Raw genomic sequence first — 458,807 nt, 5'->3', positions numbered from 1 at the left:
TTCACAGGGTTGTACTTCAATATGATAATGCAACCTCTAATCTCCAGCTTTGTCACCGTCAGAATGGGTTACCAATTGCTGACACATTCACCTGATTTTGTCCCGTGTCACTTCTATTCATTTACAAAGTTCATGATGAGGCCAGATCTTCAACGGTGGTCTTAACTTTATTTGGATATAACGCTCCGTTAGTGCACCGTTAACTAACGAACTTTTAAACCGTATTATGGGCATAGCTGCCATCTTGCATATATATTCCATATGCCAGTTAGGAACTTAACTGCCGAAAATTTTTCAGTTAAAGTTAACCGGAGAGAAGATATTTTAAATTTACTTTCTGTTAACTGGCAGTTAAAGCCTAACGGAGCTACATGAAAATGGCCGTTAATGGGATACATTTCTAAATGTAGGTCTATTTTGTCAAATAGATTTTTCTGCCAACTATACCCTATATTTTTTTCACACAAAAATCTACTTTTTTACTGCTCCGAAAAATTTTTAGATTTCATATGGTAGGGAGTTTGAAGAATTTTGGCGGCAAAACCTGATCTTAGCATGGGCCTTTCAATATAAAATTGTAATAAATTTTCCATAAAACTAAATTGCAAATCAAAATTTCCTATAGAAATTAAATTTTGATGTCCTAGAATAAAATTTTAAGAGTCCTAGATTTGCCTCGATCAAACCGTATTTAGTTTCCTCATGTGAGAAACTAAAGATGTTGTTTATAGCAAATATCGTTCGAAATATAAATGCGTTTGTTATCATATAAAGAACATGGCATATATTGATGTTTTTTCGCTTTGGATTTATGATGAAATTAAAAATCGAAACGTTGTTGATGATAAACGAAATTTTTTTTTATGCAATCTAAGAACAGATAGATGGAATTTTATATAATTTTAATATATTAACAAAACAAAATTTTTCCAAATTTCCAAAAAAAAAAAATAAATAAATAAAAAATCTAGAAATATTATAAAAAATTAAAATTGTGCTAAAATCTTTATAGGTAATTCCTGATTTTTTTCCATTGAAAAAAAAACAAGAATTTCCTATAAAGATTTTACCAACATTTTCATTTTTTTTATAATATTTCTTGAAATTTAATTTTTGGGAAATTTTGTTAAAATTACATTTCTCATGGAAATTAAAAAAAAAAGATATTTAAAAATGTCTATAGAAAAGTTATTTTTGTTAAAACTAAATTTTTGTGGAATATTTTTTGTAATTTAATTTTTTTAGAAATATTATGGATAGTCTAGGCCCATTGAGAAAAAAATCTGGAATTTCTTATAAAGATTTTGGCAACATTTTAATTTTTTGTTAATATTTCTTGAAATTTAATTTTTGGAAAATTCTGTTAAAATTAGATATCTATTGGAAATTAAAAAAAAATATGAATAGTATATGAGAAATATCTATGATCCAAAAAGATATTTTGATAAAAATTTCTATAAAAGAGTTATTTTTGTTAAAACTCAATTTTTTTAGAACATTTTTTGTAATTTAATTTTTTTAAGAATATTATGGATAGTCTAGGCCCATTGAGAAAAAAATCAGGAATTTCCTGTTAAGATTTTGTCAAAATTTTCATTTTTTTATAATATTTCTTGCAATTTTATTTTTGGGAAAAAAATCAGGAATTTCCTGTAAAGATTTTGTCAAAATTTTCATTTTTTTATAATATTTCTTGCAATTTTATTTTTGGGAAATTTTATTAAAATTACATTTTTTATTGGAAATTAAAAAAAAAAATTTTTGAATAGCATATGAGAAAAATCTATGATCCAAAAAGTCAAAACTCAATTTTTATGGAATATTTTTTGTAATTTAAATTTTTTAGAAATATTATGGATAGTCTAGGTCCATTGAAAAAATCAGGAATTTCCTATAAAGATTTTGACAAAATTTGCTTTGTTTTTAATAATATTTCTTGAAATTTAATTTTTGGGAAAATTTGGTAAAAATTACATTTTTTATTGGAAATAAAAAACTGAATAGTATATGAGAAAAATCTATGATTCAAAACGATAATGTGATAACAATTTAATTTAATTTAATTTTTTTTAGGAATATTATGTATAGTCTAGGCCCATTGAAAAAATCAGGAATTTCCTATAAAGATTTTTTTAATATTTCTTTAAATTTAATTTTTGGAAAATTTTGTTAAAATTACATTTCTATTGAAAATTAAAAAAAAAATGTTGAAGAGTATATGAGAAAAATCTATGATCCAAAAGGATAATTTAATAAAAAATTCTATAAAACAGTTATTTTTGTTAAAACTCAATTTTTTAAAACATTTTTTGTAATTTAAAATTTTTGGGAATATTATGGATAGTCTAGGCCCGTTGAAAAAAGATCAGGATTTTTTTTTGGCAAAATGTTCATTTTTTAATAATATTTCTTGAAATTTAATTTTTGGGAAATTTTGTTAAAATTACATTTCCCATGGAAATTAAAAAAATCTATGATCCAAAAAGATATTTTGATAAAAAATTCTATAGAAAAGTTATTTTTGTTAAAACTCAATTTTATGGAATATTTTTTGTAATTTAAATTTTTTAGGAATATTATGGATAGTCTAGGCCCATTGAGAAATCAGGAATTTCCTATAAAGATTTTGGCAAAATTTTAATTTTTTTTAATAATATTTCTTGAAATGTAATTTTTGGGAAATTTTGTTGAAATTACATATCTATTCGGAATTTAAAAAATTTTGAATAGTATATGAGAAAAATCTATGATCAAAAAAGATAATTTGATAAAAATTCTATAGAAAAGTTATTTTTGCTAAAACTCAATTTTTATGGAATATTTTTTGTAATTTAAATTTTTTATGAATATTATGGATAGTCTAGGCCCATCGGAATTTCTTATAAAGATTTTGCCAAAATTTTAATTTTTTTATAATATTTCTTGAAATTTAATTTTTGATTTTTTTAAATTACATTTTTTATTGGAAATTTAAAGAAAAATTTTTTGAATAGTATATGAGAAAAATGTATGATCCAAAAAGATATTTTGATAAAAATTTCTATAGTAAAATTATTTTTGTTAAAACTCAATTTTTTAGAATATTTTTTGTAATTTAATTTTTTTAGGACTATTATTTATAGTCTAGGTCCATTGAAAAAATCAGGAATTTCCTATAAAGATTTTGGCAAAATTTTAGTTATTTTAATAATATTTCTTGAAATTTAGTTTTTGGAAAATTTTGTTGAAATTACATATCTATTCGAAATTTAAAAAAATTTTGAATAGTATATGAGAAAGATCTATGATCCAAAAAGATATTTTGATAAAAATTTCTATAGAATAGTTATTTTGGTTAAAACTCAATTTTTATGGAATATTATTTGTAATATAATGTTTTAGGAAATTTTGTCAAAAATTAGACGTTGAATAGCATATGAGAAAAATCTATGAACTAAAAAAGATATTTTGATAAAAATGTCTATAGAAGTTATTTTTTTCAATTACATTTTTCCATTTTTTAGAATATTCTTTTATAATTTAATATTTTAGAAATTTGGTCTAAATTACATTTCTTTGGAAAATTAAAAAAAAAATATATATTTAATAGTACATGAGAAAAATCTATGATATGGGAATTTAAATTTATGTGTTTTCCGAAATGTTACTTTAAATTAATTTTTTATAGTTTCCAAACTGCAATAAATGTACAAAATATATATATTGCATGCAAAGTGTCCTGGTAAAACAAAAACGAAATAAAACCTTCTTCAAATAGAAGAAATTCTATAAACCCATTTATAAAAAAAAAAATTAACTATTAAAATAAATGCATACTGTTTTCAATTGTTTACTTTCATTAACACCTTTCTATAAGTCTGTTTATGTTATTTTATGTTGTAAGAATTACCAAGCTAGGTTTAAGAAAAATCTAAAAACAAGATTTTTTTAATCGCTTAGCTTTTTTCCTTATATTAAAAATTATATAAATATGTTCACAAATCGTTTAGAGTTAATATTCGTATAGAGTAAGTAAAAATGGTTTATATTAATACTAGACAAGGAATAAAGGGAAAGGGAGATGCGAATGGGAAGAAAGGGGATTAAGATTAGTTGTGTGTATGTTATATTTTTGTTTGTATACTTAACATACATAGAATTATAATTAAGGTTTGTTTGTTTTGCATTGATTTTGTTTGTCTCATTCATATTTGATTTTTTTTTTCTATTTATATAGCTATACTAAATTTTGTTAATAGTTAAGGAGGAGGGTTATAGACTTTTTGTTGTCACCATAATAAAATATTTTAATTTATAATTAGATTTTATCATTTTCATTTTATAGTTTAATACACATTTAATATTTACAAAAAGATGATCTCTCAAAGCAAACTTTCCAGAAAAAAAGTCTGCAATGGAAATAAGGATTAATGTGAAACAAATACACTAATAAAAAGCCTAGATTTTGAAATCCTAAGAAAAACTGTGAGATTTCTTAATCCAAATTGCTAACCTTAGAGTGAGTGTATTCTTTACTTCTTCCAGAAACCTCAAATCATATGGCAATGTTTTTTATTCTATATCCTAGAACAGAAATTATTTCCACATATTTCCTAAGCTGCTTTTTTGTTTTGATCTGATTTCCTATTTTTTTTTCGTGTTATTTCAAAATTTTGTTGTACAATAACTTTCGTTATTTTTTGCTCGTTGAGATAATGGTGATGATGGTTGGGATTTCGTTGTTATTGTATTGATGGCCGTTGCTTTTGTTATTATTGTTGCTGTTGTGGATTTTCGCCGTAATTCTTTTGCTTTAATCGTTGTCGTGGTAATTCTTGGTGTTATGGCAGCTATAATTTTGTTAGTTAAAAATAAAGGTAATTTAATGGTTTTCTGCTAATGTTAACATTCAAATTCATTGGCTGTAATTGCACTCAAATCTTTCATTAGTCCCTCTAAATTGGCCATTTCTTGATTAAGCTCCTCGGTTGAGGTACTAGGCGCCAGTCTTTGTATTTCATCATTGGAATGGGTCACTGATGGACCACTTTGTAAACGATTCGGCGTGGCTGCAGAAAATGATGGTTTCTTATAGGGTGATTGATTTTGTGGACGTATTGTTACGGCAGGAGCTAAAACAAAAAATGAGAAAAAACATGATCGTAATGTGGCCAAGAAAATAGTTTTTAAAATAAAATACAAAAACTAAGTAATGTTCACTTTGACAAAATTTTCTATAGAAATAAAATTTTGAAAAAAAATTCTATAGAAATAAAATTTTGAAAAAAATTTCTATAGAAATAAAATTTTCACAAAATTTTCTATAGAAATAAAATTTTGACAAAATTTCTATAGAAATTAAATTTTGACAAAATTTCTATAGAAATTAAATTTTGACAAAATTTTCTATAAAAATAAAATTTTGACAAAATTTTCTATAGAAATAAAATTTTGATAAAAAAATTTCTATAGAAATAAATATGTTGACAAAATTTTTTATAGAAATAAAATTTTCACAAAATTTTATATAGAAATAAAATTTTCACAAAATTTTCTATAGAAATAAAATTTTGACAAAATTTTCTATAGAAATAATATTTTGACAAAATTTTCTATAGAAATAAAATGTTGACAAAATTTTCTATAGAAATAATATTTTGACAAAATATTCTGTAGCAAGAAATAAAAATTTTCACAACATTTTCTACAGAAATAAAATTTTGACAAAATTTTCTATAGAACTAAAATTTTGACAAAATTTTCTATAGAATTAAAAAGTTGACAACAATTCTAAAGAAATAAAATTTTGACAAAATTTTCTAGAGAAATTTAATTTTGACAAAATTTTCTATAGAAATAAAATTTTGACAAAATTTCCTATAGAAATAAAATTTTGACAAAATTTTCTAAACAAATAAAATATTGACAAAATTTTCTATTGAAATAAAATTTAAAAAAAAAATGTATAGAAATTAAATGTTGATAATTTTGACAAAATTTTCTATAGAAATAAAAATTTAACAAAATTTTCTATAGAAATAACATTTTGACAAAATTTCTATAGAAATAAAATTTTGACAAAATTTTCAAAAGCAATAAAATTTTGACAAAATTTTCTATAGAAATAAAAATTTGACAACATTTTCCATAGAAATAAAATTTTGACAAAATTTCCATAGAAATAAAACTTTGAAAGAACTTGATAGAGAAATAAAATGTTGAAAAAATTTTGACAAAATTTTCTATAGAAATAAAATTTTGACAAAAATGTTTATAGAAATAAAATTTCGACAAAATTTTCCATAGAAATAAAATGTTGACAAAATTTTCTATAGAAAAAAAATTTTAACAAAATTTTCTATAGAAATAAAATTTTGACAAAATTTTCTATAAAAATAAAAGTTTGACAAAATTTTCTATAGAAAAAACATTTTCACAAAAAACAAATGTTGATAAAAAGATGTACAATTTTGAAAAAATTTTTTATAGAAATAAAATTTAGACAAAATTTTCTATAGAAATAAAAATTTGACAACATTTTGTATAGAAATAAAATTTTGACAAACTTTTCTATAGAATAAAAATTTTGACAAAATTTTGTATAGAAATAAAATTTAGACAAAATTTTCTATAGAAATAAAATTTTGACAAAATTTTCTATAGAAATAAAAATTTGACAAAATTTCTATAGAAATAAAAATTTGACAAAATTTCTATAGAAATAAATTGACAAAATTTCTATAGAAATAAAATATTGACAAAATTTTCTATAGAAATAAAATTTTGGCAAAATTTTCTATTGCAATAAAATTTAAAAAAAAATTGTATAGAAATAAAATTTTGACAAAATTTCTATAGAAATAAAATTTTGAGAACATTTTCTATAGAAATAAAATTTTGACAAAATTTTCTATGGAAATAAAATTTTGAAAAAAATTTCTATAGACAAAAATAAAAACCAAAATTTGACCAAAATTTTTATAGAAATAAAATTTTGAAAAAATTTTTTACAGAAATAAAGTTTTTAATAAAAAATTTAAAAGTCCATCTAAATGGCAAATTATGTTAAAACTAAGAAAAAAAATAATGCACTTACTGTGTTTATTAACAGGTGTTGTACCACCCGTGGGCGGTGGTCCGGGTACACTGAAACTTTTGAGAGGATGACCACGTTTGGTACTTTCTATTGTAGAGACACCACCATTACTAGCTGCACCGGAAGGGCCACCGGCAACCGAGCCGGGACCAGTAGCACCGCTCGCATAGCCAGGATTACTGAAAAGAGACACAATAGAAATTAGTAAAGGAAATCTCAAGTGTAATGGGTATTGGCTAGACTAAAAAAGATTTGTGGATTTGTATAAAATACCATGAACCATCGTTAATATATAAATTGCCTGAAACAAAGCGGGCTTTCACTAAGCTAACGAAAACCAGATTCTTATTTCAGACAAATCGTCTTCTAAATGCTCTATACATGAAATCGGAAAATCGATTCAAAATTGGACAAATTTTCCTTACTTTTATTTGGTCATTGTAAATTTTAATAAGATAATATTACGGTTTCGGAATGATTAACAAACATAATTCCGATATTATTTACCATGGAGACTTTACCATATAAATCATATAATATTAGAAGTATAATAAGTAAAGTGTCCGCCACGCAATTCAAACTAGATTATATACCGGGGCCTTCTTAATGAGATAAAACTGTAATCAAATCGGACTCATGGATATGATATGATTGCCAAATTTCTTCAGAAAAAATACATGGGAAACCATTTGATTAGTTTAGTTATTTTTTAGTTTTTTCTTTTAATTTTAATTTTTCTGATATAAATTTGTTTTTAATTTTTATTCCGTTCTTAACTATGATGACCCCCCAATTTTGGCATCAATTTCACTGGGCTTTGCACGGTTTCTCCTTTTTGTTGATAATCGTCTGCGACGTCGACGATGAGTTTGTCTCCATCTCAGAGCCTGTGAGCGATATGGTTCTTTGTCTTCGGGCGTCATTGTTTTCCACAGTTTACTTGCCGTTTTGGTAAGTCTTGAACATGTTCTAAATGTTAGTTTCGAATTTGGCGTTTCTTCCAGAGCTTTAGCTCTAAGTTCTGCCAAAAAATTGAAGAATGGATTACTTGTGGAATTTTTTCTAGTTTGGATTTCAATCTCTCGGTTTAAAGTACTCGGTGTAAATTTGACACGTGTCTTGCGTCTACCCAAATTTGAAAACATCTTGCGAAAAGGAGACCAAAGCGAAAACATTTTGAAATATTGAATAAAAAAAAATAATACAAATAAACTGATTAATTGAGAACTAAATTTTAATTTTTGTTGACAAATTTAAATTTAATTTTATTTTGTAACTACTACGACATGTATTCAAGTCAGGTTACATAAATATTTATGGTGTAAAAATGATATGGGACGAAAAAGAGTAGTAAGAAATCTGGATTTCTTTTGGCGACGTATAGAGAGGATTGGAGATAGTTAATAGACATCATAACTGGACATAATACACATGCAAAACACATGTTAAGCATTGACTTAATGACTGATTACATTTGTAGGTGGTGTCTTGACCCGGATGCTACGGAAGACTCCTGCCATTTTCTGTGTCAGTGTTCGCCATTATGATTTTTTTTTCAGGATATTATCTTTCCTTTTTCTTTCAGGTATTACTAAGGGTATGGTCAAACATATGACCAAAATGAGTTTCAAACTTTTTTTCGAAGACCGTTTTAGAAATATCTGGTTCCTGGAAACTACTCCTATCGTGATGTTATATAGTTTTGCTGTAGCGACAAATTCTTCTTTGATTTCTGTCAAATATTTGCCCAGTGTGACCGTACCATAATGTACGGGACGGTAATCCGAAGTATATATTTGCCTTCATCAAGGTTTATTTATTTAATCAAACTGAGCACCCATGGGCCATATGTTGATAGATATATAATATACACTCATAGAAAAAAGTCTGCTAAAAACAGCAGTCGATGTCTGCTGTTATATTTTTGTACTTTAGGGCCTAATGAACAACAATTTATAAAATTTTTAGGTTATAAATTTTCCCCAAAGCATATTTAAGAATCTAGAGTAGTTGTTGGTATATTTTTGCACTGTAATATACTTACAAGCTCCTAAATATGATCAGCAAACATTTTGTTTGCTGTTATGCCTTAATTCGATAAATATTCAGATTTTTGGTGAAATGCTATAGATATGCATAAAATATTGTGTTAATAATGTTAGGATAGCTCCTAAGTTGACATTTTTATTTGTTTTAGCCAAAATAAAACATGTTTTAGTGTAATCGAGCTTCAAAAATAGCAGGAAATGTTTGCTATTTCAGCAAACAAGGACTGCTGCCCCTTTTTCAGCAGACTTTCTGCTGTTTTAGCAGACTTTTCTGCTGTCCCTACTAACAAATTTCTTTGGGTGTGGACAATATCGTGATTTAAGTTATAGAAAACAGGTCTAGAAAACTCATTTTAAAACGCAATTAAAAACGGATTAATCCTGGCGGAGAAATATAAATGATAAAGAGGGGAGAAACAACTATGAGGCATCTAAGTGGAAACTAATCCTCTATAAACTAACCTAAATTACCTATAGAGCCACGCCATGATATCTCATGTAAAATTCTGTCTTATCAATAAGATCTGATTGATTTAATGTTTATCTCTATTATAAAGCGACCTCGAACATATTCCTAAATTCGAAAAACTTGTCACCTAAACGAGAATCATTTAGAGAAACCGTTTTGGGAACCACTCTGTGGTGCAGCTTCGTCCGAAGACCAAAAAGTTGTTCAGCAGTGGATTTTCCCCTCTCATATATTATGGTGACATTTCTGAGTGTATGGTAGTTCAATTAGTAGCTAGATCAAGGAACTCGGCAACGAGGATGGGGTGTGTCCAGAGTGATCTGGTGGTGAGACGGATAGGCTTAGCTGGGCAAGCGAAAATGTGACGAGTGTCTGGTGGCCCTTGATGACAGATGGGACATACGTCAGCTACGCTGCTATCAATCACTGATAAGTAGGAATTGAGGCGGCTGCTCTTGCCTGATCTTAGTTGTGCCAAAACTACCCTGCCGTGGGAGGTCTCTCTCCTCCGGTGCTATGGCCGGTGGTCGAGCTCCGAGTACAGGATTAACTTTATAGCTTCTCACCGCTTCAGCTACAGCATCCTCATGAATCCAAACTACCCTGTCGTGGGAGGTCTCTCTCCTCCGGTGCTATGGGCGCTGGTAGAGCTCATAGAACAGTATTAACTTTATAGTTTCTCAACGCTTCAGCTACAGTATCCTCATGAACAGGTCATGTTAAGACCTGTCTGGTATGTTGCCTGATCTAGAGGCCCCCTTTTATAACGCTGGATCTCGCGCTCTAGAAGGTGAAGATCAACTATTACATTCCTGGGTGGAGGTTGCCTATCCACAAGATGGTGATTTCGATGACAACTTCGATAGCAACCCAAGAGGTACTGCTTTGACAACATGTAATTTTGCCGAGGCACTGTGATGATCTTGGCCTCCACATAAAGGTGATCCAGGGGTATACTGCAGAGACATCCTGTTACAGTTCTAAGGGCAGCGTTCTGACAGGTCTGTTGTTGTTGTAGCCCTAGGGAGTTGGTATTTTGGAGTTTTTCGGTAAATAAGCATACTCCAAATGGGGGTTTGCAGTCCTTGGACAGGGTTGTAGACCCGGGCCGTAAACCCGACTGCAATGAGGGCAGTACAGGTCTGTATGTTATTCCACTGCGCGTCGCTCGTTTGAGGTGTCCACATTGGCGCTGCATAGTTTACCAATGACCTGCCAATTGCCTTATATGTACTCAACAAAGTTTCTTTGTCCGCACACCGAGTACTGCCGGCAAGCGACTTGGGGACCTTGTTTCTACCGCGAAGCATATCACAAATTGCAGTGGGATGGGTAGACGACTTAAAAAGGCTGTCAAATTTTCTCTAAGTGGTTTCACGCAATCTAAATAAAATATCACTCGGACTTGGCTATAAAAAAGAGGTCCTTGAGGTCCTTGTCATTGAGATGAACATACACACAAAAAATTGTTTTTCTTATCCAATCACGAAATTAATTGTTCCAATTAATTTTTTAATTGAAATGTCTTCAATCACAGAAATAATAGTATCAATTAAAAATTTAATTGAAAATCAATTAAAAAATAAATTGATCCAATTAAAAAATTAATTGATAGTATTAATTTTTGTGATTGATTTTGTTTCAATTAAAACATTTGTTTAATCAATTAAATTTTTAATTGAATATTTTTTAAAACTCAACCCAGCAAAAAATACTTCAGCAGTAAGAGTTTAGTTGCGCTTTTTGGTATACAATAAAGTAGGCAGTGCATCCACACTGCATGAATCGGTGGCCATAACGTAAAGTAGTAATCAAATTATGATCATTCGTTTACGTTATTGCACCCAATTCATGCAGTGTAGATGCATGAAAGGTAGTGCTGTTTTCCTTCACGCCAACAATGCTACACTTGTGAGCAATATTTCTATTAAAATAAGCAATTATATCAGCGCTATGTAGAAGCTGCTCTAAATCGGGACATCGCCAAGAAAAATCAGTGCTGATTCGGTTGTTTTGTAAGCAGTTAGTACTGCCTCTCTCCCTTACAATCCTGCTGAAATAGTGCTCCATTCTTTGCTGGGAATGAAGACTTTAAATGGAAAAATTTTCGTGAATTTTTGTTTTCTGTGTAGAATAGGGCAGCACTCAATGACAATAGATAAGATCATCACAATGGACTGAATTGGAATGGACATTATACTTAATCTAACCTAGAAAAATTCTAAAACAATGTTGACAATGTCATTTGACATGCTAAGATCACAAGACCTGGTCCGGTAAATATCGATTTAACCTTTACAAGACCAACCAAACCAAATATTGAACTTACCAGAAATTCGAGTCATATGTTCCATATGGATGTTCCGGCGTTTGGGCCAAAGAATTATTTTGTGGTTGTGATAGACTTTGTTGTGACAGACCAGTGTCAACATTCATGTGAGATCGATTAGCTGGAATATTGTATTGGGTACGAGGATATTGCGGCCGTTCCATGGTGGAATTTAGAGAAGTGGCTGTAATTAAAACGAAGAAAAGACACAATATTTTAAACTGCTCCCTATGTGACAAAAAACAAAGTTCGACATACTCATATAACCTGGTACATAAGAACGTTTATCCAAAGAATTGGTAATATGATTGGGCACCGGAGTATCCACATCATAATCATGACCCACCGAACGGGGTAAAGTTAAGGCACCACTGCTAGAAGCTGCATCACTACAACCTAAAACGAAACAAACAACATCATTATAGTTTTGAGGCGTTTTTTTTTTGTACAATTTTTTTGATGTCAGCTATTCCACTTACCCGGTGTTGAGCCATGCATTGTCTTATCTATGTTTTTCAATTCCATTTGATCATGATGTATCCATAGATCTGGGGGTTTAGGTACACCGACATTATTCTTCTGATAGCTGTTCGAAGATGGGAGACTAGAAAATTAGAATACCGTTTTGGTTTGTGGATTTTGTCTCTTCGTATGCAAAAAACAAAATTTTTCATCTTACCTCTTTTTGGTATGCTCCGGTGTGGATTGCGGTTTACGGCGACACATAATCACTATGACAGCGACCACAATGAACAGTATCAGGGCAAAGCCAAAGATGATCATGTACAAAATCATTTCGTTATTAATGCCTTTGCTAATAGTGGCCGGTTCATGTTTGACCACAACATGACCCGTAGTATAGGCCACCAGTGCCGAGAAGGGTGCTGTATTGGCCCCTCCACCCGTTCCACTGGCAATTTTATTTGTCCTAGCCTGAACTTTAAAATAGTATGTGGTATATGGTTTAAGATTTGGTAGAATAAATGAAGTTTCCTCTCCACTGAAAGTCTGGATATTCCAATCGCGATCTCGTTTTGTCGTATCGGTGGTGTAGTAGATATTATATCCAGATATAGGATAGACGGTATGCTTCGGTGGCATCCAATGTAGTAGGACATTTAAAGGATTTTGTTCATCGGCTTGTACGGATAGTTCTCTGGGTGGTGTTATGGGTATATTTTGATATGTAACATTCAGCACAGCCATTGACCAAGCTGACTCCCGACGACCCTTAACAACTTTTACGGAAAACTCATATTGCGTATTAGGTCGCAGATCTGTAATCATCGTATTCAAATCGGAAGTGTTGTGATAACGATAACGCACCGAGGGAGAAGAAATACCATAGCGTACTATATAGTGGCGATTATCGGTGACATGTTGATTTTTACTGAGAGTGGTATCTATCCAATAGACCACTATCGAAGAACTGGACATGGTTATAGCTCTTAGGCCAACTGGAACCTCAAGGGGTGTTGGTATATCTATAGGATCTTCATTTATAGTTTTTATATTATCATAAACCGGGGGTCCATCGCCTTGAATGTTTCGAGCCCTTAGTGAGACTACATATTCGGTATTTGGTTCCAAGTCCTTCAGAACATAGTAGCGATCAGTTTCTTTAAGTTCTACAGCATTTTCATCGGGTATACCACGACCCCAACCCAAAACATAGTTGCGTATTTTTATTTCATGTTGTTGAGGAGGTCCCCAGTGTAAAGCAATTGTATCAGCTCCGGCATGTATACCCATCCAAACTGGCCTGCCAGGCACTTGAGTCTCATCCAAATCATTTTCCAAAGTCATGACACGATACCATTCAGTAAAAGGTCCAGAACCATTAACAGTCATGGCAGAAATTTTCACTTGATATTCAGAATTACGATCCAAGCCACCCAGTTCATAAAAGCGTACATTGCCAGGAGTACTTTTCACTTGAGGGGCATCTTTTAATTTGCGATAACGAATTTTATAGCCTGTAATTTGACCATTACGCTCTTCCTCTGAAGGTGGTTCCCAATGAATGGTAATCGACTAGAAATAAGAAATAAACAATGAATAGTGATAACCTAGGGCGAGAAATGAGAAACCTCCACCACTTACAGTTGAACTCGTTACTTCCAGCGTAACATTATTTGGTGGCTCCGAAGGCATCGAAGAGTATGTCTTCACACGTATCTCATTTGATGGATCACCCATACCATTTTTATTGAATGGCACCACCGTTATGGTATAATCTGTATATGGTCTCAGTTCGGTTAGTACAGCATCTAGGGCTGTACTATCATAGAACAATTCTGGACCATTATCACCTTCCGAATAGTAAATGCGATATTTTAAAATTTCTCCATTTGTTATTGTGGGCTCTTGCCATTTGACATAGATTTCTTTATGATTTCGGGCATAACCTTCTACATTAGTAGGTGGTCCAGCTATATTCTCCTCGGGTTGTGTTGATACTTCCAAGGGCTCCGAAGAGTCTCCAGAGCCGAAATTAGTATTGGCCACCACACGAAATTGATAGGTACGACCAGGAATTAACGATTGAATGTTGACTTGTTGATCGTCATGCGATTTGGTGACCAGTTTCAGTTCTCTGTGTGGGGAAAAAGAAAGTTGACAGGTTTTTGTAAATTAAAAAAAATTAAGAAATTTGCTAAAATTGAATTTCTTTGCTTAAAATTTAATTTCGAAAAATTCAAGTTTTAAGGAAAAAAAATTATAGGAAATTTTTGGAAAGTTAATGTCGGCAAAATTCATTTCTTTGGGAAATTTACTAAAATTAGCATTTCTACAGATTTGTTTTTTGCAAAATTTTTCTACTGAAAATTTTCGGAATATTTCACTTCTATAGGAAAATTTCATTTCTATAAGAACTTTTCGGAAAATTACATTTCGGAATATTTCATTTCTATAGGAAACTTTGCAAAAATTTATTTCTATGGTAAATTTTCGCAAAATTTTATTTCTATTTCGGAAAAAATTATTTCTGTGGGAAATTTTCGCCAAATTTCATTTCTATAAGAAATTTTAGAAAAATTCCATTTCTATAGAAATTTTTCGGAATATTTCATTTTTATAGAAAAATTTCAGAAAATTGATTTCTATATCAAATTTTTTAAAAACATTAATTTCTATAGTAAATTTTTGAAAAATTTCATTTCTATAGTAAATTTTCGGAAAATTTAATTTCAGTAGGAAATTTTCGGCAAATTTCATTTCTATAGGCAATTTTCGGAAAATTTCATTTCTATAGGCAATTTTCGGCAAATTTCATTTCTTTAAAACATTTTCGGAATATTTCATTTCTATAGAAAATGTTCGGAAAAATTTATTTCTATGGAAAATTTTCTCAAAATTTCATTTCTATAGGAAATTTTCGGAAAATTTTATTTCTAATGGAAATGTTTGCAAAATTTCACTTATATAGTAAATTTTCGCGAAATTTCATTTCTATGGAAAATTTTCAGAAAATTTCATTTTTATCGGAAATTTTTAGAAAATTTCATTTCTATCGGAAATTTTCAGAAAATTTCATTTCTGTCGGAAATTTGCAGAAAATTTCATGTCTATAGGAAATATTCGGAAAATTTCATTTCTGTAGAAAGTTTTCGGAAAATTTAATTTCTATAGGAAATTTTCGCAAAATTTCATTTCTATAGGAAAATTTCGTAAAATTTCATTTCTAGACGAAATTTTAGCAAAATTTCATTTCTAGAGGAAATTTTCGGAAAATTAAAAAATTACTATAGAAATGAAAATTTTCGAAAATTTAATTTCTATAGAAAAATTTGCAAAAATTTCAATTCTATAGAAAAATTTCCGAAAATTTCAATTCTGTAGGAATTTTTGGGAATATTTCATTTCTATAGAAAATTTTCTCAAAATTTCATTTCTATAGGAAATTTTTGGAAAAATTTATTTCTATGGGAAAGTTTCGCAACATTTTATTTCTATAATAATTTGCGGGAAATTTAATTTTTATGGAAAATTTTCACTTCTATCGGAATTTTCAGAAAATTTCATTTCTATCGGAAATTTTCAGAAAATTTCATGTCTATAGGAAATATTCGGAAAACTTCATTTCTTTAGGAAATTTTCGGAAAATTTCTATAGGAATTTTTCGGAAAACTTCATTTCTATAGGAAATTTTCGGAAATTTTCATTCCTATAGGAAATTTTCGGAAAAAAATATTTTATGGAACATTTCATTAGGAAATTTTTAGAATGTTTCATTTCTATAGTAAATATTTGGAAAATTTCATTTCTATAAGAAATGTTCGCACAATTTCATTTCTACAGGGATTTTTCGGAAAACTTAATTTCTAGAGGAAATTTTCGGAAAATTTCATTTCTATTGAAAATTTTCGGAAATTTTCATTTATATAATAAATTTTCAGAAAATTTCATTTCTATAGGAAATTTTCAATTCTATAGGGAAATTTTGAAAACTTTCATTTCTATAGGAAATTTTCAGAGAATTTCACTTCTACAGGAAATTTTCGGAAAAAATTTCTATAGTAAATTTTTGAAAAATTTCATTTCTATAGTAAATTTTCGGAAAATTACATTTTTCTAGGAAATTTTCTGAAAATTTATATTTCTATAGGAAATTTTCGGCAAATTTCATTTCTATAGGAAATTTTCGGCAAATTTCATGTCTATAAAAATTTTTCGGAATATTTCATTTCTATAGAAAATGTTCGGAAAAATTTATTTCTATGGAAAATTTTTTCAAAATTTCATTTCTATAGGAAATTTTCGGAAAATTTTATTTCTAATGGAAATGTTTGCAAAATTTCACTTCTATAGTAAATTTTCGCGAAATTTCATTTCTATGGAAAATTTTCAGAAAATTTCATTTCTATCGGAAATTTTCAGAAAATTTCATTTCTCTCGGAAATTTGCAGAAAATTTCATGTCTATAGGAAATATTCGGAAAATTTCATTTCTGTAGAAAGTTTTCGGAAAATTTAATTTCTATAGGAAATTTTCGCAAAATTTCATTTCTATAGGAAAATTTCGTAAAATTTCATTTCTAGACGAAATTTTAGCAAAATTTCATTTCTAGAGGAAATTTTCGGAAAATTAAAAAATTACTATAGAAATGAAAATTTGCGAAAATTTCATTTCTATAGAAAAATTTGCGAAAATTTCAATTCTATAGAAAAATTTCCGAAAATTTCAATTCTATAGGAATTTTTGGGAATATTTCATTTCTATAGAAAATTTTCTCAAAATTTCATTTCTATAGGAAATTTTTGGAAAAATTTATTTCTATGGGAAAGTTTCGCAACATTTTATTTCTATAATAATTTGCGGGAAATTTAATTTTTATGGAAAATTTTCATTTCTATCGGAATTTTCAGAAAATTTCATTTCTATCGGAAATTTTCAGAAAATTTCATGTCTATAGGAAATATTCGGAAAATTTTATGTCTGTAGGAAATATTCGGAAAATTTAATTTCTATAGGAATATTTCGGAAAATTTCATTTCTAAAGGAATATTTCGGAAAACTTCATTTCTTTAGGAAATTTTCGGAAAATTTCTATAGGAATTTTTCGGAAAACTTCATTTCTATGGAAATTTTCGGAAAAAAATATTTTATGGAACATTTCATTAGGAAATTTTTAGAATGTTTCATTTCTATAGTAAATATTTGGAAAATTTCATTTCTATAAGAAATGTTCGCACAATTTCATTTCTACAGGGATTTTTCGGAAAACTTAATTTCTATAGGAAATTTTCGGAAAATTTCATTTCTATTGAAAATTTTCGGAAATTTTCATTTATATAATAAATTTTCAGAAAATTTCATTTCTATAGGAAATTTTCAATTCTATAGGGAAATTTTGAAAACTTTCATTTCTATAGGAAATTTTCAGAGAATTTCACTTCTACAGGAAATTTTCGGAAAAAAATTTCTATAGAAAATTTTTGGAAAATTAATTTCTACAATAAATTTTTAGAACATTTCATTTCTTTAGGAAATTTTTAGAACGCTTCATTTCTATAGTAGATATTTGGAAAATTTCATTTCTATAAGAAATTTTTAGAAAATTTCATTTCTACAGGAAATTTTCGAAAAATTAAGTTTTCTTGAAAATTTGCGGAAATTTGTGTTAGCTATAAGGTTCCGAAGAGTCTTCAGAACCGAAATAAGTATTGGCCACCACACGAAATTGATGCTATAGGAAATTTTGAAAAAATTTCAATTCTATGGAAATTTTTTGCAAAATTTAATTTCTATAGGAAATTTTCGGAAAATTTAATTTATTTATTTATTCATTCAGAGCATGTAATTCTAAGCCTATTTGGCCAAAATAAAGTAATTACAATGGACTACTCTCCAGATTTTCATACAATATTCATATACAATAATACATAGTGTGTAAAAAAGATGTTGAATAATTAGGAAATTTTCGAAAAATTAAATTCTCTTGAAAATTTTCGGAAATTTTAATTTGCTATAGAAAATTTTGGAAAATTTTTAATTCTATAATAGGAATTTTTGAAAAACTTAATTTCTATTGAAAATTCACGGTATATTTAATTGCTATAGAAAATTTTCGGAAAATTTAATTTCTTTAAAAAATTTCATTTCTATATGAAAATTTCCGCAAAATCAATTGAAAATTTACGGACATTTTAATTGCTATAAGAAATTTTCTGATTTTTTTTATTTTTGTTCATTTATTAATTTGTATTTAATTGTATTTATAGGATTGTATTTCTAGGTCACTTTCCAAAAATTTTCAAAAAAATTAATTTCTATAAATATTTTTCTAAACAATTGTTAGAATTTAATTTTTCTATTTCACAAAAAAAAATCATTGTATTCATTTCCAAAAGCTATTGATTGAGTTATGCAAAATTTTATTTAAGAAAAATGTTGGCAATTTTCCGCTTTTACATCCGTCGAAATCAAATTAAATCTCAAGCAAAAAAACAAGTATCAAAGAAAATTCTTCGTAAATTGTATTTTTTTCCATTTTGGGGGAACAAATATTTCTATTTCGTTAGGGGGAAGAAATCCTTTGAAGTGTTGGTTTTTTTTTGCCATTTTTGATTCAAATGCATAATATTTCTCTTGTCTTCTTTATACTACTTCATCACCATGAAGAGAGCAAACAAACAAGAATGTCTCCAAAAGGCAATAAATAAATATATTATTTATTCCCCCTTGGGTGCGTAAGAGACAAAAGGACATTTGTTTTGGTTCTCAAAACGAACAGATTTGGTCATATTTGCATTTAAATGTTTAACAAGACGATTGTTAATATACAATCAAGGGGGCAAAAAAAAAAACAAAATCGCAATAAACCAAAGACAAAACCATTTCGTTGAGAAATAAATCTGAACGCGGTAAATCATATTTTTCAGTCTTTCCTTTTTTAAGCAAAGACAGCAAGGATAACTAAAAGAAATTTATAAAAACAAGACAATTGCATAGTGGAGGATGTCCTCCATTACCCACATTCCGGTGCTGAGTAGTTTTGTCTGCTTCCACATGCAAAACAATAGAGGAGGAAAAGCAGAAACCGTATATCTAATATCAAGACCAAATGCAATAAATTGCTTTGAAAGTGTAATCATTGGCTAAAAAAATTGTAAGGGGGTAAGAATGGTCGAAGTAATCTAAAGAATGGAAAAAATGTTATTGGCTTATTGGGGGTTGCAAACAAATTTTAAAATATTTTGGCAGATGTTGTTGACTTTAGGGAAATTATAATTTTTGCTTTGAGATCTTTTAATCGCTTTTCTCTGTCACTTATAATCGATTATTCGATATTTCGATTAAAAATATTTCTCAAAAATTGATCTTTTTGAAATTTTTTCGACAAAATTTTGATTCGATTACAACTTTTACACAGAATAAACTTTCACAATTTTTTTAAATAAATTTTAAAAAATATTCAATTAAAAATTAAATTGATAAGTTTTTAAATGGATCATTTAATTTTTTAATGGACTCTGTGATGCATTCTACATTATTTCGGAACAATTCATTTTTTAATTTAATTGGAATAATCAATTTTTTGTGTAGGGTTTTGTAGTGAATGCAGTCTCGGCTAACGGAAGTCAAATTTTGTACTTCAAAGTAAATTTTTAGATTTTTATTGCACTAACCCCATTTGCATAAAGCTCCTTTAGTGTTCCGTTAACTAACCAACTTTTAAACCGTATTATGGACGAAGCTGTCATCTTGCCTTTATATTCCATAGGCCAGTTAGGAACTTAACTGACGAAAATTTTTCAGTTAAAGTTAACCGGAGAGAAGAAGAATTGCAATTTACTTTCTGTTAACTGGCAGTTAAAGCCTAACGGAGCTGCATAAAAATGGCCGTAAACGTCAATTCGTCCGACATTTACTGTCAACTTACACAAAAAATCGATTCGTCGTTTATAAAGGTAGTTCAATTCTAAGAATGTGGTCGACATTTCTTTTGATAAAGAAATCGATTAGTCCATTTTGAAATATCGAACCTCGATAAATCGATTTTGTACACTCGTTGATTAACCAATGAGAGTAAATTGGGAAAGTATATAATAATCGCTTAAAAAACGAAATTCGATAAAGCAATTTTTGAAATATCGAAAGTCATTTAGTCGATTATGAAAAATAAAAAGTCGATTATTTATTTTTGAAAAACTGGAAAGTCAATAAATGGTCCATAAATCGATTTCAAACATACAATTATTTTATATTAAAAATAGAAATGAAATTTATTTTGAGAGATTTAATAAAATTCGATTAAGCGATTTTGAAATATCGAAAGTCATTTAGTCGATTATGAAAAATAGAAAGACGATTATTTATTTTTGAAAAAATGGAATGTCAATAAATGGTTGATAAATCGATTTCAAAAATTCAATTATTTGGTTTTAAAAATTAAATCTAAAAATTAAATCTAAATTAAATCTAAATGTAAAAAAATCGATTAAGCGATTTTGAAATATCGAAAGACATTTAGTCGATTTTGAAAAAGTCTACTATAGTCTATAAAAAATGGAAAGTCAATTAATGTTTGATAAATCGATTTCAAAAAGTCAATTATTTGATTTAAAAAATCAGAATTAAATTTACTTTGAGAGATTTTAAAAAAATCGATTAAGCGATTTTGAAATATCGAAAGTCATTTAGTCGATTTTAAAAAAATAGAAAGTCCATTATTTATTTTTGAAAAAATGAAAAGTCAATAAATGGTTAATAAATCGATTTCAAAAATTCAATTCATTTAAAAAATTGAAACTAAATATACTTTGAGAGATTTGAAAAAAAAAATTGATTAAGCGATTTTGAAATATCGAAAGTAATTTAGTCGATTTTAAAAAATAGATAGTCGATTATTTATTTTTGAAAAAATGGAATGTCAATAAATGGGTGATAAATCGATAAAAAAAATCGAAATTAAATCTACTTTGAGAGCTTTGAAAAAAAAAAAACGATTACGCGATTTTGACATATCGAACGTCATTTAGTCGATTTAAAACAATAGAAAGTCGATAATTTATTAAAAAAAGGAAAGTCAATAAATGGTTGATAAAACGATTTAAAAAATTCAATTGATTTAAAAACTCGAAATTAAATCTTCTTTGAGAGATTTGAAAAAAAAAACGATTAAGCGATTTTGAAATATCGAAAGTCATTTAGTCGATTTTAAAAAATAGAAAGTCGATTATTTATTTTTGAAAAAATGGAAAGTCATAAATGGTTGATAAATCGATTTCAAAAATTCAATTGATTTAAAAAATCGAAATTAAATCTACTTTGAGAGATTTGAAAAAAAAACGATTAAGCAATTTTGAAATATTGAAAGTCATTTAGTCGATTTTAGAAAATAGAAAGTCTATCATAGTCTATAAAAAATGGATAGTCAATAAATGGTTGACAAATCGATTTCAAAAAGTCAATTATTTGGTTTAAAAAGTCAGAATTAATTAAATCTTCTTTGAGAGATTTGAAAAAAAAGGATTAAGCGACTTTGGAATGTCGAAAGTCATTTAGTCGATTTTAAAAAATAGAAAGTCGATTATTTATTTTTGAAAAAAAAAAAAATGGAACGACAATAAATCGATTTCAAAAATTCAATTCATTTAAAAAATCGAAATTAAATCTACTTTGAGAGATTTAAAAAAAAAAATTGATTAAACGATTTTGAAATATCGAAAGTCATTTAGTCGATTTTAAAAAATAGAAACTCGATTATTTATTTTTGAAAAAACAAGGAAAGTCAATAAATGGTTGATAAATCGATAAAAAAATCGAAATTAAATCTACTTTGAGAGATTTGAAAAAAAAATCGATTAAGAGATTTTGAAATATCGAAAGTCATTTAGTCGATTTTAAAAAAATAGAAAGTCTATTATTTATTTTTGAAAAAATGGAATGTCAATAAATGGTTGATAAATCGATTTTAAAAATTCAATTCATTTAATAAATTGAGAGATTAAAAAAAAATTATAAAGCGATTTCGAAATATCGAAAGTCATTTAGTCGAATTTAAAAAATAGAAACTCGCTTATTTATTTTTGAAAAAATGGAATGTCAATAAATAATAAATAAATTAATAAATCGATTTCAAAAATTCAATTGATTTAAAAAATCGAAATTAACTCTACTTTGAGAGATTTGAAAAAAAAAAATCGATTAAGCGATTTTGAAATATCGAAAGTCTGTTAGTCGATTTTAAAAAATAGAAAGTCGATTATTTATTTTTGAAAAAAAGGAAAGTCCATAAATGGTTGATAAATCGATTTCAAAAATTCAATTGATTTAAAAAATCGAAATTAACTCTATTTTGAGAGATTTGAAAAAAAAAATCGATTAAGCGATTTTGAAATATCGAAAGTCATTTAGTCGATTTTCAAAAATAGAAAGTCGATTATTTATTTTTGAAAAAAAGGAAAGTCCATAAATGGTTGATAAATCGATTTCAAAAATTCAATTGATTTAAAAAATCGAAATTAACTCTACTTTGAGAGATTTGAAAAAAAAATTCGATTAAGCGATTTTGAAATATCGAAAGTCAGTTAGTCGATTTTAAAAAATAGAAAGTCGATTATTTATTTTTCAAAAAAGGAATGTCAATAAATGGTTGATAAATCGATTTCACAAATTCAATTGATATAAAAAATCGAAATTAAATCTTTGAGAGATTAAAAAAAAAAACAATTAAGCGATTTTGAAATATCGAAAGTCATTTAGTCGATTTTAAAAAATAGAAACTCGCTTATTTATTTTTGAAAAAATGGAATGTCGATTAAAAAAAAAACTAAATTAAATCTACTTTGAGAGATTTCATATAGTCGATTTTGAAAAATGGGAATGGAATGAAAAATGGAAATAAATGGTTGATAAATCGATTTTAAAAAATCAATTATTTGATTAAAAAAATTTGATTTTAATAGAATATTTTTTAATTTTTATATTATATTTATAATTTTCCTTACTTACCTTTCACTGTTGATCATTTTGTAGTAGACCGTATAGGAGACCACTTCTACGGGATTCTTGATGGGCTCTATCCAGCTCAAGGTAACAAAGCGGGGTTTCACAATCTGTGCCACCAAATCTCGGGGAGGACCAGGTAAACGACTTATCAAGCCAGTGCCCAAAACTACACCATTTGCTTTTCCATTCGAGTGACCATTTGCCGTGCCACCATTTTCCGGTAAATCTAAAACTATAGAAGACGAACGGGAGGAGGTATGTTCGGGTGAATTTGATACAGTAGAAGAAGGATTAAGTTTTCTTTTATTTGTCCAAGAATTTAAAATTTTATTCGGATCATCGCCATGTTTATAGGCATTTATAAATTCCTCATTAGCCGATGGATCATCATAATCATCATCGTCGTCGTCGTCACCATTATCTTCATGATTATGAGTGGATTTTTGTGATTTATTGGGTTTTTCATAATCATGGATATTTCGTGGTAATTCCTTACCCATATCTCCGTTATCTTGGGAATCTTGGGTAAATTGCATGAGATCCTCAAAATGACGATCATTCATAGGTTGATCGGGAAAATTATTGAATTTTTTATTACCCTTCTGTGAGAGTAGACTATCTAAGGCGCTTTTTGATATAATACGTGTGGTTTCCGAAGAATCACCCGTTTTAGTTCGCATTTCCCCAGAATTATATTTGTTTTTACGTCTATTCTTTAAGGGTGTGGGGGGCTGAGGCCCATAGTCTAGATATAGGGATTTCGTAGTTTGTGATTGAGATTTACGATTGTTTTTCAATTTGCCTTGAGTGGGAGGGGTGATATGGATTGGATGGATGACAAAAGGATCAGGGATGTATGATAATGATAAGGAAATGAAAGAAAGAAAATAAAAAAAGAAATAAAAAGAAAAAAATTATTATTAAAATTAAAAAAAAATATACAAGTGGGAAATTCTAGAAAATATTTAAATAAATAATAATTTATTAAGATACTAGAAGAATATTATTCTACATAGAGTAATAAAATTTATACAAATAATTAAATAAAAAGTGTCATATAGATATAATACACTTAAAGCAGAAATTTTAGCTAGAAATAATTTAGGAGTAATAAGGCCGAGATATAATCAATAAAAAAATATATATACAAAATAAATATAAAATTAAGATTTATTTAAATAGATAAAATCAAATAGATAATATCAATTAAAATTCATACATTTTAAATGTATGACAAAATTGAAAAAAAAGTATCTTGTTGTATAAATTACCCATCCAGTAAAAAAATGTGGAAGTTCTTCTCAAGCACAACTTTAAAAGAATTTCCAAAAATGCTCTCCCAAAGATGTTCTTTATTTTAACTGCACAGGAAGTTCATTTGAGTAAATTTTTTTATAACCCGTTTTTTCATATTTTTAAAGGGAAAAGGGAAAATCTTAAATTTTGAAAAAAAAACAATTCAATAGAATTAAAATTTAGACAAAATTTTCAATAGATCTCAAATTTTGAAAAATTTTTATTTGTTTCAAATAGGTTAAAAACATATTAAGAATTAATAAAATTGTACAAATTATTTAAATTTAGCCGAAAAAAAATGATAAATCCTTTCTTGAAAAAATGGCGAATTGTTGAAAATATTTGATGACAAACGTTCCACACAAGCGTTATAATTCATTAAAAATCATAAAAAAATTTTAAAAATTATTTTGTGAGTGAAATTCAGTGTTTCAGATGCGAATTAAAAAATATTGTGATATTTTGCCAAATAAAAAAAATTTAAAACTTCTTATGATTTTAAATGCATTCTCTTGTCTCTTGTCTGAAACGTTTGACATCAAATATTTTCAACTCACAATTTTTGTAGAATGGATTTAGAAGTTTTTTCGACAAAATTTCAACTAATTGTACCATTTTATAAATTCTTACTCAGTTTTTAAAGAAAAAAAAATTAAAATTACCCATTAAAAATGAAAAAAGCGAGTTATAAAAAAAATTGAATTAAAAGAACTTCCTGTGAAGTTAATATAAAGAGCATTTTTGGGTGGACATTTTAGGAAATGCTTTTAAAGTTGTGCCTTTAGAAGAACTTCCATATTTTTTGCTGGGTATATATATACACACAAAAAATTTTTTTTCGGATTCAATCACGAAATTAATTGATCCAATTAATTTTTTAATTGAAATGTCTTCAATCACAGAAATGATAGTATCAATTAAAAAATTAATTGACAGTCAATTAAAAAATAATTGATCCAATTAAAAAATTAATTGATACCATTAATTTGTGTGATAGATTTTTATTTCAATTAAAAAAATTGTTTAATCTATTATATTTTTATTTGAATATTTTTTAAAACTCAATTAAGTTTTTAATTGAATATTTTTTAAAACTCAATTAAGATTTTAATTGGAAAAATGTTCGTCATTTTTTTTCTGTGTAGACCAAAAAAAAAATTTTTTTTAATAAAAATTCGAAATAAGATTTTTTTTCTAATTTGCTTTTTTATAAAAAAAAATCAAATAAATTTTGTTTGAAATAAAATATTAAAGAAATTAATTTCTAATTTCTAAGCAAATGATGGCTATTGCTTATGATAATTGGAGATTTCGGAAAAATTAATTAATACTATTAATTTGTGTGATTGATTTTTATTTCAATTAAAAAAAATGTTGAATTAATTAAATTTTTAATTGAATAGTTTTTAAAACACAATTAAGATTTTAATTGGAAAAATCTTCGTTAATTTTTTTTTTTGTGTAGACAAAAACAAAAGTTATTAAACAAAAATTCGAAAGAAGGATTTTTTCTAATTTTTCTTTTTTTATAAAATAAATCAAATAATTTTTATTTGAAATAAAATATTAAAGAAATTAATTGAAATTTCTAAGCAAATGATGGATATTGCTTATGATAATTGGTTTTGCGACTTCGGTAAAATTAATTGATACTATTAATTTGTTTGATTGATTTTTGATTTTTATTTCGATTAAAAAAATTGTTGAATCCATTAAATTTTTAATTGAATATTTTTTAAAATTCAATTAAGATTTTAATTGAAAAAATTTTCGTGTAATTTTTTTTCTGTGTAGACAAAAACAAAAATTATTAAACAAAAATTCAAAAGAAGATATTTTTTTCTAATTTTTCTTTTTTTATAAAATAAATCAAATAATTTTTGTTTGAAATAAAATATTAAAGAAATTAATTTGAAATTTCTAAGCAAATGATGGATATTGCTTATGATAATTGGTTTTGCGATTTCGGAAGGGAGATAAGCTTTTTAGGGACATGCTTACACAAGGTCGCTCCAAATCAAACCAACTAAAGTGGGGGAAATGAAAGCCGAATATGGCTTATCAGGTGGAAAGCCAACTTCTGGGTTAAAAAGCTTTTCCTAGTTTACCATTGTTGTTATTAAATATTTTTTTACAATAATTATTTTTCATTTTACATCCTCAATAAATGTGATATGCAAACTAATAATTTCCCAAACCATTAATTTATTTAAAAAATTCCTACATCTATGTTAGCTGGGGGGAAGGAATCATTTTATGCTGTATTTAGGAGGAGCCTATAATCACATATCATTAAAAATAATTCCTGTCTATCACAGAGCGATACAAAGTGTTTTTGTTTTCAACACATTTGAGGACATTTCATTCAATCCCTACTCACCTGGTTGTAGAACACGCAAACGGGCTCCAGCCTGAACATTACCAGCAGGATTAGTTCCCACGCATTGAAACATACCGGCATCGGAGGGCAATAGGCCAAGAATACGTAGATTATGACCGGCAATAATTTGCATATAATCATTGGGCGTAATGAAGTCACCATTCTTTAACCATTTAATAACCGGTTTAGGTTTACCACGTATGGCACATTCCAGCTCCAATTCCTCCTTTTCATATGCTGTCTTATCCTTAGGACTTTGTATGAATTTAGGTGGTACTTGCACCTGCACAGTAGCTTGGGCATCTAAAGAGTCCACAGTGTTACTGGCACGACATTGATAATTTCCCGAATCGATATCTTCGGCCGAAGAGATTTGTAGAGATCCAGTACCAATGATGGAGAATCTTGAATCCAAATCATTTAAATCCAATTCTTCACCATTGCGTAGCCATTTAATTTGAGGTTTAGGAACACCATTGGCCACACAATCTAATGTGACCACATCACCCTCTTTAACCGTTTGTGGTGATGGGCCCACCAGAAATGATGGTGCTATGGGATTGTCGGCATTCTCCAACATTTTCTTCATATTTAAATTGGTCTTACTGCTTAGCCGTGATATGGAGCCCGATGTTACATTACACTGATACACTCCTCTATCCGAAAAGTTCACCTCATCTATTTCCAAAGCACCATTGGGTAATATCACCATACGTAGTTTATCCATTTGCAAAGGCATATCATCTTTAATCCACTGGACTATGTGTTTCATGCCTTGTTGTATTTGACCAATCATACAACGAAAATAGGCCGTTTGTCCCGGCAACAGATAGGTCTCAATAAAATCCTGATTTAGATCAGGCAAACGAGCTATGGATACTATAGCAGACCTGCTGACTACAGTACCAATGCTATCCACAGTCAAGAGGCATTGATATGAGCCCGTCAGACCTCGATTTTCCTCCACCGAGCTAATGTAGAGTGAACCATTTTTCAATTGATTACGAAAAGTGTCACCCACAATACCCAAATCATGGCCATCTGGTCCTCTCCATTTAATTTGGGGTGATGTTTTTTGATTTTTCGCCAATTGTCCATAGCCAGCACATTGTAATAATACGGAATGACCTTCGGGTACAACCACATCTTGAGGTTCTATGGTGAATGTGAGAGCTGTAATGAAAATGAGAAAAAATTGAGAATTTAGCTAAGATTCAATAAAAGCTCAATTTTATTTTCAATTAAGAATTATGACTAGCCTGGACAAAATTTCTGTGTTGTGTCTTGGTTTTATTTATTTTCAATTGATCTATTAAAAGTTTATGGGTCTCCTATAACTTCATAGGCACTTCGCCAATATCCCCCCAGGGTGGGGTAAATCAGTTCGCAATCGTTTGAATGCAATGAATTCGTTTGAGAGAGAATATTCGCCAGTATATGGTATGGGATATCGCCATGATAAAATTGACACTAAAAGGCTTTTGTTTATGGCCCACTTTCCTTTTACGATTAACGAATGTCGTACACCATTGCTGGGATATTTTATTTAGGAAGTTTTTCGCAAAATTGCATCTATATGGAATTTTTTGGAATTTTTTTTTTTTATGAAATTTTTATTTTTATTAATTTTTTTTTTATGATTTACATTTTTTGAAAATTACTTTTCTAGTTTTTATAATGGATGAATTGAAAATTTGAAATTTCTTATCCATAACAAAATTCGCCACAAAAATTAAAAAAAAATCCGAAATTTGCGAATACTTTGCTATACAAATAATTTTTTTTTGATTTTCTTTTAGACAGCGATTTTGTAGATAATAAAAATAAGAAATTGGCATAATTTTTGGGTTCAATCACAAAAATAATTGATCGTATTAATTGTTATTTTTTTTAACTAATAGGCGTTTGTTTATGGCCCACATACATTCCTTTTATATTTAACGAATATCGTACATCATTGCTGGAATATTTTCATTTGGGAATTGCATCTATATGAAATTTTTATTTTTTAGGTAATTCTTATTTTTAATTATTCTATAAACCGATGGCCTATGTTGCTAGTTGCTTTTTTGTTATATATTTATTATGATTTGTAATTATAATGAAGAATATAATAAATAAATAAATAAAATAAATAATTTTATTTTACTTATTTTTTGAAAATTATTCTTTTATATTTTTTATAATATTTTTCTTTTTAATAGAAAATTTCTTATCCATACGAAAATTCCCCACAGAAATTTTAAAAATCCGAATTTTTGCGAACGCTTTGCTGTACAAATAGATTATTAGTGATTTTCTTTTAGACAGAGATTTTGTACACAGAAAAAAATTTCACGAAAAGTGTTCCAATTAAAATCTTAATTGAATTTTGAAAAATATTCAATCAAAAATCTAATTGATTCAACAAATTTTTTAATTGAAATGAAAATCAATCACACAAATTAATAGTATCAATTCATTTTTTTTTAATTGGATCAATTAATTTTTTAATTGACTGTCAATTAATTTTTTTAATTAATACTATAATTTCTATGATTGAAGACATTTCAATTAAAAAATTAATTGGTTCAATTAATTTCGTGATTGAACCGGATTTTTTTTTTGCATGTAGATAATATAAAAAGAGAAATTGGAATATTTTTTGGTTTAAATCACGGAATTAATAGATGCTATTAATTGTTTTTTGTATTGTATTTTTTTTTTTGAATCAAAGAAATGATACTTTCAATCACCGACACCAATTAAATAAATATTTGTTTCAATTAATTTTATGATTAATTATTGGTTTTTCTTTTTAGTAAAAATTAATGAATTCAATTTTAAAGGAAGTCAAAATATTACCAAACTATTTCCCATTAATAAGCTTATTGAAGTTGAACACATAATCAATTAAAAAAAATTAACTGATGAAACTAATTTTTTAATCAAATTAAAAAATAATGTTAATTAATTAAGAAAACTTTTTAAGTTTTAAAACTTAAAATATTTATGATCTCAATTATCCAATAGTAATTAAATAAAAAAGTATTTATAATTAATTTTATTCGGAAATAATTAGTTTCATTGGTTAGACTCAAATCTAAAGAACAATCCAACCATAATTATAACCAGAAAATGCATAAGAAATCATAAATTCTTGTAAAATTAAAAGAAAATTAAAAACAATATAATAAAATAAAACATATAATAAAACATATAATAATAAAACATAAAATAAAACATATCAAGGCTTTCTTGCAATTTTTAAAATATATGGAATAAACTCTAATTCAAATCTCTGCAAAAAGTAAATTCGTTTTTAAAAAGTTCTTATAGAAATCAAAATTTTCAGAAAATTTCCTATAGAAATGTAATTTTGAAAAAAAAATTTTGTAGAAATGAAATTTTGACAAAATTTCCTATAGAAATAAAATGCTGATAAAAATTTCCTATAGAAATGAAATTTTGATAAAATTTCCTTTAGAAATGAAATTTTGACAAAATTTCCTATAGAAATGAAATTTTGACAAAATTTCCTATAGAAATGAATTTTTGACAAAATTTCCTATAGAAATGAATTTTTGACAAAATTTCCTATAGAAATGAAATTTTGACAAAATTTCCTATAGAAATTGAATTGAGACAAAATTTCCTATAGAAATGGAATTTTGACAAAATTTCCTACAGAAATGAAATTTTGACAAAATTTCTTATAGAAATGAATTTTTGACAAAATTTCCTATAGAAATGAAATTTTGACAAAATTTCTTATAGAAATGAAGTTTTGACAAAATTTCCTATAGAAATGAAATTTTCACAAAATATCCTATAGAAATGAATTTTTGAAAAAAAAAAATCATATAGAAATGAAATGTTGATAAAAATTTCCTAAAGAAATGAAATGTTGATAAAAATTTCCTGAAGAAATGCAATTTTGACAAAATTTCCTATAGAAATGAAATTTTGACAAAATTTCCTATAGAAATGAAATGTTGATAAAAATTTCTTATAGAAATGAAATGGTGACAAAATTTCCTATAGAAATGAAATTTTGACAAAATTTCCTATAGAAATGAAATTTTGACAAAATGTCCCATAGAAATGGAATTTTGACAAAATTTTCATATAGAAATGAAATTTTGACAAAATTTCCTACACCGAAAAAAAGTGAACTGTTTTATAGGAAGGATGAACTACCACGCACGAAAACTGAACTAAATTCTACTCCACATTTTGAGATTTCCCCAAAACGGTGTTAAAACCAGGAAAATTTAATGCCCTGTTGTACTTTTTAACTGCAGTTCACGAAATTACATCCTCTCATAGAAGAAAAAATGAACTAAAAATAAAGAAGAAAATCATTGGCGCCAAATCATCACCATTTTAACCATACATTAGTTCATTCTTACTATTTTTGGGAATCGTACGAAAATCTTCGTTTGCTTTAGTTCATATTGAACTTATGTGTACGATCATTGAACTTTATACCCATGTTTAGTTCATAAAATTGAGAGATACTAACATAAGTAAGATTTCATTAAGCTGTAGAAAATTTCGAAAAAAATAATAAAATTTAAATACTAGCAAATAATTTGTTTCCAATAAAAATAAGTTAAATTTAGCGTTAATTTAACTACGGAAAATTTTTTCTGTGTATAGAAACGAAATTTTGACAAAATTTCCTATAGAAATGAAATTTTGACAAAAATTTCTTATAGAAATGAAATTTTGACAAAAATTTCTTATAGAAATGAAATTTTGACAAAATTTCTTATAGATATGAAATTTTGACAAAATTTTTATACAGAAATGAAATTTTGATAAAATTTGCTACAGAAATGAAATTTTGACAAAATTTCCTATAGAAATGAAATTTTGACAAAATATGCTTTAGAAATTTAATTTTGAGAATTTTCCTTTAGAAATGTAATTTTGACAAATTTTCTATAGAAATTAAATTTTGACAAAATTTCCTATAGAAATGGAATTTTGACAAAATTTCATATAGAAATGGCATTTTGACAAAATTTTCATATAAAAATGAAATTTTGACAAAATTTTCATATAGAAATGAAATTTTGGCAAAATTTTCATATAGAAATGAAATTTTGACAAAATTTTCATATAGAAATGAAATGTTGATAAAAATTTCCTAAAGAAATGAAATGTTGACAAAATTTCCTATAAAATGAAATTTTGACAAAATTTCTGTTAGAAATGAAATTTTGACATAATTTCTTTTAGAAATGAAATTTTGACATATTTTCTTTTCGAAATGAAATTTTGACAAAATTTGCTATAGAAATGAAATTTTACAAAATTTCCTATAGAAATGAAATTTTGACAAAATTTCCTATAGATGAAATTTTGACAAAATTTCCTATAGATGAAATTTTGACAAAATTTCCTATAGATGAAATTTTTACAAAATTTCCTACAGAAATGAAAATTAAATTTTGACAAAATTTCCTATAGAAATGACATTGTGACAAAATTTCCTATAGAAGTGACATTTTGACAAAATTTCTTATAGAAATGAAATTTTGATAAAATTTCCTATAGAAATGAAATTTTGACAAATTTTTTTATAGAAATGAAATTTTGACAAAATATGCTTTAGAAATTTAATTTTGAGAATTTTCCTTTAGAAATGTAATTTTGACAAATTTTCTATAGAAATTAAATTTTGACAAAATTTCCTATAGAAATGAAATTTAGACAAAAATTCCTATAGAAATGAAATGTTGACGAAATTTCCTATAGAAATTAAATTTTGACAAAATTTCCTATAGGAATTACATTTTGACAAAATTTCCTATAAAAATGAAATGTTGACAAAATTTCCTATAGAAATGAAATGTTGAAAAAATTTCCTATTAGAAATGAAAAAGTAGCGATGGACAATACTAACAATACAATCAGTTTGTAAAATTTTTTTCCGTAAAACAATACAGTGCAATTCACTTTCGTTTTATTCAAAATTACCTGACCCTGATGAAGATTGATGATGTCAAACCGAAATATTGGCTTTAATAAAATAAGTCTCAAATAAAAACATCTGGAGTGTTGTCCTATATGACTGGACTAGAACCAAATCTATTTTTTCAGAATAAATTCTCAAACACTTGAAACAATCCAGCATTTTTAATTTGCATATAAAAAGATATAAATACAGATTTTCGAACATTTTCATTTTACTTTTTTAATTTATTTAAAATTTTTTACTATTAGAAAAATTCCTAAATATTATTTTCGTATGAAATGGTGTAGGATTCTAATGCATTTCAATTATTCATCACAGATGAAGTCACTTCGGTAAAAGAATATTTCTACTGTACTAGAATAAATATGTCACCACAAATGCAAGACAAATGTGATTGGAAGGGATCATTATGGAATGGCATTCATAAAATTGTATAGCCTATGACTTTATAAAAAGTTTTATAATGGTTGTAATGATTTTATGTCTTCATAAATTAGAGAATATTGAGGTAACAGCAATATCAGGAAGTTGTTGAATGTCTATGACAAGAAACAAAATTAGCTCAATTGGTTGGAATAGACAGATTTAAGTTTTATTATAATAAGAAAACTACTACTACTACTAAAGTATTTCAAGAATTCTAAGGTAAACATGAAGAATAAATTCAAAAATAAATTAAAAGTTAATGATCTATAATAAACGCCAAGGTAGTAAGTCTTTATACCCTATATCCATTTCAAATGTGGATGTTGAGTCTTTTATAGTTTTGTACATATGACATTTAAGAGCCCCCGCAGGACTTTTTGACATATGGAAATATATTTGTCAATTAAGCAAGGATTTAACATGATAGAGCTATAAAAGCAAAGTTGAATAATATTGAGCCACGAAATTTCTAATAAATAAAACACTTTGTACACTAAAAGAAGAAAATATGAAAAAGATTTCCCTAGGGGAAATTTTCCCTATACAAAATATAATTGCTTTATTATACATATGTATGAGTGTATACTGAAAATGCTTTATACATAATTAAATTAACCAAAAATGTAATGTGAAGACTATTTTTCTAACACCCAAATGTCGCAGACAACACGAGACACCGCACCCAAAACCCACCCTTCATTGCTCATTAGGACGTTAATGAATTGGACACACCAGCCAGTGGAGCACTTATTGTATGTTTCTGTACTTGGCATTTGGGGAAACAGTTTGCAAATGTTTTCCTAGTAAAGAACTTTTGTTCATTGCCTTGGAAGGGGAAATAGCATAGAAGGATAGAGATAGATCAAGGCTTTCATGCAAAGTATAAAATACACGGAATAAATAAGAGTGAAATTCCAATCGCTATACAAAATCCATTTCAGATAATTTCCAATAGAAATTAAACTTTCAGAAAATTTCCTATAGACATAAAATTTTTAGAAAATTTCCTATAGAAATGAAATTTTGAGAAAATTTCCTAGAGTAAAGAAATTTTGAATAAAATTTCCCATAGAATTGAAGTTTTGCGAAAATTTCCTATAGTAAAGAAATTTCGAGAAAATTTCCTAAAGTAAGGAAATTTTGAGAAAATTTCCTAGAGTAAAGAAATTTTGAAAAAATTTCCCACAGAAATGAAGTTTTGCGAAAATTTCCTATAGTAAAGAAATTTTGAGAAAAAATAAGGAAATTTTGAGGAAATTTCCTAAAGTAAAGAAATTTTGAAAAAATTTCCCATAGTAACAAAATTTTTGAATATGGTAAAGAAATTTTGAGAAAATTTTCAATAGTAAGACATTTTTAAAAAAATGTCCTATAGTAACGGAATAAACAGAAGTGAAATTCCAATCGCTGCACAAAATCCATTTCAGAAAATTTCCTATAGAAATGAAATTTTGAGAAAATTTCCTATAGAAATGAAATTTTCGGAACATTTCCTATAGAAATGAAATTTTCGGAATATTTCCCATAGAAATGAAATTTTTCGAAGATTTCCTATAGAAATGAAATTTCAGAAAATTTCCTACAGAAATGAAATTTTGAAAAATTTCTTATAGAAATGAAATTTTGAGGAAATTCTCTATAGAAATGATATTTTGAGAAAATTTTGGGAAAATTTCCTATATAAATAATATTTAGAGACAATTTTCTAAAGATATGAACGTTTGAGAAAATTTCCCATATATGTAAACTTTTGCAAAAAATTCCTATAGAAATGAAATGTTACGAAAATTTTCTATAGAAATGAAATTTTTAAAAAATTTCCCATAGAATTGAAATTTTTAAAAAATTAAAATGAAATTTTGATACAATTTCCCACAAAACCTATTTCAGAAAATTTTCCTATAGAAAAGAAATTTTGAGAAAATTTCCTATAGAAATGAAATTTTCGGAACATTTCCTATAGAAATGAAATTTTTCGAAAGATTTCCCATAGAAATGAAATTTTTTGAAAATTTCCTATAGAAATGAAATTTTCGGAAGATTTCCCATAGAAATGAAATTTCAGAAAATTTCCTACAGAAATGAAATTTTGAAAAATTTCTTATAGAAATGAAATTTTGAGGAAATTCTCTATAGAAATGATATTTTGAGAAAATTTTGGGAAAATTTCCTATCTAAATAATATTTAGAGAAAATTTTCTATAGATATGAACGTTTGAGAAAATTTCCCATATATGTAAACTTTTGCAAAAATTTCCTATAGAAATGAAATTTTCGGAATATTTCCTATTGAAATTAAATTTTTAAAAAGTTTCCCATAGAATTGAAATTTTTAAAAAATTAAAATGGAATTTTGATACAATTTTCCATAGAAATGCAATTGTGCAAAAATGTCATATAGAAATGAAATTTTGACAAAATTTCGTATAGAAATGAAATTTTGACAAAATTTCGTATAGAAATGAAATTTTGACAAAATTTCGTATAGAAATGAAATTTTGACAAAATTTCCTATAGAAATGAAATTTTGACAAAATTTCCTATAGGAATGACATTAAAAAAAAGAAAAATCCTATATTAATTTTTTTTTAGAAAATTTCCTAAAGAATTGAAATTTTCAGAAAATTTCCTATAGTAAACAAATTTTCAAAAACTTTCTTTTTGAAATTTGAAAAAATTCCTATAGTAAAAAATTTTCGGAAAATTTCCTATAGAAATGAAATTTTCAGAAAATTTCCTATAGAAATAAAATTTTCGGAAAATTTCCTATAGAAATGAAATGAAATTTTCGGAAAATTTCCTATAGAAATTAAATTTTCAGAAAATTTCCTATAGAAACGAAATTTTCGGAAAATTTCCTAAATAAGTGAAATTTTCGGAAAATTTCCTATAGAAATGAAATTTTCACAAAATTTCCTATAGAAATGAAATTTCCAGAAAATTTCCTATAAAAATGAAATTTTCGGAAAATTTCTTATAGAAATGAAATTTTTAGAAAATTTCCTATAGAAATTAAATTTTTAGAAAATTTCCTATAGATATGAAATTTTAAGGCAATTTCCCATAGAAATGCAATTGTGCAAAAATTTTCTATAGAAATGAAATTTTAAAAAAAATCCTAGAGAAACAACATTTTGACAAATAAAGTTGTACACTTTTTTAAAAATTCAGTCATATTGTTGTATAATTAAATAGTAAATTTATTTTAGATTTCATATAATTAATTAGTTATAGAGGCAATGCGCTATTATTGGCCTTTCTAGCTTATTGTATTGTCGTAAATAAATAAAATAAAGTTCTGATAAAAATTCCTATAACAAAAAAATTTTACAAAATTTTCCATTAAAATGAAATTTTTACAATATTTTCTATAAAATGAAATTTTAACAAAATTTCTTGTAGAAATGATTTTTTGGGAAATATTTTATTTCCCAATATATGTTTTTCAGAAAATTTCCTATAGAATTGAAATTTTCAGAAAATTTCCAATAGAAATTTTCAGAAAATTTCTTATAGTAAAAAAAATTTTCAAAAAATGTTCTTTTTGAAATTTGAAAAAAAATTCCCATAGTAAAAAACTTTCGGAAAATTTCCTATAGAAATTCAATTTTCAGAAAATTTCCGAAAGAAATGAAATTTTCGGAAAATTTCCTATAGAAATGAAATTTTCGGAAAATTTCCTATAGAAATGAAATTTTCAGAAAATTTCCTATAGAAATGAAATTTCCCGAAAATTTCCTATAGAAATGAAATTTCCCGCAAATTTCCTATAGAAATGAAATTTCCGGAAAATTTCCTATAGAAATGAAATTTTTAGAAAATTTCCTATAGATATGAAATTTTAAGAAAATTTCCTATAGATATGAAATTTAAAAAAAAAAATACTAGAGAAATAAAATTTTGACAAATAAAGTTCTGACAAAATTTCCTATAACAAAAAAATTTGACAAAATTTTCCATTAAAATGAAATTTTTACAATATTTTCTATAAAATGAAATTTTTACAATATTTTCTATAAAATGACATTTTTACAATATTTTCTATAAATTGAAATTTTTAAAAAATTTTCCTATAAAATGAAATTTTAACAAAATTTCTTGTAGAAATGATTTTTTGGGAAATATACTACAGAATTGCAAGTAAAAAAATACAATTTCAAATAATGTAGGTGGTTTTCAGATAATTCCTTTTTGTGTATTTCTTGCAACGAGAATTAATGTGAAACATTGACATTTAGTTAAAACAATTTTACACCTCATTAGTAACAGACACAAGTATGTCCGTCCATTCAGGCCTTATTCTAGCAACGGATGTTAAGACTTTCCGGAAAGATGCAAGAATACTAGGAAACCTGAAAAACTACAAACAGCTAAGAATATCACACAAACACACACTCACAACAATTTCAAATTCAGCGGCCGAGCTAAATGTGATTGTTTCAAATAATGAAGTATACTTTTAGGCACTAAGGTCTTTAAAAGTCATTCAACAAAAACACACATTGAAAGCAGATTTAAAACTTTACTTTTTTACTATCCCTTAAGGGCTAAGCAGCTAACACGGAAATTTCGAAGTCCAAAAGACTAAACTACTATAGAGGAAATGGTGTGACAGGAAACACTGCAGAACACCATGTCCGAATGCGTGTGTGTTAGTTGAGAAGGAAATTGTGTGAAAAGCACATGCCTAATGACTTTTATAATTACCACTTTTTTTAATTTTCATTAAAAGTTAATTTAAGAAAATTATACCTACTTTAAAGGAAAAGTAATTGGACTCTTTGAGACAAAATTGTATTTCTTTTTCACCAGCGAAAGGCTAGAAGTAGTACCCGCATAATTTATTTTTTAAAGATGAGAATAAATGATAAATTACTACTTCATCTCAGCCAATCAGTTTATCCACGCTTATTTTTTTTTTCCTACTGAGGGTGGATATTTCATATTTAAGGCACGTTGTAAAATTTGAAACATGAGTAAATAATTTCATAAAGGTCAATGACGGTCTGCCATTTATAGCCAATAACCAAAAGCAGACGTTGTTAGATTTATAGGGGTAACGAAGAAGAAAATGAAGAATATTAAATTTTGAATATGATACTTTTGACATGTCAATCGATGTCTATTTGTTGGTTCAATAAAGTTATTCTATAGAAAAAATTTGGTGGTGAATTGAATATAGAATGGGGGATATTTAATATTTATACACATATTGTGCTCGATAATGGAGACGTAATAAGGTTTCCACAGCTAAAAAATAATGAAAATAATTGAAAAGATTTTATTCGAAAAATTTTTATAGAAATGAAATTTTCCGAAAATTTCCAAATGGAATGAGATTTTCCAAAAATTTTCTATAGATACTAAATTTAATGATTTTTTTTCTGTAAGAACCTGTAAGACTTCCCAAAATTTTCCAGCAGAAATGAAATTTTCCAGACATTTCCTAAGGAAATAAAATTTTCCGAAAATTTCCTATAGAAAAGAAATGTTGCCCAAACATTCACAAAGAAGTGAAATTGTGCAAAAATTTCTTATAAAAATGAATAATTTCAAAAACTTTATATAGAAATGAAATTTTGGGAAAATTTATTGTTGAAATGAAATTTTGACAAAATTTCGTATAGAAAGAAATTTTGACGAAATTTCTTATACATATGAAGTTTTGAAAAAAATTCCTATAGAAAAGAAATTTTTCGAAAATTTTCAGCAGAAACCGTGCGAAAATTCCTATAGAAAAAAAATGTTGCTAAAAATTTCCTAAAAAAGTGAAATTGTGCAAAAATTTCTTGTAGAAATGAAAGACGTCACAAATTTCCTGTAGAACTAAAATTTTGACAAAATTTTCTATAGAAAAAAATGAAATTTTGAGAAAATTTCCTATAGAAAAGAAATTTTGACAAAATCTTTCATAGAAATTAATATTTGAGAAAATTTCCTAGAAAAACGAAATTTTGACAAAATTTCCTATAGAAATGAAATTTTGACAAAATTTCTTGTAGAAATGAAATTTGGACAAAATTTTTTATAGAAATGAAATTTTGACAAAATTTCTTATAGAAATGAAATTTTGACAAAATTTCCTATAGAAATAAATTTTTTACAAAATTTCCTATAGAAATTAAATTTTGATAAAAATTTCTTGAAGAAATGAAATTTTGACAAAATTTCTTATAGTAATGAAATTTTGACAAAATTTCTTATAGAAATGATATTTTGATAAAAATTTCCTATAGAAATGAAATTTTGATAAAAAATTTCCTATAGAAATGAAATTTTGATAAAAATTTCCTATAGAAATGAAATTTTGACAAAATTTCCTATAGAAATGAAATTTTGACAAGATTTCCTATAGAAATGAAATTTTGGCAAAAATTCTTATAGAAATGAAATTTTTACAAAATTTCCTATAGAAATTAAATTTTGGCAAAATTTGCTATAGAAATGAAATTGTGACAAAATTTCCTATAGAAATTAAATTTTGGCAAAATTTCCTATAGATATGAAATTTTGACAAAATTTCCTATAGAAATTAAATTTTGACAAAATGTCCTAAAGAAATTAAATTTTGACAAAATTTCCTATAGATATGAAATTTTGATAACAAATTCCTATAGAAATGAAATTTTGATATCAAATTCCTATAGAAATGAAATTTTGACAAAATTTCTTCTTATAGAAATGAAATTTTGACAAAATTTCCTATAGAAATGATATTTTGACAAAATTTCCTATTGATATGAAATTTTGACAAAAATTTCCTATTGATATGAAATTTTGACAAAATTTCCTATAGAAATGATATTTTGACAAAATTTCCTATTGATATGAAATTTTGACAAAAATTTCCTATTGATATGAAATTTTGACAAAATTTCCTATTGAAATGAAATTTTGACAAAATTTCCTATAGAAATGAAATTTTGACTAAATTTCCTATAGAAATGAAATTTTGACAAGATTTCCTATAGAAATGAAATTTTGGCAAAAATTCTTATAGAAATGAAATTTTTACAAAATTTCCTATAGAAATGAAATTTTCAGAAAATTTCCTAAAGAAATGAAATTTTCACAAAATTTCCTAAGGAAATAAAATTTTCCGAAAATTTCATATAGAAAAGAAATGTTGCCAAAACTTTTACAAAGAAGTGAAATTGTGCAAAAATTTCTTATAAAAATGAATAATTTCAAAAACTTTATATAGAAATGAAATTTTGGGAAAATTTATTGTTGAAATGAAATTTTGACAAAATTTCGTATAGAAAGAAATTTTGACGAAATTTCTTATACATATGAAGTTTTGAAAAAAATTCCTATAGAAAAGAAATTTTTCGAAAATTTTCAGTAGAAACCGTGCGAAAATTCCTATAAAAAAAAAATGTTGCTAAAAATTTCCTAAAAAAGTGAAATTGTGCAAAAATTTCTTGTAGAAATGAAAGACGTCACAAATTTCCTGTAGAACTAAAATTTTGACAAAATTTTCTATAGAAAAATATGAAATTGTGAGAAAATTTCCTATAGAAAAGAAATTTTGACAAAATCTTTCATAGAAATTAATATTTGAGAAAATTTCCTAGAGAAACGAAATTTTGACAAAATTTCCTATAGAAATGAAATTTTGACAAAATTTCCTGTAGAAATGAAATTTTGACAAAATTTCCTATAGCAATGAAATTTTAACAAAAATTCTTATAGAAATGGAATTTTGACAAAATTTCCTACAGAAATAAATTTTTGACAAAATTTCCTATAGAAATGAAATTTTGATAAAAATTTCTTGAAGAAATGAAATTTTGATAAAAATTTCTTGAAGAAATGAAATTTTGACAAAATTTCTTATAGTAATGAAATTTTGACAAAATTTCTTATAGAAATGATATTTTGTGAAAATTTCCTATAGAAATGAAATTTTGATAAAAATTTCCTATAGAAATCAAATTTTGATAAAACTTTCCTATAGAAATGAAATTTTGACAAAATTTCCTATAGAAATGAAATTTTGACAAGATTTCCTATAGAAATGAAATTTTGGCAAAAATTCTTATAGAAATGAAATTTTTACAAAATTTCCTATAGAAATAAAATTTTCAGAAAATTTCCTAAAGAAATGAAATTTTCACAAAATTTCCTATAGAAATGAAATGTTGACAAAATTTCCTATAGAAATGAAATTGTGACAAAATTTCCTATAGAAATTAAATTTTGGCAAAATTTCCTATAGATATGAAATTTTGACAAAATTTCCTATAGAAATTAAATTTTGACAAAATGTCCTATAGAAATTAAATTTTGACAAAATTTCCTATAGATATGAAATTTTGATAACAAATTCCTATAGAAATGAAATTTTGACAAAATGTCCTATAGAAATTAAATTTTGTAAAAAATTTCCTATAGTAATGAAATTTTGATATCAAATTCCTATAGAAATGAAATTTTGATATCAAATTCCTATAGAAATGAAATTTTGACAGAATTTCCTATAGTAATGAAATTTTGACAAAATTTCTTCTTATAGAAATGAAATTTTGACAAAATTTCCTATAGAAATGATATTTTGACAAAATTTCCTATTGATATGAAATTTTGACAAAAATTTCCTATTGATATGAAATTTTGACAAAATTTCCTATTGAAATGAAATTTTGACAAAATTTCCTATAGAAATGAAATTTTGACTAAATTTCGTATAGAAATGAAATTTCTACAAAATTTCCTATAGAAATGAAAATTTCAGAAAGTTGCCTAGAGACGTGAATTTTTTATATATAAAACAGATTTAATAAAATAATTTGAAAATTTTGAATATCCAATTTTCAAGCCATTTTTTTTCTAATGCAAAAGGACATTTTATATTTTATTATTTTATGAGTGAATAATCGATTATAAGCATGAAAATCCATTACAATGCAACAAAGACATGATTTCAATTTACGGCAATAAATAATAATTTCCAATTGAATGCATGATTGAATCTGTCAAATGTGTTTTCAAATATAAAAAAGATTTTATTGTTTCAAAACCATATAACGTGTTATGAATTAACATCTAAACCAATTTCAATTAGAAGGATTACATTCAACTCAATTTTAAACTCAACGAAAAACTAATTTTTTCCTCCATCTACATGGTTAGCAGTTAAAAACACCTGTGTGTAATCATTAATGTTCTTGTTAGAGGTCTATATTGAATGTGGGGAAATTGGTCGAGAGAAAAAACAAAACGGAATAAAAGCAAACCAGAAAATAAAAGAAAAAAGTACCAGAGCATGTTTGTATGTTACTCATGTCCACTTGACACGAAAATTGAAAATTTGCCACAATCTGTCAGAATGTGTAAACATGACAAAAAAAGTTGAATGTTATAAATAGCAGAAGAATTACTTCAAGCATTAAAGTAAATACTATATGGGGCATTACACGAGAAAATCACCGAAAATCACGATGCACACATTAAACTCCTTATTATATAACAATAGCTTGGTATATAAAGAACTAGAGGAGATATTTTATACAATTTAATCAATTAGTTTGTCTTAATAATAAACTAATTAGTGATTGTGGAAATAATTAAAATCACTAATACAACCCATTGGACCATACGAGAACATATAAAAGTACTCATATATAAAGCCAAAGAGTAGAGCAAATTAATAAAGTCTGTAACTCTAACAATGGGAGCCACCGTGGTGCAATGGTTAGCATGACCGCCTTGCATACACAAGGTCGTGGGTTCGATTCTTATTTCGACCGGACACCAAAAAGTTTTGTCAGCGGTGGATTATCCCACCTCAGTAATGCTGGTGACATTTCTGTGGGTTTCAAAGCTTCTCTAAGTGGTTTCACTGCAATGTGGAACGCCATTCAGACTTGGCTATAAAAAGGAGGTCCCTTGTCATTGAGCTTAACATGGAATCGAGCAGCACTCAGTGATAAGAGAGAAGTTCACCAATGTGGTATCACAATGGACTGAATAGTCTAAGTGAGCCTGATACATCGGGCTGCCACCTAACCTAACCTAACTCTAACAATGATATCCGTCACCATAAATATGTAGGCCGAATCTTTAAAATTAATTGAGCACTCAGAGAAGCATGTGCCTAAAAAAGAACCAGGGTATTGAAAAGCAAACTTCTAGGACAATTTCACTGGGATGCACACCTTAGTATGTAACCAAGATTAATAAAGTTAGACGGGATAAGATGTTCTTTTAATTCGATTATTTTAAAGTCATAAAATTTAAATTGGTTACTAATATTCAGTGGAGCAATCTTCCTCGTAGAAGTTTCAGAAAATTCCAACTTTTTCAATTATTTATAATATGTCAATAGGACTCACAATGCACACATGAAAAATGTTAGTAACTATCTATAGCCAAAGATAATATAAAATAGAATATATACTCAGCATCGCTAAGTCAATTAGTTTGACGATATAAAACAGTTATTGGTCATGGTACAAATAAATAAAATCACTAATACAAACCGGTGGACCAATCTGTAACATACTTCAATATACAAAATTTTCTTGCATACATGCTAAAAACAATCAAAGGCATTATCATAAATATAGAATATCCCCTATATCTACATTGGAGTCTTCTTTGTTTTCTCTCCAAACACTTAAATGCCTAATGACAGCCCCAGGATATTGAAAGCAAAGAGAATTGACGGAAGTGATTGTGCAAACCAAAGTTCTAACGGACGAACACAGATTTTTTTTCTAATTTTAGATGCAAATTATTAGCACACATTACATGACATAGAACAAAAAAAAAAAAAGAGGGCACGATTCATCAAAATCCATACTTAGGGAGCAAACATTCCAGTTATGCCTGTGCAACAGAGCATATATCCAGGCTACAAAGGATATTTACTGCTACATCATCTGCTACATCATCTGCTACTGCTACATCTATAGAAAGCAAGCAGCTTTGGATTGAGTCGAATACAGCCTGCAGCGCCATACAGTTTGCTTAACATGCTGTTATCCTTTATTTGAATTTGACTTTAAATGTTAAACATCATGAATGGAATTAAACACTGCAGAGGGTGGATATACATAAATATTTACAATGTACCAAGATCTATCCATGGGAATGAGGAAAATGATGTGACGAGAATAATGATGACTTTGTTGTTGATGTGACTTTAGATGGGGCTGACACAGGACCACGATGAGGTCATCATTTAAACAGCTGCATAACACATCTCATTTAATAGGTAGTTTGGGGGTCGTCTGCTATTGTTTAGTCTTTCTTCTGTTCCTATATCCTTTAGATGAACAACCTTGTTCTTAATTCCCTTCAGTTATTTGAGTTAATTTGAAGCATATTTCGAAAATACCCCTCAATGATGAAGTCTTTAGATTTCTTTTGTATGCTTTGGCAGGGCGTTTATTGTTACAGAAAAAACAAATGGAAATGTGAAATGCCAACAAATCTTGTTGCTAATGTCAAAGTAAACTAATGGCACTAAGGTGACCAAAGGCTTTTAGGAAATTTTTTAATTTTCATGTCTAAACTCTATAGGACATTTTTGAAAAAATTTCTTATCTATAGGAAATTTTGGAAATTCTTAAAGAATTGGGAAATTTGTGGAAATTTTTCGAAAAATTTCTTATCTATAGGAAATTTTTGTCAAATTTCATCTCTATAGGAAATTTTTGAAAATTTTCATTTCTATAGGAAATTTTAAAAATAATTAGGAAACTTTTTGAAAAATTTCTTATCTATAGGAAATTTTTGTCAAACTTCAAATTTAAAAAATTAGGAAATTTTTGAAAAATTTCTTATTTAGAAGAACTTTTTTTTTTTAATTTCGTATCTTTGGGAGATTTCTGAAAAATGTCTTATCTATAGGAAATTTAAAAAAATGTCATGCCATTGGGGAATTTTTTAAAAATATCTTGTCTATAGGAAATTTTTGTAAAATTTCTTATCTATAGGAAATTTTTGAAAATTGGCATTTCTATAGGAAATTCTTAAAAAATTGGGAAATTTGTGGAAATTTTTCGAAAAATTTCTTATCTATAGGAAATTGTTGCCAAATTTCATCTCTATAAGAAATTTTTGAAAGTTTGCATTTCCAAAGGAAATTTTTAAAAAATTAGGAAATTTGTGGAAATTTTTTGAAAAATTTCATTTGTATAGGAAATTTTTGTCAAATTTCATCTCTATAAGAAATTTTGGAAAATTTGCATTTCTAAAGGAAATTTTTTAAAAATGTATCTATCAAATTTTTAAAAATTTTCTTTTCTGGAGGATAATTTTGAAAAATTTCTTATTTAGAAGAATTTTTTTTTAAAAATTTCGTATCTTTAGGATTTGTGAAAAATTCCTATCTATAGGAAATTTAAAAAAAATGTCGTTGGGGAATTTTTGAAAAAATATCTTGTGTATAGGAAATTGTTGTCAAATTTCATCTCTATAAGAAATTTTTGAAAATTTGCATTTCTAAAGGAAATTTTTAAAAAATTAGGGAATTTGTGGAAATTTTTTGAAAAATTTCATTTCTATAGGAAATTTTTGTCAAATTTCATCTCTATAGGAAATTTGTGGACATTTTTCGAAAAATTTCTTATCTATAGGAAATTGTTGTCAAATTTCATCTCTATAGGAAATTTTGGAAAATTTGCATTTCTAAAGGATTATGGAAATCTATCTATCAAATTTTTAAAAATTTTCTTTTCTAGAGGATATTTTTGAAAAATTTATTATTTAGAAGCAAATTTTTTAAAAATTTCGTATCTTTAGGATTTGTGAAAAATTCCTATCTATAGGAAATTTAAAAAAAAATGTTGTTGGGGAATTTTTGAAAAATATCTTGTCTATAGGAAATTTTTTGTCAAATTTTTTATCTATAGGAATTTCTTATCTATAGGAAATTTTTGCCAAATTTCATCTCTATAGGAAATTTTGGAAAATTTGCATTTCTAAAGGAAATTTTTAAAAAATTAGGAAATTTTTTAAAATGTATCTATCAAATTTTTAAAAATTTTCTTTTCTAGAGGATATTTTTGAAGAATTTCTTATTTAGAAGAAAATTTTTTAAAAATTTCGTATCTTTAGGATTTGTGAAAAATTTCTTATCTATAGGAAATTTTAAAAAAATGTCGTTGGGGAATTTTTGAAAAATATCTTGTCTATAGGAAATTTTTGTCAAATTTCTTATCTATAGGAAATTTTTGAAAATTGGCATTTCTATAGGAAATTCTTAAAAAATTGGGAAATTTGTGAAAATTTTTCGAAAAGTTTCTTATCTATAGGAAATTGTTGTCAAATTTCATCTCTATAAGAAATTTTTGAAAATTTGCATTTCTAAATGAAATTTTTAAAAAATTAGGAAATTTGTGGACATTTTTTGAAAATTTTCATTTCTATAGGAAATTTTTGTCAAATTTCATTTCTATAGGAAATTTGTGGAAATTTTTCGAAAAATTTCTTATCTATTGGAAATTTTTGTCAAATTTCATCTCTATAGGAAATTTTGGAAAATTTGCATTTCTAAAGGAAATGTTTAAAAAATTAGAAAATTTTTGAAAAATTTCTTATTTAGAAGATTTTTTTTTTTAAATTTCGTATCTTTAGGATATTTGTGAAAAATTTCTTATCTATAGGAAATTAAAAAAAATTGTCATGTCTTTGGGGATTTTTTTTAAAAATATCTTGTCTATAGGAAATTTTTGTAAAATTTCTTATCTATAGGAAATTTTTGAAAAAAATTCTTGTCTATAGGAAATTTTTGTCAAATTTCATCTCTATAGGAAATTTGTGAACATTTTGATTTCTATAGAAAATTAAAAAAAAAAATCTTGGGAAATTGTTAAAAAAATTATATCTATAAAAATTTTGGAAAATTGCAACCAATAGGAAATAAAAAAAATCTTATCTATGGAAAATGTTCGGATCTATTGGAAATTTTTGAAAAATTTCCTATTTATAAGAACATTTTATTTTCTGTAGGAGATTTGTGAATAATTTCTTAAAAAAATATCTTGGGAAATTTAAAAAAAAATTTTATCAATGAAATTTTTAAAAATTTTCTTTTCTAAAGGATATTGTGAAAATTTTCTTGTCTATAGAAAATTTTTGAAAAAAAATCTTGTCTAAGGGAAATTTGTGAAAACTTTCATTTCTATCGGAGATTAAAAAAGAAATATCTTAGGAAATTAAAAAAAAAAAATTCTTATCAATGAAAAATTTTCGGATCTATTGGAAATTTTTGAAAAATTTCTTATCTATAAGAAATTTTTGAAAGATTTCTTTTCTGTAGGAGATTTGAGAAAAATTTCTTAAAAAAACCTTGGGAAATTTAAAAAAAATCGTATCTATCAATTTTTTGAAAATTTTCTTTTCTAAAGGATATTTTTGAAAAAATTTTTCTCTATAGGAAATTTTTGAAAAAATTCTTGTCTATTGGAAGTTTGTGAAAATGTTCATTTCTGTATGAGATTTGTGAAAATTTTCGTTAAAAAAAAATATCTTGGGAATTTGTTAAAAAAATTTCTTATCTATCAAATTTTTGAAAATTTTCTTTTCTAAATGATATTTTTGAAAAATTTCTTATCTATAAAAAATTTTTTGAAAAAGTTCTTATCTATAAATTTTTGAAAAATTTCTTTCCTGTAGGAGATTTGTGAAAAATTTCTTAAAAAAATATCTTGGGAAATTAAAAAAAAAATCTTATCTATCAAATTTTTGAAAATTTTCTTTTCTAAAGGATATTGTTGAAAATTTTCTTGTCAATAGGAAATTTTTGAAAAAAATCTTGTCTATGGGAAATTTGTGAAAACTTTCATTTCTATCGGAGATTAAAAAAGAAATATCTTACGAAATTTTTAAAAAAATTCTTATCTATAAAAAATTTTCGGATCTATTGGAAATTTTTGAAAAATTTATTATCTTATCTATAAGAAATTTTTTAAGGATTTATTTTCTGTCGAAGATTTGTGAAAAATTTCTTTAAAAAATACCTTGGGAAATTTAAAAAAAAATCGTATCTATCAATTTTTTGAAAATTTTCTTTTCTAAAGGATATTTTTGAAAAAATTTTTCTCTATAGGAAATTTTTGAAAAAATTCTTGTCTATTGGAAATTTGTGAAAATGTTAGTTTCTGTATGAGATTTGTGAAAAATTTCGTTAAAAAATATCTTGGGAATTTGTTAAAAAAATTTCTTATCTATCAAATTTTTTAAAATTTTTCTAAATGATATTTTTGAAAAATTTCTTATCTATAAAAAATTTTTGAAAAAGTTCTTATCTATAAGAAATTTTTGAAAAATTTCTTTCCTGTAGGAGATTTGTGAAAAATTTCTTTAAAAAAATATCTTGGGAAATTAAAAAAAAAAATCTTATCTATCAAATTTTTGAAAATTTTCTTTTCTAAAGGATATGTTTACAAAATTTCTTGTCTATAGGAAATTTTTGAAAAAATTCTTGTCTATGAGAAATTTGTATCGGAAATTAAAAAAAAGTTATCTTAGGAAATGTTTAAAAAATTTCTTATCTATGGAAAATTTTTGAAAAATTTAGGATCTATTAGAAATTTTTGAAATATTTTTTATATGTTTGAAAAATTTCTTATCTCCTACATATAGAAATTTGTGAAAAATTTCTTGGCTAGAAATTTGTGAAAAATTTCTTATCAACAGGAAATGTTTGGAAAAAATCTTATCTATAGGAAGTTTTTGAAAAATTTCTTACCTATAGGAAATTTTAGAAATTTTTTGGAAAATTTTCTTATTTATAGAAAATTTTGAAAAATCTCTTATGTATAGGAAACATGTAATAAATTTCTTATCTATAGGACAGTTTTCAATAAATTTACTGTCTATATGAAATTTTTTAAACATGTTTTACGTATAAAAAAAAAATTCAATAATTTTCTTATCTATAGAATATTTTTGAATTTTTTTCTATATATAGAGAATTTTTGCAAAAATTCTTATCGATAGGAAATTTTTGAAGAATTTCCCATATATATACGAAATTTTTAAGAAAAATTCTTTTTTTTTAGGAAATATTTAAAAAAATGTTTATATATTCAATTTTTTTATAAATTTAATAATTTTCTTATCTATAGAAAATTTTTGATTTTTTTTCTATATATAGAGAATTTTTGAAAAATTCTTATCGATAGGATATTTTGGAAGAATTTCCTATATATACGAATTTTTGGGAAAAACTCTTATTTTTAGAAAATATTTAAAAAATTCTTATATATGGGAAATTTTAACAAAAATTTCTATCTATAGGACATTTTCTAAAAATTTGTTATCTACAGGAAATTTTTCAAAAATTTTTTTATCTATAGGAAATTATTGAAAATTGTCTTATTTTATCAGATCAAAAACGAAATTTAATGTCAATTTACTGATTTTGTGTTTTTGGAGGTAAACTGGATCTGGCCATCCTTGGGTGAAATCATTAATTAGTCATGAGACCTTCTCTGCTGCTATTGAAAAAAAAAAAATAAGTCAACCTCAAACTCACACCTAGATTTATACAATTTGGTCCCAACAAGTCTCCACGATAATTACATCCAATCTGAAACGCCACACAAATCGGCAGGCCATTGAATTCCAGCAACAAAAGCATGCGAAAAAAGTGTGGCAGCATATTATGGCCCTACCCAGGCTATAACCTTTCCTTCAATTGTTATTTGTAACAAATGTAACTAAAGTCTAGCCTCACATACATCAACTGCAGCTGATGGTGATGTAAAGACCATTTGTGGTAGGAGCTTTAGATCAAATGCTTTTGCATTCGATGCATTCTATTATTTACAAGAGGTTGGATGGGGTCGAATGCCATGGCTAATGATGGCATGGTTTTAATTAGCCAACATTTACACAGCTGAGATTCGAATGACATTTCGAATGGATGCACAGTTACTTTTAGTCCCAACATTTCCATTATTCCCATTCCAATGTTAATGGGGGGAAAACTCGTCGTAGTCAATAAAGCATTTATGACTTTATTTGAAAAACATTTACAGAGAAGAAAAAAATGACTTTTGAAAGTAATCATCCAACCAACCGAACGATTTACCGACCAAACCGAACAATCCAACCAAATTCATCCATTACCATCTCCACAACTGGCAAATTAAGATTAAATTGAAAATGAGGACTGAGGGGTAAATCAGTCAACCAGTCAATTCGCTGTTGAATTTACTTAATTAATTTTATTGAATTGAAAGGAAAGGAAGGAGAAATATATGAAGAGATTTTTTTGCTATTTGAAAAAAAAAAAAACAAGAGCGAAGCAAGCGCAAGTTGAAAATTTAAATTTGATTTAATTACGACAAACAATTAAAATGTGGAGGAGGGGGTGGAAGTGCGGCATCATCACAATAAAAAAAATACAGAACTCGTCATTCACTCATTGACTTTTGGGGAACAGTGGTTGCATAGCTTTGAATTATATTAAGAGCAATATTCATTGATATTCTAAAGTCACTTTTTCTTTTTTTGAATATTAAAACTCGATGCCGCTCTATTCTATTTTGCATAATTCTTGGGAAACTGGATAAGACCGGAAAAGGAGCTTTATAAAAGGATTTTCGTTAAAAAATGTGATAGAGCAAACAATAATATAAAATCCATCCTTTGAATATGCGACAATTCCTTTTTACTTCAAAAAGTTTTTAGAATTTCCAATAATTTAATAGTTTTTAAATTTGAGGTCATTTTAAAATTTTTACATTAAAAATAATAGAATTGTAATGGACAAATTGATAAATTTCTGATAGTTTTAATTTTGAAATTGTTACAAAAATTGTGGGAATAAACTTGCATGGATGAAAGGTTCGTACCATGTTTGCCACTCGTGATAAAAATGATCTACCGAAATTTGAAAAAAAAATAAATATCTACCAAATTAATAAAAAACTTATTGTGAAGTTTTTTTTTATCAAATTTGTGGATAGTTTGAAAAAAATTTTTTTTGTCAAAATTTTATTTCTATAGAAAATTTTGTCAAAATTTTATTTCTATAGAAAATTCTGTCAAAATTTTATTTCTATGGAAAACTTTGCCAAAATTTTATTTCTATAGAATGTCAAAATTCTATTTCTATGGTAAATTTTGTCAAAATTTTATTTCTATAGATAATTTTGTCAACATTTTATTTCTACAGAAAATTTTCTCAAAATTTTATTTCTATAGAAAATTTTGTCACAATTTTATTTCTATAGAAAATTTTGTCAAAATTTCTCATAATTTTATTTCTACAGATTTTTTTTTAATTTTATTTCTTTAGAAGATTTTGTCAAAATTTTATTTTTATGGAAGAAAATTTCATTTCTATAAAAAATTTTCTTTTCTTGAAAAAAATCATTAATTTATTATTTTCTCAAAATTGTATTACTATAGAAGATTTTCTCAAAATGTTATTTCTATAGAAAATTTTGTCAAAATTTTATTTCTATATAAAATTTAGCTAAATTTCTATAGAAATAAAATTGTGAAAACATTTTCTATAGAAATCAAATGTTGACAAAATTTTATTTGTATAGAAAATTTTCTCAAAATTTTATTTCTATAGAAAATTTTGTCAACATTTTATTTCTATAAAAAATTTTTCTCAAAATTTTATTTCCATAGAAAATTTTGTCAAAATTTTATTTCTACGGAAAATTTTGTCAAAATTTTATTTCTATAGAAAATTTTGTCAAAATTTCTCATAATTTTATTTCTACAGATTTTTTTCAATTTTATTTCTTTAGAAGATTTTTTTAAAATTGTATTTCTATAAAAAATTTTCTAAAAATTGTATTACTATAGAATATTGTCAAAATGTCATTTCTATAGAAAATTTTGTCAAAATTTTATTTCTATAGAAAATTTTGTCAAAATTTTATTTCTATAGAAAATTTTGTCAAAATTTTATTTCTATAGAAAATTTTGTCCAAATTTTTAAAAAACAAAAATTTTGTCAAAAAATTTTTTCTATGGAAAATTTTGCCAAACTTTATTTCTATAGAAAATTTTGTCAAAATTTTATTGCTATAGAAAAATGTTCTTAAAAGTTTATTTTCATAGAAAATTTTGTCAAAATTTTATGTCTATAGAAACATTTCTCAAAATTTTATTTCTATAGAAAATTTTCTTAAAATTTTATTTCTATAGAAAATTTTGTCAAAATTTTATGTCTATAGAAAATTTTGTCAAAATTTTATTGCTATGGAAAAATTTTCAAAATTTTATTTCTATGGAATATTTTGTTCAAAATTTTATTTCTATAGAAAATTTTGTCAAAATTTTATTTTTATAGAAAATTTTGTCAAAATTTTATTTTTGTAGAAAATGTTGGCAAAATTTTATATCTATAAAAAATGCTACCAAAATTTTTGTTTTTATAGAAAATTTTAGTTCTATAGATAATTTGGTCAAAATTTTATTTGTATAGAAAACTTTGTCAACATTTTATTTCTATAGAAAATTTTGTCAACATTTTATTTCTATGGAAAATTTTGTCAAAATTTTATTTCTATAGAAAATTTTGTCAAAACTTTATTTATATAGAAAATTTTGTCAAGATTTTATTTCTATAGAAAATTTTGTCAAAATTTTATTTCTATAGAAATTTTTTTCAACATTTTATTTCTATAGCAAATTTTGTCAAAATTTTATTTCTATAAATTGTTTTAAAATTTTATTCGTTTAGAAGATTTTGTCAAAATTTTATGTCTATAGAAACATTTCTCAAAAATTTATTTCTATAGAAAATTTTCTTAAAATTTTATTTCTATAGAAAATTTTGTTAAAATTTTATGTCTATAGAAAATTTTGTCAAAATTTTATTTCTATAGAAAATTTTGTCAAAATTTTATTGCTATGGAAAATATTTCAAAATTTTATTTCTATGGAATTTTTTTTCAAAATTTTATTTCTATAGAAAATTTTGTCAAAATTTTATTTTTATAGAAAATTTTGTCAAAATTTTATTTTTATAGAAAATGTTGGCATAATTTTATATCTATAATAAATGTTACCAAAATTTTGTTTTTATAGAAAATTTTATTTCTATAGATAATTTGGTCAAAATTGTATTTGTATAGAAAACTTTGTCAACATTTTATTTCTATGGGAAATTTTGTCAAAACTTTATCTATATAGAATATTTTGTCAAGATTTTATTTCTATAGAAAATTTTGTCAAAATTTTATTTCTATGGAAAATTTTGTCAAAATTTTATTTCTGTTAAAATTTTATTTCTATAGAAAATTTTGTCAAAATTTTATTTCTATAGAAAATTTTGTAAACTTTTATTTCTATAGAAAATTTTGTGAAAATTATATTTCTATAGAAAATTTTGTGAAAATTTTATTTCTATGGAAAATGTTATCAAAATTTTATTTCTATAGAAAAATTTGTCAAAATTTTATTTCTATAGAAAATTTTGTCAAAATTTAATTTCAATAGAAAATTTTGTCAAAATTTAATTTCTATAGAAAATTTTGTCAAAATTTTATTTCTATGAAAAATATTGTCAAAATTTTATTTCTATAGAAAATTTAGTCAAAATTTTATTTCTATAGAAAAATTTGTCAAAATTTTATTTCTATAGAAAATTTTGTCAAAATTTTATTTCTATAGAAAATTTTGTCAAAATTTTATTTCTATAGAAAATATTGTCAAAATGTTATTTCTATAGAAAATTTCAACATTTTATTTTTATAGAAAAATTTTTCAAAATTTTATTTCTATAGAAAATTGAGTTACATCTTAGTTGGAGAGGAATTCTACCAATCTGCCAAACAATAGAAAATTTACCACAACCGTGGTTCGTACTTATATTCTTTTATTACAAAAAATGTATTTTCTCAACCTTTAGACCACTGTGAATCTCAAAGAATATAACAAGAAACCAGAAAAGCTGCAAAAAAAGACAGCATAAAAACCATCGTACTCTATAGAAATTTTGTTGAAATTAGTTCAAACGGAAAAGGCTAATAATTACAAGACCAAAGACCGAAGCAATCTGTTTAAACAAGATATTTTGCTGCGGAAGATTTTGATTTCTTTAGTCCAATTATGTTCGCGCTTATTTTGATTCAATTCGAAGTGAATTGAGGAGTAATGAAAAATACCGCATTAAAGAAAACTAAGCCAAATTCATCTAAAGTCCATAATTGGCGGGAAGAAGAATATTGAACGTGATAAGGAAATCTTCTGAAACCAGTCATCATGGTGGCACACCAAAAAAAAACTCTAAATTGTTAATTTCAATTAAATCACTATTGGAATTGAAATGATTGTGGATGGAGTTAAATGATGGTGCAATTTTTTTAAATAATATTCTTGTTAAAATCATTAGTTAAATCAAAAAGAGAAGAAAAAACTTGAACTAAATAAAAAATTACTTATTAATGGAAAGTTGTAAAGAAATATTTTTAGAACACCACTGGCGTCGAAACTTTGGGAAGGAAAATAAGAATTTTATATTGGCGTACACCAAGATATTTTTTTAGTGTTGGGAATTATATAAAATATGGGAATTTTTAGTGTTGGGAATTATATAAAATATGGGAATTATAAAAAAAATCAATTTAAAAATTGTTACTAGGAAAATATAAGCAAAAAACATTCGGAATTGGCGCCCAATCTATGGGTAACAAAGAGAACTATCATGCAATGGATAACATATAATCCTTGTATGCAAAAGGTCATGGGGTCTATATCACTTTTGCCCCAACACCATAGTATTCTAATCTTCACTAAGTCAGAATTCTAAAAAAAAAAAATTGGACAATACTTTTTGCATTCAGAGTTGGCGCCCAATCTATGGGTAACAAAGAGAACCATCATGCAATTTATAGCACGCAAATGGTTCTATCCCAATTTTGAGCGAACGCCAAATAGCATTCAGAGTTGGCGCCCAATCGATGGGTGACAAAGAGAGCCTCTATGAAATGTATGGTATGCAAAGGGTCATTGGTTCTATCCCAGCGAATACCATTGTATTTTAAAAGCTTCACAAAGTCTGAATTCTATAAAAAAAATGCGCCATAAACATTTTGCTAAAAAAATACAACCAATTACCATTCAGAATTGGCGCCCAAATTATGGGTAACAGAGAGAGACACCATACAGGGGATGCCATTGTCCTGCTTGCATGCAAATTCTATCCCAGTTTTTTGCGAACACTATTTCTGATGGTTTTAAAAAGCTTCCCTAAGTTGTTTCAAATACCCTTTGGACTCTGACATAAAAAGGGGGATTCTTGTAATTGAGCTTAACACAGCAAACACCCATCTCAACTATATGAAAATATACAGTATCATTGGCTTAAACAAATATCGTATCGTTTTCCTCTCATAAAAAATTCGAATGAAATTATATTCAATTTAAAACGGATTACAAAAATTATGTATTTGGCGCCCAACCTTAGAAAAATAAATGTGAATAACTTGCCAATGTCTAATAATTAGGATCAGCAATTTGTCAAGAGCTGGCGCCCAAACTATGAGTATTAAAAAGAGCCATCGTGCAATGGATAGCATGTCTTCCTTGCATGTAAACGGTTCTATCCCAGTTTTAACCGAGTTTTAAAGCTAAGTTTGAATTCTTAAAAAATAAACAAAATGTCCCAAACTGTTTGCTAGAAATAAAAAATCAACAAGTATATACGACCGTAAGTTCGGCCAGGCCGAATCTTATTTACCCTCCACCATGGATTGCATAGAAACTTGTACTAAAGACTGTCATCCACAATCGAATTACTTGGGTTGCGGTAACACTTGCCGATGGCAAGGTATCTTAAAACTTCTTAACGCCGTCTTCTCAATTGTAAGTTAGTCCATACAGGGTATATATTAAACAAAAAAAGACCGATTAAATACGTATATAATTCAGCTTGACAAAATTTTCTATAGAAATACAATTTTGACAAAATTTTCTATAGAAATAAAAACTTGACAAAATTTTCTATAGAAATAAAATTTTGACAAAATTTTCTATAGAAATAAAATTTTGACAAAATTTTCTATAGAAATAAAATTTTGACAAAATTTTCTATAGAAATAAAATTTTGACAAAATTTTCTATAGAAATAAAATTTTCTATAGAAATAAAATTTTGACAAAATTTTCTATAGAAATAAATTTTTGATAAAATTTTCTATAGTAAAAAAATTTTGACAAAATTTTCTATAGAAATAAAATTTTGGTAGATTATTTTTGGGGATCGGCTATATATAACTATAGACTGATATGAACCAATTTTGACATGGTTGTTAGCGGCCATATACTAGCGAAATGTACAAAATTTCAGCACGTGCTCCTCCAATAGCTCCGGAGGTCAAATCTGGGGATCGGTTTAAATGGGGTTATATATAATTAAGACCGGTATGGACCAATTTTTGCATGGTTGTTAGAGACCACATACAAACACCACGTACCAAATTTCAACCGGATAGAGTGAATTTTGCTCTTCCAAGGGGCTCCGGAGGTCAAATCTAGGAATCGGGTATGGGTAAAAAAGAGAGCCACCATGCAATAGACACCGTGTCCTTCTTGCATGCAAAGGGCGATGGGTTCTATCGTATATATCGTTTTCCTTTTATAAAAAAATATTTTCTTTAATTTAGTTCAATTTAAAATGGATTACAAAAATCATTTATTTGGCGCCCAACGGGAAATGTGTACAAATCTCAATTCAAATATTCCCAAAGTTTACGTTATAAAAATAAATTTAAATAACTTGTCAATGGAATTGGCAATTTGTTCAATAATACGAGAACTGATGAGAATGTAAAATCCAAAACAAGTATCTCCTTTACAATTTGGACTGTACTGCTATTTTTCGATAACTCAATATGTAAAGCTAGGTTAATAAATAATCCTGGACATATTGTAAAAAACACAATTTAAACATATTTCCTTTTATTTTATTCAATTTAAAATGGATTACAAAAACCCAAAACATTTATTTGGCGCCCAACGAGAAAATGTACACAAATCTAAATTCAAATTTCCAAAAGTTTTCTTTAGACAAATAAAAATAAATAGCACTCAGTAGAAGAGATTTATCATTGAGATTGATTCTCTATAGTCTTGTTTTCAATTTGGCACTTCATCCAACATTGTGACTATCAATTCTAGAGAAATTTCATAGCCCAAATGCTATGAACAGATATAAATTCATTTCCCATACAATATATACAAACTTTATTCAATTAAACTACGACCAGAACCCCCAAAGGAAGCAAAAAAAAAAAAAAAAAACAAGGGAGATATAAACGCTTGGACATACGGACGAATGATGGACAAAATAGAAGACTTTTATACCATCATGGTGTCTACAATCCCATGGAAGGATGGCACGATGCTGGTTGAGCTAGTTGAATGAGTGAAGACGATTGAATGGGATGGGTGTTATGCAAAATAAATTCCCTTATTGCTACTACCGATGCTACAGTCATTGAAAAGAAATAAAATATTTCTACTCAAAATCTTAGGGAATTATAAGGGAAGGGCATACAGCTACAGGTACGACTCGATTAACGCGATTTGTGTGGGGACTCAAAATTAACAGGAGAAGCCGTGTTAATTTTACATGTAAATAAAATAAAACAAGTAAGGAAAGTCTAAAGTCGGGCGGGGACGACTATATTATACCCTGCACCACTTTGTAAATCCACATTTTCGATACTATATCAAATCCGTCAAATGTGTTGGGTGCTATATATGGGGTTTGACCCAAATACATACATTTAAATCTGACTCCATCTGAACAAAATTTATAATCTATAGACTTAAAATTTAAGTTGGCTAATGCCCTGGGATGTTACAATATGTTAGTAAAAAACAAGTAAGGAAAGTCTAAAGTGGGGCGGGGCTGACTATATTATACCCTGCACCACTTTGTAGATCTAAATTTTCGATACCATATCACATCCGTCCGATGTGTTGGGTGCTATATATAAAGGTTTGTGCCAACTACATACATTTAAATATCACTCGATTTGGACAGAATTTGATAGACTTTTACAAAATCTATAGACTCAAAATTTAAGTTGGCTAATGCACTAGGATGGAACACAATTTTAGTAAAAAATATGGGAAACATTTAAATCTGAAGCATTTTTAAGGAAACTTCGCAAAAGTTTATTTATGATTTATCGCTCGATATATATGCTTTAGAAGTTTAGGAAAATTAGAGTCACTTTTACAACTTTTCGACTAAGCAGTGGCGATTTAACAAGGAAAATGTTGGCATTTTGACCATTTTTGTCGAAATCAGAAAAACATATATACGGGAGCTATATCTAAATCTGAACCGATTTCAACCTAATTTGGCACGCATAGCAACAATGCTAATTCTACTCCCTGTGCAAAATTTCAACTAAATCGGAGCAAAAAATTAGCCTCTGTGGTCATATGAGTGTAAATCGGGCGAAAGCTATATATGGGAGCTATATCTAAATCTGAACCGATTTCCACCAAATTTGACACGCATAGCTATAATGCTAATTCTACTCCCTGTGCAAAATTTCAACTAAATCGGAGCAAAAAAATTGGCCTCTGTGGACAAAGGAGTGTAAATCGGGCGAAAGCTATATATGGGAGCTATATCTAAATCTGAACCGATTTCCACCAAATTTGACACGCATAGCTATAATGCTAATTCTACTCCCTGTGCAAAATTTCAACTAAATCGGAGCAAAAAATTGGCCTCTGTGGACAAAGGAGTGTAAATCGGGCGAAAGCTATATATGGGAGCTATATCTAAATCTGAACCGATTTGGATGATATTTTGCAAGTTTTTAGAGACTCATAAAATATTCGGATGTACGGAATTTGAGGAAGATCGGTTGATATACACGCCAATTATGACCAGATCGGTGAAAAATATATATGGCAGCTATATCAAAATCTGAACCGATTTCCAAAATCAATAGGGATCGTCTTTGAGCCGAAACAGGACCCCATACCAAATTTTAGGACAATCGGACTAAAACTGCGAGCTGTACTTTGCACACAAAAATACATCAACAGACAGACGGACGGACAGACAGACAGACAGACGGACATCGCTAAATCGACTCAGAATTTAATTCTAAGACGATCGGTATACTAAACGATGGGTCGCAGACTTTTCCTTCATGGCGTTACATACAAATGCACAAACTTATTATACCCTGTACCACAGTAGTGGTGAAGGGTATAAATATGGGAAACATTTAAATCTGAAGCAATTTTAAGGAAACTTCGCAAAAGTTTATTTATGATTTATCGCTCGATATATATGCATTAGAAGTTTAGGAAAATTAGAGTCATTTTTACAACTTTTCGACTAAGTAGTGGCGATTTAACAAGGAAAATGGTGGTATTTTGACCATTTTTGTCGAAATCAGAAAAACATATAAAGGGTGATACGGTCAAAATTTGGTCAAGGGAAAACGCGTGTAAATCGGTGAAATCGTTTATTTAAAAAATCAAATTATATTTCTTTTTCCAAGTTCAATTAGTATAAAATTCAGGAAAAATATTCAGTTAGGCTTTCGCTTTTCCAAATCCGAATTGCCGGGCCTCACGCTAGACACCTGCCATCAGATTTTGTACAGCCACCTTGTCCACCTTCTTCGCCGCAGAAAGCCAGTTTGCCTTGAACTGCTGCTCGTCCTTAGCAGTTTTTTTGGTCTTCTTTAGGTTCCGCTTGACAATAGCCCAGTATTTCTCAATTGGGCGGAGCTCTGGCGTGTTGGGAGGGTTCTTGTCCTTGGTAACCACCTACACGTTGTTGGCGGCGTACCACTCCATGGCCTTTTTACCGTAATGGCAAGATGCCAAAACCGGTCAAAACAGTACGGAACAACCGTGTTTCTTCAGGAAAGGCAGCAGACGTTTATTCAAACACTCTTTCACGTAAATTTCTTGGTTGACAGTCCCGGATGCTATGAAAATGCTGCTTTTCAAGCCACAGGTACAGATGGCTTGCCAAACCAGATATTTCTTTGCGAACTTTGACAGTTTTATGTGCTTGAAAATATCTGCTACCTTTCCCCTTCCTTTTGCCGTATAAAACTCCTGTCCCGGAAGCTGCTTGTAGTCGGCTTTGACGTAGGTTTCGTCGTCCATTACCACGCAGTCAAACTTCGTCAGCATCGTCGTGTACAGCCTCCGGGATCGCGCTTTGGCCGTTGTATTTTGTTTATCATCGCGATTTGGAGTCACTACCTTCTTGTAAATCGATAGTCCGACTCGTTTTTTGGCTCGATGCACGGTTGTAGACGATACACCCAGCTTATTTGCGGCATCTCGGAGAGAGAGGTTAGGGTTTCGCTTGAAACTACCGGTAACTCTCTTTGTCGTCTCAGCGGCTTCCGGTTTTCGATTTCCCCCGATCCAGACTTCCTGGCTGTCGACAAACGTTCCCCAAATACTTTAATTACATTTGTAACGGTTGATTTGGCAACTTTTAGCGATTTTGCCAGCTTTGCGTGCGAGTAGCTCGGATTTTCGCGATGCGCGAGCAAAATTTTGATACGCTGCTCTTCTTGCTTGGACGGCATTTTGACAACTGAAGAGTGAATTCCAAAATCAAAATAGGAGCAACATTCTACACACACACACACCTTCAAAATGAGGGGTGTTAAGGTTTTTTAAATGCAAAATTGAAAGAAATACGTCAAGTTTATATTGACCAAATTTTGACCGTATCACCCTTTATATGGGAGCTTTATCTAAATCTGAACCGATTTCAATCAAATTTGGCACACATGACTATATCACTAATTGTACTCCTAGTGCAAAATTTCAACCACATTGGGCCAAAACTCTGGCTTCTGGGGCCATATAAGTCCATATCGGGCGAAAAATATATATGAAAGCTATATCTAAATCTGAACCGATTTCAATCAAATTTGGCACACATGACTATACTACTAATTGTACTCCTTGTGCAAAATTTCAAACTAATCGGGATAAAACTCTGGCTTCTGGGTCCATATAAGTGCATATCGGGCGAAAGATATATATGGGAGCTATATCTAAATCTGAATCAATTTCAACCAAATTTGGCACGCACAGCTACAATGCTAAATCTACTCCCTTTGCAAAATTTCAACCACATTGGGCCAAAACTCTGGCTTCTGGGGCCATATAAGTCCATATCGGGCGAAAGATATATATGGAAGCTATATCTAAATCTGAACCGATTTCAATCAAATTTTGCACACATGACTATACTACTAATTGTACTCCTAGTGCAAAATTTCAACCAAATACGGCCAAAACTCTGGCTTCTGGGGCCATATTAGTGCATATCGGGCGAAAGTTATATATGGGAGCTATATCTAAATCTGAACCGATTTCAATTTCAATTTTGCACACTTGACTATACGACTAAGTGTTATGTTTGTACAAATATTCAAGCAAATCAGTATAAAACTCTGGCTGCTTGGTCCATATTAGTGCATATCGGGCGAAAGATATATATGGGAGCTATATCTAAATCTGAACTTTGATCACAGACTTTGATCACAGAAATGTGTTTACAGACAGACGGACGGACGGACGGACGGACGTACGGACGGACAGACGGACATGGTTATATCGACTCAGGGACCCACCCTGAACATTATTGCCAAAGACACCATGTGTCTATCTCGTCTCCTTCTGGGTGTTACAAACATATGCACTAACTTATAATACCCTGTTCCACAGTGTGGCGCAGGGTATAATTAATCGATGTCAGTTGCAAAACATAATTTAATTAAAATTTAATTAAAAAGTGATTAAATTAAAAAGTTAATTGGAAATTAACTTTAATTAATTGAATCATTTAAAAAACTGATTGAGTTTTCCAATCGACATTAATTAAATTTTTTTTTTAATCAATTAAAAAATTTTTTGATTTTTACAACACATATCAATTATCTTCTTAATAGAATAAAAAAATAATTGCAATTTTCAAATCAATTAATTTTTTAATCAAATATTTTTTATGCCGAATTAAAAATGTGATTGATACTATCATTTTCGTGATTAGAGATATTTCAATTAAAAAATTATAGGATCAATTAATCTTGTGATTGGATCATATTTTTTGTTGTGTTGGATTTTTATCTTATAACAAAAGTCAAGTCTTAGAGACCCATCTGTACATAGAAATTTAAATTGACTTTGCCTAGAGGATAATTTGAATAAAAATAAAATTTTCCATAGAAAAAAAACTATGTTATACCCGAAATGTAAAATTGAAATGGATTGGACTGGACTGGCCTGGCCTGGAGATTAATTAAAGCTTCCAACATAGACCAAGTCCACAATTATTTTTACAATTTAGCTATATATTCTATTGCCGTCTTCCCCATTTTGGCTTTAGACCATGTTTATTAGTTTGAGATCAATTCATTTCATCCATCGAAATGCAAAATATAGGCAATCAACTGCACCAAATTTTTGAATTTCTGCTCACGGCTATGGGTCTCTGGCATAGAAACGTGTCCTGGCTTCGAAACAGTCAAAAACCCAAATGCGGCGTGATACATGATGCACACTTTTATGATAGCAATAAAAAAAGCTTTGCGAATTGGTGAAATTGTTTGGTGCAAATGGCTTCTATGCATTTGGCTTTAGTGAGATGTTATTGTGTTCATTTTTTTTTACAAAATCTTTACAATTTACGCCTATTTTCATGAAGCTCCGTTAGTGCTCCGTTAACTAACGAACTTTTAAACCGTATTATGGGCATAGCTGCCATCTTGCGTATATATTCCATATGCCAGTTAGAAACTTAACTGCTGAAAATTTTTCAGTTAATGTTAACCGGAAAAAAGATTTTTCCATTTTTCTTTCTGTTAACTGGCAGTTAAAGACTAACGGAGCTACATGAAAATGGCCGTTAAACGTACCAAAATTAAAGCAAAAATTTTAAAACTCCAATATTTGAATTTTCCTAATTCTTTTGTATGTTGAAAACTTTTAAATTAATTCCAGAAATTTTTAGTTTGTGGTCCAGCTTCTCTCCTTTCCTCAAATTGTTAATAGATTCTATCAATGGCTGATCAATGGTTTGCCATGTACATAATCATTAAAAGACAAATTGTTTTTTTTTTTATCCTGGAAAAGGATAAAAAAATATTCGATAACTATAGAGAATAATTTTTCAACATTTTCCGTATTTTATCGATAATGGTCATTCGGTGCTTTGTATGGTCTGACCCCTTTTGTCAGTCAAAGCGTAAACAAAATTGTCTACCACCTAATTCCTTGAGCGTTTCTTTTTTCCTCTTGATATCTGGTTGTTGGACTGAGTGTATGTTTAAGTAAAATCACCAGCACCAGCATTGGCCACCGTCACCACAATGCTTCTGCTTGGTCATGTTGTAGGCAAACACCTTTAGGATATTTATAATCTGATGCAAAGAAAATTTGTTTTCTTTCCATTTTCTGATGGTGGGATATTGAATAAAAGGCAGGGAAAATGCCACAATTTTTTTTTATTTGTTTGTACACTGAAGAAAAAATGGGAAGTAGTAGGAAAATAAATCAAAAACACAAAAAAACTACTGGAGGTTAGTTCAAACCATTTAAACAAATTGGTAAATTCAACATCCAACATTTTTGATCTGATCTTCACATCTAAATTGGAAACAGGCCAATCTCTCAACGTTTCAAAGAATTATTCCAACTATATAACGAATATGTCATTTTAATACCCAGCAAAGATAGTGTCTATTTGTTGTAATAGAAAAATAAAACAAGTATAAACGGCCGTAAGTTCGGCCAGGCCGAATCTTATGTACCCTCCACCATGGATTGGGTAGAAACTTCTACGAAAGACTGTCATCCACAATCGAATTAATTGGGTTGTGGTATCTTAAATCGTTTTCTAAATTGTGAGTTAGTCCATACGTGGTATACATTAGACAAAAAAAGTATGTGTAGGTAAGTCTACAAATAATTACGAATCGATATGGACTTTTGCACGGTACGTAGGGAGCCAAAATTGAAATATGGGGGTCGCTTATATGGGGGCTATTGATATGGACCAATTTTTGTATGATTGGAGATCGATTTATCTGAGGGCTATAGACCGATATGGACCTCGTTAGGCATAGTTGTTAACGGCCATATACTAGCACAATGTACCAAATTTCAACTGACTCGGATGCAATTTGCTCCTCCAAGAGGCTCCAAAACCAAATCTCGGGATCGGTTTATATGGGGGCTATATATGATTATGGACTGATATGGACCACTTTTGGCATGGTTGTTAAATATCATATACTACCACCACGTACAAAATTTCAACCAGATCGGATGAATTTTGCTTCTCCAAAAGGCACCGGAGGTCAAATCTGGGGATCGGTTTATATGGGTGCTATATATAATTATGGACTGATATGAACCAATTCATGCATGGTTGTTGGATACCATATACTAACATCACGTACCAAATTTCAACCGAATCGGATGAATTTTGCTCTTCCAAGGGGCTCCGGAGATATAATTATGGACCGATTTCGACCAATTTTTGCATGGGAGTTTGAAGCCATATATTAACACCACGTACCAAATTTCAAGTGAATCAGATGAAGTTCCGGAGGTCAAATCTCCGGAGGTCAAATCTGGTGATCGGTTTATATGGGGGCTATATATAATTATGGACCGATGTGGACCAATTTTTGCATGGTTGTTAGAGACCATATACTAACCCCATGTACCAAATTTCAGCCGGATCGGATGATGATCGCAAGCCAAATTTGGGGGTCCGTTTATATGGGGGCTATACGTAAAAGTGGACCGATATGGCCCATTTGCAATACCATCCGACCTACATCAATAACAACTACTTGTGCCAAGTTTCAAGTCGATAGCTTGTTTCTTTCGGAAGTTAGCGTGATTTCAACAGACGGACGGACGGACGGACGGAGATGCTCAGATCGATTCAGAATTTCACCACGACCCAGAATATATATACTTTATGGGGCCCTAGATCAATATTTCGATGTGTTACAAACGGAATGACAAAGTTAATATACCCCCCATCCTATGGTGGAGGGTATAAAAAGTGATCTAAAGACTTTCCAAATTTGGACTATTTTATATACCAGTCAGGATTTTGTATTCTCATACCAACTTGATCGTAAAGCACCAAAAAATATATATTTCCAATAAATTGGCGCCCAACGTAAAGGAATTAAAAAAATTGTGTTTGCCCTACGAAGAGATTTTTTTTTTATCTTTCAAAAATTTTGTTATATCTTAACCTCTTAAAACCAGTTTTTATTGGGAATTGTATCCAATAAACTGGCGCCCAACGTAGAGGTATTAAAAACAATATTGTTTTTGTGTGTGTACTCCGTAGAGGTTTCTTTTTTTAACTTTTTAAAAAATTATTTCTATTTTATTATTTATTTATTATTTTTTATTTATTTATTTCTATTAATTTTAATTTTTTTTTAATATTTTATATTTTCCCAAAGCCAGTTTTTATTGGGAATTGTATCCAATAAACTGGCGTCCAACGTAGAGGTATTAAAACAACATTGGTTTTGTGTGTGCACTCCGTAGAGGATTGTTGTTTAATTTTTAAAAAAAGTTTTTTCTATTTTATTATTTATTTATTATTTTTTATTTATTTATTTCGATTAATTTTAATTTTTTTTTAATATTTTATATTTTCCCAAAATTAGTGTTTATTTGGTGTCTTGAAATTCTATAAACCAGTCAATTGGATTTATAAAGGATTTTGTATCGTCGTACACCTTGGTCTTAAACAAAACGAAACGTAAAGCAATTAAAAAAATACATTATTTTTGTGTGTGCCCTCCGAAGAGATTTTTTTATATGTTTCAAAAGTTTTGTTATATCTTAACCTCTTAAAACTAGTTTTTATTGGGATTTTTATCCAATAAACTGGCGCCCAACGTAGAGGTATTAAAACAACATCGTTTTTTTGTGTGCACTCCATAGAAAATTAAGTAAACTGGCACCCATCGTAGATGAATTAAAAAAAATTTTTTTGTGTGTACCTTCCGAAAAGGTTTTTTTTATATCTTTCAAAAATTTTGTTATATCTTAACCTATCAAAGCTATTTTTTATTGGAATTTGTTTTTCTATACACCAGTCAGTTGTATTTATACAAAGAAATATTGATTTAGTGTGTGCCTTCCGTAGAGATTTGCTTTATTATTTTTTCAAAAGTTTTGTTTATATTTTTTATCCTCCAAAAGCTAATGTTTATTTGGTGTCATGGAATTTCACACACCAGTCAGTTGTATTTATAAAGGATTTTGTATTATCGTACACCTTGGTCTTAAACACACCAAAAAGAACCTATGGAATGAGCTAATATTTGGTGTTAAGAAAACTGGCGCCCAACGTAGATGAATTAAAAAAATATTTTTGTGTGTACCTTCCGAAAAGTTTTTTTATATATTTCAAAAATTTTGTTATATCTTCATCTCTCAAAGCTAGTTTTTATTGGAATTTGTATCCAATAAACTGGCGCCCAACGTAGAGGTATTAAAAAGAACATTGTTTTTGTGTGTGCACTCCGTAGAGGATTGTTTTTTTTTTAATTTTTAAAAAATTATGGTTATATTTGTTGTCATCCACAAGTTAGTGTTTATTTGGTGTCATGAAATTCTATATACCAGTCAATTGTATTTATAAAGGATTTTGTATTGTCGTACATCTTGGTCTTAAACAAACCAAAACGAACCTATGGAATGAACCAATATTTGGTGTTAAGTAAACTGGCGCCCAACGCAGAGGAATTACTTTTTTATTATTATAGTTGAATTACATTTTTTGTGTGTGCCTTCCGAAGAGATTTTTTTTATATATTAAAAAAAAAAAAAAATGTTATATTTTTAGCGTCCCAAAACTAGTGTTTATTGAGATTTGTATCCAATAAACTGGCGCCCAACGTAGAGGTATTAAAAACAACAGTGTTGTTGTGTGTGCACTCCGTATGGGATTGTTTTTTTAAGTTTTAAAAAATTATGGTTATATTCGTCATGAAATTCTATACACCAGTCAATTGTATTTATAAAGGATTTTGTATTGTCGAACACCTTGGTCTTAAACACACCAAAAATAATCTATGGAAGGAACTAATATTCGGTGTAAAATAAAGTGGCACCCAACGTAGATGAGTTAAAAAAAAAAACATTTTTGTGTGTACCTTCCGAAAAGATTTTTTTTATATATTTCAAAAATTTTGTTTTATCTTAACCTCTCAAAGCAAGTTTTTATTGGGATGTGTCTCCAATAAACTGGCGCCCAACGTAGAGCTATTAAAACAACATCGTTTTTGTGGGTGCCCTCCATAGTGATAGGTGTTATTAATTTTTCAAAATGTTTGTTTATATTTTTGGTCCTCCAAAAGCTAAAGTTTATTTGGTGTCATGGAATTTCACACACCAGCCAGTTGTATTTATAAAGGATTTGGATTTTGTATACACAAGGTCGTGGGTTCGAACCCAGATTCGACCAAACTCCAAAAAGTTTTTCAGCGGTTGATTATCCCTCCTCAGTAATGCTGGTGACATTTCTGATTGTTTCAAAGCTTCTCTAAGTGGTTTAACTGCAATGTGGAACGCCTTTCGAACTCGGGCAGCACTCAATGATAAGAAAGAAGTTCACCGCTGTGGTATCACAATGGACTGAATAGTCTAAGTAAGCCTGAAATATCGGGCTGCCACTATACCAATAAACTATACTATTCCAATAAACTGGCGCCCAACGTTGGGGTAATAAAAACATTTTTGTGTGTGCCCTTTTTATATAAATATTTTTTTAATTCTTTAAAAAATGTATTACATTACTACCTCACAAAGCTTGTGTTTATTTGGTGTCATGGAATAAACTATATCAAAAAGTGTGCGAAAGGCTGCAGTCTCGGATTTTTTACGTCCCGGTCGTCCTGTTAGGTAGAGTTTCGTTCTTTCGTAATCTCTAAAACATGCTTTTATCTTAAGCGTAACATAGAAAAACAAAAAAAAAAAGAAATTTACTACATGTAAATTAGAATTATTAAATCAGTGTTTTGGATAAACTGGCGCCCAACCTAGAGAAATAAACCCAATATTTTTTTATTGTAAGTACGCTGTGGTTTTTATTTGTAGAAGAAAACAAGTGTATAAGGAGTAAATCAGAATTATTTTAAATTAAATATTTTAAATTAAATATGTTTTGTATGAACTGGCGCCCAACCTAGAAAAATTAAACAAAAATATATATATTTTTTTAATTCAAGTACTATTGGTCCTTTTAATTACAGAAATAAATCCGAAATAATTCACATCTGTGTTTTAGATAAACTGGCGCCCAACGTAGAGGAATTATTTTTTGATTAAACTCACTGCAAAAATTTTATTACTATTATATCTATTTTGTCCAAATTTTATTTCTATAGAATATTATGTCAAAATTTTATTTCCATAGAAAATTTTCTCAAAATTTTATTTCCATGGAAAATTTTGTCAAAATATTAGTTTTATAGAAACATTTCTCATACTTTTTTCCATAGAAATTTTTGTCAAAATTTTATGTTATAGAACGAAAAGTATTGTAGGGGAATTTGTAGGGAATTTTTTTTTTGGTAATTTGGGGGAAAGTAGGGAAATTTATTTGTCCTTGTAGGGTGAACCGAAAAATTTCTCTGGCAACACTGATCAATACCGAAAAGTTTAGTTTTCTGGCAACTTTTTCTGAACAATTTTTGCTTACTATTTAATAATAATAAAAAAAATTTAAAAAAATGGATATTACAAATACTTTTAAAATTATTAGGTACACACAGAGAAGGACACATTTCAAGAGCAAAATATTATTTTAGAATAGGGAAAGTGGAACATTTTTGTCGCAAAAATGTTGAGTTTTCGCTAAGCATAAAATGCTTGCCGAAATCAGATACATAATTTCCCATAAAATAACACTCGTCTGAAACGTTTGACCTAAAATATTTTCAAAAATTCGCAATTTTTCTAGAATGGATTTAGAATTTCTTTCGACAAAATTTACAAAACTTTACAAAACCAAAAAATTAAAATTACCCATTAAAAATATTTAAAAAGCGAGTTATAAAAAATTGAAATAAAAGAACTTCCTGTGCAGATGAAAAAGGGACATCTTTGGGAGGACATTTTTGGAAGTGTTTTAAATTGTGCCTTTAGAACAACTTCCAAATTTGTTTGCTGGTTAGCTATGGGGCTTCATAATTAAGAGCTCTTCGATATAAAAAAAATTTTTTAGTTTAAATACACAACATTATTGAATGTGCTTGTGGTGTGAGGGGGTGGGGCGAGGAATGTGCTAATCTATGATGATCGTCGTTGCCATTTTTGAAGCAGTACACGTTTTTGACAGTTTCGCTGTATAAACATACGATTTCTAGACTGTGCGAGTTATTTTTTCCCTGCATTTTTGGATTTATGCATCCCATTAGATCTATTTACGATGGGTGTCGATCTCTCGTAATGTTTCATGTACGCCTATATCTTAAGTGTAATATAGAAATTGAAGTCTGTGTTTTGGATGAACTGGCGCCCAACCTTAAAAAAATATTTATTTTTAATTTCAAACACGCTATAGTTTTTTATTTGTAGAAGAAAATAAGGAGTAACTCCGAAATAAATCAAATCTGAGTTTTGGATAAACTGGCGCCCAACCTAGAGGAATTAAAAATATAATTCAAGTACATTGTAGTCTTTCAAGTAAATCTGAATTTATTCAAATCCGTGTTTTGGATAAACTGGCGCCCAAACTAAACGTAAGAATAAAATATATATAAATAAATATATATTTTTAAATTCCGGTACTCTGTGGGTTTTTATTTGTAGAACATTTTTTTTTAACTTCTTGCTAAAAATTTCTTTAGTGTAAATGCCAAATATTATTGAATTTGCCTGTGGTGTGTGGGGGTGGGCAAGGAATGGGCAACTCAATGATGGTCGTCGTTACCATTTTTGAAGCAACACACGTTTTTGACCGTTTTGCTGTATAAAAATTCGATTTCTAGGCTATGCTTGTTGTTGGCGTTGGTGTTATTATTTTTCTTTGGTGTTTTTTTGGTGGGGGGACTTGATTCGCCTGATTTTTTTTTCTTCCTTCTTCTTATTTTGAATGTGTAGCTGCAGTTGAACAGCATAGATAAGCCTCTTTTGAAATACATTCGTTTATTTTCTATACCAAATTTGGCTTAAAATGCCTCCTTAAATGTTCATTTGATAGCAAAACGAACAAAAATGCACAAAGGCAAATGCTTTAGTTTAGGGGATTTTATTTGTGCCACCAAATAATCTCAAGGAAAGCAGACATCTTGGGCCATACCATAGTCGATTGGAATAATGTGGAGTTTAAGGTCTTCTAGTGGTAGTCCAGCACATTGCATCTACTGGGATATTTTGTTAAGGTCGTTCGTTACGTACATTTCTTTTGCTGCATCAAAGTATCAGAGGCAACATAAGATGCGTTTCTCTGATTATTCTTAGTTAATAAATTGTCAATGGGGTCTTGCCTTGGGTTTTTTTCGGGAGGGGATGGGTCAGGATGTAGGGGGGGGGGAGTAATATCGATTTTCTATACAGCCACAGCCCATCAGCATTACTTTAAAAGTTAGTTTGTGAAAATATCGCAACAAATTGATAAATTGTGTTTGCTAAGAGGTTAGAGAGTTACTTGCATGCCATCGTAAAGTTATTTGCATATTTTCCCAATTTAGTTAAAACTATAGATATTCAAAAAAACAAAAAAAAAACTTTCGGATGTGCTTTTATATATATGGAAGTGGGGGCTCTGGTAACTATGTGACAAAGTCTTTGAAAATTTAATCCATGACAAAATAATGCAAGCAATTTAGATTAAGACAATAGGACTTTAAATTAATGAACCTAGACAAGAGGAATCCAAGGAATATAATTAAAACTAACTTAAAAGTATGTTGCCATACTTAAATAAAAAAAAACTTTTTAAATGATGAATAAAATCAGCATAAATGTTCCCAAAAGGAATATGGCTATGGCTGAAGAATTGAAAATTATCAGGTCGAGTTAAACAACTTTAGAGGCTTTTAGATTTCGGAAATTTTTGTGATCTGTAAACTATTCAAAATTTCATTTAATTGTCTTTTGCATTTTACAAACGACAGACTTTTATCTCATCCCATATAGTAAAGGTATTCCGCTCGAATGGTAAATTCATATTCTTAGAATAATGGTCTCTTTTTTATTATTTTTTGTACTTGTGAAGCTTATGCAACTTTTATTTCTATAGAAAATTTTGTCAAAATTTTATTTCTATAGAAAATTTTGTCAAAATTGTATTTCTATAGAAAATTTTGTCAAAATTGTATTTCTATAGAAAATTTTGTCAAAATTTTATTCTATAGAAAATTTTGTCAAAATTTTATTTCCATAGAAAATTTTGTCAAAATTTTATTGCTATAGAAAATTTTGTTAAAATTTTATTTCTATAGAAAATTTTGTTAAAATTTTATTTCTATAGAAAATTTTCTCAAAAGTTTATTTCTATTGAAAATTTTGTCAAAATTTTACTTCTATAAAAAATTTTGTCAAAATTTTATTTCTATAGAAAATTTTGTCAAAATTTTATTTCTATAGAAAATTTTGCCAAAATTTTATTTTCATAGAAAATTTTGTCAAAATTTTATTTCTATAGAAAATAATGTCAAATTTTTATTTCTATAGAAAAATTTTGTCAAAATTGTATTGCTATAGAAAATTTTGTCAAAATTTTATTTCTATAGAAAATTTTGTCAAAATTTTATTTCTATAGAAAATTTTGTTAAAATTTTATTTCTATAGAAAATTTTCTCAAAAGATTATTTCTATTGAAAATGTTGTCAAAATTTTATTTTCATAGAAAATTTTGTCGTAATTTTATTTCTATAGAAAATAATGTCAAATTTTTATTTCTATAGAAAAATTTTGTCAAAATTGTATTGCTATAGAAAATTGTGTCAAAATTTTATTTCTATAGAAAATTTTCTCAAAAGATTATTTCTATTGAAAATTTTGTCAAAATTTTACTTCTATAAAAAATTTTGTCAAAATTTTATTTCTATAGAAAATTTTGTCAAAATTTTATTTCTATAGAAAATTTTGTCAAAATTTTATTTCTATAGAAAATTTTGTCAAAATTGTATTTCTATAGAAAATTTTGTCAAAATTTTATTTCAATAGAAAATTTTGTCAAAATTTTATTCTATAGAAAATTTTGTCAAAATTTTACTTCTATAAAAAATTTTGTCAAATTTTTATTTCTATAGAAAAATTTTGTCAAAATTTTATTGCTATAGAAAATTTTGTCAAAATTTTATTTCCATAGAAAATTTTGTCAAAATTTTATTGCTATAGAAAATTTTGTTAAAATTTTATTTCTATAGAAAATTTTGTTAAAATTTTATTTCTATAGAAAATTTTCTCAAAAGTTTATTTCTATTGAAAATTTTGTCAAAATTTTACTTCTATAAAAAATTTTGTCAAAATTTTATTTCTATAGACATCTTTGGGGCTTCATAATTAAAAGCTCTTCGATATAAAAAAAAATTGTTTAGTGTAAATACACAACATTATTGAATGTGCTTGTGGTGTGAGGGGGTGGGGCGAGGAATGTGCTAATCTATGATGATCGTCGTTGCCATTTTTGAAGCAGTACACGTTTTTGACAGTTTCGCTGTATAAACATACGATTTCTAGACTGTGCGAGTTATTTTTTCCCTGCATTTTTGGATTTATGCATCCCATTAGATCTATTTACGATGGGTGTCGATCTCTCGTAATGTTTCATGTACGCCTATATCTTAAGTGTAATATAGAAATTGAAATCTGTGTTTTGGATGAACTGGCGCCCAACCTTAAAACAATATATATTTTTAATTTCAAACACGCTATAGTTTTTTATTTGTAGAAGAAAATAAGGAGTAACTCCGAAATAAATCAAATCTGAGTTTTGGATAAACTGGCGCCCAACCTAGAGGAATTAAAAATATAATTCAAGTACATTGTAGTCTTTTGACAAAATTTTATTTCTATAGAAAATTTTGTCAAAATTTTATTTCTATAGAAAATTTTGTCAAAATTTTATTTCTATAGAAAATTTTGCCAAAATTTTATTTTCATAGAAAATTTTGTCAAAATTTTATTTCTATAGAAAATAATGTCAAATTTTTATTTCTATAGAAAAATTTTGTCAAAATTGTATTGCTATAGAAAATTTTGTCAAAATTTTATTTCTATAGAAAATTTTGTTAATATTTTATTTTTATAGAAAATTTTGCCAAAAGTGTTTCTATAGAAAATTTTGTCCAAATTTTATTTCTATAGAAAATTTTGTCAAAATTTTATTTCTACAGAAAATTTTGTCAAAATTTTATTTCTATAGAAAATTTTGTCAAAATTTTATTTCTATAGAAAATTTTGTCCAAATTTTATTTCTATAGAAAATTTTGCAAAAATTTTGTTTCTATAGAAAATTTTGTCAAAATGTTATTTCTATAGAAAAATTTGTAAAAATTTTATTTCTATAGAAAATTTTGTCAAAATTTTATTTCTATAGAAAATTTTGTCAAAATTTTATTTCTATAGAAAATTTTGTCAAAATTTTATTTCTATAGAAAATTTTGTCAAAATTTTATTTCTATAGAAAATTTTGTCAAAATTTTATTTCTATAGAAAATTTTGTCAAAATTATATTTCTATAGAAAATTTTGTCAAAATTTTATTTCTATAGAAAATTTTGTCAAAATTTTATTTCTATGGAAAATTTTGTCAAAATTTTATTTCTATAGAAAATTTTGTCAAAATTTTATTTTTATAGAAAATTTTGTCAAAATATTATTTTTTAGAAAATTTTGTCAAAATATTATTTTTATAGAAAATTTCGTCAAAATATTATTTTTATAGAAAATTTCGTAAAATTTGTATTTCTATAGAGAATTTTGTCAAAATTTTATTTCTACAGAAAATTTTGTCAAAATTTTATTTTTATAGAAAATTTCGTCAAAATTTTATTTCTATAGAAAATTTTTAAAAAAATTGCCGATGTGACGAAAATGAACCAAAATCAACCAAATTCCACTTGGTCCGACCATCGGACCAAATCTAAAATTTAATAATTTTATTGACTTTTATTCTTTGTGTGTGTGATATAGCAATGAAAAATGCCAAGTTAAGAAAACTATGATAAAATAACGAATTTATACTTGCGTTCTTAAAATGTCGATTAAGAAAATTTTGATGGCAACAAATCGCAAGCTTCTGAAAATTCAGAAAACCCTCCGATATTTACCTAAAAAGAGAGAAGAAAAATTTTATGAGAATTAAACAATTCATTAGTTTTTATTTTAAAAAAATCAAATATAAAACTTTTGAGCATAAAACGAGAAACAAAATTAAAGAATTTCTCTCAGTTGAATTCAGCAATGGCTCTAAAACTAGATTTCGATTTTTTGTAGCATTAGTGTAGTAACAAACCGAAATCGAAAAATAAGTGAGATGATTCAATTTGGGATTGTGGTTATATATGAGAAGATAATGTACAGTGGTGGTGAAAATGATTCAATTTGGAAGGAATGATTCTCGTATGTAATTTCCATAAGAAATTAATATACACCCAGAGAAGGTATAGGATCACCTCGAGAGCAAAATTTTATTTTTGGACGGGGAACATTTTTGTCGCTGAAATTTTGTTTTCTCGGCAAACATATACATGGCTGCCGAAATCAGATACATAATTTCCGAGAAAATAAGATGGTTGTAACAAACATGTTACATATTCACCAATAACATCTTGCTCTCTAAACATATTTGAGATGATAAGGCAAATTGTGGTTAATGGAACCCAGTTGCCCCAAACGAAATTTGATTTAACGTGAAAAAAACAAACTCTAACAACCAAAACAGCTTCGTTGATCTAAAAATTCTTTACCAAGATAAAAATGAATGAATTGAAATGTCAACTTGTTTCCACTTGTGTAAAGAGATTTTTGACATACTTTAATAAAATGTCATTTTGACAAGGTAAGCTTCTCAATATGTCTCTCAACTCAGCCTTAGAGACTATAGAAAAAGTAATATAATTTATCGTTTCTACATTTCTTTTGGAAAAACTAATTCACCTACAACTAGGCATCATGCAATGGCTACAAGGATTATTATCCATTAAATGAACATTTAATTAATTTAGGATCATTCATTTTGAATCCCAAAACCACAAAAGGCTACATGGACCATGTTTACCTGGGACGGAGAAAAAAAAAAAAATTCTACGAAACGAAATAACCATTTACTTAAAGGATTTATGTTCAAAAATCACAATAATCCTCTACAAAAGCAATAGAAAGACCAAATGTGTATAGTACAAATGACAGATGCAGCAAAATCAAGGAAAACCAGACAGAAAATTGAGCAAGGATACCGGTGACAATTGGAGGTTTGGAGTTAAGTTTAAATACATATAGACAACCTCTTTACACCCACTCATCGTTGCATATGTTGTTCATCGTTCGTATAAAGCATTTATGTTAGGACTTAACGTAATTTACACACACAGACCCAACAACAAACCCGGCAGGCAGTCTGTCAGAAATATACTTATGTTCACAGAATATCCCAAAAGGACATCAACACCAAATACCCCCAGTATTCTGTAACTTGGAGATGTGTGAATGTTCTATGAATGACTGTGGCGCATTACCGGTAAATAAAGCGCAAAGCTTTAATGTATCCTTAAAATGTTTATATATTTATCACATTCCACACAAACACACACACGTTCTATATATGGATGGGGAAAAGACCTCCTGCCAAGCTCTTTGCACTTACTCACAATTTTAAAAGGAAGGACATGAACATGACCACATTTTTCCACCATCAACATCATCATCCACAAACATCAATGTCCCCAACATATAAGAGTGAACCCACCAAACGGACAATGGCATAAAAATGGCGTCATTTCTCTGTCCACATTTATGTGTCCAGAGTGTCAAAGGACAGTGTTTGAACGAATATCTAGGATATAATTTCATTTATAGGTTTTTTTGCATTAAACTTTAAAGGTTATTTGTCTGTCTGACTATGATGTGTTTGTGTGGGAAGAGTCAGTATCCTGACCACAGTTGCCATACTTGGTAGAATTCTATCAAAAATGGTAGATATTTTACTGTTTGGTAGAACTTTTAATTTTTTCTACGGAAATAAAATTTTAACAAAATTTTCTATAAAAATAAAATTTTGACAAAATTCTCTATAGAAATAAAATTTCGACAAAATTTTCTATAGAAATAAAATTTTGACAAAAATTTCTATAGAAATAAAATTTTGTCAAAATTTTCTATAGAAATAAAATTTTGACAAAATTAAAACATTTTGCAAAATTTTCTATAGTAATAAAATTTTGGGAAAATTTTCAATAGAAATAAAATTTTGACAAAATTTTCTATAGAAATAAAATTTTTACAAAATTTCTATAGAAATAAAATTTTGTCAAAATTTTCTATAGAAATAAAATTGTGACAAAATTTCTATAGAAAATTTTGACAAAATTTTCTATAGAAATAAAATTTTGAGAAAATTTTCTATAGAAATGAAATTTTGAGAAAATTTTCCATAGAAATAAAATGTTGACAAAATTTTTCTATAGAAATAAAATTTTGACAAAATTTTTTTTAGAAATAAAATTTTGACAAAATTTTCTATAGAGATACAATTTTGGCAAATTTTTTCTATAGATATAAAATTTTGACAAATTTTTTTTTTTTAAATAAAATTTTGATAAAATTTTCTATAAAAGTAAAATTTTGACAAAATTTTCTATAGAAATAAAATTTTGACAAATTTTTCTATAGCAATAAAATTTTGACAAAATTTCTATAGAAATAAAATTTTGACAAAATAAGATTTGTACAAAATTTTCTACAAAAATAAAATTTTTACAAAATTTCCTATAAAAATAAAATTTTTACAAAATTTTCTATAGAAAAAATTTTGACAAAATTTTTCTATAGCAATAAAATTTTTACAAAATTTTCTACAAAAATAAAATTTTTACAAAATTTCCTATAAAAATAAAATTTTTACAAAATTTTCTATAGAAATACAATTTTGACAAAATTTCCTATAGAAATAAAATTTTGAAAAAATTTTCTATAGAAATAAAATATTGAAAAAATTTCTATAGAAATAACATTTTGACAAATTTTTCTATATAAATAAATTTTGACAAAATTTCCTATAGGAATAAAATTTTGACAAAATTTTCTAAAAAAATAAAATTTTAACAAAAATTTCTATAGACATAAAAGTTTTAAAAAATTTTCTATAGAAAAAAATTTTGACAAAATTTTTCTTAGCAATAAAATTTTGACAAAATTTTTCTATAGAAATAAAATTTTGAGAAAATTTCTATAGAAATAAAATATTGACGAAATTTTCTATAGAAATAAAATTTTGACAAAATTTGTATAGAAATAGATTTTTGACAAAATTTTATATAGAAATAAAATTTTGAAAAAATTTTCTATAGAAATAACATTTTGACAAAATTTTCCATAGAAATAAAATTTTACAAAATTTTATATAGAAATAAAAGTTTGACAAAATCTTCTATAGAAATAACATTTAGAGAAAATTATAACATTTTGCAAAATTTTCTATAGAAACACAATTTCGACAAAATTTTCTATAAAAATAAAATTTTGACAAAATTTTTCTATAGAAATAAAATTTTTACAAAATTTTCTATAGAAATAAAATTTTGATAAAATTTTCTAAAAAAAGAAAATTTTGAGAAAATTTTCTAAAAAAAAGAAAATTTTGAGAAAATTTTCTATAGAAATAATATTTTAAGAAAATTATAACATTTTACAAAAAAGGATTTTTTCGTTTAGCAGTTGTTTGTTAAAATTTTCTCCAAATTTTTATAGAATATTTTGGGCTCGTGTGGCAACCGTGATCCTGACCCCATACACCAACCAATGCCACTATCCCCAAATGTCTATAAACTACAAAATTTGTTGGAGGAAACCCTATGTAATAAGAGGATAAATGCCAGACATTTTATAATTTTATTTGTGTGCGATATCAATATTAACTAACAAAAAATCCCTATAAGAATATGCAGTCGTAAAGTCCTATAGCCATCTATGAAACGATTAAATTCAGTACAATAAGTTTGACAAGGAAGTACTTTTAGGGATATTTGACTTCATACAAACTCGATTCAGAAGATAATTTTGGCCCAAAAAATGTTTATTTAACTAATGTTGACACAATGAAGCATAAAAAGAACTTTATGTTCATTTAAAATATTTACTAAGTTAATTAAATGTTATAGTGCTAAAATTAACTGTACTTGGTTTAGTGACGCCTGCAGGGTCAGATTAAATGCTTAAGAAGAATTTATGTGGGTTATTCCTAAACAAATACTTTTTAATGTTCCTTGTAATTCCTATTAAATAAAAAAAACAAAATTTGGCGCCCAACTTGTGGCACAAAGATTTTATTATTATTATTTTCACTTTACTAATGTATATAAATACTCAAAAACTTCATGTGAATTGAAAATGTGCCAGATTGGCGCATCTCGATTTACTGGCGCCCAAATGAATGGAGAATTTTTTAAAAAGATTTTATGAAGAATAAATTTAAATTTATTATAAAATCAGAATTCCATTGCTGTATATCTCCTATTAATTTAAAAATACAGTGCCTCGCGGTAACGTGAACTAATTAGAATAAAGAGAGTTCACGTTAGCGAAAATCTTGACGTTAGTGAACTTTCAATTTCATAAAATTGACATATTCAGAAGTTTTACACGTTCTAGCGTGATAGTAATTTAATTTTTACTATTATTAATATTATAAACTTATAAAAGACTTCCATTTTTATTTTGGCGCCCAATTGATGGCACCAATATTGTGAAAAATATTTACTTTAAATTTTAGACAAGTTTTCATAGGAATGAAAATATTCACAAACAAAGCATTCACAGAAAAAAATAACACCAAAATATTTCCAATTAAAAAGTTAATTGAAGTTGAAATTTTTTTCAATTAATAAATTAATTGGTACAATTAACTTTTTAATCAAGATAGAAACATTAAGTTAATTAATTCAATGATTGAAAATTTTTAAATTTTTAATTAAAAAGTTAATTGATACAATAAACTTTTAATCAAATTCGGAAGACTAAGTCAGTTTATGATGATGATGAACATTTTTTTTAAAATTTTAATTACAATTTTTTTCAAACAATCAATTGTTAATCCAAATAAAAATTGTAAGCCAATTCAGAATGTAATTGAAAATAGTTACCTTTTTTAATTGATAAATTAATTGAGTTTTGCAATCAACATCAATTAAAATTTTAATTGAATCAATTAAAAAATTAATTGAAATTTGGCAATGAAATCAATTAATTTTTTAATCAAGAATTTTTTCTATGCCCAATTAAAACTGTGATTGATACTATCATTTTCGTGATTGAAGACATTTCAATTAAAAAATTAATTGGATCAATTAATTTCGTGATTGAATCAAAAAAAAAATTTTTTTGTGTGTTATGTGGTAAAAATAACATCAGCTCCATTTATTGGCGCCCATCTGCATGAAGAAATTTTTTGGCAGTAGTTTATAAGAGCCTGTACGATAACTTGCTACACAGAAAAAAATTGCACCAAAATATTTCCAATTAAAATTTTAATTGAATTTTGAAAAATATTCAACTAAAAATTTAATTGATTTGACTAACTTTTTAATTAAATCAAAAGTTAATCATACAAATTAATAGTATCAATTAATTTTTTAATTGCATCAATTAATTTTATAATTGACTTCAGTGATTGATTCCATCATTTCTGTGATTGAAGATATTTCAATCGTGATTGAATCCCATTTTTTGTTTTTTTTTTGAGTATGAAACTACATTTAATTTTTGTCTGGTATTTTATTAATTATGACAAATCCTATTATTGAAACAAAAATCCTATTATTGGCGTCCAATTGGTGGCATTATTATTTTAATGCATTTTTTTTTTATTATATACGCAACAATTTCATGTGAATTTAAAATAATAAGGAACTTAACATTTGTGCCCAAATGAAAGGAAAATAATTTTAAAAGTAATTTATGGAGAATAAGTGAAATTTTAATTTATAATTTTAGCAGTATTCCATTACTGAGTGATATCTCCCATTAATTAAAAAAAATCATGTAAAAAACATCAATTTTTATTGTGGTGCCCAACTTATGGCACCATTATTGTGAAAAAATATTTACTTTATATTTGGGATATATTTTGTATTTTATTTACTTTATTTTTGGGATATATTTTAGATTTTAATGTGAATGAGAACATGAACTTGATTTACTGGCGCCCAACAGCATGAAGAAATTATTTAGCAGGATTTTTTACAAGATGTGTGATAACTTACATTATGAGAAACTGAATTTCATATTTGTGAGGTAGTTAATTATTTATGAAAATCCCATTATTGAAATAAAATCCTCTTTGGCTTGGCGCCCAACTGGTGGTAACATGCTATTAAAGAAGTATTTACTTTATTAATTTGTAATAGAGGTAATACGAAGTAAATATTGAATAATATATTTACTTATTAAATAAAACAAATAAGTTTACATTTGCTGGCGCCCAAATGGTGTGCGAATATATTAACGGAACATTTATTTGTAAATTTGGCTTAATTTTTATAAAAATTTTTAGTATTTATGTGATTTTCCTTAAAATGAAAATATTCTTTCTTATAATGAAAATATTATTGGAATAAGATCCTCTTTTGTTTGGCGCCCAACTGGTGGCACCATGCTATTATAGAAATTTTTACTTTATTAATTTGTAATAGAGGTCAATACTTCATATTGAATAATATATTTACTTATTAAATAAAAAAATAAGATTACATTTGCTGGCGCCCAAATGAAGTGCAAATATGTTAAAGGGAATTTTTTTCTATATTTGGCTAAATTTTTACAACAATTTTGATAATAGTGCACTAATTATGGTTCTTATTGGTAAGTTTTATAATATAGCGCCCATTTAGTCTCAACTCTCGATTTTTAACTTCCCCAAGTCAATCTTCTGGCATAGAGTGTAGTGAAATATGACATCTTTGTAAAAATCACATCTTCCACGCGGTGAGGAGTAGATAACGAAAGAAATCAAATAAAAGGTAGACAACATCTTTCCATATCCGGTAGTGTGGCGGAGAAAATGGCGTTTAGTCAAGTTACTCTAACGCCAAAGGGTCTAACTCATACGAATATACCTGATAGACAAAATGGAAAATTATTCAATGTTTCAGCATTTACACCAGAGCGTTTCCACATCAGTCTTTCGACATTAATACGCCCAATCAGACACTATTACTTCCTAGTAACTATAATTACGTTCCGATTGACTAGGTGTCTGTTTGTACAAGTATGGTCCTAGTAATATAACAGCAACCATACCTACATCTATTTCCTGTCGAAGAGGAAACGGATATAATAACGTCAATTTAAATTTGTGGTTAGACATTTATTTGCGTAACCATAGCGTATTACATTTTTAATAAAACCGGAAGAATGGTAAGGGAAATATTTGACATTTGCCAATCCTACAAGATACGAGAAAAGTTGACAATTAGATATGAAACATTTGCAAAGGGTGGTGGTAAATCTAATTACTCCAGACATAGAAGGGAACACTTGAACAAGTGCCATTGAAAATCTGATTAAATTTTAATTGCAATCCCTTCACAGTCGAAAGAAAAGAGACGTAAACGAATGAATTAAAATGGAGGATTTATGTGAGTATTTGTATGCATTTAATTGCAAAAATGTATATGTTTCTATAATTCTATAATAATATTAGACATGTTAAAATTTATATTGATTTTAAAAACAAATTATAGTATATTAGTAAACTTTGTATAAAGGAGATCCACTCTCTTTCTGGCGCCCAACAAATAGCTGAATTATATCATTAAAATTATGGCAATTATTTACACATCCCAGCAAAAAATACTTCAGCAGTAAAAGTTTAGTTGAGCTTTTTGGTATACAATAAAGTAGGCAGTGCATCCACACCGCATGAATCAGTGGCAATAACGTAAACGAATAATCAAGCTAGTTTATGGTCATTCGTTTACGTTATTGCAACCAATTCATGCAGTATAGATGCATGAAAGGTAGTGCTGTTTTCCTTCATACCAACAATGCTATAAAATACGAAAATCAAGATTGTATATAACTTCTGAGCAATATTTCTATTAAAGTGAGCAATTATACCAGCGCTATGTAGAAGTTGCTCTAAATCGGGACATCGCCCACAAAAATCAGCGCTGAATCGATTGTTTTGTATGCAGTTGGTACTGCCTCTCTCCCCTTACAATACTGCTGAAATAGTGCTCCCTTTTTTGCTGGGATACAATTAATAGAAAGCCAAGCAAAAAAACTTTATATATACACAAAATTATGTTGAGTTTGTACAGTAATTTCTATTTCTGGCGCCCAACGGTTAGGTTAGATATAGTGGCATCCCGATATTTCAGGCTCACTTAGACTATTCAGTCCATGGTGATACCACACTGGTTAACTTCTCTCTTATCACTGAGTGTTGCCCGATTCTATGTTAAGCTCAACGAAAGGGACCTCCTTTTTATAGCCGAGTCCGAATGGCGTTCCACATTGCAGTGAAACCACTTAGAGAAGCTTTGAAACCCTCCGATAAATGTCACCAGCATTACTGAGGTGGGATAATCCACCGTTGAAAAAATTTTTTGTGTTTGGTCGAAACTGCGTATGAACCCACGACCCTTTGTATGCAAGGCGGGCATGCTAACCACTGCACCTCGATGGCGGCGCCCAACGGTTAGATTGTTATTTTGTTTTTGAATTTATGCTTATGCTTTTAGATTTTCAATTTATTACATTCAACAGAGAATTAAAATAGACTTCTGGCGTCCAACAGATGGTTTCATATTTTGCCGGTATATATATTTTTCTTTTATCTTATAGATATTTTATATACAAAAAATTTATTTTACAGATACTGGACTTTTATATTTGTCGTAAAAAATATATTATTAAAAATTATTAATAATTTTGAAGTGTCGTAATTTTTCATACTGGCGCCCAACGCAAATTTTTTCTTTTAAAGCAAAATATTTTAAGTCCGTTGAATGCTTCCTAGAAAAGGTTAACTTCGTTAAAATTTCTTAACATTAAATAAATTAAAATTGTTCGAAGGATTTTGCATCCTGTTTGGTTGCCAAAAAAATATCAAAATGAATTCATACTGGCGCCCAACGCAAATATTTCCTTTTAAAGCAAAATATTTTAAGTCCGTTGAATGCTTCCTAGAAAAAGATAACTTCATAAAATTTAATAACATTAAATAAATTAAAATTGTTCAAAGAATTTTGCGTCATCTTTGGTTGACAAAAAATATCAAAACGAATTCATACTGGCGCCCAACGCAAGTATTAGTTTTTAAAGCAAAATATTTTAAGTCCGTTGAATGCTTCCTAGAAAAGGATAACTTCATTAAAATTTAATATCACAAAATAAATTAAAACTGTGCGAAGAATTTTGCGTCCTGTTTGGTTGCCAAAAAATATCCAAACGAATTGAGATGATCAAACAATTTGAAGCCAAGCTTCAATGAAATAACCAAGATCTTTATATTAAGCAATAAAATGTCCATCTCATTATGAACATATTATCGAAAATGCAATCGTAAAAACTACTTTAGTACAAATTCCAATGTATGCTTTAAAATGTTCAATTTATTATTATAATGGAATTATATTCAAATAAGAAACGAAATCGAATTCTGGCGTCCAACAGATGGTTTACTATCGAGATGCATCAACTCATATTTTGGGCGAATATATTTTACTTTTATCTTATAGATACATTTTTCTTTTATATTTATTAATTAATAATTTTGAAGTATTGCCATTTTTCATACTGGCGCCCAACGCAAATATTACTTTTTAAAGCAAAATATTTTAGGTGCATTGAATGGTTCCTAGAAAAGGATAACTTCATTAAAATGTAATAACATAAAATATATTAAAATTTTTCGCAGAATTTTGCGTCCTCTTTGGTTGCCAAAAATATGAATAAATAACATAATAAATAAAATGATCAAACAATTTGAAGCCAAACTTCAATGAAATAACCAAAATATCTATATTAAGCAATAAAATGTCTATCTCATTATCAACATATTAGCGAAAATGCAATCGTAAAAACTATTTTAGTACAAATACAGATGTATGTTTTAAAATTTCCAATTTATTATTATAATGGAATTATATTCAAATAAGAAAGGAAGTAGACTTCTGGCGTCCAACAGATGGTTGGGCGAATATATTTTACTTTCATCTTATAGATACTATACTTTTATATTTGTCATAAAAATTATATTATTAAAAAAAATTTGAAGTGTCGCCATTTTTCATACTGGCGCCCAACGCAAATATTACTTTTTAAAGCAAACTATTTTAAGGGCGAGATGCATCAAATCATATTTTAGGCGAATATATTTTACTTTTATCTTATAGATACTATTTTTTTTATATTTGTCATAAAAATTATATTATTAATAATTTTTGAAGTGTCGCCATTTTTCATATTGGCGCCCAACGCAAATATATCTTTTTAAAGCCAAATGTTTTAAATGCGTTGAATAATTCCTAAAAAAGTAAAATTTCTTAATAACATTAAATCAATTAAAATTATTCGTCGTTATTTTGCGTCCTTTGTTATGGCCAGACACTATTCAAACGAATTGAGATGATCAAACAATTTGGCTCCAAACTTCGATGAAACAAAATCTCTATATTAAGCAACAAAATGTCCCTCTCATTATCAATATATTAGCGAAAATACAATCGTAACATTAATAATGTGTCACTCTTGAATTTTCTCCACCATTATGATTAATGCCGAAATATTTTCCCATATGACATTCAAGGCATAATTTTCTTTCGGTATTTTCAATTTTCCCTCCATATCAGAGAAACTCTTTCTTGTTTGACTTGTAAACTTCATAAAAACAAAAACTCTCATCTAATAATTTCCCATGAACTGATGCCATCACCAAGTTATGCTATTTCTGCTTGCCTAAAGCGTGAAATTTCTAATAAATCAAAAACAATCTTAACTTTTTTACAATTGACACAGAGGGGAGAGAGAAAATGAAGCACACAAATTAAAATCGATCAGACAACCATCAAGTGCTTACATTTGGTTGTCTTGTAACCATCTCAGCAATGGGTGCACTTAGTGAGCTCACAAATCATTCGAGAAAATCAAGGCGGCTACTTTTACCTCAAAAGTCATCAAGAGTAGATAATGATGATGATGGTGAGGCTATGACGATGAAGTTGCAATGTGATGATGTTCATATGAAAAAAAAAAATACTTCTTCTTGTTTTAAGCAAAACTTTCCCAAACTTTACCTATAGTTGGCTAAAAAAAATGGGTTAATATATGGAGGAGATAAAAGTCCTTTTTCAATGGTACAGAAAATAATATTCGAAATGGATAGAAAAAAAAAAGCAGTGCAACAGCCACAAATTAAGGAGGCTACTCAACAATAATACTTGGGTTGCCGAGCCCCCTACGAGGGGGGGGGAATGTGGGTGGTTTCCATTAGCTACGACGATTTTCACAATTTTTGTATTGAATTCTAATCATTTCAATTTCAATTTCATTTTAATTTTTCTTCTTGTCAAAGCAGAAAAGCTTCAAAGCTGAGAACTTCCAAAATACAGGGAGATGCAAAATAACACAAATTGTTGGAAACCCCTTTTCTGTTTGATCTCCAATGATTACCATAGACCAATTTTCATTGACAACTAACTAAAAAATTTCTCCGGTTTACTGATGATTTTGGCGCCCAACGGAGGGCAAGAAAATACAAATTAGGGAAAACCTCAAGACTTATAATCTTTCTCGGAAACTAGGATACAAATATCAGAAATTACAACTACACATTTCAAGTAAGTGTGTTGAAATATCTCTGTCATGCTCATAAATTGTGGCGCCCAACTCAGGGCACGAACAGTTACATTTTAACAAAACTTGTTTAGCAATCCTGCGAATAAACTAATCTGTTTTTATGACAACTTAATATTGATTCTATCATTTGGCGCCCAACTTATGACATCCATAAAACAGATGATAATCAATGAAAATAACATTTCAAAAATAAATTTCTTTGAAAATAAAATTTTTGATAAAAAAATCGAAAAGATTATCAAGGATAGATTTGCAAAAATCTAAATTAAACCCATACTGATTTACAAATGAAAATTCATACGTTCACATGGTCGTAAATCACTGGCATTGTTTGCCATAGGTTTTTGTGTTGCTTTTCTCTGAACGATATAAAGCATAAATTTGCTCACAAAGTGGGTGCAAGTTAAAAAGTTTTTATTATTATATATCATTATATGTAAATTAGAAGAAATTTATTTCATTAATATTCAATTTTAATGGTACAGGTCTATTTTTTACTTTTAAATATATAATTAGGCAAAATGGCATATGTCCGTCCATTGCCCAAAGTGCTTGCATTTTACAAATAAATGTTGGGGGAATTGTGGCGAATTGCTCTTTTATAATGTGGCCCCTCTACCAACTTCAACTGAATAGCTGATGTGATTGCAATTGCTGCACAGCACAGACATTCACACATATTATCTTTCCTCTGTCGTACTTCTGCATTGCGCTGTCAATCTTTATTTATCAGCTGTAGATGTTCGAGTAAGAGAGTAACAAGTTGTTCTTTTGTGGATGGATAATGGTTCCTCCAGAGGGGCTTGCTTCATTCTTTAGATATTATAATACACATACGACTCTTGGTGGTGTTATGCTGTCAATGCCATCTTTCATGAAGTATGTGACCAAGAAAACAACAAAGTATTTGTCGCAACATTATTCTGGGTTATTGTGTGGTGGTAGCCACAAAGCTGGCCTGGATAATGGAAAAGCATGATGACAAAGATGTTGCACTTTTAACAGGTTTACATGAGGTATACAACGAATACTACTGAGATTGAAATATTAGAAGGGGTCGTAAAATACTATAAAAAATTTTAATGAAATTTAATTTTCTATAATTTTTTTTTCGATAAAAGATCGTTGACTTTACTTTTATAAAAAAATTCCTCGACATTTTTTTTATAGAAAATTTCGTCGAATTTTTTTTTATAGAAAATTTCGTCGAAATTTTATTTTTATAGAAAATTTCGTGGAAATTTTATTTTTATAGAAAATTTCGTGGAAATTTTATTTTTATAGAAAATTACGTCAAAATTTTATTACTATAGACGATTTTATCGAAATTTTACCACTATAGACAATTTTATCGAAATCTTATTATTATTATCTTATAGAAAATGTTGTCGAAATTTTATTACTATGGAAAATTTCGTGGAATTTTTATGTCTATAGAAAATTTTGTCAAAATCTTATTTTTATAGAAAATTTCGTCGAAATTTTATTACTAGAGAAAACTTTTTCGAAATTGTATTTCTTAGAAAATTTTGTTGAAATTAAATTTGTATAGAAAATTTTATTAACATGTTAAATTTATAGAAAATTTCGTCGAAAATTTAATTCTATAGAAAATTTCGTAGAATTTTTTATTTTTATAGCAAATTTCGTCGAAATTTCATTTCTATAGAAAATTTTGTCGAAATTTTATTTCCACAGAAAATTTTGTCTAAGTAGTAAATTTCGTTGGAACTTTATTTTTATATAGAATTTAGTTGATATTTTACTTTTATAGAAAATTACGTTGAAATTGTATTTCTCTAGAAAATTTTATTTTTGTAGAAAATTTTATTTTTATAGAAAATTTTGTCAAAATTTTATTTCTATAGAAAATTTTGTCAAAATTTTATTTCTATAGATCTTTTTTTTCAAAATGGTAATTCTATAGAAAATTTTGTCAAAATTTTCTATAGAATTATAAAAAATTTTGTCAAAATTTTATTTCTATAAAAAATTTCTTCCAAATTTTAGTTTTATATAGAAAATTTCGTCAAAATTTTATTTTTATATAGGAAATTTCGACAAAAATTTTTTTTAACAATAAAATTTTGTCGGGAATTTATTTTTATAGCAAATTTTGTCAACGTGTTATTTTTACAGAAAATTTCGTCTGAAATTTAATTCTATAGAAATTATTATTTCTCTAGAAATGTTCGTCAAAATTTCATTTCTGTAGAAATTCTTGTCGAAATTTTATTTTTATAGAAAATTTCGTTGATTTTTTTTTTAATAGAAAAATTTTTCGAAATTTTATTGTTATAGAAAAGTTCGTTAAAATTTTGTGGAAATTTTATTGTTATAGAAAATTTCGTCGAAATTTTATTTTTATATAGAAAATTTTGTCGAAATTTTATTTCTGTAGAAAACTTATAGAAATTTTCGTTGAATTGTTTTAAATAGAACATTTTGACGAAATTTTATATTATATATTTCTTATAGAAAATGTTGTCGAAATTTTATTACTATGGAAAATTTCGTGGAATTTTTATGTCTATAGAAAATTTTGTCAAAATCTTATTTTTATAGAAAATTTCGTCGAAATTTTATTACTAGAGAAAACTTTTTCGAAATTTTATTTCTTAGAAAATTTTGTCGAAATTAAATTTGTATAGAAAATTTTATTAACATGTTTTTATAGAAAATTTCGTCGAAAATTTAATTCTATAGAAAATTTCGTAGAATTTGTTATTTTCATAGCAAATTTCGTCGAAATTTCATTTCTATAGAAAATTTTGTCAAAATTTTATTTCCACAGAAAATTTTGTCTAAGTAGTAAATTTCGTTGGAACTTTATTTTTATATAGAATTTAGTTGATATTTTACATTTATAGAAAATTACATCGAAATTTTATTTCTCTAGAAAATTTTAGTTTTATAGAAAATTTTGTGAAAATTTTATATTTATAAAAAATTTTGTCAAAATTTTATTTCTATAGAAAATTTTGTGAAAATTTATTTCTATATATTTCTTTTTTCAAAATGGTAATTCTATAGAAAATTTTGTCAAAATTTTCTACAGAATTATAAAAAATGTTGTCAAAATTTTATTTCATTTGTTTTGTTTTGTTATTGTTGGTTTTGTTCTTTAAGCATTGTTGTTGTTTTTTTATTTCAGCTTAAAACCATACATTGACTAAACTACAAGAGTAGCTTAACCAAATTTCTATAAAAAATTTCTTCCAAATTTTAGTTTTATATAGAAAATTTCGTCAAAATTTTATTTTTATATAGGAAATTTCGACAAAATTTTTTTTAAAAATAAAATTTTGTCGGAAATTTATTTTTATAGCAAATTTTGTCAACATGTTATTTTTACAGAAAATTTCGTCTGAAATTTAATTCTATAGAAATTATTATTTCTTTAGAAATGTTCGTCAAAATTTCATTTCTGTAGAAATTCTTGTCATTTTTTTTTAATAGAAAAATTTTTCGAAATTTTATTGTTATAGAAAAGTTCGTTAAAATTTTGTGGAAATTTTATTGTTATAGAAAATTTCGTCGAAATTTTATTTTTATAGAAAATTTTGTCGAAATTTTATTTCTGTAGAAAACTTATAGAAATTTTCGTTGAATTTTTTTTAATAGAACATTTTGACGAAATTTTATATTATTATATATTTCTTATAGAAAATGTTGTCGAAATTTTATTACTATGGAAAATTTTGTGGAATTTTTATGTCTATAGAAAATTTTGTCAAAATCTTATTTTTATAGAAAATTTCGTCGAAATTTTATTACTAGAGAAAACTTTTTCGAAATTTTATTTCTTAGAAAATTTTGTCGAAATTAAATTTGTATAGAAAATTTTATTAACATGATATATTTATAGAAAATTTCGTCGAAAATTTAATTCTATAGAAAATTTCGTAGAAAATTTTTTTTTTTTATAGCAAATTTCGTCGAAATTTCATTTCTATAGAAAATTTGGTCGAAATTTTATTTCTACAGAAAATTTTGTCTAAGTAGTAAATTTCGTTGGAACTTTATTTTTATATAGAATTTAGTTGATATTTTACTTTTATAGAAAATTACATCGAAATTTTATTTCTCTAGAAAATTTTAGTTTTATAGAAAATTTTGTGAAAATTTTATATTTATAAAAAATTTTGTCAAAATTTTATTTCTATAGAAAATTTTGTGAAAATTTTATTTCTATCTATTTCTTTTTTCAAAATGGTAATTCTATAGAAAATTTTGTCAAAATTTTAATCATATAAAAAATGTTGTCAAAATTTTATTTCTATAAAAAAATTTCTTCCTAATTTTAGTTTTATTTAGAAAATTTCGCCAAAATTTTATTTCTATATAGGAAATTTCGACAAAATTTTCTTTAAAAATAAAATTTTGTCGGAAATTTATTTTTATAGCAAATTTTGTCAACATGTTAATTTTACAGAAAATTTCGTCTGAAATTTAATTCTATAGAAATTATTATTTCTCTAGAAATGTTCGTCAAAATTCCATTTCTGTAGAAATTCTCGTCAAAATTTTATTTTTATAGAAAATTTCGTTGAATTTTTTTTAATAGAAAATTTTGTCGAAATTTTATTGTTATAGAAAAGTTCGTTAAAATTTTGTTTTTATAGAAAATTTTGTGGAAATTTTCTTGTTATAGAAAATTTTGTCGAAATTTTATTTTTATAGAAAATTTTGTCGAAATTTTATTTCTGTAGAAAACTTATAGAAATTTTCGTTGAATTTTTTTTAATAGAACATTTTGACGAAATTTTATTTCTGTAGAAAAATTATAGAAATTTTCGTTGAATTTTTTTAAATAGAAAATTTTGTCGAAATTTTATTGTTATAGAAAATTTTGTCGAAATTTTATTGTTATAGAAAATTTAGTCGAAATTTTATTTTTATAGAAAATTTTGTCGAAATTCTATTTTTATAGAAAATTTTGTCGATTTTTTTTATAGATATAACAAATAAAAATAATATTTGTATATAAAAAAAATAGATTTATAAAAAATCTAGTAAAGATTTTATTACTACAAAAAATTTTGTCAAAATTTTATTACTGTAGAAAAATTTTTCGAAATTTTATTTTATAGAAAATTTCTTCGAAATTTTATATCAATAGAAAATTTCTTCGAAATTTTATTTCAATAGAAAATTTCGTCAACATGTTATTTTTACAGAAAATTTCATCGGAAATTTAATTCTATAGAAAATTTGGTCGAAATTTTATTTCTCTAGAAATTTTCTTCCAAATTTTACTTTTATAAAAAATTTTGTTGAAATTGTATTTTTATAGAAAATTTCATTGCAATTTTATTTTTATAGAAAACTTTGTCAAAAAATTTGTCGAAATTCTATTTTTATAGAAAATTTCATCAAAATTTTATTTTTATAGAAGATTTTATCGAAATTTTACTTTTATAGAAAATTTCGTCAAGATATTATTTTATAGAAGATTTTGTGGAAATTTGATTTTTATAGAAAATATCGTCAAGATATTATTTCAATAGAAAATATCGTCGAAATTTTAATGCTATAGAAAATTTCATCGAAATTTTATTTTAATAGAAATTATAAACATTTTATTTGTATATAAAAAAAACTAGATTTACAGAAAATCTTGTCAAGATTTTAGTACTACAAAAAATTTTGTCAAAATTTTATTACTGTAGAAAACTTTTTCGAAATTTTATTTTTATAGAAAAGTTCTTCCTAATTTTGTTTCAATAGAAAATTTTATCAACATGTTATTTTTACTGAAAAATTTCGTCGGAAATTTAATTCTATAGAAAATTTGATCGAAATTTTATATCTCAAGAAATTTTCGTCCAAATTTTATTTTTATAAAAAATTTTGTCGAAATTTTATTTTTATAGAAAATTTCTTTGCAATTTTATTTTTATAGAAAACTTTGTCGAAATTCTATTTTTATAGAAAATTTCATCAAAATTTTATTTTTATAGAAGATTTTACCGAAATTTTACTTTTATAGAAAATTTCGTCAAGATATTATTTTATAGAAGATTTTGTGGAAATTTGATTTTTATAGAAAATATCGTCAAGATATTATTTCAATAGAAAATTTCGTCGAAATTTTAATGCTATAGAAAATTTCATCGAAATTTTATTTTAATAGAAATTATAAACATTTTATTTGTATATAAAAAAAACTAGATTTACAGAAAATCTTGTCAAGATTTTAGTACTACAAAAAATTTTGTCAACATTTTATTACTGTAGAAAACTTTTTCGAAATTTTATTTTTATAGAAAATTTCTTCCTAATTTTATTTCAATAGAAAATTTTATCAACATGTTATTTTTACTGAAAAATTTCGTCGGAAATTTAATTCTATAGAAAATTTGATCGAAATTTTATATCTCAAGAAATTTTCGTCCAAATTTTATTTTTATAAAAAATTTTGTCGAAATTTTATTTTTATAGAAAATTTCTTTGCAATTTTATTTTTATAGAAAACTTTGTCGAAATTCTATTTTTATAGAAAATTTCATCAAAATTTTATTTTTATAGAAGATTTTATCGAAATTTTACTTTTATAGAAAATTTCGTCAAGATATTATTTTATAGAAGATTTTGTGGAAATTTGATTTTTATAACTTTTTTTCTTCATTTTACAGAACATTTTAAGAACAAGTTAACGACAACTTTATTTTCCAAATTCAGACACGACTTCCAGTAGAAATTATGCTATGTTTCAAGTAAAAAACGTCTTTAAAATAAAGTGTTGAAAAACATGTCCTATATTTGAACGATTTTTTGCTTTGTAGTCAGGATGCAAAAAGACAACAAATTTAAAGACATTTTCATAAAATTTAAAGAATTTTTCTGATTTTTTAAAGCCAAGTGGACGTTAGCGCAAAAAATTTTTCTTTCATGTTATGATACTCATTTTTAAGTCAAATCACTTAATTATAAGGACAACACGACTTCATTGAAAAGTTAATCGACTTTTGGATATGGAAAAAAAACTTTATATTGGAGAAATGCGTCTTCTACGCTAAGCAAAATTTGCATTCGTATTTTAAGGACATGAAATCTTTGGCCTCACTACAATTTTTTTAGTGTATATAGAAAATTGTATCGATAATTTTTGGTAAAAAAAATTTCAATTAAATTTTATTTTTTTGTAGTTTCAACATCTCCTAATATCTCAAATATATTCATAATCCTTTGCAAAAAAGCAACAAAAAATACCGGTACTTTATAAAAGTTTTTATACTGAATATGTTACTCTTGGTATTCATAATTCTCCATCTACGCATTACACATAAGCAAACAAAGGAGAGTTAATATATTTATATATGTTTACATGAATATAGGAGTTGTACGTATGTTGTATGAGTACTCTCGTATTTAGTAAATATGAGGGTGGGGGAGGCATAGGAAGTTGAGAAGTATATGATTAGGACTCTAAACATGATTTCGTGCTATTGTTAAATGGGAAGACAAAAATCTTCTTATGATTCTTATCTCTCATTCTCTGTGGCCCGAAATAAACAGAAGTATGAATTGAAGAGATATTCTCAACACATTGCGCGTCTTGTAAAGACCGGTAAAGTGTCTTCCTTTCGCAAAAAAAAGAGTTACCGCCTCCTTTGAGGGATCTCCCTTTTATCTACCCTTTACTTCTTATTGTTGATTTATTTAAAGAATAATGTTGGTCGGTTCTGAAAAAAAACAAAAATAAAACACAAAGGCTGGCATGGCTCCTTTTTATTACTGTCATCAGAGAGATAATGCTCTGCCGTTGTCGACATTGTCGTCTTCCTATGAATTGTGGTGGTGGCAACAGAACACTGAGTATTTGGGTTCTTCAGTAAGAGTTGGACTACATTATCGCTTTGCCATCATTACCAATTTGTATTCAAAAGTTGTCCACTTGCAGCAGCGTGGAGAAATCCTTCTTTTGTGTAGATTATTTAGCCATGCTCTTTGCTGTTCCTTCAGGTTGTTTATAGACCTGTACACCATGTGATCATATATCACACAGCTACAATCCAGTGGAGGGAATTAGTGTTAAGAAGGGATTACATTAAAACTTGTAGGGTTAGGCCCCTGTTGGGTTCGAAAAAGAAGGGATGAACCGATTTGTTTGAAAATGAAAGAGGGGCGTTGAGAGTGATCACACTTAAAGATCCTTGCTGGATCTTTGAAAAAGGCCTCTTCTATTTTAAAAAAATCCTAACCTCACCTAATGGCAATTTCGATTGTAATAAAAAGTGCAACATTGTTTACAAATTATGCACAACTGAGGGTGATCACACTTAAAGATCCTTGCTGGATCTTTGAAAAAGGCCTCTCCCATTTACAAAAAATCCTAACCTCACCTAATGGCAATTTCGATTGTAATAAAAAGTGCAACATTGTTTGCAAAATATGCACAACTGCACTGCTGCTTTTGAATTTAGGATCCCTGATAGCTTTATAAATTAGCAGCCTTTATATGATAACACTATAATTTGGGCGTTAGAATAATTGGGGGAAGAAGTAGTGTAACCCTAGAGTTGCACCTTTTCACCGAATGGAAATTGCCTTAAAATTTCTAATTTCAGCCTTTTATCATCCCTGACTTTCAAATGCATAATAAAGGGTGATAGGTCAAAATTTGGTCAAGGGAAAACGCGTGTAAATCGGTGAAATCGTTTATTTAAAAAATCAAATTAAATTTCATTTTCAAGTTCAATTAGTATAAAATTCAGGAAAAATATTCAGTTAGGCTTTCGCTTTTCCAAATCCGAATTGCCGGGCCTCACGCTTGACACCTGCCATCAGATTTTGTACAGCCACCTTGTCCACCTTCTTCACCGCAGAAAGCCAGTTTGCCTTGAACTGCTGCTCGTCCTTAGCAGTTTTTTTGGTCTTCTTTAGGTTCCGCTTGACAATAGCCCAGTATTTCTCAATTGGGCGGAGCTCTGGCGTGTTGGGAGGGTACTTGTCCTTGGGAACCACCTGCACGTTGTTGGCGGCGTACCACTCCATGGCCTTTTTACCGTAATGGCAAGATGCCAAATCCGGCCAAAACAGTACGGAACAATCGTGTTTCATCAGGAAAGGCAGCAGACGTTTATTCAAACACTCTCTCACGTAAATTTCTTGGTTGACAGTCCCGGAAGCTATGAAAATGCAGCTTTTCAAGCCACAGGTACAGATGGCTTGCAAAACCAGATATTTCTTTGCGAACTTTGAGAGTTTTATGTGCTTGAAAATATCTGCTACCTTTCCCCTTCCTTTTGCCGTATAAAACTCATGTCCCGGAAGCTGCTTGTAGTCGGCTTTGACGTAGGTTTCGTCGTCCATTACCACGCAGTCAAACTTCGTCAGCATCGTCATGTACAGCCTCCGGGATCGCGCTTTGGCCGTCGTATTTTGTTTATCATCGCGATTTGGAGTCACTACCTTCTTGTAAGTCGATAGTGCGGCTCGTTTTTTGGCTCGATGCACGGTTGTAGACGATACACCCAGCTTATTTGCGGCATCTCGGAGAGAGAGGTTAGGATTTCGCTTGAAACTACCGGCAACTCTCTTTGTCGTCTCAGCGGCTTCCGGTTTTCGATTTCCCCCCGATCCAGACTTCCTGGCTGTCGACAAACGTTCCCCAAACACTTTAATTACATTTGTAACGGTTGATTTGGCAACTTTTAGCGATTTTGCCAGCTTTGCGTGCGAGTAGCTCGGATTTTCGCGATGCGCGAGCAAAATTTTGATACGCTGCTCTTCTTGCTTGGACGGCATTTTGACAACTGAAGAGTGAATTCCATAATCAAAATAGGAGCAACATTCTACACACACACACACACACCTTCAAAATGAGGAGTGTTCAGATTTGTTAAATGCAAAATTGAAAGAAATACGTCAAGTTTATATTGACCAAATTTTGACCGTATCACCCTTCACCCCTGCAAAAAATACTTCAGCAGTAAGAGTTTAGTTGCGCTTTTTGGTATACAATAAAGTAGGCAGTGCATCCACACTGCATGAATCGATGGCAATAACGTAAACGAGTAATCAAGCTAGTTTATGATCATTCGTTTACGTCAATCCAACCAATTCTTGCAGTATAGATGCATGAAAGGTAGTGTTGTTTTCCTTCACGCCAACAATGCTATACTCAAGATTATATATCACTTCTGAGCAATATTTCTATTAAAATGAGCAATTATATCAGCGCTATGTAGAAGCTGCTCTAAATCGGGACATCGCCCAGAAAATCAGCGCTGATTCGGTTGTTTTGTAAGCAGTTGGTACTGCTTCTCTCCCTTACAATCCTGCTGAAATAGTGCTCCATTTTTTTGCTGGAACATTAATTTTCACACTGGGAAGCTTTCTTAGTAAGCTTTTACATCACAATTTTCAAATCAAAGGGATATCTCTATTTAAAGAAAAATTCTCTAAAATAAGGCCTGTTTGTTATTATGGCTGATTTTACACTGGGTTCATGTGTGCGTGGCAGGGAACTTCTTATCCTTTCTTTCAAGTATTATTGTCATTAAGCTGCAGGTTTTGTCACACACAATAAGCCACCAAATGTGATGGCCCATTGGTTCAATGGTCGTTCATTGGTCCCCACATATATATATCTATCTTCATGGATATCAGGTAATTTGTATTGTTTACCATGTGTTAAAATACTGATTATCTCAAGGAGAATCAACAATATTCTTTAACACTTTTTTCACTCTAGGATTTTACAAACAAATAATATATACAGATATGTATTCTAAGGATAACTGGCGTACAATTGTTTAATGAGGGTATTGTTTAGAGCATTATTTAAAGATAATATTTAGGTTAGGTCTTGGTAGATCTTGGTACATTAATTAAAATTAATTCGAATTAAATTTAAAGAAATTTATTTAACTTCAATTCAATTCTGTTAAATTACAAAATAAATTTAATTAAAAACAAGTAAGGAAAGTCTAAAGTCGGGCGGGGCCGACTATATTATACCCTGCACCACCTTGTAGATCTAAATTTGCGATACTATATATAAAGATTTGTCCCAAATACATATACAGTCGAAGCTCGGTTTAACGAACGATATATTGTCAGGCCCTTTCGTTATTTAGAAAAATTCGTTAAATCGAACGGGTATATTAAATGTTAACTTTTAATAAAAATCGTACTTTTTTACTAGATGAGTAAAAATTCATAATCAAAAATATTACTTTAAATAATCCTTAAAAACTGATGAACTTGATATATCTAGGTTAGGTTAGATTGAAAAGAGGATCCAAGATTCGCTGTCTTATGGGGGCCTATATACACCCATAATTTGTGTGTCTAACTTCTTAGACGAATTGCCTAATTTGTTTCCAGTCCCCGGTTTCAAGATGGGCCAGGCATAGGTAGTGTTCATAGTAACATCTTCCTAAAACGTCCTACATACAGCATTACTCTGCTGCTCCTGTCGGCATAGATGTACTCTCAACGCTACATTGCCCTTTCGACCGAGCACCAAAAAAGTTTTTCAGCGGTAGTTTATCCCTCTCACTAATGATGTTGACATTCCTGTGTATTTCATAGTTTCTCTTCAATTATAAGACGGGGGTTCCTTGTTATTGAGATAAATATAGAATCGGGTAGCACTCATTATTAAGAGAAAAATTCACCACCTGTCCTACGAAATATTGCCACTAACTGACCTATCACAGGACTAGTACCAGTTTTTAAATTTTCATATAATTTATTGATTTCTATACCCTCTTTATTTATTTATTTGTTTTGATCTAAACATTTACCTATGGGCCAACATAGTCCAAAAGTTTTTCTTTCTGGTGCAATTTGGATGATGAAAATAATATCGGTACCTAAGGGTTTGTCTCAGACTGGTTCATGAGGACCTGTCTAGTCCTACTAAGTTCTCCCAGGTCATGTAGTTTGGAATGAGTTCAAGCCGTGGCCTGCATTGTAAATTTATCCCCGTCAATGACAAACCCATGTTGAAGTGACCAGTCCCTTCCATACGTTTCGGCCAGAACTGGGACTGGTCTATTCATACCAGGGAGTAGTCCTGTACCGGTTCTGGTGTAGATCCATTTTCCGTAGCGAAGCTACCACTCTATCTAACCTAACTTTACCTAGTTACCCGGCCATTGAATATGTGTTTACGAACATTTTAATGGATTTTAATATCTTGGGAATGCCGTATTTTGTGGACATTCTCGCAATCGTCAAATATTGCTGTTTTGTTGTTGTGTATTTACTTAAGATTAGAAGCCTGTTCGTTAAATCGCACGTAAATTTTGTTCAACTGTTCGTTATTTAGAACACTCAATGTTAAGAATTTGGACGTTCGTTAAATTGGATTTTCGCTAAATGGGATATTCGTTAAACAGAGCTTCGACTGTATTTAAATATCACTCAATTTGGACAGAATTTGATAGACTTTTACAAAATCTATAGACTCAAAATTTAAGTTGGCTAATGCACTAGGGCGGAACACAATTTTAGTAAAAAATATGGGAAACATTTAAATCTGAAGCAATTTTAAGGAAACTTTGCAAAAGCTTATTTATGATTTATCGCTCGATATATATGCTTTAGAAGTTTAGGAAAATTAGAGTCATTTTTACAACTTTTCGACTAAGCAGTGGCGATTTAACAAGGAAAATGTTGGTATTTTGCCCATTTTTGTCGAAATCAGAAAAACATATATATGGGAGATATATCCAAATCTGAACCGATTTCAATCAAATTTGGCACACATGACTATATTACTAATTGTACTTCTAGTGCAAAATTTCAACCAAATTGGGCCAAAACTCTGGCTTCTGGGGCCATATAAGTCCATATCGGGCGAAAAATATATATGGAAGCTATATCTAAATCTGAATCGATTTCAACCAAATTTGGCATGCATAGCTACAATGCTAAATCTACTCCCTGTGCAAAATTTCAACCAAATTGGGCCAAAACTCTGGCTTTTAGGACCATATTAGTCCATATCGGGCGAAAGATATATATGGGAGCTATATCTAAATCTGAACCGATTTCAATCAAATTTGGCACACTTGACTATACTACTAATTGTACTCCTAGTGCAAAATTTCAATCAAATTCGGCAAAAAATCTGGCTTCTGGGGCCATATAAGTCCATATCGGGCGAAATATATATATGGGAGCTATATCTAAATCTAAACCGATTTCAATCAAATTTTGCACACTTGACTATACGACGAAGTGTTATGTTTGTACAAAATTCCAAGCAAATCGGTATAAAACTCTGGCTGCTGGGTCCATATTAGACCATATCGGGCGAAAGATATATATGGGAGCTATATCTAAATCTGAACCGATTTCTTCCAAAATCAATAGGGTTCTATTCTGATCCGAGTTAGGAACATGTGCCAAATTTGAAGGCGATTGAACTTAAATTGCGACCTAGACTTTGATCACAAAAATGTGTTCACAGACAGACGGACGGACGGACAGACGGACATATCGACTCAAGGACCCACCCTGAGCATTATTGGTAAAGACACCATGTGTCTATCTCGTCTCCTTCTGGGTGTTACAAACATATGCACTAACATATAATACCTCTGGCTTTTAGGACCATATTAGTCCATATCGGGCGAAAGATATATATGGGAGCTATATCTAAATCTGAACTGATTTCAATCAAATTTGGCACACTTGACTATACTACTAATTGTACTCCTAGTGCAAAATTTCAATCAAATTCGGCAAAAAATCTGGCTTCTGGGGCCATATAAGTCCATATCGGGCGAAATATATATATGGGAGCTATATCTAAATCTGAACCGATTTCAATCAAATTTTGCACACTTGACTATACGACGAAGTGTTATGTTTGTACAAAATTTCAAGCAAATCGGTATAAAACTCTGGCTGCTGGGTCCATATTAGTGTATATCGGGCGAAAGATATATATGGGAGCTATATCTAAATCTGAACCGATTTCTTCCAAAATCAATAGGGTTCTATTCTGACCCAAATTAGGAACATGTGCCAAATTTGAAGGCGATTGAACTTAAATTGCGACCTAGACTTTGATCACAAAAATGTGTTCACAGACAGACGGACGGACGGACAGACGGACATGGTTATATCGACTCAAGGACCCACCCTGAGCATTATTGCTAAAGACACCATGTGTCTATCTCGTCTCCTTCTGGGTGTTACAAACATATGCACTAACTTATAATACCCTGTTCCACAGTGTGGCGCAGAGTATAAAAACGAAAATTTCATTGGGCTGTGGAAAATTTCGCACAAAATAATAAAATTTAACTACGAACACATTTTTTTTGCAATAAAAATAAGTTGAATTTTGCGTTAGTTTAACTACGAAAATTTTTTCTGTGTAAAATGTATTAACAATCATTAAAAATTATAAAAATGATTTATTTGGCAAACTATTACCAAATTCACATCCAATTACAAAATTCACATCCAAAACACTGAATTCGAGTCACACTTTAAGAAGTGATGCAAACTCAGTGTAACGGTTGCTGAAATGGTGGACATTCGCCCTATGACAAGCCCGTGTTAAATTCATCGCTTCTGCGCCACCGTGGGAGCCACCGTGGTGCAATGGTTACCATGCCCAAAATGTGCCAATTTTGCACCACTTCTGGATCCAAAAAGAACATTTCCACTACTTTTTTGGCGACGCTTTTTATGCTGGGGGGAAAGTACTTCTCTGCAGCATTACCAAAAACAAAATTGTAAGTGTGGTCGAGATATGATCTATCAATGCAGTTTGCCAGAAATAAACAACCAATCTGTTTCGTTGGGTCCCGTACTCATGAAAATCAGATGAATTCTAACCCAACTGGCATAACAAACTAACCCAGCAAAAAAAAAAAAAACAAATTGGAAGTTCTTCCAAAGGCACAACTTTAAAATCACTTCCAAATGATGTACTCCCAAAGATGTTCTTTATTTCAACTACACGGGAAGTTCTTTTAATTCAATTATTTATAACTCGCTCTTTTCTTACTTCTAATGGGTAAATATAATTTTTTTGTATAGATCTGGCTGGGAGAGATAACTCAATTTTGGGCCCTTTGTGCTAACTCCTTATGGAGAAAACATTTGGGAAATTTCCTCTTACAAATTGAATCATCTTTTCTCCCAATGTACATCATCTTTTCATATAACTTACAAGTCCCTTAATCTTATTTTTATTTCGTTTTGTTACATAGTAATGCAACAATTTTTTTGTTTCAAAAATGTTAAAAACAGAGTAAGTTATAATAAAATGGTACAAATTATTGAAATTTTTTCGAAAAAAAAATCAAAATCTATTCAAAGTTAGGTTAGGTTAGGTGGCAGCCCGATGTATCAGGCTCACTTAGACTATTCAGTCCATTGTGATACCACATTGGTGAACTTAATCTATTCAAGAAATATTGAGAATTTTTCAAAATATTTTAATTCAAACGTTTCGGACAAGCGTTAGAATGCATTAAAAATCATAAAAAATTATAAAAATTATTTATATGTCAAAATATGACAACATTTTTTAATTCACATCCAAAAGACTGGATTTGAATCACAGAGTAAGAAGTGATGCAAATTCAGTGCAACGGCTGTTGAAATGGTGGACATCTGTCCTATGACAAGCCCGTGTTAAATTCATCGCTTCTGCGCCAATTTTGCACTATTTCCGGATCCGAACAGAACATTTTCATTCCGTTTTTGGCGACGCTTTTTTTATACTGGGAAGTCTTTATTCTCCAGCCTGCGGTATTGTTGGGGTATGGAACAAATGCTCTTCTGGTGTCCTACATAAGTTATCTCCAGGATTATTTTGTACTGAAAATTTTTGATGGGGGTTATCCAGTTGATAAAAGATATTCTCCAATTTTTGAAACAAGTCATCAAAATTGCATGGTAAGGAGAGTTAGTTTTATTTTATAAATTATAAAAAAATTACTTAACCCTTTCGACCCTAAAGTTGCCTGTGGGCAACTTTTTGTGTTTTGTGACTCACTGTTAGCGTTGTTTTTGTTTATAAAACTGTAACGGTATCGAAAGCTACAAGTGTTTTCTTCAAGTTGAATGAAAAATCAGCTAATTTGGTTGTCAATTAGCAAAAAATTTTTCATTAATATGCACGTACCTCAAGAAAAAAATATTTGCGAATTTAAAAAGAGGTTTTTATACATGTGACTTTTTTCAAAAATTACAACTAAAATGTTGAAAGTTTTTATTAAATCTATTGTAGTACATGTCAAATAAAATATTTCTGGAAGTCAAATCATAGAACTGCAAAAAAACAACAGATGGGAAATTTTTAAAATTGAAAAGTTGTCTGTGGGCAACTTTGGGCAATTGTGGTAGTAAAATTACATATTTTTGAACATAAGACCTGGAGAAAAAAGGTTTGAAAAACAATGATTTTGAAAAAATTTTGAACTTCAATTGGGATGTCCCAGTGACGAGAAATGCGGCGATGATGTGGAAAACATATCTGCAGTGCAGTGGGGAATTTGGAAGGAATCGTAAAAAGGGAGGAAGCCACTTCTTGGCAACATACCAGTGGATTAGCACGAATATTGACGCTTTATTATACTTTGGTTTTTTACACAGCCAGTTAAATTGACATGGGTTAAAAACAAAACATTTTCGTGAGTCACGCGAAGCCGTGAATGAAATTTAAACGAAATCTCGTGAATGAAATTTAAACGAAACCTCGTGAATGTGCGTGAACGGGATTAAAGAAAAAAGTGTGGCGCGTGAGCGTGAGCAAAAATCTAATTGTGTTCGTGATTGTGAGTGAGTAAACTTTCTCCGAAATCACGCTCCCGATAAAAATTTACTTTCACGATCCAACCCACGCTCACGATTCAACTCACGCTCAAGATAAAATTCACGTTAACAATAAAATTCATATTCACGATAAAATTCGCACTCACGGTAAAACAGACACAAAAAGTCACAATCACGAACAAATTCACGTTCACAATTAAATTCAAGCTCACCGATTTTAATCACCTTTACTTATTTAATCACGCTTAAGATTTCAATAGCGTGAGTCACGAAAAATTTCGTTAATTACCAGAATTTTATTGGGCCACGAAAATTGTCGTGTTCCGATAATATTCGTGACTTACGAGATTTGTCGTGAATTACGGAAATTGTCGTGAATCGTGCGAAAGCGTGAGACATAAACATTGTTCATATGTGAGCTTGTGCGAGTATGACTTTTCATTTCGTGACCGTGAATTCCTACCCACATGGCATGCGTGAGTACAAATATTTCTTCGTGAATGTGTTTGAGCGTGATTGAAATTCCACTCACGCGCGCATCTAAGTATATATTTACTGTAAAATAACAAAAAACTTAACAAAAATCCAATAAAACGTAATACGTCTATCATTACAAAACAAAATAGTTTGTAGTCACAATTGCCCAAAGTTGCCCACAGGCAACATTCTCTACCGCCTAAACGAATAGGCGTGGCGACCCGAAATTTTGGCTAGACGCTTCTTAAATGACTTCAACATGATTAAAAGTAAAAAAAAATTTTAGCGATACCTATTAAAATTCAGGGTCGAAAGGGTTAATTTAAAATAATTCAATTGAATCCAATTGAGTAGCCTGTACTTTTTTCTAAAATTCTTGTAGTGTCCTACATAAAAATGCCATTTAATAATAAGTATTTACCAATAAGTTACCAACAAGATTACTTGATAATGATAGTTAGTTTTATTTTATAAATTATACAATAAAATACTTAATTTAATTTAAACTAATTCAATCGAATCCAATTGAGTAGCCTTTACTTTTTTCTAAAATTCTTGTAGTGACCTACATAAAAATGTCATTAATGCTAAAAACAAAAATGCGATCAAATTAAAAATTATATTTGTTTTTCCATATTTCAATAATCCTACGTAAAATTCGTGTTCCAAAAACCAAGCAGCTAAAGAAAAAAAGCCTTATTGGCATTAATAAACAAAAATTTTCACAGTAGGAGTTTTGAGAGTGAGCCAATTACATTACATGGACACATGTAAGAGGAGTTTTGTGTATACCAGACATCAAAGTTGGATTATAATGTTGGCAACTATAATTAAATGGATTTAAGGCATTAAAGCCAAAGAAAAAATCTTGGTCAATTACAAAAGTCCATATGAAAAACAAAAACTCACTAATTGAAAGTTGTTCTACAACATTGCTATGCAATGGATGGGTAAAAAAATAAGGAAGATTTTTATGTTTGTGTGTGTGTGTGCTTCAGCAAATGGATTGGATTATGGATTATTATTAATTTTTTTTTTTATTGATCAATATTTTTTCCCAGGCTCTTATGGATTAATTTTGTAAATGGAAAACATGGATTGAGTTTTATGTTTTATTTTATGGAAATAATAAAAACGAAATAATAACCAAATTTAAGTGGGCTAAAAATCAAGCTTGGCCTTACTGTTGATTTTGATGGTGTGGTTTTGGTGACAACTTTTCAATTTGTATATTAATTTACAAGTTTAAAAAATGGATTATCTCCTTGGATAAGACACGTGAATGAAAAAACTAACAAAAAAAAAAACAATATCATCTACCATGTCACAGAAAACTTTAGCGGGACGAATGCCATTACAAAGTGAATGGCAGTTGTCGCCAATGAAAACTCTTTGCGCAAAAAAAAAAAACACCAACTTTGAAGTTTTTCCATAGGTGGTCAAAGTAATGGCTTAGAGTATCACAGGACGGACATACACTACTATGTTGGAGAAGTGAAGCTTACATGACCAAACAAATTGTTTGGATTCTTTTTATTTTTTTTTTTTCGTCCGATACAAAATAAATGCATTTTTTTTTCTTTCTATAGTTGGACTTATAGAAGAAAATCTATAACATGACTGGTTTTTATACTTCAATAATTTGAAAAACAACAAACAAACATTAAGATAAGATAAAGGAAAACAAGAACGATTTGAAATTTATATACAATCAAATGGCTCTCGACCATAAATACGCGACAAGTCTTTCGTACAACTGATTGACTTCTCTATATGGTGGGGTGGACTGCCGACTGTAAGCTGTTCTGTGAAAAAGTTCTTTCAAATACACCAAAGAAACGCCGCATTGACGACGATCAACGATCATGGTTTTTTTTTTTTAGTATTTTGCATTGATTTTAGCTGACGGAAAAAAATCGAAGTTTCTGTATAAATTGAAATATTCAATATGAGAGATGAAATAAAAAATAAATAAAAAAATCAATATAGCCACCGAATCGTAAGAATGAAGCCTTTTAAAGCGAATTTAATTGAAGTGCATGGTCTCGACAGTTGTGCTCGCCAATCATTTGATCAAATGGACAGGTGCACTGTGGTTTGAAGAGGACACAAGGAGGATATAAAAACAAAGAAATGTTTCATAAGGAAATTGAAACTGTATTGAATATTAGGTGTAGTAAAAATAAATTTAAACAAGTATATACGGCCGTAAGTTCGGCCTGACCGAATCTTATGTACCCTCCACCATGGATTGCGTAGAAACTTCTACTGAAGACTGTTATCCACAATCGAATTACATGTGTTGCGGTAACACTTGCCGATGGCAAGGTATCTTAAAACTTCCTAACACCGTAATATATACCACATAGTACATACGTGGTATATATTAAACTAAAAAAGGCCGATTAAATACGTATATAATTAAGTTTAAAGTTTCTATAGAAATAAAATTTTGACAAAATAAAATTTTGACAACATTTTCTATAGAAGCAAAATTTGGAGAAAAAAATTCTATAGAAATAAAATTTTGACAACATTTTCTATAGAATTAAAATTTGGAAAAAATTTTTTCTATAGAAATAAAATATTGACAAAATTTTCTATAGAAGTAAAATTTGGAAAAAAAAAATTTTTTCTATAGAAATAAAATATTGACAAAATTTTCTATAGAAATAAAATTTTGACAAAATTTTCTATAGAAATAACATTTTGACAATGTTTTCTATAAAAATAAAATTTTGGTAGATTATTTTTGGCTCGAGTGGCAACTATGATTATGAGCCGGTATAGACTAATTTTTGTGAGATTGGGGATCGGCTATATATAACTATAGACCGATATGGACCAATTTTGGCATGGTTATTAGCGGCCTTATACTAACACCACGTTGCAAATTTCAAGCGGATCGGATGAATTTTGCTCCTCCAAGAGGCTCCGGAGATCAAATCTGGCGATCGACTTATATGGGGGCTATATATAATTATGGACCGATATAGACCAATTTTGGCATGGTTGTTAGAGACAATATACTAACACCACGTACCAAATTCCAATCGGATCGGTTGACTATTGCTCCTTTAAGAGGCTCCGGAGATCAAATCTGGGGATCGGTTTATATGGGGGCTATATATAATTATGGGCTAATGTGGACCAATTTTTGCATGGTCATTAGAGAACATATACAAACATCATGTTCCAAATTTCAGCCGGATCGGATGAAATTTGCTTCTCTTAGAGGCTCCGCAAGCCAAATCGAGGGATCGGTTTATATGGGGGCTATATGTAATTATGGACCGATATGGACCAATTTTTTCATGGTTATTAGAGACCATATACTAACACCACGTACCAAATTTCAGCCGGATCGGATGAAATTTGCTTCTCTTAGAGCAATCGCAAGCCAAATTTGGGGGTCCGTTTATATGGGGGCTATACGTAAAAGTGGACCGATATGGACCAATTTTTGCATGGTTGTTAGAGACCATATACTAATACCATGTACCAAATTTCAGCCGGATCGGATGAAATTTCCTTCTCTTAGAACAATCGCAAGCCAAATTTGGCGGTCCGTTTATATGGGGGCTATACGTAAAAGTGGACCGATATGGCCCATTTGCAATTGTGCCAAGTTTCAAGTCGATAGCTTGTTTCGTTCGGAAGTTAGCGTGATTTCAACAGACGGACGGACGGACGGACATGCTCAGATCGACTCAGAATTTCACCACGACCCAGAATATATATACTTTATGGGGTCTTAGAGCAATATTTCGATGTGTTACAAATGGAATGACAAAGTTAATATACCCCCATCCTATGGTGGAGGGTATAAAAATAAAAATTTTTTCATGTACATTTTTATTGAGATATAACTTATGTATTTTAATCTGCTGAATTCAAAAAAAAAAAAAATTTTTATGGAACAGTTTTGGATATATCCCGTAATTTTTAGTTTTTCGCTCTTTTTTTTATTAAACAACATATATCTCGAGTTAGAAATGTCCGATTATATCGTTGTAGGTACATAAATGAAAGGTTTTAAGATGTTGAACAATCGTATATAATTAGATCTGTAATAAGTAGGGTTTTTGTTCCCGGGAAAGGGATCCCGAGATTTCCCGGGAATTTGCCATTTTTTCGTTCCCGGGATTTTTTTTTACAATATTTTATATATAATAGAGGGTTTTATATGGCAAATGACAGTTGAAATCTAGTTGAAGTGGTTTTTGGAAGTATAATGTGAATGACTATGGTACCAAGTACACAGAAAAAAATTTCTGTAGTTAAACTAAAGCTAAATTTAACTTCTTTTTATTGGAAAAAATTTATTTGCTAGTAGTTAAATTTTATTATTTTTATCGAAATTTTCCACAGCTTATTGAAACCCTACTTTTTTTTACTTTGCACACAAAAATACATCAACAGACAGACAGACGGACAGACAGACAGACGGACATCGCTAAATCGACTCAGAATTTAATTCTAAGACGATCGGTATACTAAATGATGGGTCTCAGACTTTGCCTTCTTGGCGTTACATACAAATGCACAAACTTATTATACCCTGTACCACAGTAGTGGTGAAGGGTATAAAAATGTCATCAAAAATCTTCGAATTGAATTTTCATGACTTTTAAAAAATATTCAATAAAAATCTAATTGGTTAAAAACATTTTTTTATTGAAACAAAAATCAATCACAACAATCAATTAATTTTTTAATTGGAACAATTAATTTTTTAATTGACTTTGGTGATTGATACTATCATTTCTGTGATTGAAGACATTTTAATTAAAAATTAATTGTTTCAATTAATTTCGAGATTGAAAACAAAAAATATCTGAGTAATCAGAGCGACAAAAGTGCTTCGATAATTGATTCAAACGCATGCAAAAGTGTATAGATCTTAATGCACAGTAAAAAAAATCACGAACTTTTTTCCAATTAAAGTCTTAACTGAATTTAAAAAAAATATTCAATTAAAAAGTTAATGGATTCAACAATTTTTTTTAACAAATATTAATAGTATCAAATAATTTTTTAATTGACTTTCAATTAATTTTTTAATTGATACTATCATTTGTGTGATTGAAAACATTTCAATTAAAAAATTATTGGGATCAATTAATTTTGTGATTGAATCAGATTTTCGATAATTAATTTTTGTTTTTTTTTTTTTCATAATCCCGAAATATAAACGGCAACCCTCGTATTCTCTTTTTATCAACCAAAAGAATACTTGTTCACAACAACAAAGAATATGTTTAATGCAATAATGTGATAATCGCATCACAAATAATGGGGAATGTAAGGGTGTTTTCGTTTCGCAAAAAATATGTTGCCTTGGTGTTGCACTACTTTTTCCATCATTGTATTTTCGCCCCAAATGATAGAGTCATTCCAAAGTTATTGTTAAATCATAATATTGTGAGATATACAGGATGCAAAATCTATGATTTTACATTTTACAATTATCAGAAAAATATGGCCTTAGCATTTTATGGTTTTCCCATAAACCAAAAATTATTTTTAATTGATGGTTAAAACATCTCGTTTTTATAGCAAGTATATATTTTTTTACTATGCCCATTTAATAATTTTGTTAAGTATTATTTTATTTCTTAGAATTTCTATAATGATTCCTAACGAAAATAAAACAAAACCAAGTCTCTAATAATAAGTTCTTTTATCGAAAACACGTTGGCCGATTTTTTCTTTGTTTGTTTAACTTACTCGGGCTGTGATTATTAATACGTAACGTATGAGAAGAACAATAAGACGGACGGATTTTGATTGCATCAATATCAACAACAAAGCAAGAACGTAACAAACGCAACAACAACAACAACAATTCACATAATAATGTTGGAGTTGGTCATAATAAAGTTCAGCAGAAAAAAAAACAAAAAAATGTTTTAAACATCGTCCACAAACTGGACGATGACATGATGCTGAGCAGTTTCTCAAAGATACATTAGGCTCCAATGAAATTATTTGCTACAAATGGAGGAGACCAGAGTGTTGAGGGAAAGGGGGGGCAGGTCTGTAGATTAACAATATCCAAACAACGTCACGATGGCGTCACCACACAGTAGCCAAAAGGAATAATGCAATTATTATATCGACAATGCTGTTATTCCGGCAAGTCGGCTTGCAATAGCAGAAAATATTCTGGTGGCCACGCATAGTCAGCAGCCAGATTGCATTGCCGCCAATATTTTGCAAAGGGGTTTTGTGGCGCGTGAGCTTCTTGGTAAGATGATGATGATGATGGCTGGATGATAGTGATATGATCATATTTATGCCATGTCCAATGTTGATGTTATTATTGTATGCTGGTGGAGGTGGATGATTAAGCCAAGCGGCATTCGCATCAATATGGCCGAAAGCTTTCAGTTTTCAAACAACATGAAATCAAGCCAATCTCCAGGAAAGATATACAAAGGACTTTAGGTGATGATACAGAGGCCATTGATAACAAATGTTATGACTGGAGTTTTTTTGGTGGGTTATCGCTTGATTTCAAGATGATGATGATAAGGTGAATGTACTTTGAATGGGATGTTAAGAAAGCATGCTGAAATTTCTTATTTGCTTAAGGATTTTTTTAACATTTTATATTTATAGGAAATTTATTTTTATATGAAATTTTGTAAAAAAAAAATTATTGTTATATACAGGAAAAAATATTTTGGTGATATTAAAGATTATGCAACCTAAATTTTAGGATGCGCAATTTCCACAATATTAAGGATAAATTTCTTTAAAATGAAATGAAATTTTAATTAAAAAAAGTTTATAATCTTAACATCAAAAAAAAATTTTATTAAATTTAGGACACAAATTTTGGAAATTTTCTTCCCTCCGTTAAAGTCGTATGCCTTTGAACTAATACAAATTCCATTAAAGTATAGAAACGCACGTTTGATTTAAAGAAATCGCCTTAAATTAAGTGAATTATTGAATCTTTAGATTTAAGATTACAAGTATAAACGGCCGTAAGTTCGACCAGGCCGATGTGTTATGTACTCTCTACCACGGACTGCGTAGAAACTTCTACGTAAGACTGTCTTCCACAATCGAATTACTTGGGTTGTGGTTATATTTACCCATGGCAAGGTATCTTAAAACTTCTTAACATCGTCTTCTAAATTGTAAGTTAGTCCATACGTGGTATATATTAAGCAAAAGGTATATATAGGTAAGTCTACCAATAATTACGAACCGATATGGACTTTTGCGGGGTAATTAGAGATCCAGAATTGAAATGTGGGAATCGCTTTATATGGGCTTTATACAATTATAAACCGACATGGACCAATTTTTGTGTGATTGGGGATCGGTTTATCTGAGGGCTCTATATTTAACTATAGATCCGATATGGACCTAGTTTGACATGGTTGTTAGCGGCCATATACTAGCACAATGTGCCAAATTTCAACTGAATCTGGTGAAATTTGCGACTCCAAGAGGAACCAAAACCAAATTTCGTGATCGGTTTATACGGGGTCTATATATGATTATGGACCGATATGGACCAATTTTGGCATGATTTTTAAAGACCATATACTAACACCACGTACATAATTTCAAGCGGATCGGATGAATTTTGCTTCTCCAAAAAGCTACGGAGGTCAAATCTGGGGATCGGTTTATATGGCGGCTATATATAATTATGGACCGATATGGACTAATTCTTGCATGGTTGGTAGATACCATATATTAACACCACGTACATAATTTCAACCGGATCGAATGAATTTTGCTCCTCCAAGAGGCTCCGGAGGTCAAATCTGGGGATCGGTTTATATGGGGGCTATATACAATTATGGACCGATATGAACCATTTTTGTCATGATTGTTAGAGACCATATACGAACACCACGTACCAAATTATAACCGGATGGGATAAAATTTGCGTCTCTGAGAGGCTCCGCAAGCCAAATCTGCACAGAAAAAAAAAATATCCCCAAAATATTTCCAATTAAAAAGTTAATTGAAGTTGAAAATTTTTTCAATTAATAAATTTATTGATACAATTAACTATTTAATCATGATAGAAACATTAAGTTAATTAGTCAATGATTGAAAAATTTTAAAATTTTTAATTAAAAAATTAATTGATACAATTTACTTTTTAATCAAGTTCGGAAGACTAAGTCAGTTAAAAAAGTGATGAGCATTTTTTTTAAATTTTAATTAATTTTTTTTTCAAACAATCAATTGTTAATCCATATAAAAATTCTAAGCCAATTCAAAATGTAATTGAAAATAGTTACCTTTTTTTATTAATAAATTAATTGAGTTTTGCAATCAACATCAATTAAATTTTTAATTGAATCAATTAAAAAATTAATTGAAATTTGGTAATGAAATCAATTAATTTTTTAATCAAGAATTTTTTCTATGCCCAATTAAAACTCTGATTGATACTATCATTTTCGTGATTGAAGACATTTCAATTAAAAAATTAATTGGATCAATTAATTTCGTGATTGAATCAGAAAAAAAAAATTTTGTGTGTGGGGGTCGGTTTATATAGGGGCTATACGTAAAAGTGGTTCCATATGGCCCATTTGCAATACCGTCCGACCTACATCAATAAGAATTACTTGTGCCAGGTTTTAAGTCGATAGCTTGTTTCGTTAGGAAGTTAGCGTGATTACCACAGACGGACTGACATGCTTAGATCGACTCGGATCGCGGATCGAATTTCTCCGCGACTCAGAATATATATATTATATGGGGTCTTAGAGCAATATATCGATGTGTTACAAACGGAATGACAAAGTTAATATACCTCCCTAAAAACGCTTCAAATATAGGCTACGACTTGTTTTGAGGATTTAGCATCTTTGGTTTAAAGTTTTTGTTTTTTGGAAGTAAAAAAACATTTGTTTCTTTAAAATATCCGTTATAATTTGGATTTTGGAACTTGCATTTGTTGTACACACAGAAAAATAAAAAATGTCACCAAAATATTTCCAAATAATTGAATTTTCAAAAATTTTCAATCAGAAATGTAATTTGTTAAATTTTTTGTTACTTAAAACGAAAATCAATCCCAAATATTAATAGTATCATTTAATTGTTTAAATTGACTTCGTTGATTGATACTGTCATTTTTGTGATTGAAAACATTTCAATTAAAAATAAACAGGATCAATTAATTCCGTGATTGAATCCAAAAATATTTTTTTTTTGTGTGCGTGAATAGCTTTATAAATATAACGCGAAAACAGAATGTAAATTCAATAAATGAGATCTGTATACTAATTTTATATTATTGATCCTATATTTAAAGCTACAAAGGTACCTAAAAAATTATTTCAAAGAAGCCGCATTTTTTGGCTCAGAATCCATATCAAAATCCTCAACGAAAGGTTTTTTTGAGTGTAGGTTAGGTGGTATCACAATGACTATTCAGTCCATTGTGATACCACATGGTGAACTTTTCTCTCATCACCGAGTGCTGCCCGATTCCATGTTGAGCTCAATGACAAGGGACCTCCTTTTTATAGCCGAGTCCGAACGGCGTTCCACATTGCAGTGTAACCACATAGAGAAGCTTTGAAACCCTCAGAAATGTCACCAGCATTACTGAGGTGGGATAATCTACCGCTGAAAAACCTTTTGGTGTTCGGTCGAAGCAGGAATCGAACCCACGACCTTGTGTATGCAAGGCGGGCATGCTAACCCTTGCACCACGGTGGCTCCCTTTCTTGAGTGTAGCCCGATGTATCAGACTCACTTAGACTATTCAGTCCATTGTGATACCACATTGGTGAACTTCTCTCTTATCACTGAGTGCTGCCCGATTCCATGTTTAGCTCAATGACAAGGGTCCTCCTTTTTATAGCCGAGTCCGAACGGCGTTCCACATTGCAGTGGAATCACTTAGAGGAACTTTGAAACCCTCTGAAATGTCACCAGCATTACTGAGGTGGGATAATCTACCCCTGAAAAACCTTTTGGTGTTCGGTCGAAGCAGGAATCGAACCCACGACCTTGTGTATGCAAGGCGGGCATGCTAACCCTTGCACCACGGTGGCTCCCTTTTTTGAGTGTAGAAATTTTGAAAAAAATTTAAATGTATTTTTTTTAATGCCATCACACGAAAAAATATGTTTTTGTCTTCAATCACGAAATTAACTTAACCAATTAATTTTTAATTGTCTCCAATCTCAGAAATGATAGTATCAATTAAAAAATTAATTTAAAGTCAATTAAAAAAATTAATTGATCCAATTAAACAATTAATTGATACAATTAAAAAAATTAATTTTATCCAATTAAACAATTCATTGATACAATTAAAAAAAAAATAATTGTTACTATTAATTTTTGTGCTTGATTTTAATTAAAAAAAATAATTCATCAATTAAATGTTTAATTGAATATTTTTTAAAACTCAATTAAGACTTAAATTGGAAAAAATTTTCGGACATTTTTTTTCTGTGATGTTATTTATAGCCAGTAAATTTTATTTTTTCCTTTAAAAAAAATTATTGAAAATTTATTTGCGTATTTCTTATAAAAATCCAACAAATTTTGATCTTTTTAATCCAGTTAATTTTTTCAATTGAAATTGCAAAAGTTATGTTAGCAATCCCGGAATTGATAAGAAATAAAATATTACGAAAAAAAGAATTGATTTTTTGTAATTTCTACTTAACTATCACTGGACCTGTCCAAATCGTGTCCTATATACGTTTGCAACACCCAGAAGAAGACGAGATAGACACATGGTGTCTTTGGCAATAATGCTCCTGAGTCGATCCAGCCGTATCCGTCTGTCCGTCCGTCCGTCTGTCTGTGAACACATTTTTGTGATCAAAGTCTAGGTCGCAGTTTAAGTCCAATCGCCTTCAAATTTGGCACAAGTTCCTGTTTTGGGTTAGAATAGAACCCTATTGATTTTGAAAGAAATCGGTTCAGATTTAGATATAGCTCCCATATATATCATTCGCCCGATATGCACTTATATGGATCCAGAAGCCAGAGTTTTACCCTGATTTGCTTGAAATTTTGCACCAGGAGAACAATAAGTAGTGTGTATAAGTGTGCCAAATTTTATTGAAATCGGTTCAGATTGAGATATAGCTCCCATATATATCTTTCGCCCGATTTTCCGTCATATGACCATATGAGTTCAAATTTGTAGTCCGATTTACGTGAAATTTTGCACAGGGAGTAGAATTAAACTACTAAGTATGCATGTCAAATTTGGTGGAAATCGGTTCAGATTTCTATATAGCTTACATATATATGCTTTTCCGATTTGGGCAAAAATTACCAAAATACCCACACTTTCCTTATAAAATCGCCACTGCTAAGTCGAAAACTTGTAAACGTGACTCAAATTTTCCTTTATTTCTAATACATATCTATCGACCGATAAATCATAAATACACTTTTGAGAAGTTGCCTCAAAATTAGTTCAGATTAAAAGGTTTCCCATATTTTTTTACTAACATAGTGTACCATCCCAGGGCATTAGCCGACTTAAATTTTAAGTCTAGATTATAAAGTTTGTTCAGATGGAGTCAGATTTAAATGTATGTATTTGGGACAAAAACCTTTATATATAGCACCCAACACATTTGACGGATTTGATATAGTATCGAAAATGTGGATTTACAAAGTGGTGCAGGGTATAATATAGTCGGCCCGCCCGACTTTAGACTTTCCTTACTTGTTAATAAATAAATTCAATTATTGCCAATTTCTTCATTATTCTCAGATCTATATTAAATGAAACTTAAAAGGCCATCTTTCCTACACCATATGGTGCTGATATAATTGGTAGCACCAGAGACTGACAACTTCAACGACATCTATGGCCAACATACTTTTTTAACTACCTAATATTTTTATACCCTCCACCATAGGATGGGGGGTATATTAACTTTGTCATTCCGTTTGTAACACATCGAAATATTGCTCTAAGACCCCATAAAGTATATATATTCTGGGTCGTGGTGACATTCTGAGTCGATCTGAGCATGTCCGTCCGTCCGTCCGTCCGTCCGTCTGTTGAAATCACGCTAACTTCCGAACGAAACAAGCTATCGACTTGAAACTTGGCACAAGTAGTTGTTATTGATGTAGGTCGGATGGTATTGCAAATGGGCCATATCGGTCCACTTTTACGTATAGCCCCCATATAAACGGACCCCCAAATTTGACTTGCGAGGCCTCTAAGAGAAGCAAATTTCATCCGATCTGGCTGAAATTTGGTACATGGTGTTAGTATATGGTCTCTAACAACCATGCAAAAATTGGTCCACATCGGTCCATAATTATATATAGCCCCCATATAAACCGATCCCCCGATTTGGCTTGCGAGGCCTCTAAGAGAAGCAAATTTCTTCCGATCAGGCTGAAATTTGGTACATATTGTTAGTATATGGTCTCTAACAACCGTGCAAAAATTGGTCCACATCGGTAAATAATTATATATAGCCCCCATATAAACCGATCCCCCGATTTGGCTTGCGAGGCCTCTAAGAGAGGCAAATTTCATCCGCTCCGACTGAAATTTGGTACATGGTGTAAGTACGTGGTCTCTAACAACCATGCAAAAATTGGTCTACATCGGTCCATAATTATATATAGCCTCCATATAAACCGATCCACCGATTTGGCTTGCGAGGCCTCTAAGAGAGGCAAATTTCATCCGATCCGACTGAAATTTGGAACATGGTGTAAGTATGTGGTCTCTAACAACCATGCAAAAATTGGTCTACATCGGTCCATAATTATATATAGCCCCCATATAAACCGATCCCCCGATTTGGCTTGCGAGGCCTCTAAGAGAAGCAAATTTCATCCGATCCGGCTGAAATTTGGTACATGGTGTTAGTATATGGTCTCTAACAACCGTGTAAAAATTGGTCCACATCGGTCCATAATTATATATAGCCCCCATATAAACCGATCCCCCGATTTGGCTTGCGAGGCCTCTAAGAGAAGCAAATTTCATCCGACCCGGCTGAAATTTGATACATGGTGTTAGTATATGGTCTCTACCAACCATGCAAAAATCGGTCCACATCGGTTCATAATTATATATAGCCCCCATATAAACCGATCGCCAAATTTGACCTCCGGAGCCTCTTGGAAGACCAAAATTCATCTGATTCAGTTGAAATTTGGTACATGGTGTTAATATATGGCCTCATACTCGCATGCAAAAATTGGTCGAAATCGGTTCATAATGATATATAGCCCCCATATAAACCGATCCCCAGATTTGACCTCCGGAGCCCCTTGGAAGAGCAAAATTCATCCGATTCGGTTGAAATTTGGTACGTGATTTTAGTATATGGTATCCAACAACAATGCAGGAATTGGTTCATATCAGTCCATAATTATATATAGCACCCATATAAACCGATCCCCAGATTTGACCTCCGGTGCCTTTTGGAGAAGCAAAATTCATCCGATCTGGTTGAAATTTTGTACGTGGTGGTAGTATATGATATTTAACAACCATGCCAATAGTGGTCCATATCAGTCCATAATCATATATAGACCCCATATAAACCGATCCCGAGATTTGGTTTTGGAGCCTCTTGGAGGAGCAAATTTCATCCGAGTCAGTTGAAATTTGGTACATTGTGCTAGTATTTGGCCGTTAACAACCATGCCTAACTAGGTCCATATCGGTCTATAGTTATATATAGCCCTCAGATAAATCGATCCCCAATCACACATAAATTGGTCCATATCAATAATTGTATATAGCCCCCATACACAGAAAAAAATATCACCAAAATATTTCCAATTAAAAAGTTAATTGAATTTGAAAATTTTTTCAATTAATAAATTAATTGATACAATTAACTTTTCAATCATGATAGAAACATTAAGTTAATTAAGTCAATGATTGAAATTTTTAAAATGTTTAATTAAAAAATTAATTGATACAATTAACTTAAAAAAAGTGCTGATTTTTTTTTTACTTTTTTAATTAAAAATGTATTTCAAACAATCATTTGTTAATCCAAATAAAAACTCTAAGCCAATCTAACTAAGTAATTAAAAATAGTTACCCTTTTTAATTAATAAATTAATTGCGTTTTGCAATCAACATCAATTAAATTTTTAATTGAATCAATTAAAAAATTAATTGAATTTTGCTGAAAAAATCAATTAATTTTTTAATCAAGAATTTTTTCTATGCCCAATTAAAACTGTGATTGATACTATCATTTTCGTGATTGAAGACATTTCAATTAAAAAATTAATTGGATCAATTAATTTGGTGATTGAATCAGAGAAAAAATTTTTTGTGTGTATAAGCGACTCCCATATTTCAATTCTGGCTCCCTACGTACTGTGCAAAAGTCCATATCGATTCGTAATTATTTGTATTATTTTGTATCACGTATGGACTAACTCACAATTTAGAAAACGATTTAAGATACCACAACCCAAGTAATTCGATTGTGGATGACAGTCTTTCGTAGAAGTTTCTACGCAATCCATGGTGGAGGGCAGGGCTGTGGAGTCGGAGTCGGAGTCTTGGAGTCGGAGTCTGAAGATTTGGCTGGAGTCGGAGTCGGAGTCGTAAAAATTTTGCTCGACTCCGACTCCGGCTAAACCAAATTTTTTAAAACACTTCACATTTTTGTAACTAAAAAAGTTTTTACGCAAATTAGTTTCCAATGCGTTATGCATTCGATCAATGTACACCACGATTGGAAATAAAAATCAACTTCCAATTACGGCTATCATTTTATGTTTCCTAGAATGTTAGACTAGTAAATGGGCTGGATCGATCCATTTTAATCCCCATATCAATTTATTTGAAATAATTCGAACAATAATTCGAATTTATTGTTTTTAATTTTATTTTAAGGCTATATACCTCTACACACATATGACAGAAAAAATTGTCAAAGCTGTTTTTTATAGAAAATTTTGTCACTATTGTATTTATATGGAATGTTTTGTCAAAATTTAATTTCTATAAAAAAATTATTCGAAATATTATTACTATAGAAAATTTTTTCCTATAGAAAATTAAGTCAACATTTATTTCTATAGAAAATAAAAAATAAAACAAGTATATACAGCAGTATGTTCGTCCGGGCCAAATCATAAATACCCACCACCATGAATCAAATATACTAATTTCCTTAGAAAATTTCATGGGGGTTTGATGAGAGATCAGTTTAACCAGTTCGCATCCCGAAAATAAATGCAAAGATTTTACCTATCAGATTCCGGATTTATAAGAACTATTTTTGTTTGAGTTTTAAAGGAATCATAAACATATCCTGTAAATGTGCAAGAAAATTAAGAAAAAATACCTTGATTTGAAATCTAAAATCTATAGTACACCAACTGTTTTATGATTACGAGAAGTAATATCTGGCAAATTTACATTTATGGTAAATGCACCTTCTGTACCCTCAATATCTGAAATCGGTCTATATGGAGGCCTTACCAGCGTTGCAACAACGAATTTTTATTTTGGACCGAATTTTTCCAAAATTCGTACCAGGGGACCAGTTTTCTAATTTAAATTAAAAAAATTTAAAAGTTACAATTTTTCTAAAATTTTTCTTCGAAAGAAAATTTTTTCAAAATTTTATTTCTATATAAAATGTTGACCTCATTCTATTTCTATCGAAAATTTAGTCCATGTTTTATTTCTATAGAAAATTTGGTCCAAATTTTATTTCAATAGATTTCATTTTAGCCAAAATTTCAATTTAGCCAAAATTTAATTTCTATATATATATAGAAAATGTAGCCAAAGTTTAATTCTATTGAAAATTTAGCCAAAATTTAATTTCTGTAAAAAATTTAGCCAAAATTTTATTTCTATTACATATTTAGCAGAAATTTGTACAAAATTGTTGCATAATATTGTATCCCAAAATTTTTTAAGAAGCTTATTTCTATACAAAATTTTGTTACAATTTTATTTCTATGAAAAATTTGTTAAAATTTTATTTCTATGAAAATTTTGTTAAAATTTTATTTCTATAGAAATTTTTGTCCAAATATTATTTCTGCAGAAAAATTCCATTTGGTCTGACCATCGGACCAACTTCAATAATTTTTTGGGTCTATTTTGGTCAATCGGACTAATGGGGCTACGCCAAAAACATGGAAGGATACGTACAGTATTCAGCACATCTATTGTAGTTCTAGAATATAGACCCCAAAACGGAGGGCCGGTTTATAAGGGGACTATATCAAAAACTGGACCGATACACAATATATTCGGCACACCTCTTAATGGTCTTAGAATACCTCCAGATTTCAAATTTCAGGCAAATTGGATAAAAACTACGGATTGTAGAAGTCCAAGAAGTAAACTCGTAACATCGGTCTAAAAGGGGGCTATATCAAAACTTCGTTCGATAGTGACCATCTTCGGCCTATAATACCTCTAGATTTCCAACTTCAGACAAATTGGATAAAAACTACGGATTCTAGAAGCTCAAGAAATAAAATCGGGAGTTCTGTCTATAGGGAGCTATATTAAAACTCCTCAGCACTCCTCCTTATAGCCCTAGAATACCTCTAGGTTTCCAATTTCTGGCAAATTGGATAAAAACTACGGTTTTTATAAGCCCAAGACCCCAAATCGGGCGATCGGTTGATATGGGAGCTATATCAAAACCTGGACCGATCTAGCTCATCTTCGACATGACAAACTATGTCGATAGAAAATTTAGTCAACATTTTATTTTTATAGAAAATGTAGTCTAAATTTTCTTTCTATAGAAAATTTTGCAGCATTTTATTTCTTTAGAAAATTTTGCAAAATTTTATTTACTACACAAAAAATTTTCCAAAAATTTCTATTGATATTTTTTTCAAAATTTTATTTCTATAGAAAATTTTGTCAAAATTTGTTTACTATAGTCTTTTTATAGAAAATTTGGTAAAAATTTATTTATATAGAAAATTTTCTCAAACATTTATTTATATAGAGAATTTAGTTCAAATTTTGTTTCTATAGAAAATTTTGCAAACTTTTATTTACTATACAAAAATTTTTCCAAAATTTCTATTTATATTATTTTTCAAAATTTTATTTCTATAAAACAATTTGTCAAAATTTTATTTATGTAGCAAATTTTCTCAAATTTTTTTCTTACTGATACTCACTGCTAAGTCGAAAACTGGTAAAAGTGACTCAAATTTTGCTATATAAAAAATTATGAATGTTTCCCAAATATTGCACGAGATTTTGTAGAAGTCTGATTTCAGATTTTATCAAAATGTTGATCTAAATACAAAGTTGTGCAGAGTATGTTACAATCGGCCCGCCCGACTTTAGACTTTCTTTGCATTTTTATTTTTTGCTATAATTGTGTTACGTCCCATAACGTTAGATTTAAATTTTAGGTACAGAGATTTTCTAGAAGTATATACAATTTTGTCTAAATCGATTCAGATTCAAATTCATGCATATGGGAATATAACCCTTTATAATAATTTTCGTCCACAAATACATATACTGTCGGTATCTTCTCATATTATGATGGGTATTTATATCATTATTTTATTTATTAAACATTGCCCTAAATTTGAAATAAAGAGTTTAATTGGTATAAATACGAAATTAAGACCTTTCTTGCACACATAAATAAATACGATACTTTATATCGATCCATATATATACCCCATATATATCCCCTAAATAGAACTACAAATTAGTGGTACTAAAATGAGATTTAGTTATATTACCCGGAGTCGACTCCGGAGTCGGAGTCGGAGTCGAGCTGATGAAAAATGCTGGAGTCGGAGTCGGAGTCGAGCAAAATTGGCTCGACTCCACAGCCCTGGTGGAGGGTACATAAGATTCGGCCTGGCCGAACTTACGGCCGTTTATACTTGTTAAAATTCCTTTTTTCCTTTTGTGGAAAAATTCCTTTAGCATTAACCGCTGATGTGTAATTATGCCCACTTACATTTTTGTATTACTCCTTAATTGAATTTAGACCACCCACTCTTCATGGATCACCAGATAATACACCCACCACCATTTTTAGTTCAAAATAACTGCTACTTTGTTTCAAAAATTTCCTTCAAATACCTCGTTTATTGGCTTTTGGTTAGCCTTCAATCTAAATACCAAGCCAATCATTATTATTAGCCTAAAATGTAAGTTTTAATTGCAGACTTCCCAAATTTGTCCACCACCACCACAATCGCTGTGGCGGCAGCACCATAAACCAACAGAGTAAAATCAACTTGAGGAGAATTCTCAAACCTGTCAATTAAGGAATTCTTTGGAGTTTATTATTTTCAAAACTAACTGCCAAATAAAGTTGTTTCGATTTTAAACAACGAAACGAGACAAAGTACGAAGCATGGAGTTGCCACAAAAATAAAACCTAAAACATCTAGAGACTAAAACGTTTGATTTAATTTTAGAAAACAGAAAAAAATTGAAACATTACAACTTGACATGTTTAAGTCGAACGACAAGAGGTTTGTTAATGTCGCTATAGAGTTTTCAGATGTTTTGGTTTGTTCTTTGAAAGACAAAACAAAAATTAAATAATTAAGAATAAACAAACTTGAGTAATTTTTACATGGACAACTCTACTACATTTGGCAGTTTTGAGTCAATAAAATAAAATTTATTTCACGTTTTCCCCCTCTGTTTTTTTCGTTCCAACAATTAAGTCAAAGCCATGCTCTAATTGTTCATAGTTATTCATTTAATTAATTTAGGTTGCATTTAATAGTTTTGTTATATCTGTAAAGAACTCTGTCTTCATCATTTTCATGTTTTTCACACTTCTTTTTGCGTTGCGTTGCCTCAACTAAAGATCCAGAGACTTTTTATGGGGCATCATTTAAGTGGGGGTAATAAAACAGACCGCAAGTCAACCAAAACGTCATCTAAAATTGTTTTCTTTTATTTTTTCTTTGAATCTTTAAGACGAGGAAAAAATTTGTCATGTAAATAAAAGCGAATGCAAAAGATCATAAACTAAGAGTTATTGAGAAAAATCATAAAACTTTGTGATATTCTGTATATAAAAAAAAACAATATTTCAAAGAAACCATTCAAATGAAGCGACGAAGGCATCCAACAGTGAGTGATCTCTTCCGAAAAATATTTAAAAATATATCTCTCAAATTTCACTCATAAATAGTTTATAGAGTTTTTCATTTCACAATCGATGAACAAAAGAAATTTTATCAAAATTTCACTGTCAAAGAATTTTTGTTTTTTAATTTTATTGCCAAAGGAAATTTCTTTCAAAAATTTTATTGCCAAAGAAATTTTTGTCAATATTTTATTGGCACAAAAATTTGGTAAAATGTCGTTTCTTAAGGAACTTTTGTCCAAATTTCATTGCCAAAGAAAATTACCGCAAACTTTTATTGCCGCAGAATATTTTGCCGCTATTTCTTTGATATAGGAAATTTTACTAAAAGTTCTTTGCTATAGGAAATTTTGTCAAAATTTCTTTGCTATAGGAAATTTTGTGAAAATTTCTTTGCTATAGGAAATTTTGTGAAAATTTCTTTGCTATAGACAATTTTGTGAAAATTTCCTTTCTATAGAAAATTTTTTGTGAAAATTTCCTTTCTATAGAAAATTTTTTGTGAAAATTTCAATACTATAGGAAATTTTGTCAATGTTTTTTGCTATAAGTAATTTCGTCAAAATTTCTTTGATATATGAAATTTTGTCAAAATTTCTTTGCTATAGGAAGTTTTGTAAACATTTATTTGCTATAGGAAATTTTGTGAAAATTTTCTTTCTATACAAAATTTTGTAAAAATTTCCTTTCTATAGAAAATATTGTCAAAATTTCTTTGCTAACATATAGGAAATTTTGTCAAAATTTCCTTATTATAGGAAATTGTGTCAAAATGTCTTTGCTATACGAAATTTTGTAAAAATTCCTTTGCTGTAGGAAATTTTGTAAAAATATTTTTGCTATAGGAGATTTTGTCAAAAATTCTGTGCTATAGACAATTTTGTGAAAATTTCTTTGCTAAATGATTTTTTTCAAAATTTCTTTGCTATAGACAATTTTGTGAAAATTTCTTTGCTATAGGAAATTTTTTCAAAATTTCTTTGCTATAGGAAATTTTGTCAAAATTTCTTTGCTATAGGAAATTTTGTCAAAATTTCTTTGCTATAGGAAATTTTGTCAAAATTTCTTTACTATAGAAAATTTTGTCAAAATTTCTTTGCTATAGGCAATTTTGTAAAAATTTCTTTGCTATAGGAAATTTTGCCATAATTTATTTGCTATAAGAATTTTTGCCATAATTTATTTGCTATGGTAGATTTCGTCAAAATTTCCTTTCTATACAAAATTTTGTGAAAATTTTCTTTCTATAGAAAATTTTGTCAAAATTTCTTTGCTGTAGGAAATTTTGTAAAAATTCCTTTGCTATAGGAAATTTTGTAAAAATATTTTTGCTATAAGAGATTTTGTCAAAATTTCTGTGCTATAGACAATTTTGTGAAAATTTCTTTGCTAAAGTAAATTTTGTCAAAATCTTTGCTATAGGAAATTTTTGTTAAAAATTTCTTTTCCTTAAGAAAGTTTCTCAAAATTTTTGTGTTATAGGAAATTTTGTAAATTTTTTTTTTGACAAAATTTTCTCTAGTACAGAAATTTTGACAAAATTTTCTATAGCAAAGAAATTTTGACACAATTTTCTATAGCAAAGAAATTTTGAGAAAATTTCCAATAACAAACAAAATTTTACAAAATTTCCTATAACAAAAAAATTTTGACAAAATTTCTTAAGGAAAAGAAATTAAAAAAAATCCTATAGCAAAGAAATTTTGACAAAATTTACTTTAGCAAAGAAATTTTCACAAAATTTTCTATTGAAAGGAAATTTTCACAAAATTGTCTATAGCACAGAAATTTTGACAAAATCTTCTATAGAAAAACATTTTTACGAAATTTCCTCTAGCACAGGAATTTTTACAAAATTTCCCATTGCAAAGGAATTTTGACAAAATTTTCTATAGAAAGAAAATTTTGTGAAAATTTCTTTGCTAAAGTAAATTTTGTCAAAATTTCTTTGCTATAGGATTTTTTTTTAATTTCTTTTCCTCAAAAATTTTTTTGTTATAGCAAAGAAATTTTGACAAAATTTACTTTAGCAAAGAAATTTTCACAAAATTTTCTATTGAAAGGAAATTTTCACAAAATTGTCTATAGCACAGAAATTTAGACAAAATCTTCTATAGAAAAACATTTTTACGAAATTTCCTCTAGCAAAGGAATTTTTACAAAATTTCCCATAGCAAAGAAATTTTGACAAATTTTGAATTTTTCCAAACTTCCTATAGTAAAGAGAGATTTTGTTCTCAACATTTTTCTTTGCAATAGAAAATTTTGTCAAAATTTCTTTTCTATAGGATTTTTTTTCGAAATTTTTTTGCTATTTTTTATTTTGAAGACGAAATGTTATCTTTCCAACGCCATCTAGTAAATTCCAATCGGATTTATACAGCGAGTGATACAGACACCTCCATCTATTGGACAAGGGAGCCACCGTGGTTTTTCAGCGGTGGCTTAGCCAACCTCCGTAATACTGGTGACATTTCTGAGGGTTTCAAAATTTCTCTAAGTGGTTTCACTGCAATGTGGAACGCCGTTCGGACTCGGCTATAAAAAGGAGGTCCCTTGTCATTGAGCTTAATATGGAATCGGGCAGCACTCAGTGATAAGAGAGAAGTTTACCAATGTGGTATCACAATGGACTGAATAGTCTAAGTGAACCTGATAAATCGGACTGCCACCTATCCTAACCTAACCTCACCTAACCTAACCTATCTATTGGACAAATACTGGATTTTCTTTTTACTACATCAGATATATTTAAACTTTTGTCTTATTAATGGATATTACATTGTTTAGGGTTTATGTGTCCTTCGTTAAAATTCAGTGGATAAAGTTCATATATATTTCGGACAGGGGACAGCGTACGAACCGTTTTACACTTTTTTTATTTCTTCCCGCCCGCTTTGCCAATGCATTACTAACTAAATCACCCAAAAACTTATTTATTTTTATTACAATTTTGGTATCACCAATTCGAAAATTCACAGAGTTTCAAATCAAAGAAGTCCATCCTATGTAATGCGTACAGCATGCTGACCACTTCGGGGAATTTTGAAACAATAGTTTCCTCTTCTTGTGCGAAGGTAAAGAAACTCTTGCCACAAATATATTTGGCACGTACAACAAAAGGGAGTGGAAGACACAGAAATACCCAAAAGGTTTCCTGTACAAAAAAAAAAAATTGGTACGAGGAAGGAATGAATGTAAGGAAAATATATTTTTTTCACTAAAATTGCACTGTATATTTTTTTATACAAAATTTCATTAAACTTTTTTAATGAAAAAATTCATACGAAACCTTTAAACAGTAAATGAAAGTGAGTGGCATTTATTGGTAAAAAATGTATGCCTCAATATTATACAATATGAAATATTATTAAAATTTTTCCTATGAAAAATCTGAACATCTTAAAAATGTTACACAATATACTATAAAACAAGTAAGCAAAGTCTAAAGTCGGGCGGGGCCGACTATATTATACCCTTCACCACCATGTAGACCAACATTTGTGTTACCATCTCAACTACTTCAAATTTGCTGGGAGATATATAAAGGTTTGCATTTCCAGATACAAATACTTATAATGGAGACGATTTTTTGTACTTCTACAAAATCTCTAGAATTAAAATTGAAATCGGCTAACGCCCTGGAATGAAACACAATGTTAATAAAAAATATGGGAAATATGAAACGAGAGACATTTTGAGGCAATTGTACAAAAGAGCATTTGCGATTTATGAGGCGATACTTATGTATTCGAGATATAGGACAATTTGAGTAACATTTACAATTTTTGCTACTCAGCAGTGACGATTTTACAAGGATATTGGTTAGATCTTTCCAAGATATGTGGTCAGGTGTGGGTTGTGATATATTATTTGGCGACTTGGAGCCTTATTTAAAACTCAACCGCTCTGTAGAAAGTCTGGCATTACAGTGTGTTGGATATGACTAAGATATGGGGAAATTATCACAGAATTTTGTGTAAGGTGTGGGGATTTTGGCCATATTTGTATAAACCGGAAAAACGAATATATGGAGGCTTTATCTAATTCTGAACCCAATTAGATCAAACTTGACACACTTAAATATCATATTAAATATTTTCTCCGTGGAAACTATGCAGTCAATTGGAGGAAAATCCCATTGAAAATGGGTCTACATATTTTCCCAACTCTGGTGTACATATAACGGTCCCCGTGGTCATTTGAGTATAAATCGGGCGAAAGATATATATGGGAGCTATATCTAAATCTGAACCGATTTCAACCAAATTTGGCACACTTACTGAAACTGTTAAACGTACTCCTTGTGCAAAATTTGAACCAAATTACGGCAAAACTCTGGCTTTCGAGACCATATAAGTTCAAATCGGATGAAAGATATATATGGGAGCTATATCTAAATTTGAACCGATTTCAATCAAATTTGGTACACTTATCGATACTATTAAACGTACTCCTTGTGCAAAATTTGAACTAAATCACGGCAAAACTCTGGCTTTTGAGGCCATGTAAATGCAAATCGGACGAAAGATATATATGGGAGCTATATCTAAATCTGAACCGATTTCAATCAAATTTACCAAGCATTGGTAGAATGTCGATTCTACTCTTTATGCAAAATTTCACGTAAATCGGTAGTAAACTTTGGCCTCTGTGGTCATATGAGTCTAAATCGGACGAGAGATATATATGGGAGCTATATATAAATCTGAACCGATTTCAATCAAATTTACCAAGCATTGGTAGAATGTCAATTTTACTCTTTATGCAAAATTTCACGAAAATCGGTAGTAACCTTTGGCCTCTGTGATCATATGAGTCTAAATCGGACGAAAGATATATATGGGAGCTATATCTAAATCTGAACTGATTTAGCAGATATTTTGCAAGTTTTTCGAGACTCATCAAATATACGGATGCACTGAATTTGAAGAACATCGGTTGATAAACACGCCAATTATGACCAGATCGGGGATAAATATATATGGCAGCTATATCTAAATCTGAACCGATTTTTTCCAAAATCAATAGCGATTGTCTTTGTCCCAAAAAAGCACCATATGCCAAACTTGAGGACGATCGGACTTAAACTGCGACCTGTACTTTGCGCACAAAAATACATGAACAGACAGACGGACGGACAGACAGACAGACAGCCAGACGGACATCGCTAAATCGACTCAGAATTTAATTCTAAGACGATCGGTATACTAAACGATGGGTCTCAGACTTTTCCTTCTTGGCGTTACATACAAATGCACAAACTTATTATACCCTGTACCACAGTAGTGGTGAAGGGTATAAAAATGTGTTTTTCTTTGTTAGACCGGGGACTTATCAGCCAACCTCTTATACCCTGCGCCACACTGTGGAACAGGGTATTATAAGTTAGTGCATATGTTTGCAACACCCAGAAGGAGACGAGATAGACACATGGTGTCTTTGGCAATAATGCTCAGGATGGGCTCCTAAGTCGATATAGCCATGTCCGTCTGTCTGTGAACACATTTTTGTGATCAAAGTCTACACTGAAAAACAAGCATACTCGGTTCCAAAGATTTTGTCTTTACTTTAAAAAATTTGGTATTGATTCCGAGCCAAAGAAGCGGAGAATACAAGTAAGACACAATTCTCTTTTAAATTTAGGTTTTGTGTACTTGCTTCTAGGAAGCAAATTTTAATTTTTCGCTTTCTCAGCTTTTTTTTCTTCATACGCTATCAAAGCCCTTTAAAAACGAGTTAACGGCAACTTTGTTTTCCAAATTAGGACTCGACTTAAAGTAGAAATTATGCTATGTTTGAAGTAAAAAACTTCTTTGAAATAAAGTTTTGAAAAACATGTCCTATATTTGAACGATGTTTTGCTTTGTTGTCAAGATGCAAAAAGACAACAAATATAAAGACAATCTCATTAAATTTAAAGAATTTTTCTGAATTATTAAAGTCAAGTTGACCTTAGCCTTATACATTTTTTCTTTCATGTTAAGATACCCATTTTAAAGTCAAATCACTTAATTATAAGGACAATACGACTTCATTGAAAAGTTTATCGACTTTTGGACAAGGAAAATAACTTTTTTTTAGAGAAATGCGTCTTCTATGCTAAGCAAAATTTGTATTCGTATTTGAAAGACATGAAATCTTTGACCTCACGACAATATTTTTTTTCAGTGTAGGTCGTAGTTTTAGTCAAATCGACTTCAAATTTGGCACAAGTTTGTGTTTTGGGTCAGAATAGAACCCTATTGATTTTGGAAGAAATCGGTTCAGATTTAGATATAGCTCCCATATATATCTTTCGCCCGATATGGACTTATATGGCCCCAGAAGCCAGAGTTTTATATCGATTTACTTGAAGTTTTGTACAAACATAACACTTAGTCGTATAGTAAAGTGTGCAAAATTTGGTTGAAATCGATTCAGATTTAGATATAGCTACCATATATATCTTTCGCACGATATGGACTAATATGGTCCTAGAAGCCAGAGTTTTGGCCCAATTTGTTTGAAATTTTGCACTAGGAGTACAATTAGTAGTGCAGTTAAGTGTGCAAAATTTGATTGAAATCGGTTCAGATTTAGATATAGCTCCCATATATATCTTTCGCCAGATATGGACTAATATGGTTCTAATAGCCAGAGTTTTAGCCCAATTTGGTTGTAATTTTGCACAGGGAGTCGATTTAGCATTGTAGCTATGTGTGCCAAATTTGATTGAAATCTGTTGAGATTTATATATTGCTCCCATTTATAGATTTCGCCCGATTTACACTCATATGACAACAGAGGCCAATTTTTTGCTCCGATTTTGTTGAAATTTTGCATAGGGAGTAGAATTAGCATTATAGCTATGCGTGCCAAATTTGGTTGAAATCGGTTCAGATTTAGATATAGCACCCATATATATGTTTTTCTGATTTCGACAAAAATGGTTAAAATACCAACATTTTCCTTGTAAAATCTCCACTGCTTAGTCGAAAAGTTGTAAAAATGACTCGAATTTTCCTAAACTTCTAATAAATTTCTATCGCGTGAAAAATCATAAATAAACTTTTTCGAAGTTTCCTTAAAATTGCTTCAGATTTAAACGTTTCCCATATTTTTTACTAACATTGTGTTCCACCCTAGTGCATTAGCCGACTTCAATTTTGAGTCTATAGATTTTGTAGAAGTCTATCAAATTCTGTCCAAATCGAGTGATATTTAAATGTATGTATTTGGGACAAACCTTTATATATAGCCCCCAACACATTTGACGGATGTGATATGGTATCGAAAATTTAGATCTACAAAGTGGTGCAGGGTATAATATAGTCGGCACCGCCCGACTTTGGACTTTCCTTACTTGTTTTTTACTAACATTGTGTTCCACACTAGTGCATTAGCCGACTTAAATTTTGAGTCAATAGATTTTGTAAAAGTCTATCGAATTCTGTCCAGATCGAGTGATATTTAAATGTATGTATTTCCAAATTTAATAAACAAATAAATAGTCATTAAATAATAAATAGCAACTAATTATTTCCCACAAAAATTTTCATTTAATATTTTTAATTGGAAATAAAATTTTATTTATTAAAAATGTTAATAATTCTATATCATTATTATTATTTTTAATTTATCATTTTTTTAAACTGAATTTTATTAAAATTTTCAATGGAAAAAATATATTTAATTTTCATCAATAATTGAAGCATGAAATAATACCCAATAAATTATATCTTTTTGTAAGGAAAAAATTTCTCATAATTTCCAATTGACTGACTTCTTTAACACTCTTTCTCTCTTTCGTATTGCCCTGACAATTTTTAGGACACAAATACATTTTTTTTTTAACAAAATAATTGTATATTCAAAATAATGGAGATATTCTTTTACCTTTCAGTTGGGAGGAGGATCTTGGTTTTTGCAATGCAACTTTTGTTGATTGCATCAAATTTTCAGCAGAATTCAAGAAATAAGCACAACAAGATTCAACAGTCGTATACAGACAAAGAAATTATTACAAAAAAAAAAGAAAAAAGAAACTTTGCAAAGGATTTACGCAAATGAAGAACTCATTTCATATCACTGCTGTCTGTCTCTTCGTTATTTCCGACAGCGGTCTTCTTTTTTGTGCTTACGTTTGAAATGAATAAATAAAGTTTAATATGTCAGGGATAAGATATACATAAGAATGAAATGATAGTTTGTATAAAAAGGATTTGTATTATCATAACTTTTTAAGTGAATTCTTGCCATCTCGTTATAGGGAAAAAAACTTTTGAAAAGTTTCGATATAATTGCATTGTATCATTTGCGAAAAAAAAAAAACAAAAAAAAACTATAACAGTTTTTATGTTAATAATTTGCAATGAAATAAATTTTTTTCTTTTGTTAACGCAAATAAAATGGATATATGAAATCTATGTCAACGATGAGAATAAATTTAAAAATTAGTTAAATAAAAACATGAGATATACACTAAAGAAGAGTTTTCATTTTTGAGGAACGAAATTTTGAACAAACGAAAATACAAACAGTCATCAAAACTTAAATAAAAATTATTGGAAAAAATCATTTTATCGATTATTATATATTCAAAATTAGATTTTCTACATTACGACTTTTGCGACATATGTATTATACCGCCCTAAATTTAAATAGGTTCACCAGAACAAAGATTTATTTTTCTGTTCTGTTTAATAAACGCTTCACGCTACCCAATAATTTAGTGAGTATTTTCTGGTGTTGTTAGTTTTTATAAATATCTCTGTCCCATCCTTATTTGGCAGTTATCTGAGTGACATACAAAACCAAGCCAGTCAAAAGTAACAAAATGATTAAATAATTACCCGTTTCAACGCAGATGCTTAATATGTGAAGCAACAACAGAAGGACCCTTGAAGTCACACTCAAGCTCAATCAGAACTTGAGTTTTTTAAAAGTTGATCTTATTTTAGACTTTAGGGAAGATGAAAAAATAATAATTAAGCTGTCTTTTTTCACGACAGCTTTGACTTGCAGATATGTTCATATAAATAATGAAAGAAATATTCACAGAAAAGGAAATGAGGTTGAAAAATGGAATATCACAATTTTTAAATGAAACTTCAAATGTAAGGCGAAACAAGTCAAAGAACATTTTTAAAGGCAAACTTTATCTTATTATAGTTGATGATTATTGGCATATCGTAGCAATTGAATTAAAATATTATATGTGAAATAAAATTTTTTTGTAACTTATTCCTACCACACCTAATATTTTCTATATATCTGCGCGACATCTTTGCACTACATCCAAATGAAAACTCTGTTTAATTTTTAACATGATGTTGTCGAACCATTAATTAAAACTCATATTTTCCTAGAAAACATACATCGATAGAGGAAACCACAAGTCAAGTGATTTTATTATTTTTTCCTTTTTTTTTGGTTTCCAAACAAAAAGGCATTGATGCTGCCAAATGTAATTGGAGCATGAAATTGAAAACACCCAATAGTGGTGATGTTGCCATGCGGAATCTGGAGTACTATGTGGGCTACGATACTCCTTTATGTATACTCACGTGCCAAGGTTCCAATTGTCATATTTTATATGAAAAGCTCCAAGCGAATGATAGTGTTAATTTATTGAGTTTGTTTTTTAACAAAAAACTTTAAGGAATCTATTCATTTAAATTAGTTGAAAATATTTACATGAAAAAAAAAATAAAATAAAAAAATGTTAAGTTCTTCAAAAAATTTTATAAAAAAATCAGATTTCAAATAACAACAAATTTGTATAGGAATATGTAGGTCATTTTGTTTTCACATGGAGATAAAAAAATAGTTAGTAATAGCTTTACTAAAAACCCATCAATTTATTGATTTCAATGAAGGCAAGGGATAAAAGGGTGGTAACTGTACAATTATATGTGGTTACACGCGGAAAAAAATTATGTATATAAATAATAAATCAATAAACTATTATAAAGAAAATAAAATTATTTAAATTTATATGCCATTTTATTATGCCCCTCTTTTAGAAGCTCTCGTTTCTATTGACGAAAAACGGAGAAGTCGATTTTCACAAGGCTCTGTTGAAGTGAAGTTTTCACCAGTAGAGTTGTACCCGATGGACTTGATGGTCATACGGCAATCACGTGGTGCCATGTCCGGACCAGTGTTCTCACAATGAATTTTTATTTTGAACCACCATTTTCCCAAAATTCGTACCAGCAGACCATTTTTCCAAATTAAATTAATATCATTTAAAAGTTAAAATTTTTCCAAAATTTTACATCGATAGAAAATTGTCAAAATTTTAATTCTATACAAAATTTTGTTATAAATAATTTTATGTTAATTCTATAGAAAATTTTGTCAAAATTTTATTTCCATAGAAAATTTTGTCAAAATTTTATTTCTATAGAAAATTTTGTCAAAATTTGATTTCCATAGAAAATTTTGTTAAAATTTTATTTCCATAGAAAATTTTGTCAAAATTTTAATTCTATAGAAAATTTTGTCAAATTTTAGTTCCATAGACAATTTTTGCCAAATTTTATTTCTGTAGAAATTTTTGACAAAATTTTATTTCAATATAGAAAATTTTCTCAAAATATTATTTCTACACGCAAAAAAATAATTCTTTCCTCCCAAACGTAATTTTAGACAAACAAAGTTCGTTTCTCATTTGCTTTTCGCTGTAAGGAAGTGTATTTGGAAGAAAAGTATGTACTTTTTGTGATAAACGTTTATTCTTTTCCAGGATGTAAAAACAATTTCATAAAGACTAACTCAAAAAAAAAAATTGTTTTCTTGCTAATTGCATTTTTAGTTCTTAACACCTTTTCCTGTAATACCAACAATGTAGAAGAAATTATACGATTTTATAAATTGTTAATTTTGTTTTTACCTTTCGCCTGGACGGAGAATCGAACCGCGGACCATTCACTTTGTAAGCCAACACACTAACCACTGAGCTATGTACCTGTTATGGTCATCAATAGATAATTATCCATATAAGTTATATTTATATAGCATAGCTTGCGGCGCCCACGAGCCGAATAAACAAAGTTTATTTAACAGAAACAAACAGTTAGTTTGGCACCGTGGAGCAGTGGTTGCTACGTCTGACTTGCATGCCAAGGGTCGTGGGTTCGATCCCTGCTTCGACCAAAGTTTTTTTTTTTGTTTTTTTTTTTTTTACATATATTCCAGATATGTTCGGAAGATTCCGAAAAAAATTTTGAACATTACATTGTACTATATTAAATTTTGAACTGTAAAATGTGTCTTATTAAAGACCTAAAGTCACAAAAGAACAGTGTTTGATATAAACGAAATGGACTGTGTTGTTGTTTCAAAAATAATTTTTTTATTGAAAAAATAAAAATTTTTTAACAAACGAATTTTTTTGGTGATAAAAGTTTAAAATTTTCGAAGCAATTAAAAAAACTCTAACAAAAGAAAAACGTTTTCGGTACACGTTTTCCAAACGTTTTTTTTCTTTGCGTGTATAGAAAATTTTGTCCAAATTTTATTTTCATTGAAAACTTTTGTCAAAATTTTATTTGTATAGAAAATTTTGTTAAAATTTTATTTCCATAGAAAATTTTATTTCTATAAAAAAAATTATTTCTATAGAAATTTTTCTCAAATTTTTATTTCTATAGAAAATTTTGTCAAAATTTTATTTCTATAGAAAATTTCGTCAAAATCTTATTTCTATAGAAATTTTTCTCAAAATTCTATTTCTATAGAAATTTTTCTCAAATTTTTATTTCTATAGAAAATTTTGTCAAAATTTTATTTCTATAGAAAATTTTCTCAAAGTGTTATTTCTATCGAAATTTTTCTCAAAATTTTATTTCTATAGAAAATTTTGTCAAAATTTTATTTCTATAGAAATTCTTCTCAAAATTTTATTTCTATAGAAAATTTTGCCATAATTATATTTCTATGGAAAATTTTCTCAAAATTTTATTTTTATAGAAAATTTTGTCAAAATTTTATTTCTATAGAAAATTTTGTCAACATTTTATTTCTATAGAAAATTTTGTCAAAATTTTCTCAAAGTTTTATTTCTATAGAAAATTTTGTTAAAAATTTATTTCTATAGAAAATTTTGTCAAAATTTTATTTCTATAGAAATTTTTGTCATAATTTTATTTTTGTTGAAAAATTTTGTCAAAATTTTAATTCTATAGAAAATGTTGTCAAAATTTTATTTCAATAGAAAATTTTGTCAAAATTTTAATTCTATAGAAAATTTTGTCAAATTTTAGTTCCACAGAAAATTTTGTCCAAATTTTATTTCTATAGAAAATTCTGTCCAAATTTTATTTCTATAGAAACTTTTGCCAAAGTTTTATTTCAATATAGAAAATTTTCTCAAACTATTATTTCTATAGAAAATTTTGTCAAAATTTTATTTTTATTGAAAACTTTTGTCAACATTTTATTTCTATAGAAAAATTTCTCAAAATTTTATTTTATAGAAAATTTTGTCAAAATTTTATTTCTATAGAAAATTTTCTCAAAGTTTTATTTCTATAGAAAATTTTGTTAAAAATTTATTTCTATAGAAAATTTTGTCAAAATTTTATTTCTATAGAAAATGTTGTCAAAATTTTATTTCTATAGAAAATTTTGTCAAAATTTTATTTCTATAGAAAATTTTCTCAAAGTGTTATTTCTATCGAAATTTTTCTCAAAATTTTATTTCTATAGAAAATTTTGTCAAAATTTTATTTCTATAGAAATTCTTCTCAAAATTTTATTTCTATAGAAAATTTTGCCATAATTATATTTCTATGGAAAATTTTCTCAAAATTTTATTTTTATAGAAAATTTTGTCAAAATTTTATTTCTATAGAAAATTTTGTCAACATTTTATTTCTATAGAAAATTTTGTCAAAATTTTCTCAAAGTTTTATTTCTATAGAAAATTTTGTTAAAAATTTATTTCTATAGAAAATTTTGTCAAAATTTTATTTCTATAGAAATTTTTGTCATAATTTTATTTTTGTTGAAAAATTTTGTCAAAATTTTAATTCTATAGAAAATGTTGTCAAAATTTTATTTCAATAGAAAATTTTGTCAAAATTTTAATTCTATAGAAAATTTTGTCAAATTTTAGTTCCACAGAAAATTTTGTCCAAATTTTATTTCTATAGAAAATTCTGTCCAAATTTTATTTCTATAGAAACTTTTGCCAAAGTTTTATTTCAATATAGAAAATTTTCTCAAACTATTATTTCTATAGAAAATTTTGTCAAAATTTTATTTTTATTGAAAACTTTTGTCAACATTTTATTTCTATAGAAAAATTTCTCAAAATTTTATTTTATAGAAAATTTTGTCAAAATTTTATTTCTATAGAAAATTTTCTCAAAGTTTTATTTCTATAGAAAATTTTGTTAAAAATTTATTTCTATAGAAAATTTTGTCAAAATTTTATTTCTATAGAAAATGTTGTCAAAATTTTATTTCTATAGAAAATTTTGTCAAAATTTTATTTCTATAGAAAATTTTGTCAAAATTTTAATTCTTAGAATATGTTGTCAAAATTTTATTTCAATCAAAAATTTTGTCAAAATTTTAATTCTATAGAAAATTTTGTCAAATTTTAGTTCCATAGAAAATTTTGTCCAAATTTTATTTCTATAGAAATTTTTGCCAAAATTTTATTTCAATATAGAAAATTTTCTCAAAATATTATTTCTATAGAAAATTTTGTCAAAATTTTATTTTTATTGAAAACCTTTGTCAAAATTTTATTTCTATAGAAAATTTTGTTAAAAAAAAAAATTATTTCCAAAGAAAATTTTGTCTAAATTTTATTTCTATAGAAAATTTCGTCAAAATTTTATTTCTATAGAAATTTTTCTCAAAATTTTATTTCTATAGAAATTTTTCTCAAAATTTTATTTCTATAGAAATTTTTCTCAAATTTTTATTTCTATAGAAAATTTTGTCAAATTTTTATTTCTATAGAAAATTTTCTCAAAGTGTTATTTCTATAGAAATTTTTCTCAAAATGTTATTTCTATAGAAAATTTTGCCATAATTTTATTTCTATGGAAAATTTTGTCAAAATTTTATTTCCATAGAAAATTTTGTCAAAATTATATTTCCATAGAAAACTCTCTCAAAACTTTATTTCTATAGAAAATTTTGTCAAAATTTTATTTCTATCGAAAATTTTGTCAAAATTTTATTTCTTTAGAAAATTTTATAAAAATTTTATTTCTATAAAATTTTGTCAAAACTTTATTTTTATAGAACATTTTTTCAAAACTTTATTTCTATACTAAATTTTGTTAAAATTTTATTTCTATACTACATTTTGTCAAAATTTTATTTCTATAGAAATTTCAGCAGAAAAATGGTCTCCAAATGTCGTATTTTTCGTTTATTTTTAAAGAAGATTGCTAAAATGCATTTAAATGTTCATCAATATGGAAAATATTTATAGCCTCTACTTAAAAAAAAAACACCGAGAAATAAATCGAAACTAAGTGGGGAAATAGATGTTGGTGTCGTTTTTAAATGCCCTCCTAAGTGGACATCGGTAGTCAAAGGGTTAATAGAAGGTAAAATCTTTCGATCCAAGTAAACTTTTTTTGAGCGAATGGTGAAATTCGCTATATTTTGAAATTATTGTAAATATTGACCAGAACCCTTACGTAAGAATTCAAGGAACTACAAATTGGCCCTCAAACCGTTTTGAACTATTTCAAAAGGGTTGACAACAAGATGTATCATATGATATAACATTCGGATTCGGCTATCTCCTTATAGCCCTTGTCATATAAATAAAAATTGATTCAGTGAGTGCAATGGTTAGCATGCCCGTCGTGCATACACAGGGTCGTGGGTTCAAACCTAGTTTCGACCGAACGCCAAAAAAGTTTTTCAGCGGTGGATTACCCCACCTTAGTAATGCTGGTGACTTTTCTGAGTGTTTCAAAGCTTCTCTAAGTGGTTTCACTGCAATGTGGAACGCCATTCAGACTTGGCTATAAAAAGGAGGTCCCTTGTCATTGAGCTTAACATGGAATCGGGCAGCACTCAGTGATAAGAGAGAAGTTCACCACTGTGATATCACAATGGACTGAATAGTCTAAGAGAGCCTGAAATATCGGGCTGCCACTATACCTAGCCTAAACTAATGTCTATGATTTTATCGACATTGACTTTCCAGTGCGTGGTGCATCTTTGACATCAAACCAAAATTTGCGCATGAATGGAAGTTACAGTACTCGTATCAAAACCATAAAATCTATTCTCATTTCTTTTTCGCCCATAAAACTATAGGGTATTTTCTCTTTGCTACACCCAGAGAAGGAATATGATCACCTCAAACATGTTTCAAGAGCAAAATATTATTTTTGGATGGTGACCATGTAACATGTTTGTCGCAAAAAAGTTGTTTTCTCAGCAAACATAACATGCTTTCCGAAAACAAATACATAATTTCCGAGAAAATAACATGGTTGCAGCGAACATATTACATGGTCACCATCCAAAAATAACATTTTGCTCTTGAAACATGTTTGAGGTGATCGTATTCCTTCTCTGGGTGTAGTATTCAAACTGAATCACTGAATCCTAAAAATTAAAGAAAAGGGTTTTTAGTATAAAATTCCATATTTCATAACGTCATCTAGCGGAAACAGATCGCTATTAATATAATTACTACTTTATATTAAAACTATGAAAATAATTTTCTCTGTGCATTCAATGGGTTATATATTACAAGCTTTTACCACATTTCCTTCCTATCAAACATACTAGCTTATATTTTAGTTTATTGAAAAGATTTCCACCATATGGTCTTGTGCCAGAAGCATTTAGCGTTTACCAATTTGAAACAAAGATAAGATACGACGCACTCCCCCCCTCCCACAGTAAACCTTTCTAAAAACAAAATGAACTAACTTTATTGCATGATTTTGTAAACACCATAGGGGCTTAGAATCAGTTGTCTGCTTTATTTTAGCCGGTATTGTTTCATGTAAATGTGGTTCGTTTTATTTTCAATCTTTATCAAATCGAAATATGTCACCAATTGGTAACTTCCCATAAAGGCATGATATAGCCATACGCTGATTCTGATTTTTTACACATAACGGCGAGAAAATCGTTTTAGGATACAATAAAATTGACATATTTCGTGATGCCTTAAATAAACGAAAAAAAGTTTGGAAGATATTTGTATACAAATTGAATTCTCGAACTAAGGTTATTGTTAAGATGTCAAAGAGTAGGTGTTATCGAATTATAAAAGGACGTTATAGACAAGGTAAAATTATTAATTTAATTTAAATAAAATTTTTGGTTTAAAGACAATACCATATTAAATAAAAATCGATATAAGAACTCCTGATGAAAATTGACATATTGACATTTAGTATGAGAGGCAAAAGTGAAGACAAACAGTAAACTCTTATGTAGAATAAAGTTCTTAAATTTTTTGAAAAACGTCCATGCCAATGCAACCCCATCTTACAGTTCTAAGCCCAATGAACTTATTCCCCTTTCGACCACAAAATTATCTCTTAACTTCCCAGAAAAGTGGGGGTTGATAGAACGTCAACTTCTGTTTTAATAAAAATGTAGTAGTCGTAATAATAAATTTATTCAGATTCAAGCAGTAAATTCCTGATACCTTTCAACAGCACGCTCAATATTTACAAAACCCCCACCACCCCCTATTATCACACATACTCTATATAACTGAAGTGGTGGGTAACAAGTTATCTGTCAATGGTCGCCACCTGTCTGACAACCTGGTTAAGTAGACGTAAGCAGCTTACTTAACAATTCCCTTCCTAATGCATATTGAAGAGATTCCGACAAAACCTTTAGATATTTGCATGCAAATAAGAATCAAAGCCCCTTTTCTACCATCTCCAGCAATATGAGGGGGAGTAGTAATGCTAGACAAGTTCATAGAAATGTCATTAGATTCCAAGATCCCCAGTTTGCCTATAGCTTCAAATGCACTTCCAATAAATTAACCAAGTCCTTTTGAAAGCAAAACAGACCTTTAAAGTCAAACGTTTACAATATTCTTGAGATAAGACTCTGCGTTCCAAGGGCATAACCAAAGTTGAGGCAGCACCGGGGCTATGCCGCTGTAACATGATATCCAATCTAGCAGACAACTACCTCAAATAGTAACGAGTTTGCCAGCAAGTGCACCAACAAAATTGACTTTCATCCCTGGTAAACAAGGTTATAGCAAAACAAATAAACTAGTATTGAAATTACCAATATTTGTAATAATGAAAAATTCTGAGGAAAGTAATATACTGCAAAAATAGTGAACAGTGGGCAAATTTAAAAAATTTGTGGGAAAAAATTTCTGAAAATTTAATTTCTCTACGAAATTTTCTGAAAATTTCATTTCTATAGGAAATTTGATCAAAAATTTATACTTATAGGAAATTTTCTCAAAATTCTTTTTCTTTAGAAAATTTTGTCAAAATTTTATTTCTATAGAAAATTTTGACAAAATTTTATTTCTATGGAAAATTTAGTTTCTATAGAAAATTTTGTCAAAATTTTACTTCTATAGAAAATTTTGTCAAAATTTTACTTCTATAGAAAATTTTGTCAAAATTTTACTTCTATAGAAAATTTTGTCAAAATTTTATTTCAATAGAAAATTTTGTCAAATTTTTATTTCTATAGAAAATTTTGTCAAAAATTTATTTCTATAGAAAATTTTGTCAAAATTTTATTTCTTTAGAAAATTTTGTCAAAATTTTATTTCTATGGAAAATTTTCGCAAAATTTTATTTCTATGGAAAATTGTCGCAAAATTTTATTTCAATAGAAAATTTTTTAAAATTTTTATTTCTATAGCACATTTTGTCAAAATTGTATTTCTATAGAAAATTTTCTAAAAATTCCATTTCTATAAAAAAAATTCGTCAAATTTTATTTTTATAGAAAATTTTGTCAAAATTTTATTTCTATAGAAAATTTTGTCAAAATTTTATTTCTATGGAAATTTTTTTCAAATTTTTATTTCTATAGAAAATTTCGTCAAAATTTTATTTCTACAAAAAATTTTGTCAAAATTTTATTTCTATAGAAAATTTTCTAAAAATTTCATTTCTATAAGAAATTTTGTCAAAATTTTATTTCTATAGAAAATTTTATCAAAGTTTTATTTCTATAGAAAATTTTGTCAGAATTCTATTTCTATATATATTGTTTTGATAAACTTTTATTTCTATAGAAAATTTCGTCAAAATTTTATTTCTATAGAAAATTTTGTCAAAATATTATTTCTACAGAAAATTAGTCAAAATTTTATTTCTATAGAAATTTTTTCAAATTTTTATTTCTACAGAAAATTTTGTCAAAATTTTATTTCTATAGAAAATGTTGTCGAAATTTTATTTCTATAGAAAATTAGTCAAAATTTTATTTCTATAGAAATTTTTTTCAAATTTTTATTTCTATAGAAAATTTTGTCAAAATTTTATTTCTATAGAAAATTTTGTCAAAATTTTATTTCTATAGAAAATTTTGTCAAAATTTTATTTCTATAGAAAATTTTGTCAAAATTTTATTTCTATAGAAAATTTTGTCAAAATTTTATTTGTATAGAAAATTTTGTCAAAATTTTATTTGTATAGAAAATTTTGTCAAAATTTTATTTGTATAGAAAATTTTGTCAAAATTTTATTTCTATAGAAAATTTTGTCAAAATTTTATTTCTATAGAAAATTTTGTCAAAATTGTATTTCTATAGAAAACTTTTTTCAAAATTTGATTTCTATAGGAAATTTTGTCCAAATTTTATTTCTATTGAAAATTTTGTCAAAATTTTATTTTTATAGGAAATTTTGTCAAAATTTTATTTCTATTGAAAATTTTGTCAAAATTTTATTTCTATAGGAAATTTTGTCAAAATTTTATTTTTATAGAAAATTTTGTCAAAATGTTGTTTCTATAGAAAATTTTGTCAATATTTTTTCCATAGAGTATTTTATTAAAATTTTATTTTTATAGAAAATTTTGTCAAAATTTTATTTCAATAAAAATTTTTGTCAAAATTGTATTTCTATAGAAAATTTTGTCAAAATTTTATTTCTATAGAAAATTTTGTCAAAATTTCATTTCTATAGGAAATTTTGTCAAAATTTTATTTCTATAGGAAATTTTGTCAAAATTTTATTTTTATAGAAAATTTTGTCAAAATGTTGTTTCTATAGAAATTTTTCCAAACATTTTTTCCATAGAATATTTTGTTAACATTTTATTTTTATAGAAAATTTTGTAAAAATTTTATTTCTATAGAAAATTTTGTCAAAAATGTATTTCTATAGAAAATTTTTGGCAAAATTTTATTTCTACAGAAAATTTTGTCAAAATTTTATTTCTATAGAAAATTTTGTCAAAATTTTATTTCTATAGAAAATTTTGTCAAAATTTTATTTCTATAGAAAATTTTGTCAAAATTTTATTTCTATAGAAAATTTTGTCAAAATTTTATTTCTATAGAAAATTTTGTCAAAATTTTATTTCTATAGAAAATTTTGTCAAAATTTTATTTTTATAGAAAATTGTGTCAATATTTTCTCTCTATAGAAAATTTTGTAAAAATTTCGTTACTATATGAAATTTTCTCAAAATTTAATTGCAATACGACATTTTCTCAACATTTCATTGCTACAGAAAATTTTGTCAAAATTTTATTTCTATAGAAAATTTTGTCAAAATTTTATTTCTATAGAAAATTGTGTCAAAATTTTATTTCTATAGAAAATTGTGTCAAAATTTTATTTCTATAGAAAACGTTGTCAAAAATTTATTTCTATAGAAAATTTTGTCAAACTGTCGTTGGTATATGAAATTTTCTCAAAATTTCATTGCTACATGACATTTTCTCAACATTTCGTTGCTATAAAAAATGTAGGCAAAACTTTATTTCTATAGAAAATTTTGTCAAAATTCTATTTTTATAGAAAATTTTTTCAAAATTTTTATTTCTATAGAGAATTTTCTCAAAATGTTATTTCTATAGAAAATTTTGTCAAAATTTTATTTCTATAGAAAATTTTGTCAAAATTTTATTTCTATAGAAAATTTTTGTCAAAATTTTATTTCTATAGAAAATTTTGTCAAAATTTTATTTCTATAGAAAATTTTGTCAAAATTTTATTTGTATAGAAAATTTTGTCAACATTTTATTTGTATAGAAAATTTTGTCAAAATTTTATTTGTATAGAAAATTTTGTCAAAATTTTATTTCTATAGAAAATTTTGTCAAAATTTTATTTCTATAGAAAATTTTGTCAAAATTGTATTTCTATAGAAAACTTTTTTCAAAATTTTATTTCTATAGGAAATTTTGTCCAAATTTTATTTCTATTGAAAATTTTGTCAAAATTTTATTTTTATAGGAAATTTTGTCAAAATTTTATTTCTATTGAAAATTTTGTCAAAATTTTATTTCTATAGGAAATTTTGTCAAAATTTTATTTTTATAGAAAATTTTGTCAAAATGTTGTTTCTATAGAAAATTTTGTCAATATTTTTTCCATAGAGTATTTTATTAAAATTTTATTTTTATAGAAAATTTTGTCAAAATTTTATTTCAATAAAAATTTTTGTCAAAATTGTATTTCTATAGAAAATTTTGTCAAAATTTTATTTCTATAGAAAATTTTGTCAAAATTTTATTTCTATAGGAAATTTTGTCAAAATTTTATTTTTATAGAAAATTTTGTCAAAATGTTGTTTCTATAGAAATTTTTGCAAACATTTTTTCCATAGAATATTTTGTTAACATTTTATTTTTATAGAAAATTTTGTAAAAATTTTATTTCTATAGAAAATTTTGTCAAAAATGTATTTCTATAGAAAATTTTTGGCAAAATTTTATTTCTACAGAAAATTTTGTCAAAATTTTATTTCTATAGAAAATTTTGTCAAAATTTTATTTCTATAGAAAATTTTGTCAAAATTTTATTTCTATAGAAAATTTTGTCAAAATTTTATTTTTATAGAAAATTGTGTCAATATTTTCTCTCTATAGAAAATTTTGTAAAAATTTCGTTACTATATGAAATTTTCTCAAAATTTAATTGCAATACGACATTTTCTCAACATTTCATTGCTACAGAAAATTTTGTCAAAATTTTATTTCTATAGAAAATTTTGTCAAAATTTTATTTCTATAGAAAATTGTGTCAAAATTTTATTTCTATAGAAAACGTTGTCAAAAATTTATTTCTATAGAAAATTTTGTCAAACTGTCGTTGGTATATGAAATTTTCTCAAAATTTCATTGCTACATGACATTTTCTCAACATTTCGTTGCTATAAAAAATGTAGGCAAAACTTTATTTCTATAGAAAATTTTGTCAAAATTCTATTTTTATAGAAAATTTTTTCAAAATTTTATTTCTATGGAAAATGTTGTCAAAATTTTATTTCTATAGAAAATGTTTGTCAAATTTTTATTTCTATAGAGAATTTTCTCAAAATGTTATTTCTATAGAAAATTTTGTCAAAATTTTGTTTCTATAGAAAATTTTTGTCAAAATTTTATTTATATAGAAAATTTTGTCAAAATTTTATTTCTATAAGAAATCTTGTCAACATTTTATTTCTATAGGACATTTTCTAAAGAAAAAAGAAAAACAATTCCATAAGAAAATTCCTCAAAATTTCATTTTTATGCGAAATTTTCAGAAAATTTCAATTTTATAAGAAAATTAGTTAAAATTGATTTTCTATAATCAGTTTGTAAAATAAATTAAATATGTGTTAGTTTCCTTCTCTGTAAAACTAGTGTCACTAATATCATTGTAAATCTATCATTACCCACCGCCACCCCCGGACTTAAAAACTTGTGAAACCTAACATCTGTGATCATTTGTTTTTGCTATTGTTTTGTATATTTTTGCTATTATGAATTCGGAAGGGAATTCAGGCAAAAATCCATTTGGAAAATCATAACCAAAATGTTATTATTTCCCAGGAACATTGGTTTTAGTAGATGGGAACTGACCTGACCTTAAGTGAAAATCAATATCTTGGTAGTTTCCCATAACCTGGGATATGCTTTGGGGGTGGGATGGTGAATAACACCTTACACCAAGGGTGGTTTTGTGCCTACGTCTCAATTGTAAACAGATTGTTTCTCTATTCCCAGGGGTGACTTTAGTCTTCATCCTTCTTGGCAGGCCTGTCTAATCAGAATTTATGTAGTTTTTCGTTTTTCACTTTTTTTTGGGAAAAATCACTTCCTACATATGATTGAACAACAAATGGTGGCGACAACATTCTGAAATGTTGTCTTTCTGATTGAAATTTAAGTTGATTGCATTTTCGCCGTTTTCAATGGCTAAAGGCGTTTGTGAAAAAAATGTTTTTGTACAAAACCCAAGCGATTCGATTCATTTCAATTTCAGTGGTGGATGTGGCGGCTGTAGCAGACGTGATGGCTATCATTAATTGACTGCAGCATCTCATAAATCATAGGCTTATTTAAGAGAGGTGCAATATATCTCAGACAGGTTACGCATGCAATGTAATTTTAAATAAATATTATTACAAATGCAACAAAATATATTGCAAGTAAAATAGGAAAAGTGGACTAAAATCGAAATGGGAAAATTATAGATGAACAATTTCTGGAGATTAAAAGAAGAAATAAAATTCTAACATTCCAAAAATTGCAAATAGAATTTTGTAAATAAAAACATTCTCTGAAATTTTAATTTTGTAAATATTTCATTTCTATAGGAAATTTTTGTCAACATTTCATTTCTAAGGGAAATTTTTGTCAAAATTTCATTTCTAAGGGAATTTTTTGTCAAAATTTAATTTCTACGGGAAATTTGTGTCAATACTTCATTTCTATAGGACATTTTCTCAAACTTTCATTTCTATAGGAAATTTTCTCAATATTTTATTTCTGTAGGATATTTTGTTAAAATTTCATTTCTATAGGAAATTTTGTCGAAATTTCATTTCTAAGGGAAATTTTTGTCAAAATTTCATTTCTAAGGGAAATTTGTGTCAATACTTCATTTCTATAGGAAATTTTCTCAAAATTTTATTTCTGTAGGATATTTTGTTAAAATTTCATTTCTATAGGAAATTTTGTCGAAATTTCATTTCTAAGGGAAATTTTCTCAAACATTCATTTCTATAGGAAATTTTCTCAAAATTTTATTTCTGTAGGATATTTTGTTAAAATTTCATTTCTATAGGAAATTTTGTCGAAATTTCATTTCTCCAGGAAATTTTCTCAAAATTTCATTTCTAAGGAAAATTTGTGTCAATGCTTCATTTCTATAGGAAATTTTCTCAAAATTTTATGTCTATAGGAAATTTTGTCATTTCATTTCTTTAGGAAATTTTCTTATAATTTCATTTCTATAGGAAGTTTTCTCAAAATCTCATTTCTATAAAAAAAATTCCTGAAATTTTCATCTCTATAAGAAATTTTGTGAAAATTTCATTTCTATAGGAAATTTTCTCAAAATTTGATTTTTATAAAAAATTTTCTTAAAATTTCATTTCTATAGGAAATTTTCTTAAAATTTCATTTCTATGAAAAAAATTCTAAACGTTTCGTTTCTATAGGAAATTTTCTCAAAATTTAATTTCTATAGGAAATTTTCTTAAAATTTTATGTCTATAGGAAATTTTTTTAGAATTTCATTTCTCTAGGAAATTTTCTCAAAAATTCATTTCTATAAAAAAAAATTCCTGAAATTTTCATTTCAATTTTCTTAAAATTTCATTTCTATAAATTTCCCTAAATTTCATTTTCATGCGAAATTTTCTGAAAAATTAATTTTTATAAGCAATTTTCTGAAAATTTCATTTTTATAGGAAAACGTTCATTTCTATACGAAATTATGTGAAATTTTTATTTTTATAGTCAAAACTTCATTTCTATAGGAAATTTTGTCAAAATTTAATTTCTATAGGAAATTGTGTCAAAATTTCTATAGAAAAGAAAATTTAATTTCTATAGGAAATGTTCTCAAAATTCCATTTCTATATAGAAAATTTTCTCAAAATTTTATTTCTAAAGGAATTTTTACTTAATTTTTAAAAAATTCATTTCAATGGCAATTTTTTCAAAATTTAATTTCTATAGGAAATTTTCTTAAAATTTCATTTCTAGAAAAAAAAAATCCTGAAATTTTCATCTCCATAAGAAATTTTGTGAAAATTTCATTTCTATAGGAAATTTTCTCAAAATTTGATTTTTATAAAAAAATTTCTTAAAATTTCATTTCTATAGGAAATTTTATTAAAATTTCATTTCTATAAAAAATTCTCAACGTTTCGTTTCTATAGGAAATTTTCTCAAAATTTGATTTCTATAGGAATTTTCTTAAAATTTTATGTCTTAGGAAATTTTTTTAAAATTTCATTTCTGTAGGAAATTTTCTCAAAAATTCATTTCTATAAAAAAAAAAATCCTGAATTTTTCATTTCAATTTTCTCAAAATTTCATTTCTATAGGAAATTTTCTCAAATTTTCATTTTTATAAAAAAATTTTGTTAAAATTTCATTACCAAGGAAATTTTCTCATAATTTCATTTCTATAAAAAATTTTCTCGAAGTTTAATTTCTATTGCAAATTTTCTGAAAATTTAAATTTTATAGGACATTTTCTGAAAATGTAATTTCTATAAGAAATTTTCATAAAGTTTAATTTCTATAGGAAATGTTCCCAAATTTTCATTTCATTATAGAAGATTTCCTCTAAATTTCATTTCTATAGTGAATTTTATCAAAATTTAGTTTCTATAGGAAATTTCCTCTAAATTTCATTTCTATGGGAAATTTTCCCAAAATTTCATTTTCATACGAAATTTTCTGAAAAATTAATTTTTATATACAATTTTCTGAAAATTTCATTTTTATAGGAAAACTTTCATTTCTATACGAAATTATGTCAAATTTTCATTTCTATAGCAAATTTTGTCAAAATTTCATTTCTACAGGAAATTGTGTCAAAATTTCTGTAGGAAATTTTTTCAAAATTTAATTTCTATAGGAAATGTTCTGAAAATTTCTAAAGGATTTTTCTGAAAATTTTATGTTCATTTCATATTTCTTTTTTAAAATTTTTAAATGTCTTTTACTTCTTTTAATATTATTTGACATAATCACTTGGCTTCAAGTTGCGGCAATCCCCCAATGACTGATAAAGTGATTTATGTTATCTACACTCTTTAGCTGGTAAATATTTTTACATTAATTTAAATGCACATTTGTATGAAAGGAATCCATGAATGTTGTACAAGAAATATTCCAAGTGTGAGACAAGCAAGATGTAAAAGGAGGTTTTATGAGATATTTTCGTTTTTTATTATTATTATTTTTTTATAATTTGCAAGTTTTACGAACTACAAAGTTGTCATAACCAACCATCGTAGTAGCAACTATGCCAACTAACCAGTCATCATAATCATCAACAACCTCCTCCGGAAAAATTACTAGGTGAGACTTTACCCAAATCCATTGGTAAAGAAAAACTAAAAAAAAAAACAAATTAAACTAAACCGAAATTGAAAGTGATCTGTGGTCTTACTACCATTTCGGTACGAAATCTTAGCTTGGAGAAAATCATATTTTATGTCATTTTGAATTTTCGGATTTTCCTGAACCACATGCATCAACTTATGGCTATACAGTAGGCGTTAAAGTGACACTTTAATTTAATTAGTTTGTCTGCCAGTGATTTCTTGGCTTCTTATTTGAAAATGGTCTAGGCAGCAAAGTTCTTTACCAAACGATTCTAATATATCCACTGAACCAACCATTCATATAGAGATTCGTTATTGAGGTTTCTGTAAAACATAGCCAAAGGCTAGCATTAGGCCAACTATACACTTAGAAAAATGTTAGGCAAGTGCATTTTATGTAAGGTCAACAGTCGAACTGAACGGACGTATTTTCGTTCATCGGATTCTTTAAATTAACGTAATAGGTACTTATTATTAATTTCAAGAGTAGAAGAGTTGGATCAAGCCACCATGAAATGAAATTCATCGCCATCCAGTGGGCTGCCGATTTTAGGGTCCTGTAGACAGCTTTCAACTTAAGTTTACAATTTGGGCAATGACTTTGAGTTTGACTTCAAAGGATAGTAATCCCTCAACAAAGAGGTTCAAGGAACACGGAAATGCTTTCTTTATCCCAACGAAATTAGGATAAAAACGTTGTCGGTTAGGCAAAGCAATTCCATTGAATGGCCGCAAAGAAGTTTTAAAGCTAGCAAAAGAAACGATCGCCGGATAAAACGGAGACGCTTGAGGCCTTTGGTATAATGCTGTACCGAATCGACTTCAAGCTGAAATCATGGTTGTTTCAAGTAAAAAATGTCTTTAAAATAAATTATTTGAAAAACATATATTTTTATACGCTTTTTTGCTTTGTGCTCAAAAGATAAAAGTCAACAAATTTAAAGACGATTTCATTAATTTTAGAGAATTTTATAGAATTATTAAAGCCATGTTAGTATCACAGTTGGGTAAAAAATAATCGGCTTTAGACTTTCCTTACATGTTTTAAATAAGGTTTTGTTATTTTTTCTCTATTCGACTTTATATTATATATTTTTCTAAGATAAATCGCAAGATGACTAAGATTTTTTTTTTGGAATTGTGTAATACTCAAAACATTTTAGAATATTAAAGTGTTAAAAATAACAAAAATGTTGTCTTTTGACAAAAAAAAAAAAAAAATGGGAGTGTTCTTCTAGACCCCCCAAAAAGCAACCATGAATGCAAACCATGCATACACATTTAGTGTCTAGAAATCCATTCAAAATGCAATGAAATGTAACGACTTTTTTCGCCTCAATCGAAAAATAAAAAATCAATATGCTTCAATGATTGTTTCCTCTATTCTCTGTGTTCTTTATGTTAACCTAAAGTTATAAATATAACACAAGAAAAGCGAATCGTAAAAACAGCAATTATTCAAATTTTAAAATTTACAACTTTAGGCAAGTCGCGTCATAGATTATATAGAGGATAATAACAACGATGACACATCATTCATAAATATGAATGTTATAGACGGAGAGAAAAAAAGAGAGAAGCAAAGCAACACATGATTGTTTTCAATAAATTTACACTGAAAAAAATATTGTCTCGAGGCCATGTCCTTAAAATACGAAAGCGAATTTTGCTAAGCATAGAAGAAGCATTTCTCTGCTATAAAACTGTTTTTTTTTTTTTCTTGGCCGAAAGGCGATAAACTTTACAATGAAGTCTATTTGTCCATATACACCCAAAAAAAAGTGAACCCACCATGAAAGAAAATGTAGGTTTATTTTAGAAAATTTTAACTAAAATAGTTTTCTAATTGCAACATGTTACAAATAAGTTTATAATTTTTGTCAAATTGAAGAAAATTTATTAAAAATAATTAATTTTTTTCTGGTATGTAAGAAAATTTCATATGTTGAAGGAAAAAATTGGATTTAAAAGTTGTTAAAATGTCTTTAGCGCTGTACGAAGTTCAAGACAGGTACAATTTTAGTAAAATTTACTCATTTGAGAGACTTATGAACTCAATTTAAGCAAACTTCTGCCATTTTAGGAAAATATGAACTAATTTATTTTTTAGTAAAATTGTGCACTATATTTGTATACAACTTTTTTTCTTATTTTTAGTTCACATCATTAAAGTTAGCAAAATATTATTCAAATAAGGAATATTTGCTCATATTGTGCAAAATCTAACTAAAATCAACTAATCTTCATGAACTAAAATAAAGTTCAGTTGGCATTAGAGCCCCTTTTTTCTGGGTGTAGTTAAGCGATTCGAATTAAAATTGGGTATTTTGTCAAAATTTTATTTCTATAGAAAATTTTGTCAAAATTTTATTTTTATAGAAAATTTTTCCAAAATTGTATTTCTATAGAATATTTTGTCAAAATTTTATTTCCATAGAATATTTTTTTGTCTATAAAAAATTCTGTAAAAATTTTATTTCTAAAAAAAATTTTGGCAAAATTTTATTTCTTTGGAAAATTTTGTGAAAATTTTATTTCTATAGAAAACGTTGTCAAAATTTTATTTCTATAGAAAATTTTGTCAAAATGATATTTCTATAGAAAATTTTGTCAAAATTTTATTTCTATAGAAAATTTTGTCAAAATTTTATTTTTATAGAAAATTTTTCCAAAATTGTATTTCTATAGAATATTTTGTCAAAATTTTATTTCCATAGAATATTTTTTTGTCTATAAAAAATTCTGTAAAAATTTTATTTCTAAAAAAAATTTTGGCAAAATTTTATTTCTTTGGAAAATTTTGTGAAAATTTTATTTCTATAGAAAACGTTGTCAAAATTTTATTTCTATAGAAAATTTTGTCAAAATGATATTTCTATAGAAAATTTTGTCAAAATTTTATTTCTATAGAAAATTTTGTCAAAATTTTATTTCTATAGAAAATTTTGTCAAAATTGTATTTCTATAGAAAATTTTGTCAAAATTTTATTTCTATAGAATATTTTGTCAAAATTTTATTTCTATAGAAAATTCTGTCAAAATCTTATTTCTATAGAAAATTTTGTCAAAATTTTATTTCTATAGAAATTTTTGTAAACATTTTATTTCTATAGAAATTTTTTTTCAAAATTTTATTTCTATAGAATATTTGTCCAAAATTGTATTTTTATAGAAAAATTTTCCAAAATTGTATTTCTATGGAATATTTTGTCAACATTTTATTTCCATAGAATATTTTGTCAAAATTTTATTTCTATAGAAAATTTTGTCAAAATTTTATTTCTATAAAAAAATTTGAGAAAATTTTATTGCTATAGAAAATTTTGTCACAATTTTATTTCTATAGAAAATTTTGTCAAAATTTTACGTCTATAGAAAATTTTGTCAAAATTTTATTTCTATAGAAAATTTTGTCAAAATTTTATTTTTATAATAAAGTTTTGTAAACATTTTATTTCTATAGAAAATTTTGTCAAAATTTTATTTCTATAGAATATTTAGTCAAAACTTTATTTCTATAGAAAATTTTTTTAAAAGTTTATTTCGATAGAAAATTTTGTCAAAATTTTATTTCTATAGAAAATTTTGTCAAAATTTTATTTCCATAAAAATTTTTGTCAAAATCTTATTTCTACAGAAAATTTTGTCAAAATTTTATTTCTATAGAAAATTTTGTCAAAATGTTATTTCTATAGAAAATTTTGTCAAAATGTTATTTCTATAGAAAATTTTGACGAAATTTTATTTCTATAGAATATTTAGTCAAAATTTTATTTCTATAGAAAATTTTTTTAAAAGTTTATTTCGATAGAAAATTTTGTCAAAATTTTATTTCTATAGAAAATTTTGTCAAAATTTTAGTTCCATAAAAATTTTTGTCAAAATTTTATTTCTATAGAAATTTTTGTCAAAATTTTATTTCTATAGAAAATTTTGTCAAAATTTTATTTCTATAGAAAATTTTGTCAAAATTTTATTTCTATAGAAAATTTTGTCAAAATTTTATTTCTATAGAAAATGTTGTAAAAATTTTATTTCTATAGAAAATTTTGTGAAAATTTTATTTCTATAGAAAATTTTGTCGAAAATGTTGTCAAAATTTTATTTCTATAGAAAACGTTGCCAAAAGAAAATTTTTTTAAAATTTTATTTCTATAGAAAAATTTTTTTAAGAGTTTATTTCGATAGAACATTTTTTAAAATTTTATTTCTATACAATATTTGGTCAAAATTTTATTTCTATAGAAAATATTGTCAAAATTTTATTTCTATAGAATATTTAGTCAAAATTTTATTTCTATAGAAAATGTTGTCAAAATTTTATTTTATAGAAAATTTTGTCAAAATTTTATTTCTATAGAAAATTTTGTCAAAATTTTATTTCTATAGAAAATTTTGTCAACATTTTATTTCTATAGAAAATTTTGTCAACATTTTATTTCTATAGAATATTTGGTCAAAATTTTATTTCTATAGAAAATTTTGTCAAAATTTTATTTCTATAATAAAGTTTTGTAAACATTTGATTTCTATAGAAAATTTTGTCAAAATTTTATTTCTATAGAAAATTTTGTCAACATTTTATTTCTATAGATAATTTTGTCAAAATTTTATTTCTATAGAATATTTAGCAAAATTTTTTTTCTATAGAAAATTTTTTAAAAATTTTTATTTCTTTAGAAAATTTTGTCAAAATTTTATTTCTATAGAAAATTTTGTCAAAATTTTATGTCTATAGAAAATTTTGTCAAAATTTTATTTCTATAGAAAATTTTGTCAAAATTTTATTTCTATAGAAAATTTTATTTCTATACAAAATTTTTTTTAAAATTTTATTTCAATAGAATTTTTTTTTTTAAATTTTATTTCTATAGAAAATTTTGTCAAAATTTTATTTCTATAGAAAATTTTGTCAAAATTTTATTTCTATAGAAAACTTTGTCAAAATTTTATTTCTATAGAATATTTTGTCAAAATTTTATTTCTATAGAAAATTTGTCAAAATTTTATTTCTATATTTCTATGTTGCCAAAATTTTATTTCTATAAAAAATTTGGGAAAATTTTATGTTTATAGAAAATTTGTCAACATTTTATTTCTATAGAAAATTGTGTCAAAATTTTATTCCTATAGAAAATTTTGTCAAAATTTTATTTCTATAGAAAATTTTGTCTAAATTTTATTTCTATAGAAAATTTTGTCAAAATTTTATTTCTATAGAAAATTTTGTCAAAATTTTACTTCTATAGAACATTTTGTCTAAATTTTATTTCTGTCGATTTTTTTCAAAATTTTATTTCTATAGAAAAATCTATCAATCTACCATTTTTGGTAGAATTCTACCAACTGTGGCAACCGTCCTGAGCACAGTGTGTGGCGTAGGGTATAAAAAAAATTAACTGCAAAATTTCCTATTTCTTTTCACAATATTGTCCAACAAAACTTTCAATATCCTTCTGTTAATGAAATTGAGCTGTTTTTATTGAATTTTCATGCCTTTGATGAAATTCTTAGAAACCCCATTTACTTATCCCTAGATCCAAGGATAATATGTTAATTTAATCGGACACCTCATTATCCTGCAATATGTTGACATAACACATCCTTTAGTGTGATATTATATAATATCCTTTGAGAGTACCAAAGAACAAAACATAAACGCAGCGTACATGGAAACGTGATCTATATAAAATATTTGTCCCCCCACCCCCACCATTCGGCTTTCTGGCAAAGAAGAAGTATGGAGGCGGCTGTTGAATTTATTGTTCATGTCAACCCCTTGAGCAACCAGTCACTTAGACGGAGCCAATCGGGTGACAAGTGAAGTGAGTGACAAACAACATATGCCTGTCATATATTCCAATTAATCCAAAGCCAAGCATTTCCGTAAACACAGCAGTTGGCAATTAACAGGAGTACCCCGGCAATCCAACAACCACCTACTCCATAAACCAAAAAAAAAACATCTTCCTTATGATATTGGCATCATAAGGGGGGATAGCTTTTATGGTTTTTCTTTGGAGGGTTTGGGTGAGTGCTTCCCTCAATGGTCACGCGTGGCAAAAACAGCACAGTGGGAGTTCACCACACAGCAGGTCTAATGAATTCCATAACAACTGATTGATTATCCATAAAATGTAAGAAGAAGGATGAGATTCTCATCTCATGGTGCAGCACACAATGCACAAAGTGTGTTTGCATAAATAATCATCATCACTAATCCATTAGGTTTGATGTATAATGAAGTGGCCCCTTTCTCCATGACTTTATTGAGACTCTGCACTCCCCGACAATATCTATTTACTCTAATGGCATTTTCCATAACGGAGAATACTGAAACACTTATAGTAGTAAGTAATCACAAATTGAAAAATTCATTCATTCATTTCAGAGAAAGGGTAAATTATCCTTTCCCTGAACTATCCTTCATCACAGCACTCCTTTAAAAGTCTCATTTACTCATTTACTCAAAATCATGTAATCAACTTTTCCATACAAATCTGTGAATTAATATCCTTGTTGTGGTGGTGGTGGTGGGGGAACAAAGGCACAAACTCTTTGTACTCGTTGATGATAATGAAGAAGCATTTGCCTTAAAATGATGACCTACCTTTCACTGAATGATGACCACCTGTAATGGTTTGAGCACGGAATAATGTTTATTTTCATTTAGCCTAATTGATCATTTGCATGACAACCGCGAATAAAAACTCAATTTGCTGAAATGTGATTTACATAAAATTTTTTTTATAGAACAATGGCATGAAGGTAAGAAAAGTGTGGGAAATTTTGAGAAAAATATAAAAACACATTTAAAAAATTCAGAAACTTATTTATATACCGAGAGAAGGAATGATCATCTCAAACATGTTTCTAGAGAAAAATTTATTTTTTTTCTTGTCTTTGAAGTAAGGAACATTTTCCTTAAGGTACACAGGAAAAAAGTCTGTTGTGAAATTGATGCTGAAATCAACTAATATTTATTGCAAAAATTTTATTTTTAAAATGTTGTAAGAAATTTACAATTTAGTTCAATTTTCGCACGATATAGTTCATTTTTCCCATAATATAGTTTACTTTTTTTGTGTAAAGAAAAACATTTTTGAAATCTTTAAATTAACTGACACTTTGGGTCTTTGGAATAAAGGTAAAATAAGCTTCCAATAAAGGGAGATACGGTCAAAATTTGGTCAATATAAACTTGACGTATTTCTTTCAATTTTGCATTTAAAAAACCTGAACACCCCTCATTTTGAAGGTGTGTGTGTGTAGAATGTTGCTCCTATTTTGATTTTGTGAATTCACTCTTCAGTTGGCAAAATGCCGTCCAAGCAAGAAGAGCAGCGTATCAAAATTTTGCTCGCGCATCGCGAAAATCCGAGCTACTCGCACGCAAAGCTGGCAAAATCGCTAAAAGTTGCCAAATCAAACGTTACAAATGTAATTAAAGTGTTTGGGGAACGTTTGTCGGCAAATCGAAAACCGGAAGCCGCTGAGACGTCAAAGAGAGTTGCCGGTAGTTTCAAGCGAAACCCTAACCTCTCTCTCCGAGATGCCGCAAATAAGCTGGGTGTATCGTCTACAACCGTGCATCGAGCCAAAAACGAGCCGGACTATCGACTTACAAGAAGGTAGTGACTCCAAATCGCGATGATAAACAAAATACGACGGCCAAAGCGCGATCCCGGAGGCTGTACACGACGATGCTGACGAAGTTTGACTGCGTGGTAATGGACGACGAAACCTACGTCAAAGCCGACTACAAGCAGCTTCCGGGACAGGAGTTTTATACGGCAAAAGGAAGGGGAAAGGTAGCAGATATTTTCAAGCACATAAAACTGTCAAAGTTCTCAAAGAGCTTCAAAGAGCAAATAGCTTCCGGGACTGTCAACCAAGAAATTTACGTGAAAGAGTGTTTGAATAAACGTCTGCTGTCTTTCCTGAAGAAACACAGTTGTTCCGTACTGTTTTGGCCGGATTTGGCATCTTGCCATTACGGTAAAAAGGCCATGGAGTGGTACGCCGCCAACAACGTGCAGGTGGTTCCCAAGGACAAGAACCCTCCTAACACGCCAGAGCTCCGCCCACTTGAGAAATACTGGGCTATTGCCAAGCGGAACCTAAAGAAGACCAAAAAAACTTCTAAGGACGAGCAGCAGTTCAAGGCAAACTGGCTTTCTGCGGCGAAGAAGGTGGACAAGGTGGCTGTACAAAATCTGATGGCAGGTGTCAAGCGTCAGGCCCGGCAATTCGTATTTGGAAAAGCGAAAGCCTAACTGAATATTTTTCCTGAATTTTATACTAATTGAACTTGAAAAAGAAATTTAATTTGATTTTTTAAATAAACGATTTCACCGATTTACACGCGTTTTCCCTTGACCAAATTTTGACCGTATCACCCTTTAACAGCCTAAGTATACCTGTATCAACATTCAGAGTTGTCAGTCCATTTAATATCGAGCTCGGATGGACATTATTGAACGCCCCTTCGATGTCTAGAAACGCCACGATTGTGTATTCTTTGACACATAGTGAGCTTTCAATAGAGCTGTCTAGTTCATGCAATGCGGTCTCAGTAGACCTGCCCTTCGAGTATGCATGCTGTCGTTTCGAGAGCAAACTTGAATCCACGCAAGTTCTAAGATAAATATCTATCATCCTCTCCAGAGTCTTAAGTACACGCAAAGAAAAAAACGTTTGGAAAACATGTACCGAAAACGTTTTTCTTTTGTTAGAGTTTTTTGAATTGCTTCGAAAATTTTAAACTTTTATTACCAAAAAAATTCGTTTGTTACAACATTTTTATTGTTTCAATAAAAAAAGTTATTTTTGAAATAACAACACAGTCCATTTCGTTTATATCAAACACTGTTCTTTTCTGACTTTAGGTCTTTAATAAGACACATTTTACAGTTCAAAATTTAATATAGTACAATGTAATGTTAAACATTTTTTCGGAATCTTCCGAATATATCTGGAACGTATGTAAAAAAAAACAAAAGCAAAAAAACTTTGGCCGAAGCAGGGCTCGAACCCACGACCCTTGGCATGAGAGTCGGACGTAGCTACCACTGCTCCACGGTGCCAAACTAAATGTTTGTTTCTGTTAAATAAACTTTGTTCATTCGGTTCGTGGGCGCCGCAAGCTATGCTATATAAATATAACTTATATGGATATTTATCTATTGATGACCATAACAGGTACATAGCTCAGTGGTTAGTGTGTTGGCTTACAATGTGCATGGTCCGCGGTTCGATTCTCCGTCCAGGCGAAAGGTAAAAAAAGTTTAAAAATTTATAAAATCGTATAATTTCTTCTACATTGTTGGTATTACAGGAAAAGGTGTTAAGAACTAAAAATCCTCGTGGATGTGAGAAAGATGTGAGGGACAATGCAATTAGCAAGAAAATAATGTTTTTTTTTTTTGAGCTAGTCTTTATGAAATTGATTTTACATCCTGGAAAAGAATAAACGTTTATCACAAAAAATATATACTTTTCTTCCAAATACACTTCCTTACAGCGAAAAGCAAATGAGAAACGAACTTTGTTTGTCTAAAATTTCGTTTGGGAGGAAAGAATTATTTTTTTGCGTGTAGGAATGAGGATAAGCTGAATTGTCGGAAATCCTTCGCCCTCGAGTGAGAGACTTTTCCCGCTTTAGGTATGAAGACGACTCCCTCCACTTTTCTGGAATATATGCTAAGTTTACACATCGTTTATATATCACCGTCAGCCAGGGGATAATTCTTTCAGCCACTGCTTGTAATTCGGCCGGAGTAATTCCATCAGGTTCGGGGGATTTGAATGGTCCAAAGCTATTTAAAGCCCATTTTATTCTAGATTCCGACACAATTTCCTCGATAGGAAATTACCGCTGAGCCTCTGTTACACCGCCAGTTCAACCTTCTGATTTCCAGGGAAGTGTGTGTCCAAAAGTACCTCCAACGTCTCCTCACTGGACAAGCAATTTACACAATCCCAGCAAGAAAAAAAACATTACCAAAAAACATTTTGAATTTCTTCCAAAGGCGCAACTTTAAAAGCACTTTCAACAGATGTACTCCCAAAGATGTTCTTTATTTTAATTACACAGGAAATCCTTTTAATCCTATGACAAACCCATGTTAAATTCATCACTTCTGCGCCAATTTTGCACTATTTCCGGATTCAAAAAGAGCATTTTCACAACTTTTTTGGCGACGCTTTTTTTTTACTGGGTTATTAATTTTTCTTACCACTTTAGGTCAATATAATAGGGGATTTTGGCTTACCTATAAAGAAAAGAAAATTATAAAATTAATAAGAAAACTAGTAATTTTATTTGAATATTTTTTGCTAAGATTAATATAATGATTTTTTTTAATAAAGATTTAGATTTAATTAATTTCATAGCCATTTAATAGCCTGGAAATGTGCTCTGCTATCTAGCAAGAAGATAAACGCCCAATAAATCTTAAAATATCCTCCACTTTCCTTTAACATAGAACAATTTTAATAAAAACCATAACTATAAATTAAGAATAATTTATAGAATTTTTGAAATAAGTTATAGCCATAACTTTCAACAATGAAAAAAAAAAAAATAAAAATTGGCCACTTTAATAGTCCTCCCATGTCCAATTAAATCTACACCAATTAGTTGATTCTACATTTATTCCACACCACCACTACCACAAAATTGAAATGGATATTCTCATGCCATTATTAGTCAATTTACGTGTGGTGTTGGACAAATACGAAAAAAAAAAAAAGAGCAAGAACCAGATATTCACATCTTGTATTAGAAACCATTTCAAAAAGAGAGAAAACAAGCGAAAAAAAAAACATTTATGCTTAAGCATTTTGAGTGTAATTAAAATTCATAGCCAAAACCATTTCATAATCAGCAATACTAAATCATAAAACGCACATAATTCACACTCGACCGGGTGAAAATAAAAAAAAAAATGGAACGAAATGAAACCAACGTGGTATTATAAAACACGGGCCAAAACCATATACCATACAATCCACAAAGCTATAAAGTAATAAAGAATAGTCAGTCCAGTCTTCCACATGGAGCAATGATCGAGCGGCCAACTAAAATAAGTGGCCATTTGCTAGCTTAGCAGGATGGTCACCAATCTATAATAGAGAAAGGGACGACCACCCACCATGTTTGGAATATATATTTTTTTTTGCTTTTTATTCGACCATTTAGACTGACGCGCCGACATATGCACGTACATATGGATTTCATAGATATTGGAACAAACACAACCAGTACCATGGGGCATGAATGAAAGCAATTCTGGAAAATTAATTAAAAATTCCATTAAAATCATAAAATACAATAAAATACTCGACACCAGCAAGTACGTGCTTCGTTGCATCTGTTGGACTTCATGTTGGGCTCCGTGTGCTCAGCGATTCAAAAAATCTGGACAAGAAAAGAATGAAAAGCCTGGTATTGTCAACTATGGAACTCTTTTTTTTTTTGTGTGTTATTGTGGTGGTTGACAAGAATCTGCAATTCTTTTTACATTCTTTACATAAGGCGATGTGTAATAGAGGGGACATATAACAAAAAAATCGTCCAACAGTTTACAGTCGAATTCCTGTGGAAAGTTACGAACTTTATTGGTTATAGATTGAAATTTTAATATTTTATACACATAAAATATGGTAGGGAGGCAATTTGGTGAATTGAACATCAGATATGGAGCATCCTTAAAATAAATATTAGAATATGTGTGAGTATTTTTTTTTATTTATATAGTTAAGATTTAAATAGATGGCTATATATTTATAAATCAAAAATATTTTCCTATAACCCTGAAAAAAAGCGTCACCAAAAAAGTATGAAAATGTTCTCTTTGGATCCGGAAGTGATACAAAATTGGCGCACACACAAAAAATATCAAATATATCAATTTGTCCAATTAAAAAGTTGATTGAGGTTAAATTTTGTTTTTAAATTAATTATAATACAATTCATTACACGCACAGAAAAACCATGTTTGGACATGGTTGCCGCATCCATTTAATGCTTATCTAGAGCATGTAATTGCCGCGAAAACCATGTATTTTGTCTTTGTAAAAATAGTTTTCGAGCGGAGAAAAATGTATGGTGGCAATAAGCATTTGAATGGTTCTCAAATACCGCAAACATGTTCTATCATTTAAATGCTAGAATTTGAGACCATTAAATGGTCGGGAAAATCATGTACCTGACCATTCAATTTTTTTACTTTTTTACAGGGAAAAAAGTATTTTTATAGGTTAAGTATAGATATGTCTAGAACCATTACATGGCCATAAAGACCATTTACATTTTTTTCGTGACCATTTAATTTTTTAACTTTTTTGCAGCGAAAAGAATTTTATAAAAACATTGAGCAGGTACACACGATTTTCATTTTGCGCGTCAGTCATGTGTTGATTGTTTCTTGGAATGGACGGAGAATACGGATTTACTGTGTTTTGTGTTAATTTATTTATTCATAAGTGGCACGTGGTTTTATGTGAACACAAAAAAGGAAAGTGTAATTGAAAAATATACCTGTTTTTTGTTCTGAATTTTGCTATATGGATCATTTATTTTTATTTGCAGTTACATGATGTCTGCGTTTGTACATTTGATGGGCACACGATGTAAATATGGAATTATTACTTATTGTTGAAATTGAAATAAAATAGTGTGTGTAAAAATATGTGATGTTTGCTTGCACGACATTATAAATGCAAACAAACAATGAATTAGTTTATAAATAAATAAAAACAAATAAATAAAGTTAATTTTGTGTTTTCTTTTCTCAAGTGGTGTCCTTTTTTCGACGATGAAAAAAGTTTTTTCATAAAGATCAAAACATTTTAGGTTGTGACCATGTTCTTTTAACTAGAAGAAAAACATTTTGAATGAATACCATAACATTTTAAATCGTGACCATTGTATTTTCATTCAAACAAAATTCTTTTTATCAATATAATAACATTTTAGATGAGGACAATTATATTTTTCTTGGAACCATGTTCACTGAGCCAACATGGTTGCAGGTTAAAATGTTACATGGTCGCCGCAAAAATAGCTCCTATCATATTATTTTGCTCTTCGAATATGATTGTGACAATCATGTTTCTTCTCTGCGTGTATACAATTATATTATATAATTAATAATACAATTAACTTTTTAATCAAGATAGAAACCTTAAGGTAATTAGGTCAATGATAGAAAAATTTTAAATTTTTTAGTTAAAAAACAAGTAAGGAAAGTCTAAAGTCGAGCGGGGCCGACTATATTATACCCTGCACCACTTTGTAGATCTAAATTTTCGATACCATATCACATCCGTCAAATGTGTTGGGTGCTATATATAAAAGTTTGTCCCAAATACATACATTTAAATATCACTCGATTTGGACAGAATTTGATAGACTTTTACAAAATCTATAGACTCAAAATTTAAGTTGGCTAATGCACTAGGGTGGAACACAATTTTAGTAAAGCCATTTTAAGGAAACTTCGCAAAAGTTTATTTATGATTTATCGCTCGATATATATGTATTAGAAGTTTAGGAAAATTAGATTCATTTTTACAACTTTTCGACTAAGCAGTGGCGATTTTACAAGGAAAATGTTGGTATTTTGACCATTTTTGTCAAATCAGAAAAACATATATATGGGAGCTATATCTACGTCTGAACCGATTTCAACCAAATTTGGCACGCATAGCTACAATGCTAAATCTACTCCCTGTGCAAAATTTCAAACAAATTGAGCCAAAACTCTGGCTATTAGAACCATATTAGTCCATATCGGGCGAATGATAATTTCAACCAAATTTGGCACATTTGATGTCGCTATCAATTGTACCCCTTGTGCAATATTTGAAATAAATCAGGGAAAAACTTTGGCTTCTGGGACCATATTTTTTGACAAAATTTTCTATAGAAATAAAATTTTGACAAAATTTTCTATAGAAAAAAATTGACAAAATTTTCTACAGAAAAAATTTTGACAAAATTTTCTATAGAAAAAAATGTTGACAAAATTTTCTATAGAAAAAAATGTAGACAAAATTTTCTATAGAATTAAATTTTTAGAAAATTTTCTATATAGAAAAAAATATTTTGACAAAATATTGTATAGAAATAAAATTCTGGCAAAATGACTTCCGGTGGTCATACGAGGCTAAATCGGACGAAAGATATATATGGGAGCTATATCTAAATCTTAACCAATGTCAACCAAATTTGGCACACTTTATGACGCTATCAATTGTACTCCTTGTGCAATATTTGAAATAAATCAGCAAAAAACTTTGGCTTCTGGTTCATATCGGACGAACGATATATGGGCGCAAATTCTGAACCGCACTCAGACGATTGCACTAGATCGACTCAGAGGCCGATCCTGAGCATTATTGCGACACCATGTGTCTATCTCGTCTTCTTTTGGGTGTTGCAAACATATGCCTTAACTTATAATATACCCTGTTCCAGAGTGTGGCGCAGGGAAAAGTAGTCTAACACTACACGGACGAAAAAGACTGTTTTTGATATGTTTGGGTGTAAAAATTATATATTTGGAACTCAAATTTTTTAACACAATATTTTTGAGTGCAAGCACATAATGTTCATAAGCTAGCATAACATGTTTGGGACATATATGTTAATATGTTAGAACATATAATGTTTGGGACATAACATATTTGCAAATATAATATGCTTAGATGCAAATATATATTAATTTGGAAATTGCCTATAAACATATATGTGTTTAGAAAGAGAGACCTAGAGAGTATGCTGCAAGTAAAATAATGGAAGTAACCAATTGGCGCCTTAAAAATATATCCACGCAAAGAAAATTTAATTAAAATTTTTTACTACCAGTGTATGCCCTAAGATGAAACATAATATGTTTCAATAGTACAAGCAATATTTTGTTTGGACCAATCCTGAAAATATATGTGCTTGAAGCAAAATGTGTTTGGGGTATATGTTACAGAAGCGATTTTTTTTTGAGGGTGTAGGGGAACACTTCTTCATAGAAACGATATTGCCCAAAAATTCAGCATAACTTAATTAATTCATATTTTTATTTATTTAAAATACAAGCGTATTTCGCTCTGAATTTATATTTTCCCTTACATTAGATCTATTGAAATTATTTTCTTCTGTTAACTTTAAGCGATAGCCGCCAACACCAATACCACCCAACTTAACCACGTTTCGAAATAAGACAAGAGACGACATATAAACGTGAGTCGGCCGTCGCATAATCTTTTCATGTTCAAACCGTGTGTTTTTGCTCTGGCAAGTTCAGAGAAAATAAACATGATATGCATACAAAATTTTTGAAGATTAAAAAAAATGCATTTTATTATTATTCAATAAATTAATAGACATTGGATACACATTTCGATGTAAGCAAAAGTGGATAAAAAATATTATTCAAAAAAAAATTTTTTTTGATCTTAAACTTTAATGTGAATAAGGTAAATTTGTTAAATCTTAAAACAAAAAAAATAATAAACCACTTTTATGTCCATCAAAGAGTTTTCTATATTGCAGAAATTTCTTCTTCATATATGCTTACGATATTCTAATACTTTCTCTAAGTAAATTATTATTGTAATGGATTTTAATTCTTTTTTAATTTTGTAAAATATAAAGTTAAAAAAAATTTAGGGATTCTTGCCCATTCATCTGTGAATGCATCATTCAAATTAGGCATATATGTGGGTGGGGTTAAAGTGGGGGAGGGGGGAATAAATATATAGAGACAAAACTGACATTTCTTTTTTATGTTTATGACATTTCCTTGATGTGTGTACATATGCTTGATAATAAATCATCGAAAAAGGTGATACGTGTGGCCTATTGAATTTTTTTAAATATTGGCTTTTATGACCATTCATTTGCCATGCCAGCCCATTTTGACATTCGTGGTGGTGTTGACTGCATAAATTTTCACCCTTTTCAATGATAAAAAAAATTTAAAAAAGTTCATGTTTATAAATATGAAGATTATCATAAATTTATATATAAAAAATATTTTTTTCTTACACTTCGAATTTAAGTCAATAATAAATTTAAAAAAAATATATATAAAGCCATTTTAGTTAGATTAAATAGATATCATTTTTGGATATGTTAATTGCCATTTTAGCAAGATTTATGAGAAACAGAACAGAAGCTTGCCATGCCTCTGTCATAAATACCCCCAATTTAAAGAGATATAATAAAATCCCATTTATAGTTTTTATTATGCCACTTTAAGTCAATATTATTGCTCTCAAGTAAAATCCACAAAGATGTATGCACCATGGTACCATGGCGATGATGATGAGGAACCCCTAATGACACTGAGAAAAAAAAGAACTCCCCTTTTAAGTTGTCATCATTATATGATGAACGAGAAGTTTTTCTTTTGAATTTCCATTCATCTGTCACTAATGTGCTGAATCTCTGTGAAAGGGTGAACTCTATAGTTTTTCTCGTGTATTACAAAAAAAAAAAAACAACAAACAAATTTCAATGGAATATGCACCAACAATAGGGGAATGGGAAATTTTACTCAATGACTGCTCTTACAATTAAGTGCAATCTGAAATCATCTTGAGACAATGAGGCAATATATGAATGAACATGTAACCACTGAGTAGTAAAACTTCTTTATTCTTCCCGGGAGTTGTAAAACAGGCACACACATACACACCCAACATGCTGCCACTTGAGTTGACATATTCAACAATTATTGAAGAAAAACATACTGATGTTCATTTTTCACACTGAAGTGCAAGTGACAGTAGCCTAGATATTTTAAGAAAATATACGGAAAAAAATATTAACGTAATGCCACAGATTTCTTGTCTTTAAACAACAAATGCGCTTTTCTGCTTACACACAATTTTTGTTTTTTCTGATTCAATCACAAAAATAATTGATCCAATTAATTTTTTAATTGAAATGTCTTCAAGCACAGAAATGATAGAAATAATTAAAAAATTATTTGAGGGTCAATTAAAAAATTAATTGATCCAATTAAAAAAAAATTGATACTATAATTTTTTGTGATTGATTTTTGTTTCAATTAAAAAAAAAAAATTTGAATCAATTAAATTTTTAATTGAATATTTTTTAAAACTCAATTAAAATTTTAATTGGACAATTTTTCGCGAATTTTTTTTTCTGTCTAGCACAGAAGAAGCATTTCTAAAGTTTTTTTCTTATGCAAAAGACTTTTGAATGAAGTCGTTTTGTCCTTATAATTAAGAAAGCAGAGCAAACTTTTATTCTCAACTTGATGCTTTATAATAAAAAAGTTATTGAAATTTATTTCAGTGAAAACAATCCTAGGACCATCATAATCTCCTATACTCCCTTGGCTATATGCAATAACATATAATTATGGTTTTTGGTATCCTATTGTAGGCTCTTCATTCAAATTAAAAAAAGAAAATAATAAAAAAATGCAAAGCAAATTCCCTATGCCATAGTATTGAAACAAATATCTCTGGAAGGATAAGCAGCAGAAATGAAAATCCTTCAACCTCCTGCTTTCTGAGAATAAGGACATACAAAATGGTTCATATCAACCATTAATGTTGTTATTGTACATTTGTAATTTAATATCTTTGCTGCTCCTAATCATAGGGGATCAATAACAAACACACTCGCACACAAAAAAAAAAACACAAACCCCTATTTTTTGAAGAAGAAAAAAAACAGGAAAAAATTTTAAAGCAAGTGAAATACATGTACCTACCAAACCAATAAATTGTAAAACTACAAAAACAAGAGAAATCTTTCAACAAATTCCCTTTTTGGCATTTTTTCTCTGTTTTGGAACCGGAGTGAAAAACAGGCTCCTTATGTAGCCTTTGAAAATGAATTTCACCCCCTAAGTGGCTGTAAAGAACCATTAAAAAGGATCATTATGGCTTTAAAAAAAAAATTCTACACTACAAAAGGCGTCCATACAGCTGTTATTGATAATAGAAATAGGACTACACAATAAAGTAGAAAAGCTATACAAGGTGAGTGGATTAAAATAAAATAGAAATAAATAAGAAAAAATGAAAAATAATTGGTTTTTGCTGTCGTGCACAGTAGAAATTATCGAAAATAAAATTTCGACAAAATTTTCTATAGAAATAAAATTTTGATAAAATTTTCTATAGAAATAAAATTTTGAGAAAATTTTCTATAGAAATACAATTTTGACAAAATTTTCTATAGAAATAAAATTTTGACAAAATTTTCTATAGAAATACAATTTTGATAAAAATTTTCTATAGAAACAAAATTTTGACAAAATTTTCTATAGAAACAAAATTTTGACAAAATTTTCAATAGAAATAAAATTTTGACATTTTCTATAGAAATAAAATTTTGAAAAAAATTTTCTATAGAAATAAAATTTTGACCAAATTTTCGATAGAAATAAAATTTTGACAAAATTTTCTATAGAAATAAAATTTTGACAAAAATTTTCTTTGCAAATACAATTTTGAAAAAATTTCTATAGAAATAAAATTTTATATTTTATTGAAATTTTGAAAAAATTTCTATAGAAATAAAATTTTGACAAAATTTTCTATAGCAATAAAATTTTGACAAAATTTGTTATAGAAATAAAATTTTGACAAAATTTTCTATAGAAATAAAATTTTGACGAAATTTTCTATAGAAATAAAATTTTGACACATTTTTCGATAGAAATAAAATTTTGAGAAAATTTTTCTATAGAAATAAAATTTTGACGAAATTTTCTATAGAAATAAAATTTTGACAAAATTTTCTATAGAAATAAAATTTTGACAAAATGTTCTATAGAAATAAAATTTTGAGAAAATTTTCTTTAGAAATACAATTTTGACAAAATTTTCTATAGAAATAAAAATTTGACAAAATTTTATATGGAAATACAATTTTGACAAAATTTTCTATAGAAGTAAAATTTTTACAAAATTTTCTATAGAAATAAAATTTTGTTAAATTTTTTTTTCTATAGAAATAAAATTTTAACAAAATTTTCCATAGAAATAAAATGTTGACAAAATTTTCTATAGAAATAAAATTTCGACAAAATTTTCTATAGAAATAAAATTTTGAGAAAATTTTCTATAGAAATAACATTTTGAGAAAATTTTCTATAGAAATAAAATTTAGACAAAATTTGCTGTAGAAATAAAATTTTGACAAAATTTTCTGTAGAAATAAAATTTTGACAAATTTTTCTATAGAAATAACATTTTGAGAAAATTTTCTATAGAAATAAAATTTAGACAAAATTTGCTGTAGAAATAAAATTTTGACACAATTTTCTGTAGAAATAAAATTTTGACAAATTTTTCTATAAAAATAACATTTTGAGAAAATTTTCTATAGAAATAAAATTTAGACAAAATTTGCTGTAGAAATAAAATTTTGACAAAATTTTCTGTAAAAATAAAATTTTGACAAAATTTTCTAGAGAAATAAAATTTTGACAAAATTTTCTATAGAAATAAAATTTTGACAAAATTTTCTATAAAAATAAAATTTTGACAAAATTTTCTATAGAAATAAAATGCTTACAAAATTTTCTATGGAAATAAAATTTTGACAAAATTTTCTATAGAAATAAAATTTTGACAAAATTTTCTATAGAAATAAAATTTTGACAAAATTTTCTATAGAAATAAAATTTTGTGAAAATTTTCTACAGAAATAAAATTTTGACTAAATCTTCTATAAAAATAAAATTTTGACAAAATTTTCTATAGAAATAAAATTTTTACAAAATTTTCTATAGAAATAAAATTTTTAAAAAATTTTCGAAAGAAATATTTTGACTAAATCTTCTATAGAAATAAAATTTTCTACAGAAATAAAATTTTGACAAAATTTTCTATAAAAATAAAATTTTGACAAAATTTTCTTTACGAATAAAATAAACAAAATTTTCTATAGAAATAAAATTTTTACAAAATTTCCTATAGAAACACAATTTTGACAAAATTTTCTATAGAAATAAAATTTTGATAAAAATTTTCTATAAAAACAAAATTTTCTATAGAAATAAAATTTTAACAAAATTTTCTATAGAAATAAACTTTTGAAAAAAGAAATAAGATTTTGACAAAATTTCCTTAGAAATAAAATTTTGACAATATTTTCTGTAGAAATAAAATTTTGACAACATTTTCTATAGAAATAAATTTTTGACAAAATTTTTTATAGAAATAAAATTTGGACAACATTTTCTATAGAAATAAAATTTTGACAAAATTTTTCTTTTGCAAATAAAATTTTGAAAAAAATTCTATAGAAATAAAATTTTGACTAAATTTTCTATAGAAATAAAATTTCGAAAAAATTTTCTATAGAATTAAAATTTCGAAAAAATTTTCTATAGAAATAAAATGTTGGCAAAATTTTCTATAGAAATAACATTTCGACAACATTTTCTATAGAAGTAAAATTTTGACAAAATTTTCTATAGAAATAAAATTTTGACAAAATTTTCTATAAAAATAAAATTTTGGCAAAATTTTCTATAGAAATAAAATTTTGACAAAATTTTCTATAGAAATAAAATTTAAAAAAAAATTCAATAGAAATAAAATTTTGTGAAAATTTTCTACAGAAATAAAATCTTGACTTAATCTTCTATAAAAATAAAATTTTGACAAAATTTTCTATAAAAATAAAATTTTTACAAAATTTTCTATAGAAATAAAATTTTTATAAAATTTTCTAAAGAAATATTTTGACTAAATCTTCTATAGAAATAAAATTTTCTTTAGAAATAAAATTTTTACAAAATTTTCTATAAAAAAATTTTGACAAAATTTTCGTTACGAATAAAATAAACAAAATTTTCTATAGAAATAAAATTTTGACAAAATTTCCTATAGAAACACAATTTTGACAAAATTTTCTATAGAAATAAAATTTTGATAAAAATTTTCTATAAAAACAAAATTTTAACAAAATTTTCTATAGAAATAAAATTTTAACAAAATTTTCTATAAAAATAAACTTCTGACAAAAATTTCTGTAGAAATAAGATTTTGACAAAATTTCCTTAGAAATAAAATTTTGACATTTTCTGTAGAAAAAAATTTTGACAAAATTTTCTATAGAAATAAAATTTTGACAAAATTTTTTACAGAAATAAAATTTTGACAAAATTTTCAATAAAAATAAAATTTTGACAAAATTTTCTATAGAAATAAAATGTTGACAAAATTTTCTATAGAAATAAAATTTTGGCAAAATTTTCTATAGAAATAAAATTTTAATAAAAGTTTCTATAGAAATTGCCCCTAGTCGTGCGCCAACTTAGCTATTGTAAATAGTTTATTCATATACGAGAAAAAGATAGGAAATATGGTAGACGATATTTTATTTATTTCATGTCCTGAGTTGAATAAAGCATCTCATCTCATAAAGCAATCTCGTCATTCCACTGTGCCTTATTCATTCGCACTATGTGCCAATCCTGGTGACCAAGGGTTTGATAACTTTGTGGTGGAAAATAAATTTTAAAAAAATGTCATTTCCTTTGTAACAACTAACTGTCAAGGCCAGATAATCCTTTAACAGGAATTTACCACACAAAATGTATACTTTTGCAACCACAATCCCAAAAAAAGGAGGATGGTGTGGTCCTGTCATATCAATGGGAAGGGAAAAACTAAAATAATTATTTGTCTACAAACACCCGCTGAGTCGAATAACTACTATTATTAATTATGCTATTTTTCTAAAATAGAAAGATCCATTATCCAAAAAATCAACAAAAAATTAAATCCCTTCACATTCATAAGAGACTTCGCAAAAAAAATGGGAAAAATATTAGAAAATTATTCAACACTATTGTCTCCGAAACAAAACCACAAAAATCAGTTTCCTTGACTATTTATTCCTACATGTATTTTTTTTTCATGAAAACGTTTGTGGTTTTTGTTCTCCGAAATAGCTCCCTTAACATTTGGCTAGTTTTGTGGTTGGCCAAAATGACAATGCCTGGAGCTGGGAAGTGTAGTATGAGGGAGTTTTCAAAATCACCACAACTAAATTTAAACTTTGTTTGCTCCTTTCTAACTTTGACTTTTGTTCTTGACTCCTGAGGAGATAAAAAAATATTTTCCTGTCTGTTGACTTTTCCTATTGTGGTTTTTCTATTTTTTTTTCTCTATCTATTAAAGAAGAAAATCATTCGCTGGTTTTCATGCAAAACTTTTTAATGGTTTATTTAAAATGTCCCCAGTTCTTTGAAGGCGGAAAGGAGAAGCAGCTTTTTTGCTATGGTGTGAGGTCAGGGCCAAAAGTTGGAATTATAGCAAAGTTTTGTAATTAAAAATCTTGATATTTTCTGGAATTAATCCGCGTAAAAGAATTACGCGGATTAATTGTAGGAAATTATTTTGAAGTAAGAAAAATGCAGCTTAACTAAATTTTATTACAGTGAAACCTCTCAAACTTGGACACTCGGAAATCCGTACGCATACCATGGACATTCAACAGGACTCCGCACCATATCACTCAGCACGCGTCAACCTAGAATGGGTTAAAGAGGAGGTTCCGCGCTTTATTTCTACCGCACAGTGGCCAACAAGACTTTCAGATTTGAATTCGTTGGGCTTTTGCCCCAGGGGCACCTTGGAGAGTAATTAAAATTAATTTTCTAAAAATTTTATTTGTAAAGAAAATTTTCTCAAAAATTTATTTCTATAAAAAATTTTGTCAAAATTTAATTTCTATAGAAAATTTTCTCAAAATGTTTTTCTATAGAAAATTTTCTCAAAATTTTATTTCTATAGGAAATTTTCTCAAAATGTTAATTCTATAGAAAATTTTGTCAAAATTTTATTTCTATAGAAAATTTTGTCAAATTTTTGATTCTAAACAAAATTTTGTCAAAAAATGTTATTTCTATGGAAAAATTTGTAAAATTTTATTTCTATAGAAAATTTTCTCACAATTTTATTTCTATAGAAAATTTTGTCAAAATTTTATTTCTATAGAAAATTTTGTCAAAATTTTATTTCTATAAAAACTTTTAGCAAAGTTTTATTTCTATAAAAACTTTTAGCAAAGTTTTATTTCTATAAAAATTTTGTCAAAATTTTATTTCTATAAAAATTTTTTGTCAAAATTTTATTTCTATAGAAAAAGTTGTCAAAATTTTATTTCTATAGAAAATGTTGTCAAAATTTTATTTCTATACAAAATTTTGTCAAAATTTTATTTTTATACTAAATTTTGTCAAAATTTTATTTCTATAGAAAATGTTTTCAAAATGTTATTTCTATAGAAAATTTTGTAAAAATTATATTTCTATAGAACATTTTCTCAAAATTTTATTTCTACAGAAAATTTTGTCAAAATTTTATTTCTATAAAAACTTTTAGCAAAGTTTTATTTCTATAAAAAATTTTGTGAAAATTTTATTTCTATACAAAAATTTTGTCAAAATTTTATTTCTAAATTTGTCAAAAATTTAATTCTATAGAAAAATTTGTCAAAATTTTATTTCTATAGAACATTTTGTCAACATTTTATTTTTGTAGAAAATTTTGTCCAAATTTAATTCTATAGAAAATTTTGTCAAAATTTTATTTCTATAGAAAATTTTGTCAAAATTTTATTTCTATAAAAATCTTTGTCAAAATTTTATTTCTATAGAAAAATTATCAAAATTTTTATTTCTCTAGAAAATTTTGTCAAAATTTTATTTCTCTAGAAATCTTTATCAATATTTTATTTCTATAGAAAATGTTTTATTTCTATAGACAATTTTGCCAAAATTTTATTTCTATAGAAAACTTTGTCAACAGTTTATTTCTATAGAAAATTTTGTCAAAATTTCATTTATAAAGAAAATTTTATCAAATATATATTTCTATAGAAAATTTTGTCAACATTTTATTTCTATAGAAAATTTTGTGAAAATTTTATTTCTATAGAATTAATTTTCTCAAAATTTTATTTCTATAGAAAATTGTCTCTTAATTTTATTTCTGTACAAAATTTTATTTCTATTGAAATTTTTGTCAAAATTTTATTTCTGTAGAAAATGTAGTCAAAATTTCATTTATAAAGAAAATTTTGTCAAAACTTTATTTCTATAAAAAAATTTTGTCAAAATTTTATTTCTGTAAAAAATTTTGTACAAATTTCATTTATAAATAAAATTTTGTCAAGATATTATTTATAAAGAAAAATTTCTAAAAATTTTTGTCAAAATTTTATTTCTATAGAAAATGTTGTCAAAATTTTATTTCTATAGAAATTTTTGTCAAAATTATTTTTCTATAAAAAATTTTGTAAAAATTTTATTTATATAGAAAATTTTGTCAAATTTGTATTACTGTAGAAAATTTTGTCAAAATTTTATTGGTTTAGAAAATTTTTTCAAAATTGATTTTCTATAGAAAATTTTGACAAAAATTTATTTCTATAGAAAATTTTGTCAAAATGTTATTTCTGTAGCAAATTTTGTCAAAATTTTGTTTCTATAGAAAATTTTGTCAACATTTTATTTATATAGAAAATTTTGTCAAAATTTTATTTCTATAGAAAATTTTGTCAACATTTTATTTCTATAGAAAATTTTGTCAAAATTTTATTTCTATAGAAAATTTTGTCAAAATTTTATTTCTGTAGAAAAATTGTCAAAATTTCATATATAAAGACATTTTTCTAAAATTTTTATTTCTATAGAAAATTTTGTCAAAATTTTATTTCTCTAGAAAATTTTATAAACATTTTATTTCTATAGAAAATTTTGTCCAAATTTTATTCTATAGAAAATTTTGTCAAAATTTTATTTCTATAGAAAATTTTGTCAAAATTTAATTTCTATAAAAAATGTTGTCAAAATTTTATTTCTATAGAAAAAATTGTCAAAATTTCATTTATAAAGAAATTTTTCTAACATTTTTATTTCTCTAGATTATTTTATAAAAATTTTATTTCTATAGAAAATTTTGCCAAAATTTTATTTCTATAGAAAATTTTACCAAAATTTTATTTCTATAGAAAATTTTACCAAAATTTTATTTCTATAGAAAATTTTGTTAAAATTTTATTTCTATAGAAAATTTTGTTAAAATTTTATTTCTATAGAAAATTTTGTTAAAATTTTATTTTTATAGAAAATTTTATAAAAATTTTATTTCTATAGAAAATTTTGTTAAAATTTTATTTCGTTACAAAAATTTTGTCAAAATTTTATTTCTATAGAAAATTTTGCCAACATTTTATTTCTTTAGAAAATTTTGCCAAAATTTTATTTCTATAGAAAATTTTGCCAAAATTATATTTCTATAGAAAATTTTGTCAAAATTTTATTTCTATAGAAATTTTTGCCAAAATTTTATTTCTATTTATGACCCACCTCTTAGTTGGAGCGGAATATCTTGCAAAATCTACCAAAATATTAAGAATTCTACCGATCTACTAGTAGTAAAAAATCTACAATTTTTGATAGATCCTACTGTGGGAACCGTGTTTGTAAGGACGTTTGAAGTCCATAATTTGTGCCAAAGTTGGCTACCTTCGAACAAATTTTAACTGATTCTAAAATTTGATGTTATTTCAGACATTTTGTGATTTGAATTTATTGTTAAAAAAATTACATCACAAATTGAATTTTTATTCAAACCCAAAGAAATATTCAAGGATAATTACAATTGGAAAATTCATAAGGAATTATAAAACTATAAGAACAGTGTTTTCATTTAATAAATAATTGATTGTCACAGTTTAAACAATTAATTAAATTTTAATTGAACATATAAGAATTAATTAAAAGTGTCGAAGAAATAAATTTATTGTCTAATAGAATATATTTTTTTATTTATAAGTAACTCTGTGATGGATATCATAATTTTCATGATTGAAGTAATTTCAATTGAAAAGTTAATTCAATTAATTAATTTCGTGATTGAATCAGAAAATTCTCTGTTATTCGTTTATTTCATAATAACCCAGAGTTTTATTGTTTACTCAAATCATATTATGTTTATGTAATAAATATTAAGATGAAAAAATATTGCTTTTCAGTCTTTAAATAAAATTATCAGGAATATAAATATTATTTGTAAAAATATTAAGATTCTCCATTTATTGTGATTTCTTATGAAGAAAATTATTTGAAAATTGAAATTTCCTTTTAATTTATTTATTTACGTTCATCGAGTTCTGTTCCTTCTATGAAATCAAATGTATTCTAATTAAAATTGTTTTTCTACAATAAAATCTTGGCTCTCTCTCTACATTTATCCATTCTTGTTAATGTTGCTATGCAATTAATATTCCTTTCGTTTTTATTTGTTTTTAAAGTGCTACTTAAGCTGTGATTTCAATTGGAATAAAATCATTTTCCTTCTCTAGCCCTCATCCAATGCGTTCAAGAGCATTGACAGATGCCGCACCCTCCCATGTATTATTTATTGTTTTATTTATACTCGTCTTGAGTTGTAAACATACTTCATCGTATGACACCTTACATTTTAAGTGCCTTCCTTACTTCTACTTCTTCTAGGGACTTTAGGTAGGTAGGCCTGCTCTCTTTTCCTTTTATTTGCCTCACTAGACTCGGACGGACGCCTTAGTTTGTTTTATTACGTTTGGAATTGCTGTGCATTTTTTTGGTATTATTCTTGCCGTCATCATCCTCCAATAGTACCACCACCATCCTCATATGAGTTGCCTGTCATTTTTTTGGACTCAATAAAAATTCACATGAAACATTAAACATTGCCTTGCTCGTTTTTTGGCGTTATCATTTTTCTTGAGAAAAATAATTGGAAATCTTTTGACTTTTGGTGGTTACAGCAGTTTTTCATTTTTGTTTGTTTGGTGATTGGTCCATGGAGAATGTCATACATTAATTTATTTGTCACATGTAAACCGAGAAGAAACTGAATGAAGACCATGGAAATGCAATTGTCATTTTGTCATTAACACTTCAAAACTATGGAATTATACAGTGACAGGGCCTAGGGTACCAGATATGACAAAAATTAAGATAACTTCATCTTGAAATAATCAAAACATGAAATATAAATATTTTTTTCTATTGATAAAAGATGATGCATGTCAATGTTGATGGTAATAATGATGAATCAATCACTTTGAAAATGTCATAGGGAGAGGAAGACAGAAATGGAGAGGCAGATAGTGATGACAGGAATAAGGAATAATGATGGAACGTATGGTAGGTTTCCTTTGAATGTAATCAATTAAATTTTGACATTTGTTTAATTGGATCTAAATATAATCTAATAAATTTTTCATAATCAAAACAATTTTTATTTGATAATTGAAAATTTTTTCCAAAAAACTACCAAACAAAAAAATTTATTTTGCAAAATTTAATTTCTATAGAAAATTTTTGATAAAATTTAATTTCTATAGAAAATTTTGTAAAAATTTTCTTTGGAAAATTTTGTCAAAATATATCTATAGAAAATTTTCGCTAAAATTACATTTCTATAGAAAATTTTGTCAAAATTTTATTTCTTTAGAAAATTTTGTCAAAATTGTATTTCTTTAAAAAATTTTCTCAAAATTGTATTTCTATAGAAAATTTTGTCAAAATTTTATTTCTATAGAAAATTTTGTCAATTTTTTTTCTATAGAAAATTTTCTAAAAATTTTAGTTATAAAGAAAATTTCGTCAAAAATTTATTATAGCAAAGTTTTATTTCTATAAAAATTCTCTCAAAATTTTATTTCTATAGGAAATTTTCTAAAAATTTTATTTCTATAGAAAATTTTGTCAAAATTTTATTTCTATAGAAAATTTTGTCAAAATTTTATCAAATTTTTGATTCTAAACAAAATTTTGTCAAAATTTTATTTCTATAGAAAACTTTTTAAAAATTTATTTCTATAGAAAATTTTCTTAAAATTTTATTTCTATAGAAAATTTTTTCAAAATTTTATTTCTATAAAAACTTTTACCAAAGTTTTTTTTTCTATAAAAATTTTGTCAAAATTTTATTTCTATAAAAAAAAATTTGTCAAAATTTTATTTCTAAATTTGTCAAAATTTTATTTCTATAGAAAATTTTGTCAAAATTTTATTTTTATAGAAAATTTTGTCAAAATGTTATTTCTATAGAAAATTTTCTCAAAATTTTATTTCTATAGAAAATTTTGTCAAAATTTTTTTTTTCTATAAAAAGTGTTATTTCTATAAAAATTCTCTCAAAATTTTATTTCTATAGGAAATTTTCTAAAAATTTTATTTCTATAGAAAATTTTGTCAAAATGTTATTTCTATAGAAAATTTTGTAAAATGTTATTTCTATAGAAAATTTTATTTCTACAGAAAATTTCCTCAAAAATTTTATTTTCATAGAAAATTTTGTCAAAATTTTATTTTTATAGAAAATTTTGTCAAAATTTTATTTCTATAGAAAATTTTGTCAAAATTTTATTTCTATAGAAAATTTTTCTCAAAAATTTTATTTCTATAGAAAATTTTGTCAAAATTTTATTTCTATAGAAAATTTTGTCAAAATTTTATTTCTATAGAAAATTTTATTTTTATTTCTATAGAAAATGTTCTCAAAAAATTTATTTCTATAGAAAATTTTCTCAAAAAATTTATTTACATAGAAAATTTTCTCAAAAATTTTATTTCTATAGACAATTTTGTCATAATTTTATTTCTATAGAAAATTTTGTCAAAATTTTATTTCTATGGAAAATTTTATTTTTATTTTATTTCTATAGAATATTTTAACAGCATTTTATTTCTATAGAATATTTTAACAAAATTTTATTTCTATAGAAAATTTTCTAAAAATTTTGATTTATATAGAATATTTTAACAAAATTTTATTTCTATAGAAAATTTTGTCAAAATTTTATTTCCATAGAAAATTTTGTCAAAATTTTATTTCTATAGAAAATTTTGTCAAAAAATATTTTCTATAGAAAATTTTGTCAAAAAATATTTTCTATAGAAAATTTTGTCAAAAAATATTTTCTATAGAAAATTTTGTCTAAATTTTATTTCTATAGAAAATTTTGTCCAAATGTTATTTCTATAGAAAATTTTGTCAAAATTTTTATTTGTCCAGAAAATGTTGTCAAAATTTTATTTCTATAGAAAATTTTGTCAAAATTTTTATTTGTCCAGAAAATGTTGTCAAAATTTTATTTCTATAGAAAATTTTGTCAAAAATTGTATTTTTATAGAAAATGTTCTCAAAATCTTATATCTATGGAAAATGTTGTCAACATTTTATTTCTATAGAAAATTTTGTCAAAATTTTATTTCTATAGAAAATTTTGTCAAAATTTTACTTCTATAGAAAATTTTGTCAAAATTTTTATTTGTTCAGAAAATGTCAAAATTTTATTTCTATAGAAAATTTTGTCAAACATTTTATTTTTATGGAAAATGTTCTTAAAATTTTATATCTATAGCAAATTTTGTCAAAATTTTATTTCTATAGAAAATTTTGTCAAAATTTTATTTTTATAGAAAATTTTGTCAAAATTGTATTTCTATAAAAAATGTTGTCAAAATTTTATTTCTATAAAAAAATTGTTAGGTAGGTATAGTGACAGTCCGTTATTTCAGGATCACTTGGACTACTCAGATCATTATGATACCACAGTATTGAACTTCTCTCTTAACACTGGGTGCTAAAGGAGACCATGTATAACTCAATGACTAAAAGGTTTGGTTGATTTTACGATTTGTATCTAAATCTCTGATCGGGCGCCACATTCTAAAGTTTTACAATGAATGTTTATTATGATGAAAAATTCATAACTCATTTCTTCTTCTTCACTTTTCATCAAATATAACACAATTTCATTTGTAAATACTGCCAAATAAACTTAGAAATTTGTTTAACGTATATGAATCGTAAAAAAAAGTTATGGCGTGTTAAATTGGAACCCCCACTTTGCTGACTTACAGATTTTCCGCAAATGAACTTTTTACACAGTTCCTCCGCCATATTACAGTTCATAAGACTGTTGCATGATGGTATTAACCTATCTGACAGCTATAAAACACCGCAACACATTCGTTGTCGATGGCTTCGCTGGATTTTTTGTTTTTTTTTTTTATCTTTTATTACGCAAATTTACTTCAAAGATTATTTCAATCCAGTCTCTGTGATGTATATAAGAAGAATTTCATGCGTTCGAGGAAAACTAGGGGATGGCATGTAAACAAAAGAAAATTCAGTTTTACCAGGTTCTTAACGATTTTTACAATCTTATTTATATGGATTTGCTTTATTTACACTGGTAAATCGCTTGGCATGGGATTTGATAAAAAAAGAAAAAGTTGACTTTTTTTGTGATATTTTCACATTAAATGGAAAATTGTTTATTAGAAAAGTTTCTACAGCAATATATCATCAGGGTAAGACAACAAAACACAAAAGCATTTTGAGGAAAATTGAAAACAAAGGCAAATTTACACATCTATGTGAAATCAATTCCAATTGAATTCTTTAGAAAATTTGCACTTTATACAACATCGAAAAGTTTTGCAAAATGAAGAAGAAGAAAAAAGGAAATCAATCAGTTGATATGTGAAACTTTAATTGAGGCTTTTATTATACCATAGAAAAGAATTTTGTAATTGAAGAATAAAATTTGTCAGGATGGCAGTAATCGTCTAAGACTCTTTAGGGGGTGGTATTATATGAACTTAGAAATACGTATTTTGGGATTGTTGACGTTTTTTACGCAGCACAAAAAAAAAGAGATTATGTACCATTCATTATGCTAAAAATAGGACCAAGTAACAATTTAGTGGAGTATTGCAAAGAGTTGCAATTTTGACTTTAAACGTCGCGACTTTTTGCAACACTGATAGAGTCCCCATTTGAAGGTAATAAATTTCAATATTAAATCAGACCTCAAAATAATGCCACACGTAGTACACCCAGAGAAGGAATATGATCACCTCAAACATGTTTTAAGAGCAAAATGTTATTTTTGGGTGGTGACCATGTAACATGGTTTTCGCAGCCATGTTATTTTCTCGGAAATCGTGTATCTTATTTCGGCAAGCAGGTTAAATTTGTTACATGGTCACGGTACAAAAATAACATTTTGCTCTTGAAACATGTTTGAGGTGATCATATTCCTTCACTTTGGCGAAAGCACTTTTCGACAAAATGTTTGAAACTCTAATTCCCAACAGTGAGGCATGGTGCACATCGTCCCCGAGGAATAAACGTTATATATATATTTCTACACCGATGACTCCAAATTGGATGGACAAGTGGGTTCTAAAGATCTGGAACTTCGAATGGCGAAAAGATTACCTAATCACTGTAGTGTTTTTCAGGCTGAAATATTAACAATAAGGGAGGTGGCGAATTTGCTGAGAAGTAATGTTCCAAAAAATGTTGGCATTAATATATACTCAGACAGGCAACCTGCAATAGAATCCTTGGATTCTGTGTTGCTTAACTCGAAAACGACAATCGACTGCCGCAAATCTCTCAACAAGATGGCTGAGTACTACAATATTCACCTAATATGGGTGCCTGGCCATAGGAACATACCGGGGAACTGCGAAGCGACAATCTACTGCCGCAAAGCTCTCAACAAGATGGCTGAGCACTACAATATTCGCCTAATATGAGTGCCTGGCCATAGGAACATACCGGGAAACTGCGATGGGGATGAATTAGCAAGGTTATGAACTACCTTACTTTTAGTTAATGTGGAATAGATTTTTTCTTATACAGTTTTCCCTCTTCGTCCTATTCAAGTCCTTTAACCATCTAACCAATGTCTAGACTTTGTGAAAATGGTTTCTTATGTTTCTCAAGCTCAATATCAATAATTTAAAATTCTATCTGTCTATTAGACAATCAATCGATGAATTCTCAATTACTATAGCATATGCAAACTTCTTCGAAACGTAGCATACGTAAGATTTATATTAAAATCTGTCTATGGCAAACCACTATGGCAGCCATAGCCATTAGTGGTGTTTTCGAGGCAATATCATATTAAGAAATATGAAATCCTTAGCAGACCATTTCCTGGCTAAAAGGATACAAACATGAAATTTCATTTGTAGATGAAAGAGCTCATGTGAACACATGTTATCCATTGCCACCGCATTTCTATTAAGAAGAACATATGATACAACAAATGTCATTACATGAAACATTTTTACATGCCACACCATAGTACATCTGCAAAGATATTAGAGTGGGTCGTATACAATTTTATAAAATTCGATATTAAATTCAATTGAAATTTTCTATACGACCCACTCTTATATACATATACAAATGTTTACCACAACCACAATGTATGGCTATGTGATGTGTCTATGTATTGTTAATTTGAAGTTGTAGCCCAGTGGTATAAAAATATTCCATTGCCGCAAAAGAGTGACGAAGTGGTCGCCTATTTGCCACAATTCATACTTTTGACGGGTGAAGTGGTATGCTCATTGACTCCTACCTCCTTTCATAGTCACTGGTAGATACTTCTTACAGGAGCGGGTGGTATCCCTAATTCGGCAGCTAAATTGCTACCTCATAGTACTGCACAAAACCATTTTTTTTCTACGACAAACTTCGACCTCGTAATAACTCCTCACCACCTTTCGTGAGCTTATTCCCTACCGCAATGTGGACCGTCATTTCCTAAGGCTGGCTTTGCAATTTCTCTCTTTTGTATGAATAGTTGGGATATGGTTCTAACGCGAATGAGTTACGAAATTGTCAATTGTCTTGTATATACCATTTATAGGAGGATGTGGTATCCCTTATTCGGGGGTATAACGCGGGGGAATTTAAAAGAAAACCCTTTTAGAGTGGCATTTCCCTACCTCTTTGTCAACGAATCATCAAAAAATATCTACAAAATTGAGCATAGGCATTTCAATGAATCATAATGCAGACACGTTCATTCGAGTTTTGTATTTCATGTTAAGTAAAATTCTTAAGGCTTTATCAGATCTAACGTTGGCCGAACGTTCCGATTTTATTTTTGAGACTTCTACCATATGATTGGTATATAAAATTTTGTTGCAAAAATATCGGTTCAGGAATCTTGGTATAAACCGGTGGAAGCAAAATCATCATATTTAGCCCTGGATTTGGTTCGTATACTCTCCAGTTAGTTTTGCATTTTATATCTGACATCCACCACATTTTTAATTTCTTATTTTATGGCTCAGTAAGTACCGCCTTCGAATCTGGGATAAATAGGGCGACTTTTTGGAATGTTATATAAAAATCATTCAAATAAAAGTAGTGTTTACGACGCATAATGCGGTAACGAAATGGGGTTACCCACATGTCGTCTACAATGGACGGCCGCTATGGCCACCAATTAAGGGTACCACTAGGAGATAAAAAGGGTAGGTGGTACCGTAGGTGGACCCTGGTAAGCGTGCTGACTGATATCTAAATTTATTAAACAGAATATTGTGTTACCATAGTAACCACAAGTAAATAAACATTTTCAGACATTTTAGTTAATTTTATGTTGTTTAGAAGAATAGTCGAGGATTTTCCCTTTTTTATTGCGTTGAAATTGTAATTAGAATTTAATTGTTAATGGAAGGTAAGTATGTTGCTTCTTTGAAACAAAAACAATTTTAGGGATCTTTCTAACTTTAAATCTAGGCTCCAGAGAAAACGACGTGGATGCATTAAAAAGAATGTTCCCGATAAATACAGAAGAAAAGCTACGGGAAGTTAACGAATCAATATTGGCAGAAAATAGACAAGAATATGTTAGTATCTTCCGGAAAGCCGGAAGAGGAATTGCGGAAAGCAATACAGCTGCAAAAGAAGCGTCACTTTAAAAGTATTTCGATTTCAAAAATAAATAAAAATTTGCCACAATGCCCTAAATAATATATTCGTAAATATTTGATTAGCATAAGATTTTATTTTAGGTTTTGTTTTCTTTTTTTAATTTTTCTTTCTATAATACACTGGATTGAATTTTTGTTTTGTTATGTATACATAGTTTTTTTGTTGTTTTTTATATATGTTTGTTACTTTACTACTTTACTACTTTACTTTAATTTGAATTAATTTCGTATTATTTTAATCTTTTAACTAAATATATAAACAAAAAATATAAATGTATATATAAACTAAACAATGAAAATATAATTTTATAAATGGGCGGTAAAAGAAAACGGTTAATACGAGGGCTAAATGGCGATACCCCTGTGGTATCTACTAAGAGCTACCATCACATGTGGTGCCTACAATAGACAGGTGCCTTGGGCACCAATGTGCGGTACCACTATGAGCTGAACGGAGTAGGTGCCGCCGTAGGTGGTCCCCCGTAAACGATGTGGGATCGATAGACCCCTTCCTAGGACAAGCCCATGTTAAATTCGCCACCCAAATGCATGTAAAAGGTATTGTGTAGGACCAGGGGTAGTGCCTAAAGGGCTAGCGAATATACAGGCTTTCGTTGATCCCTCACACCACTGGGAGTTAAATGCGTGTTTGAGTGTCACTGCATATGTGTGTTATGTCTATTGTGTATTACATTAACCAACATCTAAGGAGCCCAGAAAAAAAAAAAACAAAAACCAAAACGAAGTGCTGGGCACAACAAAAACTTAGAACTATAAAAATTATTATGTCATGCTTCTATCGTGGCATGAAACATGAAAACTTTCTTCAAAACATAACAAAACTTGCTCCTCATTTCACATAGTGATAGACTGACACAAAATATCCATAGTTACTTAGAAAAAAAAGAAAACAAATTTCATTAAATATAGACTGAGAAAAATTTTTATTTTTATTTTTGAAATAGAAATAAAAATAAAAATCGCCCTATCCAGTTCTATAGAAATAAAATTTTTAACAAAATTTTCTATAGAAATAAAATTTTTGACAAACTTTTCTATAGAAATAAAATTCTTAACAAAATTTTCGATAGAAATAAAATTTTGACAAAATTTTCTATAGAACTAAAATTTTTAACAAAATTTTCTATAGAAATAAAATTTTTAACAAAATTTTCTATAGAAATAAAATGGTGACAAAATTTTCTACTGAAATAAAATTTTGACAAAATTTTTCAAAGAAATACAATTTTGACAAAATTTTCTATAGAAGTAAAATTTTGACAACATTTTCTATAGAAATAAAATTTTCTATAGAAATAAAATTTTTTACAAAATTTTCTATAGAAATAAAATTTTTAACAAAATTTTCTATAGAAATAAAATTTTTAACAACATTTTCTATAGAAATAAAATATTTGACAAACTTTTCTATAGAAATAAAATTTTCTATAGAAATGCAATTTTGACAAAATTTTCTATAGAAATAGAAATTTTGACAAAATTTTCTATAGAAATACAATTTTGACAAAATTTTCTATAGAAATACAATTTTGACAAAATTTTCTATAGAAATAAAATTTTCACAAAATTTTCTATTGAAATAAAATTTTTAACAAAATGTTCTATAGAAATAAAATTTTTAACAAAATTTTCTACAGAAATTAAATTTTGACAAAATTTTCTATAGAAATAAAATTTTTGACGAAATTTTCTATATAAATAACAATTTTAACAAAATTTTCTATAGAAATAAAAATTTGACAAAATTTTCTATAGAAATAAAATTTTGACAAAATTTTCTATAGAAATAAAATTTTGACAAAATTTTCTATTGAAATAAAATTTTTAACAAAATGTTCTATAGAAATAAAATTTTTAACAAAATTTTCTATAGAAATAAAATTTTGACAAAATTTTCTAAAGAAATAAAATTTTTGACAAAATTTTCTATAGAAATAAAAAACAAAAAAAAAAAAACAAAATTTTCTATAGAAATAAAATGGTGACAAAATTTTCTACAGAAATAAAATTTTTCATAGAAATACAATTTTGACAAAATTTTCTATAGAAGTAAAATTTTGACAACATTTTCTATAGAAATAAAATTTTGACAAAATTTTCTATAGAAATAAAATTTTTAACAAAATTTTCTATAGAAATAAAATTTTTAACAAAATTTTCTATAGAAATGAAATTTTTAACAACATTTTCTATAGAAATAAAATTTTTGACAAACTTTTCTATAGAAATAAAATTTTCTATAGAAATACAATTTTACAAAATTTTCTATAGAAGTACAATTTTGACAACATTTTCAATAGAAATAAAATTTTCTATAGAAATACAATTTTGACAAAATTTTCCATAGAAATAAAATTTTCACAAAATTTTCTATAGAATTAAAATTTTGACAAAATTTTCTATAGAAATAAAATTGTTGACAAAAATTTCTCTAGAAATAAAATTTTGACAAAATTTACTTTAGAAATAAAACTTTTACAAAATTTTCTACTGAAATAAAATTCTGAAAAAAATTTTCTATAGAAATAAAATTTTTGATAAAATTTTCTATAGAAATAACATTTTTATCAAAATTTTCTATAGAAAAAAATGTTGACACCATTTTCTATAGAAATAAAATTTTGACAAAATTTTCTATAGAAATACAATTTTGACAAAAATTTTCTATAAAAATAAAATTTTCACAAAATTTTCTATAGAAATAAAATGTTCACAAAATTTTCTATTGAAATAGAATTTTGACAAAATTTCTATAGAACTAAAATTTTGACAAAATTTTCTATAGAAATACAATTTTGACAAAATTTTCTATAGAAATACAATTTTGACAAAATTTTCTATAGAAATAAAATTTTCACAAAATTTTTTTCTATAGAACATTTATAACAAAATGTTCTATAGAAATAAAATTTTTAACAAAATTATCTACAGAAATTAAATTTTGACAAAATTTTCTATAGAAATAAAATTTTTGACGAAATTTTCTATAGAAATAAAATTTTCACAAAATTTTCTATTGAAATAAAATTTTTAACAAAATTTTCTACAGAAATTAAATTTTGACAAAATTTTCTATAGAAATAAAATTTTTGACGAAATTTTCTATAGAAATAACAATTTTAACAAAATTTTCTATAGAAATAAAAATTTGACAAAATTTTCTATAGAAATATAATTTTGACAAAATTTTCTATAGAAATGAAATTTTGACAAAATTTTATATTGAAATAAAATTTTTAACAAAATGTTCTATTAAATAAAATTGTTAACAAAATTTTCTATAGAAATAAAATTTTGACAAAATTTTCTACAGAAATAAAATTTTGACAAAATTGTCTATAGAAATAAAATTTTGACAAAATTTTCTATTGAAATAAAATTTTCAAAAAAATTTTCTATTGAAATAAAATTGTTTAAAAAATTTTCTATAGAAATACAATTTTGACAAAATTTTCTATTGAAATAAAATTTTGACAAAATTTTCTATAGAAATAAAATTTTGACAAAATTTTCTATAGAAATAAAACTTTGACAAAATTTTCTATAAAAAAAAAAAAAAAAATTGAAAAAAATTTCTATAGAACTAAAATTTTGACAAAATTTTCTATAGAAATAGAATAAATTTTCTATAGAAATAAAGTTACAAATGCCAAAATATTTTAAAATACTTTTCTCGGTGTATCATGCCCAGGATATGAATATAAAGTCCCGTACACCACAAAATAAAAAAAAAAAACAAGGAAATTGTAGTGAAAACACTACCATTACTAACCACCAAAACCATCCAATCAACCACATTCAAGATCGAGAAACACAAGTGTAAAACTAGCAAAAATCAATTATGTATGAATGGTCTTAGTAAAGCTTAACATGGCTGCAACATAGCCTCCTCCTTTCGTTATTGCCATAGAGATGTTTCACTGAAGAAAGTCTGCGGTCGACATGTCCATATTTGGCCAAGAAGAATTAGAATATTCCTGATGCTTGAGACAAAGCAACAATGTAAACAAAATGCCTCTCCAAAGAATCTCTCTTTGTGGCCATTCCATATGGGGAATATGGGAACCATGGAGTTGGAGAACTTTTATTTGTTTTCCCATAGCTTCAAAACAATAGAAGGAAGTACAAAAAGGGATCTTTTCTTTTGCAATAATCTTGTTAAGAAATTGCTTCTCCCCTACCACAAAATAAGAACTTTTTTCCATACTCCTACTCGTAAAAGTTTGGCAAAACAATGTTGTATACTTTGGTATGTGTAATATGTACTCCAGGTCTTAGAACAAAAACACATGGAAACACACAAAAGAAAAGTTAGACAGTGAAAATGTTCTTCCCATACTCCCTGCCTCCCATACAATATGATGACAAAAATCCTGGCAACATATTCTCCAACTGGCCTAATAAGTATTTTGGTATTGTTTTACTGTTTACAACTCGTTTTGAAGGTGGAAGGGTAGGAAGGGGTGGTGTTCTCTTACATTGAGGTAGAATCTCCTCTTCATAGCTCCAACCTCCCATACCCATCCGTCATTGTTCTAACATGCCACCGAAAAAAGTTGAGCCCAAAATATGTGTTTATTGGTATAAGAGCTTTGATGTTGTTGCCAGGATCCTATGATAATGCTAATGATGATAACTGGAAAACATGCATATGTTTTAAAGGAACAGTAGGGCATAAAATGACATGGCAGAAAATTTTTTAAATATTTCATTTATATAGGAAATTTTCTCAAAATTTTATTTCTACCCGAAATTTTGTAAAAATTTCATTTCCATAGGAAATTTTCTCAAAATTTCATTTCTTTAGGAATTTTTCTCAGAATTTCTTTTCTATAGGAAATTTTCTCAAAATTTAATTTCTATAGGAATTTTTCTCAAAATTTCATTTCTAAAAGAAATTCTGACAAAATTTCATTTTTATGGGCCAATTTCTCTAAATTTCATTTATCTAGGACATTTTAATAAAATTTTATTTCTAGAGGAAATTTTCTGAAAATTTCATTCTATGGGAAATTTTCTGAAATTTCATTTCTATGGGAAATTTTCTGAAATTTCATTTCTATGGGAACTTTTCCGAAAATTTCATTTCTAAAGGAAATTTTGTCAAAATTTCATTTCTATAGGAAGTTTTTTTCAAAATGTCATTTCTATAGGAAGTTTTGTCAAAATTTCATTTCTATAGGACATGGTGACAAAATTTTATTTTTATAGGAAATTTTCTCAAAATTTCATTTCTATGGAAATTTTCCGAAAATTTCATTTCCATAGGAAATATTGTCTCAAAACTTCGTTTCTATAGAAAATTTTGTCCCAATTTCTTAGCTATAGGAGATTTTGTCAAAATATCTTAGCTATAGGAAATTTTATCAAAATTTCTTAGGTACAGAAAATTTAGTCAAAATTTCTTAGCTATAGGAAATTTTGTCAAAATTTCGTAGCTATAGGAAGTTTTCTCAAAACTATATTTCCTATAAAACTATATTTCTATAGGAAATTTTGTCCCAATTTCTTAGCTATAGGAGATTTTGTCAAAATGTCTTAGGTACAGAAAAATTTGTCAAAATTTCTTAGCTATAGAAAATTTTGTCAAAACTGCTTAGCTATAGGAAATTTTGGTCAAAATTTCATTTCTATAGGAAATTTTGTCAAAATTTCATTTCGTTATTGTTGTTTTTGATCTCAGCTTAAAGCCATGCATTGACTAAACTACAAGTGTAGCTTAACCAAGAGAGGAAAAGTATGCTTGTCAATCCAACTGCTCGTACATCCAACCATCTTGCAGTCTATAGGGCTTTGCCCAAATAAATTTGACAAGCATACTTTTCCTCTTAAGCTACACTTGTAGTTTAGTCAATGCATGGTTTTAAGCTGAAATCAAAAACAACAATAATGATTGAAGAGAAACCAACAATAACAAACAAAACGAATGAAGATAGAGGAAGCACGCTCAAAAACAAACCCAGTCAACTACATTCAAATCGATGATTTGAGTTTGGCAAAGGAAAAGAGATATGCTGGCAAATTTGTTTAGGCAGTAGCCGACTATCAAACCCTTTTTCGGGAGGTTCAAGTGTAGTTCACTTTGGGTTGAGTGAATTACCCGAATTTATTCTGATAATTGGTTGATAGTTTTGCTGCAAGTAGAGGATGCTGATGAGGAATGTGGTAATTCCGAAACAGCTGTACATCCAACCATCTTACAGTCTATAGGGCTTTGCCCAAATAAATTTGACAAGCTTACTTTTCCTCTGTTGGTTAAGCTACACTTGTAGTTTAGTCAATGCATGGCTTTAAGCTGAGATCAAAAACAACAATAACGATTGAAGAGAAGCCAACACTAACAAACAAAACGAAAATTTCATTTCTTTAGGAAATTTTGTCAAAATTAAATTGCTATAAGAAATTTTCTCAAAACTATACTTCTACAGGAAATTTTAACAAAATTTCATTTCTTTAGGACATTTTTTAAATGTTTTTAAGGAAATTTTTTTTCAAAATTTCTTTAGACAATTTTATTAAAATTTCTTAGCTAGAGAAAATTTTGTCAAAATTTCTTAGCTAGAGAAAATTTTGTCAAAATTTCTTAGCTATAGGAAATTTTTTAAAAATTTCTTAGCTATAGGAAATTTTTTCAAAATTTCTTTGCTATAGGAAATTTTGTCAAAATTTCTTAGCTATAGGGAATTTTATTAAAATTTCTTAGCTATAGAAAATTTTGTCAAAATTTCTTAGCTATAGGAAATTTCTTCAAAATTTCATAACTATAGGAAATTTTGTCAAAATTTCTTAGCTATAGGAAATTTTGTTAAAATTTCATTTCTATAGGAAATTTTCGCAAAATTTAATTTCTATGGAAAATTTTGTCAAAATTTCTTAGCTATAGGAAATTTTGTCAAAATGTCTTTCTACAGGAAATTTTGTCCCAATTTCTTAGCTATAGGAGATTTTGTCAAAACTTCTTAGCTATAAGAAATTCTTTCAAAATATCTCAGCAATAGGAAATTTTTGTCAAAATCTCTTAGCTATAGGATATTTTGTTAAAATTCTATTTTTTTCTATTCTATTTTCTGAAAATTTCATTTCTATAGTAAATTTTCTGAAGATGTCATTTCCATAGGAAATTTTGTCAAAATGTAATTTCTATAGGAAATTTTGTCAAAATTTAATTGCTAGAAATTTTCTCAAAATTATACTTCTACAGGAAATTTTCACAAAATTCCATTTCTATGGGACATTTTTTAAATTTGTTTAAGGACATTTTTTCAAAATTTCTTTAGGCAATTTTGTCAAAATTTCTTAGCTATGGGAAATTTTGTCAAAATTTCTTAGTTATAGAACATTTTGTCAAAATTTCTTAGCTTTAGGAAATTTTGTCAGAAATTCTTAGCTATAGGAAATTTTGTCAGAAATTCTTAGCTATAGGAAATTTTGTCAAAATTTCATAGTTTTAAGAAATTTTGTCAAAATTTCATAGTTATAGGAAATTTTGTCAAAATTTCTTATCTATAGGAAATTTTCGCAAAATTTCATTTCTATAGGAAATTTCTTAGCTTTCTAAAAAATTCTCAAAATTTAATTCCTATAGGGAATTTACGTAAAAAATTCATTTCCATAGGAAATTTTGTCAAAATATTATTTCTTTAGGAAAATTTCTCAAAACTTCTTTGCTATAGGAAATTTTGTCAAAATTTAATTTCTATAGGAAATTATGTTCCAATTTCTTAGCTACAGATTTGGTTAAAATTTCTTAGCTATAGGAAATGATGTAAAAATTTCATACGTATAGGAAATTTTGTCAAAATTTTATTTCTATAGCAAAATTTTGTCAAAATTTTATTTCTATAGCAAAATTTTGTCAAAATTTCATGGGTTAGGAAATTTTCGCAAAATTTCATTTCTATAAGAAATTTTGTTCAAATTTCTTAGCTTTCTAAAAAAATTCTCAAAATTTAATTCCTATAGAAAATTTCCGCAAAAATTTCATTTCCATAGGAAATTTTGTCAAAATTTGATTTCTATAGGAAATTTTGTTCCAATTTCTTAGCTATAAGAGATTTTGTCAAAATTTCTTAACTATAGAAAATTTTGTAAAAATTTCTTCGCTTTAGGAAATTTTGTCAAAATTTCTTAGCTATAGGAAATTTTGTTAAAATTTCATTTCTATAGGAATTTTTCGCAAAATTTAATTTCTATGTCAAAATTTCTTAGCTATAGGAAATTTTGTCCCAATTTCTTAGCTATAGGAAATTTCGTCAAAATTTCATTTCTAAAGTAAATTTTGTCGCAATTTCTTAGCTATAGGAGATTTTGTCAAAATATCTTAGCTATAAGAAATTTTATCAAAATTTCTTGGGTACACAAAATTTTGTTAAAATTTCTTAGCTATAGGAAATTTTGTCAAAATTTCATTCGTTAGGAAATTTTCGCAAAATTTCATTTCTATACAGAAAAAAGTCGGTTGTAAAACTGATGCTAAAATGAACTAATATTTTTTGCAAAAAAATAATTTTTTAGTTTATTTTTAAAATTTTGTAAGAAATTTTCCCCAGCCCAAAGATTTTTTTCTTTATTCCAATTATGTCTCAAAAATTTAATGGACTAAATGGCAGTAAAATTTCGATGACATATAAATTAGTTCAATTCCAATTAAGAAGAAGTTCTTCGTACACTTCTCAAAACTAGTAAGAATGAACTACAGCGTGATTAAGATGGGAATGATCGGGCGCTTAAGATTTTTTCTATATTTTTCCTTTTCGAGGAAGATGCATTTCGTAACTGGTAATTAAAAATCCAAAAACGTCGGAAAATGTTCGTTAATTTAATGAATCTCAAAATTTTGAATAAAATTTATTTCAATTTTCGCACGAGAGAGTTCATTTTTCCTATAATGTAGTTTACCGTTTTTTGTTTTTGCTGTGTATAGGAAATGTTGTCCAAATTTCTTAGCTTTCTAAAAATTTAATTTCTATAGGAAATTTCCGTAAAAATGTCATTTCATTAGCAAATTTTGTCAAAATTTCATTTCTATAGGAAATTTTCGTAAAAATTTAATTTCTTTAGGAAATTCAATTTCTATAGGCAATTTATCAAAAATTTGTTACAGAAAAATTTGCTTTTTGATCTGTTAGTTATAAATTTCCAATCTGCTACTGTACGCCCTGAATCACAATTCCACGATTAGTATGACCATATTCCTCCTCTCCACATGTACGAAGAGCAAACAAAAAAAAAAATACAAAAAGTATAACAAAAACAACTAAATTACGCTACAAAATTGTATGTCTTAATTAGAAATATACATACGATGAGGGAAACGAAAAAAACTCGTTACTTATTTTGGTGAGAATTTAATGTTGGTATGAAAGCCTCCGAATTATACCACCATTAAGAGGGTGTGGCGTTACTTCAGCATTCCAAATGCATGAACATCTTCCTACACGGCAAAAAAGATGTCCTACATTTAAAACTTATTTTTGATGGTCAATATTGTTGCCATAAAAGAATGTCATAAACAAGCGGATTTTATAAAATTTTTTAAAATCAATTTTTTAAAAAAAATTACATAGTAGTTGTACATGTTTGTATCAATCATAATTTAATTTCAAAATATTAAAAAAAAACATGTTCATTGCAACCTAAATAATCGTCAACCCTATTTTTCTTGAAGTGCCATTGAGTATATAAACACATTAATAAGGATAAGATTGTTAATTACATTATTATGAAGACGTTAGTCCCTTCCATATGCCCTGGATATTCAGTAAATATGTAGATTTGCCAGGATGTAACATTCCAAACTGTTTCTGCCGAATTTCGTTGTTTTTTTTTTGAAAGCTTTTCATACTTACTTAGGCCATAAATTTTTCACTTGAACAAATATTTTTTCATCGCTTCGACAAACATTTTATTAAATTACAAAGTTTGTCTTTCCACAAAAGTTTCTGAATAAAACACAACGCAATAGAATTCTCTTCGAAAACGAAAAACAAAATAAGAGCCTTTCTCCTAATTTCCTCTTTTCTCCGAATCTTTTGTTAGGGGGTTTTGTGCAAAAACAAAATTAATGAAGTAACGAGGGATTTATAAGTGATAAAGCTTATGAAATGGCAAAAAGCTGTTAACAAAATAAGGCAAATTAAATCTACTTTGAAAAGACAGACAAAAAACTTAATGTTTTAGAAAATTTTTATAGAAATGAAATTTTGATTTCCTAGAGCTACGAAATTTTAAGAAAGTTTCCTAAAGCTAAGAAACTTTGACAAAATTTCCTATAGCTAAGAAATTTGGACAAAATTCCCTATAACTAAGAACTTTTGACAAAATAATCTATAGCTAAAAAATTTTAAGAAAATTTTCTGTAAAATAAAAATATTTAGAAAATTTTCTATCAAAAAAGTAATCTAAAAAACAAAAATCTTATAAAAATGAAATTTTGACAAAATTTTTATATGGCAATGATATTTTGAGTAATTTTCCTATAGCTAAGAAATTTCAAAGAAAATTTTCTATAGCTAAGAAATTTCGACAAAATTTCCTATAGAAATGAAATTTTGACAAAAATTTCTATAGCTAAGAAATTTTGACAAAAATTTCTATAGCTAAGAAATTTTGACAAAATTTCCTATAGCTAAGAAATTTTGACAAAATTTCGTATTGAAATGAATCCTTTACAAAATTTTCTATAGCTAAAAATGTTTAAGAAAATTTTGTGTAAAATAAAAATATTTCGAAAATTTACTATCAAAAAAGTAATTTTAAAAAAAATTCTTATAAAAATGAAATTTTGACAAAATTTTTATATGGCAATGATATTTTGAGAAATTTTTATAGCTAAGTAATTTCAACAAAATTTCCTATAGATATTAAATTTTGACAAATTTTTCTATAGCTAAAAAATTTTGACAAAATTTCCAATAGAAATAAAATTTTGACAAATTTTCCTATAGCTAAGAAGTTTTGGCAAAATTTCCTATAACTAAAAAATTTTAAGAATATTTTCTGTAGAATAAAATTGTTTTGAAAATTTCATATAAAAATAAAATTTTGACAAAATTTTCTATAGTAATGACATTTTGAGAAATTTTCCTATAGCTAACAAATTTTGACAAAATTTCTAACAGAAATGAAAATTACAAAAAAAAAAAAAATTCTATAGAAAATGTCCTATAATTTTGAGAAATTTTTAAACAATTTCCTTTAGAAATTAAATTTTGTGAAAATTTCGTATAGAAATGAAATTTCGACAAAAATTCCTTTATAAATGAAATTGTAAGAAAACTTTCTTTAGAATAAGCATTTTAAGAAATTTACCTAAAATAAGGACAATTAAAAAAAAATATAAAAAAATTCTATAGAAATGAAATTTTCCTGTGGCTAAATAAATTTTATTATACACAGAAAAAAATTTCACGAAAATTTTTTCAATTAAAGCCTTGAGTTTTTAAAAATATTCAATTAAAAATTTAATTGATTCAACAAAGTTTTTAATTTAAACTAAAATCAATCATAAAACTAAATAGTATCAATTAATTTTTTAATTTGATCAATTTTTATGTGAATTTCAATTAATTTTTTAAATGATATTATAATGTCTGTGATTGCAGACAATTAAAAAATTAATTGGATCAATTAATTTCGTTACTAAGAATTAGAGGTGTGCACGTGACATGAAATTATCGTGACCCACGCGTGAGTCACGCTGATGGCAACGGCTTGAGTGTGCGTGATTAACCAACCAAATGTCGTGCGTGAGTCACGAAAATAATATCTTCGTGAGTGTGCGTGAGTAACGAATTTCGGAAAAACACGCTCACGAAAATAATCTCCCTTACGAACATAAAATGCTTACGAGTTGAATTCAATTACAATTTTAGTGACACCTAGGATAGGTGTTAAGAGTTTTATAACGCTCTCGATTTTAATCATACTCATGTTTTCAGTCAGGTTCTTTAGGTAAATTACTCATAGAATTATTCACGAGAAATCTCGTGACTCACGATATTTTTCGCGAGTCACGACATTTAAAAGATTTTCGTGCGGTAGTACAAATTTTCTTTTCATGAGTGTGCGTGAGTCCTACCAAAAAATATCGTGCGTGAATAAGGTTTCTTCGTCGTGAGTGGGCGTGAGTAAAATATTACTCACGTGCACACCTCTACTAAGAATAGTTAAGAAATTCTGACAAAATTTCCTACTGCTAACAAACATAGAAAAAATTTCCCACAGAAATGAAAGTTTAAGAAAATTTTCTATAGATTTAAAATTTGGAGAAAATTTCCTATAGGTATTAAATTTTGACAAAATTTACTATAACTAAATTTCTTAAATTTTGAAAAAATTTTGCTATAGATAAGAAATTTTGAAACAGTTTTCTTTAGCTATGAAATTTTGAAAAAAAAATATTTTTTTGGAAAAAATTTCCTATAGCTAAGAAAATTTTCCAACATTTACTATGAAAATTAAAATATTGAGAAATTTTCCGATAGATAAGAAATTATGACAAAATTTCCAAAAAATTTCTATAGCTAAGAAATTTAGATATAACTTCCTATTGAAATGAAATTTTAAGTAAATTTTCTATAGAATTAAAATTTTAAGAAAATTTCCTATAGAAAAGAAATTTTGACACATTTTCTTATAAAATGAAATGTTATCAACATTTTCTATAAAAATGAAATTTTGAGAAATTTTCTTATAGAAATTTTGCCAACATTTTCTCTAGAAATGAAATTTTGAGAAATTTTCCGATAGCTAAGAAATTGTGACAAAATTTCCCAAAATTTTCTATAGCTAAGAAATTTAGACAAAATTTCTTTTAGCTATGAAATTTAGACAAAATTTCCTTCAGAAATGAAATTTTGCAAACAATTTCCTATAGAAATGAAATTTTGCAAATAATTTCCAATAGAAAAGAAATTTTGCAAAAATTTCGAATGGAAATGAAATTTTGACAAAATTTCGTATGGAAATGAAATTTTGCAAACATTTCCTATGGAAATGAAATTTTGCAAAAATTTCTTATGGAAATGAAATTTTGCAAAAATTTCCTATGGAAATGAAATTGTGACAAAATTTCGTATGGACATGAAATTTTGAGAAATTTTCCAATAGCTAAGAAATTGTGACAAAATTTCCCAAAATTTTCTGTAGCTAAGACATTTTGACAAAATTTCCCATAGCTAAGACATTTAGGCAACATTTCCTTTAGAAATGAAAATTTTTAAAAATTTTGTATGGAAATGAAATTTTGACAAAATTTCTTATGGAAATGAAATCTTGCAAAAATTTTCTATGGAAATAAAATTTTGCAAAAAAATTCCTATGGAATTTAAATTTTTGACAAAATTTCGTATGGAAATTACATTTTGCAAAAATTTCCTTTGGAAATTAAATTGTGACAAAATTTCGAATGGAAATGAAATTTTGAGAAATTTTCCAATAGCTAAGAAATTGTGACAAAATTTCCCAAAATTTTCTGTAGCTAAGAAATTTTACCAAAATTTTCTATAGCTAAGACATTTAGACAAAATTTGCTCTAGAAATAAAAATTTGTAAAAATTTCGTATGGAAATGAAATTTTGACAAAATTTCTTATGGAAATGAAAACTTGCAAAAACTTTCTATGGAAATGAAATTTTGCAAAAAAAATCCTATGGAATTGAAATTTTGACAAAATTTCGTATGGAAATAAAATTTTGAGAAATTTTCCAATAGCTAAGAAATTGTGACAAAATTTTCCAAAATTTTCTGTAGCTAAGAAATTGTACCAAAATTTGCTATAGCTAAGACATTTAGACAAAATTTCCTTTAGAAATGAAGATTTTTAAAAATTTCATATGGAAATGAAATTTTGACAAAATTTCTTATGGAAATGAAATCTTGCAAAAATTTTCTATGGAAATGAAATCTTGCAAAAATTTTCTATGGAAATAAAATTTTTCAAAAAAATTCCTAGGAATTGAAATTTTGACAAAATTTCGTATGGAAATTAAATTTTGCAAAAACTTCCTTTGGAAATTAAATTGTGACAAAATTTCGAATGGAAATGAAATTTTGCAAAAATTTCCAATAGCTAAGAAATTGTGACAAAATTTCCCAAAATATTCTGTAGCTAAGAAATTTTACCAAAATTTCCTATTACTAAGACATTTAGACAAACCTTCCTATAAAAATGAAATTTTGCAAAAAATTGCCTATAGCAAAGAAATTTTTCAAAAAAAATTTTGACAAAATTTCCTATAAAAATTATTTCTTTTTTAACAAATTTCCTATAGAAATAAATGCAGCAATGCAATGGAAAATCATTGATGCGGTACTCACCCCTAATTAAAAAATTAGTATAACATTTCCATGATAAGATTAAATGGTGGTCTTACCTGAAATTAGAGACAAAAAAGTAAAAAATTAATAAAAAATCCAAACACTTCATAAAGGTTTTTAGTTTAATTTTATTATTTATTTTCAAATAGATTATATTACATTCTATATCAAGTTGTATAAGTCTGATCGGGTTACGCTAGATGCCATTAGAAAGATGACAAATATTTTCTCTTTTCTGATCTGTTTCGTATCCAGCCTTATTCTTCCACCCCAGCACTTTCATCAGAACAAATCCATTAAACAAGAAAATTGTAAAAAATGAAAAAATTAATGTTTACGGCTCATAATATTCATTCTGGGAATTTTTTGGCCAACACACCACATTATCAAATATTTAAGGTTTCCACTCATCTTCATCTAGAGGATTATGTTGGTTGTTGATATTCGAAAGAAGTTTGGGTGGGGGGATCACTTCACTTAGTTGTGAATGCATATTTAAGATGGCAGATGGGAAGATGAGGGAAGAGCAAAATAAACCGAATAATTGGCCAAAATTTACTTTGGCTTACTGTAAAAGTTCATTTCCATTATACTCGGGTGGCAAAAAAAACAGCACATCTCCTGCCATATGACATGACTCAATTTATAAAATCCAGCACAAAATTCAGATTGTATGGATTTGCCACCAGAAGACAAATATCCTAACATTTCTCCAAAAGTTCATTTGCCAAAAAATGATTGCCATCGTTTGCAGAAATTCTCGCCCATGATGTTTTGGCTTCATACCATATTTTTTTTTTTGGGAATCGTTCGTTTCAATTTGTATGCCTCCTTGTAGTTTCATTCCCTATCCTCGCTTCCATCAAGAATTTATGAAAATTTTATGCTTGCACCCTCTGAATTTTATTATCTTGATTGGGGTTTATGTAGGGATATGTAAGAGCTTACACCGAACGGTATATGCAACAGCACAAAAAAAAATATTTTCAGAATTTTAAATGAGGTGTCAAAAGCCCCCAAGGACTTTCCAATGCACATTCGATTCCATAAATGGTACAAGGTATCATCATAAATGGTGGTCGGTCATCGTCACCTTCGGCTGCATTTAATGGCATCTTGGGACATGTGAGTAATTTGTCCAAGAGCCAAAGGTGAATGAAATTGACTGGCTTTTCTTTAAGATGTCCTCTCATAAAAGATCCTATGGTGATTCAGATTCCATCAAGATTAAGCAACTCTTAAAATTATGAAACATAAATCACATTAAATTGTTAATGTAGTTTTCTGATGCGGTATGATTAATTTGGCCTGAGGGCATTAACATTACGGGAAAGAATAAAACTTAAATGACAAATTGCGAAAAATAATGTAATATACACTGGAAAAAAAAAACTCTCCAGAAACCAAATCTGTTGATTGCATTGAAAAAACGAGCTTGCTCGCTGCCAAAGATATAAATGCGTTGATATAAATGCGTTTAATTGTTAAATTTTCTTTGTGAAAAAATGTGACACTTTTTGTGCCACCATCTAAAAATTCTTCACGGTAACGCTGACTCCTCCCAACTCCCAATTTCAAAGAGTAATTTTCGATGAAATGGAATAGAATTTCACAATTCTATATAATAAAGTTAATATATTCATTTTTGTTTTTCTTTTTAAAAATTTACATTTTTGTGACACTTTTTAAAAATAAATGTGCCACTTTCTATTACTAGTGACACTTTTTGTGCCACTTTTTACGAATTCTCAATGGTTACGCTACTCAGAATTGGTTACCGATAAATATACCTATGGGTAACAAATAGAATGACAAAGTTAGAAATAGGCGAAGACATGATAGTAGTCTTCTCGCCTATTTTGGAAACTCAAAATTTATTGATTTTTCTGTGCTGTAAAATTTAAGCAAAATTTTAATTAAATAAACCATTTCAAAAATAGTACACTGGCATAAATAGGACGAACAAAATCTATTTGCAATTTTGTTATTTGAATATTGTTTTTATATATGCTCCATTCGTATAGAACAATATGCCAGCTTGCATAGTCAAAAGCATGGAATTTTCAAATTGCGAAAAATAATGTAGTATACACTGAAGAAAAAAAAAACTCTCAAGAAGCCAAATCTGTTGATCGCACTAAAAAAACGAGCTTGCTCGCTCTCAAAGATATAAATGCGTTTAATTGTTGAAGTCTCTTTGTGGATATTGTGACACCTTTTGTGCCACTATCTACAATTTCTCCACGGTAACGCTGACTACTCCCAACTCTCAATTTCAACGAGTAATTTGCGATGAAATTGAATAGAATTTCACAATTCCAAATAATAAAGTTATTATACTTTTTTTTCTTTTTTAAAAAGTGACATTTTAATGACACTTTTTAACAATAAATGTGCCACTTTTTATTGCTAGTGACATTTTTGGTGCCACTTTTTAAAAATTCTCAATGGTTACGCTACTCAGAATTGGTTACCCACAAATATACCTACTCAGAATTGGTTACCGACAAATATACCTATGGGTTACAAATAGAATGAGTTAGTATACTACCATGTCTTCGCCTTTTTTTTCTAAACTCAAAATTTATTGATTTTTCTATGCTGTAGAATTTAAGCAAAATTTTAATCAAATAAACCATTTCAAAAATAGTACACTGGCATAAATAGGACGAACAAAATCTATTTGCAATTTTGTGATCATTGAGATTTGAATATTGTTTTTATATATGCTCCATTCGTATAGACCAAAATGCGAACACCTAAATACAATGCATTGCTTGCATAGTCAAAAGCATGGAATTTTCAAGGATTATCCTTCGAATTGTTCAAAATAATATTCATTTCATTTTAGAAATGTGTTAAACCTTCCCACACATTTACCCAGCCGAAAAATGCGGGAGATATTCGAGATTAAGAACTGCAAATAGGGCAAATGAAATTTCATCAGAAAGCATTTCTTAATATTGGTTTTATTAAAAGCTTTTAACGTCCCTATAAAGGCTTTATAAAGCCCCTTTTTTGCAATCATGATTAGTTGTAATATCTCCAATGCAGCTTACTGATTTAAGGAAGCATATTCTCACCAGTTTCTTTTTTTTAAAGTCGTTAGAAGAGAATATATTTTGAAAGCCTTCCACAAGCCATGTCGAAAGAATTGGTAAAGGAAGCACTACTGCCAAAGTTGGTAGAATTCTACCAAAAATTGTAGATTTTTTTACTGTTTAGTAGCTTGGTAGAATTCTTGATGGTTTGGTAGAGTTTGAAAAATATTCCTCTCCAACTAAGAGGTACTCGTACTTCATCAACTTCCCAGCAAAACAAGCGTCGCCAAAAAAGTAGTGAAAATGTTCTTTTTGGATCCGGAAGTGGTGCCAAATTGGCGCCGAAGCGATAAATTTAACATGGGCTTGTCCTAGGACGGATGTCCACCATTTCACCAGCCGCTGCACTGAATTTGCATCACTTCTTAAGGTGTGAGGCGAATTCAGTGTTTTGTATGTGTATTAAGAAATTTTGCGATATTTTGACAAATAAATAATTTTTTAAAATTCTTCATGATTTTTATTGCTTTATAACGCTTACCTGGATCGCTTGTCATCAAATATTTTCAAAAATTCGCAATTTTTCTAGAAAGAATTTACCATTTTTTTCCGCTAAATTTAAATAATTTGTTCCATTTTATTAATTCTTATGCTGTTTTAAATCTATTTGAAACAAAAAAAAAATTTGCCATTGAAAATATGAAAAAGCGAGTTATAAAAAAATTAACTCAAATTAACTTCCTGTGCAGTTAAAATAAAGAACACCTTTGGTAGGGCATTTTTGGGAGTTCTTTTAAAGTTGGGCCATGAGAAGAAATTCCATATTTTTTTGCTGGTTTTCTATACAAATATTATTATTATTATAATTATTCTGATAATTGGTTGATAGTTTTGCTGCAAATAGAGGATGCTGATGAGGAATGTGGTAATTCCAAAACGTGCGTCCATCCAACCATCTTGCAGTCTATAGGGCTTTGCCCAAATAAATTTGACAAACATTCTTTTCCTCTGTTGGTTAAGCTACACTTGTAGTTTAGTCAACGCAATGGATTTTAAGCTGAAATCAAAAACAACAAAATGATTAAAGAATAAACCAACAATAACATAACAAAGAGAAAAAAAATGTTGACAAAAATTTTCTGTGGAAATCAAATTTTAAAAAAATTTTCTATGGAAATAAAATTTTGACAAAAAAAATAAGTTTTTGACAAAATTTCTTATAGGAATAAAATTTTGTTGTTTTTTTTTTATTTCAGCTTAAAACCATACATTGACTAAACTACAAGAGTAGCTTAACCAACAGAGGAAAAGAATGTTTGTCAAATTTATTTGGGCAAAGCCCTATAGACTGCAAGATGGTTGGATGGACGCACGTTTCGGAATTACCACATTCCTCATCAGCATCCTCTACTTGCAGCAAAACTATCAACCAATTATCAGAATAAATTCAGGCAGTTTATTAAACCCAACAAAAACCACACTTGAACCCTCCGAAAAAAGGTTTTACATTGATAGCCGGCTTATGCCGAAATAAACTCGAAACAAACATATCTCTTTTCCTATGCCACTGTCAAATCATCGATTTGAATTCACATGGCTGGGTTTATTTTGAGCGTGCCTCCTCTTCTTTTTGACAAAATTTTCTATAGAAATAAAATATTAACACAATTTCTATAGAACTAAAATTGTCAAAATTTTCTATAGAAATCAAATTTTGACAAAATTTCCTATAGATATAAAACTTCGAAAAAAAAAATTCTATAGGAATACAATTTTGACCAAATTTTAAATAGAAATAAAATTTTGACAAATTTTCCTATAGAAGTAAATTTTGAAAAAATTTTCTATAGAAATAAAATTTTGACTCAACTTTCCACAGAAATAAAATTTGGACAAAATTTTCTATAGAACTAAAATTTTGACGAAAATTTTCTATAAAAATAAAATTTTGACAAAATTTTCTATGGAAATAAAATTTTGACAAAACTTTCTATAGAAATAAAATTTGGACAAAATTTTCTATAGAAATAAAATTTTGAAAAGATTTCCAATAGAAAAAAAACATTGGACATAAAGGGTGATTCTTTTGAGGTTAGGATTTTCATGCATTAGTATTTGACAGATCACGTGGGATTTCAGACATGGTGTCAAAGAGAAAGATGCTCAGTATGCTTTGACATTTCATCATGAATAGCCGAACGTGCCACAACGTCGAATTTTCAGTGAATGGGCCCTAGAAAAGTTGGCAGAAAATCCGCTTTTTTATCGACAAATTTTGTTCAGCGATGAGGCTCATTTCTGGTTGAATGGCTACGTAAATAAGCAAAATTGCCGCATTTGGAGTGAAGAGCAACCAGAAGCCGTTCAAGAACTGCCCATGCATCCCGAAAAATGCACTGTTTGGTGTGGTTTGTACGCTGGTGGAATCATTGGACCGTATTTTTTCAAAGATGCTGTTGGACGCAACGTTACGGTGAATGGCGATCGCTATCGTTCGATGCTAACAAACTTTTTGTTGCCAAAAATGGAAGAACTGAACTTGGTTGACATGTGGTTTCAACAAGATGGCGCTACATGCCACACAGCTCGCGATTCTATGGCCATTTTGAGGGAAAACTTCGGAGAACAATTCATCTCAAGAAATGGACCGGTAAGTTGGCCACCAAGATCATGCGATTTGATGCCTTTAGACTATTTTTTGTGGGGCTACGTCAAGTCTAAAGTCTACAGAAATAAGCCAGCAACTATTCCAGCTTTGGAAGACAACATTTCCGAAGAAATTCGGGCTATTCCGGCCGAAATGCTCGAAAAAATTGCCCAAAATTGGACTTTCCGAATGGACCACCTAAGACGCAGCCGCGGTCAACATTTAAATGAAATTATCTTCAAAAAGTAAATGTCATGGACCAATCTAACGTTTCAAATAAAGAACCGATGAGATTTTGCAAATTTTATGCGTTTTTTTTTAAAAAAAAGTTATCAAGCTCTTAACAAATCACCCTTTAATTTTCTATAGAAATAAAATTTTGACAAAGGAAGTAAAATGTTGACAAAATTTTGACAAAGGAAGTAAAATGTTGACAAAATTTTCTATAGAACTAAAATTTTGACGAAAATTTTCTATAGAAATAAAATTTTGACAAAATTTTCTATGGAAATAAAATTTTGACAAAATTTTCTATGGAAATAAAATTTTGACAAAAAATTGTTGACAAAATTTCTTATAGGAATAAAACTTTAACAAAATTTCTAATAGGAATAAAATTTTGACAAAAAATTTATATAGAAATAAAATTTTGACAAAGTTTTCTATAGAAATAAAATGTTGACAAAATTTTCTATAGAAATAAAATATTAATACAATTTCTATAGAAGTAAAATTTTGTCAAAATTTTCTATAGAAATAAAATTTTGACACAATTTCCTATAGAAATAAAATTTTGAAAAAATTTTCTACAGAAATAAAATTTTGACAATATTTTCTGAAGAAATAAAATTTTGAAAAAATTTTCTATAGAAATAAATCTTTGAATAAAAAAAAAATACAAAATTTTCTATAGAAATAACATTTTGACAAAATTATCTATAGAAGTAAAATTTTGCCAAAATTTTCTTTAGAACTAAAATTTTCAGAAAATTTTCTATAGACATAACATTTTGACAAAACTTTCTATAGAAATAAAATTTGGACAAAATTTTCTATAGAAATAAAATTTTGACATAATTTTCTATGGAAATAAAATTTTGACAAAAGAAATAAAATTTTGTCAAAATTTTCTATAGAACTAAAATTTTGACAAAAAGTTCTATAGAAATAAAATTTTGACAAAATCATCTATAGAAAGAAACGTTTTGACAAAATTTCCAATAGAAATAAAATGTTGAGAAATTTTTCTCTATAAATAAAATGTTGACAAAATTTTTCTCTAGAAATAAAATTTTGACAAAATTTTCGATAGAAATAAAATTATGACAAAATTTTCTATTGATATAAAATTTTGACAAAAGTTTCTGTAGAAATAAAATTTTTACAAAATTTTCTATAGGAATAAAATTTTTACAAAATTTTCTATAGAAATAAAATTTTTACAAAATTTCCTATAGAAATAAAAATTTTACAAAATTTCCTATAGAAATAAAATTTTGACAAAATTTCCTAAAGAAATAAAATTTTGACAAAATTTCCTATAGAAATAAAATTTTGACAAAATTTTCTATAGAAATATAACTTTGAATAAAAACAAAAATACAAAATTTTCTATAGAAATAAAATTTTGACAAAATTATCTATAGAAGTAAAATTTTGCCAAAATTTTCTTTAGAACTAAAATTTTGAGAAAATTTTCTATAGACATAAAATTTTGACAAAACTTTCTATAGAAATAAAATTTGGACAAAATTTTCTATAGAAATAAAATGTTGACATAATTTTCTATAGAAATAAAATTTTGACAAAAGAAATAAAATTTTGTCAAAATTTTCTATAGAACTAAGATTTTGACAAAAAGTTCTATAGAAATAAAATTTTGACAAAATCATCTATAGAAATAAAAATTTTGACAAAATTTCCAATAGAAATAAAATGTTGACAAATTTTTCTCTATAAATAAAATTTTGACAAAATTTCCTATAGAAATGAAGTTTTGACAAAATTTCCTATAGAAATAAAATATTGACAAAATTTCCAATAGAAATAAAATGTTGACAAATTTTTCTCTATAAATAAAATTTTGACAAAATTTTTCTCTAGAAATAAAATTTTGACAAAATTTCTTATAGAAATAAAATTTTGACAAAATTTCCTATAGAAATGAAGTTTTGACAAAATTTCCTATAGAAATAAAATGTTGACAAAATATTCTATAGAAATAAAATATTAATACAATTTCTATAGAAGTAAAATTTTGTCAAAATTTTCTATAGAAATAAAATTTTGACACAATTTCCTATAGAAATAAAATTTTGAAAAAATTTTCTACAGAAATAAAATTTTGACAATATTTTCTGAAGAAATAAAATTTTTAAAAAATTTTCTATAGAAATAAATCTTTGAATAAAAAAAAAAATACAAAATTTTCTATAGAAATAACATTTTGACAAAATTATCTATAGAAGTAAAATTTTGCCAAAATTTTCTTTAGAACCAAAATTTTCAGAAAATTTTCTATAGACATAACATTTTGACAAAACTTTCTATAGAAAAAAAATTTGGACAAAATTTTCTATAGAAATAAAATTTTGACATAATTTTCTATGGAAATAAAATTTTGACAAAAGAAATAAAATTTTGTCAAAATTTTCTATAGAACTAAAATTTTGACAAAAAGTTCTATAGAAATAAAATTTTGACAAAATCATCTATAGAAAGAAACATTTTGACAAAATTTCCAATAGAAATAAAATGTTGAGAAATTTTTCTCTATAAATAAAATGTTGACAAAATTTTTCTCTAGAAATAAAATTTTGACAAAATTTTCGATAGAAATAAAATTATGACAAAATTTTCTATTGATATAAAATTTTGACAAAAGTTTCTGTAGAAATAAAATTTTTACAAAATTTTCTATAGGAATAAAATTTTTACAAAATTTTCTATAGGAATAAAATTTTTACAAAATTTTCTATAGAAATAAAAATTTTGACAAAATTTCCAATAGAAATAAAATGTTGACAAATTTTTCTCTATAAATAAAATTTTGACAAAATTTCCTATAGAAATGAAGTTTTGACAAAATTTCCTATAGAAATAAAATATTGACAAAATTTCCAATAGAAATAAAATGTTGACAAATTTTTCTCTATAAATAAAATTTTGACAAAATTTTTCTCTAGAAATAAAATTTTGACAAAATTTCTTATAGAAATAAAATTTTGACAAAATTTCCTATAGAAATGAAGTTTTGACAAAATTTCCTATAGAAATAAAATTTTGACAAAATTTCCGATGGAAATAAAATTTTGACAAAATTTCCTATAGCAATAAAATTTTGACAAAATTTCCTATAGAAATAAAATTTTGAAAAAATTTTCTACAGAAATAAAATTTTTACAAAATTTCCTATAGAAATGAAGTTTTGACAAAATTTCCTATAGAAATAAAATTTTGACAAAATTTCCTATAGAAATAAAATTTTGACAAAATTTCCTATAGAAATAAAATTTTGACAAAATTTCCTATAGAAATAAAATTTTGACAACGTTTCCTATAAAAAAAAAAAATTTTGACAAAATTTCCTATAAAAATAAAATTTTGATGATTTGAAATTATGAACTAAAATTTTGACATTTAGACCGATTTAGTACTTAGGTTAGGTTAGGTATAGTGGCAGCCCGATGTATCAGACTCACTTAGACTATTCAGTCCATTGTGTTACCACATTGGTGAACTTCTCTCTTATCACTGAGTGCTGCCCGATTCCATGTTAAGCTCAATGACAAGGGACCTCCTTTTTATAGCCGAGTCCGAACGGCGTTCCGCATTGCATTGAAACCACTTAGAGAAGCTTTGAAACCCTCAGAAATATCACCAGCATTACTGAGGTGGGATAATCTGAAAAAATTTTTGGTGTTCGGTCGAAGCAGGAATCGAACTCACGACCTTGTGTATGCAAGGCGGGCATGCTAACCATTGCACCACGGTGGCTCCCTATTTAATACTTAGAAAATTCCTTTTTCGAAATTGATCCCTGTTCCAAAGACATCCAAAGTAATTGAGAAACAGATAGATCTTTGTACCATATTGTAATTTGAAATACCTTTGTAGTGTTACTTTCTCCAACTGGGTAGCTGAGTAAATTGCGAGTATATAAATGAATTTTTCTCAATAAATTGTTTATTTATGTTTGAGTTTATGTATTTCATTGTTTGCAACGTCAGAGAGGATCCAAGAGTTTGAAATAATGACAATTTTAAAGTGTCATTTGAATAATATTTAGGAGTACATGTAAATAATTCAAAGGTGGATTTATAATATAGCCCTATGCAGAGAAAAAGGAGGAAATGTTTTCTCATTTCCTTTATGGAAATGGTCATTAAAATGTAGGGGGCTGGGGGTTTCAATGACATAACATGAGACAAAATGAAGCCAATAAAGAACTAAAGAATGTCACTATTACAAAGACAGCGAACGTACGCATATCATCCAAAACAATTTCGAGGATTACAAACATGGAATAAAACTGCCATGGATATGAAGCCCTTGTGTGGTTTGGAGGTGGTACACATGTGTTGAAAATGTCATGCAGGATAAACGACAAGATCCTCCAAATGGTTTACATATTTACATGGTTAATTCCGACACCACCATCCACTTTCATCGCTACTTCATTTCCAAAAACCACAAACTCACTGTCTGTCATCTTGTGAAATTGTCTTCATTCATGGAGTCTACCATTGTCAGAGATACAAATTGATTTATTTCTAAATCTCGAAAAGATTTCATGGCTCCATCCTTAGGATTCTAAGTGTGGATAAGTGCCTTAAGCAACACATTAAATTGCTCCTTAGAATGTAACCCCCAGAAATGACATCTACATATGAATTGAAAAGGGACAGAGAGAGAGAGATGGAGACATTCAGTCTTAGGAAGATGCCATTGAAAATGCGTAAATCATATGTGAATGTGACATGGATTAATATTTATGGGCCATGATGCGCAATGATAATGCCGCCATTGCCCCACGAATCATGTGGTCCTATGCCATCACTTGGCATTGTTAGAAGCTGACAATCTGTATAGCCTCATACAAGCCACTGACAATAACCAGATTTTAGTAGAAAAATTAACATATTCTTGATGATCCAGCTCTCACTGAAAGCAGTAGCGGCAGCAGCTATTCCATATCTTGTCCTCTTCGTAGCCAAGTGTTGCCTTAATTGGTAAAATCACAATTTAGATGAAAATTACATTCAACATTTCCCAGCTTCCATGCATAATAAAAATAGATTGGTACCAAAGTCTAATTTGCCACGGCGCTGTTGTGTCACACCAATGTCCTACACTGGAGAGATCCGAATACTGTAAGAGTGTTTTTTCGAATCATTCATTCATTAGCTGTGATTGAGATTGACATTTTATTAATTTTCACTATAAATTCAATACTCAGTGGGGAGTTGTATTTTGAAATATTTCTCTCAGTTGTATTATTTTTCACATTTAGTAACGGTCATTCAAAAAAAAGGTAAAAGTGAAAAGGCCCTATTTCAATAACCTGAATTGGGGGAATGAATTTAGAAGAAAGGTGTAGAGATTTTTGAAATTGAAAATATAAGAAGATATGAACACCAAAAATTTAATAAATTGTATCTAGTTTTAGTCAGTATAAATTTTTGTTTCATTGCACCTCTTTTATTTTATTTTATTTTATATTTAATTTAATTTAATTTAATTTAATTTAATTTAATTTAATTTAATTTAATTTAATCTAATTTAATTTAATTTAATTTAATTTAATTTAATTTAATTTAATTTATTTTAATTTAATTTAATTTAATTTAATTTAATTTAATTTAATTTAATTTAATTTAATTTAATTTAATTTAATTTAATTTAATTTAATTTAATTTAATTTAATTTAATTTAATTTAATTTAATTTAATTTAATTTAATTTAATTTAATTTAATTTAATTTAATTTAATTTAATTTAATTTAATTTAATTTAATTTAATTTAATTTAATTTAATTTAATTTAATTTAATTTAATTTAATTTAATTTAATTTAATTTAATTTAATTTAATTTAATTTAATTTAATTTAATTTAATTTAATTTAATTTAATTTAATTTAATTTAATTTAATTTAATTTAATTTAATTTAATTTAATTTAATTTAATTTAATTTAATTTAATTTAATTTAATTTAATTTAATTTAATTTAATTTAATTTAATTTAATTTAATTTAATTTAATTTAATTTAATTTAATTTAATTTAATTTAATTTAATTTAATTTAATTTAATTTAATTTAATTTAATTTAATTTAATTTAATTTAATTTAATTTAATTTAATTTAATTTAATTTAATTTAATTTAATTTAATTTAATTTAATTTAATTTAATTTAATTTAATTTAATTTAATTTAATTTAATTTAATTTAATTTAATTTAATTTAATTTAATTTAATTTAATTTAATTTAATTTAATTTAATTTAATTTAATTTAATTTAATTTAATTTAATTTAATTTAATTTAATTTAATTCAATTTAATTTAATTTAATTTAATTAAAATTTAATTTAATTTAATTTAATTTAATTTAATTTAATTTAATTTAATTTAATTTAATTTAATTTAATTTAATTTAATTTAATTTAATTTAATTTAATTTAATTTAATTTAATTTAATTTAATTTAATTTAATTTAATTTAATTTAATTTAATTTAATTTAATTTAATTTAATTTAATTTAATTTAATTTAATTTAATTTAATTTAATTTAATTTAATTTAATTTAATTTAATTTAATTTAATTTAATTTAATTTAATTTAATTTAATTTAATTTAATTTAATTTAATTTAATTTAATTTAATTTAATTTAATTTAATTTAATTTAATTTAATTTAATTTAATTTAATTTAATTTAATTTAATTTAATTTAATTTAATTTAATTTAATTTAATTTAATTTAATTTAATTTAATTTAATTTAATTTAATTTAATTTAATTTAATTTAATTTAATTTAATTTAATTTAATTTAATTTAATTTAATTTAATTTAATTTAATTTAATTTAATTTAATTTAATTTAATTTAATTTAATTTAATTTAATTTAATTTAATTTAATTTAATTTAATTTAATTTAATTTAATTTAATTTAATTTAATTTAATTTAATTTAATTTAATTTAATTTAATTTAATTTAATTTAATTTAATTTAATTTAATTTAATTTAATTTAATTTAATTTAATTTAATTTAATTAAATTTAATTTACTTTAATTTAATTTAATTTAATTTAATTTAATTTTATTTTATTTTATTTAAATTAAATTTCATTTTATTTTATTTAAGCTAACTAATTTAATATAATTTATGGGAAAATCCCAATGTAACATGTTGGCTGATAAGTCCCCGGTCTGACACATAGATGGCGTCGCTAGTATTAAATGCATACACCCAGAAAAAAGTGCCTTCGAAACTAAAGGAAAATTTTTTCATCAATATAGTTTATCCATTTTATTTCCATTAAGGTAAATTTTTGTGAGAAATAATAAAATTTACTCGTTTCAGTAAAAAAAATCCTAAACTGTAAGCAGATAGGAATAGTTCATTAACTAGAATAAGGCATGGAATTTTACTCATACTATTTTCTTCGCTGGGTATAAGAATTTACTACTGAACAAGAAAATTTTATTCACCGATAACAAAGCATTCGTAAAAATAAACAAAAACCGAACTAAAACCAAGTTTCCTCAAAATTAGTAAAATTTCTTATAAAATGATAATTGCGACTTCCTTTACAATAGAAAGTTGTTCATACATACGAACAACACTTGGCATAGAAAAATATTTTAGTTCATTCGTACTAAGAAGTATGCAATCCTTTCAAAACTTAAGGAAACACACTTGTTAGAATATTGGAAATTTTCCTATATTTCTATTGTCTACCTGTAATCGATACCTGTCATCGTAATCGATGTATTTGCGCGTAGGTGCAATCGATATGTTTGCGCGTGGGTTGTTTTTTTAGTTGGAATCGCGTTGTTGTGGTATACGGAGAGATTGTTAAAAAATAATATCGTAAAATAATATAATAAATAACAAATAAAATATATAAAATATTTATTATTTTAAATTAGTGAGAGAAATTTTCGTTTTTTGAAAATAAATCTATCAATCGTGATGGTGTATAAAGAAAGAAAAGACCAGCAGAATAACAACCCTTTCATTTGTCTTCATTTTGGAATCTTCAATTATCAGGTAATATTCAGTGACGCTAACCTTTTGTAACAAAAATGGTTTATGATTTTTTATATTTATAGGTATTGAAATTGTAAGGCAGCAACTTATTAAAAGTGAAAAGTACAAGAAGAAGAAAGAGTGCGTTTTACGGTTGATAATATCACATGGAAATTGGAAATAGTGGAATAATAAACTAATATTTTAAGGAGATTCGATGCTGTTGGTTCTTAATAAATATATTCAATATATTAATAAAACATGTCTTTTATTGAAGATAAAATTGCTTATATAAATAAATAAAATTGTATTTAAAAACGAAGGTAAACAGTTCTAATTATGAAGTAAAAGTTTTATCACAAATGTGTAAGATTTGTCCAAATGAATGAAAAAATTTCAATAAAATCATTCCATATATGAATTCAAATCAGTTAAATTTTTTCATTCTGTAGTATAGTGTTAACTAATATAGGGAATGCATTATACCTAATTTCTACGAAAATCACATCGTTCAAACAAATAAAAATGTCTTTGGCGCTATACGAAGTTCAACTTTCTTCACAATGAGTTCATTTTAACTTAAAGAAGGGGTCACTTTTTTCTGGGTGTATTATTTTTATATAGTACCAACCTTCAAATGATTGGTGACGTCTGTAAGTCAATTAGTTTGTGAGATAGAGCGTCTTTTGTGAAGCAACTTTTGTTATTGTGAAAAAAAATGGAAATGGAAGGAAGGAAAATTTTATGATAAAATACTGTTTTCTGAAGGGAAAAAAATACGGTGGAAGCAAAAATTTGGCTTGATAATGAGTTTCCGGACTCTGCCCCAGGGAAATCAACAATAATTGATTGGTATGCAAAATTCAAGCATGGTGAAATGAGCACGGAGAACGGTGAACGCAGTGGACGTCCAAAAGAGGTGGTTACCGACGAAAACATCAAAAAAATCCACAAAATGATTGTGAATGACCGTAAAATGAAGTTGATCGAGATAGCAGAGGCCTTAAAGATATCAAAGGAACGTGTTGGTCATATCATTCATCAATATTTGGATATGCGGAAGCTCTGTGCAAAATGGGTGCCGCGCGATCTCATATTTGACCAAACACAACATGGCGCCATCACTACACTCCTGAGTCCAATCGAAAGTCGGCTGAGTGGACAGCGACCGGTGAACCGTCTCCGAAGCGTGGAAAGACTCAAAAGTCCGCTGGCAAAGTAATGGCCTCTGTTTTTTGGGATGCGCATGGAATAATTTTTATCGATTATCTTGAGAAGGGAAAAACCATCAACAGTGACTATAATAGACTATATAATGACGTTATTGGAGCGTTTGAAATCGCGTCAAAACGGCCCCATATGAAGAAGAAAAAAGTGTTGTTCCACCAAGACAACGCACCGTGCCACAAGTCATTGAGAACGATGACAAAAATTCATGAATTGAGCTTCGAATTGCTTCCCCACCCACCGTATTCTCCAGATCTGGCCCCCAGCGACTTTTTCTTGTTCTCAGACCTCAAAAGGATGCTCGCAGGGAAAAAATTTGGCTGCAATGAAGAGGTGATCGCCGAAACTGAGGTCTATTTTGAGGCAAAACCGAAGGAGTACTACCAAAATGGTATCAAAAAATTGGAAGGTCGTTATAATCGTTGTATCGCTCTTGGGGGAACTATGTTGAATAATAAAAACGAATCTTGACAAAAAAATTTGTTTTTCTTTGTTAGACCGGGGACTTATCAGCCAACCTGTTATCCTTAATGGTTCAGTGCTTCTTATTTCCACTGTCTATGACATAATTACAGTTAAACTGATGTTGTAATCCCAAAGAAAATTAACCAGATTTTTCCGCAAATATAAAACTCCCATTTGATTTGGGACATAGGGGATTTTTCAAATGTAGAGTGGCACATGTAAATATATTCCAGACTCATTTCCATCCACCCAAAGCCTTCCAAATGACTAAGAGAAATAGAGGAGATTAAAGTGAAAAAAAAACCAAATCATAACAAATCATCAGAAGCTGGATAAGAAAACATGAATGAAAGCTGTGACCACAGCAGAGCTATACAGGCTGCAAAATGCAATAGCTGATGCAGCACATAGTATGATGTGGTAGTGTTTTGTGGCTTCTGTGGCAGGAATCATGCTCATGTTCCTCGGAGATAATGTTGTTGATGTTCATTGGGCTTATGTTGCTACTGCTACTGCAGCTGCTGATGACGATGACTGTCTGTCTGGTTGGATGCTGTAAAAGAACAACTATTGTAGTTTACTGCTTTGCTGGTTGCCCTGGCGGTCTCCATGGCGTTGGTTGGTATGGATGATGCACCGTAATCGAACTCGATATGTGTAATAAGCAGTAGCATAGTATGGGGGAGGGGGAGATCCATCCACGGATATTGGAGGATAACTTGCTGAATTTGAGCAACATTTAGTGAAGCTTAAGTGATAAATATCCATTTTATCGTCAACATTTTAAAGCCATAAAATGTGTGGAATAATTGCAATGATGCAGAAATTGCATTAAAAATCACATTATGTATCACCAACACCATTACTCGGATTCCAGCGAGGGCACAAAGGCAAAAAAAAAACAGAAGACCAAAAAAAAAAACAGGCAGCACCCTCAAAATCTACACTTGGAGAAAGAATTTCAATTCAAGGCCCATGCATTGATTGGGTGGGAATATCCAAACTTGCCATATTTTTTATCGAGATATATTAACAATTTAAAACCAGCATTTGTTTATGCATTTTTAATGTCAATAATATTTTCTTTTCTCACAATCATAAAATATTTAATTTTAATTTTTTTATAACTTGATTTCAATATTCAATAGTTCGTTTGTTCTCAACCATAGCATTTTGATTGTAAGCAATTCATAGCATTTTATTTTGAAAAATATTTGCAAAGTTTTAAAAAATCACATATTTGGGCACAAACATTTTATAATTGTGTTCAAACAATAAATAGTGAAGAGAAAAACAAAACAAGCAACATACCCAATGTCAACACTTTGAGAAATAATTTCAATGATATTTCCATGTATGACTAGGTGGGAAAAAATTGGCAATATTTAAAGAGATATTTTAAAAATTCAAAAAAGAGCTTTTTTGTATGAAAATTTTTTTAATGCCAATAATATTTTGTTTACTCACAATCATAAAATATTTAATTTAAAATTTTTACAACCCAATTGCTCGCAATCATAGTTCATTAGAACTCAATCCTAACATTTTGTTTGTAAGCAATCCATAGCATTTTATTTCGAAAAATATTTGCAAAGTTTTAAAAAATCACATATTTGGACACAATTTTATAATTGCGTTCAAACAACAAATAATGAAGACAAAATCAAGACAAGCCACATAACCAATGTCCAGACTTTGAAAAATAATTTCAATGATATTTTCATGTATGACTAAGTGGGAATATAGAAAATTGGTAATATTTACAGAAATATTTTAAAAATTAGTGGCTTAATTATTTGAGCCAATAATATTTTGTTTACTCACATCGTAAATCATTAAATCATAAACAATATAATTTAAATTTTTTAATAGTTTCATTTGGTTTCAACCATAGCATTTTATTTTGAAAAATATTTTCAAAGTTTAAAAAAATAACATAATTGTACACAAACATATTATGATTGCGTTCAAACACTAAATAGTAATATATATATTAATATCAAAATGTTTTGTATTACATTTTACTCAGTTCCCATGTGTACTTTTTTGGGTGGTCAAATTCAATGCTAATAATTACATATTTGGGTACAAACATAATATGACTCTATAGATTTTTTTGGGTATACTACATTTGATTTTTTGTGCCATAAACCACATAGTTTGACCAACATGAAAATGTGCCCCCAGCCACCGTGGTGCAATGGTTAGCATACCCGCCTTGCATACATAAGGTCGTGGGTTCGATTCCTGCTTCGACCGAACACCAAAAAGTTTTTCAGCGGTGGATTATCCCACCTGGTGACATTTCTGAGGGTTTCACGGCTTCTCTAAGTGGTTTTACTGCAATGTGGAACGCCGTTCGGATTCGGCTATAAAAAGGAGGTCCCTTGTCATTGAGCTTAACATGGAATCGGGCAGCGCTCAGTGATAAGAGAAAAATTCACCAATGTGGTATCACAATGGACTGAATAGTCTAATGGCGATTTCGATTGGGAAAAAAGGTGCAACATTCTCGAAATTGATTGCCAAATATAAAGGACACTGTCATAGATTTTGGATCCTGTATCCCTCACAATATTATGAATTAACAATAACTTTGGAATGACACTATTATTTGAGCGAAAATACAATGAGGGAAAAAGGGCAACCAGGGCAACATATTTTTTGCGAAACGAAAACGCCCTAAGTGAGCCTGATACATGGGGCTGCCACCTAACCTAACCTACACCAATGGACTCTGCCCGTACGTTCTTCCTTCCTTCCGTCCACCGACCGTCCGTCTGCACTTGTTTTTCGTAAACCCGAAGGTCACAATTATTATTGGGTTTTGATGAAATTCGGTAAAGGATGTTTTTACGGCCAAGGTTAGGTAGGTTTTGTGGCAGTCCGATATTTCAAGCTCATTTGGACTATTCAATCCATTGTGATACCACAGTGGTGCACTTCTCTCCGAGTGCTGCCCGATGCTATGTTTAGCTCAATGACAAGGGACCTACATTTTGCTACTTTTTGTACTTCTTATTTCAAACCGTAGTATTTTTATTTGGAAAAATATTTCTGAAATATATTTAAAAAAAAAAATATATATATATATATATATATATATATATTGTATACAAACATATTGGTTATGCATACAAATATAAAATAATAAAAATCGTAAGACTTAAAATTTCAAATTTTTCAATTTTTTTGTGTGTATATAGCCAAAGAGAAGCAATGAATTCTCTTCACTGATTGAAAAATATTCAATTCACCACAAAAAAAAGAGTAATAAAATTGTTAAACAATTTTAATGAATTTACAAAAGAATTTATTTTCCTCTATGTCGATGACATGGAGTTGTTTCGATTCAATTTCTTATTTGCCAAGTCTTCAAACAACTGCTGCAGGAAGAAGTCAATTTCCAATTCAAGCCTTTCAGAATGCTCTATTGCACTTTTGGGGACGGAATAATGGGCCCACTACTGTTTCGTTCAATATCTATCCTTCCCCCAAATGTGTAAGTTGACTTGAGTTTTTTTTTTGCCATACTTGGTTTGCTGCGAGCCTTCAGGGTTTGGGGGCTATAAATTAAGGAGAAATCTGCTATAAACTCATTTATTAGTTGTGAAGACAGCCGAATCATGTATGGATGGATGCCCCCTTTTGAAAAACTCTGTCAATATTTTTATACCCTCCACCATAGGATGGGGGGTATATTAACTTTGTCATTCCTTTTGTAACACATCGAAATATTCCTCTAAGACCCCATAAAGTATATATATTCTGGATCGTGGTGAAATTCGATCTAAGCTTATCCGTCCGTCCGTCTGTTGAAATCACGCTAACTTCCGAACGAAACAAGCTATCGACTTGAAACTTGCCACAAGTAGTTGTTATTGATGTATATCGGATGGTATTGCAAATGGGCCATATCGGTTCACTTTTACGTATAGCCCCCATATAAACGGACCCCCAGATTTGGCTTGCGGAGCCTCTAAGAGAAGCATATTTCATCCGATCTGGCTGAAATATGGTACGTGGTGTTAGGTTAGGTGGCAGCCCGACGTATCAGGCTCACTTAGACTATTCAGTCCATTGTGATACCACATTGGTGAACTTCTCTCTTATCACTGAGTGCTGCCCAATTATATGTTAAGCTCAATGACAAGGGACCTCCTTTTTATAGCCGAGTCCGAACGGCGTTCCACATTGCAATGAAACCACTTAGAGAAGCTTTGAAACCCTCAGAAATATCATCAGCATTACTGAGGTGGGATAATCCACCGCTGAAAAACTTTTTGGTGTTCGGTCGAAGCAGGAATCGAACCCACGACCTTGTGTATGCAAGGCAGGCATGCTAACCATTGTACCACGGTGGCTCCCATGGTGTTGGTGTTGGTATGTGGTCTCTAACAACCATGCAAAAATTGGTCCATATCGGTCCATAATTATATATAGCTCCCCATATAAACCGATCCCCAGATTTGGCTTGCGGAGCCTCAAAGAGAAGCATATTTCATCCGATCCGGCTGAAATTTGGTACATAGTGTTCGTATATGGTCTCTAAAAACCACGCTAAAATTGGTCCACATCGGTCCATAATTATATATAGCCCCCCATATAAACCGATCCCCAGATTTGACTATCGGAGCCTCTAAGAGAAGCAAATTTCATCCGATCCGGTTGAAATTTGGTACATGGTGTTGGTATATGGTCTCTCACAAACATGCAAAACTTGGTTTACAGCGGTTCATAATTATATATAGCCTCCATATAAACCGATCCCCAGATTTGACTTGCGGAGCCTCTAAGAAAAGTAAATTTCATCCGATCCGGTTGAAATTTGGTAGGTGGTGTTAGCATATGGGCTCTAACAACCATGCAAAAATGTGTATATATCGGTCCATAATTATATATAGCCCCCATATAAACCGATCCGCAAATTTGACTTGCGGAGCCTCTAAGAGAAGCAAATTTCATCCGATCCGGTTGAAATTTGGTACGAGGTGTTAGTATATGGTCTCTAACAACAATGCGAAAATTGGTCCACATCGGTCCATAATTATATATAGCCCCCCATATAAACCGATCCCCAGATTTGACTTGCGGAGCCTCTAAGAAAAGCAAATTTCATCCGATTCGGTTGAAATTTGGTATATAGTGTTGGTATATGGTCTCTCACAAACATGCGAAAATTGGTTCACATCGGTTCATAATGACTTGCGGAGCCTCTAAGAGAAGCAAATTTCATCCGATCCGGTTGAAATTTGGTACGAGGTGCTAGTATATGGTCTCTAACCACCATGCAAACAATTGGTCCACATCGGTCCATAATTATATATTGCCCCCATATAAACCGCTTCCCAGATTTGACTTGCGGAGCCTCTAAGAAAAGTAAAATTCATCCGATCCGGTTGAATTTTGGTACATGATGTTGGTATATGGTCCCTAACAACCATGCGAAAGTTGGTCCACATCGATTCATAATTATATATAGCCCCCCGATCCGCAGATTTGACTATCGGAGCCTCTAAGAGAAGCAACTTTCATCCGATCCGGTTGAAATTTGATACGAGGTGATAGTATGTGGTCAGAGAGCCACCGTGGTGCAATGATTAGCATGCCCGCCTTGCATACACAAGGTCGTGGGTTCGATTCCTGCTTCGACCGAACACCAAAAAGGTTTTCACCGGTGGATTATCCCACCTCAGTAATGCTGGTGACATTTCTGAGGGTTTTAAAAACTTCTCCAAGTGGTTTCACTGCAATGTGAAACGCCGTTCGGACTCGGCTATAAAAAGGAGGTCCCTTGTTATTGAGCATAACATGGAATCGGGCAGCACTCAGTGATAAGAGATGTGGTATCACAATGGACTGTATAGTCTAAGTGAGCCTGATTCATCGGGCTGCCACCTAACCTTGACTTGCGGAGCCGCTAAGAGATGCAAATTTCATCCGATCCGGTTGAAATTTGGTACATGGTGTTGGTATTGGTCTCTCACAAACATGCGAAAATTGGTTCACATCGGTTCATAATTATATATAGCCCCCATATAAACTGATTCCCAGATTTGGCTTGCAGAGCCTCTAAGAGAAGCAAATTTCATCCGATTCGGTTGAAATTTGGTACGTGGTGTTATTATATGGTCTCTCATAACCATGCCAGAATTGGTCCATATCGGTCCATAATTATATACAGCCCCCATATAAACCGATCCCCAGATTTGATTTGCGGAGCGTCTAAGAGAAGCAAATTTCATCCGATCGGGTTGAACTTTGGTACATTTCGCTAGTGTATGGCCGATAACAACCATGCCAAAATTGGTCCGTATCGATCTATATTATATATAGCCCCCAAATAAACCGATCCTCAAACACAGAAAAATTACGATTGCCACTCAAGCCAAAAAATAATCTACCAAAATTTTATTGCCATAGAAAATTTTGTCAACATTTTATAATGTCCGTGAAAATAAAGTTAACTTTAAAATTTATGATAACATTGTCTTAACGTTAACAGAGCTCTGCTATGTGCTTAACAGAGAAAAAATAAAGTTAACTTTAAAACGAACAAATAGTTAAAATAAAAAAAAAAGATCATTGTGCAAAAACTATAGAGGGGGCAGTATATGTGACCACAGTGGCAGTGGTCACATTTGTTTTTAACTTTAACTCAATCACAACTTAAAGTGAAAATATCTCGAATACTGGCAATGAACTTTATGAAATTATTTCGAATTTAGATTCTACTCATCGTGCCCTAAAATTTGTATATGGATGTATACAGCCCCCTCTATAGTTTTTGCACAATGATCTTTTTTTATTTTAACTATTTGTTCTTTTTAAAGTTAACTTTATTTTTTCTCTGTTGAGCACTTAGCAGAGCTCTGTTAACGCTCTGTTAACGTGAAGACAATATTATCATAAATTTTAAAGTTAACTTTATTTTCACGGACATCATTTTATATTTATACAGAAAATTTTATCAAAAGCATTTCATAGTTGGAGAGGAATATTTTGCAAAATCTTCCAAAACATCAAGAATTTTACCAATCTACCAAACAGTAAAAAATCTGCCATTTTTGGTAGACTCGTGTTCATAATTATATATAGCCCCCATATAAAGCGACCCGGATATTTCAATTCTGGCTCTATAATTACAGCACAAAAGTTCATATCGGTCCGTAATTATTTCTTCCCTATATATACCGGTCAAGAACTGAATATATACATATTTAATCGATCTTTCGTTTGTCTACTATATATCCCGCATGGACTAACTTACAATTTAGAAGATGATGTTAAGAAGTTTTAAGATGCCTTGCCATGGGCCGTAACCCAAGTAATTTAATTTTGGATGACCGTCTTTAGTAGAAGTTTCTAGGCAACACCTGATGGAGGGTACATAAGATTCGGCCTGACCGAACTTACTGCCGTATATACTTGTTTATATAGATTTACTTACTTAGTAGACACATTAGGGGAATAATTTATTAAAAAAAAAATCGTAAAAAAATCTATAGAAATATAATATTTCATTAAAATTTTCTATAGAAATAAAATGTCATCTTAAATTTCTATAAAAACAATATTTCGTCGATTTTTTTTATAAATCATTTTTTTATTTTTAAATTAATTCCCCATTGTTTGTTTGGATTCTTGTTCTGGGGATCTTCTTTTGGATTTAACACTCACTTTTTTGTGGGCTTTTTTAATTTCATTTCCTTTTGTATGGGGAAATAAATTGTTTTTTGTTTTTCGTTTTTATTTCTGCGGTATTTTGGTTTTGTCTGCCACCATATGTGGAGCTGGTTTTAATGTTTTGAAGTTTTTCTGTTTTTTGTGAGTTTTTGAATTTCATGTAAATGGACATGTAAATGTTCTTTTGGTGGAACATGGTGCAATTATTCAAAGTGAATTTGATTGCTTTGGCATATTTGGAATTTTTATGGCAATGTATGGAGAAAACACTTCGACAGAATGAAAAAAAAAATTTAATGTCTAAATCCGGCCCGAATGAACAAAGTGTGCTCAATGGTAAAAGTGTAAAAATACATAAAAAAGTTAAGAATAATTTTTTGTCTTTAATTTTGGATTATTTGTGGGTTGATTTTTTGGCTGATTTTCCTCCACATACAATTAGAATTTTATATCCCTTTAGATACTTTATGAATAAAGACAACTATTAGTCATTCCTCATATTCTTCATAGTGTTTCTGTAACGCTGCGAAAGACCTTCTTCTCTCTGCGAAGCACAATTTTCCCCTTTTCCCATCAATCCATTATAAACACCCAGCCGATAAGAAGAAATCTCACAAAATACTTAGTTCCGCTTGTTTAACTTTCAAAGCTTACACCAAAGACCACATGAAATGATGGCGCAGAATGAAAAATCTCCATAAAAACGATGACAGAATCTACTCAAAATGAAATCATGACATTTTCTCACATAACACCCCCAAAAGAACTCAGCCTGTTCAAAAAAAAAAAAAATCAAAAGGAAAATGCCAAGTTTTTGACATGAAATACCACAAAACTTATATGGACAAAACCGGGTAGGGATGCCGTTGAGAAAAATTTTTAAAACGACCACAAAAAAAAAACTAAAACTCCTATGAATTATAACAAAAATCCATTATATAAGTGGTTAAAAAAAATCTACATTCGAAATGAAATATTATTAAAATGATGTTAACTAAATTTTTAGGGATGCCATATCATGAAAATCGTAAATCTTAAAATTTGGAGAATTTGCTAAAATATTTTTAAAAAATTGCAGAAACTTCTAACTTGTGTCTAGATACCAGAAATTGCCACGAAAGACCATATAAAAATCATAGAGACCAAAGTTAGGGATGACATTCACGAAAGTCGAAAATTAATTCCCTTGAGGAATTTTCCCAATGGATTATATTAATATTATTAAAATGATATTAACTACATTTTTTTAGGGATGCCATGTTATGAAAATCATAAACCTTAAAATCTAGGACTTTGCTAAAATATTTTTAAAAAATTGCAGAAACTTCTAACTTGTGTCTAGATACCAGAAATTGCCACGAAAGGTCACTTAGAAATGATGTTGACCATAGTTGGGGATGACATTCACGAAAGTCGAAAATTAATACCCTTGAGGAATTTTCCCAATGGATTATATTAATATTATTAAAATGATATTAACTACATTTTGTAGGAATGTCATGTTATGAAAATCATAAACCTTAAAATCTAGGACTTTGCTAAAATATTTAACAAAAAATTGCAGAAACTTCTAACTTGTGTCTAGATACCAGAAATTGCCACGAAAGACCATATAGAAATCACAGAGACCAAAGTTAGGGATAACATTCACGAAGGTCGAAAATTAAGTCCCTTGAGGAATTTTTTCCCAACGTTTATATTTTTCAAGATTTTCAATTCGCATTTTTTCTAATAGGAATAATTACATCTCGATTCCAGTTTGATCCATTAGTTTGTAGAATACCATTATTTTACCAAAAATCCCATAAGAGAACCAAAGACCAAAATTTAGAGATGCCAATCATGAAAATGAAAAATTTAATAAAATCTTCACAAAAATTTATGATAAATTCGAAATCCGATCACGGTTGCCACAGTTGGTAGAATTCTACCAATAAGGGTAGATTTTTTATTGTTTGGTAGCTTGGTAGGAATATTGACGTTTTAGACGTAGATTTTGGAAAATGTTCCTCACCAACTAAGAGGTACTTCATAAATTTTGTATAGAAATAAATTTTTGAGAAAATTTTTAATGGAAATAAATTTTTGAGAAAATTTTTAATAGAAATAAATATTTGAAAAAATTTTTAATAGAAATAAAATTTTGAGAAAATTTTTAATAGAAATAAAATTTTGAGAAAATTTTTAATAGAACTAAAATTTTGAGAAAATTTTCTGTAAAAATCAAATTTTAACATTTCCAATAGAAAATAAAATGTTGGCAAAATTTTTTTATAGAAATACAATTTTGAAAAAAATTTTCTATAGCAATAAAAATTTTCAAAATAAAAAAATGAGAAAAGTTTGGTAGTTTTTTGGTACATTTTCTCCAAATTTTGGTCGATTATTTTTGGCTCGAATGGCAACCGTGGATTCGTTACATTTATGGAGTAGATACAGAATTTGGAACGAAAACCAATAGAAATTATGTGACCAAAAATTTAAATCCCATTAAATATTCGATCATAATTGCCATAAAAAACACGGTAGGTAAAAAATCGCATAGCCGTTTCAAACATATTTTCCATGAAAAGTAAGGAGGAATAGCCCTGATATCAAAGACTTTTGCCAATTTCTATTTTCATTTTAGTATAGATTTGTTAACTAGATGCAGAATTTGACACCAAATTTCCTAAACATTAAAGATTGTTAGGGATGCCACTCTTCAACAAATTTTATAAAAATTTTTAGATGCACAAAATATATGGACAAAGTACCAATATTTGAAATAACCAGGTTTAAAAATTATGTAATAAAATTTTAGCAAGAAAGAAAATCACCTAAACTAGTCCTCTTGATATGAAGAATCAAAAAGAGTGTCAATTTTTTTGTTTTGGAGAATAAATTTGTTGGCTAAATACCAGAATTTGACACGAAATTTCCAAAAATTTGGGATTTTTAGGGATGCCATTTATCAAAAAAATGTATAAAAATTTCAAGGTCCACATAATTTATGGACGAGGTATCAATACTTGAAACAACAGGATGTAAAAATTGTTTAAAAATTCGAAAGACCATAAACCCTAACAAAAGATATAATTGCCTTTAAATAATAAAAGTAATACCCAAAGATTCGCATTAGATACAAAGAGGGGTTTGCCTTAAAACTTTGACTACAATCATACTATATTCAATAAAAAAATCATTTCAATAATAAAGCTCCTCCTTTGTTATAGACCGCATTCAACGCCTTTTAAGGCATTATGTAGAAAAAAATTTTTAGGACTTCAATACTTGGATATATCACCAGTATTATCAAAGACTATGATTGAGTTCCAACTTTTAGAAAATCTTTGTTAGATATATTGCTTACATCGACATCCCTATTATGAATCATCAGCAAACAATCAAACGCAATTTTTTTTTTTTTTTTTTTTTTTTTCCTTTTAAGTTGCTCCCAATGCCGATGAAAAAAAACACCCTTATTGGAAGACTTATTTGGCCCGGAATCACAAAGCCAACACTAATAGACATCGCAATGCTGTGATGAAACTAAATGCATGGACCAGTCTTCTCCAAGAAATCCGCTAAAATGCTCAAACCTTCTATACCAAATTTGTCAACAAATTGTTCAATATCAAATATACCATCCAATTCGGTGAAGTGCGTTCTTTCCAAGAAAAATCTAGGGCATTCAAAAATCACATGGGATGGGGTCTCCACCCCACCACATGACTCACACTCTGGAGAATCAGCTACTCGCACCTTATAAAGTGTAGAATTGCAGAATGCATTGTCACTCAGTATTCTATTAATTGCTTTACACTGAAGAGTATTCACTGCCACATTACCGAACCACGGCTTCTTCCGCACCGTCGGAAAGATTCTGAAGTAACAGGAATTTCGTACTGACGCCTCTTGTATATATTCCGTTGACCATTTCAACCACAATTTTTCCTCTATTGTACGAATAGCATCACCTAAGGGCCATTTCAAATCTAAACGCCATCCCTCTTCAAATGCCTTTTTCGCTGCTTCATCCACTTTCTCATTGTGAGGTATTCCCATGTGCCCGGGAATGAAATGTATTTCGATGCTTCCACAGTGTTCATTTGCAAGAGCCAGAAATTGATGTGCCAAAAAATTAAGTCCTCCGTTGTTTTTAAGCGCTTGAACTCCAGCTAGACTATCCGTTAAAAATGCAATATTTGTCAGCCCGTTGTTTGTAGCAAATTCAAGAGCTTTATATAACGCAACAAGCTCCGCCGACATAGAAGACAGTCTTTTGGTGACACAGAAGGCCTGAACCAAACCAGAAGCCTGGTGGTAGAAAGCAGCCCCCGTATATTCAGCATGCACTGAGCCATCCGTGAAGATTAAATCAAACTTTCTATCTTGTAGATCCGCCTCCTTCTCCAACCTCAGACTCCTAACCAGTTCAACGCTAGCTTCAGCCTTATTTTTGACAGCTCCTTTGAAAAAGTCCTCATCAAACTTTATATTACTTGGCTTAATGATTGATTCAGAGATCTGTGCGACGTCTTCAAAAATATGCTGGAATTGATGATAGATTCTGTAGTAACTAGAATTCAATGGACGATCCCGAACAGCCATTATCTCCTTTGCCGGAAGGTTCAACGCAAAAACTTTTATTAGTTCCTTTGCCGTTGCCAATTCAAATCTCTTGTCAGGAGGCAATTCACCAGCCATATGATATATGACTGAAACAGGTGTTGTGCGTATGAGACCCAGGGCCTTTCTCAGGACATTATTAAGGCAACTTTTAATTCTGCCAGAAGCAACTTGAGACATATTTGAAAGAGCCGAGGCTCCATATTCAGCTTTCGACCTCACAAATGCTTTATAAAAAAGTAATGCCTTAATCGGATGCACTCCAAAACGACACCCATTGATAATATTCATGAAGCGGCATTTCTTTTCAATCTCCCTGATCGTAAAGTCCACATGTTCGTTCGACGAACCATTTGTCGAGATCACCACACCTAGGTATTTCATTTCCTGTACTTGATTCAGGAGTGTGTTTTCAACGCATATGTTCAAATCTCGTTGTCTTCTGTTAAAGTGAACCACACTTGTCTTGGCCATGTTGAAATTAAGACTCTTTTCATTACATCTTGCCTTAAAGTCAATAATTTTAGACTGAAGCAATGTCTTGGTACTGTTAAAATCCTTGTCATAACAGATCAAAACAAAGTCATCTGCATATTGAAATAAACGACATTGACTCGAATTGACATGATGAAGTGAAATGGTGTATAAGTTAAAAAGAATTGGACTCAGCCCACTCCCTTGAGCTAGTCCACCAAATGTCTCTTTCGACTTTGTCCCGCAAATTAATATCCTTTCTCTAAAAAATTCATAGATCCACCAAGTAATGTGACTGTTAAAGCCCAAAATTTCCATGACATCCTTCAGAACCTCTATATCTGTGCAATCATACGCTTTCTCCACATCAACACACATACCCATTACATGCATTGACCTCGACTTCAGGTCGGCCACAAAATTCACAAGGTCGTTTATGCACATGGCTGTCGAATGATGAGGTCTAAAGGCATAAGAGCGTTCAGGGAGCAGGTTAAATGATCTGATATGTTCATTAATCAGATTTTTCAGCACACCTTCTATTAATTTGACATGTACACTCAGAAGCGATATCGGTCTAAAGTTTACGATCATGGTGGCATCTTTGTTCCTCTTTGGGACCGGCGTTACAAGAATTCTCCTCCAGGAATTAGGAAAAATACCGTCCTCGAAAAGCTTCTTCAGGATTTCGAAAAACGCAATTCTGTCTGAGTCCTTTAAATTAATAATCATTTCATAAGTTATCTTATCAGCACCAGCTGCAGATCCGGGATTTCTTGATCTAATGAACGATTCAAAATCACATACTCCGAATTGAGGTAATGGGTCTCTATTTTTAAAATCAGTTGAGAGCGGCGGCGGGATGTTAATGGGAGCAGATTCTGTGACCATATTGATAAAACACTCTTTCTGTTCCTCATTCCAGATGTTGTTTATATTTTTTTCCTTACCAAATTTCCGCACGTTCTTCACTTTATCCCAAACCTCCCTCGGAGAGCAAGCCGAAGAGACTTCAGAGAGGAAGGCTTGAAAATTCGATTTCTTTAAAGTTCCAATATAGTTCTTCAATTCATTGTCAGCCATAATCCAATCTTGACAGTTCTCATAAGTTCTGTATCGGTGATATTTCAATCTAAGAGCATTGCGCCTTCGAAATAATCTTGAGGCCTCGGGGTCCCACCATGGTTTGGGTTTATATTTGTTCCTAGAATCTATGTATTCCGAACAATTTTGAATTATAGAATCCATTTTGGAACTGAATTCCTCATATGAGGTGCCCACACTCAAACGACTAACACCGTCTAATACACGGCGATGGCACACTTTGTAGAAACCCCTTGGTGCCGGATCAATATCACAGATTTCAATTACAATGGGAAAATGATTACTGTTAGTCAGTTTTGCCTTCCGAACAGACCAACTCGGATTTCGAACAAAGTTTCTGCAGAACGTAACATCAAGAAAAGAGAATTGGCCATCACGAACAGAAAAAGTGTAGTCACCAGTGTTGAGACAGCAAAAAGAAGAACCATACATCAAATCTGCAAGAATGTCACCTCTCGTATCAGAAACTGGAGACCCCCAAAGATGCGATTTGGCATTCAAATCACCGCCAAAAATCATCGGAAGGGACATGTTCTCAACAGAGTCAATGAAACTGGAAATAATCGCCTTAAAAGCACCGTTTGAGGTATTAGGTGGTATGTAAGCCGAAACAACACAGACATTTTTCCTCAAATTATGAGTACGAATACCAACCACTTCCCCAACAGGAAATTTGTCCAAAATTGAAAATGATATATCTCTTCTAATGTAGATGCCTACACCTCCATATCCATCACTCCTGTTCTTATAAACATAATTAAAATTACAAATGCTTGTAGTCGAATTATCAGTCAACCATGTTTCAGACAGTAGTGCTATGTCTATCTTGTTAGTCTCAAGAAATAATTCCAAGACATCTTTGTTCTCTCTCTTTCTCAGGCTCTGAATATTCAGTTGTAAAATTCTCATCTTTTCTTTAACAATAATAATACAATGAAAAAAACAAAATTACACTGAGAGGCTAGTGGCCCCCCCAGCTTTTATCAACTCGACGTCTTGCGTAGCAAAAAAGCGATTCATATCTTGATGAAGATCTTGAATGAAGTTCAAATGGTCTCCTCCGGAGCCATTTGCACCCACAACAATGTAATTATTTAATTTCTTAGCTAATTCATTTATAGCTCTCTCAAAACCAGATGTCTTCAAATTCTCCGCTGCAATAATACCTACACCGTTTGGAGCTTTATACGTCTCACCTTCTTGTAAAGCAGCCTGGTGCTCTTTTTGTGTCCTTCTTGCGTTAGCCTCCTCTCGTTCCTTATTTATATTCAGTTTGGCGACTCGCGCAAACGAAAATTGTTTATGAAGATCTTTTGCTGCATCAAGATTGTTGCTCACATTGCTGTTATTAGCGAAAGGCTTAAAGTTCGGCTTGTGCCGAATGGGGGGAAAAGCCACATCAAGATTTTGATCCAAAATATCAAACCTATTCGAAAAAATGGCAGAATATTTAGATCTTGCCTCTCGGATGGATAGATTCTCAACGACCATGATTTTTTTAATTCTAAAAGCCTTTTCCCTTGCAGGGCAGTCGCGGCTATTGGAAGGGTGCGCCAGTCCACAGTTAGAGCATGTGATCGGGTTACTGCAATTATTCGGGTCAACCACTTCGTGGCGTTGGAAGCAAATACGACAATTAGCAGGTGATTTGCAGTGATCTGCAAAATGGTTAAATCGGAAACACCGATAGCATTGACCAAAGGGGATAAAATGGTGTACCCTCAATTTTGCACCACTATAGTCAATAACCTCTGGCAATTTGCGCCCCTTGAAGATGACCTTCACTCTCCTTGTATTTATGGTCTCTCCTCTTTCTTTTCTAGTCATTCGAATAATATCCAAAATCGTTGTCTCATTGGTTTTTAAATCCTCTTTTAGCTCCTCTGTGGAAATTTCTTCCGGTACATTATAAATAACTCCTACTATAGACACGAAGTGAGCCAATATTCTGGCCTGATATCCACCTTCACTTAAACGGGCATCCTTCACGAAGTTATTTGCCGAAGCACCATCTTTGAAGACAACTTTCACTCTTCCATACCCAACTTTAACAATTTCCAGAATATTGGGTATATTTAACGTTTTGAGGAATCTAGCCGCAGCCATGGTGTTAATCGGCTTTCTTTCGTTGCCAGACGTAAAAGTTTCTAAAAACGTTAAAAAGGGGCCTTCGCTTGTTGCATCATATTCATAAACACGGCTAGAATTAGTCAGCATGGTCGATTGGTTCACCTGAGAACCTCCAGATGTTTTAACATCACGGCGACCCTCTAATCTCGGTACCTTAGTGCCTTGCTTGTCCAGACTTTCCTCTCTTCCTCCTAGTTTATTCCGGCTTCTAGATCTGCATCTTCGCCCAATGTCCGGTGGTGGTGGAATTGGCGGGACATTTGCCTCAGTCCCATTCGGCATTTTTACCGCCTATAAACAAAAATCAGCAAATACACCTTGCCAATAATAGGTAACAATTTTTCTTTTCCAAATCAAAAAGAAAAGAGAAACCAAATAGATAGAATTTCACAATCTTCTTGATTTCGAAAAACCGCAGTGATCAAGTTCCGTGAAGCTCAGCCTTGAAAAAACACAACCTTGCTTGACGAACGACGCTCACGAATGATCAAACGCAATTTCTGATGAGTTTTCAAAGAGCGTGGGCAACATTAAGACCAGGGTGTGAAAGGAGACACAAATGAATATGGGGAGTAACCGCACAGTTTTAAAACAAAAACCGAAAAAAGAAAACAACATTAAAACAACAAAACAAACAGTAAAGCCAAAGACAAAAAGAAGCAGTCCCAGCATCACCATCATCGACATAAGAGAAAACAAACAAAAATTCAGTAGCATCTCAGAGCATCATCACAAGAAACTGAAGTAACAAAATAAATTTGAAAATCATCAACAAATACGGAAAGTGCTCATTGACAGGCGTACGTCGAAATAGAGAAACGCACTGATGATTACTAACAGAGTCAAACAATTTCTTGTTTTGTTTGTTTATTCCGGCATATGTACAAATGTTCTGAAATGACTTTGGAAATGCAATATGACATCAACAAGAGGAAAAACATGGTTTCATGGGCAATAAATGGCAAAAATCGAAATTTTATTTCTATCGAAAATTTTGTCAAAATTTTATTTCTATAGAAAATTTCGTCGCAATTACAGAAACAATAAAGAATATTTCGTCAAAATTTTATTTCTATAGAAAATTTTGTCAAAATTTTATTTCTTTCTTTTCTATTTTGTCAAAAAAATGTTATTGATATAAAAAAATTTCTACGGAAATTTTTTTCAAACATTTTATTTATACAGAAATTTTTCTCAAAAATTTTATTTCTATAGAAAATTTCGTCAAAATTTTATTTCTATAGAAAATTTTGTCAAAAGTTTATTTCTATAGAAAATTTTGTCAAAATTTTATTTCTATAGGAAATTTTTATCAAAATTTTATTTCTATAGAAAATTTTGTCAAAATTTTATTTTATAGAAAATTTTTCAAAATTTTATTGCTATAGAAAATTTTGTCAAAATTTTATTGCTATAGAAAATTTGGTCAAAATTGTATTTCTATAGAAATTATTCCAAAATTTTATTTCTATAGAAAATTTTGTCAAAATTTTATTTCTTTAGAAAATTTTGTCAAAATTTTATTTCTATATAAAATTTTGCCCAAATTTTATTTCTATAGAAAATGTTGTCAAAATTTTATTTCTATAAAAAATTTTGTCAAAATTTTATTTCTATAGAAAATTTTGTCAACATTTTTTTCTATAGAAAATTTTGTCAAAATTTTATTTCTACAGAAAATTTTGTCAAAATTTTATTTCTATAGACAATTTTGTCAAAATTTTATTTCTATAGAAAATTTTGTCAAAATTTTATTTCTATAGAAAATTTTGTCAAAATTTTATTTCTATAGAAAATTTTGTCAAAATTTTATTTCTATAGAAATTTTGTCAAAATTTTATTTCTATAGAAAATTTTGTCAAAATTTTATTTCTATAGAAAATTTGGTCAAAATTTTATTTCTATAGAAAATTTTGTCAAAATTTTATTTCTATATAAAATTTTGTCAAAATTTTATTTCTATAGAAAATTTTGTCAAAATTATATTTCTATAGAAAGTTTTGTCAAAATTTTATTTCTATAGAAAATTTTCTCAAAATTTTATTTCTATAGAAAATTTTGTCAAAATTTTACTTCTCTACAAAATTTTGTTAAAATTTTATTTCTGTAGAAAACTTTGTCAAAATATTATTTCTATAGAAAATTTCGTCAAAGTTTTATTTCTATTGAAAATTTTGTCAAAATTGTATTTCTATTGAAAATTTTGTCAAAATTTCATTTATTTTATTCCTAAAGAAAATATTGTCAAAATTTTATTTCTATAGACATTTGTCCAAAATTTTATTTCTATAGAAAATTTTTATCAAAATTTTATTTCTATAGAAAATTTTGTCAAAATTTCATATATATAGAGAATTTTGTCAAAAATTTATTTCTATAAAAAATTTTGCCAAAAAAAAATTTATTGCTAAAAAAATTTGTTTCTACGGAAAATTTTTTCAAAAATTTTATTTCTATACAAAATTTTGTTGGAATTTTATTTCTATAGAAAAATTTTGTCAAAATTTTATTTATATAGAAACTTATATTAAAATTTTATTTCTATAGAAAATGTTGACAATATTTTATTTCTATTGAAAATTTTTATTTCTATAGAAAATTTTATCAAAATGTTATTTCAATAGAAAATTTGGTCGAAATTTTGTTGCTATAAAAAATTTTGTCAAAATGTTTTTTGTATATAAATTTTGGTCGAAATTTTATTTCTATAGAAAATTTGGTCGAAATTTTTTTCAATAGATAATTTTGTCGACATTTTATTCATATAGAAAATGTTGCCGAAATATTATTTCTATAGAAAATTTCATAGATATTTTATTTCTATAGAAAATTTCGTCAAAACTTTATTTCAATAAAAAAATTTGTCGACATTTTTTACTATAGAAAATTTTGTCCTACTTTTATTTCTATAGAATATTTTATCGAAATTTTATTTAAATATAAAAATTCGTCGATTTTTTTTTTGTTTTTTTTTTTTTTTGCTATAGAAAATATCATCGAAATTTTGGTTTTAGAAATTTTTATCAAAATGTTTTTGCTATAGAAAAAATTTAGTCAAAATTTTATTTCTATAGAAAATTTTGCCAAAATTTTATTTCTATAGAAAATCTTCTCAAAATTTTATTTCTATAGAAAATGTTGTCAAAATTTTATTTCTATAGAAAATCTTCTCAAAATTTTATTTCTATAGAAAATTTTGTCAAAATTTTATTTCTATAGAACATTTTGTAGAAATTTTATTTCTATAGAAAATTTCGTCGCAATTATAGAAACAATAAAGGATATTTCGTCAAAATTTTATTTCTATAGAAAATTTTATCAAAATGTTATTTCTATAGAAAATTTTGCCATAATTTTTTTTTGTATATAAATTTTGGTCGAAATTTTATTTCTATAGAAAATTTCGTCGAAATTTTTTTCAATAGATAATTTCGTCGACATTTTATTCCTATAGAAAATGTTGCCGAAATATTATTTCTATAGAAAATTGCATAGATATTTTATTTCTATAGAAAATTTCGTCAAAACTTTATTTCAATAAAAAATTTCGTCGACATTTTTTTACTATAGAAAATTTAGTCCTACTTTTATTGCTATAGAATATTTTATCAAAATTTTGTTTAAATAGAAAATGTCGTCAAATTTTTGTGTTTCCATAGAAAATTTCATCGAAATTGTGGTTTTAGAAATTTTTATCAAAATTTTTTTGCTATAGAAAACATTTCGTCAAAATTTGATTTTTATAGAATATGTCGACAATATTTTTCCGCAATAGAATATTTTGTCGAAATTTTATTTCTATAGAAAATTTCGTCGAAATTTTGTTGCTACAGAAAATTTTGTCGAAATTTTGTTACTGTAAAAAATTTCGTTGACTTTTTTTGCTACACAAAATTTCGTTAAAATTTTGTTGCTACAGAAAATTTCGTCAAAATTTTATTTCTATAGAAAATATCGTCGAAATTCTGCTTCTATAGAAAATTTCATCGAAATTTTGTTTCCATAGAAAATTTCGTTGAAATTTTGTTTCTATAGAAAATTTCGCTGAATTTTTTTATTATAGAAAATTTTGTCGAAATTTTTTGCTATAGAAAGATTCGTCAAAATTTTTTTGCCATAAAAATTTCGTCGAAATTTTTTTTACCATATAAAATTTTGCTGAAATTTTATTTCTTCAGTTTCGAGACCACTGTCTGCTTCCACAAAACGGCCCTAATACAAAAAACTTTGGTGTCTGACGAAGTTGATGATGATGACGTTGTTACTGTCACTACAACAAAACAGTCGTTGTGAACTCTCCCTTCCCCACCTAACTGGCAGGATGATGTTCACTGTTGCTTTTACCTTTCTTGGGTTGTGCCAATAGAAGTATAATCCTGATGACAATGAGCTACAGTTAAAGCTACTGGAAATCTACCAACGGACAGACAGACAGACAAATACCAAGCATCCACATTCAACAAAATTTTTCACTTATTCACCCTCTGCAAACAGACAAACGTATAAGGGTGGAGGGAAGTTACGATGGCAATGTTCGTGGGTGCGTCGTGCTGTTGTGTTTTTCTCCTGTGGTGTTGCGGAAAGGGTGACTTTTCTCGAAGCATTTAATGTTGATGATATGATATTCCTTAATTCCCATGTTGGGAAATATCGATGTTGCAAAATCCACCATACGGAGCCGAGCAGAGGGCACAACGTGAAACACGTAGCTTTAGGAAATGATAAAGAAACAGAGAATCCGGAAAAACTGCAAAAACGGAAACCAAACAACGTGCCTGTGAATTAAGCCTAGGGGTTCCATCAAGCAGATTGTTTTTATACAGGGAAAGAGAGAAATCGAAATTGGCGTTTTAAAGCGTATTTTGTAGATAATTTTCACTGTTAATGGAAGGCCTTCCAGAATGCCTTCTCTGTGATATAAAAATGAGAATGCCTCAAAACTCTAATAATTCCTTTCATACTTGCCTTTGAAAAGCGAATAGGTTTTAAGAATTCTTTTGTATTGTTCTATACCCAATTTCCAATCATAATGTAAACTATAGATTCCTGTAGGCCTTCCACGGTAAGGTATAGATGAATGTATTACTCTTTTAATCTATTTTTTTATTATTTGTCACTTTTTCTTCCTTTGGCCTTCCAGAATGCTTTCTCTGTTATATGAAAAAGTAATGCCTAAAATATTTTTCTGTAATGTATACAGAAGATTAATGTCATGGACACTATAGTGCGTGTTCCAGAGCCAGCTACTCAAGATGTTAAGATGTATGACCACCTCTGAAGAAAAGCCATAAAAAACAGACCGTTGTTATGTTCTACTTATTCTTTTCATACTTGCCTTCGAAGGGCGAATAGGTTTCACGAATTATTTTCTATTGGAATATGGTAAATTTATCATAATGTAAAATTTAGCATACTGAATGCCTTCCAAAGTAACGGATAGATGAATGTGTTATTTTCTTAACATATAATTTTTTTCATTCGTTTTGTTTTGTTATTGTTGGTTTTTTTCTTTAATCATAGTTGTCGTTTTGTATTTCAGCCTAAAACCATGCATTGACTAAACTACAAGTGTAGCTTAAATTTATTTTTTTCTTAAATTCAATTTGTATTCATATCAACATTTTCCAATTTTCCTAAAATACATACTGTAGCCTATGCTTTGCGATATCCGGGCGAAGTTTCTGTGGTCCAGAAACTCAGCCCACTCGTTGAAATTTTTCTATAAAAATTAAAAGAATGGATTAACGAGATTCCTACTGTCCCTATCTACTATCTAGCGAAACCACAGCCAAGGGAACGGGCTTGGAATAATTAGTGGGAAAAGAAAACCCTGTTGAGCTTGAAAGCTTGATGTGAATTCAATTTGAATTCATATCAACATATTTCAATTTCCCTAAAATACATAAGGTAGCTTCAGCATAGAACAGTCCTGGAAAAGTTTCTGTGTCCGTCTTACTTACATTTACTGCTTAGCCAACTAGGTCAGAGATATTTTGAAAAATCGTATTTCAAAAAGAAAGCTGACTGTAAATTGAATCAAATTGAATTCATATCAATACTTTCCAATTTCCATAAAATATATACGGTAGCTTCTGCTTAGATGTGTCCTAGCAAGATTCTGTGGCCCAGGCAACTTATATTAGCTGCTCAGCCATCTCGTTGAGAGTTATTTATAAAAATTAAATTTCGAAAAGAAAGCAGGATGTGAATTAAATTTGAATTCATATCAACGTTTTCCAATTCTCATAAAATACATACGTTAGCTTCGGCCTAGAGGAGTCCTGCCAATATTCTGTGGTTCAGGCAACTTATATTATCTGCTTAGCCATATCGTTGAGAGTTATTTATAAAAATCAAATTTCGAAAAGAAAGCAGGATGTGAATCAAATTTGAATTCATATCAACGTTTTCCAATTCTCATAAAATACATACGCTAGCTTCGGCCTAGAGGAGTCCTGCCAATATTCTGTGGTTCAGGCAACTTATATTAGCTGCTGAGCCATATCGTTGAGAGTTATTAATAAAAATCAAATTTCGAAAAGAAAGCAGGATGTGAATTACATTTGAATTCATATCAACGTTTTCCAATTCCCATAAAATACATACGGTAGCTACGGCTTAGAGGAGTCCTGCCAATATTCTGTGGTTCAGGCAACTTATATTAGCTGCTCAGCCATATCGTTGAGAGTTATTTACAAATTTGAAAAAGAAAGCTGAGTGTAAATTCAAATTGAATTCATATGAACGTTTTCCAATTCTCATAAAATACTTACGGTAGATTTTGCTTAGAGGAGTTGTTGATATATTCTTTGGTTCAGGCAACTTATATTAGCTGCTGAGCCATATCGTTGAGAGTTATTTACAAATTTGAAAAAGAAAGCTGAGTGTAAATTCAAATTGAATTCATATGAATGTTTTCCAATTCCCATAAAATACATACGGTAGCTTTTGCTTAGAGGAGTCGTTGCTATATTCTGTGGTTCAGGCAGCTTATATTAGCTGCTCAGCCATATCGTTGAGAGTTATTTATAAAAATCAAATTTCGAAAAGAAAGCAGGATGTGAATTAAATTTGAATTCATATCAACGTTTTCCAATTCCCATAAAATACATACGGTAGCTACGGCTTAGAGGAGTCCTGCCAATATTCTGTAGTTCAGGCAACTTATATTAGCTGCTCAGCCATATCGTAGAGAGTTATTTATAAAAATCAAATTTCGAAAAGAAAGCAGGATGTGAATTCAATTTGAATTTCATATCAACGTTTTCCAATTCTCATAAAATACATACAATAGCTTCGGCCTAGAGGAGTCCTGCCAATATTCTGTGGTTCAGGCAACTTATATTAGCGGCTCAGCCATATCGTTGAGAGTTATTTATAAAAATCAAATTTCGAAAAGAAAGCAGGATGTAAATTCAATTTGAATTCATATCAACGTTTTCCAATTCTCATAAAATACTTAGGATAGCTCCTGCTTTGAGGTGTCCCAGCAATATATGTGGCCCAGGCAACTTATATTAGCTGCTCAGCCATCTCGTTGAGAGATATTTTGAAAAATCAATTTTCAACAAGAAAGCAGGGTGTGAATTCAAATTGAATTCATATCAACACTTTCCAATTTCCTTAAAATACATACGATAATTTCTGTTTAGTGGTGTGCTGGCAATGTTTCTGTAGCCCTGTTGCAAATATTAACTGCTCAGCCATCTCGTTGAGAGATTTCTATGTTCGTTTTTGTGTTTACAAGTTTCACTGTGGTGAAACTCCTTTACAACTCCTGCAGCTTCGTAAGGGCTTACAGAATTCACAATTCGCCGTTCGAAGGGCGAATAGGTTTCACGAATTCTTTTCAATTGTGGCCAATGTGTCCCGTATTTTTATTATATGTTTGTATAAAATTTATTTCGTTATAAGGTTTTTGGCTATAATAAAAGAAGAAAAATTGTCTGTAATGTTGTAAAGCTTCCTAAACCACTTCCCAAGTAAGGTATAATAGAAGATATACAAATTATCTTTTTCATTTTAAACCCAAATCAAGATACAATATCATCATAAATCAGAGGGCTTCAAAACTAAAAACCTTTTTTATTTCCCTACAGGACACTGTCTACTTCTATTTTTCGACATGAAGAGAGGGAAATGAGTTTGTTTTTTCATAAAATTACAGCAAAAGTTTCTAACATTAAAACATTTTCAATTTTCCACACTACTCAACAAAGTACTCGTACAACGGAGATACGATGGTGACTACAAAAAAAAAGGGACAATTGCCGCGCAAATGTTGCAAGTTCATGTTGTCATTGAGCACAAAAAAAAAACACCAGAAGCATGGTTTGTCTGGATGTTTTCCTATATGGCAGAATAAGGGAATAAAAACAAAAAATCACCAAGGAAGGGCAGCCATAGAAAACAATAACAACAACAAAAAAAGCCAAACAGAAATTTAATATCATCACAAATATATGAGAGGGAGTAAATAGTACTGCTGACTTCCAATGCGTTAATGTTTATGCCGTCTTTGCCAGATAGATGGGGTTAAACAAATCAACTTTAATTAAATTGAAAATTAATGAATTTTCCAAATTGGTAGAGGAAAAAAACAGCATTTAATTTTAGATGACTGCTGTTGATGGTGATGATAAGGTTTTCTAGATTTGTCAAGGGTTAGAGGGTCTCATAGATTCTTCGATAATTAAGGCAGCTCACAGATAATAGGCAGTATAGATTTCATTTACATAAACAAGATAAAATATGGAAATATTTTTTTATAGGAAGACTTAGTAAAAGTGTTAAGTTATGAGGCCAAATAGTGAAAGAAAATTTATGGAAGTATCAAAAATGAAGAGATCTGCACATGGACCTACAGTTAGTTACAAAAGCTTGAAAGTAAGAAAAATCATTTCTGTACCACATAAATATTGAGATCAAATGTAATAATTTTTACGAAACTAAAAAATAGAAAAAAATTTCAAAAAGAGAATTGTATGTATTTTAAGAGAATTGGAAAACGTTGATATGAATTCAAATTTAATTCACATCCTGCTTTCTTTTCGAAATTTGATTTTTATAAATAACTCTCAACGATATGGCTGAGTAGCTAATATAAGTTGCCTGAACCACAGAATATAGCAACGACTCCTCTAAGCAAAAGCTACCGTATGTATTTTATGGGAATTGGAAAACGTTGATATGAATTCAAATTTAATTCACATCCTGCTTTCTTTTCGAAATTTGATTTTTATAAATAACTCACAACGATATGGCTGAACAGCTAATATAAGTTGCCTGAACCACAGAATATTGGCAGGACTCCTCTAGGCCGAAGCTACCGTATGTATTTTATGAGAATTGGAAAACGTTGATATGAAATTCAAAATGAATTCACATCCTGTTTTCTTGTTGAAATTTGATTTTTCAAACTATCTCTCAAAACGATGGCTGAGCAGCTAATATAAGTTGCCTGGGCCACAGAATATTGCTGGGGCACCTCAAAGCAGGAGCTAACCTAAGTATTTTATGGAAATTTTAAAGTGTGAATTCAATTTGAATTCATATCAACACTTTAAAATTTTTCGTAAAATATATACGGTAGCTTCTGCTTTGAGGAGTCCACGCAAGTTTTTGGTGGTCCAATCAAGTTATTTTTACTGCTCAGCCATCTCGTTGAGCGATATTTGGAAAAATCAAATTTCAAAGAGAAAACAAGGTGTGCAATCAATTTGAATTCATATCTACACTTTCCAATTTCTCCATTTCGTTGACAAATATTTAGAAAAATTAAATTTCAATAAGAAAGAATGATGTGAATTAAAATTAAATTCATATCAACACTTTCCAATTTCTCCATCTCGTTGACAAATATTTAGAAAAATTAAATTTCAAAAAGAAGGAATGATGTGTATTAAATTTGAATCCATATCAAAATTTTCTAAACTCCTTAAAATACATACGGTAGCTTCTGCTTACAGGTATCCGGGCTAAGTTTCTGTGGCCCTGCTACTAATACTAACTGCTCAGTCACTACGTTGAGAAAAATTTGGAAAAATTAAATTTCAAAAAGAAATCTGTGTGAATTCAATTTGAATTCAAATCAAAATTTTCCAATTACCCTAAAGAACATACGGTAGATTCAGCTTAGAGATGCCCTGGCTGAATTTCTGTGGCCCTGTTACTTATATTAAATGCTAAGTCATCTCGTTGAGAGATATTTTGGGTCTGAATTAAATTTTAATTCAAAACAAAATTTTCCAATTCCCCAAAAATACATACGGTAGCTTAAGCATAGAGGTGTGCTGGCTAATTTCTGTTGCCCGAAAACTAATATTAGTTGCTCAGCCATCTCGTTGGGAGATATTTAGAAAATGAAATAGCTAAAAGAAAGCAGGCTATGAATTCAATTTGAATTCATATCAACAGTTTCCAATTTCCTTCAAATACATATGGTAGCTTCAGCCAAGCGGTGCTCTGCTAAATTTATGGGGCCCTGTTACTTATATTAGCTGCTCAGACATCGGTTTGAGAGATATTTAGAAAAATTAAAATTCAAAAAGAAAACAGGGTTTTAAATCAATTTGAATTTTAACACTTTCCAATTTCCCTAAAATACATTCGGTAATTTCTATTTTGCGGTGTTCTGGCATGTTGCTGCAGCAACATGTGGCTTGGAAATCTCAGCCATCTCGTGAACAAATATTAAAAAAATTAAATTTCAAAAATAAAGGATGTGAATTAAATTTGAATCCATAACAAAATTTTCCAATATCCCTAAAATACATATGGTAGCTTCTGCTTTGAAGTGTCCTGGCTAAGTTTCTGTGGCCCTGTTACTTAGATTAACTGCTCAGTCACTACGTTGAAAAAAATTTGGAAAAATTAAATTTCAAAAACAAAACTGTGTGAATTCAATTTGAATTCAAAACAACATTTTCCAATTACCCTAAAATACATATGGTAGCTTCAGCTTAGAGGTGCCCTGGCTAAGTTTCTGTGGCCCTCTCACTTATATTAAATGCTCAGTCACCTCTTTGAGAGATATTTTGAAAATTCAAATTTCAAAAATGAAAGCTGGGTCTGAATTCAATTTTAATTTAAAACACCATTTTCCAATTCCCCTAAAATACGTACGGTAGCTTAAGCATAGAGGTGTGGTGGCTAGTTTCTGTTGCCCGAAAACTAATATTAGCTACTCAGCCATCTCGTTTGGAGATATTTAGAAAATCAAATAACTAAAAGAAAGCAGGCTATGAATTCAATTTGAATTCATATCAACAGTTTCCAATTTCCTTCAAATGCATATGGTAGCTTCAGCTTAGCGGTGCTCTGGCAAGTTTATGGGGCCCTGTTACTTATATTAGCTGCTCAGCCATCGGGTTGAGAGATATTTAGACAAATCAAATTTCAAAAAGAAAACAGGGTTTGAAATCAATTTGAATTTTAACACTTTCCAATTTCCCTAAAATACATTCGGTAATTTCTGTTTTGCGGTGATCTAGCATGTTGCTGCAGCAAAATATGGCTTGGAAATATCAGCCATATCGTGAACAAATATTTAGAAAAATTAAATTTCAAAAAGAAAACTGTGTGAATTAAATTTGAATCCACAACAAAATTTTCCAATATCCCTAAAATACATATGGTAGAGCTTCTGCTTAGAAGTGCCCTGGCTAAGTTTATCTGGCCCTGTTACTTATATTAACTACTCAGTCACTGCGTTGAGAAAAATTTGGAAAATTTAAATTTCAAAAAGAAAACTGTGAATTCAATTTGAACTCATATCAACAGTTTCCAATTTTCTTCAAATACATATGGTAGCTTCAGCTTAGCGGTGCTCTGGCAAGTTTATGGGGCCCTGTTACTTATATTAGCTGCTCAGCCATCGGGTTAAGAGATATTTAGAAAAATTAAATTTCAAAAAGAAAACAGGGTTTGAAATCAATTTGAATTGTAACACTTTCCAATTTCCCTAAAATGCATACGGTAATTTCTGTTTTGCGGTGTTCTAGCATGTTGCTGCAGCAGCATATGGCTTGGAAATCTCAGCCATATCGTGAACAAATATTTAGAAAAATTAAATTTCAAAAAGAAAACTGTGTGAATTCAATTTGAATCCATAACAAAATTTTCCAATATCCCTAAAATACATATGGTAGAGCTTCTGCTTAGAAGTGTCCTAGCAAAGTTTCTGTGGTCCTGTTACTTATACTAACTGCTCAGTCACTGCGTTGAAAAAAATTTGGAAAAATTAAATTTCAAAAACAAAACTGTGTGAATTCAATTTGAATTCAAAACAACATTTTCCAATTACCCTAAAATACATATGGTAGCTTCAGCTTAGAGGTGCCCTGGCTAAGTTTCTGTGGCCCTGTCACTTATATTAAATGCTCAGCACCCTCATTGAGAAAAATTTGGAAAAATTAAATTTCAAAAATTGCAACGAAGAGTTTCCTCCGATCGCTGGGGTATTGCTTGCGGGGGAAGTGTCCGTGACAGAGATTTGGGTTTGAATTCAATTTTAATTGAAACCATTTTCCAATTCCCCTAAAATACATACGGTAGCTTAAACTTAGAGGTACCCTGACTAGTTTATGTTGCCCGGGAGCTTATATTAGCTGCTGAGCCATCTCGTTGGGAGATATTTAGAAAATCAAATAGCTAAAAGAAAGCAGGATGTGAATTCAATTTGAATTCAATTTTCAATTCCTCTAAAAAAACATGCGATAGATTCTGCTTTGCTCACTCTTGGCATATTTCTGTGGATCGTAACTTATATTAGCTACTCAGCCATCTCGTTGTTAAAATACTTAAGTTTCTATTTTGCGGTGTCCTGGCAAATATTGGGTGGCCCAAATTCAATTTGAATTCATATCAACATTTTCAAATTTCCCTAAAATACACGCGATAGCTTCTGATTAGCGGTGTCCTGGCAAGTTTCTGAGGCCCCACAACTTCTATTAAGGGCTCAACCTTCTCGTTGAGAGATATTTACACAAAAGAAAAAATTGCAAAAAATTATTCAATGTGTGAATTCAATTTGTATTCCCATCAATATTCACCAATTTCCCTAAAATACTTCTGTTTAGCTGTGTCCTGGCAAGGCTTGTAATTTTACATTAGTTGCTCAGCCATCTCGTTGAGAGATTTCTATGGTTGTTTTTGTGCTTAAATGCTCTTATCGAAAAGATGTTACATTAGAATATATTTCTCTTTACTATTAAGCTTTTTTTCCAAGCCTAAAACATACCGAATATTCTTATAGGCCTAATCAGTGCTGGTTTCAGTCAATGCACAACTCTAGGTGTTCTAGGAGTCCAAAGTCCTCCTATGGAGATGGATCTTATGGTCTTACTAGTCCTGCAAAGACTAGTTCTGTCTGTGCAGTCGGCGGTAAAGCTCTTTTACCAAGATCATTGATATTGTTTCAGATTTTTCATGCATATACCAACATTTTTTCCCAAATATTTCTAAGGAGAGCGAAAAAATGTCTATAGAAACATGCCAATCCCATTAAAATCTGTTTTGGTATGAATCCCTGCTCAAATACATCTGTCCTAGAGTAGCTCAAATACGTCGCTGTGTCAGGGGATAACCTGCTCAAACTGTCTATGTTATAACCCTATTTCAAAGCAAAATTTATAAAAGAACGTTTCCTTTGGGATTCCCTATTGACTATTACCTTGCCCTGAAGTGGCTAAAATACGTCTGTTTGTTAGAATTCCCCAATCTTCGAAATAAGTTCAAATTGCCTCAACTATTTGCAATATTTGAAGTCACAAAATTAGACACAGGAGCGTTATCGAGAAACTGCCAAACGGACACGATCTAAGCTCCAATGCCCATGAGCACAACTTTTTTTCGAATTTCTGATTACAAACAACGTTTTTTATGAATATACAAAAGTTTTTATTTTGAAAAAAATCTTTGAACTTCATTCTGCTCGTCTGTTGATTACAACAATTGTCAGATTTTATGAAACTCAATACTTCAATAGTTTGAAATAATTTCGATTGTGTCAAGTGTTAAATTTCCAAATAAAGCCTTCTTTTGATTAAACAGAAAATAAAGGCATTAAGCCCCCCTTCATTCAGCCCAATCGAATCGAACAATTATTAAAAATATTTAACAACATTCTCATTCAATTTCACCTATTTCAAATGATGACAATAAAGAAATGTCATCATCATTAATCCTCAATAATTCGCTTCTATTATTTCATTTGGGGGTCTTTTCGTTTTTGCACCAACTCCAAGTTCGATTGTCCATTAGGAAAGGTACGCGAAGCAGCAGAAGCAACAACAGTAACGACAATTAACAAACAACTGACCAGAACCAACAGATCGAACAAAAAATAAAACTAGAAAAATAGAAATTTCTAATGTTACACAGGGCATATAAACTCCTATAACAAAGGGGGCAGAATACCCCACACCATATATGGTCGACATATTTAAACAATTAAGAGTTTGAAAACACCGTAAAATGAGGGGACATGACACAACATATTTTTAACACTCCTTCTTCTCTTTAAATAGACAAGCAAAACAAGACCAAATACAATTGTGACACTTTTTCGCTTTTTTTTTTGTTTTGAAAAGAAGACAGAGTAACAACCATAAAATAACATCAGATGCCTGCCTATGGGACGGACAGAGGTTCTCTCGTTTATCTGTCTTTGGTGGCCTATGATTATTGCATCATGCCACCACCAACTCGTTTCTAACAACTTTTGGGGAGTTTAGCTTTTTCCTTGCCTATTGTCATTTGAAAATTGAAGAATACATTAGAAAAAAAATAAAATAAAAAAGCAAGAAATCGAACAAAATTTTGTCACAATTTCATTTTTATAGGAAATCTAGTGAAAACTTCTTTGCTATAAAAAATTTTGTCATTTTTTTTTTACATTAGGGAATATTGTCAAAATTTCTTTACCAAAGGAAATTTTCGTAAAAATTTCATTGTTATAGAAAATTTTCTGAAAATTTAATTTCTATAGACAATTTTCCAAAAATTCATTGCTATAGGTAATTTTCTCATTATTTTATTTCTATATGAAATTTTCTCAAAATTTCTATAGGAAATTTTGTCAAAATCTCTTTACTGTAGGAAATTTTGCCAAAATTTCTTTACTATAGGAAATTTATTCAAAACTTCTTTACTATAGGAAATTTAGTCAAAATTTCTTAACTGTAGGAAATTTTGTCAAAATTTCTTTATAAAAGGAAACTTTGCGAAAATTTCTTTACTATAGGAAATTTATTCAAAACTTCTTTACTATAGGAAATTTAATCAAAATTTCTTCATTATAGGAAATTTTGTCAAAATTTCTTAACTGTAGGAAATTTTGTCAAAATTTCTGTACTGTAGGAAATTTTGTCAAAATTTCTGTACTGTAGGAAATTTTGTCAAAATTTCTTTATTAAAGGAAATTTTGCCAAAATTTCTTTACTATAGGATATTTAATCAAAATTTCTTTATCATAGGAAATTTTGTCAAAATTTCTTTATCATAGGAAATTTTGTCAAAATTTCTTTACTGTATGAAATTTTGTCAAAATTTCTTTATTATAGAAAATTTTGCCAAAATTTCTTTACTATAGGAAATTTATTCAAAACTTCTTTACTATAGGAAATTTAATCAAAATTTCTTTATTATAGGAAATTTTGTCATAATTTCTTTACTGTAGGAAATTTTGCCAAAATTTCTCTACTATAGGAAATTTATTCAAAACGTCTTTACTATAGGAAATTTAATTAAAATTTCTTTATTATAGGAAATTTTGTCAAAATTTCTTAACTGTAGGAAATTTTGTCAAAATTTCTTAACTGTAGGAAATTTTGTCAAAAATTTCTTTACTGTAGGAAATTTTGTCAAAAATTTCTTTACTGTAGGAAATTTTGCCAAAAGTTCTTTACTATAGGAAATTTATTCAAAACTTCTTTACTATAGGATATTTATTCAAAAGTTTTTTATCATAGGAAATTTTGTCAAAATTTCTTAACTGTAGGAAATTTTGTCAAAATTTCTTTACTGTAGGAAATTTTGTCAAAATTTCTTTTTTAAAGGAAATTTTGCCAAAATTTCTTTACTATAGGAAATTTATTCAAAACTTTTTTACTATAGGAAATTTATTCAAAACTTCTTTACTATAGGAAATTTAATCAAAATTTCTTCATTATAGGAAATTTTGTCAAAATTTCTTAACTGTAGGAAATTTTGTCAAAATTTCTTTACTGTAGGAAATTTTGTCAAAATTTCTTTATTAAAGGAAATTTTGCCAAAATTTCTTTACTATAGGAAATTTATTAAAAACTTCTTTACTATAGGAAATTTTGTCAAAATTTCTTAACTGTAGGAAATTTTGTCAAAATTTCTTTACTGTAGGAAATTTTGTCAAAATTTCTTTATTAAACGAAATTTTGCCAAAATTTCTTTATTAAAGGAAATTTCGCCAAAATTTCTTTATTAAAGGAAATTTTGCCAAAATTTCTTTATTAAAGGAAATTTTGCCAAAAATTTCTTTATTAAAGGAAATTTTGCCAACATTTCTTTACTATAGGAAATTTATTCAAAACTTCTTTACTATAGGAAATTTAATCAAAATTTCTTTATTATAGGAAATTTTGTCAAAATTTCTTAACTGTAGGAAATTTTGTCAAAAATTTCTTTACTGTAGGAAATTTTGCCAAAAGTTCTTTACTATAGGAAATTTATTCAAAACTTCTTTACTATAGGATATTTAATCAAAATTTCTTTATCATAGGAAATTTTGTCAAAATTTCTTAACTGTAGGAAATTTTGTCAAAATTTCTTTACTATAGGAAATTTATTCAAAACTTCTTTACTATAGGAAATTTATTCAAAACTTCTTTACTATAGGAAATTTAATCAAAATTTCTTCATTATAGGAAATTTTGTCAAAATTTCTTAACTGTAGGAAATTTTGTCAAAATTTCTTAACTGTAGGAAATTTTGTCAAAATTTCTTTACTGTAGGAAATTTTGTCAAAATTTCTTTATTAAAGGAAATTTTGCCAAAATTTCTTTACTATACGAAATTTATTAAAAACTTCTTTACTATAGGAAATTTTATCAAAATTTCTTAACTGTAGGAAATTTTGTCAAAATTTCTTTACTGTAGGAAATTTTGTCAAAATTTCTTTATTAAAGGAAATTTTGCCAAAATTTCTTTATTAAAGGAAATTTCGCCAAAATTTCTTTATTAAAGGAAATTTTGCCAAAATTTCTTTATTAAAGGAAATTTTGCCAACATTTCTTTACTATAGGAAATTTATTCAAAATTTCTTTACTATAGGAAATTTAATCAAAATTTCTTTATTATAGGAAATTTTGTCAAAATTTCTTAACTGTAGGAAATTTTGTCAAAATTTCTTAACTGTAGGAAATTTTGTCAAAATTTCTTTACTGTAGGAAATTTTGTCAAAATTTCTTTGCTGTAGGAAATTTTGTCAAAATTTCTTTACTAAAGGAAATTTATTCAAAACTTCTTTACCATAGGAAATTTAGTCAAAATTTCTTTATTATAGGAAATTTTATCAAAATTTCTTTATTATAGGAAAATTTGTCTAAATTTCATTTCTATAGGAAATTTTCTGAAATTTAATTTCTATAGGAAAGTTTCTCAAAATTTCTTTACAATAGGAAATTTTCTCAAAATTTCTTTACAATAGGAAATTTTCTCAAAATTTCTTTACAATAGGAAATTTTCTCAAAATTTCTTTACTATAGGAAATTTTGGTAAAATGTCTTTACCATATAAAATTCTGTCAACAATTTTTTGTCAACATTTTTGTACTAAAGCAAATTTTGTCAAAATGTCTTTGCTATAGAAAATGTTGTCAAAATTGTATTACTAAATTATGTTTTTCAAAATTTCTTTAATATAGAAAATTTTGCCAAGATTACCATACTAAAGGAAATTTTGTCAACATTTTTTCACTGTAGGAAATTTTGTTAACATTTCTTTACTGCAGAAAATTTTGTCCAAATATCTTTATTACAGGAATTTTGTCAAAATTTCTTTACTATAGAAATTTTCTCAGTTTCATTTCTATAAAAAAAATTCTCAGAATTTCATTTCTATGGAAAATTTTCTCCGAATTTCATTTCTTTCTATAGAAAATTTTGCCAAATTTCTTTACTATGAGAAATTTTGTCAAAATTTCTTTATTATAAAAATTTTTGTCAAAATTTCTTTACTATAGGAAATGTAGTCGAAATTTCTTAACTATAGAAAATTTTGTCAAAATTTTTTTACTATAGAAAATTTTGTCAAAAAGTTTTTACTATTAGAGATTTTGTCAACATTTCTTTACTAAAAGAAATTTTATAAAATTTTTTTTACTATTGAAAATTTTGTCAAAATTTCTTTACTATTGGAAATTTTTTTTTGTCAAAATTTCTTTACTTAACGAAATGTCATCAAATTTTTTTTTATCAAAATTTCTTTACAATAGAAAATTTTGTCAATTTTTTTCACTATAAAAAATTTTGCCAACATTTTTCTACTATAGGAAATTTTGCCAACATTTCTTTCCTAAGGAAATTTCTTCAAAATTTCATTACTAAATCATATTTTGTCAAAATTTCTTTACAATAGGAAATTCTGTCAAAATTTCTTTAGTATAAAGAATTTTGTCAACATTTCTTTATTACAGGAATTATTTCAAAAACTTTTTACTATAAAAATTTTCTCAAAATTTCATTTCTATCAAAAATGTTCTCAGAATTCCATTTCTTACTATAGAAAGTTTTGTCAAAATATCTTTACTATGAGAAATTTTGTCAAAATTTCTTTACTATAGAAAATAGTTTCAAATTGTCAAGATTGCTTTACTAAAGGGAATTTCGTCAAAATTTCTTTACTATAGAAAATTTTGCCAAAATCAGCATACTAAAGGAAATTTTGTAAAAATTTTTCCACTATAGAAAATGTTGTTAACATTTTTTTGTCAAAATATCTCTATTACAGGTACTTTGTCGAAATTTCTGTACTATAGAAATTTTCTTAAAATTTCATTTCTATAAAAAAAATTTCTCAGAACTACATAGGAACTCTATAGGAAATTTTGTAAAAATTTTATTTCTATGGAAAATCTTGTCAAAATTTTATTCCTATAGAAAATTTTGTCAAAATTTTATTTCTATAGAAAATGTTGTCAATATTTTATTTCTATAGAAAATTTAGTCAACATTTTATTTATATAGAAAATTTTGTCAAAATTTCTTTACTAAAAGAAATGTGGTCAATTTTTTTTACTAACGGATATTTTGTGAAAATTTCTTTATTAAAGGAAATTTTGGCAAAAGGTTTATCAAAATTTAATTTCTATAGCAAATTTTGTAAAAATTTAATTTCTTTAAGAAATTTTCTCAAAATGTCATTTCTATAGGAATTTTTGTTTTTCAAATTTTAATTTCTATAGAAAATATTCTCATAATTTCATTTTGTATAGGAATTTTTGTAAACATTTTATTTTCATGGGATATTAAATTGTTTCAGTGTATCCAGCTCAATCAACCTCAATAACATTAGTGCTCAGAAATAAACAAATACAATAATCACGATGTTTTTCCTCATATTCCTTCTCCTGGGCCCCCAAGACCATAGCTTAACTACTACACAAAATGAAAATTAGAATAGAGCCAGTGTTGGGAATTATTGCGTTACACCAATTATCTAATAATGAAAATCACGTTTGAAAGGATCGACAAAAAAAAACTCCCCGATATACAAATCGATACAAAAGACAAACGTTTTTCATAAAATACGTGATATAAAGTGACGTGACATTCCATATTTGTACTAAATAAGAAAATGTTCCAATGGTAGGCTAACCAGATCGATAGGCAGAGTAGGCTAACCAGATCGATAGGCAGAGTCTGTCACAAAACAAATAACAAAGCAGCAATTATTCTAGGATTAATTAAGAAACATTATCATGGGAAATTTTGGCTTCAGTTTTTCTTTGTGTCTATTGTTGTCTCAAATGCTTGTCGCAAAATGCTGATGAAGATGATGGAAAAAATGGGTTTTTATTGCAACCCAGAAAATGAGTGGTTGTTTTCGCTTTTAATTAAGGTTAACATTGCTGTTTATTTGTACTCATCTTGTTAAATTGTATTTGCCTAGCTGTCGATGGTTTTGCTGATGTAGATGATGATATTCCATTGCTGAGAAGAGCTACCAAGAGGAAAATTGTATAACGTTGTTAACCTACATTTCCACAATGATCTTTATTTGGTTCTTAACATTAAAGAAGAGCTATGGTTCTCATTGTTACTAAACACAAATAAATTCGTTTTTCCTACATACAGTATGTCAAGAAAGTCTTTTGACATTGCCAAATATTTCAAATTCTAGAAATAATTGAAATATTAAATATTTTATTAAATTTTTAATTCTGTGTACGTATGTATACTTTGCAAAATACATAATAAAATATTTTTTTAAAATTTCATTATATTTAATTTTGGAACAAAACATAATTTTTATCCCATTGTCAAAACACTTTCTTGACAAACTGTATGTCGATAAATACCTTTAGGTGTGTCGTATAGACGAAATTGTGTAAAGCCGACGAAAGTTTTTTATAGAAATAAAATTTCGTCAATTTAAAAAAAAAAAATTTGTCAAAATTTTTTATACAAAAAACAAATTTCGTCGAAATTTTTTAAAGAAATAAAACTTCTGATTTTCAATTTTGTTCGGGTTGAGGTCATAGAAAAATAAAAATGAGAATAATAATAAAATAAAATTTCGAGAATTTGACAAAATTTTCTATGGAAATTTAATTTATTTTAATTAAATAATTATAAAAATATATTTTATATTATATTGCAAAGGGCCTGTACTTTTCATATAAAACAATCTCCAGAATTGGCTTTCGACGCATTAGATTTATATAACATCTCAAAGAAATAATTAAAACTCCATACCAGAAATATTTTAATATTTTTTTCTTTACACCATTGCTACGTTGTCTAATCAGACATTGTCTAGCAACGTATCAATATTAATTAACAATATTAATTACTCTTATCAAAACCTTCACCTTCCATCCATGAAAAACTTTGCATGGCGTATAACAAAGTTGTCAGCTCCTTGTCTACACACACATTAAAATTTTGCTTAGAAAAAGTGAAATTATTAATCGATACTTTGAACTAATCGTGGAAATTTGGATGGATACCCTATTCATACATACTCCCAACAATCATTTATAATAAAATTAAATATTTACGATGTTGATATTTTACAATGTCTATCAGCTTGGAGAAGTTTCATTCATGTTTGGCAGCAATAGATTCCGATAACTGGGTGTGTTTGAAAATGGCTGTATATATGCTTTACTATGGGATAACTAGGAGTTTTTGCAGACAAACACTTTTCCATTATGTTGCATTTGATTAATAATTTTATGCTACCAAAAGCGCTAAAAAGTTTTGAAAAATTAATTTCTATCGGCCTCTTGGTAACTCATTAAATGGGATATGTGCTGCTGTATGTAAAGTATAATGTCTTCACAAGATGGCGACACTAACAGGATAAATTATAAAATATTTATTTAAAATTATAAAAGTCGTTTTTAAGAAGCCCTTTATTATAAACAGAATTAAGAATACACTTTTTTATGAAAATTTTTTCTCAAAATTTCATTTCTATATGAATTTTTCTCAAAATTTAATTTCTATAGGAAATTTTGTCAAAATTTCATGTCTATAGGAAACTTTCTCTAAATTTCATTTCTATAGGAAATTTTCTTGGAATTCAATTTCTATAGGAAATTTTATGAAAATTTCAGTTCTATAGGAAACTTTCTCTAAATTTCATTTCTATAGAAAATTTTCTAAAAATTTCATTTCTATATGAAATTTTGTGAAAATTTCATTTCTATAGGAAATTTTGTGAAAATTTCATTTCTATAGGAAATTTTGTCAAAATTTTATATCTATAGATAATCTTGTCAAAATTTTATTTTTACAGAAAATTTTGTCAAAATTTATTTCTATCGGAAATTGTGTCAAAATTTCACTCCCAAAGGAAATTTTGTCAAAATTTCACTTCCATAGGAAATTTTGTCAAAATTTCATTACTATAAGTAATTTTGTCAAAATTTCATTTCTATAGGAAATTTTTTGAAAATTTCATTTCTATAGGAAATTTTGTGAAAATTTCAATTCTATAAGAAATTTTCTAAAAATTTTACTTCTATAGGAAATTTTCTAAAAATTTCATTTCTATAGGAAAATTTGTGAAAATTTCATTTCTATAGGAAATATTGTGAAAATTTCATTTCTATAAGAAATTTTCTAAAAATTTTATTTCTATAGGAAATTTTTTGAAAATTTCACTTCTATAGAAAATTTTCTGAAAATGTTATTCCTATAGGAAATATTCTTGGAATTCCATTTCTATAGGAAATTTTATGAAAATTTATGAAAATATCATTTCTATAGGAAATGTCCTGAAAATTTTATTTCTGTGGGAAATTTTCTGAAAATTTCATTTCCATAGAAAATTTTCTAAAAATTTCATTTCTATAGGAAATTTTGTCAAAATTTTATTTCTATAAGAAATTTTCTCAAAATTTAATTTCTATAGGGAATTTTCTAAAAATTTTATTTCTATAGGAATTTTTCTCAAAATTTTATTTCTATAGAAAATTTTGTAAAAATTTTATTTCTATAGAAAATTTTGTCAAAATTTTATTTCAATAGAAAATTTTGTAAAAATTTTATTTCTATAGAAAATTTTGTCAAATTTTTATTTCTATAGAAAATTTTGTCAAAATTTTAGTTCTATAGAAAATTTTGTCAAAAATTAATTTCTATAAAAAATTTTGTCAAAAATTCATTGCTATAGGAAATTTTGTCAAAATTTCATTTCTATAGGAAATTTTGTCAAAATTTCATTTCTATAGAAAATTATGTCAAAATTTTATTTCTATAGAAAATTTTGTCAAATTTTTATTTCTATAGAAAATTTTGTCAAAATTTTAGTTCTATAGAAAATTTTGTCAAAATTTTAGTTCTATAGAAAATTTTGTAAAAATTTTATTTCTATAGAAAATTTTGTCAAAATTTTATTTCAATAGAAAATTTTGTAAAAATTTCTTTTCTATAGGAAATTTTGTCAAATTTTTATTTCTATAGAAAATTTTGTAAAAATTTTATTTCTATAGAAAATTTTGTAAAAATTTTATTTCTATCGAAAATTTTGTCAAAATTTTATTTCTATAGAAAATTTTGCCAAAATTTCTTTTCTATAGGAAATTTTGTCAAAATTTATTTCTATCGGAAATGTTGTCAAAATTTTATTTCTATAGAAAATTTTGTCAAAAATTTTATTTCTATAGAAATGGGAGTTTTCTGAAAATTTCATTTCTATACAAAAGTTTCTAAAAATTTCATTTCTATAGAAAATTTTGTCAAAATTTAATTTCTATATGAAATTTTGTCAAAATTTCATTTCTATATGAAATTTTGTCAAAATTTCATTTCTATATGAAATTTTGTCAAAATTTAATTTCTATAGGAAATTTTGTCAAAATTTCATTTCTATAGGAAATTTTGTCAAAATTTAATTTCTATAGGAAATTTTGTCAAAATTTAATTTCTATAGGAAATTTTGTCAAACTTTCATTTCTATATGAAAGTTTGTCAAAATTTCATTTCTATAGAAAATTTTGTCAACATTTTATTTCTATAGAAAATTTAGTCAAAATTTTTTTTTTCTATAGGAAATTTTGTCAAAATTTCATTTCTATAGGAAATTTTGTCAAAATTTCATTTCAATAGGAAATTTTGTCAAATTTTTATTTCTATAGAAAATTTTGTGAAAATTTTATTTCTAAAAATTTTGTCAAAATTTTATTTCTATAGAAAATTTTGTTAAAATTTTATTTCTATACACAATTTTATCAAAATTTCATTTCTATGGGAAATTTTGTCGAAATTTCATTTCTATAGGAAATGTTGTCAAAATTTGATGTCCATAGAAATTTTTTTCAAAATTTCATTTCTATAGAAAATTTTGTAAAAATTTTATTTCTATAGAAAATTTTGTTGTTGTCAAAATTTCACTTCTACATGAAATTTTGTCAAAATTTAATTTCTATAGGAAATTTTGTCAAAATCTCATTTCTATATGAGATTTTGTCAAAATTTCATTACTATATGAAAATTTGTCAAAATTTTATTTCTATAGAATATTTTGTCAAAATTTCTTTTTTTTTAAGGAAATTTTGTAAAAATTTAATTTCTATAGAAAATTTTTTTAAAAATTTTATTTCTATAGAAAATTTTGTCAAAATTTTATTTCTATAGAAATGGAAGTTTTCTGAAAATTTCTATAGGAAATTTCTATTTAAGGCCCCCGTTTGTTACACTTTGTTTGTTAGCTTTCCCCTCGATATAAGTTTATGTTTATGCTTCTGGCATTTCAGTACTATGATGAACTGTTTGCCTCTTGACAAAGATTAATTATGAAATACCTAAACTGTTGGGAGTGTCCATTATCTGCTTGTCGACATTCTTGAAAGTATTTGTACAAAAAATAAAAACCTGGCTAATTTGATGAAAATGCGTTTAATACCCAACAATTATGGCTTTAGATTTTTATGCAAATTTCATCTGTGTTTCATCGGAGTGAGGATGCACTAAAGTCATAAAATCCATTTTATTCAGATTATTTAATTGAATTCATACCCTTGAGATATGAATGCTTTGAATAAAATAATTGTCAACTTCATTGTGTGTGGGCATGTTTGAATGTCAGTCGTCGTTTTTATGGACTTCTCCCATTTGGGAAGGCAATACATAGAGATTATCTTCCTTCATATGTCAGTCCATCATAATGGGGATCAATAAACCTATTTGTTTTATATATTGCCCTTATCTGTAGTGGCTTTAGAAGAAATTCTTCTTTCAGATGATGTTGCATTTTTGTATTGGAATAACAACAACCATGATTTCTCTATCTCTAAATAATGAATAGAGAAATTCGACCACCAAAAGAATTGTAAATGTAAAGAATTTAAGGTTACAATTAAAATCGACCAAGAGGTCAAAAAATAATAAAATTTGAAACGCTATTAAAATGGAATGTATACTGTGCATGGCCTTTGTACTTTTTTTAACAAGAGATTTGGATTTTGTGATTGTTTATTGCTTTGTGTATGTTGCTAAGGGTTCTGACAAATGTCAGAAATTTCGAAATTTTAGTTCTATAGAAAATTTCGTCGAAATTTTATTTCTATAGAAAATTTCATTGAAATTTTATTTCTACAGAAAATTTCGTCGAAATTCTATTTCTATAGAAAATTTTGTCAAAATTTTAGTTCTATAGAAAATTTCGTCGAAATTTTATTTCTATAGAAAATTTCGTCGAAATTTTATTTCTATAGAAAATTTTGTCGAAATTTTATTGTTATAGAAAATTTCGGCGAAATTTTATTTCTATAGAAAATTTTGCCAAAAATTTATTTCTAAAGGGTGATACGGTCAAAATTTGGTCAATATAAACTTGACGTATTTCTTTCAATTTTGCATTTAAAAAACCTGAACACCCCTCATTTTGAAGGTGTGTGTGTGTGTAGAATGTTGCTTTTATTTTGGTTTTGGAATTCACTCTTCAGTTGTCAAAATGCCGTCCAAGCAAGAAGAGCAGCGTATCAAAATTTTGATCGCGCATCGCGAAAATCCGAGCTACTCGCACGCAAAGCTGGCAAAATCGCTAAAAGTTGCCAAATCAACCGTTACAAATGTAATTAAAGTGTTTGGGGAACGTTTGTCGACAGCCAGGAAGTCTGGATCGGGGGGAAATCGAAAACCGGAAACCGCTGAGACGACAAATAGAGTTGCCGGTAGTTTCAAGCGAAACCCTAACCTCTCTCTCCGAGATGCCGCAAATAAGCTGGGTGTATCGTCTACAACCGTGCATCGAGCCAAAAAATGAGCTGGACTATCGATTTACAAGAAGGTAGTGACTCCAAATCGCGATGATAAACAAAATACGACGGCCAAAGCGCGATCCCGGAGGCTGTACACGACGATGCTGACGAAGATTGACTGCGTGGTAATGGACGACGAAACCTACGTCAAAGCCGACTACAAGCAGCTTCCGGAACAGGAGTTTTATACGGCAAAAGGAAGGCGAAAGGTAGCAGATATTTTCAAGCACATAAAACTGTCAAAGTTCGCAAAGAAATATCTGGTTTGGTAAGCCATCTGTACCTGTGGCTTGAAAAGCAGCATTTTCATTGCTTCCGGGACTGTCAACCAAGAAGTTTACGTGAAAGAGTGTTTGAATAAACGTCTGCTGCCTTTCCTGAAGAAACACGGTAGTTCCGTGCTGTTTTGGCCGGATTTGGCATCTTGCCAACAACGTGCTGGTGGTTCCCAAGGACAAGAACCCTCCCAACACGCCAGAGCTCCGCCCAATTGTGAAATACTGGGCTATTGTCAAGCGGAACCTAAAGAAGACCAAAAAAACTGCTAAGGACGGGCAGCAGTTCAAGGCAAACTGGCTTTCTGCGGCAAAGAAGGTGGACAAGGTGGCTGTACAAAATCTGATGGCAGGTATCAAGCGTGAGGCCCGACAATTCGGATTTGGAAAAGCGAAAGCCTAACTGAATATTTTTCCTGAATTTTATACTAATTGAAGTTGAAAAAGAAATTTAATTTGATTTTTTAAATAAACGATTTCACCGATTTACACGCGTTTTCCCTTGACCAAATTTTGACCGTATCACACTTTATAGACAATTTTGTCGAAAATTCATTTCTATAGAAAATTTTGTCGAAATTTTATTTCTACAGAAAATTTCGTCGAAATTTTATTTCTAAGAAAATTTCGTCAACATTTTATTTCTAAGAAAATTTCGTCCACAATTTATTTCTATAGAAAATTTTGTCGGGATTTTATTTCTATAGAAAATTTTGTCGAAAATTTATTTCTATAAAAAATTTCATCGAAATTTTATTTCTATAGAAAATTTCGTCAAAATTTTATTTCTATAGAAAATTTTGTCGAAATTTTACTTCTAAGAAAATTTCGTCCAAATTTTATTTCTATCGAAAATTTCGTCAAAATTTTATTTCTATAGAAAATTTTGTCGAGATTTTATTTCTATAGAAAATTTCGTCGAAATTTTATTTCTATAAAAAATTTTGTCGAAATTTTATTTCTATAGAAAATTTTGTCAACAAATAATTTTGTCGAAATTTTATTTCTATAGGAAATTTCGATGAAATTTTATTTCTATAGAAAATTTCGTTCTTTGTTCATAATTTGATGGAATCTATTTATTTATGGGTATGGGATCAAAATAATTTGGTTGTGTTAATAGTGTTATATTTCCTATAACCATAAATAAATTAATATCGTTAAATTATCAAAGAGGAATGTGGTTTTACCTCTTATGGTTTCAAAAAATATTAAAGATATCCATATGTGCAAACTAAAATTCAAATTTCACCAATATTTTTTAAGAATATGAGTGCCAACAAAATTTTCTATTATATAACCAAATTTGAACAATTTTATGAATTGATATCCTCAATGTTTAATGCTGTGAAATTGCTTAGTTTTTTCCTGCTTGGCGAGGTAATAAAATGTTCCATGTGTGCAAACGTTTTGATTTTTTAAAAACGATTTTCTAGAGGTACTACGATATGTAAACGTTTGCTATGGAATCAACTGAGTTATATTGCATTGAGGACCGCCAAAACTATATTGTAATTTTTAAAGATATTCATATTCACTAAAACAATGTTCTTTTTTTTCAGATAAAGACTCTTTCTTGTAAAATAATTTAGAAATTTAATAAATTAAAAATATAATAAATAAAAACATCTTCAATGCTTCATAGAAGTCTATACACCCAGAGAAGAAATATGATCACCTCCAACATGTTTCAAGAGCAAAATGTTATTTTTGGATGGTGACCATGTAACATGTTCTCTGCAACCATGTTATTTTCTCGGAAATTATGTATCTGTTTTCGGAAAGCATGTTATGTTTGCCGAGAAAACAACATTTTTGCGACAAACATGTTACATGATCACCATCCAAAAATAACATTTTGCTCTTGAAATATGTTGGAGGGGATCATATTCCTTCTCTGTGTGTACCTACAATAAATTTGGATATTAGGCAACATGAGAAAATTATATATATTCTTTCTCCTTACTCTTAAATTTTCTCTTTTCATCTTTCCACAAAAAACATTTTCATATCAATATCTTACCATTTTGTCATACCAACTGTACCTACATATAAATACTTATATGTACATACCTTATCTAAATTACCTATAATCACAAACTATATTCAATCGTATGGCAGTGTTGTGGTATAATTTTGTTATCACGACACCATTTTCATTTGCTTAAATTTTGTCAAATGACAAGCACACACAGAAATAGGTAATAGGGAATCAATTTTCAATCCAATCCATCCATTATTGGACCGTCAATACCATGGTCTCAATCATAATTAAGTACAAAATTCCCCCAGGGTGATATTTGCATAAAGAATTATGAATGATGTGTCAGTAGTGGAAATGTTTGACAAATAGCAGATGTTTCCCAAAAAAAAATGTAATCAATTTGCTGTTTGCAAGCATGAAGCGGCGATAATAATGTGAATAGGTAAAAATATTAACCAAAATTGCAAATATTATAATGATCAAAAATGACAAATTCGAAAGATGTGTTACGATGATGTTTTTCGAAGCTCCTCCAACAGAAAGTGTTAATATTAAATATTTGTTTGATTTTTTTTTTAATTTTTTTGTTTTAATTTTTTAAGATAACTTCTCTCTGAAATTCTTTATGACACCCAATTGCAATGCTTCACAAAATATTATCTGCTTCTCTAGAAGTTTATTTTTTTTTATTTTTGTTTATTTACTTCGTTATTTTTCGTATTTAAGATTCGCAATAAAATTCCGTTTTTCAATATTTGATATACAATTTAAATGCTGTTTGTCTTTGAATTATGACTCTGGGTTGTTTTTTCTACTAAATTGACAATTTATGGATGTTTGTTTTTTTTTTTTTTTTGTAGCCATATAAAAAACCCCAATCCGAAGTAAAAATATTATCGATGATATTCTTTGTTAAACATAAATCACAACTAAGTACCATTGTATATTGGATTCCTTCCCTTGTCATGGGAAAGGGGTATAGATTTTTTTGTAGGATTTTTTTTATCGAGATTCAATATGGTTAGTTTTCATAGAATTGGAAATGGGACTAACTTTGTTGTTTTGTTTGCAATGAATCGAAATATTGGTTATTGAGTTTCTTGACTCTCCATATGTTGGAATATCATTTTCGAAACCTAAAAGAAAGATATCAGCTCGAATTTAAATTCAATTTGTAAAAATTTTTGGAATTTAAAAAAAATATTTTGTAAGTTATTGTGAATAGACTATACTACCTATATAAAATAATCTCCGGACATTTTTTGAAATTTGCAAAGCATTTTAGTGCATTCATCTCCATACCCACTGCATATATCCCGAATGACTAGGTCTTCTGTTTTGCCTTGATGAAAAACAAAGAAAATCACATGTCGAAATGATGATTTTTTTCTCATGGGCATTGAAAAAAATGGTGAACAATTAAATTGTCACAAAAAACAAAAAACAAACAAAAATTTTTTCCAATATAAATATAAATTATTTTGATCCCATATCCATTGCAAAATTATGGTCTTTAAATTATGAAGAAGGGATGACATTTTAACACACGAATTTTTAATAAATATTATAGACATCCATGTTTGCGAACTAAAATCAAAATTTCACCAAAATTTTTAAGAATATGAGTGCCTTCTTTACCTTCTTTGTAACCAAATTTGAACAATTATATAAATTGATATCCTCAATGTTTATTGTTGTAAAATTTCTTGGATTGTTCCACTTTATCAAGTTAGCAAAATTGTCCATGTGTGCAAAGTGTTTGATTTTTTAAAAACTCCTTTCTGAAGGCATGACAGATTTATTTTAAATAGAGGACAACCCAATTACTTTGATCCCATACCCATAAATAAATTGCTGTCGCCACATTACGAAGTAGGAACGTGTTTTTACCTCATGTTGTTTCAAAAAATATTAATGAAATTCATGTGTGCAAGTTAATATTAAAATTTTACCATTAATTTTCAGAATATGAGTACCAAAAAATATTTGAAGAGTTTGAAGAATTATATAAATTGATATCATTGATGTTTAGTGCTAAAATATTTCTTGATTTGTTCCTGTTTGTTGTCGTAATAAATTTTTCCATGTGTGCAAATTGTTTGATTCTTTAAGAACTCCTTCCTGTAGCCGATATAGGGACAGAATTATTTTGCATAGAGGACAACCCAATTATTTTGATCCTATACCCATTTATAAATTGCTGTCGCCACATTACGAGGAAAAAACGTTGTTTTACCTCATGTTGTTTCAAAAAATATTAAAGAAATTCATGTGTGCAAATTAATATTAAAATTTCACCAATTATTTTAAGAATACGAATACCGAAAAATTGTTCGATTTTAACATAAAATTTGAACAATTATATTAATTGATATCCTCAATGTTTTTTTTGCTGTGGAATTGCTTGGATTGTTTCTGTTTATCAAGGTAGGAAAATTTCTTCATTGCTTAAAAGCTCCTTCCTGTGGGCATGACTATACAGGGGCATAGTTATATTGCGTAAAGGAAAACCAAATTATTTTGATCCCATACCCATAAATAAATTGTTTTCATCAAATTATGAAGAAAGAACTTTCTGTTACCTCATTTTGTTGCAAAAAATATTAAAGAAATTCATGTGTGCAAATTAATATTAAAATTTCACCATTAATTTTAAGAATAAATATAAATACCGAAAAACTGTTCGGTTTTATAACGAAATTTTAATAATTATATAAATTGATATCCTCAATGTTTATTTCTGTGATATTGATTGGATTGTTCCTCTTTATCAAGGTAACAACATTTTCCATGTGTGCAAATTGTTGGATTCTTTAAAAACTCCTTGCTGTAGGCATAGAGGACAACTCAATTATTTTGATCCCATACCCACCAATAAATTACTGTCACTACATTACGAAGAAGGAATATGGTTTTACCTCATGTTGTTTCAAAATATATTAAAGAAATTTATGGGTGCAAACTAAACTAAAATGTCACCAATAGTTTTAAAGTATTGAAAAGTTTTTCTGTTTTATAACCAAATTTCAACAATTATATAAATTGATATCATTGATATTCAGTGCTAAGAAATTTCTTGGTCTGTTGTAGTTGTAATCAAATTTTTCATGTGTGCAAAGTTTTTGATGTTTTAAAGACTCCTTCCTGCTGGCATGAGAAGAATGATATCGACTTGAATTTAAATTCAATTTTTAAAATTTTTGTAATTTAAAAAAAACTTGTTTTATATTAAATTGAATAAAATTTAGTCGAAGTTTTCTTAGAAATAAAATTTCGACGAAATTTTCTATAGAAAACAAATTTCGACAAAATTTTCTATAGAACTAAAATTTCGACGAAATTTTCTATAGAACTAAAATTTCGACGAAATGTTCTATAGAAATAAAATTTCGATGAAATTTTCTATAGAAATAAAATTTCGACGAAATATTCTATAGAAATAAAATTCCGACAAAATTTTCTAGAGAAATAAAATTTCGACGAAATTTTCTATAGAAATAAAATTTCGACAAAATTTTCTATAGAAATAAAATTTGGATAAAATTTTCTATAGAAATAAAATTTTGTCGAAATTTTCTATAGAAATAAAATTTGGACAAAATTTTCCATAGAAATAAAATTTTGATTAAATTTTCTATAGAAATAAAATTTTGATAAAATTTTCGATGGAAATAAAATTTTGATTAAATTTTCTGTAGAAATAAAATTTTGTCGAAATTTTCTATAGAAATAAAATTTGGATAAAATTTTTTATAGAAATAAAATTTTGTCGAAATTTTCTATAGAAATTAAATTTTGATTAAATTTTCTTTAGAAATAAAATTGTGACAAAATTTTCTATAGAAATAAAATTTTGTCAAAATTTTCTATAGAAATAAAATTTTGTCGAAATTTTCTATAGAAATAAAATTTTGTCGAAATTTTCTATTGAAATAAAATTTTGATAAAATTTTCTATGGAAATAAAATTTTAATTAAATTTGCTATAGAAATAAAATTTTGTCAAAATTTTCTATAGAAATAAAATTTTGACAAAATTTTCTATAGAAATAAAATTTTGTCAAAATTTTCTATAGAAATAAAATTTTGACAAAATTTTCTATAGAAATAAAATTTTGACAAAATTTTCTATAGAAATAAAATTTTGTCGAAATTTTCTATAGAAATAAAATCTGGATAAAATTTTTTATAGAAATAAAATTTGGATAAAATTGTTTATAGAAATAGAAATTTCATTAAATTTTCTATAGAACTAAAATTTTGACAAAATTTTCTATAGATATAAAATTTGACAAAATTTTCTATAGAAATAAAATTTTGACAAAATTTTCTATAGAAATAAAATTTTGACAAAATTTTCTATATAAATAAAATTTTGACAAAATTTTCTATACAAAATAAAATTTTGGAAAATAAGACTTTTTTGTTTGGTAGATTATTTTTGGCTCGAGTGGCAACCGTGGTTGCAATACAACTCTCATAGGTATTAGTTCATTTACTCCATATTCAATATACCCAATATTTTTTCCTCACCACATTGTTTATTTTGTGATAACTGATATGATTGATCTATTGTCGTTTGAGATATTCTCTCTATGCATAAATCAATATTTATGAAAAATATATATAAACATATTTACCTTTCGGAAAGCAAAATTGTTATTAATGTAGACACAGGTATTTGACATACAACTTCTACAAAATTCCATTATTACTGGGTCTTACCTGAAAAGATAAAATGGAGAATTTGAATTAGTTAAATTATTCAATTAGTAATTAGCAAAGTATCGTATAGATATTTTCATTTATCATCATTTCCGATTGTCAAATCATATTATTAATGAAAATAAATGAAGATTTATGTAGACAGCATTTTTCTCAAAATTTTATCAATTATCTTCAAGAAATAAGACCAATTGAATTAAAGGTCTTTTTTTACAAAAAAAAAATAAAAACTCTCATCATAAATGAAAATAACTATCTAACAATAGTGAACTCTGCAGGGGGTTTATTAATGAGAATCGAATTAAAATGATCAAATTACAGCATGTGCTACAAAGAGATTGGACTCAAAAGCACTAAAGCAAAGTTTTCCACAACACCATGGGGCAGACATCCACATTAGCCTCATTCCCCCCAGCTCAAAACAATCCAGCAACAAAGTAGTGTTTAATGTAAACAAAACTTAAGCCCTGATATAAATAAATTGAAGAATTGATAACTATCTACAGTTCTGAAACTGCATGAATGCACACTGCACATATGCCCAATAATGAATCCAATGATCAGTATCGGCCGGCATAAACTCATGCTGCTTTATTATGGACATAAGCACCACTCAATTCATATACCTCATTGCCATCATAGTCATCGATATCGGAGATATAAGAAAATGTCACTATCATTATTGTTTCAACGTTGTTGAGCACACAAAGTAAATAGTTTTCGAACATTGAACCGGCCATAGGCTGTTGAAAGGTGTCCCAAAAAACAAATTTGTCCCAACATTGTTGCTGTTGCAATATAGAAACTGGCGAATAGCCTGTTTGAACACCATATGGACATAATATGACAACCCACTCTAAATTTTTTTTCCCCATCACGAAAAAGAACACCAAAATTTTGTTGGGTAAATATAGTCCATGGATTTGTGATGTTTTGCTTTTTCTTTGTGTTTTATGAACAACTGAGATAGATTATGGGGATATCTGGAGATAGTGGTGAAGGTGTTGGCGGCCGAGAAAAATCGCTACTATGTGACCCAATTCCCTTTAGATTCTAGTTCCTCACATCACTGAAATGTTAATGTTTTCAAATGAAAAATGACATTCATAAGCCAAAATTGTGGAAATTATGTCTATTTTTTTCTTCCAGAGATAAGACCAGAAGAAGCAGTAGAATGGAAACATTAAAGCATTTTTGAATATAGGCTAATTGTTAAAATATGGTCATTATTAAATGATATCGATATAAAGGGAAATACTTAATTGGGTAAATAATGTTTTAGGTTTGCTTTAGAAATCTAATTTTTACGAGTGTCCGTTTTTTCTTTAATTCGGCCAAGCGCAGACGGAATTCAGAATTCAGATGTGGGAGATTTGATTATACAAAGTTTTTTTTTCAGGTTCACAAAATAGGTTGGGCCCTATTAGTCGCCATGTAGACGGGTCGACAGACTGGGAAACCTCTTTGGCAAGTCGAACCTTTCCTAAGATAATGTCATCAAATATTTTTTTTTATCCTAAGGAAATTAGGATAAGTCGACCCAAGCGCATTGTCAGCTAAGCAAAGCAATTCCATAAAACGGATGCAATGAATTCTGGAAGCTGACAAAAGATAACTATTGTCTACGTTTCCACTGATCAGCCAACTTCAGGACTCAGTGAACGGGTCTCGACTGAAGTTACTAAAATGGGCAATGACCAAGAGTTGGGACCCATTAGTCGACCTGTAGACGGGTCGACAGACTGCGACACCTCTTTGGCAAGTCAAACCTTTCCTAAGATAATGTCATCAAAAGTTGGTAATCCCTCTACAAAGGGATTCAATGAACGCAGAAATATTTTGTTTATCCTAAAGAAATTAGGATAAGTCGACCCAAGCGCATTGTCAGCAAAGCAATTCCATAAAACGGATGCAATGAATTCTGGAAGCTGACAAAAGATAACTTTTGTCTATGCTTCCACTGACCAGCCAACTTCAGGGTTCAGTGAACGGGTCTCGACTGAAGTTACTAAAATGTGCAATGACCAACAGTTGGGACCCATTAGTCGACCTGTAGACGGGTCGACAGACTGCGAAACCTCTTTGGCAAGTCGAACCTTTCCTAAGATAATGTCATCAAAAGTTGCTAATCCCTCTACAAAGGGATTCAATGAACGCAGAAATATTTTTTTTATCCTAAAGAAATTAGGATAAGTCGACCCGAGCGCGTTGTCAGCCAAGCAAAGCAATTCCATAAAACGGATGCAATGAATTCTGGAAGCTGACAAAAGAGAACTATTGTCTACGTTTCCACTGATCAGCCAACTTCAGGGTTCAGAGAACGGGTCTCGACTGAAGTTACTAAAATGGGCAATGACCAACAGTTGGGACCCATTAGTCGACCTGTAGGCGGGTCGACAGACTGCAACACCTCTTTGGCAAGTCGAACCTTTCCTCAGATAATGTCATCAAAAGGTGGTAATCCCTTCACAAAGGGGTTCAATGAACGCAGAAATATTTTGTTTATCCTAAAGAAAGTATGATAAGTCGACCCAAGCGCGTTATCAGCAAAGCAATTCCATAAAACGGATGCAATGAATTCTGGAAGCTGACAAAAGAGAACTTTTGTCTACGTTTCCACTGATCAGCCAACTTCAGGGTTCAGTGAACGGGTATCGACTGAAGTTACTAAAATGGGCAATGACCAACAGTTGGGACCCATTATTCGACCTATAGACGGGTCGACAGACTGCAACACCTCTTTGGCAAGTCGAACCTTTCCTAAGATAATGTCATCAAAAGTTGGTTATCCCTCTACAAAGGGGTTCAAGGAACGCAGAAATATTTTGTTTATCCTAAAGAAATTAGGATAAGTCGACCCAAGCGTGTTGTCAGCCAAGCAAAGCAATTCCATAAAACGAACGCAATGAATTCTGGAAGCTGACAAAAGATAACTATTGTCTACGTTTCCACTGATCAGCCAACTTCAGGGTTCAGTGAATGGGTCTCGACTGAAGTTACTAAAATGTGCAATGACCAACAGTTGGGACCCATTAGTCGACCTGTAGACGGGTCGACAGACTGCAACACCTCTTTGGCAAGTCGAACCTTTCCTCAGATAATGTCATCAAAGGTGGTAATCCCTCCACAAAGTTCAAGGAACGCAGAAATATTTTGTTTATCCTAAAGAAATTAGGATAAGTCGACCCAAGCGTGTTGTCAGCCAAGCAAAGCAATTCCATAAAACGGACGCAATGAATTCTGGAAGCTGACAAAAGAGAACTATTGTCTACGTTTCCACTGTATCAGCCAACTTCATGGCTCAGTGAACGGGTCTCGACTGAAGTTACTAAAATGGACAATGACCAACAGTTGGGACCCATTAGTCGACCTGTAGACGGGTCGATAGACTGCGACAAGTCGAACCTTTCCTAAGGTAATCCCTCAATAAAGGGGTTCAAGGAACGCAGAAAAATTTTTTTATTCTAAAGAAATTAGGATCAGTCGACGCAACGAGTTCTGGAAGAAAGGATTAAAGATCGTTTGCCTCAGTTATAGTTAGTTGGGTTGGCTATCTTTAACACGGGAGCAATGGACAGTGTGATTCCACAGGTGCTGAAAAAGTTTCCTGGACCAAGCCCTCGAAATTACGAGGATGTTTGGTACGAGGACCACAGATCTATGGCAGTTAATTGGCAGTTAGTGGAGTCGAGAAGAAGGAAATAGAGAATGAATTGTCTGGCGTCTATTCACAAGTGCTGACAAAGTTTCATGTTCCAAGCCCTCCACACAAAGAGAAGAACGTTAATCGCATTTAAGGACCAGAGATGGGAGCCACCGTGGTGCAATGGTTAGCATGCCCGCCTTGCATACACAAAGTCGTCGGTTCGATTCCTGCTTCGACCGAACACCAAAAAGTTTTTCAGCGGTGGATTATCCCACCTCAGTAATGCTGGTGACATTTCTGAGCGTTTCAAAGCTTCTCCAAGTGGTTTCACTGCTATGTGGAACGCCGTTCGGACTCGGCTATAAAAAGGAGATCGCCTGTCATTGAGCTTAACATGGAATCGGGCAGCACTCAGTGATAAGAGAGAAGTTCACCACTGTGATATCACAATGGACGGAATAGTCTAAATGAGCCTGATACTTCGGGCTGCCACATTACCTAACCTAACCTATAGTTCTGATAGTCTTGTGTGTTCTAAACTAAAACCACTGATTAAAAAAATAGTAGTTAGTTCATCTTAATAATGTCCTTCTTTAACTCCGATATCAACCATAAAAACTGATACTTATCTCATCTACTAAGTCATCATTCCAAAAAAATAATATAAGGCTGTCAATTTTTTTCTCCACATTTCCATGTGAAATTCGTTCGCCTTCTTTACTGGTTCAGACTGTGGTCTAGTTTCCCCTCATTTAAAAAACTTCTTATTTACATGATCTGCCCGTTTAGTATTACATTGATCGTATGCGCCACATTTTCACTATTGACTTAAATTCTATTAGCACTAGCGCTAGCGATAATGACGATGATTATGGGGTTGGTCAAGATCTGTTTCATGTTCAACTTTTTGTTCCATAGATTTATGATCGAACTAAATACAATCTATCACACTTTCATGTTCTCAACTAAATTTACTCACATCTCGAATGAAGGCAGCAACACTTTCTGTCCATTTGAAATGACTTTTATGAGACAACTCAAGAAGCTTTACTACAAGTAGACAAACAAGAAACAGAGGCCAATCATGTTTATTTTCTAGTTTTTTTTTTACGTTGTTTTTCCAAAGAAATTGACAGCTTCCGTTGTTTAGTTGTGTACACGCTCACAAAAAATCGCTTCTGTAACATATACTCCCAAACATAGTTTGCTTCAAGCATATACATTTTTGGCTATTGCCCAAACATTTATATGTTTGATCTCTTCCAATATATAATATGTTTGAAAGCATATTGGTCTAAACAATATATGTTTGGGTAGTCAATTTCCAAACATTTTGTATTTTTGCATCCAAATTCAATAATGTTGTCTTCCAAAAAACAATATGTTATTATGTGAACATATAATATGTTTGGAAGCATTTTGCACCCATAAATATTATATGCTTAAAAAAAATTCTCCCAAACAATATTGTGCTCAAAATTTTATTTATTTATTTATATATTTACAATCGTAATGAATTATGAAAATAAACAGGTAATATAGGTGCTAACAACATAGGTTTTCGACCTGAATGCTCAAAATTTTGTTTCTGCCCAATTGTATATTCCCCCACATCTTTCTCACTTCCACGAGATTTTTTAGTTCTTAGCACCTTTTTCTGTAATACAAACATTGTAGAAGAAATTATTCAATTGTATGATTTTTTTTATTTTAATTTTACCTTTTGCCGGACGGGGATTCGAACAGCGGACCACACAGTTTGTAAGGATTAAAGAAGTAGCTGATCAATTGCCCAAGGAAAAATAAAATGTTAATTTTGTAATAACAAGCAACAACCACCAACTTAATTCAATATCGCTCCCTGTTAAATAGCGCTCCAAGCTACTAAACACATATATGTTTATAGGCTATTTCTAAATTAATATATGTTTGCATCCAAGCATATTATATTTAAAAACATTTTATGTCCCAAACATAATATGTTCTAACATATTAACATATACGTCCCAAACATGTTATGCTAGTTTATGAACATTATATTCTTGCACTCAAAAATATTGTGTTTAAAAATTTGTGTTCCAAACATATAATGTTTATAGCCAAACATATGAAAAACAGTCTTTTTCATCCGTGTATATGTTTGTTGAAGTTGAAGAAGATGAACAAGGAAAAAGAAACCATGTATGTGAACATAAATGCAAATTAATATCTATAAATGAATTATTGAAGTTTTGGGGAGGCAAATTGGAAATGAAGATGAAGAATTATGGAAAGTCTGTTTGTTTTTTCTAATTCCTTTAAAAGTAAAATTGTTTATTTGTTTTTGCAATTTAGGAATATATGATATCTTTACAGAAAGTCAATTTCTAACACCAAAAAAACAATTCCTGGGGATTGAGAATTGTAGAAGAGATATGTCATAGGGAAATATTTGTTTTACAGACGAATCCAGGATAGTGAAAGACACAAATTTATTGATATGAGGTGGACACAGACAGCGAGATTATATTCCGAATACCAAATCACAGCTTAAACCTGCAAGCGCAAGACTGGACTAAAACGAAATGTATTGTCTCTATACTGCCCCGAGAACCGGAACCTTGAACATATTCACGGATAGTCGAAAAACACTGCTTGCGTGTCCATTGAATCGTACGGCCTCGCTTTGACTCCCTGCTTCAGTTGCATTTTATGGCCAAATCTACAAAAAGAATACTTCTCCGCTGGTTGGCACTGGTTGTCATTTAAGGAAACCAGGAAGATCATTTGCAGCATATGTGCAAAATGATAGCGACTGTAGTTGGTTACAGCACTGGACTTGTGCTAGATCTAACAGAATTCCCTTTGGAAGTAGTACTCCCATTAGTTTCTGTCCCTCTCAGAAGTCCGGCACCTGATCGACGATACAAGTGATTACGAAATAAAGACGTCGTTCTAGAATGAACCAGGGAAGTAGTTAGGAAACGAGTAGGACGAAAGTCAGATTGGCCGTGATAGTTATGATCGGACGCCAAGGTGAATAAGAGCCGTTCTTGGTTGGCAAATTTCCAAAAAGGATACTTCTCTTCAGGTTGGCACTTATTACCATTTAGGGAAATCCGAAGGATATTTGCAGCATGTGTTCCAAATGATGGATCCTGGAGTTGGGTACACTACTGGAATTATTATAAGGCCATCAGAACCACTCCCATTAGGTTCTGTCTCTCTCAGCAATAAGACACCTGATCGACAATGCAAGTGATTACGAAATAAAGATGACACAGCAGAATGGGCAAAGAACTTAATTTCCAACCAGGGCAGTATGAACGAAAAGAGTAAAACGAAAGTTAGATTGGCCGTTATAGTTCTGATCATACACCCAGTGTTCAAATCAATGGAGTATAAGAGCCGTAATTAAGGTGCAACTGGTGGTCAAATCTCCCAATAGAAAACTGAACTACAAGTTGGCCCTGGTGGGAACACGAAGAACAAAATGAGGGCGACTGCAGTTTGGTTCACCACTGAAATTGTGCTACGTCCAGCAGAATTCCCTCTGAGAGAACTACTCCCAGTAACTAGTGTCCGTCTCAGCAATAAAACATCTGATCGTCAAGGCAAGCTTTTACGAAATAAAAACTTCAGAATGGGTTTAGAAATTAATTTGTAACCAGGGCAGTAGGTAGGAAATGAGCAGAATGTAAATCAGATTGGTCGTGATAGTTATGATCGGGCGCCAAGACTTCACACATCTGCGACGAATAAGAGCCGTAGTTAATGATGTATAGGGAATGTAATGACGATTGGGTAACATAAGATATTCACCTGTATCAATGCCAGGCTTGAACACATATCGGAGATGATATTACAGACTCAGACGTAACTTCGAAACATATATGACAAACACTATGTGTTGGATGGTCAAAATGAGGACTAGCTAAACAGAAATAAACCTAGGAAATTACTTGAAGCAAATTTAACGAAATTGAGAATTGTCATGAGAGTCATGATCGCTCGCCAAGGGTTTCCATCTATGTCGGATAGCAGCCGGAGTTAATAATTTATGTTGGACATGTATTGAATATAAGGAAACTTCTGATCTCCACCAATGTTATTACCCACCTTGCAAGAAATACAGACCTGCCACAATGGCAGATGGTAACACAGACCGAGACTCAACTTGGAAACTTAGAGTGAGAAGGTTGGTGTGTGTTATGATCGGGCGCCAAGGGTTTACATCTATGTCAAGTAGAAGCCTAATTTAATGATTTTTATTGGACATGTGTTTAAAGAAAAGGAAGCTTTACACCTAACAACATATGTTATAGCCCGGCTTGCAAGAGATACAGACCCCGTCATATATAGGAGATGATAATACAGACCAGAAGCAAATTAGAAACTGGGTATGTAGTATTTAAGTTGACATGCAGTGGGCAAACGTCTTTTCTTTTCAACATAGCCATCGATCAGGTACCAGATGGTGATATTGCGACAATAGGAAGGACCCAAGAATAAAGAAGACTAGAGAACTTCTCATGGGAAGTGAGGACCGAGAGATGCATAAACGAGAACCTATTAAAAGCACATGTGTTCCGAAAATGACCAGCGAAAGACTATGTAGGCAGGCAAAAATGACGACAATGAAAACTTTGAAGTACTACCTATGTCACATTGCCCTCTCATTGGTCCAAAACATCTCCTTCCTATTGCTTCCTAAGATCTCATTTCCTTAGATCATTTTTCATTTAGTCCCCTGGACAATTTTCATCACCCTTCTAAAGGTTGATGTTATAAAACACGATAATGGCCTTGCATTCACTTGGGCATGGAATCACACTATAATACATTTACGAATAGGCGGCGGACAACTTGATAGATGGACGGTCATTCATCCGTATGATTGTTTTCATTGCTGTAAATGTTGGATTTGAAAAATAAACATTGGAAAGATATTCCACACAATCTCGCTCCTCCGCCCTTTCTCTCTACCACCATTCGTTCGTCACCGCTTACATGGTCCCATTAAAGGGCTGCGGTTAATATTTATGGATCCATGTTGATGTTTTCTTAGTGAGTTTGTTTTTTATTTTTATTCAATAATCTTAAGTAAATAAAATGAAACAAGACAAAAAACAAAAACGCGAAGCAAAAAAAAACAGAAAAATTTAAGGAGAAAGAAAATGTAGAAAGTTTAAGGCAGTCGGTTTAAATGACACTGAGACTGAGACTGAGACTATTTATACCCTTTCCAAACCATTTCATCATGATTAAATCAAGAGGACAGAACGTGGACTATAGCGCGACCCAAGGAGGCATGAAAACTAAGTATAATGGTCAATAACCAATCATGATTGAATAAAATACACAGTCACAACAAAACAACAGCAAAAAAAAATATCTCCCAAGAAACTTTAGATTCCCAGCCATGCCAAGCAGACATATGGCATAAACGGACTGGATGGCCAATCGGTAAGCAGTCGGACTGTCACAAATTCTGATGGATGGAAACGATTGCTACGTGAAGACGGCGACGTCAAATAATGTTGTCTCTTTATTTAATTCCCCCATACCGTGGAAATAGGGTTTTCTAAGTAAAAAAAAGTCTTAAAATAAAAATCCCAGAATTTCCAGGGAAAATATTTATTTTATATAGGAAATTTTGCAAAAATTTATTTTCTATAGAAATAAAATTTTGACAAAATTTTCCATAGAAATACAATTTTGACAAAATTTTCGATAGAAATAAAATTTTGACAAAATTCTCTATAGAAATAAAATTTTGACAAAATTTTCTATAGAAATAGAATTTTCAGAAAATTTTCTATAGAAATAAAATTTTTAAAAAATTTCTATAGAAATAAAATTTTCAGAAAATTTTTTATAGATATAAAAATTTTAAGGAAAGTTCTATAGAAATAAAATTTTCAGGAAATTTCTATAGAAATAAAATGTGCAGAAAATTGTCTATAGAAATAAAATTTGCATTAAAATTCCCCTATACCGTGGAAGTAGGGATATTATTTTTTTAAGTAAAAAAGTCTTCAAATAAAAATCCCAGAATTTCCAGGAAAAATATTTATTTTATATAGGAAATTTTGCAAAAATTTATTTTCTATAGAAATAAAATTTTGACAAAATTCTCTATAGAAATAAAATTTTGACAAAATTTTCTATAGAAATAGAATTTTCAGAAAATTTTCAATAGAAATAAAATTTTTAAAAAATTTCTATAGAAATAAAATTTTCAGAAAATTTTCTATAGATATAAAATTTTAAGGAAATTTCTATAGAAATAAAATATGCAGAAAATTGTTTATAGAAATAAAATTTGCAATAAAATTTTCAGAAATTTTTCTATAGAAACAAAATTTTTAGAAATTTTTCTATAGAAATAAAATTTTCAAAAAAATTTCAATAGAAATAAAATTATAAAAAAAATTTTTACAACATTTTCTATAGAAATACAATTTTGACAACATTTTCTATAGAAATACAATTTTGACAAAATTTTCTATAGAAATAAAATTTTGACAAAATTTTCTACAGAAATAAAATTTTCAGAAAATTTTCTATAGATATAAAATTTGCAGAAAATTTTCTATAGCAATAAAATTTTTCTATAGAAAGAAAGCAGAAATGTTTCTATAGAAATAAAATTTGCAAAAAATTTTCTATAAAAAAAAATAAAATAATAAAATAAAATAGAAATACAATTGTCACAAAATTTTCTATAGAAATAAAATTTTCAGAAAATGTTCTATAGAAATAAAATTTTCAGAAAATTTTCTGCAGAAATAAAAGTTTGACAAAATTTTCTATAGAAATAAAATTTTGACAAAATTTTCTATAGAAACAAAATTTGCAGAAAATGTTCTATAAAAATAAAATTTTCCGAAAAATTTCTATAGAAATAATATTTTTAGAAAATTTTCTATAGAAATAGAATTTTCAGAAAATTTTCTATAGAAATACAATTTTCAGAAAATTTGCAATAGAAATAAAATTTTCAAAAAAATTTTTATAGAAATAAAATTTTGACAACATTTTTTTTTCAGAAAATTTTCTATAGCAAAAAAAAATTCAGACATTTTTTTATAGAAATAAAATTTTTATTTATAGAAATAAAACTCGCAGAAAATCTTCTATACAAATAAAATTTTCAGAAAATTTTCTATAGCAAAATAATTTTCAGAAATTTTTTTATAGAAATAAAATTTTCAGAAAATTTTCTATAGAAATAAAATTTTCAGAAAATTTTCTATAGAAATAAAATTTTCAGAAAATTTTTTATAGAAATAAAATTTTCAGAAAATTGTTTATAGAAATAAAATTCGCAGAAATTTTTCTAGAAATACAATTTTCAGAAAATATTCTATAGAAATACAATTTTCAGAAAATTTTCTACAGAAGTAAAATTTTCTATAGAAATAAAATTTTGACAAAATTTTCTATAGAAATAAAATTTTGACACAATATTCTATGGAAATAAAAATTTGAGAAAATTTTCGGTAGAAGTAAAATTATGACAAAAATTTCTATCAAAATAAAATTTTGAAAATTTTTCTACAGAAATAAAATTTTGAATAAAATTTTGACAAAATTTTCTATAGAAATAAAATTTTCAGAAAATTTTCTATAGAAATAAACTTTTCAGAAAATTTTCTATAGAAATACAATTTTGACAACATTTTCTACAGAAATGACATTTTTAGAAAAATAGATATTTTAGAAATTTTCTATAGAAACAAAATTTTTTATAGAATAAAATTTTGGCCAAATTTTCTGTAGAATAAAATTTTGCCAAATTTTTCTATAGAAATAAAAAGTTGAGAAAATTTTCTATAGAAATTAAATTTTGACAAAATTTTCTATAGAAATAAAATTTTCAAAAAATTTTCTATAGAAATAAAATTCGCAGAAATTTTTCTATAGAAATAAAATTTTCAGAAAGTTTTCAAAAGAAATAAAATTTGCAGAAAATTTTCTATAGAAATAAAATTTAAAAAAATTTTATATAGAAATAAAATTTTCAGAAATTTTTCTATAGAAATAAAATTTTGACAAAATTTTATATAGAAATAAAATTTTCAGAAAATTTTATATAGAAATAAAATTTTCAGAAAATTTTCTATAGAAATAAAATTTTCAGAAAATTATCTATAAAAACAAAATTTTCAGAAAATTTTCTATAGAAATAAAATTTTCAGAAAGTTTTCAATAGAAATAAAATTTGCAGAAAATTTTCTATAGAAAAAAAGTTTAAAAAATGTTCTATTGAAATAAAATTTTAAAAAATTTTCTATTGAAATAAAATTTTTAGAAATTTTTCTATAGATATAAAATTTTCAGAAAATTTTCTATAAAAATAAAATTTTCTATAGAAATTAATTTTTCAGAAAATTTTCTATAGAAAAAAAATATTGAACTTCTATTTTTCTATCTCAAAACTTTGACGATTCAAACCCCAATCTCTATACGACATTCCACGTAAATCCATAGATCCAAAACAAAACAGAAAATTTTCTATAGAAATAAAATTTTCAGAAAATTTTCTATAGAAATAAAATTTTCAGAAAATTATGTATAGAAATAAAATTTTGACAAAATTTTCTATAGAAATAAAATTTTGACAAAATTTTCTATAGAAATACAATTTTGACAAAATGTTCTATAGAAATAAAATTTTGACAAAATTTTCTATAGAAATAAGATTTTGAAAAAATCAACTTCTGTTTTCCTATCTCAAAACTTTCACGTTTCAAACCCCAATCTCTACACGACATCCCTATACAAAAGACATTCCACATAGATCCAAAACAACAACGAGTGTATACCATAGTAGCTTCCTCTTCACTCATACACATATACATTCCAGACTTTCTTCAAAACAAAACTCATAATAACAATAATGGGACAAACGTAGCCAGGCGATAAGATGTCTATAATGATGATGATGATGATGGTTTAGTGGTGCCTTCTAAATGATTTCTTATTTCTTCCTAATGTTTTTGTTAACGTGCTGGACACTACCGATGCATTTAGAGCCCAAAAGGCGCTCAATAACCACATACAAATGTCCACCCAAGTGTATTTCTCAATGTCTACAGACAACATCGACCAAAGGCATAAAACGTTTAGAAACATTTATGATGGAGTGAAATAAATAAATTAGATAATTTTTGTCGGTTTGTGAGTAAATAAAATAAAATAAAAAAAACGTGAACCATAGTAAATACATGCTGAAGAAGATAGTTATGTTAAGGTGAAGGAGGCGGAAGAGGGTGAGGAGGGTTAAAAGAGCTCTTCTTGGCTTATCATATATTGCTACCTTAGCTAAATACACATCATTTAGGTAGCTCCACAATGATTAGGTGAAAATATTTAAGAATTTAGTTTCAATTTTTTTTTGTGGGGGGAGGGCTGGGTGAGAAGATATTGTTTAATATATGATTATGAGAAAACTATGACAATATTTAATGGTTGTAAAAGGGAGAAATTTAAATTTATTTATAGATTTATGAAAATTTATGGATTTAAAAAATCGTTGGTTTTACTAAAAATTTAAAAATTAGTAAATAAAATAAATAAATTAATAATAAATTAACAAAATAATTTAATTTCCTTTAGTTTGATTTAACATTATTTTATTTTATTTTATTTTATTTCATTCCATATCATATCATATCATATAATATCATATCATATCATATCATATCATATCATATCATATCATATCATATCATATCATATCATATCATATCATATCATATCATATCATATCATATCATATCATATCATATCATATCATATCATATCATATCATATCATATCATATCATATCATATCATATCATATCATATCATATCATATCATATCATATCATATCATATCATATCATATCATATCATATCATATCATATCATATCATATCATATCATATCATATCATATCATATCATATCATATCATATCATATCATATCATATCATATCATATCATATCATATCATATCATATCATATCATATCATATCATATCATATCATATCATATCATATCATATCATATCATATCATATCATATCATATCATATCATATCATATCATATCATATCATATCATATCATATCATATCATATCATATCATATCATATCATATCATATCATATCATATCATATCATATCATATCATATCATATCATATCATATCATATCATATCATATCATATCATATCATATCATATCATATCATATCATATCATATCATATCATATCATATCATATCATATCATATCATATCATATCATATCATATCATATCATATCATATCATATCATATCATATCATATCATATCATATCATATCATATCATATCATATCATATCATATCATATCATATCATATCATATCATATCATATCATATCATATCATATCATATCATATCATATCATATCATATCATATCATATCATATCATATCATATCATATCATATCATATCATATCATATCATATCATATCATATCATATCATATCATATCATATCATATCATATCATATCATATCATATCATATCATATCATATCATATCATATCATATCATATCATATCATATCATATCATATCATATCATATCATATCATATCATATCATATCATATCATATCATATCATATCATATCATATCATATCATATCATATCATATCATATCATATCATATCATATCATATCATATCATATCATATCATATCATATCATATCATATCATATCATATCATATCATATCATATCATATCATATCATATAATTTTATTTTATTTTATTGTATATTTTTTATTTTATTTTATTTTATTTTTTTTATTAAAAAATGTTTGTTTTATTAAAAAAAATTGTTGAATCCATTAAATTGTTATTGAATATTTTTTAAAGCTCAATTAAGACTTTAGTTGGAAAATTTTCGCGCTTTTTTTTCTGTGTTTGCGACATAACACCACCTTCATTACCATGTGTTTGCAAATAATGACTTACCATCACAGGATAGTGTCGGTTAACATAAAACAGATTTTGATAAGTACTACCTGGTAGTAAATATGTTTGTTTTCCAAGATACTTTGTTTGCTCACCAATGTTGTCAATATTGGGAGGTTTCTTTTTTCGTGGATGAGGACGAATATTTTGAGTTGGCGACTTGGGAACTCGGTTGGGGAATTTTGAGGATTTTGCTGGGATTTTTTTCTTCGAAATCGGTTCGGGTTTTCTACATTACTAAAAAATTATCAAAATTAAAAAAAAAATACAACTTTACTCCTCTATTCCACGGCATACAATAGGAGCATTTGGCCTAGAAATGGGTACAGAATTTTATTTTGGAGATCAAAACGGTAATTTATAATTTTACTCAGCTTGGCTAAGACATTTTTAAACAATTGTTGAAATTATTTCATGAGGACTTAGGCCTAGGTTAGGTTGAAGGGTGATACGGTCAACATTTGATCCATATAAACTTGACGTATTTCTTTCAATTTTGCATTTAAAAAACACCCTCCATTTTGAAGGTGTGTGTGTAGAATGTTGCTCCTATTTTGATTTTGGAATTCACTCTTCAGTTGTCAAAATGCCGTCCAAGCAAGAAGAGCAGCGTATCAAAATTTTGCTCGCGCATCGCGAATATCCGAGCTACGCAAAGCTGGCAAAATCGCTAAAAGTTGTAAAATCAACCGTTACAAATGTAATTAAAGTGTTTGGGGAACGTTTGTCGACAGCCAGGAAGTCTGGATCGGGGGGAAATCGAAAACCGGAAGCCGCTGAGACGACAAAGAGAGTTGCCGGTAGTTTCAAGCGAAACCCTAACCTCTCTCTCCGAGATGCCGCAAATAAGCTGGGTGTATCGTCTGCAACCGTGCATCGAGCCAAAAAACGAGCCGGACTATCGATTTACAAGAAGGTAGTGACTCCAAATCGCGATGATAAACAAAATACGACGGCCAAAGCGCGATCCCGGAGGCTGTACACGATGATGCTGACGAAGTTTGACTGCGTGGTAATGGACGACGAAACCTACGTCAAAGCCGACTACAAGCAGCTTCCGGGACAGGAGTTTTATACGGCAAAAGGAAGGGGAAAGGTAGCAGATATTTTCAAGTACATAAAACTGTCAAAGTTCGCAAAGAAATATCTGGTTTGGCAAGCCATCTGTACCTGTGGCTTGAAAAGCAGCATTTTCATAGCTTCCGGGACTGTCAACCAAGAAATTTACGTGAAAGAGTGTTTGAATAAACGTCTGCTGCCTTTCCTGAAGAAACACAGTTGTTCCGTACTGTTTTGGCCGGATTTGGCATCTGGCCATTACGGTAAAAAGGCCATGGAGTGGTACGCCGCCAACAACGTGCAGGTGGTTCCCAAGGACAAGAACCCTCCCAACACGCCAGAGCTCCGCCCAATTGAGAAATACTGGGCTCTTTTCAAGCGGAACCTAAAGAAGACCAAAAAAACTGTTAAGGACGTGCAGCAGTTCAAGGCAAACTGGCTTTCTGATGGCAGGTGTCAAGCGTGAGGCCCGGCAATTCGGATTTGGAAAAGCGAAAGTCTATTTTTCCTGAAGTCTATTTTTCCTGAATTTTATACTAATTGAACTTGAAAAAGAAATTTAATTTGATTTTTAAAATAAACGATTTCACCGATTTACACGCGTTTTCCCTTGACCAAATTTTGACCGTATCACCCTTTAGTCAGTCCAAATTTTGACCGTATCACCCTTTAGTCAGTCCATTGTGACAACACTTTGGTGAAATTCTCTCTTATCACTGAGTGCTACCCGATTCCATGTTAAGCTCAATGACAAGGGACCTCCTTTTTATAGCCGAGTCCGAACGGCGTTCCATATTGCAGTGAAACCACTTAGAGAAACTTTGAAATGTCACCAGCATTACTGAGGTGGGATAATCCACCGCTGAAAAACTTTTTGGTGTTCGGTCGAAGCAGAAATCGAACCCACTACCTTGTGTATGCAAGGCGGGCATGCTAACCATTGCACCACGGTGGCTCTACCACCCTTACAATTTAGTTATTGGTAATGCTGCGGGTAAGTACACGGATGAAAAAGACTGTTTTTCATATGTTTGGCTATAAACATTATATGTTTGGAACACAAATTTTTAAACACAATATTTTTGAGTGCAAGCATATAATGTCCATAAACTAGCATAACATGTTTGGGACATATATGTTAATATGTTAGAACATATTATGTTTGGGACATAAAATGTTTGTAAATATAATATGCTTGGATGCAAACATATATTAATTTAGAAATAGCCTATAAACATATATGTGTTTAGTAGCTTGGAGCGCTATTTAACAGGGAGCGATATTGAATTAAGTTGGTGGTTGTTGCTTGTTATTACAAAATTAACATTTTATTTTTCCTTGGGCAATTGATCAGCTACTTCTTTGATCCTTACGAACTGTGTGGTCCGCTGTTCGAATCCCCGTCCGGCAAAAGGTAAAATTAAAATAAAAAAAAAAATCATAAAATTGAATAATTTCTTCTACAATGTTTGTATTACAGAAAAAGGTGCTAAGAACTAAAAAATCTCGTGGAAGTGAGAAAGATGTCGGGGAATATACAATTGAGCATTCAGGTCGAAAACCTATGTTGTTAGCACCTATATTACCTGTTTATTTTCATAATTCATTATGATTGTAAATATATAAATAAATAAATAAAATTTTGAGCACAATATTGTTTGGGAGAATTTTTTTTAAGCATATAATATTTTTGGGTGCAAAATGCTTCCAAACATATTATATGGTCACATAATAACATATTGCTTTTTGGGAGACAACATTATTGAATTTGGATGCAAAAATACAAAATGTTTGGAACTTAGACTACCCAAACATATATTGTTTAGACCAATATGCTTTCAAACATATTATATATTGGTAGAGATCAAACATATAAATGTTTGGGCAATACCCAAAAATGTATATGCTTGAAGCAAAATATGTTTGGGAGTATATGTTACAGAAGCGATTTTTTGTGAGGGTGTACTGTCCTCATAATCCATGAGAAATCGAACAAAATTTATATTTACCGATAATTGCTTACCAAGTTACTTCCAAAATTATTTGGTAATGAGAGTTTTGACTGGATACTGGTATGGCTGAAGTTTTCAATACTCAAAAAAATTTTTAAGAATTAAATTTTTTTGAATTAAAATTTGTATCTTCCAGAAAACACACAACTTTTTTGGATAAAAAGATGTCCCCCACCATGACATTCGATGAAAACTAAAACTCCTTTCTTTCGCCTTGGCTTTAATCTTGGCAGAAACTAGTTTTTGCCTTCATTCAATGCGCTCGCTTATGGTTTATTTAAAAATACTTTGTTCATTCGTTCGCAAGCAGAAGGCATTTGAGACAGCTACTACTTAAAGTCAAAAAAGTAAATGAAGATTCTTACATGGAATGACTGAGTAAACCAAGATCCAGTGGTATGGTAAAGGCAATGATGATGGCAAAACTACCAACATTAAATGACTCACTTGGCTTGGAATGATGGCTGCTGTATTAGCTTGGTCTTGATTTCAAGCTTGAGTGCTTCTGTCGTCACTGCGAGGAGACACCTTAACACAGAAAAGTCAGGTGCTGGTGTTGCCATTCATTTTCGTGGTGATAGTGGTGATATACACGACATCTTAAGTTAACAACTATACCAAAAGTTTTCCAAGGCAGTTAACAAGACAACTTAACAAAAAAACAAAAAATATCGTTAAGCAGTGACAATCAGGCAGGCGACTGGCAAACAAACAGATAGACAAACGACAATAAAATCGCGACAAAAACAATTTAACCATTTTTAATGGCACTATTAAATGCTTGAGATACTTTTGCCATCCCAAAATGGTGCACAAACTATGGCGGTGGCACTATGGAAATTCTTTTTTCGGCTTTAGCGCCACACCACGACACTGACAAATTTTGCTAATAGTGATAATTTTTTTCCACATAACTACACATTTTTCCTGACAAAGTGGCAAATAGAAAAAACTCAATTTCTTTATTTTCTCATTTGAGCCATGAATTGCTTGGCATCATCATGAAGAACTAACCATCACGTATGCTTCATGAGAAGCCATTCAAGCGAAATATCTTTGTTCTGGAACATTTGATAGAATCTAACAGCTAAAAAAGATTTCAGGGAAAGGAGTTTGCGAATGTTAGTACCACAAAGATACAAGACTATGGTAAGATATGCAAACATTTTGTATAAAATTTCGATGAAGTTTTCCATAGAAATAAAATTTTGATGAAATTTTCCATAGAAATAAAATTTTGATGAAATTTTCTATAGCAAAAAATTATTGATGAAATTTTTTCTTAGAAATAAAATGTCGATGAAATTTTTTTTAGAAATCAGAAATCATTTCGATGGAAATTTTCTAAAGAAATAAAATTTTCACGTAATTTTCTATAGAAATACAATTACGACGAAAGTTTCTATAGCAAAAACATTTCTACACAATTTATATAACAAAAAATATTTTGACAAAATTTTCTGTAGCAAAAAAAAACACAAAATTTTCTATAGCAAAATAAATTCGACAAAAATTTTCTACAGCAGAAAAATTTTAAGGAAATTTTCTACAGCAGAAATTTTTAGACGATTTTCTATAGCAAAAAAAAATGACGAGATTGTCCTTAGCACTAAAATTTCCACAAAAATTTCTATAGCAAAAAAAAATCCAACGAAATTTTCTACAGCAACAAAGTTTCAACAAAATTGTCTGTAGCAAAAAAAAATTGTAAAATGTTCTATAGTAAAAAAATTTCGCAAAATTTTCTATAGTAAAAAACTTTTGACGAAATTTTCTGTAGCCAAAAACAATTGACGAAATTTTCTGTAGAAATAAAATTTCGACTTTCTAAAGAAATAAAATTTCGACGTAATTTTCTAAAGAAATAAAATTTCGACGAAATTTTCTAAAGAAATAAAATTTCAACGAAATTGTCTATAGCAAGAAAATTCGTAGAATGTTCTATAGTAAAAAAAACGTTGACGAAATTTTCTGTATCAAGAAACAATTGACGAAATGTTCTATAGAAATACAATTTCGGCGAAATTTTCTATAGAAATAAAATTTCGGCGAAATTTTCTATAGAAATAAAATTTCGACAAAATTTTCATTAGAAATAAAATTTCGATGAAATTTAATATAGAAATAAAATTTCGACGATATTTTCTATAGAAAAAAAATTTCGACGAAATTTTCTATAGCAGTAAAATTTCGGCGAAAATTTCTATAGAAATAAAATTTCGACGGAATTTTCTATAGAAATAAAATTTCGACGAAATTGTCTATAGCAAAAAAATTTCGTAGAATGTTCTATAGTAATAAAAACTTTGACGAAATGTTCTGTATCAAAACACAATTGACGAAATGTTCCATAGAAATAAAATGTCGACGAAATTTTCTATAGAAATAAAATTTCGACGAAATTTTCTATAGAAATAAAATTTCGACGAAATTTTCTAAAGAAATAAAATTTCGACGAAATTTTCTATAGAAATAAAATTCAGACGAAATTTTCTATAGCAAAAAAATTTCGACAAATTTTTCTATAGCAGTAAAATTTCGACGAAATTTTCTATAGAAATAAAATTTTGACGAAATTTTTTAAAGAAATAAAATTTCGACGAAATTTTTTATTTTTAATTGTCTTTAGTAAAAAAAGTGACGAAATTTTCTGTATCAAAAAACAATTGACGAAATGTTCTAAAGAAATAAAATTTCGACGTAATTTTCTAAAGAAATAAAATTTCGACGAAATTTTCTAAAGAAATAAAATTTCAACGAAACTGTCTATAGCAAAAAAATTTCGTAGAATGTTCTATAGTTCTATAGAAATAAAATTTCGACGAAATTTTCTATAGAAATAAAATTTCGACGAAATTTTCTATAGAAATAAAATTTTGACGAAATTTTCTATAGAAATAAAATTTCGACGAAATTTTCTATAGAAATAAAATTTTGACGAAATTGTCTATAGCAAAACAATTTCGTAAAATATTCTATAGTAAAAAAACTTTGACGAAATTTTCTGTATCAAAAAACAATTGACGAAATTTTCTAACGAAATAAAATTTCGACGAAATTTTCTATAGAAATAAAATGTTGACGAAATTTTCTAAAGAAATAAAATTTCGACGAAATTTTTTATAGAAATAAAATTTCGACGAAATTTTCTATAAAAATAAAATTTCGACGAAATTTTTTATAAAAATAAAATTTCGACGAAATGTTCTATAGCAGTAAAAGTTCGACGAAATTTTCTATAGGAATAAAATTTCGACGAAATTTTCTATAGAAATAAAATTTCGACGAAATTTTCTATAGAAATAAAATTTCGACGAAATTTTCTATAGAAACAAATTTTAACTAAATTTTTTATAGAAATAAAATTTCGACAAAATGTTCTATAGAAATAAAATTTTCGGCCTAATTTTTTTAGAAATAAAATTTCGACGAAATTTTCTATAGAAACAAATTTTAACTAAATTTTCTATAGAAAAAAATTTGACGAAGCAAAAAAACTTCAACAATGTTTTCTATAGCAGACAAATTTCCTCCGGAAATCTATAGCAAAGAAAATTTCAAAAATATATTTTTATATAAATTATATATATATAGCAAAAATATTTCGACAAAATTTATAGTAAGAATATTTCGACAAAAGCTTTCTATAGAAAAAAACGTCGACAAAATTGTCTATAATAAAAAACTCGACATTTTCTATAGCAAAATAAAATCGACAAAATTTTCTATAGAAATAAAATTGCGACGGAATTTTCCATAGAAATAAAATTTTGACAAAATTTTCTATAGCAATAAAACTTTCGACGGAATTTTCTATAGCAAACACATTTCGATGAAATTTTGTGTAAAAATTTTATAGCAAGAGGGTTGCAACAAGTGTTTCTATTGCAAAAAAAACATCGACACAAGTATCTATAAATTTAAAATTTCGTTGCAATTTTCTATAGCAAACAAATTTCGATAAAATTTTCTAGAAAATTTAAATATAATCTGCTATGGAAATAAAATTTCGGCGAAATTTTCTATAGAAGTGTTTATGGAAATTGAATTTTTGAATTTTTACGAGTATTTGGTTTTCCTCAAAATTACATGCTCTGAAATTGCCTCACCCTATTTGTGTTTCTTCCACTCACTTGAGCTTGGATGTTTGTTTGTTTTTATTGGAGGCAAGCAAGCAAGCAAATGTTTCAAGTACTCAACTCAGTTTATAACAACTCCTTAGCTCCTTAAATTCTCTCCCTCGACTGTTTTCATACAGCAGCACAGGCTTAATTTCAACATTTGCATGCCATCGAGTGTTCGAGTGCAGTTTGGTCTGTACTGCTGTATTGGGCACGGTTACCATATATCCTTTGGCAAGTTTGGATGGATGGATGGATGGTTGTATTGTTTGTGGGCTACTACAACTACTTGTACTGTTTAACGATCCAAGGATTTTGCTTTGTATGAAAAGGGCTTATGCTCTATTGTTTATTGGACCAAGACCAACGGGCGGAATTTATGTACGCAAGCTACCTAACCATGAAGGTATTTGTAATAAAGTGTATCCTTGAGTATGAACTCAGAGAAACTTTAGCTTTTTAGCCTGCTACTGTAGTCCTGGGAGGTTTTGCCAAAGTTTTCACAAAGGCAAATAGCGGCCCATTATGATGGAAATATGTACCGAGACTTTGGTGCATTTTCTTACTTGGATAGCATGAATTTAAAATATTCTTACGAGGCAAATAAATGGACCACTATTATGGCCTTTGGTGGTGGTGGGTGAATTTCATAAATCATAATCTATGAACTTGGCATAAAAACTTTGCATTTGGAATATGAGCACAAATAAAAGAGGCCAACAAAATTACCAGGAATTTTATGCATATTAATGAAATGAAAGCAGCTACATAAATAAGTTTAGTTTTATACAAAATAAAAACAAAGCGAATATTAATATAAACAAATCTTTAGCAAACTCCAAATCCAAGCTAATTAAATGAAAATTACATAGATGAAGAAGTTTATAAAACAAGCAGAAAATTCAATGGAAATGAAATATTGACCACAGTCTTAATGGAAATGAAATTTTGCTAAAATTTTGTATAGAAATTAAATTTCAAAAAAAAAATCCTTTAGAAATAAAATTTTGCGAAAAATTCCTTTTCGGAAATTTCCTATATAAATGAAATATTCAAGAAATTTCCTATAGAAATGAAATTTTCAGAAAATTTTTTATAGAAATGAAATTTTCAGAAAATTTCTTATAAAAATGAAATTTTTAAAAAAATTCTATAGAAATGAAATTTCAGAAAATTTCCTATAGAAATGGAATTTTCAGAAAATTTCCTATAGAAATGAAATTTTCAGAAAATTTCCTATAGAAATGAAATTTTCAGAAAATTTCCTATAGAAATGAAATTTTGAGAAAATTTCTTATAGAAATGAAATTTTAAGAAAATTTCCTATAAAAACGAAATTTTGACAAAATTTCCTATAGAAATGAAATTTTCACAAAATTTCCTATAGAAATGAAATTTTGACAAAATTTCCTATAGAAATAAACTTTTCAGGAAATTTCTTATAGAAAAGAAATTTTCAATAGAAATGAAAATTTCAGAAAATTTTTTATAGAAATGAAATTTTGACAAAATTTCCTATAGAAACGAAATTTTGGCAAAATTTCCTATAGAAATGAAATTTTGACAAAATTTCCTATAGAAATGAAATTTTGACAAAATTTCCTATAGAAATGAAATTTTGACAAAATTTCCTATAGAAATGAAATTTTCAGAAAATTTCAATAGAAATGAAATTTTCAGAAAATTTCAATAGAAATGAAATTTTCAGAAAATTTTCTATAGAAATAAAATTTTGACAAAATGTTCTGTAGATATAACATTTTGGCAAAATTTCCTATAAAAACGAAATTTTGACAAAATTTCCTATAGAAATTAAATTTTCAGAAAATTTCCTATAGAAATGACATTTTGACAAAATCTCCTATAGAAATGAAATTTTGAGAAAATTTCTTATAGAAATGAAATTTTAAGAAAATTTCCTATAAAAACGAAATTTTGACAAAATTTCCTGTAGAAATGAAATTTTGACAAAATTTCCTATAGAAATGAAATTTTGAGAAAATTTCAATAGAAATCAAATTTTCAGAACATTTTTTTTAGAAATGAAATTTTCAAAAAATTTTCTATAGAAATAAAATTTTGACAAAATGTTCTGTAGATATAACATTTTGGCAAAATTTCCTATAAAAACGAAATTTTGACAAAATTTCCTATAGACGTGAAATTTTACAAAATTTCCTATAGAAATGAAATTTTCAGAAAATTTCCTATAAAAATTAAATTTTCAGAAAATTTCCTATAGAAATGACATTTTCACAAAATGTCCTATAGAAATGACATTTTGACAAAATTTCCTATAGAAATGACATTTTGACAAAATTTCCTATAGAAATGAAATTTTGAGAAAATTTCCTATAGAAATGAAATTTTTACAAAATTTCCTATAGAAATGAAATTTTCAGAAAATTTTCTGTAGAAATGAAATTTTGAGAAAATTTCTTATAGAAATAAAATTTCCTATAGAAATGAAATTTTCTATAGAAATGAAATTTTGACAAAATTTCCTATAGAAATGAAATTTTGACAAAATTTCCTATAGAAATGAAATTTTTACAAAATTTCCTATAGAAATGGAATTTTGACAAAATTTCCTATAGAAATGAGATTTTGACAAAATTTCCTATAGAAATGAAATTTTGACAAAATTTCCTATAGAAATCAAATTTTCAGAAAATTTCCTATAGAAATGAAATTTTGACAAAATTTCTTATAGAAATGAAATTTTCAGAAAATTTTCAATAGAAATGAAATTTTCAGAAAATTTTTTGTAGAAATGAAATTTTCAGAAAATTTTCTATAGAAATAAAATTTTGACAATATGTTCTGTAGATATAACATTTTGGCAAAATTTCCTATAGAAATGAAAATTTGAGAAAATTTCTTATAGAAATGAAATTTTCAGAAAATTTTCTATAGAAATGAAATTTTCAGAAAATTTTCTATAAAAATGAAACTTTCAGAAAATTTTCAATAGAAATAAAATCTTGACAAAATGTTCTATAGAAATAACATTTTGACAAAATTGCGTATAGAAATGAAATTTTTGGAAAATTTCCTATAGAAATGAAATTTTGACAAAATTTCCTATAGAAATGAAATTTTCAGAAAATTTCCTATAGAAATGGAAAATTTTCAAGAAAATCCTATAGAAATGAAATTTTGACAAAATTTCCTATAGAAATGAAATTTTGACAAAATTTTCTATAGAAAAGAAATTTTGACAAAATTTCCTATAGAAATGAAATTTTGAGAAAAATTCTTATAGAAATGAAATTTTAAGAAAATTTCCTATAAAAACGAAATTTTGACAAAATTTCCTATAGAAATGAAATTTTCAGGAAATTTCCTATAGAAAAGAAATTTTCAATAGAAATGAAATTTTCAGAAAATTTTTTATAGAAATGAAATTTTCAGAAAATTTTTTATAGAAATGAAATTTTCATAATATTTTCTATAGAAATGAAATTTTGACGAAATATCCTATAGAAATGAAATTTTGACAAAAATTCCTATAGAAATGAAATTTTGACAAAATTTCCTATAGAAATGAAATTTTTTGAAAATTTCCTATAGAAATGAAATTTTTACAAAATTTCCTATAGAAATGAAATTTTGAAAAAAATTTCCTATAGAAATGCAATTTTGACAAAATTTCCTATAGAAATTAAATTTTTACAAAATTTCCTATAGAAATGAAATTTTGACAAAATTTCCTATAGAAATGAAATTTTGAAAAAAAAATTCCTATAGAAATGAAATTTTGACAAAATTTCCTATTGAAATGAAATTTTGACAAAATTCCCTATAGAAATGAAATTTTGAGAAAATTTTCTATAGAAATGAAATTTTTTATGGAAATAATACTTTAACCAAATCTTTTAAAAATCTATGTGAATTTTCATTTAAAGCCCCCCGACCGTAGTATAAGTCTCCTATGCATAGCAAAATGAATCACAGGATAGCAAATAGAAGGCCAGCAGCCTCAAGACGTTCTTGAATCTGAGTTTGTTCATTATGATCATCATTATGGCATTATGTTGCACATGCAAACGGATCATAATCTCAGCCTTGGTCTAAGTACTTAGCCACGCTGTCATATAAATCTCAGCTCTGTTTTAAAAGTACGCCAAAACGGACACAATTTTAAGATAATTTAAGCAGTCACTCGTTGCAAGCTTATAAACATTTCACAGCTTTGGTTTTTTTGCAGTTGGATTGCACGAGACCAGACCAGAGGTAAATGAAAACCAGACATGGATAAAATTGTGATGATGATGATGATGCTGATGATTTTCAACCATCAGACTTTTGCTTACAATTTCCATCTAAACAAATTACCCAGGCAAATGTAATTCTATGCTAGTTAGACTCTCCAACTATCTGCTAATCTTTCGAGTTTTTTTTGTTTTGCTATTTTCCTAGGAATGATGAAGTTCAACAAAGGCAAATTTATTATTCCCAAGTTTTCATACAATTTCAGCTAATCTTTTCATCACTGTTATTTAAATTTAAGTGACTAAGCGTGTTAAAATGTAGTGTTAATTTGTTTTTCAACACTTGTTTTACTAGTTAGTAGTCGAACTTAGTTCGTTAGCATTGTAATAAGAATATAATAAGCGTAAAATTGTGATATTGACCTGCGAGAGAAAATTTCCGGAAAAAATACTGGAAAACTGTGATTAGAAATTAAATGGGATTTTGAGAAGATCTTGAAAGAGAAATTTTGTGAATTTTAATTTAAATAAATTAGAAAATCTCTTGGAAAAAAATATCACAAAATTTATTAGCTTAGAAAGTTACTTTCCCCCGTTCAGAGTTTATTATACCAATGTGACATTCAAACTATTTGATGAATTCTAACAGCTAGCAAATCTCTTTGTACTACTTAAATCGGCACTTAATAAGTAATATGACATTATAACTTTAAGCAGTGTGACATTCAAACTAGTACATATGGGGTTTAAATTTATTTGATGAATTCTAACAGTTTGAAAATCACTTTGTGCTACCAAAATCGTCACTTAATAATTTATATGATATTGTAACTTTATGCAGTGTGATATTCAAACTAGTACAAAGTACCTATCTATTTAAGCAGTGAGACATTCAAACTAGTACAAATTGGTTTTCAAACTATTTGATAAATTCTAACAGTTTGAAAATCTTCGACACTTAATATTTTAATTTTATGCAACGTGACATTAAAGCTAGTACAAAAGGACTCTCCTTGGAGAAACATTGACAAAATTATAATATACACCACTCAAATCTATGAACAATTTGTTTAGAACTAATTAATAAGTAATATGACATTCTAACTTTGAGCAGTGTGACATTCAAACTAGTACAAATGAGTTTTCAATTTATTTGATGAATTCTAACAGTTTGAAAATCACTTTGTGCTACCAAAATCGTCACTTAATAATTTATATGATATTGTAACTTTATGCAATGTGATATTCAACCTAGTATAAACGGACTTTCTCATTATGCAGTGTGACATGCAAACTAGTACAAATGGGGTTTCAAACTATTTGGTAACTTGTAACACTTTTTGTTACTAAAATCGTCACTTAATATTTTAATTTTATGCAACATGACATTAAAGCTCGTACAAAAGGACTCTCTCCTTGGAGGAACATTGACAAAATTATAATATACACCACTCAAATCTATGAACAATTTGTTTAGAACTAATTACGGAGATTGTAAAAAGAGAACCGAGATGCAATTGTTAACATTTCCGCCTTGTATATACAGGTTATTGGGTTCTATCCAACCATCGGCCAAACGTCATAACTTTTCCACGGTTTATCGATATTTCAGAGTGTTTCAAAACTTAAAGGAGGGATTTCACAAATAGTGACACATTCCCCTGGCACTCGGCCAAGAAGAAGAGTTGACCAAAACATGGAATCGGGTAGGATAACACAATGGACTTGTTAACATTAGATAGCTACCATACATAACCTAACCTATGTAGGCAAAAAAATATTAATTCATAGATACACACAAAAAAAAATTCTGATTTAATCACGAAATTAATTGATCGAATTATTTTTTTATTGAAATGTCTTCAATCACAGAAATGAAAGAATCAATTAAAAATTTAATTGAAGGTCTATTAAAAAAATAATTGATCCAATTAAAAAATTAATTGATACTATTAATTTTTGTGAATGATTTTTGTTTCAATTAAAAAATTTGTTGATTCAGTTAAATTTTCAATTGAATATTTTGTTTAAAACTCAATTAAAATTTTAATTGGAAAAATTTTCGTCAAATTTTTTTCTGTGTAAAGAAGCTTTTATGGTTTTAAGATCATTGCTAAAAATTACCGATGATGATCATTTTTCATATACATCACAATTTCAACTTGAGCCCCATTCTCGACATAAATTCAGCTGACCTTATAAAACATTTTCTAATATGGGCAAACTTTGATATAAATTTCAATTTGAGAAATTGTTATCAATATTGGAACATTTGCATGGTATTAATAGTAAATGCATGTAGAAACAGTTTTAAAAGCACAGGCTCAAATTTCTCAAATTTAATTCAAAACCACAAACTGTTTAAAAATTTGTTGAATATAAGAATTCCATCAGTATAGCATTTAAATGGCAATAATAGTCAAGGCACGTAGGAAAAGTTTTAAAAGCATTTAAATGGCAATAATACTCAAGGCATGTAGAAAAAGTTTTAAAAGCACAGGCTCAAATTTCTCAAATCTAATTCTATGCAAAATCTTTGAAAAAATGATCTGAAAACGTGTTGAATACAGGCATTTCTGTTATGCTTCTACTTATTGGGTTTTCAATATTAGAACATTTAAATGGTAATCATAGTATATGCATGTGGAAAAAGTTTTAAAAGCACTGGCCCAAATTTCTCAAATTTAATTCTAAGCTTAATTTTGGAAAAGCTATTTGATTTTTTTTATTGGCCCATCAATATTATTATACATGGTAATAATAACAAATGCATGTAGAAAAAGTTTTAAAAGTACTGGCTTCAATCTATAAAATAACATGCGCTCTGATGGTTGTCTAGTCACTTTGTAACTGTTACAAATGTGTTATTGGTTGACAAAAGGTGCAAAAGCACTTGATGCATTTTATAAAATAATTATTATGCCCTTTAAAGCTTATGTTCTCATGTCAATGTCGGCAATAATTAAATCCCTGCTACCTTAACAGTTTCGAAGGCACCACTCGCTTCTTAATAGTTTTGAAGGCACTGGGCAGGTGTTAAAATACTTGAATCCCAGTGGAAATTTTAATGTAGTACTTATGTTGTCTGCAAAAGTTACAAACTTGTTACTAGAATGTAATTTTACAATGAGAAATAAAATACAAGAACATAACCTCCCAGCAAAAAAAAATTGGAAGTTCTTCTTAAGGCACAAGAGGCTGAGAAGTAATGTTCCAACAAATATTGGCATTAATATATACGCAGACAGCCAACCTGCAATAAAATCCTTGGACTCTGTGTTCCTTAACTCGAAAACGGCCATAGACTGCCGCAAATCTCTCAACGAGATGGCTGAGCAGTACAATATTCACCTAATATGGGTGCCTGGCCATAGGAACATACCGGGGAACTGCGAAGCGGATGAGTTGGCAAGGCTAGGGACTACCTTACATATTCCAGGGGAACTAGAATCTGTTGGTATGCCCCTGGCCACCTGCAAGCTCATGCTGCGTCAGAAGGCTGTTATGATGGCAAATGTTCGATGGGAGAATTGCAAGGGCTGTAACGACACCAAGCAAATATGGCTCCATTTAAACTTAAACCGCACACTAGATATGTTAGTGTTCTCGAGACGTCAGATATCACTCCTGATATCTGCTATAACGGGTCGCTGCCTGATAGGCGATTTTGCAAAAACTATAGGCGGGAAGTACAATAGTCATTATTGTATGAGCTGTCATGATGCGGAGGAAAAGGAATCAATTAAACACCTCTTGTGTGAGTGTCCTGCATTTTGTGTAAAGCGCAAGCAACTTTTAGGAGCATATAGCTTCAGATTACTGGCGGATCTGGAAAACGTTAACTTAAGCAGTCTGCTAATGTTTTTGGAACAATCTGGTTGGTTCAACAAAGAAAAATAATCAAGAAGGTTCAGCGGTTAAAACTAGAAGTGCCCATATGTAATAGGTACTTTTAGTTAATGTGGTATCACAAAGGACTGAATAGTCTAAGTGAGTCTGAATCTTAATCGGGCTGCCACTTTAACCTAACCTAACCGAAGGCACAATTTTAAAAGCACTTCCAAAAATGTCCTCCCAAAGATGTTCTTTATTTTGAATGCACAGAAAGTCCATTTGAGACAATTTTTTATAATTCGCTTTTTTTCATATTTTTATTGTTTCAAATGGGTTAAAAACAGATTAAAAATTAATAAAATAGTGCAAATTATTTAAATTTTGCCGAAAAAATGCTAAGTCCTTTCTAGAAAAATAGCGAATTTTTGAAAATATTTGATGTCAAACGTTCCAGACAAGCGTTATAATGCATTAAAAATCATAAAAAATGTTAAAAATTATTTATTTGTCAAAACATCACAAACATCACACCTTAATAAGCGATGCAAATTCAGTGCAACGGCTGTTGAAATGGTGGACATCCGTCCTATGGCAAGCTCATGTTAAATTCATCGCTTCTGCGCCAATTTTGTACCACTTCCGGCTCCAAAAAGAACTTTTTTGGCGACGCTTTTTTTGCTGGGTTCTTAATAGTTTTAAAGGCACTCAGCGCAAGTTCAGTTATTGCTGTAATTCTTTTCAAATGTTTAAACTAGTACTTCTGTTTGTACTTATCAATTCCCTCTATAAAAGTTACAAAATTGTTACTAGAAAATAATTTCACAAGGATGATGAGTTATAAAAAACACTGGATAATAACCTTTTAATAGTTTTAAAGACACTGGACACAAGTTAAAATATAACTGGAATTCTTGTGGAAAATTTTCAACTAGTACTTATCTTTAAATTTGTCAATTCCCTCTGCAATCAATACAAAATTGTTACTAGAAAGTAATTTCACATTGGTTGATATAAAAAAATTTTTACAGTTATAAAAACACTGGAAAATAAACTCCACAAATTCAGTTTAATGGATAATAAATTCAATATTGTTTGCAATTATTTATCATAACTTTAAAATCAAGGTGATGATATACAAAACAGTATGGCTGACATTTTCAATGATCGCATAACCTTAACAACCCATCAAAGTTTGACAACAACTAGAAATTATGTTACTATCTTCACCTTATGATAAATTAGGCATATTATGCATGAAATATTTGTGGTTTCCAATGAAAATCGCCCAAACATGGTAATTCACACTGATAGTTTCGAAAAATTACCATAGGATACAAAGTTGTTTTTTTCTCAAAAAACAATTTTTCGTTCCAAAATTGCATTCGTAATGATTTAAAGCACCGCAGATGATAAAGATAATTTTCACGTATCGCATATGTGGAAAATCTCCTGCAAGCATAGGAATGCCAGAAACATGTGTCGATTTGTTTAGTTTTGAAATCATCCATGGAAGACTTATAATGGTGGCATTTTACACATACTCACCGAGAAGTGCTTACATTTAAGTGTTATCAACGAAACGACGATGGTCATTCATCATAGGTCTATGAAATGGTGAGATTGGTGTGGAAGAAGATGATGATGATATTGACGGTTGGGACAAATTTTCCATTGCGGTTTTGGAGCTAAACAAAACAGCTGCCTATCATTGGATTTTAACATTGTTCCATTGTTTCATGATTTAGCATTCAGAAAGGCAAAACGTATTTGATGGAACGAACCTACCAAGCAATACCTATAGATTACACTGCACTCATGGGCCCAGGGTAGTGTACGCCATTTCCAGTGAAATCATATTGAACGTGACTTCCGTGTTATAGATTTGTGTTCCTCCAATGCCTCCAATAATTACTGAACTCCATAGGCTAGGCAAACAAAACAAAATCTTGGCAATATGAATAAATACAAAACGAAACATGCCCTTACAATCCCATAAATATAAATTTGATGGACAACAGAAAAATCCAATAAAAGCAATTAAGAAAAATTGTATTCGTACTATTTTTTTATTATTTACAGTCAGTCCTCTTCCCTTTTTGACATGACATGGGTGGACATGACTAGGCGACCCTAAAGTGCAGAAGGCAACACCATGTCCCATGTAGGTTCAATTGTTACCGCAATAGAACCGCATGTTCATTGGTTTCGTATGCAAAACAATTACTATGCGATTCTGAGTTGGCTTGAGGAGGAGCAGGAGGCAAGGCACAAAAAACAGGCAGACTGCTTGGTTAACTGTCCATCATAGATCAACCAGAGTATCGGCAAAATCTAAGTCAAATGACTAGAAACGATATATGGGACATTCCAGGAAATATAAAAAAAGATGAAGAAGTCAAACTTATTGGGTTTATAATTATATAATGGAATGATCGATCGCAATGAAAGGGTTGGCTCTGCTCGGTCGCCATGGGCAAATGGTTAATTTTAATATAAATGAAATTTTAATATAATGAAATAATCGAGACCTGTATATTTCCTTTATTTGTTGATACTTTGCTTTACATTTATCCTAGTGGGTCAAAATTGCCCAAACAAATTTTTTTATTAGAATTTTATTCTAAAGAACTAACATAGTTGAGTTTAAAGCTCTGTTTGGCTGAGTTCTTTACAAAAAAAGTTCCAAAGCCATGTTTAAAATACATATATATGAATGGATTTATATTGGGCCAATTAGACCCACTACAGGATAAGGGTTAATATGTAAGCCACTTTTGTATTAATATAGAATTATATTGCGACCGATCATGAACTCCCTTATTAAGTCATCTGGTAATTTTCGCCATAATTTAATTTCTATAATTTTATGACATGTTGTCAAAATATTATTTTGTAAAATATTTTATTAAACTTGTACAAATTGCATTGGCGCCCGATCTTGAATTTTCTTGAAATTTCATTCATCTGGTAAATTTCGCCATAATTGAATTTCTACAAATAAATTTAAAAATTTTATTTTGTAGAAAATTTTGTCAAAATTTTAGTGGCAAATACTTTAACCTGATTTTGATATTTATATTAAAATTTGCCATGTGAAAATGGCTACCGAGCAAAGCCAACCACAGATTATAAATATAGGCACAAAATACTAATACAAAATCAATTTATTGAATATATTTAAGGTATAGCATACACGACCAGAGAAATATTATATTGATATGAAGGAAAATCTACAAATTTCACTGACGCCCGATCATTACCTTTTTTTGGATTTTCATTCATTTGCTTAATTCCGCCATAATTTAATTCATTTAACCAATTTTATAAAAGTTTGTCAAAAAAATTATTTTGTAGTACATTTTGTCAAAATTATTGTTCAAAATACTTTAAGCTGTGTTTAGAGATCTTGTTATTTGTTATTAAATTGGGCGGCCGATCACAGATCATTAATGTCACATATCTCAGTTCTTCATCATTGTTTCTTTCTACATATCAGATTCTATCAAAATAACATTTTATTATTGCTTTATTCTAGAAAATTTGTCAATGATTATCATATCATATGGCGACCGATCACAGATCATTAAATTAAAATATATCTATTCTTCATCATTGCTATTTTTTCTACATAACAAATATACTCAAAATAATATTTTATTGAAATTTTATTCTTTTGCCAATGATAATTATTTAAATATTCTCAAAATAATATTTTATTGTTTTATTTTAGAAAAATTTGTAAATGATAATTATATCATATGGCGCCCAATCACAGACCATTAATTTTAGATATCGCTGTTCTTTCTCATTGCTTGTTGTCTACATAGTCTACATGTCAAAAACAATATTTTATTGTTTTTTTTTTCTAGAAACTGTCAATGATAATTGTATCATATGGCGCCCGATCACAGAAACGGTTACCACAGTTGGTAGAATTTTACCAAAAATTTTCGATTTTTTACTGTTTGGTAGATTGGTAGAATTCTTGATGTTTTGGTAGATTTTACAAAATATTTCTATAGAAATAAAATTTTTTACAAAATATTGTATAGATATCTAATTTTGCCAAAATTTTCTATAAAAATAAAATTTTGGCAAAATTTTCTACGAAAATAAAATTTTGGCAAAATTTTCTATAGAAAATAAAATTTTATATAAAAACACAATTTGGCAAAAAAAAAATTGCAAAATTTCCTATGGAAATAAAATTTTGATAAAATTTATTATAGAAATAAAATTTTGACAAAATTTTCTAAAGAAATAAAATTTTGACAAAATTTTCTAAAGAACTAAAATTTTGACAAAATTTTCTATAGAAATAAAATTTTGACAAATTTTTCTATAGAAATAAAATGTTGGCAACATTTTCTACAGAAATAAAATTTTGATAAAATTTTCTATGGAAATAAAAATTTTGGCACGCGTTTGTATAGAAATAAAATTTTGCTAAAATTTTCTATAGAAATAAAAGTTTGGCAAAATTTTCTAAAGAAATAAACTTTTGGCAAAATTTTCTATAGAAATAAGATATTTACAAAAATTTCTATAGAAATAAACATTTTGGCAAGCGTTTGTATAGAAATAAAATTTTGCTAAAATTTTCTATAGAAATAAAATTTTGCTAAAATTTTCTATAGAAATAAAATTTTACCAAAATTTTCTAAAGAAATAAAATTTTGACAAAACTTTCTACAGAAATAAAATTTAGACAAAATTTTCTATAGAAATAAAATTTTAGCAAAATTTTCTATGGAAATAAAATTTTGACAAAATTTTCTATAGAAATAAGATATTGACAAAAATTGCTATAGAAATAAAATTTTGACAAAAATTTCTATAGAAATAAAATTTTGACAAAATTTTCCGTAAAAATAAAATTTTGACAAAATTTTCTATAGAAATAAAATTTTTCTATAGAAAATAAAATTTTGCCAAAGTTTTCTATAGAAATAAAATATTGGCAAAATTTTCTATAGAAATAAAATTTTGATAAAATTTTCTACAGAAATAAAAATTTTGGCAAGCTTTTGCATAGAAATCAAATTTTGCTAAAATTTTCTATAGAAATAAAATTTTGACAAAATTTTCTATAGAAATAAAATTTTGGCAAAATTTTCTATAGAAATGAAATTTTTACAAAATTTCCTATAGAAAGTAAATTTTTACAAAATATTCTATAGAAATAAAATTTTGCCAACATTTTCTATAGAAATAAAATTTTGGCAAAATTTTCTATAGAAATAACATTTTGGCAAAATTTTCTACAGAAATAAACATTTTGGCAAGCGTTTGTATAGAAATAAAATTTTGCTAAAATTTTCTATAGAAATAAAATTTTAGCAAATTTTTCTATAGAAATAAAATTTTGACAGAATTTTCTATAGAAATAAAATTTTGACAAAATTTTCGAATAGAAATAACATTTTCCCAAAATTTTCTATAGAAATTAAATTTTGACAAAACTTTCTACAGAAATAAAATTTAGACAAAATTTTCTATAGAAATAAAATTTTGACAAAATTTTCTACAGAAATAAAATTTTGACAACATTTATTATATAAATAAAATGTTGACAAAAATTTCTATAGAAATAAAAGTTTTGGCAAGCGTTTGTATAGAAATAAAATTTTGCTAAAATTTTCTATAGAAATAAAATTTTGGCAAAATTTTTTATACAAATAAAATTTTCTACACAAATAAAATCTTGGCAAATTTTTTTATAGAAATAAAATTTTGGCACAATTTTCTATAGAAATAAAAATGTTGGCAAGCGTTTGTATAGAAATAAAATTCTGTTAAAATTTTCAATAGAAATAAAATTTTCACAAAATTTTCTATAGAATAAAAATTTTGACAAAATTTATTATAGAAATAAAATGTTGACAAAATTTTCTATAGAAATAAAATAAAATTTTGACAAAATTTTCTATAGAAATAAAATTTTGACAAAATATTCTATAGAAATAAAATTTTGCAAAATTTTCTATAGAAATAAAATTTTGGCAAAATTTTCTATAGAAATAAAATTTTGGCAAAAATTTCTATAGAAATAAAATTTTGGCAAAATTTTCTATAAAAATAAAATTTTGACAAAATTTTCAATAGAAATAAAATTTTGACAAAATTTTCTATAGAAATAAAATGTTGACAATATTTTCTATAGAAATAAAATTTTGGCAAAATTTTCTATAGAAATAAAATTTTGACAAAATTTTCTATAAAAATAAATTTTTGACAAAATTTTCAATAGAAATAAAATTTTGACAAAATTTTCTATAGAAATAAAATTTTGACAAAATTGTCTATAGACACAAAATTTTGCCAACATTTTCTATAGAAATAAGATTTTGACAAAATTTTCTATAGAAATAAGATTTTGACAAAATTTTCTATAGAAATAATATTTTGGCAAACGTTTGTATAGAAAAAAATTTTTGGTAACATTTTCTATAGAAAAAAATTTTTGGTAAAATTTTCTATAGAAAAAAATTTTTTTGCCAAATTTTCTATAGACCTAAAATTTTGCAAAAATTTGCTATAGAAACAAAATTTTGCCAAAGTTTTCTACAGAAATGAAATTTTGATAAGCGTTTGTATAGGAAAAAAATTTTGCTAAAATTTTCTATAGAAATACAATTTTGCCAAAATTTTCTATAGAAATAAAATTTTGCCAAAATTTTCTATAGAAACAAAATTTTACCAAAGTTTTCTATAGAAACAAAATTTTGCCAAAGTTTTCTATAGAAATAAAATTTTGCCAAAATTTTCTATAGAAATACAATTTTGCAAAAATTTTCTATAGAAATACAATTTTTGACAAAATTTTCTATAGAAATAAAATTTTGACAAAATTTTCTATAGAAATAAAATTTTGACAAAATTTTCTGGAAAAACAAATTTTTTTCTACATAACAAATACTCTCAAAATGATATTTTATGTAATTCTTATTAATTTTAATTATATCATATGGAGCCCGATCACAAACTATTAATTGCAAGTATCATTAGTCTCCACCACTATTTATTATTGTTTTCATTTTTTTTTCGTTCTAGATATTACTTTCTGGAATCACTCATATCCACTTTATCGATTCATGCATCTTTATGTATGAGCATACACATTCAGGCAGCCATTCATCTGTCTGCCTTTACTACTATCTGTAATCTATCTTTCAATCCATTCATCCAACGGGGCAAATAGTCTAGGTCTTGGCAAGCCAGTCACTCATCCATCTATCACTCAAACCGATTGCACTTCCGTTTTATGGTGTAAAACCAGCACTTTGTTCGATATGCAAAACATTTTTTTAGATCAACATCAGTGAACTCCCGCTCCCGACTGCACCATCATGATTTAGGACAAACAAACGAATGCAAATTCAAGTAGAATTGAACTGAAGTGAATTACATGGACAGTTTTAGCTTCAGCATCATTTACCATTACCTAACTTACTCCTACTTCGAGTGCCCTCCTATAGCTAGGGATGCCTTAGTGCATCATCATTATAGTATCACACTTTGGACATCACACTTCATTGTTACAATTTACAATTGTTACAATGCCTATCTATCTATCTATCGTAGGTGTTTGGTAAGTGTGCACTCCATAGATTCCGGAGGGCTTAGTTTATCCGATATTGTTTCTGCTGTTGTGAATATGTCCAAGAATTGAATGGACACAGAGACAGACAGACAGATGGATCGATGAGACTACTATGGAGAAAAAGCTCGTTAATCATAATTGAACTTTGGTTGTAGTTTTCTTTTTCTCCATCCTTCCCTGTATCAATAGTCCCTCTTAGCCCTCTTTTGTAGTCCAGTATTGGACAATGTATGAAATTGTGGCAAAAAATGGAGTATTGTTCAATAGGTGATTTCTACTATAGCAGTTTCATTTTTTTTCTCCGTTCATGTGAATTGTTAGATGTTTTATAAAAAGTTAGAATGTCAGCACTCACTACTACTGACCAGAAGGCTCTGGGTGTTTGATATATATATTTTTTTCTGTCGACCAAGAGCCATCACCAACAGGGCATAACCTCCTTGTGGTTATGCGTGGCACTCTCTAAATTGTGTGGTATTTTCAAGAAATTGTATGTCAAGCAGCACTTCAGTTTCACGACAAGCACGTAATTTATATTGTCACGATGATGAAGGAATAGCTTTTCGAATTTCTAAATTTGCATTGGTAAACAATTTAGATTAAGCTTTAAATCGTCTTTATTTCAAATTTTCGTTTTTTTTTTGTGGATTCAAGGGTGGCTACAAGCAACAGTTTGTTTTTTTTTTAGGATTATGGGAAACAAAATATTATTGCTCTGATATAAGAATTATTAGATTTTTGGGGACAAGCTTTGAATTTTAATCACTTGATGTGCTTGGGTTTTAGTCAATAAAAAATTCATAAGAAATTCTATATCAATCATAGAATGTGGAATGACAGACAAAAGTAATTCATTCCTGAAAAATTTTCAATAGTATTTGAAGGATTGAATAGGAATTTGGAACAATACTGTGATATACATTCAGATTGATTTATTGATTTTAAAAATCCGTAACTATAGAAATGAGTCGACGAAAATTTCTAAACTCGTGTTGAGTTTTTCCAAACAGTTATGAGAAGATTTTCTTTATATAATTTTTTTTTCCTAAATAGTTAAAATTTTTTCAAACTGAACATTTTTTTGTTCGTAACTTTTAGTGAGTAACTTTTACTTTACTGGCGGCTGAGCAGAGTTAATCACAGATTATAAATATAAATTTTACAAATGAGAAAAAACGCTTTGTTCAAATCAATTACGCACTAAATAGTTCATATTTTTCTAAAATGAGAAAATGTTTTTTTTTTTTTTAATTGTGTTGTTAACTTTCTAAAGTGAGTAAATTTTATTTTAATGGCGACCGCGCAGATCCAATCGCAGTTTATAAATGTACAGTCAAAAAGTGAGAAAAAGTGTAGAGCAAAAATCAAATACAAACAAAATAAATTCAAAATTCTAGTTCCAATTACTTTGAATTATTTTTACAGATCTTGGTATTTATCTCTAAATTGGGTGTCCTATCACAGATCATTAATTTAAGATATCACTATACTTCATCGTTCTACATTTCTTCTCTTCCATGAAGTTCGAACAGTGCCTTTTTAACAATTTTTTATATCGAATTACTGATCATCCGCTATCTTAATCCCTCCAAATGATACTAATTTTGAACTAACATCCACCACCATAGGGAGCCACCGTGGTGCAATGGTTAGCATGCCCGCCTTGCATACACAATGTTGTGGGTTCGATTCCTGCTTCGACCGAACACCAAAAAGTTTTTCAGCGGTGGATTATCCCACCTCAGTAATGCTGATGACATTTCTGAGGGTTTCAAAGATTCTCTAAGTGGTTTCACTGCAATGTGGAACGCCGACTCGGCTATAAAAAGGAGGTCCCTTGTCATTGAGCTTAACATGGAATCGGGCAGCACTAAGTGATAAGAGAGAAGTTCACCAATGTGGTATCACAATGGACTGAATAGTCTAAGTGAGCCTGATACATCGGGCTGCCACCTAACCTAACCTAACCTAACCTAACATCCACCATCACCCTTAACGCCTGCTCTTCTTCTACTTCAACATAATTTTATCCACTTAATATAGAACGTCTGCCACTAAGAGCCTTTTAATTTTCAATGGTCTATTAGCACTTTAGATCATTTGATTACAGAATGAATACCTGGCCTCTTGGTTAATTTCATACATAGACGACCCCTGGTGTTTGATATTCCTGGCAATTGTATCAAACAAATCGGGGAGGAAAGACAGAAACATATCATACACTCAAGTAAGTAGAGTTATATCGAGGAAATAATCTAATTAATCATTTTTTGAAGAGACAACAACGATGACGACGATGATTGCTATGATGATGATGATGATGCTGCTACTGATACTGATGACATGCACGCAATCACTTACAGACCAGATATATGCCATGATATATGGTAGTGTATCCATATCTACCTCATATGAGGAATACATTGAAAGCTTCGTATTTGAATATGTACATCGTACATAGATACAGGCACACATATGACATTAACAAAAATAAAAACAAAACATAATTAAATCAAGTATGAAAAGCCCATTACATAGAGTACACATGGATCGAAAGACGGACAGATATACACTTGAGACTAGGAAGGGAAAACTTATAGGCATTATAAACCATTATGCTCTGCAGAAGATATCTTCCTAGTAGCCTACATTACGCAGCTTATGAGTATGATTTTGACTTGTGAACAGATGGTATGATGATACTGAAACTTTGGCAGCAGTTGCTAAAGATGATATTTATGAGTTCAATGCTTATTTGTTGGTATCCATCGAAAGTTTTGACAAAAAAATATGAAATACGAGGGACTGTAAAACAAATTTTGAATAAGAAAAACAAATTCACGCTAATACCACTTCCTCATAGAAAATTTTGTTAAAGTTTATTCCCATAGAAAATTTTGTAAAAATTTGATTCCCATAGACTATTTTGTCAAAATTTTATTTCTATAGAAAATTTTCTCAACATTTTATTACTATAGAAAATTTTGGAAAATTTTATTTCAATAGAAAATTTTGTCAAAATTTTATTTCCATAGAAAATTTTATTAACATTTTATTTATATAGAAAATTTTGCAAATTTTTTTTTTCTAAAGAAAATTTTGTCAACATTTTATTTCCAAAGAAAATTTTGTCACAATTTTATTTCTATAGAAAATTTTGTCAAAATTTTATTTCTATAGAAAAATTTGTCAAAATTTTATTTTTATAGAAAAATTTCACAAAATTTCTTTTCTATAGAAAATTTTCACAAACTTTTATTTCAAAAGAAAATTTTCACAAACTTTTATTTCTAAAGAAAATTTTCACAAAATTTTATTTCTATAGAAAATTTTGCAAAATTTCATTTCTATAGAAAATCTTGTCAACATTTTACTTCTACAGAAAATTTTGTAAAAAATTTATTTCTATAGAAAATTTTGCAAAATCTCATTTCTATAGAAAATCTTGTCAACATTTTATTTCTACAGAAAATTTTGTCACAACTTTATTTCTTTTGTTAAAGTTTATTCCCATAGAAAATTTTGTAAAAACTTGATTCCCATAGACTATTTTGTCAAAACTTTATTTCTATAAAAAATTTTATCAAAATTTTTTTTCCACAGAAACTTTTGGAAAAATTTATTTCCAAAGCAAATTTTGCCGAAAGTTTATTTTTATAGAAAATTTTGCAAAATTTTATTTCTTTAGAAAAGTTTATTAAAATTTTATTTATATAGAAAATTCTGTCAAAATTTTATTTCTAAAGAAAATTTTGTCAAGATATTATTTCTATAGAATATTTTGTCAAAATTTTATTTCTATTGAACATTTTGTCAAAATTTTATTTCTATAGAAAATTTTATTACTATAGAAAAATTTCACAAAATTTCATTTCTATCGAAAATTTTCACAAACTTTAATTTCTATAGAAAATTTTCACAAAATTTTATTTCTATAGAAAATTCTGTCACAATCTCATTTCTATAGAAAATCTTGTCATCATTTTATTTCTACAGAAAATTTTGTCAAAATTTTATTTCTATAGAAAATTTTGTTAAAGTTTATTCCCATAGAAAATTTTGTACCAATTTGATTCCCATATTCCACGATTTTGTCAAAATTTAATTTCTATAGAAAATTTTATTTCTGTAGAAAATTTTGTCAAAATTTTATTTCCACAGAAAATTTTGGAAAAAATTATTTCAAAAGAAAATTTTGCCAAAATTTTATTTTTATAGAAAGTTTTGCCAAAATTTTATTTCTATAGAAAATTTTATCAAAATTTTATTTATATAGAAAATTCTGTCAAAAATTTAATTCTAAAGAAAATTATGTCGAGAACAGAAATAGAAAATTTTATTACTATAGAAAAATTTCACAAAATTTCATTTCTATATTTTTCATTTCTATATAGCTTAACCAACAGAGGAAAAGTATGTTTGTCAATTTTATTTGGGCAAAGCCCTATAGACTGCAAGATGGTTGGATGTACAGCTGTTTCGGAATTACCACATTCCTCATCAGCATCCTCTACTTGCAGCAAAACTATCAACCAATTATCAGAATAAATTCGGGTAATTCACTCAACCCAAAGTGAACTACACTTGAACCTCCCGAAAAAGGGTTTGATAGTCGGCTACTGCCTAAACAAATTTGCCAGCATATCTCTTTTCCTTTGCCAAACTCAAATCATCGATTTGAATGTATTTGGCTGGGTTTGTTTTTGAGCGTGCTTCCTCTATCTTCATTCGTTTTGTTTGTTATTGTTGGCTTCTCTTCAATCGTTATTGTTGTTTTTTTTTTTTTATCTCAGCTTAAAGCCATGCATTAACTTAACTACAAGTGTTATAAATTTTGTTATAATTTTATTTCTATAGAAAATATTGTCAAAATTTTATTTCTATAGAAAATTTTGTCAACATTTTATTTCCATAGAAAATTTTGTCAACATTTTATTTCCATAAAAAAGTTTACCAAAATTTTGTTTTTCCCATCGAAACTTTTGTAAAAATTTGATTCCCATAGTCTATTGTGTCAACATTTTATTGCTATAGAAATTTTTTTCAAAATTTTATTTCCACAGAAAATTTTGGAAAAATTTATTTCCAAAGAAAATTTGCCAACATTTTATTTCTATAGAAATTTTTGTCAAAATTTTATTTCTACGAAAATTTTATTTATATAGAATTTTTTTCAAGATTTTATGTCTGTCAAAAATTGTTTTTTGTCAATTTTTTTTTGCTATAGAAAAATTTTGTCACAATTGTATTTCTATAGAAAAATTTTTCAAAATTTTATTTCTATAGAAAAATTTAACAAAATTTCATTTCTATAGAAATTTTGTCAAAATCTCACTTCTATAGAAAATCTTGTCAACATTTTATTTCTATAGAAAAATTTGCCAAAATTTTATTTCTAAAGAAATTTTTGTTTAAATTTTATTTCTATAGGAAATTTTGTCAAAACTTTTTCCTATAGAACATATCATCTAAATTTTATTTTTATAAAAAAAAAATTCACAAAAAATCGAAAATTTTCTCAAATTTTTACTTTTATAGAAAATATCGTCAAAATTTTGTTATAATTTTATTTCTATAGACAATTTTGTCATAATTTTATTTCTATAGAAAATTTCGTCAAAATTTCATTTCCATAGAAAATTTTGTCGTAATTTTAGTTCTATAGAAAATATTGTCAAAATTTTATTTCTATAGAAAATGTTTTCAAAATTTTATTTCTATAGAAAATTTTCTCAAGATTTTATTTCCATAAAAAAGTTTACCCAATTTTTTTCAAAATTTTATTTCTATAGAAAATTTTCTCAAAATTTTATTTTTATAGAAAATTTTCACAAAATTTTATTTTTATAGAAAATTTTGTTAAAAGTTTTATTTCTATAGCAAATTTTCTCAAAAATTCTATTTCTATAGAAATTTTGTCAACATTTTATTTCCAAAGAAAATTTTGTCGAAATTTTATTCCCATGGAAAAATTTTTTAAAATTTTATTTCTATAGAAACATTTTTGTGAAAATTTTATTTCTCAAAATTTTATTTCCATAGAAAATTTTGTGAAATTTTTATATCGATAGAAAAGTTTGTTAAAATTTTTAATTCTAAAGAATTTTTTTTTCATAATTTTATTCCCAAAGAAAATTTTGTCAAGATTTTATTGCCATAGAAAATTTTGTCAAAATTTTATTGCCATAGAAAATTTTGTTAAAATTTTATTCCCATAGAAAATTTTCTCAAAATTTTATTTCTATAGAAAATTTTCTCAAAATTTTATTTCTCTTGAAAATTTTCTCAAAATTTTATTTCTATAGATAATTCTGTCAAAAGTTTATTTCAATAGAAATTTTTAATTTCAATCAGTGTAAAAATCATTTCTACTTTTCTCCTCGTAGAAAAAGTCATTGATATAATTTCTTGTCATTCAAGAGTTTGTAATGTATACATTCAACATGAAATTGGTTTAAATTTCAAACATAATTGACTTTGTGATGAGCAACTATGAATGCAGTAAGGAACACTTGAACAGATATGGATAAAAATTATGGAACATGGTCAAAGACTATCAGCCAAGGACTGCATTACATTTTCAAAGATCAACAAATCATGTAATCATGCTCCTCTTCATTATCAACTGATATATGTATGGCATTTTCCTCAACTTCAAAGACTCTTCCCTAGTTTTATGAAAAGTGATGATAGGAAATGAAGCTGTATGGTTTTAATGCCCCCAACATACTGATGATGATGATCAAGAAAATGTTAAAGATCAGAGTGCTTAAACATAAATATTGAATTAAAAATCAACGACGATAAATCAAAACCACTCGTGTTTGCTATTGTCTTCAATCAAATTGAATTGAAATTCGTAATCGTATGAAGGCAAGCAAGCAGGCAGACATGCATCCATGCTTGAGTGAAAACCCTCTGTCCGTTGGATGCTTCTCCCCCTCCATGTTTATGATGTAGTTTTGACCTTCTGGCCTGATGATGGTGAATGGGTAATGCATTACAACCCAAACTCCAACATGGAAGTCTAAGTAAATTGTTCACATATGTTGCGGGGCTATCAGTCTGTCTGCCTTACCACTTTATTAAAATCATGTAAAAGTGATTTTTGACTACCCGCAGAAATGAAGACACTTCTTCACCTAGGAAACATAAAGATTGATCATGACCATATCCAGAAAGATGCCAATGATTACAATAAATGGTATTGGTTAAGCCATATGGTCTTACATATGAATATTTTATTGACAATCTTTTCTATTTTAGGTAAAACCATATAACTCGATTTGTATCCAGGTTTCAAGGTAATAACCAAGCTATCTTCATTTTCCTTCATCTCCACTCTTTTGTCTCATCTCATTGAGGCGTCTGTTCTATATGACCTCCCTGGAATAGTTTGTTGTTTTGTAGTCTTTGTTGTAATTCTTCTTAGCGGGAGGAAAATAAAGATGCGTCCCCATAAAAAGGAGTAAATTATGATGATTATGGCATATCATTTATGCCATTAAAGGCTCTTTAAGCAAACCCATAAATTACATTTTCAATGAACTAACTCCCTACCTCCTTCATAGTTAACTGCAGGCGGGCATACAGACACGCAAGTACACAATCAACAACACCTAAAAATATATTTGTGCGCATATAAAATTGTGGAGCAGGGTAATAAAAGTTTTAGCAAACAAGATTTGTAGAAATTTTGGTAGAAATTTACTCAAGATATTTACTTACCTGTAATAAATAAATCTTTTTATAAGTAAGAAAAGATTTTGCACTTATGGCCATAAAACCAAAAATATGGGAACTTACCTAAAAGAAAAGAACATTTATAAAATTAATAATTTGAAATTTTAGGAAATTAGATTGCACACATTAGAAAATCTTAATGATTGTGATAAAACAATATACCAGTAATCCATTTAATCATTGATATGGGTCAAATCAATTTCCCTTGCTTCTCAGTAATAACACTATAATGTGTTTAAAAAATATATACTTGTTTGTATATTTACTTTTACTGAAAAAGCGACTGCACACATTTAAAATTCGTATCAATTCCGGTAAAGGAAAATCCAGGAAGTCATTTTAATCTTTCAAATCATAACGATCAACTTTCTTTGCTGTTCAGTAATGGTCATACTTTTAAAATAGTAAGCAAATATTTGATAATGGATATAATCGATAGTTATAAAATTTAAAATCTTATTAATTAGTAAAATATGCTTCCCACCATATTCGGAAGCTAATCTGTTTAATTATTGAAAGATTTAACCCTCTGGTGCATAGCCCCGCCTTTAGACGGGGTCTAGAAAAAAATCGATTTGATAAATATTTTTTTAAATTCTAAAATTCCGACTTTTCTTAAAGTGTAGTGAAAGCTTCAAGTCGCGTTTCTGTTTTTTCAGATTGGCAATACTCTTTCTAGCTTTCGAGTAATGTCAATTTAAAGTGACAGATGACTACTTCCGCGTGGTTTTTATTATTTTTGCAAACTGGCAACTTTTTGCAAATAAAAAAAGTATACATTTTTGTGTCGATTTCATTAAAAAAAAAATACCAACGTTTAAAAAATTTTACGTTCTTTCTGTGAGTATTGTATTTTGATAAAAAAAATTTCACAGGTGAGTAAATTGAAAGATATTTAACACCGCCTTCAGGAGCGCTCATGCATTGCGCTGTTCACTTGTTCAGCCACCATCTTTCAACCAGTTTCAAATTTATTATGTTATTTTTAAAATTATCGGACTGATTCTCATTGTACCAGCTTTGGACATGTTCCGTAAAAGTAAAACATATATGACCGAGTATGAAATTAGCGAATTCTTTGAACAAACACTATCCGATAATTATACTTCTGGCGATGAATGCGACTTTGATAGTGACGATGAAGCCCCGCTTGACTCTTCTGTAATGATGGGTAATGCTCTTGAATCCAATTTAAATTTGACGGATTCTGAGCAAGCTACCACGGTTAGTGCACCTGATACTTGTTCTTCATCTGCTGCTTATGCTGCTAACCCTAGTGGATCTGCTTCGTCGACAATCACACGTTCCAGACAACGAACATTAGAAGTACTAGAAGCAACCGGTGGGTTACAATTGTCCAACAAGCATATGTGTGGTGTGGATAATGTTGACGGGCTAATTGGTCGATACCACATAAAAATAAAGTGTAACAAGAGGACTATTCGAATATTTTATCATAATTTGGACGTAGCTATGGTAAACGCATATTGTCTTTATATTTAATAGACTAAATAAGGACGTCGTCAACTGTTCACTACCTGACTTCAGAACAGAAGTGGCAAAAAACACTGTATTTGATTCATACGGTGCAACCTGGCAAACGTGTTCGTCTATCATCTTTAACTCGCCCTACAACGGCTAAAAAGACATATTTGCCAGTGCATAATATTAGATACGATCAAATAGGCCATTGTTGCGATTTTTTGGACCGCTCCGGCAAAAAAACATGCAAGTATCCAGGATGTAAATCGGAAACTCAAACATTTTGCGTTAAATGCAAGATTAATTTATGTAATTCAACAACAAATAAATGTTTTTACAAGTTCCATAATAAAGAATGAATAAAAATTTACAACTTATGTAGATAAAATTATTTTGTTTTACATTTGAATAAAAATGTAGCTGTATAAATTTTAAGACGTTAATGCATAGGCTCGCCTCAAGGCGGATTTAATATTTTTACCTGTAAAAGGTGAACGAGGCATCCAATCAAAAAAAAAACAACCTCAGATTCGTGATCAGCGACCTTAAATTAGTCTAATAAAAAATTAGAGGTCAAAACAAAAATTCATGCATTAGAGGGTTAAGATCATTTTGCCTTGTTTTTCTGTATAATAGTACACCCAGAGAAGGAATATGATCACCTCAAATATGTTTCAAGAGCAAAATGTTATTTTTGGATGGTGGCCATGTATCATGCTTATTGCAATAATGTTGTTTTCTCGCCAAACATAACATGTTTTCCGAAAACGGATACATAATTTTCAAGAAAATAATATGTTTGCGGTAAAAATGTTACATGGTCACCATCCAAAAATAACATTTTGCTTTTAAAACATGTTTAAGGTGATCATATTCCTTCTCTGGGTGTATTTTTAATAGTTTGTAATTATATGAAGTATTCTGCACACATTAGAAAATCTTAATGATTGTGGTAAAACAATGTACTAGTTATCTATTTAACTATAGATATGGGTCAGATCAATTTCCCTTGCTTCTCTGTAATAACACTATAACATATGCTTGAATCATATATACTTTTTTGTATATTTACTGAAAAAGCGGCTGCACACATTTAAACTTCTTTTTAATTCCGTTAAAGGAAAGGACTGTAAGACGTTTTAATCATCCAAATTATAAAAATCAATTGTCTTTGCTTTTCAGTAATGGTAAAAATTGTAAGAAAATATCCAAATACATTTTTTTCGTATAATCGATATTTAAAATCTTAGTAATTAGTTAAATATGATAGGAAGGGATATTAATCTCTTTACTCATAGACAATTTTAGGATAAATTTCTCTTCTTTTTATGTATAATTATATTTTTAATCCTTTAGGATTATTTGAAAAATTCTGCACACATTAGAAAATCATTATCATTGTGCCAAGGCAATAACTAGTAATCCATTTAATTATTGATATGGCTTAGATCAATTTTCCTTGATTTTCAGTAGTTATACAATAATATATTTATATGTTTAAATAATAACAGATTGGCTGATATGTTCCCGGTCTGACACATAGATGGCGTCGCTAGTATTAAATGCATATTATTTTTATATACAAATGATTCGTGTCAAAATTTGACGTCTGTAAGTCAAGTAGTTTGTGAGATAGAGCATCTTTTGTGAAGCAACTTTTGTTATTGTGAAAAAATTGAAAAAAAGGAATTTCGTGTTTTGATAAAATACTGTTTTCTGAAGGGAAAAAATACGGTGGAAGTAAAAACTTGGCTTGATAATGAGTTTCCGGACTCTGGCCCAGGGAAATCAACAATAATTGATTGGTATGCAAAATTCAAGCGTGGTGAAATGAGCATGGAGGACGGTGAACGCAGTGAACGCCCGAAAGAGGTGGTTACCGACGAAAACATCAAAAAAAATCCACAAAATGATTTTGAATGACCGTAAAGTGAAGTTGATCGAGATAGCAGAGGCCTTAAAGATATCAAGGGAACGTGTTGGTCATATCATTCATCAATATTTCGATATGCGGAAGCTCTGTGCAAAATGGTTGCCGCGCGAGCTCACATTTGACCAAAAATAACAACGTGGTGATGATTCTGAGCGGTGTTTGCAGCTGTTAACTCGTAATACACCCGAGTTTTTCCGTCGATATGTGACAATGGATGAAACATGGCTCCATCACTACACTCCTGAGTCCAATCGACAGTCGGCTGAGTGGACAGCGACCGGTGAACCGTCTCCGAAGCGTGGAAAGACTCGAAAGTCCGCTGGAAAAGTAATGGCCTCTGTTTTTTGGGATGCGCATGGATTAATTTTTATCGATTAACTTGAGAAGGGAAAACCCATCAACAATGACTATTATATGGCGTTATTGGAGCGTTTGAAAGTCGAAATCGCGGCCAAACGGCCCCATATGAAGAAGAAAAGTGTTTTTCCACCAAGACAACGCACTGTGCCACAAGTCATTGAGAACGATGGCAAAAATTCATGATGGGGGCTTCGAATTGCTTCCCCACCCACCGTATTCTCAAGATCTGGCTCCCAGCGACTTTTTCTTGTTCTCAGACCTCAAAAGGATGCTCGCAGGGAAAAAATTTGGCTGCAATGAAGAGGTGATCGCCGAAACTGAGGCCTATTTTGAGGCAAAACCGAAGGAGTACTACCAAAATGGTATCAAAAAATTGGAAGGTCGTTATAATCGTTGTATCGCTCATGAAGGGAACTATGTTGAATAATAAAAACGAATTTTGACAAAAAAAATGTGTTTTTCTTTGTTAAACCGGGGACTTATCAGCCAACCTGTTATTAATGAAGAATTTATTAGCAACGTTGACAGCTTCTACTAACTAGGCAGCGTGATAACAGCAGAGGGCGGCACTGATGACAATGTAAATTCTCGGATACAAAAAGCAAGAACCGCTTACCACAAGCTTCGAAATATATGGAAATCAAATAATCTTACACCGTAAATGAAAATAAACATATATAGGTTAGGTTAGGTGGCAGCCCGATGTATCAGGCTCACTTAGACTATTCAGTCCATTGTGATACCACATTGGTGAACTTCTCTCTTATCACTGAGTGCTGCCCGATTCCATGTTAAGCTCAATGACAAGGGACCTCCTTTTTATAGCCGAATCCGAACGGCGTTCCACATTGCAGTGAAACCACTTAGAGAAGCTTTGAAACCCTCAGAAATGTCACCAGTATTACTGAGGTGGGATAATCCACCGCTGAACAACTTTTTGGTGTTCGGTCGAAGCAGGAATCGAACCCACGACCCTGTGTGTGCAAGGCGGGCATGCTAACCATTGCACCACGGTGGCTCCTACATATATAACGCGTGCGTCAAAACTGTGCTATTGTATGGATCCGAGACCTGGCTTGTAACCAACAGCATCAAGCAGAAACTACAGGCTTTTGGCAACGGATGTCTTCGCAATATTCTAAAAATTTGGTGGCCACGCAATATCTCCAACGAGGAACTTCTCAAAATGGCCGATCAAGACAATAAAGCATACAAATTAAAAGGAGAAAGTATAATTGATTGGGGCACAAGGAGGAGAGGCAGACCAAAGACAACCTGGAGACGTACAATTTTCAGCGAGACTGGCAAATCTTTTGCCCAACTACGCTACATAGCAGCGGACCGAGACCGATGGAGATTCTATGTACACAGCCTATGTTCCTGACGGAATTTGCTGAATATATATACATCTTTAATATCTATAACCAATGCCCAGAACTTGGAACTGATAAGCGCAAGTCAAAATTTCCTTTGTGTTGCACTCTTTTCTCCCTCATTGTCTTCCGTTAAAGATTCATTTTTGGAAATAAAATTGAATTACGAATTTTACTGTGTATAAAACATTGTAAGGAAAATAAAATAAAGGTAATTTGCAAAAATATTATAAGAGTGTACCGATATATTTCTTTGCTCATTTTCGGGCTTTTGTGTCGTTAACATTGAATATATAATCAGCTGGCAAAAAAATTGGGGCATTATAGGGTTATTGAATCCCGTAATATTGAAATCTCATCACATCTGAAGAACTAATGCGAAATCAAAAAAGCGGATGCTTAAAAAGATAAATTCCGCCCTAAGACTAACCCATATAAAATTCATTACTTCTGAGCCAATTTTACACCACTTCCGGATCCAAAACAGAACATTGCCATTGTTGTTTTGGTTACGAAATTTGTGCTGGGTTTTTCATAATAATATTGTGAGTGATGCAACATTAAAACGCTTTTAAAAAAAAGTGAATTATGTTTTGGAAACAATTCCGAAGGTATTGCACTTTATATTAGAATCAAAATCACTTTGTTGTCTGCCAAACGTCTCAACTCTATTCGATTTTGAATTCCATTAGAAGGCAGAATTTTTTTAAATTGTAGATTTAATTTATAATATAAATTGAACTATTGTTATATTCTCAAGAATTATAAAATCTCTCCTCATAATCCTGTGGCCATTGACACGTATCTCCTGCAATAAAATGCACATACAACATATATGGCAAATTTATAGACCTGCATATATTATAAAAAAATTCATATTCCCACAAAAACCATAAAATGTATAGTGAGACCGTCACATGACAAAACACCATAAAAATATATATACATACACTTTTAATATTATAGTAAATGCAAAATTTAACAAGGTTAAACACGATTGTGGGGGTGTTGTGTGATGAAGTAGCTGAAAACCAAAAGAAAAAAATGCAAAAAGGATTGTCATCGTTTGGTACTGGTACTGATACAGCTTCCAACTATACTACGTACTATAAATATGCGTTTTTTCATTTTTCTTCTACGATGCCAAAGTGTATGAACAAAATTCAACTCAAATGAAGAGTGAAAATATCAACTCGTAGGCGAACCTGCTTCAGGAAATAAATTTTACATTTGACATTTTAAAGATTATGCATATTAGACAGAAGAAGGCTGGCAGGCCAACAGGCGCTGCATAATGCAAACCGACAGCCTTTTATGCAGAACCAACCAACACCAATGGATTGGTTGGTGATATCCATCAAGGAGTTAATGGTGTATGAAGCACGCCTGGTGGTGTTTTGGGCCACATTCGAGAAGAGTGGCTAAGTTCTTGTTATCCATGGACAATAAAACCTCGAAAACAATGTATGAGAGATAAGTGCGTAATTTGACATGATATGCATCTGGTAGCAAAGAGTTGAAAAAAAAAACGATTGTTTTTATTTAGGAATTTACATAGATTTAATAAAATGTCTATGTAAATTCATGCATGGGAGAATGAATGTTGCAGATCTTATGTGGGAATTAAAAGAATGCGTAATACGGTGCACACGTACTACATAAATAATTCAACAACAAATGATGAATTCTCACAGGATTTAAGGTTTTAAATTATTGTCTGAAAATCGGGTTTTTAAATAAAACAAAGGAAATAAAAACAATGGCGAAAAATATGAAGAGTAGACATTTTAGCATCGGATAAAGCTTCTAGTAGTTAACATACAAAAATTATAAAATTATGACAAATTTTTCTACAGAAATAAAATTTTGACATAATTTTCTTTAGAAAAAAATTTTTGAGAAAATTTTCTATAGAAATACAATTTTGACAACATTTTCTATAGAAAAAAAATTGACAAAATTTTCTATAGAAATACAATTTTGACAAAATTTTCTTTAGAAATAAAATTTTGGCAAAATTTTCTATAGAAATTTTGAAATTAAAAATTTGGAAAAATTTTCTATATAAAAAATTTTTTTTTGACAACATAAAACAACATAAAAAATTTTGACAAAATTATTATGAAATTAAAATTTTTGACAAAATTTTTTATAGAAATAAAATTTTTGAGAAAATTTTCTATCGAAATAAAATTTTGACAAAGTTTTCTATAGAAATAAAATTTTGACAAAATTTTCTATAGAAATAAATTTTTGTCGACATTTTTTATAGAAATAAAATTTTGACAAAATTTTCTATAGAAATAAATTTTTGTCAACATTTTTTATAGAAAAAAAATTTTGACAAAATTTTCTATAAGAATAAAATATCGAAAAAATTTGCTGTAGAAATAAAATTTTGAAAAAATTTTCTGTAGAAATAAAACTTTGACAAAGTTTTTTATAAAAATAAAATTTTTACATAATTTTCTATAGAAATAAATTTTTGACAAAATTTTCTATAGAAATAAAATTTTGACAAAATTTTCTATAGAAATAAAATTTTGCCAAAATTTTCTATAGAAATAAATTTTTGACAAAATTGTCTATAGAATTAAACATTTTGACAAAATTTTCTATAGAATTAAACATAATTTACTATAAAATTAAAAATTTTATGAAAATTTTCTATAGAATTAAAAATTGCGAAAAAAATTACTATAGAATTAAAAATTGTGTCAAAATTTTCTATAGAAATTTTAAAATTAAAAATTTTGACAAATTTTCTATATCACAAAACAAAATTGACAAAATAACCAATAGAAAAAATTTGGACACAATTTTTATGAAATTAAAATTTTTGACAAAATTTTCTATAGAAATAAAATTTTGCCAAAATTTTCTATAGAAATAAAATTTTTCCAAAATTTTCTATAGAAATAAAATATTGACAACATTTTCTATAAAACAAAAATTTTGACAAAATTTTCTATAGAAATAAGATTTTGACATAATTTTCTTTAGAAATAAAATTTTGACATAATTTTCTTTAGACAAATTTCTTTAGACAAAATTTTCTATAGAAAATTTTGACAAAATTTTCTATAGAAATAAAAATTTAGACAAAATTATCTATAGAATAAAATATTGTTACAAAATTTACTAAAGAATTAAAAATTGTGTCAAAATTTTCTATAGAAAAAAATTTACAAAATAACCCATAGAAAAGTTTTTGACAAAATTTACTATAGAAATAAAATTTTTGACAAAATTTTCTATGGAATTAAAAATTTTCACAAATTTTCTAGAGAAAAAAAATTGAATTATCCAAACAAACACGTTTTGACAAAATGTTCTATAGAATTAAATATTTTGACAAAATTATCTATAGAATTAAATATTTTGACAAAATTATATATAGAATTAAAAATTGACATTTTCTATAGAAAAAACATTTTGACAAAATAATCCATAGAAAAAATGTTGACAAAATTTTCTATAGAATTATAAATTTTGACCAACTAGAAAATTGAATTAAAAATTTTGACAAAATTTGCGATAGAATTACAAATGTTGACAAAATTTTCTATATAAATAAAATTTCGAAAAAAGTTTCTATAAAAATAAAATTTTTAAAAAATTGTCTATAAGATAAAAATTAAAAAATTGTCTAAAAGATAAAAAAAAAATCTATTGAAATAAAATTTTGAGAAAATTATCTATAGCAATAAAATTTTGACAAAACTTTCTATAGAATTAAAAATTTTGACAAAATTTTCTATAGAAATAAAATTTTGACAAAATTTTCTATAGAAAAAAAATTTTGGCAAAATAAATCATAGAAAAAAATGTTGACAAAATTTTCTAAAGAAATAAAAATAATTATATAATAAAATAATTATGACAAAATTTTCTATAGAACTAAAATTTTTGACAAAATTTTCTATAAGATAAAAATTTGACAACATTTTCTATTGAAATACAATTTTGAGAAAATTATCTGTAGAAATAAAATTTTGAGAAAATTTTCTATAGAAATAAAATTTTGGCAAAATTTTGTATAAAAATAAAATTTTGGCAAAATTTTGTATAGAAATAAAAGTTTGACAAAATTTTCTATAGAAATATAATTTTGACAAAATAAAATTTTGACAAAACTTTCTATAGAATTAAAAATTTTGACAAAATTTTCTATAGAAATAAAATTTTGACAAAATTTTCTATAGAAAAAAAATTTTGGCAAAATAAATCATAGAAAAAAATGTTAACAAAATTTTCTAAAGAAATAAAAATAATTATATAATAAAATAATTATGACAAAATTTTCTATAGAACTAAAATTTTTGACAAAATTTTCTATAAGATAAAAATTTGACAACATTTTCTATTGAAATAAAATTTTGAGAAAATTATCTGTAGAAATAAAATTTTGAGAAAATTTTCTATAGAAATAAAATTTTGGCAAAATTTTGTATAGAAATAACATTTTGGCAAAATTTTGTATAGAAATAAAAGTTTGACAAAATTTTCTATAGAAATATAATTTTGACAAAATAAAATGTTGACAAAACTTTCTATAGAATTAAAAATTTTGACAAAATTTTCTATAGAAATAAAATTTTGACAAAATTTTCTATAGAAATAAAATTTTGACAAAATTTTCTATAGAAAAAAATTTTGGCAAAATAAATCATAGAAAAAAATGTTGACAAAATTTTCTAAAGAAATAAAAATAATTATATAATAAAATAATTATGACAAAATTTTCTATAGAACAAAAATTTTTGACAAAATTTTCTATAAGATAAAAATTTGACAACATTTTCTATTGAAATAAAATTTTGAGAAAAATATCTGTAGAAATAAAATTTTGAGAAAATTTTCTATAGAAATAAAAATTTGAAAAAATTATCTGTAGAAATAAAATTTTGACAAAACTTTCTATAGAAATAAAATTTTGACAAAATTTTCTATAGAAATAAAATTTTGACAAAACTTTCTATAGAATTAAAAATTTTGACAAAATTTTCTATAGAAATAAATTTTTGAGAAAATTATCTGTAGAAATAAAATTTTGGCAAAATTTTCTATAGAAACAAAATTTTGTATAGAAATAAAAGTTTGACAAAATTTTCTATAGAAAAAAAATTTTGACAAAATTTTCTATAGAAATAGAATTTTGACAAAATTTTCTATAGAAATAAAATTTTGAGAAAATTTTCTATAGAAATAAATTTTTACAAAAATGCCTATCCCAGGTTAGGTTAGGTATAGTGGCAGCCCGATATTTAAGAAATTATTTGCTACACAATTGGAAATTATTGGCTAGACCACCCTGGTTTCTGCCTTTAAAGAAGTAATCACCATAATATTGAAAATCAAACCACAAAAAACAATTCCCTAAATCGAAAGGCTCAAAATGTTATTGTTTTTACAGCACACATTGTAATGTCTTATGGTTGGTGGATCCTTGAGATATGACCTTAAAATTATAGATCCATGAGATATCATATCAATTCATTTAAGAACATAGGAAAGCTCAAAACACATTTCAAAATGTTTGTAAGTTGTCCTCATTGACCCACAAGGTAAATGTTTTTTTTTTATAGCCAAACTTGTGGCAACAATACTCTCTTTTTAATAGAACACGAAATTTCACCCATGAACTTCATTTTTAAATGAAGAAAAAACATTAAATATTTGGAATTTTTCGCAAAAAAAAAAAACAATATGAACTTGAACTTTTAACCTAACCTCCGATTGTTTGTTAAGATGATAACAAATGACAAATGGCCCCAAGGAGAATAAATACTGGTAGCAACTCTTTCTTAGGGTATTCCAAATATGTAATGTTTAAATAGTGCCATCATCAATTTACTTTGTTTAAACATCTTCCAAAACCATGAACAGAATGTCAACAAGTTTTTGTTTTTTTTTTCATTGGTTTTATTTAAATAGATATGGATGATGTCTTAGGTTTTCTGGTCACAACGCAATGTCAATATAAATATAATTTTAAAGACAAACCCCAAGGAAATAAACAAACCGAAATTGAGGAGAAAAAATAAAAAAGAAAAAATGTGGCGAAAAAAGAACATAACAAGAATACTAAAAAAAACACGTGCATTGTCGGCGAAAATCGAAAGAAATAAATGAGAAATACACTGAAAGATATTATAATTTAGATCAGTATCTACAAGAAAAATATTACTTGGATACAAAGATTTTAACCTTGTCTTAAGGATTTTGGCACTTATTTCAAACCAAAGATGCGGCTTCTTTAAATCTTGTCTCTATAAAAAGAAAAAATTAAATTTGTTTCCTTATTTTAAAATTACCAAGTTTTCATTCTCTTTTTTGCGATATCTTTTCCAATTAATTTACGTACAAATAAATTTCATTGTAAAATCCAAATTGTAATATAAAATGAATAGTAGTAAACGGTTTCTTAAATGAAAAAAAAAATCATCTTTATTGCAAAGATTCAACATCTCAGTTAATTTAAAGATTATTTCGTTCTTTTAAATCAAAAATGTTTTTCTTTACTTCAAGGAAAAGTTACCTTTTAATTAAAATTTCTTCATTAAAGAAATCTTAATATTGTTAAAATGTCCTAAAATTTAGGTTGCAAAATCTTTTATATTAGGCCCATATTTTTTAAGTACAATTTTGATTTGATTTGTTTAACCTGAAAAATTTGTTTAATCTCTGTGGTTGTTTTTTTTTTTTTCTAGTGTAATAATAGCTCAATATTATTCACCCATAGTAAGAACATGTCTCATAGAGCTTTGTGCCAAAGTCTAAAAGAAGTCTGACTAAGAAGACTTTGTGGTGGACACACCTTTCAATATGACATGCCATTTTAGTCCGTGTGATTGTTATTAAGCACTATGGCATAAACGGAAAGGAAGAAGCTATTACGATGTCTTGGATGAAAACTGGCAGCCGTTTTCGTTTAATGGCCAATAAGAGGAAGACAAGACCTTGGTGCAATTATGGCCGTTTTTGGAAGACAACATGGTGGTGTAGCAAAAAATAAAAAAAAAACAGAACAAGCAACAGCAATTTCCGTTTGGTGTTTGTTGTTGCTTATTTTTTTGCTTTTTGTTTTGATCATGTAGTAGTTGTTACTGTTGCAGATGAAAGCGAAAATATATACAAAAAAAAATTATATATACGGTGGGTGTAAAAAATATGTTAGGCAGCAAAAACTACTTTCCCAAATGAAATTTTAGACCACAAAACATCAAAAAACAATTTGTTTGAAAGAAAAATATATTACGTTTGTGATAAACGTTGACTATGATCACCTAAAACATGTTTCAAAAGCAAAATGTTATTTTTGGTTGGTGACATTACAGTAGGACATATAAGTTCTACTGTATATCTCATTGAGAAGACTTTGTTCTTGTTAAAGTATGTATTACATCTTTAACTCAGCTCTATCTCTCTCGTTACTCATTGCATTGCTCTCACATATATCTCACCAAACAACGTAATAAATGAAAAGTAATTTTTAAATGATATGCATTGACAACAGCAGATACACTTACAAGAAGAGATGCCAATAATTTTGTCACTGGCGTAAATGGTGTATGAACAGTGTGTGAGAAGATACATGCAAAACAACAACGAATACTACATATCCGCATCAATCAGGTGTTATGAAGATGTTGGTTTAGCAGATATTCGTAAACCACCTCTCCTCTTAGTCTTATCTCACCTCATTTAACACAAAAGCCCTCAAAAGGATGTAGAAGTGTATGTAGCAATGTTGGGTCTTTCTCTGTAGTTGTTGTTGTTTGTGGCGCTCTTAATTTCCCTCACTTTGTTTTGCTTATTTTATGTTACCCGCTGTAGAGCATTTTTGGGTGGAGGGGGGGGGAGAGATAGAGAGAATTGAGTAGTGGGGGTGGCATTGTAGGTTGATGTTTATTTCACGCCGATGTCAATGTTGTGGTGAAGTGTTGAGTTGTTTGGTGTGGGTTCTTGATGTTGTTTTTTCTCTCTTTTTTTTTTTGTTTCGTGTGTAAAGTTATTTTTATGCTTCATTGGTCACGTTAATTCATTCGTTTTATGATTTCTGCCTGCCTGCTTGACTCCTGATAGTTCTTAGTGCTTTTTTGAATGTCTAAAGGAACGCCAAAATGCAATGCGAAACAGTCAAATATGCTTCAATACGTACGACTCGTATATTCGATGAGTTGTGTTTCTCAACGGAAGTCTAAATGGGTGCTGGAATTTTTATCCCGTATGTTTCATTATCGACATGATTCATATAGACGGATATATGAAAATGCAAATGCAACGGAACGCCAAGAATGATAACAATGTGGGAAAATATTAAACATATATATATTCGGAAATAAAAATTTGAAATTTATTTCCCCAGAATTTTAAGTTTTATTCGATTATCGGGGAAAACGATTTGGAGGAATTTTTTAATTAATAGAAAATTTTTATCATAAAAAAATGTTTAAATTGGTTATGTGCATATCAGTGAAACTGCATTACATGTGTGAAGAAAACATTTGCCATCAATCGCCATTGATTGTTTAACATTAAATTTTAAATTTTACAAAACAAAACATTTCTCTATAGAAATAAAATTTCAACAAAATTTTCTACAGATATATAACTTTGACCAAATTTTCTATAGAAATAAAATTTTGACAAAATTTTGTATAGAAAAAAAATTTGACAAAAATTTTCTATAGAAAAAATTTGACAAAATCTTCTATAGAAAAACAAATATTGACAAAATGTTCTATAGAAATGAAATTTTGACAAAATTTTCTATAGAAATAAAATTTTGACAAAATTTTCTATAGAAATAAAATTTATACAAAATTTTCTATAGAAATAAAATTTTTACAAAATTTTCTATAGAAATAAAATTTTCACAAAATTTTCTATAGAAAAAAAAAATTTTTTTGACAAAATTTTCTATAGAAATAAAATTTTGACAACATTTTCTATAGAAATAAAATTTTGACAAAATTTTCTACAGATATAAAATTTTAACAAAACTTTATGATTTTTTTCTATAAAATAAAATTTCAACACAATTTTCTATATAAATAAAATTTTGTCGAAATTTTCTATAGAAATAAAATTTTTGACAAAATTTTCTATAGAAATGAAATTTTGACAAAATTTTCTATAGAAATGAAATTTTGATAAAATTTTCTATAGAAATAAAATTTTGACAACATTTTCTATAGAAATGAAATTTTGACACAATTTGCTATAGAAATAAAATTTTGACAAAATTTTCTATAGAAATAAAATTTTGACAACATTTTCTATAGACATAAAATTTTTACAAAATTTTCTATAGAAATAAAATTTTTACAAAATTTCCTACAGATATAAAATTTTAACAAAATTTTCTGTTTTTTTTTCTATAAAATAAAATTTCAACACAATTTTCTATAGAAATATAATTTTGACAAAATTTTCTATAAAAATAAAATTTTGACAAAACTTTCTATAAAAATAAAATGTTGATAACATTTTCTATAGAAATAAAATTTTGTCAAAATTTTCTATAAAAATAAAATTTTTGACAAAATTTTCTATAGAAATGAAATTTTGACAAAATTTTCTATAGAAATGAAATTTTGATAAAATTTTCTACAGAAATAAAATTTTGACAACATTTTCTATAGAAATGAAATTTTGACACAATTTTCTATAGAAATGAAATTTTAACAAAATTTTCTATAGAAATAAAATTTTGACAAAATTTTCGATAGAAATAAAATTTTGTCAAAATTTTCTATAGAAATAAATTTTTTGACAAAATTTTCTATAGAAATGAAATTTTGACAACATTTTCTATAGAAAAAAATTTTGACAAAATTTTCTATAGAAATAAAATTTTGACAAAATTTTCTATAGAAATAAAATTTTGACACAATTTTCTATAGAAATAAAATTTTGACAAAATTTTCTATAGAAATAAAATTTTGACACAATTTTCTATAGAAATAACATTTTGAAAAAATTTTCTATAGAAATAAAATGTTGACAAACTTTTCTATTGAAATAAAATTTTCAATAGAAATAAAATTTTAACAAATTTTTTATAGAAACAACATTTTGACAAAATTTACCATAGGCATAAATTTTTGACAAAATTTTCTATTACAATAAAATTTTGATAACATATAGAAATAAAATTTAGACAAAATTTTCTATTGAAATAAAAATTTGACAAAATTTTCTAAAGAAATAAAATTTTGACAAAATTTTCTGTTTTTTTTTTCTATGAAATAAAATTTTGACAAAATTTTCTATAGAAATAAAATTTTGACAACATTTTCTATAGAAAACAAATTTTGACACAATTTTCTATAGAAATAAAATTTCGATAAAATTTTCTATAGAAATGAAATTTTGACAAAATTTTCTATAGAAAAAAAATTTTAACAAAATTTTCTATAGAAATGAAATTTTGACAAAATTTTCTATAGAAATAAAATTTTGACCAAATTTTCTATAGAAATAAAATTTTGACAAAATTTTCTATAGAAATGAAATTTTGACAAAATTTTCTATAGAAAAAAAATTTTGACAAAATTTTCTATAGAAAAAAATTTTTGACAAAATTTTCTATAGAAATAACATTTTGACAAAGCTTTCTATAGAAATAAAATTTTGACAAAATTTTTTATAGAAATAAAATTTTGACAAAATTTTCTATAGAAATAAAATTTTGACAAAATTTTCTATAGAAGTAAAATTTTGACAAAATTTTCTATAGAAATAAAATTTTGACAAAATTTTCTATAGAAATAAAATTTTGACAAAATTTTCTATATAAATAAAATTTTGACAAAATTTTCTATAGAAACAAAATTTTGACAAAATTTTCTATAGAAATAAATTTTTGACAAAATTTTCTATAGAAATAAAATTTTGATAAAATGTTATATAGAAATATAACTTTGACCAAATTTTATATAGAAATAAAATTTTGATTAAATTTTCTACAGAAATAAAATTTGAGGAAAAAATTCTGTAGGAATGAAGTTTCGTGAAAATTTTCTATAGAAAAAATTTTTTATAAATTCAATGTCTTTTAAAATTTTAATTTTCTTGTTATTTCATACCCCAAAAAAATTGTCGCTGATAGGATGGGTCATTCATTCATTTTAATAAAAAAATGTTTTTCAAAATTTTGGTCAAAATCTTCAAAATATCATATTCTTAATTTAGTAGCTTTGTGGTAAAATCTTCTTCAAATTATAATAGATTATTGTTGGAGCGAGCGGAAACCGTGGTTGTGAAGCCATGAAACCACCGGTTTTACCAGTCCATCGAAAAAGGGATTTTCGACTAGAGCTCGACCGAAGCTTTGGCTTCGGCTTCGGCATTCAGCCAAAAATTGATAATCAGCCACGAATCGGTCTTCGGCGTCAAGAGGCCGACTAACCGAAGCCGAAGCTTTTTGAATGATTTATTTGATATTGAACTGTCCAAGTGTTGAATTTTTCTCAGTCAAAACACGTAACATTATAAACACGTAAATTATAAAAAAATCTTGTTTTGTCACTATAATATCAAATGAATTCCTTTTATTGTTGTATTTATGCATTTGTTTAAAAAAAATATTCTAATATTGAACTAAAAAACATCAAATCAGATAAATAATTTTTGAGAAAATAACATTGTTGTCATAAACATGTTATATATTTCTCGTGAAAAAGTAACATTTTGCTTTTAAAAGGTGTTAGGGGTTATCATATTCCTTCTCTGCGTAGAGAGTATTACAAAGGAATGAGGATAAACTAATTGGGAGGAAATTTTTTGGGCACGAATAGGAAGATTTTCCTACTTTAAGGATGAAAAGTTTTGACTCCTGCCCATTTATTTTTATGAGTAAAAGAAGTTGATTAATTTTTTCATACAAATTCATCATTCATACAAATGTTGAAATGTTCCTTGACATTTTTTTTATGAATCTCAAATCAGCACTAAAAACTTTTTCTGGTATCATATCGCAAAAAAAAAACGAAAAACAACAGGCATTCAAAAAGAAACTAAAAATGTTGATGAAAAGTTGCTTGTCTTAATCATAGTTTGCGTTTGTTGAGCAGTTGTTTTCATTGTCGTGTTAAATGTGTGCAGCAGCAGTCGCATTGCATGTCGAGTTTTTTTGAAAGAACGCCGCACAGACAGCACTGATTTGCTGTTGCAAGCACTTTATCAAAGTTGTGTTGCACTTTAGATATGCTTGTCATTGGTTTAAAGATTAGGAGGCCTTTTCTTGCAAGCAAAAAGTCAGTTCATTTGGTTCTTTATTTTGTTTTTTTTTTTTGTGATATTTTGTGCCAAGTTTTGCCAATTTAGTTTTTTTTTGGTGAGAGAGTGGAGGCGTAGATTGACCAAATTACAACATTTGTATTCTGAGGACTTTACAGGCCCCATAATAGTGGGTATACCAATGACCTGTAACCATAATTTCCAATTGTAAGTGGGTGTTATTTTCTGTTAAATTTTCAAGTGTGTGAATGGCATGGTTATAAGCTGAGAACTCATAAGCTTGAGAAATAAACTTGTTTACAAAATGAATTGGGCAATTAAGGAAAACTTATAGATTTATTTTGATTTTTTTCCCCTCAAGAATGCGACTCAAAATTTATATCCTGAAGCCACATATTTCGAATAGCTTTGAATATATCAATGTAAGTATAAGACAACAAAAAAATGCTGAAAAGCGTATAGTTTTCGAAGGGCAATACCTGGCCTATTTATAGAATCCTCAAAAAATATTACCTTAATATAAAAAGATATTTTTAATATATTTTTGTTAATGGAGTCCTATTTATCTGACCAATGAAAAGAATATGATCACCTTAATCAAGCTTGAAGAAAAATGTTACTTTTGTGCGAGGAATATGGAACTTTCCGCTGTAAAAAAGTTGGTTTAGAAGATTTTTTTTTGTGATAAACGTGAACGTATTTTACTGGATAAACAAAAACATTTTTTCCTGCAAATATCAGATTTTATTAATCGTTTGTTCTTTTTTGTTTTTTATTGACATTTTTATTTCCATAGGAAATTTTGTTAAAAGTTTATTTCTATAGAACCTTTTGTCAATTTTTTTGTAGAAATGTTTGTCAAAATTGACATTCTAAGAAAATGTTGTCAAAATTTTATTTTTATAGCAAATTTCCTCAAAATTTTATTTCTATAGAAAATTTCCTCAAAATTTTATTTCTATAGAAAATTTTGTCAAAATTTTATTTCTATAGAACATTTTTTCAAAATTTTATTTCTAGCCAAAAATTTGTCAAAATTTTATTTCTATAGAACATTTTTTCAAAATTTTATTTCTAGCCAAAAATTTGTCAACATTTTATTTCTATAGAAAATTGTTTCAAATTTTTATTTCTATAGAAAATTTTGTTGAAATTTTATTTTTATAGAAAATTTTCTCAAAATATTTTTATAGAAAATTTTGTCAAAATTTTATTTATATAGAAAATTTTATCAAAATGTTATTTCTATAGAAATTTTTTGTCGATATTTCATTTCTATCGAAAATTTTGTCAAAATGTTATTTCTATTTTTATCAACATTTTATTTCTATAGAACATTTTTTCAAAATTTTATTTCTATCGAAAAATTTGTCAAGCTTTTATTTCTATAGAAAATTGTGTCAAAATTTTATTTCTATTGAAAATTTTGTCAAAATGATATTTCAATAGAAAATTTTGTCAAAATTTTATTTCTATAGAACATTTTTTCAAAATTATTATTACGTTTTATTTGTGCTGGGTGTCTTGACTGACACAAATTCAACACTTGGACAATTCAATATCAAATAAATTATTCAAAAAACTTCGGTTAATCGGGCTCTTGACGCCGAAGACCGATTCGTGGCTGATTATCAATTTTTGGCCGAATGCCGAAGACGAAGCCAAAGCTTCGGTCGAGCTCTAGTCGAAAATCCCTTTTTCGGTGGACTGGCAAAACCGGTGGTTTCATGGCTTCACAACCGCGGTTGCCGCTCGCTCCAACAATAATCTATCATAATTTGAAGAAGATTTTACCACAAAGCTACTAAATTAAAAATATGTTATTTTGAAGATTTTGACCAAAATTTTGAAAACTTTTTTTTTATTCAAATGAAGTAGTGACCAGCGACAATTTTTTTGGGAATGAAATAACAAGAAAATTAAAATTTTAAAAGACATTGAATTTATAAAAATTTTCTCAAAATTTTATTTCTATAGAAAATTTTCCCAAAATTTAATTTCCACAGAAATTTTTCCTGAAATTTTATTTCTGTAGAAAATTTAATCAAAATTTTATTTCTATAAAAAATGTTGTCAAAATTTTTGTAAAAATTTTATTTCTATAGAAAACTTTGTCAAAATTTTATTACTATAGAAAATTTTGTCAAAATTTTATTTCTATAGAAAATTGTATCAAAATTTTATTTCTATAGAAAATTGTGTCAAAATTTCATTTCTATAGAAATTTTTGTTAAAATTTCATTTCTATAGAAAATTTTGTCAAAATTTTATTTCTACAGAAAATTTTGTCAAAATTTTATTTCTACAAAAATTTTGTCAAAATTTTATTTCTATAGAAAATTTTGTCAAAATTTTAATTCTATAGAATTTTTTTGTCAAAATTTTATTTCTATAGAAAATTTTTTGTAAAAATTTTATTTCTATAGAAAATTTTTTGTAAAAATTTTATTTCTATAGAAAACTTGGTCAAAATGTTATTTCTATAGAAAATTTTGTCAAAATGTTATTTCGATAGAATTTTTTGTTAAAATTTTATTTCTATAGAAAATGTTCCAAAAAGATTTTATTTCTATAGAATTTTTTTTTGTTTCAAATTTTTTTTCTATAGAAAATTTTGTCAAAATTTTATTTCTATAGAAAATTTTGTCAAACCTTTTTTTCTATAGAAATGTTTGTTAAAATTTTATTTCTATAGAAAATTTTGTCAAAATGTTATTTCAATAGAAAATTTTGTCAAAATTTTATTTCTATAGAAAATTTTGTGTAAATTTTATTTCTATAGAAAATTTTTGTAAAAATTTTATTTCTATAGAAAATTTTTGTAAAAAATGTATTTCTATAGAAAATTTTGTCTAAATTTTATTTCTATAGAAAATTTTGTCAAAATTTTATTTCTATAGAAAATTTTGTTAAAATTGTAATTCTATAGAAAATTTTTCAAAAAGATTTTATTTCTATATAAGATTTTGTCAAAATTTTATTTCTAGAGAAAAATTTGTCAAAATTATATTTTTATAGAAAATTTTGTCAAAAATTGCTAAATTGTTGGAACTTTACATTTAGATTTTTTTGAAAAATTTGTGTTCTAATTTTGGTTAGGGTTTTTTTTTATATATTTTTGAATAAACTATGGATCAATACAAAGTAAAATTTATTTATACCCAGGAACAAATTTTTAGACCTACACTTAAACTAGCTTTATTAGCTATTTATGTGAAGGATATATTCTCTCTAATAAATTAAATATTTTATGCTAATGCATTTAGAACATCTATCAGTTACCAATGCGTATAACTTTCAAAACTAAAAAATTCCAATTAATTCAAAACAAATAATGGTAAAAAAAAAATCAAGTTTCTTTACCACAACGAAGAAGTCATCACAAATGCAAACAAAAAATTTCATATTTTGAAATTTAATACGCCAGCTGCAATAAAACACAGAAATAATGGACAAATTCAAACTGAACTGAAGAAAAGCAGACTCCTCCATTCGAAACGGCAAGAGGGCAAGAGGGCAAGAGCCAATAAAAAAATCAATAAAAATTGTAATTGAAAAACCACTAAACTTTATGAAATGTGGAAGATTTCATCTTAATTTGACAGTTAAGTACAGACATGTGTGTAAAACCAGAAGCCACAGAAAGCTGCCAGCCAGTACCAGGTAAGTATATGGCAATAACAGACTTAGCAACCAAAAACCACTGTGAAGAGGAGGAAATAAGGTAAAGCCACTAAAATTAAGAAGTTTTTGGACGAGCAAAAAAAAATAAATCCACGGTATCACCTGCAGTTGATGCCAACAATACCCTCTTTTATAGTTGGAACCCCAATGAATAGAGCTTTGTGGGAATAACAAAATATTCGTCTTGCATGCAAAATGCATAAAATGGAATTTGCTGAAGAACCAAGCAACATAAAAGAAATGGACTCTACAGTCAAAAGCATTTTAGGCAGGAATTAATTATACAAGGGCCAATCGCTAAAGGAAAGCTGCGAAATGTAAATAAACCGGAACACAGTTGAAGGAGAGAAAGAAAATTTCTTAAGGCTACCATTCTTTGACCTTTTTGCAGATGATATGCAAAGTGTTGCGATGTTTGCAATAACAATCAGTTATGGCCGTAGTTCTGTGTACTGAATGAAAGTGGGACGACACTTAGGACAGTGGGAATCATTATCTGACATATACACTGAACAACTATTGACCTAATAAGGAAGACTACAGAACCTAAAATTTAGGACAAGCAATTTACACAATATTAAATAAAATTATCAATTACGACGGATTTTTTGGTTAACATTAAATTTAGAACACAATTTTTTGAAAAGAAATAAAATTTTTACAAAATTTTCTATAGAAATAAAATTTTGACAAAATTTTCAATAGAAATAAAATGTGGACAACATTTTCTATAGAAATAAAGTTTTGACAAATTTTTCTATAGAAATAAAATTTTGACAAAATTTTCTATAGAAATAAAATTTTGACAAAATTTTCTATAGAAATTAAATTTTGACAAAATTTTCTATAGAATTACAAATTTTGTTAACATTTTCTATATAATTAAAAAATTTTGACAAAATTGTCTATAGAAATAAATTTTTGACAAAATTTTCTATAGAAATAAATTTTTGACGAAATTTTCTATAGAAATAAAATTTTGACAAAATTTTCTATAGAAATAAAATTTTGACGAAACTTACTATAGAATTAAAAATTTCGACACAATTTTCTATAGAAATAAAATGTTGACAAAATTTTCTATAAAAAAAAATTTTGACAAAATTTTTTGACAATATTTTCCACAAATAAAATTTTGACAAAATTTTCTATAGAAATAAAACTTTGACAAAATTTTCTAAAGAAATAAAATTTTGACAAAATTTTCTATAGAAATAAAATTTTGACAAAATTTTCTATAGAAATAAAATTTTGACAAAATTTTCTTTAGAAATAAAATTTTGACAAAATTTTCTATAGAAATAAAATGTTGACAAAATTTTCTATAGAAATAAAATTTTGACACAATTTTCTATAGAATTAAATTTTGGGAAAATTTTCTATATAATTAAAACGTTGATAAAAGTCTATAGAAATAAAATTTTGACAAAATTTTCTATAGAAACAAAATTTTGACAAAATTTTCTATAGAAATAAAATTTTGACAAACTTTTTTATAAAAATAAAATTTTAAGAAAATTCTCTATAGAAATAAAATTTTGACAAAACTTACTATAGAATTAAAAATTTCGACACAATTTTCTATAGAAATAAAATTTTGACAAAATTTTCTATAGAAATAAAATTTTGAAAAATTTTTCTATAGAAATAAAATCTTGACAAAATTTTCTATAGAAATAAAATTTTGGCAAAATTTTCTATAGAAATAAAATTTTGACAAAATTTTCTGTTGAACTAAAATTTTGTGAAAATTTTCTATAGAAATAAAATGTTGACAAAATTTTCTATAGAAATAAAATTTTGACAAAATTTTCAATAGAAATAAAAGTTTGACAAAATTTTCTATAGAAATAAAATTTTGACATAATTTTCTGTAGAAATAAAATTTTGACAAAATTTTCTATAGAAATAAAATTTTCAGAAAATTTTGTATAGAAATAAAATTTTCAGAAAATTTTGTATAGAAATAAAATTTTCAGAAAATTTTGTATAGAAATAAAATTTTCAGAAAATTTTGTATAGAAATAAAATTTTCAGAAAATTTTCTATAGAAATAAAATTTTGACAAAATTTTCTATAGAAATAAAATTTTGACAAAATGTTTCTATAGAAATAAAATTTTGACAAAATTTTTCTATAGAAATAAAATTTTGACAAAATTTTTCTATAGCAATAAAATTTTGACAAAATTCTCTATAGCAAAAAAAAATTTGATAAAATTTTCTATAGAAATAAAATTTTGACAAAATTTTCTATAGAAATAAAATGTTGACAAAATTTTCTATAGAAATAAAATTTTGAAAAAAATTTTTATAGAAATAAAATTTTGACAAAATATTCTATAAAAATAAAATTTTAAGAAAATTTTCTATAGAAATAAAATTTTAAGAAAATTTTCTATAGAAATAAAATTTTGACAAAATTTTCTATAGAAATAAAATTTTAACAAAATTTTTCTATAGAAATAAAATTTTGAGAAAATATTCTATAGAAATAAAATGTTAACGAAATTTTCTATAGAAATAAAATTTTGACAAAAATTTCTATAGAAATAAAATTTTGACAAAATTTTCTATAGAAATAACATTTTTTCTATAAATTTCTATAAATTTTTGTTTGGTAGTTTTTTTTATCAAATTTTTCTCCAAATTTTGGTAGATTATTTTTGGCTTGAGTGGCACCCGTGCTTGCTGTGAAAACTTAATCCCTAAGATTTCAAAAATTATATACATTACAAAATATTTTCCTGTCAACGTTTTGCAAATTAACGCTTTCCGCTTTAGTCCGTTTCAAATCACTTTCTGGGCTTAATGTTCTCTCACTGGCTATGGCCAAGTACAAGAAGGACCATAAAAAATGGTCCTTCTTGTACTGTTTTGTTTTGAGAAGGGATGTTGTTACAGCTCAGTACAAAACGAAAGGCAAACAATCTACTTAGTTTTTAATTTGACCAATTTATTATGTACATGAACTCTTCTGTGACATGGGACAAACAGTTTTATACTTTATATTCTGCAATTCAAATTTTTTTAAGCAATGTTTTGTAGACATCCTTATGTAAGGGTGTAAGGTAAAATAAACCTAAAAGGACTTTGCTTAAATGTACTGCCGGTTATTTCATTATACTGGCATTCATTTTCCTTCTTCCCTATTTTGAGGTTTTAATAATGAAACACCTTTTGACATTTAAAGTTGTTTTCTTTTTTGTCGGACAGTCTGCTATGGAATTCCTGTTTTTTTTTTTTTGTTTTTTGCAAATTCTGTTACATTTTTACATTTTGGGGTTACGTGATAAAATGTACAACAAAGCAGCAATGAGTGGTGATATGTAAGTTTTTTTTTTTGTATTTGTCGCATGTCATTGCAAATGTTGCTTGGGGTCGTTTAGTTAGCCATGGGTCACAGTGAATACGAATCAATTTTTCGCTATGCAAACTTGAGATTTTTAAAATCATTGTTATTTAGTTTATATCATTTTCTTACTCACTTAATTGGTAAGGTAACATATCTCCTTCATATTAAAGGAATTTAATCTCCTTATGTCCGAGACTTCGTGATAAAAAAAATCAGTAGAAGTGTTCAGAATACAGGTCTCCTTATGGATTTATTTATTTGTTAGGTAATTTGCCTTATAAAATAAAACAAACGAGTTTTCCACATTTCTTATTTATTGGGAAGCAAGATGTCCAATCTTCCTGTTTAAAATTAACATTTTTTTTTCTAAAAAATGTATTATAATTGAGTTTATATTGAAACGGAAATACAGTTTGAAAGCCACTGAAATTGTAAACAAAATTACACCCCAAATATAACTTAAATAAATACCAACAGAAATGTCATTCATGTTTCGAAATTTTTGTTTGTTCTACAAATAAAATCAATGGAAAGTCGATACGTGGCTTAACTTATAAGAATTATAAAATCTGAATTTTTTAGGCTTACTTGTTGCTAGAGATACCAATTCTATGCTAAGTAATTAAGCTCTCCTATTTGTCACCTGTTATTTCTGTAAACATTGTTGGAGCTACTCTTCTCTGGGATATCTAAACACAGTCCTCAACAACAACTAGCATCTTTGGAGTCTTGGGTCTAGCTCTCCCCACTGTCACCACTTCGCGATCATGAGACGTTCTCATTCGCCCATTGTTATTTACAAGTACTGGAATGAATTTTACAAATTGACTGTTTACAAGCTAATCTCTGGTTTCTTAACATTTATATAGTTTGAGTAAAATCTATCATGCATTTATGTTACAATATTAACATAATATCAGTAACCGAACCATGTAATGTTATGATAATAGTCATGTTAGTCACTGTAAACAGTTATTTCAGTGAGAATATAGCATGCAAACAAAATGAGATATCTCACGGTGTGAGAAGCAATCATTGTATGGTGAGATTGTACCATGTGCTTATTGAAGTCACAAGCTTTAACAGCGTTAGCATCATATTTCACAAACACAGTGATAATTTTGGTACATCTCAATTCTTTTCTTACATTGAGAGATTTCTTATTTTATTGACATGTTATTCTCACTAAAATAATTATTCCCTTTGATTTTTTTAAGATAGCCAATACTCACGTTTGAGCATAACATTATTCGGCTTAGGATTTTGTGATAAATTTGAATGAAAACACATTTACCCCCATTTTCATAAAGCTCCGTTAGTGTTTCGTTAACTAACCAAATTTTAAACCGTATTATGGACGAAGCTGTCATCTTGCATATATATTCCATATGCCAGTTAGGAACTTAACTGACGAAAAATTTTCAGTTAAAGTTAACTGGAGAGAAGATATTTGCAATTTATTTTCTGTTAACTGGCAGTTAAAGCCTAACCGAGCTACATGAAAATGGCCGTTAATGTTAGAAACTCAGAGTTTACCCAACAACAAAAATTTGGAAGTTGTTCCAAAGGCACAACTTTAAAAGCACTTCCAAAAATGTTCTCACAAATATGTTCTTTATTTTAACTATACAGGAAGTTCTTTTAATTCGAATTTTTACAACTCGCTTTTTTCATATTTTTAATGATTAATTTGAACTTTTTTGGTCTCAAATAGGTTAAAAACAGATTACGAATTAATAAAATGGTACAAATTTGTCGAAACAAATGCTGAATCCAGTCTTAAAAATCTGGGAATTTTTGAAAATATTTGAGGTCAAACGTTTCTAACAAGCATTAAAATTTTCTGTAGAAATAAAATTTTGACAAAATTTTCTATACAAATAAAATGTTGACAAAATTTTCTATAGAAATAAATTTTTGACAAAGTTTTCTATAGGAATAAAATTTTGACAAAATTTTCTATAGAAATAAAATTTTGACAAAATTTTCTATAGAAATAAAATTTTGACAAAAATTTCTATAGAAATAAAATTTTGACAAAATTTTCTATGGAAATAAAATTTTGACAAAATTTTCTATAGAAATAAAATTTTGACAAAATTTTCTATAGACATAAAATGCATTAAAAATTATAAAATTTATTTATTTGCAAAATATTACAAAATTTTTTAATTCACATCCAATTCGAATCACACTTTAAGAAGCGATGTAAATTCAGTGCAACGGCTATTGAAATGGTGGACTTCTGTCCTATTACAAGCCCATGTTTAATTCATTGCTTCTGCGCCAATTTTTCACCACTTCCGGATCCAAAAAGAACATTTTCTTTACTTATTTGGCGACGCTTTTTAACCTTGATAATTGTTTTGTGTATGTTAATTAAATTAATTAAAAAAGAGCAAACATGTGACACAAATGCATTATAAAGATTTACTAAATTCATGTCTCCCACAAAATAGTTCAGAATTTCTAAAAATTTCCTATGGTACTAGAGACATTTTTACTATTTTGAACTCGAATTTTTTTCTTCAAACTTCAAAATTTTCTTTATCACGAGAAAAAAAGGCTAATAAATTTTCTTGAATTTGTCGAAAAATATTTACTTATTTTGTAATACAGTTTAGTCAAAAATTTCTAAAATTATACCACATATTCCGTCCTGGTGGTTTCACTATTTTTCACTTTATTTTAGTTCATGGATTTATTATGTCTGGAGAATATTTCCTTTACTCTAAAAATTTTTTGCGTATTTTAGTTAAATTAATAAAAAAAGAGAAAAAATATACACAAAGGAAGCATAAAAAAATACTAAATTTGTATTTCTTTCAAAATAGTTCATTATTTCATTAAATTTGTAAATTTTACTACAAATGCGCCCATCTTGAACTTCCTATGGCACTAAAGATTTTCTTGCAAATTTGAACTCCAATTTTTTCCTTCAAACAACATTTTCTTTAAGAATTGAAAAAAAAATTAAGTATGTCTAACACATTTTCTTGAAATTGTCGAAAAATATTCACTTATTTTTGTGATATCGGCCTGATGTCAGCGTTTGTAATATTGTTTAGTTGAAATTTTCTAAAAATAATGTAATTTTTTTTAAATTGACCAAAATGTTTCTTTCTTGTGGGTGCAGTTTATTCAGTGTTGCAAACCTTTTTTTGAAATCTGGTACCATACTGCTACAAACAGTTACAGAGAGAATAAAAAGACAAGAGTACGAAACTGTGAAGCGAAACTGCTTCAGTAGGTGGCAGTCAGGAGGAAAATTTCTCTAATATCATGCAGTTTTTGTCGGCGCTTATCTCAAATATCATACAGTTTGCGTCGGCATCACCCAGCTCAGTTCTCTGCCGGCTTTACGAAACGTAAGGAAAATAGGATTTAGGACCAACTTTGTAATAACAAATGTTCTTTTATATAAATCTTTTCATTCTATTAAATTTGTTGGCAGAAAATTTGAAATTATAAATGCCGATACCTTTATAAAGAATTTATCAAAACAGCGCTTCGGCCGCAACGTCGGTAATACCAAAACTGCAGGCATTGTGCTACATCTATACTGTCAACCGTATTGTATTTTTTGTTTTTGTAGAAGAGAAATTTCGTCCTCTTGTATTTTTATTCTCTCTGGCAAACACTAATTTTAATGATAATATGACATGTAAACAAAATGAGCTATCTCTCAATGTGAGAGTAAAGATTGAGAAGCACGAAGAAGTACACATCATTGTGTTTGTGAGATAACCAAATAACATTTAAGATGGATTAACTTATGTTAAGATGATAAATACATAATAACAGTTAACAGAAATGCTTGTGTCTTTAAATAGCACTGCTACAAATTTAATTTAATGACATTAAATTTATTCATTTAATTTATTTTAGTCCAATTTCACATCATTTCATATAATTGAATTTAATAAATTCAATGTCCAATCATTTTTATTTTATTGTTTCCCATCAACCATTTAAAATTTGCCATCCACAGTGCCATCCACTGCTCCTCATCCCCTCGTCTGTTACTCTAATTCACCAAAAAAAGGGTGCGTCTTGTCACAATTTCCATTGCGATTAAAACGTTGCCAAGCTATTACAAACAATCTGAGTAGCGTAACTTTTATGCTATGGTCATAAATGCATGTTGGCCTGTGACAAAATTAAAGAAGAGCACAGTCAGGGCGAGGGAGAAGGGAAAAGACCAAGGTGTCATAGTTGAAGTTTTTCCACATTTCCCATGTCGACGTTTTTACTGATTCTAAGGCTTTTTACACTTCAGGGGGTTGATGTGTGTAACAGTTTGCTAGTAAACTAAAACTCCTCTTCTTCTTCTTCTTCTGCTGATGAATGAATGGGAAACATTTCAACTTTGTTTAGATATTCCCTTTTTGGGGTGGCTTAATTCTTTTTATGATATTCATGGCTAGTGTTAAGGAATTAGGTCACATATTTCATGTCACTGAATCTACCTGACAAAGTTTAACGTTTGGTAAATATATGCCAATGAGATATCTACTCAAGTACATTGGAGAATTTAAGAGATAGCCCCAGAAGTAATTTATAGTATGCTACCGCATGTAATTTTGTGAAAACCAGTTTGTTGCTTATTCTTCTTATGGGTCTCTTTGAAATATCCTTCTTTGTCACGGTCCACAAGGAAACAAATGACCAGCTAGTATTAAGAAAAACAAAAAAACAAAAAGGTGACACCCATATAAAAGACCAAACTAAACGCACATTGATACCTACCCCATATTTACCTGACTATCCCCATAGAGGCCGAGGCCACCTTTTTGTTTCTTTTATTAAGACAACAAAAATTAAAAATTTATCTTCCATTTACAATCTTCTGAAATTGCCTAGAAACTCACATATTTATGAGTTTATTCTCGGCTAATGGAGCATTTATGGTAGATATGAACATTCAATTTGGCTACTGATTTACAGACTCTCAACACATTAAAGGTGATTTGGTTTTCTTTTGTTTTTGGGTTTTCAATCTGTTTTGAAACTCAATGATTGAACTGATAGGTTAAGTATTATTGGAGAAAACTTGGTAGGGAAGATGTTAACTTTAGATTTTGATTAATGAAAGTGAAACTTTCGGTGATGATGATAATGCTGAAGGGAAATTTTCTTGAAATGAAATGTTAGAGCATTGAAAATTTTATATTGTTTTGCAAAAAATCAGTTCCAATTTTATCCTTAAATAGCTTTTTAGAAACAAAATGGAATCTATCACAATCAATATCTTGTTTGTTGCAAACAAGATTAATTTTTTTAACAAACAAAGAAATCGTTTGCGATTCTCTTTTCGCCGTAATTTCAGCGTTCATTCAACGGCAATGTATGTTAGGTTAGGTGGCAGCCCGTTGTATCAGGCTCACTTAGACTATTCAGTCCACTGTGATACCATAATGGTGAACTTCTCTCTTATCACTGAGTGCTATAGACGAGTCCAAATAGCGTTCTACATTGCAGTGAAACCACTTAGAGAAGCATTGAAACCCTCAGAAATGTCACCAGCATTACTGAGGTGGGATGATCCACCGCTGAAAAACTTTTTGGTGTTCGGTCGTAGCAGGAATCGAACACACGACCTTGTGTATGCAAGGCGGGCATGCTAACCATTGCATCACGAATTTAGTGAATATTTATGCTTCATTTGTGTATATTCACACCCCCGTTTTTTAGTTCATTTAACTAAACTACGCAAAAAATTATTAGAGTTAAGGAAACTTTCTCCAAACATAATAATTCCATGAAATAAAATAAAGTTAAGTTCTTGAGTGTAGGGAAGTAAATTGCTCGGTGCAATGAAAAAACATTTGAAAACTGTGTAAAAAGACTCCTCCTTCGATGGCTACAGAGTCAAAAATTGGTTCAACGACTTCCAACATGATCACATTTCGTGTAGGTTAGGTCGTTGTATCTTCGGTTTTCCGAACAAAGCGAAGACTGTCCCATCGACAGGTGATAGTCTAGTTTTTTCAGCCAATAAATGAGAAAGTTTCTCTATTGCTTCAAAAAGCAGTAGTGGAACTGTGAACTGTCCCAGGCGAACTTGTTCCAAAGGTGAATGTGGAATCTTCTACATTGCTTCGTGATAAACAACGAAATCTGGATCCATAGGTATATGGAATTGGGCTAGGAATTGCAATTCATCCATAATTTTCTCCATGATTCCCACTGTTTTTTCGTATTCCTATTACATTGTGAACCTGTGGAGACACTCGTTTTTAAATCTAATTTGTTTTGTGTTTTTTGTGAAATTATTTTTTCACTACAATTTTTACATTTTCAAATTATTGCTATCAATTTCTAAAAATAAATAATTTTAAATTTTGATAAATAGCTTGCATTATTTGAACCACCTACATTGGTGACCCCGACATAAGAACACTATGACTGAAGAAAATACTGGAAGAGAAGGCTCAGACCTTCAAAACTCTTTAGCTTTTCAACAGGCACAGCCTCAGATTGCCTCCGCAACCAGCTTAAAAATTCCACCATTTTGGAAGCAAAACCCTAAACTCTGGTTCATTCAAGTTGAAGCGGTATTCAAAGTCAATCGAATTACAAGAAGTGAAACTAAATACGACCACATAATTTGTAATTTAGACCCGGAAACACTAGAATTCGCGTCAGATATTATAATGGCTACAACATTCGAGGGATGTAAGTACGAGGCTTTAAAAAACAAACTTATTTCCGCATTCACAGAATCCGATGAAAAGAAACTCAGGCGTCTTTTATTGGGACATGCCATTGGTGATCAAAAACCCAGCCATTACTTACAAATGATGCGCAATGCGGCAACTGGTCAGGTTAGTGAATCAGTTTTAAGAGCGTTATTCTATGAACAGATGCCAGAGAAACTTCAAATAATTCTCACTGGCAACAAAGGTAATTTGGAAGACATTGCAGAACCACACCTACAAACCTATTTCAATTAACAGTAAAAGAAGAAATAGATCCAAGGATGTAGTATGCCGAACTACTGGACAAATTCGATGTTATCTTTCTTTTCCATTCCTCAGCTTCCGTCGTGCCATGGTTGCATTGATAGATTTGGAACTGCACCCTATCCACTACATTCTCCTGATTTCGTCTACACCGAAAAAATGTGAACTGTTTTATAGGAAGAATGAACTACCACGCACGAAAATTGAACTAAATTTTACTCCACATTTTGAGATTTCCACAAAGCGTTGTTAAAACCAGGAAATTATAATGCCCAGTTGTACTTTTCAACTGCAGTTCACCAAATTACATTATCCCATAGAAGAAACAAGTATATACGGCCGTAAGTTCGGCCAGGCCTAATCTTATGTACCCTCCACCATGGATTGCGTAGAAACTTCTACGAAAGACTGTCATTCACAATCGAATTACTTCGGTTGTGGTATCTTAAACCTTCTTAACATCGTTTTCTAAATTGTGAGTTAGTCCATACGTGGTATATATTAGACAACAAGTTATGTATAGTTAAGTCTACAAATAATTACGAATTGATATGGACTTTTTGCACGGTACGTAAATTTCAACTCATTCGGATGAAATTTGCTCCTCCAAGAGGCTCTAAAACCAAATCTCGAGATCGGTCTATATGGGGGCTATATATGATTATGGACTGATAGGGAGCACTTTTGGCATGGTTGTTAAATATCATATACTACCACCACGTACCAAATTTTAACCAGATCGGATGAATTTTGCTTCTCCAAAAGGCACCGGAGGTCAAATCTGGGGATCGGTTTATATGAGAGATATATATAATTATGGACTGATACACGGATGAGAAAGACTGTTTTTCATATGTTTGGCTATAAACATTATATGTTTGGAACATAAATTTTTAAACACAATATTTTTGAGTGCAAGCATATAATGTTCATAAACTAGCATAACATGTTTGGGACATATATGTTAATATGTTAGAGCATATTATGTTTGGGACATAAAATGTTTGTAAATATAATATGCTTGTATGCAAACATATATTAATTTAGAAATAGCCTATAAACATATATGTGTTTAGTAGCTTGGAGCGCTATTTAACAGGGAGCGATATTGAATTAAGTTGGTGGTTGTTGCTTGTTATTACAAAATTAACATTTTATTTTTCCTTGGGCAATTGACCAGCTACTTCTTTGATCCTTACAAACTGTATGGTCCGCTGTTCGAATCCCCGTCCGGCAAAAGGTAAAATTAAAATAAAAAAAAATCATACAATTGAATAATTTCTTCTACAATGTTTGTATTACAGAAAAAGGTGCTAAGAACTAAAAAATCTCGTGGAAATGAGAAAGATGTGGGGGAATATACAATTGGGCAGAAACAAAATTTTGAGCATTCAGGTCGAAAACCTATGTTGTTAGCACCTATATTACCTGTTTATTTTCATAATTCATTATGATTGTAAATATATAAATAAATAAATAAAATTTTGAGCACAATATTGTTTGGGAGAATTTTTTTTAAGCATATAATATTTTTGGGTGCAAAATGCTTCCAAACATATTATATGTTCACATAATAACATATTGTTTTTTGGAAGACAACATTATTGAATTTGGATGCAAAAATACAAAATGTTTGGAACTTAGACTACCCAAACATATATTGTTTAGACCAATATGCTTTCAAACATATTATATATTGGAAGAGATCAAACATATAAATGTTTGGGCAATACCCAAAAATATATATGCTTGAAGCAAAATATGTTTGGGAGTATATGTTACAGAAGCGATTTTTTGTGAGCGTGTAGGAACCAATTCCTGCATGGTTGTTGGATACCATATACTAACATCACGTACCAAATTTCAATGGTGAAACACCATTCGAACTTGCTTTAAAAAAGAAATGTTTGTCATCACTGAGCAAAGCGTAAGGATCCGCCAGAACTATTTAATACACACAAAAAAATTTTTTCTGATTCAATCACGAAATTAATTGATCCAATTAATTTTTTAATTGAAATGTCTTCAATCACGAAAATGATAGTATCAATCACAGTTTTAATTGGGCATAGAAAAAATTCTTGATTAAAAAATTAATTGATTTCATTACCAAATTTCAATTAAGTTTTTAATTGATTCAATTAAAAACTTAATTGATGTTGATTGCAAAACTCAATTAATTTAGTAATTAAACAAAGGCAACTATTTTCAATTACATTCTGAATTGGCTTAGAATTTTTAGTTGGATTAACAATTGATTGTTTGAAAAAAAAAATTAATCAAAAATTTAATCACTTTTATAACTGACTTAGTCTTCCGAATTTGATTAAAAGTTAATTGTATCAATTAACTTTTTAATTAAAAATTTTAAAATTGTCAATCATTGACTAAATTAACTTAATGTTTCTATCTTGATTAAAAAGTTAATTGTACCAATTAATTTATTAATTGAAAAAAATTTCAACTTCAATTAACTTTTTAATTGGAAATATTTTGGTGATATTTTTTTCTGTGTAGGAAAGAAGAAAGAAAGAAATCGAAACTAAAAACAAATAGTTGACGTTTGGCCTTTAGGAAGGTCTTTGACAAAATTAGGGCTTGAATTTGTCAATATTTTTTGAATAATTGGAAGTTGAAGAAAGATAAGAAAACAAGGAAACAGCGGCTCTACAGTCTTGTGATAAAGAGGAATTACGTTTCCAATTTCCCTTGACAACAAATAAGGATGAAATGTTAATAAATAGACATTTGTACACTAGTACAAACCTTGATCTTTTTAGCAAAATAAATAAAAGCAAATATAAAGAGAAAAATATATTAAAAAAAATAGAAACAAAAATATTTTCCTCTCAAAAAACTTCAGGTTGCTAAAGCTTTTATTAAATCTCATATTCTAAGTCCTATTGTCATAGCAAACAAAAAAACAAAAACTTAAATGGCATCACTAATCAATTGAGATTGAACCTTATAATTGAAGAAGCATTTCTTACAAATAAATCGCCCTTTTTACTGGCCTTTTGGGGTCTTTGGTTACTCCCCCGCAAAATTAAAACAAAACCTGAAGAGCTGAAACAAAGCTCTGATATAGCCAAAAAGAAAATAAATTGCCGGTCATTTAAACCATTTTCCCACAACGCAATCAAAGAAAACCACCAAGACTTTTGCAAATGTATTTAACCTAATTTTTTTTTCTTCTTGGATCTTTCCTTGTTGAAGCAGCAATTTCATGCTTTCCCACCACTCAACAACAAAAAGAAGAAACATTGAAGATATTTAGATGGGCGGCAGGGGAAAGAAGAAAGGAAGCTAAAAGGAATGAAGATGGAATTTTTTAACAAATTGGGGGAGAAGGGAGATAGAGCGAGTAACCAAAAATTGCACTTAGCCGTTAACGCATTCATGGGTATACAAAAGAAAAACTCCTTAAAGTTGAATCAACTTGTTGTTGCCCAAGGAGATATACATTTTTTCAAGGAGGATGTCCTGCAGGCTAAACGTGTTTCCAAAGAGATAACTGCGAAAATAGCAACAAAGAAAGAAAGAAAGAAACAAATCTTTGAATATAACAAAGTAAGTATATGCGATATACACTACCCACATACGAAATATTTTGTTGGAAAAAGGGGGGATGTTTGTGCTTCAAAGGATAACTAAAACGGTATGCTGAATATCTGATAAATATACCATGGAGAGCAACAAAAAAAATAGATATGAACTTCTTCTTTGGCGATAAGGATTTTTCTATGCTTTTGCAACATTTGAATCCTTCCTGATTAGAATACATAAATTTGTCAGCCATTAGTTTCGTTTATGGCGAAGAACAAAAAAAAAGGAAATGCGTATAACCAGTCAAAGTTCATTGCCTTATTTTGTTTGGAATTATATCCTGCAATTGTTTTTTTTTTTTGAGGGGCGGGTGTTAATACATTATTGAGCATTGACAGCAATTGATTTGTTATTTCCGCAAACTAAATCCAACGACTTCCGAATACTAATCAGCATTGAAGTCATTGAACTTCCAAACGTCTATGAAAGGCTAAATTCATAGTAAGGATCAAAACTTTTGGTGACTAGGTAACAAATAAGTATATTGACTTTCTAGGAATTTAAAGGGTAAAGGATTCTTCTCAAGAGGATTCAAAAGGGGTTTTCGAAAATGCTAAAGGAATCTGCTTGAAAGCAGTGATGATATTTTTATGGGACAAATATACAATTAGGTGGTAATGCTGACAGAAAATTTTGTTGACATCTTTTTATTCATAGAAAATTTGGTCGAGATTTTATTTGCAATAATTTCATAGAAAATTTTTTGGAAATTCAATCAGTTACTTCTCACAAAATAGTTCATTATTTCATTAAATTTGAAAATTTTACTACAAATGCGTCCATATTGAACTTGGTATGGTTCTAAAGACATTCTTGCAATGTTGAGCTACAATTTTTTTCCTTCAAGCTACAAAATTTTCTTTAACAAGTGGAAAAAAAATTATTATGTCTAATAAATTTTCTTGAATTTGTTGAAAAATATTTACTTATTTTTGTGATATCGGCGTGATGTCAGCGCTTGTAATATTTTTTAGTTAAACATTTCTACAAGTATTCAAAATTTTCTAAAATTAATCAAAAGTTTTTTTCTGGTGGGTTCACTGTTTTTTCAGTGTATATTTCATAGAATATGTCAACACTTTATTTGCTTAAAAAATAAAGCTTTAGTTTTGTGTAAAATTTTATAAACACAGAAAAAATTTTTAATTCCAATTAAAGTCTTAATTGCGTTTCAATAAATATTCAATTAAAAATTGTTAATTGAAACAAAAATCAATCACAAAAATTAATAGTATCATTTAATTTTTTTTAATTGATACTATCATAAAAAATTAATTGGATCAATTAATTTCAAGATTGAATCAGAAAAAATTTTGGTGTGTACGTAATAAAAATTATTTTCATAGAAATTGTCACCGTCAATATATTTTGCAGCAACAATCGATTGCTTCTAAAACTCCCAATTTATAATACCTTTTAGCCCTCCATCCTCACATTATCCCTTTTATATCTGTAATTTCAACTAGTATAAATTTCTTCAATAAATATAGCGATAATACATTAAGTATAAAATAGGGGTATTGCAAAATTCCGTTTAAATTTGCAACAATAATCAAATACAAATTACAAATTCCATCCATGTAGTAGAATAGGTCTCACCCTTCCTTGCCTTGGCGAGAACGTGTTAAAATTCTCATATTTATACCCAGATGTGTTTGTTACACTTCCCATTGATTGTTCGTGGAAAAATGTTCCTATATAAAATCAAAGCAAATATTCCAAATAGCCGCCGGCCGATTGTAATATTGGAAATAGTTCAAGCAATTGAGATTTACAAATTGATTGCATTTCTAATATTGAAAATGACATTTGTTATTTAATTTGAAATATATACAATAAAAAAAAAAAACAAATATATAAAAGTTATAAAATGCATTTGGCAGTTTGTATTGACAAAAAAAAAGAAAAAGGCTTGGCTCGTTTATTTCGACACTAGGGTTACGTTTTGTTTGTAGTTTTTCTTCCATTTTCAATTTATTTTTTTGAATTTTCTTCAAATTAGTCATTGCTAAGGGGTTCATTAAATGAATACATTAAACAGTTGCAGCTGGAAGAAAAACGAATATTGATAGGCAATTTTCATCCAAAATTTGGATAGGTATATGCTCCCTACGCCTATACCTACATAAAGTCTATGACAGATTATTGTCAATGAATAAATATTGATGTCTGTAAGTAAAAGATTCACAAAAAACTATCTACAAAATTATTCCAATTAAAAATTTTAATTTTAAAATAAAAATCAATCTCTAAAAATTAATAGTATCAATTAATTATACTTATTTTAATTGGATAAAATAATTATTTAACTGACACTGGTATCATTTCTGAGTTTGAAGAAATTCCTATTAAAAATTAATTGGAACTATTTTTATGTTAGCCTGATATCAATGCAAGCTGTGTTTTTTGTCCAAATTAATTAAGGGAATTGGTATTATTAAGTTATCGAAAAGAAAATACCAGATACCAATCTACACAAGCCACATCGCTGGTTAAGCCGAATTTCTTTACGATAGATCGGGATCATCTCCCCCTATTTTAAAATCAATCAATAGACTTTTTAGCCTGAGGATTCCACAAAGTGGATTCTGTTCTGAAAATCCAGTGTCTAGGTAGTGATACATCGGACATGGGAGTCTGTGGATTCCTGGGGAAAGTTGTGTTGAGTCCTGGGAATCCAACGTCTTCAAAAATAGTGCAGCGGTTTCTCTGGCTACGATGAGTGTGGGCTCTCATCCTTGATGTTGTTATATACATTGGGTGTGGCTAACATACGTGGTTGGGCTCTAAGGCAAGACAGGATGATTTTTATAGTTATATATTATTATATATTTTATTTTATTTTATTTAGTCTATCATATGTTATCATTTGTATGAAAGGCTAGGGAGATATAAGCCTACCGATAAGACCCGCTGCCGTGGGTTGAAAGCGCTATAGGCAAGCCAACTATGTATATGAACGGCGCAGTAAGGTTAGTTCTAGTAGTTTTTCCTCTTGGTTGAGGACGATCGATTCATCGTTAGACACGAGTTTATTTATATATTTTATTTATAATATTTATACTGGACATAGGATGTGACGTGCATGTAGGGTCTCCCATTATATGATCTGGTGATTATGTATCACAGTGGGAGTTAAGGCCGTGATAGGTAGGATGCGGTTAAAACACCGATATAAGTGTTTCAAGACTGAGCTGGAATTACAATTAGAGAAAAACTTAAAATAGCAGAGTAGGTAGACCGGTCATATCCAATTTTTACGACTTTGAGATGCGGCCAACTTTTGCTATCCGTCTTTGACAGGGGTTGGAATAAAGGGTCACGCTCACGGTTAGAATTCTATAAAAATGGTAGAATTTTTAATTTTTGGCAGATTGGTAGAATTCATGATATTTTGGTAGAGTTTGCAATATATTCCTCTCCAACTAAGAGGTACTTCACAAATTTTCTACGGAAAAAAATGTTGGCGAAATTTTCTATAATTTTTACAATTTTTATAGAAATAAAATTTTTGACAAAATTTTCTATAGAAATAAAATTTTCGAAAAATTTTCTATAGCAATAAAATTTTTGACAAAATTTTCTATAGAAATAAATTTTTGAAAAAATTTTCTATAGAAATTTTTTTTTTTACAAAATTTTATATAGAAATAAAATTTTTGACAAAATTTAAAGAAAATTTTGACTAAATTTTCTATAGATAAAAAATTTGACAAAATTTTCTATAGAAATGAAATGTTCACAAAATTTTCTATAGAAATAAGATTTTGATAAAATTTACTACAGAAATAAAATGTTGACAAAATTTCCAAAAGAATAAAATTAAAAATAAAATACTACAGAAATAAAACTTTGACAAAAATTTATTACAGGAATAAAAATTTGATAAAATTTTCGATAGAAATAAAATTTTGACAGAATTTTCTATAGAAATAAAATTTTGACAAAATTTTCTATAGAAATAAAGCTTTTACAAAATTTTCTATAGAAATAAAATTTGACAAAAATTGCTACAGGAATAAAATTTTGACAAAAATTGCTACGGAAATAAAATTTTTATTTAAACAGAAATAACATATTGACAAAATCTTCTACAGAAATAAAACTTTGACAAAATTTATTACACACAGAAAAAAATATCACCAAAATATTTCCAATTAAAAATTTAATTGAAGTTGAATTTTATTTTTCAATTGATAAATTAATTGATACAATTAACTTTTTAATCATGATAGAAACATTAAGTTAATTAAGTCAATGATTGAAATTTTTAAAATGTTTAATTAAAAAATTAATTGATACAATTAACTTTTTAATCAAATTCGGAAGACTAATTTAGTTAAAAAAGTGCTGATTTTTTTTTACTTTTTTAATAAAAAATGTATTTCAAACAATCATTTGTTAATCCAAATAAAAACTCTAAGCCAATCTAACTAAGTAATTAAAAATAGTTACCTTTTTAATTAATAAATTAATTGCGTTTTGCAATCAACATCAATTAAATTTTTAATTGAATCAATTAAAAAATTAATTGAATTTTGCTGAAAAAATCAATTAATTTTTTAATCAAGAATTTTTTCTATGCCCAATTAAAACTGTGATTGATACTATCATTTTCGTGATTGAAGACATTTCAATTAAAAAAATTAATTGGATCAATTAATTTGGTGATTGAATCAGAGAAAAAATTTTTTGTGTGCAGGAATAAAAATTTGACAAAATTTGCTATAGAAATAAAATTTTGACAAAAATTGCTACAAAAATAAATTTTGACAAAATTTACTACCGAAATAAAAATTTTACAAAATTTATTACAGGAATAAAAATTTGTCAAAATTTTCTGTAGAAACAACATTTTGACAAAATTTTCTATAGAAATAAGATTTTGACAAAATTTTCTAAAGAAATAAAATTTTGACAAAATTTACTACAAAATTTATTACAGGAATACAAATTTGACTAAAATTTCTATAGAAATAAAATTTTGACAAAATTTACTGCAGAAATAAAACTTTGACAAAATTTATTACAGGAATAAAAATAAAATTTTGACAAATTTTTCTATAGAAATAAAATTTTGACAAAATTTTCTATAGAAATAAAATTTTTGACAAAATTTTCTATAGAAATAAGATTTTGACAAAAATTGCTACAAAAATAAATTTTGACAAAATTTACTACCGAAATAAAAATTTTACAAAATTTATTACAGGAATAAAAATTTGACAAAATTTTCCATAGAAAGAAAATTTTGACTAATTTTCTATAGATAAAAAAATTTGAGAAAATTTTCTATAGAAAGATAATTTGGACAAAATTTTCTATAGAAATAAAATTTTTCACAAAGTTTTTACAAAATTTTTGACAAAGTTTTTACAAAATTTTTGACAAAGTTTTTACAAAATTTTCTATAAAAATAAAATTTTTGACAAAATTTTTTATAGAAATAAAATTTTTGACAAAATTTTCTATAGAAATAAAATTTTTGAAAAATTTTTCTACAGAAATAACATTTTGACAAAATTTTCTATAGAAATAAAAGTTTGACAAAATTTTCTATAGAAATAAAATTTATGAAAGTTTTTTGTTTTTGTTTTTTGACCTTTTTGTTTATTACCTTCTGTTTTCTTTTTGTAAATTCAAGCTCGAGGTCAGAGTTTTATTTTCGGTTTTATCGAAATATCGAATTATAAAAAAATAAAACAGAAAATAAAACTCTGACCTCGAGCTTGAATTTACAAAAAGAAAACAGAAGGAAATAAAATTTTGACAAAATTACCAAAAATGGTAGAATTTTTACTGTTTGGTAGATTGGTACAATTCTTTATGTTTTGGTAGATGTTTCAAAATATTCCTAATACTTCGATTTTCTACAGAAATAAAATTTTGGCAAAATTTTCTATAGAAATAAAATTTTGACAAAATTTTCTATAGAAATAAAATTTTGACAAAATTTTCTATATAAATAAAATTTTGAAAAAATTTACTACAGAAATAAAATTTTGACAAAATTTACTACAGAAATAAAACGTGGACAAAATTTATTATTATTTTATTAATTTTTCTATAGAAATAAAATTTTGGCAAAATTTTTTATAAAAATATTTTGACAAAATTTTCTATAGAAAGAAAAGTTGGACAACATGTTGTCAAAGATAATAAATTTTGACAACTTTTCTGTCGAAACAAAAGTTTCTATAGAAATAAAATTTTGACAAAATTGACTACGGGAATAAAAATAAAATTTTGACAAAATTTTTTAGAAATAAAATTTTGACAAAATTTTCTATAGAAATAAAATTTTGACAAAATTTACTACAGAAATAAAATTTTGACAAAATTTACTACAGAAATATGACGAGAAATATGAAATTACAAAATTTGCCAAAGAAATAAAATTTTAACACAATTTTCTGTAGAAATAAATTTTTTACAAAATTTTTCTATAGAAATACAATTTTAACAAAATTCTCTACAGAAATAAAATTTTCCGAAACAATTTTATATGGTCCAGATTTCAAATAACTTTGTGAACTTCTAAATAGTTCGGGCCTATAGAGGGTTAAATTGAACCATTATATTGACTAAAAGGTAGCTGATAGAAATGTTTTCATATTTAAGTTATCGTTTGTGTATACCAATTTTTTTATCAGCAAATAAACTAAAGAGATATTTTTTAATAAGAACACTTATTGCAAACTCAAATACAGATAACAGAAGGACGTATTATTTTTGTTTGAAAACAATTGAAACTAATAATAACTATAAAATAATAACTTGATAAATAAAGTCAAATTGAATTAAATAGGCCATTCTGGATGACAATAGCAAAATTTTAAATTTATAATAGAAACGAAGAGGGCGAATACTGAAATATATTATTGATCGCGAATCCCTTGAGAATCCTATAATGTTTTGCAAGCGTCGAAAAGAAATATTGTGTAAATTCTTAAGATTTAATCAAATATTGTGGCATTTTAGTTTTAATTTTCTTTTACTTTGGGATGGTTGCAATACCAATCAGATTGCATCAATATCTTTATTTTTCCTATCCCCTGAACCATCCAGTTTTATCTTCTTGTCTGTTACTATCTTTTATAATATCAATGTATCATATATGATGTCAATATCTTCGAATAGAGTCCTCTAATTATCAAAAGGAAATACGTATAGTCGACGTAAATAATTTGCACTAAATTACAGTTGCCGGCTGACATAATTTTATCTCCCTTTGGCATTACAAATGTTACCCTATAGTGTGTAGTAAAATTAACATTATCGGCCTTTTCTTGTGAATATTTATACCTGCCTTAGTTAAAAATGCCATTATCCTAATTTTCATCCCTACATTAGCTAGTCTCTCTCCATTAATCTATATATTTTCTAGTTCACTTGATTGCATGTCAAGTGTCAATACATTGGAAATTTAAAGAGGACTAACAGGTAGACAAATGTCCATGCAATTCCTAAAATAGATACTCTAAAAGTAATAAGGAATATGTGTTTAGAGTGGCTGTAGTACTGAACATGCCATCAGAATAAACACATGATAAGAATATCATCATAAACACTAGATAGAAGATGAACATAAGGGTCGAAAGACAAGAAAGGGACACATAATTTTGCTACAGGTAAAAATGACTGAGGCTAGTAATTGTTGTACAATTTGATATGGAATTCAAGTACATACGGCAATATGGTAACTTGTGATCGGCATTACTTTGGGTATGTTAAATTGGAGATTACTAGATTGGAGTTACCACATAAATGGGAATCGTTTGGAAAATGGAGCTCCGAGTGTTACGAGACATAACTGATCTATCGTAATTTTCATGATTTTTATGGCCAACAACTGAAAATGAGGACTCACGACATTTTCCCTCAAAATAACGATTTTTAAGATGAAATATGGTCAAGGTTTTTTTGTATATTTTATTAAATTTTAGCATTGTTCCTCTTTATTCTACGACAATAGCATACAAAGGAGAATTCTGACAAGTAACATATACAGTTTTTTTTTAATTTTGGGGGCCAAAACGCTAATGTATAATTTTACTCAGCTAAATATTTTTTTAAAATTGTTGTTGCCACTTGATTTAGACAATATATTCCATAAATATAGAAATGATAATTGATCAATTTTATTATTTGAGTATTTACAGTTGCCAAAATTGGTAGAATCCCACCAAAAATAGTAGATTTTTTACTGTTTGGTAGATTGGTAGAATCTTTTTGTTTTGGTCGATTTTACAAAATATTCCTAATACATCGATTTTCTATAGAAATAAAATTTTGACAAAATTTTCTATAGAAATAAAATTTTGACAAAATTTTCTATAGAAATAAAATTTTGACAAAATTTTCTATTGAATTAAAATTTTTTATACATATACAATTTTTCAAAATCTTCTATAGAAATAAAATTTTGATAAGATTTTCGATAGAAGTAAAATTTTGACAAGATTTTCTATAGAAATAAAATTTTGACAAAATTTTCTATTGAATTAAAATGTTGAGAAAAGTTTCTATAGAAATAAAATTTTGACAAAATTTTCTATAGAAATAAAACGTTGACAAAATTTTCTATTGAATTAAAATTTTTACAAAAATTTTTATAGAAATACAATTTTAACAAAATTTGCTATAGAAATAAAATTTTGAGAAAATATTCTATAGAATTAAAATTTTTAAAAAATATTCTATAGAAATAAAATTTTGAAAAAACCTTCTATAGAAATAAAATTTTTTATAGAAATAAAATTTTGAAAAAAAATTGTATAAAAACAAAATTTTGTATAGAAATACAATTTTGACAAAATTTTCTATAGAAATAAAATTTTGACAAAATTTTCTATAGAAATAAAATTTTCTATAAAAATAAACTTTTCACAAAATTTTCTACAGAAATAAAATTTTGAAACAATTTCCAATAGAAATAAAATTTTCTATAGAAATAAAATTTTGACAAAATTTTCTATTGAATTAAAATGTTGACAAAATTTTGGCAAAATTTTCTATAGAAATAAAATTTTGACAAAATTTTCTAAAGAATAAATAAATAGAAATAAAATGTTGACAAAATTTTCACAAAATTTTTTATAGAAATAAAATTTTGACAACATTTTCTAAAGAAATAAAATTTTGACAAAGTTTTCTATACAAATAAAATTTGCTATAAAAATAAACTTTTCACAAAATTTTCTATAGAAATAAAATTTTGAAACAATTTCCTATAGAAATAAAATTTTGACAAAATTTTCTATTGAATTAAAATGTTGACAAAATTTTCTAAAGAATAAATAAATAGAAATAAAATGTTGACAAAATTTTCACAAAATTTTCTATATAAATAAAATTTGGACACAATTTTCTATAGAAATAAAATTTTGACAAAATTTTCTATAGAAATAAAATTTTCACAAAATTTTCTATAGAAATAATATTGTGACAAAATTTTCTATTGAATTAAAATTTTGACAAAATTTTCTATAGAATTAAAATTTTTACAAAAATTTTTATAGAAATAAAATTTTGAGAAAATTTTCTATAGAAATAAAATTTTGAAAAAATCTTCTATAGAAATAAAATTTTGAAAAAACCTTCTGTAGAAATAAAATTTTGTAAAAAACATTTTATAGAAATAAAATAAAATTTTGACAAAATTGTCTATAGAAATAAAATTTTGAAAAAAATTTGTATAGAAACAAAATTTTGTATAGAAATACAATTTTGACAAAATTTTCTAAAGAAATAAAATTTTGACAAAATTTTGACAAAATTTTGACAAAATTTTCTATTGAATTAAAATTTTGACAATAATTTTTATAGCTATACAATTCTGCAAAATTTTCTATAGACATAAAATTTTGATAAGATTTTCTATAGAAATAAAATTTTGTCAAAAATTTTGTATAGAAATACAATTTTGTCAAAATTTTCGATAGAAAAAAAATTTAACAAATTTTTTTATAGAAAAATTATTTTAACAAAATTTGCTATAGAAATAAAATTTTGAGAAAATTTTCTATAGAAATAAAATTCTGACAAAATTTTCTATAGAAATAAAATTTTAACAAAAATTTTTCTAGGAATAAAATTTTAATTTAATTTTAATTTAATTTATTTTCATATGTAACTAAGCCTTACAAAGGCCTTATACAGTTACTTAAATCAACATTTTAAATACTACTCAAAACAATTCTCTTATTTCTAACATTAAAATACTAACAATAATACAACAATTTAACCAAATTTGCTATAGAAACAAAATTTTGACAAAATTTTCTATAGAAATAAAGTTTTCTTCAGAAATGAAATTTTGATAAAATTTTTTAATGCTATTTTTGATAAAATTTTCTATGGAAATAAAATTTTGATAAAAATTTTTATATGGTGAACATCTTTAAAAATGTTCGTGTTGGGTCAAAGTCCATTGTGGGAAAGTTATCTTTTTTTAAGAAGTAGTAACTAGTTCTTGTTGGTGCATGCTAAATCGTAAAAACATTTTAGATTAGACACATTTACAATTCAAGCTATATTTATACATCCAAAAAATTGTCTCTAAATGGAGAGATCATATACTGAAATAAACTTTTAGAATAAAATAATAGAAAATATCTTTCGAAGAAAAAAATTTTTTCATAATAACCACAATAATTTTATCAAAAACTTCAAAATAAGATTTTTTAAATTTGGTAGATTTTTGGTAAAATTTTCTTCAAATGGTGGTAGATTATTTTTGGCAAGAGTGGTAACCGTGGAACAAACTCCTATTTTCATTTTCGAGCATTTGAGAGGCCATCGTCATTCTCCTGGCTTTGTGTATCGAATTCTTGATCTTATTGCAGCCCGCAAACTAGTATGACAAACATTGTATATTTTTGTTAATTCGTTTTGTTTGTTATTGTTGGTTTCTCTTGAATCATTATTGTTGTTCCTGATCTCAGCTTAAAACCATGCATTGACAAAACTACAAGTGTAGCTTAACCAACTTTTTTCGGAAGGTTCAAGTGTAGTCCACTTTGGGTTGAGTGAATTACCCGAATTTTGATAATTGGTTGATAGTTTTGCTGCAAGTAGAGGATGCTGATGAGGAATGTGGTAATTCCGAAACAGCTTTACATCCAACCATCTTGCAGTCTATAGGGCTTTGCCCAAATAAATTTGAAAAGCATACTTTTCCTCTGTTGGTTAAGCTACACTGGTAGTTTAGTCAATTCATGGTTTTAAGCTGAGATCAAGAACAATAATTTTTGTTAATTTTTAAATTATTTCTATTATTTTATATCTATTTCTTTATTTTCTTCGTAAAAACATTTAAAAAATTTATTGGGAGATAAGACCCAGAAAAATACTGACAACACTGATGGGTGGGAATGGGCCACCGGCCGGACCATCATGGACTTGAATGTGAAAATCAAAAAAAAAATAAGCTCTTTTTTAGCTGGGCGATGAATAATCGAATTATGGCAATGACCAAAATCGAAATCGATTTTTAACCGAAAGTTTAATTTTTAATTAAGGAACCACATGATGTAGAATTTTGATGTTGAAATTAAGCAAAAGGTCGAAAATTGTGACTTAAAAAGTCTACCTTTCCAACAATCGGAAAAGTCAAATTTAAGACAAGTCGACTTTTTCAAAATTTTAAATAGTCAAAATGTTGAAAAATCAAATTTTGAAAAGTGGAAGCTAAATTCTTATGCCCAATGCAAAACATTTTATCGAAAATTTATAGAAGGAACTTTTATGGTAAAAGTAGGCTTGAAGTTTTATTTAAGATATTTGTATATGGGGGTTAGAATGTTTTACCGGGACTGAATTGAATTAATTGGCATTCAAGCCATACAAAGGTGAAGCTTAAAACGAATAAATTTGACGAAAGAAGTGCCCTCTTGCTCGAACTAGGTATGAACGTGAAAGGTTCGCAATTTGAAGAAGATCCGATTCAACCATAATCTCCCATCTAAAGAACTATTTTGTCCCACAATTTCACAGTGACAAACGGGAACTAAGAGATCTTAGACAATCACTATGCCATCACTGTGTAGAATGGTGCTATGAAAACTATAAAGGATGAAGTGCAATACTTGTTCCTCTCAAAAACCTTAGACAGACTTCAATTGTTATTTATAAACTTACCTTGACTTGCATTTACCACATCCCCAATGAAAATAATGCTACATAGCGATAGAATCAAAGACACCTTCAAAATAACCGCTGGATGAAAAGCCGGCCTTAGATTGATTCCAAAGGAATGTTGACGATGAGTTTCGCTCTTCCATTTTCGAAGCGACAACATTGTTGTGACAAATGGGGGTTGCGTTCTGGGAGTATGGGCAACAACACCAATACTATCCATAGTAGAAAAACGGCGAGTAGCTATAGTCGATAGAGAGTAAAGAGGGGGAAAAACACTCAGCACTTAGGATATCATGATTGAAATCTGGATTCCACAATTTATTTTGCAATAAAAAAGAATTTATATTTTCATTAACTATATGCTACTATGTTATTTTTGTTGTATTATTTGAACTTTTTTTTTATTTTTCGTTTGCAAATTATCTATGTTTTTCTGTATTCCAGGACATAGTCGTTTATTTCTTTTCGTTTCGTCTACTCCCCTCCTAATGTTTTTTTCGTTATTTTTCAACCCTTGGGCTTTTTTTTTTTTGCTCAGACAGCAAAGGCGGCTGCAGTGGATAAACAAAACTGACAGTTAAAGCGCCGCCGTTACTCCTTAGGGGGGTAGCACACTGGCAGAGCAGCAAGCATCATTCGGACATTGCAATAAACAGGAAATGCAAAATACAAACAGCAGCACTTTTTTGTTGATAAAAAAACTATATAAACAATTCTTGTATATGGCGAGAGAATATTATTCGCCCTTTTTTGCACTTTGTTGTTGTTATTTCTTGTATTCTTTTTTAGCGTAAACACGACATTCTTACGATTTTTTCATTCAGCTTTTTTGTTTATTGCCATTACCGCTGAATTTTTCTCTACTTCTTGCTTTTGCGGGTTTCCTTCAATTATACAAGCAAGCACTTTTTTCCGTTTACACTTTGATTTGTTGATACATTTCTCACAGCTTCGCAGAAGTATTAAATGCTTTAATCAATAGAAGCTCTTTTTTGAAGCAAATTTCTTTTAGTGGAGATATTCTATTCTATTCTTTTTCATTTAATTTTATTAAAATGTAAGGCCTTTTATATTTGATTCCACTGCTTTTCTTGTAACACACATACACACACGAACGTATTTTCAACTTCACGGACCCTTGCGTCGACGTCACACACCGCGAAACAACAAAGATTGAATGAACAACAAACGCGAGAATACTTGTCACAAAATTTTTATTAAACTCAACTCCACCACAATAAAAACTCTATCTACCACTTCAATATCAAACAATTTTTTTCGCCGTATATCTTGTACACAACATAACGGCGGCATATTTTTGTCATCGCCTTCGGAGGAATAGCGAACTATTCACAATTTGTATGAATTCATGGCATTCAACTCACAATAGAAAATCATCAAATTTGTCTTCAACAATTATGAGTAATTTGAAAGGGAAAACCTTTTTTATTCGGTTTCTAAATATTAATTCTTAAATTAATATATGAAATAAAATAAATATACTTATTTGAATCCCTCTTATTATCGGTTTTGACAAAACCAAGAGCGTGAAGAAGATAGCTCACTAAAGCATTGATATTTGCTCTCTCAATAAAATAGAGCAGGTTTATCTATTAAATGTAAATTATCTTTGAAAGCTCTCCCTCTTACTTTTTATTCGCTCGGTATGGATAACAGATTCCTCTTTGTTTTTTATGATGTTTTATATGAGTTGTTAAAAATATAAAGAAAAACTTATTATTCTCTGACCTAGCGGATAGCAACATCATATTAATAATGATCTGCGCCATCTGGCGGGTGAAGAGTTCGTACCAAAATCCTACCATAACATTTGGAACGTTTATAAATTTAACTAATTTTAATATAATCTCACATGTATGGTGAATTTTATTGTAATAGTGGCTATTTGCTCAAACGTGGCATATATCCTCGATAGTATAGTGGTTAGTATCCCCGCCTGTCACGCGGGAGACCGGGGTTCAATTCCCCGTCGGGGAGATAATAAATTTTTTTATTTACAATTTTATGATAATAATAAGTAAATGGCTTCATTCATTAACCCCCATTTCCATAAAGCTCCGTTAGTGTTCCGTTAACTAACCAACTTTTAAACCGTATTATAGACGGAGCTGTCATCTTGCCTTTATATTCCATAGGCCAATTAGGAAAATTTTTCAGTTAAAGTTAACCGGAGAGCATTGGTGTAGCTAGGGGGGTGCTGGGGGGGGCTATGCCCCCCCCAGAATAGTTCTTGCCCCCCCCAGAATAATCAAAGCTACAGTTGTTTTATATTTTAATTCAAGCTTTGCGATGTGTTTAATCCAATTAAGATTGTGGCAGAGAGAGTATGTTAAGCATATTTTTTAGTATTGATATTTACATTACAACTAAAAACACGTAATAAAAACACTAAAAGGAAACTTGAGACGCACATTTTCAAAAATAGTCAATTTATAACTACGTTGATTAAAATCATGAATCGTCACATGCCCAATTTACCATCTAAAATCGTCAAAATCACGAAAAATCCACAGAGTTGGCACCGCTGCTCTCAACAGTTGCTTCGTTGTATTCTGTTCTCACAGAATTTTTAAAAACTAATCGAAGATAGACGTTTTATAATATTCAATTTATTTTTTGCCTTTTATTTAATTTTTTTATTCTTAGTATTTTTTATACACGATGAATATGTTAAGTTTATGTTTTGCTTTATGATTTCTAGTCCTGTTTTAAAACACACATTTTAAATAAAATATTTTTCAAACACATACTTAAAGCAATGCTTTTATTTTTTGTTATATTAAATAATGGTAAGTTGCTATTTGATTATTTATAGCGGTGTCGTGGAACCGGCTCCCACACACAATAAAATATTTTTTGTCTTCAACCATGAAATTAATTGATCTAATTAATTATACCCTTCACCACTACTGTAGTACAGGGTATAATAAGTTTGTGCATTTGTATATAACGCCAAGAAATAGTGGTCATAAACCCATCTTTTAGTATACCGATCGGGTAAGAATTAAAATCTGAGTCGATTTAGCGATGTCCGTCTGTCTGTCTGTCTGTCCGTCCGTCTGTCTGTATATGTAATTTTGTGCACAAAGCACAGCTCGCAATTTAAGTCCGATCGTCCTCAAATTTGGCATAGGGGCGTTTCTTGAGACAGAGACAATTGCTATTGGTTTTGGAAAAAAATCGGTTCAGATTTAGATATAGCTGCCATATATAATTATCTACGATGTGTTCATAGTTAGCGTGTTTATCAACCGATTTTCTTGAAATACTGTACATCCAAATATTTAATGAATCTCGCAAATCTTGCAAAATATCAGCCAAATCGGTTCAGATTTAGATATAGCTACCATATATATCTTTCGTCCGATTTAGACTCATATGACCACAGAGCCCAAAGTTTACTACCGATCTTCATGAAATTTTGCACAGAGGGTAGAATTGGCATTCTACCAATGCTTGGTACACTTGATTGAAATCGGTTCACATTTAGATATAGCTCCCATATATATCTTTCGTCCGATTTGAACTTATATGGCCTCAAAATCCAGGGTTTTGCCGTGATTTGCTTCAAATTTCGTACAAGGAGTACGTTTAGTAGTATAGGTAATTGTGCCAAATTTGGTTGAAATCGATTCAGATTTAGATATGGCTCCCATATATATCTCCCGTCCGATTTGCACTCATATGACCAGGGGGCCCAAAGTTATACTCCCATTTACGTGAAATTTCGCATAGATAGCAGAATTATTATTCTAACTATGCATGCCAAATTAAGTCAAAATTGGTTCAGGTTGTATATAGCTCCCATATATACGTACACCAGAGTTGGGGAAATATGGTCGACTGTTTAATATTTTAGACCCATTTTCAATGGGATTTTCCTCCAATTGACTGGATAGTTTCCACAGAGAATACAAATATGGCCAAAATTCTCACAGTTTACACAAAATTCTGTGATGATTTCCCCATATCTTAGCCATATCCTACACACTGCAATGCCAAAATTTCCACAGAACGGATGAGTTTTAAATAAGGCTCCAAGTCGCCCTACACATATCTTGGCGAGATCTAACCAATATCCTTGTAAAATCGCCACTGCTGAGTAGCAAAAATTGCAAATATTACTCTAATTGTCCTATATCTCGAATACATCGCCTGAAAAATCATAAATCTCTTTTGTACAATTGCATTAAAATTTCTCTCGCTTCATATTTCCCATATTTTTTACTAACATTGTGTATCATCCCAGGGCGTTAGCCGATTTAAATTTTAATTCTAGAGTTTTTGTAGAAGTACAAAAAATTGTTTCCATTAAAAGTATTTGTATCTGGAAATGCAAACCTTTATATAGCTCCCAGCAAATTTTAAGTAGTTGAGATGGTAACACAAATGTTTGTCTACATAGTGTTGAAGGGTATAATATAGTCGGTTCCGCCCGACTTTAGACTTTACTTACTTGTTTTTAATTGAAATGTATTCAATAAAAAAAAATGATAGTATCAATCATCAAAGCCAATTAAAAAATTAATTGATACAACTAATTTTTGTGATTGAGTTTTTTTTTGTTTTTGATTGATTTTGCTGCATATTGCCTTTAACACCGCAATAAAATTGAGGATGTATAGTTTTATCAATAGGCGTAATTTATCGCTTCGGAAATTTCGACAAAATTTTGAAGGGTGTCTGGGGGGGGCATAGCCCCCCCCAGAGAAAATTTCTAGCTCCGCCAATGCCGGAGAGAATATATTTGCAATTTACTTTCTGTTAACAGGCATTTAAAGCCTAACGGAGCTACATGAATTTACTTGCAATTGTTTGCATTAATACTCGAAAGAAATCCAATTTTAATGTTTTATTTTGTTCTCAGAAAGTATTTATTGATATATGGACAAGGCAGACACAATTTAAGTAAAATTGACTCATTTTAGAAACTTATCAACTTATAAACGATTTCGTATGAATTTTGAATTTAGTAAAATTGTGTACTTCATTTGTAAAAAACTTGATTTTTTTTCATTTTTGGTTCATGAAATTAAAGTAAGCAAAAAATAATTAAAATAATTTTAAAAAATTCTCACATTTGGCAAACAATTATCTAAAATGAAGTAATTTTTTGTGAAATAAAATAATGATAAGTCGGCTATAGAAATTTCCGTTGACTTTTTTCTGAGGGTGAGGGCTTAATCATATGATTCATTTATGTTGCCTTAAAAGTGCACAACATTTTAAGATATTCATATGTAGAAAATAATTTCAAACATGGTTGCCATTTTGGTCCGATCGGACCAAAATTGGACCAACAAAATATTATTTTTTTAATTTGATCCGATGGACCAAATGGAATTTGGTTGATTTTGTTCTTTTTTCGTCAAATCGATAATTTTTTCAAAATTTTCTCTAGAAATAAAATTTTGACGAAATTTTCTATAGCAATAAACAAACAAAATGTTCTATAGTAATACAATTTTGTATAGAAATAAACTAAAGATTTTTTGTATAGATACAAAATTATGCAAAAATAGAAAAAATAGGAAGTAAATTTTGTAAAAATTTTATATAGAAATAAAATTTTGCCATAACTTTCTATAGAAATAAAAGTTTGACAAATTTTCTATAGAAATACAATTTTGACAAAATTTTCTATAGAAATAATTTTTTTTTCAAAATTTTCTATAGAAATAACATTTGGACAACATTTTCTAATGAACCAAAATTTTAATATAATTTTCTACGGAAATAAAATGTTGACAAAAATTTCTATAAAAATAAATTTTTTTCAAAATTTTCTATAGAAATAAAATTTTGTAAAAATTTTCAATGGAAATAAAATTTTGTCAACATTTTCTATAGAAATAAAATTTTAATATAATTTTCTATAGAAATAAAATTTTGACAAAATTTCGATAGAAATAAAATTTTGACAAAATTTTTATAGAAATAAAATTTGGACAAAAATTTCTAATTAACCAAAATTTTAATATAGTTTTCTTCAGAATTAAAATTTTTGACAAAATATTCTACAGAAATAAAATTTTGTGAATATTTTCTGTAGAAATAAAATTTTGAACAAATTTTATAATGAACCAAAATTTTAATATAATTTTCTACAGAAATAAATTTTTTTCAAAATTTTCTATAGAAATAAAATTTTAACAAAATTTTCTATAGAAATACAATTTTGACAAAATTTTTATAGAAATAAAATTTGGACAGAAATTTCTAATTAAACAAAATTTTAATATAGTTTTCTACAGAAATAAAATTTTTGACAAAATATTCTACAGAAATAAAATTTTGTGATAATTGGTTGATAGTTTTGCTGCAAGTAGAGGATGCTGATGAGGAATGTGGTAATTCCGAAACGTGCGTCCATCCAACCATCTTGCAGTCTATAGGGCTTTGCCCAAATAAATTTGCAATAAAAAACAACAACAATGCTTAAAGAACAAAACCAACAATAACAAAACAAAACAAATGGAAAAAGAAGAGGAGGCACGCTCAAAATAAACCCAGCCCTGTGAATTCAAATCGATGATTTGACAGTGGCATAGGAAAAGAGATATGTTTGTTTCGAATTTATTTCGGCATAAGCCGGCTATCAATGTAAAACCTTTTTTCGGAGGGTTCAAGTGTGGTTTTTGTTGGGTTTAATAAACTGCATGAATTTATTCTGATAATTGGTTGATAGTTTTGCTGCAAGTAGAGGATGCTGATGAGGAATGTGGTAATTCCGAAACGTGCGTCCATCCAACCATCTTGCAGTCTATAGGACTTTGCCCAAATAAAATTTTGTAAAAATTTTCAATAGAAATAACATTTTGTCAACATTTTCTTTAGAAATAAAATTTTAACAAAATTTTCTATAGAAATAAAATTTTGACAAAAATTTCTATAAAAATAAAAAATAAAAAAAATAAAATTTTTCAAAATAAAATTTTGAAAAAATTTTCAATAGAAATAAAATTTTAATATAATTTTCTATAGAAAAAAAATTTTGACAAAATTTTCTTTAGAAATAAAATTTTGACAAAATTTTCTACAGAAATAAAATTTTTGACAAAATATTCTACAGAAATAAAATTTTGTGAAAATTTTCTATAGAGATAAAATTTTGTGAAAATTTTCTATAGAAATAATATTTTGTGAATATTTTCTATGGTAATAAAATTGTGTCAAAATTTTCTATAGAAATAAAATTTTGTAAAAATTTTTAATAGAAATAAAATTTTGTCAATATTTTCTATAGAAATAAAATTTTAAAAAAATTTTCTATAGAAATAAAATTTTGACAACATTTTATATAGAACTAAAATTTTGACAAAATTTTCTATAGAAATAAAATTTTAATATAATTTTCTATAGAAATAAAATTTTGACAAAATTTTCTATAGAAATAAAATTTTGACAAAATTTTCTATAGAAATAAAATTTTGACAAAATTTTCTATAGAAATAAAATTTTGACAAAATTTTTATAGAAATAAAATTTGGACAAAAATTTCTAATTAACCAAAATTTTAATATCGTTTTCTACAAAAATAAAATTTTGTCAACATTTTCTATGGGAATAAAATTTTGACAAAAACTACTATAAAAATAAATTTTTTCAAAATTTTCTATAGAAATAAAATTTTGTAAAAATTTTCAATAGAAATAAAATTTTGTCAACATTTTCTATAGAAATAAAATTTTGTCAACATTTTCTATAGAAATAAAATTTTAATAGAATTTTCTATAAAAATAAAATTTTGACAAAATTTTCTATAGAAATAAAATTTTGACAAAATGTTCTATAGAAATAAAATTTGGACAGAAATTTCTAATTAAACAAAATTTTAATATAGTTTTCTACAGAAATAAAATTTTGTGAACATTTTCTATAGAAATAAAATTTTGTAAAAATTTTCAATAGAAATAAAATTTTGTCAACATTTTCTATAGAAATAAAATTTTAATATAATTTTCTATAGAAATAAAATTTTGACAAAATTTTCTTTAGAAATAAAATTTTGACAAAATTTTCTACAGAAATAAAATTTTTGACAAAATATTCTACAGAAATACAATTTTGTGAAAATGTTCTATAGAGATAAAATTTTGTGAAAATTTTCTATAGAAATAATATTTTGTGAATATTTTCTATAGTAATAAAATTGTGTCAAAATTTTCTATAGAAATAAAATTTTGTAAAAATTTTCAATAGAAATAAAATTTTGTCAATATTTTCAATAGAAATAAAATTTTGTCAATATTTTCTATAGAAATAAAATTTTGACAAAATTTTCTATAGAAATAAAATTTTAATATAATTTTCTATAGAAATAAAATGTTGACAAAATTTTCTATAGAAATAAAATTTTGACAAAATTTTCTATAGAAATAAAATTTTGACAAAATTTTCTATAGAAATAAAATTTTGACAAAATTTTCTATAGAAATAAAATTTGGACAACAAATTCTAATTAACCAAAATTTTAATATCGTTTTCTACAGAAATAAAATTTTGTCAACATTTTCTATGGGAATAAAATTTTGACAAAAATTTCTTTAAAAATAAATTTTTTTCAAAATTTTCTATAGAAATAAAATTTTGTAAAAATTTTCAATAGAAATAAAATTTTGTCAACATTTTCTATAGAAATAAAATTTTGTCAACATTTTCTATAGAAATAAAATTTTAATAGAATTTTCTATAAAAATAAAATTTTGACAAAATTTTCTATAGAAATAAAATTTTGACAAAATTTTCTATAGAAATAAAATTTGGACAAAAATTTCTAATTAACCAAAATTTTAATATCGTTTTCTACAGAAATACAATTTTTGACAAAATATTCTACAGAAATAAAATTTTGTGAAAATTTTCTATAGAAATAAAATTTTGTGAAAATTTTCTATAGAAATAAAATTTTGTGAAAATTTTCCAAATAAATAAAATTGTGTCAAAATTTTCTACAGAAATAAAATTTTGTAAAAATTTTCAATAGAAATAAAATTTTATCAACATTTTCTATAGAAATAAATTTTTAATATAATTTTCTATAGAAATAAAATTTTGTCAACATTTTCTATAGAAATAAAATTTTGACAAAAATTTCTATAAAAATAAAATTTTTTCAAAATTTTCTATAGAAATACAATTTTGACGAAAATTTCTATAGAAATAAAATTTTGTTAAAATTTTCTATAGAAATAAAATTTTGTAAAAATTTTCAATAGAAATAAAATTTTGGCAACATTTTCTATAGAAATAACATTTTAACAAAATTTTCTATAGAAATAAAATTTTGTAAAAATTTTCAATAGAAATAAAATTTTGTCAACATTTTCTATAGAAATAAAATTTTAACAAAATTTTCTATAGAAATAAAATTTTGACGAAATTTTCTATAGAAATAAATTTTTTACAAAAATTTCTATAGAAATAAAATTTTGTGTAAATTTTAACTTTTACATTATATTAATTTAATTTGGAAAAATGGTCCGCTGGTACGAATTTTTGAATAATGTTGGTCTAAAATAAAAATGCATTGGGGCAAGGCTGATTTCATTTAAACTTTAAATTCTTTAGATCTATGTTTATACCACCTTCATTGCAATGTGTGAGTACATCTTATGGCAGCACGTTTCTGATATTGTACCAAGCTAGACAGCGCTTACGTGGGCTACTAATGCAGCCTGCACATATCCCGAGTATTTGATGTCTTGTTCATATCCATTTATCCATTATTGTTACGACTAAACGACATGTATGTGATATTGTCTGCTCCTGTTGGATGGCTGGCGGTTGGCTGACATGAAGAGGAATGTCTGGCCTGTTAATTGGATAAAATTTTTGTTGAAGACTTCCAAAATAGTTGACGCTACATATGTTGTATATGTCGACAAGGAATTTACCAATTGCTCCGCTGCACACATACGTACCCAGAACACACCTCCCTTCACCAAGGATATTCACTTTCTTGTGTTCGAGATAACTATGTATTCCTTAGTCAAATTTCAATCGGACCAAGACATTTTTGCAATCTTAGAGGAATTGTAAATAATTTGTGTCTTTCTTGTGTTGGGTTGATTATTTGTCATCATGCAGTTTTGAAGATTTCGCATGCGTTTTGATACTAAAGACCTAAATAGGTTATACATACAGGGTGGTTGATATGTAATGCAATAAAGAAAAGCGTTGTATTGTTTCCTCTAATTTTTTAGTTTTTTTGATTAATCGGCAATAAAATCAACTTTTAAAATCAGTTTAGATTTGGCTACCTTTGGCACAAATTATGGCCTTCGAACGGGTGACAAAACCATTACACGCCGCACAAAAGTGGCTCTGCTATATTTTGGACCATTCCCGGCGAATCGGTAAAAATGTTCCGTATTTACCATCCAAAAATAACATTTTGCTCTTGTTTGTTCACAAACTGCCTAATTTGGAATGTTTTGGTTGCTGTTTGACCCAAAAGTCTCGTGAGTTCTTCGAAGAGTGAATCGCACAATCAATTTTAATGTCTTGGCAAGAACTAATTATTTCATTTTCAAATCTTAACTTGCACTCGTTATTGACTTTCAATTAGTTTATAAACACGCAATAAAGAGGTATTAGACCGTTCTAACTGCTGCTGCTACCACAAACATGAAGTTGACGTGAGAAAATGATGGTGGTCAATTTGCTAACCATATGCTGCCATCCACACAGGACAAAGCAATTTACAAAAGACATTAAAATGAAAATTAATTTGGCCATTTGGAAGAGAAGTGGCATTTTATGTTTTTGAACACACAAACACAATACATCTGTTATTTGTTCAGAATAATTGTTACAAATACGAGGAAAACTTCATAGTAGATCAATTAATTATTTTCCACTCTTTTTTTTTTTCTTGTGGTCATTGGGGCCATGTGACTTTTTGTGTATAAGAATTTATTGAACATATGTAATCGAGACAAGAGAAGTGTGTTTTAATTAACAGAAGGCGTCATGGAAGTGTATCCTTGAATCAACAATAATTTCGATTGTATAAAATGTTAAATATTTTCTAAATTTCTATATAATAAAAAAAATGATGTTCTGCTAAAGGCATAGCGATTTTCATAGATATTCTATAAGAATGGAAGGATAGTTCCATACGCTGGCTTAATAATTTAAATTGTCTAACGAGCTTCTTCTGTAACACATTGCTGAAATCAGGTTTGATTTACTTTTTGGGTTTAGTATACATGGTGTCTGATATATAATGTAATAAAGTAAAGTGCTATATTTTTTATTTTATTGTTACAAAGCAAACAATATTGGAAATAATATTGCATTTTAGAATCAGTTTATATTTGTTCGAATTAGCACGAAAGTGGCACTGCGGTATTTTGGCCCATTTCCGACGAAGCGCTGTTTTGCGATAATGGTTAGGTTAAAATCCGATTTATTTCAGGCTCGCTTTAACTTTTCAGACCATTGTGGTAGCACACTAACTAAAAGTACCTATTACGCGATGATGGACACTTTGGTATATTTTAGTGCCAATCTTATGGCGTTTTATTTTCTTGTAAAAAATTCGAACTTTTTTGCATTTTGCCCTGAAATTTTACGTTTTAGGCTCTTTTCTGAAAAACAGATAAAAGTGCGAAAAGGCTTCGAATTCTTTTTTGAAAATAACGCCACGCCACATTTTCAGCACAGCCGACAAACGAAAGTGCTGCTATTGCCCTGTTTCGTTCTCTGAATTTTTTTTCTGCCCGCTGGAATGATAGAATTTTTTAGGTTGCTGGCAACATTTTAAAATTGCGCATTCTGTACAAATGCAAAGCACTTTTTTCAGAAAAGAAAACACCATTACTCTGCCCCAGACGCAAAAGTGCAACAAATTGTGGTCTGGAGATTTTGGAGGCTCATGTACTGCCAAAGTCCCTTAAGCTGTGTACTATGTTCAGTTTTCAAGCTGAAAACCAGCTTGTTTTCACGGTTACTTTTTATAGCCTCCACCATAGGATGGGGGTATATTAACTTTGTCATTCCGTTTGTAACACATCGTAATATTGCTCTAAGACCCCTTAAAGGATATATATTCTGGGTCGTGGCGAAATTCTGAGTCGATCTGAGCATGTCCATCCGTCCGTCTGTTGAAATCACGCTAACTTCCGAACGAAACAAACTATCGACTTGAAACTTGGCACAAGTAGTTGTTATTGATGTAGGTCGGATGGTATTGAAAATGGGCCATATCGGTCCACTTTTAAGTATAGCCCCCATATAAACGGACCCCCAAATTTGGCTTACGATTGCTCTAAGAGAAGCAAATTTCATCCGATCCGGCTGAAATTTGGTACACGGTGTTAGTATATGGTCTCTAACAACCATGCAAAAATTGGTTCATATCGGTCCACTTTTACGTATAGCCCCCATATAAACGGACCCCCAAATGTGGCTTGCGATTGCTCTAAGAGAAGCAAATTTCATTCTATCCGGCTGAAATTTGGTAAATGATGTTAGTATATGGTCTCTACCAACCATGAAAAATTGGTCCACATCGGTCCATAATATATATAGCCCCCATATAAACGGACCCCCAAATTTGGCTTGCGATTGCTCGTATGAGAAGCAAATTTCATCCGATCTGGCTGAAATGTGGTACATGGTGCTAATATATTGTCTCTAAAAACCATGCAAAAATTGGTCCACATCGGTCCATAATTATATATAGCCCCCATATAAACCGATCCCCAGATTTGGCTTGCGGAGCCTCAAGGAGAAGCAAATTTCATCCGATACGGCTGAAATTTGGTACATGGTATTAGTATATGGTCTCTCAGAACCATACAAAAATTGGTCCAAATCGGTCCATAATTATATATAGCCACCATATAAACCGATCCCCAGTTTTGAACTCCGGATCCACTTGTTCGAGCAAAATTCATCCGATCCGGTTGAAATTTGGTACGTGGTGTTAGTATATGGTCTCTTACAACCATGCAAAAATTGATCCATATCGGTCCATAATTATATATAGCCCCTATATAAACCGATCCCCAGATTTGAACTTCGGAGCCACTTGTTCGAGCAAAATTCATCCGATCCGGTTGAAATTTGCAACGTGGTGTTAATATATGGCCGCTAATAACCATGCCAAAATTGGTCCATATCGGTCTAAAGTTATATATAGCCGATCTCCAATCACACAAAAATTGGTCCATATCGGTTCATAATCATGCTTGCCACTCGAGCAAAAATAATCTAGCAAAATTTTATTTCTATAGAAAATTTTGTCAAAATTTTATTTCTATAGAAAATTTTGTCGAAATTTTATTCCTATAGAAAATTTTGTCAAATTTTATTTCTATAGAAAATTTTGGCAAAATTTTATTTCTGTAGAAAATGTTGCCAAAATTTTAATTCTATAGAGAATGTTTTCAAAATTTTAAAACTTTTGAAAATTTTGTAAAAATTTTATTTCTATAGAATATTTTGTCAAAAAGTTATTTCTATAGAAAATTTTGTTAAAATCGTATTTCTATAGAAAATTTTGTCCAAATTTTACTTCTGTAGAAAATGTTGTCAAAATTTTATTTCTATAGGAAATTTTGTTAAACTTAATTATATACGTATTTAATTGGCCATTTTAAGTTTAATATATACCACGTATGGACTACGTGGTATATATTACGGTATTAGGAAGTTTTAAGATACCTTGTCATCGGCAAAAGTTACCGCAACCCAAGTAATTCGATTGTGGATGACAGTCTTCAGTAGAAGTTTCTACGCAATCCATGGTGTAGGGTACACAAGCTTCGGCCTGGCCGAACTTACGGCCGTATATACTTGTTTTTAATTAACTAATTTAGAAATATAAAATTATTTGCAATCAATTCCTTGGATCTTTTCCATCCTTTATTTGGCAAGACTCGATCAAAATATAATCGTCTTCATAAATATATTTGTACTTTTAATTTGGTGTTTTGGTGAAAAAAACCGAACAAAGTACTCACCTTTAAGGTGAGTATTAAGTTCGAGTTTAGCCGCTAAAATCGATAAAGTGCAAAACTAAATTAGTAAGAAAAATGCATGAAATTATACATAATTGTTGCAAATTTTATTATAACTTGATGGGGAAAAGGTTCAGGAGAAGGATTTTTGCCAGCCATTCGTTTCTGACAAATTAAATAGGTTAAATAATTTTCAAAACCAGAATAAATAAACAAACATGAACACACCGAAAGAATTAAAAATGAAGAATATTTAAAATTAAGCCAAGAGTCGCTATCGCATCAGTACGGTAACCTAGTTACCTAGTTGTACGAAAGTTCCGCCCGCAATGCCATTTCGTCAATTAAAATCATAACATAGTTGTCTCTTTTTCTCCATTTGAGCAGACATTTCTATTAATCCCTTTACGATAAGGGTATTTATCCCAGGATTCAAATATTTGAGAGACATCTAAGAACGAATTGTCCTGTCGTTTGGCAAAACGAAGTTCTTATTGATTTTTAAATATTCCACAGCCTTAGGAAATTGAAAATAAAAATGGAGTATGAATTCCCGCTCCTCTTCCGAATATACTTTACGGCCTATTCGTCATATTAGGATGGCAAAAATCCATGCACTTTGGGAAGCGTGTGTGGTATCGATGGTAGAAAATTTATGAACGACCTCAACACCTTATTTTCTTCTCCAAGATATTCCACCTGCTTCTTCAAACGCTTGACTTTCTTTGGGGTCCCCTGGTTTTTTTCTCTTGGATTCCTCCTCCATCCGTTTTGAAAGTTTTGAGCGCTCAATATATTTTTGCATCAAAAACTGCTCCATCAGTGTAAGGTGTCAAACCTAACTGAATGTATGGGAAAGGCATAGTCTTTTAGAAAATTGTTGAGACAAATGAATAATGTTTTTAAATAGCTCAAACTTAGAAAATTGTTGAGACAAATGAATGTTTTTAAATAGCTCAATCCATCTTTCAAGTTACACACTTTCATCCAATTGATCTGTTTTTCGCCATCTGCATGGAAGGCGAACAAATTTGAATGAGTTGATGTTGAATTGCATCTCTCTATGGCACAAACTCTCACACGTGTTCTTGGTACAGGGGTCTCATATATTGATTGACGTAGATTCTTGTTTGTGTGGCCTACCTTAATAATGACAACTACTTGAATACGAACATTTGGGAACATTTTGCAAAAATATTTTCTCTACACAGGCAAATAGATTTCCACTTGCCTGTAAAAAAAATGTCTTTTAGACATGTTGTTCCTACCATTTTCACGTAAAAATGGTTGGGACAAATGAATAATGTTTTTAAATTGAGCAATTTATCTTGCAAGATTCACGCTTTCCTCTAATTGATCCGTGTTCGCAGGGAACGTGAACAATTTTGAATGAGTTGATATTGAATTGCATCCCTTTATGGCACAAACGGATAAATAAAACTCAATTTTAAAGAGTTCCATACCAGGTACGCTGATAAGTCCCCGGTCTAACAAAGAAAATCACATTTTTTTTCAAAACTCGTTTTTATTATTCAACATAGTTCCCTTCAAGAGCGCTACAACGATTATAACGACCTTCCAATTTGTTGATACCATTTTGGTAGTACTCCTTCGGTTTTGCCTCAAAATAGGCCTCAGTTTCGGCGATCACCTCTTCATTGCAGCCAAATTTTTTCCCTGCGAACATCCTTTTGAGGTCTGAGAATAAGAAAAAGTCGCTGGGGGCCAGATCTGGAAAATACGGTGGGTGGGGAAGCAATTCGAAGCCCAATTCATGAATTTTTGCCATCGTTCTCAATGACTTGTGGCACGGTGCGTTGTCTTGGTGGAACAACACTTTTCTCTTCTTCATATGGGACCGTTTTGCCGCGATTTCGACCTTCAAACGCTCCAATATCGCAATATAATAGTCACTGTTGATGGTTTTTCCCTTCTCAAGATAATCGATAAAAATTATTCCATGCGCATCCAAAAAAAAAGATGCCATTACTTTTCCAGCGGACTTTTGAGTCTTTCCACGCTTCGAAGACGGTTCACCGGTCGCTGTCCACTCAGCCGACAGTCGATTGGACTCAGGAGTGTAGTGATGGAGCCATGTTTCATCCATTGTCACATATCGACGGAAAATCTCGGGTGTATTACGAGTTAACAGCGGCAAACATCGCTCAGAATCATCAACACGTTGTTTTTGGTCAAATGTGAGCTCGCGCGGCACCCATTTTGCACAGAGCTTTCGCATATCCAAATATTGATGAATGATATGTCCAACACGTTCCTTTGATATCTTCAAGGCCTCTGCTATCTCGATCAACTTCATTTTACGGTCATTCAAAATCATTTTGTGGATTTTTTTTGATGTTTTCGTCGGTAAACACCTCTTTCGGGCGTCCACTGCGTTCACCGTCTTCCGTGCTCATTTCACCACACTTGAATTTTGCATACCATTCAATTATTGTTGATTTCCCTGGGGCAGAGTCCGGAAACTCATTATCAAGCCAAGTTTTTGCTTCCACAGTATTTTTTTCCCTTTGGAAAACAGTATTTTATCAAAACACGAAATTCCTTTTTTCCATTTTTTTCACAATAACAAAAGTTGCTTCACAAAAGACGCTCTATCTTACAAACTAATTGACTTACAGACAACAATTTTTGACACGAATCATTTGAAGGTTGGTACTATTTAAAAATAATATGCATTTAATACTAGCGACGCCATCTATGTGTCAGACCGGGGACTTATCAGCCAACCTGTTACATTAAAAAATAACTGTTTTTACATGACTTCTTTTAGTCACAAAATAACTTATACCGTTATGGCCTCTGAAAGAAATGATTAAAAAAATCATATAAAAAAAATCATAAAAAAAAAATCATAAAAAAAAAAATCATAAAAAAATTGTATGATCTCCCCGACGGGGAATTGAACCCCGGTCTCCCGCGTGACAGGCGGGGATACTAACCACTATACTATCGAGGATGTTAACGAATCTTCGCCAAATTCTAGTGTTAAATGTTAGACAACAATTCATATGTCTATCCAGTATGGATTAGTTATTTGTGCGTCGTATCTCATTTAACCCATATGTTGCAGATACGATTTGCAGTTATATATAAATCAATTAGCTCGCATTTATTTAATAACCTTTCGCACGTTTCTTTGCATAAACACATTTATATAACAATATAAAATGAATAAAAATCTATAAGCAATTTATCTTTAGTTTAATTCATGAACATTAATTGATTTTAATTAAATTTTCCAAATGTCAAAAATCTTTCTTAATATTCTTAATATGTCATTAAATTAGTATGTCATTAAAAATATGAACAAAAAAATATATACAAATGAAGTACGCTTTTTTTACCAATATTTCATATTTTTCTAAAATGCAATCATTTAAAATTCTTTAAAATTTCTTAAATCTTCGTACAGCTTTAACTTTTAACAATTTTTAACTCCAATTTTTTCTTCTTCAAATATGAATTTATTTCCCCCACAATGGGTTAAACGTGTCAAAACAACAAACCCGGCATTTTCACAATCTTCTATCAGTCATTCAGTAAATCTGCCACAGCAAAGATGGATACAAACACAATTGCTCCAGCGGACGAACGTAACATTGAAATAAAAGCACGCGTTGGTTCTGATGAAGAATTTAACAAACGTTTGGAAATAGCCAAAAAACTAACAAATTCCAATGGAGAAGTTATAATTCAACGAGATGTTTTCTTCAACTCCCAAAGTGGTCGCTTGAAGCTAAGGTATCTAAAACCACCAGCCCGATCACAATTAGTCTACTATGATCGACCCGATGTGGCTGGACCAAAATTGTCCAAATTTAATAAAATTGAAGTAGATGAACCCGAAGTTTTGGAAAAGATACTGACGCATAGTAATGGCGCCAAAGGTATTGTGGCTAAAACTCGTTATTTGTTTATGTATGAGCGGACGAGAATTCATTTGGATAAAGTTGAAAACTTGGGTAATTTTATGGAATTTGAAGTGTGTCTTTTGCCCGAACAGACCATCGAGGAAGGTCAAGCTGTGGCCGACAAATTGATGAAGGAGTTTGGAATTAAAGAGGCTGATTTAATGACGGGAGCTTATTTTGATGAAATGAAATAGATGACTGTAATAGGGTTTCCTAGTGTATTTTATATTAATAACGCACAATTCCAAAAAATAAATTCGAAATTTATAATATTTTTTAAATTGTTTTTTTAATGCAGGGTCTATGTATTTTCTTTTGTTATTTTCAACAAAAACACTTTAATAATGCTAATAGGTAAGGTTTTCATGGTGAAACATGCCATCTATAGACTTGCCTTTGCTTTCAATAAAAAATAAATGTATTCGCGTTGGCCTAACGACCAAAGCGCCATCTATTGCGAAAGTGCTCTCTCCCATGGGTTTTATTACCATATTTTGGTTGTATCAACTTTAGCGACATCTTGCGTAGCAGTAAAAAATCTTGAGATTATTTTGCACGCTCGATTGCAACATCCTCGATAGTATAGTGGTTAGTATCCCCGCCTGTCACGCGGGAGACCGGGGTTCAATTCCCCGTCGGGGAGAGATCAAATTTTTTTTTTCCTTTTTTATAAATACGATTTCCGTGTTGGCAATTACAAAATTTATTAAATTATGGTAAATTTTCTCAAAATACCCATTTTTTTGGAGATTACAAATCTATTTTTCTAAGGCAAATTACTGTTTAAAATTTATTAATAGTCTTGGCGCTATACGAAGTTCAACTTTCTTCAAACTTAGTTGATTTTAACTTTACGAAGGGGTCAATTTTTGTGGGTGTTGGATCGTGTTGCAAATGAACCATAGCGGACTCCTTTTACACAGAGTCTCTATATAAATCGATACCCAGATTTGATTTACGGATCCTCTTAAAAGAGTAGATTTCATCCGATCCGTCAGAAATTTCCCAACAAAAAAATTTGGAAGTCCTTCCAAAGGCACAACTTTAAAAGCACTTCCAGAAGATGCACTCCCAATGATGTTCTTTTTTTTCAACTACTCAGGAAGTTCTTTTAATTCAATTTTTTATAGCTTGTTTTTTTTTCATACTTTTAATGGATAATTTTAACTTTTTTTGTTTCAAATAGCTTAAAACAGAGTAAGAATTCATAAAATGGTACAAATCACTTAAATTTTGTCGACAAAAATGCTAAATCCAATCTGCAAAAATTTTGAATTTTTGAAAATATTTGAGGTCAAACGTTTCCGACAGGCGTTAGAATCTATTAAAAATTATAAAAAATTATTTATTTGACAATATATCACAGAATTTTTTAATTTACATCCAAAACATTGAATTCGGATCACACCCAGAGAATGAAGCCGCCGAATCGCGCCGCCGATTTTAGCCTCCGCCGACTAGTTTTTACCAGTTGAAGCCGTCGCCGAATTTGTCGACTCATCTCGACTCAAAGTTAGCCGCCAATTAATCAAAAATATTGATTTGAATCAGAAAAAATTATTAGTAATGGTTGCATTTTTTGTCAAAATATTTAACTTTCTATCCAAAATCCGTCAGTATCAAGTTGCTATAATAATTTTGCAAAAATTTGGCTCAGAACCAGAGAATGAAGCCGACCCATTTTTGTCGGCGGCGGCGGACACTAAATTTTTGCCTCCGGCGGCGGCGGCTTGACGGCTGAGCCGATATAAATTTGTTCACTCGGCGGCGGACAATTATCCATTATAAAATCAATTTGAAGTTAATCGAATGGTAATGGGATTAGTTGTACAACTTATCTTACAAACAAATTTACTTTTCGTTCAAATTTTCTGAGCTAAATTTTTGCTAAATTATTATAGCAGATTAAATATGATTGGCTGTGTTCAAAATTTTGGAAAAAAAACGACAATTTAATAAAAAATTTTCTGATTTAAATCGATATTTTTGATTACTTAGCGGCTAAATTTAAGTCGAGATGAGTCGACATATTCGGCGGCGGCGTCGACTGGCAAAAAATGGTCGACGGCGACTGAAATCGGCGGCGCGACTCGGCGGCTTCATTCTCTGCTCAGAACATTTGAATTATGTGTAAATGTGATTGTAAGATAAGTTGTACAACTAATCTCATTACCATTCGGATAACATCAAATTGATTTTATTATGGATAATTGTCCGCCGTCGATAAGACAAATTTATATCGGCTTAGCCATCAAGCCGCCGCCGCCGGAGGCAAAAAAATTAGTATTAGCCGCCGCCGACAAAAATGGGTCGGCTTCATTCTCTGATCACACCTAAAGAAGTGATGCAAATTCAGTGCGCATGGAATAATTTTTATCGATTATCTTGAGAAGGGAAAAACCATCAACAGTGACTATTATATGGCGTTATTGGAGCGTTTGAAGGTCGAAATCGCGGCAAAACGGCCCCATATGTAGAAGAAAAAAGTGTTGTTCCACCAAGACAACGCACCGTGCCACAAGTCATTGAGAACGATGGCAAAAATTCATGAATTGGGCTTCGAATTGCTTCCCCACCCACCGTATTTTCCAGATCTGGCCCCCAGCGACTTTTTCTTGTTCTCAGACCTCAAAAGGATGCTCGCAGGGAAAAAATTTGGCTGCAATGAAGAGGTGATCGCCGAAACTGAGGCCTATTTTGAGGCAAAACCGAAGGAGTACTACCAAAATGGTATCAACAAATTGGAAGGTCGTTATAATCGTTGTATCGCTCTTGAAGGGTACTATGTTGAATAATAAAAACGAATTTTGACAAAAAAAATGTGTTTTTCTTTGTTAAGGTGGGTATTAAGTTCGAGTTAAGCCGCTAAAATCGCTAAAGTGAAAACTAAATCAGTAATAAAAGTCATACAATTATACAAATTTTGTTGCAAATTTTATTATAACTTGATGGGGAATAGCCCAAAGCAAATTTTCACAAAGTTTGTATTCCTTAAAGTGGATTAATTAAGAAAAGTAATCGTGAAAAAATAGCAATTTTAGCTGCTAAACTCGAACTTAATACCCACCTTTAGACCGTGGACTTCTCAGCCAACCTGTTATAGCCCCCATTTAAACTGTTGCCCAAATTTGACTTCCCAATCCTATGGATGGAGCAAATTATATCCAATTCGGTTGAAATTTGTTTAGGTGATGTCAGTATATACCCTCTAAAATTGGTCCATATCGGTCTATAATTATATACAGCTACCATATAAATATTGTATCAAATAATATTTTGAGCACCCGTCTCCTGGTTTTGGGTTTTGAAATCTTAATTTGGTATTGTAACTCGCAAACTGGTATAACAAACATTGCATATTTTTCCAATTTTTAAATTATGGCGGATTTTTTACAGCAGAGCCTATTGCTTTACTTTTTTAAACTTGTGGGGAATTTTAAATTAAATTGGGGATTTTTGGGGTTGAACGTGTCCTATTTTGGGGACAATAGCCGAAAAATACTGGCAACACTGACTTCGGCTCTTGTCCCCAAAATGGGACACGTTCATCCCCAAAAATCCCCAATTTAATTTAAAATTCTTAAACTTATCCCCATTTTCAGGAAGCTCCGTTAGTGCTACGTTAGCTAACGAACTTTTAAACCGTGCTATGGACATGTCTGTCATCATGTCTATATATTCCATATGTCAGTTACGAACTTAACTGCTAAAAAATTTCAGTTAAAGTTAACCGGAGAGATGATATTTCGATTTTACTTTCTGTTAACTGGGAGTTAAAGTCTAATGGAGTTACATGAAAATGGCCGTTAGAATAATTAAATTTTCAAAATACAAACCATTTCCTAAGATTTTCATGTAAATAAAACTATTCGTTTTTTCGTTTTTGTTTTTTGTTTTAGGGGTTTTTGTTTTATTTTGGTTTTTGTTTTCATTTTATGATTTTCTGGACTTACAAGAATTATTCCTTGTGCCCTCTGAAAATACTCGATGTAGATGCAACGAGAAAAAATTCGTCCTCAATTGTGAGATGATGTTTTTCTCATTTCAATTCTGTTTTAATTCCTATTGAGTAAGGAAATTTTGTTTTTCTATTTGAAATTTTCAATTAAAGATGCATCGAATATTTGTAAGGGAGACACAAGGAATAATTCAATGCCATATAAGGTGTTAAGTCGTTCATATCTATTTATAATGAATAGTTTGAAGCTTACTTGACACCATATGATAAATGAGACCATACCTTATGTATAGTTTTAGGCGTAACTTTACCTTAAGATAACATAAGACCTATAAATGTTTTCTGTTTGCTTATACATAGTGGGTCAAATATATTTTTGGTTAGAATTTAATATTGGTTATTGGTTTTGTATACAATCGGAAAAAAAGCTTTAATAATGTCTGATATTAAAAATATTATCACCGTTTGATACGATTTCTATACGATTTTTGTCTTTTGAAATTATTCCCTAAATGGTATCGAAATTCAGGACGAAATTATTACCGGTAACATTTTCATAACATACCGGGTTAACCCTGTATCTACAACAAAAATATATTGATAGTTGGCCAATCCGGTATGGGATGAAAATGAAACCGACCGGAATAATTTGTTCTTAAATTTAGGTACCCTTTAGGTAACGATTTCAAAATTAAAAAGATAACAAAACGATATCAAACGCTGTTAATAATTATAATTTGGATTGGTTATAATATGGATTGTTTTGCTATTGACTTTATATTTAAAAATATTTTGTATTTAGATTTAAATATTATTCAATTTAATTTTCTATAATTTTGACAATATAAATTTACATCTTTTGTCATAATAAATTCGAGTTTCGCAGCTAAAATTTAAAACAAATATTGAAAAGCAGTATAAAAAAATAAAATAAAATATATTTTTTTGGTACATTTCATTAAAACTGGAAAGGGAATCATCTAATGCAAAATTTGAAAAAGGTTTCTTTCTCAAAAAAAAAAAAATATTAAAAAAATGTGGACTTATGGGAAACCCTAAATAAACGCTTAACTGCGTAACGTATCTCAAATAAATGTTGGGATTTAAATTAATTTCTAAACGAAATTTTGATAAAGAATGAAATTATATGAATTATATGAAATTATATGTTTTTTGGGTAAATTTTATTATAACTTGGAGGTGGAATTATCTAAACCAAACTTTGAAAAAAGTTAGTTAAAGAAAAGTAACTGTAAAAAGACGGATGTCTCATAGCGATAAATAAAAGAATAACTGCGTTGCGTATCTCGAACAAGATTTAAATAACTTTATAAACGAATTTTCGATATGGAAAAACCGAATGAATTTATATTTTGTTTTTTTTTTTTTTTTTTTTGTAAAATTTATTTTAACTGGAAGGGCAATCATCTAAAGCAAAATTAAAAAATGTGATTTTCTTTGAAATAAATTATTTAAGGAAAATAACCTAAAAATCTCATAATTAAGTGCGATAATATGAACCTAAGTGCGATAATATGAAACCCTAAATAAAAACTTAACTACGCAGATACGTTTTTATTTAGGGTTTCCATAAGGCCGGCGTTAGATTTGCTTTATTGAACGGAAATATTATTTTTTTCACGGTTACCTTTATTTAATAATTGATTTTTAATTAAAATAGACTTATTACGTTGTTGGCTTAGATCACTCTACATGAAGTGACAATAAAATTTGCCACAAAACAGTATATGTAGTATTTATGCTATTTTTTCAGATTTTTTTGTTTATTTTAGCGGCTAAACTGTAACTTAGTATTTGGTTATTAATAGCAAGATTATCATTCAAATTCAATGGAAATTTTGATATATGATAGTTATAACATATTTATTATCGTAATAACAAAACGCGTGTCGTGAAAGGATCAAAGGAATTCTATTGAAAAGTAAATATGTTCTCTGTAAAAAAAAAAATTAAATTGATTAACAATGTCTTTAAGTCCTTTTTTTTCTTAGTGTTGTGCCAAATTTTTTTTGTGCTTTATTTGGTCAGATCAGAATAATTGAACTGAAAATTAAATATGGTCTCTGTAAAAAGAAAAATATTTATCAAGACTATTTAGAAATATGTCATTAAGTATTGTTTTTATTTTTATAACTAATAAGCATTTTTTGTACACAAAAAAATCAGATTCAATCACGAAATTAATTGATTCAATTAAGTCTTCAATCACAGAAATTATAATATCAATTAAAAAAATTAATTGAAAGTCAATTAAAAAATTAAAAAAAAAATTGATACTATTAATTTTTGTTATTAATTTTTGTTTCAATTAAAAAAATTGTTGAATCAATTAAATTTTTAATTGAGTATTTTTTTTAACTCAATTAAGACTTTAATTTGACAAATTTTCGTGTTTTTTTTGAGTATACATTTTATTTTATTTATTTATTTTTTTTTTTATAAAAATTCAATATTTTTATCTATACCAAAGTTTTTGGCTACCATGTATAACAAAACTAGGTGTATTACCTATTATAATCAGTCAATATGTCAACTCAAGGAAGTTGATCCTAGCAATAAATATTTTTTTGTTTAAGTATATTAATATTTTAGGCGTAATGTATCAAAGTGGCAAATATCTTACAATTTACATATGTTTATATATTTTTTAGCAATAATATAGTTTAAAGAATCTTAAGTAACATGAAAAGGCGTTATCATCAAGATTTTGAAGAGCTTTCTATTCGTAAAAAATTTTGTGGACATATTTACACTTTGGAATATACTCCACTTCTAGCGAAAATTTTGGTATTATCAATAATTCGTGTATTTTTTACTATTTTTTGTATATGGTGTTTCACTAAGAAAATTAGTATCGACTTTTATATATTTATGGCCAGTTTCTCATCCTCCGATTAATTTTAAACGGAGGATAAACCTCCGGTTAGTAAAATTTTTGTATGGAATCAGCTGTTTTATCGACACGATAAATAATAACAAGACATTGAGAAACTGGCCCTTATAATTTAATTCTCAGTTTATACATTTTCCAATGTGTAAATACCCCATTAACATATATTATCTGTTGTAGAGTTGCCATATAGTTAATTGCAGATTTTGATAATGCACCGTTTAGACTAAAAGTTTATCCGGTCGACAGTGTTCGTGTCACACATATCCCCAATTTTGGCTACACTATATGTTATGCTCGAAGACATAATCTATATTGCTGCTTGTTTATGGGATCGATAACACATTTGTCGATTATTTAGTCATTGCCGACAATTCGTATCGATTGGCCACACTGTAAGATTCTTTACAAACACAGACATTCCGTTCGGAATAACTTATAGTCTAGACGGCGCATAAGAGAAATTGATTAGCGGCTGTTAAGGTCTTGTTACTAAGTAAAACAAAATTTTTATGCTTAATTTTCTTTAAAAATAGATTTTAATTAAGAAACCTTGTTTTACTGATATTTTCGAAAAAAAATCTTATTTTTACTGTGAACCATGAGCTTAGCATTAAAAAAGTTAAAGTTTAAATTTAAATTTAAGAAAACTTTTTAAAATTCTTTAAATATTTAATTTGTAATTTTTTGTTTGTTTATGTATTAAGCACTCTTACTTTCCTGCATTTTAGTTTCCATATTTTGTTTTTGTTGGCGCCGCCGACACTCTTCAACAGTATGACCCCGATAGTTACAGTAACTACAACGTTTCGATTTCGTTTTCTCTCCACTGTTTATACTGGCCTCTAACAATATTTGTTCAATGTCTTGAGCTTTCTGCAAAAGTTCCCGAAAACTGCAAATGTCTTCACGTCGTATATGCTGACGAAATTTAAAGTGTAAAAGGCCATATAGCATATCCAATTGAACCTCTTCATTATGGCGTCCTTCAGGAAGTTGAGCCAGCAAAGCCCTTTTCCTTATGATAAATTGATTTATACTAGTTTTTTCATCTTGCCTCTCGGCAAAGAAATCCATATAGATTTGAGGAGGACGCTTTTTTGGGGCAAAATGTTCTTCAATTAGGTCCAAACATTGTGACCATGTTGTGACTTCTTTTTGTATTCCTTGCCACCAGGTGGAAGCTATGCCTGTAAAGAGATATGACACACCTCTCAAAGCATCCTCATCGTTGATATTCTCAAGTAATTTGAATATTTGTACAGCATTAATGAACTCTTTTACAGCCTCCGGTTTTTGTTGTCCTGAAAAACGAATTTTACATGCTGCCATGGTAATCTTTTGAGGTACAGTGTGTTGAGCTTGTGAATCTGCAGCAGCGATTGCTTCCTTAAGATGCGATGTAAAGTTGAACAAATCCTTTCGTTTGCTTTCGTCGCTTGGTGAGTTTTTCGAATTTCGTTCGATTTTAATATTTTTTCTACTATGCTCTTCACCCGAAATTTTACATTCGTTCACTATTTCTTCACACATATTTTCCAGATGTAATCTTGCCGATGTATCTTTATCCATGTTTGCTAAAAATTTTTTTTCTGTACTTTTGATACAAAAGCCTTGATGGTCGTTGCTAGACTGAAGAGCTTTGAATCGAATGTTGGTTATTTATTCAAAATTTGTATTTAAAATTTTTGTTTATATGTATGATGTGTGATATTTTTCAGTGAAATGTGATGCATCTCTATATTTTGTTTGTTTGAAATATGATGCCTTTTTGTATATCGATTAGGGTTCGTCAGTGAGAGCATGATATTTGGGGGAGATTAAAATACTGTAATTTTAGGTAAAACAAATGCAAAGATTTTTTTTTACTTTTTTCTTGCTCTACACTTAAAAATTCTAATTCTTATGTTGAATTTACAGTAGAAAAAAATATATTTCTTTATTTTTTATTTTTTTTATATGCAATTATTCTATATGAGAAAAAAATTTCTATAAGCATACGTATGGTCATTAAAATTAAAATTTTTAAATAAAAAAAAAAATTAAAACAAATCGTTTTATACACACAAATTTTTTTCTGGTTGATCACTAAACATAATTGATTCAAATATTTCTTAATTAAACTTGCTGGACATCATCAAATTAAAAAAATATATATTTTGAAAAGAAATTTAAAAAAAATCGTTTTATACATCGTTAAAATCGTTTTATAATTGATTCAAATAAGAATTAATTCGAAACAAAAAATTTTCTTTCTCATTTTTAATCAATATTCAATTAAAAATTTAATTGAATTTCTTTGTAAAACTTAATTAATTTTTTTACCTTTAGATGATATAATTTTCTTGTAATATTATAAAAGTTTATACGATTTAACTATTTCTAATAAAATTTTTGCAATTATAACTATAGTTGGATATGAATCAAAATTCCATGAATCGATAAATAGTATGTATATAGAAAGTTATAATTTCCAAACAAAATTTATTATATTTTTAATTTGAATTATTTTGTTAATTTAATTAATATCTTATTTGGCAAAATTAATTGCTTTTAATTAAAAAACGTAAAAATTTTCATTAATTTTCTTATCTAATGGTGTAATTTTTACATTTCAAAGCGATTTCGAAAAAGCGAGTTTCCAAGTATAGTGCACTCAAAAAAAAGTTTTCTTGAAAGGCATTCACAGATTTTTTGACAAAATTTTCTATCGAAATAAAATTTTGACAAACTTTTCTATAGAAATAAAATTTTAACAAAATTTTCGACAGAAATAAAATTTTAACAAAATTTTCGATAGAAATAAAACTTTGACAAAGTTTTCGATAGAACTAAATTTTTGACAAAATTTTCTGTAGAAATAAAATTTTGACAAAATTTTCTATAGAAATAAAATTTGGACAAAATCTTCTATAGATATAAAATGTTGATAAAATTTTCTATAGAAATAAAATCTTGACAACATTTTCTATAGAAATAAAGTTTTCACAAAATTTTCTATAGAAATAAAGTTTTGACAAAATTTTCGATAGAAATAAAATTTTGACAAAACGTCCCTTAGAAATATATTGACAAAATTTTCTATAGAAATAAATATTTGACAACATTTTCAATAGAAATACAATTTTGACAAAATTTTCGATAGAAATAAATTTTTGACAAAATTTTCTGTAGAAATAAAATTTTGAGAAATTTTTCTATAGAAATAAAATGTTGACAACATTTTCTATAGAAATAAAATTTTGACAAAATTTTCTATCGAAATAATTTCTTTTTTATAAAACCTTTTATAGAAATAAAATTTTGACAAAATTTTTTATAGAAATAAAATTTTGACAACATTTTCTATAGAAATAAAATTTTGACAAAATGTCCTTTAGAAAAATATTGACAAACTTTGTTATAGAAATAAATATTTGACAACATTTTCAATAGAAATAAAATTTTGACAAAATTTTCTATAGAAATAAAATTTTGACAAAATGTCCCTTAAAAAAATATTGATTAAATTTTCTATAGAAATAAAATGTTGACAAAATTTTCTATAGAAATAAAATTTTGACAAATTTTTCAAAGCGATTTCGAAAAAGCGAGTTTCCAAGTATAGTGCACACAAACAAAGTTTTCTTGAAAGGTCTTCACAGATTTTTTAACAAAACTTTCTATCGAAATAAAATTTTTACAAACTTTTCTATAGAAATAAAATTTTAACTAAATTTTAGATAGAAATAAAATTTTTACAAAATTTTCTATAGAAATAAAATTTTGACAAAATTTTCGATAGAACTAAATTTTTGACAAAATGTCCCTTAGAAAAATATTGACTAAATTTTCTATAGAAATAAAATGTTGACAATATTAGAAATAAAATTTTGACTAAATTTTCTATAGAAATAAAATTTTGACAAAATTTTCTATCGAAATAATTTTTTTACAAAAGTTTTTATAGAAATAAAATTTTGAGAAAATTTTTTATTGAAATAAAATTTTGACAACATTTTCTATAGAAATAAAATTTTGACAAAATGTCCCTTAGAAAAATATTGACAAACTTTGTTATAGAAATAAACATTTGACAACATTTTCAATAGAAATAAAATTTTGACAAAATTTTCTATAGAAATAAAATTTTGACAAAATGTCCCTTAAAAAATATTGATTAAATTTTCTATAGAAATAAAATGTTGACAAAATTTTCTATAGAAATAAAATTTTGACAAAATTTTGACAAATTTTTCAAAGCGATTTCGAAAAAGCAAGTTTCCAAGTATAGTGCACACAAAAAAAAGTTTTCTTGAAAGGACTTCACAGATTTTTTAACAAAACTTTCTATCGAAATAAAATTTTTACAAACTTTTCTATAGAAATAAAATTTTAACTAAATTTTCGATAGAAATAAAATTTTTACAAAATTTTCTATAGAAATAAAATTTTGACAAAATTTTCGATAGAACTAAATTTTTGACAAAATTTTCTGTAGAAATAAAATTTTGACAAAATGTCCCTTAGAAAAATATTGACTAAATTTTCTATAGGAATAAAATGTTGACAATATTTTCTATAGAAATAAAATTTTGACTAAATTTTCTATAGAAATAAAATTTTGACAAAATTTTCTATCGAAATAATTTTTTTACAAAACTTTTTATAGAAATAAAATTTCTATAAAAATAAAATTTTGACAAAATGTCCCTTAGAAAAATATTGACAAACTTTGTTATAGAAGTAAATATTTCACAACATTTTCAATAGAAATAAAATTTTGACAAAATTTTCTATAGAAATAAAATTTTGACAAAATGTCCCTTAAAAAAATATTGACTAAATTTTCTATAGAAATAAAATGTTGACAAAATTTTCTATAGAAATAAAATTTTGACAAAATTTTCTATAGGAATAAAATTTTGACAAAATTTTCTATAGAAATAAAATTTTGACAAAATGTTCTATAGAAATAAAATTTTGACAAAATTTTCTATAGAAATAAAACTTTAACAACATTTAAAATAAAATTTTGACAAAATTTTCTATAGAAATAAAATTTTAACAACATTTAAAATAAAAATAAAATTTTGACAAAATTTTCTATAGAAATAAAATTTTAACAAAATTTTCGATTGAAATAAAATTTTGACAAAATTTTCTATAGAAATTAAATGTTGACAAAATTTCCTATAGAAATAAAGTTTTCACAAAATTTTCTATCGAAATAATTTTTTTTCAAAATTTTTTATAGAAATAAAATTTTTAAAAAAATTTTCTATAGAAATAAAATGTTGACAAAATTTCCGATAGAAATAAAATTTTAGCAAAATTTTCGATAGAAATAAAATTTTGATAAAATTTTCTGTAGAAATAAGTCTTTTACAAAATTTTCTGTAGAAATAAAATTTTGACAAAATTTTCTATAGAAATAAAATTTAGACAAAATTTTAACAAAATTTTCGATAGAAATAAAATTTTGACAAAATTTTCTATAAAAACAAATTGACAAATTGTGACAAAATGTCTCTTCGAAAAATATTGACTGAATTTCCTAAAGAAATAAAATTTTGACAAAAGCTTCTATAGAAATAAAATGTTGACAAAATTTTCTATAGAAATAAAGTTTTCACAAAATTTTCTATTTTTTTTACAAAATTTTTTATAGAAAATTTTCAAAAAAATTTTCTATAGAAATAAAATGTTGGCAAAATTCTCTATAGGAATAAAATTTTAGCAAAATTTTCGATAGAATTTATTTCTTTTGACAAAATTTTCTGTGAAAATAAAATTTTGACAACATTTTCTATAGAAATTAAGTTTTCACAAACTTTTCTATAGAAATAAGGTTTTTACAAAATTTTCGTTAGAAATAAAATTTTGACGATATGTCCTTTAGAAATGAAATATTGACAAATTTCCTATAAAAATAAAATGTTGACAAAATTTTCTATAGAAATCAAATATTGACAAAATTTTCTATAGAAATAAAATTTTGACAAAATTTTCTATAGAAATAAAATTTTAACAAAATTTTCGGTAGAAATAAAATTTTGACAAACATTTTCTACAGAAATAAAATTTAGACAAAATTTTCTATAGAAATAAAATTTTGACAAAATTTTCTATAGAAATAAAATTTTGACAAAATTTTCTATAGAAATAAAATTTAAGCAAAATTTTTTATAGAAAAAAAAATTGTGACATAATTTTCTATGAAAACTTTGACAAAAATGTTGTATAGAAATAAATTTTTGACAAAATTTTCTGTAGAAATAAAATTTTGACAAAATTTTCTATAGAAATAAAATTTTGACAACATTTTCTGTAGAAATAAAATTTTGATAAAATGTCCCTTAGAAATAAAATATTGACTAATTTTCCTAAAGAAATAAAATTTTTATAAAATTTTCTATAGAAATAAAATTTTGACAAAATTTTCTATAGAAATAAAATTTTGAAAATTTTCGTTAGAGATTAGATTTTGATTTTGTAGATTTTGTTTTTTTTTTTTGATCGAATGACAACCGTGGATGGGACCCGTAATCCGAGAAAGAAAGAGAATTGTTCGTGGATGAACTAACACTAAAAATTTAGAAACCATTTTAAAACATTACATTTTCTTTTTTATAATAAAATTAGCCTAATAATTCTAATACACCAATTACAAACCCTATATATTCTGGGTAGAAACGTGCCCGTAGTCCACATTTCTAATAAATGTCCTCACCACACGGATGAAAAAGACTGTTTTTCATATGTTTGGCTATAAACATTATATGTTTGGAACACAAATTTTTAAACACAATATTTTTGAGTGCAAGCATATAATGTTCATAAACTAGCATAACATGTTTGGGACATATATGTTAATATGTTAGAACATATTATGTTTGGGACATAAAATGTTTGTAAATATAATATGCTTGGATGCAAACATATATTAATTTAGAAATAGCCTATAAACATATATGTGTTTAGTAGCTTGGAGCGCTATTTAACAGGGAGCGATATTGAATTAAGTTGGTGGTTGTTGCTTGTTATTACAAAATTAACATTTTATTTTTCCTTGGGCAATTGATCAGCTACTTCTTTGATCCTTACAAACTGTGTGGTCCGCTGTTCGAATCCCCGTCCGGCAAAAGGTAAAATTAAAATAAAAAAATCATACAATTGAATAATTTCTTCTACAATGTTTGTATTACAGAAAAAGGTGCTAAGAACTAACAAATCTCGTGGAAGTGAGAAAGATGTGGGGGGGATATACAATTGGACAGAAACAACATTTTGAGCATTCAGGTCGAAAACCTATGTTGTTAGCATCTATATTTTCATAATTCATTATGATTGTAAATATATAAATAAATAAATAAAATTTTGAGCACAATATTGTTGGGGAGAATTTTTTTTAAGCATATAATATTTTTGGGTGCAAAATGCTTCCAAACATATACAACATTATTGAATTTGGATGCAAAAATACAAAATGTTTGGAACTTAGACTACCCAAACATATATTGTTTAGACCAATATGCTTTCAAACATATTATATATTGGAAGAGATCAAACATATAAATGTTTGGGCAATACCCAAAAATATATATGCTTGAAGCAAAATATGTTTGGGAGTATATGTTACAGAAGCGATTTTTTGTGAGCGTGCACACACACCACTTATTCATATACACCTACCAATTCCTCTTAATAATAAATAACACTTTGCAATCAAATAAACATTTATTTTTATTTAAGGAAAAACAAAAGCACAGTTTCAAATGGGAGTACTTAGTGAGCTATAAAAATTGATGGTTTCTCACAAAATATTGGGATTATTGGAAATTGGCTCTTCACCCCTACCATAATGTAGATGGTGGCCATTTTTAAATTTCAATAAAGCTGTAATTCAATTCTTCAATTTCTGATTACCCTTTTTTTGGATTTGGAACCAAAACGCATATGCCAAGAAATCAAGTCACGCCACCCATATTGCTTGGAAACGCTTTCCATGTTAGATGATCCAGAACACTTGCGTTTCTTATACTCTGTGGAGAGGTGTTTACGGTTATGATGACAATCGACATGTTTATATTTCAATATAGCGGCCATTTGGGCCATTTCAGCGATTCCAGACATAACGACTCAAAAGCAGTGGGATACAAATGCGTTGAAGTTTGTTGGTGGTTTACTCAAGCCGTCACAGTTTAACTCTTATATATTTGTGTATTATTTAATGGTTGACTCAACAAGGTATAGTCCCGATTTGTGGACACAAATCATAGAACAAAAACTTAGGTAAAAGACCAATTATTACAATGATTCACTACGTTTTAGATTCGCTACCAGATGCAATTCTCATAAACGACAACTTTAGTAAGTTCGACTCGAATGATCGTCTTACCGAATGTGGAAGTTGGTGTGTCCCCCGGAGTCAGCAGATTTAATTAAATACAGTATATACGGCCAAAGGTTCGGCCAGGCCGAATTGTTTGTACCCTTCAACAATAAAGTTCTACTAAAGACTTTAATCCACAATCGTATTTCTTGAGGTGTGTTTGTTTGTCAAAATTTTATTTCTATAGAAGATTTTATCAAAATTTTATTTCTATAGAACATTGTGTCAATATTTTATTTCTAAAGAAATTTTTTGTCAAAATTTTATTTCTAAAGAAAATTTTGTCAAAATGTAATTTCTATAGAAAATGTTGACAAAAAATTTATTTCTAAAGAAAATTTTGTCAAAAGTTTATTTCTAAAGAAAATTTTGTCAAAATTTTATTCCTAAAGAAAATTTTTATTCCTAAAGAAAATTTTATTTCTAAAGAAAATTTTGTCAAAATTTTATTTCTATAGAAGATTTTGTCAAAATTTTATTTCTATAGAACATTGTATCAATATTTTATTTCTAAAAAAATTTTTTGTCAAAAGAAAATTTTGTCAAAATTTTATTTCTAAAGAAAATTTTGTCTAAATTTTATTTCTAAAGAAAATTTTGTCTAAATTTTATTTCTAAAGAGAATTTTGTCAAAATTTTATTTCTAAAGAAAACTTTGTCTAAATTTTATTTCTTTAGAAAATTTGGTCAAAATTTTATTTCTAAAGAAAATTTAGTCGAAATTCTATTCCTAAAGAAAATTTTTGTCAAAATTTTATTTTTATAGAAAATTTTGTCTAAATTTTACTTCTTTAGAAAATTTTGTCAAAATTTTAATTCTATAGAAAATTTTGTCAAAATGTTATTTCTAAAGAAAATGTTGTCAAAATTTTGTTTCTATCGATTTTTTTTTCAAAATTTTATTTCTAAAGAAAATTTAGTCGAAATTTTATTCCTAAAGAAAATTTTGTCAAAATTTTATTTCTATAGAAAATTTTGTATAAATTTCATTTCTTTAGAAAATTTTAATTCTATAGAAAATTTTGTCAAAATGTTATTTCTAAAGAAAATGTTGTCAAAATTTTATTTCTATAAAAAATTTTGTCTAAATTTTAATTCTATAGAACAATTTGTCAAAATTTTATTTCTAAAGAAAATTTTGTCAAAATTTTATTTCTAAAGAAAATTTGTCAAAATTTTATTCCTAAAGAAAATTTTTATTCTAAAGAAAATTTTATTTCTAAAGAAAATTTTGTCAAAATTTTATTTCTATAGAAGATTTTGTCAAAATTTTATTTCTATAGAACATTGTATCAATATTTTATTTCTAAAGAAATTTTTTGTCAAAATTTTATTTCTAAAGAAAATTTTGTCAAAATTTTATTTCTAAAGAAAATTTTGACAAAATTTTATTTCTAAAGAAAATTTTGTCAAAATTTTATTTCTAAAGAAAATTTAGTCGAAATTTTATTCCTAAAGAAAATTTTTGTCAAAATTTTATTTCTATAGAAAATGTTGTCTAAATTTTATTTCTTTGGAAAATTTTGTCAAAATTTTAATTCTATAGAAAATTTTGTCAAAATGTTATTTCTAAAGAAAATGTTGTCAAAATTTTGTTTCTATCGAAATTTTTTTCAAAATTTTATTTCTATAGAAATTTTTTTCAAAGTTTTATTTCTAAAGAAAATTTAGTCGAAATTTTATTCCTAAAGAAAATTTTGTCAAAATTTTATTTCTATAGAAAATTTTGTATAAATTTTATTTCTTTAGAAAATTTTAATTCTATAGAAAATTTTGTCAAAATGTTATTTCTAAAGAAAATGTTGTCAAAATTTTATTTCTATAAAAAATTTTGTCTAAATTTTAATTCTATAGAAAAATTTGTCAACATTTTATTTCTATAGAAAATTTTGTCAAAATTTTGTTTCTAAAGAAATTTTTTTGTCAAAATTTTATTTTTAAAGAAAATTTAGTCGAAATTTTATTTACAAAGAAAATTTTGTCGAAATTTTTTTCCTAAAGAAAATTTTGTCAAAATTTTATTTCTTTAGAAAATTTGGTCAAAATTTTATTTCGATAGAAAATTTTATTTCTATAGAAATTTTTGTGAAAATTTTATTCCTAAAGAATATTTTGTCAAAATTTTATTTCTATAGAAAATTTTGGCAAAATTTTAATTCTATAGAAAATTTTGTCAAAATTTTATTTCTAGAGAAATTTTTGTCAAAATTTTATTTCTATAGAAAAATTTGTCAATATTTTTAATTCTATAGAAAATTTTGTCAAAATTTTATTTCTATCGAAAATTTGATCAACATTTTATTTCTACAGAAAATTTTGTCAAAATTTTATGTCTATAGAAATTTTTGTCAAAATTTTATTTCTGTCGAAAACTTTCTTAAAACTTTATATCTGTGGAAAATTTTTTCACATTTCTGCAGAAAAAGTTGTCACCATTTTATTTCTATAGAAAACTTCGTCAACATTTTATTTCTCTAGAAAATTTCCTCAAAATTTTATTTCTATAGAAAATTTTGTCAACATTTTATTTCTAGAGAAAATGTTGTCAACATTTTATTTCTAGAGAAAATGTTGTCAAAATTTTATTTCTATAGAATATTTTGTAAAAATTTTAATTGTAAAGAAAATGTTGTCAAAATTTTATTTCTATAGAAAATTTCCTCAAAATTTTATTTCTATAGAAGATTTTGTCAAAATTTTATTTCTGTCGAAAACTTTCTTAAAACTTTATATCTGTAGAAAATGTTTGCACATTTTTATTTCTATAGAACATTCTTGCAAAAATTTATTTCCAAAGAACATTTTTGGATTTCTAGAAAATTTCGTAAAAATTTTATTTCTAAGAAAATTTTTGCAAAACTTAATTTCTATGGAAAATTTCGTCAAAATTTTATTTCTATAGAAGATTTTGTTAAAATTTTATTTCTATAGAAAATTGTTATTTTAAAGAGAGAGTCAATCAATTAGAGTTTTAAAGGGTGATTCTTTTGAGGTTAGGATTTTCATGCATTAGTATTTGACAGATCACGTGGGATTTCAGACATGGTGTCAAAGAGAAAGATGCTCAGTATGCTTTGACATTTCATCATGAATAGACTTACTAACGAGCAACGCTTGCAAATCATTGAATTTTATTACCAAAATCAGTGTTCGGTTCGAAATGTGTTTCGCGCTTTACGTCCGATTTATGGTCTACATAATCGACCAAGTGAGCAAACAATTAATGCGATTGTGACCAAGTTTCGCACTCAGTTTACTTTATTGGACATTAAACCAACCACACGAATGCGTACAGTGCGTACAGAAGAGAATATTGCGTCTGTTTCTGAGAGTGTTGCTGAAGACCGTGAAATGTCGATTCGTCGCCGTTCGCAGCAATTGGGTTTGTGTTATTCGACCACATGGAAGATTTTACGCAAAGATCTTGGTGTAAAACCGTATAAAATACAGCTCGTGCAAGAACTGAAGCCGAACGATCTGCCACAACGTCGAATTTTCAGTGAATGGGCCCTAGAAAAGTTGGCAGAAAATCCGCTTTTTTATCGACAAATTTTGTTCAGCAATGAGGCTCATTTCTGGTTGAATGGCTACGTAAATAAGCAAAATTGCCGCATTTGGAGTGAAGAGCATCCAGAAGCCGTTCAAGAACTGCCCATGCATCCCGAAAAATGCACTGTTTGGTGTGGTTTGTACGCTGGTGGAATCATTGGACCGTATTTTTTCAAAGATGCTGTTGGACGCAACGTTACGGTGAATGGCGATCGCTATCGTTCGATGCTAACAAACTTTTTGTTGCCAAAAATGGAAGAACTGAACTTGGTTGACATGTGGTTTCAACAAGATGGCGCTACATGCCACACAGCTCGCGATTCTATGGCCATTTTGAGGGAAAACTTCGGAGAACAATTCATCTCAAGAAATGGACCGGTAAGTTGGCCACCAAGATCATGCGATTTGACGCCTTTAGACTATTTTTTGTGGGGCTACGTCAAGTCTAAAGTCTACAGAAATAAGCCAGCAACTATTCCAGCTTTGGAAGACAACATTTCCGAAGAAATTCGGGCTATTCCGGCCGAAATGCTCGAAAAAGTTGCCCAAAATTGGACTTTCCGAATGGACCACCTAAGACGCAGCCGCGGTCAACATTTAAATGAAATTATCTTCAAAAAGTAAATGTCATGGACCAATCTAACGTTTCAAATAAAGAACCGATGAGATTTTGCAAATTTTATGCGTTTTTTTTTTAAAAAAAGTTATCAAGCTCTTAACAAATCACCCTTTATAATCAAATTTTGGAAAATTATTGCCCGATTATATACGTAAATATTAAATATATTTATTTTTAAATAAAAACTTAAATCTAATCATAAAAATGTTTTATTTTCTTATTTTTATGCGTTTGTTGTTGAAGCATAGTTACGTATGTTAATTTTCTGTTCTTTATATGTTCTTTATGTTTTTCACCAAAAAATTAGTTTGGTTTTAATATTATTAACATTGTAGATTTTTTGACGATTATGGCGATTTCTTCGGAAAAAAGTGACGCATGCTGGAACTCGCGCTTTAGAAGGTGAAGTACAAATCTGGGCGATGGGTGCCAATCCACAGTGTGGTGATTGTGATTTATCTAGCCGTCGACTCAGATATTCAACTGTCTGCGTACTTTTGCCGTTCATGTAGTGAAAAATGTGGTTGAGGATTTAGTGTCGGATATCCTCACATTTCTAGCAGTGAAATAATAGGTAAGATCAGCAAGATAGATGCTTAATCGGATATGTCATCAAAAATGGGTCCGAATCTCATTATTGTGCCGCATATATAGTACAATCTCAACGCCGTCAGGAGGCGATGCAATAGAGGAGTCTTGATTCCTATTCCATATATGACTGTTACCCGTACAAATAATTAAGAAACCAACGTTAAGTTCCTGCCGGTAAGGACGTGTTCTCGATGTCCTCGAAAAGTCTGTATCGAATGCCTTCCATTGGTTAAGCGCCAGGAGATCGTCCTGTGATACGCCCTAGGCTGGTTGTGTTCCCTATTTATGTATGCTGAAATGGTATGCAAAGCTGGGTTGTGGTAACAATTGACGATGGAAAGATTTTTTAAAACTCATTCACATTCTAAACTGTAAGTGAGTCCATATGTGTGAAATAGGTGTGAAAAGTCTTTATTGTGTAGGCTTAATTGCTTCAAAATAAAAATATAGTAAAGATACTCCAAAAACCCTTCAAATTAGCAATTTGGCGTTGTACAAATTTCCAAATTACCGACAAATTTATATAAAATATAATATTATTATAGGATTATGCCTTCAAATTTATATAAAATATTGCAGTGTTCATGTGAAGGCCAAGTTCACCTCTATTCATGGCCCTAAGTTTATGACAAGGACCTAATTTTATGTTATTACAAATAAAAACATTGTGTCTGCATGTAACTGTTTGAAAGTGTTTTGAATTCAAATAATTTTAGTGTATGTGACATCTTTTTGATTTATCGTACAAACATTTTTTCACCAGATGACAGTGCTCAATGTGAGCTACCCTAAATTGATTAGATGTCATTGTCATATGGCAACGTTTCAGTTTACATGACAATAAGAAAGAGGAAGCATTGGCTGCATTGCATAGACCAGAGCAAAATACGGAAAAATATATTTGTGCCGGAAATTTTCAATAAACGAATGAAAAAGGAGGGAATTCAAAAGAAATTGGACGAATAGAATAAATTACAAGTGAAAGAACTTCCAAAATAACTTAAAACCACTTACAAGGAAATGACCACAAGCAGTGAGGATGTACTGCTACAAATGGGCGAGGTACGTTTTAAGAAAGGCGATGGCACCTTGTACATAATGAATGAACGTTTAGCCTGGATGGCAGAACATCGCGACACAGTGGCTGTATCTCATAGGTTTGCCGATATTAAAAGTAAGTGTAAAAAATATTTACTGAGTTTTTTTTTTCGATATGACCTTGTTTCCTTTTCCATGTCTCTTGCAGCCCAAAAAATCTCACCCGAAGGTAAACCAAAAGTTCAACTCCAAGTTGTATTACACGATGGCAATACATCTACATTCCACTTTGTCAATCGTAATGGACAACAGGCAATGTTGGCCGACCGTGATAAGGTCAAGGAGCTGCTGCAACAATTACTGCCAAATTTCAAAAGGAAAGTTGACAAGGAACTTGAAGAGAAGAATCGTATATTGTCCGAAAATCCCCATCTCTTCCAATTATACAAGGATTTAGTAATAACGCAAGTGCTTACAAGTGACGAATTTTGGAATACCCATGCAAAAGAACATGCCTTAAAGAAGGTCAACAAAAAGCAAAGTATAGGTATGTAGACTGCCGGATGAGGCATCGCAATAAGGATGTTAGGACATCTCATCAGTGGGGAATTTTAATTTTGACATGAATTTGTAATGGAGCTATAATGAGATTTTCATTGATGTAAACATTGAATCGTGCAGCACTCAGTGATAAGAGTTCACCACTGAGGTATCACAATGGACTGAATAGTCTAAGTGAGGCTGAAAATATCGGGCTGCGACTATACCTACACCTATAAGGGAAATGTGGATATATGTTGCTGTTGTTGTTGTTGTATCCATTTGGAGTTGGTATTTTCGAGTTTTTCGGGAATTAAGCATACTCCAAATGGGGGTTTGCAGTCCTTGGACAGGGTTGAAACCCTTTGTCCGCCCCGGGCCGTAGACCCGACTGCAACGAGGGCGGATATATGTTGCTGTTGTTGTTGTTGTTGTAACAGTTTTTAATGTAGTTTCATCCATTTTGTTCTATGCTTGTGTAGTTCAGCTGGTAGCCAGATCAAGGAACTCTGCGACAAGGATGGGGTGTGTCCAGAGTGATCTGGTAGTGAGACGGGTAGGCTTAGCTGGTCAAGCAAAAAGGTGACGAGTGTCATGTGGCCCTTGATTACATATGGGACACACTTCAGCTACGCTGCTATCAATCACTGATAAGTATGAATTGAGGCGGCTGCACTTGCCTGATCTTAGTTGGGCCAAAACTACCATTGTCTGCCGTGGGAGGTCTCTCTCCTCCGGTGCAATGGGCGGCGGTCGGACTCCGAGAACAGGATTAACCTTGTAGCTTCTCATCGCTTCAGCTACAGTATCCTCATGAATCCTTTTCAGACCTGTCTGGTATGCTGCCTGATCTAGAGGCTCTCTTTTGTAACGCTGGATCTCTGGCTCTAGAAGGTGAAGATCAACACTTACATTCCTGGGTGGAGGTTGTCTATCCACAAGATGGTGATTCGGATGACAACTTCGATGGCAACCCAAGAGGTACTGCTTTGACAACATGTAGTTGTGTCGACGCACTGGGATGATCTTGGTCTCCGCATAAGGGCAGCGTTCTGACAGGTCTGTATGTTATTCCACTGCGTATCGCTCGTTTGAGGTGTCCACACTGGCTAATGTTGCTAATATATTTACACGGCGTAAATAGTATTCCAATATAGAAATTTAAGCGGTTGATTTGAAATTGTAGTCTGTGTCCATTCTGGTATATGTGCTCCACCACATCACATAGCGGTGTATGGTATAAAATCATGGTTGCCACAGCTGACAGAATTCTACCATAAATGGTACATTGTTTTTCTTTTTGGTAGATTGTTTTAGAATAAAATTTTGACAAAATTTTCTATAGAATTAAAATTTCGACAAAATTTTCTATAGAATTAAAATTTCGACAATATTTTTTATAGAAATAAACTTTTGACAAAATTTTCCATAGAAATAAATTTTGATAAAATTTTTTATAGAAGTAAAATTTTGACAAAATTTTCTATAGTAATTAAATTTGCCAAATATTTTCTACATATATAAAATTTTCCCAATAATTTTTAATAGAAATAAAATTTTGCCCCAAATTTTCTATAGATATAAAATGTTGCCAAAAAATTTCTATAGAAATAAAATGTTGCCAAAAAATTTCTATAGAAATAAAATTTAGAACAAAATTTTCTATAGAAATAAAATTTTGACAACATTTTCCATAGAAATAAATTTTGATAAACTTTTTTATAGAAGTAAAATTTTGACAAAATTTTATATAATAATTAAATTTGCTAAATATTTTCTACATATATAAAATTTTCCCAATAATTTTCAATAGAAATAAAATTTTTCCCCATATTTTCTATAGATATAAAATGTTGCCAAAAAATTTCTATAGAAATAAAATGTTGCCAAAAAATTTTTATAGAATTAAAATTTTGCGAAAAATTTCTATAGAAATAAAATTTAGAACAAAATTTTCTATAGAAATAAAATTTTGACAAAATTTTCTATAGAAATAACATTTTGACAAAATTTTCTATAGAAATAAAATTTTGACAAAATTTTCTATAGAAATAAAATTTTGACAAAATTTTCTATAGAAATAAAATTTTGCAAAAATATTTTCTATAGAAATACAATTTTGACAAAATTTTCTACAGAAAAAAAATTTTGCAAAAAATTTTCTATAGAAATAAAATTTTGCCAAAAATTTTCTATAGAAATAAAATTTTGCCAAAAATTTCTATAGAAATAAAATTTTGACAAAATTTTCTATAGCAATTAAATTTTAACAAAATTTTCTATAGAAATAAAGTTTTGCTAAAAATTTTCTATAGAAATAAAATTTTGACAAAAATTTTTATATAGAAATAAAACTTTGCAAAATAAGATTTTTGTTTGGTAGTTTTTTTGGCAAAATTTTCACCAAATTTTGGTAGATAATTTATGGCACGAGTGGCAACCGTGAATACAATTCCAAAGATCTGAGCTTCGAGAAAATTAAACAAGTAGAATAGTTTATTGCAATTCGCTTTATTGGTCTATTTGAAGACTTAGATTGCTTAAATAAATGGAAATAAAATATTCTATTTTCTATTTCAGGTGTTTCGGGCGCATTTCTTGCCGACATAAAACCACAGACTGATGGTTGTAATGGCCTCAAGTACAATTTGACTGACGATATTATCCATTGTATATTTAAGACATATCCTGCCGTCAAACGTAAACATCAAGAAAATGTTCCTGCAAAAATGAGTGAAGCTGAGTTTTGGACAAAGTTTTTTCAATCACATTATTTTCATCGTGATCGTATAACCGCAGGCACCAAAGACATATTTGCGGAGTGTGGTAAAATCGATGATCAGGCCCTGAAAGCTGCAGTGCAGCAAGGCGCTGGAGATCCTCTCCTTGATTTGAAACAATTCGAAGATGTGCCATTGGAAGAGGGATTTTGTAGTGTCTCCGGTGATCGTAATACAGTTAATAGTGGAAATATTGTCCATCAGAATATGATAAAACGTTTCAATCAACACTCAATAATGGTTTTGAAAACCTGCACAGATGTCAATTCGACCAGTAGTAGTAGTATTGGGACAGGTCCTCTAAATAATCAAAGCTCAAAGGATAAAAGCGAAAATGGTAGCACGGAGAAGACAAAACAAAAAGAAAATGCCATTGCTAATGGCACATCTGCCACATCATCTGTTGCCAATAGTCCAGAAAAACCTGCCAAAAGACAAAGAATTGCCGAGAAAATAGTCTACGAAGATTTGGGAGAACCCCTAATTGAAGTGGATGGTAATAGTGCTGAGGCCAAAGCACGATCACAACAAATTAATTTATGTAAAGTGGAACGTTATTTGCATGGTCCCATGCCAGGGACAAATTTTGATACTCATGAAGATCCCAGACGAATGGAAGAGATACAATATCATTTGCTATGTTCCACAGAAAATTGGAATCAACGAGTACCTCATAAAGTTTTGGTAAGCTCTACAGCAGCTGTTAATGCCTTGGGAGAGCTAAGTCCTGGAGGAGCACTAATGAGAGGTTTTCAGGAACAGTCCGTGTCACGTATGTTATGAAAAAGAAATCGAAAAAATTGTAGGTTATTTAAACGTTTTATTTCTTTTTTAATAGAGCTTGTACCTCCCGACTTTGAAAAAGATTTGCGTAACCTATATTTGGCTTTATCGGAATTGCTCAAACATTTCTGGCATTGTTTCCCACCCACTACTCAGGAATTAGAGGCCAAAGCTTTGAGAATGCATGAGGCCTTACAACGTTTTAAAATGGCCAAGTTACAGCCATTTGAGGTAATAAATAAAATTTTATATTGTTTGGGTTTTTCATTTACTTACTTTCTTTTTTTTGGGTTCTTTTTCTAGGATCGTTGTCAACAAAAATTATCTCCCTTGGGTGGCACACTAACTCAGCATTTAAATCGCCTTCTACAGTCAGCCAATGCTAAATTCGTTACATGGCAAGAGCGTAAAATGCGACAGCATAAATAGTTTACAAATGCCTCTAATATTTTTGAAATTGTTTACAAATCCTCCTTCTACAATAACGTCATGAATATGAACAGCCAATTGTTTTTGATACTCAAGGTTTCTTCGTTCATGACATGACCACCACAATTTGAAAACAAAATAACTAAGTTCCCGTGGCTAAGTACAGTTGTGATAAATAAAATAAATAAATTTCTGAAACATGAAAACAGAACTAAAATTGCCTTATTTTTAAGATGTGACAAGAGGCGGAATGTGTGTTACTTGGATTTTGTGATCTTTCAAATTGAAACCTTAACTTTATTCAATTCTGACAGTAGTAGAAAATTTTGTTAAAATTTTATTTCTATAGAAAATTTTGTCAAAATATTATTTCTTTAGAAAAATTTCTCAAAATTTTATTTCTGTAGAAATTTTTTTTAAAAATTTTATTTCTAAAGAAAATTTTGTCAAAATTTTATTTCTATAGAAAATTTTGTCAAAATTTTATTTCTATAGAAAATTTTGTCAAAATTTTATTTCTATAGAAAATTTTGTCAAAATTTTATTTCTATAGAAAATTTTCTCAAAATTTTATTTCTATGGAAAATTTTCTCAAAATTTTATTTCTATAGCAAATTTTGTCAAAATTTTATTTCTATAGAAAATTTTGTCAAAATTTTATTTCTATAGAAAATGTTGTCAAAATTTTATTTCTATAGAAAATTTTGTCAAAATTTTATTTCTGTAGAAAATTTTGTCAAAATTTTATTTCTATAGAAAATTTTGTCAAAATTTTATTTCTATAGAAAATTTTCTCAAAATTTTATTTCTATAGCAAATTTTGTCAAAATTTTATTTGTATAGAAAATTTCGTCAAAATGTTATTTCTATAGAAAATTTTGTCAAAATTTTATTTTTATAGAAAATTTGGTCAAAATTTTATTTTTATAGAAAATTTTGTCAAAATTTTATTTCTTTAGAAAATTTGGTCAAAATTTTATTTCTATAGAAAATTTGGTCAAAATTTTATTTCTATAGAAAATTTTGTCCATATTTTATTTCTTTAGAAAATTTTGTTAATATTTTATTTCTATAGAAAATTTTGTCAAAATTTTATTTCTATAGAAAATTTTGTCAAAATTTTATTTCTATAGAAAATTTTGTCCATAATTTATTTCTATAGAAAATTTCGTCTAAATTTTATTTCTATAGAAAATTTTGTTAAGATTTTATTTCTATAGAAAATTTTGTCAAAATTTTATTTCTGTAGAAAATTTTGTTAAAATTTTATTTCTATAGAAAATTTTCTCATAATTTAATTTCCATAGAAAATTTTGTCAAAATGGTATTTCTATAGAAAAATTTATTTCTGAATAGAAAATTTTGTCAATTTTTTTTCTATAGAAAATTTTGTTAAAATTTCATTTCTATAGAGAATTTTTTCAAAATTTTATTTCTATAGAGAATTGTGTCAAAATTTTATTTGTATAGAAAATTTTGTAAAAATTTTATTTGTATAGAAAATTTTGTAAAAATTTTATTTGTATAGAAAATTGTTTCAAAATTTTATTTCTATAAATTTTGTAAAAATGGTACTTCTATGAAAATTTTATTTCTGAATAGAAAATTGTGTCAAAATTTGATTTCTATAGAAAAATTTGTTAAAATTTCATTTCTATAGAGAATTTTGTCAAAATTTCATTTCTATATAGAATTTTGTCAAAATTTCATTTCTATAGAGAATTTTGTCAAAATTTTATTTGTATAGAAAATTTTTTCAAAATTTTATTTATATAGAAAAGTTTTTCAAAATTTTATTTGTATAGAAAATTTTGTCAAAATTTTATTCCTAAAGAAAATTTACTCATAATTTTATTTCTATAGAAAATTTTGTTAAAATTTCATTTCTATAGAGAATTTTGTCAAAATTTCATTTCTATAGAGAATTTTGTCAAAATTTTATTTGTATAGAAAATTTTGTAAAAAATTTATTTGTATAGAAATTTTTTTCAAAATTTTATTTCTATAGAAAATTTTCTCATAATTTTATTTCTATAGAAAACTTTGTCAAAATTTTATTTCTATAGAAAATTTTATTTCTTTAGAAAATTTTGTTAAAAATTTTATTTCTTTAGAAAATTTTGTTAAAAATTTTATTTCTATAGAAAATTTTGTCACATAAAATATACTCCTCCAAAAGTTTCTGGTGACTCTGTTCCATGGTGTAATCAATCTTAGTACTAGTGCGTGCCCATAGTAAAGTTTCATTTATTGATTTTATCAATTAGCAGTTCCATGTCCATTCTTCTTTATTTCGTTCAGTAAGTGAAATGAAGAAGAAAATCAAATGTTCTAATTAAAGAGTTACACACATTTCTTTTGATAAATTTTAAAGCTTTAACACACTTCAAAAGAAACGCTCGTCTTAGTTCATAAGCAACGGTGCAGCAGGCAAGTATCAAACCACCATCACCACCACAACTAACTCCAACCGCAATTTATCCATTAATCCAAGCAAGAATAATTGCAAAGCAAAAATGAAACATTTTACAATTTGGATATTGACAGTGGTTTTATGTGTCTCCTTGCCTTGTTTACAAGGTTCTGTGTTTTTTCCCACCAATAGTGCTTATGGTGTAAGTGCATATGTGTATAATATTGGAAAGCAAATTCCATAGAAATATTTCAATTATTTTCTATATCGGTTTATCGCTATAGATTTTTGCTGCCATAGCTGTTCCATTGGATTTGCCACATCGCAATGTCTTCATTTCGTATAATTTTGAAGCAAATTATAATTTACCCACAAATTGGGGTATACCACCGTATGCGGTAAGTTGATTGCAATTCATGGAAATACTCAGAATTCCAGACAGAATTATGTGCCCCATATATCTGAATATCTATCTATTTATGTGCTAATTAACCAATGAATAATTAACCTGTGACTTTCTCCCTTTTCATTTTCTATGTGCTGCTTTGTGGTGTTATGTTCGAATAGACCGGTATTGAAGATGAAGATCTTTTTGACGATGTGGTAGAAGGAAGAAGGGATAGTGGAAAAAGTTGTACCACAAATTGTACCATATCTTCACAAGAAGACATTGAGGGTAGTGGAGAAGACGATGAGAAACAATCGACTGAATCACCCATAGAGTCGACAAGAAATTCAACCGAATCGTGGAGAAGGAAAAGAGCTGCGCTACCTTCATTGCTGACTAGGACACATTTCTATCGAATACTCATTGACAAATTTGAAAGGTAATTGTGGTTGGAAAGCTTTTATGATGAATAGTGTTTTGGGGATGGACTTTATCTCCACATTGTTCAGATCAGGGGAAAACGGAAAGAGAAAAGGGGTAAAAAAAATTTTCACAATTTTATTTCTATAGAAAATTTTGTCAACATTTTATTTCTATAGAAAATTTTGTAAATATTTAATTTCTATAGAAAATTTTGTCAAAATTTTATTTCTATAGAAAATTTTGTCAAATTTTTATTTCTTTCGAAAATTTTGTCAAAATTTTATTTCTATAGAACATTTTGTCAAAATTTTATTTCTTTAGAAAATTTTGTCAAAATTTTATTTCTAGAGAAACTTTTGTCAAAATTTTATTTTCATAGAAAATTGTGTCAAAATTTTATTTCTATAGATAATTGTGTCAAAATTTTATTTCTATAGAAAATTTTGTCAAAATTTTATTTCTTTAGCAAATTTTGTCAATATTTTTTTATTTAGAAAATTTTGTCAAAATTTTATTTCTATAGAAAATTTTTTGCAAAATTTTATTTCTGTAGAAAATTTTGTCAAAATTTTATTTCTTTAGAAAATTTTATTTCTATAGAAAACTTTGTCAACATTTTATTTCTATAGAACATTTTATCAAAATTTTATTTCTTTAGAAAATTTTGTCAAAATTTTATTTCTATAGAAAATTTTGTCAGATTTTTAGTTCGTCAGAAAATTTTGTCAGATTTTTAGTTCGTCAGAAAATTTTGTCAAAATTTTATTTCCAAAGAACATTTTGTTACAATTTTATTTCTATAGAAAATTTTGTTAAAATTTTATTCCTTTAGAAATGATTGTCAAAACTTTATTTTGTCAAAATTTTATTTCTATAGAGAATTCTGTCAATATTTTATTTCTATAGAAAATTTTGTCAAAAATTTATTTCTATAGATAATTTTTTTTAATATTTTATTTCTATAGAAAATTTTCTCAATTTTTTTTCTATAGAAAATTTAGTCATAATTTGTATTTGATGTAAAATTTTGTCAAAATTTTATTTCTATAGAAAATTTCGTCAATTTTTTTTCTAAAGAATATTTCGTCAAAATTTGTATTTTATGTAAAATTTTGTCAAAATTTTATTTCTATGGAAAATCTTGTCAAAATTTTATTTCTATAGGAAATTTTGTCAAAATTTCATTTCTATAGAAAATTTTGTCAATATTTTATTTCTATAGAAAATTTTGTCAAAATTTTATTTTTATAGAAAATTTTGACAAAATTTTATTTCTATAGAAAATTTTGTTAAAATTTTATTTCTATAGAGAATTTTGTTAATATTTTATCTCTTTAAAAAATTTTGTCAAAATTTTATTTATTTAGAAAATTTTGTCAAAATTTTGTTTCTATAGAAAATTTTGTCAACTTTTATTTCTATAGAAGATTTTGTCGAAGTTTTATTTGTTTAGAAAATTTTGTCAAAATTCCTATAGGAATTTTGTCAAAATTTTATTTTTAAAAAAATTTTGACAAAATTTTATTTCTATAGAAAATTTTGTTAAAATTTTATTTCTATAGAAAATTTTATCAACATTTTATTGCTATAGAAATTTTTGTCAAAATTTTATTTCTATAGAAAATTTTGTCAAAATTTATTTCTACAGAAAATTTTGTCAAAATTGTATTTCTGTAGAAAATTTTGTCAAAATTCCTATAGAAATTTTATCAAAATTTTATTTTTATAGAAAATTTTGACAAAATTTTATTTCTATAGAAAATTTTGTTAAAATTTTATTTCTATAGAAAATTTTATCAACATTTTATTTCAATAGAAAATTTTGTCAAAATTTTATTTCTATAGAAAATTTTGTCAAAACTTTATTTCTATAAGAAATTTTGTCAAAATTTTATTTGTATAGAAAATTTTGTCAATATTTTATTTCTATAAAAAATTTTGTCAAAATTTTATTTCTATAGAAAATTTTCTCACTTTTTTCCTATCGATTAAAATTTGTATTTTATGTAAAATTTTGTCAAAATATTTCGGTAGGAATTTTTCTCAATTTTTTTCTATAGAAAATTTCGCCAAAATTTGTATTTTATGTAAAATTTTGTCAAAATTTTATTTCTATAGACAATTTTCTTAAAATTGTATTTCTATAGAAAATGTTGTCAAAATTTTATTTCTATAGAAAATTTTGTCAAAAATTCCTATAGATTTTTTTTCAAAATTTTATTTCTATAGAAAATTTTGTTAAATTTTTATTTCTATAGAAAATTTTATCAACATTTTATATCAATAGAAAATTTGGTCAAAATTGTATTTCTATAGAAAATTTTGTCAAAATTTTATGTCTATAGAAAATTTTGTTAAAATTTTATTTCTATAGAAAATGTTGTCAAAATTTTATTTCTATAGAAAATTTTATCAACATTTTATTTCAATAGCAAATTTTGTCAAAATTTTATTTCGATGGAAAATTTTGGCAAAATTTTGTTTCAATAGAAAATTTTGTCAAAATTTTATTTCTATAGAAAATTTTGTCAAAATTTTATTTCTATTGAAAATTTTGTCAAAATTTTATTTCTATAGAAAATTGTGTCAAAAATCCTATAGAATTTTTTTTCAAAATTTTATTTCTATAGTAAATTTGTTAAAATTTTATTTCTATAGTAAATTTTGTTAAAATTTTATTTCTATAGAAAATTTTATCAACATTTTATTTCGGTGGAAAATTTATTTCAATAGCAAATTTTGTCAAAATTTTATTTCGATGGAAAATTTTGGCAAAATTTTATTTCGATGGAAAATTTTGGCAAAATTTTATTTCAATAGAAAATTTCGTCAAAATTTTATTTCTATAGAAAATTTTGTCAAAGTTTTAGTTCTTTAGACAATTTTGTCAAAATTTTATTTCTATAGAAAATTTTGTCAAAATTTTATTTTCATAGAAAATTGTGTCAAAATTTTATTTCTATAGATAATTGTGTCAAAATTTTATTTCTATAGAAAATTGTGTCAAGATTTTATTTCTATAGAAAATTTTGTCAAAATTTTATTTCTACTATATCTTAACAATTAAAACAACATATTGAAATCAGGATGAAAGGCCAAAATGTATTCGCTATTTATTAAACCAAAAAATTACAATTTCTTTATATTTTCTTTCTCTCCTATTTATGTTTTATATCACACAGAAGTGGCTTTGAAGGTGAGCCATGTCTACTGCGTTTGATCTGTGAGACGAATTCTTCTGAATTGGGTGATATTAATGGAGTCTTGGGAAGTTTAATACATATCATGTTTTCGTAAGTATTTATAATAGTCGCCTATATTAATTGTATTTAATAGAATTAAAACCGATTGAAATAATTTCGTTATCATATTCGAATTTGATATTAACGAGTTGTATCGTTGCGTTGATAGTTTTCATAACGGAAATTAAAAACAGGATTGGTATGTTCTTGCTTTTCTTTCAAATTTAATTTTTCACAGTGCTTGATCTAAAAGAAATGGAGTGTGTTGCTGGTTCAAAAACAATTTTTTTTTATTGAAAAAATAAAAATTTTGTAACAAACGAATATTTTTGGTGATAAAAGTTTAAAATTTTCGAAACAATTCAAACAACTCTACAAAAAGAAAAGCGTTTTCCAAACGTTGTTTTTCTTTGCGTGTAAAATTAAAAAAAAAATTATAAAATTGATTAATTTCTTCAACATTATTTGTATTACAGAAAAAGGTGCCAAGAACTAACAAATTTCGTGGAAGCGAAAATTATGAGAGGGAATGAGCACAATCTTCTTTGGGGAAAATTCTTCCAAGCATATAATATTTTTGGACTCAAAATGCTTACAAACATATAATATGTTCACATAAAACAAACATATTAATGTTTCGACAGTATCCAATAATATATGTGCTTCCTGCAAAATAGGTTTGGAACATATGTTAGAGAAGCGATTTTTTTGAGGGTGTGTGTACCCAGGGAAAAGTTCATTGTGAGCCTTTCACGTGAATCCAAGAACGAAATCGGATATAAAATGGATTGTTTTAATAAATTTCAATAATTAAAAACCTATGTAGATTAATAAAAACATTGTCTTTTTGATAAACCAAAATTTAAAAAAAAAAACTTATTTTGTCTGAAAAAATGTTTCAGATTTTTTATGTATGGATATCTACATCGTATACAAAAGAAAATATTTTTTTGTGTCAATTGGCTTTTATTGACTTTAGTTTTGATTAATATAATTATTAAACTAATATTATTGGTTTCTCTTTTAAGTGTATGATTTATAATTGCTTCGTTTTTCCTTTTCAGACCTACAACATCGAGAAATGAAAATTTACCCCTGAAATACTATCAAGCCGAAGTTGATGGCATTTATGATCAATGCCATCACTATGAGGAAGAATGTACGGAAAGTATATTGGATTTAATATCTACACCTCTACATGAAATTATTGATAATATGTTAACAAATAAAATATAGAAATAATTCTATTTTAATTTAATCTTTAATAATAGCCGTTAATGTTGAAATGTCCGTACCCAAGATGTGAAGAGAGAGAGAGATTGTTAGCTATTCATATTAAAGTACGCCATCTGTTGGTAATTAAATACATTTTCTAGGAATATAAAAAGTCCTTTTCATAGTTACCGAATGAAAGTATGAAATCTTTCAATCACACGCATAAATATGATGAGTATGGCAATAAGTATTCTTAGATACTCGATTGACAACGTCAATCTAATGGAGTGGCGTATTTGGTGGTACATAAAACTATTTCTGCTGTGTGGCTTTTTTATGATTTTGGATTTTTTGGAGTTCAATCTATAAATGGTACATTCAATATGTCCCGTAGTTCGGAATATTAGTTATTTCAGTAAACAGATCTGACGAAGATATGAAAGTTTGAAACCGTCTGCTGTCTTCTGAACACTTTGGGTCTCTACTGACAATAACTTTCGCAGGTTCATAAATGAATATGTACATTGTATTAATAACCGATTCTTATTCTCGTAACATATATTTATTGTAATAATATACACAGAAAAAAATATCACCAAAATATTTCCAATTAAAAAGTTAATTGAAGTTGAAAATTTTTTCAATTAATAAATTAATTGATGCAATTAACTTTTTAATCATGATAGAAACATTAAGTTAATTAAGTCAATGATTGAACATTTTAAAAATTTTAATTAAAAAATTAATTGATACAATTAACTTTTTAATCAAATTCGGAAGACTAATTCAGTTAAAAAAAGTTCTGATTTTTTTTTTAAATTTGTAATTAAAAATGTATTTCAAACAATCATTTGTTAATCCAAATAAAAACTCAAAGCCAATCTAACTAAGTAATTAAAAATAGTTACCTTTTTTAATAAATAAATTAATTGCGTTTTGCAATCAATATCAATTAAAGTTTTAATTGAATCAATTAAAAAATTAATTGAATTTTGCTGAAAAAACAATTAATTTTTTAATCAAGAATTTTTTCTATGCCCAATTAAAACTGTGATTGATACTATCATTTTCGTGATTGAAGACATTTCAATTAAAAAATTAATTGGATCAATTAATTTGGTGATTGAATCAGAGAAAAAATTTTTTGTGTGTACCTTGGACTTCTATTGAACTTTGGACATTGAAGTATTCATACATGGCGTTAATTACAAGATTTTTTTCTAAGACCAAGTTATGACCAAGATTAGCTACATTGAACGCTAATTGGCAGAACCAGCATGGGGGTCACTACAATAAAATGTTTCGTTACAATTATTTGCATTTGTCAGTGGCAGAATTAGGAAGTTAAGGCAACGAATTAATTTATCAGATATTTAAAACTACTCAAATAATCGAAATTTTAAAATCTGTATTTAATTTAATTTATTTTGATTTAAAACAAGTTTTCGCAAAAACGTTCTTCATGAAATTTTGTCAAAATTTAATTTCTTTAATAAATTTTTGCAAAATTTAATTTCTATTGGAAATTTTGTCAAAATTTCATTTCTTTAATAAATTTTAGCAAAATTTCATTTCTTAGGAAATTTTGTCAAAATTCAATTTCTATTGGAAATTTTCGCAAAATTTCATTTCCATAGGAAATTTTCGCAAAATTTCATTTCCATAGGAAATTTTCGCAAAATTTTATTTCAATAGGAAATTTTCGCAAAATTTTATTTCTATAGGAAATTTTGTCAAAATTCAATTTTTATTGGAAATTTTCGCAAAATTTCATTTCCATAGGAAATTTTGTCAAAATTCAATTTCTATTGGAAATTTTCGCAAAATTTCTTTTCCATAGGAAATTTTGGCAAAATTTCATTTCTTTAATAAATTTTCGCAAAATTTCATTTCCATAGGAAATTTTATCAAAATTTCATCAAATTTCGAAAATTTTGTCAAAATTTTATTTCTATAGGAAACAAGTTTAATTGTTTCACGGTATGTACTTGAGGAGGTCTCCCTGTGCCCTTTTATTTTTCCCCGACCAAATAATAAAAAATCTTATACCTCATATAAATTTCATAATCTCCCTCAAGTTCTCCATAAAATTTCAGTAAGTCGACAAATTTTAGTATTTTCACTGTATTGTAAAAAAGTCGGACAAAGGGGAGGCAAAATTTCATTTCCATAGGAAATTTTGGCAAAATTTCATTTCTTTAATAAATTTTCGCAAAAATTCATTTCCATAGGAAATTTTATCGAAATTTCATCAAATTTCGAAAATGTTGTCAAAATTTTATTTCTATAAGAAACAAGTTTAATTGTTTCACGGTATGTACTTGAGGAGAAATGAGGTCTCCCTATGCCCTTTTATTTTTCCCCGACCAAATAATAAAAAATCATATACCTCATATCAATTTCATAATCTCCCCCAAGTTCTCCATAAAATTTCAGTAAGTCGACAAATTTTAGTATTTTCACTGTACTTTAAACAAAGTCGGACAAAGGGGAGGCTCCCTCCTCGACCAAATATCGAAAAAATAAAGAGCTGTTCTTTGCCTAGACGCCCCCTTCAACCTTCCATGAAAAATTCAAGCAAATCGGATAATGTTGCTACAATTTTCAAAAGATCGGACAAGGGGGAGGTCCCCCTTCTTGTCTAAATATTAAAAAATCAGGTACCCCATAACAAATTCATAACCTCACGGCGTGTTCTCTGTTAATATCAAGTAAATCAGAGAATTTTTGTTTTTTTTTTACTGAACTTTAAATAAAAATCGTATAAAGGGGTGGTCCACCTCCGCGATAAAATATCGAAAAAAAGTAGCGGGTGTTTGTCTAGACATCACCCCTAAGCTTCCATGGAAACTTCACCCAAATCGGAGAACTTTGGCCACATTTTTAAAAAGTCGGACAAGGGGGAATTCCCTCTCACCCACCAGATAACAAAAAATGAGGTACCCTATTTTCACCACATGGTTAGCCTCTACGTTCTCCGAACATTTTTAACGTGAAAAAATAAAATTATTTTATAACAAAAGCAAAAGCAAATTATACATTTTTGTAATGTGCGCTGTATGTAAAAGTTCCGTTGGAACTTATATTGATTTTTCTTTGCTGTAAACCTCACAGTGACCGAGACCTTTCCAATGCAAAACCGTGGAAATCAGTTCGTGCGTACTGGAGTTAAAGCGTCAGGAAGGAAACCCCTACTTATTTTTATACCCTCCACCATAGGATGGGGAGTAGATAGGGTCACGAAAAAAAGTTGATGCGGTCACCCCCCAGTTTTGTAGCATATTCGAAGACAATTTCAGAACACCAAAACTTTTTTTTCCGTGCACCCTACGACCCCCCGAAATACAATTTATTGTGCTGTGTCGTCATTTGAAGTCCGATCGAAAAGAAACGCATATCGTTATTCGTGGTTGATCAGGGGCTATATTTCGTGAATTGGTCATTTTTGACTCCGACGTCAAATGATGATTTTTTAAGTCTGTCCATATTTTTGTGAGAGAAGGCTGTTGTTTTTACTTTTTTCAAATACTATCAACAGCCTTCTCTCACAAAAATATGGACAGACTTAAAAAATCATGTAGCGAAAGTGATTGTTAGAATTTTAAAACAGTAGGCTCTCAAATTGTTCTAGCAAAAACACATGCACTTTGCATAACGCAGAAAATGCCGTAGTGCAAACAACGAGTATGTATACAAAGGTACCGTTAGAAATTTACAGATAAACAGGTTTTGTGTTCTAAATGCCTTATAAATTAATTTCGTAGATGTGAATAACGATGTGCATGTGGTTTCGATCGGACATCATGACAACACAGCAAAAACTATTTGGTGGTGTGTAGGGTGACCTATTGACTTTTTAAAATCTCTGTAACTTTTTTGTTTATGAATATAAGTAAATACTTCAAAAGCAAAAGTTCCATATTTTGTTAAGATCTTTATAATGGTTATCAGAAATGAGCATCATAGGGGTATACGAAGCGAAATAAAAAAAATGAAAAATCAAATTTGACGTCGGAGTCAAAAATGACCAATGCACGAAATATAGCCCCTGATCAACCACGAATAACGATAAGCGTTTCTTTTCGATCGGACTTCAAATGACGACACAGCACAATAAATTATATTTCGGGGGGTCGTAGGGTGCACGGAAAAAAAGTTTTGGTGTTCTGAAATTGTCTTCGAATATGCTACAAAACTGGGGGGTGACCGCATCAACTTTTTTTTCCTTTAGGCCGTGATCCTATCTAATGGGGAGTATATTAACTTTGTCATTCCGTTTGTAACACATCGAAATATTGCTCTAAGACCCCATAAAGTATATATATTCTGGGTCGTGGTGAAGTTCTGAGTCGATCTGAGCATGTCCGTCCTTCCGTCCGTCTGTTGAAATCACGCTAACTTCCGAACGAAACAAGCTATCAACTTGAAACTTGGCACAAGTAGTTGTTATTGATATAGGTCGGATGGTATTTTAAATGGGCCATATCGGCCCACTTTTACGTATAGTCCCCATATAAACGGACCCCCAAATTTGGCTTGCAGAGCCTATAAGATACACATATTTCATCTGATCTGGGTAAAATTTTATACATGGTGTTGGTATATGGTCTCTAACACCCATGCAAAAATTGGTCCTTATCGGTCAATAATATAGCCCCCATATAAACCGATCCCCCGATTTGCACTCCGGAGCCTCTTAGAGGAGCAAAATTCATCCGATCCGGTTGAAATTTCGTACGTAGTGTTAGTATATGGTCTCTAACAACCATGCAAAAATTGGTCCATATCGGTCCATAATTATATATAGCCCCCATATAAACCGATTCCCAGATTTGGGAATCCGGCTGAAATTTGGTACATGGTCTTGGTATATAGTTTCTAACAACCATTCAAAAATTTCTCCATATTAGTCCATAATAATATATAGCCTCCATATAAACCAATCCCCCGATTTGAACTCCGGAGCCTCTTGGACGAGTAAAATTCATCCGATCCGGTTGAAATTTGCAACGTGCTGTTAGTATGTGGCCGCTAATAACCATGCCAAACCCAATCACACAAGAATTGGTCCATAGTGGTTCATAATCATGGTTGCCACTCGAGCCAAAAATAATCTAGCAAAATTTTATTTCTATAGAAAATTTTGTCAAAATTTTATTCCGATAGAAAATTTTGTCAAAATTTTATTTCTATAGAAAATTTTGGCAAAATTTTATTTCTATAGAAAATGTTGTCAAAATTTTAACTCTATAGAGAATGTTGTCAAAATTTTAAATCTTTTGAAAATTTTGTCAAAATGTTATTTCTATAGAAAATTTTGTTAAAATCGTACTTCTATAGAAAATTTTGTCCAAATTTTACTTCTATAGAAAATGTTGTCAAAATTTTATTTTGTCAAAATTTTATTTCTATAGAAAATTTTGTCAAACTTAATTATATACGTATTTAATCGGCCTTTTTAAGTTTAATATATACCACGTATGGACTACGTGGTATATATTACGGTATTAGGAAGTTTTAAGATACCTTGCCATCGGCAAGTGTTACCGCAACCCAAGTAATTCGATTGTGGATGACAGTCTTCAGTAGAAGTTTCTACACAATCCATGGTGGAGGGTACAAAAGCTTCGGCCTGGCCGAACTTACGGGCGTATATACTTGTTATATATTAGATTTTGTCAAAAACTAATTTCTATAAGAAATTTTCTCAAAATTTAATTTCTATAAGAAATTTTTCATTTTTGTAGGAAATTTTCTCCAAATTTCATTTCTATAGGAAATTTCTCAAAATTTAATTTCTATAGGAAATTGTCTCCAAATTTCATTTCTATAGGAAAATTTGACAAAATTTCCCATTAAAATGAAATTTTGTCAAAACTTCATATTTATAAGAAATTTTCTCAATATTTCATTTCTATAGAACATTTTCTGAAAATTTCATCTCTATAGGAAATTTTCCAGAAATTTCTTTTTATAGGAAATTTTTGACAAAAATTCATTTCTTTTTATAGGAAATTTTTGTGGGCTAACCACATCCATGGAATTGATATGCATCTTGTTGCCCTTCACAAAGTTCACATGCCTTTAGGAATTGATGTAAAATACAATCATATTTTTATAGGCTGCATGGCGGTTGATAATTTATGCAACTTTAGTTCTATTCCTATAGATGATTAGAATTAGGCAAATGAAATGAAAATTATAATGGAAAATTTTTATGAAGAATATATGATATGAAGTCTGTTATGATTAGCTAATAAAGTCATGGAGCAGAATAAAATGAAGGGATCAATCATAAAACTTAAATAAAACCATAAAACAAAATTATAAAATTATATTATATGAACATAATTGTAGAAAAAATGCTAAATAAAATATGGAAAAATGTGATGAAATGTACACATGAAAAAGTTTCCCACAAAATTTTCATGTGCAATTTTTTTTTTAATTCTATTGAATATGTTTCCTCGATTTCAATTCGGAGAAATTTTGAAAAATTATTTGATTATCTCTTAGAGGCCTTGTAGCATCCTGAACAATATTTGAATACCTAGCTTATTTATAAATTCATTTTTTTTCTAATAAAAAATGTATAGTTCAAGCTCGCCATTAGACTCTATAAGTGCCCTACGGGAAATTGGTGCAAATTGCCATTGACGGACCTATCAAAGAACTGGTACCGGTGCTCCAGTTAGTTGCAATTTTTATATAGTTGTAATTTCTTGATTTCCGTACTCGCTTGATATTAAAATCTTATTGGATCTACACATTTAGTGAAATAAAATTATCAATGGAACCTATTGTTCGACATATTTCAAAAGTTTTTTATTTCGGATGCGATTCGGTTGTCCAAAATGAAACAGATTTCTAAGAGTTTGTCCGGGACTGGTTCCTGAGGAGCTGGAATGCTCCTGCTAAATTGTCGCAGGACGTGTCCTTTGGAATGAGTCCAAGACGTGTCCTAAAGTGGAAATTTACCCCTGTCAATGACAAACCCATGTTAAAGTGACTGGTCTCTTCCATAAGTTTTGACCAGAACTGGGACTGGTCCATACACACCAGGGACTAGTCCTGTACCGATCCTGTGGTTGATCCATTTCCCGTAGGGTGACCTCGACTATTTTCTTTGCTGTATAACCAATTGTAATATCATTAAAACAGAGACCACATCTTCTTATTGTTGTTAGTATTTTTGAAATTTATTATTCGAAAATATGATAATAATGCAATAGTTCTTTAAATTTCATTTTAATTATTCAATTTCATAGTTATCATCACCTTGGAAATTTTCATCCAAATCTACATATAAATCTGGGGATTCGTCATCTTCTTCTCCATACGATAGCATACGTCCATTCAATAAGGTTTCTGAAAATTAAATTAAAAGCAAAGCATTAATCGACGTTCTCTAAAGGTAAATTTATAAGTGTCAATTTTGCCAAAATTTCATTTCTATAGATTTTTTGAAAAATTCCATTTCTATAGAAAATGTACTAAAAACTTCATATATATTGAACATTTTGACAAAATTTCATTTCTATTGGAAATTTCATATACAAAGTACATTTTGATACAATTTCTAATAGAAATGAAGTTTTGACAAAATTTTCCATAGAAATAAAATTTTGAAATATTTCCAATAGAAATGAACATTTTCATAGAAATTAAATAATTTTCCTATATTTCTATAGAAAATGTACTAAAAATATATTGTGAATTTTGTCAAAATTTCATTTCTATTTGAAATTTTGTAAAAAATTCATTTCTATTTGAAATTTTGACAAAATTTCAGTTTGATTGGAAATTTTGACAAAATTTTATTTCCATAGGAAATTATGTCAAGAAGTTCATTTCCATCCCGAGTAAAAATCGGTGGATCTGATCATATCTAATAATATCAAAGTATATATAATTAGATCTGTTCAGATATGGTTGTAGATATAAATAGATCTACGGAGATATGTTATACATAGTGTTCTATATGATTAGATCTGATTCAAGATCTCATTATATATATTGTTATAACTAATTGTATCAGTCATATCTGGTAAGATCTAATTGTATATCTTCATATATGACATCATATCTAATTATATATACTATATATAGCTCCATATCTAATTATATGTATCGCATTAAGTCATGAACCATTACTGCTATACGGATAAAAAAAATATGTGTATGTAAAATTAATATGTTTGTTACGAGAATGTTAACGTGATATATATTGTTACAATTAAATATAATGTTTGGTCACACATCACAACTAGTGGTGAACATAATCAAACAATCTTTATATGTTGTGACAGTTCGAAGAAACCTTTTTCAATATCATTTTAAAAATTCAAAATTTCTTACGTTCAGATACAACTGTCTGTTTGTTTTCAAAAATATCATCACATAACAATCACCATTAGCAACGGTTGTTGTTATTAAATTTAAAACAAAATGTTGGTATCAAATATTGGATAATGCGAGTTTGATATTTTTATGTTTTATTCATATAAAAATTTAATGTATTCTCATTTTTCGACGAAGATCAAGGAGTATGAAAAGTGATGAGGTAAGTTTATCGTTTGGGTCCTATTTTTATATATTTAATATTTTCCCTTTCTAGTTGGACGAAAAGATTAAGGAGACCGAGTAGCAACGTGATGACTTGTAGCCACGCCATTTTCGAATTTGCGATAGAATGTAGTATTATCCAAGTCAAAAAGATAAAATAATGATTTGGAGATAGTTTGCATCATGAAACGGATATGTTATTCATGTATGGTATTAGGGACTTCGCACAAACGATTCCTTATAGCGTTGGTTTGAATTATTGGGCACGAGAAGCAATTATTGGTAAGTATATGTATTATTTGTATTTATTTCAGTCTTCTGTATTTTTATGTTATATTTTTCAGAGTTTCATTTCGAGTAGCCAAAGAGAGGAACTGGGAGACTAATGTAAAAAAATGTGTGAAGAGAGCAATGCCACAATGCCTTTGACAATTTAAACGCCAGAAACGCCGCAGAAACGTAGTGGCTATGTATATATATTTTTAATTGAATTCTTATACTATTATTCCTAGGCGTAGATATAACGTAAATAGGTTTGAGCCAACTTGCTGTATTAAATACACTTTCATTATAAAACCTAAAATAAATCTTTTTATTAATTACTGTAATTTCAGTAATATTGGAAATTTATAGATAAAATTATATATAATTAGATATATTAACATCTAATTATATCAAATTAGATGTAATTAGATGTGGGCCAAATTTGAGATCTGGTCAGATCTAATTCCTTTAGAATTAGATCTGATCAGATATTACCATTTTTCGGATCTGACCAGATCTGCCTACATATACTATCATATCTAATCAGATATGGCAGGAGATCTAATAATATCTGGCCAGATCCACCAATTTTTACACGGGATAGGAAATTTTGTCAAAATTTCATTTCTAAAGGAAATTTTGTCAAAACATCATTTCTATAGGAAATTATGTCAAAATTTCTTTTGTATATGAAAATTTGTCAAAATTCCAGTTCTATCGAAAATTTTGTCAAAATTCCAATTCTATATAAAATTTTGTCAAAATGTCATGTCTATAGCAACTTTTATCAAAATTTTATTTCTATAAAAATTTTTGTAAATTTTTTTTCTAAATTTCATTTCTATGGGAAATCAAAAATTTCATTTCCATAGGAAATTTAATTTCTATAGGAAATTTTGTCAAAACTTCATTTCTGTGGGAAATTTTGTTTAAATTTTATTTCTATCAAAAAACAAAATTTATCAAAATTTTATTTCTATAAAAATTTTTGTCAATTTATTTTTTTTTAGAAAATTTTGTTAAAATTTCATATCTATGGAAAATATTGTTAAAATTTGATTTTTGTGGGAAATTTATTTAGTTTTTTTTTTTTTTTTTTTTTTTTTAATTTACATAGGAATTTTGTCAAGATGTCATTTCTGTAGGAAATTATATCAAACTTTAAATTTAAAATTTCATATCTATGGAAAATATTGTTAAAATTTGATTTTATGGGAAATTTATTTATTTTTTATACCCTGCGCCACACTGTGGAACAGGGTATTATAAGTTAGTGCTTATGTTTGCAACACCCAGAAGGAGACGAGATAGACACATGGTGTCTTTGGCAAAAATGCTCAGGGTGGGCTCCTGAGTCGATATAGCCATGTCCGCCTGTCCGTCTTCTGTGAACACATTTTTGTAATCAAAGTCTAGGTCGCAGTCCAATCGACTTCAAATTTGGCACAAGTATGTGATTTGGCTCAGAATAGAACTCTATTGATTTTGGAAGAAATCGGTTCAGATTTAGATATAGCTCCCATATATATATATTTCGCTCGATATGGACTAATACGGTCCCAGAAGCCTGAGGTTTTCCCCAATTTGGTTGAAATTGCGCACTAGGAGTACAATTAGTAATGTAGTCAAGTGTGCCAAATTTTATTGAAATCGGTTCAGATTTAGATATAGCTCCCATATATATCGTTCGCCCGATTTACACTCATATGACCACAGTGGCCAATCTTTTACTCCGATTTAGTTGAAATTTTGCACAGGGAGTAGAATTAGCATTGTAGCTATGTCTGCCAAATTTGGTTGAAATCGATTCAGATTTAGATATAGCTCCCATATATAGCTTTCGCCCGATTTTTATGCCCACAGAGGCCAATTTTTTCCTCCGATTTAGTTGAAATTTTGCACAGGGAGTAGAATTAGCATTGTAGCTATGCCTGCCAAATTTGGTTGAAATCGGTTCAGATTTAGATATATCTCCCATACATAGCTTTCGCCCGATTTATACTCATATGACCACAGAGGCCAATTTTTAACTCCGATTTAGTTGAAATTTTGCACAGGGAGTAGAATTAGCATTGTAGCTATGCGTGCCAAATTTGGTTGAAATCGGTTCAGAGTTAGATATAGCTCCCATATATATGTTTTTCTGATTTCGACAAAAATGGTCAAAATACCAATATTTTCCTTGTAAAATCGCCACTGCTTAGTCGAAAAGTTGTAAAAATGGCTCTAATTTTCCTAAACTTTTAATACACATACATCGAGCGATAAATCATAAATAAACGTTTGCGAAATTTTCTTTAAAATTGCTTCAGATTTAAATGTTTCCTATATTTATACCCTGCGCCACACTGTGGAACAGGGTATTATAAGTTAGTGCATATGTTTGTAACACCCAGAAGGAGACGAGATAGACACATGGTGTCTTTGGCAATAATGCTCAGGGTGGGTCCCTGAGTCGATATAATCATGTCCGTCTGTCCGTCCCTCCGTCCCTCCGTCCCTCCGTCCCTCCGTCCCTCCGTCCCTCCGTCCCTCCGTCCGTCTGTCTGTGAACACATTTTTGTGATCAAAGTCTAGGTCGCAATTTAAGTCCAATCGCCTTCAAATTTGGCCAGAGTTTTATACAGAGTTGCTTGAAATTTTGTACAAACATAACACTTAGTCGTATAGTCAAGTGTACAAAATTTGATTGAAATCGGTTCAGATTTAGATATAGCTCCCATATATATCTTTCGTCCGATTTGGACTTATATGGCCTCAAAAGCCAAAGTTTTGCCCTGAATTGCTTCAAATTTTGCACCAGGAGTACGTTTAATAGTATCGGTAATTGTACCAAATTCGGTTGAAATCGGTTCAGATTTAGATATAGTTCCCATATATATTTTTCGCCCGATTTACACTCATATGACCACAGAGGCATATTTTTAACTCCGATTTAGATTAAATTTTGCACAGGGAGTAGAATTAGCGTTCTAGCTATGCGTGCCAAATTTGGTTGAAATCGATTCAGCTTTAGATATAGCTCCCATATATATGTTTTTCTGATTTCGACAAAAATGGTCAAAATACCAACATTTTCCTTGTTAAATCGCCACTGCTTAGTTGAAAAGTTGTAAAAATGACTCTAATTTTCCTAAACTTCTAATACATATATATCGAGCGATAAATCATATATAAACTTTTGCGAAGTTTCCTTAAAATTGTTTCAGATTTAAATGTTTCCCATATTTCTTTACTAAAATTGTGTTCCACCCTAGTGCATTAGCGAACCTACATTTTGAGTCTATAGTTTTTGTAAAAGTCTATCAAATTCTGGCCAAATCGAGTGATATTTAAATGTATGTATTTGGGAAAAACCTTTATATATAGCACCCAACACATTTGACGGATGTGATATGGTATCGAAAATTTAGATCTACAAAGTGGTGCAGGGTATAATATAGTCGGCCCCGCCCGACTTTAGACTTTTCCTACTTGTTTTTATATGAAGTTGTGGCATAATTTCTATAGGAAATTTAGTCAAAATTTCATTTCCGCAGGACATTTTGTCAAAAATTTCATGTTTTAGGAAATAAGATATTTTTATAATATTTTTTTATTTTTAGTTTGTCAATGTTAATTTTGTAAAAATTTCATTTCTTTAGGTAATTATGTCAAAATTAATTTTTTTATAAGAAATTTTAATTTTTATAGGAAAGTATGTCAAAATTTAATTTTTATCAGAAATGTTCATTTTTATAGAAAATTTTATCAAAATTTTATTTTTATAGGAAATTTTGTCAAATTTATTATTTATGTAGGAAATTTTCTCCAAATTTAATTTCTATAGGAAATTGTTTCCAAATTTAATTTCTATAGGAAGTTGTTTCCAAATTTCATTTCTATAGGAAATTTTCTATAAATTTCATTTCTATAGGAAAATTTGACAAAATTTCATATTAAAATGAAATTTTGACAAAATTTTCAGTTCTATATGAAATTTTTGACAAAAATTCATTTTTTTTTATAGGAAATTTTTGTGGGCTAGGAACTAAGATATGTTTATAATATTTTTATACCCTCCACCATAGGATGGGGGTATATTAACTTTGTCATTCCGTTTGTAACACATCGTAATATTGCTCTAAGACCCCATAAAGTATATAAAGGGTGATTCTTTTGAGGTTAGGATTTTCATGCATTAGTATTTGACAGATCACGTGGGATTTCAGACATGGTGTCAAAGAGAAAGATGCTCAGTATGCTTTGACATTTCATCATGAATAGACTTACGATCTGCCACAACGTCGAATTTTCAGTGAATGGGCCCTAGAAAAGTTGGCAGAAAATCCGCTTTTTTATCGACAAATTTTGTTCAGCGATGAGGCTCATTTCTGGTTGAATGGCTACGTAAATAAGCAAAATTTCCGCATTTGGAGTGAAGAGCAACCAGAAGCCGTTCAAGAACTGCCCATGCATCCCGAAAAATGCACTGTTTGGTGTGGTTTGTACGCTGGTGGAATCATTGGACCGTATTTTTTCAAAGATGCTGTTGGACGCAACGTTACGGTGAATGGCGATCGCTATCGTTCGATGCTAACAAACTTTTTGTTGCCAAAAATGGAAGAACTGAACTTGGTTGACATGTGGTTTCAACAAGATGGCGCTACATGCCACACAGCTCGCGATTCTATGGCCATTTTGAGGGAAAACTTCGGAGAACAATTCATCTCAAGAAATGGACCGGTAAGTTGGCCACCAAGATCATGCGATTTGACGCCTTTAGACTATTTTTTGTGGGGCTACGTCAAGTCTAAAGTCTACAGAAATAAGCCAGCAATTATTCCAGCTTTGGAAGACAACATTTCCGAAGAAATTCGGGCTATTCCGGCCGAAATGCTCGAAAAAGTTGCCCAAAATTGGACTTTCCGAATGGACCACCTAAGACGCAGCCGCGGTCAACATTTAAATGAAATTATCTTCAAAAAGTAAATGTCATGGACCAATCTAACGTTTCAAATAAAGAACCGATGAGATTTTGCAAATTTTATGCGTTTTTTTAAAAAAAAAAAAAAGTTATCAAGCTCTTAACAAATCACCCTTTATATTCTGGGTCGTGGTGAAATTCTGAGTCGATCTGAGCATATCCGTCCGTCTGTTGAAATCACGCTAACTTCCGAACGAAACAAGCTATCGACTTGAAACTTGGCACAAGTAGTTGTTATTGATGTAGGTCGGATGGTATTGCAAATGGGCCACTTTTACGTATAGCCCCCATATAAACGGATCCTCAAATTTGGCTTGCGATTGCTCTAAGAGAAGCAAATTTCATCCGATCCGGCTGAAATTTGGTACATGGTGTTAGTATATGATCTCTAATAACCATGCAAAAATTGGTCCATATCGGTCCACTTTTACGTATAGCCCCCATATAAACGGACCCCCCAAATTTGGCTTGCGATTGCTCTAAGAGAATCAAATTTCATCCGATCCGGCTGAAATTTGGTACATGGTGTTGGTATATGTTCTCTAATGACCATGCAAAAATTGGTCTACATCGGCCCATAATTATATATAGCCCCCATATAAACCGATCCCCCGATTTGTCTTGCGGAGCCTCTAAGAGGAGCAAAAGTCATCCGATCCGATTGAAATTTGGTACGTAGTGTTAGTATATTGTCTCTAACAACCATGCCAAAATTGGTCCATATCGGTCCTTAATTATATATAGCCCCCCATATAAGCCGATCCCCAGATTTGACCTCCGGAGCCTCTTAGAGGAGCAAAATTCATTCGTTCCGGTTGAAATTTGCAACGTGGTGTTAGTATAAGGCCGCTAATAACCATGCCAAAAATAGGTCCGTATAGGTCTATAGTTACATATAGCCGATTCCCAATCACACAAAAATTGGTCCATATCGGTTCATAATCATGGTTGCCACTCGAGCCACAAATAATCTACCAAAATTTTATTTTTATAGAAAACATTGTCAAAATGTTATTTCTATAGAAAATTTTGTCAAAATTTTATTTCTATACAAACTTTAAACTTTATTATATACGTATTTAATTGGCCTTTACATTTTGATACAATTTCTAATAGAAATGAAGTTTTGACAAAATTTTCCATAGAGATAAAATTTTGAAATATTTCCAATAGAAATGAAAATTTTCATAGAAATTAAATATTTTTCCTATATTTCTATAGAAAATGTACTAAAAATATATTGTGAATTTTGTCAAAATTTCATTTCTATTTGAAATTTTGTAAAAAATTCATTTCTATTCGAAATTTTGACAAAATTTCAGTTTGATTGGAAATTTTGACAAAATTTTATTTCTATAGGAATTATGTCAATAAGTTCATTTCCATAGGAAATTTTGTCAAAATTTCATTTCTATAGGAAATTTTGTCAAAACATCATTTCTATAGGAAATTATGTCACAATTTCTTTTGTATATGAAAATTTGTCAAAATTCCAGTTCTATCGAAAATTTTGTCAAAATTCAAATTCTATATAAAATTTTGTCAAAATGTCATGTCTATAGCAAATTTTATCAACATTTTATTTCTATAAAAATTTTTGTAAATTTTTTTTCTAAATTTCATTTCCATGGGAATTCAAAAATTTCATTTCCATAGGAAATTTAATTTCTATAGGAAATTTTGTCAAAACTTCATTTCTATGGGAAATTTTGTCTAAATTTTATTTCTATCAAAAATTTTGTCAATTTTTTGTCTATAGGAAAATTTGTCAAAATTTCATTTCTATAGAAAATTTTGTCAAAAATTCATTTCCATAGGAAATTTGTCAAAATTTAGTTTCTATAGGAAATTTAATCAAAACTTCATTTCCATAGTAAATTTTGTTAAAATTTAATTTCTATAGGAAATTTAATCAAACTTCATTTCTATGGGAAATTTCGTCAAAATTTATTTTTTTTAGGAAAATTTGTCAAAATTTCATTTCTATAGAAAATTTTGTCAAAAATTCATTTCCATAGGAAATTTGTCAAAATTTAGTTTCTATAGGAAATTTAATCAAAACTTCATTTCCATAGTAAATTTTGTCAAAATTTAATTTCTATAGGAAATTTAATCAAACTTCATTTCTATGGGAAATTTCGTCAAAATTTATTTTTTTTAGGAAATTTTGTTAAAATTTCATATCTATGGAAAATATTGTTAAAATTTGTTTTTTATGGGAAATTTATTTATTTTTTTCATTTACATAGGAATTTTGTCAAGATGTCATTTCTGTAGGAAATTATATCAAGCTTTAATTTTTATCAGAAATTTTTATTTTATATGAAGTTGTGGTATAATTTCGATAGGAAATTTAGTCAAAATTTCATTTCTGTAGGACATGTTGTCAAAAATTTCATGTTTTAGGAAATAAGATATTTTTATAACATTTTTTTATTTTTATTTTGTTTATGTTCATTTTGTCAAAATTTCATTTCTTTAGGTAATTATGTCAAAATTAAATTTTTTATAAGAAATTTTAATTTTTATAGGAAAGTATGTCAAAATTTAATTTTTATCAGAAATTTTCATTTTTATAGAAAATTTTATCAAAATTTTATTTTTATAGGAAATTTTGTCAAATTTATTATTTATGTAGGAAATTTTCTCCAAATTTAATTTCTATAGGAAATTGTTTCCAAATTTAATTTCTATAGGAAGTTGTTTCCAAATTTCATTTCTATAGAAAATTTTCTATAAATTTCATTTCTATAGGAAAATTTGACAAAATTTCATATTAAAATGAAATTTTGACCAAATTTTATTTTTATAGGAAATTTTGCCAAAATTTAATTTTTATGGGAAATTTTGTCAAAACTTCATTTTTTTACGAAATTTTCCCAAATTTCATTTATATAGAACATTTTCTGAAAATTTCATCTCTATAGGAAATTTTCCAGAATTTTCAGTTCTATATGAAATTTTTGACAAAAATTCATTTCTTTTTATAGGAAATTTTTGTGGGCTAGGAACTAAGATATGTTTATAATATTTTTATACCCTCCACCATAGGATGGGGGTATATTAACTTTGTCATTCCGTTTGTAACACATCGAAATATTGCTCTAAGACCCCATAAAGTATATATATTCTGGGTCGTGGTGAAATTCTGAGTCGATCTGAGCATGTCCGTCCGTCTGTTGAAATCACGCTAACTTCCGAACGAAACAAGCTATCGACTTGAAACTTGGCACAAGTAGTTGTTATTGATGTAGGTCGGATGGTATTGCAAATGGGCCACTTTTACGTATAGCCCCCATATAAACGGACCCCCAAATTTGGCTAGCGATTGCTCTAAGAAGAAGCATCCGATCCGGCTGAAATTTGGTACATGGTGTTAGTATATGATCTCTAATAACCATGCAAAAATTGGTCCATATCGGTCCACTTTTACGTATAGCCCCCATATAAACGGACCCCCCAAATTTGGCTTGCGATTGCTCTAAGAGAATCAAATTTCATCCGATCCGGCTGAAATTTGGTACATGGTATATGTTCTCTAATGACCATGCAAAAATTGGTCTACATCGGCCCATAATTATATATAGCCCCCATATAAACCGATCCTCCGATTTGTCTTGCGGAGCCTCTTAGAGGAGCAAAAGTCATCCGATCCGATTGAAATTTGGTACGTAGTGTTAGTATATTGTCTCTAACAACCATGGCAAAATTGGTCCATATCGGTCCTTAATTATATATAGCCCCCCATATAAGCCGATCCCCAGATTTGACCTCCGGAGCCTCTTAGAGGTGCAAAATTCATCCGATCCGGTTGAAATTTGCAACGTGGTGTTAGTATAAGGCCGCTAATAACCATGCCAAAAATAGGTCCGTATAGGTCTATAGTTATATATAGCCGATTCCCAATCACACAAAAATTGGTCCATATCGGTTCATAATCATGGTTGCCACTCGAGCCACAAATAATCTACCAAAATTTTATTTTTATAGAAAACATTGTCAAAATGTTATTTCTATAGAAAATTTTGTCAAAATTTTATTTCTATACAAACTTTAAACTTTATTATATACGTATTTAATTGGCCTTTTTAGTTTAATATATACCACGTATGGACTATGTGCTATATATATATATATATATATATATATATATATATATATATATATATATATATATATATATATATATATATATATATATATATATATATATATATATATATATATATATATATATATATATATATATATATATATAATTACATTTTTTATAAGAAATTTTCATTTTTATAGAAAATTTTATCAAAATTTTATTTCTATAGGAAATTTTATCAAATTTCATTTCTGAGAGAAATTTTGTCAAAATTTCATTTTCATAGAAAGTTCTCTATATTTTCATTCTATAGGAAATTTTGTCAAAATGTAACTTTTATAAGAAATTTGGCAAATTTTTATTTTGGCAAAATTCATGGTTTATAGGAAATTTTGTCAAAGTTTCATTTTTATAAGAATTTTTGTGAACATTTCAAAAAATTTCAAAAATTTCTATACGAAATTTTTGTCAAAATTGCATCCTATAGAAAAATTTCATTTCAAAAATTTCATATTGTAAGATATTGTTTCAAAGATTCAGTTTTATAAGAAATTTTGTCAAAATTTCAAAAATTTGTATACGAAATTTTTGTCAAAATTGCATCCTATAGGAAAATTTCATTTCTATAGGAAATTTTTGTGAAAATTTCATTTCTATAGGAAATTTTTGTCAAAATTTAATTTCTGAAGGAAATTTTGTTAATGATAATTTTGTCAACATTTTTTTTATAGACAATTTTGTGAAATTTGTTTTTTTTTTAAGAAAATCGGTCAAAACTTAATTTCAATAGGAAATTTTAGCCAAAATTTCATATGTGTAGGAATTTGTAAATTTTTTTAATTTTATACAACAATTACCTTCATTCAAATGTTCCCATAAATGTTCAAATCGTGGATCATATTTCATTTGTTGAACAATTTCCCGTAACAATCGGGGATCAATTTGTGATAGATCATAGGTCATATCATCTTCATTGGCCATATAGTCACCATAGCCATAACCGCCACCTCCACATGTGTCAGACATCCAATCCATACCTATGTCATCATCATAATGTTGATCCGTATCGGCCAAACCCAGACGTTGTAAATCACTCTGAAATTTTTTTTTGTTTTCAATAGTGGCAATTGAAAATGGTAACTCTATCGGTATTACCTCATTTTCTATTATGAAATCCTTGATATTTCCCTTTATTGGTGAGGGTATTAGCATCAATATGGATGCAATAAATATGTAATGTACAACCTCCATGACAGCTACTATTTAAATGACGATCGGATATAGGGGAAAAAAGTCCATGGTCAAAAAAATTTCAGATATTAATCTTTATGGTAAATTTGTATCCATAATGCCATGGAAAGTGGCCTTTGTTTTGTAGGCGAGAAAAAAATCAAAGTCTCATATTTGGTGCGTGAATATGAAGTCCATTAACAATAAATTTTTGTTTTTCCTAAAATTATAACCATAGAGATGGATATCTTTCTAGAGTGTTTTTTAATATTTCACCAGGTATGAGGTAATGTCATAAGTGCATGATTCAATAACATTTGAAGGTCAATGGGTGTAATATGTCTATAATGTTCCTATTTGAACATTAATATTGATTACATGCAAACTATGAGTCATGTCAAGAATGAAAGTTGATGGTGAATTTAATTATGACCCCAATAAATATATTCAACAATTATGTTTGTTAAATAATGTGGATTTGACATCCAAAATATTTAGAGCTTGTGGACATTTTTGTTTGGCTATTGTCTTGAGAAATCATTCAATGTCCAAATTAAAAAATATATCAAAGCTTATTCCAATGATGGTTAAAATTCCCAGTAATGCGGGAGACATTTCTTAATAGTTTCTGATATCATAGTCTTGCAGATTTTTTTCTGTAGTAGGTTCCTTGTAATTTTTATCCGAATTATCTGCTATTCTTAAGACGATTTAAAGTTCGTGTTCTAGCTGCATAAAAGGGCGTCTAAAATTCCGGAGCATATAATTGGCAAGTTGCGACTTCTACCTTGGACAGATGGACGGACAGACAGAGTTGTGTCGACTATGAAGGTAAGCCTTGAGTCAATCTTATATACAGGGTGGGTGATATGTATTTCAACCAAATTCTGTTTGCTATCATTTCTTAACCTCTCCTCTGGTAGCTAACAGATTTATTCCAGTGAAAATTGATTTTATTGTTTACAAGCTTACCAAAGTATTTTGATCTATTGCATTCAGATATATAAAAAATACATCAAAATACTTTGGTAATCTTGTAAACAACAAAATCAATTTTCACTGGAATAAACCAGACGAGAGTTTAAGAAATAATGTATGCGTGAAAGTATATTTGCTTTATAATCGGTTGCAAAACCCTGGCGCTATGAAAATGGGCCACAGAATAATGATCCCCAAAACCCAAATGCGCCACATAATGAATATGAGCCCCATGAATATGGGTCCCAAAAACAATTTACTGAAACATGAAAATCGAACTCAAAATAAAATTAGAGCTCATTAGAAGTATTCCCCAATAAAATGGAGACAAAGAGGATTGTAACACATCGAAATATTGCTCTAAGATCCCATAAAGTATATATATTCTGGGTCGTGGTGAAATTCTGATTCGATCTGAGCATGTCCGTCCTTCTGTCGAAATCACGCTAACTTCCGAACGAAACAAGCTATCGACTTGAAACTTGGCACAAGTAGTTGTTATTGATGTAGGTCGAATGGTATTGCAAATGGGCCATATCGGTCCACTTTTACGTATAGCCCCCATATAAACGGTCCCCCAAATTTGGCTTGCGATTGCTCTAAGAGAAGCAAATTTCGTCCGATCCGGCTGAAATTTGGTACATGGTGTTAGTATATGGTCTCTAACAACCATGCAAAAATTGGTCCACATCGGTCCATAATTGTATATAGCCCCCATATAAACCGATCCCCAGATTTGACCTCCGGAGCCTCTTATAAGAGCAAAAGCCATCCGATCTGATTGAAATTTGGTACGTGATGTTAGTATATTGTCTCTAACAACCATGCCAAAATTGGTCCATATCGGTCCATAATTATATATAGCCCCCATATAAGCCGATCCCCAGATTTGACCTCCGGAGCCTGTTAGAGGAGCAAAATTCATCCGATCCGGTTGAAATTTGGTACGTGGTGTTTGTATATGGTCTCTAACAACCATACAAGAATTGGTCCATATCGGACCATAATTATATATAGCCCCCATATAAACCGATCCCCAGATTTGTCCTCCGAAGCCTCTTGGAGGAGCGAAATTCATCCGATACGGTTGAAATTTGGTGTTAGTATAAGGCCGCTAATAACAATGCCAAAATTGGTCCGTATCGGTCTATAGTTATATATAGCCGATCCCCAATCACACAAAAATTGGTCCATATCGGTTCATAATCATGGTTGCCACTCAAGCCAAAAATAATCTACCAAAATTTTATTTTTATAGAAAAAATTGTCAAAATGTTATTTCTATAGAAAATTTTGTCAAAATTTTATTTCTACAGAAAATTTTGTCAAAATTTTATTTCTATTGAAAATTTTGTCAAAATTTTATTTTTATAGAAAATTTTGTCAAAATTTTATTTTATCAAATTTTATTTCTATTGAAACTTTAAACCTAATTATATACGTATTTAATCGGCCTTTTTAGTTTAATATATACCACGTATGGACTATGTGGTATATATTACGGTGTTAGGAAGTTTTAAGATACCTTGCCATCGGCAAGTGTTACCGCAACCCAAGTAATTCGATTGTGAATGACAGTCTTCAGTAGAAGTTTCTACACTGAAAAAACAGTGAACCTTTTTCCATTGCAAAATGAACTAAACTGTAGTAATATTGACCATGATTTAGCCCTTAAGATTTTTTTCAACTTGTCTAGTTTATAATTCTCTTAAATTTTAGTTCATCTATAACATTGTAGTTTAGTTCATTTTTACAACACCATAAGATTTATATACCCCTACCAAGTTAAAAAGTCAGTATTATTTTGGTTTACTTGCTTATTTTGTGGAAAACCCGATAATAAAAATTGGTTAACAGTCTCTTTAAAATGTCGACAACTAAACTATTTTTAAATCAATCCTTCCACTGTACAGAGAAATTAAATAATTAAAGGAACAACACACCGTTTTACTATTATGAAAATGTTCATACATTAAAATTAAACTTTCTTTAAGCAAAAGTACTTTATTATAAAAACTAACGATGAAAGTTTTTAATACAATGTCTTTTGTGAATAAAAATTATGACCACGTGGAACAGAGAGTAGTTCATTTGAACTCGCTGTTTGGACATTTTGACTTATCCTTTTTTTATTCATCGTAGGTAATTTTTTCACACATCTTGCTGGAAAAAAATGGAAGCAATAGTAAAAATTGTTAAAAATTAACACCATGTAATGAAATATAATTTTTTAATTCTTCATTTTAGCTTGTAACTTACCATATTTGGGGACATTTTATCAAATGGTGTAAGGAATTCAACTTTCCTTTGGAAAACGTATCTCATAAAATGTACCTGAAACAATAAGAGAAATAATGAAGAAATTGTACGCTGAGGGGAAATATAAAAAGTTGTCCAAATTTATTTGGGTTACTCTGAAATTAAATATTTTTTTTTTACATTAAATAAAATTATTAAATAGGTTTTCAAAAAATCTAATGAAAATTAAATTACGACACGTAATTTAATTTTCGATTTGAAATGGATTTTAGTCTATTGGGAAATGGTAAATTTAAGCTATACTAATTCGACCGTTTTATGAATTTTTGTTTTATACTAATTAAAACCAAATTGAATAAGAAAATAAATTCAAGTTTGGTTCACATTTTCGCTCACGAGCGTCTTGAAATGAGCCGTAGTCAAAATGACAGGGTTAAAAGAAAGTTAAAGAATCCTTACCAATTCACTATTAAATTACAAGCAAAGGAGTACTAAAAAATTTTCCAAATTTTAAGGGCTTATTCTGAAATTAAATATTTGTTTTTTTTACATTAAAAATATTACATTGGTTTCCAAAAAATTTGATTAAAGAAATACTAAAATAAGGTATTAAAAACCTGTAATTTTGATGATAAAAAGGTCATAAAAACGTAAATATTCTAGTCGAAAAAAGGCAATTTTTAAAAGAAAACTTACCAATTCTCTATTTTTTAAATTTGTTCGAATCCATCTGGAGTTGCTCTGAAATTAAATATTGTTTTTACAACAAAGAAAAACATTAAACTGATTTCCAAAAAAATTAATTAACAAATAATAATATACATAAAAAATATTCTATCTAAAAGAAAGTCATATTAAAAAAATACTTACCAATTTATGAATAAACTATACGCTGAGATATAACAAAAATTTTCCAAATTCATCTGGAATTGAATATTATTTTTTTACATAGAATAATAAAAATTTCAATACACTTTCAACATATTTTCCTAAATATTCTTAATAACTTTTTTCTAAACTACTGATAAAATATTAATAACTTTCATTTAAAAGGTGTAATTATCAAACACAAATATATGTCTCAAAAATCCAAAATATTCCACGTCTTTATTGCATACCAGCTAAAAAGATGCAACAGCCCACGCCAACGCCAACTATACAACCATTGCTGCCGCTACTACTTCAATCGAAGTATTTTGCTTCATTTTCACAAAATTTACTTCGTCACTCCTTCTTCCAAAAATCTGCTTCACTTTTTGTTCTGCTTCAAATTTTAAAATTTTTCCCCATATTACCTAATTGTTTTTTCCTATTCCTTTAATTGCGATGAACATAGCCGTTTTAATCATTGAATCATTAACCGATGTGGACCAATTTTTGCATAGTTGTTAGAGACCATATACTTACACCATGTACTCTTAGAGGCTCCGCAAGCCAAATTTGGGGGTCCGTTTATATGGGGGCTATACGTAAAAGTGGACCGATATGGCCCATTTGCAATACCATCCGACCTACATCAATAACAATCGGGGGATCAGTTTATATGGGGGCTATATATAATTATGGACCGATGTGGACCAATTTTTGCATGGTTGTTAGGGATCATATGCTGAAACCATGTACAAAATTTCAGCTGGATCAGATGAAATTTGCTTCTCTTAGAGTCCCCGCAAGCCAAATTTGGGGGTCCGTTTATATGGGGGCTATACGTAAAAGTGGACCGATATGGCCCATTTGCAATACCATCCGACCTACATCAATAACAACTACTTGTGCCAAGTTTCAAGTCGATAGCTTCTTTCGTTCGGAAGTTAGCGTGATTTCAACAGACGGACGGACATGCTCAGATCGACTCAGAATTTCACCACGACCCAGAATATATATACTTTATGGGGTCTTAGAGCAATAGTTCGATGTGTTAGAAACGGAATGACAAATTTAATATACCCCCATCCTATGGTGGAGGGAATAATAAAATGAATTCTATTGTTTTGTTTTCAAAAATGTATGCTACTTCAAATTTTATTCAATCTACTCCACTTTTTTCCAAAATCTACTCCACTCAATTTTTCACTAGCGGCAGCACTGTATACAACTGAAGCATGCCAAACAAAACCAAGCAAAGCCAAAACATTCCTACAACAACAAAAACACATGTGCCTTTATTGAAAACAACACCTCATCCAGCCAAATAAACCATCCGCGAATAACAAACACACACACACAAACCACTAAATGGACAAAAATAAAAACAACCCCACACTCATGTATACACAACAAAACTCAAGTAACATCATCTTTACATTAATCACATTCCACTATTCCGATAAAGATCTCTGTACTATGCATTAGTTCATCGTATTTGCTGACAATTTACTTTAAGAATAATATTCGTAAAGGCACACCAGTTTATGAACGATGAAAAGTTTAACTTAAAAATTTGCAAAATTTTCATGAAATGTTATCTACCATTTTTGACGAAAATATCTATAAATTTAATTACATGTGAACTAAAAATATTTCATTGGGTACTTTTTTACCAACAATTATTGACTATAGGAATTGTCAGTAAGAAATTGCTATCCACTTTCAAGTTCATTTTTCGTAAAAAAATATTTTCTCATACAAAAAAATCTTATAGTAAATTGCACTTATTATTTAGAAAATACTTTACATTTCACAAGTAATTTTATAGCATAACAAACGAATTTTTAACTACCAGTTAAGAAATTTTTAAGGAAATTTCCATCGTATTTTGTAGGCCATGAACTAAACGATTGCTACTTAGAATTTGTAAAATTTCCTTTCGAGTAGTTAATTTTCGTTGAAGATACGAAAAATGAACTAAAATTCTGGAAAATTCTTGTAATAAATTATTGTAAAAATCTTCTTAAATTTACGAGACACTTTTTTTTCTGTGTATGCAATCCATGGTGGAGGGTACATAAGCTTCGGCCTGGCCGAACTTACGGCCGTATATACTTGTTAAAATTTTCATTTCAATACGAAATTGTATCAAAATTTCTAACATAGGAAATGTTGTTCAAATTTCATTTCTATAGAAAATTTCCTGAAATTTTTAAATCTATAAAAAATTTTCCTAAAATTTTAAATGTGGAGAAAATTTTCAAAAAATTTTAAATCTATAGGAATTTTTGGGAAAATTTTAAATATATAGAAACTTTCCGAAAATTTTAAATCATAAAAAATTTTTCGAAAATTTTCAATCCATAGAAAATTTTCTGAAAATTTTCAATTTATAGACAATTTTCTGAACATTTTCAATCTATAGAAAATTTTCCGAGAATTTTCAATCTATAGAAAATTTTCTGAAAATTTTCAATTTATAGACAATTTTCTGAACATTTGCAATCTATAGAAAATTTTCTGAAAATTTAAAGTTTATAGAAAATTTTCCAAAAATGTTCAATCTATAGCAAATTTTTTCAAAATTTCCTTTCATAGGAGTTTTTCAGAAAATTTCATTTCTATATAAAAATTTCTTAAAATTTAAATAGGAAACTGGAGTCTATTTTCATTTGAAAAATTGGGCTTTATTATGCAAATGGGCCGCAAAAATAAAATCAAGTTACAATCCAAAATACCTAAAAATTTGGTGCTGTTCTTTTTTCATATAATTTTATGGAGTCCTACTTTATTTGGGTTATTGGAATAATTTTAATGAGGTCCAACTTCATTTAGATTTTGGGGCTAATTTTCATTGGGGCCCATATTCATAGCGCCGAAAACCACAAGAGGCTATCGTTAGGGTTAGGTTAGGACTGTTCTGTCCATTGTGGTATCACAGGTGGTGAACTTCTCTCTTATCAATGTTTAGCTCAATGATATGAGACCTCCTTTTCATAGCCGAGTCCAAATGGCGTTTTACTTTGCGGTGAAACCACTTAGAGAACCCAGAAATGTCACAACATTACTGAGAGGGGATAATTGGCCACTGACATCCATTTTGGTGTTTGATCGAAACTGGGATTGAACCCATGACCTTTTGTATGCAAGGCGGGCATGCTAACCATTACACTACGATGGCTTCCGTTAGAGCCATCCAGCATTTAAATGTGAATACATCTTTGGTTTCTCGTACCAATGTTCGTAACAATGATACTGACAGTGTTATCTGGCGTTCGAACAGTTTACGAAAATATGGTGCCAACACTAGACATGATTCGAAAAGTAAAATCCAGATTTGATCGAAATCCAGTGTTAGTACTTTTTGTTCGTGAGCTAAACATATCGCTAGAACGGATGCAACACATATTGAAAAATGGGCTTGAACTAACGCTATTGAAGTTCCAAAAAGTGCAAGAGCTCATGGCTTCGCTTGCACGAAAGTGGTCAGCTTACGAATTTTGTTTTCTCCCATGAGAATCCATTGCAAAGTGAGTACTTTCTGAACAACCAAACTGATCGCGTTTACTTGCCAAAGAGGTTAGTTGAAAATTTACGCCTTCGATTGGCCACCAGACTTTATGCCAAATTTGTGGATGATTGAATTTAATCTGCGAGCTATACTTTGCACACAAAAATACATGAACTGGCAGACGGACAAACAGACAGACGGATATCGCCAATTTAAATTAGAATTTAATTCTAGTCCCGTCGATGGTAATAGTGTGGGCCACAGTAACGGCCTATGGTCACTCCCCGCTCATATTCATCGACCATGAGGTCGAAATAAATGCCAAAAGGAGAATGCATTTAAGACCAGGGTTGGCCTGTCACAAACTGTGACTTTTGCGACATACATTTGCGACGGTATAATACGTATGTCGCAAAAGTCGTAATCCTAGTGTAAAAAACCTAATTTTGAATAGAAGAAATCCTGAACATTTTTTAATTTAGTTTGACAGCATTCGCTGTGAGTTTCTGCAGAAATTTGTGAAAGTTTTCCCACGGTCAAGCCTATTTTCTTAGGTGGTATCGAAATTCCCGTTGGTGCGTGTGCAAAATACCTTGGGGTTATATTGGACAGGAGACTGAACTTAAAGCTAAGAAAGGGCGAGAAAATCCACGGTTACCCTGTACTCGTGCAAAAGCCAATAGGGAAAATGTGGGGACTGAAACCGAAAATTGTGAACATTCCTAAGAATTGAAACTTCTTCGCACAACCAATCGTCTTGCATATCATCGAATTCGCTGCCTAGCTGACGCGACTAAAGTATTTTGAGTTTGCGACTTTTGTTACTTTTTCTACATTTACGACGTGTATGTGACGTTTACAACTTTGCGACAGTCGCAAACCTAAAAAAGTTTGATACAGACCATCTCTGTTTAAGACAGTATTGAAGCTCTGGGCAGACAAACATTTCGGAGGAAGAACATGGACATTCCAAGAGGACTAGGCACCATCAACCATAATGGCTTAAAAAGGAAGTTCTACCTCCTAATTGCCACTATAACCTCTGGGTCTATATCCTTTGGACTTTTACATGTGGGGTATTTTGGAGAGTAAGCTTGGTAATAAAAAATAACAAAGTGTCCATTATCTGAAGATAACGTTTCGCTGGGAGGAGACAGATAGGATATTTTTATACCCACCACCATAGAATGGTGACGGGGGTATAATAAGTTTGTCATTCCGTTTGTAACGCATCGAAATATCGATTTCCGACTATATAAAGTATATATATTCTTGATCAGGGAGAAATTCTAAGACGATATAACGATGTCCGTCTGTCCGTCTGTCTGTCTGTCTGTCTGTCTGTTGTAATCACGCTACAGACTTCAATAATGAAGCAATCGTGCTGAAATTTTGCACAAGCTCGTCTTTTGTCTGCAGGCAGGTCAAGTTCGAAGATGGGCTATATCGGTCCAGGTTTTGATATAGTCCCCATATAAACCGACCTCCCGATTTGGGGTCTTGGGCTTATAGAAATCGTAGTTTTTATCCAATTTGCCTGAAATTTGAAATCTGGAGGTATTTTATGACCATAAAGAGATGTGCCAAAAATGGTGAGTATCGGTCCACGTTTTGGTATAGCCCCCATATAGACCGATCTCCCGATTTTACTTCTTGGGCTTATAGAAACCGCAGTTTTTATTCAATTTACCTGAAATTTGAAATCTAGAGGTATTGTAGGACCACAAATACGTGTGCCAAAAATTGTGAGTATCGGTCCATATTTTGGTATAGCCCCCATATAGACCGATCTCCCGATTTTACTTCTTGGGCTTATAGAAACCGCAGTTTTTATTCAATTTACCTGAAATTGGAAATCTAGAGGTATTGTAGGACCACAAATACGTGTGCCAAAAATTGTGAGTATCGGTCCATATTTTGGGATAGCCCCCATATAGACCGATCTCCCGATTTGGGGTCTTGGGAAACCGTAGTTTTTATCCAATTTGTCTGAAATTGGAAATCTAGAGGTATTTTAGGGCCATAAAGAGGTGTGCCGAAAATGGTGAGTATCGATCCATATTGTGGTATAGCCCCCATATAGACCGATTTCCCAATTTTACTTCCTGGGCTTCTAGAATCCGAAGTTTTTATCCTATTTGCTTGAAATTGGAAATCTAGAGGTATTTTCGGGTCACAAAGAGGTGTGCCGAAAATGGTGCGTATCGGTCCATATTTTAGTATAGCCCCCATAAGAACGATCTCCCGATTTAACTCCTTGGGTTTCTAGAAACCGTAGTTTTTATCTGATATGCCTGAAATTGTAAATATTCTGGTATTTTAGGCTCACAAAAACGTGTATCGGATTAAGTTTTTATCGGTCCATTTGGTAATGCCTCCATATAGACCGACTTCACTTCTTGAGGGTGTAGAAGGCGCACTGATCATGAAAATTGTTTGAAACTCAATGTAAAATTTCCAGATTTTACTTCTACAGATTTAAGATTTCAAATCAAGACGTTATTTTATAATTTTCTTGCACACTTACAAGAGATGTTAATGATTCCTCTAAACCTCAAACAAAAATGGTTCTTATAAATCCAGAATCTGATATAGTCCTCATAGGTGAAATCTTTAAATTTATCTTCGGGTTGTGTCCTAAAGTCCTCAAGCCCTCCTGAAATTTCAAAGGAAACCTTAATATTTGGTTCATGGTGGTGGGTATTTAAGATTCGGCCCGGCCGAACTTACTGCTGTATATACTTGTTTAAAATTTTATTTCCAATGAAAATTTCTAAGAAATTTCACTAATATAAGAAATGTATCACAAATTATAATTTCTCTAGGAAATTTTCTCAAAATTTCATTTCTATAGGAAATTTTCTGAAAATTTTCATTTTTATAAGAATTTTGGTCAAATTTTCATTTCTATAAGAAATTTTCTCAAAAAAATCCTGTAGGAAATTTTGTCAAAATTTCATTTCTATAAGACATTTTCCGAAGATTTCATTTCTATAGAAAATTTTGTAAAAATTGTATTTCTATAGGAAATTTTCATTTCTGTTAGAAATTTTTGTCAAAATATCTTTGCTATTGGAAATTTTGTCAAAATTTCATTTCTATAGGAAATTTTCTCAAAATTTCATATTTATAGAAAATTTTCTCAAAATTTCATTTCTATAGTAAATTTTCTGAAATTTTATTTTTATAGGAAATTTTCTGAAATTTTATTTCTATAGGAAGTTTTCTGAAATTTTCAGAAGATATTACTACTTCAGGAAATTTTCTGAAAATTTCATTTATATTGGAAATTTTCTGAAAATTTCATTTATATTGGAAATTTTCTGAAAATTTAATTTATATTGGAAATTGTCTGAAAATTTCATTTTATAGGAAATTTGATGAAAATTTAATTTTTATAGAAAATTTTCTGAAAAATTCCATTTTATTTATATAATTTTCCATATTTCAGAAAATTTCCTACACAAATGAAACTTTCCTATAAAAATTAAATATTACCAAAATTTCCTAAAAATATGAAATTTTGACAAAATGAAATTTCTTGAAAATTTCCTATAGAAATGAAATTTTCAGAAAATTTTCTATATACGTGAAAATTTCAGAAGAATATTTTGTGAAATTTTTATTGCCAAATATTACCAAAATTTCCTAAAAATATGAAATTTTGACAAAATGAAATTTCTTGAAAATTTCCTATAGAAATGAAATTTTCAGAAAATTTTCTATATACGTGAAAATTTCACAAAAATATTTTGTGAAAATTTTATTTTTATCTTTTCCTTTGTGGTAATCGCTTGCAGGTACTCGAACAAGGTAAATAAAAAATGAGGTGCCTCTAGGATTGAGTATTGCCCTCTACACTAGAATGGGAGTATACTAACATTGTCACTAACGCATTGCAATAAAAGACTGTGACTCCACGAAACCCGCCCATTCGTCTATTGCTTCATATCGGGGCCTTTTAAAATTCGGAGTTGGTATTCAAAGTTTAGCCACTACACCTAAATTGGTTTATATCGGTCTATATAAACATATAGGATTTTTTTTTATCAAAATATGATGAAAGTTTGTTAAAATTTAATTTCTATAGGAAATTTTCTCAAAATTTCATATTTATAGAAAATTTTCTGAAAATTTCATATTTATAGAAAATTATCTCAAAATTTCATATTTATAGAAAATTTTCTGAAAATTTCATTTCTATAGTAAATTTTCTGAAATTTTATTTTTATAGGAAATTTTCTGAAATTTTATTTCTATAGGAAGTTTTCTGAAATTTTCAGAAGATATTATTTCTATAGGAAATTTCTGAAAATTTCATTTATATTAAAATTTTTTCTGAAACTTTCATTTTATAGGAAATGTGATGAAAATTTAATTTCTATAAAAAATTTTCTGAAAAATTCCATTTTATTTATATAATTTTCCATATTTCAGAAAATTTCCTATAAAAATTAAAAATTACCAAAATTTCCTAAAAATATGAAATTTTGACAAAATGAAATTTCTTGAAAATTTCCTATAGAAATGAAATTTTCAGAAAATTTTCTATATAGGTGAAAATTTCACAAAAATATTTTGTGAACATTTTATTTTTATCTTTTTCTTTGTGGTAATCGCTTGCAGGTACTCGAACAAGGTAAATAAAAAAGGAGATGCCTCTAGGATTGAGCATTGCCCTCTACCCTAGGATGGGAGTATACTAACATTGTCACTAACGCATTGCAATAAAAGACTGTGACTCAACAAAGCCCGCCCATTCGTCTATTGCTTCATATCGGGGCCTTTTAAAATTCGGTACATGAAGTTGGTATTCAAAATTTAGCCACTACACCTAAATTGGTTTATATCGGTCTATATAAACATGTTTAGCCCTTGAGCACCGTAGGGGTTATTATTCGTCAGATTCGATTATATTTCGGTACGTGGTTTTTTATTTCTTCGTCGGCATACCTTCTTCAAAGCCCTTAAGGATCATTATTCATGTTCAACTGATACATATCCCATCTTCGAATTTAATCTACCTTCATAGAAAAAAGAATATGTGTCAAAATTCAACACGAAAGATTATTAAAGGTAGTATCAGATGGTTGCTATACCCAGAAAAGGAATACGATCATCTCAAATATGCTGCAAGAGCAAAATGTTATTTTTGGATGGGGAACATGTAACATGTTTGTTGCAGACATTTTATTTTCTCGAAATTTATTTATTTATATATTTACAATCATAATGAATTATGAAAAAAATAACAGGAAATATAGGTTATAACAACATAGGTTTCGACCTTTCGGCAACTATTTTAGGTGAGAAAAAAATATTTTTGAGACAAAAATGATCCATGTTCCCCGCCCAAAAATAACATTTTGTTCTTGAAACATTTTTGACATGATCATATTCCTTCTTTGAGTGTATAAAGAGCCGCACAGGCGGAGAGTCAAACAAACAAACTCACCCATACATGGGATGATAGTAGGCGACAACCATAATAAAATAAAATAAACCAAAATATTAACATAAAAGCTAATCTGCGAAAGCACAACGCCATTATGATTATCATAAAAACTAATATTTATTTAAGTGAAAGCATATCATAATTTTTTTTTTCTGAATATATACAAATACTAAATATTTCAATGTGTACATGTGTATGGGCGATGATGATGATTGGTGGTAAATTAACGATATCCTTTTATCTCTTCACACATGCACACATTTTCAGGCTTTTATCTAATTAAAAACTTACAACTAAAATTATAAACATTATCATTGTAGAAATAACAAAAATGAAACCGCCTGGGAACGATTACATCGTAGGCAATGGTACGTGTGGCAATGGGTTACACTGGAGGGCAAAATTTTTGGCCGTATTACATGACTCCTCATTTTGCCACATCTCTTGGGGACAATGGAGAAATGTTTCAGCATTAACACAACCATAGATCATGCTGGCATATGGGGAGCAACCCAAACCTTCGATTTTGGGATACGTTTTTATGCCTTGGGTCTGCATAGTGTTTTTGACTGTTGAAGGAAAACAAAGATAAAAAATAAATTCTAGTGAATTAGGATATATCGAGATAGTACAATGAAATAAGGATATTTGAAGTATTCCACAGTAAAATGGAGGTAGAGACAATATTTTTTAAAATTTTATTTCTATTGAAAATTTCTAAAAAAAATAACTAAATAATATGAGAAATGTATCACAAATTATAATTTCTCTAGGTAATTATATTAAAATTTAATTTCTCTAGAAAATTTTCTCAAAATTCCATCTCTAAGGAAAATTTCTTAAAATTTTATTTTTATGGGAAGTTCACTGAAAATTTTATTTCTAAAAGAAATTTTCTGAAAATTTCTTTTCTATAGGAATTTCTCTAAAAAATTGCATTAGGAAATTTCGTCAAAATTTCTTTGCTATAGGAAATTTCGTCTAAATAACTTAGCTGTAAGAAATTTCGTTAAAATATCTTAGCTGTAGGAAATTTCGTCAAATTTTCTTTGCTATTTCCATTGGAAATTTTGTCAAAATTTAATTTCTATAGAAAATTTTGTATATTTGTATAGAAAATTTTGTATTCATATAAAAAACAAATTTTACCAAAATTTCCTATAAAAATGTTGACAAAATTTCCTTAAAAAAATTGCCAAAATTTCCTACAAAAATTTTGACAAAATTTCTTATAAAAATTAAGTTTTTAGAAAATTTTCTATAGTAATGAAATATTCAGAAAATTCAATAGAATTGAAAATTTTAGAAAAATATCCTGTAATTTTCTGAAAATTTCATTTCTATAGGAAATTTTCAAAATAATTTGAATCTACAGGAAAATTTTGGAAAATTTTAAATCTATACGAAATTTTTAAGTTTATAGGAAAATATCTCAAAATTTTAATTCAATAAGAAAATTTTCTGAAAAGTTTACATCCATGGGAAATTTTCTCAAAATTTAAAATTTATAGGAAATTTTCTGAAAATGTTCAATCTATAGGAAATTTGTACAAAAAAATCTTTGCTATTAGAAATTTTGTCAACATTTCTTTACTATAGGCATTTTTGTCAAAATTTCATTTCTATTGGAAATTTTGTCAAAACGTCATTTCTATAGAAAAAATTGTATACCAATGAAAATTTCCTATACAAATGAAAATTTTCTAAAAAATTTAAATTTTACCAAAATTTTCTATAGAATTTTTGAAAAAATTTCCTACAAAAAAATTTCTTCAAAAATTTGAATCTGCATGAAATTTTTCGAAAATTTTAAATCTATACGACATTTTTAAATTTATAGGATATTTTCTCAAATTTTTAAGCCTATAAGAAAATTTTCTGAAAAGTTTACATCTATAGAAAATTTTCTTAAAATTTTAAATCTATAGGAATTTTTCTGAAAATTTTAAATGTGTAGGAAATTTTCAAAAATTTTACATATATAGGAAGTTTTCTGAAAATTTTACATCTATAGGAAATTTTCTGGAAAAAGTAAATCTTTAGGAAATTTTCTCAAAATTTAAAATCTATAGGAAAATTTTTGAAAATTATAAATATATAGACAATTTTCTGAAAATTTTGAATCTATAGAAATTTTTCTGAAAATTTTAAATCTATAGGACATTTTCTGAAAATAGTAAGTTTATAGAAAATTTTCTCAAAATTTTGAATCTATAAGAAATTTTCTAAAAATTTCCATTCTATAGGAAATTTTCTGAAAATTTTACATCTATAGGAAATTTTCTGAAAATTTTACATATATAGGAAATTTTCTAAAAATTTTGAATCTATAAGAAAGTTTTCTGGAAATTTCAAATTTATAAGAAAATTTTTTGAAAATTTCAAATTTATAAGAAAATTTTCTGAAAATTTAAAATTTGTAGGAAATTTTCTAAAAGTTTTAATTCTATAGCAAATTTTGTAAAAATTTTGCACCTATAGGATTTTTTTTTTTAATTTTCCATCTATAGGAAATTTTCCCAAAATTTTAAATCTATCAGAAAGTTTTCTGAAATTTTCAAATCAATAAGAAAATTTTCTGAAAATTTAAAATTTGTAAAAAATTTTTTAAAAATTTTAAATCTATAGGAAATTGTCTAAAAATTTTAAAACTATAAGAAATTTTCTGAAAATTTTAGCATTTCTTTTTTCAAAATTTTAAATCTATAGAAATTTTTTCTCAAAATTTTAAATCTATAAGAAAGTTTTCTGAATATTTCAAATCTATAAGAAAATTTTCTGAAAATTTAAAATTTGTAGGAAATTTTTTAAAAAATTTAAATCGTTAGGAAATTGTCTGAAAATTTTAAAACTATAAGTCATTTTTTGAAAATAAAACTATAGGATTTTTTTTTTAAATTTTAAGTCTATAGGAAATTTTTCTTAAAATTTAAAATTTCTATATGAAATTTTCTCAACATTTGAAATCTATAGGATTTTTTTTTTTAAATTTTAAATATATATAAAGGTATAAGAAAATTTTAAATCTAAAAGTAATTATTCTGAAAATTTAAAATCTATAGGAAATTTTCGAAAAATTTTAAATCTATAGGAAATTTCCTCAAGAATTTAAATCTGTAGGAAATTTTCTCAAAATTTTGAATCTAAAAAAGATTTTCTGAAAGTTTAAATTTTATAGAAAATTTTCAAAAAATACATTTATAAACGAAATTTTCTCAAGATTTCATTTCTATATGAAATTTTCTCAAAATTAAATTTTCGCAAAATTTCATATCTATTAAAAAATTTCCCCTAATTTTAGTTTTTAGAAAAATTTCTGAACATGTGATTTCTATAGGAAATTTTCTGAAAATTTCGATTCTACAGGAAATTTTCTAAAACTTTCATTTCTATAGGAAAATTTCTGAAAATTTTATTTCTACAGAAAATTTTCTCAAAATTTCATTTCTACAGAAAATTTTTTTGAAAATTTCATTTAGATAGGAACATTTGTCAAAATTTCATTGCGGTAAGAAATGTCGTCAAAATTCCATTGCGATAAAAAATTTTTTTTTGAAATAATAGTATTGCTGTTTTTTCCAGCTTATTTAATTTTTTTTTTCATTTTTATAGGTTTTTTGAAAATTTCATTTCAATAGAAAATTTTCTAAGAATTTAATTTCTATAGGTTTTTTTTTCAAATTTTATTTCTATGATAAAGTTTCTCAAAATTTCATTTTTATAGGAAATTTTGCCAAATTTCATTTTTATAGACAATATTGTTCAATTTTCTGAAAATTTAAAATCTATAGGCAATTTTCTGAAAATTTTGAATCTATAGGAATTTTTCTGAAAATTTTAAATCTGTAGGACATTTTCTGAAAATAGTAAGTTTATAGAAAATTTTCTCAAAATTTTGAATCTATAACAAATTTTCTAAAAATGTCCATTCTATAGGAAATTTTCTGAAAAATTTACAAATTCTGAAAATTTTACATCTATAGGAAATTCTCAAAAAATTTTGAATCTATAAGAACGTTTTCTGAAAATTTCAAATTTATAAGAAAATTTTCTGAAAATTTAAAATTTTTAGGAAAATTTCTAAAAGTTTTAAATCTATAGCAAATTTTGTAAAAATTGTGAACCTATAGGATTTTTTTTTTAATTTTCCATCTATAGGAAATTTTCCCAAAATTTTAAATCTATCAGAAAGTTTTCTGAAAATTTCAAATCAATAAGAAAATTTTCTGAAAATTTTAAATTTGTAAAAAAATTGTTAAAAATTTTAAATCTATAGGAAATTGTCTAAAAATTTTAAAACTATAAGGAATTTTCTTAAAATTTTAGCATTTATTTTTTCAAAATTTTAAATCTATAGAAAATTTTTCTCAAAATTTTAAATCTATAAGAAAGTTTTCTGAATATTTCAAATCTATAAGAACATTTTCTGAAAATTTAAAATGTGTAGGAATTTTTTTAAAAAATTTAAATCGACAGGAAATTGTCTGAAAGTGTTAAAACTATAAGACATTTTTTTGAAAATTTTAAAACTATAGGATTTTATTCTTCAAAATTTTAAGTATACAGGAAATTTTTCTTAAAATTTAAAATTTCTATATGAAATTTTCTCAACATTTGAAATCTATAGGATTTTTTTATTAAATTTTAAATATATATATAAATGTATAAGAAAATTTTAAATCTAAAAGTAATTTTTCTGAATTTTTAAAATCTATAGGAAATTTTCGAAAATTTTTTAATCTATAGGAAGTTTCCTCAAGAATTTAAATCTGTAGGAAATTTTCTCAAAGTTTTGAATTTATAGGAGATTTTCTGAAAGTTTAATTTTTATAGAAAATTTTCACAAAAATACATTTATAAACGAAATTTTCTCAAGATTTCATTTCTATATGAAATTTTCTCAAGATTTCATTTCTATATGAAATTTTCTCAAAATTTCATTTCTATATTAAATTTTCGCAAAATTTCAATTCTATTCAAAAATTTCCCATAATTTTAGTTTTTAGAAAATTTTCTGAACATGTCATTTCTATAGGAAATTTTCTGAAAATTTCGATTGTACAGGATATTTTGTAAAAATTTCATTTCTATAGGAAAATTTCTGAAAATTTTATTTATACAGAAAATTTTCTCAAAATTTCATTTCTACACGAAATTTTTTTTGTTGATTTTTTTTCTGAAAATTTCGATTCTATAGGAAATTTTCGCAAAATTTCATTTCTATTAAAAAATTTCCCTTTATTTTAGTTTTTAGAAAATTTTCTGAACATGTCGTTTCTGTAGGAAATTTTCTGAAAATTTCGATTCTATAGGAAATTTGCTAAAAATTTCATTTCTATAGGAAAATTTCTGAAAATTTCATTTCTACAGAAAATTTTCTCAAAATTTCATTTCTACAGGAATATTTTTTCCGATTTTTTCTCTGAAAATTTCGATTCTATAGGAAAATTTCTAAAAATTTCATTTCTATAGGAACATTTCTGAAAATTTTATTTCTACAAAAAATTTTCTCAAAATTTCATTTCTACTGGAATTTTTTTTTGAAAATTTCATTTAGATAGGAACATTTGTCAAAATTTCATTGCGGTAAGAAATGTTGTCGAAATTCCATTGCGATAAAAAATGTTGAAATAAAAGTTTTTCTGTTTTTTCGAGCTGTTTATTTTTTTTTTTTTCATTTTTATAGGAAGTGTTTTGAAAATTTCATTTCAATAGAAAATTTTCTAAGAATTTAATTTCTATAGGATTTGTTGTTTTCGAATTTTATTTCTGTGATAAATTTTGTCAAAATTTCATTTTCATAGAAAATTTTGTCAAAATTTCATTTTTATAGACAATATTGTTTAAATTTAATTTATAGTTGTGTTTAAATTTAATTTCTAGCGAAATTTCAATAATTCAATTTCTGAGAAATTATACAATTTCAGTTCAATATTAAATCGATATAAAATCATCTTCATTCTTTCGACTCATTGGGGAATGAATGCCTCATAAAATAGCTATGTGCAAATAAATAAAAAAAGAAATTCATATTCAGTAACATTTGGCAAGGCATTAAGCATAAAGGCAACAGTAGATGAATTGTCTTTTTGAGTAAAGCAAATTTTATGAATGTGTACGCGTGTGTGCGCATGGATGCCTTTGTTTTTGTATGTGACCATAAATTGGACCAGGATACATTTATTAGAAATGCTACAATACATACATACACACGTATGATTACAGTCCCATATAAGGAGAAAAAGCAGCATATGGGTCACTACATAGAGTAGTTTAAAGCGTACCTTATTTTGAAATAACGATTGTTAATTTTTTTGTATCATTTGAACTGAAGATTTTTCTCCATTTTAAGGTGTTTTTTGTTGTAATTTGTTTATTTAGTAGCCTATATGATATGCATAATAAATGAATGCCTCATAAAATAGCTATGTGCAAATAAATAAAAAAAGAAATTCATATTCAGTAACATTTGGCAAGGCATTAAGCATAAAGGCAACAGTAGATGAATTGTCTTTTTGAGTAAAGCAAATTTTATGAATGTGTACGCGTGTGTGCGCATGGATGCCTTTGTTTTTGTATGTGACCATAAATTGGACCAGGATACATTTATTAGAAATGCTACAATACATACATACACACGTATGATTACAGTCCCATATAAGGAGAAAAAGCAGCATATGGGTCACTACATAGAGTAGTTTAAAGCGTACCTTATTTTGAAATAACGATTGTTAATTTTTTTGTATCATTTGAACTGAAGATTTTTCTCCATTTTAAGGTGTTTTTTGTTGTAATTTGTTTATTTAGTGGCCTATATGATATGCATAATAAACTTGGGAAATAGAAGAATAAATTCGTTTTTTGTTATTCTTAGTTTTTTTTTCATAATTCATACTCACTATTGGACATGCATGTCTGAAAAGATCCAACAATCGTGGGCACTATAATCTTATCACGTTGCTCGACATTATTCTGCAGAAAGTTTTTGACAGTTTCCATATGAATATCTCCATCAATAAAGGATCCCGTCTCACGATAAATACATTCCGGATAACACTACGGGATGACAAAAAAAAAAAAAAAACACATCCATGATGATTGGAATGTTGACACATGTAATAGCCATGGAAATGATTATGACCACAAAAGATAAGCAAAAAGAAAAGGATATTCATATAAATGTGGGAATCTTCGTTTTTGGGGGTTTGTTGTATTAAACATCCACATTAATATGTATTATTTTATTGATGAAGGATTCTAGAATGGCGTGTTTATTGGCAATTGTGTTGTGACTTAAGAAATGTGTGTTTGTGTGTCTGTGTTTTTGACAGCCAGGAAAATGGATATTAAAATGAAGTGCCATAAAAATAAATCTAATTTGTTGATAAGAGGATGTACCGTGGGAAAGAAAATGGAAATGATTTATTGTAGAGTGAGAATAGATTATCATTTTGCAAATAAACTATTCAGGATGATAAGACTTTGGGTTTCAAACTTACCACATGGGCGTATACAGGATAATTTGGATTATGCGATTTTAAGGATTTAATGTGTTTGTGACATTTCTCTACGGCAGGTCCAAGATTTATAGCTGGCAAGCGGCAACATTTACTTATGTCCTAGAAACAAAACAAATATAAAATATTTCAAATAAATATATAAGGCCAAAAGTGCTTCAAAAATCATAACTGGAATGGTTTTAACTAGGTCAATATCTAATTATAATGTCGATATCTTGTACCGAATTTCATTCGGTGGTTAGATTTAATTATGGACCGATATGAAGAAATTTTAGTTCGGATAAGACATAAGATTTAGAACGGCTGAGAGTGTAAAATTTGGTGGTCGGTTTATATGGGGCGGGATAAACAAAATTTTCAACTAATGTGAATAATTTTTTTGTGATTTCTTGTGGTAGAATATCGACATCAGGTACCAAATTTCAATGCGATCGAATGAAAAATAAGTCTTCAGAATGCCCATAAAGGGGCAGTCCGATGTGGACCATTTACACTATCCGACGACCCATAGCAGTAAGAAGTTTTTGTGCCAAGTTTGGTGGGTATACAAATAAATCAAATTATTAAAATACTTAAAAATACTTAAACAATTTTGTAAAAATTAAATTTTTGAAAAATATACTCAAATTTTATTATTTATAGAAAATTTTATTTTTACAGAAAATTTTTTCAATTTTTTTTTCTATAGAAAATTTTTTCAAAATTTCATTTCTATAGAAAAATTTGTCACAATTTCATTTCTAAAGGTAATTTTGTAAAAATTTTATTTTTATCGAAAATTTTGTAAAAATTTCATTTTATAGAAAATTTTGTCAAAATTTTAGTTTTATAGGAAATTTTGTCCAAATTTTCATTTCCATAGGAGATTTTATCAAAATTTTATTTTTGTAGAAAATTTCATATCTATATGTAATTTTGTAAAAAATTTATTTTGATAGAAAATTTTGTCAAAATTTCATATCTAAAAAGTAAGGAAAGTCTAAAGTCGGGCGGGGCCGACTATATTATACCATGCACCACTTTGTAGATCTAAATTTTCGAACCATATCACATTCGTGAAATGTGTTGGGTGCTGAATATATAGAGGTTTGTCCAAACACATACATTTAGATATCACTCGATCTGGACATAATTTGATAGTCTTCTTTCTACAAATTCTATAGACTCAAAATTTAAGTCGGCTAATGCACTAGGGTGAAACACAATGATAAAAACAAGTAAGGAAAGTCTAAAGTCGGGCGGGGCCGACTATATTATACCCTGCACCACTTTGTAGATCTAAATTTTCGATACCATATCACATCCGTCAAATGTGTTGGGGGCTATATATAAAGGTTTGTCCCAAATACATACATTTAAATATCACTCGATCTGGATAGAATTTGATAGACTTCTACAAAATCTATAGACTCAAAATTTAAGTCGGCTAATGCACTATGGTGGAACACAATGTTAGTAAAAAAACAAGTATATACAGCACTAAGTTCGGCCGGGCCGAATCTTAAATACCAACCACCATGAACCAAATATTAGGAAGTCGATCCATATGGAGGCATTAACAAATGGACCGATAAAAACTTAATCCGATACACGTTTTTGTGAGCCTAAAATACCAGAATATTTACAATTTCAGGCAAATCTGATAAAAACTACGGTTTCTAGAAACCCAAGGAGTTAAATCGGGAGATCGTTCTTATGGGGGCTATACTAAAATATGGACCGATACTCACCGTTTTCGGCACACCTCTTTATGACCCGAAAATACCTCTAGATTTCCAATTTCAGGCAAATAGGATAAAAACTTCGGATTTTAGAAGCCCAAGAAGTAAAATCGGGAAATCGGTCTATATGGGGGCTATACCAAAATATGGACCGATAGGCACCATTTTCGGCACACCTCTTTATGGTCCTAAAATACCTCTAGATTTCCAATTTCAGACAAATTGGATAAAAACTACGGTTTCTATAAGCCCAAGACCCCAAATCGGGAGGTCGTTTTATATGGGGACCATACCAAAACATGGACCTATACTCAAAATTTTTGGCACACGTATTTGTGGTCCTCTGTAGTCATATGAGTGTAAATCGGCCTCTGTAGTCATATGAGTGTAAATCGGGCAAAAGCTATATATGGGAGCTATATCTAAATCTGAACCGATTTAAATCAAATTTGGCACACTTGACTACACTACACGCAGAGAAGAAACATGATTGTCACAATCATATTCGAAGAGCAAAATAATATGATAGGAGCTATTGTTGCGGCGACCATGTAACATTTTCACCTGCAACCATGCTGGCTCAGTGAACATGGTTCTACGAAAAATAAAATTGTCCTCATCTAAAATGTTATTATATTGATAAAAAGAATTTTGTTTGGATTAAAATACAATGGTCACGATCTAAAATGTTTTTCTTCCAGTTAAAAGAACATGGTCACAACCTAAAATGTCTTGATCTTTATGAAAAAACTTTTTTCATCGTCGAAAAAAGGACACCGCTTGAGAAAAGAAAACACCAAATTAACTTTATTTATTTGTTTTTATTTATTTATAAACTAATTCATTGTTTATTTGTATTTATAATGTCGTGCAAGCAAACATCACATATTTTTACATATTCTATTTTGGTTTCAATTTCAACAATAAGTAATCATTCCATATTTTTTTCGTGCCCATCAAATGTCCAACGCAGACATCATGTAACTGCAAATAAAAATAATTTATACAATATATCAAAATGCAGACCAAAAACAGGTAGATTTTTTTCAATTACACTTTCCTTTTTTGTGTTCACATAAAACCACGTGCCACTTCTGAATAAATAAATTAACGCAAAACACAGTAAATCCGTATTCTCCGTCCATTCCAAGAAACAATCAACACACGACTGACGCGCAAAATGAAAATCGTGTGTACCTGCTCAATGTTTTTATAAAATTCTTTTCGCTGCAAAAAAATTAAATGGTCACGAAAATAATGTACATGGTCTTTATGGCCATGTAATGGTTCTAGACATGTCTATACGTAACCTATAAAAATACTTTTTTTCCTGCAAAAAAGCAAAAAAATGAATGGTCAGGTACATGATTTTCCCGACCATTTAATGGTCTCAAATTCTATCATTTAAATAATAGAACATGTTTGCCGCATTTGAGAACCATTTAAATGCTTATTGCCAACATATATTTTTCTCCGCTCGAAAATTATTTTTACAAAGACAAAATACATGGTTTTCGCGACAATTACATACTCCAGATAAGCATTAAATAGATACGGCAACCATGTCCAAGCATGTTTTTTCTGTGCGTGTACTAGTTGTACTCCTAGTGCAAAATTTCAATCAAATTGGGCCAAACCTCTGGCTTCTAGGACCATATTAGTCCATATCAAGCGAAAGATATATATGGGAGCTATATCTAAATCTGAACCGATTTTAACCAAATTTGGCACACATGACTACAATACTAATTGTACTTCTAGTGCAAAACTTCAACCAAATTGGGCCAAAAACTCTGGCCTCTAGGACCATATTAGTCAATATCGGGCGAAAGATATATATGAGAGCTATATCTAAATCTGAACCGATTTCAATCAAATTTTGCACACTCGACTATACTACCAATTGTACTCCTCGTGCAAAATTTCAAGCAAATCAGGATAAAACTCTGGCTTTTGGATCCATATAAGTGCATATCGGACGAAAGATATATATGGGAGCTATATCTAAATCTGAACCGAATTCTTCCAAAATCAATAGGGTTCTATTCTGACCCAAAGCAGGAACATGTGCCAAATTTGAAGTCGATTGGACTTAAACTGCGACCTAGACTTTGATCACAAGAATGTGTTCACAGACAGACGGACGGACAGACGGACAGACGGACATGGTTATATCGACTCAGGGAACCATCCCGAGCATTATTGCCAAAGACACCATGTGTCCATCTTGTCTCCTTCTGGGTGTTACAAACATATGCACTAACTTATAATACCCTGTTCCACAGGGTGGCGCAGGGTATAGAAATGTTGCTTTTATCAAAAATTTCATTTCTATCGGAAATTTTGTCAAAATTTCATTTTTATAGGAAATTTTGTCAAAATTTTATTTCTATAGGAAATTTTGTCAAAATTTTATTTCTATAGGAAACTTTGTCAATATTTTATTTTTATCGAAAATTTTGTCAAAATTTAATTTCTATAGGAAATTTTGTTAAAATTTTATTTTTATAGGAAATTTTGTCAAAATTGTAATTCCATAGATTTTGTCAAAATTTTGTTTTTATAAGAAATTTTGTCAAAATTTTCATTTCCATAAGAGATTTTGTCAAAAGTTTATTTTTATCGAAAATTTTGTCAAAATTTAATTTTTATAAGAAATTTTGTCAAAATTTTATCTCTATAGGAATTTTTGTCAAAACTTCATTTCCATAGGAAATATTGTCGAAATTTTATTTTTATAGGAAATTTTGTCAATATTTTCATTTTTATAGGAAGTCTTGTCAAAATTTTATTTCTATAGGAAATTTTGTCAAAATTTTGTTTTTACAAAAAATTTTGTCAAAATTTTCATTTCCATAAGATATTTTGTCAATAGTTTATTTTTATCGAAAATTTTGTCAAAATTTAAATTTTATAGAAAATTTTGTCAATATTTTCATTTCTATAGGAAATCTTGTAAAAATTTTATTTCTATAGAAAATTTAGTAAAAATTTTATTTCTATAGGAAATTTTGTCAAAATTTTTTTCTATAGGAAATTTTGTCAAAATTTTATTTCTATTGGAGATTTTGTCAAAATTTTATTTCTATAGGAAACTTTGTCAATATTTTATTTTTATCGAAAAATTTGTCAAAATTTAATTTCTATAGGAAATTTTGTTAAAATTTTATTTTTATAGGAAATTTTGTCAAAATTTTCTCCATACATTTTGTCAAAATTTTGCTTTTATAAGAAATTTTGCCAAAATTTCATTTCTATAGAAAAATTTGTCAAAATTTCATTTCTATAGGTAATTTTGTAAAAATTTTATTGTTATAGGAAATTTAGTCAAAATTTTCATTTTCATAGGAGATTTTGTCAAAATTTTATTTTTAAAGAAAACTTCATTTCTATATGTAATTTTGTAAAAAAATTATTTTGTCAAAATTCCATATCTAGAGGAGAATTGGTCAAAATTTTATTTTTATAGAAAATTTTGTCAACTTAAAAAAAAGGACAAAAGGGAACCCTCTCTTTACTAATAAGAAGTCTGGAAGAAAGAAGCCTGTGAAAAAATCATAAAATTATATACCGAGTTCCCATTTACGGACAACCCTCCACTTTCAATTTAAGAGAAAAAACCGACAAAAGGGAACTCTCTCCCCACCTTCGCTACACTCTGACCTGATATCGGACTATCACGTACCCTATATTAATTTCGCAACTACTCAATGGTCCCTATAAATTCTATCGAAGTAAATCGACAAAGTTTATTTCAATTTTCCCCTTCCCAAACCAGATATCGAAAAATCATATATTAATTTAAAAATCATGTATAAATTTCATCACCTCCTCCCACGTTCCCTGTAAATTTCAAGTAGATCGGAGATGTTTAATTTTTGCTCTATTGTTTTAAAGGGACGTCACTTTCCCCGATACAATATCGACAAACACCGTAGTGAATAGCACCCCTAACCTTCCCTGAAAATTCTTGAAACTTTTTTTCAAGTGTGGGGCAATGAAGGTTGCCTCTTCATTTATAACCTTTTCCCCCGCTTCCTTTGTAAATTTCAAGAAAACTTAAATTTTTTTATATTTCATGTTAGCCTGATACCGAAACAGGCAATTGACGTCCAAATGCATTATATCTAATTATACAATTATTTTTCGAGCTTTATGGACAGATATAGATTAAGGAACATGGTTAATAGAGCCATTTTTTTTGCAGTTTTAGAGGAGGACCTCCTCCCCGACCAAATGTCGAAAAGCGTATCTTTTGTAAACGTCCCAGAAAATGTCAAGCAAATTATAAGCCTAAAGGGGCGGCCTCTCTTCCGTCCAAAAATCACACAATCAGGTATCAACTATTACGGTTGACAGAGGTTACGATCTCTCCCCAGTCCTCTGTAAATTTCAAGTAACTCGGTAAAGTTTAATTGTTTCTCTGTATGTACTTAAGAGAAGCGGATGTCTCCCTATGCCCTTTTATTTTTATTAAAAAATCAGGAACCTGATATAAATTTCATAACCTCACCCATTTTTCCGTAAAATTTCAGTCGGGGGAGTTTAGTTTTGTTTTCACTGTACTTTAAAAAAAGTCGGGCAAAGGGGTGGCCCCCCTCCCCGACCAAATATCGAAAAATAATGTAGCGGATTTTTGTCTAGATGCCAACCCCAACATTCAATGAAAATTTCATGCAATTCGCATAATTTTGTTCCAAGTTTCAAAAAGTAAGGCAAGGGGGAGGTCCCCCTCCCCGTCCGCATATGAAATCATCAGGTACCCCATATTAATTCCATAACCTCACCGCATGTTCTCTTTAAATCTCAAATAATTTAGAGAATTTTAGTTTTTTCACTGTACTTTAAAAAAGTCGAACAAAAGGGAGGTCCCCCTCCGCCACCAAATATCGAAATATAAAGTAGCGGATCTTTGTCTAGTTGCCAACCCCAACCTTCAATGAAAATTTCAAGCAAATCGGTCAACTTTGGTCCAATTTTCAAAAAGTCCGACAAAGGGGAGACCAGGTGTCAAAAAATGAGGTACCCTATTTTCACCACATGAACGTCCCCTTTGATCTCTGAAAGTTTCAAGTAAATCGGTTCAGCCGTTTCGGAGCCAACTCGGTTCATACAAACAAACAAACAAACAAACAAACAAATAAACAAACATAGATTGAATTTTATATATATAGATTTTGTCAAAATTTTATTTCTATAGGATATTTTGTCAAAATTTTATTTCTATAGGAAACTTTGTCAATATTTTATTTTTATCGAAAATTTTGTCAAAATTTAATTTCTATAGGAAATTTTGTTAAAATTTTATTTTTATAGGAAATTTTGTCAAAATTGTCATTCCATAGATTTTGTCAAAATTTTGTTTTTATAAGAAATTTTGTCAATGAACATAAGAGATTTTGTCAAAAGTTTATTTTTATCGAAAATTTTGTCAAAATTTAATTTTTATAAGAAATTTTGTCAAAATTTTATCTCAATAGGAATTTTTGTCAAAACTTCATTTCCATAGGAAATATTGTCGAAATTTTATTTTTATAGAAAATTTTGTCAATATTTTCATTTTTATAGGAAGTCTTGTCAAAATTTTATCTCTATAGGAAATTTTGTTTTTATAAAAAATTTTGTCAAAATTTTCATTTCCATAAGATATTTTGTCAATAGTTTATTTTTATCGAAAATTTTGTCAAAATTTAAGTTTTATAGAAAATTTTGTCAATATTTTCATTTCTATAGGAAATCTTGTAAAAATTTTATTTAGTAAAAATTTTATTTCTATAGGAAATTTTGTCAAAATTTTTTTCTATAGGAAATTTTGTCAAAATTTTATTTCTATTGGAGATTTTGTCAAAATTTTATTTCTATAGGAAACTTTGTCAATATTTTATTTTTATCGAAAATTTTGTCAAAATTTAATTTCTATAGGAAATTTTGTTAAAATTTTATTTTTATAGGAAATTTTGTCAAAATGTTCTCCATACATTTTGTCAAAATTTTGTTTTTATAAGAAATTTTGTCAAAATTTCATTTCTATAGAAAAATTTGTCAAAATTTCATTTCTATAGGTAATTTTGTAAAAATTTTATTGTTATAGGAAATTTAGTCAAAATTTTCATTTTCATAGGAGATTTTGTCAAAATTTTATTTTTAAAGAAAATTTCATTTCTATATGTAATTTAAAAAAAAATTATTTTGTCAAAATTCCATATCTAGAGGAGAATTGGTCAAAATTTTATTTATATAGAAAATTTTGTCAAAATTTCATTTGTATAAGAAATTTTGTCAAAATGTTGTTTTTATCGAAAATTTAATTTCTATAGGAAATTTTGTCAAATGTTATTTTTATCTAAAGTTTGTCAAAATATGTTTATCTAATATTTTGTCAAAATTTCATTTTTATAGGAAATTTTGTCAAAATTTTATTTCTGTACGAAATTTTTTCAAAATTTTATTTCTATAGGAAATTTTTTCAAAATTTTATTTTTATCGAATATTTTGTCAAAAATTTTTTCTTTAGGAAATTTTATGAAAATTTTATTTCTATAGGAAATTTTGTGAAAATTTTATTTCTATAGGAAATTTTGTCAATATCTTATTTTTATCAAAAATTTTGTCAAAATTTCATTTTTATAGGAAATTTTGTCAAAATTTTCATTTCCATAAGAGATTTTGTCAAAAGTTTATTTTTTATCGAACACTTTTTCAAAATTTAATTTTTATAAGAATTTTCTAAGGAAAATTTTTTTACATACATTTTTGCTAAAAATGTATTTTTATAGGAAAGGTTTTCAACATTTTATGTTTATCGAAATTTTTTGTAAAATTTAATTTTTATAGGAAATTTTGTCAAAATTTTATTTCTATAGGAATTTTTGTCAAAATTGTATTTCTATAGGAAATTTTGTCAAAACTTCATTTCCATAGGAAATATTGTCAAAATTTTATTTTTGTAGAAAATTTGTCAATATTTTCATTTCTATAGAAAATCTTGTCAAAATTTTATTTCTATAGGAAATTTTGTTTTTATAAGAGATTTTGTCAAAATTTTCATTTCCATAGGACATTTTGTCAAAAGTTTATTTTTATCGAAAATTTTGTCAAAATATAAGTTTTATAGAAAATTTTGTCAATATTTTCATTTCTATAGGAAATCTTGTCAAAATTTTATTTTTATCGAAAATTTTGTCAAAACTTCATTTCTATAGGAAATATTGTCAAAATTGTATTTTTATAGGAAATCTTGTCAAAATATAATTTCTATAGGAAATTTTTTCAAAATTCCATTTCTATAGGAAACTTTTGTCAAAATTTAATTTCTATTACAATTTTTGCCACAATTTAATTTCTATTAGAAATTTTGTCAACATTTCGTTTCTATTGGAAATTTTGTCAAAATTTTATTTCTATATGAAATTTTGTCAAAATTTAATTTTTTTAAAAAATTTTGTTAAAATTTCATTGCTATAGGGAATTTTGTAAAAATTTCTTTACTGTAGGAAATTTTGTCGAAGTTTCATTTTGTCTAAATTTAATTTCAATAGGAAATCTTATCAAATTTTATGTCTATTTGAAATTTTGTAACAAAATCGTTTTATAGAAAATATTCTCAAAATTTTATTTCTGTAGTAAATTTTCTCAAAATATTATTTCTATATAAAATTGTGTAAAAATTTCATTTCTATAGGGAATTTTGTCAAAATTTTACATCTATATGAAATATTTTCAAAATTTTATTTCTATAGAAAATGTTCTGTAATTTCATTTCCATAGGAAATTTTTTCGAAATTCTATTTTAAAGGAAATTTTGTCAAAATTTCATTTCTGTAGGAATTTTTGTCAAAATTTCATTTCTGTGGGATTTTTTTTGTCAAAATTTCATTGCTATAGGAAATTTTCTCAAAATTTCATTTCTATAGGAACTTTTCTCAAAAGTTCGTTTATATAGAAAATGTTGTTCAAATTTTATTTCTTTAGAAAATTTTGTTTAAATTTTATTTCTATAGGAAATTTTGTCAAAATTTCATTTTCGAATGAAATTTTGTCTAAATTTAATTTCAATAGGAAATTTTCTAAAATTGTATGTCTATAGGAAGGTTTGTAAAAAATTCGTTTCTCTAGATGATTACATTTCTGTAGGAAATTTTTTCAAAATATTATTTCTTTAGAAAATGTTACCAAAATTTCATTTCTATAGGAAATTTTGTCAAAATTTTACATGAAATTTTTTCAAAATTTTATTTTCTATAGAAAATTTTCTTAAAATTTCATTTCCATAGGAAAAATTACATTTTTAAAGAATTTTTTCAAATTTCATTTCTATAAGAAGTTTTTTTTTTCAGAATTTCTTTCCTATACGAAATTTTGCCATTAGTTTCTTTATCTGTCTACTTACAAAATTTTCAAATTTTGGAGGCTGTGAACAATTAAAATTTCCCCCACTCATCCCTGTGGCTGCTGCTTCAGTGGTCTGCAATGAAATCACACAAACCGATGAATGGATTTTGAATTACTGTGATATCTGTCATTCTCTGCTGAAGGATCAAAATTAACTTACAATGGAGAATAATGCTTGCAAAGCCACTAATACCACTAACGGTTCAAACACAAGCATAATATTTTCACAAAGTCTTTGTTTTATTTTTAACGGTTTAATCGACATTGTATCTTTTTGTGAAAGCCCTTTGAGGAAAGCTTTGAATTCAATATGGATACGGCACACACTCGCGCGCACTCAATGGAATACCTTTTGCGAACACCTTTAATGAACAGCACTCAACAATGAATGGAATATTAAAAGTGTAGGTGGTTTTTATACTGTTTGAGGGTAAATGGAGTATATCGAGATGTTGAAAAGGGTGGAAAGGTCTAGTGGGGGAATTTCCCGCATAGAGTTTACATAGTTGGTGGTCTATTGGTCTATCTGGCTGGAAAGCATCATTTACCAATATTTGATGGTAGATATGTGTCACGGTTCAAAGATTTTTTTTGAGGGCTTATCCAGAAGGGCTTCTATTTAAAGGCCTTAGGGAAGGTATACTAGAGACTTAATGCGAATTCATTAATAGAATACTGAGTAAATGATTAACTTTAAAATTGATTAACAAAAATTCAATTAAATTTGATTGGATGTAATGTGGTTTTCTCATTCGACTCGAGGCTCTCTTTGGGGATTCCCAAAACATTCCGGAATGAGGACACAGGAAGATAAATCCTCGAGTGAAATATCAAGATGATTTATTTAGTTATTTGTAGATGTTTGAACTGGACACGTAAAAGTGTCAGTGGTGAAACTGTAGGACATATATTAGAAGAACTTACTTTATGAAAGAGTTAGCGGTGTAAGTAAATGTCCGATGGTGTCAGTGTTGGAATCAAGTCCTGAAGGTCTCAATGATAATGCTAAAGGTCCTAAAGTCTCAGTGAATACTATGGGCCCGAAAGTCTCAGTGGTGATGTTGTAGATCCGATGGCATTAGTGATAGGGGCTATAGTTGGCCGAAGGTCTCAGTGATGAAACTATATGGTATATCCAAAGGTGTCAGTGGTGATATTGTATGCTCGAAGGTGTCAGTGTAGGAACTTTAGGCCCCAAAATCTCAGAGCGATGTAGACCAAAGGCCTTAGTGACGGAAGTGTAAGATCAGTGGTAAAGTTGAAGAGCCGAAAGTTTCAGTATGAGAACTGTAGACCCCAGGTTCTCAGTGATGATGCTGAATGTCCTAAAGTCTCAGTGGTGATGCTGTAGATCCCCAGGTTCTCAGTAGTGATGCTGAATGCCCTAAAGTCTCAGTGGTGATGCTGTAGATCCGATGGTCTCAGTGCTAGGGGCTATGTTGCCAGTGGTGATATTTTATGCCCGAAGGTCTCAGTGTAGGAACCTTAGGCTCCAAAATCTCAGTGAGGGAGGAAAAGCCCAAAGGCCTTAGTGACGGAACTGTAAGAGCAAATATATCAGTGGTGAAGTTAAAGAGCCGCTGGTGTCAGTGAAGGATTTGTGTGGCCGAAGATCTCATTGGGGGAACTTTAAACCCGAAGATCTCAGTGATGATGTTGTGAGTGGTAAAGTTGAAGAACCGAAAGTTTCAGGATGAGAACTGTAGACCCCAGGTTCTCAGTGATGATGCTGAATGCCCTAAAGTCTCAGTGGTGATGCTGTGGTGATATTTTATGCCCGAAGGTCTTAGTGTAGGAACCTTAGGCTCCAAAATCTCAGTGAGGGAGGAAAAGCCCAAAGGCCTTAGTGATGGAACTGTAAGATCAAAGATATCAGTGGTGAAGTTAAAGAGCCGATGGCGTCAGTGGAGGTTTTGTGTGACCGAAGATCTCATTGGGGGAACTTTAAACCCGAAGATCTCAATGATGATGTTGTGAATGCTATGGTCTCAGTAGATCCGATGGCCTCAGAGTCTATAGTTGCTCGAAGGTCTCAGTGGAAGAAGTTATGTAAGGTTCAAAGGTGTCAATGGTGATGTCGTATGCCTGAAAGCCTCAGTGTGGGAACTATAGGCTGTAGAGACTTAGTGAGGAAACTATACGTTCCCACCATGACACAAAAGGGGTCAGCGCTGTTCCATGACTGACACTGCCTTAGTAGGGGAACTTGCAAAACGAAAAACATTGTACGGTCAAAGGTAGCATTGGTGTTGGAACTGAAGGTCCAAAAGTATGAGTTGTGAAATTGTTCTCCAAAAATCTGAATGGAGGGACTATAGGCCGCAAAGGTGTCAATTGTGATGCTATGTACCCGATGATCTGCGTATCAAAAATAGGCTAGAAAGTCTCAGTGGGGGAACTGTAAGCCAAATGTCCGAGTCCCGAGGGCGTCAGTTGACCCCAAGACCAAAAGTCGGTAGAACCAAACTGTATAACAAAAAGTCTGAGTTCTGGAATTGGGGCCGGAAAATCTGAATAGTTGAACTATAGGTCCAAGGGTGTCAGTGATGATGCTGTATGTGCGAAGGTCTGTTGTGTGCTGTAGGCCTCAAAGTCTCCAGAGAATGTGAGCTCAAAGCTGCAATGGTGAAGCTGAAGAGACAGAGGAGGACCCACAAGTCGGAGATGTTGAACTGTAGTCCGAAAATATGAGCGGTTGAACTGTAGGTCCAAGGATGGCTGTGGTGATGCTGTATGCTCAGTGTAGAAACTATAGGTCCCAAAGTCTCAGTGTGAACTCAAAGTGAACTTCAAGGTCTTAGTAACGAAACTGTAGGGACAGTAGCTCGGAAATCCTAAGGATAGAACTATAAGTTCAAAAGGGTCAGTGTTGATGCTATAAGCTCGAAGGTCTTAGTATATACCCTACAGCCCGAGTTGTGGGACTACAGCATGAAAATATGAATTGTGGAAGTATAGAGACGAAGGTCTTAGTAACGAAACTGTAGGTTCAGAGGCATATTAGATTAGGCTAGGTATAGTGGAAGTCCGATTTTTCAGGTTCACTTAGAGATGTTTTGAAAAACTCGGAAATTTCACCAGCATTACTGAGAGGATATAAACCACCGATGAAAAGGGGTCAGGGCTGTTCCATCACTGACACTGCCTTAGTAGGGGAACTTGCAACACGAAAGACATTGTACGGTCAAAGGTAGCATCGGTGTTAGAACTGAAAGTCCAAAAGTATGAGTTGTGAAATTGTTCTCTAAAAATCTGAATGGAGGGACTATAGGCCGCAAAGGTGTCAGTTGTGATGCTATGTACCCGAAGATCTGTGAATCAACAATAGGCTACAAAGTCTCAGTGGGTGAATTGTAAGCCAAATGTCCGAGTCCCGAGGGCGTCAGTTGGGAAACTGTAAGACCAAAAGTATGTAAGACGAAAATCTGGAACTACAGATCCGAAAGTGTCGGTAGAACCAAACTATATAACAAAAAGTCTGAGTTCTGGAATTGGGGCGGGAAAATCTGAATAGTTGAACTATATGTCCAAGGGTGTCAGTGATGATGCTGTGTGTGCGAAGGTCTGTTGTGTGCTATAGGCCTCAAAGTCTCCAGAGACTGTGGGCTCAAAGCTACAATCGTGAAGCTGAAGAGACAAAGAAGGACCCACAAGTCGGAGATTTAAACTGTAGCCCCAAAATGTGCGATGTTGAACTGTAGGTCCAAGGATGACAGTGGTGATGTTGTATGCTCAGTGCAGAAACTAAAGGTCCCAAAGTCTCAGTGTGAACTCAAAGTGAACTTCAAGGTCTTAGTAACGAAATTGTAGGGACAGTAGCTCGGAAATACTAAGGGTAGAACTATGTTCAAAAGGGTCAGTGTTGAACCTATAAGATCGAAGGTCTTAGTATATACCCTAAAGCCCGAGTTGTGGGACTATAGCATGAAAATATGTATGGTTGAAGTATAGGGACGAAGGTGCGAAGGTCTTAGTAACGAAACTGTAGGTTCAGAGGCATATTAGATTAGGATAGGTATAGTGGAAGTCCGATTTTTCTGGCTCACTTAGAGATGTTTTGAAAAACTCGGAAATCTCACCAGCATTACTGAGGGGAGATAAACTACCGATGAAAAGGGGTCAGGGCTGTTCCATCACTGACACTGCCTTAGTAGGAGAACTTGCAACACGAAAGACATTGTACGGTCAAAGGTAGCATTGGTGTTGGAACTGAAGGTCCAAAAGTATGAGTTGTGAAATTGTTCTCCAAAAATGTGAATGTAGGGACTATAGGCCGCAAAGGTGTCAGTTGTGACTCTATGTACCCGAAGATCTGTAAATCAACAATAGGCTACAAAGTCTCAGTGGGTGAATTGTAAGCCAAATGTCCGAGTTCCGAGGGCGTCAGTGGGGAAATTGT

The 458,807-nt window shown here is 28.3% G+C and overlaps 5 protein-coding genes, 1 long non-coding RNA gene and 3 other non-coding genes across 11 annotated transcripts; 6 read left to right on the top strand and 3 right to left on the bottom strand.

Annotated features, from left to right (window-relative positions):
- Positions 1–4,534: 4,534 nt before the first annotated feature.
- fra (neogenin protein frazzled) lies at positions 4,535–354,577 on the bottom strand. Of its 3 annotated transcripts, none has more exons than XM_075310613.1 (10): positions 353,413–354,577; positions 27,055–28,227; positions 23,382–24,180; positions 14,025–14,517; positions 12,601–13,955; positions 12,401–12,525; positions 12,180–12,317; positions 11,922–12,105; positions 7,076–7,254; positions 4,535–5,111 (listed from the first exon to the last, which is right to left on the bottom strand). In XM_075310613.1, the coding sequence occupies exons 1-10, from the start codon at positions 353,630–353,632 to the stop codon at positions 4,882–4,884; spliced, it is 4,896 nt and encodes a 1,631-aa protein (XP_075166728.1). In that variant the 5' UTR covers positions 353,633–354,577; the 3' UTR covers positions 4,535–4,881. The 3 variants fall into 3 exon arrangements, with proteins under 3 accessions (XP_075166728.1, XP_075166729.1, XP_075166730.1); XM_075310614.1 differs by having other exon boundaries at positions 12,401–12,507; XM_075310615.1 differs by having other exon boundaries at positions 23,382–24,123.
- Positions 354,578–355,338: 761 nt separating this feature from the next.
- Positions 355,339–355,410, top strand: TRNAD-GUC (transfer RNA aspartic acid (anticodon GUC)). The gene has a single exon. It is a non-coding gene; the product is annotated as a tRNA-Asp (tRNA).
- Positions 355,411–370,308: 14,898 nt separating this feature from the next.
- On the bottom strand, positions 370,309–370,380 carry TRNAD-GUC (transfer RNA aspartic acid (anticodon GUC)). The gene has a single exon. It is a non-coding gene; the product is annotated as a tRNA-Asp (tRNA).
- A 565-nt stretch (positions 370,381–370,945) lies between these two features.
- LOC142238327 (uncharacterized) lies at positions 370,946–371,607 on the top strand. Its single transcript, XM_075309929.1, has one exon. The coding sequence runs from the start codon at positions 370,984–370,986 to the stop codon at positions 371,527–371,529; it is 546 nt and encodes a 181-aa protein (XP_075166044.1). The 5' UTR covers positions 370,946–370,983; the 3' UTR covers positions 371,530–371,607.
- A 299-nt stretch (positions 371,608–371,906) lies between these two features.
- On the top strand, positions 371,907–371,978 carry TRNAD-GUC (transfer RNA aspartic acid (anticodon GUC)). The gene has a single exon. It is a non-coding gene; the product is annotated as a tRNA-Asp (tRNA).
- Positions 371,979–385,910: 13,932 nt separating this feature from the next.
- On the top strand, positions 385,911–386,711 carry LOC142238701 (uncharacterized). The gene is made up of 2 exons (XR_012722791.1): positions 385,911–386,433; positions 386,518–386,711. It is a non-coding gene; the product is annotated as an uncharacterized LOC142238701 (long non-coding RNA).
- A 5,456-nt stretch (positions 386,712–392,167) lies between these two features.
- Tfb1 (transcription factor B1) lies at positions 392,168–397,124 on the top strand. Its single transcript, XM_075311201.1, has 5 exons — positions 392,168–392,511; positions 392,584–392,922; positions 395,496–396,467; positions 396,534–396,709; positions 396,782–397,124. Exons 1-5 carry the CDS (start codon positions 392,358–392,360, stop codon positions 396,905–396,907), a joined length of 1,767 nt encoding a protein of 588 aa, XP_075167316.1. The 5' UTR covers positions 392,168–392,357; the 3' UTR covers positions 396,908–397,124.
- A 2,075-nt stretch (positions 397,125–399,199) lies between these two features.
- Positions 399,200–404,620, top strand: LOC142240688 (uncharacterized). Its single transcript, XM_075312394.1, has 5 exons — positions 399,200–399,522; positions 399,605–399,718; positions 399,888–400,147; positions 403,314–403,424; positions 404,438–404,620. The coding sequence occupies exons 1-5, from the start codon at positions 399,424–399,426 to the stop codon at positions 404,607–404,609; spliced, it is 756 nt and encodes a 251-aa protein (XP_075168509.1). The 5' UTR covers positions 399,200–399,423; the 3' UTR covers positions 404,610–404,620.
- Positions 404,621–437,050: 32,430 nt separating this feature from the next.
- Positions 437,051–454,673, bottom strand: Obp50e (Odorant-binding protein 50e). Its single transcript, XM_075311857.1, has 4 exons — positions 454,569–454,673; positions 444,276–444,395; positions 443,676–443,832; positions 437,051–437,345 (listed from the first exon to the last, which is right to left on the bottom strand). The coding sequence occupies exons 1-4, from the start codon at positions 454,671–454,673 to the stop codon at positions 437,128–437,130; spliced, it is 600 nt and encodes a 199-aa protein (XP_075167972.1). The 3' UTR covers positions 437,051–437,127.
- Positions 454,674–458,807: the final 4,134 nt, after the last annotated feature.

Source organism: Haematobia irritans, chromosome 5 (assembly GCF_050003625.1).
Source record: "Haematobia irritans isolate KBUSLIRL chromosome 5, ASM5000362v1, whole genome shotgun sequence".
Classification (NCBI taxonomy): Eukaryota; Metazoa; Arthropoda; class Insecta; order Diptera; family Muscidae; genus Haematobia; species Haematobia irritans.
The sequence above is the reverse complement of the archived record's forward strand: the minus strand, read 5'-3'. Positions and strand labels throughout refer to the sequence as shown.

What these genes read in the sequence shown, in the direction of transcription:
- fra (XM_075310613.1), bottom strand. Translation starts at nt 353,632, where the DNA reads ATGGATAGTATTGGTGTTGTTGCCCATACTCCCAGAACGCAACCCCCA. An exon ending in TTATGTACCAGGTTATATGA is followed by an intron (nt 12,106 to 12,179) that starts GTATGTCGAACT and finishes TTTTAATTACAG; the next exon opens with CCACTTCTCTAAATTCCACC. An exon ending in ACATATGACTCGAATTTCTG is followed by an intron (nt 7,255 to 11,921) that starts GTAAGTTCAATA and finishes GTCTCTTTTCAG; the next exon opens with TAATCCTGGCTATGCGAGCG.
- LOC142238327 (XM_075309929.1), top strand. Translation starts at nt 370,984, where the DNA reads ATGGATACAAACACAATTGCTCCAGCGGACGAACGTAACATTGAAATA.
- Tfb1 (XM_075311201.1), top strand. Translation starts at nt 392,358, where the DNA reads ATGACCACAAGCAGTGAGGATGTACTGCTACAAATGGGCGAGGTACGT. An exon ending in TAGGTTTGCCGATATTAAAA is followed by an intron (nt 392,512 to 392,583) that starts GTAAGTGTAAAA and finishes TGTCTCTTGCAG; the next exon opens with CCCAAAAAATCTCACCCGAA. An exon ending in CCAAGTTACAGCCATTTGAG is followed by an intron (nt 396,710 to 396,781) that starts GTAATAAATAAA and finishes TTCTTTTTCTAG; the next exon opens with GATCGTTGTCAACAAAAATT.
- LOC142240688 (XM_075312394.1), top strand. Translation starts at nt 399,424, where the DNA reads ATGAAACATTTTACAATTTGGATATTGACAGTGGTTTTATGTGTCTCC. An exon ending in CCACCAATAGTGCTTATGGT is followed by an intron (nt 399,523 to 399,604) that starts GTAAGTGCATAT and finishes TTATCGCTATAG; the next exon opens with ATTTTTGCTGCCATAGCTGT. An exon ending in CTCATTGACAAATTTGAAAG is followed by an intron (nt 400,148 to 403,313) that starts GTAATTGTGGTT and finishes TATATCACACAG; the next exon opens with AAGTGGCTTTGAAGGTGAGC.
- Obp50e (XM_075311857.1), bottom strand. Translation starts at nt 454,673, where the DNA reads ATGTCGATTAAACCGTTAAAAATAAAACAAAGACTTTGTGAAAATATT. An exon ending in TGCAAGCATTATTCTCCATT is followed by an intron (nt 444,396 to 454,568) that starts GTAAGTTAATTT and finishes TTTTGTTTCTAG; the next exon opens with GACATAAGTAAATGTTGCCG. An exon ending in ATCCTGTATACGCCCATGTG is followed by an intron (nt 443,833 to 444,275) that starts GTAAGTTTGAAA and finishes GTCATCCCGTAG; the next exon opens with TGTTATCCGGAATGTATTTA.